Here is a 576,716-nt window from a genome sequence, read left to right as displayed (position 1 = left end):
TTCTGCACAGCAAAAGAAACAGTCAACAAAACTAAAAGACAACCTACAGAATGGGAGAGAATATTTGCAAATGACGTATCAGATAAAGGGCTAGTATCCAAGATCTATAAAGAACTTATTAAACTCAACAGCAAAGAAACAATCCAATCATGAAATGGGCCAAAGACATGAACAGAAATTTCACAGAGGAAGACATAGACATGGCCAACAAACACATGAAGAAAATGCCTCACATCACTGGCCATCAGGGAAATACAAATCAAAACCACAATGAGATACCACCTCACACCAGGGAGAATGGGGAAAATTAACAAGGCAGGAAACCACAAATGTTGGAGAGGATGTGGAGAAAGGGGAACCCTCTTGCACTGTTGGTGGGAAGTGAACTGGTGCAGCCGCGCTGGAAAACTGTGTGGAGGTTCCTCAAAGAGTTAAAAATAGACCTGCCCTATGACCCAGCAATTGCACTGCTAGGGATTTACCCCAAAGATACAGATGCAGTGAAACAGCGAGACACCTGCACCCCGATGTTTCTAGCAGCCATGTCCACAATAGCCAAACTGTGGAAGGAGCCTCGATGCCCATCGAAAGATGAATGGATAAAGAAGATGTGGTTTCTGTATACAATGGAATATTCCTCAGCCATTAGAAATGACAAATACCCACCATTTGCTTCGATGTGGATGGAACTGGAGGGTATTATGCTGAGTGAAGTAAGTCAGTCGGAGAAGGACAAACAGTGTATGTTCTCATTCATTTGGGGAATATAAATAATAGTGAAAGAGAATATAAGGGAAGGGAGAAGAAATGTGTGGGAAATATCAGAAAGGGAGACAGAACATAAAGACTCCTAACTCTGGGAAACGAACTAGGGGTGGTGGAAGGGGAGGAGGGCGGGGGGTGGGGGTGAGTGGGTGACAGGCACTGAGGGGGACATTTTATGGGATGAGCACTGGGTGATATGCTATATGTTGGCAAATTGAACTCTAATAAAAAAAATAATTTAAAAAATAAAATAAAATTTTGCTAACCAACACACTCATTCCTTCAATACCAGCGATTTTCTAAATGAAAACAACTTTTTAGTCACCCACATAAAATACTAGGTTTTTGGAAACAACAGCAGGAAAACCCAAAGCCACAACAATAGTTTCAAAGGCATCAATTGTAATGTTCCCTCAAATTACCTTGTCAAGCTTAGACTGATCAGCCTTTGAAATAGCAGAAGTTAAACACTTAGTATGGTTTGAAATGTAAATAAAACGATATTTCCTTGATTCTTTGTATTTGGTGAATGTGTACAGTATTCTACTGCAAAACACAAGTCAAATGCTTGCAGTAAAATATTCAGTTTGTTTCACGCAGAACAACAAGCTAATCATAAGCAGTTCCCAAGCATGGCTTGGCAACTCAAGGCATCATCTGAGCAGCTAAGAACCCCCTTCTCAAAGGGTCTGCTGAGTCTAAGTCTTCTTGCCTCTCTGGAGTGGGATGTGCTCAACAAAGTGTCAGATCTGTTTCCCAGCTTTATCTCTTAGCACATTTGTGAACTTGGGCATGCCAGTGAACCCTGTCAAACTTGATATTCCTTACCTGTAACTCAGTGGTAAAAACACCTGTCTTATAAGCTTGTGGATGATACATCAAATAAATCAGTTTGAGTAGATCAGTGGGTAGCTTTGTGAAAGTGGAGAGCAAGGAAGCCGGAACAGAAAGCAAGGTTTGAATTGTTGAAGGGCACACAAAATCATAGTAGGGACTTAGGGCTTTTTTGCAGGATTTGTACTAGCCCCAGATTTGTGATTGAACTGCGTATATTTATTTTCATACCTATTTCTTAATTAATCTTTTGATGTGTTTATTACATCCCAAGCAAACAGCACCTTTAGGTGTCCTGAAGAAAAAAATCACACCCTTTACTTAAGGGGGCCTGTTTCAATTAAACCCTGTCACCTCTTGTGAAGGCGCTGCTTGATAACCTTGGAAACAAGTCATATGGAAGCAAATAAACAAATGTAGTAAAAAAAAATAGTAACACTGAGATGAATAATGCATAAAGTACATGTAATCCAATTCATCACATGTATCTATGGAAGTCCAAAACTTGTATTTTGCTATCTAGACCTGCACTTGGCAGCATTATTGCCACATGTGACTATTAACCACATGCAGTGTGTCTGGTCAAGAACAATCTGTGCTGTAATTGTAAAATATACCACAGATTTCAAGCACTTAGTATGAAACAAAAATGTAAAATCTCTCATTAACATTCTTATATTGACTACAAGTTGAATGATAATATTTTAGAATACTGTTAAATAAAATGTATTATTACAATTAATTTCAATTTTTTATTTTATCTTTTGATGGGGGACCTAGAAAATAATAAAACTGTTCATGTGGCACATATTCCATTTTGATCAGAAAGCATTATACTAGATCATTCTGGAGCAATACTAGAAATATTACTATGATTTTCTCTTTAGGTACCTTCTGAAGAATGATTAAAGCAACCTGAAAACAGATGTTATGGTTATCTCTTTATTTCTTGGAGCCAATACAATATATATTGATGAGTGTGAGTGCACATATGGCCACTGTGGCTTGTGCTTTAAAAAAATAGGGAGTTGGGAAATCACTGTGGAAACTCATGATGTTCCTGCCAAAGCTTGAGCCCCGAGATGACCTTTGTAGCTTGCTATAGTCAGAGTTTTGGGGCAGCAGTGTTAGTCCCAAGACCCTTTCTTGAAAGAGCACAGCGTTGTGCTCTGGACAGCAGTGTCCAGAGATGGAAATAAAGGGGCTCTAAATAAGGGGATGGTGGTCTGTATATCATGGATGCCCAATCTCGGAAAGCTACCATTGCCATTGAGTAAAAACTTAAATCATTTGTATTCTCTTATTTCTTGTGATAGGGTTTTGTCTCTACTTATATATTTTTGAAGGCAGGAACTATACATGAACCCAGCATTATATTCATGCGGGCAGGAGTTTGACGGATCCTTTTCAGTGATAAAGCTCTTATTGTATTTGACTTGCTCTTTTGCAACTGTGCTAATGACATGCACTACTACACAAAGTGCTTATTTTAAAAATTATTTTAGCTGCTAAGTCTCAGCATTAAAGATTTTATATGTGATGGGAAAACATACCACTCATGTATTCTTATTAGATGATCTGTGAATTGTAAAATTATTTCTAACTGGAAGAGAGCAGAAGGTGGTTTCCTGTGAAAATCAAGCTTAGTGTTGCCCCAGTTCAATGCATTTTTACCTTTTTGTGAGCTTGCAAGGGATTATGACCATAATTCCAAATTGGCTGTTATATGTTCCAGATGTATGATCCCAAAGAGGTAATACACTGAGATTCCAGAAATGCCTTTTGACAAAAATGTCTGCCACATTGGTTGACATGCTAAAAATGAAATGAATCGCCTAAGTGTGTGAAGATGCTGAAGATAATCCTCTGATCACATCAAAATCGCTGTGCAAGTACCATCATTGTAAGCAGATTAGACTCTGATCCATTTGTCCTGGCAATAAAGAAAAAGAGCAAGGGAGAAAAAAAGCATCTTTGAAGGCTTACAAGCCTGTATCTAAGAATATCTTGTTGTTTTTCTTTGTAAGAATAGAAAGAAAACCTCTTTATCAGTTGTTAAGTGTTGAAACCGGTAAGGATAATGAAACAAACAGTGAACATTAATCTTCAGGCTCACCTGCCAGTTTCATCTTCATCCTCCTATGAAAGATGTACATGTTAGGCCAGTTGGTAAATTTAAAAGAGACTTTAAAGACCGCACTCACTGGCTGGGGGCTCACAATAGCAGGCACATACTCAGAGCTAGAACTTTGTACTTAAGTGCTGGCACAGGACACTCCGCAAAAGCCAGGGATGATTCAAAGCCATGATAAAAGAAGAGAGCTGCTGGAGTAATAATAATAATTCAATCCTGAAGGTTTTCACAGCTGATGTGTCAATTTGGCATGGCTGTTCCTCTGAGCTGTTAAGTATGTCAGATTTTCTCATGACAAACACAGAGGGGAGGGTCTCACTACTGGCATGTTCAGGTCTGAAGAGCTTAATGATAATCACTCTGGGTTCTGTGCCTGCCCCACAGGAGCTATTAGCTAATTGCCCAGAAAGCCCTTTGCAATGAATATTCTCAGAGCCAGAATTTTGATGCACAGGCTTCAATTTGATGGAATGTCAAGAGTATTCAATATTAGCCTAATAACACCAGGCATAAAATAATGTACATTTATGCATTAAGTATTTAGGTACTTGATCATCCTTCAGACTCACTAAAGCTTTTTTTTTTTTTTCCCCAGGATTTTCTCTTCAGAGAAGGGGCTCTTTTCTTCAAAGCGCTATCATTAGTATTGTCATTTCCAATAAAATACAATTTTTAAATGTCTTTAATATTTAGATATATACTTGTGGACTTGATGTTCCTTTGACATTGAAAAGATAGCAAGCTAATCTAGATGGAGTCTATACCACATGGCTGGAAAGCTGGGTGGGGGTTTGGTATAGAATTTGCAGACTCTCAATCTAGTGTGTAGCAATAGAGCCATAGCAAAGGTGGAACAAGATCACTTCAAACAAAGGTTAATATCAGTGTGCCCACAAACAGGGCACTATTAAGCCATGGATGTCAGGATGCCCATTGTGACCTGACCCAGTATTGACTCACAGCCTGTCTGGGGACCAAAGCCTAATGGCTTATGTTGCTCCAGTGTCATTCCAGAATGGAGGATGTGTTCAGGGTTGCTTTAGCTTCAGCATTTCATTGCCTCTAAAATAGAATATGCCCATCTGGGAGAACCTGATGTTATGAAGAGCAAAGGAACCAGCACAGAATAATAATAAAGCCGCAGGGTTCTTGCCAGAGGCAGACAAATGCTTCAAGGCTTACCATTTGTACACTCATAAAGGCAATTTATATCTTAGCCATTTAGCAACAACTACGTTGTCTTTTCTAGTCCTGTTCTTTTTCAGGACAAAAATTGTATAATTGAAACAGTGGGTATTTTACTGCAGCCCTAATATGAATACTAGATCTTTACCTTAAGATGTTTTCACCCTGTATCTACCAGGGCTTGGTCTCACAGAGTATGGGTGGTGGCAGTGGAATTGTGGCAGAGGATGTCAAAAATGAAACTGAGACATTTGGTCAGGAACTTCACAATTCTAATTTGTGTGGCTACTGCTGAGGGAGTATAGCCTTTGGAGTCTGAGCCTGATCTAGGCTCCATAGTTGAGGGCAAGACACTTAACCTGCCACAGCATCAGTTTCCATATCTGTGAATTAGAGTTGTAATGATGCCTATTTCCGAAGATCCTGTGAGCCAAGAGGTATTAACATGCTCAGTAAACTGGCACACACTCCTTAAATATTAGCTACCATCAATTTCTATTATCTCAAATCCAGGAATCATGGAACCAATTAGTGGGAAGGGGGATAATCTAGTACGGTCCAAAGTTGGACCAGAGCATGGGCATGGAGGGCTCAGCATCTATCGAGACAGACTCACAAGGTTGATCATTAAGAAAATGTTCAGTTCTTTGGCTTGGGATGCTAAAGAAAATATTATTTTTCAAAATTTTTATTCTCTTCAAGAAAAGCTCTTTCTTTGACGTACTTACATTTCTTAAGGGGACAAGTGGATCAGTCACCTGAAATTGAGGTGGGTGGTTTTTGCCTAAATCTAATAGGCATTTCAATATTATAGGTAAAGTCAAAATTTATCTTTGGTCTTCAATAAGAGAATGTGCAGGTCTTTTTTGATGTCTGTTTTCATTGTTCGAATCATTCAAAACATAACCTATGTGTTCTCTGAAATTTTTTTCTAATCACATTCTTGATTAATTTCATAGGCTTATATGACTGTATGGTTAGTGGTTTATTAGTATATCTGCATTCCAGTATATATTATTCAGAGGCTGTGACACCGGAGCTCCTTAGAAAAGTTACTCACCTCACTCATATCACAATAATTGCAAAACAAATCTTTGCGTATGGCTTCTTTCTCTCAACACCACGTTTTCAAGCTTGTTTTCAACTATGTTGTAGTTCAACAAGTTGCAGTTCTGTATCAAAACTCTGTTTCCATTGTATAGATACACATTACCTTTTACTTATTCATTCACCTGTCCACTGATATTTTCCGTGATTTATTTATATAAAAGTTTTCATGTGGACATATATTTTCAATTCTTTTGGGTATATAGCTAGGACTTGTCTGTTGTCATACACCTGCCAAGTCAAAGGGTAACTATATCACACCTTCTGAGGAATGACCAGACTGTTTTCCACAGTGGCAGCATCAATTTACATTTTCTACAAGCATGCAAGGGTTCCAGTTTCACCACATCCTCACTAATGCTTATTCTTATCTTTTTAAATTTTACCTATCCTATTGAGTGTGGAGTGGTACCTCATTGTAGTTTTGAGTTACACCAATGGCTAATGATGTTGAACATCTTTTTTAAGTGCGTCTTATTTTTTTTTAATTTTTTTAAATTTTTATTTATTTATGATAGTCACAGAGAAAGAGAGAGAGAGGCAGAGACATAGGCAGAGGGAGAAGCAGGCTCCATGCACCGGGAACCCGAAATGGGATTCCATCCCGGGTCTCCAGGATCGCGCCCTGAGCCAAAGGCAGGCGCCAAACCGCTGCGCCACCCAGGGATCCCTTAAGTGCGTCTTAAAATTGGTCTTTTGACTATCTTCTTTGGAGAAATGTGTAGTTAGCTTCTTTGCACATTTTTTAATTAGACTATTTTTATTGACTTGTGAGATTGCTTTATACATTCTGAATATAAGTCCCTTCTCACATATATGATCTGCAAATATTTCCTCCTATTCTACAGGTCACCATTTTCATGTCTAGATGATTTTGTTTTAGCATAAAAGCTTTTAATTCTGCTGATATCCAATTTATTAATTTTTGCTTTTGTATTTGGTGCTTTTAGTGTTATATCTAACAAATACTTGTCTATTTCAAAGGCATGGAAATTCACACCTTTGTTTTCTTCTATAGGTTTTATAATGTTAGCTCTTATATTTAGGCCTTTTGTGCATTTGAATTAATTTTTACCTATGGTATGAGGGTAGAGGTTCAATTTCATTACTTTGCACATTGATTGTCCCATTGTCCCAGCACTGTTCGTTGAAAAAGCTTTTCTCATTGAATTGTCTTGCTGTATCAATTATCAATTGATTGTAAATGTGAGGATTTATTTCCAGACTCATAATTCTATTCCATTGATTTTTTTACATCTATTCTTATTCTAGTTTCACATTGTTTTGATTACTCTAACTTTGTAGTAAGTTTTGAATTTGGGAAATATGAGTTCTCTAACTTTATTCTTCAAGATTTATTTGGCTATTCTGGGTCCTCTGAATTTGTATAGGAATTTTAATATCAGTTTTCCTATTTCTGCAAGCCAGCATGAATTTTGATTTAGATGGTGTTAAACTTTTAGAACATTTTGGGGAGTATTGGCATCTTAACAATATTAGCTTTTCTGATTCATGAACACAGCTGTCCTTTCATTTGCCTAGATTTAATTTTTTGATCAAAATTTTGTATTTTCCCAAAGGATCAGTTTTGCACTTCTTTTGTTAAACTTATTCCTAAGTATTTTATAATTTTGATACTGCTGCAAATACAACTGTTTTCTAAGTTCATTATAAATGGATATAAGTGTAATTGGTTTTTTAATATTGATTTTTGATCCTAAAACCTTGATAAATGTGTTAGTTCAAATAGTTTTTTATCAAGATGAATTTCACTTAAGATTTTTAAAGTGTACAATTCGATGACATTTAGTACATTCCAGTGTTGTGTGACTACTACCACTGTGTAGCTCCAAAATATTTTCAGTCACCACAAATAAAGCCCTGTGTCTCATGAAAGTCACATCCTATTCCCATTTCCATGCAGTTAGCCTTCCATTTCTATGGACTTGCTTATTCTAGATATTTCATATAAGTGGAATCAACTGGTTATATGTATATATGAGTTTATTTCTGGACTTTCAATTCTACTTTGACTATATGTCTATCCTTACCCCAGGACTATTCACTGTTTTGATTACTAAGACTTTGTAGTAAATTTTTAAATCAGAAAGTTTGTATTTTCCAGCTGTTCTTAAAATTGTGTTTATTATTTAGGCCTTTTACAATTCCATATGGATTTGAGGATCAGTTTTTCCATTTCTGCAAAAAAGAAAGAAAATAGGAAGGAAGGAAGGAAGGAAGGAAGGAAGGAAGGAAGGAAAAGAAAGAAAGAAGAAAGAAAGAAAGAAAGAAAGAAAGAAAGAAAGAAAAGAAAAAGAAAGAAAGAAAGAAAGAAAGAAGAAAGAAAGAAAGAAGAAAGAAAGAAAGAAAGAAAGAAAGAAAGAAAGAAAGAAAGAAAGAAAGAAATTGGAATTTAGGGATACATTAAATAGGATTACAATTGAATGTGTAGATTGCTTCGGGCAGTATTGCTGTTTTCATATTAGGTATTCCAGTCCATTAAAACAGGAAGTCGGGATCCCTGGGTGGCGCAGCGGTTTGGCGCCTGCCTTTGGCTCAGGGCGCGATCCTGGAGACCCGGGATCGAATCCCACATCGGGCTCCCGGTGCATGGAGCCTGCTTCTCCCTCTGCCTGTGTCTCTGCCTCTCTCTCTCTCTCTGTGACTATCATAAATAAATAAAAAAAAATTAAAAAAAAAAACAAAAAACAGGAAGTCTTTCCATTTATTTAGATCTTAAAAAAAATTCTATTTATTCATGAGAGACAGAGAGAGGCAGAGACATAGGCAGAGAGAAGCAGACTCCCTGTGGGAAGCCCTATGTGGGACTTGATCCCAGGACTGAAGGCAGACGCTCCACCCCTGAGCCACCCAGTGCTCCCAGATTTTTTTTAATTCTCTTTCAAAAATGTTATGAAGTTTTCAGTGTATTTCACCTTATTGGTTATGTTTGTTTTTGTTTTTAGTTTTTTTTTTTGTATGAATTCATTTGGGATTTTACATAAAGCATCATGTCATAGGTGAATAAAATAGTTTAATTTCTTCCTTTCCAATTTGGATGGCTTTTATTTCTTTTATTTATTTATTTATTTATTTTTTGCTTAATGTTTCTGGCTGTAACCTCTAGCACAATGTGAATATCTGTGATAAAAGTAGGTGTCCTTGTCTGATTTTAGTGCAAAAACTTTCAGTCTTTTGCCATTGAACATCATTTTGGCTGTTGGTTATTAATGTATCTATTTTATTAAGTTGATGAAATTTCCTCTATTCCTAGTTTTCTGAGTTTTGTTTTGTTTTTTAGTGAAACAGTACTGGATTTTATCAAATGTTTTTTTCTCCATCAGTTTAAATGATCATTTTTTTCTTCATTCCTTTAATTATGGGGTATATTACATAGAGTTTATGTTGAACCACCTCCAAATTTCTGAGGAAAATCCCTCTTGGTCATGGTGTATAATCATTTTACTATGATATTGGATTCAGCTTTTAGTATTTTTGAGGATTTTAAAATCTATAGTCATGGCATATTGATCTGTAGTTTTCTTGTGGTATCTTTGGTTTTGATAATACTGGGTAATACTGGTCTTTTTTTTTTAAGATTTTATTTATTTATTCACAAGAGACACACAGAGAGACAAAGACATAGACAAAGAGAGAAACAGGCTCCTTGAGGGGAACCCAATATGGGACTCGATCCCAGGACCCCGGGATCACTATCTGAGCCAAAGGTGGATGCTCAACCACTGAGCCACCCAGGTGCCCCGTAATACTGGTCTTGTAGCATGAATTAGGAACTGTCCCTCCTCTTCTATTTTGCTTATTTGGTCTTTTTTGTGTGTGTGTGTGGGGGGGGGTGGTATTTAAGAAGTATTAGTGGATTGATGTTAATTCTTCTTTAAATAGTTTATAGAATTTACCAGCAAAGCCCATTTGGTCTGGGACATTTTTTTTTTATTATTGAGAGATTTTTGACTACTGATCCAACCTCTTTATTTTTAGGTATTTACTTAGTAGTTACTATGTGGATTACAACAAACATCCTAATTTATAATGGTCTACTTTGAATTGATATCAATTTAGCTTCAATAACATGCAAAAACTGCTTCTAAGTACCTCGTATGTTGTATGTGCTATTGCCACAAATTACATTTTTATACCTTGTGTATAAGGCAGGGAAGACAGAGTGTGGCAAAGGCAAATAAAAATGCCACAAAGCTTTCTTTCTGCTTTATGTTACCTTTTTCTCATCGTTTGCTTGATTTCTGTGAACCTTTGACAAAATTGATTCTGTTTTGCTCCATGTTTTGAGGTTTTTGTGAAACCCTTTGCACTATCTCATCTACATATCCCTGACATGACTCCTCTAGTAGTTATTTAACTTGGATTCCTTATCATTCTCTATATACATTCGTGTCCTACTCAAAGAGATTTTTTTACTTCTTCCTTTTCAATCTAGTTGTCACTTTATTTTTCCTTGCCAAATTGCCCTGGCTAAACTCTCAACACAAAATTGACTAGAACTAGTGAGAACAGACATCCTTATTTTGTTCCTGATCTTAGGGCAAGCTTTTGGTCTCACTATTAGTTACTCTCCTTGCTATGGGTTTTTATAGATGTCCTTTACCAGGTTGAGGAAATTCTCTTTCATTTATTTATCATTTGTTGAGTTTTTGTTTGTTTTGTTTTAATCAAGAAAGGGTGTTGAATTTTGTCAAATGCGTTTTAAATATATATACTGAGTTGATCATATGGATTTTTTCCTTTTTTTCTATTGAAATGGTATATTACGCTAATTGAGTTTTCAAATATTAAGCCAAGTTTGCATTCCTGTGATAAATTCCACTTAATCATGGCATATACTTCTATTTATGTATTGCCGGATTTGGTTAGATAGGATTTTGTTTATAATTTTGCACTTATATTGATAAAGGAAGTTCTGTAGTTTCATTTTCTTGAGGTATCTTTGTTTTTTATATGACAGTAATACTGGCCTTATAGAATGGGTTGGGAAGTAATTCTTTCTCTTCTAATTTTTTGAAAGAGTTTGTGAAGTATCGATGTTAATTCTTTAAATGTTCGGTATAACTCATTAGTAAGGCTATTGGCCTTACAGTTTCTGTAAAGTAATTTCTTTTTCATTCCTGATTTTTGTAACTTAAGTTTTGTTTTTGTTTTTGGTGTAATACATATGCTCAGGCTACTGTAACAGAATACCATAGGCTGGATAACTTAAACAGCAGAAATTTACTTTCTAACAGTTCTGGAAGCCAGAAGTCCAAGACCAAGACTGGCTGATTCAGTTTCTGTTAATACTCCCTTCCTGGCTTGTAGATGGTCACCTGTTTGCTGTGTGCTCACCTGGGTTTTCCTCACTATATGCATGCAGAGAGAGAGAGAACAAACTCTCTCATGTCTCTTCTTAGAAGGACATGAATCCTATTGGATCAAGTCCCCACTATTATGACCTCATTTAAGATTAATTATTTCCTAAAAGCCCTGTCTCCAAATATAGCCACCGTGGTGGGAAGTGCTTCAAAACATGAATTTTAAGGGGACCCAAATATTCAGTCTAAAACATTCCACCCAGCCCTCAAAATTTCACATCTTTCTCACATGCAAAATACATCCATCTCATTTCAATAGTCCCAAAACTCTTAACTCATTCCAGTATCAACTCTAAAGTCTTATCTAAATACCATCTAAGTTAGATATGGGTGAGCCTCTGGGTGTAATCCATTCTGAGGCAGAATTCCTCTCCAGTTGTGGAACTATGAAACCAGACAAATTATGTGCTTCCAAAGTACAGTAGTGTTTGGACATCCTATCGACGTTCCCTTTCCAAAGGGGAGAAATTGGAAGGAGGAAGGAGGTGGGCTTTGTTAGGCCTAAGCAATTCCAAAACCTAGCAAGGAAAATTCCACTAGATTTTAAGTCTTGAAAATTATCCTCCTTGGTGCAATGCTCTGCCCTCCAGGCTCACAGGGGTGACAGTGTCACCTCTAAAACTGCAGAGTGGCCCTAACCCTTCAGCTCTTCAGGGTAGCCATGCTCCTTTGGGCTTTTAGAGCAGCATACTCACATGACTTTCTGTGAGGATTCTGCCCTGAGGCACCAGGCAAAAATATGCCATCTCTCTTAAACCAGAGAAGTGATCACACTCACTGAAATCGAAGAGGAACCAGTCCTGCCTTCTGGGCCTGTGGTGGACATGGCACCTTTTATGACCTCTGAATCATCATAAGGATGGAGCTTGAAGTACTGGGTATTTACCAAAAGATACAGATGCAGTGAAATACCAGGACACCTGCACCCCAATGTTCCTAGTAGTAATGCCTACAAAAGCCAAACTGTGGAAGGAGCCACAATGTCTTTCGACAGATGAATGGATAAAGATGATGTGGTCTATATATACAATGGAATATTACTCAGTCATCAAAAGGATGGACATCTATCATTTGCTTTGACGTGGATGGAACTAGAGGGTATTATACTGAGTGAAGTAAGTCAATCAAAGAAAGACAATCATCATATGGTTTCACTCATATGTGAATATAAGAAATAGTGAAAGGGACCATAAGGGAAGGAGGGAAACTGAATTGGAAAAAATTAGAGAGGAAAACAAACCATGAGAGACTCCTAGCTCTGGGAAACAAAGGGTTGCGGAGGGGAGGTGGTTGGGGAGATGGGGATAACTGGGTGATGGGCACCAAGGAGGGCACAAGATGAGATGAACACTGGGTGTTATACTATATGTTGGCAGATTGAATTAAATAATTTTTAAAAATAATTAAATAATTGAAAAAAAAGGTTGGGGCTTGAGCTGTTAGGATTTGTGTCCTTAAAATAGGAGACAGAAGAGAGATCTCTCTTTCTCCATCCATGTGCAGGAACCAAAGAAAATGCATTTGAAGACAAAGCAAGAAGATAGCTGTCTATAAGGCAGGAAGAAAGCTCTCACCAGAAACCAAATTGGCTGGAACCTGGATCTTGGGCTTTTTGCCTTCGGAACTGTGATAAAGAAATGTTTTTGTTTAAGCCATCCATTTAATCTCTCTAAACTCTCATCAGTCTTGGTTATTTTTTTGAAGACCTAACTTTTCTTTATCTTACTTTTCTGTATTGTTTTGATTCTTTAACCTTTATACTCATTTATCCCACAAGCATTTTTCAAGTGCTAGCTCCTATGCTAAGATTCTAGGACTATAGATGAAGTTATTTTTCTTGCCCGCACGCAGTTGCATTGTTTTCTGCATTATTAAAAAAAAAAAAAGATTTATTTATTTATTTATTATTTATTTATTATTATTATGAGAGACAAAGAGAGAGACAGAAACATAGGCAGAGGGAGAGGGAAGCTCCTCGCAGGGAGCCTGATGTGGGACTCGATCCCGGATCGTGGGATCACACTCTGGGCTGAAGGCAGACACTCATCTGCTGAACCACCTAGGCATCCCTGCATTATTCTTAATTTTAGTGTGAATAAATATCTTCCCCTAAAGTTACTAAAAAATTAACATTGTTAAATCACATATAAATAAATTATATTTTATTAGCACTAGGCCGGTACCTAGCTCAGGTGCTAACCCACCTAAGGATAATTAGGTGTTTATTATGTACTCGTTTATGAACCATACACAGAGATTTATAACTCTAGTGAGTCAGATATGAGAAGGTATACTTAGGATACAATAAGGAGGGGCTCTGGCAGAGGTATGCAGATGTGACTGAGAATTACAGAACAATAGGGTTTAGAGGTAAAGTCAGGGGTGAACAAGGAAAGCCATCAGAAGGAATAATAACGGAGATAATTTTAAAAGCATAAATAAGTCTTAACCAGTTGGAAGACTGGGGAAGAGAAAGCTATCTCAGTTGGAGAAGAGGTCAGAATAAGCAAAGACAAGGGATGGGAGATAGCCTCATCCATGCAGGGAACTGCAGGCAGTCTGGTACCGGTGGAGAGTAAAGTGGCATCTCTGTAGAAATGGCTTGCTTAGTTATGCTTGCTTTTCTTCAAACATCACCTTTAAAAATCTGATCTGAGTTTAGTTGGGTTGTCATTCTTTGAGGAAAAACTGTGTGGATTTAAGGTTTACATTCTTTTTGACTAGAGGCATCATCAAGGCAGTGCTGTTCTAGTAGAATTTATTTCCAAGGGATCCCACTGGTTCATCAGATAGACTTGGCATATCAGTGAATTGATTTTCAGGGTATATGAGCAGCCACGTTGTGGTGATTATATTAAACTTAACATCTATGCCAGTCAATTAATTATTGGCAAAAGCAAACACAGGTGCTTTGAGAGAAGGGACAATATATTTAGTGTCCTTTTAACCCAGAAGAATATTATATGTACATGTGGATGATAAATGGGAAGTAGTAGAATTGACAATGACTGTATAAAACCAAAAATAGGGGCAGCCCTGCTAGTGCAGTGGTTTAGTGCTGCCTGCAGCCCGGGGTGTGATCCTGGAAACCTGGGATCGAGTCCCATATCGGGCTCCTTGCATGGAGTCTGCTTCTCCCTCTGCCTGCCCGCCCCCCTCTCTGTGTCTCTCATGAATGAATGAATAAATAAAACCTTTTAAAAAGTATTGTTTTAAAAAAATAAAATAAAATAAAACCAAAAATAAAATAGAGTCCAATTCTCAATATGTGCATTGGAAACAAATTAATTTGAGGTATTGTAAAATATTTTTCTATAGATATCTGTATTCTGTACATTTATATTTGTAGTAGAAATATTTTTAAACCAGATCAACTTGCTTTACAACTCATCTTCTTGATTGCTCACTGAAAATTATGCTGCTACTCCAGTTATGGAACTTTCTTCTTTGAAATTTTTGTTAGGCTTGTAGAATTAGTGTGGAAGAAAGCCAGAATTATTAATTCTTTGTAATTTTCTATTATACTCAGCTCTCCAAGGAGTTTTAAAATTCTTTTCTTCATTGGATATAAAGGTTGTTCTTAACAGTAGAAGATGGGCCAAGGGGAAGTTATTAGGAAAAAAATAGCATTGCATAGCCAGGTTAAGCCAAGAGCAGGATGTTCTTTTCCCCTTGAGTCATAGCATGACCTCTCCATGGAATGAGAATCAAAGGGATAGAGAAAGTCCTTAGATACCTCATCAACCAGAGCATTTCTTTCTTCATTTGTTTCTGGCCTTATTTTTAAAATAATGTGATGTTTTGAGTAGCATGAAACTATTGGTACCTAGGGTAGCATGTACCCGGTGTAATGAGTTATGATAGAAATTATCTTCCATCTGGTCTGCTTAAGTAGCTCTTAAATAAAGAGCAAGTCAAGGGAGCCTAGGATACACTTTCCAGAAGCTCTTCCCAAATGTAGTTGGATACTCAATGGCTGAAGTTACAGTTCTTATGGCTGGGCACTTCTCTTCGTCACATGTGTCATGCTTTTGACACAAAATGCTAAAAAGTCAAGCCATGCTTTTACATGATGATATTTAAAATTATATAAAATAGGTAGGTGTTCCCCAATAAGCTCTTATTAGGAGTGTACTGTGACTACTTTCAGTACTTTTTCTTCAGCTTGAAATGAAAAGTCTATTCTTGTGAGGCTTTAGGCTTTTCTAGATCTCTGTTTCCTTAACTATAAAATGAGTGAGTTGGACAAAAGGTATCTACTTTTCAGTTATAAAATTCTGCAATTAATCTATGACATCCAAAAATTGCCCCAGTGAAGATAGCAATTATTTATGTTGTATTACTTATGGATCATTTATAGATATAATCTGTGAGTAGTGCTGACAGATGCTATGTCATTCCCAGTGCTCCACATATCTGCCACCAGCTGAAATGGAGTGCACCATGGAGCAGGTCTTAATTTGCTAAGAACATTTTCATTAAAATAAGAAAAGTGATCCTGAAGAAATTTCCTTAATTATGTCTCCCTGAAAACCTTGAATAATGCTCTAGTGTTAATCTGCTTCTAATTTTAGATAACTCAAAATAGACCACTTAATAGATACTTATCACCCAAACACAAATGATGAAGATGTGTTCAAGTGAGTATAGGAGACCAAACACAGGATATGTAGTCAGTTGACAGGGTTACAGGATCATGGGCAATTGCCCAACTTTTATGGATTACAGATGTCTCATCCTTTTATAAGTGGGCTTCAATTTAAAATATTGTATATGTGATTCTCAAATTCCTGATGTTGTGAAACCTTGGTTTGAATGGACATACTTTCTTATTTACTCTCTAATGGAATCATTTTACTCTTTCAAAGTTTCTCAGTGACTGAAAGGAACAGAAAGGTCAAACCAAACAGCTAAGTTACAACAGAAGGAAAAAAAAAGAAAAGCCACTCAGTGCTTCCTCCAGAAGTAGAATGTTGTTTTAGTGAAATAAATATTCACTAAAAATAAGAATTATATTTTATTGAGAAGTCAAATGCAGTCAGTAATGCTGAACTTAACACTCCTTTAAAGTATGTATGTAGAGCCAGAAATCTCAGAATAATTACAAGATAATTGTGAACATTTGGACACTTAGTATTTGTTAGAGTTTTTGTCAGCACTTTGCATGTGCCGTCTCTGTTCCTTCCCATAAAGATACCTTGAGGTAGACATCATCTCTCTCTTAACTATGGGGTAACTGGGACTGAGAGATGTTAATAACTTCCATAGGGTCAAATTTTATTGACCATACTTGTTCTACTCAAAAGGACCATTATTCCTCTTTACCTTCTTTGACCATATGCTATTCCATCATGCCAGTTCATGGAAAATTCTACATGTATCACCTCTTGTAGTTGTCCACATATGCACATGCATGCACCCCCCCACACACACACACACCCTCATGCACAGGAAGGGACCCTGGGTGTCACAGCCAGATACACAGCTAGAAACATGGACAACGATATCTTTTTAAGATAAATAATTTCCATGTATAACCTTATAATTAATATGAGTGCTTTAATCTTAGGTGAGATTCAACCTCAAAGTTGGAATGAATTTTAAGTGTCATCAAATCATATTATGAAATTGATCATGATGGGAAGGTCTTGGATTTGCCGTAGCTGAGTGTCTCACTGAAAATAGAAATGAACCAGGTCAAGAGACTCGGTATAGGTCAGGATCAATAAACAGTGTGTTTGTTTTATGATAACTACTGCATTGTGCTTCAGGAAGAGAAGGCATGCTTCCATCCCTACGGCCAGCCTCCAGGGTCAGACATCAAGTCTTCAACTCTCACTGGGAGAAGGTTGCTCAGCAAGAAGAAAAATGAGTAACACTTTTGCAGATTTCCTGACTTTTGCTTATATTTCCTTTCTTTGAATGGGGAGCGAGGTGTTGCATAAACATGTAAATGTATTATTTTAGGCAACTTATTTCTTTAAGGAATCAGATGGTTTTTCTGCTATTGACAATGTTCCCAGCACATACCTTACATTCCTTGATGGCTATAACATGGAAATGGTGACCAGGCATCTTGCCTTAGGAGGACAAGTGCCCTATTTCCATGCTCTGCCTCTTCCAATTCATTTCTTAGTATGCTCCCCACAGACCTTTATTTTTCTTAGACAAAGGCATCATATTTTTCCTTGCCTTCCCATTTATTTGCCCTCTCCTGATATTTCTCTCATCCTCTTTCCTTTCCCTCCCTGCTCACTTACTCAATACCAGTCACTGCAGCTCTGTGTCTTGGCTTAGGGCAGTAGCAGCTGTTAGGAACACAGACTGCACAAGGGTGATCCAGTTCAAATCCCACCTCTGCCGCTGTTCTCTGCTACTATTTTTTTTTTTTAATTTGTAAAACAAACATGAAAATCTCCTAGAGCTTTTGTTCTGACATCCTGGAGCTTTTGTGAAAATGGACCCTGTAAAACACCTAAGACAGCATCCAGCATTGCCCAGAATTTAGTTGGGTTGGTTTTCATTATCACTGCCCTCAGCCACATCTATGCTCAGTGTAAGAGACAGGTACAGTCCTGAACAGTTACAGAAGAACTTAAGTTTGGTGCCTTAGTGTTCTCATTCAAAAACTAAAGCTGATAATTACTATCTATATCAGGAGTTTTCAGTGCATGAGCTGCACCAACTTACATTTTCCTCACTTTTGAAGGTGAATAAATTCTTCAAAATTGTTGCCATATTCTTTAGGAAAGAGTCAATTGCTCCATTAATTAAAATAAAACTCCACTGGCTTAAGTGAGACCAGATACCTTCAAAAGGTAAGTGTCTGCCTCCCTGAATCCTGAGAGGATATTTGGAAAATGGCCTTGGGCTCTTTAGAAGTGTCTAAGTCCCAGAAGGGCACTTCTTGAGTTAAGTAGTCACCTTGCCCTGAGGGTCATTGGTACTTCTAAATTCAAAAAGCAATTTCTTTCTTGAAGATAATATGTTGCCTTTGAGAAAGATGGTTTGCACATCTGAGCACAGTTCTTTTCCTGATATGTTATGACTGGTTAGAATTAGGTGACATTAAGGACAGCTGGGGAATACACAATGAATAACAGACTGACCAACTCATGCCAATTTGTTAGATGAAACTGGGTGGGACATAAATATTATTTTCTCTTCATTTTCCTATCTTGACAGATACCTTTGTCTCCCTCCTCAGAAAGGTCTCAATTTATTCCAGGAGTCCTGGCCCCCAGCCTGAGAAAGATAAACAGATAATAAATGCAAGTCAACCCTAAACCTTAGGAGGTCAATTCTAAGGACAGCTATAGTACCCCAAGGGTACTGTCAGGATAGGGAGTCTCTAGTCAGAAAAGTTTTGACAAGAACAATCCTGTGACTCTTTTCTTTTCTTTTCTTTTCTTTTCTTTTCTTTTCTTTTCTTTTCTTTTCTTTTCTTTCTTTCTTTTCTTTTCTTTTCTTTTCTTTTCTTTCTTTTCTTTTCATTTCTTTCTTTTCTTTCTTTTCTTTTTTCTTTTCTTCTTTCTTTTCTTTTCTTTTCTTTTCTTTTCTTTTCTTTTCTTTTCTTTTCTTTTCTCTTTTCTCTTTTTCTTTTCTCCTCTCCTTTCCTCTCCTCTCCTCTCCTCTCCTCTCCTCTCCTCTCCTCTCCTCTCCTCTCCTCTCTTCTCTTTCTTTCTCTCAGTATTATGTGTGTGTAGTTTAGCTTTCAGTTCCTTTGGGCTCTTTGGCTAATTTGAAATGAATGCCAGTGTAAGGATGTTGACTGTTGGCATCTTACCTTTAGAGACATCAGGATCTCAGGTGGCAGCAATACCTACGAATGTGTTTTCATATTCCTGTTCCATCAGACATGTCAACCTTGTTGGTGGTTGCTGATGAAAGACATGACTGGAATCTGAAGACAGGTTTTAATTCAAGCCTGTTGTGCTTCAGAGGGAGGGAGTACAGAAAGACTTTGCTCTCCAAGTTGCCTAAGCCCATAAACTTGAAATACTGCTTGATGGGTTTAAATTTCAATCTCCTGCTGCTGCACTGGAATTTCCTCACACTCAGTTGGCCCTCCCATGTAGGTTGGGTGGAAAATAAAGCTCCATTTCTGAGTGGCAGGGGAATGGTAGGGACAGACCCCAGGTGCTGTCCCTAAAACTCAGGATGGGCACATTGGGAGCAGAGGAAGCCCTGCCAAACTGCGCACTCTCCCTGCACCATCATTACGGAGACTTTGAAATAATCATTTCCCTGAAAGAAATCCTGACAAGTGCTGGCATTGTCTTCAGATTTATATTTGACAGAAATAAAATGACTTGTATTGAGTTCTTCCTTTGCACCAAGTGCTCTCTGAGCATTCTGTATGTCTTTAGCATTTAATATGTAAGACAATGACATAATTCAAACACTATTAATATCCTCTTTTTGTAATGAGGGAACTCGGGTACAATTAAGTTAAGTAACTTACTCTAAATTATGAAGAATGGATAGGAGGTAAAAAAAAAAAAGCCAAAGTTTGAACCTCAACCCTAACCCCAACCCGAATCTAAACCTACTGCTTCCAGAAACCTCATTCTTTACCTCTATGCTATAATGAACTGTTACATGCTCATGAATATTATTTGGGGACCAGTGAAGCATTCAATATAAAGTAAAATAGGTAGGAATTACTAGATAATGAAAAATAAGATAATTTCATTAAATACATTGATGAATTCAGTGAATGACCAAATATTATGGTTTTGAGCTAGTGAGATGAAGAAGATATCCAAAAGATGTAATTAGCATTTATGCCTAAATTCCACATAGTTTTCAAGTAGAAAAATGCTTAATAGGATTAGAAGAAAAACCATTTGTGAGGGTAAGAAAAGTAGGGTTTAATTTTTAAAGCTACACTGACAATCCTAAAAAATATTCTTTTTTCTTGTAAGACTTTATCTTCCCTCAAAGATGCTAGTAAATACCATCTATATTTTACTATTGAAATAAAGTGCTGCCAAAATGTTAAATTAGTTATATAACAATCCAACTACCAAGAACACAAATATTAGGTCTGTTGCACCCCAAAGACTGGCAAGGTGCAAAAGAAAATGGAAAGCATCAACATTCAAAACGATTTTCCATGAACTGAAGCTCATTTAGAAAATGATAGATTCTTTCCCCTTGTGAGCTGAACACCAGCTGTAGGTCAATGGATATTAAATTTAACATTCAGTTTTATATTCAAACACAGTAACAATGGAAATGAAATCCGGTATCTACAAGAGGCGAGATAAATAAGGCAAAGAGATAGTAGAAGTGTGCATTTCTGGGATCCCGTCCAACTCTAGGAATTTGCCCTGACAACATTTAGAGCAGGCCCTCACATGCCTCATAGATACTTAATACCTACTTGTTGACTGAATGAAGAAAGAAGTCACCCCAGATGGTCTCCAGGTTTGAGCAGGTCCAGAGATAGACCTCAGGATATTGATGATCTATACCATACAATTTTAGTTAAGCTGCACCTTCAAAGAGCATATGGAGAGGATAATGTACTTTTTATGTGTTTGGGGTTTTTTTCTCAACTGACAGAGACATAAGTTGCTTCAGCTCATTAAAGAATCTAAACATGTTAAAAATCACTCCTTGATAAAAAAACTTCTCTCCAAAATAAGATTTGTTCAGGAATAGTGATTGGACTCTAAATTTACATCTATGTAAATTGACCAGATTACTTAAGATGATAAAATTTCCAACAGAAAAGGAAAAAAGGAATGTAACACAGCAGGTCATGGCTTTTTCTGGTGTTTATTCCTTTATCACAGTAGAGGGTCATTGCGGTGTGTGTCTATCTCAAGGTATGTCAGTGCTAACTCATTTCAATCAGTATCACTCTCTGTTCCTCCTTCCACATGAACTGAATAATAAACTTTACTGTGTGTCTAACATTGGGCTGATTGCTTCATAGAAATATGTGACAGGAATATAACATCATATCACTCTCTTGCCTAAATACATTCACTGGATTCCTTTGTCCTCAGAATAAAACCTTAAATTCATGGTAGTGACTTCTGAGACCCTCTGTACATACTCTGCTAATTGTGCTACATCATCTTCTATCAATTTCCTCCTCGATCACTAAGCTTCAGTCAATACTGTTTTGCTCATAACATTCAGTTCTTTTTCTTTTTACTTGTCATGATTTATAATCCTATATCTATTTGCATGTTCTTTCATTCAGTGTCTTTTCCTCCAATTGGTAATGCAGATGAACTTTTAGGATTTGTGCTTGTTAAATAAAGGAAGAAGTGATTCTTGATTTCAAGGACACTTGGAATGCAGTGGTGGCACAAAACTAGAAACATAAAAAAGGGAATTATATAAAAGGAGGCATGTCAATTGTACAGCATTCTCTGACTGTACTGTGAACTCTATGGCAGTTAAGGACAATGAGTGATCTGAACTGGAGTTTTTTGTTTTTTAAGGTTTATTTGTTTTAGAGAGAGAGCATGAGTTCGGGGAGGGGTCTGGGGAGGGGAGAGAATCCCAAACAGACTGAGCACAAAGCCTGATGTGGGGCTTGATCTCATGACCCTAAGTTCATGATCTGAGCTGAAATCAAGAGCCACTCAGGCACCCCTTAAGCAGGTTTTGAATAGAATTAAGCCTGAATGGATGTAATCAAACTGGTGGGGAGAAGCATTTTAGTGGGGAACTGACTCAAGGTAGGGATGAGAATTGCCTGTGAGGAAGGAAGAAGAGCTGACCAAAACAGAGAAATTGTTATTTTACTTGATTAACCCTTTGGCTCCCAGAGCACTTAAGGCAGATGTTGCTCCTGGCCCCTCACTTTCCCCACAATATGGACTGGAATACAGGTCTGATGGAGTTATGTTGTACACAATTCCCAAAATCCTGTTAATTTCTCCTCTGAGGATCTGGATAGATTTGACAGAAAGTTTGAAAGGGAGCTCAACATGCTGCTCATATTCACCTTCCTCCCTTCTCTCTGTCCTCTTTTTCCACAAAAAAAAAAAAAAGAGGCAGTCTTATCTCAAATTCATGAGACAACATCTGAGGTACAGTTGGCTTCATTAATGATACACTAAATCATAAATTGCAGAAAAAATATGAAGTGGAAGATGCTGACTATTGAGTCATCTCCCAAAGTTTGTTTTCATTCTTTGTCAAGTCCATTGGCTTCATTCTGGTCCCACACAACTTTCCTCTGGTTGAAATTAATACAACTAATTCCTTCACTCAATCTTTTGCATACATAGAACAGTTTATTAATTAGCACATGCATATTTTGAGAAATAGCTACAGTGGGAGTTAGCAATTTAGATCTTTGGATTAAAAATCATCTTATTTCTTCATTTATCTGTTGAAAAATAAATACTCCTTGATGCTGAACTCTACTGTGTGATTAGCATCCTAGTGGAAATTAATTTTTCAGAATTTTTTATGTGATAGAACTGTGGAGGCAACTAAGTACTTGGTTTATGTGAGGGAAATCGAGTCTAGAAAGGAAGACAAACATAGGGCCTTCATGAATGCTGTATTCACTTAACTCACCATGGAGGCAACCACTTCAATTGGGATGTTGTGTCAAAAGAGCACCTGGAAAGCAGTGTTTGGACCATTAGACAGAAGGATGTTAGCCTCAGAGAGACAACTGTCCAGATTCTGTCGGCATCCACCAAAAGCACTGCACTGGCTTATGAAGATCTTTCCTGTGTTCTAGGCTCTGGGTGAGCCCAGGGGTGAAGGATAAGCAGACAGAGCCTCCTTCCACAGCCAGAAGCATGCATGCTTCTGACTCCCAGCCCAGGGCTCTTGCACAAATCATGTCTAGGGGAAGATATCTCCTAGAAAAAGAGGTAACTTATTTGACATGTTGTTCAAAATAGCTGATTTTAAAATAAATAAGTCTGCTTTACATGAACAAATAGTTTATGACTCCAGCGTCAAACTGGTACTTTCATGATTTAATATATTACTCTTTTTTCCCCAAAAGCTTTACATTTGTGAGTTCTCTCAAAGTTTATATTGTTGCTCATTATTCTGAAAAAGGGAGAAAATTCTTAGATTGTATTCAAAGGCCTTTTAATAAATGTAACCATTGCAGAGGATTGTCATCTTGGCCGTCCTAAACTGAAGTGTCGTGTAATACATAGAAAGTTTATCTATAGCCATGAAGCACTACAGTTTTGCCTTTATCTTTGGGTTATAGCTTTGGATAAAAAAATTCCCCCCTCCCTCCCCCTCTTAATATGTATTTTCTCCCCTCAGCCTAAAATGTTTTGCGTCATCGCAAGGTGTTCCTCCGGAGTTATTTCCATGTATGTCATTCATACCTACTTGAGAATTACTGAAATAGTCATTCTAGAACATAGTTGTTTACATATTACCCCCCACTTCCATAGAAGCTTATGATCTAAAGCAACAAACTTTGATGTAATATTAATATGATAATGCAACAAATAACCTCTTAAATATGAATAAAAAACTATAAATCACTCTTCCTTACATCTTAACAAAAAAACTAAACTATGTTCTCCCCCTCAAAAAAAAATCAATGACACAGAAACGTTTATTTTTCTTTGCTCCTCAAATTTGTCTTTTAGTAGTTGAGAGCAGATGAAATCTTTTATCACTATATTTAGACGTCAACCAGGCAGGTCGGTGCCATGGCAACTGCTGCATGAAGAAATGTTAGCAAAGGAGGCGCAGGCGTGCTCTGAGGAGGTGCTTACTTAGTGCTACTCGAGGGAGACGAAAGGTACTATCTGGCCAAGGCTACATGCCCCGCTGCTCCAGGACCCCTGCAACAGGGGAAGGGAGGCCATCTGAGTACCACCGTCACTCTGCACCTCAGAAGGCCAAGCAATGGCTGAAGGATGGATGCAAATGAGCCTCCGTGCCTTTGTCCCCTCCCCTGAATCTAGGCTCTTCTAATCACTAATAACTCTGCCTTGTCCTTAAAACTCCTCCTCACCTTGAGTCCCAGGATTATTCTAGATGCTCACTTTATATATACCCAGATACCAATGAAATAAGTTCATTTCCGTGCATTTGTCCTCCATGTTTTTCCTGCACCCTATCTGAGGGTAAGAACACATGCAGGTAAGAGGTTCTTACTGAGAGCTTATCTTTTGTCTAGTACTGTTTTAAGCACTAGGCATAGTCCTTGTAGGCAGGGTCCCTGTCTTCTAAGACCTTAAATTCCCTGGGAGAGATGAGGATGGAATACAGTTACATATAAGGATACCACATGTGTAGTAGATATTCATTTAAAACGCCATATGTGTAAGTGATGCGAGGACTACCAGATGAGGCAGTTCTCATATGAGGGGGCTTGGCTGGTGGATGGAAAACCTGGGGGAGGCTGCTCTGAAAGACAGAAACTTGAGTTGAGACTTGAATCATGAGGAGACCCAAGACTTGAATCATGAGCCACCCAAGATCCGGAGGATGAGCTTCCAAGGGAGGGCAGCAGTCAAGACCAAGACTTGAATCATGAGCCACCCAAGTCAAGACCAAGACTTGAATCATGAGCCACCCAAGATCCGGAGGATGAGCTTCCAAGGGAGGGCAGCAGTGCAAAGGCTCGTCAGAGGGAACAGCCCCGTCGTATTTTAGGAACAAACAGAAGTCCAGTGTGATGGGAGAGCAGCGAGGGCCAAGCAAACACCAAATTGTACTTGTCTAATCTACCACCCCCATGCTTTTCAGAAGCACCCATATCTTCAAGCACCCCTCAGACAGGGGTGGGAGTCCTCAGGGAGAGTGTCCCTTGAGACCCAAAAGGAAGAGAGTCGGGCCTGCCACAGTGATTGCTTATACCAGTGCCAGGTTGAGAATAGCAAAGCTCTTTGTTCATGCTTTTCTTTTGTGGAGATCTTCTTTCCCTAGGACTCAGTGCTGATCTCCCCTGGAGCTGAAGACTAGGCAGCATGCCTGGCTTAAAGTTATCCTTCCCTCTCAATGGTCCTTAGCTTTCAGCACTTCTACGTCCTCTTCCCTTGAGGTGAATTCTTTCTTTCTTTTCCAGGAGGCTCTCTTGTTTCTCATGTGATGCTACCCTTACCAAGTCTTCCACAGGTACAGCTAGACCTAAATTTGAGAAGTTTGGGTTCAGTTTGGGTTCAGGTTGGTTCTTTATTTGAGAGTGCTTACCTGCAACTCTGTGTTGGACACCTCTCTCCCCAGCATTATGGAGAAATGTGCCATGTATAGGTGAGCTACATGGACTGGGCCACAGAGTTCCACGATGCTTCTTGAAAAGGAATGTGAAATCAGTGGTTTTCCTTTCTCAAGTGTGAGGGTTTTCTCTAATTTGATTACAGCAGGATTTACTATGATCCGGGCAGCTGTATACTCTCACTGTCTCTAGCAGAGCAAGCTTAAGAAAAATAAAGGAGTCTTAGAAAATGCAAAGGACTGTAGGAGATGGTATCTTAGACTAGCCATGCTGCTATTCTGTCCATTCTCTAGTGAGGGATATGAATTAGAAACCAAATAACTGATTTTCTTTAAAAAGAGAAGACATTAAAAAAAATAAAAAAATAAAAAGAGAAGACATGTAGGCAGGGCAAATAAGGAGCTATGGTCGTGCAAATCTGTTTTTCAGTTTAAAAAGTAATTTGTTCTGTTTCATATGAACTTGCTATTCAGAAGGAGGAAATGGATCTTCCTCTTTGAGATACTGACTCTTAAACTAGTGACGAAATTTATTATTTCTCCCATTTAATAGGAACCATAGAGAGAATCAGGACATTTGGCAACTTACTCAAGAAATATTATGAGAAACCTACCAAGCAGAAAACAGTATGCTAAGACTTTATAGTGGCTGAGCCCAAGCAACAGCAAAATACCACTGCTTGTTTATTCACTTAATGCACATCTATTGATTACATTTGATGACTGGTATTCAGTTTATAGCTGTGTTAATCACACTTTCTCCCAGGGTTTCTTGTGAGAAATAAATGAGATGAAGTTACTTAACAATACTTGTTAACTGGTAGGGAATTAGTAAATAATTATTTTCCTGCCCCCTTTCCAACCTTTTCAAGATAACATGCTCTACTCTTTGTCTTATGTTTATGAGTCTTAAAACAAACAAACAAACAAAACAAAACAAAACACTTCCAACACCTAGCTAAGCTTATTTTCCAAGTTTTATGTCTGGAACTCTTATTACAAAAATGGTATGTTAGTCTGCTAGGGCTTCCATAACAAATTACTACACACTGGGTGGCTTAAGCCACAGAAATGAATTTTCTCATGGTTGTGAAGCTAGATGTCCTAGAGCAAGGTGTCAGCAGGGTTGATTTTTTCTAAGTGCTGTGAGGGATGGATCTGTTCCAGGCTCTTTCCTTGGTTTGTGGAAAGCTCCCTCTATCTGCCCAAATTTCCCTTTCTTGTAAGGACACCAGTCATACTGGACTAGAGTCCACACTAATTATCTTAACTTGAGCAATTTTATCTGCAACAATGCTTTTTCCAAATAAGGTCACATTCTGAGATACTGTCATTAAGACTTGAACATAAGACTTGGGGGAAGCAGAGAAGAGGGACAATTCAACTCATGACAAGTGGTATTGTTTTATTTCAAGTAAACCCACCCTGTTCTGCTTTCTCCTTTACTCTTTCTTCTCTCCTGAAATCTTTCTATTGAAAGCTCTCACACCCTTCAAGTCTAATTCAGTGCTCACCTCCTCCATGTAGTCTTCTTGATTTCTCTAGCAAGAGTGAAATTAATTTTTTGAATCCTATGTGTAGTTATTTTACTTTGTTTTTTAAAGCAATTTTATTTATTCTAGTACTTATTTTCTTTTAAAATGTTTTTTAAAGAATTTTATTTATTTATTTGAGAGTGAGAGTGAGAGACCACAAGCAGGGGGAGTGGCAGAGGGAGAGGAAGAACCAGGCTCCTTGTTGATCAGGGACCCCCCCGCCCCCCTCCCACTACTGCCAATATGTGGGACTCGATCCCAGGACCCTGGGATCATGACCTGAGCTGAAAGCAGACAGTTAACCAACTGAGCCACCCAGGCGCCCCAGTATAATACTTATGTTCTATATCATTAACATATGGTACTATCCAATCAATAAATACTCTGAATGAATGAAGGTATCTGTGAAGATTTCTTCTTCTCAAAAGGCTATAACTCTCAAAATGAGGGATCATATTTATATTTATATTTATATTTATAATAAATGTTTTTAAACACAGATCCTTATATGTAGGATGGCTGAAGGGAGAAAATGCTCAAGTGGGAAAAGATATAGATTATTATGGAAAAGAATCCCAAAGGATGACACTTCCTTGAAGACGTTTTCATGGTACAGAGGTTAGTTCTTCATCTTGTTGGCTTTGAAAACTGATTCCAACAGCAGTGGAGAGTGGTTTCATCTTTAAGATAAACGCATGCATGGTCAGTGGCTAAAATCAGAGCATTGATTTATTAATTCACCATGAGAAATGAACTGTCATAAACACTGAAGGGCAATGTCTCTTGGTTAGTTCTATGTGGGAAGTCAGATATAATCAGAAGTTTGCTGGATGAGCCTGGAGTCAGATCAAGGGAAAATCAATAAGTGATTTGAATATTTAATGGCATCAGACTAAGATAGTCTGATGCATTAATCTCCACAATTGTGATTATCTTGCCAATGGAATAACATACTTGAGTCTATTGGCTTAGCACATAGGTACTACCAATGTTTGAATAATCTTGAGGTATTATTTCTCTTTGCGTAAAGTGATTATCCTATATTATAATTTTCTTGGGTGATAGCTTCCTTTTAATAATCCAGACAAAAATACTTTATGGCTCCCGTATGGTGTGACTGTAAAAATATTCAGTTATTTCTCAAATATTTCTGAGAATTTTTTGTCCTAGTTATAATTTATTATCTCTCATTCCAAAATCCTGCTCTTAGAACCCCCTCCCCAGTCACTTTTTGCCAACTTACTACTGTCTCTATGTTGTTTTTTCCTCTCACTCATATTACTGAGTTCCACCACCTGTATGTAACCTACTCTTTAGTTCCCAGAAAGATAGGAACACTTAACTGTCCTGTTTAAGTAGTTTTCTGGAAATATGTGCCCAAAGGGAATTCCAGAACAGGGAAGGGGGAGAAAAGCTAACCAGCCTGACCAGCTATCACTGCTCCCAAAGATTATTAGCCATAGTCCATCACAGACCATCTCCTGGTGGTAATTTCTGCACTACCATGCTGTTGCAACTCCTATTCTACCCCATTAAGAGATTTCTGTCTTCTCTGCATACTCCCAAACTCCCAAGCTACTCCCAAATCTACATGTAAAAACAATAGTAAAATCCTTTATTAAAAAAAATACATGTACTTGTGTATCCTATTTTTGCACTTAGCTTTTTTCTAAAACTTTTTCATATTGTTGCCCAAACTGAATGGTTATTTTAATAATTATTTAGTTGTTCATTGATTTTTGACCAAAATATACATATATACTACTTCGATGATTCCATAGAGATACTTTCCTACTGTTTAGATATAAGAGGAGCACCATTTATTTTAATAATAAAAGATGTCATATATAAGTATTAATAAAATGACTGCTGAAGCATTCTCATTAAAAAGAATAAAAATAATAAAAATTAAAATTTAAAAATCCCCCTTTTATATAATCATACTATCATTTTCAGAAAATGTTTATTAAATGCCTACTGTGTGTCTAACACTGTGATAGGTCTTAGTATACAATAGAGAACAAAGAATATATAGCACCTATTCTCAAATATGAATTAAATAAAATAATTGCATAAATGAATATATAATTAAAAAGTGAAGTTAGTACTCTGAAGAAGAGAAATATTGTCTTTGGAGAGTATTAAACAATAGCATCTACTCTAGGCTGGGCATAAGGGAGGGCGAAGTCACATTAACACTGACTAGTGGACATGGCAGGCTTGAGAAGGTAGAGAGGGAAGAATGGGCAGAGGCACAGTCTTCCAGGTAAAGGAGGTGCCTGGTCACTTGGGATAACAGATGTCTAGTGTGGTTGGAGGGCAGAGGATATGGAGGGGAATGGTATGAAGCACATGACGATGTGCTGATGTGTGATGTGTGATGTGCTGATGTGTGATGATGAGGCTAGAAAGAGAGGCAGAGAGGCCAGACCATGCAGGAACTTAGAAGTTTGTTAAAACTCAAATCTATGTTTTAGAAAAAAGCCAATCTAGTTGTGTGGAGAATGAACTGGAAGTGGACCAAAGTGTGCACAAAAAAGAGTCCGATCAAGAGATGATAAATGTTATAACTAAGAACCACTCTCAATTGAAGAAGAAGGAGGGGGAAGGATTTGAGAACCATTCAGGGAAGAACAGCAATAGGAATCACTGATTGGATTGGATATTATCAGTAAAAGAGGGATAAAGCCACAAATGTGACTTGCATGCCTGAAAAGATGAAAGTGTAATACACTGAAATAGAAAACCCTAGAAAAAGAGCAGGATTTGGAGGCTAAAGTGTTGAGTTCAGTCTTGGTCATGTTGAGTTTCAGATACTCAAGGCAACTCATTAGTAATGGCTGGATATGCTGACTGGAACTCAGAACAGAGACCTGGGCTCTCTCAATACTTGGTTTGAAGAGGTAGTTGAGGGTGCATGAGATTTTCTTTGGAAGACAGTACAATATGAAAAGAGAAAAGGGCATGAGGTACCAGCATTTCATGGCTGTGAAGAGGAGGGTAAGTCCAGAAAGAGGGATGAGCAGGAGCATGGGGTGCCCCATAAAGTGGAAGAAGGAGAAATGAGCCTGATAGAACAGAAAGGAATGGAGCCAATCAATAGGGACCAGTCACTCAGGAAGCTTTTTATGAAGTAGGAGAAGATAAAAGGGTTGGGGTACAGACAGGGATATGTGATAAAGAAAGATTTTTCTTGGGCAGCCCGGGTGGCTCAGTGGTTTAACGCCACCTTCAGCCCAGGGTGTGATCCTGGAGACCCTGGATTGAGTCCCACATCAAGCTCCCTGCATGGAGCCTGCTTCTCCCTCTGCCTGTGTCTCTGCCTCTCTCTCTCTCTCTCTCTCTCTCTCTCTCTCTCTCATGAATAAATAAATAGAACCTTTAAAAAAAAGAAAGATTTTTCTTGATCATGTATATGATTTAGTTGGAGGAGTTTTAATGCTGATGGCAATAATGGGGTGGATCCATGTGAGATAATTGGTAATTTCAGTTTCCTCAGGATCAAAACGCTGGCACAGGGATTAGCTTTGCATAGGGGAGGGGCATAGCTGAGAAAACCAGTAGGCAAAAACCCTCCTCCACTGTTGGTGGGAATGTGAACTGGTGCAGCCACTCTGCAAAACTGTGTGGAGGTTCCTCAAAGAGTTAAAAATATATTTTCCCTACAACCCAGCAATTGCACTGCTGGGGATTTACCCCAAACATACAGATGCAGTGAAATGCTGGGACACCTGCACCCTGATGTTTCTAGCAGCAATGTCCACAATAGCCAAACTGGGGAAGGAGCCTCGGTGTCCATCGAAAGATGAATGGATAAAGAAGATGTGGTTTGTGTATACAATGGAATATTCCTCAGCCATTAGAAATTACAAATACCCACCATTTACTTTGCCGTGGATGGAACTGGAGGGTATTATGCTGAGTGAAATAAGTCAATCAGAGAAGGACAAACGTTATATGGTCTCATTCGTTTGGGGAATATAAAAAATAGTGAAAGGGAATAAAGGGGAAAGGAGAAAAAAATGAGTGGGAAATATCAGGGAGGGAGACAGAACATGAGAGACTCCTAACTCTGGGAAATGAACTAGGGGTGGGTGGAAGGGGAGGTGGGCAGGGGGTGTGGGTGACTGGGTGACGGGCACTGAGGGGGCACTTAACGGTATGAGCACTCGGTGTTATTCTATATGTTGGCAAATTGAACACCAATAAAAAATAAATTTACATAAAAAAAACAGTGGATGTTTCTAGACAGAGGCAGGCTGGATAGGTTTGGACATTGAAGGATATTCCAAATGATGGCTTCTACTTTTTCTGGAAAAAAGCTTAATCTTCACCTGGTGAGGGATGGTTGGGGGAGTAGTAAATTGGAAGAAGGCAGAGAAATGTTGAAGTGATCATTGGAGATGAATATGTTGAAAAGAGGAAAGAGGCAGTTTAGGGTGGTGGCAAAGCTGTCTCAGAAATGGAGGGACATGCAATCGAAATTGGATAAGAGGGACACAAAGAGAGATTTGGGACATGGTGATTGGAACATGATTGCGACATGGGGGAGGCATTCTCAGAGGCCCATCAGAGCTATGGGAAGAATGTGGGATACTTTGGGTAGATCAAGGTCAAGTGGTGACAAGTCCTGGATGTGATTTTAAGAGAGTATGGCTTAGGCAGAGGAAAATAAGCCGTATACCAGGAGGCAGTCAGGGAACTAAGAGACTGAGGTATTGGATGTGTCAAAAGCAACTCAGTTTCTCATCTCAATCTATCTCTCAAGCCTAAATCCTGGAGCAATAACTTATGGAACCTAAAAAGTGCTTGAGAATGCTTTCCTAATCAAAAGAGAAGCCTTTTTCTGAAGATAAATTTTGTTTGCATCCTGAGAGGTTTTTTTCCCTCATGCCCAATACGTGGTGTCTTTTCCAACACCAATCCTACAATATTCAGATAATAACTATTATGGACTGAATGTATCCCCCCCCATGTATGCGTTGAAGCCCCAACCCAAGTGGGTGAAGCCTCTCTCTATCTCTCTCCCTCTCCACACATGCGTGGAATAAGGCCTTGTGAAGAAGATGGACAAACCAGGAAGAGAGCTCATACCAGGAACTGACCATGCAGGCACTTTGATCTTGAACTCAGCTTCCAGAACTATAGGAAAATAAATTTTTATTGGTTAAGCCACCTAGTCTATGATGTTATGGCAGCTCAAGCAGACAAATATACTAACTATCCATAGTGAATTCATATCTCATAAGTTAACGAGCTCGGTTCCACAAGACTGCCCTTACTTTAGAGATCAGTTGCAAGTTCCAAGTCCCCTGGGTCCCCGCACTTCTGTCTAATTTGGCTATAAATTCAGGGGTTCTTGTGACCCCTCTACAGCTTTGATAATTTGCTAGAATGACTCACAGAATTCAGGAAAACACTTACATTTATTGGCTTATTATCAAGTATACAATGCAGGGGCTGCTGAATCAAAGGGATACATAGGGTAACCTATGTGTGTGAGAGATTGAGGAGCAGAGCTTCTATGCCTTCCCTGGGTGTGCCATCCTCTTAGCACCTTGATGTGCTCGCCAACCCAGAAGCTCTCTAAATCCCATTATCTAAGGGATTTCTGTGAAGGTTCTATTACACAGGCATGGTAATTAAATCATTGGCCATTGGTCATTGATCTCACTTTTTAGCTCCTCTCTCCTCCCCAGTAGCCAGAGGTAGGGGTAAGAAATGAAAGTTCCAACCTTTTAATTGTACCTCAGTTTTTCTGGCAACCAGCCCATTCAAAAGCTGTCTAGGAGCCCTCGAGAATCACTTCACTAGCATAATTCAGTTGAAAGGGGTTTGTTATGAGATACAAAAGATGTTCCTGTCCACTCAAGAAATTCCCAGGGCTTTAGGAACTCTGTGTCAGGAACCAGGGACAAAGACCAAAAATATATTTGCCATTGTACCACACATACTTTTTTTTTTCTCACACATCCTTTGAATGGTGAACTTGGCAGCAGACATCTTTTGAAGTAACAATTAACATTTCTTGCTGCTTGTCTTCATTGGTGGTCCAGTTTTGTTCTTATTGACTAATTCACGCATTCAAGCAATTGCAATCAATCCATAGTAGTATAGCAGCCATCATCCTTTCCCAAGATGCCCTAAGGATCTTTTATTTAAGTCATTATATTTTGATTTTATACTTTAACTCAGAAGATATAAATGATTGGGTGTCTGGGTGGCTCAGTTGGTTAAGTCTGTCTTGGGCTCAGGTCATGATCCCAGGATCTTGGGATTGAGCTCTGCATCGGGGCCTCTGCTCAGTGGGGAACTTGCTTCTCCCTCTCCCTCTGCCATTAACCCCACTTGTGCTCCCTGGCTCTATCTCTCTGTCAAGTAAATAAATAAAACCTTTCTTAAAAAAGAAGATACCCATAATTTTTTTATTACCAAGTTCTGGAGGTCTACCCTATCGTAGCCTTTATGTACTTAACAACTATATGAAGTGACTAAGTCCCATTAGAGAACAGAAATAAGTAAATAAGAACAAAGGGTACATTTTTTCTGTTGCTTTTAAAAATGTTATCCTTTTGGATGTTTTGAATTAATATTTATGGAAGATGTCCATTAGTTTTTATTTTATGTTACTTAGATAATTAAATGTGGTATCTACATCACTTGTATACATCACTCCTTAAACTGATTGCTTAGTTTTTTGTGCTCAAGGATATGCTGACATTAGGCATGATTGTCATAAAGAGACCCTTTGGCTCACCTGATAGCAATGTCTGGGCAACCACAGACAACTCCTTGGCATAACAGAAACTATTTAAGGGCCCCATTTCACTTTGAGATTCCTTAAATAGAATGAGGAGTCATCACAGTAAAAATGTTTCAAATTAATAAAGTTTCTCTGGACTTCTTGCCTGATGCCTTTGGAATAATAGTCCTTGTCCATCATGCTTCTATTTTTTTATTTGGTTTTATGGATAATGACACACATACTCCACTCCCAATCTTAAAGAGATTTGCTCAAGGTGCTTTAAGGTTTTAAAGGGAACTTAGCTTTTTTTTGGAAGAGAATGGTAAATTTATTAAGGCTACATATTATAGATTTCAGACTGAAATCAGTTATAAATGAATATAATAGTATTTGCTTCCTTAAGTATTCTTAACAGTCCTTTTAAAAAAGCCAAGGAGGGAGGTTTAGTTTTATTATTAAATCTAATCAAATAATTTTGTAGATAAGAAAATTTAGCCCAATGAGACTAGCCTAGGTTACAGTTTAGGCTGGGTTGCCCCAAACTTGTACTCCATTCTCTCTCCAGAATGGCAAATGGACTTCAAAGTCACAAATCAATACAAAGACAAAATATACTGTCCCTGATTCTTGTTTCCTCCACCTTATATTTCAAAAACAAACTTCTCAGAATTTTTTTTGATAGATGATGTATGGCTTGTGCATTAAATTGACCTGTTTGTCAGAGCTCAGTATTTCAATATTTGGTATTTGATTATGAATATTTCTGCCAGGAGGTATTGTGACATAGTGGCAAACAGTCTGCCCTGAAGTCATGCAGACAGAAAGCCCTGGACCTGGTGGGATAATTATGAGCTCTGGAGTCAGATGGAGGAGCCCTTAAAGTCTTGACTTAGTAGCTATGTGACATTGAGCAAATCATTTAACTCCTTTGAGACTTAACTTACTTATGTGTCAAGTGAGAAATAACACTTAACTTAAAGGGTCATGTAAAGACTAAATGTAGTGCTTTGTTGGTGGGAATGCAAATTAGTGCAGTCCAATAGGAAAAAAGTATGGAGATGCCTCAAGAAGTTAAAATATAACTACCATATGATATAGTAATTCCACTACTGGGTATTTTCCCAAAGAAAACAAAAACACTAATTCAAAAAGATACATGCAGCCCTATGTTTATTGCAGCATTATTTACAATAGCTAAGGTACAGAAGCAGCCCAAATGCCCATAGATAGATGAATGGATAAAGATATGGTATATATACACAATGGTATATTACTTAGACATAAAAAGAATGAAATTTTGCAACAACAGAGATGGACCTAGATGGTATAATGCTAAGTAAAATAAGTCAAAGAAAGACAAATACCACATGGTTTCATTCATATGTGGAATTTGAAGAAAATAACAAGCAAACAATAAAAAGAAGAGATAAATAAAAAATAGGGTGCCTGAGTGGCTCAGTCAGCTAAGTATCTGCGTCAGCTCAGTTCATGATCCTGGGGTCTTGGGATTGAACCCTGCATGGGGCTCCCTGCTCAGTGGCAAGTGTGCCCCTCTGCTCCCACTTGTACTGTCTCTCACTCTTCTTTCTCTCTCAAATAAATAAATAGATAGATAATTTTTAAAAGAGACAAAAAATAGACTGTTAAACACAGAGAACTGGTGCTTGTCAGAGAGAAGGCAGGTAGGGGGATGAGTGAAGTAGATAAAGGGGATTAAGAGTATCCTTATTTTGATGAGCACTGAGAAATGTATAAATTGTTGAATCATTATATTGTACATCCAAACATAATATGTCACTGTATGTTAATTACACTTGAATAAAAAAATAATAAATAAATGTAGTGTCTAGCACAGTAGTAGATGTTTAGTAACTAGAAATGCTTTGTGTAGTTTCTCTATTTTATGTATCACTTACCAGATTTGTGAATTTGGGCAAACTGTTTACTTCTCTGAGTCTCTGTATGCTCACTGGCCAGACAGAGAAAATCAAATCAACTTCACATGGATGTTGTGAGGATTAAAAGATAAAAACGGGTACAGAGTGACATTCAATACATATTTGTTCATTTTTCTCTTCTTTCTCCCGACAGTAAATTGTTCTGATTAATCTGAGCCTGTGAACTGTTTAGACTAAAATATAGATTAGCTGAACTTGATGGCAAGGATGTTTATGTCCTCAGTTTAGGTGACCCACCATCTGACTGGATACTGTAAAACAAAAACAACTAATGCACTGAGTTGAGGTTTTCTGGTTTTGAAAGCATCTCTTCCAGGGGATTTCTACTCAGAGGTTCTTGCATTTAGAACAAGTGTCTTTAATCATGGAAACTCCAGCTCTGGGCATACTTGGTTAAGCATGTCCCTCTTAGAAGAGGATCCAGATGTATAAGATGGTTTAAACACAAGCTGTCAAGTTTATCTTACAAAGAGAGGAGGTTGGAAATTATGACTCAGCTTTAGTCGGAGTCAGCTGTTTCTCTTAGAATGAAAGTTTTGTCTCGCTTCTCTCAGGTTGCATACAGATGAGGATTTCATCATTGCTAAACAGGACACAACCTCTGGCAGGTGGATGCGTTCAGGGTAGAAGCAGTTGTCTTTGTGCCTTTGCAAACGTTGGATGTGAAAAGGATGCAAGGCCTTGACTAGTGTTTGAAAAGGTTGACTGTGAGAGAGGGATCCATGAACACAAAGGCACTGCTCTTCTGGCTCAGACCTGTTCTGAAACAGAATCAGAATGTTCACTGGTTACATTACAAATCACAAGTGGTTTGTTCCCCCCTGCCCTTTTTAAAAAATCATTCCTATAATAATTATCAGTTTGTTAATATTTTTCTAAAATTGTTTTGGAAGAGAAGTGTTATAGCCAAGCATTTTTGTTGCAGTTGCTGTTAGAGAACATCATAACTGTTTCCATTTTATAGCAAACAGAAGAGCTTGGACTGGACTCAGCATAACAGACGAAGCTGTAGTCAGCAGAACTTGATTTTTATTTCTAATTTTGGAGCTTACTTATTGAAAGAACTTGGGAAGAGATAATACAGTCACCCAACAACAACAAACCTTAGATTCTCTGAGCTATAGCAACTGAGAACAATGTGAGGTCTAACTGGATGATCCATGCATGTAAAATTTATTACAAGATCCAACATCATGCACAGAGCAGACCCTTCCTGCATCTTGTCTTGTTTAATTAGGAAATGCAACTGGAAATTGAAGTCTGGGAATTTATTAGATCCATTTAATACTGTTCTCAAAAAGTCCCAGTGTGATCCAATTGGAAACAGCAATATGCTTACATCTTACAGATTTTATGATTTATTTATATTATAAAAAAGAAAACATTTTGAGACTTATTTGCATTATAGCTGTAGAACAATAACGTGGTCTGCTAGTGTTTGTTAGTATGTGCATATCACCTAATTTTTCATTATCTAGCCTTAATTTTGTTACTTTTTTAAAAAAGGAAGTGAATCATTGTCATCTGTTTTAGCAAATTAGGTTATTAACAATGTGCTATTAAAAATCTTGAACAAGAAGTCAGTGGCATTTCTATACACTAACAATGAGAATGAAGAAAGAGAAATTCAGGAGTCAATCTCATTTACAATTGCACCCAAAAGCATAAGATACCTAGGAATAAACCTAACCAAAGAGGTAAAAGATCTATACCCTAAAAACTATAGAACACTTCTGAAAGAAATCGAGGAAGACACAAAGAGATGGAAAAATATTCCATGCTCATAGGTTGGCAGAATTAATATTGTGAAAATGCCAATGTTACCCAGGGCAATTTACATGTTTAATGCAATCCCTATCAAAATACCATGGACTTTCTTCAGAGAGTTGGAACAAATTATTTTAAGATTTGTGTGGAGTCAGAAAAGACCCGAATACCAGGGGAATTTTAAAAAAGAAAACCATAGCTGGGGGCATCACAATGCCAGATTTCAGGTTGTACTACAAAGCTGTGGTCATCAAGACAGTGTGGCACTGGCACAAAAACAGACACATAGATCAATGGAACAGAACAGAGAACCCAGAAGTGGACCCTCAACTTTATGGTGAGCTAATATTAGACAAAGGAGGAAAGATTATCCACTGGAAAAAAGACAGTCTCTTCAATAAATGGTGCTGGGAAAATTGGACATCCACATGCAGAAGAATGAAACTGGACCACTCTCTTGCACCATACACAAAGATAAACTCAAAATGGATGAAAGATCTAAATGTGAGACAAGATTCCATCAAAATCCCAGAGGAGAACTCAGGCAACACCCTTTTTGAACTTGGCCACAGTAACCGGAGAAGGACAGTGTATGTTCTCATTCATTTGGGGAATATGAATAATAGTGAAAGGGAATATAAGGGAAGGGAGAAGAAATGTGTGAGAAATATCAGAAAGGGAGACAGAACATAAAGACTTCTAACTCTGGGAAATGAACTAGGGGTGGTGGAGGGGGAGGAGGGCGGGGGGTGGGGGTGAATGGGTGACGGGCACTGAGGGGGACACTTGACGGGATGAGCACTGGGTGTTATTCTGTATGTTGGTAAATTGAACACCAATAAAAATTAATTTATAAAAAAAAAAAAAAAAAAAAAGAAAAAAAAATCCTAGAGGAGAACACAGGCAACACCCTTTTTGAACTTGGCCACAGTAACTTCTTGCAAGATACATCCACGAAGGCAAAAGAAACAAAAGCAAAAATGAACTATTGGGACTTCATCAAGATAAGACGCTTTTGCACAGCAAAGGATACAGTCAACAAAACTAAAAGACAACCTACAGAATGGGAGAAGATATTTGCAAATGACCTATCAGATAAAGGACTAGTTTCCAAGATCTATAAAGAAGTTATTAAACTCAACAGCAAAGAAACAAACAATCCAATCATGAAATGGGCAAAAGACATGAAGAGAAATCTCACAGAGGAAGACATAGACATGGCCAACATGCACATGAGAAAATGCTCTGCATCACTTGCCATCAGGGAAATACAAATCAAAACCACAATGAGATACCACGTCACACCAGTGAGAATGGGGAAAATTAACAAGGCAGGAAACCACAAATGTTGGAGAGGATGTGGAGAAAAGGGAACCCTCTTGCACTGTTGGTGGGAATGTGAAATGGTGCTGCCACTCTGGAAAACTGTGTGGAGGTTCCTCAAAGAGTTAAAAATAGACCTGCCCTATGACCCAGCAATTGCACTGTTGGGGATTTACCCCAGAGATTCAGATGCAATGAAACGCTGGGACACCTGCACCCCGATGTTTCTAGCAGCCATGTCCACAATAGCCAAACTGTGGAAGGAGCCTCGGTGTCCATCGAAAGATGAATGGATAAAGAAGATGTGGTTTATGTATACAATGGAATATTCCTCAGCCATTAGAAACGACAAATACCCACCATTTGCTTCGATGTGGATGGAACTGGAGGGTATTATGCTGAGTGAAGTAAGTCAGTCGGAGAAGGACAAACATTATATGGTCTCATTCGTTTGGGGAATATAAAACATAGTGAAAGGGAATGAAGGGGAAAGGAGAAAAAATAAGTGGGAAATATCAGAAAATGAGACAGAACATAAAGACTCCTAACTCTGGGAAACGAACTAGAGGTGGTGGAAGGGGAGGTAGGTGGGGGAATGGGGGTGACTGGGTGGCAGGCACTGAGGTGGGCACTTGATGGGATGAGCACTGGGTGTTACTCTGTATGTTGACAAATTGAACACCAATAAAAAATAAATTTATTTAAAAAATAAAAAAATAGAAATAAAAATCTTGAACAAGTCTTAATAGTTTAACAAGTAATTATTAACAACAATGGATATTACAAACTTTGATACAAAGTATTTTGTGAACTACAGAAATACAAGGGGCTTTTGGTGATTTTATCACAAAATCAAGAAAGAAAAGGGTGCAGTTTATTGTATATTATAATCTAAATAATTGGCTCAGTATTTGAAGTATCTGATTAATTCAGACACATCTAAACCAGTGAGAGCAATAATTATGTAAATGAAGCATAAATAATTAAAAATGAAAAATAGTGACTGTCTAGATCTAAAGCTTTTCAAAACATTGTATGTGTTCTAGAACCAGCTAATTATGCAAAGCAGTGTTTAGGAGGGTAAAGTTAAGTAGAAAATCACATTGTAGACTTCTCAGTTTAATCTTAATCTAAATGATACTCAACTGCCTAACCACAAATGAATACATATGCTCATTATCATTTAGATACTGTTTTGCCAAAACATTAATTTGGATTTCAATCTCCTTTTCAATTAGAAATCCAGGAAAGCAGAAATGTAAATGCCGTGTCACTAAGACACTGATATAAGAAATTGGGAGAGACATATGTCACCGCCACTAATATTGTGCCAGGTAGTTTAAATGTAGTCACATGTTGGCTGCTAATACATATGTGAGAATTGCCTTTCCCAGAGAAGCCTTTTTACATTTTCCTGTGCTACTCAAAAGTGGAGATGTGTTTAGAGTACATTATCCAGTCAAAACACACATTTTAATTTATTTTAACTTCTTTTTAGTCCTTAGGTTACTGTCTGGTATAAGTTTAGCCCCAAAGGAAACATAGAAGTTTTCAAAAATAGTCCATTTTCCCTAAATACCTGTTTTCTGCTTTAAGGTGAAAGCAATATAAATGCTGGAAAGTATACTTTGTTCGGTGCTATGCTGCCCAGATAAATCCTTGATTGAAATTAAGTGAAATGTATTGCCTTCTCATGAAATTTTTGGCTCTCACAGTTTTCATAATGAAGACAATTTTATCTTAAACTTTTTTTTTAATTTTTATTTATTTATGATAGTCACACACACACACACACACACACACACACACAGAGAGAGGCAGAGACACAGGCAGAGGGAGAAGCAGGCTCCATGCACCGGGAGCCCGACGTGGGATTCGATCCCGGGTCTCCAGGATCGCGCCCTGGGCCAAAGGCAGGCGCTAAACCGCTGCGCCCCAGGGATCCCCGAAGACAATATTATCTTATATTTACTATATACCTCCTTATATAATTTGGTCAGAAAGTATATGAAAGGGCATCTGGGCAGCTCAGTCAGTGAAGCATCTGATTCCTGATTTTGGCTCAAGTTATGATCTAAGGTTCTGAGATCAAGCCCTCTGTGGGGCTCTGCATCAGGCATAGAGTCTGTTTAAGATTGTCTCCTTTTCCCTCTGTGCCTCCTCTTCCTCAATCTCTCCTTCTAATAAAAAAAAAGGAAAGGAAAGGAAAGGAAAGGAAAGGAAAGGAAAGGAAAATAGAAGAAAAGAAAAAGAAAGAAAGAAAGAAAGAAAAAGAAAGAAAGAAAGAAAGAAAAGAAAGAAAGAAAATGTAAAATATACATAAAAGTTCAAGAAGAATGATAAAAATTTGGGCTAAATGTATCTTATTTGGAAGAATGTCTGCTTTCATATAGATGGATATTATATGTATAACAAACATAAGATTCTGAAAGGTGGAGAGAAGGTAGACTGACTGGGGACATCGAGACTTGATGAAGATGAACATGAAGATGAATTTTCTGCCTTTTCTTTTGTCCTAGATGTCCCAGACTAAATACTGGAGAAGCTAGTAACCTAGAAATGCCAATGGGCACAGATTAAAAATAAAAGTTAAAAAAAAGGATATAATAAAAAAATTCCTGTTTCTTTAGTCACATGACCAGGAAAAAGGCAATGTAGAAAGACAAAAAATCTTCTAGGCAATATCCACTTTACTTAAACTAGCCAAGACCACAGAAAAAACAATGTGCTGCTTCTCTAACCTTCCTACCGAGGACTGAATGGAAAGCCTAGATATTCACACTCTCCAGGCTATAAACTGATACCTCAATTGCCTAGACAGGGTGATATCAGAGAAGAATGAGTAGGAAGTCAAAACTTATACCTCTGCTAGATGGCAGTGAGACCCCCCTCCTTCCAGGGGGTGTTATTGTAGACCATATTGAATGGATCCTGAACTTCCATCCTACTTGGTAGCAATGAGATGCTTTTCTACTTCCTCTCTGAGATGATATCAGAGAAGGATTAGTGCAGAGTCAGAACTTTCACCAGGAATGAAGCAATTAGGGTATCACTGCAGACCCTATATCAAAAGACTAATAAAAGGGGTGCCTAGGTGGCTCAGTTGGTTAAGTGTTTGCCTTGGGCTCAGGTCATGATCTTTGGGTCCAGAGAGAGTCCCCGTATTGGGTTTCCTGCTCAGGTAGGAGTCTGCTTCTCTCCCCACCCCTCTTTCAAATACATAAGTAAAATCTTAAAAAAAAATCCAAAAGTGTAAAAAGAGAATATTATGTATAAACTCTACACACATAAATTTAAAAACTTAGATGCAATGGACCAAGTCCTCAAAAAATATGCAGTACCACTCATCCAATATAAACTAGATAATTTGAATAGCTTTGCCACTATTGAAGAAATTGTATTTGTAATTAAAGGCCATCCCAAAAAAGGTATCTCCAGTCCAGATAGTTTCACTAGAGAATTGATTTAAAGAAGAATTATGAAAGATTCAAAGGAGAGTTAGCACCAGTGTTATACAATATCTTCCAGAAAAGAGAAGGGGGACATTTGGCAATTCATTTTATAAAGCTAGTGTTATCCTGATGCCAAAACCAAAGACAGTAACAAACAAGGAAAAATAAAGACCAATAGCACTCATGAATATAGACACCAACATCCCTAATAAAATATGAGTAAGTATAATTTGGCAGTATGTACAAAGAAGTTCATATCTTAAATGGTATTTATTTGAAGAATGTAAGGCTGATTCAATACTTAAAGATTAATAACACAATTTACCATGTTAACAAAGAAATCACATAATTCTATCGATTGATGAAAAAAAATCCTTGACAAAATTCAATGCTCATTCATGATTAAAATATCAGAAAAACAAGGAAGGGTTGCAAAGTTCTTCACTGACAGAAAACATCCAAATAAAACCCCTTATAACTAACATGATATTTAATGATGAAAAACTGAATGCTTTTTCCCTAAGTAGGGAGAAACAAGTAACAAGTAAGGATGACCAGTTTCATTACTATTATTGGATATAGTATTAGAAGTGCTAGCCATTTCAATAAGGCGAAATAAAGGCATACAATTCAGAAAGAAAGGTAGGACAACTTTCCATATTCACAGGTAGCATGATCATATATGTAAAAAATCCCAAGAGATATACCAAAAGAAAGAAAAAAAACTTTTAGAACTAATAATTGAGCAGAGCCACATCACAGGATTCAAGATCAATTCTAAAATATCAATTGTATGTCTATGGCCAACATGCACATGAGAGAATGCTCTGCATCACTTGCCATCAGGGAAATACAAATCAAAACCACAATGAGATACCCCCTCACACCAGTGAGAATGGGGAAAATTAACAAGGCAGGAAACCACAAATGTTGGAGAGGATGCGGAGAAAAGGGAACCCTCTTACACTGTTGGTGGGAATGTGAACTGGTGCAGCCACTCTGGAAAACTGTGGAGGTTCCTCAAAGAGTTAAAAATAGACCTGCCCTACGACCCAGCAATTGCACTGTTGGGGATTTACCCCAGAGATTCAGATGCAATGAAACACCGGGACACCTGCACCCCGATGTTTCTAGCAGCCATGTCCACAATAGCCAAACTGTGGAAGGAGCCTCGGTGTCCATTGAAAGATGAGTGGATAAAGAAGATGTGGTTTATGTATACAATGGAATATTCCTCAGCCATTAGAAACGACAAATACCCACCATTTGCTTCAACGTGGATGGAACTGGAGGGTATTATGCTGAGTGAAGTAAGTCAAACGGAGAAGGACAAACAGTGTATGTTCTCATTCATTTGGGGAATATGAATAATAGTGAAAGGGAATATAAGGGAAGGGAGAAGAAATGTGTGGGAAATATCAGAAAGGGAGACAGAACATAAAGACTCCTAACTCTGGGAAACGAACTAGGGGTGGTGGAAGGGGAGGAGGGCGGGGGTGGGGGTGAATGGGTGACAGGCACTGAGGGGGACACTTGACGGGATGAGCACTGGGTGTTATTCTGTATGTTGGTAAATTGAACACCAATAAAAATTAATTTATTAAAAATAAAAAAAATTGTATGTCTATACACTAACAATGAACACATAGATACTGAAATTAAAAATACCACTTACAATCCCACCCAGAAGAGTGGAAATTCTGCTTAATATAGATATCAATTCTCCTTAAGTTGATATACAGGTTTAATACATCTCTATTGAACTCATAGAAATCTCTTTTTGACATAGAAAGGATTATTCTAAAATAATATATGGTAAGGCAAAGGAACTAGAATAGATCAAACAATTTTGAAAAAAGAATATACTATGAGCAATAAGTTTACCCAGTTTTAAGACATATAGTTTGAGTAATCAAGACTGGGAAGCATTGGTAGAGCAGCAGATACCTTGATCAATGGAATAGATTATAGAATCCAGAAATAGCCCCCCACACATAGGCCCAACTGATTTTTAACAAGAGTGCAAAAGTGATTCAATGGAGGAAGAAAGTCCTTTTTGACAAATTGGCTTTGGAAGATAGCATCCATAAGAAAAAAAATGTGTAAACTTCAACCTATGCCTAATACCTTACACAAAAATAACTCAACATGGATCATATATTTAAATGCAAAATATAAAACTATAATAAGTTTAGGGGCACCTGGGTAGCTCAGTCAGTTAAATGTTTGACTCAGGTGATGATCTCATGGTTCTGGAATCAACTTGTGTGAGGCTCTCTGCTCAGCAGCATTCTGTCCATCCCTCTCCCTTTGTCCCTCCTCCTCTTCCCTCTTCCCCCTGCTTGTGCTCTCTCATTTTCTCTCGTTCCCTGTCCCTCAAATAAATGAATAAAATCTTTTTTAAAAACCCACTATAGGGCAGCCCAGGTGGTTCAGCGGTTTAGCCTTCAGCCCAGGGCATGACCCTGGAGACTCAGAATTGAGTCCCACGTCGGGCTCCCTGCATGGAGCCTGCTTCTCCTTCTGCCTGTGTCTCTGCCTCTCTCTTTCTCTGTGTCTCTCATGAGTAAATAATTAAAATCTTAAAAAAAAACCCACTATAATATGTTTAGAAGAAAAGAAAGCATAGAAGAAAAACTTCAGGACCTTTGGTTTCACTATAGTTCTCAAACATTAAAAACATAATTCATAAAAGAAAAAAATGAGAAACTGAGCTTCATCAAGTTCTAAACTTCTGCTCTGCAAAAGACCCTCTAAAGATGATGAAAAGATAAATACAGATTATGAAAAAAATATTTTCTAGCCACATGGCTGTTAAGGGAATCATATCTAGACTATGTAAAGAACTCGAACACAGCAGTAAGAAACAAAGAATAAATCCAATTAAAAAATGAACAGATGACATGAAGGGACACTTCACTGAAGAAGATGTATGAAGAGAGCAAACAAGGGCCTATAAGATGTTCAACATCGCTAGCCATTGGACTATGTGAAATATCTCTAAACATCCATTAAAACAAACAAAATAAGAAAATAGTGACAATACCAAATGCTGATGAGGATACAGAGAGACTGTATCTCTCATACATTGCTGGTGGGAATGTAAAATGGGGCAGCCATGTTGGAGATTAGTTTGAAAATTTGTTTAAAAAAACAGAACAAAACTAAACACATTCTTAACATGTGACCCAACAATTCCCTTTCTGGGCATTTATCTAAGACAAACTAAAAATGTTCTAAAATAGGTGAGTGGTTAAACAAACCCATACCATGGAATATTCCTCTGCAACACAAAGGAGTGCACACAAATAAAAGGAAATGGAACAACGCTGATATGTCTCAAGGATATCGTGCCAAGTGAAAAAGATCTAATATTAAAAAAAAAAGCCATCACGTAATCTCTCATGTGATTTCGCTTGCGTAATAGTCTCAGAATTACAAAATATAGAGTAGGGGTTAGGGTTGGTGGGGGTACGTAGGTGAGTGTGACTACAAAAGAGAACCACATGGGAGAGTTTTGCTGTGACAAAATAGTTGTGTCTCTCACTGCAGTGTGATTACACAGATCTACACATGCAACACCATATCAGACCATCCACATACTTTGTCCTACTGCTAGTTTCCTAGTTTTGAGATTGTGCTATATGTAACCAGTGGGGGCAACTGGGTGAAGGTACACTGTTCCTCTCTGTGCTATCTTTGCAATTTCCTATGAATCTATATTTACTTCAAAAACAAGAAGTGTTTAAAAATCCTAATTTGTCTCTGATGGTCTGTGGAACTCGCTGTCTGCATGACATCCCATATGGCAGAGTCAAGGAGCCCTTTAAAGTATATGTGATTTTTTTTTTTAATTTATTGAGAGACTTGTCCATTGGGTGATAATTTGGGTCACTGCCTTCTAGGTTCTCATCTCTTTGACTTAGGAACGATCAAAAAAGTCCTACTTGAGCTGGAAAGTTTGGGAAGCAGCATCTGTGTTTCTTCATAATTTTAAAATGCAGAATAAAGCAACAATGGATACTTTTAGTTGTTCTATAAATAAAACACTTCCTCTTTCTTTTAATAGAGACAGATGGATTGAGTCCCTGCTGAGTGGCCATTAAGGGAAGCACTGTCTGGTTCATATATATCTAGTTGCATAGAATATGGTCAATGATTCTGAAGCTAATGTCTGTCATCTAATATATTTTTTTCAAAGCAGTACATTTTTGGTATATTTAAAAATTCCTGAAAGCCATTTATTAATCCCAGATTTAATTCTAATTAAACTGGAATTCATTTAGTTTTTGTTTTAGAATTAGTATATCTAGAGTAAGTTTATTTTTTACACTCTTCAAGTTTTTCATATGATGCATAGCTAAATGTTATTTGGGCAGCCATTCTAGTTTCACATTCTTCAATATCCTTTGGTGCTACTTTCCTATGCCAGGGTGGCCCGAATCATAGAACGAAAAAAGATCTTCCACGTCATCTGGTCCAGAGGGCTCAAATTGGCAGCCAGTAAGTGTTCTCTTGTGGAGCATAACTATTTTTTAATGGGATTGGAATGTCTTTGGATCTGGCACAAGATATCCCCAATTGGCCACAGCCCAAGCAGCCCCTCTGGGTCACGTCCAGGGCTTTCCTTCAATGCATTCCTTGCTAGGAATTTGAGTGTGAAGCATCTCCTCCTTCTTTAGTGTTCTCATGGATGAGAAATCAGATTCCATGGGATATTCAGTTATTTTGTCAAGGTCACATGGCTAATTCATTTCAGAGCTGGGTCTATGTCTCAGTCTTCTTGTCCCCCACTTACTCCACTGTCTTCTACACAAGCAGGCATTAAAAAAAAATTAAAAGAAAATAAGATAAAATAAAAAACAGGTCCTAGGAGAGATCCAGAAACCCCACACATACAGGAGATTTTCTCTGTGTCCAAAATTGCTCAAAGGAGCAGCCCAGAAGGAGACTCAGACCTAGTTCTCAGTGATCTCTTAGTGCCTCACGTGGACCAGACCCTACTGCGGGGAAACAGCCTGTTTCTCTGCCAGCTCCTCCCACCCCTACCCCCAGTCCAAATTGATTTTGTGCTTCTTGTTTTTCTGTGCTTGACAAAGAAAGCAAAAGTAACACGCTGTCAATGGATAGTTGCCAAAAAAAGCAGAGTGGCCTTTTGAAAAAATCACTTGCTTCAAATTTTCAACTGCAGTTCAGAGTCGCCTTCCAAGCAGACACTGCATTATGCTAATAGTATGCTAAATCATTAAGGTCTTCCTATTTGTCTATTGATTGTTTAAGTAGAATGTTATGACAGGGAAGTTTTGGTGCTAGGAGTATTGATCGCCTTCAGGATGTTCGTAAGCAGGCAACTCTGGTGTATACATTACACTAACTCTGATAAATTGTACATCGTAAGTCATTTCATCCTGACCCTTGATATTGCACTGAGACAGCCTTTTGGGAACCTTAACATTCTTGAAACTTTGAGAAAATATAGAACATATAAAAATAATATTAATAATTACTTATTATTTTAAATCTCTCTTTTTTTAAATTTTTTTTATTTATTTATGATAGTCACAGAGAGAGAAAGAGAGAGAGGCAGAGACACAGGCAGGGGGAGAAGCAGGCTCCATGCACCGGGAGCCCGACGTGGGATCCGATCCCGGGTCTCCAGGATCGCGCCCTGGGCCAAAGGCAGGCGCCAAACCGCTGCGCCACCCAGGGATCCCAATAATTACTTATTATTTATTGAGGGGCTTCTCTGAACCAGTAACAGTGCTAGGCATTTTACCTATATCATTTCGAATACATCTTTGCTACCTATAAGGATTATGGTCTTAGTACATTTGGTGGAACTGACACTCAGAGAAGTCGCTCTGCTATACTTTCTTGAGTGCTAACGTCTATTATCAGGATTTGAACCTAGATCCATCTGTGTTGAAGTCCATGCTCTTATAAAAATGTCTACATGTTGCCTAAAGAATAATTCAAATTTATTTGATCACTTTTTTGTCTTTGAGCCCTGGAGATTGGACAGATAGTTTCAAACTTTTACTAAGTCAGTTCTCCTATTGTTGACAAATGAGGGACATCGGGGGCATATTACAGGCAGCACAGCAGTGGCTCTCTGTGAAATAGTAACATACCTAATTCAGACACACCCTTGGCCCCACCCAGAACCCAGTGCACACTTACTAGTGGCCAGGGCACACTTACCCCCTGTGTAGTGACAGTCTCCAGAAAAGCTGGCAAAGGTGAAGTTTTAATGGGGAGAGAGAAGTTAGGTTTATTTATTTTTTATTTTATTTTTTATTTTTTTTGTAGAGAAGTTGGGTTTAGAAGGGGGTACTTTGACCCCTAGTAGAGTAAGCGGAATTTTCAAAAACAAGGATCATTTTTAAAAGGCTAACTGAGTTACAGAATGGTTTTCGAGTGGAGGTCCATGGAAATGTCTTAACACAGGAGACTGGAGAAAGGGACAAGTTGAAGAGGAGGGAAAATTGAAATGGTGGCACTCCAGAATCCAACTGGCTTGGAGCAGAGCAAGGCTTATTGCTCTTTGTATAGTACAAATAAATATATAGGTTTTGTCCTTTAAAGAGAGTACTCCAGGGGAAAAAAACTCTGAAATCAGAGTTAAATTTGCTTGAAATATTTGGAAATTAATCATGGGTTATATAAAGACCAATACACAATAATAATTTTATAAATATAAATAAATATATAAATATAAATAATAATTATTTTACTTCAACTTCAGAATTTTGGAGATTTATATTTCTTGACTATATAGCTCTCTCTCTCTCTCTCTCTCTCTCTCTCTCTCTCATTCTCTCCCATAGAAAGTAGGATTCTTTGACCCTACCACTCATCCTATGAACCTCCTTCTAAGTTTTAGCTTCTAAGCAGAGCACAGCTTAACATAACCATTTGCTAATTCTCCATTCATACATTACATGAACTAGCTTTCTGTCAGACAAAGGGAGAGCCATTATATTCCACCAAGTAATTAATAACATTCTTTCTGTCGATGGGGACTAATCATCTTCTTGCTGCCTTTCTAGAATACTACGCTTGGAGCTCTGAAAATCCTCTCTTGTTTTCCCAATTTTTTTTTCATCTTTAATACCTTTTTCTTATCCAGGTCTTCATTAATCCTTCTTATGCCTGGCTCATTCTGTCTGAATGTGAGACTGCTCTCTTCCCTGCTCCTACCACAAACTGTTCTTTTACTAAGCTTTGGGCTCTGTTCAAAGTCTTTCAAAATACTGTTTCCTCTTCTTTCCTTTTCTCCTTGTAACATTTACTTAAAGCATTTAGAAATGAAATTGCAAGACTTTCCCCCAAGAATTGACTCTCATCAGCTGTTTTCCCTGGATAACAATGTGCCATCAAAAATTAGACGGAAAAATCCAGCACGGTTTTTATTTCAGTTCAAGAAACATTTGTTGCACGTCTCCTACTTACTAAGTCATGTGCATGGTCATAGAATCGCACGAATCAAATACATAGGCAGTGCCAGAAACTCTCCTGTCTAGTATCTTTAGGGTCACTCTCCATAACCTTACTCCTGATTTCTTTCCCCTCTTAGCACATAAACGTCCCTCTCTTCTCTTAAAAGAAAAGCAAACAAATTTGCCTTGAGTCACACCCACCCCAGAAATTACTGATGCTCTCTGCTCCAAAGACAACCTTTACAAAACAAAACATTGCATTTCCCATCTCCGCTCCTTCCATTCCTATCCAATGTTCTAACCCTTTCTGTTCCTGCTTGTTATATATATATGTATCCTATCATTAAAAAGCCACTCCAATTATTCACACTGTATTTGTACATGTCTGCTTATGAGTCTATTTTCCTTACCAGACTGAGTCCCATGAGGGCAAGGAGCAGGTTTTACTCTTATTAGGCTAAATCATGTGAAATTGCTGTTTAGATTGCCACTAACTGTTTTAACTTAAAAAAAAAAGCAATTCTGATTCAACCTATTACTCTGTATCCTTTGTACCAAATACAATATGTAACACAATGGTTAGGTTCAATAAATACTCAATAACTATGAATTAATACATAAAATATCCATGCTTTATGGACTTAATAAATATCTGGTACAAACTTTTAACTGGCATCTATATCTCAGAATTGATTTCCCCTTGAATTATTTGTTCTCTAAAGCTTTAAGCTTCAAAACATACTTTATTGGAAGAAAAAGTTATCTGTATACTTACAGAATCTAAATATTATATATATTCATATACTGAAAGTATAGATGAAACCATATTTAGATCTCTGAAATAAGACATATTTAATTTACAATTGTTATTATATTATAACCATTAAAGTTGTAGTGAAAATTTGAAATTCATGTTACTACTTTCTGACAATTCATTTTGTATTTAGGCATGTTACTTTAAAACTAGGTGATGTTTTCTTTTAAAAGCAAATTTCGAAGTTATATTTAGAATAGTAACTTGCATGTTTTTTATCTCATGGCCATGTTTAAGTTTCAGTTGACCCTGATTTCTAGTCATTTTCCTGATTTGGGGAATTGAGTTCACCTTAAAATTTTTATCTTCAGAACCAGTGGAGGTATGGGGACTTTCTCTCTGATCAGAAACAGTCTCTAAAAAAGGCAGAAAGACATTCCATCCTTCATTCTCTCTGGGATATGCATTTCATATTTTCTTTGTCTTTGAATAAGTAATGCTTTCCCAATTCTTTGTTCAATGGTTTGATGCTGATGCTGGATACTTTTGTTATTGTTTTATTGTTGTTGTTCGAGGTTTGTTTGTTTGCTTGCTTTTTTTCCCCCCAGTAAAAATGGCATCACATTATTTTCTTTATAAGCAAATCAAACATATTCTTTAAGTAAGCTAAAAGAGTTGAAAGAAAATAGATCCAACACAGATCTCAGGAGACATGGGCAGCTTTTATGTCAGGAAGAAAAATTACCATCCAGGCATGGAAGCCAAAATCTTCTCCTGGGATTCCACTACTGCTCTTCCCAGAAATCCTGGGAAGTGTGATGGGAGCAACTTTCACTACAGTGCATCCCCCTAGGAGAAGGACACACTTGAGTGGATTTGTTTGTCCATCTCCTGTGAAAGGCTACTGGAAGTAGGGTACAGCAGTTCCAGCAAAAGAATTCAAATAAGAGAAAAAGAAATTAGTCATTAGTCATAAACTGTGTCCTTTGTATCTGTACACATCCATTTATTTACAATGTAGAGTGTAATGAGGTAACTCAGATAAGGATCGAAGTTCTGCTTTGGCAAGGAAAGGCCCAAGGCCATGCCAAAGTTGAAAAAAGGCTTGTGATTGTGCAAATTTCACATTCACAAAAGGTATAGTTATTCTTTCTGAGACAGTTCAAAATGAAGGACGAACTCAACTTTCCCAAGGGTAAAATGTTTACGTAAAATCGTATGTTGGAAGAAATAAAGAGTTTGTAGCCAAATAAGGTAGATTAGAGTTGAACACAATGACTTTGGGCAATGGTTTAAGTCTTGGATTATGGCTCCTTCAAATGAAAATGGAAATAAGAATTCTTGCATCACAGGGTTACTGTGAGCATTGAAAGCATTGAATATTTGTAAGGGTTTTGTAAATGAAAATGTGAAGTGAATGTTAACTATCCTAGCTTCTGCTTTCTTGGGGAAGGAGTTTGCAATCTATGTATAGTTGTCTGGCCCTTAAAACTTTATAATTCTACCTCTTATCTTCACACTGGACCTGGAAAGAAGGTGAGGCAAAGCATGAAGACTGGGGCTGGAGAGTCTGAAAGACCTTAATTTGAATCTGGTTCCATTACTAACAAGTGGGATAAGCCTTGGAAAGTTACTCATTGGGAGGACAAGAGGCAGCATGTGTAGCTAAGTGACGTGGCTCTGTATTTTGAACTTTATCTCTATCACTTAGCAGTCTTCAAATCTTAGGCAAGTTGTCCAACCTCAATTGCTACTTGTTTCAAATGGAGATAATGAAGTATACTTCTCATAGTGTTGAAAGGAATCATAATGATGATGGATAATATTTGCTAGTGTGTGTTTTGAGAATGTGAATTATTCAGAACATGGACAAGCAGACCCTTGAGTCTTGGTAAGATGGCCTGAGAACACTAAGTGTCTGCTTAAAGCCAGCATTCAGAGAAAGAACTTGGATAAGCTTTTCAAGTCATTTCTACTTTTCCTTTCTTTCCTATCTTTGGCTATGAATTAGATATTATAGCACTCCATCTGAAGGAAACTCATAGAAGAGAGCTCATTTATGTTTCTGAAGTGAATGAATAAGTTTGATCCTCAAAACTCACCAGACAATCTGGTGTATAGGGAATTTGAGAGAAGGCCTTGTAGCAAATACGCAGACTTCTAATCTCTTCCATATGTGAGAAAAGCAAGCTGTCTCATGAAGAGTCAAATGTGTCCACAAGGCTCACCAGACTAATTCTCACACTACATGGGCTGCCTACAAAATGGGCATAAAAAAGATTAAGGCTTTTAAAGATACTCTCCTCTAGATCCCAAAATATGGATCGTCTTCCACAACCCCTGTGGATACTTACATAGAGAATATAGGACACAAGGCAGAAGTTTCAGGATTATAAATCCTGCAGATTCTTCTCAGTACCCAAGAAGAAGACAAGAGGTGCAATTTTATTCACACACAATGGGATAGAAAGTCAGTTAACTCTCACAGAACTCAACTCTGCTATTTGGAACTCACAGAGCCCATTCTACATTATGCATGAAGGAGACATGCCCCCAGCCCCCAGCCCAGGCAAGAGTCCCTAGTGACAGGCAGCAACACCCACCTCTGATTAGTGAAGTCTAAGAAAGAACCACAAACCATTTTGTAACAAAAAAAAAAAAAACCTTGAGCTGCAAACCATCCCCTTGCTATAGATTTACCTCAGTTTTTCACATTCTTTTTGTGACCAAAACCCAAGAGACATGTTAAATGCTTAGCTAAAACTCATGACCAGAAGTCTGTGCCAATAGACTCCCTTTAACACAGAGAGCCAGCAATCTTTCAATGAATGTGGACCAGCCAATTTCTTTCTTTATAGAAATAAAGTTATAATAATGATAATAATAGTAGTAGTATTTATTATTTATAGAAGACTGTATAGTTTGAAAAGCCCTCTTCTATATAGGAGCTCATGTACTTCTCACAGTAATCCCAGGGATTATGCATCATAGAGAAGAAACATTTGGATTAACTCCCCAAATAAGGAATTCTTTGTCAGCTGTCTACAGTCACCACATATTTTGAAGGAGACAGCCTCATAGAATTTTCCAGGCAAAGAAAATGTCTAACACTACATAAAACTTGCATTCCAAATCCCCTATGATCTTTTACTCTGGTGACTAGGGCTGGACCAAGATAAACCTTTCTTCTTTTAATCCCCTTTCCCTTAATATTACCTTTGTTCCCACTTGGTCATGGAAAGATAAAGTCACCTATTCTCAAGTGTGAAGAGGCCACAGATAAATCTTAGATCACTGGTTATATAGAAGATGAATTGTAAGAAATGAAAATATTTCAAAATGGAAATATGGAGTCTAAAAAGACCAAGAAAGAAACAGATAATCCAGTGTCAGCAATTCCACACAAAGTCAAGAACTGTGTTCTCGGCCCCAAAGTGTCACCTCTAGCATCTCTGTCCAATATTCATTGGCAGCAATCTATCTCAGCAATTTTCTACAGAAATGAGATGGAGGAGATTTTGACCTTCTTCATTCATGTAGGATCCTAATGATACTAATGTCCTACCCAAAGAAAGATGATCACCAAATTATCAGAGAATCTTCTCTGTATCCCCCTGAGGCCAGTTTTCTGAACTTGTCTTTGCTTGTTTGTATTCATGATGTACCAATTTGACAAAAAAAAGTAAAGACCCATAGAATCAGGGAACTAAAAACAATTACAAAAGAGACAGACAGAAAGAACCTTATGCAGTTTGCTGAAATACAAAAATAATAATTAAAAACCCCCACTTTGAAGTAGCAAGAGGAAATAACACATTTATAGAGATAATCAACAATAAGAATTACAGCTGATTTCTTTTTAAAGATTTTATTTATATTTTTATTTATTTATTTGAGAAAGAGACAGAGATAGTGATAGAGATAGCAAGAGAGCATGAATGGAGAAAAGAGAGAGAAGCAGACTCCCCAATGACCCTGGGATCATGACCTGAGCCAAAGGCAGATGCTTAACTGACCGAGTCACCTAGGCGCCCCTATAGCTGATTTCTAATCAGAAACAATGTAAATCAGTTGATAATGGAATGGCATCTTTAAAATATTAAAGGAAAAAGTAATTAACAACCCAGAATGCTGTTCTATTATTTGGGGGAAAATATCCTTCAAACATTAATGCACAATAGTGACGTTTGCAAACAAATGAACACTTTTTTTAAGGTTTTGTTTATTCGTAAGAGACACAGAGAGAGAGGAGAAGAGATAGAAGTAGGCTCCTTGCATGGACCCCAATGTGGGACCCACTCTCATCTCTATTATCTTGAGTTATGCTCAACTGGATCAACCAACAAAGTCCAGACGGAGTTGAGTAATGTGTCCTGGATTTTAACTCTGTCCATAAAACAGGATAACAACAATCTAAGTAACTTAAATTTTCCATCAGCTGAAAATTTTTTAGTCAGATTGAATTAATTCATTCTTTGGCTCCTTCTGATTAATTTGGAGAAATGAATGTTACAAGCCATGTGCAAAGCTTTTCCCCTCTCATATTCTCCTTTTGCTCAGCCCTGGCCAATGGATCTCTTCTAAGTCCTGGTACAATCCAAGGTCTCTGATTCAGTAGCTGAAGTTTAGATCAGCTTCCATCTGAATTTTCCAGTTTCTTTTGTGCCTTCATGGGTAGAATAAGCCAATGATAAGAGAATTACATCTTGATTGTTTCAGTTACAGGAGCCAGGTGAACATTGCAGCGGGTCACAGCCACTGTTCCACATCTACAAGATGTCAGAATCTCCAAATCCCAGAGTCTAATGGGGCCTCTGCAGTAGCCAACATCCCATGTGCATAAAAGAACCTCATAGAGGTGACTGGGTGCCTTAGTTAGTTAAGCATCTGACTGTTGATTTTGCTCAGGTTATGATCTCAGGATGGTGAGATCTAGCCCTGAGTCAGGCTCCATGCTGAACATGAAGCCTGCTTTAGGATTCTCTCTCCCTCTCCCTCTGCCCCACCTCCCACTGCTTACATTCTCTCTCTCTCTCTCTCTCTCTCTCTCTCTCTCTCTCTTAAAAAAACAAACAAAAACAAAAAAAAAAAAACATAACAACCTTATATAGTCGTGTCTCCCCAGCAAAGGGCTATTCCCAGAAGCCATACTATGCTGCCTTCGAGAGCTCTGTGCCATGATTAGCCGTCAGGAAGAATAGAGGCAGTGTTGGTTAGGGGAAGCTGCATAGGGAAAAGGGAGAGAGAAAAAGAGAAAGGTATTTTCCTTTCTGTTTATCCCAATTATCAAGACTCTCCAGTGAATTTAAAATGCATTTGGGGGAAGTTTCCCATAAATAGGTTAACTGCAAAAATATTCCCACAACTGTGCAGACTGCCTCATCTGAGGAGCATGTCTTCAGAAACATTGCTTTTCTGACAAACTTTAGAAATTTTAAATGCAGGCAACACTAGCCCTGGGGTCTTCCCCAAGGCCTTCTTATTCTCCTTAGCATCCTTAATAAATATTTAAAGAACACTTTCTCAACCCCTGTCTTTAGCTTCTGCATTCCTGATACCTTAATCCTGAGCTGAAAAACACCTCTAGTCCAGGACACTCTTTATTCCTGTGAGCATTTGTAACAAAGATCTCCAAAATATACTTTGGCTTTGCATTTCCTTGGAAAGGAAAGAAAAAGGAAAAGCAAACATTATTTCATTCACCAGTGTCCAAGGGGCCAACTGGAAGCCCTCTTCAGGATCTTCCATCCTGAAGCAAGCCTTCCTGGCCCCCAAAGGATCCCTCTCTCTCCTGCAACTAGATGGGATGTGCCTATCCCATGGTCTGCCAGGATGCAACCTCAGGTACCTACAGTAAGGCTGCCTTAGCCCACGTGTGAATCAGCCTCTCTCCCAAAACTTTCCTCTCCTGAGTAAAAGTATGCTAATTAGTCGTGCCGCTGCCTTTGCAGCATGGGGCTCCTGAGGGACCCAGCCTCTGATGAACACACCACACTTTGGTTTGCAAGCAATGCCAGATTTGTCACAAGAACAGGGCTTTAGGAAAAAGGCGGGATCCCAAATCCTGGATGGGCTAACATAGCCATAGCACAGTACATCCCTGGGAAAAATCAACACAATTGTGCAGTGAATGCGAAAGTGTATGCTGTATTATCAGACCACAGCTTTAGCCTCAAATTTCTATCTGGAAGCTTACCCTTGTGAGCATGGTGGTATCTAACTAGATCAGGGAGGGCAAATTCATGGCCTGCATGCTTGGCAGCCCATGAGACACCCACTGCCAACACCAATAATCTATCAAGGCCTCAGAATCCTTCTCCACGTAACACTGTGGCACAGGACAGGGAAGCTGTTTACAATCTTGCACTAGATGAAGAGTATATCTAAGAAGCCTATTCCTTAGGCCCTTTTTTCCTAGTGTTTGTTCCTTTTTGTTTTCAGGTGGGCAGGAATGGTAATGAAGGAGAGAAGGAGACTTCTTCTCTCCAAATGAGAAGCATGCTAGGTCCCTTTATAATCCTAGAAGTGAATTATTAAAAATTTTTTGAATTAAAGATACAAAAGGCTTGGGACCCACCAGACAGGTTTTCAAGTAGAAATGAGACTTTCTTGCGTTTTATCTCAAACTGTGGCCTCAGAGTTCCTGATCCATATCAGACTTCTGACAAAGGATCATGGTGGGAAAGAGGCAGGGATTAGAGTATCCATTTGTGTGAGGATGTATGATACATATTTGCACTGTCATCACTGTACTAAAAATGATTGTTGTTTTCTTCATATTATAGATTAGGAAACTGAGGCCAAGGAGACAGAGTTATCATCTTGAGGTCCAAGAGCCAGTGAGAGTCAGAGCTTAATTGGAAAGTGTCTGTGACGCTAGTTTCTTACTTCACTCCATTCCTAGATAATCCCCTTGACAAGATGACTGGGAATCAGTAATGTCTGTGGATCTGGGGCACCTGGGTGGCTCAGTAAGTTAAACATCCGACTCTTGATTTTGGCTCAGGTCATGATTTCAGGGTCATGAGATTGAGCCCTGCATTGGGCTCTGAGCTTAGTTTGGAGTCTGCTTGGGATTCTCTCTCCCTCTTCCTCTGCCCCTTCTTCTGCTCATGCTCTCTCTTTCTCTCTCTCTCAAAAAAAAAAAAACCACACATATACACAAACCCACAATATCAGTGGATCCTAATCAAGCTGGGCATAATAGCAGACTGAGGCAGAATGATTTATGGGCTCATGGAAAAGCCCACTTCCTTACTTACCACCCCATTGAACACCAAGAACCGGGTGCTTGGAGCTCTAAGATAAAAGATTTATCATTTTGGAACAATTGTTACTCACAATGGACATTTTTAAAAATCAAAACATCCCTGAAAAAAATAAGCATCCTCTATCACTTCTATCTGAGCACTGTACCTGTCAGGTGGCTCTTCTCTGGCACAAGTGACCAGCTTTAAAAAAGCACAGCTACCTACTTGAGAAGGAAGGAGACTGACTCCTGTAGGAGGGACCTGGCTTTACAATTGGGCAAAAAGAGCCTCCCCCTCACATCTGTGTACCAAGAGCCTGCCCCTCTCTTAGGTGAACATGTATCAGCATAGGACTCATGGGTTTTCTAGCTTATTACCTGAGTTTAACTTGTTTTTCTGATGCTTCTCAGCTAAAGTGCTAACAAATCTTATTTTTATATTGATTTACTTGTCAGAAAGTTCATTATGAACACTGAAACGTCTGAAATTCAAGAAAAAAAAAAACCTCTCAGTTACCTCTATTATTGATAAAAGTGTGGAACTAACTTTTGTACTGAAATCATTCTTAATTCCCAGGAGGCAAAAGACCTGGACACAGTGTGACTGAGTATGAAATTCAAGTATATGCAGGTGGTGCTAAAAGTACAGGAAGCAGTGACTGGGAAAGAGCTCATCTGAACCTCTGCATGTCTCTGTTCTTAGGACCATTCGGATCCTTTGAAAGACCAAAGGTAAGTGCTGATAAGTCTGTCATATTAAGGAAATTAGCATTTTACTCACAGGCACCATCATTCTTTTCATTTCCTTATTTAAAGAAAATCTTTATAATGCTTTATATTTATGTCATCTACTATTTTCCTTTTTTAAGAAACAGGGCATTGGCCTGTTTCTGAAGAACCTACCTAAGTATAGGGAAAAGAGCAGGCTGGTTAAAAAGGATAAAGCTTTGACTGGCAAAACAGGATATTGTGGTGATAGTGAGGTTCACACTCATCCCTTAGAGTTAATGTTCATATCTTTTAATACCTGCTCTAGTGGCATGAGTCCTGTTTTGTCCTTAATTCCTGTACTGTTGCTGTGTTAGTCGCACAGGTATTTGAGAAGTTTCTGGGGCTATTTTCTTGGTTCCCCTCCCACATCAAATTGCTAATCAGTTCCCAAATCCTTCAAGATTTTCTTCCCTAATGAGCAATGTTTACCTCGACAACCACATTTAAAGCCCATATTTCCTAAAATAGATTAGGAAGAAGGAAGACAGATGCAAAGGCTAGTGAAGGGCTTCTCATCCTGCTAAAGATATTTTTAGGTGTCAAAACTCCAATAGACAAACTACTCAAGAAAGAGGCCAGGAAGGAACATATGGAATGTGGTGGGGATTTGATGGTGGCCAGGGAAGAGTGCAGTTGGTGTTGGGATTGGACCAAGATCTGATGCCCAAAGACAAAGAGCAAGATAATGAACACTTGCCTAACTTTTGTCAAAATTAGTTGTATTAATTATTGTGATCAGGACAGCCTATGGAATCATGATTCTTTTTTCTTGTTGATATGTTTATAGTATTCTAGAAGAGAGATTTTAATTCAAAATTTATTGCCATCCTTTTACTACCAGATTATGAGAAGTAATCTCATATTTCCAGACTAAAAAGGGAGATGAGTTTGAGCAATACAACAAAATGCAAAGCACTTATTCTATTTTATCCTTTCCTATCACTGGTCTTTCTGTGTTCCCAGGGCAACAATAATAAAAAGTAAAATATCTGAGTATGTTGGATATTTTCTTAAGCTGTAGTTCCAACTATGTTGCTTTCTGACTCAAAAGCCTTCACACTACAATCCAAATCCCTTTATATAGGGCTCAACCTTCCCTTTGGGCTTTTCCTTTTATATCCAAACTAGATGACTTCATGGTTTCTCAAGTTTAGTCCTCCCCCATGCTATCCTCTGACCTTCTTCTGTCAAAACCGTGCTAATTCTTTGAGGTCCACTTCATGATTTCTTCTGGATGTAAACTCTTCCTCTTTTTTTTTTTTTGCATTTTTTTTATAAATTAATTTTTATTGGTGTTCAATTTACCAACATACAGAATAACACCCAGTGCTCATCCCGTCAAGTGTCCCCCTCCGTGCCCGTCACCCATTCACCCCCACCCCCCGCCCTCCTCCCCTTCCACCACCCCTAGTTCATTTCCCAGAGTTAGAAGTCTTTATGTAATGTGTGGGAGATATCAGAAAGGGACATAAACTCTTCCTCTTAATGTCCCCTTAGAATATTTGCAGGTCCATGTGTGTGTGCTTAATCTACTCTGCCTTGCTGCATTCTATTACAAATTATTTATGCACCAGTTATGTCAATGTCTGAGTATAAATACCTTTCTAGGGGGAAAGTATCTTCATTATGTGGTACTCTGCAGATGCTCTAACACTATAGATTGTACAATTTGGTGACACTAAATGCCTGTTTGCTGACTCCATTTGTCAAATCATGACTGGGTGGGGGCCTCATCACTCTATTACCACATTTCACAGTTAAGATGTGTCAGTTGATAACTTGGAAAGTGCATTTCTCACATTTAAAGAAGAAAATATGAACTCTAAGGAAAAACACAAAACATCCCAGTATCCATCTATATGGTGCAGTCAAAAAACTGAATCAGCCAAGACCTCAACCTTAAAAAAAAAGATTTATTATTTATTATTTATTTATTTATTTATTTATTATTTATTCATTCATTCACGACAGACAGAGAGAGAGAGAGAGGGAAAGAGAGTACATAAGAAGGGGGAGGGGCAGAGGGAGAGGGAAAGAATCTTAAACAGACACTTCACTGAGCATGGAGCCCGACAGGGTGCTCAATCTCTTGACTCTGAGATCATGATCTGAGCTGAAACCAAGAGATGCCAGCTTAACCAACTGAGCCACCCAGTCACCCCCCAAGACCTCAACGTTTAATGTGCTGAGATCCCTATATTTTAACAGCCCCACCTCTTTCTATTTTAAAGGCTGAGATAGTCTGCATTAAGACAAAAAAACTGGGACAACTAGAGAGAATTGAGTTCGGGCATAACAGAAAAGGACTTGGTAAATTCTCCTTAAGAAAACTATTACTGAATTGGAGCTATCCCAGATATCTATCAGTGTCTTTTATATTCAAAGACACTGCCACTGACTCTGTTGCTAAATATGTGCACGAAGAAGGCTGAAAAGACCAATGTGAGCAGCTGTCCTTTCTACAGTGCATTTGAATTAAGGCTGTTCTTTCCTTAGCAGCTGTGGATGCTGTTTGCTGAGCTTGTTGCTATTTTTGATTCTGCTTTCTTCAAAAAAGAAGACAAAAGAGAGGAAAAGTCACACCATCTCTGGTAGCCCTCATGTCCAGCTGTGCTCTCTCCATCCTTCCTGAGGCTCAGGACTATAAAGTAGGATATACTCAGGTTTTCTGTTCCCCATTTTCAGTTCACTTTATTGTGATTTCTACCTATTGAATCCACAGTTATACGTTAGCCTCACATCTGGAGCATCAGAGAAGAGTTGCAAACAATGTTTTAGTAGAGCTGGTTCACAGGCTGCATTCCAGGGCTTCATTTTTTTTTTTGCATCTAACAATTTATTAATGGTTATTGGCTCCCTGGTGACACTGGTTAGACCGCCCAGAAGGATACATGTGAAATTTGAGGGAAATCCAAGCCTCCACACCACATGACTTTAGATCCCCTTGTCCCGTCAGCATTTAGACTTCCTATAGCTTGACACCTCAGTTTATCCAGCAGTCCCTCCACAGGCATGGCCATCACCTTGTTTGGTGCCCTGAGATCTGGTTATTGGACACCTTGCCCAAACTGTCCCCCAGGGCAGAGTGTGATGACTGCTTCTAGATCTCAATTGGTGAAGAATATCTCTGGCTTTTTGCAGATGAATAGGTAACATCTACTTCCCACGAGCTTGCTCTCCATCATCTTGACTGGCCAACAGGACACAATTTCTTGCATAATCTCTAGGCTCTAGACATATATGCCCTGGCCTACATTCACTGACATTTAAGATCATACACTCCTACCTACCAGGATTCTCCTGTGTCACTAGAATACTCTATTTGAGCCCACTATCCCTTAGCCAGGCAGCTCAAATCTTCCCTGCTGTAACCTCCTCTGCATACAGCCTCAATATTCTTCCCATACACCAGGGACATCTTAGGAGAAAGCAAAAATTCTCTGGTATTTCCCTTTATACAGCACTCAGTGGAAACCATTTAAAAATATTCATATACAAGCTACAAACTATGATCCTCCAAAGTCCGTCTGAGTTCTTCTCCTCATGGTGAGAGGCACTGTGGCTTCAAGGTCACAAATATGATGCCAGAGCTTTGTGACCTGGGTTCATTATCCAACTCCAAGTGCCTTGGAACTTATGACTTTTGAAAGCTATTTTCTCCTTTAGAAGTTAAATTAAACTGTATAATGAGAATAACAATAGTTTTTCCATCATCCAATGCCATGAGACATAAATGATTTACTATATGTGCAATTTATACAAGTAAACATAAATTAATTAAGATGTGGAAAATTCTCATTCACACAAACAATTTTGTGTGCACTGTGTAAAAATCAATAAGATCTACCAAATCCATAGTCTTTCAGGGTGTTTTAACTGATCAGGATTTTGCCAGAACTGAAGAGTCGACAGATGAGTTGCTTTAATCAGTTTTTTATTATCTATATTTCCCTTTCTGGTTGTGATTTCAAGGAAATTCTTATCTTTCTTCAGCAGCTTAAAGGTCATGGGAAAAATTATGTAGAATATGTCAGCATCCTCTTCTACTCATGATTTTAAAATATTAGGGCAGACTGTCTAACTTTGGAAACCAATATCTGTATATATAATAGTGTTTACTAAAATATTAGCATGCAGAAAGCCACACATTTCAATCAAATTTCATTGAGCGTTTATAAATGCACTTAAATATGCTTGAGTCTACTGTTTTTTTCATGTGTTTTGTCATAAGTCAAATCAATGAATTACATGTCAGCATCTTTCCTTGGAATGGTGGTGGAAAAGTATATTTCTTACATTTTATGAACACAAATCAACTAGACTGTCATGATCACTTAGGGCAAGAAAACAACCACTCATGTTTATTAAATGCCAGGACTATGCTGAAATGTTAATGAAGAATGAGCTGATTTTATACAAGTGAGAGGAATACAAAGTGCCATTCTTTGGGATTAGTATTGATACTTGTATTAGCAGAAAGTTAGGTTAGTGAAACTGTATAAGTGGCTTATAATTTTATCAATGAAGTGAGTGAAGATCAAAGAGGTGACCATCACAAACCTAGTCGTCTTTTGACCAAGTTCATGGACCCTCCCACTGTAACTGCCTAAGTCAGCAAAGATGCCCTTGAGAACAGAAAATACAGTTAGTGGTAAAAACTTAAAATGGAAGTCTGGAATTTTTATATGCTTACCTAAATCTCAAATATATTCAGTGAGTCCAAAAGCCTGAAGATGATGGTGTGAGTTGGCTTCTTTAATCTATTCAGTAATCACTATTTTTCTCAGAAAAAGTAGAATCTCCCATGACTTGCTGTCTTACCTGGCCAAAGCATCAAGATCTACAGCATTAGGCTTTAACAGCATTCTTTAATGGCATCTCACCATGGGAGAAGAAGAAAAAAATAAAAATGTAGAAATTGGTCTTGTGTTACCTCATGTTGTTAATTTGATGTGATTCACTAAGCTGCTGTTTGGATTGTACTTTAAATGAGCTCAAAACTCACCTTCAGAGTTTTGAGACTTGTCCTCATAACCCCCACCATCACTACTAAATAACTTTCTAAAACAATCTGTAAGCTTTATGCTATGGCTTTGGTTTGGGGTCTGGGGAGAATAATAAATACCTCTCAAACAGGATTTCTCCATAAGCCTCAGGCTAGTGATAAGAATAAATACACAGAGATTCTTTATCTATATCTGAATGTTAGCATATTAAAATATTTTGTCACTTGAGTATTTTTCTCCTGTAGCTATGGCTGATTTTTTTTTTAAGTAGCAATTACAGAAGTCCAGGGAGAAAATATAGTCCCTTCTTTACAACACAAATCTGTGTTTTGTCTTTGAGTGGAAATGTCTTATAATTTGTATATTCTTCTTTCTTAATTAAGCTTTTAATTTTAATTCTAGTATAGTTAACACATGGTGTTATATTAATTTCAGGTGCACAATATAGTGATTCAACAATTCCATACATTACAGCAAGTGCACTCCTTGATCCTCATCAACTATTTCAACTATCCCCCCACTCACCTCCCCTCTGGTAACCATTGTTCTCTATAATTAAGAATCTGTTTCTTTGTCTCTCTCTCTCTCTCTTTTTCTATTGTTTTGTTTCTTAAATTCCACATGTGTGAGATCATATGGTATTTGTCTTTTTCTGACTTATTTTGCTTAGTATAATACTCTACTTCCACCCATGTTGTTGCAAATAGTAAGACTTAATTCTTTTTTGTTGAATAATATCCCATTGTATACATATACTACTTCATTCATTCATCTATTGATGGACATTTGGGTTGCTTTCATAATTTGTACATTCTTAATCTATTGATATATTTCCACCTTTATTACTAGACTTTCCAGCTTTCTTCACTATGTTAGGTTATCCAGATCAAGGTTATTTTTTTTTCCAGTGATTTTATTTATTTATTTGAGAGGGAGAAAGAGAGAGAGCACAAGCTGCAGGAGGGCAGAGGGACAAGCTGACTTGGGAGCTGAGTGGGGAGTCTGATACGTGGCTTGATCCCAGTACCTTGAACTCATGACCTGAGCTGAAGTCAGACGTTTAACAGACTGAGCCACCCTGAGCCACCCAGGTGCCCCAAGACCAAGATTCTTTTGATTGCAAGAGACAGACCCTCAACCACAAAAAAGGAAATTTGTTGATTTGGGTTACCAGGAAACCCAGAGGTGGATCTTGGCCTGAGGCAAGGCTGATTCTAAAAACTCAAACAACATTGTCAGTTTCTTTCTTTCTGTCTCTTTCTTTCCCATAATGTCTTCTGAGTCTCCCCTACAGAAAATGTGCTTACTCTATTTTGGCAGGGTAGAAGACAAGACAACCTCAAATTTACAACTTTTCAACATCTCCCTTCAGTATCTTTTAGACTTCATTTCTTCTCAGTTCAGATGTCATTCCTGAGAATGGACTCTGATTGGTCAGGAGTCCAGCCATGGATTCATAACTGTTGCAAAAGTATGGGCTCCTGTTGCATATCCGCGTGGGTCACATGTGCACTTTTCAGATGGAGGCTGAGATTGGAACACTATCTGATAGCTCCATCAGAACCTCAAGGAATGAGAAGGAACTCTGAAAACAGAAAGGGATGCTATAATTAGAAGAAATGGTATTGGAGAATGTGCTAGGAAGACCAAAAATGACAACTACCAGTTTGGCACACCTGACTTTAGCTTCTCAGGAGGGATAGCTAAAGATAAGACCCATGATTCCAACAGAAAAAAATACAATGCTACTACTAATGATTACCTCCTCTCTGTCTAAGGAGACAGCAACACCTCCTCAGCACAGGAGTGTCCTTTAGTTATTGTTCTTTATAGAAGCCTCCCAGTCTCCTCTCTGCATGAGTAAGGTTGGATGAAACTCTCCTGTCAAAGACAGAAGTAGATTTCAGAGGTGCAGCTGGGAGAAAACAGGATGACTGTCAGGAAACAGGTTACATAGTTATTAGAGCACAGGCTTTAGTGTCAGAGAAGATACAGGTTCAAATCTCAGCTTGACAATGCCTTGGCTTTGCGATCCAAACTTTTCTGAGCCTCAGCTTTTACCTCAGTGGGTTCTGAGGATTTACTGAAACAATATGTGTAAAATATAGGGTATGACACATGATGACAAGTGAGCTCTTAAAAAGCAGTAGCCACCATTGTTATCAATGATATTGTTGTTGTTGTTATTATTAATATTCTTCTGCTTCTCAAACTGGAAATGAAGAGTAGCAATTTGGGTGGTGGGGCCCATTAAGAGCCTGAGGTTGCAATGATATATACATTATTACCTAGGTGCACAAAAGTGTCTCATACAAAAGCTCTGTATTCTCTCATTTAGTCTTCAAAGTCCCCACTGCTTTAGATGTCATTAATATCCAGTTGTCAGGGGAAGAAGATGAAGCTCACTGGGACTGTGATTTTTATCAGGTCACATAACTGGTAAGGTCATAGAGAAAGGATTCAAACATAGGTTTTCTGACTCCAAGTTCTGTTCTTTCTTAATTATACCACACCCTAAAGAGCCCAGCATGTGCTTGAGTATGGCCTTGCTAATCAGATGGCTTAATGGGTAAGGACAGTGGCCCAAGAACACCCTGAGAATTCTTATTGGGTTACCAAGATTCAGACGATTTTTACCAAGGATCGTCTCAGAAGGTGATGATAGCTGGCAAGCTGTGGCTGGCTTGTTTGAAAGAAAAGAGGTAAGAAAAGTTAAGAAGAAGGAGGAGAAGCTGAGTGAAAGAAAGAACAAGCTGAAGATTGGGATAGGAAAAATAAAATCTGCCTGATTAGGACTAGTGGGAAACTAGCGTTATTTTTTTAAACTTCTTACACTTTTTGGTAAAAGAAAATAACTTATCCTCACCCAAAGGCAACACTTAGTAGTTAGAGTTTAAGAAAGGAGGAAAAGAAATAATAATGTCCATTTTGGGAATAAATCTAATTAACTTTTCTCTTTGATCTTTAAGGTTTTTTAACCTTTGGAAGGGGATACCCTAAGGGATTTCTGTAAATGCTGACTTATTTTGCTCATTTGGTTTACTCCTCTTTCCATTCAAAATCCCAAATTCTAACTTATATATTTAATTACTCAAAATATCACCCTGTAAAACAGTTTATCTAATATTGACACAGGAATTTAATTTTTAATTATTACTCTAAACTCAGTTGTCACCTTCCTCCAGTTTTCTCTGACATTCTCACCTTCTTTTAGAGAAGAGTTTTGAAGGTCTCTTGAAGAGAGCAGCAAATGTGTATATATCAAACATACACACTTGAGCTTTGAAAAATGTCAAAGGAGGCATCCAGGAGATGAAATCACAAACCTGTCCTTTGGACTTTTTATTTTTTATTTTATTTTTTTTCCTTTGGACTTTTTATTTTTATTTAATTCTTGCCTTTTGATTCTCTGCCATTCTCTTCTCTACGTACACAAGCTAAAGTAAGTAAATGTATGAACCGAAAAAATGTTATATAGATTTTACTTATTCATTGCGCCCATCAATATTATGTTTAGAAGGGGCACGCAAGGCTGATATATATGATCTCCAAGGTGGGATAATTTCACTATAATACAGAAGAGATATATTGCATACACAGTTTTAAAACAAATGTAAACTCAAAATGAATGTCTGATTTTGTTATCAGGGTAATACCGACCACAAAGAGTTAGTTAGGAATTGTTCTTTCTACTTTTGGAAGGGTTTGAGAAGTATTAGCATTAATTCTTCTTTAAAAATTTGATAGAATTCACCTGCAAGGCCATCAAACCCTGGGATTTTTTTAACATTATTTTTTATTACTGATTCAATTTGTTTACTTGTTGTAAATCTATTTAGATATTCCTTTTCTTTTTGAGACAGTTTTGGTAGTTTGTGTCTTTCTAGAAATTTGCCCATTTCATTTCTCTCCCATCCACAGAAGAGAAAGAGCTGAAGAAACTGGAAATCGGGATCCCTGGGTGGCGCAGCGGTTTGGCGCCTGCCTTTGGCCCAGGGCACGATCCTGGAGACCCGGGATCGAATCCCACGTCGGGTTCCCGGTGCATGGAGCCTGCTTCTCCCTCTGCCTGTGTCTCTGCCTCTCTCTCTCTCTCTCTCTCTCTCTCTGTGACTATCATAAATAAATAAAAATTAAAAAAAAAAGAAACTGGAAATCAACCACTTTTCTTAGATCCACCAGATAAGTGAGGTCACAGGGCATACTGCTGTTCTGTGTGCCTAGACACAGACTAGCAATGCAGAGAATCACAACTTAGTGGCATGGAAGCTCAGGAGGAGAAACCATCAGGAACCAGTTCCAGGATAGGAAATCTAAGCTATCACTGAGGGATTGCTGGGGGCTCCAAGTAAGAGTGAAGAATTCTGGGGGGACCAGTCATAAGACACCCCCACACTTTTTTGAGTTTTAGCTCCAGAAGCTCTACCAGCTTACCATAGTTAAGACTAGAGAAAAATCCCCTTATGCTTCTGGAAAGGGAAAGAAGGGAATTGTTTCGAAATATGCCAGAATCTTTTATTTTTGGAAAGGCTTGCTCTCAGGAGAAACCTTCACCAGAGCCTCAACAGTTGGGGTTTTATCAGAGCTTCACTCCCCAGTGAATAGGAGGCAACCACCTCCAGCCCCATCTAGGCTTGCTGTCTTATCCAGAGGGGAAAACAAACTAAATCAAAGCTAAGAAGCACTTGTGAATATCATACCTGAGGGACATGAGGTCACAAAAAGACTGAGACCAAATCATAGGACAATAGAAACTGAAAAATACTTAAAGAAACATGTATTTCCATAGAAATATCTTTTGTTTTAAGGATCCAAACTCCACTCAAATCTGTTCAATTAAAGCAAGAAAGTCTTCTTTTGAAGCAAGCCGACTGGTTATACAGGGGAAAAAAACAAAACAGATTCTGAGGATACAGGAAGGCTGTCTATCAGTCCCCCACATGGCCTATCACCTCTTTTTCCTCTTTGACTCCAGGTCTTCCTCCCTCCCAGCCTCATCATCCTCCTGGCTGTAATGCCAGTATGCTAGATGCCTTCTTGCCTCAAAGCATCAAAGCAGGGGGATGTTTCTTCCCAGGTATCACAGCTTGCTACTTCCCCATTCAGACTTCTGCTCAGTGTGACCTGCCATAGATGCCTTCCTTGAAACCTGCTGTAAAAAAAACACTTATCCTTATTCCTTATACCTATCTGCTTTACCCTACTTTATCTTTGCTCATAGCACTTATCAACATCTCGACTTGTATATGCCTTCATGTTTGTTTATTTTCTCTTTCCCCTTTAGACTTATCCATGGCAAGCTCTTAGTAAATATTTGTAGAATAATTGGATAAATAAATGGCTGAGTGAAGAACAGATACCAAGTTGGCTATGCCTCTCCTGTCTCTTGGTTTCTTAGCTTCTCTTTCTGTGTTTGCTTCATTTTTCTTGTTCTGCCAATTAGCTTCTGATTCTCTGCTCCCTTATTACACTGGGGACACATGACCTAGTCAAGACACCCTGCCCTGTTCTGCTGATAGCCCTCCTCAAGTGTTTATCTCCAACTGCTACTTCCCTTTCTGTCTCTTAGTTCAGGGACAATATTTGTCCAGCAGGAGATTTCCTTAGTTTGTCTAGCTTTTCCGTTTTGATTTTTTGTTTTGTTTTGTTTGCTTTTGGCAGGTGGCAGTGAGAGTGGAGAAAGAGATGTTGAGTATCACAGATGCTGCTACTTACTCTTTGCACGTTGGCATTCTTCTAGGACAGAGTTTAGGAAGTGAAAAGCAGGCATTTGAACTATGTTTTTTCAAGGTAAGACTTCAGGGAGCCAAAAAGCAAAGAAAGGAATTGTATCTCTTTTTTGAGCCACTGCTAATTGCCAGATACTGTGCTCAGCACAAAGAATGCACGTTATTCAACCTTTTATCAAGCTACATAAGCTTTTTTTCACAAAGACGAACTTATCATCATGCAACATTAGACTAGGAAATGTGGAGTGCAGATGCAAACTCCAAAATCAATTCCCTTCTGATATTCTAAAAAATATTTTATTTATTTATTAGAGAGAGAGAGAGAGAGAGCCCAACTGGGGGAAGGGGGCTCAATCCCAGGACCCTGGACTCATGATCTGAGCTGAAGGCAGACGACTAAATGACTGAACCATCCAGGCACCTCCCCTTCTCCTACCATTTTACCTTTGGGTAGGGTCTACTTTAGAGTGGAAAAGGGTATAAGGAAGGGCTTTATAAAGGAAGGAGCATTTGCAAGGAGATAGGCTTGGCGTTGCCAGATAAAAGAGAAAGGCACTGCTTGATGGAGAGCAGAAGAAGCAGGTGGACACACTGAAGAACTGGGAGAGGGAGCAGTCTGGGTTGCCTGGAACACAGAGGGGAGGGAGGGAGAAATGGGGCTAGAAAATCATTTATGATCAGATCATATCAGGCTAAAGACTTTGAATATAATGGATGTCATATAGCTGGTGGTTATACATTTATACATTTCCAAGAAACAGAACCATTCAAATTGTGTAGCATACATTTTATTTTTTATTTTTTTAATAAATTAATTTTTTATTGGTGTTCAATTTACCAACAAACAGAATAACACCCAGTTCTCATCCTGTCAAGTGTCCCCCTCAGTGCCCGTCACCCATTCACCCCCACCCCCCCGCCCTCCTCCCCTCCCACCACCCCTAGTTCATACATTTTAGAAAGTGAGATTTTCTAGTACTATAACTCTCAAAGTAGATAGGCTGTATTCATTTTCCTAAGTTTCTATAACAAAATACCACAGATTAATAGCTTAAACAGCAGAAATATTTATTTTCTACAGTTCTCGAGGCTGGGAAGTCCAAGACCAAGGTGCCAGCTGATTCAATTCTTGTGAGGGCTCTCTTTGGGCTTGTAGACTGTGGCCTTCTTGCTGTGCCCTTACCTGACTTTTCTTCAGTGCATATGCAAGGAGAAAGTGAGGGGGTGGGGTGTGAGGGTAAGGGGACATGAGGGGGATGAAGAGAGAGGGAAAGAGAGAGATAATGAATGCTCTCTGGAGTCTCTTCTTATAAGGGCACTAGTCCCATCAAACCATGACCCCACTCTCACGACCTCCCCTAATTACCTCCCAAGACTCTGCCTCCAAATATCACACTGGAGATGTGGGCTTCAACACATGAATTTTGAAGGAACACAAACATTCAGTCCATAACCTAGGCCAAGTCAAATAAAATAAGAAAACACAATTGATATATAAAGATAGTTTTAGTCTTCCTAATGAGTCTCTGTTTCCTGCATGAGTCAAAATGCCCTTCCGAGGGAGCTGGCATCAGACAAGGCTGACTTGGGAATTTATACTCAGCATCCAACACTGAAGGGGCCCTTCTTTATAGCGTTGTTCAGATTTAACTTTTTGAGTAGTGCTTTCTGCAAATACAAAATATGAACCGCTGCTCAAACATGAAATGTTCCTCTTCAAGCTGTCCTCCTGTCTTTGGTGTCATCCCCAAATCCTCACTGATCACCTCTTCTGACTGCCATCCAAGAGGTTTATGAACCAGGAAGAAAGTCTATAGCTCAAGAACTATCTCATTTATAGCAAACATAAAGAAGGAATTTTCTCTTGTCCTGAAATATCCAAATAATCCATCCCAAAAAAAATGAAATAATAAATCTCTCACCTGGGCTCTTTGCTTTGCTTTTATCTTCAGCATTACTTCTCAATCATCTCAACTCAGCACAACAGGCTCAAAATCATAAAATAATCTGTGTTAGAATAAAATACAGGAGTAAAGGGAAGAGGGATCCCTGGGAGGCTCGCAGTTTAGCACTGCCTTCGGCCCAGGGCGTGATCCTGGAGTCCCAGGATCGAGTCCCGCATCAGGCTCTCTGCATGGAGCCTGCTTGTCCCTCTGCCTGTGTCTCTGCCTCTCTCTCTGTCTGTCATGAATAAATAAATAAAATCATAAAAAAAAAGAAAAAAAGTTCAGACCCCTTCAGTGTTTTGATCTTTTTACTACACAGGAAAACTAAGGCTCAGAAAGATTTAATTATTTGTGGAACTCACTCACTGGTCAGTCAAGGAGCCAGCTGAGAAACCAGGGTCTCACATGTCACCATTGATGTTACCGTGTTGCTGCCCATAAAACTGTAATGTTGAAATCTGCAGGATTTTAGTCATTTGAAATAGTGCATAGTCTCCCAGCAAGCCTTAACAAAGCTTTAAATCCATCCTAAGTCAGAAGACAGAAACTCTGTTAATATATCCTTTATCCAGAAGAGGAGTGGGATTGTTATGGGGGCTTCACCAGGCCCACTACTCATCACCTGTTATCACTGAGGTGTACCCAATACTCACGAGCACATTTTGTCCCTCCCTGGGACCCTGAAGTTCTCTAGCGAAGTATCACTCCCCCTCTCTCTGGCATAATGCTTCTGTGTGTTCTTTTGGCATCCCGCCACCATGCAGTTCAATACTTTCTCACTATTTTGAACTACATGATCAGAAGAAGGTGTACATTGTCTTTGGATTTTTAACAGCAATTCCTACATCCCTGCATCAGTAACTTGCCATTCTCCTACAAAATGAGACCAACCAATATCTTCAAGGAGCCAGATACTTATTTGTGATGTAGAATTTTATATCAAACATATATTTGTAAAAAAGAAAAGAAAATTCTTCACATTTCAACTCTTTCCCTTAGATTTTTCTCACTGCACCTAATAAAACTGGGAGCAAAAGGTGGGTCTTCAATAGGTATTTCTTGCATGTGTGGTTTGGATAAAGTCTTAGACAGCAACCTGTTATTTTTTTCCAGTGTGACTAAAAAACACAATTTAGTTCATCTTCAGGACATGAGCAGGCTGATTGGGTTTCAGATAAAGTGGGGATTAATCCTTACAATTAGTTAGCATGTTTACTAACTGCCTCTTGGATTTATGTTGGGCTATACCTGAGGCAAGCATGTTTTCTCTCTCCCTGATGCAGGTGATTTTTTTTTTTTATGCAGGTGATTGACAGAGTATGATGTCAACTACCTCCTTGTCATGAGCTTTGCCAGTGAATATGCTCTAATTTTTTCCCAATGTTTATTCTCCATGTACTTCTCTTTTTTCCAGCAAATGCTAATTTTATTTCCCAGATTTCTTCATATGAAATTATGAGGGTCCCATAATTATTTATGAAGAATATCAAAACAATACATTAATAACATTGTAAATTTAAAGATTATAATATGTAATCCATTCATGTACAATACTACATACTTTGCTAGAATGATGTGTAAATAAAGAACAAAAAAGTCTTGTGCTGTTTGTGGTCTGTGTATATTTTTGATACACACAAGTTAGCTCCTATTCAACTCTTGGTCCTTCCACCCAGTAGTTCATGGTCCATGTGACTTTTAATAAGATGACATGAGAGAGTAATGATCAGATGTGGGCATACATTTTTCTTCCTCTCAAAAGTCTTTCACTTGATCTATATAAAGAAACATGGTGATGCATTAAATTAATAATATTAATAGCTGAACTGGACTGTATATCTGTCGAAAGGCCTTTCTTTCTCTCTTTGTACAAATTCCCAGCTATGTTCTTTGGATAGGATTGCCTTCATGGCCTACTGAAGGAGTGAGCCTTGACTTAGCTAAAACTAAGAAGAAAATAAAATTCTTCACATTTCAACTCTTTCCTTTAGATTTTCTCACAGCACCTAGTAAAACTGGGAGCAAAAGGTAGGTTTTCAACGGGTATCTCTTGCATGTGTGGTTTGAATAAAGTCTTAGACAGCAACCAGTTATTTTTTTCCAGTGTGACTGAAAAAAGGCATGCTAATGGCTGCAACCTTCCAGGTATCAAAGAAAGATCATACACCTACTCTATTTTAGCAATAATTTCCCCAAGGTCTCTGTCTCTTCCTCTTTGGATATTTCTGTTTCAGAAAGGCCTTAACTCTTTATTCAAATTTTCATAAATAATTTAGCCAAGATACCTTATGGAGTTCCCCACTTGCCTCTTAAAGGAGTTTGAGAGTCAATCACTCAAAAAGTACTTATTGAACACATATTATGTGACAACTGTCCTCTCTTCAAGAAGAGTGCTTCCACTTTCATCTGTTTTTACTGTTTGATGTACACATAATATGTATTTGGAATAAACAATTATGCAGTTAAATATATGAACCACTGGTTTAGTCTAAGCTCCTCATCTTAAAAATTGCAAACCTGAGACTAAAAAGAAGTTAAATGATTTGTCCAAGATAACACTGCAAATTTCAGACTTAAAAGAAATTCCTGGCTTCTTGATCCATGGTCCAGTGGTCTTTCATTACATTCTGCTGCCTTCTCACATTGATTAGCACTACCTTTGCTAATAATTATAATTTTATTGTTTTATCACAGGCTTTAATTATGTAAATCACTTTGGTCTGCAAAAATTGAATCAGAAAGCTAAGAAGAACTGACTTCCTTATGAAATTTCTAGTACTTCCTATTTTCAGACAGGCTAGAAATACTCTGTGAACAGCCTTTCTTATAAGATTTGGCATCTGCCTCTTGCTATGATCAGAAATAAAAAGTATAGAGGTTGGAGAAAATTAACTAGAAAAAATGAGCCTGAAAGGTCTTAGTTCTACATACACATGGGAGGTTTCAAATGTCAGATCCAGACCCTGATATTGCCCGAGCTCTCCTGATATTTCCTTATAGATCAAATGTTTTTCTTGACTTGTTTTATCTTTACAGTAATTATTTTCTTAATACAAAGTCTATGTTGCAAGAATGCTAATTTCAGAATTGAAATAAAACCTTTTTGTTTTTAAAAATCAGATTCAGGAGTGACTATTGACTGACCATGTTCCATAGACTCCACCATATTTCTCGACAGAAAACCATACAATCCTCTTGGAAGTTTATCTTTATTTCTGTGTCCCAAAAAGTAATAATTCAAGTGGTTCCTGAAAGAATCTAAGTGGGCAAATAATGACATAATATTAGTTCTTCAGAAACATAATTTCCTTTTGTACTGCTACAGGAGGGCCTGGAACCGATTTTATCTCCAATCCTGAGAGTATAATATGGTTACTTGGTCTCAATATTTATTATCTTAAACCACCTCATTGTGACTAGCTATGTGCTCTGTTTCATTAATGTGCCTTTCCATTAATTGTGTGTAATATTAATTCTCTTTAATACCATATTTGACTTTCATGCACAAATAAGCCCTAACTAATCTATTTGTTTTCCACTACTGATAAGAATACTTTCTTTTTGTGGTTGTATTACACCTGGGGCCTGAAGAGCTAGCCTTTACCACACCTGACTGTCAGATCTGTGTGCTCATCCGCTGTGGATCAGCAACATGGGGAATGTACTTTGACCTCCATACTGTTTCAAATATGTTTTTATTTTGATCAAGCAATGAGGGTGCCAACTGCCTACTCTGATTTTAGAGATTGTGCTTTGGAATTATCGTTTTGGGCCTTTCAAGAGAAGAATAATTCCCAAGTTGCTTGTGTGAATGGAGTGCTGGGAAGAACAATTGAATGAATAACGAGAAAGGATTTATCTAAAAAGGGAAAAGAAGATAAAAACTGAAGTATGGAGTATTGACTTTTAACAAAGAAAAAGTATTTCTTTTTCTGCTTTCTAAAATTTCTAACACTTCATATAGATATTTAATACCGGAGATTTTGGGTAGGTGGGTACATAGTCACATACCTGTACACATATTTAACTGATGTACTTTTAGTAAATAAATCACTCCAAAAAATCCATTTAAGTCAGGAAACAGGATGTTTTAAAATTCATTAGGGTAAAAAAATCTATAGAGGAATAAGAATTTTTATACTGACAAGTATTTTCTGAGTTAATTCTGATAACTTTGATCCTGTTTCCTTTGGCTATCATTACTCTAGAAGAAAGTTGTTACCTCTGTTGTCTATACCATTTAGATGATGGGTAGGATGCCACAAGGTATTGAGTTTTGTCCAATTGAGTCTTTCCCAACAATACACACTTGAATACACCCCTTTGGATATATTACAGTTGTTACTGATAGAACAAAAAATGGATACTACTCAAGGTTTCTTAACAGTGAAATTTTGTCCATAATTTGTTCTATGGTATGGGCACCTTCAACGATTTTTACCGTGTGCTTTCAGCACAAGCTAAGCAGTACACTTGAATATTTTGTTTTTAAAATCTCAAAATACAAGTCCATTTCACTCATTGGTTTCATCTGACTTACTCACTTATTTGGAAAGCACAACCATAGCCAAATCATATTTTAAAAGTTGACATGGCCTTTCATTGGTGGCCAAGAGCAAGAAATTCTGCCCTGATACCCCAGGGGACCTGTATTGGCAAGGTGCAAGTGGCAAGATGCATGGTAATTAATATAGTGTTCCTGAGTGAAGACCATCATCCTTTTTTCCACATTCCTCATATCTTACAGGTCTTTATACCTACATTGCTGATGCACTTGGGAATGCAATTATTCCCAAGGATGGCTTGGCAAGAACACTCTGGCGAGAACATCCTGCTATAAACAGGTACTTCCAGGGCTTCAGCTAATTTTGATTATCGATACAATTCTTTTCTGTGTTCAAGTGCAACACAACATTCAGGAATCCAGAGCTAATCTCTATTCCCTCTGTTGATCTTAGAACCATGGCAATAACAATTCTTGACTTTCCTCTCTCCCACTCTGGCCAGATCCTCTTCTTCCCCATGAAGTATTTCCTGTACCTATGACCATCACCTATGAAAAAAGCTGTAGATTCCCTATTTTCTTGATTCAGAGAAGTCAGTTGATTCCCCTCAAGCAGGAAGCCTAATCCTATCTCACAAAAAGCAAAGTCCAATTGACCTCTGTGCCCTAAGACTCAATGACTTCCAGGCCTCAGTCAGAACTGGAACCTGTATGAATAAAGCATATGTCCATTTTGTTTATAACTTGCCTGTTCAAAAATATACTTGTGTCAAATATACGATGTGACCACTTGCTTAAGTCCAGGAACTTTTGAGTTCTTGGGGAGGCTTTAATATCCATTGCTCATCTCTTGCATGGTTAAGTGAACCAAATGTCCCATCTGATTCTGCCTTATGAGAATTATTTCATGGGAGACTACAATGTTCTTGGTCCTATGTGAAGCAGTTAGTTTATAAATTTAGAAAATAAAAACTACAATGGAGTAGAGAAATTATTTTGCTAGGCTTTTTATGCTATTTAATTTAATTATTCACACCAATCTTCTAGACATTTTGAATATATTTATGCAATTCCTTAAGATTTGCTCATTGTCCAAAATAATATCTATATATTTTGGTGGATGTTTTATTTGCCAAAGTCTGTTTCTCATCACCTTAAAAATTTTGTCATGATTCAATTTAATTCAATTGAATTTAAATTTTTCTGAGATTGTTTATGTAAAAGATTATCACATCTTTATTACTCCTGACAAGTAGTTTATGATGTTTCCACAATTTATCTATAACATACACTAGAGCATTTTGGAAGCAGCAGAACCATTAAAACACTAAATACCTATTATAATTCTGGAAGAGTGTTGGGTGTTTTTGTTTATTTTTTGGTTTGGGTCTTTTTTTTAATGTAGTATAAGCTTGAGTAAGAGAAAAGAGAATTATTCCACTATTTCTCATTTTAATTTTTATGTTTAATCATATCTTTTTATCAGAATAATTAAGAACAATTTACATCTACATATAATTCATGAAGAAGTTAAGTTGAAATGTAAAGCCACTGGGTTTTTCAATGACTTCCAGTTTTATTAGACAAACAATAGGGAGTTCCCATTTCTACTGCCTTCCACACCTTCATATTTTCTAAGGCATGCATGAATCACCTCAGTTTGCTATACTTCTCTTTCTCAAGGAACTCGGAAACCTAATTAGGAAAACGGAAATCAGCAGCCTCTAGTACAGGGCCCAGTAATCTCTCAGTCTTCAAAGGGAGCTCCTGATGCCAAAGTGATTCAGGAGGAGGAGATGAGAGGTGAGCATGGGATCTCTGGGCACTTCAGGACCTGCTTTGTACATTCTCTTTGAATGATGGAAACCCAGGGGGCCAATCTAGAGGAGGATTGACGGTAGTGGGGGGCAAGTACCATGGAACAGAATTCACTCATATTAGTACGAGAAACATATATATTACAATGACTAAGGTTTTAGTATACTCATTTTTCACTAGGTATCTTGAGTTTATTCCATTTAGATTCATGGTTTTGAAAATTCTCTTATCCCTATATACTTATCTTCTTGTGAAATTTAATTGCATATATTTAAGCAACTATGGTCTACTTATTTCATGCCTCTTTACTCTTAGAAATTCTGCTAGCTCTGCATGGAATGCAGTTCCCCCTTCTGCTTGCCTGATAAGTTACTACTAATTCTTTAAGAACCTTCATCAAATATCATCTCCTCTGCAAATCCATCCCTGATTCCAGAGAGTTAATTATACACTATGAATCCTTATTCTAGCTTTTATGTATCATTAATAAATTTTTCATCTTATGTTACGAGTATTTATGTGTGTTTGCTGTACTAGACTTAAAGCTTTTTGAAGAAATGATGCATATATCCTCTACTTTTTAAGCTCATCTATCAGGTGTCATGTTTCCACACACACACACAAACACACACACTCTCTCTCTCTCTCTCTCTCTCTCTCTCGGTATATATATATCAATTCCAGAGGGGGCTGGAGTGGCGGTAACTAGGGTAGAGGGAGTACCATGAACTCTGGCCCACCGAGGTGAGGACCTTCAAAGGGTAGTGCGAGGGGTTGGTAGAAGCTGGTGACCCCGAGACCTCTCCGAACAGTATTTAAGAACTTCTTGTGGACTTACCCAGACAAACAAAGGAAGCCCACACCATATAGCCCTCAACTTCTTCTGGGGAAGCTGAATCCCAGGAGCCCCTAGTGAGGTCTTCAAGATGAAGAGACTGCGGCTGGCTGCCCAGAGTGGCTGGCCTTGTTCTTTCCTGTCCACCCTCACTACCCTAACTCCCATTGTTTTGTGAAGATAAAAACTGGAATCTGTTTTATTTAAGTGTCACAAGACATGGAGCACCTCCACAAATTTAAGTTCATATCCAATTGGAAATTTGTTTATATATGTACAATTTGTCAGAGAAAAAAACATCGTTTTTTGTATGAATATAAAATGTGATTTATGCAAGAATTAACAGTAAAAAACCCTGACATATATATATATATATATATATATATATAATCTATCTATCTATCTATCTATCTATCCTGTCCATAATTGTTGATATTGCTCTAATTTTTATAGCAGTTTCATAGCCATCACACAAAGAGGCTATAATATCTCCAATTTATTTTCAGATGAGGAAACTGAACTCAGAGTACATTGTTCACAGAAGCAACATTCCCAAGGAGAAGCATCCAGAATTCTAGTCCAGAATGAGTCCAGAATGAAATCATGGCCAGTTGGACCCTAGAGTCTGGGCTCACTTAAGATACCACTGTACTCACGTTCTGTAGACTGCTATACAGATTGCATTTACAGATAATTAGAAAGTATTAATTCAATGTTTGTTGAATTAATGGAGTAACTGATTTTAAAAACTCAGACCACTCTTGGTGGTCTATACTACATGCATGATGATCAGCTCCTGGTCATCAAGACAGATGCCTGTTTCTAGAAGTAATAGATCCTAGAAGACAGAGCTACTACATCATTTCTAGTTCCCCAGAAAATCTCCCTCAAGTTGATGCTGCATGGTTAAGAAAAGTGAGATACACAAAACACTGAAGGTACCTCCCTCACTGTCCCATAAATGGAGTAGAACCCACAAGGTTGGAGGACATGTTTCAAGTTAAGCATAACTGTTATGGAGCTTTAGGGGACTGTTAAAGGAGCTTTAGCCAGAATAGGTGATGATCTGGACTTAATGGAACCAGCACATGCTTGGTTAGTACTTACTCGTCTGTTCTTTACCATTAGGCATGGTTTAGCCTATCATTTTTCTTTATTTTCTTCTTTATTGAATAGGATAACCTGTACCTTGTTTCGTCGTACAAGATCATGCCTTTACCTTTACATGTTTGGACTTTGTATGTCTCTTAGACTCCGAGTATGGTGGGGGAGGGTATCAAAGGATAAAATGCCTAGTGTAACCTGTCTTGGTTCCCAAGTGTGAAATAATCCCAGATCCACTATAAAAATTTCTGCTCTGGGCATTGATGACAAGAACTCACAAGAAGAATATAGGAGGAGGTGTCCAAAGCAGAGTTGGCAGTAAAAGTTACATTTGTGGTTTCTCCTAATAGTGCTCAAGTGGCCGCTATTCAGATGTGGGTTATTGTGGCAATGAGACACACTGCAGGGAGGGCAAGGGAAGAGTCAGTGTAGACTAGAAAAGGGTGAGGAAATATTGCAGTGGGTGAAAGTGTGCCTGGCATATAGCCTGGGCCAAACTACTTACTTGACTAAGGTTGGAGACCATCAAAACTTGTCCCCATGATGCTGGCTAGAAAAACCACATCACAGAAGTCTCTTAGGTTTCTGTGATCCAGGCTTTGTATCCATTTCTTTCTCTATTAACCAAGATCCCCAAATGCCACGGCCACAAAAAGAGGGGTCCTGGTCTATACAGCATTTAGAACCCAGCTTTCTTGACTCCCAAGGCAGAGAAGCTTCCGTTACTGAAACTTCTGGGGTGCTTGGCTCGCTCAGTCCATAGAGCATGTAACTCTTAATCTCAGGGTTGTGAGTTTCAAGCCCCATATTTGGTGTAAAGCCAACTTAAAATTAAAAATTAAGGAAAAGAAAAAAAAGAACCTTAAACCTCTGTATTTTCAGGACCATGCAGAACAGTGACAGATGCAAAAAGCAGGAAGAATTTCAAGGAGATTGATTTTGTTAAATCTGAATTCAATTGATCTGTATTTTTGTTTAATCGTGAATCAGAGTTAGATTTAATTTGGTGGTTTATTCTAAAGGCAGTATTCTCTTTAAAAAACCATTGATATTACTTCTTTATTAAAATTCTAATTTTGTATTTTTATTAGAAATATTCTTAGCCGAGATCCCTGGGTGGCTCAGCGGTTTAGCGCCTGCCTTTGGCCCAGGGCGCGATCCTGGAGTCCTGAGATCAAGTCCCATGTCGGGCTCCCGGCATGGAGCCTGCTTCTCCCTCCTCCTGTGTCTCTGCCTCTCTCTCTCTCTCTCTCTCTCTCTCTCTCATAAATAAATTAATTAATTAAAAAAATATTCTCTTAGCAAAGAAACAGATCTTAACTATAGAGAACAAACTGGTGGTTACCAGAAGGGAGATCAGTGGAGGAATGGGTGATGGGGATTAAGGAGTTCACTTGTGATGAGCACCAGGTGATGTATAGAGTGTTGAATCACTAAATTATACCATTAAAACTAATATTACACTGTATGTTAACTAACTGAAATTTAAATAAAACTTAAAAAATACTCATTTATTTTAACAATACCATTATTAATTTTCTATTTCTTAGGTTTTTTATTTTAGTAACTTTTCTACAAAGGAAACTATCAATGGAGTTCAGAGCTAATTTTACTTGGTACTCCGGACAATTAGAAGAAAATTTCAAAACAGTATCAGTCACATCAAGCCAGGTCAACAGCATCACATATAACTTCACTGCATTATCTGAAGGTGCAAACAGAAAAGAAAACAAAGAGGCAAAGAAAGAAGGAATGGAGAGGGAGAGGGAAGGGTATAATAAAAACTTATGAACCAAGTCTATAAATGTGTTAAAGGACCACAGTACCCCCTTCAGTTGATCATCAAAGTCTGTTTCACATGTTACTTTTTTTATACAAAATTACTTCCAATAAAGATATGATTTCTTATCATTCTATAAAACATAGATAGGAATTACTGCATGTAAAAACATTTTTCTAATCTTAAAGGACCTACAAAATAGATCTGAAAAAGCTTGTTACTAGATAAAATAAGGATATTATATCTAATAATATGGTTGGCTCTGAAACTGTGTGTTCCATATAGAAATTTATGCAACAAGAAAGTCACTTTATTTCCAATTTGTATTATGACCTGTGATTTGAGCACAGCGGTGTGCAACACATGCATGAACACACATGCATGTTCACACCCTACTTGTACCCCTCCTCCTATTAAAATAATAGTTTTCTTTTCATCTTTACTGTGCTCTTTCCTTCCAACTTTACTTTTCCTTTGCAAACAGGTAAAAACATATTAGGTCAAAATTAAGTATGGGGTGCGTGAGTGGCTCAGTTGGTTAAGTGACCTTTTCTTGATTTTGGCTCAAGTCATGATCCCAGGGTCTTGAGATTGAGCCCCTTTTTAAGATCCTTTCTTTCTCCCTTCTCCCTTTGCCCTTCCCTTCCTGTTTGCACTCTCTCTTTCTCTGTAAAATACATACATACATACATAAAAAAGAAATAAAGAAAAAATTAATTCCAGGTTCTGACACCTAGAATAAGGGAAATAAAAACAAATTCACGATGAATCCAAAAAAGCAGGTAGTAATATGATTATATCATTATGACCCCATCCCTGCATATTTTTGGTAGATGTGTATATTGCTTTCCTAGACCTGCCATAACAAGTTACCACAATGTGGGTGGCTTAAAATAACAGAAATTGATCCTTATAGTTCTGGAATACAGAAGTCTGACCCTGAGATCATGACCTGTTCCAAAATCAAGAGTAAGCCACTTAACCAACTGAGCCACCCAAGCGCCCTGGAATTAATTTTCTTTTAGCCTTTTGCACTTACTGGTCCACATAGTGTGATGCACATTTGACCAAATATGTTTTTGCATGTTTGAAAAAAAAATAAAAGAGAAAAAGAAAGGAAAAGAAAAGAAATTGCAGGGCTATGTTCCCTCGGAAGTTTCTATAGGAGGATCCTTTCTTGCCTCTTCTAGCTTCTGGTGACTCCTGGCGATGGTTGGCTTGTGGCCACATCACTCCAACATCTTCCCATGTTGCCTTTTCCTCTGTATTTCTATGTTTCTTTCTGTGTCTTGTAAGGAAGGGCACTCTCATTGAAAAAGAACTGTATACATGTGTTATTGCTTGAGATTCTCTCTCTCCCTCTGCCCCTCCCCTACTCACATGTGTGCTCTCTATCTCTCAAAAGAATAAAATAAAATAAATAAAATTATGGGTTTTTTTGTATCATTTACTTTCTGTTACATTTGTGCTATTATTTAAACAAAACAATAGGACTGGTTAACAGTAGTATTTAATAGTAGGGCTAATTAAATGATATGTATGAGAAAATTAATAATTTTCATATTTCTGTCCTTACTGACAATAATTTATTTTAACTTGTGGATATTTAAATTTCATAGCTCATATAGTATATTCTTAATATAAATAAATATAAGACTTGAAAACAAGGAAAATATGAAGACAATAAGACAAACAGCTATCATCTATCACCTTTATTTCATAAAAAAAACAATGAAATGTTTCTTTTGACTCCATCATTACTGTAGGATATTTTTACTCTTTCTGTTTCTTTTCTAAAGTACTTATCTGAGCTGCCTTCATCCTTTAAGATCTTCTTCTCCTTTAAAACTAAAGATGGTCAAACATAATATTCACTTTGATAAGCATCTGTGCTCTTATCAAGCCCACATTAGACTGATTCTTGGTGTCAGTCCAACTTGATGACATCAAGCTAAATATGCTTTCCAAAAAAGGATTTGAGTATGGAATACTACTAAATATTACATACTAGAAGCAGGAGGTTTTTTGACTTGTAGGAATTTGTCCTCAACTCTCCAAAAATGCCTATTCACTTAGTACCGGAGCCTTGTCTTGGTAGATCAGCTGTCAGTCGATAAGACCCTCTACATCTATACATTCATTGTTATAGGCTGTTCTGGACTCAAATAGCCATCATTTTTTACCATTCCAAAACACATTAGGTGTTATCAAAAATTAAATCTTTCTTTCTCAGGTAAAAAGATTTTGAAGTAGAGGGGTAATCTGAACTCAAGAATTTGAAGTAGGATTCCAAATAAGTTAATTTTTTTTTAATTTTTAAAAGATTTTATTTGGTTGGTGGGGAGGGGCAGAGAAGAGAGAATCTCCAGCAGACTCCCCACTGAGCATGGAGCTGAACATGGGGCTGGATCTCATGACCCTGAGATTATGACCTGAGCCAAAATTAAGAGTTGGACACATAACCAACTGAGTCATCCAGGCACACCCAAATTAAAATTTTAGTAAAGAAATGAGAGAGTTCTATTTAAAACAGGTGACTTTCTGGTGACGTTTTCTGTTTGTTTTTATTTTGAGTTCTGAAGTAGTCTTCTTTTCAAAAACAGGAACAAAAACTTGTTCCTATACGAGTTTTTGTCACAACCCACATGATATTTAATAACTTGGGTTTAGTTAGTACTTTGGCCTCTTTATGGCCTCTTCAAAGATCATCAAGCAATTTTATTATTTTTTAAAATTTTTAAAAAAGATTTTATTTATTTATTTGAGAGAGAGAGGAAGAGTCAGAGAGTGAGAGCATGAACAAGGTGAAAGGGCAGAGGGAAAAGCAGACTCCCTGCTGAGCAAGGAGCCTGACACAGGGCTCCATCCTGGAACTCTGGGATCATGACCTGAGCGGAAAGCAAACGCTTAATGGATTGAGCCATCCAGATGCCCCTATTTTTAAATTTTTTTATTTGAGATGTAATTGACATACATCATACTTGTTTTAGATATACAACATAGTTATTTGACACAGTTATCACAATAAATTTAGTTACTGTCATTAAACAGAGTACAGTATTATTGGCTACATTCATGATGCTATGCATTATATCTTCATGCCTTATTTATTTTATAAGTGGAAGTTTGTACTTCTTGATCCACTTCACACATTCCTGCCTCACCCTCAAACTCCATCCCCTGTGGTAACCACCAATCTAGTCTCTACATCTGAGTCTAGGATTTGTTTGTTTTGTTTTTTAGGTTTCTCATATAAGTGAGATCCTATAATGTTTGTCTTTCTCTATCTGACTTATTTCACTTAGCATAATGCCCTCAAGGTCCATTCATGTTGTTGCAAATGGCTAAATTTCTTTCCTTTCTATGGCCAATTTTAGTGTGTGTGTGTGTGTGTGTGTGTGTGTGTGTGTGTTCACTTTTTCTTTATCCATTCATCCACTGATGGAAACTTAAGTTTCTTCTCCTACTATTATTGTAGGAAAAATTGCTGTCAATTTTTCCCTTTGGTCTATTAATATTTGCCTTACATGTTTTGGTAGTCCTATATTAGGTTCAAATATATTTATAAACGTTACATGTTTTTTCTGGACTTTATTATTATATGGTGCCCCTTCCTTGTCTTTTTTTAGTCTTTTAAGTCTGTTTTGTCTGATATAAGTATAGCTACTCCAGCTTTCTTTTTGTATTCATTCACTTTCAATCTGTGCATGTCCTTACCACCAAGGGAATTTCTTGTAGGCAGTATGTAGATGTGCCTTGTTTTTTGTTTTTTAATTTCTTTATCCATTCAGCCAATCTATGTGTTTTTTTTTAATAATTTTTATTTATTTATGATAGTCACAGAGAGAGAGAGAGAGAGAGAGAGAGAGAGAGAGAGAGAGAGGCAGAGACATAGGCAGAGGGAGAAGCAGGCTTCATGCACCACCCGATGTGGGATTGTGGGATTCGATCCCGGGTCTCCAGGATCTCGCCCTGGGCCAAAGGCAGGTGCCAAACCCCTGCGCCACCCAGGGATCCCCTACGTGTTTTGATTGGGGAATTTAGTCTATTTACATTTAAAGTGGTAACTGATGGGTAGATACTTATTGCCATTTTGTTAATTATCTTCTTGATGTTTTTGGAATTCCTCTTTGTCCCTTTCTTCTCTTTCTCCCTTTCCTTGTAATTTGATAGTTTTCCTCAGTGTGATGTTTAGATTCCTTTCTCATTTTCATTTTTGGATTTACTATAAGGTTTTCTCTGTGCTTACCACAAAGTCCACATATATCATTCTTTGTAGAGAGCAGTCTTTTTTGAGTTGATAGCAACTTGAATTTGAACACGTTTTAAATTTTCACATTTTAATTTCCCCCACTATGTTTTATTTTATTGATGTCACATTTTACATTTTTTAAATTTTATGTACCCCTTAACTTATCATTGTAGTTTTTGTTAATTTTACTTCTTTGTCTTTTAACCTTTATACTAGCTTTAGTAAGTGAATAATCCATTTCCTTTAATATATATTTACCTATACCAAAGAAATTTTTACTTTTGTGTGTTTTCTTGCTATTAGTTTTAAGCTGTTTCTATTTTTCTTAAAAAGTCTTTTTAACATTTCTTGTAAGGCAAGTTTAGTAGTGTTGAATTCCTTTAGCTTTTGCTTGTCTGAAAAACTCTTTACTCTCCTTCAATTTTGAATAATTTTACCAGATAGAATATTCTTGGTTGGAAGTTTTTCTCCTTTTAACACTTTGCATATGTAATGCCACTCTTTTCTGATCTGCAAATTTTCTGTTGAGAAATCTGCTGATGGCTTTATGCAGCTTCCTTTTGTATTTTATAATTTGTTTTTCTCTTTCTTACTGATTTTAAGATTTTTTTTTATCTTTGAGTTTTGACATTTTAATTATAATGTCTTGTCTTGGTGTGGATATTGTAGTATTTACCTTATTTGGAACTCTCTGTGCCTGCTGGACCTGAATGTCTGTTTCCTTTCTCAGGTTAGGGAAGTTTTCAACATTTTCTTCAAGTAAGTTTTCTGCCCCCTTTTCTCTATCTTCTCCTTGTGGGACCCCTATAATTCAAATATTTTTCCACTTGATATTGACCTATAGGTCCCTTAAATTATCTTCATTTTTTAAAACTCTTTTTTCTTGGAGCACTTGAGTGGCTCAGTGGGTACAATGTCTTCTTTCAGCTCAGGTCCTAATTCCTGGGTCCTGGGATTGAGTCCCACATCAGGCTCCCTGCTCACTGGGGAGGCTGCCTCTCCCTCTCCCTCTCCCTCTGCCTCCTTCTGCTTGTGCTTGCTCTCTCTTTCTCTCTTGATCAAATAAATAAATAAAATATTTTAAAAATTAAAAAAATAAAATTCTGTTTTTCTTTTTGTCTCTCTCTCTGGATGAGTTCAATTGCTTTTTCTTCCAGTAAAGTGATTCATTCATTTTGAATCCTTTACCATGTATATTACCTATCTCCAGGTCATTAGGTCTTTCTCTGGCATTGTTCTTGTTCTTTCATCTGGAACATATTTCTCTGTTTCCTCATTTTGTTTGTTTGTTTCTTTAAAAAAAAAAGATTTTATTTATTTATTTGAGAGAGAGACAGAGCACAGTAGTGGGGAGGGGCAGAGGGAGACAGAGAAGTAGACTCTCTGCTAAGATGGGATCCTGATGTGGGGATCCATCCCAGGACCTTGAGACCATGACCTGAGCAGAAGGCAGACACTTAACCAACTGAGCCATCCAGGTGCCTCGTCTGTGTTTGTTTCTACATGAGAGGTGAAATGGCTACCTCTCTCAGGCTTGAAGGAGTCACCTTGTATACGTGATGATCCTTCTCCTTCAACATTGCCTTAACTCTTGGCTATCTCCCAAACCTTTGTGATTCTTTAAACCACTTAATTTATTCTTAATATTACCCTGTTATTGAAGGTGTGCCAAGATCTGTCAGTGTTACAATGGGAGGGATCTCATTTAGTATCAAGTTTCAGGTTGATTAAAAGCCAGACCCTCAGGATGCAACTTTTAAAGTATGCAGATATATACAGTGTGTGGAACTGTAATCACAATCTTTGCTGGCCTACAGACCAGGAAGTCAAGAGATGTCCCTTGGGTCACAGTTGTAAAAAACAGACAAGTATATAAGCTCCTTTCTTGGAAGTCTCATTGACCTGTAGTGAGGTCAAAAGAGTATACAAAGATGGTGTCTATTTGCCTATTTTTTTCCAGGAGGGCCTTCTTAGCCTCCAGATATTTGGGAAACCTGAAGTATGTCACCCAAGCTGAAGCTTCATGCTAATATGATCTTTTCACAGGAATACTGAGGTTGTGTTTTAGTCCGCTAACCATGCAATGCCCTGGGAGTAGTGGGCTGTTAAGAACTGTCTTTCTAATTGTTATATGCCCATGGAGCTCAGGAATGCCAGCCCCTTGGCCACCAGGGCCAGGTAATCAAGGGGTGTTCCCTGTGTGGATTGTGCACACCCACTGGCTTTGGTTGGGCAGTTGGAAGGATAGGCAGCAGGGCATGCTCACTGGTTTCAGAAAGGTGGTGGGATTGTGTCACAATCGCTCAGTCCTACTTGGTTAAGTAAGGGACCAGGAGGATGGCACACCCAAACTCACTCATCTGTTCTATATGGGAAGGTGGACAGTACAAAAAAGAGTATCCATCAGTACCTCTGTCTCCAGCAGTCCAACTTTCCTCTGCACCTCCTGCAATAAATCTTTACATAAAGTCTAGATACTTTGCAAACTGCTGTTTTTTTTTTTTTCAGTGAGTCTCAGGGTGAAATGGGAGTGCACATGTATTTCTTAAAAGAGGAATCTTAGTTTCCTATAGCACTTTGGGGCCAGAGAATGTGGCCCTCCCTCTACACACAAGGTACTCTGGGGCTGGCTGCACCACACTATGGTGACTCACCTCCTTTGCCTCATCTTGTTCAGCCTTTCTGCAATTTCATCTCTTTATTATTACATTCTTGTTCTTTTCATTCCTCTAAATTCCAGCTGAGCCCTCACAAAAGTCTTGCTTCACTTCTTTCTTATTTACACTCCTGGTCTTACACAAATTTTGTTTGTTGTTCTCTACATCCCTAAAGTCCTATATTAAGAAAAATGTTAGTGATGTATCTGCATCATAGAAAACAAAGACTATATGTTTTGAAGTAAAATTATAATAAAGAATCCTTGCTGTCAGTTTCTAATGCTCGAGAGTGAGAGGGTCTCCTTCAATATCTTTATAAAGCTCTCTTTTTATGCTTTATATGAGAAAACATAATTTTTTCTGATCTAGTTTTAGGTTTACAGAAAAGTTATAAAGATGTCACTGAGAATTCCGGGATCGGATCCCACATCGGGCTCCCGGCACATGGAGCCTGCTTCTCCCTCTGCCTGTGTCTCTGCCCCTCTCTCTCTCTCTGTGACTATCATAAAATAAATAAATAAAAAAAGAGAATTCCTATATATACCTCTCACTTAGTTTCCTCTATTGTTAACATCTACCATACTAATGAGTATGTACAAATGTACATACTAATGAAATCAACATTGATACATTACTACTAACCAAATTTTGGGCCTAATCTGAATTGTACTGATTTATCTACTAATGTCTATTCCAGGATCCTATCCAGGATACCACATTACACTTGGCCATCATTTCCTTAGCTTCTTCCTCTTGGTTCCTCTAATGATCATTTTTGGTACTTGTATCCCTTATCGTCAATCTGTTCCTTCCTCAACTTATTTCTAAACTTTAAATTCCATAGTACTTTTCTAAATTTTATTTATTTATTTTTATTTTTTTTCTAAATTTTATTTTAAAGCCCAGTTTTGTTGACTTTTGAGCAGTCCAGATATCTATGCTTTTGGAACTTTAGTGTTTTGAAAGTCACGCTTATAGTTCTCAAGAAGTTCTCAAGATTGTCCTCTGAAGCATAGGTTATTTGCCTGAGAAAACTTCTCCCAGAATATTTATCAAGTGCTTGTTAATATGGCAGACACTGTATTAGGCTCTGGGCACAGAGTACATACATGGAAAATTAATAGAATATCATACATCATATAGGATCTTATACAAAATCTCTCTTTAATTCTCTGCTCTGCTACTAGATTGCTCATTCCAAAATGCAAAATTAGTCATGCCGTTCTTTTTATATTAAATGCTTCAAGAATCTCTATAGCTATTTTTTTTTGTGGGAGGGGGATGCATCTTCTTAGCTTATCCCATAAGAATTGTGATACTGAGCAGTCTTCCAAACTTTCAAGATCTCATTTTACTCTCTTTCTTTTTTCAAATGATGGTAAAATCCCATCTGCATTGTTTTTCAAATGTCTCATGAGGCAATAGTGTTTGAAAAACAGGGTAGGAGATAATTTTACTTCCTCTTGGTTGTAAAATTTTTCCTTGTTTTTTAAAGATTATTTATTTGAAAGAGAGAGAGTGTGTGCACACACATGTGAGAGAGCATGAGCAGGGAAGGTAGAGAGGAAGAGGGAAAAGCAGACTCCCCGCTGAGCAAGGAGCCTGATTGGGGGTGGAGGGGTGGAGGGGTGGGGGGATGAGAGGGGGAGGTGGGATGGGGGAGTGAGGCAAGTTGGAAGAAGGTGGAGGCTCCATCCAGGACCCTAAGATCATGAGCCAAAGGCAGCTGCTTAACTAACTGAACCACTCAGGTACCCTTATTTTTCTTTCTTTTTTTTTTCCATTAAAAAAAAACCATATATTCTTCTATTCATTTAAATAGAAGCTTGCAGAGTGGACAGGAGTTAGGAAAAACGGTTTTGTGGTGGGCAAGGTATGGTCCAGATGTCTGGAGAAGAGAGGAGATCTCCCTACATCTGGGGGGTGGTATAGTGAAAGGTGTCCTGGCATATAGGAGGGGTTGCTGGCCAATAAATAAGAGCAAAATGAGGGGTTTCTACCAATTCTTAGAATACCCTCCAGAGGGTACTTCTGCACTAATTTGAAAGGACTGGATGTGAAGTCTTATAATCCTCACAGAATTATGCTTCATACTTTAAGTGAAAAATCTTCAATTTTTCCTGGATGGACTCCAGGGAAAAGTTCTGGGTCATATACCACTGGTTTATTCATCAATTTCAGTAGCATTCAGTTATTTCAGTAATATAAGGTTAACATTTTTTTCAAACAAAGTTCTTATCAGTAAACAAAAATACAAGAGAAGAGTATAAGTATGGACAACCACCCTGTCTTAGTCTACTAGACTGATGTAACAAAACACCATCAACTAGTGGTGACAAATATCCAGTCCATGCCACACCACAAGTAGAATCCTTAATTTGGTTAATATTTAACTACTGATTTTCCTGGCTAACCATAGGGAATAGCTGGATCTATTTTATTTTTCACCTCTATCTTTTCAAGGTAAAATAAATTAAATCGGAATATTTAATAATGGCTCTCTTTTACTCCCTACCTCTCTCCTGAGCCCATATAGTCCCTCTCTAAAGTTGAATTGTAAAAAAAAAATAGAAACACTCTAGGTAGACCCTAACAAAGTCTGCTTTCCACCCTCACCTAATATGTATCTTTGGGGCACATGTTAGTATTAATGTGTATTCTGATATAGCTTCTATGTTGGAACCTACAGGATAAGCTCAGTACCTCTCAGGAAATGTGTGGACTCTCTGCAGAACAGGGAGGTTATCCTGCTGCCCATGCTAGCTGCCATAGAACAAGGTAGAACCTTGAGTGGGAAATCACAATTTTGAGTAAGGGCCTTAGGAAGGATAGGCAAAAGAGTCAGACCTCTTTCTCTTGGCCTAGATGTAAGGACTAAATGTGTAAGTAAGGTGAAGAATGTCGCCCTCTATTCAAAATAAGGATTTTGGAGGAGGCGAAGGGCCTCATGAGTGAGCATTTAAAGTGAAGACTTGAAAAAAATGAAATAAACCTTATGGATACTTGGAGAAAAGCATCCCAGAAAGCATGAACAGCATCTGCAAGGACCCTAGGCAGTATCCTTCTAGGTGTTTCTGAGGTTTCATAAGGAGAGCAGTGTAGATGCAGCGGAGGGAGGGAATGAATGAATAGGGTCAGAAAGAAACTGGTTCCCCAGGAGTCAGATTGTATAGGGCTTTGCATGCTAACGTGAAAACTTTTTTTTTCTATATGGTGAGAGATGAGAAGATGTTGGATAAAGATAAGCTGGGGCCAGCTTCATGAGTGTGGGACCAGTGCAAGTGCACAGGGTTCCGTGCTTAGAAGGGCCTCATGCTTTAATACTTTGCATTTGCCAATGTTTACTCTTTGAACCTATGTTTTGTAAGTGAGTTTTGATAGGACAATGAAGCATGTGCCAAAGACTTGGAGCTTAGCTCACAAGTGGTTCTGTTTCTGCTTCCCTTGGATGGATTCTCTGTTACCTCTTCTCCACCTCCTAGTGCTCGAGCTCTGCTTGATCTCCCCGTCCATACTCTCACCTGGTCCCATTATCATTGTCCTCCACTGCTAGTGGAGCCCTGGGCACAGAAGTGGGGATATTGAGGTCAAGTTTGTGCTCCATGGCATTTCAGGGTGAGGCAAGGGGTAGTAGCCTTCCCTTTCTTGGGTTGGTAGCACCAGGAGCATTCAGCAGTGGTGTCTGGCCTATCCAGGATCTAGATCCTGAGTATGTCTCATTGTGAACATTGTAATCGCTTGAGGATTGCTTGTCCAGTATGTGTTGAAGCAGAGGTTCTGGGAAAGGAGATTGGTTTCCTTGCCCCTTGCCAGGGTCATTTTGTAGTGGGCCCTACAAATTATGTAGCTGACCCTGATATGAGTAGATGAATAGCATGATCTGACTTGCTTTTCTGAAGTACCATTTGGACTGCTATGTTGACTGTAGGGAAGCATGGGAGCAAACAGGAAGACCAGTAGGGAGGCAAGAATCCAGGGGGGAGATAATTGTGAATTAAATCAGAGTGGCATCAAGGAAAATGGTAAAAAAATGATCAAATAAAAATAGATTCTGAACATAGAGCCAAAAGTATTTTACAGCAGATTAGATACAAGGCCTAAGAGAAAGAAGTGGCCAAGGATGGCTCTACTTTTTTTTTTTTGAGAAACAAAAGGAAAGAGTTGCCATTAATGAAGGAAGTAGGAGGAACAGATTTTGAGGGGTGAGGGAGGATTTGAAGTGCAATTTCAGACTACTTAAATTTGAGATGTCCATTAGGCATCTGAATACAGACATTGAGAAAGCTGTTTGGTATATTCTGGGGTTTAGGGCATATCCAGCCTGGAGAAATAAATATGGGAGCTATTACCATATAGATGGTATTTTAAAACATAAGATTTCATGAAATTATTGAGGGAGCAGGAGTACATCGAGAAGGATTTGAAGACTGAGCATAAGATAGAGGAAATGAGAAAGAATTAGCAAAGGACCCAGAATTAGCAGAGAAGCAGTCTTTGAGACAGAAAAAACCAAGCATGTGGTACAGTGAAAGACAAGTGAAGAACATATATCGGTGAATAGGGAGCCAGTGGTCAACTAGGTCAATGCTACTGAAGGTCCTGAGTAAGATGAGAAGTGGGATGTTTAGTCAAGTAGAGATTGATGGTGTACACGTAGTGAGAGCAGTTTCGCTGGAGCAGGTCTGGGTGTATTTGAGCGAGCGCAAGAGGAACTGAAGAAAGCCAGGTTAGCCCACTCTAGAGGAACTTGGTGTGAAAGGCTTTAGGGGGATTTTGTGGTGGCTAAAAGAGCATTGGAATCAAAAGAAGTTTTGGTGAATTTTTGTTTGTGTGTTTGCTTTTTTTTTTTTTTTTGCTTCGTTTTTTAACTAAATAACAGCATATTCGGATGCTGACTGGAGTAATGGAGCAGAGGGAAAATCTATGACTGTTGAAACTAGCCTTGAATTGTGCTTTTGAACAGTGAGAGGGGATGGCTGGTGATCAAGAAGGGTCTCCTTGTACAGGCAGGAGATTGAGTATGTGGGTACAAATGCTGGTTGGTGGGAAGGAGGTACTGAGAGCTTTGGCTGTTGTGTGTTGATTGCTTCATTTTTCTCAGTGAAATTGGAAGCATCCACTGAGAGTAAGGGGAAGGAGGTATTTAAAGTATGAGAAGGGAACATAGGAAAAGAAATAAGCATTTAAAAAGAGAAAAGGGATGAGGAAGGCATGTGTGATGCTGAGCGGGCCTGAGGTCTGCTGCAGGTTTCCTGTGATGATGGATCTAAAGGGAGCTCAGTCGCACGGCTGCACCCTTGTCCTGCCATGGCCAATTGCAGGGGCTCAGACCTGCAGTGGGTGGAGAGTGAGGTTTAAACAGACTTGGTGTTTTGTGAAGTCGGACGGACAACAACGATGAAGATATGTTCAAGGCAGAGCCAATGGAAGCTCAGCTATGTAAGAAAAAAGGTGAAGGCCAGATTGGGTTAAAGGGCATAAAAATGAAGTGGAATTGAATCCAGGGGTACTTGAGGAGGTGAGTTAACCGCTTAGGAAGGATTAATCACGGTGAGATGCTTGCAGTGGAGGTTATGCTTGCAAGTTCGTAATGCCACAGTTAAGATTACGACAATGGAAATGAACCTCTGAGATAAAATGGAAGATAAGATCATGGAAGGAGAGATTACAATACTGGTAGGCCAGGAAACTGAATCAAAAACCAAGGGATTCTGATGAAGGCGGTCTAAGGACTGCGTTTTGAGGAAATCTCATTTTAGGTAGAGTTGACTAACTGAACATAAAGTTTTCGGGTGGAACCAGAAAACATGAAGGGGTAGAAGAAACATGAAGACTATTAACAAAATGTTGTGTGTTTAGTGTTTCAATGGGCTGGGCGCAGTGTCAGTTTACTGTATCATTTAATGTATTCTTGGCATAAACTGTGAATACTAGAGACTGTTGTCATCCTTCCTTACTTTAGAAATGTTGAACAGGAGAGCCAGGGAGGTTAAATAACACGCTCAAGGACACCACTGTCTGAGTCTGAACTCTGAGTGCTTAAAGGTTATGTTCATCTTCCTTGACTGACGCAGTGATTATGATAGAGCAGGTGATATTAAATCCGCATCCTGAGATGTGAATAGTAGACTTATGAGATTAGAGGTTCTTGAGGACAATATTGTATATAAAGCCCAGTAATATGCATTATCTCATCTACTCCTCTTACTGATTTTGTGTATTAAGCAATTTGCCCAGATCCTAGGGCTGGTAAGTAGCACAGCCTGGATGTGAATTCTCATTCTCTGCTCTCCTACTTGTACCCTCCTTCTACTAACATCCACCATCACTTTCCAGAGATGTTCTAGACAGAAAGTTTAAAAAGAGTCTAGAGAGTTTTGCATAAATGTATTATTAAGGAAACCATTACTAGTTATTTCTTTTTTAGAACCTAACAGGATAAGTCTCATAATTCTATGTTTCCATGGGAACATAGTTAGTACAGAATGTGGCATTCTTCCTGTTGTGGAATGTTCTTTCTATAAATTCATGCATTCATTCAACTATAATTTACTGAGCAAATAGTCTGTGCAGGTGCTGTGCTAGGTGCATAGTTACTGACTGAATAAGAAACATCCTTGCTCTAAAGGAACCTTCAGTCAGCTCCAGGCCTTTAGAACCTCAGATATTCTGCAAGGCCTTTTCACACCTGGTGCATTTTTAAGGCAGTGCATTTGACCTAGAATACACTCAATCTCTTAGGACCCGGTCACCTAAGAGATCATACCTCTCCCGGATGGTTTGGCACACAGTAAGATCAGCTGTAGTGCCCTGGAGATGGAATCTTAGATTTGGACCTTGGGGAAACAGTACCAGAGTGTTATTCTAAAGAGAATTTTCTTACTCCAAAAGGATCCAAGTTTAAAGCTAGATTTAAAAATACACCCTTTGCCTGGCATTCTAACTGGCTCAGTGGTACTGCGCTGACCTTTATTCCTCTTAGCCATGCCTTTTGCTAGAAATACCGGATTTGTACATGCCATGTAATGTTTATGGGCTCTGCGGCGCAACACCTTCCTGCTACACAGTCAGGCAAAGCCTAGGAAAGCAGCTCTCAAAGTGCCCATCTGTAGGAATGAAGGAGGTCGTGGGGTGGGGTGGGGTGGGGGTGGAGTGGGATGGGATGGGGTGGGGTGGGGTGGGGAGAATTCTACTTGGTTCAGGTTGGTGCTAAAACAGCAGATAAGCTTTAGCACCAGATGTCTGGGGTGGCTATTTCTACATGCAGAAATGTTTTTTGTGCATTTCTACTCCATGATGCTACTAATTAAGAATGGCACATACACTAGTGCAACCCGAGCCCGTGTCTACAACAGGGAAGGAGGGGAGGGTGTTATGTTTTGCCTCCAGATTTAGAAGACCACAACTGGTGCTCTTAATGGCAGTGTAACACGTGTTGCCTCACTTCCCTCTGGTCTTAAAACATGTGAGTCACAGTGTAATTAAAGAATTACACTCTCTGTATCTTACACTGCAAAAGTTAAGCGAGGCAAATCAGGCTAAGTTTTTTTGTTGGAAAAAAAAAATGAGGATCCTATCGGGTCTTCAAGAACTTTTCCAAGCACCCAAATATCCTATATTCTCTTTATATCTAATTTGGTGAGCCACCCCTGTCACAGATTCAATTGCTTTGGGTCATTTCTGGAGTTGTGGGACCACAAGCCAAGTCCGTACCTCCTATAGCTTTAAGAGAAGGTAATTCTCGCCTTGGAGGAGGGGAGGTGGCGCCAGCTCGCGGCTCCGCCGCTCCGCACCCGCCGGCCGGGGCTCAGTTTCCCCGCCGTTGCGCGCCCCGCCCCGCCGCCCCGCCGCCCCGCCGCGCCCGGAGCCGCCGCCAGGGGTGCGGAGCCGCCCACCCGCGGGACCACACGGTCGCGGGGAGCCTCCCGGCCCGCCGCTCCACCTGGCTCGGCTGCTCCCCGGCCGAGCGGCGCGGGCCTGGACCGCCGAGGGCGCCCGGCCGCCTCCTCGCCTCCGGGAGGCTGACGCCCCGGGCCGCGCCTTCCCGCCGAGGGCGCCCACTCGCCGCGGCAGTCCCGGCCGCGGTCCCGCGCCCCTCGGTGCCTCCGCGGGCCCCGCGCGCCCTCTCGCTCCGCAGCTGTTCCGAGGCCGGGCACACCCCCCGCCGCTGCCGGCGCTCGGGGCCCTGGCGCCCGAGTGGAGCCGCGTCCCCCAGCCGCCGCCAGCCCCAGCCGCACACCCACCCCTCCTCCAGGTACCGGCGGATCGGAGCCGCACACAAAGAGGCCTCGCCCCTGAGCCCTGAGCCCTCGCCCCCGCCACTCCCGCCCGCGCCCACGCTCCTCCGACCTCCGCGAGGGCTGGACGCCGGGACCCCTCCCCTCTGCGCCCTCCTGCCCCTCCCCCCGGGCCGCTAAAATCCGCGCAGCGTTCCCCGAAATCCCGTGAGCGGGGGCCCTCGACCGTCCCCCTCCGGCCTCTCGGCCGCCGACCCCGACCCCCGGGACCGGCCGGCCGCCCACCCACCCACCCACCCCCGCCGCCGCCGCGCGCCCGGGTCCCGGCCCCTCCTCCGGGCCCTCCTCCTCCCTCGCCCCGCCCGTGCCGGGGTGGGAGCGGCGGCAGCTGGAAGAGAAGGGATGAGGTCATCCTCTCCCTCGGAGTCAGCTGGTGGAGGAGAGGCAGCGGGAGGAGGGAGCGCGCGCGCGGGGAGGAGAGGAATGTGCAGGTCCGAGGACCGCCGCGGCGGCCGCTGCTGCTCCTGCTGCTCCCGCTGCTGCTGCTGGCGGCGGCGGCGGCTCGGACGGCAGCCGCGGGGCCGGGACGGCGAGGAGCGCGGGCGGCGGGCAGGGGCGCGCGCGGGGCGCCGCGAGCAGCTTGGCTCGGCGCAGGCAGCCAGGCGGCGCTCCTGCCGGCCCCAGGCGCGCCGCTAGCCCGGCCCAGCGCCCAGCCCGGCGGGCGGCGGGCGGCGGGCGGCGGGCGGCGGGCGGCGGGCGAGCCCGCGGGCGGGCGGGCCGGCGCAGGAGCAGGCGCAGGAGCAGGCGCAGGAGCAGGAGCGGCAGCGGCAGCGGCAGCGGCAGCGGGAGCGGGAGCACGAGGAGGGGGAGCACGAGGAGGGGGAGCACGAGGAGGGGGAGCCGCGCCGCCAGGGAGGAGAGCCGGCGCGAGGCGAGGCGCTGGCGGGAGGAGGAGGAGGAGACAGCGGGGAAAGGTGTCAGATAGAGGAGGGCTCTCCCCCGCTGCCGAGGCATCATGGCCGCTAAGTCGGACGGGAGGCTGAAAATGAAGAAGAGCAGCGACGTGGCGTTCACCCCGCTGCAGAACTCGGAGCACTCGGGCTCGGCGCAGGGACTGGCCCCGGGCCTGCCGTCGGGGTCGGGAGCCGAGGACGAGGAGGCTGCCGGGGGCGGCTGCTGCCCGGACGGCGGCGGCGGCTGCTCGCGCTGCTGCTGCTGCTGCTGCTGCTGCGCGGGGAGCGGCGGCTCGGGCGGCGGCTCCGGGGTCTCGGGCGGCCCGGGCGGCGGCGGGGCGGGCTCGGCGGCGCTGTGCCTGCGCCTGGGCAGGGAGCCGCGGCGCTACTCGCTGTGGGACTGCCTCTGGATCCTGGCCGCCGTGGCCGTGTACTTCGCGGACGTGGGCACGGACGTCTGGCTCGCCGTGGACTACTACTTGCGCGGCCAGCGCTGGTGGTTCGGGCTCACGCTCTTCTTCGTGGTGCTCGGCTCGCTCTCGGTGCAGGTGTTCAGCTTCCGCTGGTTCGTGCACGATTTCAGCACCGAGGACAGCGCCCCGGCCGCCGCCGCCTCCGGCTGCCCGCAGCCGGGGGCCGAGTGCAAGACGGTGGCCGGCGGCGGGTCTGCAGCCGCGGAAGGCGAGGCTCGCCCTTCCACGCCGCAAAGGCAAGCGTCCAGCGCCAGTAAGAGCAACGTCGCCGCCGCCAACAGCGGCAGCAACAGTAGCGGGGCCCCCCGGGCCGGCGGCAAGCGCAGGTCTGCGTCCTGCTCCTTCTGCATCTGGCTCCTGCAGTCGCTCGTCCACATCTTGCAGCTCGGGCAAATCTGGAGGTACCGTATCAGGGGCGGGGAAGAGCGAGATTTGCGGCTGCTACCACATCCTCGCTGCTTTGCTTTTGCACGGAAATGGTTTAGGGTTGCTCTGGCAGTAGCCCTAGGCACACTCTTTCAGTTTTTTTTTTTTTCTTTCTTTCTTTTTCTTAAACTGGGTGGTTTTGCATTCTTAAGATTTGTGATCAAAACCTGGGGTGGGGGGGGGGGAGTGAGAAACAAGGGACAGGCAGCAAAGTGGTTTTGATCAGCCCATCCCTTCCGTGTTCTCACTCTGCTTCGCGAGCTTCTCTATGTTTACATGATACCCCCTCCCCATTTTTCGTGATACCGTTTCAGTGAGTAGGAGAGGATTCCTGTCACATCTTCTAAAAATCCTTTTTTATTATGTTGAGTTCGAGGTGTGTATTGCGATTTGGATGGCTTCTTTTGTTCCCTATTGCTAATTTTAGTTATATGGGAATTCTTACTGCTGTGAAGTACCCACATTTTACATCTCACCGTCACAGAAGCACTGCACTCCAAGTAAAAAGCTTAGTAGGGAGACTGCTTGTCTTTTTCTGGAGAACACCTATACCTCTATCCATATAATCTGTATTTTATGATGCACTTTCTGATTATCTTGCAATATCCCCATATTCTGATTTCTCACATAACTAATAACCCTTGGAAAAGGGGTAGTGCATCTTGTAAACTTTAATCGTACTTGGCATCTTCATTGGCTGCTCTGCTACTTGTCATCTGAGCTACCAAGTCTTTTTACACAGGTATCACTTCCACTTAGAAACTGGAATACAAGGCTAAACTTGCTGGGCAGAGGGAGCTGCCATTCAAACAGTCACTGCCTAGATTTAGGAATATAATGAAACAGTTTGCTCAGAAATATATTCCACCAACTTTTATATGTTTTTAATAGCTTTATGAAGCAATGTTTTACATCTGCAAAAATGTTTTGTGTTGTAGCACTTAGATGTTGACATTCCGGAGCTTTTTTTTTTTTTTTTTGGTTTACAGTGACTAATAAGTATGTAGCATAAGTAAAATGAGAAAACTTCTCAGTAAGGGCACCAATGTGGGGCTACATGCTGTCCATTACAATTTCACTTGTAGTTATGTTTGTGACAAAGGTGTCAGAAATCATTAGCTATGCTGAGGCATCCCGTGTAGAAACAATTCAGAGAGTTTGTGGAATAGGACTAAAAACTTCTTTTATTTGTGGTGAAGAGTAGTGTTTCCGCTGAGAAGAGCAAATGTGGTTATTTTACAACCTTTCTGGGACCACTGCTTTGTGAAGCAGGGTAAGCATTGCCATAGATGGTGACCTTTCAAATTGTGAAGACTTTTTTTTTTTTCCCAAACAGATACTTTCTGGAAAAATGGTATATGATATGCAGTAGGTCAAATTGATGTTGGAAACCAATGTATTTTGGACTCAAACAACTTTGAAATGTCAGTTAGGTGTGACAGCTGTTATGTTCCATGAGTGACTATTATGAAGACTTAGAAGTTGATGCTCTTATTCAAGTTTGATGAAGAACTCAAATGTCCGTGTTAATTACTGAAATTGTTTAGTGGCTGGGTGCATGTGATTAGTAGTTTTAAATGATAATGTGGAAAATGAAGCTTAACATTCCATTTGTTAACTTTTGCAAACTTTATGCAGGATTTGGAAATCACTTATTTTCAATCACCTTTGAATAATGCAAACACTTCTCAGTATATTAATGGAAGAACTATCCATGCTTCCTACAGATTGATACTTTGTGAAAAAGTTGATATCAAATTGGGTGAACTGAAAAAATACTTTTAATTATCATTAATTAAACAATTAATACTTTTAATTGTTTACTGGACCTTCTAAACCCAATATTTTCCCAATTGGAAATCGACATTTAGTTATCTAAGGACATAAAATGCAGAAAGTGAGAAATAATTCGGAAAAGGAAGGACCTAAATACATGTCAGTGAGACTACAGCCACTGGGCCAACTGGCCATATCGACAGGAGGAGGAGGGATGGAAGGTTGCGTGCAGAAGGAAGAGCACACAGAGGCTGTGCATTATCAAATGCATTAACCAACCCAACCCTTGGAGAAATTGTGGTCCCACATGACTCCTCTTTGTTAAATATTTCTACAGTGTTTTCCTTAGAGGTTTTGAAGTTTTTCCTGCAAAGGCATGGTTGTCTGGGAGGAAGTATTTGTTGAAAATATTTTCAGATCCTTGTCTATGTTATCAGAATAATGTGCTTAATATGTAAGTCTGAATTATCTAATCTAACTGTTCTTGGATTCTAGTTAAGCTATTTGGAGACTAGTGGGGTAACTTGTTGGAAGTATGATCTAAGACACAGCCTCATTTTCTCTTTAGAAAGTATGTTTAAACAAACAAACAAACTTCAGCCTAACGTAGGACATTGGAAAGGGATCGGAAAGTTCATGGAATTCAGTTGCATTCTGAAATGGTTTCAACTTCTCTGTGTGTGGAATATTGGAATGGAACTTTGGGTAGCAGATGCATGTTTGAGATAATAAGCTGGTGAGATGCAGTTCATCTCAGATTATTGTATCAAACCATTATCTTAGACCATTAGGATGCTTTAAATTAGGAGCATCCCTCTGCTCCTTCTAGCTTTACTTTTCCAAGCATTATACACAAATGTTGCAGAAACACCGAGATACTGAATGGTTCAAAGCTCAGAGGTCATTTTTCATGTTTTAACATGCTACTTTCTAAGATCGATAAAATAGATTTTAGCTAGGTTGGTAACTGTTCCTTGTATTTCCATGAAATGCTAGTTATTTTAGGTAAGGGCAAGATTCTAAAAGCTTTCTGTAGATACAATCCTTTGAAATAACATCAAAGTGTTTGCTTGTTCAAAATAGCTATTTGGAACATTTTGGGTGAAATTTGAATGTATTTATACCTTTATTACAAATGCAACTGCTGAGAGCAATGATACGTATTCATTTTAATTAACGTTTACTAATGAGAAATTAATGGCAGCTTTTAAAGTCACAGGATTTGATTCTGAGAAACAGCCATTTGAAATAATGAAGTGAACTTTTGCTACCATGTGAAAAGAGCAATTATGACTTTAAAGGAAATGTACCTGCAAATGAATACTTACTTTTTTTTTTCTTGTTCATTTCAAATGATTCCAGAAGTTACTAAGAGGGCAGTTCAGCCAGTGGGAATCACAAATAGCCAATTAGAACCGTTTTTAGTCTTCACACTGATAATCAATTATATCTAGATGCCTTCTTCCTTCAGAATTCATGACTCACTCTTAAAATTATACTTTAATTTTTCCTGTGTACGTACATACTTGATTGTCTTCTAAAGGCAAATAGGCATACTGCAAACAATAAGTCAGTGAGTCAATGGATGGTAGAATGGGGGGTATTTTTACTATTTTGATTTTTGTTTTTGAATATCTATCATGAGAGTCATGTGGAGAAGATATAGTGAAAGACCATTTTGGCTTTTCACATGCTTGATATTCCAAATGGTATGACATGTGTTCCCTTATTCAAATAAATTGGAAAATGGTGGGATAAATGGAGTTAAACAGATCTCTCTACAGCAGGACTTCTCAGAGGCTTTAATAAGCTAGAGTGCAGTTATCAATAACTTTTTAAGGCTACACTTATTAAATACTCTTGTGACAATGTGGTGCACAGGGCACTTTGAGAAACATTTTTCTAAGTCATTCTTAAACCTGGCCAAATAATAATAATAGTAACAACTTTATATAGCACTTAAAAATCTATAAATGTTTCTATACTCTATCTCATCTAAATTTTACAGTAACCTAAGAGAAAATCATTAGTATCTCTATATATGAGTAACCTGGCTCAGAGACATTCATTAACTGGCACGAAATTCCCCACCTATTATATGTGATACAACTAGGAGTCAAAGCCAAGCCCACCTTACCCTAAAGACTATGCTCTTTCCGGATCAGTTAGCTGACAACAATGCATGAAAGTGACACTTTACCTCCACCAAGTGTGACAAAGTTGGGGACTTTGCCGTTTAGACAGGACAGGAGATCTATCCAGTAACACACCAGTAGTCAACCAGCAGAATAGGGACTGGGGCTCAGCTTGTCTGACCTTAACGCCAGTGATCTTCTTGCTACACCATGTGGACATGCTGAGCTTGTTGCATTAAAACCCAGCTGACTAACACCATCTTGCAGTTGATGATTAAATGACAGAATGCATGTGCACATGTGGGAAGTGCTTTGCAAATGATAAAGAGATTCTAGAGATCAAGAATGGGTAGAGGAAATAGCTTCTGGGTTACACCTTCAACTACTGAAAAAGAATTGATTGGGAGTTAGTTCTGAATTCTGATATAGGTCAGGTGGGGTCGATGGTCACTTTCCTGTATATTTGTGTTCTCTCTACTGCATATTGATTAATTTATTCATTCAACATATAGTGAGTACCTACTCTATGCAAGGCACTGTGCTAGTTGACTACACCAAGATGGATAAAATACGTATTATCTTTCAGGGATTCTACTGTCTGGTGTGGAAGACAGGTAAACAGAGCATTTCAATACCAGGAAATAAGTGCTATGATAGAAACAGGAAACCTAGACCATCTTAGTGATTCAGGTGAGACACTGGAGCAGGGGACGTTTGAGGGAAGGTTTGAATGGTGAGAAAATCTGCTGTCTGAATAAAGTGGGGCATTGGCTGCAGATCTTTGGATAGGACTTTGTTTAAAGGCACAGTGGTTGTGGTGGGGCAAGAAAGAACAAGGTCTAAGTGTGTGCTTTGAATAGAGAGCAGTTGAGAGATAGAAGCTAGAGATGAGGAGGGAGAATTTGTTGGGTCCACAATAAAAGGGATCTAGATTTTATTCAGAAGGCATTGAGGAATCCTTGAAGGATTATAAGGGACAGGGAAGGGAGGGATTGTTAACAAAGTATTAAAACATTGTTTTATCTAAAGGAATGTCACAAAGTTGAGTTTCAAGGACATGTCATCAGTTCCTCTCTGATTGTCATGTCTTTCCATTTATTAAAATTCATTGATTTTAAAAGGATCGGATTTGGATGTAATTGGGGTGTATAAGTAGGCCCAACAAGGCAGGGGAGTGATTTTTCAGAAAAACACTAAAGTAAAAAAGTTTATTTTCTGCTACTTTTTGAAAGATTTCCCTTAGGATATGGTAGTCTTCGCCTTACTGAAATTTAGCTTTCCTGGTCCTTAGAAACTTGTTCTTTCTACTTTTGTAACAGTTTTCAATTTTTTTAGAGGACTTCACTGTCTTTCTTATTTGATCCTTTTGAGGGTCTTTGAGGTAGCACTTCCATTTTGCAAATGTGGAAATTGAGACCGAGAATGTTTCTCTCTTAAGTTCATATAGTTCTTCACTGATTCTAGGCTAGAATTCAGTATTGATGTGGGAGAGAAAAAAAGCCAACATGAGAGATGGTTGATGAGTTTGGGGATCATTAGGTAGAAAAGAAGGCGGAGAAGTTCAATGGTGTCTGGTAAGCACTAAGGTTTGTAACAAGGAGGAAGCATTGGACTTTTGTGTAGGCCCTCTGGGACAAGATGCAGAGGAGTTACAGGAGAGATTCTGAATCAATGCAAGGAAGCATATTTTGACTAATCAAAGGCATCCAAAGATCAACTAAGATTCTTTAGAAGCATTGAGTTCCCCATCATTGGAGGGTCTAAGCATAGTTTCAAAAAGTGTAGGTAGAGTTGCCCCAGAAAAAAACTTTTAAGGATCACACAGAAGGTTGAACTAAAAGATAATCTTCCAGCCCTGAGATTTTATGACAGTTTCCATCATTACATGCTGCTGCAAATACAGTAGACTAACCTTTGCTTTTTGTGCATGAAAGAAGTAAGGGTTTTCTTGAAACACTGCAGTTATGTTACTTTGAATCTATTCATTGGTTTATGGACTTGGTGTCTTTACTGGGGCCTCACAAATCTATGTAACATCCTTGAGTGCTGGGCTTGGTACTTTAATCTCTGAGTTACCTAATGAATATAAATCCACACAAAACCAGATGGTCCTCTGTGTATTTACTGGGGATTCTGTAGGAGTTGGAATAATTTATGCATAAATCTATGTGATCAATATACCTAATTTCAACATCTTTGCAATAACTAATGCAAAAGTTGTATTTTTTTCTGTTCACTTAAACTAGATCCTGCTTCACAAGGGTGAAAAAAAAATGTTATGCTTGTTACATTCTGATGGAATTGCAGACTTCATGGAGCAGTTAAAAGTAGTATCTATACAAATGGGTGCTATCATTTTTTAACAGTATCCACAAATCCTTGAGTCAGTAGCTTTGAAGGTCTTTGCTCAGTCACTTACAAAACATTCCTTAATGTTTGAATATCCATGTACACAACCTGCTATTAAATGTGTTCTGTATTTTACAGTTCGAATGAAATTGTCTACTATGATATTACATAGCACCAATCACCAAGTAACAGATAAACAGAATGATACCCTTTTATATGGACTCACTGTCTAATCCGGTGACTTGCTTTAGAATTTGAATGGTGCACAGACTAGGCCTATGGAAGCAAGACTTAGGGATTAGAATCAGATTTATTATTCTTATGCATTATCAAATATAAGGTGTAGTGTGCTGCTAGTCATGAGAAAATACTTATCAGGTGTAATTTTATAAAATAGCTGTAATAGGGAAAAACAAATTCTCTTGGATGACATTGCATAATTCTGACCACCACCAAGTGACTCCCTTCCACCTATCTACTGGTGTCACTGGTAATTGATGGCAAGGCCAGTAGGGAAGAAAGACCACAGGCAAGTCCTTGAGAAGTTATTCTAGTAGTTGTAAAAGTTACATGAATAAGAAAATAGGCTCAGTAAATATTTACTGACCTGTGAATGGAGCCCAGGCATTATTCTCTCTTCTTTATGAGAAAGGGGCAGAAATTGTTACTTGCTCGCTTCTTGAATTTCTAAGGGTACAGTGAATCATAAGGGGTGGTGTTATCTAGAAAAGATACCACTCATTGTCCTAAATCTTTTTTATTAGATCACTAGCATTAGAGAAGTGGAGACAAATTTCACAAAGTACTAGTTCTTCTCTGAGAAAGATGCATCCAGAAGCCCAGCTTGACATTCCTATTCTTGCTGATGGAAAAGTCAGGGTCAGATAGCTTTGGGATAGATCTTTTTCACTTAATTCTTACCTACACTTGACTACCTGAGAATATATTTATCTATGGGACAATTTCTGTATTTCTGATGCTTCTATTTGTCTATGCAATGAAGGTTCGTAGCTTCTGCTGTTACTACTACCACTCCCATCAATGCCATAATTCTTATCACCATAAAGCAGTAGCTTCATGCCTTATATATGTACAGAACTAATATAGATTATTGATCGCAAAAGCAATGAAAGAAGGGTTAAAATGGAAAAAAGTCAGTCCAGAGATTTTCTAGGCTGAATGACAGCATTAGATATTTTCCAACCTTATGTTGATGGACCAGAGTTAGAGTATCAGTGATGAGCCTTCTTTATAGAGGCAGCTGTCCTTTGGGGAGGTGGACTATGTAAGAAGAGATGAATTGGCTGCCTGGTAGCTCAGACCCCAGGCAGGTCACCTAAGTGCTTTGTTACCTATGTCAGTGTGATGACACAGAATAGCTCCTGGGTCCCCACAAACTTTAAATATTCTTTTGGCTTCCTCCTTCTGAGTCTTAATTTTCTATTGGTGTGATATGATTGGTCAAAAAATAATATTCAGGACCTTCTTTCCCAGGTCCAAAATGTTGGTTTTTCTCTTATTATAAATTCTTTCTATTTGCCTATCCCCAGAGTATAAGCACCATGGAGTCCCTGTGTGTTCTTCTAAGGCCACCATTATAGCATTTCTCTGGTTATGTAACTCAAAGGGGATCTACAAGGGACTTTCCAGAGTTGATAACATTAGAGTCTAATCTCTAGGAACCAATATGACTTCACACATGAGGAGAGAATCTTCAGCTTGTTTGTATAATGTAACTTATTTTGTGTCATTTCTGAATTTGTTATAATCAACACTATATTCACAAAAAAACATATCTAAGCATTTGAAGCTGATGTGGAAAGTGTTCCCATATCACTAATTCTAAAATATCTACCATACAGACCTGGGAAGCCAAAATTACCATTTCCATTTCATGTAGTAAGGTATGCACAGCTGGAGTGCTATGATTAGCAAATAAGAACAATGCTTCACAGTCTTAAAAAGAACTATCCATTATGTCAGTGCAAAGGCTGTTGTCAGAGCTAGGTTTGCTTTTAAATTAAAACCTGTCCTGGGTTACACTGTCACTGATTAAATATGCTAGAATTGAATTTAAGCTCTGTACAGAGACTGTCTCCAGACCTGTACTCATTAAGGAATAGGGGGGATATGTTACACTTTGCTAGAACAAGAGAACAGTGCATTAACCTTTCTTGGATAGGAATTACCTCGATCTCTAAGATGTTAGACATCTGTCATGAAGCTGAACAATTTTCAACCCCTTGACGACATTTTAGATATTTGCTTAAAAAAAAATTTAAGCATCTATTTTAAAATGACCTGAAGTATGTAAAACCATTTTTTTATCTTCATGATTCATAAGTAGGCTGTTTGAATCAGTTCTACTTCTTTTGTTTAATTTATGCACATGGCCTGTTTTCCTGTTAGGGGAATCCTTTTATATAAACAGGGCAGTGGGCAGTGTGTGGGGTAGGTGAGGATTAGTCAAACAGAAAATCATGCATGTATAGAAAAAGTAGGATCTACAGTGCATATGAGTCTAAAAAGACTTGAGATGACTTTGATTTGGCTTCCCATCAAGTACACTCTATTTAAGGAGGACAAAGTCACCTTTCTGAACCACCAATCTGAGAGATTTCATCCACATAAAAAGCAGTTGGATTTCTTTCTGCAGCTTAGATAATAGTCATGAATAAAGATATGGAAATTCTTTACTTATCAGGTCTTTTTCAGTAGCAGACAGTCAATAATCAAAACCAAGGTAGCCCTTGGAGCAGTGACCATAACACAATGGTCCTACATTATTTGCATTTTTGGTTTATGGCCTAATCACAGTATCAAGGTGACAATAACAATGAAGAAATGATCCTTCAGAAAAGCAGGGGAAAGGATTTGTAAGTGTCTTTATTTTGGTAGATTTGCAGCTCTTTAACTAATTTCCTGCTTTATATATATTTTTTTAATTTCCTGCTTTATAGAAGTAAAATTGATAACAGTTACTTTTTAAAAATGTAGGTCAATTCCTGAAGACTCTCCAAAGAGATTTACAGTACTTGGATCTGTTATTTTAATATAAATTAGGAAGTATGTCCCATAGGGTTTCATATTACCAGGGGATGTACTATTAGGAGTAATAGTTACAGATATCCTGTAGAAATTTTGTTGATTTGGTGATGGTTGGGTCTGAAACACTGAGTTCTACATAGGAACAAATAATGTGACGCTATTCTAATGAGGGCACCAGCTCTGCACTGGGCGTAGAGCCTGCTTGAGATCCTCAATCTCTCTCTCTCTCTCTCTCTCTCTCTCTCTCTCTCCTTCCCCCCCCAAATAAATAACTAAATAAGTAAATAAAATAAGGTTGGAATCAAATTAGTGAGGGAGAAAACCTGAAGTTTCTTTTTCTTTTTAAGATTTTATTTATTTATTCATGATAGACATAGAGAGAGAGAGAGAGAGAGAGAGAGAGAGAGAGAGGCAGAGACACAGGCAGAGGGAGAACCAGGCTCCATGCTGGGAGCCCAACATGGAACTCGATCCCGGGACTCCAGGATCGTGCCCTGGGCCAAAGGCTGGAGCCAAACCGCTCCAGGGATCCCCGAAAACCTGAAGTTTCTATCAAGAAAGCATGACCAAATGCCCTGGAAACTATCACTGAGTTCCATTCTCTGATCTGTTCATAGGAGATGAGGGTATTGTAGGTAAGGCATGAATTTATTAGCTTGAGGAAGGAAGAAAATGGCCATGAAAGAAGGCCATGACAGAAATGAACAAAAATGGAGAATTTTGTTCCAGAATCAGAGGGTGAAATTTCAATCCTTACTAGTGTGAATGGGAAAATTGTACTGACACCCATTATAAAACTCATCACAGCAAAGCTGAAAGCAAGGCTTCACTAGCCAGGCTAAGTGAGCTGGTTCTAGGAATGGAGGGGAAAAACTTCAGTTGTGAAAATGTTCAGGTTGAAGTCAACTTGATACTGAGGGCACCAGTGGCATCTATAATCTGGAGGTGTTTGACCTGAGAGTCCTGAGAGTCTGAGATCTGAGAGTCACAGAACAGAAATAGGGATGAAGTCAGTGGCCATCACAAATTGGAATATAATAGAAACCTGAGAATCTGAGGGTAGGGCCAGGAACAAACCTGCTAATGGTAAAGGTAAGTGAGAATCTGAGATCAAGTGCATCATGAAAGGAAACTGTAACATCATGCTTCACAATGTAAATCTAAAGGGACATTTGTGCTTCATTTATGTCCTTATTATATAATTTCTGCCTGGTCAGTTATTGAGAGTAAGGCCTCAGCATGGAGGTCTGGTTCTGATCCCAGGAAGGGGAAGGCAAAGATCTGGGATCATAGGTAGGTTCTCACATTCAACCGCTGTTGATATGTGCAAATTCATTAACAGTCTACTGACAAAATCATGACTTGGCCATTATAATCAGTTGCTGAGAATATGATGACAAAAATAAAGACCAGTGATAACCTTTTAATAATGAATGGCACAAACATTTGCTTCAAATCATTGTAAGGAAAGTGTATGAAGAAGAATATACTCTCAAAAGGTTTATCATCTAGGAGAGGAGGCATGTCACATTCATACCTCCAAATCTGTCTCTGATGTGTGCTAAAAATGGAGCTATTGCCTTGTGACTCCTTGTAGGTAGGATCTGCAGCCCGCGGCATCCACATCTCTCAGAAGCATCTCAAGAATGCAGAATCTCAGGCTCACCTAGACCCACTGAATCATGACCTACAGTTGAACAAGATCCCTTGAGGATTAGTATGCAGACTGAAGTTTGAGAAGCAGAAGGAGAGTAATCCCATTCAACCGAAATGATCAGGGAAGGTTACTCTGAACTGAGTATTAATGGAAAATGTGGTTGATCTGGATGTTTTAACTGGCTTTCTTACCAAAGTCAGCTTATTTGCTATGAAAGAAAGGGCTGGTGCTTAGAGGTGGTAACAATGGGCTCTCCTTATAGGCAATGCTATAAGCAAAGATATGAAATCTTTCATCGATGAAGAAAGGGAAAAGTTTTAATAAAATCTTTATTAAAAATCCACCACTTTAGAGTTTTGCTGTTCAAAACTGATCTCTAGGAAATTGATTAAGCATATTGATCACCCACCTCTCATAGTTTTATGGTTTTTTTAAAAAAGATTTATTTAATTATTTGAGAGAGAGAGAGAGAGAGAAGGCATGCACACATGCATGGGGCAGGGGCAGTGGTCGAGAATCTTCAAGCAGACTCCCTGCTGAGCGCGGAGCCCATCAGGGGACTTGATCTCACAATTCATGAGATCATGACCTGAGCCGAAACCAAAAGTCGGACTCTTAACCGACTGAACCACTCAGGCACCCCTCACAGTCCTTCAGATGGAGTGGACAAGGTGTGATGAAAAAAGAGAAACAGACATTAAGGAAAGCACTGGATTCAAAGTAAGCAGACAGAGGATAGAGAAAGAGGAGAGGGAGGCAAGGTGACAGTTCCTGCCAAGACATAATGATTGCTGTCTTTGCTCAGAGACTTGGAGCTGGACCGTTAATGGTATTCCTTCCTATTCATAAGTTTCTGAAAAAGCAAGGACTCTGAGTGTGAGCAAAGGACATTAGGGAAGTGGAGAGGGAAGTCAGGTTCTGGGCATCTCTTACCCCCAGCTTTTAGTCTGATAGCTCAAGCAGCCTCTGTATCTGCCAGGAGAAGGAGGAACAGAAAAAAATGGAACTAGATTTCCAAGACCTCAAGACTAGGCCCTGGCCAGGAATTAGCAAGGTATTTTTATAAAATGATATGGAAATATTTCTGATGACCAGCCTGTTCCACGCAGTTCAGCAACTGCCAGTGACCCCAAGACCGATAGGCAGGCTATGTCATGGGCAGATTTCATGCCTTATTATTTGTCATCCTAAGTGAGAACTAGGACGTTCAACATTGTGACAAAATACGTCAGTGTCTGCATTGTAGAATAAGAAGATAATGAGAATGTTGCTTTATTAAATGTATATTCTTGTAAAGGTATTACCAGTTTCCTTAGTTCAAATTGAACAAAATAGAAAAAGAATGACCTTCCCAGAAATGCTTCTTTTCAAAGTAATAGTTTTCTGATTTCCCTTTTGTACAACAGCTGGTGTTGCTATGCTGTCACTTATGTTGCTAGGGCTTCTTCCCCCATCTATGTGCTAGAATGTGATTGTTTCTATCAGTGATCTTAAGTGTTTCCATGGAGAGTTACTAAGTTAATTTTTCTAGGTCTGCGCTATCAGTAGGTGCGGTCACCCTGCCAGGCTCTATACCTGTATGGCTCTTCAATATGGTAGCTATGAGCTGCACATGGCTATTGAATGTTTGAAATGTAGCTATTCCCAATCGATGTGTGTCATAAGTGTCAAATATGTTGGGGATTTTGGGGACTTAGTGTGGGGGAAAAAAGAGGGATAATAAACATCTTATTAGTAATATCCATATTGATTATATGTTGAACCAAAAACATTTTAGATATATTGGGTTAAATAAAAAGTATTGTTAAAATTAATTTCACCTGTTGCTTTTTAAACTTTATAAATGTGACCATCAGAAAATTAAGATTACATTTGGGGCTTGTATTATATTTCTGCTCTAGGTAATGTCAGAATTGAGTTCTTGAGAAGTAAGGAGAAAATCCTAAGTGAAGATTTCAAAATACTAAGATAACAATTTACGAGAAGTTACCAGAGAAAGAGCAGTGGGTTGTTTCACTAGGAAGCAGGTTGACTTAATGGATTTTGCAAATAAGGTTACCTGCTGGTAAAAAACTGACTCTTTGGGAGATAAAACCCCTAATGTGAATAAAGCCCATTGTCTTCCCTGCTTTCTGCTTTGCTTAAGGCCTAGTGACATGCTGTGCTTATTTGGTGGTTTAATAAATAGTGTTTGATCATGACAATGAGTACTAAATCTTTGTTAAATGCTGTTGCAGCTTGCCAAGCACATTTACCCATATTAAATTATCCAATCTTCCGTTCAGCCTCTCAAGGCAGGTATTATTATTGTTCTCATTTGAAGATGAACTCACTGAGGTTCAGAGGAGGTAGGAGACCTGGCCAAGTGCACACAGATACTACTAAATAGCACTTACCTGTGCTCACAATCTGACTTCAGTTTCTGCATCTTGTGCTTTGCCCGCTATATCTTACTACTCTTTGATTAATCCAAGAGAATCCCTGGGAGGAGTATTTCCTGCCCTTTCAGAAGGGCAACTGTGCTCAAACCTGAAATGAGTTCAATTTTACTGTGTCATTCATGGAAGTTAGCTAAGACCAGTTTTGAGATTTTGCTCTGACTACCAGGAAAGGGAGAGACATACCTGATGACAGAGGTCAGATTTGATTCTTGACTCTGCTGTGAACTTCTCAACTATCAAATGGTGGGTGGGAGTTACCTTCGATAATTTGTGAAGTTCGTTTCAGCTCTGTAATTCTGTGAAACCTGGTACCTGCATGGAGCTTATCAACTCTTTTGATACACCTTATTGAATACTCACGTGGAAACCAATATTCATGCTTAATTGACCTGGGCTAGGTTTCTGATAAATCCTCCTGAGATTGATATTTCACACCAAACTTCAAACACAGAGACTATGGATCAGTTTTATCCATAATGGGTCACTTTTATTTGATAACCTACTAATAAAATACATGTTCTTTCCACTGGGAAATGCACGACACTAAAGAATACTAAGTAGATTCCAGCCCCATGTGAATAGTATGTAATTAACCTGTATTTATATCCTCATTTTGTACCCAGTCATGCTTTGCATATGCCAGCGTTCTCCTCCACATATGTTCATGAATTATGAATTCAGCTACAAGCATGCAAGACAGAACCTCTCTGTCAGTCACATCTCCTTCTCTGAGACCAGCAGGATTTATGTCTATGTAACAGGACTTCAAATGCAACTCCTAAGACTTATCTCAGAGGACTAACACTATAAAAGTCTAGCATATGCAAGTGCTAGAAAATCCATTCTCAAATGCACACAATTCAGAATTTTCAGAATCAGATTCAGCTCCTTTTTATAAAGCCAATTCCAAATGTTTATTCCTAAAAACAAAAATTCCCCTCTGCCTACTTAAAAGATACACCTCCCCAAGTAGATATGATTTGCTTTGGAGGGGCTTACCAACTGCTGTTTGGTCCTTTTTATAGTTTTTTTTTTTAAGGGGGGGATCTTTTAGGGTGTGTGTGCAGCATCCAGTGAAACATATGCAGTATTGTTTTTTTTTTTTTTTTTTGATGTTCAAGAGTATCTTTGCAAATGTAGTTTTTACAGAGAGACTGAATGATTTCCAGTTTTTTTTTTATGTTTATGACATTAAATGGATTCTGATTTACTGGATTTTTTTTATCCCAAGTAATATGTTCTAAGAAATACATATATATCTATGCCATGGTTATTTTTCTCATGATTTTCTTCTATGTACGTACCTGATGATGATGTGATTATGTAGGTTCGGTTGGAGAGAGCAGAAATAATTTAATAAAACTCAGGTGGTCTGGAGTAAAAATGCCTTCATTCATTTAATAAATATTTATCAGACTTTCACTGAGTGCAGGCTCTGTGCACACCAAGATTCGTGAAAGGCACTCCCTGACTTGAGGGAGTTCACGGTCCTGCAAGAGGGTTTCTCATTTATAATTGTTTATACCTCCAAGGGTAATACGTCATCAATAAAGGCAGGAATAGAATTGTTTGAGAAATGGAGAGGGAGGACCTCTTTCCAGAAGTTTTCACATGGGAGTGACATTTGAGTTAGAACAAAGAGAGTTGCAACAGAAAGAAAAGAAGGGACAAAGACATCTCATGATGTGCTTGTGTAAAGGGCTGAAATGAGAGATGTGAGGGAAAGACTGTCAACAGATGAGTTTCGAGTGTCAGGTCAAGCTAAAGAGGGTCTCGGTGCTTTCCAGAGGAATCCGGACTTGATTCTGTTGGTGAGTGGAAGCCCAGGGAACACTGTCAGGGATGTATTTTCTAATGGTTACCTTTTATAAAATAGTGTATATATTGGAGAAGAAAGTCTCCTGCTTCAGAGACTTGTTCAGAGGCAGGGAAAAGATGTGAATGAGGGTAGACTTGAAACATACTCAAAACTTGAAAATGATGAGGACTTAAGTGCAATGAAAGCGCTTAAGTGGGCTTGGACAGTTCTCACTGAAGATTCTGATGGCACTGGTAAGAACTCTATTTAATGAGCTATTGGAAAAGGCATAAACATAAACAGAGTTGGGAGCATGTTAAATAAAGATGCTCCGTAAATGCAGACTGGGCAATTAAAAAAGATTTACCAGAGAAAAGCTAAATACAGTATAGTGGATAATTAATGGGCCTTTGACAACTCAGTAATAAGTACCCTGAACTTTTAAAATAGCACATTAACATCTGTGCATGTTGGAAAGAGGGTTTGCATTTACAGTCAACACCAGTTAGCTATGAAATTTCCCCACAGAAGTTAATTAGCGATTCCCAGTAAAGGAGCCTGCTGGTTAACCTCCTGAGCCAGAGGTGACCCTCCGCTATTCATTCATGGGTTTCTTACTGAGCCTGAAAGGAGTTTGGTTATAAATTCCCTCTCCTTTTCCTCAGCTCCCTTGGCTCTAGACACTATTTTAGCTTTTAATAGGATTTACCTTTCTTAGTTTAGGAAATGAACTTCTGTTCTCTTTGTAAGTAGGGGAACTCTAACCTGGGAAGGCCTCTGTAAGGGACCATCCCCTGGGACTGACTGGGCCACTCATTCTTCATTAGAATGTGGTGAACACTCCACCACCGATGGTACTTGGCTCGGTGACGATTCCTGGGAGGAAGGTACTTTTGAGACTCCACAGACTTCTTTTGTCTCACTACATCTCCACTTAACACACTTAAACAATTTTTTAATTTTTTAGTTCATAGACTTTATTTTTATTTTCAGGCAGTTTTGGGTCAGAAAAATTGAATGGGAAGTACAGAATTCTCGGGTACTTCCCCTCACCTCCGTTCTTCCCTGATTCGGACATTATATATTAATATGGTACATTTGATAGAATTTGTGAACCAATACTAATACGTTATCATCGACTAAAGTCTATACGTTAGAGTTTACCCTTTATGTAGTAAATTCGATAGGTTTGACAAATATATAATGGTATCTATCCACCGTTACAGTAGAGTACAGAATAGTTTCACTGCCCTAAAAATCACCAGTTTATCCCTGCTCACCCCAGCCCCTGCCAACCACTGATCTTTTTACTCTATCCTTGGTTTTGCCTTTTCCAGAATGTCATGTATTTGGAAACATGCAATAATACATAGGCTTTTCAGATTGGCTTCTTTCACTTACAGTATGCATTTAGGGTTCCTCCTTATGTTTCTGTGACTTGATAATTTATTTCTTTTCAGCACTGAGTGATACTGAAGTGTATGGATGCACCACGATTATTTATTCACCTACTAAAGGATACCCTGGTTGCTTCCAAGTTTTGACAGTTATGAATAAGGCTGCTATAGACATTTGTGTGCAGGTTTTGTGTAGATGCATTTTCAACCCATTTGGGTAAATACCAAGGAGCACAATTGCTGGGTGTCATGGGAAGAGCATGTTTCATTTTGTAAGAAATTACCAAACCATTTTCTAAGTGATTGTGTCATTTTATATTTCCGTATTAAACAACTTTTGAGTACCTACCATGTGCACAAAATGAGTGAGCCAGGACACAGAATGTTATTCTAGAAAGAATTAAGATATCATGCACTTGTCCAGGTAATAGACAAAATTTTGGAGTGGTTTACTGATTAGGATCTCTGCTTTATAGCACGCACCACATAATAATTCTTAAATGAGAAACGGGTAAAATAATAAATTGAGTATTTTTAAATTATAGTAAAATACTACACAATCCAAAGATGCATTTAAATAGTTTTACAAAATTATTCTGCCTCCGCATCTAGATATTGAGTTCTGGTACCAACTCTCTGGTTTCACAAGGATGAAAGAAAAACTGTTGGAGCAACACTAGTCTTTTTTTATAACGTACCCTTCAGATTAGTGATCTCCACAGATTTAAAAACTTGCTTAGTTATTATTTCTTGAAAACTGTAACTGTGTGGTAAATGCTTTCTGTTTTTCAGAAAAAAAAAAAAACATAGCATGCAGTGGACACACACACACACATACACACACACCCCTTCTGAAATACTTTGGAGTTGTGCCAAAGACTTGAACAATTACCCCGGGGTAGCAGCAGCCTGATTCACTTACTCCTGCTCAGTTTGGCTTTTGCCTCCAATGGACTTGAATGGAAATTGTACACAAATGAATGGTGAAAAATTGGTTTCTCTGCCTCTTAAAAGGCCTTGTCAGAATATTTATTTGAATAGTGATAGTATTAGGTAAGATTGAGCAGAATTACTTTTGTAATTCCTTTTTATTTTTGTAATTCTTAAAAGCAGACAATTGAGATTTTTGTCCTCTTCTGTTCAACTAAAACAACAAATAAGATGAACATGTTCATCCTGTTTAGCCCAAATTATGTAATCAGATAATTTTCTTTTTTCCTCTGCACTGTATAAAAGCAACCTGGGTATCAGTGTCAAATGTCTTTGCATTATGCATAAATATTCATTTCAATACAGGTTCTTAAATTTGTCCCCGTATCTCCACCTTTTTGGGTTTTAAAATTGTATACAAATTTTTGAACTGAAAATTTTACATGGTATGTAAAGACAATTCTAGCAAGACTACCTGGCTAGAAAAGGACACCAAAACTTTACTAAGTGCATTGAACAGCATCAGTCATTCTGTTGAGACCTTTTAGCTTTGAAAAGATTTGAGATGCTTGCTTCTCTGTCTCCACTATAAATGTAAGTTTGTTGATTAGAATGGGATAATTTGTGAGTAGGCAGTGTGTGGGCACTTTTATATTATTTATTTATTTAGTAATTAACCGAGAAATGCTGAAGAATCACTTTCTCCTGTGCCCGAAAGGAAGAACAGTTTTAATCTGATATAGACATGAAAGCCCTGAAATCTACTGAATTAAGAATAAGGATAAGATACAAAAACAAGAGAAAAAGAAATGTTCACACGAACTCTAGTCCAAATGCTGTGACTTGGAGCAAAGGGTTGTCATTCTTTTCCTCTGTATAAGAAATAATTAAACTTGCAGTCCCCTGAGGCTTTTCCTGTGGTCCCATGGGTCCCCCTAGGGAAGTGAGAGCAAGATGAACTGGGAGGATGGCAGAGGACAGGAAAGGAAGGTTGTGGATCGGGTGTGTGCAGAAACGCCTCGTGAACTCACTTGGGCTGGTGAGTATTTATATACTGGCTTGCACTACAGTGATCTCTCTGGCTGTTGGTTTGCAACCCTCTGGAGCTTCCCAGGTGAAATTCAGAATTGGTCCCTGGTAAATGGGGAGCAGGGAGAGATGGGGGAAAAAGAGGCAGACCATTCCAGAGAGGTAGGTGGCAGTTTTAATAAGCAGAGGGAACTTACATATGTGAGGCTTGTCTTGGGCAGCAGCAAGATAAGTGGGTCCATGTGCCCACTGCCAAATCTTTGAGTTTATATAGACGCCTTAACTGGGTTCGGTTAAGTACGCTGTGAAGGCGTTCTCAGCTCCACATCCTTATCTCAAGGCTCTGTCCTTGAAGCAGCCCCTGGGAGCCAGAAAGACATTCCAGGGAAAGGGACCAGGGTGAGGGGTCTCACCTGGGTCCAGCTCACAGATCAATAGGTGGTCAGGTCTTGCCATAACCTTCTCCAACACTTGCTTATTTCTGAATATGGTTATTCCAAGACTGATGCTTGGTTTTGTCAACCTCACAGTAATTAGTTTTAGTTGTAAATTCTGACCCTTTCTGGAATGTGTGCTTTGTGAAAGCAAAAACGGATTTGTTCTCTGCAGGATCCCCAGCATATAGTATGGTGTCTCGCACCCTGTCATTTAATGTGTATTTGTTGGTTTAATGAATAAAATGAAAACCAGCAAATTCTTACAGGATTTTATTTTCATTCCAGTGAAAGGTGTATGTAGTCCTTATTTCTATATGTTTTGTATCACTTGTGAATAAATCCAAGATAGCCTCCCTAGTAAATTTTGCAGTTGACATCAGGCCAATGGATGGAAGGACAGGATTTCTGCAGTCAAGACTGACTCTGACCCCTGAGTGTAGGCGCTAGGACCCGAGAGCTTCCAGGCTGCAAAGACACTGCATCCTTGAGTTTGCCTGTGGGTTCCCTTTAAGAGCATCTGAGGAATGGCTACCCACTGAGAACACTGTGTCTCCTGTCCCAGCCTGGGGATGAGCCTGGCCCTTAAAGAAGGAGAAGCTTTGGTCCTACTGGTTATGCGGCCCCTTTCCAGAAAACAGCCTCAGAAACTTGTCTTTGCATAATAGGCTCCTGAAGCAGATGTCCCTTGGGGAAATACTCTGGGGCTTCCTAGTGACAGCCTTGGTTTACTGGTGGTCCCATTCTTATTTCATCTTGTGGAGTAGGAATGAGCAAGAGATACAATTTGCACCATTTTCTTAGACCCTAACCTATGTTCCACACTTAATAATTCTGACTGAAAACAACAAATGGCAAGAGTAATTGAATTAGCACATCATTTTTACCTGCTTGCCTTTCACCATAAAGTCCATCTATTTAAAGCAATCTCTCAAAGTCTATTTAATTTTTTTCTTTTTTTTCTTTTTTGCCACTCTCTGTAAAACCAGATGAATTCTCATGTTTCATTTGTGCCCCATATTCCCTCCCCCTTGCACTCCCCCTCTTAACTTGGAGATGGTTCCCAAATGCTTCCCCTGGCTTACTCCTACCAGTTTGCCATGCTGGCTACTGCCCCCCACTGGCCACAATGCTTTCTGTAAATGTGACCACTTCTCCAGGGCTCCTTGATTGTTTACTTGCTATCACTGCCTGTCCCATCACTGTCCCCCCTCTTTAGCATTTCTTGTGACATGGGCACAAGTTACATCTGCGTTCTTTCTCCCCAGCGTCTTCTTCTTGGAGAGCATACTGCATCCCTCCCCAGGGCAGGGGCAAAGAGGCACTGACCAGTCCTCCTCTTGCTTTCAGTTTGGTTCTGAATCCAGGGCAGCTACTTGACTTCAAGCCCACTACTGTTAATGACATTGGCAGTGCAGTAGTGGCTGAGATATGGTGGTCTCCTTGTTTTTGTTTGTTTTCACTTTTATCTTTTTCAAAATATTCTCACAAACTTTCAAAACCAAATGTATTTTTATGACAGTTACTTCTATCGCATCACAGTAAGTGTTGAAACTCTTTTAGAAGACCTTTCAGCATCTGGATAACATGGAAATTCAACTGTGGTTTTACTGTTTCTTCTCAGAGATGTAGACACTATCCAACTTATTTTCATTATCCTTGTTTTTAACTGGAAGGCTACACTGAAATTTGTAAACATAAGAATACAAGATCACCATCGTTTTCTTCAATAATAATTGATCTGTTCATGCTTGAAATGTTTAAGTCAAGAATTCATTAGAACTACTTAATAGGGTCCTACTGAATGTTAGGCAGAGATTCATGGCAACACTTAATGTCTCTGCTTCATCCTATGAAGACACTTTTCACATATAAATGATAAATCTTAGCATGAGGCCATTTTCATAGAATATGGTGTTGATGGGAGAAATAAGTACACCTGATGTCATCCAATAAAGAAATCCAATTTAACAGGTGTTTTTCAGATGGCTACAGATTTTGTGTGGAAACTATAAGAAATACTATTTGCCCACCAACATTAACTTGCTGGTTTTCATTTCTTTACAAGTGTATCAGTATGCCCAATAACATAGTAAAATATCCTTTCACACACACACATTCCTGTCAAAATACATATGACACACTGGCTAAATATCTTTACAACACATATCACATGTTATTGATAGAGGGCTATTTCTCCTAACATAAAAATTCTTATCAGTCAATAAGAAGAAATGAGCCACTAACCACTTAAATCTGGACAAAGAACACGTGTAGATGGTTCACAGAAATGTTTTTAGTACACAGAAAGATGAACATTTTCACTTACAATTACAGAAATTCATCTTTATTTTCAGGCTCTGCTTGCATTTGCCCAATATATAAAATCTGCCGTGTTTCTCTTGAAAACAAATGCAGGGCCTTGTATTATGGCACAGGTTGCACATCCCTGGAAACAGAACCCTTGTTTATGTAGCAGATACTATAGATTGGGCCACCAAGCCCCCACTCTAGCTCCCTTCTTTCTGTGTCTTATGTGATAGAAACTGGAAAGCTGTAAAAAAAAATTAAAAAGAAGGAGGGAGGATAAGGGAGAGGGAGGAAGAAAAACTTTCAGATCTTTCATGTAGCTAGAGAACCCAGATTCTGGCAAAAAATTGCATTCGTGGTAATTTGGAATGATGAAGTAAGCAACTTAAGGTGCAGGCTGTGTGCTGTGAAGTGTTTTGTTCTTCTGGGGAAACTGTGCGAGGGATTGGAATGTCCTGTTCCTGTAGTCCTTCATGCTGAGCAGCAGGTGGTAGCCACAACAGAGTAGCTGGAAGAAAGGTCTCAGGATGTGGTAAGGCACTCTCCAGCTGCATTGCTCTGGGCCACAGAACATCCAGGCTTGGTTTCTTGATCAGCCCAGTAATTCTTCAAGTGATCTAATATGTTGCAATAAATCTTTCTCTACTTAAACCGTCTGGCATAGTTTCAACAGATGCATTTCAAAAGTAAAATTGTCTTTTCCTAATCAGAGAGTGGAGTTGGGAGACGGAGAGGAGAATAGGCACGAAAATAAACCAGTCAAAACCAAGAAAAATTCTATGATAAGTTTCCATTAGATTTTCAGTTCTAGCTACTTCACTGCTGTAAAAACACTGTAAATTAAAGTTAAATTTACTTTTGGCTCTCCCCATTGAAATCTCCTAAAGTGTTATTTTCTAGACATGTTCTCATTCATTTGGTCAAATAACATGTATCAATCAAGTGTTTCACCAAACTGACCACAATTACAGAATTCAGGCATACTTTGACTTATACAATATATTTCTTAAAATGTATAAACTCAATAATAACTTGCTATTTTCAAAAAATCTTAACAGGAACCCTTTAGAAAAAATAAAGGGAATTCAGAGACGAATGAACACGGTTCCTCAGCCTCAGGAAAATTTCATCCAGTTGGTAAACCAATTAGAAAACCAGTCAAAACAATGCCACAAGAGAGGCCCTACATCAGTAGGTTGTATCGAGTGCTGTGGGAGCACAGAGGGATGCAAGAAACTGGTTGACAAACTCAGGATTTCTCTACTCTTCAACCATTCTGTAACAAGGCAGCTAAAACGCCCTGAAAAGAAATGTGAAAACATGTTGCTGCCCCTCATTTCAGCTTAGGTGTTTGACCCTTAAAGCAGAGTCAGTGTTCCCCTGGGCACTTCTCTGGGTGCAGCTCTGCATGTCGAAGTGGGAGCATCCTCAATGAGTGGTAATTGAAGACCCACAGGCTGTTTCGGCCACCGTGACTTTGCTGCAGCCCAGAACATCACTCACTCTTCTCTGTTTGAAAGATTTAGTCAACTCTGTCTTAGAGGCAAGCCTTAGCAGACAGGATTAAGTGACTTCATTTTAAGAAAGCATCCTGCTCATTGTGACCAAGTAAGAGCAATGGTGGTGATCGAACTTGTCTTGGATGACTGTATATACTTCCAGATCATTTAAAACTTGAAAAATGAAGAAGAAGAAAGAAGAAGAAGGAGAAGAAGGAGAAGGAGAAGAAGAAAAGAAAAGGAAGGAAGGAAGGAAGGAAGGAAGGAAGGAAGAGAGAAAGAAAGAAAGAAAGAAAGAAAGAAAGAAAGAAAGAAAGAAAGAAAGAAAGAAAGAAAGAAAGAAAGAAAGAAGCTAGTGATCTAGTGATGTGGCTCTGGAGGTTTTCTCTGGCTGACAATCAAACCAAACAAAATTCCTGACACGTCAACACTTTATGTTTGACCTGTGCAACAAATAGATTCCTGATTTCTCTTTTGGGAGAAATCTTACGGGGAAAAAAAAATCTCCAAAAAATGAATGGCACAGGTAATCAAAGTTCAGAAGACACCAAATATTATTCATGCGGCAGCACCTTTATTCAGGATCCTGAAACACTGGTGCTTGATCTAAAGGGTGGATTAAGAACTGGAATTTGGGAAAATGTACATCAAACGTTTGTTTGTAGGTAATCTCACCAACCGTGATAGGCTCTGAAGTGGTCATCAACAACACCACCAAATGAACTGGAAGCTTCTACAAACATTCTTGTATTCCAGTTGAACTCAGATTTTTAAAATCTTAATAGGGAAATAATTGACCTTCTGGCATGGCAAAAAAAAAAAAAAGTTTTGTTTTTTTTTTCTCCACAAAATCCTGAGAAGGTATGAATATCTGCTGAGGTTTGAAAATAGAGAGATAATCCAAAAATCTCAAAATTTTTTTTTTCCTTTCCAGTTACAAGGCTAGTTACCCAGGTTATATTCTGAGAGCCTATATTCTAAATCAGGAAAAGAATTTTTCCAGGATAAAGGAGTGATGCCCTCAAGGGACTTCGCCCCTCTGGGCAAATTCCAGTAAAAGAAATCTCCTATCATCTCAAACACTGTTGTAAATCTGGTGCCAGGAGGCAAAACTGCTGTGTTCTCAGAGCTGTACCTCCTTTTGAAGCGAGTTGCCCTTACCTACTATAGTTTGACCTCAATTTTTTGGATCTTCTCTCATTACTTTCCTGCAAAATGTTCATTGGATTTAGTAATGAGATGATTGCTCGGTGGTGACTGAGAGCAGTTTTGCTGAAGCATGGCAGGTCTCTGGTTGGAGGACTGCATCAGACGTGTGGAGGTGGGGAAGGCGAGTATGGGCAACTCCAGACCAGATTCCCCGTGAGGCCTGGAAAGAGGGGCTGGACAGGAATGTGGGTCCCGGAAGGGAGAAACTTTTTTCCCTTTCTGTTTTTCTTTTCTGTTCTTTCCTTGTCTTTTTTGCCTTGTTGATGTTACTTACATTTGGTTTATTTATTTTTTAAAATTTTATTTTATTGATTCATGAGAGAACACAGAGAGAGGCAGAGATATAGAGAGAGAAGCAGGCTCCCTGAGGAGAGCCCGATGAGACTGGATCCAGGGCCCCAGGATTACGACCTGAGCGGAAGGCAGATGCTTAACCACTGAGCCACCCAGGCGTCCCTCTTACTTGCATTTTAAATGGGAGAGTCCCGAAACCTGTTTGAATAGGGTTGAGAAGGCTCTGAGAGGACAGGAGAGGGTGGGGAGGGGAGGAAGGAAGAGGAGAAGGAAAGTGAAATGGTCCAGAACTGCCATACCTTGTGACCTTGAAGGAAGCTTGCCTGGATGGTATTTGAGGAAGTCACCTGGAAAGTCAGGTGGTTGCAGTCAGTGGCATAGGAGGTAGGGTGGAGGAGATGTGTTGCATTCTTGCAGCACCCTGAGTGGCAGTACTCAGCTGGTTGGGCAATCAGTGGTGAAGGAGGCACACAAGCTCATTGACAGGAGAGCGATGGCCCCTTCTCAGGCTGAATTCCCTGGAGTGGCAGGAATGGTGTGGACCAGAGATCCACTGGGCCAGAGGTCCCCTACATTTTCTCTGTCTTTCATGAGCCTCTTTGGACTGAGCTTCAGTTTACAATGTCTATGCACACTGCTTCTGGCTTTGCTCTGGACAGTCTTTCTAGACTGCAGCCCCACATTATGGATAACCGAATGACCAGACCCCGAATCGTCTGTGAGAGAGTTCACAAAACTTATACTGTGTGTGTGTGTGTGTGTGTGTGTGCAAGTGTGCGTAGGCATGGACAAGTCTCCTTGGTAAAGGGAAGTTGGCGTTAGTCCCTGACAGTGTAGACCTGCAGTTTACTTTGCACTGCCACTGGCGAGACTCAGGGCCTCCAAATCCAAATTTGCTATTCACTTGCTGATTAGAAATGGAGACCTCTGGGCCACACCTTAAATTTAATGGATTAGAATCAGAATTTGTGTATTAACAAGATCCCCAGGTGATTTGCATGTGCATTTTAAACTAAGCAAACAAAAAAACTGGAAGATTTTAATTTTCTCTACTTAAGATCATTTTTCTGAGAGCCTTCTAAGCCGGCTCTGATGGGCCTCCTCTACTTTCTTTGAACAAAATAGAAACATTTGTATAATTACTTTGTTACAAAGTGGAGTACACATCATCTAATTACATGTGGAATGGGAAACCATTCCTTTTTCATCTTACCTTCTCTTTTAAGATCCAGATCCTTTTGTCATCCTAGATAAGAGTCCTCTTCCCTTGAAGCTTGGGCCACTTCAGCTACATCAAATGTCTCCCTTTAGCTTCCTCTGAACTTAGTTGAGTTAAATAAGTTGCATGACTCAAAAGTGTATTTGTAAAGATTTCCCAACGTTCCTGATGTTGTTGCAGGACAAGTGCTGTTAAAGCTTGGCTTAGTGCATGGCTCCATGGAAATCATTCTCGGGATGAAATGATCACTTTTCTGTCCTGGCAGAGCTGTTTCATTGGGTAGGACAAGCAGGAGGCCGGAGGGGTGTGGTATCACCATATCATCAGCCGAGCCAGGGGCATGTCCAAGCAACTGGACATCCTCACAAGTGGGCAGCGCACAATGGCAGGGATTGATAACAATGACTCCAGTGTACTGAGCTCATACTGTTGCCGGGCTCCTTGCTTTGCACACATGACCTCCTTTTGTTCTCATGACTCCTAAGACATAAGCACTCTTATTTCCCTGTTTTACAAAGAGGTTGAGATGGAAGTTAAATGGCTTGTCCAAAATCATGTAATTAGCAGGCAAAGCTAAACTTCAAGTCCAGGTGTACCTGACTCTGGGGACACACTATTAACCTCTGTGCTAGAACCACTTGTCAGAAATTGAGGTGGTGGACTGTTCACTTCAGGGAGGTATGGCTACTAGGAATGGAGAGCTTGTACCTGCCTCCTGAGGAGCCCTTGAGAGGGAAAACTGAGGTGTAAGGTGGAGATGGTGCACCTGGGATGTTATCAGAATAGAATTGTAGTAAGAGGAACAGGGAAGAGGCCGAGGTCTAGGAAGAAGGCAGGTGTCCAGTTAGCCCAGTGGGGGTGCCCCAGCAGCAGCTGACTCCCTGTATAATTTTATGTAGAGCCATTGATGATTGTGAGTGTGGCTGGAAGCTTATGATAATCAGTGGTGTTGGGTTCTGGCTGCGGTGGGGTTAGGCTATGGGTGGAAAGCGACTAAGTGACTGGGCTGGTCCTTGAAAGATGAAAAAGTTTGGGCATATTTGGGAAGAAAGAGAGAAATGCTTTATTGCCTGAGAGAAAAGGACTCTGTCTGCCTTACTCCTTCCATTTCTCCAAGAACAGCCATAAAAATGGGATTGGTTGCTGAAAACAACAGCCTCAAATCTATGGAGAAGTTGATGATGGAAAAGGTGAGAGAGGTAAATGTTAGAAATCTACCAGGAAGGGTAAGTGCAGGCATGGAAGTAATTTATTAATCTGTTCTGGTTGGCACTTCTGTGCAGAGACCTGGGAATGACAAGCATACGTATGTCTTGCACAGAACTATGGATAACCAAGTTTCCATGTGAAAGGCATGGGAGTCTGCCTAAGACACACACATGCAGTTCCCATCAAATGCAATAAATTCAGTCCTGCCAGCGATAAGTGCATCATCTGCAAGGTATATCTCAGTGGCTCATGTAACAGAATGAGGTGAAAGGGTGCTCTGTGGATAGGAATTGCCTGCTGAGGTATCTGGTGTCCGCAAATCAGTACGAGAGTGACAGATTCTTGTAGTGGGTGATACTGAAGATTACTGAATAATAAGTTAACACTCCAGGGCACAGGAAAACTGAGAATGTATTTAGTAGTCAAAGTTGTCAAAGTCTTGAATTAGGTATTTTGATGCATAATGGATATAGTTCGCTCCCCTCAGTAACTGTCATCAATGAAAAAGAGATGGATAGAGACAATTATGTTGCACTTAATTTTGTCTGAATATTTAATCACAAATAATGGAGATGAAGATTTATGAGAGATATTTTGACATTTTGGGAGATGCAGCAAAGTTAGTATTGTTTGAGGCCTTTCAGTTATGGATTGCCTAGAACGTGAGAAAGTCCACAGGATCTACAGAGACTTGAGACTCACAAATTCAACCTTTTTGATGCTTTGGAAAAGTTTTTCTCCTAGACAGAATTTTTTTCTCTGAAATCAATTTATAACTTTCTTCAATTACTGAATTTGAAAGGAAAGTAAAGGACAATAACAACTGATTAGAGAAAAAAGTACTTTCCCTGTGGTGCTCAAATATATTGTTATCTGTTATATATTAAGATTTTCTCCAAATAGGAACTTCCAGATCCATTCATATGAATTCTAAGGGAGAAAGTAGGTGAATATTAGATTGGTGGATGCTATTTAGAATGGGATATTTCTTTCCTTTTTTTCAAAATAAGTTGGATTTATCTAAAAATATTTCTGCTATTTTGGGAAGCTATTGTGTATGTTTATAGAGATGGCGATAGCCAGTATGTTCTTCGTGAAGGTAAAGAAAGCAAAATTGAAAAAGAAAAGGTCTGTGCTGCTTTCATGTAAAGCCTAGGAAAGGACAAAAGGAAGGCAGAGGAAAAGACAGTCCAGTGATTTTTATCTATATTTGTTCCTTCCTTTCTTTATTCGTTTCCTGTTCATCCCTCCCAGCATGTTGGTGTGCGCCATTTGCATGGGTATCTCTTATGTAGGTGGCCAAGAGGCAATGGGGGTGGAATGGAACGTCACGGACCTACCTGGTTTCTGGCTTTCCCACTGCCATTTACTAGCAAGCTATAATCTCTGAGCTGTAGTTTCTTCATTTGTAAGAGGGTAATAATATTGGTAACCCTGTCTTGGCAGGCTCTTATACCAAATGAAGCAAATTTTGTGAAATTAGCTCATACTTTTTGTTAAAATAACATATTCATCTGCGCCACATTGAGTACTTGAGGTACTTTATCTCATATAATTCTTACAATCCAAGCCCTAGTTAGTAAATGAAAAATAGGAGGCACAGAGAACTTGTAAGTCACAGAACTAGTAAACAGAGAGACTAGTATTTAAACCCTAGTGGCAGTGATCTAGGACAATTTTATTTTTTTCTTAACTGGCATGCACTGTAAGAAATACATTGTACATTGTGAATTACTACAGATAGACATGATAAATCCAGACATATGGATCTACCAATATGTATGTATGTATGCATTCATATTTGTTCAGTGTTTCATGAATAATGAACAGAAATAATGAAATCTGTTGATCCTCTAAAAATCTTACCTGAACCAATAGCTTCAATTTTCAATTGCTTGTAATGTTAACTCTTTTTCCTCAGTTGGTAACAAGAAGCACAACCTAATGATACCATGGCTTTCTGCACCGCCGTAATGTAGCAATCTGGTGAGAGGAAGCCCAGGACAGGTTTATCAGCCAGATAGTTGGGTTACCAATGGATAGAAGTGTAAAGTCACAACTAAGGTTTTGCCATTTATTCCATTATAGCTGTGATAGTGAGTCTTTTTGAAAACCTCATAGTAAAGAAAAAGAAATGGGATAGTGGAGTAGTGGAGCCAGAGAAAGGAGTCTAAATTATATTCTCCTTTGGGTACCTCCCTGATCCCAGACATATTACGCAGGTCTACTCATGTCCTTCTTGCCTGGTGGCTACTTATTCTCACTTGTCTGAGGAGGTGGGAAGACTCCTCAAAGAAGAGATTGGAGATCGTGCTATATTGTAATTAGCATATATATTGTAATATATATGATATATATATGTTTATTTATTATTTTTGTTTGTTTATTATTCTCTTAGATATTCTTTCAGCATGTTCAAGAGTTTGCCTTTACTGCAAAGAAATCACAATATAATTATGCACTGTTATTTTATAATTAAGATATATTATTGGATATTCCTGAACTGAGTAGGGAATTGTTTAGAGTGGCAGGTATATCTTCCTTTCTCCAGAGAGAGCAATCTAGAATTTCTAAATATTCACTTGTCTATTCCTTTTGGATTGAATCTGAATGAATTATCCTTCAAGTATCGCATTAGTTTAACTAATGCTTTGTAAATATATATATTTAAAGTAGAGATCTTATCTCTTAATTTTCTTTCTTACACTGCATATGAGAATTTTGAGTAAGTAGTAGTATATAAGGTAATAGTATATTAAATATAAATGCATGTTCCCAAGAATAGTGCAAAAATTGTTACTGGTTGTATTATCAGAAACTTTGGCCAATAATCTAACAATAATAACTGGAGAAATTCAGATCTATAGGTCTTGATAATTTTTATTCCCTGATAATAAATGAATTGCAAGTTCTCTTTTTACTGTCAATAAATATGATGTATTTTTAAAAATTGATAATATCTCTTTAATTAGTGATGGGAAATTTAGTAGCTGTACAAAGAAATAAAATCTGTTGAATCATCTTGGCTGTTAAATCATCTTGGCTTAGTTTTAAACAATTTTAGCTTTTCTTAAAGTAGTTTTTAAAATACCCTTTGGCTTCTTCTATGTATTATAGTTTTAAATTTATAACAACTGATATTTCCAAGGAAGAAGAGTAAAAGAAAGCATTGAAAAGACACCTGTCTTTAAGGAATAGAGAGCTGATTACAATATAGCATGATTAAGTGTCTGTCATTTCCACTGAGGACAGAACTGGAATCTATGACCTTAACCACAGAAGAAAAGATAATGCTAGGCATTTGTGAGAACTATAGCTTTTAGGTCCTGGAGCTGAACTCACAGTGTGCATTTTATGTTTATAATCTTTAAGACTAGACTCATGTCGATTTTTGGGAAGATATCCAGACAAAGAATCTTCTAGAAAAAAGGGAAGGCTTTATATAAAGTCAAAAAACGTGGGCAGTAGGCTGGGGAACGAATGGGTAGGGAAGAGAAGGAAGGAGAAGGGAGAAGGAGGAGATAAACAAGAGAATTTCTGAAATTCCTTCCAGGCCTCTTCTGCCTAGAGATCTTAAAAATTAATCTTTTAGGGGATTATCCCAGTTGTCCGTTATTATCCATTCAAATTATATTTTGAGCACCTACTCTGATCAAGGCATTTAGTTAAATTAAAGAGGAATGTAAAGAAAGAGGTTTTCTCAGCCTATTGAAGGGATGATTATGTAACCGAAGAGAGAAAATATAAAAATACCCAAAATCATCTGCATAGCTAATAATCCAAAGTTAAGAATGATAAGAGACATAGTGCATAGAAAATTATAGCAGAGAAAAGATCCAACCTTGAAATGAAAAAATAATTTGGATAGAGTATTTAATAATATCTAGTATAGATGGCACACATAATGGTGTTAATTAGTATGTTCTGGTGTCCTGAAAGAGTGGCTGTTTCTTCATATTTAATTTATAATCTCTCATAGCTAAGGAAAGTCTAATACTAGGGCAAGATCTTTAGGCAAAGAATTTTTTTTGGGGGGGGGAGTGGGGACACAGATTTCTATATTTGCAAAGGCAGGAAGAAGGAGGTTGGCTCATTGTCTTCAAAACTCTGCCATTGCTTGTGCCTTAAAATGGGTACGAGGGGGTTGAGGGGGCTGGTTCTAAAGCAAGTTTCTGTTTATGGCTCCTCAGTTCAAGGGATGCTTTTTTTGTTTTAGGGTTGTCTCACCAATTATTTCTTTGCTGGCGTTTAGCTCCTTTAGGCACATTTACTAGCTATGAGTAAGTTAGTTAAAAAGATACCATGGGTGACAAGACCGAAGCCAATGGACACAACAGGGCTTTTAGGTACCCATTCTTTTCTTGCCCTCCAAGAATGGGTAACCTGGAGTGTGGGCTTGGGGGGAAGATGAGAAGGAGATGGAGTCTGGGCAAAGTGGAGAGAAAAGTTTCTAATGTTAAATCATAGGAAAATATTCAGATAATCTTCTAGAAAAAAAATATAATTTAGAAAAATGAAGTCTTCTCTTTTAGATGCTCTAACTGGTAAAGAGTACCTAAGCCATGGTGTCTGAGAATGGATGCCAAACTCCTTCAGCGCAAAGATTGTGCATCTAATTAAAGATAACTGTCAATTAGTGTTATCTCTTATGCAATGAGGCTTGCATTCACCTCATCCATTTATTTGACAAATAGTGTTGAGAGTCTGTATTGTGCTAGGCACTGTGCTGAGAAAATGATAAGGAAGTTACTAGAGGGGGATGCAGGGTTGAGGAAGGTGATTCTTTTGTTTGTCTAGCTTTCCTTATTTATTTTCTTGGGGATGAGAGGCCAATTGGAACTGTTTGGGAAGGACTCATGCAAGAAGATAAACTGAATATGCAGGAAGGAGAAGAACTAAAAGTTGGAGGAAGTCTTAAAATAGAGTGGAGGGATCAAGATCAAGAACATGTATTAATTGTGTTACCCTTAAACAAGAAATGAGCCAGCTCTTCTGTCCGAAATCTCCAAATTCTGTACTTAATCCCTGCATTGTACAGAGTGAAAGTGTAAATGGTATTTGTGTGTATATCTTTTTGTGTTGAGATGGAATTCTGGAATCCCAAATTCTAATTGTCACATGACCATCTGACTTTACAGTATGTTCCATCTTCTGTGAGAAGAAGACAGGAATTTTGGCCCCATCTCTGTACCAGAGGGTCTACTGTGTTGATGAAAAGAACTCGTAAGGAAAAAAAAAGTGATACCATTTAATACATCTGAGCTCTAACTGCAATAGATTCTACTAAACCATCTTACTCAGAGGGACATACACCTGGCATCAGTGCTGTATTGTCAAAATGAAGATCCGAGAAGACATAAATCTAATATTTAAGAGAAAATAATCTTTTTAGTACAATTATCTTCTTTGAGAAAATACTGAACTAAAACATCCAATTTCTCCTTTGCAAAATAGGAGTAATAATAGTTTTTACCTCACAAGATTTGTTTGAGCATTTTATGAGCTAATAAATTTAAAGTGTGCCTAGCACAGTCAGAGTACTCAGGAATGGTTAGCTCTTATTTCTATCATCCTCATCAATAAAAAACAATAATGAAACCTTTTTACTTAATTGAATATGTACACCATTAAGCCATGGCCTTAATTTACCAAATCATGCATAATTAAAGTTAATGTATTTACAAATCATTGATTCCTTTCCATTCCAATTAGCTAACAGTTTTGAAGCTAGCAAAAATTGAGACTTGCTGAAAAAGTTCACACCCTAGTTTATTTATTAAATTAGAAAAATATTGCTTCTTTTAATCATTTTACAAGGTGATGTCTTTCCTTACAATGACTATCTCTCAGTTATTCTGAGTTTGTACCATCTTGAGAGAGTATTTTCTCCAATGTAATTATCTCAAAATTGAGTTTCATCTGCAGATTCCAATAAATAATAATCAGTTTCAGATCCTGGACTCCATTTCAACTCTTAGGAAGAGAAGTGTGAAAACATAAGAATGTGATCTCAGTGGAAGTCTGTAAAATATTTGCATTTGGGCCATTATTTTGTTCATAGACCATTATAAAGACTGCAGATTATGTTGCCACATATATGACAGAGACGCATCTTCATTTAGCCTATTAAGGGATGTTTTTGGTGCTCGGTCCCCACATATCCATACCTGAAGATCTCAGTTCAATGAATGGCTTCATCTCACCAATTAGGGCAGAGATTCCCAAACTCCCTACCCAGCACCTCTGTGCTGGTTCTTCTCTTTTCCTTCCCCTGTTCATCAGGGCACTGAGAATTATCACTCTATTACCTTACTATAGGTGCACTAAAAAAAAATACATCGCTCTGTGGGTTTTCAACTCTTCAACTTCCTCTCTTTTTTCTCTTTTATTTTGAAATGTACATGAAAATGTGTAATGGGAGATAGATGTATTACATATCCATTTGAGTGTTGCTGCAGTGGCTCCCTAGTTGGAGAAGGTACTTGTCCTTACCTGGCTCAAGTGCCATCCTGTGTGATGATTGAGTTGGGACCTTGGCTTGCATGACAGAGTTCCCTGCCAGTGGACTTCTGGCTTGTTTCTGAGAGAATAATTTCCATCAGGTAGAAAAATAAAGCTCAAATCATAAAGCTTTCTTAAGAAAGCATTCAAATGAATATATTCACCCACCCACCCCACTCCAAGCACTTGAATCCCTTCCTCCCTATTATAGATGCTTTGGCATCAAAGGCATCTGAGGTTCTTGCTCACCAGAGTTGGAATGTTTGATTTTTCCTTTGTCCCCATCCCTCCTCCTCCTCCTCCTCAATCCCCACTGGAGTCCAAAACCCATGTGCCTGAAGGGATGTTGGGTCTCACAAATTAGAAAGCTACTGGAAATGACATAATCGAAGGAAAGAGATCCTGGGGAAGCTGGGTTAACCTGGGTCTGGGAACTTAGGCAGTGAGGGATGATGGTTCTGATCATTCTCTGTGTCTATGGAATAGGGCTCTCTTTCTGCCTCTCTTACTGCTTTTGCCTTGTTTTCTCTTTTCCTCAATGGAATGGCTGCCTCTGGTCCATTTCCTCCTAGTCGATCAGTAACAGTTCACAAAACAACTTGGCATAGATTTGAATCCCTGAATCTCAATTATGGACTCTCAGAAAAGAAAATAGAGTTGACTCAATTTGGTTGTTAGTCAATCGGCTATAAGGGAGACATGTGGAGTGGGGGTCTTACACCGTTACACTCAGCAGAAGCTGGCCTCCAAGGAGGGGAGCCAGCAGAGCTAAGAGAACAGACATGTTGGCCCCAGCACCCCTCTCTTAGCCTAATATTTCTCAAAGATGCTTCCCCAGCTCTACCTTTTCATCAGGATGGGAAGTTGGAACCTGAGCCTGGCTGCCTTGTAAGGCAGAGGGCTGGACCCATGTTTCCTTTCTCCCCATCCTCTGGCCTTGGCATCCTCCTGATGACTGCTGGCTTCTGAGGAGCTGTTAACAAGCTATTGTCTCCTCCCTACATCCATTCTTCCACCACAGTGGGCCCAGGGCAGTAACTCTCTGTTGCTTACCTGAACACTTTTTGTTTATCCATCTGTGGTCTAGTTAGAGAATTTCATGTTATTAAAACTGACTCGCGGCCCTCTTCTTTCTCTCTCCATTTTTCCTCAAAGCTGAAGTTCTCCCCATTCTCCAGAAATCAAAAGGGTAGAGTGGCTTTCTTCACACTACAGATGATTGTGCCTTTCTCACCTCCTTGTCCTTACTAAGGGCCCTTTCCACCTACTCCCAACTATCCCTGCCCTGGGTCTCACTTATACTCCTGAGGTGCTCAGATGTCCTGATCTTCCTGAGTCCTCTTTCAAGACCATGAGCTTATTCAAAATGAAAAGATTTCTGTATTTTAAAATATTCATTAAACTTTTTTTTTTTTACTCAAGTATATTTTAAAACTTATTTCAAGTGTATCATAGATGGATTTTTTGTTTTCACAACTTAGATTTGGAGAGTTGACCTCCGGAGATTTAAATACGGAGAAATTAAACAAACAAACAAACAAACAAACAAACAGACCTGTAAGTACATTAGTTCTTAGTAGTCAATTTTCTTTCTTTCAAAGTTCCAAATTTTAGTAAACAAATTTACCAGTCTTAAGAACTTTGAAGCTAGGAACTTTGGGTTGACATTTCCTGTTGTGTTTTAGTAAGCATTTGCCTCAGGGATATACATATAGAGTCTACCATGTGAAATACAGCTGAGTGAATGTTCACTGAGTGAGCCTATCCATGTAGGCATCACCGCAATGAAGAAGCAGAGCCTAGCAGACCCTTTCATGATTCCCCTAGCCACCAGTCCTTCAGGGGTGACCATCAGCACATTTTCTAACACTCTGGATTAGTTCTATTTTTTAACGTCACATAAATGGTCCCATACAATACATATTCATTTTTCTCTGACTCCTTTCACTCAACATTAAACTGGGGACAGTCACCCTTGTCGTTGTGTGTTGTTACGGTTCATTTATTCTCATTGCCTTGTACTATTCTATCCTACAAAATTGCCACTCATTCAATCATTGCTGGATGTTTGAAATTTGTGTGCAATGTGGGCTATTACAGAAAGCGCTGCTCTGATCATTCCTTTGCATGTATTTTGGTGAACATTTGTGTGTACTTTTCTTGGGTGACAACTGGGAGTGAAATTGCTGAATCATAGAGTGTATACATGTGCCCCTTCAGTAGGCACTGCCCAATTGTCTTCAAAGTTGTTTTACCTCTTAATGATGATTTAAAAATCTAAAAAAAATAAATTATTGAACATCTGATAAAATTTCAGTTTTTCTCAAAAACTCTAGTATACTTATAATAACTGCATTTTGGATTTTTCTCAAAAGAGCTAATATATTTATGACGTAAAAACTGCATTTTGTTCACTTCTGAAAGAGTAGGAATCATTATTCATAGAAAGAGCACAGAAGAGATTAGAATTTTCCACTAAAAGAGACAGTAGAGGTGATCTGGAGCATTTTGAGATATAAAACACATTCCCTAGAACTTGACAATACCATAGTCACATCGTGAAGGAGCGGCAGAGCAGAACTTTCTCCACGTCCCTTACTTATATGACCCATGTGCTTTTCATTGTCCTTCAATACTAACAAACAAGTTTGGCATCCTTCTCTGAGCAGGTCAGAATACTAAGCAATCTGGGAATTTTGAGTAAAGGCAGGAAAGAACATTGTAGTGTAAGAGCTTAATCTTTAGAGGAAAAGCAAATCCCTGTAGTATTTTTGCTGGAGTGATTTTGACTCTTTTCTGAATTTTATTTTTAATAGCTAATCTGTCATTTATACCAAATGGATACTTTTCCTTTCGCTATTCATTACTTTCCCCGTAATGCAGACTCTCATCATTTCAGAACTGAATGATTATGACAACCTCTTGGCTGATTTCCTCAACTGCATTTCTGTCATCTCTAATATTTCTGATCATGTTACTGATCAGATTAGTCTTTATTTAAAAACACATTAATTTTGCATCTCTTCTGGTCAATATTCTTCAGCAGGAGTTACACACCCATATAACTATGGGGCTGCATAGTGCATGTGCATGAAGGCCAAGTGATGGCCTTTGCATATTATACGTCTAGTAATATACTTTAAGTCCACAGAGATTTATGCTTTGTTCCATTTCCCTTGAAATCCAGGAACCTCTTGGTCTTTCATTTTCCTAATTTAATAAAAACTGTCTTTAAAAAAGCCATTTCCCTTTTTACCCTACACTGAGAAAATCCAACAGCACAAGCTCCTCTAAAAATAGTGGTAGGAACCCCCATTTTCAGATGGTTGTCTCCAACTATTCAGCTCCAGGCAGTTGTTGCCATGGTGGATTTTAGCCTAGTGCTTTTTACATCTTCCAGGTTTTCAAAAGACTTGGGAAACCAGATTTTTCTGTGAAACCTCCTTGGGTTTAGATGTTGGTATCTAATTCAAGTGTTTTGGGGAAAATTTTTGTAAGACAAAACCAAAACAATGTGAAGTGTGGTCCCTGGCTGCCCATTTGAATTCTGACCTTTATGACACACATTAAATGCTGTCCTGGCCCTCAGGAGCTAGGCTACCTTTGCAATTGCCATTATTTTCCATTCTCCCCAATGCATGTGCTTAGTTAGCTTCAGCCCCTCCCCTGCCTTCTTCAGAGAATACCTCTGCCCATTCCTATGGCTGTTCCCTTTGGCCATTTTTGAATTTTGAATCTACTCAAGCTCCCTACCCCCTCTGGTCCATCCCACTTCCTTCTCTCCTTTTAAAGCTTGCTTAACATCTTACTTTGTCCATCAAGCCATTCTTACAACTTCAGGATACACTGACTTATCCTTCTTCTGAAAAGATTTTAAATCTGTGTTTGAAGTCACTGACACTGCAATTACCATAAAACATTTTCTAAAAATTCAATTTTACTAAAAGGATTGTTTGCTCTCATGTTTTAGATTCATTTTGTAGCGCCCCTCCCCCCAGCAATATTTGGTATAATTTGGGGCCGTATAGAGAGTATTTAATACCTTGTCATTTGGCTGATCGATTACATAAAATGTAATCTACAACCCTTTAAGATGATCATAGTACTTTAGTAATCATTCAGTTGTGATGTATATGTACTTCATTTTTTAAAAAGATTTTATTTATTTATTTATTTGAGAGAGAGAGAGAGAGAGAAAGCATATACGCACATGCGCACGCACAAGTAAAGGTGGGGGCAGAGGGAGAAGCAGACTCCCCACTGAGCAGAGAACCTGAATTGGGGCTCCATCCCAGGACCTTGAGATCCTCACCTGAGCCCAGGGCAGTCACATTACTGACTAAGCCACCCAGGTGCCCTGATGCATACATAATTTAACTCAGAACGTTTTGTTTTTTAAAAATCTGAAATAGATTTAAATAGTCTAGAGTTTGAAATAAACTCATTTAATTAAATATATGCTCATGAAGGTGCATTTCCTTTGTGAAGCCCTTAAGAAACAGGGCCATCTATTTATGTCTTGCCATCATGTACATTTTGTGTGCAGTAGATGCAAAATGAATACATGTTGGCTGGATAGTTGACTCCTGCAGTCTCATGAAGAGATTTGAATAGTCTCATCATTGAATAGTCTCATCATCTATTTGTGAAACAAAGACATTATCACTCATTTAGATTTGAAAAAATGTTTTAGGCTCAGTTGGTAATGTAGATATTATCTTGGATTTATTTTTACTAGTTGGCTACACTGTGAAGTAAAACTGATGCTTTGCAAAGGTGAACAATGAAATGACATTGTAACCCAAGTCACCATAGAGCATGAAATGTGATCTAAGGCTACAACTGTTTTTTATTATGCCTTTTAGGTTCTACAAAGTGACTTGACTACTAGTATTCTAGGAGGGCTGGGGTACACATTCCTTACCTACTCCAAGAAAAAGATTGAAATTCCCAAGGAAAAGCCAACACTTTCCCTGGGAGCCCTCTTAAACAGCTGCCATGAACTTAGCAGAGACAACCTCCAGGAAGGACAACTTGGAGATGGGGATAAGAAGTAGGAGCCTCTGGTTTCTAAAGAGGTTAAGGAAGGAGACTTCTGGAAACAGAGTCAATAGCATGCAATAATTACAATGAGGTGCAAATTAGTTTCCAATATGATAAAAACCATTCTCTTACAGAGTACCATATTTTCTAGAGTAGCACTTCTCATTGCAGAACTTTTGCAGTGATGGGAATTTTCTGTACCTATGCTTTCTAACAGGACTGTGGAGCCCTTGAAATGTGGCAAAGGGAGCAACTGTGACTTGAGAAATGCAATTTTTAATTTTAACTAAGTGTAAATAGCCACTAGTGGCAACTGTGTTGGACAGCATAATTCTAGAGAGAAATAGATCTTTTCTGTCTTTTAGAAAGGCTTAAAATAATTTTATTTCTCCATCCAAGTTAGGAACCCTGAATATCTTCAATGCAGGTCTTTGTTTTTTTTAGTTTCTCAAGGTGAAGTCTTTAGGCAGAGATAGGATGTGGGCAGTGTGAATGGAAGACACGGCTGATACCAGGCAGGGGAGAAAAGCCAACACTTCCTCTGTTCCTCTGACAAAGCTGCCCTCTGAGTGAGGAGATATCCCTGCCAGACTCCTTCTACCAGCAGTAGGTGTCGGGGTTTAGAGATATTCATTCTATAGAAGGTTAGGCTGTGCCATCTACAATACAATGAAATGCTGTTTTTAAAAATAGCTTGGGCATTTTATTAAAGTCAAGGGCAGTATAATTTGATAGGTCACAGTATGAAACGTATTCACCCTTATCATAAAAATGAGTTTGAGGAATCTTTCAAGTCAAACATCTTTTTTTCAGCATATGCATCCCAGTAAATGTGAGATGCAGGTATGTAAGAAAGTTGATTCACGTCTGCTTCATTTCATACCTTAACAGCTTCAATTAACATCTGTTTTTGTTTAAAAAGAGATTGAAGATTTGTTTTGAAAAAATACTGATCATAAAATAACCAAATAAAGCAGCTTATCAAATAGTACAGTATCATAAGTAAGAGATTGGGAAAGCCCTGGAGTGGTTAGTTAAACCAGCCTCAGGAGTGAGTGGAGAACACTGAAAGGGAAGAATCGCTATCCTATTTTTAGAGACCTTTAGAGAAGAGATCTAATAACCTCTTTCATCTTTTAATTATGAGGAACATCCTATTCTATGCTGAACCTCATGATTAAGATTCTAATTTACGTGCTCTACAGATTCTCCAGACTCTTAAATAGACAAACTAAATTATTTCCAATACATCATGAGCAGAATATGTGGCTTATTCAAGTCCTGGAAGCTATGATGCAGAATGGAGGGGCTTTGCCTGGTGCTGAGAAGAGGTGGGAGGCTCAACAATTGCTTGCCCCTTGCCCTTCCACCTGTGCATTTGTGTTGAAATGTAGTGTTTAGTAGAGCATTGACACCTAGGCTTCAGAAGAATCTCTGTAGACGTGTGATGGCAGGTGGATAAATTACCAACAGTGGCCAAGAAGTAAAACCACAAGTCCTTCAGCCTTTGGTACTTTGGTTGTATTTTGTATATTTTATAATTTCCTGTCATAAATATGAAATTGTGCCCGAAGGGAGAATATGGCCTGATGCATGACGTAAACCAAGAAAACTAAAGCCACTACATGTTTTGAGTCAAGACTTTTGTCCTTTGTGGTGTCGTAGCTCTCTTTGGCTCTGGAAGACAGGATTATAGGTCCTATAGGGAAGAGACAGGGGCTGGAACTTTTGGTGGTCTTGGGCTCTCATTCCTCATTTCTCTAACCTGTTAAAAGAAAAGGGGAGGGAGTGTGTGGGCTGCTTTACAAGCACACTGGTTCATGTTATAGCATTAATACATGAACAATGAATGTTCAAGTGATATCATAAAGTTCTGATATATGAAATTTGAGCCGTTTGTATTTAAGGAGGAAATATTTCAGAGACACATATAGTTTCTTCCTTTTCTTAAGAATTATCATAGCTTCAGTTGAGATCTAATGATTTCCTTCATGAAAAGTGTGTCTCATATCCAGAGCTGGGATGCAATGTGGAGCTTTCTTTTTTATGTCATTGTGAAATCATCAGGCCAAGTAATGTAATATATATGACGGCATAAAATACTCACACACTGGCTTCTCCTACCCCCACCAACCTGTGTTGAATTCTATCCAATATAATTATATAGAAGATTGTAACTTATTATTTGTGTTTGAAATAATTAAAGATTTTTTTCCTTTCTTTATTTCCTTTCACAATTAAAACCCAAACCTCGACCCATGAAGTGGTCAATTAGCTTAAGGGCAAATTAAAATTATGTGCAGCTACATTAAAGTTGGTGATTTATGGCTCAAAGCTGGGTTATAGACTTCCTTGACTCTGTCACAGAGGAGTTCTTAGTAGAGAACGGACTTTCCTTCTTAATGATTTGCTCTCCTGTTATTAACCCTTTAATTCTTGAAAATGAAGGTAATATCAAGATACATGTACAAATAAGACAAATGCTCCCATGACTGAATTAGATGACACTTGACACTCAAAAAATACTGTCAAGGAACCATTTGAACATTTTTTTTTTTTTTTACTTCTAAGACATAGTTCTGTTTGGTTTTTGCCTGGGAACAATGATTAATTTATTTGGATTATTTGGATACTGGGCAGTGTACCTTTCCCTGGATCTCAGGCAGGCAGAGTTTGCTGGCTGTGTCATTCAAGTTTCTAAGACTTCTTTATAACATGCTTGACCCATCCAAGTATTCTAAATGCCACCGAATCACCTAATTGTACCTTTCACTTACCTCAGTCAGCTGGTTCTCTTTTTCAATTGAACTTCCTTGGTCCAAGTGCTGAGGGCATGGGGAAACTAATATTGTCAGAGAGATTTGCCAAAGCATATAAAGTCAGAGAAGATGCAAGGAGGCAGGAGCTGGAGAGAGGAGCATAGAGATGATGCATCTGAAAACCTTGACACAGACACAAGTAGGAGACTGAGAGAAAGGAAGAGAAGAAGTAGGCCTGGAAAGGGTGGTGGGGAGCCTTTGGAAATGAGAGAAAGGTTAAATTTAGACATTACATAATGTTTCTCAGGGTTTCTCGGCAGCATGGGGATCGTTTTTGATAACTAACAGAATGATCATTCTCTCATCATGGCCATCAACTGGAAAGAGCATTTCAGAAGATGCCCCAAGCTCTGCCCTTTGGAGGATTTACAGCTCAGCTGGGACCATAGCTGGGCAGCAGCCAGCTGACCAAAATCAGGAAAGAGCTAGTTGCCGTATGTGAGCCTGGTTCTTTGAGATCTTCTGCACAATCCATGCGTACCTGTCATAGCAACATTTGGGGCGAGGTCTGGGGAGGCTTGCCTATCAAAACTCTTACTGGAAACCTTGGCTATTTATTGGTAACAATCTTGTACAAGGGGAAACTGTCTTGATCTGTTATTTATCTTGAAAATGCCTGCCTTCCAGCGGTGCACCGTAGGGCAGTAGGAAGAACTAGCTGGACTCAGATGCAGACTCTAGACTGGCTGTTCTACCCTAGCTGTATATTCATGGATGAGGCAGCAGAAAGCCTCAGTTTTTTCATCTGTATGATGTGTATTGATTAAACTTTACCCTGATTGTGCTTTAAACCTCTAAGATGATAGGGACACCATTTCATGGGTTACTTGGTGAAATCGTCATTGGTTTATGTAACTGAGTCTTGAAATTAATCAGAGCAATAGTTTCATCATCAGACACTTTTTGTAACTGTACCCAAATACTCTGGGTAACTGTAACTGAAACTGCATTTTTCTGCCATTTCTTTCCCTTCTTGTTTTGGTTCAGTTTACATTCAAATCTGTGCTTAGAAGTTAAACACAGCAGATTTATTGCAGACTGATGCTGGTATGTTTTCGTATACGGTATGAGTTGCTGAAGAAGGAAGTGGGAGGGAGAAAGTTGCTAATAGAGGGTTAGATTTAGCTATTCCAGACTATGTAGATAAAACATAATTTTAGCATCCAACAATTATGGAATAATCTTTGTAAGGATATCACTCATACTTAGCAAGTCATGCAGGATCGTTCATAACTCCCCCATTCCGCAGGCTGACTCATGCTACCTCTACCAGTGCCCTATACCACATCCCAGCCAACAGTCATAATTCCATCAGCAGGCCACATGTCTTTATGCCACTGAGCCCTGCCTTTGACATACTCTCTGCGCTTTCTCCCTCTTCCCTTTTCCTGCTCAGAGAACTCCTCCTTATCCTGGATATCCCAGTTTGGATGTTACCAGACAATTAAATGTTTTTCTTCTGGATTTGGATAACCCATTGTAACTATCCCTCATATAATATTTATCACATGTCACAACTACTTGTATGTTTTTATCCTCCAATAAACTGTGGGATCCATGGGAAGAGAATGGTGTCTTTTTCATAAAGATCCCCGGGGTCTGATGCTCAGGAAGTACCAAAGCTTTTCTTTCTCAGGAGCATAAAGAGCGGATGGCTGAATGGAGTATGAACGAATGCATCTGTTTCAGTGTGTGTCAGTTAAGTGAGAGAGCTAATATTCCCTTCCCCATAGCATCTCAGCTCTTTTAGGAACAGAAGCTTTGTCAAGTTATAATTGGTTGAAAGTAACAGTGTTTGATTTAGTAATTACTAAACTTGCCTTCAGTATTTAAAGAAAGTTTAATAATAGTAACATCTTAATACTTTTTGTCTGTGCAAGGATGCCTTTTATTGTTTTTGCTTATCATTTCTCAAGCTGTAGGTAGTACCTACCCAAACCTAGTTCGGATGACCTATCAGCAGCCCATCTCACGTGGTGGCATATTAATAGTTAACGAACAAGAATAGCACTGTATTATTAAATCTAGAATTTATACCTGAATTTCTGGTTTGCAAAGTAAAATTTACAAGTACTTTGAAAAGACAGTGTCTGACCTTAAAAATTTATCTGACCTCATACCAGATCTGACAGTGAAAGAAGCTGAGACCAAGGGAAAAGCAACAGGAATGTGAGGTGAATTTCTGTCACTCACTTCATCTGCAAAAGACATGCTGCTGGTCACACTGCAAACTTGTGTCTCTCCTTGTCGTCTAGTACATGGCATGACCACAAACTGATCAGTGAATAAGTCACACATAAAAACTCAGGTGCTGTGCTCTTTCCTAAGTACAGGTACCTCACTATGTGGCAAAAATGGGTACTTATGTAGAGTGCACTTAATAAACATTTAGATATTGTTTTTCATAAGTATAAAAATAATACATGTTTCCTATAAAAATTTAGAAAGGTTTAAAAAAAGAAAATTTAAATCACTCTGCCCTCCACTCACTATCAATATTTTTGTTGAACTGCAAGGACAGAGTGATCGATTCATAGATAGAAATGGAATCAAGATGTAAATGGTTTTTGTATCCTGTTTTCTCCTAACATTTCATTATAAGCATTTCCTCGTATCATTAGATGGCTCTCAAAAACAGGATTTTAATGCCTTATTAATACTCAGTGGGTGCATTTATCATAATTTATTTAACCATTTCCCTAATGTTGCCACTATTTCTATTGTCCAAATACAATGACCAGTCTTGTGAGTGATTTTATGTGTGCATCTTTATTTTTTTTAAAATTAAATTCCCAGAAGTATAATTGCTAGGTCAAAACATGAAGGTTTTTAAGGCTCCTGACATGATGGCAGATTGCCCATCTTATCTTATATGTCTTCTAATTGCAGCAAAATCTTGTTAAGTGAAAATAATTCCCACCCTTACAATAGAAAAAAAATAAAGTAGCTTTGAACTAAGTTTAGCTAGAAAACTTCCCAAAAGAAGGGAATATTAACAGAGTAAGGTACTTTTAACATCAGCTATATTTATTATGAAAGAGGGCTATAGATCTCATATTCACCACAAATTAATGAGGAAGCAGCTTTGATAATTTTGTTGTCTTTTATATTTCTATCCTCTGTTTAAAGCTAGCTAAGAGATATTATGTACTTTTAGAGAACTTTCTAGAAGGTCTTAAGGCCTGATTTGAAATCCAGGAAGACGTTAATTATGTACCATTTATCTTTCCTTCACAGGAAAAAGACAAGTTTTAAACAGAACCTTTAAATGAGGCAAAAATTAAGAAAATTTACACAGGCTTTGAAAATTCTGTTTCCAAGGAATGGTAAATGAATGGTTGGTCATTTAGATTCCTAAATTCTTAAAACTTAGAAAGGGTAGAGCACTGCTTAATTGAATCTTTCCAACTTCTGTGTAACTTAAATTATGTGCTAAATCTAGCAATGGTACTCATCCAAACAGAAAGTGAAAATAGTTATTAGTATTGATGATTTGTAGAGTTGGGCACACCTAGATCATTGATTACAAAGTAAAGGGGAAAGTCAGCTGGTTGATTTTGCTGTGAGTTCAATCAATTCAGGAATTGTGTCCAAATGAGAAGTGATATTTATCAGAGAACTGAACACTTCACACAACATTGTGGACTGAGACACTGAGATCCAGTTCCAGCTCATCTCTTAACTAGATTCAACCCTAGGCCAAGTTACTTCAGCTTACACACCTCACCTACTCACCTCAGAAGTGTGAGAATACAGCATAATTGGAATACCTAAATTGAAATATGGTACATGCTCTTTATAAGAATTAACCCAAGGCTTTGAGATTGACATGCTGGATTGAAGAACTGGAGGCAATAGCTCCTATTTCAGGGGATGTATTTTGACCAGCTTTATTCTGGTACAACCTTGGGAGGGTCTAGAATCAGAAGGGTCAAGATTCATCCTGAGCTGAATTTAGTGTGCTCCCTTGGTTTAGAATGATCAACACTCAAAGTCCACACTAGAGTTGATCTTAATTGCCACATAAATGGGATGGGCTATCTGTGTTTCCCCAATTTACATACATTTCTTGCTCCAAGAGTGCTATAGAAAAACTTTTAACTGAGACAAACATATAAAAATTGACATTTTCAGTGCTTTCACCTTCCAGTTTTTATCCCAAGGGAAGATGTAAGTGAGAAAGAGCCAGCTATTTTTGAAAGCTTTGGACCATTAATGGGAGAAAATATTCAAAGACTATTCTATGACCTGTGGACCTTCAAAGAGCATATATACCAACACTTCAGCCTTCCGGAGAGAAGACCAGGAGGAATTAGCACTACTGTTGCTAGGAGAAGAATTACCTTCACAGATGAGTATCCACTTTAATGATAAAGATAAAACACCTGAGATGTGGGTCAGGCTGAATCACTTGTTTCTTCATACTTTATTGTACATGGTGGATCTTGAGAACATTTCACTGAGTTGTAATACAAAGGCAACATTCTCAAATTAATAACAGTTTCTCCCTCTTTGAAAGGATTGTTTTAATGTGAAATCTTTACTGTGAAGTGTCCACTTCTGCTACCCTTCTGAGCATGGAAACAGAGATTAAGTCCTGGATCAAATATTTCCTCTACTACTGTTAGGTTTGGTGCTATCTTGAGTCTATTCAAATCCACTTGGAAAAAATAAAACCAGGCTTGTTACTTCATGAAGATATTATATATATAGGCAATTCAAAGATATTGGGGAATTGACAAAATATGTTGGTTTAAGAGTATGCTTTTGATGAGAGTATATTCCCAGGAAGGGTAAACACATTGATAAACTCATTGCCCTTGATCTTCCAACACAGTTTCTATTGACATTTCTTACAGCCCTAGGCACAGATTTGAGAGTATATGGCCCATTGATTGCATTTAGGGCCGTTAATGACAGGAAAGAAGATTGAATTCCTCTCCGTACATACACAGGGAAGGTTAGTAGCATTTCCGTTCTGGTCTCAACAAACTTTAGAATGTGTAAATCTATTTTCAGACTCTGTTACTAATTCAGCAATTATTTCAAGAGATGTTTTTATTGTAATTCTTAAAATGTTTTAGTAATATTATTTTCAATCTGACAATTCAAGTTGTGGTATTTGAGTCTCTATACAAATGAAATTTTGGAAAAGTTGTGTGAAAAATCTTTACATCCTTCTTACATTGTGATGTTTTCTATGTTTGATATCTGTCCTATGTATTGCAACATTGAAACCCAGCAAAATTAATATTTCTAAATATTTGGGGGAACTTTTTCTATTTAAAAAATTAAAGATTCTTGAGAAAAATGTTCCGTGTACAATTTGTATTGTAAATGTTTAAACAGCTTCCTTTGGCTTGCCTTTGGCCTCAGACCCCACTGCATCCTTTCCATATTCATGCTACTAAGCAAAAGCCTCTGAAAATCTTTCCATTGGAGATATACTGCAGCCAAAGGCTTATTCATAAGGACACTGCACTTTAGGTAGAGATAAGAAATTCATTCCCATCATTAGGATATTTGCAGCTGCAAATAACCTAAACTCACTTAAAATGTTTCAGAAGAAAGTAGTTATAAATAATTAAAAGCTGCTTATTTATTAAGGAGAAAAATAGGTCAGTTAATTGGAGATTTGGCGATATGTACGGACTGGGAAAGATCACTATAAAATTTATAGTCATATAGTCAGAAAATGTCTCTGGTCTACAGGGTAAGGATTAAGCAAGAAGACTTTTGTTTACAGAAGGCAGATTAAACACGAGTGTCCTGTGCTCCCTTCTCTACATAGATAGAGGAGTTTCCTTGCTTACACTGTCTGCAGATCAGAAATTCTCTAGAGAAATCAACCCAAAGAGCCTTGACTTGGGTCAACAGGTTGAGGGAAGAGTAGAGTTGAGATGTAAGAATGAAAGCAGAGATGGAATATAATGCTGCCTGCTGATCTGTGAGATCCCCAGCCCCTCCCCAGTAGGCTCTCCCAGAGCCTGCAACTAGCTGTATACTCCTCAGTATTCTAGGAAGAAAATAGAACAATCCCAGAGAAAACAAAGTCACAAACACTCTTAATGTGAACAAATAGCAAAACCCAACAGATATTAGAAGAACATTCCCATCGTGAAAAACTGGAACAAAAAAAAAAGTTAAGAATAAGAATTCTTTTTTCAGTTTTATTGATACATAATCAACATATACACTGTATAATGACTTGACATACACATACAGTGATGACCACAGTAAGTTCAGTTAAGATCTGTCACAAAAAAGTTAACAAAAAAGTATTTTTTTTCTCTTGTGGTGAGAACATTTAGGATTTACTCTCTTAGCAACTTTCAAATGTAACATATACAGTATTAACTATAGTTTATCATGTTGTACATTACATATCCAGTACTTATTTACTTTATAACTGGCATTTTGTACCTTTTTACCAGCTTCACCAAATTTCCCTACTCTCATACCCCAACTCTAGTGACCACAAATCTGATATTTTTCTATGAGTTTGGTTTTCTTTTCTGAAATTTTCATTTTTTTCATTTTCCTTCCTCCTTCCTTCCTTCCTTCCTTCCTTCCTTCCTTCCTTCCTTCCTTCCTTCCTTCCTCTCCTTTCTTTGTCTTTTTTTTTATTCCACTCATAGGTGAGATCATTTCTTTTTCTGACTTGTTTCATTTAGCATAATGTCTCAAGGACCATCCATGTTATTCCAAGCGGCACGATTTCCTTCTTTTTTATGGGTGAGTAGTATTCCATTGTATGTATGGGTATAGATACCACATTTTCTTTATTCATTCATCCAGTGATGGACATTTAGATTTTTTTCATGTTTTGCCTATTATAAACAAGGCTGCAATGAACATAGGAGTACAGATATCTTTTGAAGTTAGTGTTTTCATTTTCTTTGGATAAATATCTAGAAGTGGAATTGCTGGATCATATAGTAGTTCTATTTTGAATTTTTTGAGCTACCTCCATACTATTTTCCACAGGAACTATACTAATTTGCATTCTCACCAACAATGTATACAAGTTCCCAATCCCACAACCTTACCAGCATTTTTAAAAAAGAATTCTTAGAGGAAATGTAATATAGGAGCAAATGAAAAATTTCAAAATAAGAATATATATCTTTAAAGGGAAGATATTCCATATAATACAAAATAAATATTGGAATAAGAGGAACACCAGAAAATAATAAAAAGCCCTTAGGCATTGAAAATAAGGTAAAATGAAAACATGCTGAGGGTTTGGAAGAAGTCAGTAAGTCTCATAGAAAGTAAAGTCATTAAGAGAAAAAAGATAAAAATCTTAAATGATTACTCTGAAAAGTTTAACGTAACTAATTGAAATTCTAAACAAAATTAAACAAAAAAAGAACAATTAAAAACTTAGGGGAAGATATTATTAAGAAATAATAGATAAAATTGCAAAGAATAATATAAATTTCTAAATTAAGAGACCACCAAACATCCAGTTTAATTTAAAAGAAAATACACACATACTCATGTTAGCCATTGTAAAATAGTAGAATAATAGGGATAAAGTGTAAATCTTAAAAAGTGTTAAAAATAGGACCACTTACAGGGAATAGCAGTCAGGCCTCAAGTCAACAATAGATAATAAGGGGATCCCTGGGTGGCGCAGCGGTTAGGCGCCTGCCTTTGGCCCAGGGCGCGATCCTGGAGACCCGGGATCGAGTCCCACGTCGGGCTCCCGGTGCATCGAGCCTGCTTCTCCCTCTGCCTGTGTCTCTGCCTCTCTCTCTCTCTCTGTGTGTGACTATCATAAATAAATAAATAAATAAATAAATAAAATAAATAAAAGAATTAAAAAAATTAATAGATAATAAGGAACAGTGGAGATATACCCTAAAACTCTGAGGGGAATATGATTTTACATATAAAATTCTACATTCAACCATTTATTCATCAAGTGTAAGAGCAAGATAGTCACCTTCGGGTATGCAAGGACTCACACATATACACAAGAGTACCTCTCAAGCAACCTATCTTGAGAAGCTGTAGAAAATGTGATTCAGCCAAAAAAATTATTCCAGAATGAGTAAGTCCTGAGATAAAGAATATATGCTTTGGGCATAGGCACGTGGCTTTCCAGAGCAGCCAATTTTGATTGGAGTTGAGAACCATGATTGTGGGAGGGGACCCGCCATGGGGAGAACAAAGGGTAGGCTGTTTGCTATTGTTTTTGTACATGCGGAAAAATATCTTGCTAGGCTTTGGCAAGTCTGTTGGAATGCTTAGGAAGAAATTGGCAATAGATATGTAAGAAGACAAATAAGTATAAATTCAAATAATTGGATAAATATGTGTAAGGATATGTAATCACTGAACAGAAGATGACGCTTACATCATCACAAAGTGAGATGGTAAGGGGAGACAGAAGCAGGGTGGGGTAGAATGGTTAGATCTTTCCCTTCGTAGGTAGTTAATTCTGTAATCATGTCTAAAATTCATAAAGCAACAAATAGGAACATAAAGAGATTGGAGATAAATGTTTGAAGAAATACCTAAAAGGGTTGAAAGTATTTGTCTCTGGGATGTGGGATTGGGCATCCAAGCTAAAAAAGAATGGAGCACAGGTTGCCTTTTTCCCAAGGGAAATCTCTTAATTTTGATTTTTTTGTATGATATAGGTTTAAAATTCAATAAAATTTAAAAATCCTTTAGGAGATGAAGAGACAGGAAAAGGACTGTAAAGTAGAAGTATTCAGAGTCAAAGTCTTGTTACATCACCCTTAGACTGTGCTGTGGTCCGTCCATAGGAGGGCCGACATCATTGTGTTCAGAGCTACACTAATGACATGTCTCTGTGAACTTTCCTGGTAAACTGGTCTCTAAGAAGAGTGCTAGCAATGGAGCTGAACAGAATATCCAGAATTCTAAATGTAGTAACACCATAAAATATAAAGCAAATTTTCAGAGGAACATCACATCATCTTCTAAATTGGTGCTCAGTGAATATATATAATCATTTTTCATTGTGTTTCAAGGTGCATGCTGTTCCTGTAGATAATTCTTTGTTCTGTCATCTTAACTCAAACCTACTGCATGGGGAGCGGAAAATTAAATCATCCCTCTATTGGTTGGCCAAGGGACCTGTTGGTTTGTTTACTGCTCTCAGAATGGAAGGTTTTAGGTTTTTGGCTAGCTCAACCTGAACTTTCAGCATGTTAGAACATGGTGCAACATCCATTGCTAAGTTCTTTCCCTACATTTGGTTTTTCACACTGGCCTTTCCTGCAGACCTTCAGATTCATGCCACTTAAAATGTGCATTCTGCCTACTTTGCAGGGAAATAAAGAAGGTAACTTACCATGTCATCCACCAAGGACAACCTGATTCTTACTTTTGGACCGTCGCATCCCATTTGATGCTACACTGGCTTCTTTCTGTCGATAATATACAGATTTAATGCTGACTTACCAAGATCCCAAATTTCCTCCTATGTGTATCCTGACTTTTCCACTCTGGTTTCTTGTTTCCTATCTTGTCAGAATTGATGCTATTACCACCACATTCATACTGAACATTTCATCATTGATCACCTATCCCAGCCCTACTCTGGATATTGGTGTCTGCTCCTATTCCTTCTACAGCAACTTCCCATGGCCCAGTCATCCTATGGAATTCTAGAACAAACCACCATCTATACTGTGTGACTTTGGGCAGCTTTACTGACTTTATTTTTAATCTGTCAAGCAAACATTGATTCATATCCTACATAATTTATAGAGCTATTTATGAATAGGTTTAAAAATAGAAGTAGAAGTAGAAGCTTACAAGTGGAACTTATGTAGTCATTGTGAAGTTGGAATAATGTAGAAAGGCAGTATGATCCAGACAAAAGAGAAAAGTAATTGGGAAATTTTTAGCATTTCTTGCTTTTATTCATCTCAGATTTAAATATTTCAGATAGCTCTGGAGTGGGATTTGGGCTTACCAATCCAGAGTTGGTGACCTTTCTTTTTCCTTTTCCTGTTGGTCAACAAGATGCCTACAGCTTTTGAGTTTGGTGCCACTCCTGATGTTATGGCAAGGTCTCAGCTAGAAGGATAGTAGTTATCAGTCTACCAAGGAAGGGGATTGCATTAGGGTTTCCACAGGCAGAGATCATATATAAGAGCCAAAGTTGGAATTTTATTACCCACAAATGTCTCCTAGGCATTGTTGTCCTCATACACATTGGATAATAGTGAACTAAATCCAGGGTCAAACTGTGGGCTGCTGGGACTAGTGAGCTAAGAGTATTAAAGAAGACAACATAATCTGTAAGGCAGGGCAAGAGTATTGGCTTTGAGTGCCTCAAACCCATTTAAGAGCTCCTCCTTTTCTTTCTTTCATGGAGGGGCAAGATCCTCCTTTCAACCGATTTTTGTGGAGAGTAGGCAGGGAAGGAAGAAGCCTTCACATATCACAGGGTATAGAGAAACCTTGCCTAATCAGACCAAAGGTTTTTTTGTCAATATTTCTTTGCTGACAGATGGCACTCCAGTCCCAGAATGAGCCTTCAGGTTGCCCTTTTTGTAAGTGCTTACAGAAGAGGCTGCTGAAAATGCTTAGCTGGTGGATGCATGAGTAGAAGGGAAATTGCTAATTGCTGTAAAATGGCATAAAAGTCTGACCAAATATAGGGAAGTATAAAAAACGTAAAGTGTATATCTTTTCTATTTCAATTTCCTGTACACTTATTGTAAGCAAATATGTAAATAAAGAAAAGTAAAAATAAAGTCTAAAAATTAGCCATAGTCATACCACCTGAAGCCAACTTCTTTTTTTTGCATTTATTGTATGATTCTGATCCCACTGTACATAGAGCTTTGTGTCCTTATATTCTTCATTTAGCAAAAGAAATAACATTTCCCCAATTTTACAAGCTCTTTAGTAAATATTTGCAAAGCCTGCTCAATGAAGCAATCGTATGGCATTATTATAACTTATACAGCCATTCATGTGACAGATTGGTGTTCAACTTTGTTTACTATAGTAATTAGAACCTATGCTTTATATGTTTACTTTGTATGTTTAAACTAACCCTTATAATTTATTTTCTAAACTTGACATATAGTTCTGACTTCTTGGGGATGTTTATCTATGAATAGGACACGGAGTTTAGTTAGTTATAGAACAATTCAAGTATGTAACTTGATTAGTGAAGTTTCTTGCATTGAAGAAGTCTTTTTTTTCTTAGGATTAAAAGAATAATGATATAGGAATGCAGTGTCATCTATAGAGGATAAGATGAGATGTGGTCTGTTTTAGTAATTTAGAACATTATTTCAATCCTTAATAGTATGCTTATCCTCTTAAAAGTATGAGGGAAACATATATATCTCAGATTTTTTTTAGAAGTAGTCTTTTGATAGATTAATATATACTAAATGTCTACTATATGCCATGCATTTCAAAGCACTTGAGATATGGCAGTGAACAAAGCAAAGATCTTTGCTGTCATAGATCTTAAATTTTAGTGGGCAAGACAAGAGACAATAAACAAAATAAATGATTTACGTATATACAGACACTCAGACACATTTTATGTTATAAGGCAATATATGTTATAAAAACTAATGAAGAGAGGAGGAGGAGGAGGTGATTGGGGAGCATTCAGTTTTAATACTATGAGGATGTATCTTTTGAATAAAGATTGAAGAAGTCATGTTTTACGTGATATGAGTAGTTCAGTAAGGATGAAAGCCTGTGACTAAGAGATGGGAGGAGGAATGAATTGAAAACATCAAATATAGATGACCCTTCAAGACAATTTTGATGCAAAATTGAGCATCAAAAGAATGCAAGATAAGATTCTGTCTATTAGTTTAAGACAGGAGGAATGACAGCTGGTGGGGATAATCCAGAAGAAGGAGATATTGATGATGAGGGGATGAACCTAGGGCACAAATAGGAGGATTGGCTTGAAGCTGTGTGCAGCGCTAGCCCATCTATGGTACCAGACTGTGTAAACTGCCATTAAATTCAGCTGGTGGTGTGGTTGGTGAATAGGTGATAGATATGGTTTTTCTAATTGCTTCTTTAAGTGAAATAATTGGATAAGAGTAAGGATGAGAAGAAGGTGCTATGTATTTGAGTAAAGAAGAGAAGTTGTACAGGAACCATCTAGGAATGTAGAGAATAAGTGCACAAGGAAGATATGTTTCTTATCTAGAAACAGTAAGGGTCTGGTCATGGATGTAAAGTGAGGCCATCGTTGTGGTTGTGCTTCTACTTCAGCTGTGGGTGAATACCTGAAGTAGATGGAAAGTTTGATTTCATCAGGATGTGGTGTTTTCCAAGTGAGAACAATGCAGCCATGTGTATGCAATGCAAGGCATATTTAAATTGGTTGATATGCAATATAACTGGGAAAGAAGGGGAGAGAAGGTAAGAGACAGTGAAGAGTTGGTATGATCAAGATCAAAAGTTCCAGTAGGGTTGGAGTTGGAATTCTCCAGGTATGGACTGGCAGGAAAACAGGTGATGGTCAGTAAGTGGTAATGCTTGGGGTTCAGATTTCAGGGTGGGTCCTGGCTGCAGCTCTTGGCAATGACAAGGTCTAGAGTGAGTCCAAAGGCAAGAGTACGCGGGGTGTGCTCATCTTGCAAAGCAGAGCTCCTGGCAGAGCCTTCCCTAATTCTCTCCTGGAAGTTCTTGTGCCTCACTCTGTGTTTCTATAATTCCCTGTAAAATGCATTGTTTATTATTACCATCAACATTATATTAGGTCGAACCACATGAAATTACCAGTGTTTGACTGCATTTGCTGGTAAAAAGGGCAATTTTATGTGGTTCAACTGAATACTTTTCATTAGCCATAACTTCTTGAGGGTAGGGGTCATGTTATATTTAACTTTATATTTCTAGCACTTCTCACAGTGTCTCCATATAATTAGAACTTATTAAATGTTTCTGAATAAATAAATAAAATTCTGTGAATAAGACTCCTGCAAAAAAGTTTGAAGGTATCCTATGCTATATTCCATCAGATGGACTTCTTTTTTCAACAGCATATGGGTAATTTAATGAAAAGGCAAGAGTGGTTTGTGGACACATGTCAGCAGCCAGCGAGTAGCGTGATGGCTTCTGTAACTCAAGCAGGACTTGTATCCTATACTTTTTTTTTTTAATTTTTATTTATGATAGTCACGGGGGGGTGGGCAGAGACACAGGCAGAGGGAGAAGCAGGCTCCATGCACCGGGAGCCCGACGGGGGATTTGACCCCGGGTCTCCGGGATCGCGCCCTGGGCCAAAGGCAGGCGCTAAACCGCTGCGCCACCCAGGGTTCCCTGTATCCAATACTTTTACTTTAGTGGTGATTTCTTTCATGGGATCTTGCCAGAACCTGGAGCTGATTAGAGCCAGTGCTTCCATGCCACCTAGGTTCACACACAGGATTGAAGATTCGCGAGTACACAGCAGCAGCAATGCTCTTTTTTACAGTCCTAGGTACAAAGCAGATGTCATACAATCGGAGACTCTGATTTCTGCTTTTATAGACATTTATTTCATTTCGTATTTCTTGGAATATAAGACACAGGCTTAGACTTACTTGAAATGTATAAAGGATGTTTTGCAGTGCAGTGGATTTGGTTGGTTTCCTCCTCACAACATAGTACACACCCTAACTCCTGGATTCTCCCTGAGGACCTGCTGTGGGCTGGGCAATGATGTGCCCTTCAGAGCCACCATCCTGAGAGGCAGAAAAGGGCAGGTGAGTAATTGCTGAACCCTTCTTTCACCTGTCTTCATTGGCTAAAGTTGGGTGAATAGTAGTTCCCATTTCTCAGGATGCAGCACAGATCAGAGGGGTTACCAGCTGGGCAGTGTTTACAAGCACCTGGTTCCTCTCTACTTGTCACTGCAGTCACTCTGGATAGGTATCACCTACAGCTTTGCATGTATTAGCTCATATAGTCATTGCTAAATCCTTTTGTCCATTTTATAGGTGACAAAAGCTTAGCAAAATTAAAAAGCCAAGCCAAAGTCTTTTTTTTAAGGTTTCATTTATTCATGACACACACACACACAGAGAGAGAGAGAGAGAGGGTGGCAGAGGAAGAAGCAGACTCCATGCAGGGAGCCTGACATGGAACTCAATCCCAGGTCTTCAGGACCATGCCCTTGGCCGAAGGCGGCACTAAACCACTGAGCCACCCGAGCTGCCCTAAAAAGCCAAAGTCTTAAAAAACAATGTATTCATGTCAGCCTTCTTAAAATCCTGCTGTGCACCTTACATTTTTCAGATAAATTCTTCAATAATCTAGCCTCTGCCCTGCCCCCAGTCTCCCCTGCTTCTCATTTAGGCATCATATATCTTTGATCTGATAGTGTTTTCAAGAACGTAAAAAGATCTTTTCACATGATCTTCTCCTTACCAATTGTCCATCCTTGTCTCAGTCATTTCTGTTTGTCCTTTGGAGGTCATCTTGAGCAATGTCTCCTCCAGTAAGCCCTCCCTAACAGGACTCGAAGTCTGCCGGCAAGCATTCTTCTCTCAGCCCTGTGTAACTTTGTCTCTCATCCTCCCATAACATTCATCACAGTGTCCTGTGGTCACAGGAGTGCAGGGACAGGTTCCCCACAAGGCTAGAAGAACTTTAAGGATACAAACCATGCCTTATTTGTCTTTCTGTGCAGTTTTCAGCACAATGCAGAGCACTAGGCTTGGGAGCAAGAAGGGCCTTTTGAAGTAGGAGAGTTCACTTATTCACATCTATAACTTAGTAGCTGAAGGAACTGTGCTCCTTAAGTTCTTAAAATCACAGCTTAATCTCTAAAATGAAGATAAATAATATCTTCTTTCTACAAATGTTGTAAAGATTAAAATAAGGGGATGTATTTAAACACTTTACTCAAAGCTCAGTAACTACTGAATAAACGGTATTATTGTTAGGATCATTACTTTTTAAGTCAGGATTCAAACCAGAGTCTGATTCCAAAATCATCATTCTTTCCACTTACTACCCAGAATCCCTGCCTTGAAAGCAAGCTAGATGCACAGAAAGAACATACAATCAGTAGGATCTCAAGAGCACAATTTGGACATTATCATGTGAAATTAGATGACTTGTGCCTTTTAAAAATTCTAATTATTCAGTTTGAAATGTCCAAAATCCACACTAGAAGGTTTTTTAAATTCCTTATAAAACCGTTTTATGGGATCCCTGGGTGGCACAGCGGTTGAGCACCTGCCTTTGGCCCAGGGCGTGATCCTGGAGACTCAGGATCAAGTCCCACATCGGGATCCCTGCATGGAGCCTGCTTCTCCCTCTGCCTGTGTCTCTGCCTCTCTCTCTCTCTATATCATGAATAAATAAATAAAATATTTTTTAAAAATTTTTCTATCTTTCCATATGAGATATTTATTTTGAACTAAATCTCAAAATATCTGAACTTTATAGTATGTATTAACATGGGCACAATTTAAAAACTGTAATAGCCCAATGTGTAAAATACATATTATACATATATATAATGCTGTATAATGCTTTACATTTTCCACTAATCTCACAGTATACAAAAGGGTTAGAATTCATATGCGTTTCTACTTGTGGCTTTACCTGTCCCCAGGCAAGAGCATTTATTTATGTTGTAATTTCAGTAATATGATAATGTTCCTTCTCTAAAATAAATCCACCCTCCCTCCAGTAAATACATAGCTGGTAGTCTATCTAAAGCTTAATTCTTAATTAAACTTAACTCTTGGAAGAGAAGACGTTTACTAATTGTTAGCTGTTTGCAATTTAGTTGTGAATGACTTTCAAGATGTTCCATTAAACTAGGTCATGTTTAGGTAGGGGCTGCCCAAAAGAGACAATTAAGACCCTATGGCCCCAAAAGAGAAAACAGAAACAACAGACCAAGTAAATGGCCAAAGGAGCAGCTCAGGTTTTCTAGGTGACCTGTGGTTCCAATTAGGATTTCACTTCAACATAACCTTCTAACTATTCTTATCTCTATGGATTCTGTGTCTTCTGATTCCACAGATAACCATGTTAAATAATTAGCATTATTTTAAATACAGTTGACCGATGAGCAACATGGGTTTGAACTGTGTAGATCCACTTATATGCAGGGTTTTTCCCCCAATAAATATATTACAGTACTGTGAAGTCATTTTCTCTTTCTTATGATTTTTTTTGAAGACTTTTTTTTCTCTTACTTTACTACTTCATTATAAGAATACAGTATATAACATAGAATATATATGTTAATAGACTCTTTATATTACTTGTAAGGTTTCTGGTTAACAGTAAACTACTAGTTAAGTTATGGGGAAGTCAAAAGTTGTATGCAGGTTTTTTACTTCATAGAGGGTGATCAGTGCCCCAAACCCCTGAGTTGTTCCAGGGTCAACTGTAATTATAAATACTATATAAATGTTCTTTAAAAGAGTGAGAAAGCCAACTAAAAAGTGCCCAGACCTTGATACCTGCATGCATATTCAAACTTGAGTGTGGACATATGCACACACAATTGCTTCAGGAGGCTCCTTCACCCTCTTCTGTGATTCACACTAAGACCTCTGTCCTCTCTTCTATCCAGGCCACAGCTCAGACCAGCCCCACAGTAGCTCACCCTGAGCATGTCACATTGATCATCTCTGGCAGGGCACACAGGCATCCTTCCCTGACACTCCTGCACCTCCACACCTTCTTGTAGTCCACAGGCATTGGGACCTACCTACCCCTCTTTCTCCATTTCTCTTCCCCTGATACTCTTCTACTTTCAGCCATTGCTGCCTGGTGGGGGAAATGACCCTGGAAGAGAGATAGCTATTCTGTGTTCATAGATCCAGCCTCCAACAAGCTACTATGCATATTTTACTGATGAACTCCTAAAAAAATAAAGTACCTTGAGGACAGATTGAAACTTCTTATCTGGATATTTTCCACAGCTGCTAGAACAATGTCCCAAACAGAGTATGTTAGGTTTTCTTTTAATGATCGGTGGAGAAAATTAAAGACAGCAGAGTCAGGCGGTTGGTGCTTTAATGGGGAGCGCTCCTGGGCAAGGTTCCATGACTTGGAGAGGCCCGAGTCAGGGAAGTCGCGCCCAGGAAGGGAAGGCTGTGGGTTTTTATGCCTGTGCAAGTTAATTAAAAAATGAGGTGGTTAGGGACATGTGGTTTTATGTGATAGGGTGAATGAAGCAGGGTGCATGTTCTTGTTTTTGGCTGATTCTGATGTTCTTCCTCTTTTAGTTGCTTCTCGGTAGGTCGCGAGTTGTTTGTGATTTGATGAGTTTCAGGAACTTAACCGGGGTGACATCCGGGGGGAAAGGTGACCTCACCTATTAGCCTTAGGTCACCCATTTTGGAGAGGCCCTACGTCAGTCTGCCCAACAGAGTAGTCTTCAGAAGATGTTTAGGAATTGTTTTTGCCCTGAGGATAGCACTGTGGGCAAAACAGATACTCACAGGACCATCCCTTTTGATGGCCGGACTATGAAGAAGAGGGAAGGGAAGCATAGGTCATATTCTAACACATGTTTTTATTTAAAGATTACAGAGAGAGGGAAAATGAGAGAATAAGACTGAGTCCAGTCTGACCCAGGTATAAGCTGCATTACTAATTTTTAAAGTTATTTTGTGTTTTATTCCAAATCCTCCTAACACAAATTAATCTATATACCTCAGTGCTCGGGTCAAAAATCAGGGCCGTTTCTCAGACCAAATAATGGTGTATTCTGCTTTCCCCTTCCCTAGAGATGACTCCTTGACTCACTCTCTAGGGAGTGAGTCCTCTCTATCATCCTTCAGGTTTGGTGTTCAGGATTAGACTTTTGAATTCACATGAAGGCAAGATGTTCATTTCTTGTCAAAAGGTGAAATCTGTGAAATTATCGCCTAGTGGCACAGAAGAAGTAGGATGGCTCTTTGGAAGGAAGATGGTCAGCTCCCTTAGAAGGAGAGACAATGAAAATTCAACATCCTTGTTTTCCCCAATAGTTCCTTTTTGGATGAAAAGACAAAGTTGCTTAACTGGTCTTTATTTGAAATTAAAGTGCTGATTTGTAAGAACCTCTCAATGTGAGACTAATGACATGTTAGAGGTATATTAATGAACCCATGTACAGGAAGACAAAAAAGGAATCGGAGCTAATCAAAATGCCAGCTATTTTAAGATCTTTCCTTGACCATGTAATGACCTTCATACATATTATGCACCATTACTATTCATGACAATTATGTATTTTTAATTTTACCAGTGTTACAAAACATTAACCATCATACCAGCAAATAAGATATTTTTGCCTGAATAGTTTATATAAAATTTTGGCAATACTAAACTTGCAAATATCATGAAATATGTTAAGAAAAGAAGAAAGAAAGAAAGAAAAGAAAGAAAGACTAAAGTAATCTACAAAATTTTCACTAAATTTTAAATGTCTACAATTTTCATGTCATAATCAATGTCAGTGAAGAGGCATTTCAAAATCAAAGTGACCTGAATCTTCATCTCTTCATCTGAAAGCTCATAAAAATGTGGTAGTTGAGAGTCAAAGAAATTTGTGGAAAAATAAGGATGTCAATGCCTGTATGTTCTGAGAGAAAGTTACTACTTAAGTACAAATGAAATGAGTTGGGATACTTTTTACCTTTCCCATTTTTATATCTTTCCCACTCAGGTTCAAGTGTGATATATTCAGAAATGACTTTGGGCATTACTTTGAACAAAATTAATGGGGAGTAGGGAAAGCATATATGTGTAGCAAGGTGTAGATTTGGCTGTTTGTATTAAGTAAATGAGTTGGGGAAGGGAGAGAGTAATAGTGCTAGCTTGGCCTAAACTGTGGGCCAAAAAATATTTTATGGGCAACAAATAATTAACCAATCCAATTGTCTGTGTGTTTGGCCATAGAAGCTATCTTCTTCTTCTTCTTTTTTTTTTTTTGCTATGATACATAGTATTATGGTAATACTTAGGGACAATTAGACCCCGGATCTGTAGAGATGTTCCAACACTGTCTTCCTGATGATGGAGCAGGAGGAGACTGGCTGGTTGGTGTAGGAACAGGAATCTCGCCTGAGTCTTTAAAGCAAATATTTCATTTATTCATTAAAAAAAAATACACCTTAAGCACTTATCCTGTGCCAAACACTAGCCAGTATTATGGATACAGTGGCAAAAGTATGCAAACAAACAAACAAATACACAGAAGTCTCTGCCTTAAAGCACATAATATGTATAATGATGGTAAATGCTGTGCAGAAGAAAATAAAGCAGAAGTTGGCCCAGGGAGTTCTCAATGAAGTGGAGGAATGATGTAAATCTGCCTGAGAGGATGGTATTTAGTGAACCATGAGACATCTGGGGGATATTCAGGTGGAGGGATCCAAGACAGACCTTGCACAGCATGTTCAAGGGCAGCAAGAAGGTCAATATGTCTGAATCTGGAGTAAGAGAGGGGATGAAGAGCAGGAATAAGGCCCAAATCCAGTGCTACTTGGTTGACCAGAGCAAAGATGGTCTTTTGGTTTCAGTGAGATGTGGAACCATTGGAGGGTTTCAAGCAGAGAGTCATGGTCAGATTAATATTTTAAAAGTTTCATTCAGACTAAGTGTTGAGAATAGATTGCATGAAAGCAAGGGTAGAAGTTGAAAGCTTTTGCCATAATTTTAAGGGAGAGAGGATGGTAGCTTAGACTGTGGATAGAAGTGGCGAAAGTGGTAGGAATATATACATCTAATTATGTATAACTTTTGAAGGTGGAGTCGAGAGATTTCTTGGTGGACTGGATGTGGGGTGTGAGAGAAAGCTAAGAATCCAGGATGATGTACTGTGTTTGGCCTGAGCAACTAGATGAAATGAATTGTTACTTAATGTGATGAGAAAGACCTCAGGGGGGAAAAAAATGAGGGTGCTTTGTTTTTTTTTTTTGTTTGTTTTAGTTTTTGTTTTTGTTTTTTTTTTTTTTTTGTTTTTTTGTTTTTGTTTTTGAGGAGGAATATTGAATTTTGTACTTGGGTATGCTAAGATTGAGATGTTTATTAGGCCTTCTTTTTTCCTCCGTGGCATCTAGCTATTTCCTCCATGGCCTCCTTGCAGTTAGTCTGGCTTTGTGGATAATTCTAGCCTGGAAATGTAAGCACAGTGATATTCATCACTTTCAGGCATAGGCTGTGAACCCCTCACAAGCATGATGCTCTGGTCTCTTCCCCATCTTTAAGGACAGCTGACATAGGAAGGCAGAACCACAAGATAGGAGCAGGTTTGGTCCCCAAATACCAGATCTAAAGCTACCTGCTAAGTGCGGATGCTTACTATAGACTGAGAGCAAGAAGTAAGCTTTTGTTGCCTTAAGATTTAGTAGTTTACCTTCTATAGAAACTAGTATTACACCCACTAGTGCAATATCCAGATTGGGATGCACAAGTTTGGGAGCCAGCAGCTGGTAGATGTGTTTCAGAGTCATGCAAGTGGATGTGATCCCCAAAGAAATGAGCATGGAATGAAAAGAGAAGATATACAATGGTTGAGCTTTCAGGACTTGAAGATTTAGTGATCAAGGAGGTGAGGGATGAATGGGCATAGAAGCCAGAGAAGGGGTGGCCTGGGAAGTAAAGGGCAACCAGGAGAGTGTGATATTCAGAAACTGTATAAAGCAGAATGTCAAAGAGGAGGGAGTGATCAGCTATAAAATGAAGTAAGGTAAGGAATAGGCCATTTCACGATGTGCGTAGGTACTTTTAGATGGAAGATAACTTTACAGTGAATATTATGCAGCTGTGAAAATTGGGAAACTCTGACCTCTTTATTTTTTTATTAATTTTATTTATTATTTATTCATGAGACACACACACACACACAGAAAGAGAGAGAGAGAGAGAGGCAGAGACACAGGCAGAGGGAGAAGCAGGCTCCATGCAGGGAGCCTGATGTGGGACTTGATCCCGGGACTCCAGGACCACACCCTAGGCCGAAGGCAGGCACTAAGCCACTGAGCCATCCAGGGATCCCGAACTCTGACCTCTTTAAAAGCAATACCCATTGTTTTAAGAGAAGAATCATATAACTATATAGAAAAATGTGTTGTTCTTAATGATAGCCCAGTAAAGTGGTCATTTCTCATTTACTCCCTGAACCTGGAACTCCTCTATAAGCCAAATTTTCATTTTTCTTCATTTTTGGACACGTGGGACCTTGAATAGAAAAGTGGTTTTTATTTGCATCGCATTTTTTTTGTTGTTGTGTTTGTGTTGTTTTTCATCAAGGATACAGATGTTTTAAACTAGGATGTTTTAAACTAGGAGGTGGGACATGAGTGACAAACATTAAATCCTTCACCCTGTTTGGTTTCCTTCTAAATTGCATGAGAGGTGGATAGGTTATAACTTTGTAATGATTTTTAAATACAGCCATTTTATACTTCTGTATGCTTGTCTCCTTTCCTGTGCTTTATATTATGAGTCAGGAAAGTCACTCTGACAATATTGCTATGATGTCATTAAAACTGTGGGAAGAATGGATGCCCTGTTGTCTCCTTCCCTGTGCCATCTCATCTATTTACTTTAGCTTTTGTTTATTTTGTTGTATTTAACTCTTATGTCTCTCTGATGTGTCTTTTCCTGTTAAAATTGTGTTAAAATTCTTTTTTTTTTATTTATGATAGTCACACACACACACACACACACACAGAGGCAGAGGCATAGGCATAGGCAGAGGGAGAGGGAGAAGCAGGCTCCATGCACCGGGAGCCCGACGTGGGATTCGATCCCGGGTCTCCAGGATCGCGCCCTGGGCCAAAGGCAGGCGCCAAACCGCTGCGCCACCCAGGGATCCCGTGTTAAAATTCTTTTTGGGTCATCCTTACGCTTCTGGAGATTTTTTTTCAAATCACCTTCTCAGTTTTCCCTTGATAATCATTGTCTTTTCTTTCATATGAGCAAAGAATTCCAGACATTTGGCCTTTTTTTTTTTTTAATGAACAAGAGCATGGCAATTAACTCTAAAGTGTATACACTGAACATTCTGAGCTTACTAGTCTCAGTATCCAATTAACTGATTAACTGTGGGCCCATGGACAGTCCTAGTAAACTGCAGGGCCACCGAAAAGCCACTTCACATCTGGTAGACTGCTTCTTAATAAGCATTTCAGAAACAAATCTCTCTTTTTTTAAAATCATGTTCCTTTAAAAATATTTTTTGATCTAGTTTTTATTCTTTCAAGACACATGTTGCATACTAAATTCTGAAGAGCAAGCTGTCAGGTTTTTAACATGTGTTCATTGAGATATTGACATGATCCAAAGTTCTTATACCTGGTGCCATTTTCTAATGTCTTATATATAGTTTAAAATATGAAATTCATCTAATTCTTATGACCTTGTTGCTGGGGAAGGCTCTGTAGTTCTTTGTACCTTTCTGTTGCTGATGGATTCTGAGAAGATTGCTTCAACTGGACACTGTAAGGAGGAAGACAGGATGGTGAGCAAAATGGCAATAATGCTCATCAGTGGTTTCATCCCTTTGTGAAGATTGAATTTGAACAGTAAATGCCAAAGCCAATATGAAAGTTGTCAATTCAGGGTTATAGAAGGGCACCAACTCGTTACTTTCTCAAGGTCTTCTGTGTTTTAGTTTCCATTTCTAACATAATACTGATGGACAAGAGTCTAGCATCAGGTTGGTCCTTTCACAAAACCATAATGACTGAATGGACACTCAGGATCAGGAGTCCTCCCTCCTTTGTGTTCAGAAACACTGGTGTGCCAAAATAATTCATCTCTCTCCATTCCATCCTACTAAATTTTATTGATTTCAGATCAAATGGTGTTAAACTGATTCTTTAATTAAATAAAAACTTAGAATTGTAGAACCACAATGGAAATATCTACTATTCCAAAGTTAACTTTTGGACCTTGAATAAGAATATTACATAGCCAAGAAATCCCCAATAAAGAGAGTTCATTGGATGTAAGGAGTTCTTACTCTCCTCCTAATCAATATTGATTGTTATAATAATTATCAGAGTGAGCTAACATCCTCTTAACTCTAATATAACTTTTATTAATCTGCCATTTAATAATGTTACATGTATCTTGAGTTATGAAACTAATTTATTGTCTCACACTATCACAAATCAGGCAGTAGCTGTCCTCCCCCAAATGCATATTCATATTCACATTCTTCTTTTTTTTAAATAATAAATTTATTTTTTATTGGTGTCCAATTTGCCAACATACAGAGTGACACCCAGTGCTCATCCCGTCAAGTGCCCCCCTCAGTGCCCGTCACCCATTCACCCCCACCCCCCGCCCTCCTCCCCCTCCACCACCCCTAGTTCATTTCCCAGAGTTAGGAGTCTTTATGTTCTGTCTCCCTTTCTGATATTTCCTACCCTTTTCTTCTCCCTTCCCTTCTATTCCCTTTCACTATTATTTATATTCATATACATCAACTAAAGTTTACAGCATATTCCAATCATTAGATTAGGCATGGTGGGCTAATCAAGGTATGTCAGATACCATGGAAGGCAGAACAATGGCATCCCCAAGATGTCCACGTCCTAAGCCCTGGAACTTGTGAACCTATAAAGCAAAGGGGATTTACTGATGCAAATGGAATTAAGGTTGCCAAGTGAATGACTTTAAAGTAGGAGAGTATCCTAGATTATCCAGATGGGCCAGGTATAATCACAAGAGTCCTTAAAAGTGGAAGAGGGAGGCAGAAAAAGAAAGAGGGAAATGGGACTAGAGAAGGGTCAGAGAGATGGTGGCACTAGAGATGAAGGAATGAGGTATGAGTCAGGGAATGTGAGTAGCCTCTGGAAGCCAGCAAAGACATGAAAACATATTCTCCCCCGGAGCCTCCAGAAGGGCCACAGCTCTGCTACCGCCTTGACTGGAGTCCAGTGAGACCCATCTCAGGCTACTGACCTACAGAACTTTAAGAAAGTTAAGTTGTATTATTGCAAGCCGCTAAGTTTGTAGTAATGTGTTACAGTAGCAATGGGAAATTAATACAGATACTCATGAGACACACTCGTTCATCACTTTTTATATCTATCGGTTGTGTTCATTTTCACCTGGAAGGTATAAAGACCATGATGATGGGCTCTGTGGAAACATTTCAGCCAGTCAGCACTTGAGATAGTAGTGTTTCCCTGCACAGTTTGAACTTCTGGACTACAGTTTTCCTCTGACTTTCTGGATGTGAGCGAGTGTGCCATAACTGGCAAAGGGTGAGATACATAGCTCATTGTTTCCCTGTCAGCAGAAGGTCAAAGTGTCTCTACACTTCCTTCTTAAGCAGTCAACTCTGTGCTTCCTGGCAGTATTGCTAATAATTTTCTGTCAATTCTTCTGTGATGTTCTTGGTATCAGATTATAAAAAATCTCCTAGAAATTAATATTTACTGAAAATAGCTAACATATTTACTTCACTGATTGTATTTCTTCAGTTAAGAGTGGAAAAATGGACCAAAATCCTTACACATTTATACTCTACACAATGAAGAAACAGATCAGAAAATAGTGAAGATAATTTTCAGTAGTTATGACAGAGAAAGTAAAAATGCCTTCCTGAATAATTAAAGAATATTTTTGAGGTGATGATGCTGAATTTTATTTATGAGACATTTGATGGAAAATGTATCCTTACAGGCATCTGTTATAGCATCTGATGGAAGGCAGAGTGGGAAGAAGGAAGGAAAATGGGGCATGGCGTGAGGAAAGCCTGGTCTGAATCCTACACCTAGAACTTAGCTGTAGACCTTCTGAAAGTCTCCCTAGAGCATAGAGCCTCCATGAGTCCACCTACGAAATGGGACAGCATAGGCCTTACCTCATAGGGTCACCATGGCCTTTCACCCACTCATCACCTTAGGTTGCCCTATTCTTTATTCCCAGCCCTGATGCATACCTCTGCACGGTTGCCTAATATCGTTGAAATCTTCATACCCTCTCCCTATCTCTTTTGGGGACACTCCATTCACTGTCTAGCCACAGACCGTGGCATTGCTATATACCCTTCCTTCCTTCACCTGCCAATCAAATAACCAGTTCCATTTATGCAGCCTTTACTGTCCTTGAGCTACTTTGCCTATTCACCCTCTGTATCTCCTGAGCTCAGACCCTCACTGCCTCTGACCTGCACTGCTGCCATTGCTCTTTGGCTGTCCTCCTTGTCTCCAGGTCCAGCCCTTCCACTCATACTTCCTCTGTCCTGACAGAGATCTTTGTAGCGTGCACGTGGCCATCATGAAAATGCTAGAAGGGTTCCCCTCACCTATAGGATAAGGGCCTTAAGTGATTACTCATTTTTTCTCTGCTGTGGTTTGCTCATTTCTAAAATGGAGGTAATGATAATATGCAACTTTAAAACATTTTTAAATTTTAGTTTTCAATAGGTAATACATTTCCATGGGTCAAAATCAAACCAATGTGAAAAGCCTGATTCCCACACTTCCTCCTCCCAGAGGATTGCTCCTCTGCTCCAAATGGGTGACAATTAATATATTTTCTTCTACATCTTTTCAGTTTCTTTATACGAATAAAATGCATACATATATATATGTGTATATGATTTTTTAAATTCCCTCTTTCTTACATAAAAAAAGAAACTTGGAGTGAAAAACATTCAGAAAAGTAAAGAAACTAACTTGTGCAGAAGTACAAGGGGGCTGGCCAAATTTAAAATATCACAGGTATTTAAAACATATACACAGGTATCGAATTTATGAGTTTACAATTTTGCTGATCATAAGATTAGCCAGTTTCATGCATGATTAGGCTATCCACAAAGTCAGAAACACATTTCCAGACATCAGCAATGGAAAAGCCAGAAATGCAATGGAAAAGCCAGAAATCCAATGGCTTCTGTTAGGGTCCTCACAAATTATGGGAATGTTCAAGGTTTCATTTATTTGAGGAACTAGAGCTAGATGGGTTGACCCTGTTTTTTGGTTTGTTGGTTGAGTTGATTTGATTTCAGCATAGGATCTGATTGTTTTCTTTTCCTCTGATGGTGAAAGATGTTTATTCATCATGGCAGTAGGAAAACATGTGTGTTGCTTCTACACAGATTGCAGCTGGAGCAAATACTTTTGTTGCATGGGGGCTGGAGGTGCTCACTTCACAACTTCTCCTAGACTTTGGGCTTTGAGTTGCTGCAAATGCTCATTCCAACAGTTGACCTGCTTTGCCACCCCAGGGCATTCAGCTGGTAGCTTACCCCCTCCACCCCCCTACTGCCCCATTCCACAATGAGCGACCTGGTGAAGATTAAATGGGTTAATGCATGCTGAGGTGCCATTCCTGGCATGTCACATGGGCTCAATCAATGTGTGTTTTTGTTGCTGTTTTATCAGTATAGCCTTGCTCTTCCTGACTTCTCTACCTTGTTTCTAAGTGTTCCCCTTTTCCATTGTCTTGTATTTCATGCCATATTGATATAAAAATTTGTCAAGTCTTAGAACATGTGACATTGTATCATGCTTTATGCCTTTAATTGTGTTGTTCTCTCTTCTTGGACTGCCTGTCTCCACTATTCTTCCAATGCTTTTTCTTGTCTCCTCACAGAGGTGCTGACTTTTATCCTTATAATTTCCCTTATCTCTGTGATGCAAACATTGCCTAGCAAAGCACTAAGCAAACTGTAAAAATAATAAAATAAAATAAACTTTTTAAATTGAACTAACATGGTTATATGGCCCAGCACACTAGCCTTTCCCAAACATGCTTGCCTTGTAAGCAAGTAAGGTAATACCACTTGCTTACATGGCATATTTTGTCTTTCATGTCAGAAAAATGTCCCAAGAAAAGTCTTCTGGATTTCTTGCATAAACTTGTCAGTAGGTCAGCTTCCATTCACAGTAAAAGCAGCACTACAAATGGAATTTATATCCACCGAAAAGAAGGACAAACCAATTTCTTTGCATCCTGCATCAAACTCCTTCCAAAGAACAAAAGAATGTTGATTGCACTAAAGAAATAGGATGAAGACCGCATCTACAGCTGAGTGTCCAGCGCCTTACATGGTACTTGGCATACAATAGTTAGTAATGCTTGTTGAATGTCTAATTGAATAATTTCTTCAGAAAAAAATACAAAATTCATCCTGTGATTTAAGGTTAAGTCCTATTACCTTCTATCTATGATTAATTGGTTCCTTTTCATAAGATAATGGGCAGTACATAGGGAAAGACTCAATGACTGAGGGCTTTGATCCAACTCTGTTTTACCAGTTAGTTGGAGTAGTAATTGTAACTAATCTTTCCCAGTTGACAAGATAATCATATACCAATTAAAGATAATTCGGGGGTTGTTTATTATTCAAGAGGTTTGATATAGGAAATGATTTAGCCAGAAACATTTCCCACAGAATGGCCTGTGACAGGTCATGATTATCTCCACCAACCATCCCATAATGTAGTCCATTTGTCTCAGGTTGTTCTCCAGGATCTCATTAAGAGTCTTAAGTTCCAGGGTGCCCAGGTGGCTGCTTCAGTCGGCTAAGAGCCTGCCTTTGGCTCATTTCATGATCCCGGCATCCTGGGATCAAGTCCCACATCAGGCTCCCTGCTCAGTGGGAGTCTGCTTCTCCCTTTGAGCCTCCCACTGCTCTTTCTTTGTCTCTCTCTCTCTCTCGAATAAATAAATTCTCTTTTTTATAAAAGAAAGAGTCTTAAATTCCCCTTCAGATGAGAAGACAAGCAATTAATGACATGTGATCAAGGACAAGATTTCTTCTGATAACAGGAAAGAAAGTAATTTCATTAGTAGATTTCAGGATTTTATCCTACATATGCACTAATGTTAAATAATAGAATTTGAAATAACAGGAAATAGAATGGTGTTGTATTGGCTCAGAATACATCCAAAGATCACATGATATTTTGAACATTATCATCTATATGAGATTTGTCAGGAAACCCAGGAGATGGTGGTCTACTGCAAATAATTAAGAGATTTAAAACCATAATTTCACCTGATGGTTGAAGAGGCTTTTAAGACATTTTTTTTTTATGAGAAGCTTAGGTTTTGTGACTCAAAGCTATAATACAAATTGGCTTTGTCAGAAAGTGGTTTTGTATCCAATATTTTTGTGGCTATGGAGTCAATTTGGCAGATTATGAATAATATAAAAATAATATAAGCTTGAGTTTCCAAAGGCTTGGAACCATGGTTAAGAGATGCAGCTACCTGACCGATAACAGATGTTGACTTATTTTTTAAATGTCCAGTTTTGTAATTACAAATTCCTGGTAAAATAATCAGAATTTATGCTTGGTCATTTAATAACTCAAGGAGTCTTTTAAAGCACTATACTACTTGTTCAGAGTTATGTCAGATGCTAGGTCCATGAAGAAAGCATTCTACTCAGCATTTCAGCTTTTGCAATGGCTAGGCTTTTGTCGTGGAAATAGAAGCACCAAAGAACATTAGCACTGTCCGAATGGAAATAAAGCATTATGCTTGATTAAACTTTTTTATAGGTTCTGTTTATAAAATCTGCCTTTGAGTCACTTGCAGATAGGAAAGAACATACTAGTGTGTTCAAATATTTATGCCAAATGGTGCATAAAAAATAATAAAATAAGAAAATATTAATTATGTGAACGATCCACAAGTCTTAGGGGATGGACCCATTTAGATGCCTGGGGTCCCAGGACCCCTTTCTACTAACTAGGGGAAATAGGCTGAGTAATGTAATAGTCCCCTCACACTCTGTGGAATGAAATTCTTAATATCTAGAAAAATGTAAGATTCTTTTTCTCTCTGTACTCGACAGGAAGTTGAGACTCCCTTCTAAAGCCTGAGATAAGCACATGTCCTCTTTCTAAGTTACCTAATAAAGTAAATCATAGAGATGCAGGTGGCCTGTGACAAAACCCAGGTCTATATTGTCAGAACCTAAGAACAAATTATGCACAGCCACTAATATTTATCTCTCGCATATAAAACTTATATTCCATCATTTTTCAAGGAGCTCAGAAATATATTTTCTATAATTATAGCAGCCTGAGTTGGAGATTAACACTGCAACATGGACAGATTAGGCCCCTTCATGGCTAGAAGGGCTCCAAATAGAACCAGTTGTGCCAGCTATGCACAGCTATGCACTCGCCCTCAACCACTGCCTCGAGAGAGATGTTTAAGTGGAGAGTCCTATACTCCATGGTGTGCCTAGGGACTCCTGCTCATGGGCTGGGGGCTGGTGTGTGAGAATGCATGTGTGTGCCTAAATAGTAAGGCTTCCCATCTAAATCTGATTGTCAGGTTTTAGCAGCACTGCATGGTTTCTGAAAGATTTCTGAAAGAATCTATTCAATGTATGGTGGACACCAGATATTCCCAAGGGTTTTCTCTCTAAACCTTTGTAAATGTCCAAATTCCCAAATATGGACAGGCTTCTGACTTTGATTTGACCTTGTTTCTGTTGAGAAGCATATGTTTTCTTTCCTTTTTTTTAAAGATTTTATTTACTTATTAATGAGAGACACAGAGATTGAGAAAGGCAGAGACACAGGCAGAGGGAGAAGCAGGCTCCAGGCAGGGAGCCCGACGTGGGACTCGATCCCGGGTCTCCAGGATCACACTCCAGGCTGAAGGTGGTGCTAAACCGCTAAGCCACCAGGGCTGCCCAATATGTTTTCTATTCATAAGGCTCATAGCACACGTTGGTATACTTTTCACATTTACTGAAATTTTCTCTCACTAAATGGTCATTTTACTTATTTTTTTCACAAGTAGATAATAGTGAGAGATGGTTTCATGAAAATCAGGAGCCAAGGATCATGGAAATGGGTTGAGCTGTGGAAGTATTGATCAGTTATCTCATTCCCTGGCTAACTCACTTTTATACGCCAACCTTGGTCTTCGTATTTACAAGGCAAATTTGTGTTTAGCCAAATTCTAAAATAATAGGTGCAATTGCCTAATAATTTTCAAATAACCACAGCAGAAATGTTTAATTCATAAATCCTAATGGTCTATCCTTCTTAACTAGAAGACAACAGACTCCCCCTTAATTGACTCTTACATTTAGGACAACTAAAAACACAGTAAAGTTTTGGCCTCCCGCCTAGGGCCTATCTCAAAAACACATTTGATTTTGCAGGCAAAACTTGAGCATGTGCCCACTTTTGAATATCCTTCCTATTAGGCATGCTCCTCATAAAGCTAATCTGTGCCTGGATCTCCTGTTGGCTTTGAATGTTATTCTCTCTGACTTGTGTTAGCTCTGTGGGTCACAGGGAGCCAGCCAGTGAGCCCTGGCAAATTCCCTCCTGCTGGGGAAAGATGTGTTCTCTTTGTCATTCTTTTTAGGTACTGTTCACTGACACCAACTGAAGAGATGTCATTGTTCTGAAGTTATAAATGTCACATTGCTTCTTTCCCAGAGGATTTGGTTTTATCCCATGGCAGTTGTGGACTTTGCGATGGTTCAGATTTGCTTTGCATTTCTCATTATTGTTCTTTATCCCCTGAAAACTGGTTTCTTAAAAAGTATGATGTGCACAGCTTCCCTGGCCAGAGCTATATAAGCAGCCAAGGACAATGCCCTGCCACGACCAGCCTTAGCTCATCTAGGGACACCTACTACCCTATGAAGGGGCTCTAAAATCCTATCAAGGATTTTAAAATCCCTTTAATAGCAGTAATTTTTCAGAAGAAAAAACATCATCGCCAATTTTTGCATTGCCCCCTGGTTTTACTGAGCTTGTACACATTCTCGTGCTGGTGGGCGTGCAAATGGAGACAGATGTATGAAGCACTGGAACCTTCTAGGAAAATTGCTACAAAGCAGCGAATGTTATTCTTTACGTTCATTTCATAAACCATATGGCCTTAGAGTTCAGTCCCTCATTGTCTTGACTAAGTCATAGCTGAGGGATGTTCAATAATCTAGTTGGATCAGTTTTAAAAATAAGGTATGCCAACTGCTTTGTGATCTTGGGCTAACAGCTTAAATTTGGTGCCTCACTTTCATCAGTACCATGGAAGTGGTGATATCACCTAATTCAATGAGTTGTGAAGGTTAAAAAAGATACTTACCAACAAGCCTATAGTACAGTGCCCGTCATATTGTAAACAGTGTTCTCTGTAATAATAACTGTTAGTACTATCACTAAAACAGCTCTCCTGACCCAGAGGGCTTCTTCTATCACTCTGCCACGTGTTCTCTTGATAAAATATCCTACCAGGGTTTATGTACTAAGGTAGAGGATAGAGCCCTGCTAACTATCAGCAAATCATGTTCTAAACCCGTCTGGACACTAACTAGTCATATGACCTTAGTAAACTGACACAACTTCTTTGACATCCATTTTTTCATATATAACCTAAGGACTAGGAAATAAAAAAAAAAACTTTACATACTCTCTCATATCTAACAGTTCTGGGTCTACAAATATAAAAATAGCCACCCCAATATACCTTCTCTTGCTTTAAACTATTGGTTATTACTATGGCCCCAATGCCTTAGTTTCCCCCAAAGAATAATCCAATCCTACTCCTCTAAGTAGCAGAGAGCTCAGAATGTTTATTTATTTGCTTCTTGTTGGTGGAGTGTCATGAGGAAGAGTGGATTTATCTGAGCACTGGGGAAATATGAGTGATAATGAGAGCCTTTTCTTTATTTTCTCTGAAAAATTAGACAAGGAGAAGTGAGCGTAAATGTGGCAGAAAGCTAGAAATGATGGAACCAAAGACTGGCTTGGCATAATAGAATATTTGAGTTTGTCGAAAAAATTCTGATGATAATAGCCTTAAATGCAATTGCCAAACAATATTTGGAATATCTACTTTAGAAACTTTAAAATAAAACAGGTTAATTTTTCCAAGATGATTAAAGAGCAATGCTGTCCAATGGCAGGAGCATGAGGATGCCCTACCTCTTCATTCACTCATTCATGCATTTAGTGAGTGCCTGCTGTTATGCCGCTGCTGATATGCATGACTTCTCAAAATCCTTTCAGTCCTAAGATTCTCCAGTGCTGGCAAGAGGGATATTATTTTGACCCCAAACAGATTATTTCTCTCATTTTCAGACCGATTTCCATCCCTGGATTCCTACCAATTAATTGTTGCTTTTATGCTGCACTGCCGATCATTAGAAAACTATCTAAAGCCAAAAAATTATTGAATTAAAAAATCTGCTTTGTTAATCAACTTTTTGAAAAGATTGAGGGAGTAAGTTTCAGCTTTGCATTCAGATCTGCAAATGTCAAAGGCACAGCTATCTTGAAGTAGAGTATTTATTCTCTGCATTTTTCAGTAGAAAACGTGTGTATCTATTTTTGTTGCCTAGGTAATAATATGGCTTTGCTTTGGCTTCCTGCATGCACAGCAATAGTACAGAATGGATTGTAATAAACAGCGAAGTGTGGCTGGTATAATGGAATATTGTAGAAAGTCTCTCAGCTTTACCCTTTTTAAAATTTTGTCTTCTGTGCTATTTCTATTAATATCATGTTATAATAAAAATTGCTAATAACTTACTTAAATACTTAAATATAATCATATTTTCTTTTCCATGAAAATTAGAAATTTTTGAGAAGCCTTTATGGAAGTGTTTCTTCCTCTTCTAGCAGAAAGTAGAATTATCCAATGCTCTCTTAGAAGAGATGTTTTTCTTTTTGTGTAGTGATGTTTAAATACAATGTTATTATAATCATAGGAATAGTGAGCTCTCTCTTGATGTCAACATATGGATTGTAAACCTTCATATTTGAATTATCTTATATAATAAGTGTCCAAATGAACCCAAATTGTCAGTCATAATTTTGATCATGCCTTTATTTTTTCTTTCTTGGAAAAAAAGAGGTTTTGTTTTCACAATTAGGCTTAACATACTGTGTTGTAGATTATCCTTCAGTGAACTATTTTAAATGTTAAAATTAGGTGCCACTTAAATTTATTTTATTATGCCATCAATAGCTGATTAAAAAGAACCAAATATTTCTAGTAAAAAAAATTTGTGAATATTTGAATTAAATACTGATTCTAGTGAACTAAATCATCTTAGATTGAGTAGTTGAAAAGATTCATGAGTCAGAAGGTACTTTTTAAAGACCATTCATAGTATGACATATTCAGTGTGTGCTGATCATTAATTGGTATAGGCCGGCTGCATGAAGAGGTGTGCGTACAAATATACCTATATGTGAACGAGTGTGAATTGGATGGTTATGCACCTGTTGTAGCTGAGTCTTTTGTAAAGAAAACGAATAAGCACAATTCATAGCTCCAACAAAGCTGAACTTCCTGCTTTATTCAAGAGGTAACTTACATTCCCTGTGCTCAGGGAAGTCAATGTGACCGAACGAACTTGGAAGCCATTTTTTTTTAATGACTATGCAAAAATCTCCTGGTTTTGAATAATTATTTCTCCCCTCCAGACTTCCTGTCTACAAAAGAGAGATTCACTTTATTCTCATATGATGAGAAGCTACCTGACACAGACCATGACAAACTCACTCAAGAGTAATATTGATCAATGATGCCCATGTTTGATGTTATCAACACAAATTGATGGATGACACTGTTGAATAAAAACTTTAAAGTAAATTTGGACTTAGAATCCTATTGGCAGATCTTCTATGAATAGATCCAAGCACCCGCTATGTCTAAAAAAAAGAGTAAATTTGCAATTCCAAAACAATGGACCAAGTCTTATTTATCATCTTTACTCTGGCTTCTGATGTTTTTCTAGTATTAGGCTTGATAGTCAAAGAAGCGTCTATACTCTCCACATCATTCTTTGTGAGTAATAATGGGCTGGGTTTAAAACTATCATTTCTTTCTCTCCATATGTCTTGTGCTGGCCCTAAACTCCTCAGCAGTGTCATCTCCTAGCACCCCACATATCTCCTACACGTGGATCCTTCTGATGACCACCCCACAATCCTCTGTACCTCCTTCCCTGTGTGTCTGCATTTTGCACTTCTCCTTTGGTTCATTTTTCTCCCCCACTCCCTTCCCTTCTTTTCTTCTGTCCATTGTTTTATACTTCTAGGAACAGTTATTGGGGATATTTATTGAAATGTCTTAAACAAGCTGAGGGCTCCTTACTGACGTGTATGTAGTAAGCAGTAGGGAAAGGTTTGTTCAGTGAATGAGGAATAGTCCATCTTCAGTTTAGAAAGGTCACCTGGGGGCAGCCCTGGTGGCTCAGCAGTTTAGCGCCACCTTCAGCCCAGGGGGTGATCCTGGAGACCCGGGATCAAGTCCCATGTCAGGCTCCCTGCGTGGAGCCTGCTTCTCCCTCTGCCTGTGTCTCTGCCCTGCAGCCCCCTCTCTCTATGTCTCTCATGAATAAATAAATAAAATCTTTAAAAAAAAAAAAAGGAAAGGTCACCTGGGCAGCAGCATGAAGGTTGAGAAGCAGGTAAGAGTGTTAGGAGCCTGCTGCATCTATGCCAGCTGGAGATGATAAGGATCTGACTTTGAGGATAGAGCAGAGGAGAAACTTGAAATGAGAAGAAATTGAGTGGTAGAATGAAGAGGACTAGAGACTGATTTGTTGGAGAAGAACAGGTGTACATCAAAGCAATGCGGGCAGAGAAGAAAGAATTTCCACATTCATTGGGTAACTTAAGACCCAACCAGCTTAAAAGTCCTGTCCTCTCCTCCAGGCATCTTTTTTTTTTTTTTAATCTCCTTCAGATTGAATTAATTGCTCCCTTCTCTCGATTTCCATCCTTTCTAGTGAATTGAAATGTTTTGGTTTTGTTGATCGTAAACATTTAGTGTTATTTCCTTGAGGCTGAGACTGTACATGGTTTGCTATTATATCTTCCAGATGTGGCATGACCACCAAAGGTCACAAATCCTCTGTAGATACCTGGGGACTGAAGCCCTGTTTAATGCTGTATACACGGGTTATTTTTCTTACATTTTCTTTCAACTGAAGATATTTTCCACTTCTGTGAATTTTTCAGTCTACCATGCAATGTAGATCAGAATTCCTTGAGCAACATACATATATATTTAAAATATTTTGTTAAAAAACTACTTTAGACAGACTTAAGAATTGCAAAGGTGGTAGAATGAGTCCTTCTACCTAGAATCCCCGACTGCTAACATCTTATATAACTATGGTATAATTATTTAAATTTAAAAATTGATATTAATATGGTATAATTATATAGTATACTATAATAAATAATATAGTAAATTGGAATTAACATAGTATAGTACAATAGTATAAGTTATATTAATCAATATATAATATAGTGTAATTAATATAATAATATATTACAATGTAAAATACTATATGTAGTATAATTATAGTATACTATAGTATAGTATAATAGTATAATATACATAATGATTTAATACTAATCAATGATTAATGTAAATTCTATTAAGTAAGCTATGAACTTGATTCAGATTTTTTTTTTAAGATTTTATTTATTTATTTGAAAGAGAGGAAGACAGAAAAACAGAGATCACAAGCGGGGAGAGGACCGAGAAGCAGGCTCCCAGAGCAGCGAGCCCCACACTGGGCTCTATCCCAGGACCCCGGCGGGATCATGACCTGAGCCAAAGGCAGATGCTTAACTGACTGAGCCACCCAGGCAACCTGGATTCAGATTTTCCATGTTTTTATGCTAAGGTTCTTTTTCTATTCCAGGAGCCAATCCAGGATATCAAAAATTGTTTTCTTTTTGTCTTAGTCTTCTCCAATTGCTCAAAGTTCTTCCATACATCTTTGTTTCATGATCTTGATGCTTTTGAAGGGTGCTGGCCAGGTGTTTTATACAATGTACCTTCCCTTTGGCTTTGTCTGATATTTTCTCAATCAGTGACCCGAGGATATGGATATGGACATTTCCCAAAGGAAATGTCCCCTTGTTGTCACATCATCTCAGGAGTACTTGATATCAATATGTTTTATTACTGGTGATGTTAACCTTGATCCTTGGTTAAGGCAGTGTCTACCAGGTTTCTTTCTCCATCATAAGTTACTGTTTCCCCCTTTGCATACTATATTCTGCATAAGCAAGTTAAATCTAGCCCATTCACAATAGAAGGGGATTTAGTGTTTGCCTCCTGGAGGAAGGAATGTCAAATAATTTGCACATATGTTAAAACCACTGCAGTAATTAATATTTTGGTGGAGCTAGTTTGAGGATATGCAAATATCCTGTTTTTCCTTAAAGTCACTTATTTTATTTTATTTTATTTTATTTTATTTTATTTTATTTTATTTTATTTTTTAAAGATTTTATTTATTTATTCATGATAGTCACACAGAGAGAGACAGAGAGGCAGAGACACAGGCAGAGGGAGAAGCAGGCTCCATGCACCGGGAGCCCGACGTGGGATTCGATCCCAGGTCTCCAGCATTGCGCCCCGGGCCAAAGGCAGGCGCCAAACCACTGCGCCACCCAGGGATCCCAAAGTCACTAATTCTAATACTCATCAATGGATTCTTTTTCTTGCAGCAAGTATTGCCATAGTAAATTATGGTAATTTTCTGTTTTTCTAGTTTTTTATACATTTATTGGTTGGAATTCTTCTGAAAGGAAAACTCGTCCCTTCCCCTCCATTTGCTTATTTATTCCATCACTTATTTATAACTGCATGGACTGGTGGAGTTTTATTTTATTTTTTTTTTGTGTTAGAATCCAGAACTATCATTATTTACTTCATGGCTAAAATTGTTCCAACTTTGGCCATTGGAAACATTTTTTGTTTAGCTTCCGTGTCCTTTTCATATGACCAATGGCTTCTTTGTTTGTTTGTTTGGTTTGTTGTTGTTATATGAGCAGGGTAGTGGTGATTGTGGATATGCACTCTTTTTGGTACAGAAGGATGCTGCTCCAGGTCCATCTAGTATTTTCTTTGTCACAGTCCTAAAATTAGCATTTTCCCCAAGGAACTCTGATTCCTTTTACTGGAAAATATTATTTAGAATCCAGGATATGGACAAAAAATGTGCTGGTTGCTACTTGAGGGTCACTGTTTCTAGTCCCTTTCAGCAGACAGGAAATATATGTATGTGTACTAATACATGTATATGCACTTATCTCTATTTCTCTATTTCTCTATTATCTATGTATCTATATCTATCTATCTATCATCTATCTATCTATCTATCTATCTATCTATCTATCTATCATCTATCTATCTATCATCTATCATCAAAATAAACATGAGTTCATGATGATTGAACTCCCAACCACCACCACAGGTTTCCTTCTAGCATTCCCTTTGCTTATTTGCAGCTTTATTTGCAAAGCTGAAACCCTGCAATATACAATATATTTCCTTGTTATCAACCCTCATACTTCCCTGTTGTAGTCAACCACTCACTCCACCCTCAACCCATAACAAGGGATTGCTTTTCTGCCCCTGTAGTCTTGCCTTTTTCAGAATGTAATATAAATGTAATCATATGATATATAGCTGCATGGGACTAACTTCTTTCACTTAGAAAAATCAATTTAGGTTTCATTCCTATTGGTGCATGAATCAATTGTTCATTTCTGTTTTATTGCCAAGTGATATTCATATGAATGGGTATACCACAGTTTACCCATTAACTTACCAAAGGATGTGTGAGTCATTTCCAGTTTGAAAAACTGTGAATAAAGCTGCAATTATTAATTAAACCGCTAATAGGTTTTTGCATAAACATAAGTTTTCAATTTAAATAGGTAAGCACCTAGATTTTGTGGTTTTACATGATGATGTTCAAGTTTAAGAGTTCTTTAGCTATTTTGATAAGTTTGTTTTTTTATCAGATACGTGATTGGCAGATATTTTCTTCTAGTCAGTGGCTTGTCTTTTCATTCTCTTTAACATCCTGTTGAACAGAGCAAAACCTTTAAATTTTGCTAGAGTGCGATTTATCACTTTATTCTTTTATGGATCATGGTTGTGTTGTATTTTCAAACTTCTACAAAAAAGATCACATATTTTCTCCTGCATTTTCTTCTAGAAATTTTATAGTTTTATGTTTTACATTTAGTTATAATCCTTATTGAGTTAGTGTTTGCAGAAGGTGTAAGGTAAGCCTTGAGGTTTACTTTTTGCATATTGATATCTAATTTTTGCATTTACTGAAAAGATTTTCATTTTTTCATTGAATTGTTTTTGCATCTTTGTCAAAAGTCAATTGGTTACATTGGTGCACATCTAGTTTTGGCTCTCTATTCTGTTCCATAGATCTGCATATCTATGGTTTCACCAATGCCACAGTTTTGATTACTATAAATTTATAGTAAGTTATGAAATTGTGTAATATGAGTCTTTCAACTTTGTTCATCTTTTAAAATATGGTTTGGCTACTCTAGGTCCTTTGCCTTTCTTACTAATTTTAGAATCAGCTTGTCAGGATCTACCAAAAAACTTGCTGTGATTTTGATTGGGATTTTATAGAAGCTATAGATCAATTTGGAAAAAAATTGAGATGTTAACAATATTGAATTTCCCAATCCGTAAATATGGTATCTCTCTCCATTTATTCAAGACTAAAATTTTTTTCATGAACATTTATAGTTTTCAACAAGTAAATCCTGCACATATTTTCTTCTCACATGCATTTCCTCTGTTTTTTGCACCCACTCTTTATTGCTGTTGTGAATGGTGTTTTGGAGGTTTGGGGAAGTTGTTTGTTTTGTTTTTAATTTCAGTTGCTTACATTAGGAATAAGACTTACTTTTGTATATTGACCTTCTATCCTGTGGCCTTCAAAAACTCACTTATTAGTTATAGACGGGTGAAGCCATATGGGACTGAATTTCTTTTTTGGAAGATTTTAAACTATCACCTCATTTCTTTGTTACATACAGGCCTACTGACATTATGTATTTTTTTTTGAATGGCTTTTGGTAGTTTATATCTTTCAGGAATTGATCTATTTTACCTAAGTTGCCAAATTTATGAGGATAGGGTTGTTTATAGTATCCCATCATTCTCCTTTAAATATCTATGGGGGAATACTGATATTCTTTCATTTTCAATATTGGTATTTTTTTTTCTTTTCAGTAACTAGAGTTTTATTAATTTTATTAATCTTTTTTAAGAACCAGTATTTGATCTCATGGATTTTTCTTTTTCTTCTTTTTTCTTCTTCTTCTTCTTTTTTTTTTTTGCTATTTTCAATTCATTGATTTCCATTCTAATAAAATTTAATAAATAAATGATAAATTTTATTGCCTTTCTTCTGCTTGCTTTGGATTTAATGTTTTTTTCTCTGGTTTCTTTGGTAGAAGTATAGGTGAACGATTTGAGAACTTTCTTTTTATTAATGTAAGCATTAATGCTATAAGCGTACCTGTAAGGACTGCTTTAGCTGTGTCCCACAAATTTTATATGATGTATTTTCATTTTTATTAAATTCAAAATATTTAAAATATTTCATTGACATTTTCTCCCTGATCCATGGATTATTTGACAAATGTGCTGTTTAATTTTCAAACACTTGGTTATTTTCCATACTTTTTTTATTATTGACTTAGTGTTTTATCTCATTATTATATGAGAACATACTTTGTATAATTTCTATTCTCCTGAATCTGTCAAAGTTTGTTTAATGTCCCAGAATATGCACTTGAGAGGAATGTGCATCATGCAGTTGTTGGATGGAAAGTTCTCTAATGTAGTTTATTTTATTTTATTTTATTTTCTAATGTAGTTTAAATCAAGTTGAGAGATAGCGTTACTCAGATCATCTGCATCCCTACTTATTTTCTGCCTACTTGTTCTATCAACTACTGAGAGAGAAGTCTCAGCTATAGTTATGGATTTGTCTATTTCTCTTTTCAGTTCTACTAATAATTTTTGCTTTAGATAATTTTTTTTAAGATTTTATTTGTTTATGAGAGAGAGAGAGAGAGAGAGAGAGAAAGAGAGAGAGAGAGAGAGAGAGAGAGGCGAGACACAGAGAAGAAGCAGACTCCATGCAGGAAGCCTGATGTGGGACTTGATCCTGGGACTCCAGGATCACGCCCTGGGCCGAAGGCAGGTGCCAAACCACTGAGCCACCCAGGGATCCCCTGCCTTAGATAATTTGAATCTTTGTTAGGTGTGTACACACTTAGCATGGTTACTGTTCTCTACCCCCATCAACTCCTTCAAGGAAGCTTCCTTAGGATTCTTACCAAATTTGCCTGAATGTCTGCTGGGTTCATAGATAGGAATCTTACAAAAGACTACAAGTCCCTTACTCTGCATCGCCAGGGATTGACCCCTCCTGGTAGCCCACACTTAGCCTTTAGTGATTTATTAAAAACATCTTCAGCTTAGTCTTCTTACCAGTTTCTGTGGTGTCCAGCAGTCTGCTCCAGGTAAGCAAAGGGTTGGGTTCTGTTGCTCCCTGTAGATACTTTTCTTTCTCCAGATTTCATCATGGTTGGTTGCTCTCCAACCTTACTTCTCTCATAGGTTTAAGAGAAGTTGTCCATTTGTTGTTCAGTCTTTTCCTGGTTGCAAAGGTAAGAGTAACAGTCTCAGCATTTCCAAGCTGAAACTAGATGCCTCACAAATATTTTTGAGAATTGAAAATCTCTGTTTTTTGTTGTTGCCACCATCTCACTGATAGAAATTTATGCTATTTTGCCCTTTGACTTCCTGCATTTATAGGAATCATGGTCCGCTGGCAGAATATTACTTATATCTTTCTGGATACTTCCAAGTATTGACTTTCACAATGGAAATTGTGTACAGTTGACCCTTGAACAAACACACGGGTCCACTTATATGTGGAGGTTTTTTTCAGTAAATATGGTATAGTACTGTAAATCTATTTTCTCTTCCTTATGACTTAATATTTTCTCTTCTCTAGCTTAATTTAGTATAAGAATATATTATGTAATACACATAGCATATGAAATATGGATTAATTAACTATGTATGACATTGGTAAGGTATCCAGGCATCAATAGGCTATTAGTAGTTAAGCTTCAGGGAATCAAAAGTTATGAGTGGGATTTTTCAACTGTGTGGAGTGTCAGCACCTCTAACTTCTGCTTCTGCTTTGTTTCAGAGTCAACTGCATTTTTCTGCTGCTCTTTTCTATAATTACATGTATCCATTCTATGTATCTGTACAATTACAGTGATGCCTTTTTGGAAACAAACTACTTATAAATCTCTGTGCCTTGTGGGGAGGGCTCACTGTTGAGTACATGTTAAATAAGGGAAATGATCATTTCAGTGAAAACTGTGGTTAAACATCAGTCACTTTTACAGTCTCTAAAGCAGTATTTCTACAGTGTTAGCCTCAGCTCTTCTGTCTCCTAATCAGTATGTCTGTTGTGTTTAGGTAACAGGAATAATTTTTCTCAGAAGTATTTTCCGTTTTCCCTTTTTTTAGGGTTAGATTATTATTGGCCATAGTATGGTAATAGTCAATTGAAGAATTACTTAACTCCAAAAAGTATAAATATTTAATATTCGATAATGAATACCAATCATTAATTATCATTAATCTAATCTTATACCATTTGAAATTCGGTTTAAAACTGTAAAAAAAGTAAAAAAAAATAGGAAACAGCATAAGCCAATCTGAGACATCTTGATGTTAAGCAGTGATAGATAGAAAGCAAATTTATTTTTTAATAGGTTGACTTGATGGAAAGGGGTTAGAGAAATATGGGGATTCTGTTTTTCTGCTTGAGGCAATCTCATTTGCAAAACTATTTCAAACCAAAGCCCATCTATCACCATATAAATGATCTAGAATAATTTTTTCAGCTTTGATATGTTTGGGTTTAGAAATCCCACTTTTATCTGGTGGTATTGAGGCAATAATTCCTATTGAAAGGTCACCTTCCATTGCTTTATCCTTTCTTTAACTCCTTCATACATCCAGAGTACACACATTTCCTTTCATGCAACTATTTTTCATGGCTGGTGGGTTTTCTGATAGACACAGAGTATCACCCCAATTTGAGTGACGTTTTAATAATTGTTAAAGACAATTGAGAAGCAGATGAAAGACCTTGCTGCCATACACACTAGTCTAATAGTTAGAGTAGTAAAAGTGGAACTAGATGAACTTTTGATGAAAAAGTAGTTGTATATATTCAGAATTCAAGAAATCTCACTCTTAAGGGTTTGCTATCATTTTCTATGGTTAGGTAAAAAGTGCCTGGTTAAAAAATATAGTTCTAGTTGGAGAAATAGAGCATGATGGCTGTCACTGAAATAATAGTTTATTAACTTATTAATGGACAGTAGACATTTTCCAGAAGAGATTATAAGAGTTTGATTCCACCTGGAGGCTAATCAATTGTTAACGACCCTGGCATCTCTGCCCAGCTGTTGGCCTAATGCCACCAAGTTAATGTTAAGTTAGTGTGAACTTTTTTTTTTATTTGAAGATTTTTATTTACCCATCCGTGAAAGACGAGAGAGAGAGAGAGAGAGAGAAGCAGAGACACAGGCAGAGGGAGAAGCATGCTCCATGCAGGATGCCCAACGTGGGTCTCCATCCCGGGACTCCAGGATCACACCCTGGGCCAAAGGCACGTGCTAAACCGCTGAGCCACCCAGGGATCCCTACTGTGAACTTCTTAAGCACAAAAAAGCCAAGGGGGTTGATACAGGAACCAAAGCATGAAACTGATCATTAAAAATGGTTGGTGATTGCTAAACTATTTATATTTCTTTTTGGGAAGTGTTTCATATTTACATCAGTAACGATCTTTCTAAGGTTCCAGACATTCATGGTACTCTTCAAAGAGTGTAATAAAAGCAAACTGCAAACTTAGTAATCTATGTTTCCCTTCCTCACTGGTGATGGACTATTTTACTTAGAATAACAGAAGAGATCAATATGAGCACAGACTTGGCGCTTGTAACAAAACTGCTGATTTGTGTTTCCCATAGGGCAGAGAAATAATAGTTTAGATTTAAGAGCTCTGCTCTTCTAATGTCTGCAGATACGTGGACCCCATGTGTGTTAGTAATGTGCTTAATAAGCCAAAGAGATGAGAATACCAGTAAGAGTTTGAAAACAAGATTTGGCTTTCAAGATCCAAGTAAGGGTGATCCATCTGAGATAATCAAGTGCAATTCTTTTACACAGAATATATACTTTTTTCCACCCTCAAACGTGCTTCATAATATATCCTTTTCTTGAAGGAAATTATGCTTCCTAGATTAAGATAATAATAGTGATGAAATAATAGTCTGTTACATTTATAATCAGTAATTATGTAGTCACCAAATAAGTAGCCAGTATCTAGGGAACAAGCAATTATATGAGCTATGATTACTAAAGAAGTAATTATGATGAAAGATACCCCCCTTTTTTTCTCTTAAGACTGGCATTTGCATAACACAGTCCCTAATCTGAAGAGGATGTTTGCTTAGGTCTGAGAGAATGTGCATCTGTCACGCACAATTTCATTCAGGAAGCCTTGGTGTTCATGGATTTGACATTCTCAATTTCAGCCTAGTGACTGATGGTTTGAAGGACTGTGGCTTACTGTCACTAGTGTGCAGCACGGACCTGAATCATTTGCTCAAGATTTCTGCGCAGGATTCTAGACTGCCTGGCACTCTGGTGTCATGACCTGCAGGGTCTCTCATCTACTGAGAGCAGCTCTGTGGTCCAGAACAAAAAGATAAAAATAGCCACTATCCTCAGTGATGGAGCTAGGGGAATATAGTTGCCGTGGTCTGCATGTCTGCCTCGCCTGTTGAAATCCTAACTTCCAAAGGTGGTATTGGTTGTTAGGGCCCTTGGGAGACGTTTAGTTTACAGGGTGGAAGCTTCGTGAATGGGATTAGTGCCTTATTATTCAAATTCAAATTAATGATAAGAACTGTCTCTTTGACAAACATGTAAAGATTGAATTTTCTCTATCTACTTTGAATTTAAAGGGCTTTCTTTAGTGTGTGTGTTTTTTTGCCTTTTCCAATGAAGACAAAATTCAAAACAACTTTTTCCTGGTGCTGATATAATTTTCTTAAAAGTATAAAAATTATTTGTTAAAGGAATGCTATTATTTTTGTTTCAGGAATATAGATGGTCAAGTAGATACTTGGGTCTGCATTCATAGAAATGTATAGGACTGTATATTTGTTATAATTAGAATTAAACTCATAGAACATCTCTTGCAACTAACCTTTCACAGCTGTTTAGTAATGCTTCATGAGACATAGTCACATTATTGTCTTATACTTATAGCCTTAACTATGAAATCAAGTCTGAGTTACCTTATTCTTAATTTTACTTTATAAAGTAGAAATTAAATTTATCAAGAAAGTAATTACTCATTTCCCTTAAAAATTGAAAACAAAATCAACCTTGCAACTCTTTGAGACTTTTTAATAGTCCACAATTTGTCCAAAGTAATCTTCAGTGATTAAAAGAAGGCAAACAGTAAGAATAAGACCCCATGTTAAGAGTGCACTTTCCCCAAGATAGTCCAATAGTACAACAGATCTGATCTAATTAATCCTCCAAGTTTAAAAGGGGGAGCATATTTTGGGGTTCTTGGGTGGCACTGTTGGTTAAGTGTTCAACTCTTGGTTTCAGTTTAGGTCATAATCTCAGGGTGGTGAGATCCAGCCCCCAGATTGGGCTTTGTGCTCAGCGCAGAGTCTATTCAAGATTGTCTCTCCCTCTTCCTCTGCCCCTCCCTGCCTCGCACATACACTCTCTCTCAAATAAATAAATCTTTGAAAAGACCTAAAAGGGAGGCATTTTTTGAAGGTTTTTTTTTTAATACAGACACTAAATTCCTAATATTGCCCAAGTGAGCTGGTATCTATAAAAGGGTATGGAGAAATGCTTAAGAATTATGGGTCTAGGGTCAAACTGCTAGGGTTTAAAATCTTCATTCCACCACTTCCTAAGCAGGTGACAAGTAAGTGGCAATGCTTAGTGAACGTGAGGTGGGCATGTTACTTAACTTTGCTAAGCCTCAGTTTTCCCATCTATAAAATGACAGTAATAATAGTACCTATTTATGGAGTAGGGAGATTAAATGAGATGTTGCAAGTTAAAGTTCTCAAATAAGTGTTCAATTAATGTCAGTTATTATTTACTCAGCATAAGTACCAGCTCTATGCTAAGTGATAAGATAAACAAATCTCCTCTGGCATCTTTATTGGGAGCTGGAAATCTAAAAACATAATTGTAATTCAAGGTACAAGTTAAGATACACAGGACTGGAATCTTGAACTACTCCGCTCCGTCCGCTCTACTAGGTCCTCGCCTCCCACATTGATGAGTTTAATTGTGATTTTAATGGAATTGTGACTCCTGTTTAACTTGTTTTATTTTACCTTTTTTTTTGCCTAAAAATGAGCATATTTAGACATACACCCTAATAAAAGAGGCTAGCAAAATCTGAAAAAGAGTTTTGCCTGTCAGCTGATGATTAACAATTTTTTTAAAGGTGCAAATATTCTGAGGCTTCTTAAAAAACTATCTGCCATCACAACTGATGTATGAGTATTTGTCTTTATCAGGACTTGTAGTTCCTGTTCATTATAAAATCTTCTTTCTGCCCCCATTCGATTATGATGTAATGTATACTGAGTTTGTATGAGTTTAAATCTCATATTAGGAAATGGAGAGACAATCAAAAATGGATATCCATACAATCTGAAAATCCACATGGCAGGCATGTCTGTCATATTTCAGTTAATTAAAGCTAGATTTCTTATTTCTTATAGAACTTGGGTTCTGTTAGTCAGAAAGATATTCGTGAATCAAGATCAAAATTTCAGCTCTGGAAAGATTCACTGAGAGACAAACCTGAAGAAGTGTATCGCCGGGTTAGTTAATTCCGAATCTACTTAAAACAGATTGGCTTTACCCTGTAGCTATATTTGGAAGTTTTTGAAATCACTCTTTATGGGACCGTTTTTATTAATGGAGCCTTGCTATCTGTGGCTGCTTGTGAGTATTTGGGAGCAGGAGCAGAAGGCTAAAATGGCTGAGTTCAGAACAAGAAGCACTATCAAGGTTTCTTCTCACCAAGTAAAATTTTCTATGCCCAATGATAAGGGGAAAATAATTATTAAATTTCAAAGGCTCACAATAAGAGAATAGTAATTCCTTGCCAGTAAGCATAGCTATATGACAAAGAAAAATATTTCTTTGCAAAAAGTATGAGCTAGAAAAAGCAGTTCCATAATTCTTTATCACAAAGTTTGCAAAACTTTTCCTAAATTCACCTGGCACTCTTTACAAATCTAGCTTCCTGAGCCTGCTTCTGAACTGAGTGTCCAGGAAATGGGTGTTTGAATTTCTATTTTTAAGAACTCAGCTGGGGCAGCCCCAGTGGCGCAGCGATTTAGCACCGCCTGCAGCCCCGGGTGTGATCCTGGAGGTCTGGAGGTCGGGGATTGAGTCCCACATCAGGCTCCCTGCACGGAGCCTGCTTCTCCCTCTGCCTGTGTCTCTGTCTGTGTCTCTGCCTCTCTCTCTCTGAATAAATTTTAAAAAAATCTTAAAAATGAATAAAAAAAGAACTCAGCTGATTCTTATGGTCACTTAAATTTAGGAGATGCTACTATGTAGGCTTAAATAAAAATAAGAGGATAGAAGTGTATGTGGCAAGGAATAATAATTTTTGAAAAATAACATCTCATATGCTAAAACAGAGGTCAGGAGTCTTCGAATATTTTTCAAGTATGTTGTATTCTGGACCAACAACAGAAAAGAACTGAACACCAGAATCCAGAGCTACTTTGCTTTATGGAAATATATGTGTGATATTTGGCCTTGACAAATCTGAGACTTATTTTTGAAGATACTGAAAGTGGGGCTTTTTCAGTCTTTGAGTCAATATAATACAGGACTAATCTCTTACCCTCTCTCTATAGACTCCTCATCTTATAAGGACTAGACTTACTGGTAATTTCAACCTTTTTGTTTGCCAGCAAAGGGTTTCCACTCTTTACTGAAATGGGAAAGATAAGGCACTGGAATCAAAATCAGCTGTTATTTAAATGGTTGGCCCTTAACAAAGCCCTAGAGAACTGAAATGAGTAGCATTGGATTAACAGGGCTTCTCCGGTTTTTCCCAATTTGTAATGGGGTTTCCCTGAGTCCATAGCTCTGTGGGGAAAATCTCCTTTTGTCCTTTACAGCCTAGGTGAATAGGTGGGCTCTCGAGAAATCTGAGTCGTTTCATGAGTGCCCAATGAGTCTTCTATACACTGAGCATTTTGTGAAGATCCCTGACCCTGCTTCTAAAGGGTCACTACACCTGGACTACACCAGGCCCTATTGGCTTTGCTGTAAGTTTGGACTGCTGCTCCTCACTCCCAAATCCTGTGACCATCCCAGAACCAACTTGAGAGAAGTGATGTACCGTGGCCAGCTTTCTGAATGTTTATCATGTTTGTACAATTTATACCTACTGATTCAGCAGTCTCTTAGGTTTTATATGAAACCAGAGCTCTGCCATTATACTTTTCAACCTTCTGTTGCCTAGGACCCACCTTTTATGAAAAATACAACCTGTTGTCTGTGGATCTACCCGTTCTTTTCACAAGTATTTGTTAAAAAAAAAAAAAAGGTCTAGTGGATTTTGGTCCAAGTACATCACTGCTGATGCAGGCATACCTTGTTTTATTGTGGTTTGCTTTATTGTACTTTGCAGATACTGCAGTTTTCACAAATTGAGGGTTTGGGGTAATGCACGGAGGAAAGAAGTCTATTGGTGCCATTTTTCCAACAGCATTTGTTCATTTTGTGCTTCTGTGTCACGTTTTGGTAATGCTCACAGTAGTTAAGCTTTTTCATTACTATTATATTTGTGATCATGATCTGTGACCAGTGATTACAACTCGCTGAAAGCTCAGATGATGGTTAGCATTTTTTACCAATAAAGTAGTTTTTAATTAAGATACATACATTCTGTTTTTGAACATAATGCTGTGACATGCTTAATAGACTATCGTCTAGTGTAATCGTAACTTTTGTATGCACTGGGAAACAAAAAAAAATCATTTGACTCTCTCTATTGCGATATGTGTTTTATGGCAGTGGTGGGGAATGGGACTGCAGGATCCAAGGTTATGCCTGGAACTCACACAATTGTTCCACAAACAGCATGACACTTAGGATTTGGCTATGCTTTCATTTCCAGTTACTTTTCTTTTCTTTCTTATCTTTTTTTAAATAGTATTCTTGCAAAGCCTTGATTTGAGTTCTTAAGATGAAAAGATTCTGAATATATTGGACTAGTTTAGAACTGCGTTCCCATTCCCCACCCCTCCAAGCTATTGAACTGTGCTGCCTGAGGCAAATACCTTGATTTATTTATGCTCCTTTATACTTCCAACCCTTCTGTGGTGTTTAACCTTACAGATTTTTTTTTCTTTAATTTCCACACACCCTGGTCCCCTTTCATGTTGTCTGTGTAGGGTTTCTTTGTTGTTAGCTTACTCCCATCCTCTTCCCTCCCTGTGTCTTTGTGTCAACCCCACCTTTCTTCCTTTCTCTTACAGAATTGCTAGGTCGGTGACCATACTTCTTAAATGCCCTGTGCCCTAACCTCTATGCCATCAGGGGCTTGGTTCTCTTACCACAGCTGCTGCCTGGGGTGGCGCAGGTCCCACTGTGCACCTGGGTCCCTGCACCTGGGTCCCTTCCTGACTGCACCCCTTCCGCAGGAGCAAGTTGTTCAAGTTTTCAACTGTAGGGACTACTTGTTTGCAGAAACAAGAGCCCCCAGGCTAGAAAAGACCTAAAGCAATGCCGAGCTCACTTGTGATTTTCTAAGAAACCATGGGGCAGGAGATCCTCTCAGGCCACTAAGGTGGGTGCAGAGCTGTGTCCCCTGGCACTTAGGGACTTGATATGAGAAGTACAAACATTGGGCTTCTGGTCAGGTATGCTGGCCACCCAACCAGACACTCTCGAAACTCAAACCACGGTGGCTAAGAGCATGAGATCCCTACAGGCTCCAGGCTGGCCTGTGTCCCTTTCCCATGAGGCCCCACTCTGGCCTTTCCTGGGAGTTAGCCCCTATCCCAGAGCTCCCTGCTCATGTCCCCCTCATGGCCACCTTGCAGTCTATGCCCTAGACATCCCGCAGTGCTCAGCTTTCTTCAGAGTCTGCAGCTGCCCTCTTTCAGAGCAACTAAGTGACTGAATGCCAGGTTGGATTTCCTGACGTCCCAGAGTAAGAGTGGTTCCTTAATCCCCACTGAATGATCTGACTGTTCTGCAGACTGACAGTTTGGTGCCTCCAACAGCCACTTTTATGATTGTCATTCACCCCAGCAGACATTCCTGGAGTATTTTTGGTCAGCTCCTCATGAACCCTGGTGACTATGAAAGGCCAGTCCACTCTCTCTGGCTGCTTCAAAGAAATGTCACTCCTCCCTGAGGAACAACTTAGATGCTGCATAGGGTCTCAGTATGACCCAGTTAGAGCTCCTCACAAGCAAGGTGACTCAACATCCCTTCTCCCCAGCAAGGGCTCAGGTTTGAGGTGCCCCAGGCAAACATGTCACAATTATCTGACACCATTCTTTCCTTAGCTACCCCCTGGGCACCAATCTGTCATAGAGAGACTCTCAGGATGCTTTAAGGCAGCCACATTTACAATCCTATATACATAACTTTGGTGAAACCGGATGTCTTTCAACAAGGTTCACAGCTTCAGGGGGTTTTCAGATCATCTACTTCCTTAGGCACTGTCCTAGCACCAATCTACACAGGTCTCTTTTTTTACTACCACTTTTCTGACTTTATAAGAGAAATTCATACCTACGGGGAACCCTAATGTGGTTTGTAGCTCTGGGGCTCAAACACCTCCCAGGTACCAAATAAAGGGGTAACTCAATACTGTTGTTGAAATAAGTCAGTGATACTAATGAATAGGTGCTAAGTATGGCTAACAAATCTTCATAGCTGGTTAGCTGGTTTCCAATTGTTTGCTTTCAACAAAATGGAAGGAAAATCTAAGGTAGTTTTCAGGTGATAGATTATAAAATATCATATTTTGTGACAAATGACTGTGCTTTGAAGCATATAACTTTAAAAGAATACAATGAATTGAGTAGTTCACTACTAGGAAACCCCTTCCATTCCAACCATCAATGTGAATAAAATTTTTTATTCTGAAAAAAGGGAAGAAAAGGAATAGATACTGACGTTTGTCCATCCCAGCAATAAATAATTTTCACATACAAGTATACGACCAAATTAAAAAGCATTATCCATCTCATTACTAGAAGCATTTACCATCACGTTTGACTCTTAATAATTATCAAAAGTTTCATTTGTCTATGTTTTTGACTAATTATACACTAATAATGTAATGAAAACAAGTTTTTAAACACTTCAGAGATCTACAGTTACACCAAGTATTTTTCGTTTTCACTTAAAAATGTAGCTTTTCTTTCACCAAAGTCTAAAAGCCTAATCAATTAAATTTCCAAATAAGAATATATAATGTTAGCCTAAAAGACAGTAAGGGAAGTGAAATGGAAACAAAAATTCAAAGAGGAAAGGAAATAGAAAAAAATGTCTAGTGGTTTAAATAATAATGCTTACATTTTTAGAGATAATTGACATGAAACATTATGTTAGTTTCAGGTATACAACATAATGATTTGACATTTGTTAGTATTATGAAATGATCACCACGATAAGTCTAGTTAACGTCCATCACCATACATAGCTATGAATTTCTTTTTCTTGTGCTCTTCTCTTAGCAGCTTTCAAATATGTAATACAGCGTTACTAACTATAGTTACCATGTTATACATTATATCCCAGGACTTATTTTTATAACTGGAAGTTTATATTTTTTTACCTCAGCTACTCATTTAGCACCACCCCCAGCCTCTGGCAATCGCCCATCTGTTTTCTGTATCTGTGAGTTTGTTTTTTTAAGCTCATGTATAAGTGACATTATATAGTATTTGTCTTCACTGTCTGACTTATTTCACTAAACAATAATGACCTCAGGATCCCTCTGTGATTTCACAAGTAGCAAGATTTCTTTTTTATGGTTGAATAGTCCTCAAGTGTGTGTACTTGTGTATGCACAAGCACAACATGTGTGTTTCACATTTTCTCTGTCCATTCATTGTTATCAGTGGACACTTGGACTGCCTCTATGTCTTGCCTTTTATAAATAATGCTGCAATTAACATGAGGCTAGCACATATGTCTCCAAGTTAGTGTTTTCATTTTCTTCGGAAAATACTCAGAAATGGAATTGCTGGATCAAATAATGGTTATATCTTTAATTTTATATGCCACTTCCATATTGTTTACAATAGTGGCTGCACCAATGTCCATTTCCACCAACGGTGCACAGGCTTTCCTTTTTTCCACATCTTCACCAACACTTATTTCTTGCCTTTGTGATAATAGCCATTCTACAAGTGTGAGGTGATATCTCATTGAGGTTTTGATGTTTTGATTTGCATTTTTCTTATGATTAGTGATGTTGAGCACCATTATGTGTGCCTATTGACCATCTGTAATTCTTCTTTGGAAAAATGTCTATTCAGATCCTGTGCCTATTTTTTAATTAGATTGTTGGTTTGTTTTGTGCTATTGATTTGTATGAGTTCTTTATATCTGGTGGATATTAATCCCATATCAGATTTATCATTTGCAAATATTTTATCCCATTTAGTAGGTAGCCTTTTCATTTTGTTAATGGATCCTTTTGCTGTACAGAAGCTTTTTACTTTGATGTAATCTCACTTGTTTATTTTTGCTTTTGTTGCCTTTGATTTTGGTGTCAAATTCAAAAAAATCATCACCCAGAATGATGTGAAGGAGCTTATTTCCTACGTTTTCTTCTAGGAGTCTTATGGTTTCAGGTCTTGCATTCAAGTTTTTAATCTACTTGGAGTTACCTTTTGTGTATGATATAACAGAGGGGTCTAGTTTCATTCTTTGGCATATGTCTGTCCAGTTTTCCTAACACTACTTACTAAACAAACCACCCTTTTCATTGTATATTTTTGGCTCCATTGTTATAAGTTATTTTTTTAATATTTTATTTATTTATTCATGAGAGACACAGAGAGATAGTGAGAGAGGCAGAGAGAGAAGCAGGCTCCATGCAGGGAGCCCAATGTGGGACTCGATCCCCGGTCTCCAGGATCACACCCTGGGCTGAAGGCCGTGCTAAACTGCTGAGCCACCTGGGCTGCCCTGATTTGTCATAAGTTAATTTACCATATATGTGTGGGCTTATTTCTGGGCTCTTTATTCTGTTCCATTAATTTATGTGCCTATTTTTAATGCCAATACCATACTGTTTGGTTACTATAGTTTTGTAATATAGTTTGAAAGCAGGAAAGGTGATGCCTACAACTTTGTTCTTCTCAAGATTGCTTTGGGAACTCAGTGCTTTTATGTTTCCATATTTTCCACGTATTTTTTCAAAAGGATGATTTTAGCTATCAAATTGCTTTGATATTTAAATTCTATTACAAATATTTTTAAAATGATAAAATTTAAAATGGCATCAATTTTACATCTTTTACCATTTTTAAAATTATAAGAGAAAATTTTAAACTTTCACTAAATGGCAGAGGATGTTTCTAGTTTTTGAAATTCTTTTGAGTATGCAAACAAATCTATGAAGACTGCTGTTTAAGACACTGACCGTGGTTTCTAAAGTAGAAGGCTACTTATAAAAATCACTTTGAGGTGCTTTTATATTTTATCAAAACTGAAGCTCTTGTCACATCCCCAAATCTGCAAATCAGAATCTTTGGCCTTGTGACTTGTGATTTTAAAGTTTCATAAATCTCTCTCAGTGAATCAGCCAAGTGGTTGGCTTGCTGTCCACTGCTTTATGGCACCAAAGGACACAATCTAAACTGCTGAGACCTTGTTGCAAAGCTTCTCTTCTCTAGCTCTTGGAGCTGAGTGTGGTGTCCTTATGCTCCCATTTGAGGTATCAGGGCAGCAGCAAGTGGAGTTGAGAGAGCAGTCACTAGTTCTGGAGAGAACTGTGCTTGCATTGCTGTTGCTGATTGTGTGGCCTGAAGCAAAACATTTCCCATCTCTGGGCCTCAAAAGTCCTTCTGAGGCTGTTCAGACAGCAGTATGGCACCTGATACATAATGGTGTTTTAATAAGGTAGTTTCCTCCTACTCCTTCAGAATGAATATAGTAACTCCCACATTAAAGTGTGATGCTTTCACTAAGATTTGAATCCATGTTTTCAAAGCTCATAACTGAGCATCTTAAAAATATTATGCTAAAGGAAGATGTATGGAGGGGAAAACAATCTGTATTCCCTTTTTATCATCTGTTCATTATGGATATCAGTCGGGAGAACCTTAGACCTGGTGGTTTACACTGTGGTTTCAGGTGCTGTGATGATGCCATTGATGCTTTAGGGTAATAAAGTTGAAGGCCACCCCAACTCTTGATGATACAGCTCAATCATTGTCTCAGTGATCTTCGTATACTTATAATCTTCTTTTGCTCTGTGACTCTTTTAATGGGATGTATTCTCTACCTTCCTATTAAGTAATACATTGCTATTGTATTAATAACATTCAGTAAGAAGTATCCTTAGCCACAACAACCATTGATGAGCTTCTTGCAAAAATTGGATTTTTGTTACTTTATGGGCCAAAGGTAAGTACTTTGTGATAATTTGAATGTAATTAAATGGATGGATAAAATAAGCTCCTTATGAGCTTTGTATTTGAAACTTTAAAATGGAATCTAACACTAAAGCAAAAGCTTTAGCTAAATTTTTAAAAATGAAGTTTTATGACTAAGATCCTTGATTAAAAGTGGGAGGAAGTAAGAAAATTTCACTAAAGCTCTGTCTAATTTTATGGTGTTGCTAAGAATCTTGAGACTGTTAGAACAAATAAATGCTCAACCGAAAGTATCCACACTGGCCAAATAAAGTGTTTTTCTGAAAAATCAAAGGAAGTCTTGCCTAATTGGCAATACCAGGCCTTAGTATTCCCTATATGTTTTTAGTGAAATATTGAAATATCTCTATTGCGAATGCCATTGATCCTAGTAGAGCAGCCAAAAAGTGAAGAGTAAAAATATTCTTATATGTATCAACCACATCGATGACTGAGATATCTGTGCTATCCTGTGTTACAGGGATTTTATGAGTAATGACTAGTCACAACAATGATGTTAACTGTCATCTGCTTTATCTGAGTAATTTGTAGTTTGGTGTCAAATATAAAACATAGCTTCCTGGGGTGCCTCAGTTGGTTAAGTATCTGACTCTTTGGTTTTGGCTCAGGTCATGATCTCAGGGTTGTGAGATCAGGCCCTGTATTGGGCTCCCAGTGTGGGGTCTGCTTAAGGTTCTCTCTCTTCCTCTTTCTCTGATCCTCCTCACCCTTGTACTCTCTCTCTCTTTGAAAAAGCAAAGCAAAACAAAACAAAACCACAGCTTCCTGAACATAAGTAATGTTTTCATGGGGGGTAGTATAGGTGATCAAAAATCAATAAGGATAGTAAAAGAGCAACTTAAAACTGATAAAGAGGATTAAATTATTGAGGGTATAAGTCAAGAAAAATTATAAATGTAACTTCTAAATATATAAATATTTTATATATTTTATAGAAATACATGTTATATAAATATGTATTTGTGTAGATACCACTCATGTGGGTACCTTCATGTAAATTAAGAAGTGAGTTTCACTTTTGAATATGCTTGTCCTCAATTAGAAATTGAAATAAAATACTGATTTTCTTAGAAAAGTTATACTCCTATTTTAGAAATGTAGGAAAAATATACTTATAAATTTGTTGTAATCAGTAATCATTACAATGTGAATGGAACCCCAACTGTTGTGAAACATGCAAACTCATAAATGTAGGTGGTCCAGAGTCATTTTGTGACATTAGGATAAATATAACAAACACATCTTAACCCCCTCTTTTGTATGATAAGAGAGATTATGTATCTGAATGTCAATAAAAAAATACAATTTTACCTTAAATTTAACAAATTAATAGTCTGGCTTTTGAACCAGCTATAAACAGTTGGAAAGAGTATGTAAAGCAATTAAAAAAATAAAGAAAATATTCAGTTCACATATAAAGAAGCTCTTAAAAACTTCTCTCAATATAGGCAACAAGATCAAGGCAATGAATGTGTTCATAGTACTACTTCTTACATATTAATGTAGCATTGTAAAATTACAGAGTTAGGGATAATCACACAATGCCAGAATGTCAAAGGCATTTCCCAAAGCTACAGTGGACTGGGTTAGCTTTGATTTAAAAAAACAATAATAGGGCAGACCCGGTGGCTCAGCGGTTTAGCGCCGCCTTCAGTCCAGGGCCTGATCCTGGAGACCTTGGATAGAGTCCCACGTCGGGCTCCCTGCAAGGAGCCTGCTTCTCCCTCTGCCTGTGTCTCTGCCTCTCTTTCTCTGTGTCTCTCATGAATAAATAAATAAAATCTTTAAAAATAAATAAAAAATAAAAAACAACAATAATAAGGTAAAAAAGAGAAGTTAAAAATCAGCAATTCCCCTATTTATAGATTGCAAAACTACAAAATTCCTTTTATATAATTTCAGATTGCACTTAGGGATAGGAGATAATGCATCTAAATGCTTAGCATTATGTCTACCTCATGGTAAACATCAAGTAATTGACAGTTATCATCATCAATTCATCATGATTTCCTTTGATCTGAAACATCCATTAATAATAACTTACATTTCTTAGATGCTGTACAATTTCCAAAATACTTCTATACATGGTTACTTTATTTCATCTTTATCACAAACCTCCCTGTAAGTTATGTCCCCATTGCCCAGAGATGGGAACAAAACTCAGAGACATTCGTGATCTTCACGTAGCTTCAGACTTAATAAGCTACAGAATCAAGGCACAGACTTTGTATCCTTAAGATGACAGTCTCAGGGCACTTGTGTGTCTCAGTTGGTTAAGCATCTGCCTTTGGTTCAAGTCATGATCCCAGGGATCCTGAAATTGAGCCCTGTGATGCTCCCTGTTCAGTGGAGAGTCTGCTTCTCCTTCTCCCTTTACCCCTCCTCCCTGCTTGTGCTCTAGTTTGCTCTCTCTCTCAAATAAATAAAATCCTTAATGTGATGGTCTCTACAATGTGCCAACCCTCCTGATCGTAGCTATGTACCACTGTCACTGGAGAAACAGACAAACAAAAACTCCTCTAATTAGATCAATAGTGTTGGATTTCATACAAAATAGTTACATAATAATATTAACTGCTAATGTTTATCCCAGGCTTACTACATGACAGGTATTGCACTAAGCATGTTGCCTGTATTATTCTTTAGTTCTCTTGGTATCCTTCTGAGAGGTAGGTGCTATCATTTTCTTCATCTTTTAGATGAAGATACTTGAAATGGTTGCTTTCCTGAAGTCATGGGGCTGGCAAGCTGCACAACCTATCAAACATACTAACTGATTCCAGAATCCTCAACTCCTAACAACTTCACTTATATCAATTCACTTACCTCAATTAGACACTGCCATGTGGATCAGTGTGTACCCATTTATACATCCAAGAAGAGATGGAGAAAATAAGAGTATACAGGAAAATTGTTACAAGTACAGTATAATATGCAGAACTTCTGGTAGACATTTTAAAGTTTATATTCGATCTCTTTGCCAAGGAAGCAAATGTAAAAAGGGTATCAGTAAGATTTTCTGAAATAGAAATGATCATAGTTTCTTTAAGCTTTTTAAATTATTTTTTAAAAGATTTTATTTATTTATTCACGAAAGATACAGAGGCAGAGGGAGGCAGAGGGAGAGACAGGCTCCGTGCAGGGAACCTGATGTGGGATTCCATCCCGGGACTCCAGGATCATGCCCTGGGCAGAAACCAGGCGCTAAACCACTGAGCCACCCAGGGATCCCCTTTCTTAAGCATTTTAGAAATGGGTTATAAATCCAAACATCTAATTACTGAATCATTATATGGTACACCTGAAAGTAACATAAAACTGAATGTTATTTATACTTCAATAAAAAAAGGAAATTAAAAAAATCTTTAAAAATTGAATTTGGATTTGCAATATGTTGACACGGTAGTGTTACTTAGTGTAATTTTTTACTATTGAAGAAATGAAAGCCTTTTTAAAATGAAAGTTATAAGGGAGAGAAGCCACTTGCAGTATTACTAGCTCTGCACAAGAGTCTGCAGCTCCTTGAGTTTTGGGGCATCTGTTCACAGAAACAACAGTGTTTTTAATGTTTTAATAATGGATAAACAGAAGGTAAGGAAGTAAGGCAAACTAAATGTTTGTAAACAGTTGAATTTAACTGAAAGATCCTTTTAATTTATGTTAACTGATAATGAGGTATGGATTTATATGAGTAGCATTTCCTCTCAACAGAAGATTGTCTGAATCTCTTCAGGGATTTTATTTTTGCTATTTTTGCTTGCCTATTTTTTTTTAAAGAGTAGAGATTGACTCCTACACAGATAATGAAACAACAGTGAATCTAAAAGTAAATCAAATGAATAAAGTTGACTTTGTATCTCCTAGTTGAAAGTTTTAGAGAAATCAAAATATACTTTTGGCTTTGCAGTGTACATCTGCAGAGCCTAGGACAGTGCAGGCAAATAAAAGACACTCCAAAATATTTGTGGCTGCAATTGAATTGAGGAGACAATGCATCTGAAAAATTGTCATGTCATTGGGACATCTCTATGCCAACAATTGGTATGGTGACAGAGCCCATGCTGTTATAATGTAGACTTAGCTTAACCTGAACAGTAAGGAGAATACTAAGCTATATTCATACATTTGTCCTCTCTGAGCCCCCAAGTAACTTAAAATATGGGATTTTTCTCATAGTATTTCTGGGAAAATTGAGACCTTGAGAATTTATGTAGTTTCCCAGAGAGTACACAGATGCTGTGGGATGGGCAGCCTCCTCCTTCCCTCAGCTTCACCTCTTACCCTGTCTGTAGGAGAGCTTGCAAGACAGAGAGCTATCGGGAACTTTGTAACCAATATAAGAAATGGAGCTTTAGATCCAATTTAGGAATTTTCCAGTGTTCTGTGAAATGAGGGATGACTGCATGGCCAAATCTCAAGCCAATGCTCTGATGGCTCTGTAGAGGTACTGAAATTGCCCATTGAGTTTGTACAGCCTCCTGCTGCCTACATCAGTTGAGCATTTATAGGAAGAGATGGCTTCCAATCAATATCTTGTCCAAATTAGGCCTCTATGTTGTTTGGGAAATGTGTTATTAAATCAGATGACCTCTTAATATTAAAAAGGAGCATCCTTCTTTGGTTGCTAAAACTGAGACATCATTTCCGTGTTTACAGAATGGAGGCTTTGCTGTTAGTTTTGCTCAATATTACCTGCATTTAAGAATAGTAACTGCTCAAGAATTTTTCTCACTTAAGCAGACAGTGTGAAGAGAAAGGAACTGGTGCCAACAGCTATTCAGATTCTAATAAGGACGAAATCCTAACGGGGGAATTGGTTCCAAACGTGAAGGGTACTCAATAGTTTGGACTTGCCTTTTAAAATCTAGTGAATATATAATCAGCCAGGGGCATATGGGGCTCAAAGTTCGATATGCCATTACAGCCAATTGGCTCCAGGCCTTACGAGTAGGGAAATGATTTATAGAACCAGAGTGGGATGGCTACCAAGGGAGGTGGAGACTTTCCCTAAGAGGTTTATAGGAAAGAGCTAACCAATGTACTTTCTAGACGGCAGCAATACCCTGAAAAGATAGCTCCTCAAGGGGCCCCTTCCCAGACTTTGAATCTTCAGCACCTCCCAAATGATTCCAGACCAACAATTACTATTTCAAGATTTACCAATGATGTGATCTTTATGCTTCTCATGCACATTCTGTTTACTGCTCAACATTTTACTTACCAGCAAAGCTCTCTAGGCATGGCTCTCCAACATTTTGTTATCATAGCTCACGTGAAATGACTTCCAGCATTTATGGCTGGAGGCCTGGGGTCTGGAGTCTCCTTGTTGCATCAAAGCCCTGTCCAGGGATCTCAGCTTACCTGTAATCCTTTAAGGTATAAGAGTGCCTCCATTTGACTAAGATCTAATTCTGCTTCTAAGCAAAGGACAGACTTGAATATATCATCATGATGAAGATTTTTAAAGAAGGAAATGAGACCCTTTCTAAATTCAGATGCAAACATTATTTTTTATGAGGTTCAGTAGAGCAGCCACTAGAGATGGCAATTTCCCAAATCATTGCAGTCTGCAGAACAGCTCTGACTGCTTACCCACCCGGACCTTTAGTAGAGCCTTTGAATCCAGCCACAGCTGGCAGGTTATCCTGAAATTGCAGGCATTTGAGATGACTGATGAGCCCACTTCACTGAACACTTGTTCCATGTGTAGCAAAGTTCAAACAATTTCAGGCTCAGCAAAATATGGGGCAAGGAGATTGTTGTAGAATAGCTACCAGGGTGTTTGATAGAGTGACAGGCATGTAGTGTGCATGTCACAGTTGGCACCAGCTGTGACTCATTGTCTGTAATAATACAGCAGACATGAACACCTGCCAACCACTACCCCTGCTTCCAAAAGCTGTAACTTGGCTTTGGACTAATACCACGCTGTCCTCCCCTTTCCTGCCTCTCCTGCTGTCCAAACTGTATTTCAGCCATCTCATGTCTACATTCACTGGGGAAAGGGAACTTGAAGGTGGGATGAAAATAACATAGCACTAATGATCGTCAGTTACCAGTAGTCCACCTCTTGACTGTCAGGGGAACCATTTTCTATGTCTCTCCAATACCCAGATGATAAAAATTTCTCCAGAAGAATGGTTAGCTTACATATGGGGAGAATATGTCTTTGACTCACTGAATGAAGTTGATAGGATAGGCTTAGTAGTCCATATGGTTAAAAAGTTTCCAGGTTGTTTTTCTCAGGGAAAATTGAGTAAGTGTACATCTGGAGAACTGATCTCAGTCTTTTAAAAAATATTTTGTCTATTCATTAGAGACAGAGAGAGAAGCTGGCTTGTCACAGGGAGCCCGACGTGGGACTCGATCCCAGGACCCTGGGATCACTCTGAGCCAAAGGCGGACGCTCAACCTCCTGAGCCACCCAGGCATCCCCTGATCTCAGTCTTGACTGGAGATAGATCACTTGGGGAACTGGAAAAATCCCAATGTTCAGGCCATACCCAGACTCATTAACTCATAATCTGTGGAGATGGGACCCAGGAATTGGTAACTCTCCATGTAACTTGAATATGTAGCAAAGATTGAGAACCACCAAAATGGAAGGGATGGCTCATAAAGGAATTTCTAGCTGTTGGGAAAATCTGTGTCTTAACAAGCACTCATTTGACATTTGTATACAGAGCACTTCACTGTAAGATATGTGACCTTATTTTAAGTGACAGAAAGATCTCTGCCTTTCTGGATTTAGTGGAAGGGATATGTACACGAAGTGAATTCACAGTTCTTGAGCAAAAAATCACAATGGGAAATGATATTTAAAAATGAGTTCTATCCATCTGAAGGAACAGAGGGTAGAGAAGATCAGAATCTGGAGTGGGTAAAGAGGTAAAGATGATTCCTAGAAAGTATATTTTGAGCTAGAATTTCAAATGTACAACTACTGAATCCTGAGAGTACTTTATAAAAATGTAAAGGTTAATTTCTATGCATTCTTGGTTTCTAATAGTATCAGAGATAACAAAAATGGAAAGTAAGAATGATCAGTGATACATATTAATGCTTTCAAAGATAAATAATATCTTCTGAGAAAACTTCCCACAGGGCCATGTTAGAGATGGGCTAGAAGGCTGGTTGGGTGGACACTGGGGATCAAGTTAAACATTTCCTGGGGTCACATGTGTTCAGTGTAAATCACTTTTCTGATCACCCTAACTAGCTGTGAAGGCAGTTCTCTAAAAGACTTTCCATTAGTATTCTGATTAATACCCATGTGGCCAGAAAAGTGAAGAACATCCACTTGGTTCTCAGCAAAACAACAACAGCAACCAGGTTTCTTATTTTGAAGAAAGGAGATGACTTTTAGCCCAGTCTTTTTTTATTATGTTTTGTTTTTTAAGAACAAAAAGCTCTCCTGCCTACCTGACCACATTTGAAAAATTTCCTGTCATACGACATATACATTGCACTTCAGGTGGTTTTATTTTGTTTTATACTTAGATTGTTTGATATGCAATTGTTATTAAACAATTAGACTCAAACTCAGAAGCAGGGAATGTTTCTTCTACTCTATTTTCATGCTGAAAGGCTCAACAAAACTTATGTGTTCAATGAACAAATGCACTTAGGATGTCAGCAAGCTGGAATTAGAAAATTCAAGAAAAGTAGCACAGGGTTATAGTGGGCAAAGAATGTGTGCTCCAAATTCTTTTGAAAACTTAATGAGTGACAACCGAGAGAAACCAATGCTGCTTAATTTCCTTTTGCAAATTAGCACATTCAATAATTTAAGGAAAGGGCAAATCCACACTAAAATTTCTGCGTTTGATAAAATATCAAATACTAAAGTTCAAGTAAGTGATTTGACTCCGGAGCATCTCACAACGAGAATGTTATGTGGCATGTCCTCTTACGGCATATGTATAAATAGCATGTGAAGGATGTGAAATTTCCTTTGTCCACAACACACAATAAAAATTTGGGGGTTTTTTGTTTGTATGTGTTTACCAAGTGTCTGCTATGAGCAGAAATGAGAGTAGGGACAATCCTACAACTATGAGAAAGAAAATTCCAGGGTTTGAAAAAGAGAAACTGCCAGACAAACGGCAAATATTGTCATGGAAGGTGGATTGTCCACCAGAGTGGACATTTTATTTTTTGGACATATTTATGATCAAGAAAAAGGCCTCTTTCTGATAAAAAATGCATTTTGGACACCATTTTGTCTCATGGTCAGGAGTGAGGATTTAAATCAGAAGTGGTGAAGGACATTCCATATAATTATCACTGAAAGAAGGTAAATTATTCTGAAGAAACCTGCATACTGTAGCATGCAGACCCTTTCTGCAGGAGGGGAATTGGAGCTGGTCTTATTCAACACAGTCACTGGCACGTATTAGAATGCCATCCAGCCCCACAGGAGTAAGTCTGCTAAATCAAGAGAAATCTAGCTATCTGTGTCCTGTGAACCTATGGCATTTCAACTAAGAATAGAGTCTTGGAAGATTTCACACTCCACAAATTCCAAAACCATGCTGGAGTTTGTCATTCTTTTCTACAAGTGCCCTGAGCAAGGGAGGGGAGGCCAAGCTATAAATAAGTTGGTGCTTTGCTACCCCACATTCTTGACCATCCCTGACTCAGTACTAAGCACAGCATCTTTCCACAGCTCCTAACTGTGCTAGTTATTATTTAGCATGTGGCAGGCAGGGTGGGATTAGTGGCTGCCCATTTGACCTCAGCCAGGTGACATGCCCAACACCCCTGCTGCTCCTGGATCATTTGTGCACGGACCTCAGGACAAATAGAGATCTCCCTGCCCCTCCCCTGCTCTCCTTTGGGATGCTGGTAAATTCTCTCTGACTTCTTTGTCCCCAGACTTTTTTCCCCAGTCATCTTCCCTGACCTAATTACTCTAGCTCTGTTCCCCAGGATTAAATCACACTGCGTTTGGATAGAGGTTTCTTTGATGTGACATTTTTGTCAACCCCATTACATTTTGAGTTCTACCAGAGCAGGTCTCATTATCCCCATCCCTAGTTCTCTCTTTATGGCTCCCTCCATTCTCCTGCAAAACAAATACACCACACATACACCCCCAACACACACACACACACACACACACACACGTGCACACACAGTGGTTCTGCCCCTGTGGGATGCTAAATTAATAGGTACTTAATCCCTGCTCTTTTCGTAAAATGGGTCAAACCACACAAGAAAAATGACTAGGTAGAGGAAAAAGAAGAGGGGAAAAATTTATTTTACATCAGCAATGCGATTAGGTCTGAGCAAACCAGTGAGATCAGTCCTGGTGCCTAGACCCCATCCTATCCCCATCCTTGCTCAGGCTCCAAGTTTCCTTGGCCCTCGCTCTTCTTCCTCAATTCCTCTTATATAAACTGCTTTGGGGAAAAATGCCACAAATGTACTGCTATGATGCTTGACCCACAATTTCTGTTGCCTTCCCATTTGAATGGTGATGGAAACCAATGGTCTATAGAGATTAATTATTATGTTGTTTTAGTTAAAAGAACCCAAATTTACAGAGCCATGACCAGCTTTTTCTTAGACACATGGAGTTGTAGAGATGTGATGAAGATTCCTCATATTAACTTTTTTTAAATTCCAAAAACACTGCTTACCCACTTAAGGGAATACCTTTAAGCAAAAGAAGAGAATATCTAAGTACATTATTTTAGATACAGGGAATAAGAAGCAGTGGAGTTGCACATTGATACGGTTTGTTTTCTCTTGTGAAAGGCACCTTAAAACTCTTTAGGACAGTGTATGGACCCCTCACTGCATCCCTTCACAAGCCTTTGCTGATATATATGAGTATACAAGCTGCTCTTTTTATCAATTCCCCTGCTAATAAGTAATATGAACCTTCTGGTGGATAGATGCCCTTCATAGATTGGATGTAGAGGAAGAGAAGAAAGTTCTTATCCATAGCTTGTAACTTGACACATTTTATTTATTTATTTATTTATTTATTTATTTATTTATTTATTTATTTATTTATTATTAAAGATTTCATTTATTTATTCATGAGAGAGACAGGCAGAGAGAGGCAGAGACATAGGCAGAGGGAGAAGCAGGCTCCCTGTGGGGAACCTGATGCGATACTTGATTCCAGGACCCCAAGATCACAACCTGAGCCAAAGGCAGACGCTCAACCACTGAGCCACCCAGGTGTCCCTGTCATCGGTTTTATTATTTTTTTTAAAAAAAGATTTTATTTATTTATTCATGAGAAACAGAGAGAGAAAGAGGCAGAGACACAGGCAGAAGGAGAAGCAGGCTCTCCGCAGGAGCCCTATGTGGGACTCGATCCTGGGACTCCAGGATCACACCCTGAGTCAAAGGCAGATGCTCAACTGCTGAGCCACCCAAGCACCCTTGTCATTGGTTTTAATGTGTTTTTTCCCCTTTTCGTCTCACATTTCAAATTAATATCTTCTAAGCAGTTCCACTCTTTCCTCACGGGTGATGAGCTCTGTAGTCAAGGCCCTGCAGCAACTAGATGGGTGACCTCAGGAAATCAACCTACCCTACTGACTTCCAGCATTAACATTACCCAATTGTATAAAGTGAATGTGCTGGATCAGACAGCTGTGGGAGGGGGGGTCATCATCTTGATTATAAATAGTACTTATCAGCTAAACTCCCTTTCACTTACAGTATTTTGGGTTTCTCAGGACACCTGCAGGAGAGAAAAAAGTGGCAGGAAAAAAGAGCAGTGTTTGCCCTCCCCCTTACCTAGTACTTCCTAGGTAAGCTGAGCTCAATGCTTTGCATGTGTTAGCATATTTGATCCTCAAAACCACCTGTTAGGCATTGCCATCACCATCCCCATTTTGCAGGTGAGTTGGGTGAGCACAGAGAGATTAGTTGATCTACTAGTTATTTAGGGTATTATACTGGCTGGCAGGTGGTCTGGCATTTGAACTCATACAGTCTACTTTCAGAGCCTGAGATCTTAAAAACTACCCTGTGCAGCCTCCACCTAATCTAAAAATATCTTTTTTAAGGTAGATTTGCAAGGAGGGTAGGGTGAGGGATAGCAATCCTGTAGAGTTTGCAAAGTTCTACTATGCGCCTGCTCTGGTGTGCTAGCAGACATGCTGCTGGGAAAAGCCAGGTTTATTGCAGAAGGTCCAAGTGTGGATTAAACTCCTGCATAAGGGTGACCAGCACCACCTGGTACCTGTTGCTAGATACAGCTTCTGCTTCTGCTTCTGCTTCTGCTTGGCAGGCTGGGAGGTGTCTCTCCACCATATAATCTCATGCCCATCAGCCAGAGGAGACCTTCCCCGGAGGGGGTCTGTGAGTGGCTTGGGTTCCTGCTAGGCCTTCCCAGTAAGGCTAAGATGACATGGTCAGTACTAAAACCTGTGTCTTCTTCTGATTTTAAGCCCACATTCCTTTTCAAGGCATAGGTCCAAGTGTTTTTGACTCAAGAGTATAGAATCTTTGGTAGCACTAAAGATTCTATACATCTAGTTTTTATTCATCTAGCTATGAAAGATCCAGATTTGCCCAAGGTTGAACAATGAACTCATATCGGACACGAAGCCAAGAAACACAGATTTCATCTATTCTAGAGTGTTGTATCTTTACTCTCTCCATTCTTATGTTCTGGGCTTATAGTTGGCATTTTCTTTGACAAATTTGCCACACATAACTGTGATCAAGATTAACTATGGTGGTAAATTTAAGTCATTCTCTATGACAATTGTCAGGGCTTTTGCATATTTTTCATCTCTCTCCCTTGAATAAAATGGCAGGTTTGTGAGTAATTATAAGAAGAAAAACTAGAAATGTTTGAGAATTCAAATTGGTTCTTAAATTATTAATTGGTCAGAGACAACATCATTAGAAGGTCCTAAAACATCCAAACATCATTCACAGTGTGTCTACATTTATTTATTCTGAAGCTTTAAATATTAACCATTTTGTTATTTTTATATCTACTTTGAAGGAGATGAAACTTTGTCCCTCCTCAAGTTCTGATTTGCTCTTGGAGATTAGTTAATCAGGCTCTAAACAAAGTACATTGTCAAAATGAACATCGCTCAGATCATGACTTGGTATACAATCCCTTTGACAGGTACCTGCCAAGAATGTCCCAAGGTGGCAAGGGAGTATTAACACTTCCTACCCAAGTTGGCCCTGTACCATACATAGTACGTTACTATTTAGATTCCAATTTTGTTTTTGTTTTGTTTTTTATTTTAACTTTTTAAAAAATAATTGTTTTTCTTTATAATTATCAGTTAGATTATTTAATTGGATAATTGATTTGAAAGAATTTGGACATTAGTTCTCTCTCTCTCTAAAAGCTTTTATGCTTCTGTGTCAATTGTGTCACAATAAAGCTGGAAAAATTAATTTGTGCTTCCTCTTCCATTGAGGTCATGTTTTGCCATTTATAGTTGTGTCTGAAGTCTGTCATGCTTGATCAAATATTAACCTATTGGTTTCAGTTATAGACAAGGAAAGATAGTTCCCCACAACCATTTTTCATTGCCATGTTGTTTTGGCCTTAAAAATCCAGAGGCTGATTGGACACTCTTCATGTAATTCAAACAGAAGTATAAATCTCATTAAACGAACATTCTGGAAGGGTCAGGCATTTCTGGTTTTTGTTGTCGTTTTTCTTTCTCAGTAACAGACTTTTGATCAAATTGTTTAATGGTGAGCACCCAGTTTTTATTATTTATTTATTTGAGGTTTATTTATTTATTTGAGAGAGGGGAAGGGGGGGCAGGAGGAACGGAGAGGGGGATGAAGACTCCTTGCTGAGCAAGGAGCCCTACATGGGGCTGATCTCATGACCCTAAGACTATGACCCCAGTGGAAATCAAGAGTTGGACATTCAACTGACTGAGCCACCAGGCACTCCCACCCAGTTTTTTTTTTCAATTTTTTTTTATTTATTTATGATAGTCACACACACACACACACACAGAGGCAGAGACACAGGCAGAGGGAGAAGCAGGCCCCATGCACCGGGAGCCTGACGTGGGACTCGATCCTGGGTCTCCAGGATCGCGCCCTGGGCCAAAGGCAGGCGCCAAACCGCTGCGCCACCCAGGGATCCCCCACCCAGTTTTTATGTCAGCTTATGGCAATAACTGAAGCAGGTCTTTTATTAAAGATTATCAAAATACCAAAATGTAATTTGCTGAAAATGATTGCACACTGTGGGATAAGGGTAATTTACTGTTTATTCTACATCAAGTAAGTAGCAATATACACATGGAACATTAAGGACTACTTAATAGACTTAGAATATGAAGTTTCTAGTTCTTTCTTAGTAGAAATTGATGAAAACTTTTCAAGTTCTGCTGATTCTTTGCTGGGTGTCTTACCCAATTCCTGATCCCCACTTCTGAGTCCTAATTTACCATTTTCTTATTCCAGGGTCCTTGTTACTATTAGGAAAGAGTCTTTACATCTTTCTGGTAGTCATCATCAAGTAATTCCTGTTGAGATTTGCTCTTTTCATCTTATTCTGCATAATGCTGGCTGCCTGCCTTACTACCACCGAGTGTCTGCTATGTGCTTGCTTAGCCTTGCAGTTCTCCCTGAACCAAGTCCTACTCCTCGTTAAGAGTCTGTCAGTCTTCTGTATCCTTTGATGTATACTCTTCTTTCATGACTTTGTGTATTCCATATGATGTGTCAATGAAGGGGCATTTTGAACACACTTTGGATGATGAAGGTCCAAGCTGAGTATAGTTCATCTATCCCTCCGACTTGTACCTTTCACTCAGTTATGAAATCAAGCCACCAGAAGACTCCCATGCAACAATGTTGAACATTTTCCCTTGGCTATAGGCTCTTTTTTGTACAAGCTGCCATTATGCATGTATTTGCTGACTTGGTAGGCAGAGTTGAATCAATAAAAGTTTATTTTCAAAACAGGATCAGCTCAGAAAATTAAGTAACTAAAAATAATTTAGCAAAATTTTGAAAGTTTTCATAGCATATTGCAAATAAAAATATTATATCATAAATGTATCAAGGACGATATTTTTTCTAAGGTCATCCAAGGCAATGATGCTGCCTTAATTTCATAATTTTTACAATGCCTTGTGCCTAGAATTTGCCTTGTAGTTAAAGGTACTTAATAAATGCTTACTTCATGGAATATTTTATGTTTCCTATGTAATATTTAGCTCAGTACCTTGACTACAGTAAGTATTTGATAAATGCTGATGAAGAATAAATAAATGAATGAAAAAAATAACTGGCCATGAATGCCTAGCAGTGATTGATTGTATTCATAGAAGCATACAGATGTTACCACAATATTTTGAGATGTGATGATTTTTCACAACAACAACAAAAAAAAAGATGGTAAATTGTGATTCTACTGTCAGCTAATATTTCCTGTATTATAAATTTTAACATCTTTATCATATGCCTCTGAAACTGACTCAAGTTTAGAGTATACTATAAAAGTAATTCCTAAAGCCCAGGCCAGTTTATTTGTTTTTCTCTCTCTTTTTAAATTATTATTATTATTTTTTTATTCATGAGAGACACAGAGAGAGAGGCAGAGGCATAGGCAGAGGGAGAAGTAGGCAAAGGAGTCTGATGTGGGACTCAATCCCAGAACCCCAGGATCACGACCTGAGCCTAAGGCAGAAGCTCAACCACTAAGCCACCCAGGCAAACCTTATTTGTTCTTCTCCTAGCCTTCCTTCAGCTCATGAAGAGCATTCCATCAACAGGGATGATCAGAACTCCTCCTACAAGGCAGCCTGGGGAGGCTCAGGTGGTTTAGCGCTGCCTTCAGTCCAGGGACTGGTCCTGGAGACCTGGGATCGAGTCCCATGTCAGGCTCCTTGCATGGAGCCTGCTTCTCCCTCTGCCTGTGTCACTGCCTCTCTCTGTCTCTCATGAATAAATAAATAAAATCTTTAAAAAAACAAACAAAGCTCCTCCTATGTATCCTACTACATTGGAAGGAACACTTTATGGCTTACTATTTAGGTTGTAACTTGCCCAAATACAAATATAACATATAATTTAACCTGGCCCAATGAAGATCCTCATATAGCATAAGACGACTTTTTTGGGGATTAGGCAAAAGGTAAAGATTATTTCCATCTTAAATTTTGTTTCCAAAGAATTAAAAAAAAAAGAACACTCACTAATTTATTATATGATATTAAAACTAGAAACTGGTCAGATGAAAAAGAAAAATTACTGACCAACCTCATTCACGGATACACATGTTAAATTAGTACACAAAATACTAGCAAACTGAATCCAACCAAGACCAAACTGAATTAATCTTAACAATGCAAGAATAATTTACCCTTAAGAAATTTGCAAATTTAAATCACTATAATAAATAAGGAGATTAAAAACTATACAACCCATCTTATTAGATGCAGAAAAGTATTGATAAAATTCAGTACTTAATCATAACTAAAAAAAGAACTCTTGGAAACTAGGACAAGAAAATACTTCACTAAACTGGTAAAAATTATCTACAAAAAATAAAAACCTATAATAAATATTATTCTTTGTAGTGAGACATTAGAAGTATTTTCTTTAGGGGTGCCTGGATGGCATAGTCAGTTAAGCATCCAGCTCTTGATTTTGGCTCAGGTCATGATCTCAGGGTCGTGAGATCAAGTCCCTAAGAAGCCCTCTATCAGGCTCTGCTCTGGGCATAGAGCCTGCTTAAGATTTTCTCTCTCCCTTACCCTCCGCCCCTCCCAGACTCTCAAAAGAGAAGCATTTCCTTTAAAATGAGTATAGTATACTCTAAACTTGAATCAGTAAAGCAAAAATGTCCACTAATGTTCATTTTATTCAGGATTGCTTTTGGGGTATTGATTAATGAAATAAAATAAAAAAATTATTATTAGGGTTGAAAAGGTAGAAACCAAACTCTTTTCTTGTAAATGGCATGATTGTCTACATTGGAAATTATCTTCCAGGTGGCCACCATAGCGCAGCGGTATTGCGCCGCCTGCAGCCTGGGGTGTGATCCTGGGGACCCGGCGTGGAGCCTGCTTCTTCCTCTGCCTGTGTCTCTGCCTCTCTCTCTCTGTGTCTATGAATAAATAAATAAAATCTTTTAAAAAAAGGAAATTATCTTCCTTCTCCTCTCCAAAAATAAACGTTTATAGAAGAATATAGACACATAAACTACTAAAAAAAAAGTATATATGACAAAAATCAGCAAGACCTTTGTGGAAAAATTGTATTAAGTTGGTGGAAGTTTTTAAAGAGGGAACTAAGTAAGTGAAGATATATACCATGTTCATGACTCGGAAGATTAAAAATATGCATTATTAATTCCTCACAAATTGATCTCTGTAGATTGATCAAAGAAAATCAAATCAAAATCCATACAGTACTTTCATAGGAATTAGACATAGTGATTCTAAAATGTATGGAAGAGCATAGGGACAAATATAGCCAAAACTCTCTGAAGAATTAAGAAGGCACATACTGTATCTGACATCAGTACTTATGATAAAGCCATAGTAATTGAGGAAATTTATGGTGTTGGTGCAGGGAGAGATGAATAGACCTACATATATCTGTGGTCACTGGATTATGGTACAGGTGGCATTGTAAATACCCATGGAAAACTATTTGATAAATGGTGCAGAATCAATTGTATATTAATATAGAAAAGTTGAAATAGGATCCTACCTAATACCATACAATAAAAAATAATTCCATAAGGATTAAATATTTAAGGATGAAAGGCAAAGCTTTTAGAAGGTTTTAAAAGGAAATATCTTTATGAACTTAGTGTAGGGAAATATTTTTTTAAACAAAACAGTAGAAACTGTTAGCCATAAAAGGTTGGTGGGTTTTAAACAAGACAATAAAAAGCGTTAGCTGTAAAAGTTTGATGAGGTCGACAATATTAAAATGAGACATTTCTGTTAATAAAATTACCATAAAGATAATGGGAGAACAAGACTTGATCTGGAATCAGGTATTTCCCATACAAAGAAACCAGAAAACATTAGAATTGCAAATAAATAAATAAATATCTTTGGCAAAAAAATGGTCAAAAGAACTATACACAAAAGACGTGGATAGTCCTTTCACAGAAAAAGTAAATTAATGGCTAATAAATAGATGAAAATATGCTGAATTATATTAGTAATCTGCAAAATCTGAAGTAAAACGTAAAGCGATGCCATTTTATAACATCTACATCAACAAAAATTAAGAAATCTGGTGATATCAAGCATTAGGGAAGATTTGAAGTCCTAGGACCTGCTACATACTGCCAGTGAAAGTGTAAATTCATATCACCATATTAGAAAGGAATTTTGTATTATCTCATAAAATTGTACTTGTGAATATTCTCTGATGCAGTCATTCCTTTCCTGAGTCTATAACTTAGAAATACCCAGTTTTGTGGCATATTTAAATGATAGAATATTACTCAGAAAGAAAAATGAATCATCTACAACTATAAACAAGAGTTGTAGATATAAGCCAGTTGCAGAAATCTATATAAATATACCTTTTCTTAGATAGAAATCAAAAGTACATAGGGCAAAACCAGATAGTATGGATAGATGGATGGATGCATGCATGGATGGATGGACAGATGATAGGTACATAGATATAGATATAAGTAACAATCTCAAAAGGCTATTTGCAATAACAATGAAATCATAAACACAAACCTTAGGATAGTAGGTACCTCCTATCACGGAGAAACTAATAAGAACAGAGATAAATGTACAAAACTTAGCTCTATTTAGCAAAAAAAAATAATAGATTATATTTTCTGGCTGTTCCTCATTCATTTTTCACAAAATGTTTTTAAAGCTTTCTCCTTCAAAAGGCAATAGGAGATGGAAAAGAGGGACTGTAGGTCAGCATTCAACAAATGTTTCCATTTACACCTCACAAGAATCAGTAAGCTTCGTACTACATTATTTATTCTAGAGATGAGAAAACTAACGCCAAGAAAGTATTCAATTGGCCCTTGAACAACCTGGGGGGTCAAAAATCTCCATAGAACTTTTGGCTCCTCCTAAAACATTACTAATAGCATATTGTTGACCAAAAGCCACTAATAGTCGATTCACACATATGTTGGTTTTACATGTATTATATGCTGTACTCTTAACAATGAAGTAAGACAGAGAAAATAAAATGTTCTGAAGAAAATCATCAGGAAGAGAAAATATATTTACAGATTTGTAGTGTACTCATACAAAAAATGGTCCGAATAAGTGGACCCATTTTGTTCAAGGATCAATTGTGATTATCTGTATGACATCACAATAGCTCTAAAATAGTAGAGCTCAGTTTCAGAATTCACATCTGCCTTATGAAAGCTATTTTTGTAGCAAGTGATTCAATTATATCATGTGATATGTAATTATTATCCTTTAAAACCAAAGGACATTTATCCTAGGAAGAAGAAGACTTTCAATTTGCTTTCATCAGGAAACTAAACTTTTTAGGGGCACCTGGGTGGCTTAGTGGTTGAGTGTCTGCCTTTGGTACAGGTCGTGATCCTGGGGTCCTGGATCGAGTCCCACTTCAAGGGAGAATCTGCTTTTCCCTCTGCCTATATCTCTGCCTCTCTCTCTGTGTCTCCCATGAATAAATAAATAAAAATCTTTAAAAAATAAAAAAAGAAACTAAACGTTTTATAAAACAGTATTAAGGACGGCATGTGATGTGATGAGCACTGGGGGTGTTATTCTCTATGTTGGCAAATTGAATTTAAATTTAAAAAAAAAGAAAAAAAAACATACTATGAAGTAAGATGACCTAAATGTTAAGTGGGACATACCCACATATCCAAAGAGACTGACATACCATCTTATACATATGTGTGTTGCATAGATTTTGAGTAATAAAAATAACAAAAATCACCACCAGAATTAAATTTAAAGGATAAAATCTGGTATCAAAATCATTGCAACCAATACCTTTTAAGTTATAAGAAATAGAAAGATTTCACATCTTTTTTGAAAACTGATTTTAAGGGGCACCTAGGTGGCTCAGTCAGTTAAGCATCTGCCTTTGGCTCAGGTCATGATCCCTGGGTCCTTGGATTGAGTCTTTGGTTGGAGCCCTGCATCGCCTGTTTCTCCCTCACCTGCCACTCCCTGCCTGCCATTCCCCTGCTTGTGCGCACGCTCTCGCTCTCGCTCTCTCTCTCTCTGTGTCTCTCTCCGTCAAATAAATTTTTAAAATCTTAAAAAAAAACCTTGATTTTAAAATGGCCTCAATATTTGTGGGTCCGTAGATCTTGCTTTTCTTCATGATATGAACCTTTGTGCAGAACATTTCGGCTTTTAGTGACAAGGCACTTTACAGCAAGTTATCATATTCTTTGAAGTAGATATAAATTTGAGCAAACAATAGGATTCCACGACTTTTGAGATATTGTTACATTTCCATGAAAAGGAGCATCTCTCTCTTTTTGCTTAGAATCATTACTTGCTTGATTGAGGAGCCATTAGTGTTCCGCAGGAACTGTTCTCACATCTGAGACACAAGAGCAGGCATTCCAAACACCTCCAGGTTCAGAAAGACATTTAATAGTCTTAGAGACAGTAAGATCCACCTCACACCAAATTCTAGGAGCAGTGCCTTTTTTTCTTCTTCTCTTCTTTAGAGACCTTTATTCTGGCATGAACCCTGCAGAGAAGGAGCATCCTGCATGCTTCTCAGAGCTTGGACTTCTTTCTGTAAGCCACCCATGCTCTCAGGTGCTCACTTCCCATTATTGTTAAGTAATTACAGGAAAAGGCAGTAATATCTAAGGCAACTGTCAAAAGCATTGTTGTCTGCTGGGTACTTAAGTAGTAAATGATAGCTGATTCATTCATGGTCTTGCCATGGATCTTTATTTTTTTCCCATTCAGAATCGGCTCTTCCCACTTCACCCTGGATGTTTGCAGGTCACGCTGAGAGCAGCAATTCATTCTTGGCAAGGCTCCCCCATGGGCTTGGATTATATAGCTCCTGTGTAGCTGGACTCTGTGCAGGAGGGCAGGGCAGGCTGGCTGGAGTGGTGGAGGCGAGTCTTGGTGGTCTGTTCATGCTTTCTTTATTTTTTTAAAGATGTTTTATTTATTTATTCATGACAGACACACCAAAGAGACAGAGAGAGAGGGGCAGAGACACAGGCAGAGGGAGAAGCAGGCTCCGTGCAGGGAGCCTGACGTGGGACTAGATCCCGGGTCTCTAGGATTATACCCTGGGCTGAAACCGCTGGGTCACCGGGACTGCCCTGTTCATGCTTTCTTAAAACTGCTCTGCTTACCCAGGGGCTCTGAAAACTAAAATATTGTGGTTATTTTGGCTGAACTCTGAAAAGGGGTTGTGTGTTTCTGCATAATGCATGATGCTCTCTCCTTAGTTAATTTATGATAAATATGGAAAATACCCAGACCCCAGCCTTGCAAACCAACAATCTCTCCCCACCCCTTCTCAGAGCCAACCAGCCGAGTATTGATTCCTAATGGAATAAACACTTTTTAGAAGACCAAACCTGAGGCTTATAGGTATGTAAGCTATTGCATAAACTGTTACTTTCTTAGGACGTTCACTAATCCATTTGCTTTGGTGACAAGGGCATAGAAATATTTAAACTTTATGTATATATTTTGTTCTTTGGGAGCTTTTACACATTTTTTTTTTTACTTGTGTTTACCTGAGATCCCTACGAGATCATAAGCTCCCAAAGGCTGGGAGTATATTTTATTTTTTTTCTATTCTCCTCATATCACCCCATGACTGGCACATGATTGGCATTTAATACATGTGATATGAAAAAGAAAAGCTAAACAAATTGAATTATGACCTTATTGCAATCTTCTAGCAACTCCTTAAAGTAGGTCCCCTATAAGTATCCTGACAATTATAGAAACTAGAATCTTAAAGTTATCATGCAAGCAACAAAGAGGTATTCCTAAAATTAAGAAATCTCAGAAATGACTGAGAGCATGTCCTCTTATAAAATGCTGGAGTATGTGCTCATAGCAAATCCACTGATTGCTGAAATAGGAAATCCTAGAAAATTGTCTGAATATATGCATCTAATTTGACATCTATCGTTCCCTCTGGATGACTGAGTTCCTAATTTGCTAGATCAAAGATTTATGATAGCCTTGAAAATTACAGATCTTGAATCTGGGTTTGTATAAGCAAATGAATAGAATAAACTAGAGATTAAGTGTAACGAAGGCAAATATCCTGAAGTGTTTAGTTATATGCCACAAGCCAAAGGAAACACGAGTCTTCTTGGACGTTAAACATCCCATACAAATACTGCAGTGCCAGTGAAAGTGATCGTAAGTGTTTAATTTTCTGAAGGTAGAAAACAAAATTTTACAATATGCTGAAAGGATTCAGCAGTACCTGTTGCCCTAGTACCAGCTAGCTTCATGGACTGAACCTGCAGCTCCTGAGCCAATAACCATCAAGGTCAACTATTGGGGACATGGTGAAGGTCCTGGTGTGACTGGAAAGATCTCCATGGACATGCATAGCTTCCACACTGGAATCTTCTACTGAATTAGACACATTTTTACTCTTAAACCCTGGACAGTTTGGTTTGAACTCTGACCACTTCCAGGTCTCTCTTTTTTTCCCCCAAGAGCTGAGATCTCTATCCTCTACTTCCAGTGTTTAGGTCTGGCCTTACTATTTACTAACTAGTTGATCTTGAGCTAGTGACTTCGTTTTAATGTTTAATCATAATTTTAAAATAAGGGTATTAATTTATAGGACTTCTATGGAGACTTTTTTTTCCTATGAGGATTAAATGTAAAGTACTTTATACAGTGTCTTACATTGAGTATACACTGATGGTGGATACTGTTGCTACTAATAGCCCAATATCGACAGACCTCTACCTATAACTCATCTTCAAGTATCACTTCTGCCAAGACATACCTATTATTCTTTTTATACCATCATTGGTTCAGAAATTTTGGGTATCATTGCCAGCCAAGATTAGATTAGGTGAGCTGGCCATTGAACATCAAGATCTACAAAGCTGGCCAACCAACGTGAAGCCTATAGCCTTGTTGATTGGAGTCTTAAGTTTTTCTTACTTTTTTTGCCTGTCAACCCATGGATAAAATACCACACACAATGATAGCAGATAAGTGGAAAATGTTTTTTTTTTAAAAATTATTTATGATAGTCACACACACAGAGAGAGGGGCAGAGACACAGGCAGAGGGAGAGGGAGAAGCAGGCTCCATGCACCGGGAGCCCAACATGGGATTTGATCCCGGGTCTCCAGGATCGCGCCCTGGGCCAAAGGCAGGCGCTAAACCGCTGCGCCACCCAGGGATCCCGGAAAATGGGTTTTAAGAACCTGGGTTGCAGGTGAATTTTGTCAACCTAACTTCCACACAAGTGTGGTAAATTACAAAGGCATTACATGGTAATAATGACCATCTCTGAGAAACCCAATGAGACAATCTCCTTTACTCTGCAAAGGCCCATGGGATTTATCCTTTTCTCTTAGCAGCCCCTCCCAGTCTTCTGGCAAAGAGCGTGTGGTAGTTTCTCTGCCCTACACTCTGAAGGCCCTGGTTTGCTGCTCTGATGCTGCTGATGGCCAAAGCCAAGGTGGGCCTTGGTTTACATTTCCTCAGGTTTATATTTCCTTAGAGAAATTACTTTTTAAAATTTGTGATGCTCACACTACTTCTCAGTGATCTTCTTTCCATTATCATCTACATTCTATGACTGAGCTCAGGAAGGTCTCTCTTTGGCCAGCCATAACTTTCCTCACTAGCCTTCCCAATGGCGCCAGTGTGCAGTGGGGAGAAGATGTTTTCCTTGAGTGCTGTTCTGTCTCAGTTCCTTTTAGACATGTTTACCATCTTATAGCCTCTTTACCAGAGGATCTCTCAGAGACAGGCTTTTCTCTGTCTCCTGGGATTTGGGGTAATACCAATGGTCATAAACTGGCCCACTGTACCCATCACCTCCAATCTTCAGCTTCATGGAGTATGTCAAACCCAACTGTCTTGCCAGACACAGATAACTGGATACTAAGCAGATTTTTCATTCTTTACTTGTCAAGTGTTAGAATGAATGGATTCTTCTCTCCAACAATTAACCTGTGCCAGAAAGCTGAGTCTGTGGATGCTGCTTTTTTCCTATCCCAAGGAGAGTTCTTTGCCTCCTATAGGAACTCTGAAGTGCTGGGGGCATCCTCGCTCCAGCCACCCATCCTTACTTAAGATTTTTCTCCTCATACTGATAGTTGTAGCCTGCGAATCATTGCCTTTCAGAATGTTTACTATTTTTTAAGGTTTATTTATTTGAGAGAGAGAGAGAGAGAGAGAGAGAGAGAGACAGAATATGGGAGGCAGAAGAAGAGGGAGAGAGAAATTCTTAAGCAGAATCCCCACTGAAGGGTAGCCCCGGTGGCTCAGCAGTTTAGCGCCGTCTTTGGCCCCGGGGTGTGATCCTGGAGACCTGGGATTGAGTCCCACGTCGGGCTCCCTGCATGGAGCCTGCTTCTCCCTCTGCCTGTGTCTCTGCTTCTCTCTCTCTCCCTCTCTCTCTTTGTCTCTAATGAATAAATAAATAAAAATCTAAAAAAAAAAAAAATCCCCACTGAGTGCAGAGCCTGATATGGGGCTTGATCTCATGACTCTGAGATCACGACTTGCGCCAAAACCAAGAGTCAAGAAGCTTAACTGACTGAGCCACCCAGTTACCCCTCAGAAAGTTTCTTTAGGTCATGTATTTCAAACTCCTTTGAACCCATATAAACAAATGTTTCATTCAACACTCTACTATGGATGATGCTCTTTGATATTTTCTGTTCTACTCTATTCCATCCTTTAAAAATAATGGCCACAAACATCACATTGGTATTTTTTGAACTCATGAATACGTCAAAACCCACAGTTTAAAAAATACTGTATTAAGAGCTTATTTATACAGAGCTATTGACACTCTGCCATGGTCTCTTTAGTGAGGGCACTTTTGTCCATCCCACAGAGGTGTGAGACTTCCCTGATCACCGTATCCCAAGTAGGTCATTGGCATTACTTTTTGTCATAGAACTTTGTTATTTCCTTTCATAGCATGTGTAGCAGTCTGTATGTATGTTATTCATTTGCTTATGTCCTGATTTTTGTCTCTTTAGAATGAAAATGCATAAAGACGGGAGCTGGTCTTGTCATCACTGTGTTCCCCACACAAAGTCCCTGGCACAGCTTAGCTGAATTGTTGAATTAATGAATGGAACCCTCCCATAAAGGGCTTCTGTTATATTTTGATTTTTTTTGTATTTGTATTATTGTTAATCTATGTACTGAAAAAGTATTTAAGATGCCATTTTGTGTTCAGTGATAAATGAGACCATTTGGAAATTTATAAGGTAAAAATGAGACATGGTACTCCCCCCTAACAACTTATAGTCCAAGTGGGAGTCAGGACATTTGACACTTTAGTAAGTGATGTAATAGAGGATTGCATGCAACTTTGTAAAGTAAATGATGACATTTCTTCTATTTTGTATTCCTGGAAAATAGGTAAAATTCTCCCAATGCATGTCTAGAAAGTACCTGAAATTCCTCTAAATTCTTTGAAGTATCAGAAAAAAAATATATAGTTGTTTTCCTATTCTTTAAAACTCTTTGAACAGTTATTTAAGTTGTTAGTTTATTTAGTATAGGGATAAGGGAGAGAAAAAGGCTAGATTCCTGTTCAGGGCATTTGAACAGGGATTGTGACCTTCCACTGGAAGAAAACAGATTTTTCAGTGTAAGGAGAGATATGGTGGAACATCCTGTGGGACATAGTAGTTAAGCTGCTTGATCTACCATGCTTCTCCTTACTCCTCATGTGAGGAATGCGTGTCTGCCAGTAGAAAAAAAAAAGAGAGAGAGAGAGAGAGAAAGAAATCAAAGGAGAGAGAGCTGACTGTAAAATAAATGATTGAACTAGTAGAAAAAATTATTTAAGCTCATTTACACTTATTTAATGAAACAGAGACTCCCATTTAAGTGAGTCCAATTTAGCAAACCTTAGAAGAAATATTTCAAATAAACGATATGGATAATCATATTTGTGTCTTAGAAGTTTTTCTTTCTATATGAAAATATATACAAATTTCATAATGTCATTTCTAGAATTTCCAAACTAATATATTGGAATAGAAAATTGAAGGGAAAAATATTTGGCCTTTTGTGTAGTCTATGGAACTGACTCAATGATTTTGTCATATAACTTGGTTTGGTCTCAACTGTGTCATTTCCTTTTAATTATTATTGATGCCTCACAATTGATTTGGGCTACAAAATCCTTTAAAAATAGCACCTCCCAAAGTATACTGCATAGAACCCTAGTTTCATGAGAATTTAATGTTCAATATGAGTGAGGGGTGGGGAGAGAATGGGCCAGGAGAGTACTGGGGCAAACAAACAGGCATGTTTATTCCTCAAAAGCATTTGAGAGTCACCAAGGTAGAAAGTAGTTGCACTTCCTGAACTTTTTTAACCACCCTTTCTCTTCTCTCTCTCTATTTCTCTCTCTTTCTTTTTTTTAACAGAGAATCCTAAAGAATCCTAAATATGTAAACATTTTGGAAAATTCTAGATGACATTATCTAAATATTGCTTTGTGGTATTTTGTTATTTTACAGAAACACTGTTTTTCAAGTAATGACATCACCATATATGATTTTGGAAGCACTGCAGGGATAAGTCACTTTTTAAAAAATAAGAATTAGGTATTTTCTGACATAAATGAACTATCATTTATGATAGTAAGATCCATACTCATCCTGATTATGGTATAAGGTATCACGTTAGTAAATTAAATGTGATAATTTAACACGTATTAATGCATTATAAATATTTAGAATAAAACATAGTGTAGAACTTACTATACTGTTCACCTTTGTTACACTTTCCCTGTGCTTTCTTAATCTATACGAGTACCTCCGTCTCATTTAGGACATATGCAACATAAAGTCCCACGGTGTGACTATGCATATTCTAGATTTCACAAGCTTGAATGACTCTTACTTCTTCGTTTGGTTATTTTTAATTTTGATAGGGTACAGTGTTTCAATTCACAATTTATATATATTTTTTAAAAGATAATGATTAATTCTACAAGTCAAACAGTTATTTACAGAGAGGCCCATGAGATGTATGGCATAATTAGACTTTAGGTGGCATAGATTATGTAATGAACTGTATGGTGTTCTTTGCCTCTTAGCCTTGTTTGTATTTCTTACAGCCTAAATGGGATCATCGCTATCATTGACCCTATTATAGCGAACTGCAACAAATGATTGTATTAATGACACTCTATGCCTGGAGAGGTCTGTGGAACCATTCTCTTCCTATGGAGACAGATGGCAGGTTTAGCAACGGCCCACAATACTAGCTCCTAGAGTTGTGTTTTCCTTTTGGTCATAATCTGCCAGAGCCAAAGGCTGCACTTTACATAAAACAATCACATGAATATATGCACATCAAACTTGTTCCAGCACAGTGACTGGTTGTTTTGGATAAATGACATTTCATTGTGTAGTGCTGACAGTTGTTGTTACTCTCTAGAGAGTGTAAGAAAAAGGCACCAACCAGCAAGTGAAACTACACACTCCACGTGGAATGTATTGTTATAATGTCTCAAGTGTTTTAGTCTATTTCCCTTTTTTTTAATTTTTATTTATTTATGATAGTCAGAGAGAGAGAGAGAGAGAGGCAGAGACACAGGCAGAGGGAGAAGCAGGCCCCATGCACTGGGAGCCCGATGTGGGACTCGATCCCGGGTCTCCAGGATCGCGCCCTGGGCCAAAGGCAGGCGCCAAACCACTGCACCACCCAGGGATCCCCTATTTCCTTTTTTTTTTTTTAAAGATTTTTATTTATTTATTCATGAGAGACACAGAGAGAGAGGCAGAGACACAGGCAGAGGGAGAAGCAGGCTCCATGCAGGGAGCCTGATGTGGGATTCGATCCTGGGACTGAGGGATCACTCCTTGAGCAGAAGTTAGATGCTCAACCACCGAGCTACTCAGGTGTCCCAGTCTTTCCTTTTTTAAAGTAAGGAAGTTTGCTTTGTTTTGTAAGAGGTGAAGCAAAACAGGAGGTATTAGTAACCAGAGTTGGCAGGAGTAGAGAAGGCTTAAGTCCTAAGACCCATGTCTCCATATGAACCAGATAACTGCCCTCTGTCACGGCTACCCACTCTGTGTTCACCAGTGACCATGGTCCACTAAAGCTAAAACAATCAGTGAAGTAACAATAGCTAAAAAGTTCTTCAAAATATAGCGAATATCCTCAGCATACCCTGATGAGAATGGGTCAGTATCATCTTTATATGCAAAGATTAACAAAATATTATTTATTCAAGGATTCATGAAATGAGACAGAAAAATCAGGAAATGTGGCTTAAGGAACTTCAAAATTAAGGCAAGACGATAAATCTTTCCTCAGATCTACAGGAATCACGCATTAATTTGTGAAAAGAGAAAATGCATATCCAGTAGGGTAATTGAGCATATAAATTAGGCTGAAGAAGAAATTCTGTTAAGTGTGAAATTGCAAGAATGACAAAGGAGGGCTTTTACACAGCCTGTGACCTATGAAATGATTGTCTACTCACGGAATGAAAGTTTTTTACTCCAAGTGTCAGGAAGAATGGCTGCTGTGCTGGAGGTAGAGAATAAGGGATGCATCCCATTGGGTAAAAAATATGTCTTCCCAACTCATTTTTAAAAGATTCCTTCTTTTTCCCAGTATTCAAAAAATCATCCAGGATGACCTGTCCTACTTTCCAGATAGCTCCCAGCTCTACCTTTCTCACTGTGCCCACTGTCACTGCATTAGTTCAGCTTCCCACCATTCTTGCTTGGATTACCAAAGACACCTTTGAACAGATCTCACCTTCCTACCTTTTTTTCAATGCATCTCAGTAGAAGGCTCCTACTGCTGACAGAGCGATCTTTCTAAAAGACAAATGTGATTTTCACTCTGGAATTCAGAATCCTTTATTTGTGACCTATCACCTTCAGGATGAAAATGAAGTTGGAGCAAGACATATGAGAATTTTTATCACCTTGCCCCTCTAATCTGTCTGCTTTGTAAAATGCACCCCATCTACCTGGCTCACTCTTACTTATTTTTGTATACTCTTGGGAACAGCTTATTCAAGAAGCCCTTCTGGACTACCCCAACACCATCCACCCTCCCAATGTGTGGCAGGAGCCCTCCACCTTCTGCTAGAGCACCCTGTGCATTACTTTCTCAGGGCATTTATTACATGTATCACGACTGTCTGTTCTCTTACCTATGTCCTTTTCTAGATGTGAGCAATTTGCCATTTGATAAGACTCAAATAGTTACTAATATTATTACTATGAAATTAATGATGTAATGGTCCCATTATCCTGTACACAAAGACTTGAGAATTTTTGTTTATTCAACATATGTAACTTTCAGACTATGATTCCATTCAATGAATAACCACAGAGGGACCAAGGCAGGTCTGGCACTGATGGTGTCACTCCCATCTGCTTGCTTCACCTCACAAAGATCATGCATAGTAAGATTCATCATTCCTTTCTCAGATGAGGAAAAGGAGGCCCCAGAGTCAGTGCAACAATCAGGTCTGAGTTGAAACTCACACTCTCTCTACTTCCTCCCTCCTGCATGCCCCCTGCCCCCCACCACTTTTATTGAGAAGTAATTGACATACATCACTATGGAGGTTCAAGGTGTTACAGCATGATGATGTCAATTACATATATTGCGAAATGATGACCACAACAGTTTCACCTAACATCCATCTTCTCATACAGATACAATAAAAAGGAAAAAAAGAAGAAAAGAAAAAAATGTTTCTTCTTATGATAAACTCTTAGGATTTACTCTCCTAAAAACTCTTCTTTATATCATACAACAGTGTTAACTGTAGTTATCATGCTGTATATTTTGTCCCAGACGCTTATTTATTTTATAAGCGGAAGGTTTATGGCTTTTGAGTGCCTTCTTTTCCTTCCGCCTGCTCCCTAACCCCACCTCTGGTAACCACAAATCTGATCTCCTTTTCTGTGCATTTAGTTGTTGTTGTTTTAGGATTCCACATATAAATGAGATAACACACTATGTGTCTTTCTCTGTCTGACTTATTTCACATAGCATAATGCCTTCAAGGTCCATTCATATTGTCAGAATATATCGCTTAGCATGATGTCTTCAAAGTTCATCCATATTGTCAAAAATTGTAGGATTTATTAATTTTTATGGCTGAATAATATTCCATTATATATGTATATATATTATATGTAATGTGTATATATGTGTATATATGTATATAATACATACACATACATATATACACACGCACACACACACCTCACAACTTCTTTATCCATTCATCCCCTGATGTATACTTAGGCTTCTTCCATGTTTTGACTGCTGTAAATAATGCTGCAATGAATAAGGGGGCTTTTTTTTTTTTTTTTGAGATAGTGTTTTCATTTACTTCAGATAGATACCCAGAGTGGAATTGCAGGATTATGTGGTTAGTCTATTTCTAATTTTTTGAGGATCCTCCATCTGTTTTCCACAGTGCTGTACCAATTTATATTCCCATGTTCCCTTTTTTCCATGTCCATGCTAACATTTGTTATCCCTTGTCTTTGTGACTATGGCCATTCTAATAATCATGAAGTGATAGCTCCCTGTTGTTTTGCTTTCCTTTTCCCTAATGACTAGTGATATTGAGCTTCTTTTCATACCTGTTAGCCTTTCATGTATAGGCATACCACAGAGATACTACGGGTTGGGTTCTAGACCAACACAATAAAGTGAATATTGTAATAAGGGAGTCAAATTAATTTTTTAGTTTCCCAGTGCATGTAAAAGTTATGTTAATGTTATACTGTAGTCTATTAAATGTCCAATAGCATTATGTCTTAAAAAACAATGTACATACTTTAAGTATAAAATTCTTTATTGCTAAAAATGCTAGCCATCATCTGAACTTTCAGTGAGTGATACTCTTTTTGCTGGTGGAGGGTCTTGCATCATTGATGACTGCTGACCGATCAGGGTGGTGATTTCTGAAGGTTGAGGTAGCTGTAGCAATTTCTTAAAATAAGACAACAATGAAGTTGGCTGCATCAATTGACTCTTCCTCACATGAATGATTTCCCTGTAGCATATGATGCTGTTTGACAGCATTTTAGCCTCAACAGAACTTCTTTCAAAATTGGAGTCAGTCCTTTCAAACCGTGTTGATGCTTTATCAACTAAGTTCATGTAATATTCTAAATCCTTGATTATCATTTCAACAATCTTCATAGCATGTTCATTAGCAGTAGATCTTAAGAAGCCACTTTCTTTGCTCATCCATAAGAAGCAACTCCTAGTATATTAAAGTTTTATCATGAGATCACAGCAGTTCAATCACATCTTTAGGCTCATTTCTAATTCTAGTTTTCTTGCTATTTCCATCCCATCTGCAGTTACTCCCTCCACTGATCTTGAACCCTTCAAAGTCACCAGTGAGAGTTGGAATCAACTTCTTCCAAACTCCTATAAATGTTGATGGTTTGGCCTCTTCCCATGAATCAGGAAAGTTCTTCATGGCATTTAGTATGGAAAGTCCTTCAGAAGATTCTCAATTTACTTTGCCCAGATCCTTCAGAGGAATCATTGTATGTGGCAGCTAGCCTTACAAAATGTATTTCTTAAATCATAAGACTTGAAAGTCGAAATTACTCCTTGATCCATTGGCTGCAGAACATTCATGAAGTTCATTGTACATATCCATCAGAGCTCTTGGGTGACTAGGTGAATTGTCCATAAGCAGTAATATTTTAATGTAATATTTTGGTTACAATTTGCTTGAAATGTCTTTTTCCACCCCTTCTTTGTCAGTCAATGAATATATAAAGGCTATAGCAAGTCTGTAGTAGGCAGAATATATTTGGATCTTACTTTTTTTTATCCATTCGGCTGTCCTGTGTCTTTTGATTGAAAAATTTAATCCATTTATGTTTAAAGTAATTATTAATAAGTAAGGACTTTTTATGTCATTTTGTTAATTATTTTCTACTTGTTTTGTAAATCCATTGTTCCCTTTTTTTTGCTGTCTCTTTTGTGAGTTTTGATGTCTTTTTGTATCAGTATGCCTTGATTTCTTTATCATGTTCTTTCATTTAACTGCTATAGGCTTTTCTTTTATGGCTACCATGAGGCTTACATAAAATATCTTAAAATTATAACACCCCATTTTAAGCTGATAACAACTTAACTTCAACAGAATTTGAAAATTGTACATTTCTCTTTTCTCTCCCCCCAATATTTTAAGTTATTGCTGTTACAATTTACATATTTGTATATATTGTGTAGCTAATAACAGATGATTGTAGTTATGTTTTTTATTGTTTTTCTTTTTTTAAGTTTTAAACTGGAGTTGCAAGTGGGTTATACACCACTATTACAAAATTACAGAATCTAACTTTTTAAAAAAAAGATTTTATTTATTCATGAGATATACACAGAGAGGCACAAAGACATAGGTAGAGGGAGAAGCAGGCTCTCTGCAGGGAGCCTGATGCAGGACTCAATTCCTGGACCCTGGGATCATGACCTGAGCAAAGGCAGATGCTCCAACACTGAGCCACCCAAGTGCCCCCAGTCTAATTTTGACTATATATTTACTGTCACCAATGAGTTTTACACTACATTTTCATGTTTTTATGATGTTAATTAGCATCCTTTACTTCCACCCAAAGAACTCCTTTAGCATTTCTTATAAGCTCTGTCTGGTGGTAATGAACACTGCTGGCTTTTTGTTTATTCAGTTGATAAAGTCTTTATCTACACATTTGAGTAATGAGGCTCCTCATCCAGACTCTACAGGTTTGCTTTGGCAGAAACAAATCTTCACCAGTCAGCTTAGTTTGTGTTTCTGAATGTGTTTGCTGGTAATGTCCTAGGGCAGGTGGTGCCTGCTATTATGGTCTATTTTGGGATGAATTAACTGCTTGAGCTCAGGTTGGAGGTGGGGGATGTGCCACTGGCTGAGAACAGTTAGATGGGACCACTGCCTTAGTTCCTACCCAAGTGAAGCTCTGTGGCTGCCTGAATTCTCTGTCCAGGCTTACTAGATGGTTGGGACCAGGTGCTATGTTCAGTAGTAGATAGGGCTCTGCAGCAGGGTAGGATCCAAGGCATGTATAGCTTGAATGGGAACCTGAATCAGGCAAGAGTTTGCACTGCATTCCTTGATCAGATGAGGCTACCAGTTTTGTTCTACAGGTGAGGGAAGCTATGGGTAGGCTTTCTGTTCAAGTGCCAGTGTATATAGGGCTGTCAAAGGGGCTATGCAACTTCCTTTGTGCTCTGGTTAAGTTCCCTTGTCAGTCCCAGCTGGAGGCTCTGTTCAGCAATAAGGGGGGCTATCAATTAGTCTGGGCATAGCGGGAGAAGCAACTCTAAAGCTGATAAAGGTTTCTGTTGTTGTCTTAACTCAAACTAAGCCAAACCCCAGGTTCTGTGGCCAAACAGGTCTACTGGTTTTGCTCTCCAAACTATTGGCTCTACCTGTCCTTTCCAGCTCAAGCACTGCCACGCCACAGCCTTCTGGTATTTTCACCAGGCCTTCTGGGCAGATGGATCCTGGGAGCCACAGCAGATGGGACTATGTCTTAGCCTCCTTGCCTGGGTTGGGGTGAGAGGGACCTCTCCAGGCTACTTTCAATTTCCCTAACATGCTCTCCAGTTGGGAGGGACAGAGATCTATCCTTAGCTTTGAGTATGAATTAATTCCCTGCCTGTGCATAGCACTTGAACACTCTATGCCAGGTACTGGCTGTGCTGAGAGTAATCAGCTCTGCTCACCCGCCTCTCTGCCTGTGTGCACTGGGCTTCACAGTTTCCAGGTATTTCTGGTCAGATGGGTATGGGAGACCTCTCCACAGCGGTGGGGCAGTGACTCAGCACCCTGTCTGAGCATGGGCAAACCAGACTCTAGGGTTGGCAAACCTCACTTCAAGATCCAAATCTGGTAGAACTGCACCCCACAGAGTTGCCTGGGCAGGGTGCACTACTGACTTAGTTCTGCAAATGAGCAGGTTGGGATTACTACTTGGGCACTGTAGGTATTAACTTGATCTGCCAAAATTTGCATGCTTGTTGTTGCAAACCCCTCCCCACTTCTCCATCACAGTCAGTCCCTGGGCTGGCCTAGAGATTTCTCTGAAATCCTGGTGGGGTGAGATCCGAGTAGGGGCTCACAAAAGCAACCCATGGGGCTGGGGCAGGAGGTGCTAATTGTCTCCACTGGGTTCTCTTTTCCCACTGCAAGAACCACAAGTTCTGGGAGACTCTGGGCTGAACTGGCTTGGGAGAAGCGTAATGTGGTCAGCGCATAGCTGCTTCTCTTACTTTTCAGTGTGGTCTGTCTGGTGTCTGTGGCACAGGGGGTGCCTCAGCCTTCTCTATCCTGCCATATGCTAATATTCTCTCAATGGTGTCTTGTTCATGAATAAACAGCAGTTGTCCCTGTAAGAGGGTGTGAAGTCAGGATGGTAATGCCATTTTGTTGACCTTTCTTCACTTCTGTTCAGGAATAATAATGTCTCTTCCTTAAGATGGGGGAACAAAATTATTTGCCTGAACCAATGGGCCTAGAGGGCTCTGGCTGTACTGCCTAACTCATGGTTACAGTGGGACATCTCTATAAACAGCCTGAGAACTCTGAGGAGACAGGCAGAAAGAAGAGAAGGGGAAGGGTAGGGTGAGAGCTGAAGGCAGGGCACCAGCCTACAATCTGTGCCATCCAGGAGTCCTCGTGCTGTGTGGCATGGTCAGAATGTGCAGCCCAGACTCATCCTCTTATGTATGACTGTCATTGGTTCTGCGTCCACCATATAATGCCATTACTGGTTTTAGCACCCCTGTTGGATGGGAACAGAAAGTCAAAATAGAAGACCAAAACCATAAATAGCTTTGAATAGAGCAAGTCTTACAACACACTCATTCAGTACAATTTGCTATAAATATTCAATATCAGAAAGAGCCGCTTAAGAAAAATTACTCTTCATTTAAAGAGGATCAACCTACAGGAAATGGATTTTTTTTAAAAGATTTATTTATTTATTCATTCAGAGGGAGCAAAGAGAGAGGCAGAGACACAGGCAGAGGGAGAAGCAGGCTCCACGCAGGAAGCCGGATGTGGGACTCGATCCCGAGTCTCCAGGATCACACCCCGGGCTGCAGGCGGCGCTAAACCACTGCGCCACCAGGGCTGCCCTAAAATGGATTTTTTAAGGAAAGTCAAATTTTAATGTAAAGTTGTTTGAGAATGTACTTTATTTATTTTGTATTATTTATTTGACTTATTACCAGCATTCTCATTGTTCAAAAGCCTTGGACACATTGTAAAATATAGATGGAATAATTAAACCCAATAGTTAAAATCTCCACAAAGGAAAAAAAAATCAATGAAATGCTATTGTTTACAATTTAATTGAAGAAATCACCTAAAACATGTAACAAATTAAGGAATTTAATAAGGCTTTCATGCTCATCTCCAAAATAAGGAATTGGATCTAACTTATTGTAGGCCCCCTACTATTATTTCTTGTATAGTAGCACCATATCTGTATTTCTCATAACTTACCATAGTTGTAATTATTTTCTTTTTAAAAAAATATTTATTTATTTACTTTAGAGAGAATGAGCACATGCAAGTGAGTGGCAGAAAGGGACAAAGGGAGAGAGAGAGAAATCTTCAGACTCCCAGGTGAGCATGGATCCCAACACATGGCTCAGTCCCAGGACCCCAAGATGATGACCTGAGCTGAAATCAAGAATTGGATGTTTAACTGATGAAGTCACCCAGACACCCCTGTAATTATTTTATTTCTTTACATGTTGTGTGTTTCATTAAATATTTGTTGAAACGTCTAAATGAATGCCTATGTATATATATTATATATGTCTATATATGTATGTGTATGTATATTTGTGTACACACACACACACACATTTCTATTTCTGTCTCTAAACTGTAATTCTGGATTCAGAAATTTATTAAAAGAAAAGGTTGTTTCTAACCACCCTGATCATGGGGCTCCCTTCCATTTGGCTGATGTTTCGTTAAAGAAAAATCACTTCATTTCAGTCAGCAATTTCTGCATCTTGCCATTAAAGCATTTTTCTTCCTAAAGAACTGAATAAACTCTTCATGAAGAAGCAGAGCAGAAGCATCTGTTCCTGAAAGGCGGGAAGCATGCTATCAGATGTCTGTGGCCAAGTTCTCCAACTAAGCCTACCTGCCCTGGATAAGGAGCCCCATGCTTAAATCCGTTCTGCCTGTAACATAGGCAGCAACAGAAGCCTGCCCTATACTCTGAAAGAGTTGGCACTTTGCATTCACTGTCCACGTTTTGTTGATTTCGGCTCAGTAGTCTGGCCAAAGCTTCTGGGCAGCCCAGAGGTTGTGAGCAATAGAGCAAAGGAAAGGAAAGAGGGAGCTGGGAGACACAGAGTGATGGAGGTGAGGTGCATCCTTCACCTTGCACTTTCCTCTTCCTTGGAATCTCATTGATTCCTTTACTTGTTTCTGCCTTCTCCATACCTACACTGCAGCCTTGGACTTATTTGAAGTGTAGTTCAGGGCCAGAGGCAGAGTAAGTGCTAAATAAATAGGTGGATGGATGGATGGATGGATGGATAAAAAGGGAAGGAAGGAGGGAGAAAGAAAGGAATTGAACACTATCTCATATCGAAACACACCTTTCTGCTTGGGTTTCTTCTCTCTCTCTGGCCAATCTTCTCTGTCTCTGTCATTATCTGCATATTCTTCTCTCCAGGATTTGGTCCTCTGTATGTCTCTGTTCTCCATTCTTGTGACTACCACATTTTTTGTGGATTTCTCATAGGATTTCCTTGGCCTTCCTATAGAATCTGGGTCCTACATTGCCAAATTCCAGTTGAACATTCTCCATAATGCATCTACCATATCTTTAAACCAAAAATAGCTATTGCCGAATTAATCAATTTTCTGTTTTTGTCTTTACCTCTAATTTCTCCAGGTTTTCCTGGTCCCTATGTAAATCGTTATCCTTTTGTGCACTTGGGCTTGAAATCTCCCAGTCATCTTTGTCTGTTGCCTCCCCCTTGCCTGGTTCTCTTTATTTCAGCTTTTGCTGTGCCCTCACCCACCTCCAAGCCCCCAACTTGCTCTTCCCTCTCACTCTGTGCTGATTGTGTAGCAATTGTTTTCTAAGCAGGCTTCCTGACTCCATTTTCTTCCCACTAAAGTTGATGCTATCCACTGAAGAACAATTAATTTTCCCAAATTACTTCTCTGTTCATGTTACTCTCTGATTTAAAAATCTCCAGTGACTCGTTATGGCTTAAGGCAGTGGTTTTCCAGAATTTTAGATATGATAGAGCAATAAATAAAACAATTAGAAAAAAATCAAAACTAGAAAAAATTCAGGGAGGGAAGTCTTTTTTTTCCTCCTAGTAAAGACATTTTTAAAATCACTGTTTATGGTAGCCATTATTACATTTAGGAAAAGATGTTTTAATCCTGAAAAGTAGGAATGACCATCTCGGAATACAAGACAACCTTTTAAACAGGAAATAATGCTTTTATGAAAAGCTCACACCATTGATCACCTTTATCTCCGTGTTCCTTGGACTGGTGATGACACTGGCCTTACAACAGCAGGTCTGTCCAGCCCTGTAGAGCTTCTCCGCCAGCAGCTACCCAGTCTGATCATGTCTGAGCCTTGGCGATTTTACCTGAAAAGCATAGACATGTTGCCTGACTTCTTTAGGTCTGTTTCCTCCTCTTTAAAATGAAGACTTTGAAATTGATGATAATGAGGTTTCTTCCAGTCCTAAAGTCTATATTGTTGATTGATTGATTTACCTAATCAAAGGTAATAGCTATATTCATTACCTCTGGTTTTCTGTGTACATAAACTTAAATTAAAATGTTGAGAATTATAGGCAAGGATTTTCTCATCACAGGATGAGGGATAAATCAAAGTGCAAAACTGAAACTTTTCTTTATTCACACCTGATTAGCTTGACATCTGTAAATTGGGAGAGCAGAGAACATCATGAGTGAAATGGGACAGGATGATAAAAATACTCATTTAATACACATCAGTTTAGTGTGAGGGGAAAAAAATAAAATGAAACCATCACTGATATCATAAGAGAATATCTGCCCTCTCATCTCATTTACCTGTGAAAGAACCATTGAGTTAACTTACACTGTTTTTAATCCCTTTTGATTTGGCTTTGTTTACCTTCCCATTTTGACTGAGGCAGAGTTCAAACTGAGGTAGCCATGACCCAAAAAAGAGGGGAGTGATCAATCAATCATACCAATTTGTATTTTTTAGGCAGAGGAATTATGAAGCTTGTGATCCCTAGTCTTGGCAGAAGGACATTATCTCATGAGTATATTTCGTATACTTCCAGAGGTATCTATCCAGGAAGATCTGAGTGAAAAATGAGTGCAGAAGACCACGGACACAGGATCTGCACCTGCAGAACACAAGTACTTATAAACCCTATAAATTCCATCCCATCCCAGTTGATATAATTTGAAAGATTCCCTACCACTCTATGTGCCTAAGGATAGATTGATGAGCTTGAGATACTTAAGTGCAGTATATTCATGTGTGGATTTCCAGTCCTGAGGGCCAGTTATCATTTTAGATCCATTTAGTGTAATGAGGGTTTCAACTAATCAATAGTTCTTTGATATTGACATCAGAATCAAGCTGATGGATAGATTCATAAAAGAAGGATGTTTCGTCCTTTCTGGTTTTATGTCTCCCTGACAAAGGCACTGTTGGTTCAAAACTGAATCCCATCTCAAACTCATTAGTCCTGACCGCAGATCATAACTTACCTCTTAAAAGTCATTTTCTATTATGCTGTGCATCTAAGTCCCCTGGCTCTTGTGGCTGAAGGGAGGGACCCCTGGATAGCTCTCTTCAAATGTGGAAGTAGAATTCTCACGTTTGGTGTGGGCAGGCAATGTGCTGGTCATTAGCGATGCTTGACCGAGTGTCAGGAAGAGACCATTAGCTGGGCGCACTGCTGGGAAGAGGCCATTAGCACCCAGCTGCCAATGATGGTTTGGAATGTGAAGCATACTATATGTTCACAGCCTGGAAATTGTGCATCTCTCAATATCCTGCAGATGGCTTGGAAAGCAGCAAAGATGAGTCATATTCCACAATCACTTTGATACTTTATACCTAAAATGTCAAAAAGAAGAAAAATGAAATTGGAGTCAGGCTCCCAATTCATTAGGTATACATGGAGCTTGTTTAGAAACATCAGACGAATGACCAAATGTTGTTATCTTTATGAACATACAGAGAATCATATGTAAGCCTGACTTTTCCCCACATAATAGGATTTTGTTAAATGCAAACCCATACTTTAAAAATTACCCATGAGCTAAATAAAAGGAAAAAAGAGCCATAATAATGATATATCAAAATGTCAGGATGGTTGCTTTCTATAGTCTTAAAAGAGTACCTGTATTGTCCTCTGTGACTCCCATCTCATTTTCTGGCATTTCCAAAGAGGAGGTAAGATATCATATTAGTCAGGGTTTTCTCGAGCCACAGAACAAACAGGAACCAATATATATAAGGAAATGCAGTATGAGGAATTGCTCATGCAATTATGGAGGTTGAGAAATCCCATGATCTACTATCTGCCAGCAATGTAGGTCCATCCTGAGTCTGAAGACCTCCTCTGAATCCAGGGGAATCAGTGCATACCCTGAATCCAGGGGAATAAGTGGTGTAAATCCCAATCCAAGAACAGAAGATCAATGTCCCAGGTCATAGGCAAGCAAGAAGCAAAAAGGAGTAGATTTCTCCTTCCTCCATCTTTTTGTTCTATTTAGGCCCTCAATGGATCAGATGATGCCTACCCAAGTTGGGGAGGACAAGCCACTCTACTAAATGTACTGATTCAAATGCTACTCTCATCCAGAAACCCTCTCAGGATCACCCAGAAATCATGTTTAGCCCGGGGTACCTGTAGACTCAGTCCCATAAAATTAGTGTCACCAGGATCTACCAGTGTGTGTCCATGAACTACCCACAGTCTCTCCTGGTCCTGGTGCTGTCTGCTTTGGGCATCTTGATCTCTCCCCACTTTCTTCATTCTGGCTTTGTGTGATCCTTTCTCTCCCATAGCCCTCTCTGTGCCTGTATTTTTTAGGCTGTGTTTGTCTGTCTTTGCTGCCCACTGTGAGTGGAACATGATAGGAAAGAGAGATGGTGCATCTGTAAGAGAGGAAGTGGGTATATGTAGGGCTGGGCAGACTGGTTTGGGAAAAGTTCTGTCCAAAAGTTCTGGGTTGCTTTTTACTCCACATTTCGATCCAGGAAATTCACTGTAAATGAAAGTCACTCCATTGGAAAGGGAGATTCATTATAAGGACTCAGACATACAAGGAAAGCTACCATACCCATCCCCACAAAGACAGGAGGTGGAGCATGTTCCTTAACTTCAGCAGGGGTAGCTCATAGAGTTTTCCTCTATGAAAGAAATTTATCTAGATTCTGTTATGTCTACTGATTTCTCTCCTGCTACTTACTTAGTGGCTTATCCTGTTCCAAACTTCCCAGGCAGGATCTGATCCAGCCACCCTTTGTTTCATTAGGCCAAAGTTACTAGGAAGGCTATGGCTCCCGTTTGATTTTGGATAGTACTTGGTCCAGTCGGCTGTGCTAGGACAAAGGCGTGTTCTCATGCTGGCGCTCACAGTGCATCTTCTAGAAGGAAGTCAATTCTTTAAGAAGCCCTGGCATGCAGAGCGCATGTAACTATGTAGGCAAGAGCCATGGTACCTGCCACAGTGGGGTGGACCTGATTTTCCAGTCATAGAGCTTATGTGTGTGGGGGGCTGGGGGGGAATGCCCCCAAAGTGTGCAACTGCCTGAACTGGGATTTTAAGAGAAACCTGAAAAATTGGGAAGTCTGACACATTTTCATGGGCTTTTTCCACATTTGCTTTAGCCCTTTGCTTCCTTACTCTCATTGGAACACTATCCTTTACTATTGGGCTAAGAAAATACAATAAGCTTATTCTTGTTGCAGACACACTGAATAAACCATGAAAAAATTCAGGAGCAGAAGACAGTATATATCAGAAATTGTGATTATTACATTTGTGGACTTAGAGATGAAAGACAAATATTAGATAGGAAAAACTGTCCTAAATGGGAAACGCAAAAAACAGGTGTCAGAGCAGGAGGGGCCTACGGGTGTGTAACAGAGCCAATGCCATTATCTGTCCCCTGAAGTCTGAATTAATATAGTGCAGGATTTAGGAAACCATGGTCAAGGATGATACTAGCAGAATGTAATTCGCATGGACGAAGAATGGAGGAGTCTTCATTATCCACATAGATGCAGCCTTCAATTTCACACTGGTGTAATTTTAACAGCTCTTGAGAGCTGAAAATGCTATCAGGCTTGTGCCTAACCTGTAGATTTAGATCTTGTTCTTATCGTATTTAAAGCAATGCAAAGTCAGATTTGTCGGACAACACTTTGTTTCCATCCTTGTCCACTTATAGTCATCTTGAAAATACTTTTCCTTAAAAACAAACATGAATTTTAAACTAAAATGGTTAATAAAATCAGAAGCATAGATTTTTAGGTTACCCCAAATTAAATACCTTTGAGGCTACTATGTCTAAAGGGTGCCTCTGAACTTAAATATTTTCAGTCCGAACCAGACATTTCTAAATGTCTGCTGTTGGAATCACTCCACACTACACATATCACAAAACCTATTACTTCCAAATTCAAACTCTTGTTAAAATTTGTATCACTCCAGTAGTTTTATATCAGTAGGAACACTGGTGATGTTGAGTGATTTTAAGGTAATTGAAGCATATTTATTTTAACAGGCATTGTAATCTGGCAGCCAGTGAAGCAAATACAGGAGTATTGTAGCAAATGGGGATATTGAATGGCTTATCACCAAGACTGCAATAATCAAATGCATTAAAGACACACAGTGGAAACCAGGTATGATGGCTCCGAGGAACCTCTCAGGACACCCACACATCCCTTTGGCTCGGGAGGCAGCACAGCAGAATGATTAGGAACACAGACTGGACCCAGACTGCTTGGCTCTGCACTTACAACCCGAGTGTCCTTAGGCAAGGGTAAGGGCTTTCGTGGCTGTTTTGGTGTCCTGTGGCTCCCACCCTGATGAATTTTATAAACTGAGTGGCTTGAGACAAAAGAAATTTATTTCTTCATGGCTCAAAGGGCCAGAAGTCTGAAATGAAGATGTCTGCAGTGTTGGTTTGGTTCCATCTGGAGGCTCTGAGGGAGAACCCACTGCCTGACTGTCTCCCAGCTTCCGGTGGTGGCCCAAGTTCCTTGGCCTGTCCTTCATCTCCCAAAGTCTCTGCCTCCATCTTCACATGGCCCCACCCTAATCCAGGATGCTCTCAAATCCATCTTTCCTTTAGTTTACATCTGCGAAGACCTCGTTTCCAAATGAGGTGACCTTCTAAGATTCCTGGAGGACATGAATTTGGGGGAGGCCGTCACATTTCAACCCACTACAGTTGCCTCAACTGTAAAGTGTGGCTGCTAAGAATGTCTCCTGCCTCATAGGTTGTTGTAATGGAGGTAGAGTGCTTAGAACCATACTTTGTATCTGGTAAGCAGTGTGTGTAAAACACTCTTCACTGGGGTCGTGAGTAAACAACATCACACTTAACTAAATAAATATAAGTTCATTTTTATTGGGCACCTGGGTGGCTCAGTCAGTGAAGCGTCTGCCTTCAGCTCAGGTCACGATCCCAGGGTCCTGGAATTGAGTCCCACATTGGGCTCCCTGCTCAGCAGAGTCTGCTTCTCCCTTTCCCTCTGGCCCTCTTCGTTCTCTCTCTTTCTCTCTCTCTCTCTCTCTCTCTCTCTCAGAAATAAATAAATAAAATATTTTTTAAAAAATTCATTTTTATTTGTCATAGAACCCTTTGCAGGTACACTTAAAAGAGCATCACCTTTCCCCACAACACCAAGTATATCCCTACCTCCCTTCTCCTTTCTTTACAAACTGTCCATTTTTTTTTAAAGGAACCAAAGGCAAACTTTGGCATGAAATGCTGCCACAACAATAGGAGAGGGAAAGAAAGCCAAACAAGTCCACAGCCTGATCCTGGGTGACAAAGGACAAAGAATCCATCAAAAAAGCACGTGGCTCCTGGTTGCCAAGTTGGCAAGCCTGGTTGGGCCTAGATAACCAACTCACTTTAATTAAATTACCTCTGATTGAGCTTCTGGCTATGACTTTTCATACTGAGTCTGGCTATGTGCCGAGCCAGCTCAGGTCTTTTGGCATAAAATTGTGGTCATCTGACTATATTTCAAACCCCAAAACTTGTCTCACTGCAGGCCTGTTTGGGTGGTATAGGTGTCATACCTGGCTTGCACTGATCATAAAGCACAGATGCTGCCAGTCCATAAACCCAGAGTGGCCTTTGTAGGAAAAAACGAGTTGGGGTGTATACAAGATGTGAAGGGATATAAATACCAGGGCAAGCTACATAGAAAGATGAGAATGTGGCGCTTTGTTGTCTTTCCTCTCCTTCCTCCTTTTGTATGAGAAATATTGTTAAAGTGGGGCCTTAAGAGACTGCACGCAGTTCCCTACTGGCCCTGATTTCCAGTGGTTTCTGGCCATGTGTCTCCCAGGCTACATGATAAGCACTTCATATAACCCATGTGATCATTTATTCAACCTGACTCCAGTGCAATCCAGATGAGGCTGGAGTTTCTTCCAAAAGCAGATGTGAAGGGAATCCACTGATCCACTGGTCCAGAGGAAAGATAACTGGAGGAAAGTGGGTGGCACATGGAGGAGGACTTGGGTGGACTCCTTATGAACATAGGCCTCACAACTAACAAATTTTGTTCCCATACTGTGGATGACCCACCCTGGTTGGCTAAAGTCAATGGAATGTCCCGGATGGACCAGTGATTCACAACTGCCTTCCATCCATCCCTCCATCTTCCCCATCTCTGGCTCCAGCTCCTAGATACCACAGCTGCTCACCATCCTCCGAACACCAGGCCTTTTCTCCTTATTAATTTATCTATCTGTTCTACCCCACTTTCCACCTGAACAATTTATATTTATCTTTAAAGCACAAGTAAGGCCAGGATTTCACAGAGGAGAGTAAAGCTTGTGGGGAAACCAGGCTGCCGGTTCATCATATCTCTGCCCATCTCTCTCTCTTTCTAGTGCTGTTTTCAATCATGGTGTTGCTACTGCTTCTCTGGTGATGGTCTTGAGAATCCTGTGGCCACCTGCCACCTATGTATCATTGAACAGTGTAGAATCAGGGTAAAGAATGCATCCTCTCCTTCTGTTCCCCCTGCTTATACTTCTGCTTCAATGTCTAGTTCAAATATCACTCTGATTTGAAGTGGTCAGCTCTCCAAGGCAGAGATGCTTTTCCTCCTTCTCTGAGTCCACAGTTCTTTATAGAAAACTTTGTACCCATTTTGCTCTCCTTCACTGACCTGAATTTGTTGGATGAAGGAACAGAGACTGTATCTCAAATGCTTTCATACTTTGCTCATTAGCATAAAGCCGATGATCAGTATAAGGCTCAGAGGAAATGAACACTGTATAATGCATATTATATTTGTTAATTCATTTCATCTAGGTGGAGGATGTCAAAATCTTGTCAAAATTAAATGTGAAAGGAATGATCACTTTTTCTTCTATAACTCCACCTGATTTATGTCACTGACCTTGTCATGCTTCTGGGCTGGTAGAAAATTAATCTGTCACACTCTGTGTGGCCTTCTCCTCAATCCCCTTGGTAGCACCCAGTTCCAACTCTTAAGTATCACCAAAGCACCGAGGTGAAAGGATAGGGGCTGTTTGACATAGAATGTGCTTAATCTTTCCTTTCCATGGTCTGAAGTATCCTTCCTGGTCCAACAGATTCTGTTGTTCATGGCCATCCTCTGGACATCAAATCTTTCAGTGGTATAGGTACTGTTTGTCTCTCCTACTAAGAGATCCTATGCCATGATCTAGGCTATAAAAGTCTCTTTTTCTTCCCTCAACCCCAGAAAAAATATTTTTTATCCCTGGCTGAAGGTGGGAAGAGGGAGTTGACAACCTCACTTTCCTGCTGTTTTTGTAAGTCACCTTTCTTTCTCTACCAAAGAATCTTTTCTTGTTGTTGTTATTTTTGTTTCCTCCCCAAATCCTCCAAGTTCTAAGGAATTAAGCTTTGGGGAGAAAAATAAAAAAACAAGTTGGTCACAAATTTCCTCTGAGACAATAGTACTATGAATTAACGTGATTTGGGGGAGCAAAGATAAAAATGAGTATTAATCAGTAGGCAAAGCAATCCCCAAAGATAGTAGCTTAAATAAATAGAAGTTTCTGTCTCTCTTTCATAAAACAATTCAAAAATCAGTAGGTTACCCAGCCAGCTTGTACACTAAGGGGTCAATGGTATCACCCAGAACATGTGGCTTCCATCTCTGGATCCAAGACTATGGGTTTAACTATGCTATCTTCCAGCCAGCAGGAAGCAGAATTTAGGGTAAGCATAGCTAAGGTGTTGACCTGGAGTTACACACATCACCTCTGCTCATTCCCTTTGCCCTGAACTGAATATGGCCACCCCTAGCTATAAGACAGGCAAGGCACAGCCAGGAGCTGGCTGCCATGATCCTAGCTACAACCCCTGTGGAAGATGTGGTTCTATTATTAAAAGGAGAAGTAGAAAATTAATTTCAGAGCCCCATCAGCAATCAGCCACATACAAGAAAAAATAAAAAAAAAACATAAATTAAAACCTCAAATATTGTCCAATTATGTTGGTACAAAGCTATTTTGATTGCATTTTAAGGGTGAATAAAATGAACTTTAGAGAACATGAATAGTTTATCTAGGGTCATGAAGTAGCAAATAAGTAAATGGTGGAGTTAAGCCCCAATCCTAAATCTGTCTGACTTCAAAATCTGTACATCTCCCTATACTAGTTTCTGATGCATTTGGTGAAAAAATATTAAGTTCTTTCCAACTGCCATGGTTAACCAGCACCTTTTATTTTTTCCATATTAATCTATATGAAAAATGTAATAACTTGACCTCTGTTTTAATGTTTTTTTCTTTACAATTACATAGCTTATTGTTATGGCGATATATGAAATATCAGTAGATTCTCAGGATACTGAAGTTTGAAAAACACGTTCAGCTTCACTGCTCTGTGTTAGGTAGAGATGTTATGCATTCGTGTCACTTGATACACGAAGTGTCTGTTGTTTGGTCATGGGTGATAGCTCAAATTGTGTTCAGATAGAAAAGGAAGGCAACAGATCAATATCAATAAACCCTATGCTCTACCATATGATGCTTTTTATATGCAAAAGACATACTTCCTGCGGCCCAGAGTAATTTAGAAATGCCTTTCGCTCTTTGAAAAGCAAGAAGCATCTTTATGCTGACTTCCAGCCCCCAAGAATTGGAGCATGTCTCTGCACTTTGCTTCCTGTGCTGTCCTTGCTCTGCTCCTGCTCCTCCTTCTGGTTTCCGTGTGCTCCTTTGCCTCTCCATGTGGGTTTTCTGGTAACATTCTGCCCTGAAACTCTTCTCATGCTGAGTGTTCTCTTTTAGAAACCCATCCATTCCCATTTCTTCAATAATTTGAAAAATTGCCAGATTTATATATCCAGCCATGATTCCTCCTGGCATATTATAATAATGACACCATATGTCGTTAGAGAAATGCAAATTAAAACAATAATGAGAGACCACTATACACCTATTAGAATGGCCAAAATCCAGAACACAGACATCACCAAATGCTGTGGGGGTGGGGGGGCTGGGGGGGCAGGGGAAGGATTTTTTAGGACAGTGACACTACTTCACATGATATCATAATGGTGGATACATGTCATTATACATTCATCCAAACTCACAGAATGTCTAACACCAAGAGCAAACCATTCAGTAAACTGTGGACATTTGGTAATTATAATGTGTCAGTGTAGTCATTAGTCATAACAAATATTGATAATAGGGGAAGCTCTACAGTGTGGGCCCAGGCACTACACGAGAAATCTCTGTACCTTCTCCTCAGCATTGCTGTGAACCTAAGATTGCTATAGAAAAATGAAATCTAAAAAAAAAAAAAAAAGAAAGAAAGAAAAAGAAAAAGAAAAGAAAAATGAAATCTTAACAATGAGAATTTGGAAGGAAAGATAATGGACACCAAAGGTAACATTTAAATACTAAGTAATCTACACATTCTCTGATACATAAAGAATGTGTTTAAAAAGTTGGAGCTGAAGAGCTTTATGGCCTACACCAATGAATCTTGGGACAGCTGACAGCATCCCAAGGAAGACAAGTACGTGGCATGGCAGACAGATAAGAAAGACCCAAGCTTGGGTGGCTGTTTGCTCTGGAGGGCTTTGAAGGCTGGAAAGAGTAAGTCTGGGGTGGAGGGAAATGACAAATAGGAGTTAAACAGCAAGAGCAAACATGATTAAGTGGAATGGGAGTTTAGCCTTTAGATGGCTGGGAATTATTTCAACCTCCTCATACTTAAAAGGGTGATAGCAAGAAAATAAACCCTTATTTTCCCCACAGGGAAACTGAACTCCAGACAAGGAGACTAGCTTCGAGACTCTGGAAGCCAATGGTTTAAAACAAAACAAAAAAACCCCACAAACTTTTAATAAATACTCATTTCACAAGACAACTCAGTAACTTTCATTTATGACCACAACATTTCCTAAGACTCATACGGCTTAAAAATGAAGCAAAAATTGAGTTACACGCATGAGAAAAGCAACTGCAATTTGAGGGAATTTTTTTATTTCCAGTGTTATGCTCTGGTTTATTTGATAGGTGAGCTACTGTACAAACCAACTGAAGGAAAATGCTTGGCTCCTCTTATAACAGACCATGTTACCTGCCAGTCAGAGTCTTAGCCAGCAGGGAGCAAGCATCCAGCTCATTTTAAGGATAAAGACTTCTTTTAAAGTTTTTTTTATTTTTCTTAAGGTTTTATTTATTTATTCATGAGAGACACAGAGAGAGAGGCAGAGACACAGGCAGAGGAGCAGCGGGCTCCATTCAGGGAGCCTGACATGGGAGTCGATCCCAGGATTCCAGGATCACACCCTGGGCCGAAGGCAGACGCTCAACCGCTGAGCCACCCAGGGATCCCAGGATAAAGACTTCTAACCTGCTGTGCATATATCTACTTAAAGAAAAGGAATTTGTTCCAAAGTGTGTGTTTGACTTTGGCTTCACCTCAGACAATGAATGTCCAGGAGGTTTTGAGTGTCCAGTGGATTTGGGCTCCTAGCTCATCCTGTTTTTGCCACCGGAACTCCCCTTCAATCATTCTTTCCTTTAACAAGAATGTATTGGGTTACTTGTCATTCCTGTTTATATTTCCTTGCATATTCCCGTTTCTGCCTTTCATCTATTCTCTGTTCGTCCCTACCTGTGTGGCGCTTACTCACCAGCAAGTCCTCCTTCCCTGAGTGTCTCTCACCTGAGGCTTGAGATCCCCACCCAGTGGCTGTTTTTCCTGTCCTGGAGCTGCCTCAGTTTCCTTGCACTGCTGCTGGTCTTCCTTCTCTCAAAGTTGCATGAGCACTTTAAACATGAGTGAGTGGAGTGCTTTCTCTCAAGCCTTTAAAAGCTAGCCTTTTTCTTCGCTGCATTCTCTTCGGCCCTGGAGCACAGCCCCTTCGGGAACCAGCCTAGAGCCTCCTGGGACAGCCAGGGTCCCTGGATGTGTATTTTGTTTCTCACCTAAAGGGAATCTCTGATTCTCTAAGAGGCTGAGTTGACTTTATACTCTCTTCTTTTCAAAATCTTAAGAGAATTTTGGAGTTGTGATCATTCAGCCAAGGGCTCCATTATTTCTTATATTTTGCTGAAGGAACTTGATGAAAATACTTCTCCACACCGCCTACCCTGATATTTCAGAGTTCTAGAGCTAGATTTTAATCAAATGAGATCATGTTTTTAAAGTACTTCACGTCTGACATCTTAACTTCCTTGCTATGGATAACAACAACAGCAATAATGACATGAATAGTAAATTATGGCTATAAATATATTTACAAATGTGTAAGTCCTAAACTTTTATTATCTTTTTCTTAAATGTTACTAATTTAAAAAAATAGGCTTTCTTAAAAAAACAAAAAACAAAACAAAACAAAAAACCCTGAAACTCTCTTATGTTCTAAACTCTTTAATGCCAAATAAGTGCCAAAAGATGAAAGCAACTTCCGTTCATTCATTTATTCGCTTATTAAACACTTGCTTTGTTCTTACTTTCTTTCAACTTAATCCCATCTGAATCTCTTTCCAGTTCCCCATAGGGTTCTATAGCTTTGCTCCTGTCCTGATTGGTATGCATTTGTTCAGAGACTCCACTTGGGAGTAGAAGTCGACATTGGTACCTCCCTGATGTCCTTCTGCTGTGTATAACGTTATGAATACAAAGGGGGGGGGACCAGTCGCAGGAGCTTTGTCCCAATTCCATCCCTACTGTGTCAGCATTGATAGTCTTCTGACTCTTAGAGGGAGACAGGCTGACCTCACGACTTTGTGGATCATCCGTAAGAGAGGAAATGAGACGAGACATTTAACAAGACAGTGTTAGAAGTACGAAGTGCAGTCTAGATTCTTAGTCACTGGGACATGATTGCAAAAAAGAATGGGATTTTTGAGTAAATAAAAACGCTTGAAATATTCACTAATAATCAAAGAAATGCAAATAGAATAATTGATGAGATGCCATGATCACTTTCAGAATTGTAATAAATGTAAAAAATAACAACTCAAAACCTTGGTGAGCATGCATGGGAAGGAGCATGTGCTTACATTGCATCAAGACTCTGAAATGGTCCCAAGGTTTTAGAGGATGGTTGGCAGTGAGCAGCGCAGGAAGCATGCATGCATTTTAGTTCGAAGAATTTATTCTATGGACATTGTCGAAAATGTTATCAAAAGATTTCTCTATAAAGGTATCCATTACTTGAGGAAAATCATAATTAGTTCATAGTCATCTAGGCTGCTGTAACAGGATGCCACAGATTGGTTGGTTCAAACAATAGACATTTTTTTCTCATAGATCTTGAGGCTGTAAGGTTCAAGATCAGGGTTCCGTCAATATAGATTTCATTCTGAGGCCTCTTCTCTTGGCATGGAGTCATCTTGCTGTGCGGTCACATGTCTCTTCTTCGTGCGTTCACAGAGAGAGCAAGCTTTCTGGTGTCTCTTCTCTTAAGAACGCTAATCCCATTGTGAGGACTATACCCTCATGACCTCATCTAACCTTAGTGACTTCCCAAAGACCCTATCTCCAAATACCATTGTATATATTAATAAATAAATGAATAAATAAATAAATAAATATAAAAACACAGTTCAAACTCTTAAAGAGCTGAATAAAAAATATTGGACACTTCATTAGTCCACGGGGGCTGCTGTAACAAAATACCATACACTGTGTGACAAACAATAGAAATTTATTTCTCATAGTTCTGGAGGCTGGAAAGTCCAAGATCAAAGTGTAGATGATTTGATTCCTGGTGAGAATTTTCTTCCTGGCTTGCAGATGGCCACCATCTTGCACCTTCACATGGCCTTTCCTCTACATGTGTGTGCATGTGCTTACACGCACCCCTCCCCCACAGCTCTCTGTTGTCTCTTTTAAGGACATGAATCCTATCATATCCTATCAGAAGTCCCACTCTTATGACCTCATTTAACCTTAATTACTCTCTAGAGACTCCATGTTTCAATACAGTTATATTGTGCATTAGCACCTCAACGTACAAATTTTGAGGGGACACAAACATTTAGTCCAAAGCCTTCCACCTCTGACCCTCCAAATTCATGTCCTTCTCATATGTAAAATGCATTCATTCCAACACAACATCCACCCCAAGTCTTAACACATTTCAACATAAAGTCTCAAGTCCAAAGTCACATCTAAATATCATCTAAATCAGATATGTATAAGGCTTGAGGTATGATTCATCCTGAGGGTAAATTCCTTCCAGCTGTGAACCTGTGAAAACAGGCGTGGTGCTTCCAAAATATGACGGATGAGGTATAGGATAGACATCCTCATTCCAGACGGGAGAAGTAAGAAAGAAGGAAGGGGTTCAAACCGTAGTCTAAAACTGAGCCAGGCAAATTCCATTAGATCATGAGGCTGGAGAGGGTCCAATCCTCTGCCCTCCAGGTGCCTCCAGCTCTCTGTGAAGGCCCTGACCCTATAGCTCTCTCATTGTTATAATCAGTGATTATAGTTATCACCCAAATCACAGGGCTTACATTCAGGTTCACATTTACTGTTATACATCCTATAGCTTTTTAAAAAGATTTAATTTATTTATTTGAGGGAGAGAGGGCATGAGTGGGAGAGAAGAGCAGAGGGAGAGGCAGAAGCAGACTCCCCGCTGAGTAGGAAGCCTAATGTAGGGCTTGATCCTGGGACCCTGGAATCATGACCTGAGCCGAAGGCAGATGCTTAATGACTGAGCCACCTAAGCGCCCCTACATTCTATAGCTTTAACAAATGTATAACATGTATCACCATTATGGTATCGTGCAGAATAATTTCACTGTCCTAAATATTCCCGGTGCTCCCCCTGCTTATCCCTCTTTCTCCACAAACCACTGAAAACCATTGCTCTCTATATAGTCTCTAATTTTGCCTTTCAGAACATCATATTGTTGGAATCGAACAATATGTAGCCTTTTCAGGTAGGCTTTTTTCACCTAGTAATATATATTTAAGTATCTTCCTTGCCTTTTCATTGGTTGCTTCCAAGTTTTGGCAGTTATGAATAGAGCTGCTATAAATATCAATGCGCAGGTTCTAACATGGACAAACATTTTAAATTTGAGTAAATACGACGAACTTGATTGCTGGATTGTATGGTAAGAGTATGTTTAGCTTTGTAAGAAACCACCAAGCTGTCTTCCAGAGTGGATGCACCATTTTGCAATCCCACTAGCACTGAATGGAAGCTTCTGTTGCTCAATATGCACATTTTAATGGCAATTCTAATAAGGGTTAAGAGTATAGTAATGAGCAGAAACCCAGTTCTGGAATTAAAAAAACCCAGTTCCGGTGACACCTCTACCACAAGGACAGCTCTAGGAGGAGGGTAACTGCAGGATCTTTTAGACATGTAGCAGTGAGAAGTGAGACAGGTGCCTGTAAATACATACACAGCGCCTGCCATGCACATGACAAGCACTCAGTAAACATTGTAACAATAATTATTACATGTGCATGTGCATACATGAACATTTAGGAAAAAATAGGCAGTGGCTGTAAACTGAATATTAAATATTCTGATTCTTATCTTACCTTTTTGGGGTATTTTATAACTTAAAAAAATCCTTCATATTCTTTTTAGAGTAAGAAAAACAACTTTTTTTCATTAAAAAGCAAAATCCTGGGATCCCTGGGTTGCTCAGCGGTTCAGCGCCTGCCTTTGGCCCAGGGCATGATCCTGGAGTCCCGGGATCAAGTCCTGCGTCGGGCTCCTGGCATGGAGCCTGCTTCTCCCTCTGCCTGTTTCTCTGCCTCTCTCTATCTCTCTCTCTCTCTCTGCCCCTTTCTATGTCTATCATGAATAAATAAATTTTAAAAAAATTTTAAAAAGCAAAATCCTACGGTGCTCTACAGCAACTTAAAATAAACAGTCCACATGTCTCCCAGTTAATTAATCCCAGCTCTCACTTATTCTTGAGCTCACTGATTGCACCTCTCAGCCTTTTTTGCTGGCCTCATTTCTCCTGCTCTTGATGCCTATATGGCATTTCTGTTTGGATGTTGAGCAGGTGCAACAAACTTACCAGCTCCAAAATAGAACTCTTGAATTTTCACAGAGATCTATTGCCGCAGGACTGCCCCCGTTTCAGGCAGGGACTGAAGGTCCCTGATGAAGCAGGCCCAGAGTTACCATGTCCTCCTTGGCTCCTCTCTTGTTCTCATACTGCACACCCAACTTGCCATCGACTCCAGTTAGCTCAGTCTTAGCAAAGCCCCACTCAGCCTCTTCTCACCGTCTTGACCTCAAACGCACAAGTCCAAGTCACCATCCCATATCACCTGGACCACTTGTACATGACTGACTTCCTGCCCAACTATCTCTTCTCCACTCAGTAGCCACAGTATTTCTACTCAAGCAGATCATTTAACTCTATGCTCAAAACCGTCTACTGGCAGTGGGGGCGGCGGGGACCAACAACCTAAAACCATCTCCCAATGGCTTCCCATCTGAAGTTTGAATTTCCAAAATGATATATGAAGTCCTTAAAGGCTTACACAATCCTCTAGCCTTCCATGGAATGAATCTCTGACAGTTCTTGTTTCTTAGGCTCTCCCTCATGGTTCTCCAGCCTCATTGTCTACTGCCTGTTCTCTGTACCGGTGTGCTTGGAATGCATGAGTTTTCCTAGAACACTCTACTCCAACTGGCTTACTCCTTTACTTTCTGTGGTGCCCACTCAGTTCTTATCCTTGCTGACAACCCTATGTAAAATAGTGTACATGTGAGCTTGCATGTGTGCATGCACACATACACACACACACACAAACACACACCAGACCTTTTGACCCCTATCCCTTTTCCCCATTGACAGCCTCTACCTGTTATATTTTTATGTGGGGATTGTACCTACTTTGTTCATTGTTGCGTCCCAAGAACCTAATGGTATCTGTCATACACTGTTGAAGTGAAGACGCACAGGAGGGTCTGCAGGAGGGCTCAGAGCCAGGTTAGTGTGGATGAGAATCTTCTGTTGCCTGATGCTCAGTAGCAATGGACACAATCTGAGGCAGGTCATTAGGAAAGCACAGAGAGCAAGGGAGGGTGGATGAAGAGAATATGGTGTGGTTTCCTGAGTATGTCACAGCCAGAACATAATTTGGAGAAAGGGATGAAAGAATATACTGGTCTCATCTATTTGTGGTCAGTTGTACTTGCAGATAGACCAAATGTATTGATCAGCTCTTGACTTTGTGGCTTTTAGAACAGAAGGTATCCTCATTCTAATTCCTTGAAAGGTTTTCTTCTGTCCACCAGATATACAATTAATATGGGACATGTAAATTTTCCTCTGTTCCTCAAACCAGGATATACAAAGCAAATTCCTCCAACAACTATTGAGACTAGTGAGCATTCTGGGGAGTTTCTGGGCCTCAGTAAGACCTCATTGAACTTTGAGTCCAAATTGAAGAGATTTAGATTCCATGTTCAACTTCAACAGTGACTCATAGTGTGGTTCTTTGAATCAGTCACTCAATCTTTTAGCTTCAGACTTCTTCATTTGCAACGTAAGAATGAGAGCTGCCACATCCACCACCCAGGGCACCATGGAGATTCCTCTTTACTCACTATGTCCTGGATTTCTGGGAGGAGATTCCCCAGGGTGAGCTGAGTGCAGAGCTGCAGAGGGAGGGATAAGACATCTTCGTGTCTGGAGAGAATTGCATAAAATCCAAGAGGGTAAGGTTAAGACAAGGGCATTCTTTAGAGACCACGGCCAAGAAAAAAATGCCTGAGTACTGCTATTGTCTTTTCCCTCTTTCCTTGCCCCCTGCCAATATTTTCAAGCCAAAGAGGAGAAATTGGGTTAATATGAATAATGAGGGAAGTTCTGAAAGTGAAAATGTGTCTCCAAGTGGCCAAAAAAGCCTGAGGTTCATCGAGTGGTTAGTGTAAATGGGAAGACAGAAGGGCTATGAGCTAAAGCTTTCCTGGAATTATTTGGGAGTGTGCCCCCTTTTCCTGCCATTTCCCAAACTGCTTGATCCCAAACTTGCCCTTGGACTCCTCAAAGGATTTTTGCTCAGTGATGGATTTTATAACACCTATTTTGAAAGTGGTTTTCCAAGTATTATGAGCTCTTTTTTAAAAAAAAAAAATTTTATTGGAGTTCAATTTGCCAATATATAGCATAACACCCAGTGCTCATTCCGCCAAGTGCCCCTCTCAGTGCCCATCACCCAATCCCCCCAAACCCCGCCCACCTCTCTTTCCACTACCCCTTGTTCGTTTCGCAGAATTAGGTGTCTCTCATGTTTTGTCACCCTCACTGATATTTTCCCTCATTTTCTCTCCTTTCCCTTTATTCCCTTTCACTAAACCTTATATTCCCCAAATGAATGAGACCGTATAATGTGTGTCCTTCTCCGACTGACTTATTTCACTCAGCATAATACCCTCTAGTTCCATCCACATCGAAGCAAATGGTGGGTATTTGTCTTTTCTAATGGCTGAGTAATATTCCATTGTATACATAGACCACATCTTCTTGATCCATTCATCTTTCGATGGACACTGAGGCTCCTTCCACAGTTTGGCTATTGTGGACATGGCTGCTATAAACATTGGGGTGCAGGTGTCCTGCCGTTTCACTGCATCTGTATCTTTGGGGTAAATCCCCAGCAGTGCAATTGCTGGGCCATAGGGCAGGTCTATTTTTAACTCTTTGAGGAACCTCCACACAGTTTTCCAGAGTGGCTGCACCAGTTCACATTCCCACCAACAGTGCAAGAGGGTTCCCCTTTCTCCACATCCTCTTCATTTGTGGTTTCCTGCCTTGTTAATTTTCCCCATTCTCACTGGTGTGAGGTGGTATCTCATTGTGGTTTTGATTTGTATTTCCCTGATGGCAAGTGATGCGGAGCATTTTCTCATGTGCTTGTTGGCCATGAGATTCCTCTGTGAGATTTCTGTTCATGTCTTTGCCTATTTCATGATTGGATTGGATTGTTTGTTTCTTTGCTGTTGAGTTTGATAAGTTCTTTATAGATCTTGGAAACTAGCCCTTTATCTGATAGGTCATTTGCAAACATCTTCTCCCATTCTGTAGGTTGTCTTTTAGTTTTGGGACTGTTTCTTTTGCTGTGCAGATGCTTCTTATCTTGATTAAGTCCCAATAATTCATTTTTGCTTTTGTTTCTCTTGCCTTCATAGATGTATCTTGCAAGAAGTTGCTGTGGCCAAGTTCAAAAAGGGTGTTGCCTGTGTTCTTCTCTAGGATTTTAATGGATTCTTGTCTCACATTTAGATCTTTCATACATTTTGAGTTTATCTTTGTGTATGGTGCAAGAGAATGGTCTAGTTTCATTCTTCTGCATGTGGATGTCCAATTTTCCCAGCACCATTTATTGAAGTGACTGTCCTTTTTCCAGTGGATAGTCTTTCCTGCTTTGTCGAATATTAGTTGACCATAAAGTTGAGCTCTTTTGACTTTGAGAATTCCTTGCTTAGGGTGAAAAGTATTATTGTTATCATTTTTCTGATGAAGAAACCAAGTCTAAGAAATTAAATGTCTTTCTTGGGCCAATACAGTCCACAAGTGATAGAGTTGAGTGGAACATGAGGCTCTCCATCTCTAAGATCCATATTCTCTTAACATGGACCTGACTAACTAACCACTCAGGGAGATGGTGCTGAAACTCCTTGGTCTCCTTATGCCTCCATTCACCTTGCCTTCTCTGCCAGATGAAAGATCTGGCCTCTCTGTAGTTCCCAGTTACAAGTACAGTGCTTTACCCTTTCTCCTATGAGCCACAGAGCTCTCCTGAGCTACTTTGAGTAACCAGAATCAGACTACTTATACTGCTTTCTTTCTTCTTATTTACCCCTACCAAAGATCCAATGGAGAGAGCCTGGAAGCCTCTCCCGGGGACACTTGTCATCCTTCACATGAAGCCCAGTTTCTAAACTGCTTTTAACTTTTCCTTTCCCTTGGCATACAATACTATATGTGTTTTCTTTTAAAAAAATTTATTCAAATTCAATTTGCCAACATATAGCATAACACCCAGTGCTCACACCATCAGGTGCCCTCCTTAGTGCCCATCACCTCGCCCAGTTACCACATCCTCCCACCCACTTCCCCTTCTGCAACCCTTTGTTTGTTTCCCAGAGTTAGGAATCTTTCACGGTTTGTCTCCCTCTCTAATTTTCCCCCACTCAGTTTCCTTCCTTTCCCTTATAATCTCTTTCACTCTTTCTTATATTCCACGTATGAGTGAAACTATATGATGATTGCTTTTCTCCGATTGACTTATTTCATACTATATATACTTTCTAAAGAGCTGATTCATTCCCACCAAAGAGCATTCATCTTCTGTTCTGTAATGTAATTTCCGTTATTTGGCATTCATACATACGTGTGATTGCTACTACTACCATCATAGCTCAGGAGTAGCAGACATGTCAGCCAAGTTTGAAAGTCAAATTGCATTACACACAGCTTTTCCCTCCATGTCTCTCATTCAGTGATGAATATTTTATTGCATATCAAAATAATATATAACAATAAAAGTGCCTTGTGTTTATACAGAGACTTTTTACTTCACAAAGTACTCATATATTTACTCTGCTTCATTTATCTTCAGGACTTTTTTGCATGTTTCATAGGGGCACCTGCAGGTAAATAATTTAAATGTTCTCATACAAGTAGATATATGTATCAGCGTATTCTTAAACTTAATATTTCTTCACATAAGGTAAACTTTTATTTCTTGTTTTTCTCTGCTTTTTCCAGACTCACTTCTATCCCTGTTAATTTGAAATATATATAAAATGCTACAATGACCAGGGTAGGCAGCCTGTAATTTCAGAGTTGGTGGCCTTGAGCAATGTTATCCCATACTGACTTGTGAGCCATCCTTTTTCATATGCTACTTTATGATCATGTCTCAGTGGAGACTTAAAGACAAGCCTTCTGGGACCTAGAATTGGCAAAGGAAGGTCAGATTAAGGCACTGAGGCATAACTGCAAAGTGATCTACTCTGTTAATTATGTCTAAAATCCCTTAGTACCACTCCTGGGTCATAGGTGCACACTAAATGTTGGTTAAATACAAATCTGAAACATTTTACTGGTGTCACCGTTGGCCTAAAACTTCTCTTGTTATGTAAGTCCTACCCAGGATTGAAGGCCTTTTTTCACTTCTACCTTCACTACCTTATCCTTCTCAGATTCCTTTGGTGCAATTTGTTTCTCTCTGTGTAGTCATTTCATTCAAAACTCTTTGTTTATTGCTAAGTGTGGTTCTTAAGTCATTGTTAAAATAGGCAATGCCTCCACTTTTGTGAAGCTGACATTCTGATCAGGAACTGTTTGGTTATACTAAAATGAAACTGACTTAAGCTAACAAAAGGGGTAAGTCATACAATTCAAGGATTTGAATATGGTCAATACCCATGAAGAGATAAATCTGAAACTGGGAAGTCATTAGAGTTAAAGCAATGATTCTTTCCCCCTTTGCCCCTTTTGCTAGAACCTCATGGGCTTTGGTGTCTTTTGTTGTTGTTATTGTTCATGGAAGCATCATTGTTCTCTCTGTAGACTGGCTTTGGCCACTCAAGTTAGACATTGTCAAGATGGCTGCCTCAGCCTGACTTTATGGGAACTCTCACTTGAGTCTCTGAATTCCTGGTTCTCATTACATAGTGGTGGATCCCCATCCACCCAGTGGGCTGATTCCGTTCCTAGACCAAGAGCATGATGCTGCATATGTGGCTTATGGTTTGACAATTTCAAATTGCCATTTGAGTCTTAAGTTTTGGGACTTCCCTCATAATAGGTCATATTCTTTCCAATTATCTGGTATCTCCATCATACTAAACATTAGTTAAGGAAGCACCAGAAAATATCCATAGAGACTTCTCTAAAGGTGAAATAGACTTAGTTTACAGCTAGCCAGTGATGTAGCCACATCAAATTTAGTGTCCTATTTAAACTTGGGATTCTGTAGAATTAATGTGTGAACTCTTCTGATACTTATTTTATATCCATATCGACTAGTTTTGTTTATACATGGAATTACACATTGTTAAATAGCACAATTTGACTTGAAATATTCTTTTTTTTTTTTTTTAAATTTTTTTTTTATTTTTATTTATTTATGATAGTCACACAGAATGAGAGAGAGAGGCAGAGACATAGGCAGAGGGAGAAGCAGGCTCCATGCACCGGGAGCCTGATGTGGGATTCGATCCTGGGTCTCCAGGATCGCGCCCTGGGCCAAAGGCAGGCGCTAAACCGCTGCGCCACCCAGGGATCCCGGCTTGAAATATTCTAATGTATAAGAATATGAGTGGGAAATTAAACACTTCAGTAACTAAAACAATTAATTACTTATTAATTCTTTATATCTTCTGTATCAAAGAAATTCTCTGAAAAGTTAACTCTTTTTTTTTTTTGGCATTAGCAAGTTTTATGATGCTTTTCTTATCCAGTACAATATGAATAGCATTTGAGTTAATATACATTTTCAAGGTCATTTTAAAATTTCGTGATTCTTTCAGAGATTCTGACGGTTTGGCTAGAGAGTTATTATGGATATTTTAAAAGTGTGAACTTTAGAGATAGCTTAACGATGACTACATGTGAATCAAGGAACCCACTTTTTTTTTCAGAAAGAATGCAGCACATTCATTTCCACACATAAAACTAAAATTATCTCTCTTCCAACAATAACATGACGGAATGACTCACATATATTGTAAAGAAATCCATAGATCCTGAGGAATGTCCACAGAAACAGGTCATCTGACTCTCCTTTTTTATTTGCTTTTTCACACTCTGGCTCTGGATGCCCTGATTCTGTATCTTTTGATGTTTAATTTAGAGCTTCGTAAGAGACTTTTCTCTAAGGACACTGGATGAGTGCCCTAACTCCTCTGAGCATACCTAGATTCACCTTGCATGCGCCTGACCCAGAATCATCTCAGTTCATCTAGTACATCCTACCTGGCTCAACTGGCTCATAAATTAAAAAGTTTTTAATAGGTGTCATTTCACCATTTTGACTTTCTAATATCTAAATATATTCTTTGACTTCTGATCATATTGTTTGAAATGGAAAAAATAGTATCAACTATAAATGTCAATTTTATGATGTTCAATTAAAATAGAAATGAAGACAGGACTTAGTACATACTAGGTGATCCCTTATAATAAATAATCCTTTCCCTTAAAACAATGTAAGCCTTGTTATTGGTAACTTTGACAGCAAATTAGTATTATGCCACTTTCTGTGGTCATCATAATTCATTCTTAATTCTGGAAGAGCAATATATTCACAGATTCCACAATATTTATTGAGCAAACTGTGGCAGTTTTAAGGATCCAAAAGAGAAACAGATATACCCTCAAGAAGCTATAAGAATTGGAATAAGAATAGGTAGAGTTATAAGTATAATTATGGGTGTAGGTATAGGTATGGTCCTTTTCTGTTACTGGCTCTCACCAATGTTATCATTTCCCGGTGTTATCCAGACCTCTGGAAATAATCCACATTCATTTAAGGTCAAGGTAAATGGAGTCAGAGACAGTTTTCAGCTGCTGAACATTAAAGAGGATGTTGAATTTCAAATTACATTTAAGTGGCAAGTAGCTCTTCTGTAGGGTTTTGTATGGAGTGTTGTCTTTGCTGCCACTGTCAACCTATTAACTCTCTTTAGGCATTAAATATAATTGAATGAGATCAGTAGTTATGGAGCTAGGAAAGAAAGGGTCCTATAGACCCGTATCTCTTTGGGAAATAGTAAGTGGATGTTTCTTATTAGTTATTTAGAAGCTTGATGATTTGGGAAAAAAATCCACAAAATGAGTTTAAAAAATCAAGATCTAAATCTCTAAACCATGAAGGAAGTCTGTTACCCTTTATTTAATACAGTAGCCTAGGAGGATCAGAATGAGCATGAACTCATTGTTCTAAACAATGTATTTATACCATTTATTATACAGATGGTAGGGAAGCATGCTTTTTTGGTAACTGTCATGTTAGTTTTTACTGAGCTTATTTTTATAGGAAAAATTGAAGTACTAGGAAATAATATTCAACACCATAATTTTTTTTCAGACTGACCATTAAGGAAAAGAAAGGCCAGCAAGTTCTATAATGTTAGTTCTTAGGCACTGTCTAGACTGCCTCTTATTCCAAGAGTCTTCTCTCAAAGATTTATGATGAACTTTAATGCAGACAGCAAGTCACTTTTTATTCAGAGAAGATCACAGTCAGGAGCAGAGGAGTTATTGTCTTTGTGACACTGTTATGTTTGGCTAGGACCTCTCAAAGATCATCTTATATTCTTCAATACACCTTGTCTTTCCTCTACCATTTTCACTTGGTCTTATCTTTTTCTTCAACAAGTGAAAGTGCTTCCTGCAGTGAACTTGTTAAATTGATATAGATTATATTTTTCAGTTGAGTCTTTCTTCCTTCTGCGTCGTGTTAAAAGAGAGAGGGTGGAGTGAGGGAGGGTGGAAGATGAGGTGCTATCTCTCTGCTCTCAGATTCTCTTCCTTTCCAAATTTTAAAAATTATTATTCTCTTGCATGGTTTCTGGCAGAATGGGTCTGAATGAATTTTAAACACAGTGGAATGGCTTGTTCGAACCAAATAATCAGTGTGTATAATCTTGTCACCTTTGGTACACTCCTCTTTCATTACACACTGTTGTCATGGATTGAGTGTATAGCAGTTCAAAGAGTACAGGACAAAGTACAAACTTCAAGTGCTTTTCTTTTTCCAAGCAAAATCTATAAAGGGCCCCCTACAATGCCTTGCCAAATAATCTCATGAAACAAGTGATTCATTCCAAAACAGAAAAGAATGTTCATGCTTTTATAAAGACAACATTAATAGCAGAAAGGCCCCAAGTCAGTCATTTCCCTGGTGCTGGGGCTCATATTATACTCGAAACTGGGGAAGAAGTATGCCAAATTTGTCCCTATGAACCTGAAAATCCAATGCTAACTGAAATCAGCCACTCATTCTGCTTCCCAGCCCCTTGCTCCCCATTAGGCTCCATGCTGTGCTCCCTGCCCCAATAAGAGGAGCCCAGCCTCCACGTGATTTCCTATAACTTTCAATTGCTTTATTCAGTAATTATAAACTTCCTGATTACCAAGGTCTCCTCTTACTACTTCTCCCCATAAGCCTCCAATATTGAAAGATTTCATATACCAACAAATTGTATATGAAGTAATGATACATATTCTGTACTAGCCAAGGTCATACCTGACAGCCAAATTGGGCTTCTGGGTGCCATGAAAGAACCAGCATTGCCACATCCCGTTTGCAAAATGGAAGCCAAAACCAAGCGCAGCTAATAAGTTTTTAATTATTGTGCACAACTTGCTTGAGCATAAATGTGCCATTTTCATTAGGTATCTGCACATCTCCACTATTGCATTCATGAGCTCTTTAGAGAAAACTTCAATCGTTGTGTGTGTGTTCTTTGCTGGTTCTGAATATCACTATCCAGTATCTGTGTTTTTAAATCTGGTAAGACCTGGTTTTAAATTCTGCTAACTTAGGCAAGTTATTTTACTTCCTAGAGCACATAGCAAGGACTAGAAAGAAAATATATAAAGTACCTACAACAGTTTCTGCTGTATAATGAGCATTTAATGAATGTAGCACTTTGCAAACGATCTACCTAGCATTCATTAACTGCCACCATCATTTCCTCCACATGTTCTAGTGTATACCCCAACAATTTTTATTTTTACCAAATTAATCATTAAATACCTTGTTGTAAATATCATGAGGGCAAACACTGAATTTTTCACTTCGGGATTCTTAGCAGTGACAGTGTTTAAAGCATAAAGAAAACAGTGCATGCTTAGTGATAGAAAAATAACTAAATTTAAAGAGTGATGTAAAAAAATAAAGAGTGATGTATAGTAATAAGTAATCTATTACTTGATAATAATTATACACACAGCTATTTATGTATAAAATGTATAATTAAACATTGAAGTAAACCACTAAACAAAGCTTCCATGAATAGAAGATTCTGACCTTAAGAATTGAAGGAAAGGCTCTGATTTTAAGCTTGTGAAGTCATGAATTATGTGAGCTGTGATAGTCTAATTACCTGTAGTGGGAACCAGAGAGATAAAAATGAATTTCATTACACCTCAGATAAATTCTAGTCACTAGAGATAGAAAGCATAAGATGGATGTGTCTTGCCCTTAATGAGCTTACAGGCAAACAGTACGAGAGACACATAGTCAGATAATCACAATAGAGAGAGAGAAATGCAATGATGGAGATGTGCCCAGGATATGCTATGGGAGCAGAGGATGGGCATGTTTTCTAGGAGGAGTTGTGCCTAAGCAGAGTGTGAAAGTGTCAATAAGTCAGGAAAGTTGGAGGGTGACGTGAGAGTTGGGGTGGATAAGAAGGTTGGGAGTTATGGAGAGGGAGTGTTGAGTAGGACAGGACAGGGTAAAGACATCTCAGGATAAAATTACTCAACAAAATTAGGTGGAGACTTCATAGAAGTTTATGTTGTTGGACTTAGCCCCTCTGGATCTCATGAATGGGATTAACTTTATTCCATAGATAGTTGGTGCCCTGAAAAGTTTTAAGCCAAGGAGTTCCATGATCAGACTGAATTTTGAGTGAAATCCCATAGAAGATGTGTGGGGAATGGATTTGAAGAAGACTGGACTGGGTCTGAGCAACCATTGAGGGATTGTGTTGGCAATTGCAGTTGACCCTTGAATAACATGGTGATTAGGCACACCAATCCTCCACACAGTTGAAAATCCATATGTAATTTTGACTCCCCAAAACCTTTTAAAAAATATTTATTCACTTGAGAGCAAGAGCTCAAGTAGGGGAGGGGCAGAGGGAGAATTCTCAAGCAGACCCCCTACTGAGCACAGCTCTGGGGCTCCATCCCATGACCCCTGAGATCATGACCTGAGCTGAAACCAACAGTTGGACACTGAAGGAACTGAGCACCCACACACACCCTGACTCCCCAAAACTTGACTACTAATCACTTACTGTTGACCAGAAGCTTTACTGATAACATAAACAGTCGATGAACACATATTTTATATGTGTTATATACCATATTCTTACAATAACGTAAGTTAGGGAAAACTACTATTAAGAAAATCTTAAGGAAGAGAAAATACATTTACAATATTGTATTGTATACATAAAAAAAAATCCACATGTAAGTGGGCCAGCATGATTCAAACCCGTGTTGTTCGAGGGTCAACTGTAGTCTGAGAAACTGGAAACTAGTGCCATGGAGGTTGGGATGGACAGGGGTTAGTAATTTGGGAAATATTTAGGAAATAGTATTGGCAGAAATTGGTGATTGGTGGGATGTTGGAATTTAGTTGAAACAGGAGTTTAAGACAATTTGATGTTTTTAGCTTGCATGGCTAATAGCAAGATTATTTTATCCACTAAAAGAGAGAATGCCGAAGGAGGAATGGGTTTTAGTCGTAGAAGTGATGAAGTGAGTTTGAGGTGCCCCCTCATGCTGGCAGCATTTGAGCATAAGTCTCAGAGAAGAGATTTGGACCAGAGAGATAGGATTACCTGCACCAAGAAGGTTGGGATTTCACTTCTGAGATAGCCCTGTGGTGTAAACAATGACTGGTTGACATGGTTATATAACATAAGTAGGACATTGACTCAATGAAGGTAGGATCAGGGCTTATTTATAACTGCTTTGAATTTCCTGGGGCTTTCTTTGAGAATTAGAAGAAGTCAACCACAAAATTTTAAAATAAAGAATGGCATCAAAAGAGTTCATTCAATAAATGTATATCCACAGTCCAATATCTAAAAATCAGATATTTCTAAAGAGAGAAAAGAATAGGGATTTATAAAAGGAAAGAAAGAGGGGAGTAGAGGGAAGAGAGGGCAGTAGAGACAGACAGAGAGGTCAGAGATCTCATGGGAAAAGAAAGAATTCCTGTTCATGAGAATCTGAAGATGATCCTGGCCACTCATTTGCAGAATGGATTAAAAATCCCCAGCGATCCCTTTCTGTTGTTCTTCAAGTAGGGAAACAAACTTTCATTCAAATGTATACAGAATCAGTATTATACATTTTACGTGTACATCAAATACACATGGGTTTCCATTTGGAACTTTTATGGGTGTTTTCAGGTAGGTGACACTTTATTAATATTGCACTGATGCAGTGGGGAGTCACTCTCAAATTAAGGACTCAGAAAAAGAAAAATGTCTAATTCTGCATTCTGATGTTTCCTTTGAGCCTCTTTGACTTTTAAAATGTTTCTCAGGTTGTACTTGCCTTCCTCAAACACCTCTGTTCTCTCTGAGGTGCCCCTTCCATTGGCCACCAGGCTTCTTCCCACCACCAGTGCATACCCAGCAGCAGCTCTACAAGATAAGGAGTGGCCAGTGCAATGGTTCCGGCCACAGGCTCTAAACAGGAGCAGACAAGTCTGGTTCAAATTCCAACACTGGGTCCTGAGCTGATGACCTTGGGCAAGGCACCTTAACTGCTGTGTCCCAGTTGTGTCAAATCCAAAGGCAGGATAATGTCATCATTTACCTCTCAGAGGTGTGGTAGGCGAAATTAGAAAGATGTGGGTAAAACACTTAGCCCAATGTCTAGCAATGAGTAAATACTCCATAATGAACAATTATTACTATTATTTAATTAATATTCACTTGTATTTTACAACTACTTGAGCACCTGTGGGGAATGGGCTTCCAGAGTGCATGCCACTTCCTTGCTATCCCCTATAAACACCAAACTTCATAGCTCAGAGACTGAGCAGACTGGTGAAGTAAGTGTGTAGCCCCCAGGGAATGGGACAAGCCATGGTAAAAACAGATTGGTTTAGAATTTCCCAAATCGAAGACTACCACCTTCTCTTTGTCGGACAGCAAACTGAATTTCTTCATCACAATGAGACTGAAATTTCATGATACAGGAGAAAGACAGAGTCACAATGCACTAAATTTTAGCTGCCCTGCTTGCAGCTCTTGCCAAAGACCTTGAGCCTTCCAGGCCATCCCAGTGCGGGTATGGTCCCCAGTGAGCTGACCACGGAGGGGCTTCCTCACTGCAGAGTGTCCACAGGCTGCCAGCTACACTGGAGCAGGACAGCTCCACTCCCTATTACTTTTCCTGGGATGAGGTTCAGTTGCAATTTTTGACTATGAAGTAGTACTCCTCCAACATTCTTTGGCTTTATTTGGGACACAAAGAGAAGTTTCTCCCTCTTCTACTTAAGACATATATGCATAATCTTTTTAAAAGGCTCTTCACCCAGGTGGTAACAGTGTACATCAGTCAGTCCCCTCCACATGGCTGTGCCCACATCTTACGGGAAAGGCATTTGGACTGTGGGGGACAGATCCTTGCCTAAAAGCACTGATACCTTTTGTATGGATTCGTCAGCACAGAAGGTGATTTGCCTGAGGGACCCACCATTTCAGGCTCCAACTGAAGATCTTCCTCAGCCTGCCCCATACCTGGAGTGTTAGGGCACTGGGTGGAAGGAGGGCAGACTGCATTATGTGGCTAAATACCCTAGCCCTTTCTTTCTGTACCCTCTTTCTCCATCAACCTCCAGGTCCCTCTCCTTTTTCTTCCCCTTCTCCTTTTCCATCTCTTCTCCATCTTCTTGGGCATTTATTACATTTTCCTCATCAGACTATTCACTTATAGCTGAATTTTAGAGTGATTTCAGAAAACTCAGCACCTCTCCTGACCCTTTGCACTCAGGGTTTAGCAGGAAGTTTGGGGTCCCTACAGACCTTTCTAGTCTTTACCTACATTATTTTTTCTAGATTGTAGAGCAAAGTGTCACAAACATTAAATAGATACAACCTTGAGTAACTCACTAAACTCATTGCATTGCTGATGAAGACGGCTCTCCTCAGGTCGGTGGCTTGGATGTTCTTTTTATCAGTGGCTAGTACTCACTCGTAGGGACACTTGTCACATTTGGAAATGCCTGTGATTCCTTAAGCCACCATATCCTACTACACAGTGAATGAGGGGGGAGAAGATGAAGTGAACATTGACCAAGCTCCTTCTGAGCTTCACCTGCATCTCTAGAGAGAACACTGGGCAGAGGGTGGGCCCAGTGGTGATCCTCAGCTTCAATTGCATGATTCTGGGTTCAGACCATTCCTGAGAAACATGTTTAACCCTTCTAGCCCTTGACTTCCGTGTTTGTGAAATGGCAACAGCAATGCCTGGTTTAGTCATGAGCACTGACTTAGATAATGTACATAAAGGGCTTCACGCTGTCTGGCATTTATTAAACACTATGTGAATGGTAGCTTCTAATATTTTATTACTGGATTTAATCCATGCTACCCTGCTGTGGATGAGGCTCTGGGGTTCAGTGAATTAGTGAAGTCTGTCCAAGGTAATGGAGCTGTTAGGGAAGAGGCAAGATGGGGTTGTGCTCAGGTTTTGTGATCTAACACCATCCCCCCTGCTGGCCCGGAGCTCTTCAGACAGCCAGGCTGCAAGGAGGTACAGCGGCTCTGAGTGGGTGAGGGCTCCCCCTTGATGCCTGTGAGGATGAAACATGTGCAGAGTTGAAGGTGTGAATTTATTTCTTCCAAGGCTCTTCAGTGGTGTAAATCATTAGCCCTATTCTCCTGGGTGGCTCAGTGGGTTAAGTTTCTGCCTTTGGTTCAGGTCATGATCCCAGGGTCCCAGGATTCAGCCTGTATGGGCTCCCTGCTCAGCAAGGAGTCGGCTTCTGCCCTTTCCCTCTGCTCATGCCCCCCCCCCTCTTTTTTTTTCTTTCTCCTTCTCTCTCAAATAAATAAATAAAATCTTTAAAAAAATCATTGATCCTATTATCTGGTTATTTGTATGGCACATTTTAGTGTAGAATGAGGGCTTATATTAATTAATAGTTCTGAATTTTAATATCCTATATTATTTAGAAATGAGAAATTCTTATTAAACTTAATTGAACCTCATTCTTGTCAGACCTTTTTCAAACAACATCTCAATGAGGCTTGCCTTAGCCAACCTATAAACAATCTCACACAACACCCACACATGTCCTCAACAGATGTATGAAATGTCCTGTTGCCCTTCCCCTCTTCATGTGTCCTACTTAGCACTCACCAATATCTGGGATTCTCTGTTTACTTCTTTATCTTGTTTGCTGTCTATTCCTCCTTACACCACAGTGTAAGTCTCAGAAGTTCGTACTTAGTGAATACTTGCTGAAAAGTGGGTAAAGCATTCCTATAATTTTCCTAATGGCTGTTTACTCTTTGCCCTGACTATTCCACAAAACCAAAATTCTCCAGCTGATCTGGTACCTTTCTCCTTTTACAGTTTTCTTCTAAAGCTTTTCATGGAGCTTCATTTCTATTCCATCATCTATTATGATCTCAGTTAAACTGGTCAATAAATAATAAAAGTCTGTTTTGCTTTAGAAGTATTGAATTTATTTCTCCAAAATGTTTGGAAAAGATGCTTAGTATTTGTCTCATTATACCTAGGGATTTGAGACTTTAGGAAAGCCAGATTATTTTAAAGGGAAGAAAGGAGAGGAAAGGAAAGATAGAGAGGAATAGGTTGTGGACCAGGCAACAGAATACTTGGGTTCTCATGCTGACAATTACTGAACATGTGGCTTTGGGAAAGCATCATAGTATTTCTTTGAAATTAAGTTTTCTTACCTTGGAAACAAGTGGGTCAGTGCGAGTGACCTCAAAGTTCTCTAAAGGTCTAACTTTCTAGGTTTTACCCCTTACAGATCTAGCCAGGCCTGACATTCTCAAGATAACTCAAAATGTGTTTTCTAATGTCAGGGACACTTTTCAGATTTTGCTTCTTTCTGTGATGGTAAAAGGATTGCCTTCCTCTACAGGTGTAAGTATTGATCCAACAAGGTTTAGCTTAAAGATCTTCTATTTTGAGTTCCTTTGCACCTAAGCCAACCCTTCTTTTTCTGAAGAGTAATAGAAACAAAACTGTCAGGATTTTAAAAATTGATGGAAGCTGGCCTTTGGCAGCCTTTCAGATTCATTCTCTAGGCTCATGCAAAACATGCAAAATAAAGACTCAAGCTTTCTTTGAAAATAAAATTGGTTTGAAACTCAGGGATTTGGAAACAGTCAACTGAGCAGATTTCCTTCTGTAAATACCACACTGACTCTCCATGGGGGATGGGAAATGCAAGGAATTTTAAAAATAGGTTTTGGTTATTAATAGGCTAAAGGGTCACTCCTGTGGAATATGAGACATTGCTGGTAATATTAACTTCTCTCCACTGCGGAAGAGAAGACTTGGTTTAGAAAAAAAAAAAAGGATATATTCGTACAAAGTATCTCCTTTTAGATTGTAATCAGTCTTTTCCATGGAAGAGAGTTATTAGTTTTATTAAAATGAGAGATCATGAGAGCACTAGTTTGAGGAACTTTGATAAACAAGATCAAAACCAACATTTCCCAGGTATCTTCTGAAAACTGCCTTAGATCAATTTTAAAATGAGTTTGACTTGGCACAGTCTTAATGGAGAACATGCATGTAAATGTTTTGTGAGTATATAAGCAAGCAGGATGTTGATAAGTAAATTAATTCATTAATGAAGCATGTTAAAGAGAATGCCATTGGCATTGATTAACTTCTTCTCTGAACAGATCTTTCATCTAAGTTGCCAAAATTAATCCATGCAACAAATATGTAAAGGAGATATTATTTTCCCATTAATCTGATGGGAAAGGGTTGGGTAACTTGTCTATAAGAGTTAATGAGTGGTTGTTATTGACTGAATGTTTGTGGTTTCCCCAATCCCCCCCCCCCATTGTTATGTTGAAGCCCTAACCCGCAGTGTGATGGTATTGGGAGGTGGGGCCCTTGGAAGGTGATTGAGTTCAGAGGTACAGCCTCCACAATAGGACTAGTGTCCTTATAAGAAGAGAAGACATCAGAGCTTTGTCTCTCCATGAGCACACCCAGCAAGAAGGTGGCTATTTGCAACCAGGAGGAGAATCCTAACCAAGAACCAGATCTGCCATCACCTTAGTCTTGGATTCCTCAGCCTCTGGAACTGTGAGATAGCAGTGCCTATTGTTTAAGCCGTCCAGTCTGTGGTATGTGCTATGGCAGCCTGAGCTAAGACATTGGTAGAGCTGGTATTGTAACCCAACTCTGCTAGATTTCAAAGACACACTGACAAGGGCATGGGGTCATGAAGCTGTTGTGGGCAAGGAGGCACTAATGGGATGGATGGATGTACCAAGGGACTGACTTTGGATCGTTGTGGTCCAAGCAGCCAGCACCTAATGGCGAGTAACTCCTTTTTCACTAAAGTAGAAACTCTGAAAGTGGGAGACACATTCCTAGGTTCCCCACTTTCCCACACGTGCCAGCACAGAATCAAGCTCTGTGCCTGGCATCATCTCCCTTTTTACCTTACTTCAAATCTCTCCCTTCTGACCACCCTGACCTTCCTGCCTTCATCTCATAGCCTCTTTCCCCACTAGTCTTTCTGCCTTTATCTTAACCCTGGAGCGATCTCTTTAAAATTAAACATTAGTTAGGTTACTTTTCTGCTTTAAATCCTTCAGTGGTACAAGGACGACTGGAGGAGTGTCAGTGTCTCGCTATAGAACACCTGGGGAGTAGGGTGACAGTATCAGTGTGGAAGATACAGCCAATCACAAGGTGTCACTGTGGGCTGTGCCCTGTACCCCACGCGTTATGTCTCCCTTGCATGAATGATGTCGTTCTTCTCAATCTCTCCCCTGCTCTCGTCCTTAGGATTGTTCAGATCTGGTAGGTAGGTTTGCTTTTCTATGTAAAAAGGCAGAAATAAATATAAAAACAGATCATTAAGATTTTGAAACTGAAATTGTATGCAAATATAAATAATGCATATTTAAAGTAATCACTGTAATGCTATTTATATAACATCTTTTCACCCAAAGATGGCAAAGCAGTTTACAGATTTTTTTTAAAGATTTTATTTATGTATTTGACACAGCACAAGCAGGGGGGCATCAGAGGGAGAGGGAGAAGCAGGCTCCCTGCTGAGCATGGAGACTGATGCTGGGCCCTCTATCCCAGGACCCTGGGATCATGACCTGAGCTGAAAGTAGACACTTAACCAAATGAGCCACCCAGGCATTCCAGATATTCCCTTTCTAATCTTCACCATCCTCCATTAAAATGTGTGATAAATATTGTTTCAAATCATGAATTTCTTTCTCCCTTTTACCTTCCAAATCATCACCAGGTAATTTGTTGAGTGACTTAACATGGGTGGCTAGTTACTTAACATAGGTGCCACATGCAAGAATTGATGCCTTTCCTATTAGACTGAAGTGCAATGCTCAGCTGTAACAAATGCCTGAGTAAGTGAGACTATCAAGGCACACTCAGGTGTGCAGAAATGTACCAAAGGCCCATGAGGGCCACTTGTCAATTTCTTGATTGAAATTGGGAAAGTAATAATTATCAGTGTGTTGAAGACCAGAGCATCCTCCATACCTGAGTTGTTTTGTAAAAGTATGCTACTTTTTGCCATCCAGAACAGGCACTATGGGTGAGGCACAGTCCTTCTAGACTGGTCTAGACATAGTCTGCCTCCTGACCTTGCCTGCTATCTTCTATCGCCCTCTCCTTTACTTATCTCAATCCTATTACTGTGGCTTCCTTCTGTTTCAAAAACATACGAGGCATGATCTGGCCTCAGGATCTTTATATTTACTATTCTGCTGGCTGGAGGCTCTTCCTCCATATGTCATCCCACCTCACTTCCTCACTTTATTTGGATCTCACTCAGTATCCCTATACCATTCTTGATTCCCCTTATCCTACTTTATATTTCTTCTTTGCCTTTATCAACACCTGGCAGATTTTATGTTTGTTTATTATTCTTTTTTTCCTTTCCATAATACAATTTCCATGAGAGGTATCTGTTTCTTTTACTGTTGTGTCCCCTAGTGCCCATAACTACGCCCTAAGTATAGAGGCCCCCTGCACTTGACGGGATGAGCACAGGGTGTTATGCTATATATGTTGGCAAATCGAACTCCAATAAAAAAATATACAAAAAAATATAGAGGCCCTCAATAAATATTTGATGAATGATAAATATGTGGATAAACAGATGGCCCCTGACTAATCTCTGTGGTGTAATTAGAACATTAGTATATTTATTTACAGGTGTGCTTAGCTGTCTGTTCTTAAGGTAAATTGTTAAAGTCAAGGTTTCAGCCACAATTAAGTAGTACCTTAGTATGAAATATGTTAGAATTTCTTTTTTATATGTTTTTTTATTGAAGTTCGATTTGCCAACATATAGTATAACACCCAGTGCTCATTCCGTCAAGTGTCCTCCTGTGTGCCCGTCACCCAGTCATCCCATCCCCCCGCCCACCTCCCCTTCCACTAGCCCTTGTTCATTTTCCAGAGTCAGGAGAAATTAGAGGAGGTGACAAAACATATGTTAGAATTTCCATGAGGTTTGTAATTTTAACTAGAAACCCTGTAAAAGGAAGATATTTTCATGGTCTACAAGTTGTCATCAAGGCAGATACTTTTATACTACTGGTGTGCAAATTGAAATAATCACATGAAAGTGATCATTATTCATCAATTCTGTTCTGCATATGACTGTTTCTGTCTCTACAGAATAGAACCAGAATATATGGATACATATACACACACATAGCCTGCATGGTTTGTATTTGTTTCCAGAGATACAATTCTAAGACCTGGTGATATACATAAAGAATCTCAGGCTTTCCCCCAAAAAAGTCCCCTCTGCTTGCTGCCAGATGGTTCCATCTGCTGCAGCTGTTTCCCAGAATTCCACAGACCATCTGTATTGTCTTAAATAATGTCTTCGAAGCATTCATTTTAACCACTATATTGGTGCTCACCACAGGACATTGCTCTTGTATTGCAATACCAGCCAGTTTCTATCCTTGGTCCATCGAGCAGCAGGTATGTAGCAAGCGGGGCTTTGGTACTGACGGATGAATTATATTCCAGAACCTGAATCTGTGGATCATCTCAGTACTCTGGGAAAGGAAAAAAAATATATATATATATGGAAAAAATATTCTGAATATAGAGATCCATGATCTTCGGGACCACTGGCAGATTGTCATCTCTGCTGAATATTTTCCAAAATGTCAGGAAATAAGGACTAGCAAATATGTCACATGAGATCTACAATTACTTTAAAACATGCATTAGATGTGTGCCTATTGCAGGGGCAAACCCAGTTTTGCCTCTATGCTATTTAGGGGCAGCTATGCATTATGCCAGAGGTAAAGTTCCACATGGCCCAAGTCTGGCCTCAAAGTGTGCCCATCCCAGCAGGACCTCCCAAAGGCCAGAGCTAGGTTTGAAGGATGAAAGGAGTTACTCAGAGAAGGAAAGGGGAAAAATAGAAAGAGTATAAAAACCATGTTCAAGGTGAGAGTTAGAAATGGAAAATTAAAACTCTAATGGTTTAGTCTGATGAGACAACCCTGGGAGCAGTTATGAGGCCAAGTTGTCAGAATTGAAGGCAGAAGAGAAGGACAGAGTAAGCCCAGCATTTCCAGTGGCCTGCCTTTGTGAACTGCCTCTCTACTCGCCAGCGCATCACGTAGTACTGGAATTACTGGACAGGCCTGCCTTAAAAGGCCACAGTGAGGCTGGTCACAGATTTCAGTCGCAAATAGGATAATGGAGCAGAAAGGATGCCCATGACATTTACTAATGACAGGACCCCAAGAAAGGAGGAGTGTTCAGCTCTTTCAATAGAAGATAGAAATTCAATATACCTTGAAAAAGGTGAACATCAGGGTCAGTGTCAACCAGTATCAAATATAGAGTATACATAGGGAGAAGGGGAAAAGAAATTTGCTCAAATAGAGGGTCAGAAATGAAAAGTTTTGTGACTTTCTGGATGGTGTGGCCATGTATTGCTATTAAAAGATCAGGAAACTGAGATTCTATATCAGAGGTATCACCAGAACAACCATCTATCTATTCTTCCGTCACTAGAACAACCTCCTACCCCAACCCTCATTTGAGCCTCTTAAAGAGACATGGATTTTTTTTCTCTGAGTTTCTTTTATTCTAACAGGGTAGAAAGCACATATTAAGAAGTATTATAATACCATGTCTAAATATCATCAACATTGCATGCCTGTGGGATAAATCGCATATTCTGTGTGTGGTAGTGCCCCAGTGAGAGGAATTAGGGGATTCATATGCACAAACAATGATTGTCAAAATGAATTTGCTACATCTTCTCCCATCATTTGGGGAATATATCAAAGAGGAGGTGATATTTTAATAACTGCTAGAACAAAGAAGATGGACTTTTTTATAAGAGGACAAGAAAGAGAAGCTAAAGATCACAGAATACAGTATAATTGGGATTATTTGAACCAGAGACTAAAAATGTATGGGTTACTATATAGCAGACATCCAGTGTCTATCAGGTATTACAAATAAATAAAATTTGAGCACATGAGGAGACTAATGCTAGTAACTAATATTTATATGACACAGTATAGGTTACAAAGCATGTCCCTATATAATGTCTACTTTCTCTTCCCAATAACCTGGTGGAAATATCTTCACTTAACAGTTGAAGAAGTGGGACCCAGATAACCTTAAGTGACTGTCTGTAGGACACAGAACATGTATTAGTTAGGGTCATGGGGTACCTGGGGACTCAATTGGTTGAGTGTTGGACTCAATTTCAGCTCAGGTCATGATCTCAGGATCCTGGAATCACCCCTGCATTAGACTCATTGTGGAATCTATCTCCCTCATCCTCTGCCCCTCCCCCGCTCTTTCTCTCTCTCTCTCTCAAATAAATTTTAAAATAAATAAAATAAATGATAGTTGGGGTCATGCATACTAACTGTTGAAACAAACAACTCCCAAAGTGAAGTGGCTTAATAAACAGAAGCATATTCCTTGTGATCAATGATGAGAGATGATAGATAGATAGATGATAGATGATGATAGATATAGATAGATAGATAGATAGATAGATAGATAGATAGATGATAGATAGATGATAGATAGACTTAACTACAGCATAACTAAGAGATATGAGGCATTAAATTGTAACCTACCTGTTAACAAGGGTTGTGAGAGTGTGGTGGGCTTATGGGTTTTATTCTTCTTGTCCACTTTTTCCCATCTTTGTAAAAATAGTTTCATTGTTTTTATAATGACTATTATTTATAATTAACAAAAGGTGAATCATTCATCACTTTCTGAACTTGGGATGACAGACTCATGTAAGAGCCTCTTTCACCTTGTGCTTCTCATAGCATTTGTCTCTTCTACTGGAACATATATGTTCTACAAGAAGGAGGGTGGTCTCATAAAACATTTGTTCACTCAATGAATCGTTTGTAGTTATGTAAAAACTGAGACAACCTAGTTTCTCTTTTAAATGGTGTTATAGAAAAAAAACTAATGACAGAGAAATAGAAGAGGAGGCAAGGCCTTGAATGGAAATGAGATTGAGAGATTAACCGAAGAAGGAAAACAGTACAGCTTGGCTCTGCCCTGTATTGGATGTTCATTACATCAACTAATGGATGATATGTAATTATGAAAAGACATTGTTGAAACAGTACATGAGTCTATTGATTTTGCCATCATGAGTAGCTTATTCTCTTACCTTCATGAGATTAAAATGAATGGAGGGAGTAAAAGATTCTCCATAAATTAGAGTCATTCATTTTCATTTTGAGAAAAAGAAAGTATGTCATCTTTTCAGCATTTTGAGATCTAGCATATGAGAACTTTATAAAGTAATATCCTTAAAAGGAACTTATTTCTATCATAACAGTAAATAAGGTTAATGATAAAACATGGTAGTCTCAAGGTAAAATGTTTAGGAGATTTTGCACCATAAGGAAAAGACAGTTTGCAAGTGATGCTGATACTTTTGATTGTGTTATCATAGATACTTTAATGTGTGCTATATAAAATTACTGTATTATATAATCAGGGTTTTTTTGTTATTCTTATTCAACAGATATTTACTATATACCTATGAAAAATAAGGACTTGACATAATGGTACAGAAAATAAAAAAGAATTTTAGTATGTACTTCTTGCCTTCAAAAAAGGAGATGCTCTAATTAGGAAGGCAATACTCCCACTCAATAATTATAATAACAATGGTAATAATAATAATAGTAATAACAGCAATAGCAACACTAGCAGTAGTTGAGCTCTTACTATGTACCTAGCACTACACTAATTGTTTTTACAGACATTAAATAATGAATCAAGAATCCCCATACCAACTCCGTAAGTATGCTGTATTTCTATCCTCTTTTTATAGATGGAGAAGTGGAGGATCAGAGAGCTCATCCAGCTCTGTCAGAGAATAAATTTTTCTACATAAATACATTTCCAGATACATGAAGAAACATTCAAAATCCCTACATTTGCTTAACAGAAATTGTTAGAATTCTGTGTGACATAAGAATAAATTATCTCTGAACAAAGACCAGATGAACTTGCTCCAAACAAAGTCATACATTTGAAATAAACTTTGTATATTCTGGAAGCTCTAGGACTTCTAATCATATGTTTATTTATTTGGTCTCTCTTGTGGTTCTAAGCTATGAAATGAATAGTTTGTGGCATAAACGAGTTACCATCACATATGTTACAGAAGAAAACATTAGCGATGCTTCACCTTTATAGCACAGGCTCTAGATTGTTTAATCTGAAATCATCAGTATGACTTTGATTTTAGCTTCTGTGTCAAAAATATGCTTCTGTATGCACGTGATGTTACCAGAGATGTAAAAGGTATGTATTCACTTTCCCCAGAACACTGCATATGTTAGTGGACAAAGAATGAGGACAAGAGGGATTGGAATGATAACTATGGCCCAAAGGTATGTTATGGTTACCGTTAGGGCTCAGAGCCAGGTGTGGGGAAGCTGGCTTTTCTCATAAAGGCAGCAGCCAGCCAGAGCTACCATTAGCCTTCCATTCCTCTACAGCTGCCCCAAAGTACAAATGAGTTGACAAATACCCAAAGGAATCTTGGAACATGGAATCCGGATGCTCTGTCCATGGTGGACTTCTGCATCTTTTTATGCTGATAATAATCCTCAAGGACCCTATGCGAGTTGGTAAATGAGTAAGCCTGGAGACTGCGGAATAGAAATGTCAGTAACTTCTGCACAAATAAGTCATAAAGAAGTTCACTGTGGTAAACTGATGGTACAACTGTGTTGAGTTTTTGGAAATGGTATTTGAGAGCCACGGCAGTACTACCATTATCCTTACCTTTTGTTCATAACAATTGGCCATATATGAACTTATCATTCTCTATCATCAGCAACTTGCTTTAAGTCAGTAAAAATGCAAATATGCTACATTGAGGCATGATTTTTAGAATATGGACCCTTTCTTGTGGCAGTGAGTTCCCTGCACTCTGGTTATTCCTCTAGAAGGATGAGGCCATGTGCCTGGGAGGCTGTAGGGGTTTTGTGCATCAGATAAATATTAGATGAAGCCACCTCTAAGGTCGACCTGGCTGCTAGGCAGCTCCCTGCTCTATGCCTGGCCATGTGACGACTCAGCACCCATTCCAGTCTTCCTTATCCCCACCTCCCATTTTTGCCTCTGCTGAGAGCTATGGCCACTTGGCAACCCCCTACTCATCCTTCAAGTGGCAGCTCCTAGGCTCTATTCAGAATAAAGTTTCATAACCTATGTCGAGGGTCTAGTGATCATAAATCACAGAAGGTGAAGTATTGCTAATGTTTTATTTTTGCAATGTATGCAACGGTTTCTTGTTTATGCCACAAACTAACCATTCAATTCACAGCTTAGAGCCACGAAACAGACCAAGAAACAAAAAGAATGACTAGAAATTCTAGAGCTACCAGAATGTACAAAATTTATTTCAAAACTGTATAACTTTGTTTGGAGCCATTCATTTGTTCTTCATTCAGAGATAATTTACTCCTTTTTCACACCTAATTCTAACAATTTTGGTTTCTGTCAGTTTGACACCAGTCAGAAGAGGGGCTATAGCCCTGAAATTACCAGGTTAAAACAGGATGAAACATGGGTTCTATTTGCGTGCTCAAGAAGAATGGAGAGCAAGTATTTTGGTGCACAGCTAGCACTTCCTCCAGACTCCCTTTTTTTTTTTTTTTTTTGCTTTGCTTTTTTATGCCATGACCATCTTGTTTATCATTGGGCTTCAAAATACCACAGTACCTTTGACTGCTAATTCTTCTTTCTCACCCTCTGCCACTGGAAAATCAGGTCCCATATTCTTGACCTGAAAAGTCTCCTTCCCTTCACTACTTCCTTTCTGCTTCAAGAGAACACAATCTCTCGAAGTTAATCATTAATTCTTATAAAGCTAAAAGAATGAAAGGATTGGAAAGCAGAATGACAGTAAAAACTATCACTAAATGAAGTAGATTTTGACCCACCAGGGAAATAAAATCATGAAAGGCAAGGCTGAGGAGACATATCTTTGATGGCTTGTTTTTGTTCTTAGGGCTCAAAAGAGTAATAGTAAAGAGAGGTGGAGAAGGAAAACATCATAGAAATAAATGAAGACTAACAAATGAAAGAAGCAAAGACTGTTTTGAGCTTGCTATAGCAAGCCATGGTACTTGCATTTTGGCAAAGACTCAAAGGCAGACCAAGGAGTGGGCACAGTATAGTGCAGAAAAGGGGCTCTTCAGGGATGTATGCCCTGACTGGAGGCTGCTGATGTGGGAAAGCTACAAATGGACTAGCTATTCAGGAATTGGTAGAAGAGCTTATATGGCTTTCTCTGGCTGGTCCTAGATTGGAAGCAGGACAAAAATTAGGGGAGCTGTCAGTTATTAATCATGTCCTGGCCATTTGGGGCTGATTGTTACAGAAGTTACTGGTTAGCTTCCTGGATTGTCACCAGGGATAACAATCTGGCCTCCTGTGAGTCTGAGAGCACAATGGCATCCTGGGAGGGGGAGGGTGTTGTCAATCAAGTGTTGGTTTCAGGGTAGGTTGCTGCAGGTCGTGAGTGAAAGCTCTGTTTTATATACATTGTCTGGATGTTATCCATGTGTATGTTTAGTTTCTCAAGACAGAGATGTGACCTGAGTCTACTGTTTTGTGTGTAAACATGGACTTGGTAGGGAATAGGAGAGAGAGTTGGTTACAGAGGTGTTTAGGACGTGGTAGAGCCTAATAGGAGCAACCAACAGAGTGAAGAATACGAGATGATGTAATTCTCTATAATACAAGCAGCCACGAAAGTGGTGGGCCATCTCCACACAAGGATATGTCAAGTACTTCCACTCTTAGGGCAAGTAGAGAATGGATGCCTTTGGCTCTTAAAATAAAGATTCAGAGTAAGTAATTCAAGAGTAACAAGCAATAGGATAATGAATAAAGTTTAGAACTGTGTGAGTGGTGCTTTGCAGAGGTTGCCAGGTAAAGCCACCAGGTAATGGGCTAGCCTGATGAAACCAGCAGTGCCAAGGGGGAAGTCGGTCCACAGAATTTACGGGGCCCTCCATTTGCCACAGAGCTCACAACGATGCTCAGCTAGGAAGCCTGCTTCCTAGATTACAGCTTTGGAACATTGTTGACAGGGTCTTAGCTCTTCATTCCAGATTTCTGTTAATTGTCCATCTGTCAGCCTCAGCTCTGCCTCCAGGATCTCTCACCAAATCTGTCTTTCGCGCCTGCATGATCCGGTGTCATGCTGTCTCTCCCTTAGCTTCTGTCTTTACTACCCCCGGAGTCATGCTAGCTCAGCAAACACAACAAGTGCTCTGTTATGCTTAAACATTCTCATTCTCTTAAAATTTCCTACAGATGACATCTCTATGTTTAGCTACTGTGATGTGAATAGTTTCTCTCTTCTCCCCTTTAGAGAAGAATTCCAGGAATTACATTGCAGAGTGTGTTTTATTGTAGAATGACTTAATTTTCTCTATTAATCACATCTGGAGATATCTAAATAATTGGACATAAACTCCTCTGGTAAATAATACCACTGTCCACTTTGGGCCAGTTAACTGAATTTCAGCAAAAATGTCTAGAATGCCTTACTCTGTTTCTAAGGAGTGTGCCAAAATGATGTAATCACATTCAGTGGAGAAAATACCTACAGTATCTCTTAGTTTTATTTTTCCCACAAGCATAATAGGAATAGAATAAAACGAAAGCAAGATAGCATCAGGAAAAGAGAGGTGTGTGTGTGTGTGTGTGTTGCCATGCCTTCAGTGACTAATTATGTCTTTGTTAGCAAATTTGTCGTGAATCAGTATCATCTAGTGAAGCTCAAAGGAGAGGCTACATGCAACACACTCTAATTCTGAATTCTTGCCCCTAAGGATGAGGAATCAAGGAATGAAGGTTGTTTGTCCAGAGTCATTTCTTTCACTGTGCTCATGCTTAAGATTTCAGACTGAAATGAGGGCATTGAACAAGCACATGCTCATATAAACTAAAAGCAGATAAAGATGGTGATCATGGGAATCATGAATCCAGAAATGTGAAAAACAAAATAATGTCAGTGTAGCTATCACCAATAATATGACTAGTGCTATATTAGTTTGCTAGGGCTGCCATCACAAAATATCTCAGACTGATGGCTTAAACAGCAGAAATTTACATTCTCACTGTTCTGGAGACCAAGGTCTAAGATCAACACATCTCTAAGGTTGGTTTCTTCTGAGGCTTCTCCTTGGCTTGCAGATGGCTGTCTGTGTTCTGTGTCCTTACATAGTCTTCCCTCTGTGAAGGTCTGTGCCCTAATTTCCTCTTTTTATAAGGACACCAGGAATATTGGAGTAGGGCCCATCCGAATGACCTCATTTTACCTTAATCGCCTCTATAAGGCCCTATCTTCAAATATAGTCATATTCTGAGATGTTGGGTGTTTCGAACTTCAACATAAAAATTTGAGGGAGACACAATTTTGCCTATAACGTGTTCCTACTGCAGTAAAGCCGACTCCTTTATTCTGTGCTAGGGGTAAAAATAGGACTTCTGTATTGAAATTAATCTGGAATTACATCTTGTTTCCTAGGGAAATATTAGAATATTGGAATTCTAAAATATTATTGTAAATTTAGTAACTTTATGTATTTTGCAGGAAATCTTTCTTTGAAATGTCTATACAAAGTATTTGAAAGGCAGATATGATGTTTTAGTTTTAAATAAAATCATTTTAATTTTGAAAGTAAAAGTATTCATCATTTCATATTTCTGTTTTATAGCATCTGATTTTAAAATATAACATATGGCTATCTTATATGCTGTTATTTTGGAAGACTGTGAATAGACTTTGTAATGATAAACGTAAAGAGTAATTCAGCCTAAATATTTTTAAAAAAGAATATCTTAATGAAATTTGATTTTTAATTTCATGAGGAAAGAAATTTTAAATTACATGGATATCTTTGACTCCTCCAAGATATTGTATAATAAATATATTCATTTGGGGCTGAATAACACGAATATGTTTTGGTTTGGGTGCAAACAAGCTAGAGAATGTCAAGGAAGAGTCTCAGTAATGTTAGACCCAAAGATCTTTCTGCCAAACCTAGTCATCCTAAGAAGATATACGTCCCCCCAACACAGAATATAGATCTGCAGCATTGATATTTTCATAAAATACCTTATGGGAGTGCCTGGGTGGCTCAGTTGGTTAAATGAGCTTTCAGCTCAGCATGATCCCAGGGTCTTGAGATTGAGCCCCTCATCTGGCTCCCTGCTAAGGGGGAGCCTGCTTCCCCCTCTCCTTCTCCTGGCCCTCCTACTTGTGCTCTCTATCAAATAAATAAATAAAATATTTATTTAAAAAATACCTTTTGGGGGAACCTGGGTAGCTCATTGGTTGAGCGTCTGCCTTCAGTTCAGGATGTGATCCCAGGATCCTGGGATTGAGTCCTGAGTTGGGCTTCCCACAGGCAGCCTGCTTCTCCCTCTGCCTATGTCTCTGCCTCTCTCTGTGTGTCTCTCATGAATAAATAAATAAAATCTTTTAAAAAATATCTTTTGGTATTTCAACAGGACCATTGCTTACACTCTTCATGAATTCCTTCTTGAGCAATTTACTCAGCCTAGAAAATTTCATGTATCTGTCAATTTATTGAGTTCACTCCAAGTTTATCTAGTTTAAACTAATTAACCTAAATCACTAGCGTATAGGTCCTAAGTTAAATTATGAAGTGCTTTCTCTTGGCCAAAATCCCCTCAAAATACTGCATCTTTCCTGGAGTACCACTGGCTATAACCATTCCATCTAGGCCAGCATTTCTTAAGATGTCCTCTTCCTCCAGATTCTACTTCATCTTGTTAGAATGTTGAACGTTGTTCACACTAATATTTAGATGGCTCATTTACATGTTGAGTCTTCCAAGCTTCCCTTGACAGAGTTGCAGTAGTAGGATTTTTAAGGCCTCTAGCAAATCGGTAAAAACAATTTCCTCCACTAGAAAGTCTAAAATGGCTCCACACTGTGCACTCCTAGTAACTGAATTACACTTCACACATTTAAAATGCCAATATTTCCCCAGATCTTTTAGACTGCATTTAACAGAATACCCTCAATACTTAGTTTCTTTGAAGACATTGGTTTGGTGATGAATATTGGAAAGCCAAAGATGCTTTTTACCTGGAGACATCAAGCGTCCCAACAATATACTTTATTCCCCCTAAAACAGCAGATTCAAAACAAAATTATTCCAGTGGTCTGACAAATGCACAAGAAGGTTGCTTTTCTAATTCCCTTGCTCAAGTATTCATAGCATAGAGAGCAAATATAAAAATAGTAGTAACCAGTGAATAACTTCATATAGAAATCAATAATCAGTCCTCATCATCTACCTTTTTCCACTACCTTTTAGAACACCCAAAAACCATAGTGCAACTCTTCACATCGTAGATGGAGATATAAAGATACAATCTAAAATAATTTCTACTTCCTATTCACTCCTTAGAACCCCACAATTTTTGAGAGCCCTCCTGGGAAATAGTCAACCATTTTTCCTAACTGTTTTCTAAATAAGCAATTACGGATAAATTTGATTTATACTACTTCAGTAAATATTGGACACACTAATTGCTGTTTTTGAAATGTCAAGACAGAAACAAATCATTAACTGTTATTCCATTTTGCAATAATTTTTTAAAAGGCAATTTTATTTTTCTTGCAAATTCCATAGATACATCCACATCTAGTTTCTGAATTGGAAAAGGAAAGAACAAAATAAATCCAGTCAGACAATAGAAAAAATAAATTCTATTTTAGGCAAAGCTATGTAAACTGCAGTTTTACCATGGAACATTTGTTTTTTGAAACTATTTATAGAGGATTTAAAACTGAAGGCTAGGCTTCATCTGCTGCCTCTGTGAATAGCTGAGCCTAACAATGCTTGGAGGAGCCAGCTAAAAGCCAGGTTGGATTACTGAGCAATGTTTGATAGAATGACTGCCCCCCAGGATTCATGAACAGATCCTGCTCTTGAGAACTCTCCCTCTGCACCTATGGAGGTCAATATAAGCTGTGGTCATGTCATATTCCAAGTGATTGTTGTTCAATTATATGTACCTCTCAGATACCATCATTTGTTTCCTCTACATCATTTATAAATCCGTGATGCTAAGGTTCTTCTAATGGAATAGAACAGTATATCTAATGATATGCTATTTGATAACTATTTTGTAAGTATATATACATACTTAACCAACACATACCTCCTGAAACATTTCCAAGGGCAAGGGAGCAAGAATATAAATGGAGGCCCATGTATCATGTTGAAATACTTTAGGGTCATAAATTAACCTTACAAACTATTAAATGGAATATGTTCTATCGTGATCATCCTCCTACCTTGGTAAATATACCTTCAAAATATCAAAATAAAAAATTTGCAAATATTGCATCTATTGCTTATACGTGATTGAAAGTTATCAAAACATCACTGATGACTGGGTTTATTTATTAATGCACAAGTCTAAGTATTAGACTATGGACCAGCAGCATTTGCTAAGGAATAAAATATAATGACCTGTTTAATATTTCCAAATGTTCTTCAGCTTTTATGGGCAAATCTTGAGGTACAATGCTACTTCATGAGCATCTCAGAAACCACATATTGGAACAGGAAGAAAAGTAAAAGACAGACAGGAAGAAAGAAGACGGAGGAAAGGGGAAAGGGAGGGAGGGAAAGAAGTAGGGAGAAAGGAAGGAAGGAAGGAAGGAAGGAAGGAAGGAAGGAAGGAAGAAAGGAAGGAAGAGAGGAAATAGGGGAGGGTGGGAGGAAGGGAGAAAGAAAAGAGAAGAAAAAAAGAAAAAAGAAAGATAAAGAAGGAAGGAGGGAACGAGAAAAAAGAAATGGACTTTCAGTAGTTAGTGGGAAATAATTCTGTGTTATTCAAGCGTCTATTGTGTCCATGTCCTCCAAGATAAAGGACTAGAAGATAAATTCATTTTTCTTTTCTCTTACTCAAGCGATTCCACTGCACCACTCCTTTCCATACACCAAAGAATATCAACTCTGGCAGCAAAATAACACAAAACTTGAAGGCATTCAGTTGTGCTCTCCTTTTGTCTAGTGAACACAGGCAAGCTATATAAAGAAGTATCTTCCTGAAGTTGAAAAATGTTAATCACAAATATGTTCCTGAAGTGCAGGGCCCATACACACACCTCTTTCCCACTTCTACAATGGTCTAAGGTACTCTCAGCCACGGACCTCCTCCATTGCATGTCTGTGAATTTACAAATGATGCTGATGTGACAACATTTTCAGTGGCTCTGCTCTCGGTTCAGCAGGATTCACCTGAGTTGATTCAATTGTGATGTGCCCTTTTGGTTACTTTCTAAGTGGGCCTGCTGTGTTGAGGAAAACTTGTTATCCTCTCTTCTATATTTTCATTTAAGTGATAAGGTCAACAAATTATATAGTTTAGTATAACAGATATTTCAACCCAACTGTCTTATTTCACTGGTTTGAAAGCTGCCACTGAGAAGAACCTTTATTTTCTGATTGGGCCACCTCTTCAAATGCTAGAAGAGCAAGTCAAGGTGGTGTCCTGGGGATTGCTCTTCCTCTTAACCTCTTTACCCAGTGGGGGCAAGTCTTCATCACACTTGTTTTCTCCAGAATGGTGCCAGTTGCCTGAGATATTGTTACTTATCATTTGCAGGCCTACAGAGAAATAACTAGATGTGGATGAAATAGGTGCAAGTACTTATAATTTTTTTTGCAAAATGAGTCATGCGTTTGCTTTTCTTTTCTCTTAAGATTTTATTTATTTATTCATGAGAAACACACACACACAGAGGCAGAGACATAGGTAGAGGGAGAAGCCGGCTCCCTGTGGGGAGCCCGATACGGGACTCAATCCCAGGACCCCAGCCAGGATCATGGCCTGAGCCAAAGGCCGATGCTCAAGCCCTGAGCCACCCAGCTACCCCTGTATTTGCTCTTCTTTAAAATATGAGCCAGTAGTAATGAAAGCATAAGTTGACAAAGCTTTCTTAATTGGTTTTGGAGAGATGTATCACATTTCTAACGGTAACAGTATCATTAATGAAGGTCAAATCATTTCTCTTTGATTTTGTAATCTGTTTTTTTGTTTCATTCAAATACAAGCTATCTGATTAAAGGATTGCTCACTTTTGAAATAAAAATAAAGTCATTTTATCAAGGTCTGTGTGAGGAGAGAATAGAAAAGCATCCCAATGACCCTGACCCAATGCTGTATTTCAAGCCTAAGAATTACTGGAAGTGTTTTTTATGTTTATTAAACTCATTGTTTCTCTTCCCATCTGGCACAAGACAGAGTTTTCTGTGCATGTACAGAGTCATCACACATAGAACTGAGAGTCTTGTTGGGATTTAGTAAATGTGCAAATGGGCAAAATCACTAGGTAAGCTTCTGTTAACTTAGGGTGTCCTGTTTCTTTTTCTTTTTAAGATATGATTGATTGATTGAATGATTGATTGATTGATGAGACAGGGGTGGGAGGGGAGAGGTAGAGGGAGAGAGAAGAGAATCTCAAGCAGACTATATGCTGAGCTAGGAGCCCAAGATAGGGCTCTATCTCATGAGCCTGAGGTCATGACCTGAGCCAAAATCAAGAGTGAAACATTTAACTGACTGAGCCACCCAGGCACCTCAGGGTATCCTGTTTCTTAAACAAAAACATTTGGTTGTGAACTCCTTGCCATTAATCACCTTGTAAATAACCACATTATTACCAAGAGAAGAAAGTTTTCTTCCTGTAGCACTCTAGTCATATGTCCTATCTATTCCCTCATTTTTCCATGACATTGAAAAAAAAAAGACCATGTAAATGAGAGGCACAGCTTAAGCTTATACTTTGCTTGTCAATTCAATTTTTTAAAATGAGAATATGTATAAGTGTTAACTCTTTACTTTGGCATGACCATTCATAATCATTTTTATTTTTTTATTTTTATTTTATTTTATTTTTCATTTATAAAATAAATTTATTTTTTATTGGTGTTCAATTTACCAACATACAGAAGAACACCCAGTGCTCATCCCGTCAAGTGCCCCCCTCAGTGCCCGTCACCCAGTCACCCCCACCCCCAACCTCCTCCCCCTCCACCACCCCTAGTTCGTTTCTCAGAGTTAGGAGTCTTTATGTTCTGTCTCCCTTTCTGATATTTCCCACACATTTCTTCTCCCTTCCCTTATATTCCCTTTCACTATTATTTATATTCCCCAAATGAATGAGAACATATAATGTTTGTCCTTCTCCGATTGACTTCCTTCACTCAGCATAATACCCTCCAGTTCCATCCACGTTGAAGCAAATGGTGGGTATTCGTCGTTTCTAATGGCTGAGTAATATTCCATTGTATACATAGACTACATCTTCTTTATCCATTCATCTTTCGATGGACACCGAGGCTCCTTCCACAGTTTGGCTATTGTGGACATGGCTGCTAGAAACATCGGGGTGCAGGTGTCCCGGCGTTTCATTGCATCTGTATCTTTGGGGTAAATGCCCAACAGTGCAATTGCTGGGTCCTAGGGCAGGCCTATTTTTAACTCTTTGAGGAACCTCCACACAGTTTTCCAGAGTGGCTGCACCAGTTCACATTCCCACCAACAGTGTAAGAGGGTTCCCTTTTCTCCGCATCCTCTCCAACATTTGTTGTTTCCTGCCTTGTTAATTTTCCCCATTCTCACTGGTGTGAGGTGGTATCTCATTGTGGTTTTGATTTGTATTTCCCTGATGGCAAGTGATGCAGAGCATTTTCTCATGTGCGTGTTGGCCATGTCTGTGTCTTCCTCTGTGAGATTTCTCTTCATGTCTTTTGCCATTTCATGATTGGATTGTTTGTTTCTTTGGTGTTGAGTTTAAGAAGTTCTTTATAGATCTTGGAAACTAGCCCTTTATCTGATACGTTATTTGCAAATATCTTCTCCCATTCTGTAGGTTGTCTTTTAGTTCTGTTGACTGTATCCTTTGCTGTGCAAAAGCTTCTTATCTTGATGAAGTCCCAATAGTTCATTTTTGCTTTTGTTTCTTTTGCTTTCGTGGATGTATCTTGCAAGAAGTTACTGTGGCTGAGTTCAAAAAGGGTGTTGCCTGTATCCTCCTCTAGGATTTTGATGGAATCTTGTCTCACATTTAGATCTTTCATCCATTTTGAGTTTATCTTTGTGTATGGTGCAAGAGAGTGGTCTAGTTTCATTCTTCTGCATGTGGATGTCCAATTTTCCCAGCACCATTTATTGAAGAGACTGTCTTTCTTCCAATGGATAGTCTTTCCTCCTGTATCGAATATTAGTTGACCATATAGTTGAAGGTCCACTTCTGGGTTCTCTATTCTGTTCCATTGATCTATGTGTCTGTTTTTGTGCCAGTACCACACTGTCTTGATGACCACAGCTTTGTAGTACAACCTGAAATCTGGCATTGTGATGCCCCCAGCTATGGTTTTCTTTTTTAAAATTCCCCTGGCTATTCGGGGTCTTTTCTGATTCCACACAAATCTTAAAATAATTTGTTCCAACTCTCTGAAGAAAGTCCATGGTATTTTGATAGGGATTGCATTAAACATGTAAATTGCCCTGGGTAACATTGACATTTTCACAATATTAATTCTGCCAATCCATGAGCATGGAATATTTTTCCATTTCTTTGTGTCTTCCTCAATTTCTTTCAGAAGTGTTCTATAATTTTTAGGGTATAGATCCTTGACCTCTGTGGTTAGGTTTATTCCTAGGTATCTTATGCTTTTGGGTGCAATTGTAAATGGGATTGACTCCTTAATTTCTCTTTCTTCACTCTCATTGTTAGTGTATAGAAATGCCACTGATTTCTGGGCATTGATTTTTGTATCCTGCCACGCTACCAAATTGCTGTATGAGTTCTAGCAATCTTGGGGTGGAGGCTTTTGGGTTTTCTAGGTAGAGTATCATGTCATCGGCGAAGAGGGAGAGTTTGACTTCTTTACCAATTTGAATGCCTTTAATGTCTTTTTGTTGTCTGATTGCTGAGGCTAGGACTTCGAGTACTATGTTGAATAGCAGTGGTGAGAGTGGACATCCCTGTCTTGTTCCTCATCTTAGGGGAAAGGCTCCCAGTGCTTCCCCATTGAGAATGATATTTGCTGTGGGCTTTTCGTAGATGGCTTTTAAGATGTCGAGGAATGTTCCCTCTATCCCTACACTCTGAAGAGTTTTGATCAGGAATGGATGCTGTATTTTGTCAAATGCTTTCTCTGCATCTAATGAGAGGATCATATGGTTCTTGGTTTTTCTCTTGCTGATATGATGAATCACATTGATTGTTTTACGAGTGTTGAACCAGCCTTGTGTCCCGGGGATAAATCCTACTTGGTCATGGTGAATAATTTTCTTAATGTACTATTGGATCCTATTGGCTAGTATCTTGTTGAGAATTTTTGCATCCATGTTCATCAGGGATATTGGTCTGTAATTCTCCTTTTTGGTGGGGTCTTTGTCTGGTTTTGGAATTAAGGTGATGCTGGCCTCATAGAATGAATTTGGAAGTACTCCATCTCTTTCTATCTTTCCAAACAGCTGTAGTAGAATAGGTATGGTTTCTTCTTTAAACGTTTGATAGAATTCCCCTGGGAAGCCATCTGGCCCTGGACTTTTGTGTCTTGGGAGGTTTTTGATGACTGCTTCAATTTCCTCCCTGGTTATTGGCCTGTTCAGTTTTTCTATTTCTTTCAGTTATAGTTTTGGTAGTTTGTGGTTTTCCAGAAATGTGTCAATTTCTTCTAGATTGCCTAATTTATTGGCGTATAGCTGTTCATAATATGTTTTTAAAATCATTTGTATTTCCTTGGTATTGGTAGTGATCTCTCCTTTCTCATTCATGATTTTATTAATTTGAGTCTTCTGTCTTTTCTTTTTAATAAGGTTGGCTAATGGTTTATCTATCTTATTAATTCTTTCAAAGAACCAACTCCTGGTTCTGTTGATCTGTTCCACAGTTCTTCTGGTCTCGATTTCGTTGAGTTCTGTTCGAATCTTTATTAACTGTCTTCTTCTGCTGGATGTAGGATCTATTTGCTGTTTTTTCTCTAGCTCCTTTATGTGTAAGGTTAGCTTTTGTATTTGAGTTCTTTCCAGTTTTTGAATGGATGCTTTTATTGCGATGTATTTCCCCCCTTAGGACTGCTTTTGCTGCATCCAAAAGATTTTGAACAGTTGTATCTTCATTCTCATTAGTTTCCATGAATGTTTTTATTCTTCCTTAATTTCTTGGTTGACCCTTTCATCTTTTAGCAGGATGGTCCTTAACCTCCACGTGTTTGAGGTCCTTCCAAACTTCTTGTTGTGATTTAGTTCTAATTTCAAGGCATTATGGTCTAAGAATATGCAGGGGATGATCCCTATCTTTTGGTATCGGTTCAGACCCGATTTGTGACCCAGTATGTGGTCCATTCTGGAGAAAGTTCCATGTGCACTTGAGAAGAATGTGTATTCAGTTGAGTTTGGATGTAAAGTTCTGTAGATATCTGTGAAATCCATCTGGTCCAGTGTATCGTTTAAAGCTCTCATTTCTTCGGAGATGTTGTACTTAGAAGACCTATCGAGTATAGAAAGAGCTAGATTGAAATCACCGAGTATACGTGTATTATTATCTAAGTATTTCTTCATTTTGGTTATTAATTGATATATTTGGCAACTTGATGGGGTCATTAAGCCCGTTCACATTCAGAGTTACTATTGAAAGATATGAGTTTAGTGTCATCATGATATCTATTCAGTCCTTGTTTTGTGGATTGTTCCACTGAACTTCTTCTTAAAGGGGAGTTTAAGAGTCCCCCTTAAAATTTCTTGCAGAGCTGGTTTGGAGGTCACATATTCTTTCAGTCCCTGCCTGTCTTGGAAGCTCTTTATCTCTCCTTCCATTTTGAATGAGAGCCTTGCTGGATAAAGTATTCTTGGTTGCATGTTCTTCTCATTTAGGACCCTGAATATATCCTGCCAGCCCTTTCTGGCCTGCCAGGTCTCTGTGGAGAGGTCTGCTGTTACCCTAATATTCCTCCCCATAAAAGTCAGGGATTTCTTGTCTCTTGCTGCTTTAAGGATCTTCTCTTTATCTTTGGAATTTGTAAGCTTCACTATTAAATGTTGAGGTGTTGAACGGTTTTTATTGATTTTAGGGGGGGGGGATCTCTCTATTTCCTGGATCTGAATGCCTGTTTCCCTTCCCAGATTGGGAAAGTTTTCAGCTAGGATTTGTTCAAATACATATTCTGGCCCTCTGGCCCTTTCGGCGCCCTCGGGAACCCCAATTAAACGTAGGTTTTTCTTCCTCAGGCTGTCGTTTGTTTCCCTTAATCTATCTTCATGGTCTTTTAATTGTTTGTCTTTTTTCCTCAGTTTCCCTCTTTGCCATCAACTTATCTTCTATGTCACTCACTCCTTCTTCCCCCTCATTAACCCTCATTGTTAGGACTTCTAGTTTGGATTGCATCTCATTCAATTGATTTTTAATTTCTGCCTGATTGGATCTAAATTCTGCAGTCATGAAGTCTCTTGAGTCCTTTATGCTTTTTTCTAGAGCCACCAGTAGCTGTATAATAGTGCTTCTGAATTGGCTTTCTGACATTGAATTGTAATCCAGATTTTGTAACTCTGTGGGAGAGAGGACTGTTCCTGATTCTTTCTTTTGAGGTGAGGTTTTCCTTCTAGTCATTTTGCTCAGTGCAGAGTGGCCAAAAACAAGTTTTATTGGGAAAAGGAGAAAAAGAGAGGAGAGAAAGAAGGAAAGAAAAGAGGAAAAGAAAAAAAGGAAGAAAAAAGAGGAGAAAAAGAGAAAGAAAAAGAAAGGAAAAAGGGGTGGCGGAAGCAAACAAATCAAAAAGAAAAAAAAAACACGGGGGAGTATCTTCTGATTCTGTATACTTTAAGTCCCTTGACTTCCCCTGGAACTGGTCCGTCTAGCTGGTCTTCTGGGGGAGGGGCCTGCTGAGCTGATTTCCAGGTGTTAGCACTTGGGGGAGATGCTCTGCCCCTGCCTGGTGCAGGGCTCAGTGGGGGTTGTTCACCCCGTGAGGCCCCAGGAGGAACAGCCGCAGTGGCGGGGCCAGCTCTGCAGCCCTAGAGTCAGCTCCCGCAGTCACCACAGAGCTCTCTGTCTGCAGGGCCTGGAGGCTCCGGGGCGGGGCCGTTGATCTGCTCAGCTCGGGGCAGGAGCGTCCTTGCTGTCCTGGGCCCTCCCGGCCTCTGCCTGTCCCGGGGGAGGCCAGATCCTGGGCTGTGTCCCGGCGCCCTGTGCCCCGGGGCCTGCGCTATTGGATTCGCGCTCCCGCCCCGCAGCCCCCTCCGCGGAGCCGCCGCCCGAGCCCCTCCGAGCTGCTCCGGCCCCGCCGTGCGCGCTGCAGCCCTTAGGGAGCTCGGCGCACTCTCCGGGGCGCAGGTGTCTGTTAGTGTCCCAGGGAGCCCGAGGGCATCCCCGCCCTCCTGGGTCCTGCTCCAACTCCCTGCGGGCCCCTTTCCGCCCATCCGGGAAGGTTGGTGCAGCTCCTGCTTCTCCGGGACCGGGCTCTCCTGTCCTGGGGACACTCGCCCCGGCCTCAGCCCGGCTCCTCGCGGGGCCCCTCCCCCTCGGAGGCCTTTTGTTCCTTTATTTCTTTTTCCCCGTCTTCCTACCTTGACAGAAGCGCGAACTCTTCTCACTGTAGCATTCCAGCTGTTCTCTCTTTAAATCTCAGGCCGAATTCGTAGGTTTTCAGGATGATTTGAAGGTTATCTAGGTAATTTGGTGGGGACAGGTGATTTGGGGACCCTACTCTTCCCCCGCTTGCCCCTCCTCTCTCATAATCATTTTTAGAAGAGTTACAGTCACTCTGAACTAGTAAGATATCTGGGATTTTTAGAAAATATTTGATTTTAGATATGAAAGTAAAAATTATTCGAAGGCCATTGAATGATAGATAATATGAGGTATCAATAGCTTTAAAACAATAGAAGTTTTGAAAACAGGAGTAAATAATAACCATTGACTATCTTAAAATATTATAATTACATAAGGATTTCAAGACAAGAATTCAACCACTTTCTGTAAAATCTCCTAATTAACAGTTCTAGATTGCCTAAGAAGATTTTATTCGGAGTTTGAACTAGCGGTTTTGTTAAAAGGCACTGTATGAAGAATTGTCTTTTCTATCACCTTCTGCTTTGTATCTGGGAGAAAAGACCAGTTTTTTTAATAAATTAATTTTTATTGGTGTTCAATTTACCAACATACAGAATAACACCCAGTGCTCATCCCGTCAAGTGTCCCCCTCAGTGCCCGTCACCCAGTCACCCCCACCCCCCACCCTCCTCCCCTCCACCACCCCTAGTTCATTTCCCAGAGTTAGGAGTCTTTATGTTCTGTCTCCCTTTCTGATATTTCCCACACATTTCTTCTCCCTTCCCTTATATTCCCTTTCACTATTATTCATATTCCCCAAATGAATGAGAACATACACTGTTTGTCCTTCTCCGATTGACTTCCTTCACTCAGCATAATACCCTCCAGTTCCATCCACGTTGAAGCAAATGGTGGGTATTTGTCGTTTCTAATGGCTGAGGAATATTCCATTGTATACATAAACCACATCTTCTTTATCCATTCATCTTTCGATGGACACCGAGGCTCCTTCCACAGTTTGGCTATTGTGGACATGGCTGCTAGAAACATCGGGGTGCAGGTGTCCCGGCGTTTCATTGCATCTGAATCTTTGAGGTAAATCCCTAACAGTGCAATTGCTGAGTCATAGGGCAGGTCTATTTTTAACTCTTTGAGGAACCTCCACACAGTTTTCCAGAGTGGCTGCACCAGTTCACATTCCACAACAGTGCAAGAGGGTTCCCTTTTCTCCGCATCCTCTCCAACATTTGTTGTTTCCTGCCTTGTTAATTTTCCCCATTCTCACTGGTGTGAGGTGGTATCTCATTGTGGTTTTGATTTGTATTTCCCTGATGTCAAGTGATGCAGAGCATTTTCTCATGTGCGTCTTGGCCATGTCTATGTCTTCCTCTGTGAGATTTCTCTTCATGTCTTTTGCCCATTTCATGATTGGATTGTTTGTTTCTTTGCTGTTGAGTTTAATAACTTCTTTATAGATTTTGAAAACTAGCCCTTTATCTGATATGTTATTTGCAAATATCTTCTCCCATTCTGTAGGTTGTCTTTGAGTTCTGTTGACTGTATCCTTTGCTGTGCAAAAGCTTCTTATCTTGATGAAGTCCCAATGGTTCATTTTTGCTTTTGTTTCTTTTGCCTTCGTGGATGTATCTTGCAAGAAGTTACTGTGGCTGAGTTCAAAAAGGGTGTTGCCTGTGTTCTCCTCTAGGATTTTGATGGAATCTTGTCTCACATTTAGATCTTTCATCCATTTTGAGTTTATCTTTGTGTCTGGTGTAAGAGAGTGGTCTAGTTTCATTCTTCTGCATGTGGATGAAAAGACAAGTTTTTAATAGTGGTTCAGGTTTCAAATGATAATAGATAGCAGAGGAAAAATAAAATCTTGATTTGTCTCTAGGATAATCATAGAATTTTTTTTAGGGGGTTTACTTTTTCTCTTAATGAGCTGGGCAATGACTTTCCTACGAGATTTCAATATTAATTATTCTTTTGGAAAAAAATTATTAGGTTCATGATGATATTGGTCTACCATAAACAATCATCCTCTGATCTCAGCTGAGTTAGGCGTTCAAAGTTAAGTAGTACATCAAATAGGTGCATATACCCATTCAGTGAAATTGATTATTTTATTCTACAAAAGCATTAGCTACTCAGAGATGTGGATGTCATGTATCTTCTCATTAAGGAATGTAATAAGTAGGAGAGGGAAGAAGAGGGACTCTTAAGGTCTAGGATGGGAAGTAGAAAATCTCTAAAGTTAAAATTTGAATGAGAAAAATATTTACTTCAGATGAAACATTAAGGAACTCTATATGCCACTAACATTGAATCATGAGCCTTACAGCCAGTGTCAAGTATTGCTAACCTGTGTGAAAAGAGGAAAATGTAGACATTTTGAAGAAAACTTATTATAGCTTATTCTCCATTTGAGGGGAGTGAGGGTTTTTTTAAAAATCACTTCTCTATTTTCTTGGGCCTTGGCATGCTCCATAAAAAAAAAATCCCCAAATGAACTTCTTAGTATGTTCTTTAAGAAAAGACTGTCTCAAAACTTTACGTCCCAAACATCAAACAAAGCTATCAGATTACATGGTGACAAGCAGGTCGGAATCTGCTCTTTCTTGGCTGGACCTGTATTACTCCCAAAGTAGGTAGGCAGAATAACTGTGAAACTCACTAAAAACCTTCTGTGGCCACATGCTTCTTCCCAGAGCTTGGGCAGTGGGAGCTACATCCTAGTGTCAACTCTGGGAAGTGACAGGGTTCAAGAGTTATGCTGTTGGAATGGAGTCACAGAGATCTGTATCCCAAACTAACTTCCACGAAGGAGTTCTAGCCATGGTTCTTTTTTAGAGCAGTGTATCATTTTGGTTCCTTCCACGATAGTAATCATTTGTTGTGCTATTATTATATCCCTGGCATGGTGCTAAGTGCTTTATTTTTAATGACAACTGGGTGATTTGGAGAAGTGGCTTTGAAGAAGTGGACCTAAAGTTAGAAGACCCACTTCTGAATACCAGCTCTGCCACCAACTGCTCCCATAGCCCAAAGCAATTCCAAACTTCCCTGAGAATCAGGATCCCATCTGTCAACTTTATACATTCACACTTCCTTCGAGGGCTGTGATGTAGATGACAAATCTCTTCCTACATATGAAAGTGCTTTATAAACTGTAAAGTGCTATCCAAATGTCAGCTGTGACTTTGATTTAAAATTATTCAGTAAATGAATGCTGGAATGGGAGCTACCATCCTGACTATCCGTGGCTATTTTTGTGGAGGAGAATGCTGGTGAGCTTTTCCTCAAGTTAAAAAAGCATTCCAGAACCTTCTTTTTATAAATGAGTTCCAATAAAATGACAATTAACAAAATATTTATTTTTGCACATCCAAATGCACATGGTTTTCTTTATTAACAATGAAGGAAATTGTAGTTTCATCAGGAGCTTTCCCTAAAACCTATGTGTAATTCCCACCCATTCTCCTCAGGTCAGAGGAGAAGCCAGACTGTTTCATAGCTGATGTTACTGAGAAGTTATCAGGGAAAAGAAAGAGGACATAGTGGGGAATTTACCCTTTGCTATTTTTTTAAACTAGATAGCTGATGGTAGTCCTATAGAGCCATCACTTGACCCTACCAACACTGCCACAATTTCTCAGTGAAGGCTAGATCATGGTAAAAGTTGCATATGATTAACCCATGGGTACGAAAGTATATGCCCTCTCCTCTCTTTTTTTTTTTTTTTTTTTTTTACTGATGCTGGAGACCTATTTTTTTTTAACTAATAGAGATACAGAGGCTTAAATTATGATGAGGCGATGGCTAAGGTAGTGGATTTCTTTTCTCATTTATTATGTAAGAAATTTGGGAATTATATCAATAAACTTACTAAAGTGTGTAATTTGAAGCATCATTAATATTTGTAAATGTGATTTTATTAAATTTTAATGACCCATCCATCTGTGTTTTAAACAAAAAATATACATTTTTTCTATAATTCCATGAGTCAGAGATTTAGAAGCCATGTAGTTCTGGCTCAAAATCTCTTATGAGGTTGCTGAGATAATGTCACACAGGGCTGTATCAGCTGAAGGTTTGACTGGGCCTGGAGGATACACTTCCAAGACAGTTTGAACTGATGGCTGTTGCAAGAAGCCTCAGTTCCTCACATAAGTGTCTCTCCATAAGGCTGCTTGAGTGTCCTCATTACATGGCAGCTGGCTTCCCCTAGGGCAGAGTGCCTGAGGGAAAGCATGAAGAAGGAAACCACAGTTTTATGTCCTAGTCTTGTGAGTCACATATCAGCACTTCCACAACTTTCCATTCATTTGAAGCATGTTACTAAGTCGAGCCCACACTAAAGGGGAAGCTTAGTAGTCTTCACCTTCTCAGGGGAAGATTGTTAAGGATATGTGATGATCCTTTTTAAACTACTGCATCAGTCTTAACTCTTTTTTTTTTTTTCACTTACAGTCCACACTCAATCCATCAGGAAGTTCTATTGGCTCTATCTTTGTAAAAACTTCAGAATTCAACCCTCTGTTACTAACTCAAATGCTGCTCTGTCTAAGTCACTTTGCCCTGACTGTCCCCTAAACTTCAGGCTATTTTCAATGTAGCAGTCAGACAGATCCTGTTAAAATGCAAGTCTTATCACAGCCTATCTCCCACAGAGTAGAAACCTGAGCCCTTATAATGGTTGGCAAGGTTGGGTCCTCCTCTATCTTTGAACACAGCTCCCATTCTCCCCCAACCCCACCTGAACTTCTGAGCCCAGCTGAATTAGGTGGCCAAAATTAAGTAGTACGTCAAATAAACATACACATCCCCATAAGTAAAGTTGATTATCTTCTTCTACAAAATTATTGGCTGCTCAGTTACATGGACATCATTTATACTTGCAGCATGTAGGAGAAGGAAGAGGAGGGACTCTTGAATCTAAGAAAGGAAGTGGAAAATCCCTAAAATTAAAACTTATGGGAAAAAACGTTGATTTCATTTTTAAAAAGTAGTAACACACAGTTTTGAGTGAATGAATGAAGAATTGAATTATTCTAGTTGAAGAGGTGTGTGTGTGTGTGTGTGTGTGTGTGTGTGTGTTTATGCTGTGAAATGAAGAGAGAGGAAGAAAATAAGGAATATATAGATGGTATATTTAAAGTAAAATTTGCAGACTCCTTCTAATTGAAATGAAATAGGAAGGGAACCCACTTAAACAGTTTTTCTGTTCTTTTATCCTTCATTTCCATATTGCACTCAGTGTTTCCACTTCTCTGGAGGTAAGAAGCAGTAGTTACTTACAGGTGGTTCAGATCTACATGCTGACATAGTTTACTTGGTCTTGGAGAGCATGCAGATGGCTTTGCCTCGCTCTGCCAAACTATAACCAAGTTTTATGAGCACATGGGGGCAATTGCTCTGAATCTTTTTCTCAGCACCCGCCCCCCTCAACAGCTGTCCTTGATGTCAGCCTACCACCTCTCTTACTTTATTCAAGGCAGTTGATATTACCTCATTCAGGACACTGAAAGGCAAGCATGTGTTTATTTTCTATTAGAAACAAGTGTCTACAGACACTATTGATTCTTCGCCTATTGTGTATATGAAGCCTCCTCTTCTGAGAAGGCTGCAATACATGGCTTGGGATAACAATCACATTTATGTCCCATAAGAAAAAAAATTGTCATAGGCATTGCCATAGCAAATTAAAGAGGATTTTTCCCAGGACCTCCTATTTCAAGATGACTGTTGCAAAATGAATGATTCTAGTTCCGAGAATTGAAATTACAGGGAGAAGGGAAAGTAGTCACACCACATCAGAGTGGGATTGTCAGGAAAAGTCAGAAGATGGGGAGACTGGAGGTGGGCTGCAGAAAGAGACATGGGATTTGCAAAAATGGGAAGAAAGGTTAGACACCCAGAGGAAGCATTCAGCCTTCAGGGCCACTAGTGGACATTAGGCAGCATTTATTCTTTCATGTTCCTACTGTAAATGCACAGAATAGACATCTATCAAAGGCATTGTGCCAAGTGGCAGCCTCTTTGCTTTGGGAACACTGGGTAGGAAGCCCTGTGTTCTGGCTTCACAGGGACCCGGGATTGTAAGGATTGTGCTTTGAGTAGTGAGCCCACAGGGAGGCAGGAGTGAGTGTCCTTGAATTGGGGCAGTGTCCTGTGCAGCCCTCCAACCACAGGGCTGCACAGGTCCCTGGACCTGAGGCCAGCAGGCAGTGTCATCTAGGAAACAATTCTACTCATCTCTCTGGCAAAGTACCTTCAGCCAAAAGCTGATGACATCTGGGACAGTGTGCTCTTTTCCTCTTTTCATGGGATCAACAACTTTTAAGTTTATCTCTTCAGTAAATGTACATGATAGGGGACTTTCTTAGATGTGATTAGTACCCACCTCCCATTAAGTAGGAGAGCCCTTCTTCAAAACACCAAGATTTAAAAATACCTAGATTCAAATATAGAAGGGTCTATGTTCTAGAGAAAGACACATGAAATGACCTGACACAGATTTTTGCTCAGGACCAAATCATGCCCTTCAGAAAATTTGTCCTTTAAACTACAGTTTAGTCAACAAAGTTATTTAGTCTAGGGGGTTATTCACTTACAAAAATACAGCACAGATTTGCAATACTTCTTGAGTTATATTGGTCTTCATTTTTAGCATCCCTGTTTTCCTCTCCATGCTTTATAGAGTCTTTATATAAAGTAATTAGTTCTAGTTCATCCCATGTCTGTCCTATGTGAAACAAGGCAGACAGATCTGGCTGGTTTGAGGCTCTCTGTTTTTGGTTTTCTGTATACCATTGAAGTATAGAAGAGAAAGCTATACTTGTAAACCGAAGTATCAAAACAAGGTATTTCAAATTTTAATTGAAAAAAGTCTCTAATAATAACAGGAAGCACTTTAAATTAAAATAGATGTATACAAGAACAAATCACTAAACATTTCCAACCAATTTATATTTTCAGAAAATCAAAATATAAATAAGCACACTAAAAGTGGCAAAAGTTTGAATACACTACATATACTAAGTGATCAGATTACTGGTCACTGGAGATTTCAAAAGGGAAACTTGTGTTGAGCTGTTAAGTTCAAGGCCATATTTAGAACATCAGTTTAGATCCAAGCATATTTGCATATTAGACTTTAGGTACATCTACAAAGTCTATAGTGCTTATGAGAATAGGTATTAGGAATCCCCAAACACTAGTTCCCAATATCCAAGATGGTTCAACTTCTAAGAAGCCTTAGGATCTCAGTCAAGGAATCCAGAGGAAGAGAACCTTTTACTTAATGGGATGGATGGAGTATCTTGGAAGTGGATGCTGAAATGTGCTGTGGGCTCATCAGGCCCAGCTCTACTAATAGAGCCAGATAACAGTGGGCTCATCAGAAGGCTTTCTTTGCAGACTAAAAGTTGCGCACTCTTTTGAGAGGAGGGGGACAGCCAATCCACCTCCTTGCTTACCCCTGTTCTCCTTAAGAGTCTTATACAGAATGCCATTCCTGGGGGTGAGGAGGGCTTTGCTTGTGGGAATTAGAAGCCCTGTTGAAGAATATGAGTGCTAAAAACTTGCTAAGCCAAAATGTTCAAAGAGGCTTTCTCTGAGCACTGCTAACCCAAATTAGTAGGAAAAAGAATAACTGATTTACTGTTAGAACCTGACCAAATTTCTTTTGCACAAGACATATTCACTCTTTCTTTCTTCCTTTTCAGTATCTGAGATTACAAGGAATTCTATCAGTATCAGGGGCAATGTGTCAGGATTCAGTCACACAAAGACTGCAACTGAGCTTTCAAGGACTCAGGGAAGAGCCCTGTTGTTTGTGAAGTCTACAATGCCTTGTGATTCAATTTCAGCCTTTGCCATTTTGTGGTAGTCAAAAGATAATAGCTAAAGGTGTTGTGAAGAAAATTAAAGGATGTAAAATTCATTTAATCCACTTAAGAATCTCTTAGACTTAAAAACTGCAAAATTGTGGCTTCTACAATAGATCCTGAAGATACTTTTTGGCATGAAACTAGACATTACAATTCACTTGTAAAAATAATTTAAGCCTCATCTTCCTAGCACACCAAATAATAGTGATTTTTATACCCAGAGAATATTGAAACTCAGGACAGAGCAAAATTTTTTCAAAAAAAAAAAAAAGCAAATGCTCATTGTTTCTTCCAACTGCTATTTTTCCTATCATATTTTTAATTCTTTTTTTTATTTTGAGAAAATTGTAAATCAACAGGCAGTTGTAAGAAATAAAACAGAAAGGTAGATCCTTGTACTCTTTACCCAGTTTTCCCCCAGTGGAACACCTTGCAAAACTTGAGTAAAATATCACAACCAGGGTATTAACACTGATGCAATCAAGAGCCCTTCCACTGCCAAGGATCCTCATGTTGCCCGTTTATAAACACACTCACTTCTTTCCACTACTAACCTATAATTTAAACCTGGCAACCATGAATCTTTTCTCTTTTCAAGAATGTAATATAAATGGGATTTTAGTGATTAGCTTTTGGTCATAAAGTGTAGTTATGTGAAGATACATCCAAGCTGCTCTTCATGTCAATAGTTTGTTCTTTTTCATTGCTAAGTACTATTCCATGCCATGGATGGACCTTGAAGCATGTTTACCAGATCACTTATTTCATTCCTAATCATGGTAATTTGTGTCTTGTCTCTTTTTTTCTCTTTGTCTATTTGGATAGCAGTTTGTCAACGTTATCAATCTTTTAAAAAAAAAACTTTGTTTCATTGATTTTTTCTATTGTTTCTCTGTTTTCAATTTCATTGATTTCTTCTCTAATATTTATTTTTTTCCTTTCTTCTGCATGCTTTGGGTTCATTTTGCTCTTCTTTTTCTAGGTTCTTGAGATGGGACATAAATTACTGATATGAGACTGTTTTCCTTCCTTATATGAAGATTTTAGTGCTATAAATTTCCCTCTTGATGCTGCTTTAAATGCGCCACATGGCTTTTGAAATGTAGTTCATTTTCAATCAGTTATATATATTACATATATTACAGTTACATATATATATAATATATATGTATAAACAAAACGTATTTTATTTTATTTAAAAATTTTGTATTTGAGTATAGTTGACATACAGTGTTACAATAGTCTCAGGTGTACAACATAGTGATTTAACAAGTCTATATGTTTTGTTATGCTCACCACAGATGTAGCTACCATCTGTCACCATACAGTGCTATTACAATACCTCTGACTGTATTCCTTATGCTGTATCTTTAATCCCTGAGATATTCATTCCATAATTGGAAGCCTGTATTTTCCACTTTCCTTGACTGATTTTGCCCATCTCCCCGCCCCCTCCCCTCAGTCAACCATCAGTTTGTTCTCTGTATTCATAGATCTGGTTCTGCTTTTTCTTTTTTTTTTTAATTCACTTGTTTTATTTTTTAGATTCCACATATGAATTACCATATGAGTTCTATAAGTTTTTTAATTTCAATTTTAATTTTTAATTCCCCTTTCACCCATGGATTATTTACCACTGTGTTGCTTAGTTTTTATGTGTTTGATGATTTTCTTATCTTTCTATTGTTGACTTCTAAACAATCCACTGTGATTAGAAAATATAGTCTTTAGTGTCACCACATGCCATTTTTCTGTTTTCTTTTAAAATCCAATGGTTTAACATGTTCTTGTGTAAGAAAAAGAAACAAATGTGAAATTATGAATGTTCATTTGTAATAATTTTTTCAATAGTTCTTGTAAGATAAAATTACTATAAGTTCTCTTTTTTTAGACATGACAAATTGGTTACATTCTGGGAAAGAAACTGTAAAATAAATCATTAATTTCATCCTCGTATGTGTTTAAACTATGAGAAATGGTTTATATGTTAATAAAACACTTAATACGTTTTGCTTATTAAAATTATAGTATTTCAGTAAAGCCACAGATTTTTATTTTTGTCTTAGAAATTGGAAAAGTTTTATCTTTTTAAAAAGATTTTTAGGGATCCCTGGGTGGCGCAGCGGTTTCGCGCCTGCCTTTGGCCCAGGGCGCAATCCTGGAGATCCGGGATCGAATCCCACGTCGGGCTCCCGGTGCATGGAGCCTGCTTCTCCCTCTGCCTCTGTCTCTGCCTCTCTCTCTCTCTCTGTGACTATCATAAATAAATAAATTTAAAAAAAATTCTTTAAAAAAAAAATAAAAAGATTTTTAATTTATTTCTTTATTCATGAGAAACACAGAGAGGGAGAGAGGCAGAGACATAGGCAGAGGGAGAAGCAGGCTCCACGCAAGGAGCCTGATGTGGAACTTGATCCCCGCACTCCGGGATCATGCCCTGAGCCCAAGGCAGACACTCAACCACTGAACCACTCAGGCATCCCAAGCTTTATCTATTTTTTAAAAGAATATCATACTTTAAGCTGTTTTCTCAAAGACATCTTTATGTACTAAATGTGCACTATTTTTGTTTGTTTGTATAGGTGGGCACTTATAGTGTTGCATGAGAAATCTAAGCTCAGGATATTGATTTGATTCATTCTGTCATAATCAACTTAATATGGCAAATCTGGACTAATAGTTGCGAAATAAAATACTCAGGGAAAAATATCAATTCATTATTGATTTGTTTATATTTGATTTTAAGCTATCCATTACAGTTATCATCAGACTAACTTCTTGAATGTCCATCAACATCTAAACTTGATTTTTGGAAACATTAACCCATTAAAATCTTCCAAACTCAGGACACTGGGTCACAAGAATGTGAACATTTGGACCAACACAGAATCTCCAAAGCCCTCTATCAGTTTACCTCACTGCATCTTCAATTTTATTTCTTACTATCTACCATTGTTACCACAACACTGATTAATCATCTCCTGCCTCATGATTTGTTCATTCCTGCTAGTTTGCTTTCTATGTTGGGATTTTCTTCCAGCCTTCTTTGCCATCTTCATAAAGAAGATTTAATTTAATTTAAAATTCTTCTCTAAGAACCTCTTGAACAGAAAATTCATTCCCTGCTGTGCTATCTTAGCAAGAAATTTCAAACTAACTATTCTTGTGTTAGTCAATGCATGTTTTTCCTTCCTGCCATCATCACTTCAGGATCCATGTTCCTACCATCCCCCAAACACACACTACTTTCTCCACCTTGGCTCAAGAGTGGTTATCTTCCTTGGACTAGTTGGAGGATGTGGGGTGGGGGATACTGGCAAGAGCCTTGGACACAAATGAGCATCTCTCCAACTAGAACATTGATGGGAAATGTCTGGGTGATTAGTCATTCTCAATAGACGGCATCAAGAGGAGCGATTTGCTGCTGATACTTCATCCCAACAAGTTCCTGGCATGGTTTCTGTTTGTTCCCTTGCTTCCTCTGTTTCCAGGCCTGTTCAATCTGTTTACCTGTAACTCAGGGTGTGAAAAATTTAGACTTCTAGTATTCCTTAATATTCTTCTGTCACTTGGACTATCTGCTTTGGTTGCTTAATAGCTGCATTTTTGCAGCCTTTGTTTCTGGTTCTGTCTTAATGCCATCAGGGAAAGATGAAGCCCTCATGATACCAGTGAGGAAATTGACATAAAACCACTTAAAATATTATCCAACCACATTTCTGTAATTAACCTCGTTTAATTCAGTATCCCTTCATTCCTTAAAAATTCAACAGATTATTAAATTAATAGATCTCTCTCATTTTCTTTCGGTTCATTGTTCTCTCTCCATGTCTAATGAACAAAATCACTTGAGATAATTCATGATAAAAATATATCTAAAAATATATATATATCATACTATGTATTAATCTGTGTATTACTAATACCAGTGCTAAATGTAAGATCCATGGTAGCCATATAAAAAAATGGAGAAGTGATTCTGGCATGAATTCTCTCCTTTCTCTGCTTTCAAGCTCTACATAGGAGGGCAGAAAAGATAAATATGAATTTCTATGACAAAGGTAGTGATAAATGACATGAGAGAAACACAGAAAATGTATTATGAGAATTCAGAGTAAGAGATCTTTTCCAGCAGAGGGCATTGGGGAAAATTTCTTGGAGAAGGTGGGTTTTGAGGCTCATACATTAGGTTTGATAGGACTAGGAGCATTGGAGATGGGGGAGATACTCCATAGTGAAAATAATATTTATCTATTCTTCCCATACATTGTAATTGAGCACTTATTATGTGCTGGTAGTATTGACAAATACCAAAATGTGATGACAAAGTGATTCTAGCATCAAACTGTAAGTAATTCAGTCTAGCTGGAGCAGGGAGTTGTGTGGAGGAGTGGTGGGAGATAAAGGGTAAAAGCTGTACAAGTGTCAACTAAGATCATTCAGATAAGAATAAGCACTTACTGATTTGAAGTGTATATTTGTTTGACACCCCCTGGATTTCAGGCTTCTTCTTGTTAGAATTATGTCTTTTAAGTTCATTGCCAGAAAAAAAGATAATTAAAATGCTCAATAGAGTATAAATACTAATTATCTGCCTATTCCTGATAGCTTATAAATGGGTAGATTTACTGATCATATGTATTCACTTTATGTTCAAGTGGTTTTGGTTAATGTTTTATTCCATTTTTATTATTTCATACTCCACAAATTTATTAAGACTTTGATTGAATAGCATTAAATGAAGATTATATTTCATAGGCTATCAGTTTGCCTGATATAACAGAGAAATTCAAAATAATGGTGACATAGATAAGACAGAAGTTGATTTTGCTCTCGTACAAAAGGAAGATAAATGATCCAAGGCTAGTATGGGGCTGGACAATCATCAGGGTTCCCAGCTCATTACATCTTCTTGCCCTGACATCCTTGTCACACATCCTCTACCTCATGTTGAAGATGACTGCTTTGTCTACTGCTAATGTATGAGGATTCCATCTAGCACAAAGGGGAAGAGAGAAGGTGATACAGATTCTTTCCCTTTAAGGGAATGAACCAGATTTGGCACATATCACTTCCATTTTATTCCACTGTTTAGAAGTTGGTCATATAGCCCCCCTCAGCTGCTGTTGCTAGGGAAACTGCAAAATGGAGTCTTTGGCTGAATGTCCATATGACCAGCTAAAATGTTCCATCCTATTATTAAAAGTTGGGCAGAAGCTAATGATTTCTATCATAATTATGTGTTAAAATTACGAGCAAGTTGTTTCATTGATGGAGGCCTTTTGCTCCCTTATCATTCTGCCTAATTGGCCACTACTTTTTTTTTTTCCTTACGGAGAAAACAGATGCAGTTACCACAAAGAAACTCATCATTGGAATCCAATTCCAGGGAAAATTTAGAGAGTTAGTGAACAATAATGAACCACTTATGCATACATACAAGGTCATAGCTGAGTTCCTGTTGAGATCAGAAAGCAGAAGTAACAGTTTCAGATATAAAGAAATTGCCTAAGACCAGGCAGGATCAGAGAGGACCTCAAGATTAGGGGTGATCAAGCAAGATTGCTGACCTAAAATCTGCAATTTCACACTCACTACAACCTTTGTTTTGGAGTAAGACATTTACGTGTTTATGAAGATACGCAAATGTTCAAAAGCAAGAACAGAATCATATTATAAAAGAAAGAACAATGGCTAGTAAGGAAGAAGTCCAGGTTCTTATTGTCCGTAAATATTTAACTTCTGGTCTTAAACAAGATGCTTAAACCCCAAGGTCTCTATTTCTTCATCTTAAAATAAAGATGTCATATTAGATTTATCAACAACAGAAAATACTCTTTGAAAACCTATACTGTGCCACACAGCATTCTAGACATGTGAATAAAGTGCCTCGAGGAGCTTATGTTCTTTTGGGTTGGGTGTGGGGGTTGGAGCAGACTAGTAAACAGGCCATTGCAAGGCAGTCTGGAAGAGGTATCAGGTGCTTGGGGAACATACTTACAAGGGGCTTTGAATTCAAACTGGAACCATCAGATTTGATCAATGAAGAATATTGAATTATAATTTTATTAACTAAAACCAAGATCCAATGCTAAATTAAGTTGACAATTAAATGAGAAAAAGTGGAAAATGTCTAAATGAAGCAAGATGGTATGAATTCTGCATAACATATTTGTTAAAAATTAATAGGTGCAGGGTGCTTAACAGAGGTTGAAACAAGTAGAGTCCCAGTCTTCAAAAAGCCTACAATGGACAACATCCACATATAAGATCTAGAATTTCATAGTTTTGAGACTTGGCATGAAGTGCTTGTATATAATCTGGTCATGATCTATTATGATACAAGAGTATGTCTTTATAGAACAAAGGGCAAGGTTGTCATTTTATTGGGAAAGGGGTGGAAATAAGGGAAAAATTTTTGAAAAATTGTCACAAATTTTAAGCCTGTAAATTTTTTGTGAATACTTTTTTCTCTAAGAAAGACGTACTTAGACTCCTTAGGTATATAGATAATCAAGTAACCTGAGAAGCCCTTAAAGAGGGTTCTGTCTAAATGTGCTTTGCTCCCAGATCCTATCAACCAACACTATGGGGAAATGGAGCTTATTTGCCTTCTTTCTTTTTTTTTTTCTGTTCATTGTTAAAGCACTTTAGATATATTTTCGATTTTTTAACCAATTTATACATATTTACTGTATTAAACTTAAAAAATTCTGTAAGAATAAAGAAAAATCACTTAAAATTCCATCAACAATTTCATCATCCATTGATAATGTTCTTTGGCATATACTCAGAATTTTTCGAAACATTATACTTACAGTCTATTTATTCTTCTGGCTTGTACCCAGCATTTTTTAAATAAAATATTTTGTGCTGTAGAATTCCTATAACATCTTTTAATTTTAGCTCTTATGTACCAAAAATAATGATGAGAACAGAAGCTCTTATATTTGCTTAACAACAGTCTCAAAACTGGAAATCAAAAATCCTGGAACTTCCTTTTTAACTTTTTTTTTTTTTTTTTGGTAAAATAATTTCAAGCCTACAGAAAAGTTACAAGAATAATCTCCTATATCTTTTTCCTAAAATCATCAAGTTTAATATATTGCTACATTTGTTTTATCTCTTTCTCCGTGTGTGCTTCTGTGCATGCATATACATATATGCATCTGTCACCATACATATATACATAAATGCATATACATATATATACACATGAATATGTGGGCATAAAATTTATTTTTTCTGAGTGGTTTGAAAATAAATTCTCTCTTGCCCTTTAATACTCCCAAGGCAGTAACAATGTAACAATGTAATGTGACAATAGATGTTACCCCAATGTCCAGTTATCAGATCCAGAAAATTATGCTGATATAAAACCTTTATCTAATCTATAGTCTGTATTCCACTGTTTCCAATTGTACAGCCTTTATTATGTCTTTTCTCCTCTAACATGGAATCCAATCCAGGACCACATGTTGCACCTACTTGTCACATGTCTAGTTTTCTTCAGTCTAGAATAGCTTTATTTTGTCTCTAATGCATTACATTGACATTTTGGAGAACAATAGTCACTTATTTTATTTTATTTTTTTTATTTATTTCATTTTTTAATCTTTTTTTTTAAATTTTATTTATTTATGATAGTCACAGAGAGAAAGAGAGAGAGGCAGAGACACAGGCAGAGGGAGAAGCAGGCTCCATGCACCGGCAGCCCGACGTGAGATTCGATCCCAAGTCTCCAGGATCGCGCCCTGGGCCAAAGGCAGGTGCTAAACCGCTGCGCCACCCAGGGATCCCTATTTCATTTTTTAAAAGATTTTATTTATTTATTCATGAGAGACACAAGAGAAAGAGAGAGAGAGAGGCAGAGACACACACAGACAGAGGGAGAAGCAGGCTCCATGTGCAGGGAGCCCAACATGGGACTCGATCCCGGGACTTCAGGATCATGCCCTGGGCCAAAGGCGGCGCTAAACAGCTGAGCCACCCAGGCTGCCCCTAGTCACTTATTTTATAGAATGGCTCTCAAAATGAGTCCATCTGGCCCTGCTAGTTTTAGTAACTAGGTGCTAATCAATACCCACTAGAATAAAATTGTGAGTAAAGATGTTCCTGGCAGCATAAGGAACCTAACACAAAGAGAGCATGTGTCACAGATGAGGAAATTAAAGAGGCCTGATATGACCTGCTTATCATTTGTATTCTTAAAGTGTGAATGGGAAAAGCAAACAGTGAGACTAGAAATATAATCCAGAGTCAGGTGCTAAAGAAGGGTTTAGAATGTGAACTTGATTCTGAAGACAGTAGAGATGGTCAGAAAATGTTAATCAAGGACGTAATAATTTTTGTTTCTTAGAAAGATAATGTTTTAAAGATAATATAATCAGTCTGATTGAAAAGAAAATGGGATAAGATTTCTCTTAAAATGACCATGATCTGGACTGTAGTAAAAGTGAGGAAGAAAAGATGGAACACATTGAGAGAAATGTAGTAGAAAATCCAGAGAACTTGGTGATGTGATGTAAAGAGTGAAGATTGGGATGGTCAGAGTGACAACTGAAAGTCCATTGTGTGTGCTAAATGTCAGGTGGTGCGATTTGCTAAGTTTGGGAACACAGGAGGAAGCAGCTCTGTGGATAGAGAAAGAGGCTGGATCCCATCTTGAAGACTTACTTATTTGAGAAAGAGAGAGTACATGTGAGTGGGCAGAGGGACTCTCAAGCAGACTCCCTCTACGCATGGAGCCCGATGGGGGCTGGATCCCATGACCCATTATACCATGACCTGAGCTGAAACCAAGAGTCAGGCCCTACTGGCTGAGCCACCCAGGTGCTCTGTGGATCCCATTTTGGACAGGGCACATTTGAGGTGTCTGGGGAACACCCACAGGGAGCTGCTCTCTGAGACCCTAAGAGAGAGATCTGTGCCAGAAACACAGATTATGTGCCATCAGCACACAGTCATTGAAATCATGGGGAGATCTCCCTGGAGATCTGCCTGGAGAAAGTGGTGGAGAGGGATTAGGGAGCACACAGGAGAGTCTGGCTATACTGATGGCTCCATTGTGGTGGAAGAACCATAAATTCAGACAACAATGCTGACAGCGTGCCTTTTCCAGCAGCTCCTCACATTTCAGGTATATGAAAAGGGAAGCAGACACTTCAAATTAACCAGGTGGGGGTGACAGAGACAAGTAAAGGAAGGGAGTAGAAATTATTGGCAAATGAGCAAGTACAGCTAGATGGAGGCTAAAAGATGAGCGTTGAGCATGGAAGACTCTATGGGTCAAACAGTAGATGCAGTAATTCTATCTGAGTGAAAAGAAGGGAGGAGTTCTATGCAGGAGATAGAAATCAAGATTGGAATGTTCATGTTACAGAGTTTTTTAAGTATACTTTTGAATGATGACCAGGTGGAGGATAGTTGGCAAGCAGGAGCTAAGGTGAAGTGACAGTGGAAGTCCTTGAGGGTAAGGGGATTGAGTAGGTAAGGCAATCAAGTCTCAGATGTGTTGTCCTTGTGGGTGATGAAAACATCTGAATGGTGATAGATCTTGGGATAAAAAGTAAGTCTGTGGAAAAACTTCAGGGAATAATGGAAATAAGAGGAGTTAAAAAAAAAAGAGTGAGAAGAGGCTTCCAAATTGTGCTTAGCAAATGAAAATGGGAAGAGAGAGGGGAAGTTTTAAAACATGCTGTCCTATGCAGCAGCCACTAGCCATATATAGCTATTCAGATTTAAATTCTAATTAATTAACATTAAAATTTAGTTCCTCCTAACATTAATCACATTTCAGTCATTCGATACCCACATGTGGTTAGTGGCTACCATATTGGGAAGCTCAGATACAGGACATTTCTGTCATTGCAGAACGTGGTATTAAACAGTATCATTCTAGAAGGAGCATCCTGAGTTGAGATGAGGATTCCTGGACACTTCATTATTCTAAGGAATCCGGAGGAAGGGAATGGAGAAAGGAAGACTATGGCATTTCTCATCTCTTACTTTTAAATTTCTTTTGTGCTTGTTGAGTAAAGTGAATATTGGATTTGAAGTCATAAGACTCAATTAAGCTTATTTGGACTGCAGGTATGTCACTTACAGACTTTATTGATCTAAATTGGGTATAACGATACATCATAATGGCCGTGAGAATTAAATTTTAAATATTGCATGAAATTACTTATTAACTTAACAAACAGCACCATTTAAACATTAGGAATAGTACTAGTAATGCTGGAAATAAACCTGGTAATATTCCAGCAATCTCCCTTTCCAACCCAGCAAATTCACTATCCCTCTCAAATCACTGAAGGAAAACAAAAAAAATTCTGACTTGTTTATTGACTTATGAAATGTCTTTATACCACTCCCCCTAATAAAAATAACGCCACCTGAATTAGATAGCAAAAACGTTGAACTATTAAAGAATGACAGATATAACATTTAAGCAAAACTGAATTTCAGTGTATTCAATCAAGAAATGCAAGTAAGTGTTTCATTCTTTCCTTATGACTGTGGGAAACTGGCAGAAAGGGCTGCAGGATTTGGGTGAACCTCCAGATTACAAGGAAGGTGAGATGTAGATGATGCTTGGAGAAGACAGACTTCTTATGCCACACTTTTGTCTGAAGTAGGGTATATTTACCTACTCCTAAGCAGAGACAAATAAAAGCTGTGTGCATTTTTGTCAGAAAGCTGTGCATGTGGGCAGATAAACTTTCCATGGTTTATAAACACTGAAAAAGATGGTAGGTTGACTTAATTTAAGGAAATGCTTATTGAGATAATACTGTACTCTGCTACTCTGCATCTCCTGTAGGTAGCTATTCAACTTGCAAGCAGAGGGACACCTGAGTGGCTCAGTGATTGGACATTTGCCTTTGGCTTAGGTCATGATCCCGGGGTCCTGGGATCAAATCCCACATCAGGCTCCCTAGAGGGAGCCTCCTTCTCCCTCTGCCTACGTCTCTGCCTCTCACTCTGCATCTCTCATGCATAAATAAATAACACCTTTAAAAAAAAAAGCTTACAAGCAGAAAGACACAGTGAAGAAGATTAAATATAACTAAGATGAAGAAAATCAGCTCCTAAAACAGTGCAGAAAGGACATATAAGGAAATGTGACATAGTTTAAAAGGTCATGGATTCATACAAATGTGCTCAACTGATTTTCAACTAAGGGTTGAAAGGTGCAAAGGCAACTCAATGAAGGAATGATAACCTTAGAACTTGGTTCTGGGGCAATTGGACTTTCCATATGCAAAAGCCAAATTCCCTTGAATTACTATTCAAGTGGCTGGAGCAAGTAGACTTCCATATACAAAACCTTAACCTCACACTTTATACACAAATTAACTCAATATGGATCATAGACTTAAATGTAAAATCTAAAGCTATAAAGTTTTTAGAAAAAAAAAGACAAAATCTTTGGGATCTAAAACTAGACAATGAGTTGAATGAGTTTTTAGATTTGATACCAAAAACATGATTCAAAAAACAGAAATTGATAAATTGTGCTAAATCAAACTTTAAAGTTTTGCTCTGCAGAAGACCCTATTTAGGGGATGAAAAGAAAAGCTATGGACTGAGAGAAAATATTTGCAAACGACATACTCAACCAAGGACTAGTATCTAGAAAATACATAGAACTCTCAAAACTCAATAGATTAAGAAATCCAATTAGAAATTGGGCAGAAGAAATCAATCTTGAGCAATTATACTAGAGAAATGAAAACTTATATTCAAGGAAAATCCTATATGTCAATGTTCCTGAGAACTTTATTTGAAATAACCAAAAACTGGAATCGACCCAAATATTCTTCAACAGTTGAATGAATAAATAAACTGTGTCCTCATCAGAATCCCCAGAATCTGTGAATATGTTATGTTACATGGCAAAGATGAATTAAGATTGCAGATGGAATTAAGGTTGCTAATCAGTTGACCTTGAGATGGGGAGATTATCCTGGATCTTCTGGGTGGGTCCAATTTAATCTGAAGTGTCCTTAGAAATGGAAGAAGGAGACAAAGAGGAGGTTGGAGGGATACAATATGAGAAAGACTTAACCCCTTCTTGCTGGCTTTGAAGCTGGATGTAAGAGATTGTGAGCCAATAAGTGTAGGCAGTCTGGAGAAGCTGGAAAGGGCAATAAAATGGATTCTTTCTTAGAACCTCCAAAAGCTAGCACAGTGCTGCCAAAACCCAAACTTTCACCTAGTGAAATCCATATAGGATTTCTTATCTACACTGCCATAGATAACATATTTGTTTTGGTTTAAGCCACAAAGTTTGTGATAATGTGTCTCATCACTGATAGAAAACTAATGTGCATACTGAGAATGCTACTCAATAGAAGAATGAACTATCCTATTCTATTCACCAACAACCTGGATGAATATCCAGAGAAAGAAACTGAGTGAAGAAAGCCAGCCACAAAATGTTACATACTGTTTGATTGCATTTATATAACAGTTTTGATGTGAAAACACTTTAGAGGAGGACAGATTTAGTGGTTGCTGTGAGTTCAGAATGGGAATGGGAGGGGCATGTGGGAGGAAGGTGGGTGTGGTTATAAAAGAGCAGCATATTGAGTATTTGTAATAATGAGCTTGTTATCTTGACTGTATGGTGTATACATGAAACTATACAGGTGATAAAATTGTATAGAACTTACTACACACACATGTATAAATAGAAATGAAACTAGGGAAGATTGATAAATGTCAATATTCTGGTTGAGATCTTATACTACACTTTTGCAAAATGTTACCATTGGGAAAAATTTGGTGAAGTATACAAAGACTATTATTTTTTACAACTGCACATGAATCCACAACTATCTTTATAAAACTTTCAGTAAAAAAAATTGTTGGAAATTATTATCTTTGCTGCTTAGTATAACCATGACTATGAATTGTCCTGTTAAAATCTAGAAAGTAAGAGCCAGACTATCTAATTACTTTTGTACACTAGCTTCTACAACATCATATGCCATTGAGATGCTTTTTATTAATGATAATATGTCTGAATGTACCTTAAAGCAGGGAATGTTAACTTATTTCTGTGAATTTATGGGGTACTTAATTCACCTGGAAATTGTGTTCAATATTATATGTGGATGTGTGACATCTTTCAAAAGAATTGATAATTTTCAAAGGGTTCCTTTAAAAAAATCAAGAACCGTTACCTCTGAACTTTGCAATCCTATAATTTAGAAATAAGGTCCTTAGAAACCCATGAACTTTAAGAATATATTTCTTTGGAGCTATTTAAAGTAATGCTATGCACAATTGCATTTTTTTTAATGTGAGAAAGCATGCACAGTTTTTAGTAGAATGGGCTCTGTGGTCAGACTTCCAACTTTCAAGTTCCAGACATCCATTACCGGTGTGTGACCTTAGGCAAGGTTGTTACTCTTTCTAAACCTTGGTTGCCTCATTTTGGTTTCCTCATAAAATGGGGAAAATATGACTCCTTATTTCATAAGCTATAGTGAGTTTCAAATGAAATAATGTATATAATCATTTAGTGTAGTTTCTAACACAGGATAAGAACTCAATGAATATTAGCTCTTACTAGTGTTGTTGCTATTAAGGCTAAAACTGAAAGAACTAAAAGTTGTGATTGTTCTTTTCAAAATAACTTTTCAAAATAACAGAATAAAGTATAAATAACTTAGTAGGGAAAACATTGGTGTTAGTAGACCTGCTCTGCCATTGGCTTACGGATTAAGTTTGGACAAATCACACTCTCTCTAAACCTCAATCCATAAAATAAGAGGGTCAAAATTGTGATTTGGAATGATTCTATGTCTGTACTGGTTATCAAGATGTTGGCTGTTAGGGGAGGAGAGTGAAAGCTCATAGGAGTCTGATGTGTCTGAAATTGTGAAAAGGATGCAAGGGGACATGGGCAACACATTAACAGCACCTGCGAGGTAGAGCTTTTTTCCCTCTGTATGGCACTTAGAATGTAGCGAGAAAAGTGACAAGTGGCCACACAATTAGAAGAGGGCAGACACACTACTGTGTTGAAGAACACAGGATAGAGAGCCTTAATTCAGCTCCAAGTGGTGGGGAGGAACTTAAGGAGGATTTTCAGGAGCAAGTGAAAGAAGAAAGGAATTAGCCAAGCAAAGTAGGGAGGCAGTGAGAAGTGAGTATGGTCCAATGAGCTCAAGAGAATGTGACATTCCTGGAATTAAAATCAACCCCATATAACCATACTGAAGGAGACAGGCATGGCTGAAGGTGAGGCTGGAAGGGAAGAAGCTGGATCATGAAGAGAATCATGTGAGATAATTTGTAGGGTCTTATGGTTATACACAGTTTGAGTAGAGACAAGTAGCAGCTGAAAAGAGGATCTAAATTTCTCAATTTACAATGAGATGATAACCTGTAGACTGGATCCTATTTTACCATTAATATCCATGGATTGTAGAGAAAGAAATCACTGGAGACATATAATCATTTTTACAGATTTGAAGCTAGATAGCTTAAAATTCTTCTTATATCCTTTGCATGCTGGAAGCTTAAAAAATTATATAGTGGATAAAACAACTAAAAATGTCTCTGTAATTTAGCTTTTAAAAAAACAAAACCTAAAACTAAACACAGGAACAGCTTCCATGGTTGATTATGTTAATAATGTCATGGATTTTCCTCATTTTGTGGTCCAGAGTGGCCTACCATCTACTGAATTAAATCTGTAGATTCTCGTTTAGATTTGCTCTGAAACAGCCTGTTCTAGCACAATTTAATTTCATGGTCAAATGAGGATAATTATTGCAAAAAGCTTTTAGCCGTGAGCCTCTTGTGATTTTTAGTTGCAAGTGTAGCCACTTCTAAACCTGTTCTGTGTTTTTTTGATGTGGATATGATAAAGTTTTGCCTGTTGTGCCCAGTCTATGTTTTTTCCACTGATAGGAAAAACTAGAGATTTTTGACTGAAAATAAGAGACCACTTTTGGATATTTCTGTTGATACAGATTACTGAAATATTTCCTCAAGTTAGTTAAAGGTAATAGCAAGAACTCATATCTTGCCAATCTACAATAAAACTTTTGTCATTTTCAAGCTTCATTACGTTAGACTTTTAAGTAAAATTTACATTTGTTTCCTCATTTATATGATCGATTACAACTTATATGATCAATTTATATGAGCATTACAATTACTTTGCATATTTAACAAGTTGATACAAATCCCCATACTGTGATTAAATCTGTTACCTCAGGATCACAGTTTAGCACCTTTGGTGGGATTTGAACAGTAATTCTTTAAATTGTCTAAACTGCAGGCATTTTACTGGATGATAATTTGAATTTAAAGTGGATAGCAATATTCCTGCTGTTACATCACCAGTATAATTAATGCCCATCAAGATCTTGTTTGGAAGTATTCTCTTTTCATGAATTGCGTAAGTATCTTTTTTTGTAACAAAGGTAACTTTTTTTTTTACTCTTTTGGGATTAACTTAAATCTTTCTGATAAAGTTCAGATCACTAGAATGGAAACCCAGCTGCAGCCTGAGATCCCTCCTATCATCTTCAGCTTATAGGTAGGATCAAGACAACAAGAAAGACACAAGACCCAGATTGTTGTAGTTGTTAGATGGGAATCTTTCAGTCTTGTCCCTTAGGATAGTTTTGCATTTAGATTCTTTAAATAAGACAGAGCATTTGATTAGTTTTTCTTAAAGAACTTCATATGACACAGTTGTTTGGTTACATTATTCTCCTTCCTTTCTCTGGGTTTATAGCATTTTAATTGCTGTTTTAATCTTGTGCTTTATATAAAGCATACATAATTCCCTTAGTGGATAGAACCCATGGAAGTAAAAAGTGTTATTATTATGCATTTCCCAGTCTGTTAGTGCTTTGATAGATTCCCTAATTCACTCTTCGAAATAAAATTGCTATATACATTGTGTTCTTTTTACAACATTACTATCATGTGTAGGAGGAATATTTTAGGGTAGGATAAACAGTAATTGGCGAGGAGCTGTAACACTGATTTGTATAAGCTTAGTGTCCAACCCATCCTGAGGACGCTATTAGAGTAATAGGTGAAATGAAGGGAGTGCTAATTTGCTAAAATTTACTTCGGAAAAAGATCAAAGTGGCGTTAGGGCTTTGGAGGCAGTACCCTTGGCAGTTTCCTGAACATGTTCTGGCTTCAGCAGAAATAACCTCAGAAGCTACACAGCAGCAGCATAATGTTTGGGCAGAAAAGCGTCCCAAGATGCTGTGAGAAAACGTGGTGCTGTGGAAACCACTAGATGGGGGTATCTACTTAGTCAGTCTGGTCAAATACCCCATAAGCCAGCTGGCATCAAGGAAATAAAGGTTAACAGAACGGCAAATTCCATATTCCTCCATGCCATTCCTCTACAGAAAGGGAAATGTACTGAACATCAAAACTAACTTCAAGGCTGTTGTGGCCACCTGCTGCCTCCAGTGATTTGACTAGAGAAGGATCCCCTGTTAAATCTGATCTTGGGGCTCCTGACTAAAGAGGATACCATTCCTCTGGGAAACCAATCAGCACAGAATGACTAATTAGAATAGAAAGGCAACATTCTGCTCAATTTTTCTCCATAGTACTGAGTAATTCTGTCCTGGTTGTTTAAACCCTGGATCCCCACAGTTTTCTATCTTTCCAGTGAATAGATGAATCCTTGTCAGTGATGGCCACCAATTGTGACGTTAACTTATGATTTTTTGAGCTCCAAATGTGGTCAGTCCTTCAATAAATGAATTGGAAGAGGAGGAACAAGAACAGTAGTACAGTAATTTCAAGATTCAGCCAACACCAGATGGGAGTCCCATCCTTTGGTTAAAATTCTTCCAAGATCTTGGCCGACTGGTGAACTTGGCAGACCCAATTATTACAGCAATTAAGATTTAAAATGTGAGTCAAATTAAGAGCCAACCTGATGCCATAAGCTTACAGATAGATACTCTAAATTTAGGTCAGGGATGTAATTCCCTGAATCAGAGGTATTTCAGTTACATCCCAACCCCAGGCCTGCAGGTTCTGACCCCAGGGGACCTGATAGTCATAATAGCTCTTCTTTAGGTGGAAGATTTCCCGGATGCCCTGGTTTGCCCCAAGCCCACATCTCTGGGGTGCTGACCTTGGAGAACAGCAGGTGGGACCATTTGTTTGACATTCAGCCCCTTGGAAAACTGCCATGCAGACCCAAGCACCTTCGATGGCCAAGTTCGCCTTTGCTGTGCTTATTACAAAAAGATTAATGAAGGGTTGGTTAATATTTCTGATAAGATATTGAAGTGCAAATGTTTTTCTTTAAGGAAGTGCATTTTTGACAATATATTTTTTTGTTAACATTGAATATTCCTCCTTTAAAGCTTGCTACTACTACTACTAATTATTATTATTATTATTATTATTATTGTTTAGATCTGGGAGCATATGGTAAAAATTCACATATGGTCAAATCTCTCTCCACATCAATACATTAAAGGAAGATATTCTTATATGTCAGTAGATATGCAGCCAGAATGGTATTTATGAAATAACTTCAAGCCTCCAATTTTTTCTATTAAGAATTTTTGTCAGTTTTCCCCTATTTTGCCCAGAATTATAGAGGAAAATATATACTTTTGTAAAATTGCCTTTTCTTTTAATCTGTATATGCCTACTCTTTCTCAAAAAAGTAGTAACAACCACAAAGAAGAATTTGAGAGAAAAAACACAATGGGTAACAATCCGCCAAAATTAGAGAGCTAATCCCCTCTTCCCCTCGCTAAATGTTGGGAAAGACCTCTAATATTCTGAACATCCATAATAAGGTGAGGATAAACTAGATGAAGAAGAGAAGGCAGGTTCTTCTGTAGTACCAACTCAATATGGAGAAGACTTGGAGGTCCAAGAAGTCCACATGGAAGGACCTGATAGACCAGCAAGGACAGGAGAGGAGAGAAAGAGAACAAAATGCCTGCATTTACCATCCAGAACTAAGTGATTTTATGGCATAGTCTTCATTACATAATCCTTAAGACTAAAAATGCATTTCCCAAGTGTTCTCGTGACAGCAATTCCAGGTTAGAGCAACGTGCCAACATTATACCTGAGTGGAAGGGACAGGGAGACCTATTTTAAGTGACAGGTACTAATTTCATTAGCAATTAGCTTTAGCACTCATTCATGGAGCAGCTGTTAGGTATCCAGCACTATGCTGGGCTCCAAGGACACAGAGATGAGTAAGCCAGATGCTAAAAGTCAGGAGTTTACAGTCTAATAGCTCCAGTGGAATTTGGGAGAATGCAATAAATAGCTGAGTTTCCTGTCCAGCATTGGCCCGTGTTAGCAAGGAGCATCTTCTGGACAATGTTGCAGAATAAATGAACAGAGCTTTGCAGGGACAGCTAACCCGCTTCCTGAGGGAGACGTGGTGCTGGTGCTCACACTCCTGGGCTATGCCATTCTGAGGAAGAACCTAGAGCCCATTCAAATGAGAAGAAATGTTTATTATACAACACCACCTCATTATGCCCTTTTAGTCCAGGAAATCCCCAGATGAACCATTTTATGTGGACCTTCTCCAAAGTAACACAGATCTCATGCTAATATTTCACAATTTCTAAAACATGTTCACAGGCATTTCCTCTTAGGTTTAAAAATCTGTTGAGGAAATGTCCCCGCCCAAACACCGAATCTTTCCTGCCCTTGATCTTGTGAACAGCAGCCCCGAATCTCAGGCTATAAGGTGCCAATAGTCACAGGCAAGCTCCAGCCTCACCAGTTAGTGCTACACTCCTTGGCCCATAATTCCTGATATGTGGTAGGACCTAGGACACAACACCTACCTCTGAGTCAGGAGTAAAGTCCTGATTTTTCTATATAAACCCCCTTTGCGAAGTTGGTGATAGCAGAAATCTATATTTAAAACTAAAACTGTCCAGGAGATTGAACACATATAGATGGCAGAGAAAGAAAATCACACTGATTTTGGTTTAGAAGGATGGTTTACAAGACTCAGCTTCCTTGTGTTGCAGCTGCCCCTCCCTCCCTCTTGTCCTTTGCCCCTTCCTCTGGTCCTGCTCTACCTTTTGTCTACACTGCAGCTAACCTGTCTGAAGTCCCAGCTCCTCTTTCTTTACTTTGTTCTTCCCTCCTGTCCTGCTTCACTCCATCCATTCTCTACCTCAGCCCCCAAGTGTATCTGATGTGACTCAGAGGCACAGTGGTTTGGACTGAATTAAAAGAATGGATGCATAAAAGGAATTCTCATACTCTGTATCTAATGAATTTCTCTGGTGCAAATTCAATATTAAGTGCAGATTGCAGCTAAAATGGTTCTTAAGGGAATAGCAGAAGGATGCTGCATCTTAAGGGGACTACTAATTGAAAGGAGTCGCTGGCTGGGAAGCTTTTAATAAACATTTACTTTCTATGACTTAAAAAATAAGGCTGCTGGAAGGAGAGAGGGGAATGGAGATGATGGTAGCCTTTGTTAAAAATAGCCTAAGATTGATTAGATTTGCTTGTAAAAGTTAAGGACTTATCTTGCTTTCCCGACATGTGAGAGGCATTTGATCAATTGAATTTGGAACCAGTGTCTGCCATGAAATGTTTATTTCAGGGTACGCCTGAGTGGCTCAGTTGGTTAAGCGTTGGACTCTTGATTTTGGCTGAGGTCATGATCTCAGGGTTGTGAGATCGAGCCCCATATGGGGCTCTGTACCCAGCACAGAGTCTGCTTGAAGTTCTCTCTCTTTCTCTCTCTCCCCCCCCACCCATCTCCTCCTCTAAAATTAATAAATAAGTCTTAAAAAAAAGAAATTATTGTTTCAGGAAGATGTGAATTAGTGGTGCCTGGTGCTCTGCACGTTCCTCATCACTGAGTTCTCTGGAATTTTGTTTTTTCAAAGCACCTGCTTATTACATTAAAATTTTTTTCAGTGTTAATTATAACTTATGTTCTGTCTTGGGTCACATCACCTTATATTTTTCTTCTGTTTTCATGTCCTTTCTTTGGGGGCCATTTCCCATAAAACAAATTGTCCTTGAAATACACTGAGTATTGTCCTGCATAGAATTTAGGACTAGAAACATTTGATTTACCAGAAGTATGGTCTTATGTCAACAAACCTTGATAATTCCCCAAAGACAGAGGGATTCAAATGTATATATATGTAAGTGTCTAGTAAAATAGCAGGCAGAGAATCTGCAAGAAGCTCCAGAGATCTGAATTCGTGTTCTGGGATGCTTTGCTCTCACTCATCTTTCTGGTCTCCGGTTTCCTGTGTACAAAGTGAGGAGGTTGCCTGTACAAACTTCCTAAGGTTGTCCTTGGAAAGATGTCTGTGACCTTGTTCTGTCAGATTCTTCCATCCCTAAAATAGGTATTGTTCCTATAATATGCAGGACAGAGTGGTGCAGTACCTGAGGAGAATAAACACAGTTCATTGTGCCTAAATATTACATTTGTGTTCATTTTCTCTCCGACTCTTCACATCCACATGACCCACCACTCCTAGCACTTCCAAGACCCTCTAAAATAACAAAAATCTCTTATGCCAAAGCATATGAAGACATCTGTTTTGGAAAATTACAAACTATGGGGCAGCCCTGGTGGCTCAGCGGTTTAGCGCCGCCTTCAGCCCAGGGTGTGATCCTGGAGACCCGGGATCGAGTCCCACGTCGGGCTCCCTGCATGGAGCCTGCTTCTCCCTCTGCCAGTGTCTCTGCCTCTCTCTCTCTCTCTCTCTCTCTCTCTCTCTCTCTCTCTCTTCCTCTCATGAATAAATAAACAAAATCTTTAAAAAATAAAAAAATACAAATTATGAAAAAAGTGAGATCATCATCTTGTTCATTTCTGCAAGATTTTATATTCACTCATTTCAAGTATTTATCTGAATTACTTGGCATACTATCATAGATAATGAGTGGCCAAAACAATTACTTACATCTAAGGTAGCATGAAATTAGTCTCTTGAATCTAGATGTCTCTCAAAGATTGATCACAGATAAATTTTTAAAAACCCACCCTCTTCCCCACAATTAGCCATTATTTTTCTAACCTCAAATTTATTGTGTCTTTTTGGGTCTGAGAATTTAAGTTCTTTGAGCAAGACTATTAAAGTAAAATACCTCCATCATTTCATTTTTGTTAGAAAAAAATATTTCATACCACATCTGAGAAAGCAGGATTCATGTCACATTCATTTCCATGTTGCTTGGTTGTGATAAATTTATGGATAAAGGAATGGTACCAAGAAGTACTCAGCTCAAAGCTAGTTGGGAGTCATCCCAGCCTTCTAGCCAGGGAAGTGACAGACATTGATCACATCCATCCTGGGCCCTTGCAATGATGAAAGGCTCAGGATCTGGAGATCACTCCATGACTATGGGTGATAGAAACTGCTGGGACCACCTGAGCAGCAGGTGATCAGGAAAAAAAACATTATGGGAATCACCTGGCAATACAGACCAACTGGTGGCAAAGAGGTTCACAGGAAACAGTAGGGGGTCCTGGCCCTAGACACTGAGCTTCACAACAAGGCCCTGAACCCAGGGTGATGGCTACAATCTAGATGTGAGTAAGGAATCTGGAAAAACACAAAAACAAAAACAGATAGGAAGCCATTTCCTGAAAATGTAGTCAAGGGTGTAATTTGTTCACAAGGACCAAGTAATAATCCTATTCACTAGAACTAATCTTAGGGTCATACAGAAACCTGTATGGCTTGATACTAAGTTGTGTCAATTGTTGGCTGGATTTCTGTCTCTGCTGACATTGGAGGTTTAATATTTAGGTTTGGAGTTAGAAGACAGGCAGGGAGATCTTCCGTTTTATAAGCATCTTCTTTAAAAATTACCCTTACTAGTCTGAATCATTGGCTCACCTCTTCTATCTTATTCAAATCATGACAAATAGATAAAAAAAAGGACAGATAATCCTGAGTCTAGTGAAGCCAGAAGTAACATGGTAAATACCTTGATCATCAATAAGTAGTTGTTCTCAAGTAAATTAAAATCTAATGAAATTATTCTCTTCATATCCACAAGTATTTATTGAATACCTACTATCAACTGGGAAAAGTGCAGAAGTGCAGATGGCATAAATAAAACAATTTTTGACTCCAGTAGCCTCTCTTCTTTTAAGAGTCTGTTCCAGCCTCAAACAAAAAGCTATTTCTTAATTGCCTGGCCCCAAAACCAGAGAGCAGGCAAAGTGCAATTTTGCCTTTTTATGAAATGAGAAATCTCAGAGTTGGGATATGGGGTTTATGCTTACCATCCGGAAAATGTGTTGAGAACCTACTCTGTGCCGAGCATTGTGCTGGCTTCTTGGGATGCAAAGATGAATATAGAATGGTTTCTGGCTTGGGACGCCTGGGTGGTTCAGTGGTTGAGTGTCTGCCTTGGGCTCAGAGTGTGATCCCAGAGTGCAGGATCAAGTCCCACATCGGTCTCCCTGCGAGGAGCCTGCTTTTCCCTCTGCCTATCTCTCTCTCTCTCTCTCTGTCCCATGAATAAATAAATAAAATCTTAAAAAAAAAAGAATGGTTTCTGGCTTGAAATATCTTACAGTGCAAAGGGAGACCACACACAGTGCATCTCTCCCTAGGAATGAATATATCTGCTCCCATCAGACACCTGACCTCAACACCAGTAATTTATACAAGATAGTGCTTCTTACTTTGCAGGAAAAGAACTGTAAGTTTCTCTGTTATCAGATGTGACAAATTAACAAGTAGGGCAATATAGACGTGCAACAAGAAAGAGCACTTGGGGATAATAGAATTTGGTTTCAGTATTAAAATTGTAGGATAAGGATGTTCTAGTACAGTACATATTGTCAAAACAGAAGAGCCGTACCTCCCAAGAAATTGGAAATTGTCTGACTTTCGTTCATTTTTTTTTCTTTTTGTGGCAGCTTGCTCTCTCTGCATCTGATTTTTTTTCCATGGAAAACTCTTAAGGTCATTGTGACATCCCATGTTACAGGGAGATAAAGAAAAGATGGAAATACACTGGGAAAAATATCATAATCAAGTCAGATCGAAGCAACTCACCTATTTTTTCTGGGACTTTTTTCTAAGAAAAATTCAAAATAAAAGTAAAAGAGACTCAAATCTTTACTTGATACTCAGAAGTAAAGTACATTTTGCAATTTGTGATTCTTTGCTGACTTTTAGTTTTCCTGCAGAAAAGCAAAAGCATTATTCCTTAACCACCAATGTAACATATCGTGGAATATTAAGTATCTAAATTCATTTTGCATATCAAATATATCACTCTTCTGGTGAATACCAAAAGGTTAGTACACTGAAGTCATTTGCCTTGCTCCTAAAGCCCATTCTCTTGTAAGAATAAAAATGTGAAAATAATCATTCTTCAATTTACATTAATTTGTAGTCAAGCAGCTGTGATAGGTACAACTGGTCTACAAAGATAAATGTCATGATCCCTTCTCTTAAGGAGTGTACAGTCTAGTGGAAAAGATAACATAAGCATAGTTAACTGTGAAAGTCAAGGTACATCATGGTAAGTGCTATAAAATACACATAATATAGCAAAGTATTAAGGACCTACATTAGCTAAAGCTATTTTCATCTCTTAATCTTTACAGTCCTAGGAAGCACGCTATTTTTATTTTAGAGATAAAGAGAAGTTACTTGAAAAGATGGAATAATTCTCTTTAGCTTTCCCAGTTAGGCACTGGCAGGAACGAAAGTTCTATCTGTATGATTGTTAGACCCATAACTGATACCTCTCAGCAAGGCAGTGTAATCAAGAGGAGGTAGCATTAATTGAAGAAGCAAAATGAAGTGAGCCTTAACAGTAGTTATGACTTTTCCTCCAATTTTCTTGTTGGAAAGGTGAAACTGACTTCTCCCTCTGCCCTGTCTCATTTCTGCACTTAATTTCTTCATGCCTTTTTTTGCAGAAGGCATGGACTTAAGAACTCAGGAGCCAGGGCATTGCAATGGGTTATATTGAGCTAGGCAGGCTGGAAAATGTTATTATATATCGATCTGAAAAACAGCCATCAAAAAGCAGCACTTCAACAGTGAAAAACAACAGAACTAACAGTAGGTTTAAACAATGAATATTTATAGTAATAAAGAAAACCCAAGGCAGTAGCTTATGTCTGTTTAACCTCAGTATCTCACCCTTTACACTCAGAAATTGCCCTGATAATATGCAGGAGTTAATGTTCTTACCTAGCCCTTAACTAACTATCTAGAATGGTGGAAGAGATAGGAGTTCAATGTAGATTAGGTTACTCATCATAATATCAAAAAGTAGCCAACCGGTACTCAACCTATGTGCAAATTCAGGATCAGCAGCTCTATATAGTAGAAGTTGATTGTTTAGGGAAAGGATAGGGGAAGGAGCATTCTGCTTTTTGCACAAATGCTGTGAAAGCTTATACCGGTTGGGCTTAATTGCACAAGAGTGGAAATGGTTTATTTGGATTTTTTTCTTGGTTATATGTATTACATACTGTATTAAAAAATTTTTGGAGTCTAGTTGATACACAATGTTACATTAGTTTCAGGTGTACAACATAGTGATTTGATAAATTTATGCTCTGCTGTGCTCATCACAAATGTAGCTACCATCTGTCACCATACAATGCTACTACAATAGCATTGATTATAATCCCTATGCTGTGTGTTTTATTCCCATGACTTATTCACTGCATAACTGTGCCTTCCACTCCCCTTCACCAATTTTGCCCATTCTCTACCCTCCTCCCCTCTGGTAGCAATCAGTTTGCTCTCTATATTAATAGGTCTGAGTCTGCTTTTTGCTTGCTTATTCATTTTTGGTTTTTAGATTCCACATATGAGTGAAATCATATGATATCTGTCTTTCTCTGTCTGAATTATTTAACTTAGCATAAGACCCTGTAGGTCTATCCATGTTGTTGCAAATGGAAAATCTCATCCTTTTGTGGCTGCATTATATTCCATTGTATATACATACTGCATCTTCCTTATTCACTCATTTATTGATGGACACTTCAGTTACTTCCATGACTTGGCTATTGTAAATAATGCTGCCATAAACACAGGGGTGCATATATATTTTTAAATTAGTGTTTTTGTTTTCTTTGACTAAATACCCAGTGGTGGAATTATTGTATCATATGGTATTTCTATTTTTAGTTTTTTGAGGAACCTTTATATTGTTTTCCATGGTGTACTTAATGGAAACTTTTTGTTGTCCTCATTTTCTTGGCTTTTCAGCTGCATTTGAGACTGTTGACAGTGTCCTTGACTTCCATGACATTACACTCTTATTTTTTCTCCTTTTGCTATTCTCTGAGTTCCTCGTAGACTCATCTTCCCCACCTAGATTTTTTTTTACCTTGCTTGTTATTAAGTGTTGAAATGGTCAAAAGAATGTGTATAGAATAGGTGAATGGTATAAAACAATGATTCATCTTACATCTGTGAGCTCATCACCTACTAAAATTGCATGTGTTTTTCATAATCTGAAATTCCCTCTTGACTTTCCCCAATCCCATTCTTTCTGTTGCTCTCTCCTCAGTAATAATCACTATTCTAAATGTTCTGTGTTTTATTCTCACTCTTCTTTATAGTTTTGAACATACTTTTGTCCCTAAGCAATTGATTGCTTCATTTAGCATGCTTTTGAATTTTGTATAAATAGAATTTTATTATAAATAGTATTTCTTAGACTGCTTTTTTCACATAATAGTATGTTTCTAAGTCTCTACATTCTTGCTTGTAGCTGTAACCCCTTTGTCTTCACCTATACAGTGTTACAATGTATGTATGTACATGGATATTGTCACCATCCTTTATTAACATTCTGCTGTTGATGAAAATTTTGTTTCAAGGTCTGTGCCAGTAAAAACAAAGTGAGCATTAATATGCATTTCATTTTTTACAAATGTGCAAAGGTTCTCTAGGATATATTTTTGTTTGAAATTGCCAGAGCATAAGACATGAACATTTCTAAATTTTCCCAATATCGCTAAATTATTTTCCTGATTTTGGAAAAATCACTTTATACCTCTACCATTAGAGAATAGGAGCTCCTTTTGCTCTATAATCTTACCAAATATGATGTAGTCAGACTTTTAAAATTTTACAAATCAGATGAATGTAGAATAGTGTCTCATTCAGGTCTTAATTTGTACTTCTTTGCTACAGTACAACATGTTATCTTTTAAAATTATACTTACATTGATTTTTGTGCACTGATTTTGTACAATGCAAACTTGCTAATACTCTGCTCATTTATCTTAGGTTTCTTTGGGCTTTTTTGGTAAAACACAGGAACGATCATATCATTTGTCAAAGCAGCTCCTTTGTGCTTCATTGCCAATCTTTGTATCTGATATTTCTTTTCTTCCTTCTTTCTTGCTAAAACTTCCAGAGTAATATTGAAAATAAAACCACCAAAACAGTCATCCTTGTATACTTTTATCTTAATGTTTCAGTGTGTCACTATTCAGTATAATGTTTTCTATAAGCATTTTATGCATACCATATATTATGTTAAGAATTCTTTTTTTCTTAGAAATATTTTTTTTTATTTTATTTATTTTTTAAAATTTAAGTATAATTAACATATAATGTTATATTAGTTTCAGGTGTCCAATATAATGGTCCAACCATTCTATACATTATTCAGTGCTCATCATGATAAGTGTGATCCCCTTCACCCAGTTCACCCATCCTCCAGCCCACCTCCTCTCTGGCAACCACTGCTTTGTTCTCTATACTTAAGAATTTGGGGTTTTTTTGGTCTTTCCCTTTATTTTGTTCATTTGTTTTGTTTCTTAAATTCTACATATGAGTGAAATAATATTGTATTTGTCTTTCTCTGATTTATTTTACTTAGCATCACACCATCCAGATACATCCATCTTGTTGCAATGGCAAGATTTCATTCTTTTATATGGTTGAGTAATATTCCATTGTGTATATATACCACATCTTTGTCCATTCATCTATTGATGGGCATTTGGGTTACTTCCATATCTTAGCTATTGTAAACAATGCTGCAATAAATATAGGGGTGCACACATGTTTTTAAATTAGTATTTGTAAATACCCAGTAGTGGAATTACTGGATCATATGGTAATTCTATTTTTAGTCTTTTGGGGAACCTCCATACTGCTTTCCACCATGGCTGTACCAGTTTATATTCCTACCAACAGTGCATAAGAGTTCCTTTATCTTCATATCCTCAGCAACACTTGTTTCTTGTGTGTTTTTTTTTTATTTTAGCCATTCAGATAGTTGTGAGATGATATTTCATTGTGGTTTTGATTTGTATTTCCCTAATGATGAGTGAAGCTGAGCATCTTTCACATGTCTGTTGGCCATCTGTATATCTCCTTTGGAAAAATGTCTATCCATGTCTTCTGCCTGTTTTTTAATTGGATTATTTATTGGTGGACTTGTATAAGTTCTTTATATATATATTTTATATTAAATCCTTTATATATTTTGGATACATCATTTGCAAATATCTTCTCCCATTCAGTGGGTTGATTTTTGGTTTTATTGACGGTTTCCTACACTGTGCAAAAGATTTATATTTTGGTGTAGTCCCAACAGTTTAATTTTTCTTTCTTTTCCTTGACAAAGGAGGCATAGCTAGAAAAAAAATGTTTCAATGGCCAATGTCAGAGAGATTATTGCCTATGTTTTCTTCTAGGAATTTTATGGTTTCATGTCTCACATTAAGGTGTTTAGCCCATTTGAAGTTATTTTTGTGTATAGTGTAGGAAAAGTGTCCCATTTCATTCTTTTGCATGTAGCTGTCAAGTTTTCCCAACACCATTTGTTGAAGAGACTATCTTTTTCCCATTGCATATTCTTGCCTCTTTATTGTAGATTAATTGACTTTATAATCACAGGTTTAGTTCTGAACTCTGTATTCTGTTCCACTAGTGTATGTGTTTATTTTTGTGCCAGTACCATATGCTTTTTTTCACTACAGCTTTGTAGTATATCTTAAAATATGGGATCATGATAACCTCCAAAGTAGGTTTAGAGGGAAATAAAAAAATTTTATTTTAGCTCAAAATAAAAAAGGTCATATATGAAAAACTCACAGCTCACATCATGCTCAGTGGTGGAAAACTGACTTTCCTCTACAGGAACAAGACAGGGATGTCCACTCTCAGCACTTTTATTCAACACAGCACTGGACACAGCAATCAGACAAGAAAAAGAAATAAAAAGCATCGAAATTAGTAAGGAAGAAGTAAAACTCACTATTTGCAAATGAAATGATATTGTATGTAGAAAAGCCTAAAGACTTTACCAAAAATAATAGAACTGATAAATGAATTCAGTAATGTAGGATACAAAACCAACATACAGAAATATGTTGCATTTCAATACACTAATAATAAAGTAGCAGAAATAGAAATTTAGAAACAATCTCGTTTATATTTGCACCAAAAGTAATAAAACACCTAGTAATAAACTTAACCAAGGAGATGAAAGACCTGCATTCTGAAAACTAAAACACTGATGAAAGAAATTGAGATGACACCAACCAATATAAAGATATCCATGTTCATGGATAGGAGAAAAAAATAGGGAGAAAAAATACTGTAAAAACATCCATACTATCCAAAGGAGTCTACAAATTTAATGAAATTCGTATCATAATCCCAATAACATTTTTCACAGAACTAAAACAAATAATCCTAAAATTTGTATGGAACCACAAAAGACCCTGAATGACCAAAGCAATCTATAAAAAGAAGAACAAAACTGAAAGAACTGTCTCTTATCGTCCTAGTTTGTTAAAATACTATAAATTAAATTGTGAATTGATATTGTATTATGTTATTTTTCTGCATTTATTGAGATAATCACATGATTATCTCCTTTATTATTGTGTGAATACTTATTAATAGTATTATTATTACATATAGTAAAATTCACTTCATTGCTGTATAGTTCTATGAGTTTTGACCATACAGTTCTATGCTTACCATTGCAAACAAGATATAGGCCAGTTTCATCATCCCAATACTCACTAATTCTACTCCTCTGAAGTCAGTGCCAATCCCAGCTCTTGCCCTTGACAATCATTGATCTCTTTCCTGTCTTGATAATTTTACTTTTTTCTAGAAGGTCATATAAATGGAATCATGTGGTATGTAGCTTTGGAATCATGTGCTATGTAGGCTTCTTTCACTTGAGATTTGAAATACTTTCATTTGAGATTCAGGCCTATTGTTGAGCTTATCAGTAATTTGTTCCTTTTATTACTGAATAATTTTCCACTATGAGGATGTTCCAATTGCCTACAGTTAAAGGACATTTCAGTTGTTTCTAGGTTTTAGCAATTTTGAATAAAACTAGTATAAATGTTCACATACAGATATTTTTATAAATCTAAATTTTTATTTATCCTAGTGGGGTTGCCATGTCATAGTGTTAGATTGCTAAATAGAGTTTCATACATTCCTGACACTTTGTTCATTTTTTTCCAGTTTTCTTTTGACTTTGTTCTTCAAACTGAATAATCTCTATTAATCTGTCTTCAAGTTCACTGACTCCTCTGTCACCACTGTTCCACTATTGCATTAGGAAATGATTTTTTTTTAATTTCAGAAATTATATTTCTCAGTTCTAATATTTCCATCTAATCCATTTTATAGCTTTTAGTTCACTGCTAAAAACTTCTGCCTGTCCATTTATTTAAGCATATTTACCATTATCTTATAGAGGATGGTTAAAATAGCTGCTTTAATGTTTTTGCTTTGTTTTTTACTATTTCAGTATATGGATGTTTTAGAGTTAATGATTCTTGATTGTCTTTGTCTTTAAGAATTGTCACATATTTTTGAAAGATTTATCTGTTTATTCTAAGAGAGAGAGTGTGTGAGTGGGAGGAGGGGTAGATGGAGAAAGACAGAGAAGCAGACTGCCCACTGAGCATAGGACCCAGTATGGGGCTCAATCTCACATCCATGAGATCATGACCTAAGCTGAAATCAAAAGTCAGATGCTTAATGGACTGAGCCACCCATGTGCCCCTGTGATATATATATATAGTCATGTAATTTTGAATTGTGTCCTTGACCCTGTTATTGTCCTCTGTAGTACATTAATGTTTGCTTCATTGTCCTTTTAAGAGGAAATAAATCCAGTTTGATTTAGGCTGAATTTTATATCTCAGCTTCTTTGGTTGGCAGTTCTAATCTCAGTTCAGCTTTCAACGCTTCTGGTTTTCATCTGTCCTATGCAACCACCACTTGGGGATTAGTTTGAGATTTGGAAGGTGGTCTAAATAGTCCTCAAAACTTTTTTACTATATGCTTTGCATTTGTCCCTTGCATACAAAGCTCAAGAGACAGTCTCATACTTTGAGTTCATATACATAGTTAGGGGATTTCCTTCTTCCATTTTTCTTCCAAAGAACCAACAACCTTAACATTGTTGACATTTGAGGATAATTCTTTAGTTGGTGTGGAGTGGTTACTGTCTTGTGCATTGTAAAATGTTTAGCAGCATTCCTGGCCACTATTCTACTAGACACAAGTCACACTTCTTTCCCAATTATGAAAACAAAAATATCTCCAGACATTGACAAATGTCCCCTGGGGCTGGAGGGCAGCAAAATTACCCCCTGATTGAGAACCACTTCTGGTTTTTTTTTCGTATATTTTTTATTGGAGTTTGATTTGCCAACATATAGTGTAACACCCAGTGCTTATCCCGTCAATTGCCCCCCTCAGTGCCCATCACCCAGTAACCCTATCCCTCCCACCTCCCCTTCCACTACCCCTTGTTTGTTTCCCAGGGTTAGGGGTCTCTCATGTTCTGTCACCCTCCCTGATATTTCCCACTCCTTTTCTCTCCTTTCCCCTTTAATCCCTTTCACTATTTTTTTATATTCCCCGAATGAATGAAACCATATAATGTTTGTCCTTCTCCGATTGACTTACTTCACTCAGAATAATACCCTCCAGTTCCATCCATGACAAAGCAAATGGTGGGTATTCGTCATTTCTAATGGCTGAGTAATATTCCATTGTATATATCGACCACATCTATAAGACCAAATGCAAGTACTAAACTGCCAACTTGACCTCTACATTCGGATGTCTCAAAGGCTCCTCAGTCTCAGTGTCTAAAACTCAACACTTGACCTGCAGTGCCACACTAGCTAAATTATTTCCTATCTAGAACTCTCTCAGTGAAAGGCAACAATTCCCATTCAGTTGTGTAGATACTCAGGAGTCATTCTCCATACCTCCCCTCTCTCTCATAATTCTTTATAACCAACCCATGACTTAGATATGACAGTATTTAAATATCTCTTGAATCTGTTCTCTTCTCTCATTAGATTATCAGTCTATTCCATCTCCTTCTACTGCTACAAAACTATTTTCTTATCTTTTCTCATTCATATGCACCCTTGAATTTGCTCTGCCAAATCTGTTTTCCACTTTTGCAGCAATTCCAGTCTTTCCTCCACACAAGATACAAAAGAATCTAGGAAGAACAAACTAATCTCAAACTGAGACAAGAAACAGGATACAATCCTATGAGATTTCAGTTATACTTTAATATAGAAAGAAAGATTACAGATTCTACTGAATGACCTAATACCTCTTCTGCTATTTACAAATCCAAATTCTCCAGGGTCCCCACACCACTGCTTTTATCCACCCATCATCATTGCCCATGATTCCATAGCTCAAATAGATATGTACTCATTATTATAAAAACATGCCATTTTCCACTGACCTTGACATTTTACTCAGTGTTGTACTAAACTTTAATGCTTTTTTCCTTTATCGCTACATAATCACATTTTTACCATGGCTTAACTCAATATAGAAGAAAACTATCATTTATTGAGTTCCTGGTAAGTGTTAGACCTTGTATTAGAAAGCAATGCCCCCCAAAAGTGGATCTTTTCATGCTTGATTTACACAGGAGGAGGTTGAGACTAGGGGACAGGAGATAACTTTTCTATGTTCACATAAATTAGTAAGAGTCAGTACCAGGATTCAAAATTAACAGGGTCTCCTACAAATCCTGTTCCTTTACTGTTCACAACCTCATGAAGCCTTTTCTTGCAATACCAAACTTTACAAGCCTTGAATTTGGCCTCCTATACAAATATGCTACCACCTTTCTCAGCACATGATCCTATCGGTTCGTTGACTAATGTGTATCTTATTTCTTCAATAAGAATCTTTCTTGGAAGTCAAAACAGTCTTCCTTTTCTTTTATGTATCTCTTAAAATATATATCGCATCTCTTATGTACCACAAAATAAATGCTAAGAAAATGCATATTAGGATTGGGAGGGCAACTAAATATAACCCTAGTTGTATGGAAAATGTGGGGCATAATTTCAGCTATGTTTTGGCTAGCAGCCACAAAGAGTAACCCATTTGGAAGATGTTAGTACTGCTATGCTATAATCAGAAAATAAAAATAGAGAAAAACATGTTTAAAGAGCATGTTTCTGATATACTTTCCTATACATTTATTTTTGAGTTTGATGGATTAGGTTTGTTTATATATACTGCACTAACCTTTGCATCTGAGTATAGAGCTTTCTGACCTCAAGACTTCCTTCCATTAATCTCTTGTTTTGAGGATCCAGACAGTAAGGTAGACAACTCTAATTCTGATTCCAAATCTCCCACTGATTTACTATGTAGGCATGAGTAAAAGAATTACTCTGAGGGGCCTTCAGTTCGCTTTAAGATGAAAAAATTTCCTCTTTGAATTTGAATATAAATAAAATGTGTTCAAACATAGAAAGTTTTGAAGACTTTGTAAGGAAAGCTTTATGTAAATGGTCCTTTATTTTGACTTTTTTATTTTTTTTAAAGATTCTATTTATTCATTCATGAGAGACACAGAGACAGAGAGAGAGAGAGAGAGAGAGAGAGAGAGAGAGAGAGAGAGGCAGAGACACAGGCAGAGGGAGAAGCAGGCTCCATGCAGGGAGTCCGATGCGGGACTCAATCCCAGGTCTCCAGGATCATGACCTGGGCTGAAGGCGGCGCTAAATCGCTGAGCCCCCAGGGCTGCCCTATTTCGATTTTACATATTATTTTTTTCTCTCCTAATTAATTTCAGAATGATTCAAGAAGAAGTGACAGAATAGAAAAGCACTGGTTACTAAAATACTGTTCACTTTCCTCATCATTGTCATACATAATTGCCTGTCTTCCTGGCCTACAATCTTATCACTGTTAGGAACAAGGTTTTAGAAATTTTCTATGTAAGAGACACTATACAAATAGATTCTATAGGGAAATTTTTACAAAATAATAACACATGGTAATTCCTCTCTAAGAAATTAATATATAGTTGGGGAGATAAGGCTTGTTCACAGGGAAAAAATATACAAGGTGGAATATGATAAATTTCAAATCAGCATAAACATGCCAAGGTTTAGTGTAGAGATAAGGATAAGGTGTGGATCGTGTAGCAAATTGTGTAGCATGCGATTCTGAACACCAAACCAAATATTTGGGACTTGATCCTGCAGTCAACAGAAACCAGAATATGTCTGAGTTACAGAATGACCTGATGTGAGTGATATTTAGAAACATAAATACAGACAATAGAAAACTGGAGACAGGCATACCTGTTAGGGATAGATTATATTGTCCAAACCTCCACCTGGAGGATATTGGTGATATTAACAACCACTATTTGTTTAATACTTACTATTCCAGGTCCTGTCATTGATGGTTATCATACATTACTTCCAATTCTCACAATAACTAAGCAAGATCTGTATTGTTGTCTTCATCTTGCAGATGAAGAGAGTTTCCCAGTGATTATGCAATTTGTTCAATGAGAGTATAAGCCAAGTCCCTCTGGTTCCTAAGATATACTACACAATGTTACCGTCTGCTGGTTTGAAAGCTCTGACAGGTAGATTTGGGTTATGAATGTAGGCTGAAAAATTACTTTTGAGGTTCTAAGCCTAATTGGTTTGAATTTTCAAGGACAAGGAGGTCAATAGAGGCCAGAAAATGAACATAGACAACAGTCAAATGCAGGACTGTAACACATCATTTCAGAACAAAGAGAAAGCTCATCTCAATTGCTTATGCACACTTGAAGTCATTGTAGAAAAGACAAGACCCACAATCACAATGCCACTAGCCCCAGGAGAAGAAATGCACTTGGCTGAGTTCACTCCAAGGCATATATGAAACATGTCAGATCATTTTTGACAAAAAAAATTTTGACTAGCTTGTCCAGAAACCAAAACCTGAAGTCAGTAGGCACCCAAATGAGGAAGGCAGGGCAATGACGAGAATCTTGAATTATTTCACAGTTTGACTAAAAGTGGCCTTTATGTCAGGACCCTTTTATTGATTTTGCTAGATTTTTTTGCCCCATTCAGAAAAATAGATTATTTATACAATATGCTCTACTCCTTGCTTTGAAAACCTCTTTATACTGCCCCCCAGATCAAGAGGAATGGGAATTAGTATCTATAAAACACAAACTGCCCCAGGACTACATGTAAGACAGTTTCCTCTTTAATTTCTAACAAACAATATTATTAATGCATTGCTGGAGATGGCACAGAGGTCAAATTGGAGTTAAAATAAGCCTCCCCACTGCATGATAATTAAGGTCATTACAGGTTTAAATTGCTTCAAGGCTGAACTCTGCTGAAGCCATTTTTGAATGAGACCTTGCAATCAAATAGTATTTATGTTCTTTAATAAGTATAAATGTAGCACAGTGTCTTTTCAGTGATTGCCACAAACTTCATTTACATTCTTTAGTCATAAAGAACCATATTTGACATGGAACTCAGCAAAATAGTGTAGTAAAAACAAATGCTCCCTATAATAACTTTGACTTTTGTGACATTTTAAATGGAGAAAAGTAAGTCCACCTGACCTTTCAGCCAGAACAAATAAGATGCCAATTGCTGAATTCACATGGTTAACTCAAGCAACAGAAAATAAGATAGAGCTTTGCAATCAAAATGCTAGTACAGTATGGTGATGGTGTCCACCAAATATTACAAAATTTCACATCCCAATTTCTATGGATTGAGTTTTTCATGCATAGGCTTCAAGTGAATGGCACGTGATGTTACTGGAATAGTACATGGTAAATAAGGAAGGGACCATCCTTGTCTTCAGCCTATTTTCTCTAGACCATAACATCAGTGTCCCAGATAATGCCATCAATAATGAAGTAGTATTAAGTAGTGTCTCACATTTTCTAAATTGCCTTACTCCTTACATCTAACCATTTAGAAAGTGCCATCAGCTTGGTTTCCAGAGTATATCTCAGCCCATCTACTGCCTTTTGAGTTCATCACCATCATCTCTTACCTGATGAACACAGCAGCCCCCACCTGTGACTCTGTGATCCAGTTTCACACAGTAGCACTGAGTGTGGGTTCATTCAGCACAGTGACCAGCCACCTGCTAAAGCTGCTGAGTCCTATCGAACCTGGCTCAACTCCCACTCTAGAACCTTTTACTCATGGCAATCCCGCCACATGGCCTTCTTTCAACTCTTTGAACATGCCAAGCCCATCCTTACATGATTTGCACTCACCATTCTCCTCCTTACAGTCTCCTTCCCTGAATCTTCTTAGAGTCAGCACTGCCATCTCATTCAGACTTTAGCTGCAATGTCCCCCCTAAGAGAACCCTTCCTTAACCATTCAATCAGTTTTACCTACCACACATACACTCTGTTTTCCTTTTTTCACAGAAATTATTACTCCTGGAATTATCTTGTTCATGTATTAGCTCGAGGCTTCTCCTCAACAACAACCTTGTAGACACCCTAAGAAAAGGGTCCCAGATCCTCATGTTTGTAGCTCTGTCTCCCATGACTAGACTGGTGCCTGGAACAAAGTAGACCCTCAATGAACATGTGTGGAATCTTCATAATAATCCTAATTTAATAGTATGGTATTTTCCCCTCTGCCAGGACAGTTAGGTTTCTAAACCTTCTCATGCCTCTGCCCCCACCCCAAAGTAGTGGAATTCATAATGATGCATTTTAAAAATCATGGATTCTAAAGATTTAATTTCTATTAACTAGTTTGTGTTTCCTAGGCTTTTCATAAGATCTACTTCTCATACTCTTTCTCTAAGACGCATTAAAGTTTCCCAACAGTTCTGTACACAAGGTGACTATAAAATGATAAGGCTCTTGTCAATCCATTCACAAAAATAAGTACTCTTATTTATTTTGTTATCAAGAATATTGCTTTGAAAAAAAAAATAAAAAAATAAAAAAAAAAGAATATTGCTTTGAATTTCCACGTCTGGGCCCATTTCTTTCTTCTTTCTTTCTTTCTTTCTTTCTTTCTTTCTTTCTTTCTTTCTTTCTTTCTGATTTATTTATTCATGAGACACAGAGAAAGAGAGAGGCAGAAAGAGAAGCAGGTTCCACACAGGGAGCCCAATGTGGGACTCGATCTGGGTCTCCAGGATCACGCCCTAAGCCAAAGGCAGAGGCTCAACTGCTGAGCCACCCAGGGCCCATTTCTAAGTACCGAAAGTGCCCTCACCCCAATACATGAGGCAGCATGATATATTGAAAGATACTAGATGTAGAGTACAGAGGTTTGGTTTAAATATGAGCTCTACCAGGGTTCCCCAGGTGGCCAAGTCAGTTAGGTGTCTGACTCTTGATTTCAGCTTGGGTCATGATCTCAGGGTCATCAGACTAAACCCTACCTCAGTCTCCCAGCTGGGTGTGGAAACTGCTTAAGATTCTCTCCCTCTTCCTCTGCCCCTCTCTGCCCCATCCCACTCATGCTCATGTACTAAATAAATAAATAATAAATAAATAAATAAATAATACTCCATATTTTTTCTGGTTACCTCACCAAGCCTCAGGCTCCACCTGGAAAATGGGAAAAATAACTAAATCACAGAGCTAATTCTAGGATGGACAGAATATGTGTAAAAGGTCTTATATATTGAATGTAGTTATAAATGAAGGTATACTATCATCATCATCACCATCTTTGAGCCAGATCAGACATTTTTGGTGATTTTTTAAATTAGCATGTAATATTTTTCTTCCTAAAGAACCTGTCACACAATAAATGAAGCAACATAGCTAAGCAGTTGAGAATGCAAACACTGTGGTCAAACAGACTTGACCATAAAGTCCAGTTGTGCTACTTACCTGTTGGGTGATTTCTCTCCAGTTACTCAATCTCACTAAGATCCAGTTTCCTCACCTGAAAAATGAGGGAAATAATAGTCTTTACCACAGAGGCAGGAAATAAGGATTAAATGAGAAAATAAGGGCTTACTATAGTATCTGTTACATGATAAGCAGTCAGTTATCATTTGTGGTAGTACTGAATTCTGTCAGAGTAAATGATTAGGAAAGACATGCTGTTCTGTTAAATACATAAACTATGGTCTACAGTAAATTAGGTACCATTTAAATCCTCTTAATGTAATGCATTTGAAATTTTGCTTCTTCCACCCAACGTGACTGAGTTTAACAGTAATAAAGTCATACTTCTTCTAAACTTTCTACTGAGATCCTAAACTTCTGAAATTTCACCTCCATATCCTTCAGCTATCCATACCCAGATGTATTCCATGAGTATCCATGTTAGGGCTCATCATCTTCCTCACTGGGGGTCATGAGCATCCTCATCCTGAAGTGCTTATTCCTTCAACCACTCACCACTCTTGCTGACCAGAACACGATGGCAGATTGGGGAAAGGACTAAAGTGCTAGCTCATACATGAATGTCCAGGGAGATCTGCATTTTGCAAAGATTTTGAGTCCATGGCCACAATTTGCATGTTACATAATCTTTTATATTTTGGCAAAATATACATATATAAGATTTACTATATTAGGCATTTTTAAGTGTGCAGTTTTGTGGCATTAAGTATATTCATACTGTCCTGCAACCATTACCACCGTCTATCTCTAGAACATTTTCATCACCCCAAACAAAAACCCCATATCTATTAATAATTCCCCATTCTCCCCCTCCTCCAAGCCCCTGAATGCTGGGGGGAGAAGTAGCCACCTTTCTACTTCTGTCCCTAATAAATTTAACTACTCTAGGTACATTTTACAGGTAGAATCATACAGTATTTGTCCTTTTGTAATTGGCTTATTTCACTTAACATATTGTGTTTTTTTTTAAGATTTTTATTTATTCGTTCATGAGAGACACACAGAGAGAGAGGCAGAGACACAGGCAGAGGGAAAAGCAGGCTCCTTGCAGGGAGTCTGACATGGGACTCGATCCTGGGTCTCCAGGATTAGGCCCTGGGCCAAAGGTGGCGCTAAACCGCTGAGCCACCCGGCTACCCTCATATTGTGTTTAAAGTTTATCTATATTGTAACATATGTCAATATTTCCTTACTTTTTAAGGTTGAATAGTACTCCATTGTACATATATACTACTTTTTATTTATCTGTTCATCCATTGATGGACACATGGGTTACTTATAAGTTTTAACTATTGTAAATAATGTTGCTATGAACATGGCTGAAAACATGTTTGAGTCCCTGCTTCCAATTGCTTTGGAGATATACCCAGAAATGGAATTACTGGATCATATAGTAATCATATTTTTAATTTCTTGAGAAACTGCCATAATGTTTTCCACAGCAGCTGCACCATTTTACATTCCCAAAAGAAATGCATAAAAGTTACAATTTCTCCACATCTTCACCAACACTGTTATTTTCAGGGTTTTTTCAATACTAGCCATACGAATGAGTGTAGAGTGGTATCCAGTTGTGATTCTGACTGCATTTCCCTAGTGATTAGTGATGTTGGACACCTTTTTTCTGTGTTTATTGACCATTCATATACCTTCTTTGGAGAAATACCCATTCAAGTCACTTGCACATTTTTAAATAAATGTCTGTTTGTTTGTTTTTACTGTTAAATTTTAGAAGTTCTTTATAGATTCTGGATGTTAATCCCTTACCAGATATATGATTTACAAGTATTTGCTCCCATTCTGTGGGTGGCCTTTTCACTCTCTTAATAGTATCTATTGATGCACAAAAGTTTTTAAATTGGATAAAGTCCAATTTATCTTTTTGTTGTTGCTTGTGTTTTTGATATTATATCTAAGAATTAATTTCTAAATTCAATGCCATGTGACCCTTCCTTTTTGTTTTCTTCTAAGGGTATTTTAGTTTCAGCTCCTTATATTTAAGTCTTTGGTCCATTTTGACTTAATTTTGCATATGGTCTAAATTCATTTTTTGTATGTGGATATTCAGTTTTCCCAGCACCGTTTGTTGAAAATGCTGTCCTTTTGCCATCAAATGGACTTGCCCCTCTTCTTGAAAATCATTTGATCTTACATGCAAAGGGTTTTTTCTGGGCTCTCTATTCTATTCCATTGGTCTATATATCTGTCATATACTAATACTACACTGTTTTCATTACCGTAGCTTTGTGTAGGTTTTAAAATTAAGAAGTGTGAGAACTCTAACTATTTTTCGTTTTCAAGATGGTTTTGCCTACTTAGGATCCCTCAAGAAGCCATATAAATTTTAGAATGGATTTTTCTATTTCTTAAGAAAAAAAAAACATTGGGTTTTTGATAGAGACAAAATTTTGAATATTTAAATTGTTTTGAATAGTTCAGACATTTTAACAATTCTCAGTCTAATAATCCATAAGCATAGAATGTCTTTGTATTTGTTTATGTCTTCTTATTTTGCAGTATTTTGTAGATTACAGTGCACAGGTCCTTTATTTTTTTGGATAGATTTATTGCTAAGTATTGTGTGGGTTTTGGTGCTATTATACATGGAATTATTTCTTAATTTTTGTATCAAGTTGTTCATTTTCAATTTATAGAAAGTCAATCAATTGGTGCATGCTGATTTTGTATTTTGTATCTATGCTTAATTTATTAGTTCTAACCTACTAGAACTAATATATTAGTTTTGTGTAATACTTGGGGGTTCTACCCTAAAGATTTCATGCCATCTGCAAACAGAGATAATTTTGTTTCTTTCTTCCTGATTTAAATGCTTTTATTGCTTTTTCTTGCTTAATGCTCTGACTAGGACTTCCAGTACTATTTTGAATAGAGATGGCAAGAGCAAGCCTCCTTCTTTTGTTCCTGGTCTTAGAAAAAACCTTTCAGTCTTTCAACATATTAGCTGTGGCCCCTTCTTATGTGGTCTTTATTATGTTGAGGTAATGTCCTTATATTGCTAGGTTGTTGAATTTTTATCATAATATGGTGCAGAAATTTTTCAAATGATTTTTCTACATCACTTGAGATGATCATGTCATTTTACATCCTTCATTTTATTAATGTAGTATACTACATTGATTAATTTTCATATATTGAACCATTCACACAGGACAGGATTAAATTCCACTTGGTCATGTAATATAATATTTTTAACATACTGTTGAATTCAGTTTGCTATTATTTGGGTTAGGATATTTTTACATAAATATTCATCAGGGAAATTGATGTGATTTTCTTTTCTTATAATACCATAGTCTGATTTTGATATGGTTGATAAGGTTTGTTAAGGTTGTCCTCATATGAGTTTGGAAGTGTTCCTTTCTCTTCATATTTTTGGAAGAATTTGAGAAGGATTAGTGTAAATTCTTCTTGAAATGTTTGGTAGAATTCACCAGTGAAACCATCTGGTCTTGGATTTTGCCTCTTTGGAGATTTTTCATTACTGACTCAATCTCCTCACTATTAATTGGTCTATCCAGAGTTTTCATTTCTTCATGATTTGGTCTTGGTAGGTTCTGTGATTCCAGGAATTTATCCATTTCACTTATATCTCCCAAATGTTAGTGTGCAGTTTTTCATGGAATGGTCTTATAATCCTTTTTATTTCTGTGAAATCAAATGTTCTTTCTTTTATTTATGATCTTAGTACTTTGGGTCTTCTCTTTTTTTCCTTAGTCTATCTATCTGGGCTCATCGATTCTGTTGATCTCTCAAAATCCAGGTCTTTGTTTCATTGATGTTCTCTATTATTGTTCTATTCTTTATTTCTCTCTGCTGTAATCTTTATTATTTCTATCCTTCTGCTGACTTTGACTTTAGTTCGTTCTTCCTTTCTAGTTCCTTATGACATAAATTTGGATTGTTGATTTGAGATCTTTTTTAATATAGGCACTTATAACAACGAATTGCCTTCTTAGGTGTGCTTTTGCTGGATCAAATGAACTTTGATATGTTGTGCTTGCACTTTATTTGTCTGAACAAATTTTCTAATTTTCCACGTTTGTGAATTTCCAAGTTTTCCTTCTCTATTGATTTCCAGCTTTATTCTATCATGATCAGAAAATATGCTTTGCATTACTTTAATCTTTTTATTTTTATTGGGACTTGTTTTGCAGCCTAACATATGGCATATTCTGGAAAATATGCACTTAGGAAGAATGTGTGTGCTAGCTATTTGGTGGAGTTCTGTATATACCTGTTAGGATAATTAAGTTATGATGTGGCTCAAGTTCTCTATTAATGTTTTGTCTTATACTCTATCCATTATTGAAAGTGGGATACTAAAGTCTCCAACTATTATTGTGGGAAAGTTTATTTTTTCTTTCTGTTCTGTCAGTGTTTGCTACATATATTTAGGAGCTCACATGTTTGGTGTTTATATGGTTTTAATTATTATATGTTCTTGGTGAATTGACCCTTTTATCATTATATAATATCCTTCTTTGACTCTTGTAATAGCTTTTGACTTAGAGTTTGTTATTAGTCTAGTCACTTCTGCTTTCTTTGCATTACTATTTTCAAGGAATATGTTTTTTTACCTTTTCACTCTCAATCTGTATATGTCTTTAGTTGTAAAGTGCATCTCTCATAGGCAGCATGTAGTTGGATTCTGTTTTTTTTTTTTTAACCCACTTTACCAACTTATGTCTTTTGCTCAGAGAATTTTAATCCATTTATATAGAAAATAATTACTGGTAAAGAAGGATTCCCATTGCTTTTTTTGTTTGTTTTCTTTATGTTTTACAGCTTTTTGTCCTTCATTAACCCCATTAACCTTTGTCTTCCTTGGTATTTAGTTAATTTTCTGTAGTGACATTTGATTACCTTCTTATTTCCTTTTGTGTATATTCTATAGATATTTTCTTTGTGCTTACCACAAGAATTACACATAATGCCATAAAATTATAACAATCTATTTTAAACTGATGCCAAATTAACTTTGCACACAAAAACTACTCTTTGAACTCCTCCTCCCACTTTATGATATCATAAGTTACATCTTTATATGTGGCATACCCATTAACAAAGATTTATATTTATTTTTGGTTTTTAAATCCTGTAGAAGAATAAAAAGTAGAGTTAAAAACTAAATTACAATAATGTTGGTGTTTACATTTGCCCATGTATTTACCTTTACCAGAGAATTTTGCATTTTCACATGGCTTCAACTTACTACCTAATATTCTTTTCATTTAGGTATAGAGACAATAATCTCCCTCAGCTTTCATTAAGAGATATTTGTAATTTTCTGAGGACAGTATTGCTGGATGCAGCTTTCTCAGTTGACAGGTTTTTTTCCCCCCAGTACATTAAACACACAATTCCACTGCTTTGTGGCCTGCAAGGGATCTCCTGAAAAATCTACTGAAAATCTTACAAGTCATGATTTTTTTTTCTGCTTCAATATCCTTTCTTTGTTTTTTACTTTTGATAGTTTTATTATGTGTCAGCATATGTTTCTTTGTGTTTACTTATTTGTAGTTTCTTGAACTTGTATTTGTGTATGTATCTTTCCTAAATTTGAGCAGTCTCTGGCCATTTCCTCAAGTATTCTCTTTGTTCCTTTTTCCTTCTTTTTCTTCTTAGATGCTCATAATATAGATGTAGGTCCACTTGATAATGATTACATAAGTCCCTCAGACTCTGTTACTTTTCTTCAGTCTTTTTTGGTTTTGCTCCTTAAACTTAATAGTTTCAAATGACCTAACTTCAAGTTTGCTAATTCTTTCTTCTACCTATTTGAGTATGTTGTTGAGCCCCTCTAGTCAATTCTCCAATTCAATTGTTATATTTTTCAGCTCCAGAATTTCTGTTTCATGTTTTATAATTTTTTTCCTGTTGACATTCTAATTTTGTTCATGTATTATTTTTATTATTTTCTTTAGTTCTTTGCCCATTTTTTCTTTTATCTCTTTAAGCATATATAAGACAGCTATTTTAAAGTCTTTATCTAGTAAATCCAATGCCAGTGTGTCATCACAGATGGTTTCTGGAAATTTATTTTGTTCTTTTTTTAAAACAATATTTTATTTATTTATTTGACAGAGAGAGAGCAGACATGCAGGGGGAGCTGCAGGCAGAGAGTAAGGACAAAGCAGGGAGCCTGATGCAGGGCTCAATCCCAGGACCCTGGGGACCATGGCCTGGGCCAAAGGCTGATGCTTAAATGACTGAGCCACCTAAGTGTCCCTATTTTGTTCTTTTGAATGGGCCATGTTTTTCTGTTTTTTTGTATGCCTATGTTTTTGTTGAAAACTTGGCATTTGAAAAAAATAACCACTCTCCCTATCTTTTATGACTGTCTCCATGTAGGAGCCACTAATCATAGACCTTCACTAATCAGCCAAGTATGAAGACTTAAGGTATCAAACCTTTTCTGAGTATGTATTTTCCTTGGACCAGCGTCTGGTGTGCATGTGTGCTTTTTTCTGATTCTGTATATATGATTACTTTTAAATGTCTTCATTTCCCTAGGACCATTACCCAGGCTTCTTTTCGGGGCCTTAACTATCATATTCCTCAATCAGTAATCTCTTGATGCAGCATCTGTGGATATGCCATCTCCCTGCAGTTTTTTAGATCCACAAACACTGCTTCCTATGGCTTCCACTAGCCTGAAATCTGAGCTGCACTGCTTTTAGCCATCTGTGCTACAGGTTTAGGCAACACAGATACCAAGACTTTGGGCTTCCTCTAGACAGGTTAGAAAATTACAGATTTTGTCTGCTTGTGCTCTCCCAGATTCCTGGGGAAGGAACCTGGGGACCAGGCCACTGTTTTCCTCAAACTTGCCATATGGTGCTGGGAAGTGGTGGGGCAAGGGTGAGTAAAAATGCCACAAAATTTCCTACCATTTTCAATATGACTTTTTCCTGGTTGTGAGTTCACATGATTGCTGTAGCTCTCTCACTGATTTCCATAGCTGCTATAAAGTTATTTTAGCCAGTCTTTACTGTTTTTTTTAATATGTCCCTTGGGCAGCCAGTTCTTGGACTTTCCTACTTAGTCCTCTTGATGATACCACTCACTATAATTTAATAAAGAAAGAAACAGAAAAGAATAATATCTCCTCCTTTACCCTAAGATGTGAGCACAGCAAGCACTATTTGAGGAGAGATGACTGGCTGAGAGGAGGAAAGGCCCTGGAACATTAAACCTCAACCATTTGGTAATCACAATGAAGTAACCATGTAGGGAAGCAGAGGTGGCTGTTCCAGAATCTAACTATGGGGTAAATTACCTCACAAATATATTTATGGAGTTTCTTTGTGAGTCAGAGGCTACAAATTAAATTATGATGGGCACAAGTGTACATATAATATCTACTATGTATCAGAAACTCTGGGGTAAGTTCTTAGCACTTTGTATTTTAATCAGATTTCCCACTGATTCTGATTCACACTCAAGTTTGAGCTGATAAAACCTACAGAAAATTCTCAGGCCCCTTTCTCCAATCCCAACCCTCCATAAGCACTAAATATACCAGCAACCTCTCCTGTGACTTCCAGAATTTTAAAGTATTTCTAATAAAGGAACTAATGGCCTGAATACTTGAGAATGCATATGTATATAGATATAAATATACAGATAACCTATGGGCCCTTCCTAGAATTACTGCCTTCTATATAAGAAAGCTACAGCAAAAAAGAAGAAGAAGAAGAAGAAGAAGAAGAAGAAGAAGAAGAAGAAGAAGAAGAAGAAAGAAGAAAGAAGAAGAAGAAGAACAAGAAGAAGAAGAAGAAGAAGAAGAAGAAGAAGAAGAAGAAGAAGAAGAAGTTTTGTATATGTCTGAAAGACTAAGGATATGTCACCTCTAGGGCCTGTGTGAAAATCATGTATTTGAGGCCAGCAGTTTATTTTTCAGGGCCCTTTGCTAATGATGATACTGCTCCTGGATTACCTCATATCACTTCCAGGTCCTTCAGCCATAGCACTGGTATCAATAAATCCTAATGAGATCAGTCATTTTGAGCCTGATAGTGACCTACAGAAAGTCTATGGAGCCAATCCATGCATGGACAGTTAGCTCTGCTGCTGTGAACTCTGGAAAGTTCTTAGACAACATAGGGACTCTACTGTATGTATTACCTGGATCCAAACTTAGACAACTGCTATTAGTACCTGATAACATTTTCATTAGTATACAAAACCATGAAGCAAAGCCAGAGCCAATAAAGAGACACAGTATTTTAGGAAAACCCAGTAACTAGAAACCTGAATTCACTGAACAAATTATTTATGGGGCATACTCATTTCCAAAGAACCATTTGCATTACAAAATGACTAATTATATGATTCTTTGAAGTAGAGAACTTCCTTACAATAGTAGGCAGTAATTAAAGGAAATAATTTTTATGTGAATTAGAAAGTCACATAGCAATATCTATGGATCTTAAAAACATGGTACTGGGTGAAGTAGAAAAGTAAAATATTTTAACACAATGCTATTTAATAAACAAATGCATGCCAACAGAACAAATGCAAGAATAAAGGCCAGTGTCTTAGAATGTTATACATACATTTACAATGTGACCCAGCAATCCCACTTATACTTATTTATTCTAGAGAAAATAAACACACATTCACACTAAATACTGTATTTGAATAATTACAGTAGCTAATTCATAATCACCAAAACCTGGAGATAATCCAAACATTCAAAGGGTAATTGGACAAACTGTGATACAGCTATGCAATGGAGTACTACTTAATAATAAAAAGAGATGAATCATTGATAGACATAGCAACTTAGACCAGAAGAGCATTACGCTGGGTGAAACAAACCTAATCTAAAATCTTATTCCATTTATATAAAGTATAGCTATGGAGAACAGATCAGCAGTTGCCAGAATTAGGGTTGGTGTTGAGTATAAGTGTAAATGGCTAAAACAAGGTATTTTATTTAGGATGTCTGTATCCTGATTGTGGTGATAGTTAGATGAATCTACACTTGTGATAAAATTTGACAGAACTATACACAAAAAAAAAGAAAAGAAAGAAAGAAAAAGAAAACCAGAATTCCTGTAAAAACTGATAAAAGCCAAAACAAGGTCTGTAGATTAGTTAATAGCATTGCGCCAATATCAACAGCAATATCTTAGTTTCATAACTGTACTATGGTTTTATAAGATGTTACCTTTAGGGGAAGCAAGGGTAAGGTCACATGGGAATTCTTCATGCTATCTTTTCAATTTTTATGAGTCTAAAATTATTTCTAAATGAATAATTTTTTTAATTTTTTTTTAATTTTTTTTAAATTTATTTATTTATGATAGTCACAGAGAGAGAGAGAGAGGCAGAGACATAGGCAGAGGGAGAAGCAGGCTCCATGCACCGGGAGCCCGATATGGGATTCGATCCCGGGTCTCCAGGATCGCGCCCTGAACCAAAGGCAGGCGCCAAACCGCTGCGCCACCCAGGGATCCCTAAATGAATAATTTTTAAGACCAAATGCCAATTAAAAGAATGCATATTAATACATTTTAATGGTCGCTTATAGGAAGAAGGGAATGTGGACCAGAGTGGGAGGGAGAGATTCCAGAGTATATTTAAATACTTGACATAATTTTCAGGGGTATAGTTCAATTCTGTATTACTAAATTATAAACAACATGAGGTCAAGAACTGTTTACTAGTCATTTTCAGATCCTTCTGTGACTAATATATATATATATATATACATATATATATACACAGTTATATAGATATATAGATATATTAGGTTCACTATGATTTCATTCTGTTATTAAACAAATGAACTAGTGAACATATCCATTTCATAGCTGAGCTTCATAAAACAATCTTAAATTTGCAAGTGATTATTGGGGGAAATATTGACATTTTGTATACACATACTTTAATTTTTATGCTTTATATTTGGGTCTGAAACATTTCTATGTGATGCAGTTACATCATGCCCAGCTTCTACCCAAAACTTAGTGTGACTGCCACCAGTAAATTTGGAGATTCACTAGGAAATAGCAGGTGGGGAGCCAATGTGGTCTCATCACTGATAAGGATCTGAGTGTCTCCTACTGCCAAGGTTTGCCTTTCAACAGAAAATAAATTATAGTTCTTAGAAATGTCAACATGGACTATTCTGGAACCCAAGATAGACTCTTGAATTAGAATGCCCCATTGATCAAATCACCTTTTTTTTTGTTTCACTAGTTTTCTTATTTTCTTCATGCTCCTCTTTTACTTTAAGAGATGCCTGCAATAATTTAATATTGCTTCATAATATTTTATGAATCAAGACCATGTTTCTCACCTAGTAGTTGCAGTCCTTAAATGTATAATGAAGCTGCTCAGGAAAGCACACACCATGTTTTCTTACTCTTCATTTTCCGTTTATTCTGGAGAAGAGTGGAAACATCTAGGAAGGGCATGGCCTATTTAATATTGACATGGAGAAAAGACCAAAGCTAGTAAAAAGAAGAGATGGAAGAAAGGAAGGGATGGGAGAGAGAATTTGCATGTGTTAGAAAGGGTAACAGTAAAATAAATGGTTATTTCCATAAGTTGGTAGATACAAAGGGAGTGGCTCCAAAAGGGTCACATCATCTTCAACATCAATGAAATACTTTGGATGAAGATTTTCTAAAGGAAGACCCTTTGCTAGCTTGTCTCAACTCTGAATCCAGTGGTCCTCCTGAGAATAGGATAAGCAGTTTTCTTAATCTTGATAGGAAAGGCAGGGCATTCTCCTCTCTGTGGTATAAGAAAATCAAACATGCAGTGTTTGATTACTGCCATATGCTGCCATATTCAATATGAAGTTTCTTAATGAACAGCACGTCTCCAGTATTGTCTCTTGCTTGAGCTGCCTGGAAACAAAAACTGACTACAGAAATAGGCTGTTTTGGCATGGCCTTTATGACAAACTTAATTGAGCAATAAGTGAAAATGCAAGAATTTTGTCAGGTGTTATAAAAACGGAAAGTCACACAGATTTGGAAGAGATCTGTTCTTAAAAATGAAAAAGGATCTGTTTTTAAGTTCTTTTTAAAACACTTTATTTATTTATTCATGAGAGATACAGAGAGAGAGAGAGGCAGAGACACAGGCAGAGGGAGAAACAAGCTCCATGCAGGGAGCCTGACGTGGGACTCAATCCCAGGTCTCCAGTATCAGGCCCTGGGCTGAAGGTGACGCTAAGCCGCTGAGCCACCCAGGGTGCCCAGGATCTGTTTTTAAAAATGCTAATTGCTTCCCCAAATTTTGTTACAAAATTTGCATCTTTAGTCTGGGCAACTGTCACTTACCTAGTCCCCACTCCCGCACAGTCCTTGATGAGAAAAACAAAGCTTTAGACTAACTTATGATAAATATCATAGCCTGGACCCCCAAAGCAGAGCCTGAGACAAGAGTTAGAGTTCATGGGGTTTATTTGGGCATCTGGTCCCAGGGAGCCTGAGTGGGAGACAAAAAAGCAGGGACTGCCACCCCATATCACTTTGTCAAGCTGGCCACCATGTGGGCAAGTGTACCTGTGCACATCCAGATGAGGGAAAAGAGTAGATTTTATCCAAAGACTCCTCTCATCCTCCCTGACCAAAGTGGCCCCAACGGTGAGAAAAGACTACAGGTCTGACAAGGTGCTATTTGGTTATCCTATGCAACACCAGTAACAGCCATGGCTGTGACACCATTGTCCGGGAGGCTGTGAGGCATGCAGGGTGTAAAGAGGAATCAAACAGAATTGCTCCTCCACACTTGAAGTATTGGAGCACCTCAACCAGGTCAAGCCCTGCAGTTGGATTTTAGGGTATTTTTGACTTACACAGAAAGTTGAAAAAACAGGCTCAAGAAATGCTGTTTGTGACGAAGTTAATCAATCAATCATTCAATCAATCAATCAATCAATCAATTCAACTGTCTCACGTAGCTGTTGCCAAGCAGATTGCTCAGTGTCAGGACCCATGATCAGAATCCTAGTCTTGCCCTCTAGAAACTCAAAGGCTGCTTTGAGCCACACAATATATCAGGTTCAACTCTATATTAAAGGAACTAGTAAGTTCTGACCCAAATACATTTTAATATAAGAAACCAAGTAACTATTTAGGCATGGGTGGCTGACATGTTTTCCTGGACTGGAAACCTGAGGTTGTTTGATAATGTAGGATTCTATGGAAGTTGATCTGCGTTATGTCTCATAGTGTGGGTCTTGGAAAAATAGTGTCTATGGTCAGCTCAACTGCTCACTAGCTGTATGATGTCCCTAAATGAGCCTCTTCTGGCAAGGACCCCACGGGGATCAAAGAGAGTAAATAACACCACTTCATAAAGCATCTCAGAAGATTGAAAAAAACATATAAAAGTATTTTACTCAGCACCTGTGTATCTTAGGCAGAAAGTTAATTCCTTTTGCTTGATCATGAGCATTCATTCCAGAAGGCTGAGTAGCAGAAGGAAACTTTGAAACTGCTCATATACAGTTACACTTCTGTCGGACAAGTGCCACGTATTGGCCCTCAGCTGCCATTCAAAACCAAGTTGCAAATTCAAGTCTGGGTGGCATGGCACCTTCCTTTTTCTTTAATGTCAGCAAGTTTAGTTTTAATTCTGGGCTATGGTAAATCAACAGAAGGATGTAGGCAGTCTTTTGTTATTTATGCAGCAAGCTAAAAATTATGTGATAGACAGTAAATTAAGAAAAGCTGACCTATAAATTTCAGTTAAATCTTACATGTGTTTTAATATTTAATAATACATCATCATGAATCACATTTCCATAAACCACAATGGAAGTTCAGGCAAAACCTATAAGAGGTGTTAGATATTTACTAGCATTGTTTTTCCTCAGCTAAAGCCATCCTCTAAATAAAGCACACAATCATTTGTATTTTTCTCTATGATATAAAACACAAAATTAAGTCTCAACTGACCACTGATGTTGTTGAATTGAATTCAAAGCACAATGTATAACTTTAGTTCATAAATTACCAGAACAGCTCAAATTATACCCTGAAAGAATAAGTGTACATGCCCATTCTCTCTTGATTTATTTTGTGATCCTAAGGAAAATTGGCTAGGAGGCACTGGTTAATATAAAATGTGATATGGGGGCAACTGATGGCTCAGTCAGTTAAGTGTCTGACTTTGATTCAGGTAATGAACTCAGGGTTCTGGGATCAAGCCCGAACATAGGGCTCCCTGCTCAGTGGGGAGTCTGCTTCTCCCCTCCCTCTTCCCTTCTCCCTGCTTGTGCTCTATTTGTCTCTCAAATAATAAATAAGACCTTTAAAAAATAAAATGTGATATGGTACAGGAGGTGAAACGTGATATGGACATGCAGAATGCTCACACAGGCCTACCCGTGAGAATGAGAAAAACTGGTTTTAAATCCTTTATATTCAATGAGTACATAACTCTCAACTGCCAATCACCAGAGACGCATCAGCTGAGCCTGTGTGGTATATGGTTATGTGTGGTGATGGCATTGGTTCTGGACACACCCAATATGTGTGTGTGTGTGTATATAAATATATATGTATGAGTTTGAACCTCATGATTCAGCTTTAGATTAGTAAATCTACATTTAGACTGACAAGTTGGACAGGCTCAAAGGAAGGAGAATATAAGTAGTGTAGAATAACCACTACACTAGTGAGGGGCTTACAATTTAATGAGTCAAGACTATATAACACATGAAGGAATTTGAGCAAATATCTGTTGTGTTAGCTATTGCTCATCAAATGGCAGCTGCCACTAATTAATACCAAAGAGCTCAAAGACCAGTTCAGCATCCTTCTCAACACTGTTACCTCCAATGGAACAGAGTTAGTATGCTCAACAAAATCTATTTTTCAGGCATGGATTAGAGATCATTGGGTATCAAGACTTTTGGTGCTGAGAGAGTTCAATGGAATCTCAGGATAAGAGTCACTGTGGTAGGAAGAGCAGTTGGGGAGAGTTTGAGCTAAGCATGTGAAGGAATGGCGCTCGGATTTGGTTAGGCACTTTACGTAGAGAGAACCAATGTGGGTAATCACCAAGGAAGGAAAAGGGCATGCAGGGCTGGGAAGAGAAGTCCACATGGGTCACATCTGCACTGCCATGTAAAGAGATGGCCTGCTATGTTGGACCTGATAAAAGACAACATGAAAAGTTTAGCAGAGGAATCAACACACAATAAGAAAATCAGGAGCCATCCTGGGGTTGATGAACGTCACTGATATGATGCCAGTGGTGTATTTGGAGGACTAATGTCCAGAGAAAGAACATGCATAATCAGGGGTGCTGCTCTGAACATGTGATGTAATTAAGAGTGGGGAGGTGTTGAGTGTAAATGGTTTATTTGAAGGCAATTCCAGGAAGCATGGATAGGAGTGTGGAAGCAGGACAGGGAAGAGAAGGCACTATGAATGTGTTTGAATTACTAAGTAACCACTGTGGACAGCTGGGATACAAGACTGCCAGGGACTCTTTGAGGCAGTAGAGAACTCACGTCAGAATTACATTACCAGAAGCAGCTGGGGTATTTATCCAACCATTCAGTAGTGTCATTGACCTAGACATTAACTCCTCATCCCTCCAAGCTGCCTTGCATATGGGTTGAGAGAAAACCTTGGAGTATGGGTGACAAGGGACCATGAGCAGGACATCAATATGCCAGCTCATACTTGCCTTGATGGTACCTTGGACTCTCTGTGCTTTCTCTCCTCCCTTTCCAATTAAGGGGAAGCCCAGCCATTTCTGGCTACTCTGTAAGGAAAAACTTTCTGAAAAGAACTGTGGCATTCTCACGAGCATATCCACTGAAAAAAGATGACCAAAATTGCATCTAGGTTTAGACATCATGGATACTTTACGATCACATTAATTTCAAACCCACACTATTGAACTTTCTTTTAGAAGTTTGAAATAACCCTGTGGCCTTGTAGGTAGACAACTCTTGTGTCCCCCTTGGTAGCTTTCTTTTCCTGGTCTAGGTCTTGGAAAGGGAGTGACTTCCTGAGCATTCCCACTTCCCCAAAAGAACCTGGATTCCCTGCTTTTGGGGTCACCTGATTTATTTGTATTTAGGCAAGGTACCTTTTGAAGTAAAACCCTCTCTCATGGTGGGCATGAAATGCATGCCTAGTGAGGAGGCACACCAAATTATTAAGTTGGCACAACTTCACTGTAAGGGAAGATGATCTCTTCTTATCTTATGGCTTTAAATACCATAATGCCTCCCAAATCATCCTTAGACTGAGCTTGCATTCCTGACTCACCCAATGGCCTGCTCAGGATCTCCCCTTGAATATGTAAGAAGCATTTCAGATTTAACATGTCCAAAGCTCATCATCATCTGGCAATCTTCTCATCATTTCCTCATTCCAGTAAATGGCAGCTCCATTTTGCAGAAGCTCAGGGCAAACATCTTAGAATCAATATTGCTTCCTCTTTCTTTCACACCCACATCTGACCTGGCAGCAGATTCCATTGGCCCTAACTTCTAAATAAATACTGAGTTCACCAAGCTCTCCACTGCTACTATGTAAGTCCAAACAATCATCATCACTGGCCACAGTTATTGCAATAACCTTCCTGATTCTACACTTGCCTCCCTTCATCCTGATCTCGGCACAGCTGTCAGAAGATCCTCCCAAAATGCTGGCCAGATCACCTCTCTCACCTGTTCAAACCCTCAAATTGTTTCTTCTCTCACTTAGTCCATATAGAGCCCAGCAGGCTCTTTGCGATGACTGTCCATTTCCTCTCTGATCTTATCTCCTATTACTGCCCAGTTTGTTCATTTTTATCTACCTAATGCTCCTGGAATGGAGTAGGTATATGCCCACCATAGCACCTGGTACTTCCTGTCCTTTCTTCCTGGAATGTTATTCCTCGGATTTTAAATGAAGAGGGCTTACCTCCCCTCCATCCTTTGAATTTCAAACCAAGATTTCATCTCTCCAATAAATGTTCCTGGCTGTATAACTACATTGACAAGCATCCCAACATTCCTTATCCTCCCTCCCAGCTTATTTTTAACTTGGCACTTAGCATGAATTTTATATTTTATCTTCTACTTGTTTATTTTGCTTATCGCCTGTCTTCCCCTACTAGAATGCAAGTACATATTTCGTTCCCAGCTCTATTTCCAGAATTCAAACGTGTGCCCATCTCTGAATTAGTGCTCAATAAATACTTGCTGAATGAATGAATGAGTTACCGAATTCATTATTTTAGGCAAAGGGGACTCTCCTTTTGGAAACACTGAACTTTTTGTTTATAGGCACATTTCCTAGGGAATAATTTCTCTAGTTACTAGTCTGTAGGTGGTCATGGAAGCTTTGACTGCAGCATTCCTGAACAGGACTCTATGTGCTGTCAGATTGTTTGGATAAAGGATCTCCCCCCACCATGGTTAGCATATTGTTTTCTCACATCCCTTTTGCCAAATTCTTTTTTTTATCCCCTTTGCCAAATTCTTACAGCCAATTGTGCTATGACAATTTTCCCTGGGGTATTAAAAAACAGTTGAGAATACAGATTGCTGAACAAATGGGAGAAGGAAAGAATCACGTCCGTCATTTTAGAGAAAGGTGTTCCCCTTTCCTGATTCATCACCATGAGCCACTCTGTATTGTACTGTATGTCAGAAGGAAACCTTCCAATCTCAGGAAGCTCCTCTGCTTTTTTCCTGCTGAATTGTTATTGCAGCCTCCAAAACTCTGGCCTGAAGAGCCTTTCAGCAATCTACTCTCAGGAATTAGGTGCTCTAGATGAAGATGTGATAAACTCTAGACTCAACTGGCTAATGCAAGCTTGGAGGTGGCAAGCATTTTATGTTCTCATGTCGGAATCTTGCTACACAGGGCACAACATGATGGCCTCAGTGAAAAGTGAAACCTGTCGGCTCGTGGCACAAAGGTCTCTTGTGCACAAGAACTGAAATACTTCAGACCCACTCCAACCAGACTTACAGTTCTTTTATTCCTCTATCTTTCCACAGCACTATATTTTATGCTATTGAATTCTGTCAAAATTCTGCGTGAATAAATAAATAGTAAAGTTATAATAACAATAATATCAACAGTAATAGAGTGTCTTAAAGAGAATGCAAAACGATTGCATTTGAACCCAAACAGTGCTAAGAATTCAATGGCAATGTTGAAATCAGTCCCTATCTTGTCCCTATCATCTACAAGACATTTGCTTGTAGACACTTCAGAGGACCCCAGAGTCACCCAGAATCACAGCACATCCTGAACTGTAAGGATCCATGGTATGCCCCCTTATTCTCCTTCCTCCCCACTTGGCCATCCAGTGGATGTGATGGGTCAGATGCCCCAGGCCTCTTGATTTCTCAGTTAATTTGAAAAACTATGAATGTCCCTAAGTCTGCTAAAGTCAAGGACTTAAAAGCTGCAAGGCATCATCTTATCTTTTAAAAAGAATAAAACATTACACATCACACACACATACACAGAACTTTCCTCATTTGTCATAAAATCAACCAACAGGGCTTATGATAAAGATGCTATCAAATCACTATTTCCTGAGAAATAAGAATTAATATTCTGTTAACCTGTTTTTTAAAAATATAGTTAATAATTTCTGGAGCACCTGGGTAGCTCAGTTGGTAAAGCATCTGACTCTTGGTTTTGGCTCAGGTCATGATCTCAAGGTCCTGGGATGGAGCCCCATGTTCAGCTCCACACTCAGTGGGGAGTCTGCTGGAGATTCATTCTTTCTTTCCCTCTGCCCTTCCCCCTGCCCTCACTTTCTCTCTCTCTCTCTCTCTCTTTCTCTCTCTCTCTCTAATAAATAGTAAATAGATCTTTTGTTAAAAATATGGTTAATTTCTGCCAGTAGTCTCTTAATCATTGGAAGGCTTGAATTTAACTTATACTATGCCAATAGTATGCTCTGTTTTCTCCAAACTAACACATATTTTACTAATATATAAGTATACTATAACTCTAAAGAAAAAAAATTTGGGGGGAGGAATGCATCTTTTTTCTCTTTGAGGAGTAGGTATCACTTGATAGGAGGTATTAAGAGTGAGTAAAAAACACTTCTTTTAAGTTCAACACTCCTTTTTGGTGGTTTCAGTTGAATGTACCATGTCTCCCAAGAAGACCTGGCTATGCTGCCCTTTACAGGGAAAATTATTTGGTAGAGAAAAAAAATTCTATTATTTCCTGCTATATTTGAATAAATATATGAAGAGTGCCATTTTATGCATTAAGCATATGAGAGAAATGCATGAAAATTAAACAAAGCAAAAATAATCATATCCCATATATAAATTTTCACAGAACAATAAAAATAATTTAAAAGGACTTTTATCAAGATGCAAACTAAGTATAATTTTACTTCGCATAAGATCACACCACGTAAGAATGTTATATACCATGATATGCAGCTAGTAGAGTGTTATTCTTCTCTAAGGACCCACATCCATTCTAATTATCTGAACAGGAGATAAAGGTGACAGAAACACAGCTCAGGGGTCAAATATATGCGGAGAAATCCAAAATCTCGTTAGTTTAAGAGGCCGTGTTGCCCTTGGGGGAGAAGTCTAAGTGTGGTAAATGAGGAAGAGGTATTCATGCTCTTGTCCCACTCAAGGATTTCCTTGAGTATATTCTCCCGTTTTTTTTTTCTCTCTCTCTCCCTTTTTTCTTATTGCAAATAGCTTATCGTGCAGCTGAGAGGCACCTGCACACACACTCATGGGTTTGGGAGTGCTCTTGCACTTCTGATGAGAGAAGGCGCACCCAGGGCTCTATGAAAAGGAACAGCAGCGTAGTGTGAGGAGGTGGCTCTGCAGTGTGAGGTGACAGCTCCCTTGGGTCTTCTCAGGGTGAGAGGCAGCCTAGACTGTCTTCTGATAGCTGTGACCCCTACTATTTGTCAAGTGCAAGGTCATCCAATTTATTCTTTCCCTGTAACCCACATTTTCTCCCTTTCAATGATTGGTGGGAAATAGAATCTAATTTTAAAACAATTGCCACTAGGAAAATCTTCCACTATGGAAATAAAGGCCACAATTTTTAGTCGTTTTGACTATTATTCAGCATAAATTAAGACTTACTGTTCTAGTGTTTAAAAAAATGGTGATTGTGTCCTTTGCTTAACATATCCAATACAGAACTTCTTAAGATGACAAATCATACTTTTTTGTTATTAATCAGTACCTACTGTTAAGGAGATATATGTATACACATATGGGTATATATATCATAAATGTGTATACACATACCTAATGTAAAGCTTCTTTTGTAGCCAGGCAACAAGGAAATAGCACTTGCTGGAATCACAATTTATTAATGTTGTTTCTTTAAAAATCTTCTGAACAGATTTTACACTGCATTTTTCAGATAGTAAAAATAACAACAGCCAACAGCTAAACTGTTTACTGTGCTAGAAGATAGAAAAACAATTCAGTGTTAGAATATGTATGCATAATATCCTTATAGCTCTTAATGACTTCTGATTCAGCTCTTGATATGTCAGTAGTGAGCATTTGATCAAATATTGTTTGAGAACTGAACTACCTGAAACAACAGTAATACACATCCCATATATAATGCTCAACATAACAAATATTTGGACTTTTCCTCCCAAGTTTATTGCTTTTGCTATGTTATGTTTAGGTCTGAAGCTGGTAATGTGGGAGGCTATGACATTAGTTCAGCTTGCTCTTTACATTTGGAAAATGCTGATGAGAAGAAACTGAGAATTTCAATTCATTTGAAATCCTCGGAAAATCGTTGGACTTGAATTTGTGTCCAGATGTGTGGAGGGGGCAGATTATGTGTGGGTGTCTGTGTGCACAGCATGGTAGAAGTTGTGTAGGTGTGTTTATGTGGGCATCTTCAAGAATACTGAGGAAATTACAGAATTAAGATATTGTTAGACTGGGATTATGTTGATAAAGTTGGTGTAGAGTTCCTTAGTGACCTTTTGTGATGTAAGGAAAACTATATCTTCCATTAGCATACTTCCTCAGGAAAGAAATAGGAAGACTGACCCTAGCAGAAATGAATAAGAGTGGCAAATGTCATCTGGTTGTATTTACATCAGTGAAAGAGGAGGAGCACATTGATATTTCCAACTGTGTTTTTATTGGGAACATCTCCCATTAGCACTAATGAGAGGTGTGTAGTTAAGCCACTGCTCTCCCATGCTAAAGATTTTTTTTTTAATTTATGATAGTCACACACACAGAGAGAGAGAGAGGCAGAGACACAGGCAGAGGGAGAAGCAAGCTCCATGCACCAGGAGCCCGACGTGGGATTCGATCTCAGGTCTCCAGGATCCTGGGCCAGACCTCTCAGGTCTCCTGGGCCAAAGGCAGGTGCCAAACCACTGCGCCACCCAGGGATCCCTAAAGATGTATTTCATCTTCAATCCTAAAGCTTTGAAACTTTTTTCCCCTCTTATATGACACCCTGGTGATTATGCTAAAATTTTAACTGTAAATATGGCTTTCTGTGAATCTTCCCTGCTGTGTGTGTGAATATCTAAAAAGTACTGAGACTTTTCATTACTATGCACTTCCCTGGTCACTAATGCCCCTTTCAGAGATGATCTTTCTTACATCTACACAGCAAAGCCAATTCTTAAGAAGAAAAACCTGAGTGAGTCCCTCCACTCCCCATCTGGACCCCAGCCTGGATTCCTTTGATCCTCAGAAAGTCTAGAAATTGTCTTGTTTCTCAATGGAGTAATGATCTTTTCCATCTGCCCTTCTGGAAGACTAGGCAAAGGCCAAATCCAATGTGATGGAGCACTCCTAGAATAAAATGCCTAAGGAAAATGAGAAGAAAACTACCTTCAGTTATTAGGGTAAAGAAGATGAGAATTCTAGAAGAACCCAGAGCATCAGTAACCTTAGAGAGCAGGGGCAACATGCCTGTCATCCTCTCATTCACACCTGAGCCTTTCAGGAGGGTTGGTTACCTCGATCTTCAGATGTGAAACTTAGCTTAAAAGCCAAGTGGCTATTAAATCAGAGAAGAGAAAATGCTTTCCAGTGAGATAATAATAACACAGATGCCAAAGAAACAAGATTCCTTAGCCTTTGCTTTCTGGTATAGAAAGAGTCATTTTTCAGGGATAGACCATTAGCTGTGCACCTCTCTCCCAGTGTCAGAGTAGACATGTGGTTGCAATGCAATGCGAAGGATCTGGATTAGACTAGGAAGGTAGTTCACGACCATGAACTTCTTTGTTGTGTCTACCCAGTAGCTTTTTTCCAAGAATCACTCAAAAGCTAACCAATGGACCAAGTTGTCCCCTCTCAGTGACTAGAGCACCCAACTCTATCTCTGACAAGCATTCTGAGCTGGACAGAGCACAGTGGAAGAATTTGTCAGATCAGTTGGGTGAATGTGCAAAGGCCCTCACACTGAGGGTCCTTAATGGGCTGGCTTGCAGCAGAGGCTAATGTTGCCACATCTTTTCAGGACAAACAGGTGGAAATAAGCACCTCTCAAGTTTCTTCTGCCTCTATTGTGATTCCAAGCTATCTCGTGTTACTACAGTCACTAGTCAGGAATGTCTCCTGGGGTACAGTTCCAGAACTGAGGCCTCATCAAAGGGATTGCAATTTTTTACAGAAGATATTTAACTTTGCAAATCTCTTCCTTTTTAGAAACTCAATTACAGCCTAAGGGTGCTTAACATAGGAAATAACTCCAAGGCCCTTGGGCTGGTAGCTAAAAAACAAAAACACCATCCATGTCAAGTAAACTTGACAGCTTTGCTTCTGGTTCAGAAATGCAACTACTCTTCATTGGAACACAAGCCCTTCATCATGTTGTTATAAACTTCTGTAGAAAAGGAACTTCTGGGTCTGTTTCTCTGTATTTACATATCAATCTCCTGTGCAGTTACTAGATGACATATGAAATCTAGTTTCTTTGAATAATTCAACATCTTCACTCATTTGTTAGAATTGAATGATAAATATTGCCATTCTTCCTTTGCTTTCTGTATTGATGATTTGTCTCTAGAACAGGTACTGTGACCAGTTAGTAGAGTGCTATTTGGGGTTCTTTGTCAACATGGACAGAATTTCCTGACCTGAGAAGTAAATCATTATAGAAGCAAATCTCCCTAAAGTCAAGTCTCTTGCCATATGCTCTTATGGAAGCACAATGTGGAATTGCATGATGGTGGTCAAATGTTGAGTAAAAGCTGAGGAGCTGAAGACTTCTCTTGGGAGCTTGTTTTACAGCTGAAAGGCAAGAGGCAATACGCCCACATGGGAAGTAACAGTGGCAAAGGGGAAAGAATACAACATTGAAATACAAATTTATGTTTTCATCCTCTACTCACCCAGAGCAAATTTGTCTCACCATGCTATGGGAAATAAATTGGAACATGTGTGACACATAATAATGTTTATGCTCATATTCATCGATTCTGTTCTATCTCAACCTCTCCTTCTGGTAGCAGATGAAAAATAAGTTAAAAAAATAATATGACCAAAATGTATTATACTATTAACATATTGACAAGATGGAAGAAATCCAATTGTGATTGCAAAGCCTCCTTATTCTCACCATTTCTCAGAACACAAATTAGAGAAAAAGCCCAAACTGACATTTCCTCATGACTAAGTTATGGGCCTAAGACTCCTGATGTCTATCACTGCTGATTTAGAGAAAGTATAAAACTATCCTAATAATGTATAATATTCATGACAGCATAAATATTAGTTAAATACCATAACCCATTGTGTCCTTCTAACCAGAAACAAAAATTGGTATGACATAGGCTATTTATCTATCTCATAGAAGCAATTAACTATAAAGAAATATAATAGATTTTTCCCCAATTCAATTCAACACATATTTGTGAATGCCCGCATGAACAAAAATAGTGCTAAATGGGGTAGCTTCAATGATGAAAGGGCACACTCCAGCCCTAGAGGGCCAGCGATTGAAGCCAATGTATAAGCAGATTAAGGCTAGGCATGAAGTTAGGTACAGGGAAAGATTCCTGGTTGAGGGTCCCCAAGGAATGTATTCTGAGATGAGATGTATCACTAGAGTTTTAAACCACAAATATTAAGTTTCCTTAGTGGAGAAAAGAGGCAAGTCCATTCTAAGAAGAGATAACATGAATGCACAAAATACTTTCAGGCCAAGAGAACTACAGATACAACAGCACTTATTATCAGAACACAGGATTTTTTCCTGCCATCATTCTGCCTTTGCATATGGAACTCACTTGGCCAGAAAATAGTTTTGTTTCGACCATTCTTGGTTTATAGGTGTTTGAATTCTGTACGAGCATTATTGGAAGACTGGGTTTTGTATCCTAATATATGAAACTCCATAAGGCTTCTTTGTTGTATTCCTTAGGAACAAACCTACCACCACCATCAGGTTAACTGTGAGTTCCCGGTGCTACAGAAACAAATATGCATCAGAAGAGTTCAAGTGCCCATGGGCCACAGACCTGGGAAATCCATTTGTAGCTTTTTAGCCTATTGCTGGAGAGCTTAAAGTATGCATAATGTCCTCTGCAAGTGAAAACTAGTAGTAAAATAATTCATGGAGGCGTTTGTGGAAGCCTTACTGCCTTTGTTAATGCCATGGGGGTCTGGATTCCAAACTAAAGTTGAGCATTAAAATCATTAAATTTTTCACTCAATAGACAAAGCTGTCACTGCTCTCTTCATGATTATCCAATTCTGATGCCTTTTTACCACCAATACCTCTGGCAGTCTAGTTAAAGTCAGCATTTTCTCTCACTTGGATTACTGCAGTGGTCTTCCAGCTAATGTCCCTATCTATTCCCTTGCCCTCCTGCCCCCTAATTTTCACACAATAACCAATTTTGTTAAAATGCAAATTGGATTTCTCACTCTTGCTCAAGATGCTACAGTGGCAGGCACCTGGGTGACTTGATTCCCACATCAGACTCCCTGCTCATTTGGGAGTCTGCTTCTCCCTCTACCTCTCCCCTCTGCTTGTGATCTCTCTCTCTCTGCCAAGTAGGTAAATATTGCTTATGTTTAATACATACTCATTGAATGAATAAAATGACATGAATTAATTGAGTACCTATGAATCATGAGAAACTGAGCTTGATGTAGGTGTACAAAGACATTCTTTTCTCTCCAGAGGTGTGTATTTTGGGATGTGGGTGTACTCACAAATGAACAGATGCTAAAATAATGTTATTTTCTCTGGTCAAAGTCTGAATAAAAATATTTTGGGTACAAACAGTGAAATGGCCAGAGAGTGAAGGAGTAGCCGCAGAGGGTGAGAGAGAACTGATACTTGTATCATAAAATAGTAGGAATTCCAGGATGTTAAAGGGTGGGAAGAGGCTTCCAGGCAAGAGAAGCACCTTTGTTCCTACAAAGGTATTGAGGTGTGAATTCATAGCTAAGAAGCAGCAAGTGCTTTAATATGGCACATATTATGGCACATAGGATGAGAGGTAAGTGGACGATGAGTGCAGAGGCCAAAAGTTAAGTTAGAAAGGATAAACTAGGTATGCCTGGGTGGCTCAGCAGTTTAGAGTCTCCCTTCCACCCAGGGCGTGATCCTGGAGTCCTGGAATCAGGTCCCACATTGTGCTTCCTGCATGGAGCCTGCTTCTTCCTCTGCCTGTGTCTCTGCCTCTCTCTCTCTCTCTCTCTCTCTCTCTCTCCCTCTCTGTATGTCTCTCATGAATAAATAAGTAAATAGTCTTTTAAAAAGAAAAAAAAGAAAGGATAAACCGAAAGCCTTAAATGTCTGTATTTGCATTACTTGAGTCTACTGTAAATCTTCCAGGCAATGGGGAGTTACAAAGGATTTTAAAATGGGAGAAATTAGATTCAATTTACACATCTGGAAGCACTGGGAAGGGTCCATTAGAGAATTCAAAGTTGATTCATAGTAAGAGCTAACATTTAATGAATTCTTATTATTTACCAAGCTCTCTAAGTCCTTCACTTTTACTTCATTTAATATTCAGATCAGCCTATGCATTTGGTACTGTTCTCTTCCCCCTTTAGAGGTGGAAGGGCTAAGGCAGAGAGATGTCAAGTCTAAGATCATACCGTAGTAGGCTACAGAACCAAAACAGAAACCCAGAAAATCCAACTTTAGAAAACAGAGGGGGAAATATATTAAGGAGATAAAATCCAGAACATGTCTATTATCAAATAAAATGAGAAAGGGAAGGAGTGGTAGGAGCCTCACATGCCCCCTAGACTTCTAGCTTGGATTATTGAATGTGTGGCAATGTAGATTTCCATGTACATGATGGGACAAATTTAGAAGAAAAGCTAATAAGGCATTTTGAATATGCTTGTTTATATATGCCTTGGGAAATCTGGAAAGCATATGGGCATAGAGATAATAAGATGGACATACAGGTTTGGATCTCAGGTGGAAGTTAGAGTGGGAGATGCAAATTTGGAACAGGGGATGTAAGTTCATAGAGTAAACAAGTTCAAGCATCAATAGAGGAGTGCTTCTGGCTGAATTGTGTCCCCCTAAAAGAGGTCCTAACACTCTGTTCCTGTGAATCTGATCTTTTTTGAAAACACAGTAAAGTCCTTGCAGATGATCAAGTTAAGATGAGGTCATTAGGGGGAGTCCTAATCCAATATAACTTTATGTTTATAAAAAGGAGAAATTTGGACTCAGATGCAAACACAGGGAAAACACCACACAGATATGAAAGCAGAGAGCAGGGTGATGCATTCACAATCCAAGGAATACCACAGAGTACCAGCAAACCACCAGAAACTAAGAGGGACATAAAAGAGTGTCTTTCATGGCCTCAGAAGGAACCAACCCTTCCAACATTTTGATCTTGGATTTCTAGCCTCCAGAACTGGGAGAAAATAAATTTCTGTTATATAAGCTACCAGTTTGTGGCACTTTGTTAGCAAAGTAATATAAACAGGGAGAGCACAGAAGAATGATTAATTATTGGTAATGACTGAGCAGCTACTGTCAGTTCAAAAATGAATTTGCCAATGAAAGAAGCAGGAAAGGTATTCCAAGAAAAAATATGAGCTTGTGAAAATGTACGGAAGTCTAAAGAAGGATGTGCCAGCAGTTTGCACTGGGCTGATCACATGCTGTAGCAGTGGAGTGGTGAGAACACGGTGATCTGTTCATAAATGTCCCTGTAAACAGTGCGCTACAAATTTCATCTTATAATTGATAGAGAGCAATCCGAGGCCCAAGGGAATTATTAAATCTATTTTCATGTTTTAAAATGTTTCTGCTCTGTAAATATGGTGGCAGTAGCAGCATAGCTTTTCAATCTACCAAAATGACCCCATTAAAGTAGGCAGAGAGAAACTGAAGGAGTATGAACAATGCCTGCTCATACCAATAGCAACAATACCAATACAGCTCAGTGCTGAGATAACCCCAAGATAATTACCAAGGGACAAATTAGGGACAGCTCATAAGAGCATTGTGATATTGGCAACCATGCAGGAAGAAGCAGAGAGAAGCTTTGAGAACAGAAGAACCTCCAAATCCCCAGCAGCCGCTCATCACAAAGTGCAATGGACCAATCTTAGAGGAGCAGAAGAACCTAGAAGTGTGTTCTCAATGATCCAGTGCAAGTCCAAGTCCACGGAGACCATAATGCAATAACATATAATGCTATTGGAGTAGTCTCACTACACACAGAGTGAGGACCCTTCCAAGACAAGACTCCACAATGAAGATAATCTGCTGGAAATAGATGCCAAAGTTGAGCAGGACAGGGACAGCTATGAGAAATGCAAGAGAGAGTCCAGATTCAAAGCAAGGAGCAGGGGAACAGAGGATGCTGATGTCAGAAAGTTGGCAAGTGATATTCTTTTTGTCTCTCATGAAAACAAAAGAGGAATGATCTCTGGAGCTATGAGGCCAGCCAAGCAATCCTGGACCCCTACCATCCTAAATCTGCATAAAAACTAAACTAATTCATTTTTAAACTTAGCAATAAGAAAAAAGATCAAAACTATTATAAGGAATAAAGAATAGGAAAATGATGATGTACCTACAGATAATGAAAGCATACCAAGAAAACAAGTAAAAACAGATAAAAACGATAAGCAAATATTTCAAAATGAGTTGAAAGAAATGAAGAAAATTATAAAAATATAACACAAATCAGAATCAGAAAAAAATAGAAAAGACATGTATAGAAAAAAGTTAGATTTTACAAGAAAGATGATGTAACTCAATATAGAATTCTATTTTTTTAAAAGCAGCTCAGAAGTGAAAACTCAACTAGTAGGGGTGTAACAGCATCTAAAAACCATAATTAGAAGATAAATAGATAGTAGAAAGGAGGAAAAAAATTAAATCTGTAAGCTATTTGAGAATAAAAGCATTCAGGGAAGTTGACTGATATAGAAGATAAAGAAGATACAATATAAATAAATAGGGGTCCTCAAAGAAGAATACCAAAGTAATGAAACAAACAAAAATGCTCAATAGTATTAATAAAGAAGACTTAAAACTACGTAATGAAGGGAAAATTGATACAGAACAACCAATATCAAGATATATTCTAATAAAACTATAGGTCTTCAAAAAGAACCAAATATTCCTTGGAGATCCAAACAAAAAGTTCAAGTAGTTTATAAAAGAAAGAATATAAGATTTTTATCAGACTTCCATGACAATACTTCATGCTAATAAGCAATAGAGTAACGGATTTAATAGACTTAAATAAATAAATTGCAGATCTTGGATTTTGTATGGAACATACATAGATTTTACAGTCATCCAACCTGACACTTCAATGGAAAGTTTGCCCCTGCTATTCTATTTTTGTACTTTATTGCTGTATCCCTAGCATCCTCCCTTCTTGGTATCAGAAAATCTTTGCATTAGGTAGGTGAAGTTCTTTCACAGACTCCAGAAATGGGCACCAATTTTCATGTAGAATTGTGAGACGTTAGGGTTTAAGTAATAAATGTAATCTATTCCCATGCAAGTCAAGATTGATAACTGCAATTATAAGATTGATAACTGCTATTATAAATATGTAAGAACGCAGAGAATATTATCCCTACACATCTTTCTTAGGGAACCTACTAGAGAGTAAACTTCAGACAACCAAACAAACTGCAGAGTCATTGACATAATAGCTGGAGAAGTTTTCTAGCCAATTTAAGAAAAAAAAAAGTGATACGAATAGCCAAATCAACCTTGGAAGAAAAAAAAAACACACACACACAATGCTAAAGACATCACAATTCCAGACTTCAGGTTATATTACAAAGCTGTAGTGATCAAAATAGTATGGTACTGGTGCAAAAATAGACAAATAGATCAATGGAATATGATAATAGAAAACCCAGAAATAAATCCACAACTATCTGGTCAACTAATTTTTGACAAGACAAGAAAGACTATCCAATGGGAAAAAGACAGTCTCTTCAACAAATGGTGTTGGGAAAATTGGACAGCATCATGCAAAAGAATGAAACTGGGCCACCTTCTTACACCAAATATACACAAAAATAAATTCAAAATGGATTAAAGACCTACATGTGAAGCATGAAACAATAAAAATCCTAGAGCTGTAACCTCCCTGACATCAACTATTATCAACTTCTTTCTAGATATGTCTCCTGAGGCAAGGGATACAAAAGCAAAAATAAAACTGTTAGAACTTCTTCAAGATAAAAAGCTTTTACCCAGTGAAGGAAGCAATCAACAAAACTAAAAGGCAGCCTGTGGAATGGAAGATATTTGTAAATAACATATCTGATTAAAGGTTAGGACCCAAAATACATAAAGAACTTATAAAAGCCAACCCCAAAACTAAATAATCTGATTGAAATATGAGCAGAAGACACGAAGAGACATTTTTCCAAAGAATACAAATAGATGGTCAACAGACACATGAAATGATGCTCAATATCACTCATCATTAGGAAAATGCAGATCAAAACTGTAAACTCACACAGAATGGCTAAAATCAGCAACACAAGAAACAACAGGTGTTGGCAAGGATGCAGAGAAAGGGGAACCTTCTTACACTGTTGATGGGAATGCAAACTGGTGCAGCCACTCTGGAAAACAGAACAGAGTTTCCTCAAGAAGTTAAAAATAGAACTACCCTACAAACCAGCAACTGCACTACTAGGTATTTACTCAAAGAATACAAAAATACTAATTCAAAGGCACACATGTACCCCAATGTTTATAGCAGCATAATTTACATTAGCCAAATTACGGAAACAGCCCAAGTGTCCACCAACCGATAAATTGAATGGATAAAAAGACGTGAGATATATATATCTAGAGAAAGAGAGAGAGAGAGAGAGACATCAGAATATTACTAATCAGCCATAAAAAAGAATGAAATATTGCCATTTGCAACATTATGGAAGGAGATAGAGATTATTATGCTAAGTGATATAAGTCAGTCAGAGAAAGACAAATACCACATGATTTCTCTCATGTAGAATTTAAGAAACAAAACAAATGAACAATGGGGAAAAAAAGAGAAAAAGAAGCAAATCAAGAAACAGACTCTTACCTATAGAGAACAAACTAATGGTTACCAGCAGGAAGGGTTGTGAGGGAATGAGTGAAATGGGGATCAAGGAGTGCACTTGTGATGAACACTGGGTGTTGCATGGAAGTGTTGAAATACTGATTGTACAACTAAAACTGATATCATACTGTATGTTAACTAACGAATTTAAATTAAAAATCAAAAAAATTTAAATGGTGATCAACTCAGAATACCAACATTTTACAACCCCTAATGAATGAATGGATCTAGGAAATGATCATTAGTGGATGATGGCATCATAAAGGAGTACATTAGGTCTCCTCAAAAAAGTAGTCAACATGACCTGATAAAAATGATCAGACTTGAACCTTATCAACACTAACTACCCAGAGAAGAAAACACAAGGACAAATATGTTAAACATACCACATATGTACAGTCATCAAAATCAAGACAGTGAAAAGTAGGCAGGAAATGAAAAAAAAATGGAAGAGAAATCCGTGGTGTAAAAGAGACTTAAGATACATATCAAATAATCATATTTAGGTCTTGTTTGGATTGTATTTCAAACAAACTGTAAAGAAAATATGATAATCAGGAAAATATGAAAACTGAGTATTTGATATTAAATTGTCATTTGTAATGTAATATGATATTGCATTTATGTGTGTCAGTTATTTTTAATAAAATATTTACAGATGAAATAACATGATGCCTAGAATTTATTTTAAGATTTTCTGGTGCCAGGGAGTAAGTGGAGGTATAAATAAAAAATAATGTATGCATTGTACATACATGTATCAATAATTACTTAATCTGGTGAAGCGAATAGTGGATTCGATATACTATTTTTTCTCCTTTTGTATATGTGTGAAATTTTCAATAATAAAACGCTTTTTAGAAGACACCGGGAAGGTTTACAGACACATGCTCTAGGACTTCAGACTTGCACAGTGCCCTAGGGGAAATCCATCGTACCAATGAGCACATACTGACCAGAAAGGCTGCGTGTATATTGTCACAGTAGCAAATTCCTTCTATACCTGAGTTTCCAACACATTTCGCCTCATTCTTTAGATTGCAAGTCAGTGGATTGCCTTTAATGAGGATGAAGATTGCAGTGACTTCTCAAAGTGAACATTTAAGAATAAGGGTACTTCTTAAGCAGTTAACTTTGGGCCTTAAATTAATAAGCCACTAAAGTAACCGTTTTTTGTGTGTGCTTGTATATAGTGGCTTGCAGAAAAGAAAAACAGCCTTGGTGTTTGAATTATAAATTATCACTCATTTCTTTCTTATTCTCCATGTTTTCTTTCTAGATATTTCCACACAATCTACTTAGGTATTCGAAGTCGACAGAGTGGGGAGAATGACAGATGGAGATTTTACTGGAAAATGGTGTATGAGTATGCAGATGTGAGTATGCTGCATTTGCTAGCCACCTTTCTGGAAAGTGCTCCACAGCTGGTCCTGCAGCTCTGCATTATCGTACAGACTCATAGATTACAGGCCCTCCAAGGTAAGGGCTTGCAATTTGGTTTCTGACTTTGGGGAAAGATTGGCTACTTTTGTCACATCCAAAGAACGGTTCTAATACTGTTTATTGACAGAGGCCATGGTTCTCCCTGTTATATATCTGCTATTTGACATGAGAATTTGTGAATTGTGTATTTTCTTCTTCACAATTACTTGTGATGGTTACTTTTTTTTTTTTGCCTTTAAGCTGCCCTCTGAGTAGAAAAAAAAATTCTATGATTTTACATTTGGTCAGAATATAAATAGAGGCAACTAGGTTTTTCTGGCTTGTGTCATTGAGTAATTTCCAAAACTGTGGGAGAAAAAAGGCCTAGTTCTCTCTCTTTCTAATACTATTTATACATATATTTGAACATGAGGATAATCTCTATCATTTCCTTTTGACATTAAGAAACAGGGAGAGTTTAAAAGGAAATGGTAAAGATTACTATAATATTGCTTTCAAAGTCAGAAGGGAAAAATTGTTGTCAATATTTAGTAATACATTGTTTATATACTACTAAGCTTTATTAAAAAATTATCAGATTAATATTTTTGTGTTTTACTCTCTTGTTTGTCTCATAAGTAAGACTGTCACTTATAAGAAATCTACCCCGATGTTTCTTAAGGCTCTGCTACTCAAATCTTTTCTAGCAGCAAGAAAATCAGACAGACCAGTGGGTACACAACTGAATAAGAGGGTGGACAGATAGCCATTTTCTAAATAAAGAGTTTCCTGGTAATATGTCAATCCTATAACTAAATAGATGTTGTGTAACTGTTAACATATTATAATGTGCTCATTTTATTTCCATCTCATCAGAGCCTTTGCTATGACTTCTATGTACACACATGTTGCTGTCCTTTCTGGGCCATGGTCTAACTTGAGATTTGATCTAGTTGGTTTGGGGAATCTCTGCAGTGTCCTTACAACTTTTCATAGCAAGGAGCATATTAGCTTTGACTGGGCATTTTAATTGGTGAGGGGTGGGGACCATATAAGTGGAAAAGAAAGATGGAGGCACTGTACTGGTAGGCAGGGACTCATTTATTTGTGAATGTCTAGCCAACCCTGTCTCTGCACTAGAATAGCTTTGGTCCAAGAAGTTTGAGAAAAGAGTTAAAGAGATCCATGGGGTGTGATATCCCATGCTAGAAAGCAAATTGGGAAAAAAAGACAAAGTAGTGTATTAACACAGGAACAGATGAGAACAGCCTGGAGAAAGCAAGATGTATAAATTAGCTGTAGATGACTGTCTTTAGTGGTGAAAGACCCCAGGCTTGAAGAGGGAGGAGCTGACTTGGCCACTCACTTCTTTGCTGTGAGACCTTGTGCAAGTCACTTAATGTCTCTGGGCCCCAAATTCTCAAATGTAAAAGTCACCAATGAAACTAGATGATCTCCAAACTCCTTGGAGCTCTATTCCCTCTTTGCATCAATGAATGCCCAGTAACCTTCCAGGGCCAGGGATATGCATTAGGAAATGGTCAGTAAATGAGGACATAAATTTAGAGGCAACATCACACTAAATCTCTATCAAAGAATCTCTATCAAAGAATCTCCAGAACAACTTGGCAAAGTCCTGGGATAGTTACATAAGAGGAAAATCCATGCACAAATGTGGAACATTGTAAGCTACCCTTCTGTGGCCCAAGAAATACTGGGTGTCCATACTAGATTTCTAAAAGATTTAGAAAATCATAGAGAAGATTTTATCCTAAAGATGATGGTGATAAAGCAAGAAAGGTGAGAGAGAGCATCAGAAAATGAGATCAGTTTGGCTGGAGAGTTTTATATGGTTTTATAGGAAAAAAAATAGAAAGCAAACCTTAGTTTTTCTGAGATTATTCTTTCTAAACATAGGAATCAAAATTTCTGCTTCACACAGTTGTGTCTCTTCACTGACACCTGGTGTCCCCAGTTTATCTGTTAAGCTCACATTTGCATGAGGTTTACTTTGGGAGCCACACCTCATCCTCAGCCAAGGCAAGTCAGGCTGTCAAAATCAGAAAGCTGTAGGGGAAATGTGTTCTGTATCACTCCCAATGTGGTCAAAAGACAGGCTGATTGAAAGATCACTAGGATCAGTGCAAGTCATTGAGCGCGAGGTGAGGAATTAGCCTTCTGCCTGGGTCATAGTGTTGCCATTTTTTTGATAAGGGAGGTGGGCAGAAAGTTATTTCAAAAGATCAAACAATGGAAAATACCTGACAGCAAACAACAACCACAAAACCTCCAGCAAATGAAGATGAGCCCAGGCAATACCATCTAAATCAGTTTGCATTTTGAAGAGAAACCTGTCTTCAGAGAGAGCTTCCAAATTCAACCCTCCACTGATAGATGATTCCACTTTAAATGAACCAGCTTATAAATTAAACGGTGTGAATAAATTACAGGAACAGAGCTTTTCCCCTCTGGAGAAGAAAAATAAATGTGATAGAAGCTATTCTGACATATATTTTCATATATATTTATGGTATAAGGTTCTTGGGATTTATATATAAAAACACAACTTTCTGCAATGGATGCAAATAATCAATGGCATGAACCCTCTGAACTATTTACAAATAACTCTGCATTAAAATCTTTAAAATATTTTTATTTAGCAGATAGAGAGTGGTCCTAAGTCTGCAAGTCATTCTTGTAAATACCTGTCTAGAATTATTAGTTTTTAGGGTAGAAACAATATGCTTTTTTATCCCAACTTCAACCACCTATTACTCTGAAGGACACTCTTTAAAAAACCAATAAGGAGGGAGGTCTGGGTGGCTCAGTCAGTTAAGTATCTGCCTTTGCCTCAGGTCTTGATCTCAGGGTCCTGGGATGGAGTCCCATGTTGGACTCCCCGCTCAGTGGGGAGTTTGCTTCTCCCTCTGCCCCTCCCCTTGCTTGTGCTCACTCTCTAATTAATAAACAAACAAACAAACAAACAAACTCTTTAGAAATAAAAAACCAATAAAATCAAAGAAAAGATGTGATATTTTAAAACTGATGCTTAAAAATTGTATTCTCCTTATGAAAGTTGGCATAGCCCTAAAACACTGTTAGCTGTGAAAATCCCTTCTCAGCAACCCTAACTTACTGAATCATTAAGTCAGAGATACCTCATTGTGCTGGAGGCTGGCAGGTTTAGTGGTGAGCCATGCACGTAAAGTATAATGCTTTCTCAGTTTGCACCGTCCCAGGAAGGACAGTTTGGCTCCTGTCCTGAGACCAGGAAGCAGAATAAGTCAGAAACTTGAAAATGAACATCCAGTCTTTTCACTCCACAATGTTACCTTAGACACAACTACTGCTTTTCATTGGATCTGGAGTTTTCCTAGGAATATCTATCTCTGAAGTGAAGAAATACTCGAGAGGATCCAGTTGTACGCACATAGCTAACTAAGAAGGCACATAGTGCATAAGACCACTTAGTATATAGTGTCTTAGATAGAGTTTTCAGTATACATCTTGCTATGATTTTCCAGTCTAATTCCATATCCCTGCCAGAAGAGGAAAAGACAGAGAGAGAGAGAGAGAAATGCAGGAAGGAAAGAAAGAGGAATCGAAGGAGAAAGACTACATGATAAACCAAGATGGGCAATGGTGTACCTACCTGTTCATCTCAATTTAAGGACACTGCTCTTGGTGTTAAAGACATAAGATGTGGTCCACGGCCTGCCTGTCCTATATTTAAGCAACATTTCAAACTCGTCCAGGGCCTTTGATTGTATCTAAATAATACAAGAAAAGGTAGAAGGTTGACTGTTTACCTTCTGTACAAAGAAATTACCCTACTTGGCCCTTTGGTTGTAAAATGAGCAAGCTGTGCTTAGAGAGTCTCTAAGTCACTTTTAGTTTTGTGAGCGTGATTCTGTGAGTACTCAGTTTGGTTGTGTAAACCCGATGTTGGCAGAGAAGATACTGATTCACCTACGAAGAAGTATCCACAGGCCTTCTCTAGCAGTACAGCATTGCTCAGCACCATGCTCCATGTGGTCAAAGGGTGTGCTCCATGGAGCAGCCCAGGGAATGCTGTGCAGGATCATGGCACCCATGTATTTATTCCTCCCAGAGTGTGTGCTGTGTAAGTCACACTCCAGGTTGGTGCAGCTCAGTTGCCTGGCTCTAGCAGCCAGGTGTGCATGCCTACCAGTGAAGCCATCATGAAGGAACCATCTAGGTAAACCAGAAGGAATGCAAGTTGCATGCCAATCTGCTAACCCAAATATTTCCACCTTTTTTTTTTCAGCTGGCTTTAGTTCTTCATTTCCAGTGTCCACATTTACTTGTCATTACTAGAAAATCTCATTTAACACTCTACATGTACTTAGCTGTGATGTGCAGAGTGAGTGACAAAGAAATGCCTTCCCACAGGCCATGTGTCCAGAACAGTTTTGTTGAGCAAGAAAAACACCAACACCTACTTCGATTCTGTTGTCTTCAGATCCAAAACCCCACGTGTTGCCCCTTTTGCCAACAGTTTATCCTGAATACTTCATGAAAAGAAGAGAGGAAAGGGGGCTGGGAGAAGTTTTTAATTATTCTTTTCCTGTCTTGCCTCCCATGAGACCATCAGGGAAGTAACAAGTTAAGGGGCCGTCCTCAAACATCTGGCACTGTGCCCAACAAACCCAAGTAACTAAGATATCCCCAAAGTGTGAAAAACACTTTATTTTCCATGTCCTGATGAGGATTTTCAAGACCTAAGTCATGGGATATCCAGTCAGCTCAACTTTACTGTCAAGCAGGTGGAGCCACACCCAACTGCCTTTACATAGTTCAAGTCAGAGAAGAAACCCAGCTACCTTCAGGCTCAAGGCCTTCTTCCTCTGCCAGATGCCTGGCTTCACCTCTGGGTTTCTTCAGGGAGGAGAAGCACAGGCAAGAGTTCCAGCCTGTGAGTGGGACTGTGGCCCACATCCCTTTAGATCTGTCTACTTTGCAGTTGCTATTTTCATTCGTTAATTAACACATTTATCGAATGTCTATTATGTGCATGACGGTGTGTGAAGCTCTGCAAAATCTGTCCTAAAAAAAGTTCATGTTTTTATTAAAAGTTTATAATGTGACATTATAAACAACGTGACAAAACATATTTAGAAACACTTAATTTATCTGGGTGTATTCTAGAATATTCCATCTTCTACTTGGAACATTTGAAATGAGAGGAGCCCTTCGAGTGCATCTAGCTCACCCTCTGCCACTGAGAGGCCACCGAGGCTCTGCTTGAGCCCACTATTCATCATAGGACAGTTTGAATGAATCACAGACTCTTGGAAAGGGCCTAACTAGGCATCTAGCCTATCACTACCTGGCACATGAATCTCTGATCAGTTCTGCCTCGGCTCACTACATTCAGTCTCAGGGGCTGCCATCACACTCGGAAGACTACTCATTATCATAACTCTGATAAACAAAAAAGCTCTCCTACCCAACTTTGGGCAAGCAGTACCCCAGCCCCTCTGTACATTGAATGCTCCTGCCAAGCAGGTTACTTTTAGTCAATAGGCACAGTTTTCTCCTCTAGTTGAGCGAATGCTTCACAAGAGTCATTTTGGGTTTGAAGCTGTTCATTTTAACTACCTTGTTCTTGTGACCACTTAGTTTAATTAAATAGTATATAGACTGGTGAAATCTGAATGTGGAAAAAAGTAGTGTTTCTATGAAATCTATACTGACAGTTTCAGGATCAGTGGATCAGACCAGAGCAGGGCAGGCAGTGCTTTCCTAACCATGCAGCATCAAAGTGTCAGGCCCCCCTGCTGTTACCCATTGTCTGGCTCTCAGAGGTAGTTTGTGCTGCCTGGGTGCTGTGGGTCATGAGGGCTGCAACCTGGCCACTCTGCCCTCCTTTGCACAAGGCTAGGCAAGAGCTGTATGCATGTGCCTCCAATGTCCCCAGACCACTCTATGGGTCTTAATGTTGTATCTCTGAACATTAGCTCCTTTTCTTTTTTGCTATTTGTGATGATATGTCAATTAGAGTACCATCCCTCATCAGGAATGCAGAACATGTTAAATATTCCAAAAGAAGAGATTTAAATCAGTAGATATGCTCGATGGGCGCTGGGAAGCTGAGAGGACAAGAAGCAGATGTCATACAAGTAAGAGTTCCTAATTAAAGGAAGAAGCTCCATGCTTAGAGCCAGAGGAATGAAGGAAGAGGTGCTCAGATCTCTGGGGAGGGCACAGCCTGGTGGATGTGGGTGACAAAGGGGTGGGGCACAGCAGCTGCTGATGCTGCCCTGGGAAGCCAGCCAGGCAGAGATGGAGCAAGGCCCCAAGGACATGGTGAGGCTGTGTGGCTTTAGAACAAAAGAAGCTGGGGACAGGAGGCAGGAGCTTTAGAGGCCAGTGGGAATAGGATGCTGATCTGAGCTGGAATCCAGAAGAAAGTCTCCTCTCCTCTCCTCCTACCTTTCAACATCCTACCAGTACTACCTCTCAGCAGAACTTAATGGGAAACCAGCTGGTCAGAGGTTCAGGGAAATCTCTGCAGGCCCAGCTCCACCTCTTGGGCAAAAGGTAACCCACTTTCCGTTCTGTTTTGTTACTTTTGCCTGCTTCCAGCTGAGAAATGATAACTGAGCTTGTTAAAGCCAGAAAGACCACTGTATGAACAAATGTACAGGCTTTAGATCATGGAGATTATGTCATGTGAAAGATAGCTAAGTGGCCAGATTTGGCAAGTGATATGTCTTCCTTCAATGTATGACCCCAGAGTTCAAGTGGCCACGCAGCAGTGTCCAGCAATCCTAATGGATTTCTTCTTGAAATTCACTGTTCTGCCCCCAAACTCACTGTATTCTCATTCTTGAAACACTGCATCTGGCACTCTGAACTGCTGGCCCATTTATTTCAGTGAGAAAACAGAAGCAGTCAACCACGCTGCTTTATTTTCCATCCTAATTCTACTACTCTACCAGCCTCTGCACCCATCTACCTGGGGTTGCTCAGTTTACAAGGAGAAACTGTGCTCGAGCCTATCTATCCACCCCTCCTCTGTGCTAGATTCCATCCCCGATCACCTACTCAAGCATCTTGTTCATGAAATTAGCCTCTCTCCCTCTCCAGCATTTTTCTTTTCTGTATTGTTGCTAGTACACATAAGCAAGAATCCTGTAATAACTCCCATCTTTATTAAAAAGAGAAATTGGCACTTATCACCTACGACCGTCATACCTTCTTGCTCTTCACAAACTCCTTGAAAGATTCCTCTGCTTTCCCTCCTCTTCCCCACTTCCTATTCTCTATATGTTTTTGTTTTATAATTTTTAAGACACTATTTTTGAAATGTATACCACATATGCAGGAAACTACACAATCATCATAAAAAACCCCTACCAAGAGAACATGAGTAGCATCACAGAAGCTCTTCTCTTCACGCATGCACACCAGAATCTCCTCCACTCTCCCTAAGTATGATCACTATTTTGACAAATTGGTTTTCCAGGTTTTTGAGCTTTCTATAAATAGAGTCATACATTATTGTGTATATATGTGCATATGCACATATGTGTGTTTCTGGGTTTTTTCATTCAGCATTTTACATGTAGCTATAACTCATTTTGGTCACTCTAAAATAATCCATTGTAAGAATAAACCTCAGTTGATTTATCCATTGTTGTTGATGGACACATGGTTTGTTCTCAGTGTGGGGGCATTATGAATGACGTTTTATGGATATTTTTACATGCCTCTACACATGTATACACATTTCTCTTGGGTTAATACCTAAGAGTGAAATTGCTGAGTCATGGAATACAGGCACACTGAACTTTAGTGGATGATACCAAAGTATTTTCCAAAGCAGTCGTACTTTGGAAGCAGGCAAAAGTAAATACAAAGTATGTTTGTGTTGATGGCTCCAAAATTTGATATTATTGGCTATCTTAATTCTAGCCATGAGTAGGATCTCAGTGTGTTTTTAATTTGCATTTTATGATAATGATCATGTTAAAAAGTGTCCTTGATTTCTCTTCTTCCTCACCTTCTTACGCAATCCATCAGCAAGGTCTATCTGCTCCATCTTCAAAATACATCTCAAAGCTGATCACCCTATACCACCTCCACCACACCTTTATCCAAGCTACAACCTAGCTAGACTTCTCCAATGAACTGCTCTCCGTGCTTCATCCTTGCCTCCACACGGTCTATTTGCCATATAGCAGCCATAGTGATCTTTGTATCTCTTTATTACTTGATTCTTTATTGCAATTAAAACAAGTTCAACCTTTTTTGTAATGAGTGTGAGACAAGGTGCCCTGGTTTGGTATCTCCACACCTCTCTATCCTTCCTCTACTCACCCAAGTCTGGTAGCACTGGCCCTCTGTTTCTTAGACACGCCATGTTGGCATTTGCTGGTCCTTTGCTTTGTCCTTCCCTCTTCACATGACTCATCTTCTTCACTCAAGACCACACTTGAGCATCACTTCTAAAACTCACATCACCTTCCCTGCAAGTAGATCCTCCTTCCCCCTCCCTCCTCACTCTGTGTTATTTTTCACCATAGCCAATTGAAATTTTATTTGTACACATGAATTGTTGTTATTATTATTCTCTGTCATCCTTACTGGAGGACAAGCTGCATGACAGTGAGGAATATAGAGATAAGACTGAAAAATAGAAAGCACTCAAAAAGTATTTGACTAAAGAATTTAGTATGTAATTACCATGCTCAGGATCTACCTTATTTTCTACTGGTTTCTCAATTGGACTAGCAGTACATACTATGATTTTCCATGGAAAATCATAGTGTTATTTTACATGGATGAAAGACATAATATAAGATCTCCCCAAATATTGTATTTTTAATACTTCTACATATTTGGAAATTTTAAAATACCAACTTTTTATTCTCTATTATAACTGCTAGTCAAGATAAAATGGAAAGCACAAACACACACAAAGGAGAAAATCAAAACTGTCTCTCTGACAGAGGTAATAAAATTCCTGCCACTGAGAAATAATTAGTGATTATATTTTATTGCTTATTCTTATATACTTCTACCATACTTTAGTATACATTACATTAAAATATAGATACCACTTTATAACTTCCTTTTTTTGATAGCACACCATGAACATATGTCTGTAACTATGTGTATATAGTTTCTACATTGTTTCTAACAACTGCATAACTTACCAACATGGATTTTCTTCTCAAATAATTCCCTATTTTTAAAATAATAAGTTATCAAATTACATTAAGAACTAAATCTTTGCAGACAGCCTCAACTATTTCTCAAAAATAAATACCTAAAAGGTGAAATTGCTGGGTTCCAGGGCAGGGGTTGAAGACTTTTGATACATAATGTCAAATTGGAAGTCTTAAAGTACATTTCTTAAGAAGAATTCTGCAATGTCTCAAGTTTCTGATTTATGTGCACAGAAGTCAGTGAGGGCAAAAATTGTGACAAGGACAGAGAAATCTCTGGATATCTAGGAAAGTGCTCTTAAGAGTGCCTATTCAAATATGAAGGGCTTAATTCCAAGAAGTGCCCTCTAGTTTCTTTCCTTCTTTCTTCATTGTATCCACCTTTATAAACTTTATTAAATCTATTCTATTAAATAGCAGCAGTTTGTTGCTGATTAAACAAAATTTTAAAAACAGCTTCATCACAGACTTTCAATTTTAGTGAGCCAAAGTTGTAAGGAAAGCAGACACACATTCCTTGAAACACATGACAAAAATTTGACCAAAGAAAACTTGTAAAGAGTTAAACCAGACAAAAATTATAAAACAGCAGCCTCTACACTGGACGGTTGTGATTTCTTTTAGCATTATAAACTAAATTTATGCAATAGCATTTAGTGCACAGCCCAGTCGGATATTGAAAAAATAAATAAAAGACAGCATGTCCTCCCTTCCAGGTGCTGACAAACTCAGTAGAAGCTGCCAAAAACAAGGGTAACGTTAGCAATGATGCTTGCACTCAAAGGCTATTACACATTCCTTCCTGGCAGCATGGACCACCGCACTTGGCACATACTAGGCAATCAATGGATATTTGTTGGATAAAATGAAGAATGAATGCCTGCTCTGTGGCAGAGCCCTATGCTAGGTGGATTTATATAAAAACAAATGGCACAGCCCCGGCTCTCAAAGTATTCAGCCTACTGGAAAAGAAAGACCAAAATGCCATTTTAACTCTATGTTTAACTCTGTGTTCTATTTGTGGCCGTGTTACGATCCTTTGGTAACTCAGAACGATCTCTTATGGAAAATGACACAGGGAAAGCCAAAATGCCATGCTTGCTGTCTGTCTCCAACAAACATATCAAGGAATGTTGGGAGAATCAAGGAGGGCAACCCGGATGGCTCAGCAGTTGAGCACTGCCTTTGGCCCAGGGTGTGACCCTGGAGAAAAAAAAAAAAGAAGAAGAAGAATCAAGGAAGTTTTCATAAAAAGAATGACTTCTGAGCTGGATCACAAACAACACCTAACATCTTTTTCATATTCTATTAAAAAAAATAGAAATGTGAACAAAGCTAGAAGGGAGAGGCTGTTGGTTTTGTCTATGCCTGTCTGTTCAGTAATGCTGATGATTCTAAAAGCAATGGTATTGTTGGTGTTATTTATAGTACATGATTAATATTTATTTCTCAGACTTGAAAGATCTTTCTAGTAGCAAAGTAGGTCCTTGCTTATACGCTTTTAAAGAAATACAACCTATTTTCCTGTATCTCTTTTCAGCCTGTGTTTTTGCATTGTATGGTACTTGAGATTCCCAATAGATACATCAATAAAATAGTAAACTGTCAGTCTGCTTAATCAATACATAAACAGAGTTGAGTTTTAAAGACTAGCAACACTCACCATAGGTTGAATGAAATAAGTCAATCGGAGGACTGTCATCATATGGTTTCACTCATACACGGAATATAAGAAATAGTGAAAGGGATCATAAGAGAAGGGGTGGGGGACTGAGTGGTGAAAAATTAGAGAGTAAGACAAACCATGAGAGACTCCTAACTCTGAGAAACAAAGGGTTGCAGGAGGGATGGTGGGTGGGGCGATGGTGTACCATCAATGCTCCTCATCAGTGGGGGATGATGAGCACTGAGGAGAGCACTTGATGGGATGAGCACTAGGTGTTATACTATACGTTGGCAAACTGATTTCTTTTTAAAGCCATTTAACTGAACAACAAATAAACAAAAAGAGTGAAAGAGGGTGGAGACAGATATGCAAAAACAGTTAACCCGCATTTAGTAATTATTCTTGGAAATGTGACCCAATCATTTCAAGTGTTGGAATAATTGTAAATATATATTTGAAAATGAAAAAAAAAAGACTATCAACAACTTTGTAGGGAGAGACTTTACAAAACTGATATGATGTGTTGGCCATACTGCTCCGCGCTATTGAAAAGTATTGGCAGAGTAAACGATGACTGTCATGGGGGTAATGATATTATCGATCCCTTTATTTCACATTCAATAGCCTGTGAGTCATGGTACCTCCCCAAGTTATACTTAGAAGAAAAGAGAGAAGCTTCATTTGCTTATCATTTGATTCAAGTGCTTGAAATCAACTCTGTATGGTATATCAGCGCCCAGCACAGCTGTGAATAGTTTTGAATTTGAATCATTTTGAACATAATATGAAATAAGAGCCTGACTATTTTTAGGTTCTACTTAATTATCTCCAATAATCAAGCACAAATCTTGGTATTTTTCCACTCAGTCTTCCCTCTGTCTCCTTGCCTGTGAGATATGAGTGAGTTTGTACGCGTGTTCAGTCATAGGGTCCCAAACAGTGGATTGGGTGGGGTCAACAGGCAATAACAACTGCGCAAGCCTGAGAAGGGAGCCGAAGAGAGGTGCCGAGTGGTTGCTACAACCCTGTTGGAACGAAGAGGCATACTTAAAGGGCTGTCTACAGCGAATAGTGTTCCCAAACACTGGCTGTTCCTTTGCCCTTCTCACGGCTTTGTTTGCCAACCTCCAACCTCCGAAATTTCAGTAGCGTTTCTACACTTCACACCTTCAAGGACATAGAAGCCTATGTTCATTTTCCATTTTCCTGACCTTTAGCCCAAACTCAGAGCAGGTATTTACTTAACTGACTATTGACATACTATAATTAGTATTTCTAAACACTAAAAATAACTACTGTGAATAGTCAAAATATTCACTGAGCAGGGACAAGGCAAGGTCAGCTTAATACAAAATTTGCAAGTGCCTTATTATGGTATTTCCCCAAATAGCTTACTCCCCGGCCCCCTCCCGCCCCCCCACGAAAGGCACCGACAGTTTAAGGATTCTGATTGGGTGGGAGGATAAGGGAAGTTCCCACAACTGCTTGAATAGTTTTCTGTGTGAAACCTGCTCCTTATGAACAAACTTTTGCCATTCTAAAGCATACATTCCAGTTTAGAAGTACATTTCGCATTTATTTGGCAGATTGGACTTAGATTGAATTTTAAAGTATTCCTTAGACATGTAAGTTAATATTTTTGATGACTCGGCAAGATAAAGAAGTATGAACATTTCCCGTTGAATGATTCAAGGAGGCTTTTTATAAAAAAAAAAAAGCCCCACTCGTGCACAGGACTGTGTATGTGTATAAGAGATCCAGAGCCCTGCATGCTCTCAGAGCCAGATGCAAGCAGGAGGAAAAAGAAGCAACTGATTCCATTGGTATGTAAACGGTCCTCCCTAGAAAACTATGTGGAGACTCACTTCTCAAAGCACACAATGAGCCACTGATTGCAGAAGGACAGGCCTGCAGAGTGCTGCCTGCCTAAGGTTTGGTCAGCACTTTCATTGTGATCCTAAATTTCCCAAGTTTTCCACTCAGCTGTAGGAAAAGTCTGAGAGTCTAGGAGACAACTGAGACTAGAAAACTCCAAAACTTTTTAACCATCCATAATATTACCAATTCAAACACTTGGACAATTCTATGGGGTCCAGTTCTTGTGTGGGGTCGAAGTATATGAGTTTCCAGTGTGTAGGCTTCAGCAAAGGCAACAACTGCCTGATTTTTGTTAGCTAAAACACTAAGTTAAAATTCAGATGTCAGAAATGTAAAACATAGCTCCAATGATGTAAATAGTACACAGATATTTTTGACCTAGACTTTAGGAATAAATGGTTGAGTCAATAAATGCACAGATTATAAAAATTAGATTTTAAAACATCAGCATAGAAAAGTAAGGCAGCTACAAAAACCATTTGGAGTAAATTGCATTTTTAAAACAATTTTATTTTTATTTATTTGAAAGAGACATAGCATGATTAGGGGGAAGAGCAGAGGGAGAGGTACAGAATCCCAAGCAGACTCTGCTGAGCTGGATGTGGGGCTCGATCATGACCTGAGCCAAAATCAAGACCGGCCACTCAACTGAGCTACCCAGGTGAAGTAAATTGCATTTTTGAACTGTTTTGTGAACACATATGGAGACATTAATTTCAAATTCAAGGATGCTAAGAAATTTCATGAAAGAAGGAGTAATGGATCTTAAAGAATAAATGAGGGGCCCCTGGGTGGCTCAGTTGGTTTAGCATCTGCTCTTGATTTCTGCTCAGGTCATGATCTCAGGGTTGTAAAATTGAGCCCCACACAAACCATGGAGCTTGCGCTCTCTCCTTCTCCCGCTCCCTCTGCCACTAACCTCCCCACGCCCTCCCTCTCCCACTCTCTAAGAGAAAAAAAAGAAGTGAAATGATTTTGAGTGCTTGGGAGGCAGATCTGCTGGGTCCTGAAGGAGAAGTCAGAGCATTAATAATATTGCCAACTCCAGGAAACAGGAGGGGAATAGCATGAAGTTGATCCTGAAGCTCAAAGTTCCTGAAAACCACTCTTTGTTCGTAAGGTCCAGCAACACATTTCTCAACAACCTCAACAATAGGCTGCAATGTCTTAATTAGGACCTAAGGGAATCTTCATTAATTTTTACGTTAATTTATTCAATAAACATTTGTTGAGTACCCATCCATGACAAGCACTGATTTGGATACTAGGAAAATGAAGATGGCTAAAACCATTTACCTTTGAAGAGCTTCCAAGCTAATAATGATGAACAACATACGAACATTAAATGTGAAGTTTGTCCTGGGCACTATGATTGAAGCAGACCCAGCAGAGGACAGTGGACATCCAAAGAGGGAGTGATTCACTCTACTCAAAAAGGATGGGAAAGATTTCATAAACATTCAACTTGGGCTAAGTTGTAGTTGAGGCAGTAAAAATAGAAGACATCACCTAGGGAGAGATCAGTGGGAGGAGGAAAAGGCCAACAACAGACTCCTGGGGATGATCACCTTTTAAGAGCATAGAATGGAAAAAGAGACAGTACAGCGAAGGACATAAGAGATGTGGGAAGATCAGAGGAGCACAGTGATATGGTAGCCAAGGCAGTTGTTTCAAAAGAAATGCCCATGAGGGACCAATCAAAATGAGAACTGAACAACATAGTATTAGATTTATCAACTATGATATTACTGTGACAAAGCCCAGAACATAACAGTGTACAACTTAGGAAAGAAGAATGTGAATTAGTAGAGAAGAAATAGTAGTAGCAAGAGGAGAATTTCTAGACCAGGAAGGGAAGAACAAAATGAGTAATAAGTGGCTAAGAGCACGCGTTTCAGGATAGAGACATAAACATAAGACTGTGTTGAAGGAATCATTTAAAAATAGACTTGAGAAGTAAAACCAAAGCAAGATCTTCCTTGAATCCAGTTGCTGCTCCCTTACCCTGGTAGTTAACAGAGTTTAGTGTGAGTTAACAAAAGTAACACCACCAATAACAGGTAGAGCTGAACGACAGCCCAGGGTTCCAGGCACTATTCCATCAATAAAGGACCCCAACATGGAGAAATTCCATCATAAGTGATCTTTTATGTTTTCACTCACCTTGTAGACCTATGTGTGTTACTTAACCACAGTGAGCTTTAGCTGCTCTGACTGGAAAATAATTTAATGATCTAAATTGCAGTGTTATATATTTTTTTTTATAAATTAATTTTTATTGGTGTTCAATTTACCAACATACAGAATAACACCCAGTGCTCATCCCGTCAAGTGTCCCCCTCAGTGCCCGTCACCCATTCACCCCCACCCCCCGCCCTCCTCCCCCTCCACCACCCCTAGTTCATTTCCCAGAGTTAGAAGTCTTTATGTTCTGTCTCCCTTTCTGATATTTCTCACACATTTCTTCTCCCTTCCCTTATATTCCCTTTCGCTATTATTCATATTCCCCAAATGAATGAGAACATACACTGTTTGTCCTTCTCCGGTTACTGTGGCCAAGTTCAAAAAGGGTGTTGCCTGAGTTCTTCTCTGGGATTTTGATGGAATCTTGTCTCACATTTAGATATTTCATCCATTTTGAGTTTATCTTTGTGTATGGTGCAAGAGAGTGGTCTAGTTTCATTCTTCTGCATGTGGATGACCAATTTTCCCAGCACCATTTATTGAAGAGACTGTCTTTCTTCCAGTGGATCGTCTTTCCTCCTTTATCGTATATTAGTTGAGCATAAAGTTCAGGGTCCACTTCTGGGTTCTCTGTTCTGTTCCATTGATCTATATGTCTGTTTTTGTGCCAGTACCACACTGTCTTGATGAACACAGCTTTGTAGTACAACCTGAAATCTGGCATTGTGATGCCCCCAGATATGGTTTTCTTTTTTTAAAATTCCCCTGGCTGTTTGGGGTCTTTTCTGATTCCACACAAATCTTAAAATAATTTGTTCTAAGTCTCTGAAGAAAGTCCATGGTATTTTGATAGGGATTGCATTATACGTGTAAATTGCCCTGGGTAACATTGACATTTTCACAATATTAATTCTGCCAATCCATGAGCATGGAATATTTTTCCATCTCTTTGTGTCTTCCTCAATTTCTTTCAGAAGTGTTCTGTAGTTTTTAGGGTATATTTTGAGAACCATTTGAATGGTAAATGGTTCTCCAACCTTTTATTTTCAGGTTGTAGGTGTCCTTCTGTCTAAAATGAGTCTCTTGTAGACAGCAAATAGATGGGTCCTGTTTTTTTATCCAGTCTGAAACTCTGCGCCTTTTGATGGGGTCATTAAGCCCATTCACGTTCAGAGTTACTTGAACTTCTTCTTAAAGGGGAGTTTTAAGAGTCCCCCTTAAAATTTCTTGCAGAGCTGGTTTGGAGGTCACATATTCTTTCAGTTCCTGCCTGTCTTGGAAGCTCTTTATCTCTCCTTCCATTTTGAATGAGAGCCTTGCTGGATAAAGTATTCTTGGTTGCATGTTCTTCTCATTTAGGACCCTGAATATATCCTGCCAGCCCTTTCTGGCCTGCCAGGTCTCTGTGGAGAGGTCTGCTGTTACCCTAATATTCCTCCCCATGAAAGTCAGGGACTTCTTGTCTCTTGCTGCTTTAAGGATCTTCTCTTTATCTTTGGAATTTGCAAGCTTCACTATTAGATGTCGAGGTGTTGAACGGTTTTTATTGATTTTAGGGGGGGATCTCTCTATTTCCTGGATCTGAATGCCTGTTTCCCTTCCCAGATTGGGAAAGTTTTCAGCTAGGATTTGTTCAAATACATATTCTGGCCCTCTGTCCCTTTCGGCACCCTCGGGAACCCCAATTAAACGTAGGTTTTTCTTCCTCAGACTGTCATCTATTTGCCTTAATCTGTCTTCATGGTCCCTTAATTGTCTGTCTCTTTTTTCCTCAGTTTCCCTCTTTGCCATCAACTTGTCTTCTATGTCACTCACTCGTTCTTCCACCACGTTAACCCTCGTCGTTAGGACTTCTAGTTTGGATTGCATCTCATTCAATTGATTTTTAATTTCTGCCTGATTGGATCTAAATTCTGCAGTCATGAAGTCTCGTGAGGCCTTAATGCTTTTTTCTAGAGCCACCAGTAGCTGTATAATGGTGCTTCTGAATTGGCTTTCTGACATTGAAGTGTAATCCAGATTTTGTAACTCTGTGGGAAAGAGGGCTGTTTCTGATTCTTTCTTTTGAAGTGAGGTTTTCCTTCTAGTCATTTTGCTCAGTGCAGAGTGGCCAAAAACAAGTTGTATTGGAACACGGGGGAGTATCACTGGTCCGTCTAGCTGGTCTTCTGGGGGAGGGGCCTGCTGTGCTGATTTTCAGGTGTTAGCACTTGGGGGAGCTGCTCTGCCCCTGCCTGCTGCCGGGCTCAGCGGGGGTTGTTTACCCCGTGGGGCCCCAGGAGGAACAGCAGCAGTTGCTATGGCAACTCTGGAAGCCTGGATTCAGCCTCCGCAGGAACTACGGGGCTCGGGGCTCTCGGCTCTCCGTCCGCAGGGCCTGGAGGCTCCGGGGCGGGGCCGCTGATGTGCTCAGCTCGGGCAGGAGCGTCCTTGCTGTCCTGGGCCCTCCCGGCCTCTGCCTGTCCCAGGGGGAGGCCGGATCCTGGGCTGTGTCCCGGCGCCCTGTGCTCCGGGGCCTGCGCTGGTGGATTCGCGCTCCCGCCCCGCAGCTCCCTCCCTGGAGCCGCTCCCGAGCCCCTCCGAGCTGCTCCGGTCGGTCCCGCTGTGCGCGCTGCAGCCCTTAGGGAGCTCGGCGCACTCTCCCGGGGCGCAGGTGTCTGTTAGTGTCCCCGGGAGCCCGAGGGCATCCCCGCTCTCCTGGGTCCTGCTCCAACTCCCTGCGAGCCCCTTTCCGCCCGCCCGGGAAGGTTGGTGCAGCTCCTGCTCCTCCGGGACGGGGCTCTCCTGTCCTGGGGACACTCGCCCCGGCCTCAGCCCGGCTCCTCACGGGGCCCCTCCTCCTCGGAGGCCTTTTGTTCCTTTATTTCTTTTTCCCCGTCTTCCTACCTGGATAGAAGCGCGGACTCTTCTCACTGTAGCATTCCAGCTGGTCTCTCTTTACATCTCAGGCTGAATTCGTAGATTTTCAGGATGGTTTGAAGGTTATCTAGGTAACTTGGTGGGGACAGGTGATTTGGGGACCCTGCTCTTCCGCCATCTTGCCCCTCCCCCCAGTGTTATATTAGAATCAAATAAACAACATAAGGAACTTCAGCCTCCTGTCTGGAGCAATGAAGGGGTTCAGCTGTCCACCTGTGGCATCCTCTTGCTTCCTTCTTTCCTGTCTCAGAGAAGGGGAAGAACACCTTTAGCATGTTTCTAAATTTGCTATGAAATGAGGCTTCATAATTCACATTTTATTTCTCTTTTAAATGGATGTAGACCAATTTGAACTCATTTTACATAACCTTGAAGTTAAATATTGACTTGCTCTGCCCCTGGAGAGTTCTCTGTCTGGCCTTAGGTTATGCATGCCCTCCAGAGCCAATGCCGATTGCATCTGTTGTGCTCTTGTCTCTTGAACTCAGAGTTGTCCCAAAGGGGTTGAGACCTCAGAAATCTTCCAGCAAATGCCACTTAAGCTTTGATCTGTCCACTGACCTATATTTTTGGCACGAAGTACTTTTAGCCTTGATTTTTGAAAGAATATATATTTGGGGGGGGAATGTTGTGCAGTGTCTTTAAATTTTCTAAGCAAAAAAAAAAATTTCTAAGTACATCATCTTCACCCCATTAGACATCAAAACTAATCTTCTTCCTACAAGCTCATTAACATTCATATGCTAAGTGTTGATCTGAACATTTTCAGATATTTTCTTCAGTCTTTGGAAAGTATAGGATTTCTAAAATTAGTGGTCCTATTTTCTTCTTTTTTAAATAGATTTTATTTTTTAGAGGAATTTTATTTCACAGCAAAAATTAGGGGAAGGTATAGATTTCCCCATGTATCCCCAGGCTCCACAGATGCAGAGGTTCTTCTGTTATCAACATACCCACCAGAATGGTACATTGTTATGAAGGACAAACTGATATTGACACATTATTATCCAAAGGTCATAGCACACATTAGGATTCACTCTTGATATTGTACATGCAAGGGTTAGACAAATTTGTAATGACATGTATCTGTCAGAATATACAGAGTATTTTTATTGCCCTAAAATCTGTGCTCCCCATGTTCATTCTTCCCTCCTCCTAGCCCCTGGGAAACACCGGTCTTTTTACTGTTCCCATAGTTTTGTCTTTTCAGTGTCCTATAGTTGGAATCATACAGTGTGTATCCTTTTGAGACTAGCTTCTTTCACTTAGTAATGTGCATTTAAGGTTTCTCAATATCTTTTCATAGCTTAATAAGTGATTTCTTTTTGCACTGGATAATATGCCATTGCCTAAATGTACCATAGTTTTTTGTTTATTTGTTTGTTTTATACAATCACCTACTGAAGGACATCTTGTTTGCTTTCAAATTTTGGCAGTCATAAACAAAGTTGCTATCAACATCCCTGTGCAGGTTTTTTTATTGTTGGGTTTTTTTTGGGGGGGGGGGTTAAAAGATTTTATTTACTTATTCATGAGAGATACAGAGAGAGAGAGAGAAGCAGAGACACAGGCAGAGGGAGAAGCAGGCTCCATGCAGGGAGCCTGACCTGGGACTTGATCCCAAGGACTCCAGGATTACACCCTGGCCCGACGGCAGGTGCTAAACCACTGAGCCACCCAGGGATCCCCCCTGTGCAGGTTTTAATGTAGACATATGTAGTACAGTTGCTAGATTATAGTTCAGCTTTGTAAGAAACCACTTGACTGTCCTCCAAGGTGGTTGAACCATTTTGCATCCCCATCAGCGATGAATGAGAGTTCCTCTTGCTACACATCCTCACCAGCTTTTTTTAAAAAGATTATTTATTTATTTATTTATTTATTCATGATAGACCTAGAGAGAGAGAGAGAGCGGCAGAGACACAGGCAGAGGGAGAAGCAGGCTCCATGGCGGGAGCCCGATGCAGGACTCCATCCCGGGACTCCAGGATCGCGCCCTGGGCCAAAGGCAGGTGCTAAACCACTGAGCCACCCAGGTATCCCCTTCCTCACCAGCATTTGATGTTGTCAGTAAACTTGATTCTAGCCATTTTAATAGCATGTAGTGGTATATTCTTGCCACTTTAATTTTTATTTTCCTGATGACATATGATGTGTAGCATCTTTTCGTATGCTTACTGACATCTGTATTTATTCTTTGGTGAGGTATTTGTTAAAGTCTTCAGCTCAATTTTTCACTCGGGTTGTTGTATCTTTTCATTATTGAGTTTTAAGAGTCCTTTGTATATTTGCCTTTATCAGATCTGTCTTTTGCAAATATTCTCTTACAGTTTGTGGTTTGTTATTTTGTTCACTTGATAATGTTTTTTTGAAGAAGTTTTTCATCTTAATGAAGTCCAACTTATGCATTCTCCCTTTCATAGATCATGCCTTTGGTGTTGCAACTAAAGAGTTATCATCGTACCCAAGGTCATCTAAATTTTCTCCCATCTTATCTTCCAGGAGTTTTATAGTTTTGCATTTTAATTTAGGTCTGCAATCCATTTTAAGCTAATTTTTGTGAAGGTTATAAAGTATGTGTTTACATTGATATTTTGCATGTGGATATCTGTTTGTTCCAGGATATTCTATTGGAAAGGCTATCTTTTCTCTATTGCCTTTGCTTATTTGTCAAAGATAGTTGACTATATTTATGAGGTTATATTTCTGGACTCTATTCTGTTCTCTTCATCTTTTTGTTAAGCTTTTACCAATACCTCACTGCTTTGATTAGTGTAGCCTTATAGTAAGTATTGATGTTGGGTAATGTCAGTCCTCCAACTCTGTTCTTTTCCTCTAACATTATATTGGCTATTCCAGGTCTTTTGCCTGCTATATAAACTTTAGAATTGTTTGTGAATATTCACATAATTACTTACCAGGATTTTGATTGGAATTTTATCAAATTTACAGATCAAGTTGGGAAGAACTGACATCTTGACAATACTGAGTCTTCCCGGCCATAAATATGTTATATCTCCCCATTTTAAAAAATTCTTTGATTCCTTTCATCAGAGTTTTGTAGTTTTTCTCATATAAATCTTACTCGTATTTTGTTAGACTTATATAAGAATTTCATTTTGGAGGATGCTAATGTAAATGGTATTCTGTGTTTAATTTCAAATTTCACTTATTCATTTTTGACATATAGAAAACAGTTGGCTTTTGTGTGTTAACCTGGTATTTTGCAACCTTTCAATAATCTCTTATTAGGTCCAGGAGAAAGCATTTTTTGTTGTTTCTTTCAGATTTTCTATAATCTTGTTATATGTGAACAAAGATAGTTTTGTTTCTTCTTTCCCAATTTGTATACTTTTTACTTCCTTTCCTGCCGTAGATTCTTCATGTTAGAGGCAGTCCAAATTCAGAGAAAAGCATTAGTTTAATAAGTGAATCATCACAAGTGATCATATTTCTTTCCATTTCCTCATTTCTCACCTTTCTCTTTCTCTCCCTTCTCCTCCTACCCCCAACATATATGCATGTGCGCGCACACACACACACACACACAGAAAGAGAAATGCAAATATACCTGGGATGACTGGCACAGACTACTTGTCAAACCATAACAGTATTTGAAAATCACAATGCCTAATAGCAATGACACTTGTCCCCCACCTCTACCACCATCCAGGGAATGAGAGAGAAATGCATGCTGCCTGCTCAAGGAGCATAATGGCAAGGAAATTCAGATTCAAAAGACTATTGTGAAATCTTGACTCATGACCTAATAACTTTGAGCTGTGGCTCAATTCTTTTCCTCTCTGCATCCATTTCTTCATCAGAGGAGTGGGGAAAGTAGGCCCTACATCATAGGGCAGGCATCTGTGAGAATTTGCTGAGATCATGAGAAGAGCAAATGCATTGTATCATGCCTAGTGTATGGCAGGTACTCAAGAAGTGTCCTCTTCCTTGGGGAATATTTAACTCTGATGTGCCAGTACAGACAACAAACAGCAGATCATTTATAACTAAAATATCAATTCTACCAGCTAGGCTGCACTACCAAATAACTCAGGGAATTAGTTAGGAATACATCACTGGTTTTCCCTCCAGAAATGAAGGAAGAAAAGGAGGGAGGGAGGGAGGAAGGAAGGAAGGAAGGAAGGAAGGAAGGAAGGAAGGAAGAAGGGAGGGAGGGAGGGAGGGAGGGAGGGAGGAAGGAGGAAAACTCACCAATGTGAAATATCAAAAAAGAGAACCACCAGAACTTCATGAATTTATTGTGCCTGCATACCCTGGTGTTGCCTTAATTGTCCACTTACCTGGTGCTTGCCAAGACATCTGCATGCTGCACCTGCATCTTGTGGATACAAGAGGAAAAAAATACGAAACAGTAATCTGATATTATCAGACCCTACAAAGGTACTTCTGGAAACACTAATTAGATTTTCTTCAGCCTTTTTTAATTTAGTGAATTCTAGGAGAAGATCACACCTCTCCCAACACTTATAAAGAGAATTTGTGAGTGAGACTATATGCGAGTAATACCTATTTGACACTTGAGGCAACATGTTGCCATGGTACCAATCAGATTTTGTCTTCATCTGGGAATAGGAATTAAAACTAACAACATTTGAGTATAACTTTTTTTTTTGTCCCCATAAGTAGTATTAGTGCTTGCATAGAGAAGAGGTCTAGTTTTGTTGATGCTGTTGTTGTTTTCTGGTTTTAAAACAATAGTACATTAAAACGAGTAGGATATGAAATAGTGCAATGAGTTTAGAGAAACAAAGAATCCCCCGAAGGAGCTCATTATTCTCATACATTTACATTATCAAAGGATGTGGAAATGCCAAAAAGTGAGTTCTTAATGGTCAAAAGCAGCGATGTCATCTCAGAGCCAAAGAGAGTGAATCGGTGACTAATGGGGTGCAAGTGCAAGATTGATCTGGGAGCCTAATTGGCTATTTTTATGGCTTTAAAATTCTGATCTTATATTAGTGCTATAAAATATCCATTGTGCTTCGGGGAACATCTGTGCATTTGGCTCTCATAATAAAAGAAATATTGCAAACCAAGAGAGGTAGCCTGCTATTGAGAAAAACTAGAGAATGATTAATTTGAAATTCGGGGAAGTGGTTGCCCATGGGAATGAGGTGGATGGGGAAAGGGGCTACATAGTCATTGATAATGTTCAATTTCTTAAGATGAAAGGCATTTTAGTATTTCCCTTGGAACTCCAGAGAGACATTGTATATATTCACAACAAAAATTTGCTTAAAGAGGTAGAGACTAGAATATGGCAAGCTAAAGGATGGTAGGCAATGGATTCAAGTCTTGATCTACTACTAAGGCGCTTAATGATTGGCATATCATCGCAGCTAAGACTCAGTTTTCACATCTGTGAAATAAGGCATGCTAAGTGGCCACTATATTCCCTTCTAGCTTGAAAACTGTCCAACTCAATGTTTATCACATGGGATACAATCCTGTTAATTTTGTTGGGGAATACTATTTTCATCATACAAAACTAACAAAATCCTACAGTTACCCGTCAATTTTCCACCTCAATTTAATTAGCAAAGTACATTGTTCTCTTCTCCCCAATGAGCCCCTATATGTAATCTTCCTAATTGCTGAGCAGAATTTTGGAGCTTCTTTACAAGACATGATATTATGGAGTCAGTGATGGGGCTTACAGTCTGGTAGTCAGAGGTCCTGTCTAACACTGACACTTCACACTTCTCTCTCTGTAAGTTCACCTTGCCAGCTTCTCTGAACATAAGATAGCAATATACTGAACTCGAAAGTATCTATTTTTTAAAGATTTTATTTATTCATGAGAGACACAGAGAGAAAGAGAGGCAGAGACATAGGCAGAGGGAGAAGCAGGCTCCATACAGGGAGCCTGATGTGGGACTTGATCCCGGGACCTCAGGATCATGCCCTGGGCCAAAGGCAGGCACTAAACCGCTGAGCCACCCAGAGATCCCCAAAAGTATCTAATTATTTTATGATCATCAAACACTGTCAGGTGCTTTAGATTTTTCCCCCAAATTACCAAAAAATAATTATACTTTTCAAGATGAGGCTAATCACCATCCCAATAGGGTTTCAAGGAAATGCTCCCTTTTGGCTTGCAGAATTAAAAGTGCAAATATCTGCTTTCCTAATTCTTTCTGCAAGTATTTATAGGGTGCCTACTGTGAGCCAAGTCCTGTACTGACTGCTGATTCGTACTTAATTTCAAAGCACAGATAGGAGATGTGATTATTACAAATGTGCCCCCAGGGCATTGTAGTAAATTTCCCATGTGCTGGTGTTCACCCATATTCATTGGTATGTGTGTGTTAAATGAGAATAGATAGATTTGGGCTGCTGCCTTACACTTCTGGTTTTGTTTCAGGCTCAATCGAGTCAGAATGTACACTTAGAGATCCTGACCAGACCCTTGGCCTCATCCTGAGAGCAGTGATGCCTGAACATCCTATGGTGGTTTCCCAGGTAGAACCCCATGAGGGGCTTCCGGAGAACCCACCGCTTGCGTTCTGAGGCTGAATACCAACTTCTGAAAACTGGACAAATGTCTTAGGCTCTCAGAGGCTCCATTTATTCATTCTGAAATGGGGACCTACCTCAAGTGTTACAATGAGCATTGTGAACATGTAGGATGGCATCGCACCTATGAAACACTGAGCTCAAATCTGACACTTAATATTGACCACCCCCCAAAATTACATATGCTTCCTCCTATTGTTCTCACATAATTAAATACACAATCATGTTTCAAAGAGAAAGCTTCTATCCTCAAAAGAACTGCCTGCTGCATTCCTGCTCTGTTGGTTATGATGAGAGGCTTACAGAATCAGGTAGCATCCTGTTCTCTCAGGTATGTCCAGGCATCCTTGAGGAATAATCCAATTCAAGCGCATACTTAAATTATGGGGGTGGTGCTGGCCCCCAAATGTGTTGCGGCATCTTGGGAAGCAAAATCAAAAGACTGATGTCATCAAGAGGCTACTTGAAGGTGATTTGGCCACTTTCCTTACCTCGGCCCCCTTAAATAAGAGTAGCATAAGATCAATTAAGAAAAGTTTACACAATGTCTGTAATAACATGTAAAAGAGTACAAACCATTTCTATAATAAAATTATCAAGAAAAGACAAGTTCATTCTGAATGTTGAAAGAGAAAGGAAAGCCTTATGAAATTAAATGTGAGTGCTGGGGCATTCTTCCACTTATACAAACATCCAGACAGTAACAGAAACATACAATTTATGTGAACTTCCAGGGACTGTATTTTTCTCATTTCATTCATTCCCAGTTATTTTTAGTGTTTGCACTTTATTCAGGGAACTACTCAGTGATCTCTTGTGGATTATTAGGTGGGGTTTAAACCCATATACACACAGAGAAACTAAGCTTGGTCCACTAAGTCACCAAAAGAAGAGCCCAGGTCTCTAACCACCACCCATGTGCTTCCAGAACTTCCCTCTCTTGATTTCATGATGCATTTTTGGTGTCACTAACAGTGGCTCTGTGCTGAGTGCTGAGTAATTTGTTCACATAGTAGGTCCTCTGCAAACTACTACAAATGGAGGTGATTTATGCAACCAATGAAAGACTCAAGCTACACTATCTCTAAATCTAAGATTCAACATAAGTACAAATCATGCATATTTCATCAAAAAGCATTTAATGAAAACTGTTTGTCTTTTTTGGTGGATCTAATATGAAGGTAGCAATTATCCTTAAAATTATTTTATGTCAGGCAGCCTGGGTGGCTCAGTGGTTTAGCGCCGCATTCAGCTCAGGGCATGACCCTAGAGTCCTGGGATCAAGTCCCACACCAGGCTCCCTGCAAGGAGCCTGCTTCTCCCTCTGCCCATGTCTCTGCCTCTCTCTCGCTCTCTGTGTCTCTCATGAATAAATAAATAAATAATCTTTTGAAAAATTATTTCATGTCAAAAATAAATGCTCTGTATTGAACGTCAAATACTCTATAGTACATACAGTTAACAATAAAGCCAGCTATGAGAAAACCCAAATTTGTTAGACAAGTTGATAAAAAAGGTGATTATTTTCAAGAGGGAAAAAAATTAAAATTACTCTGACTATGATATATTTCAGATCTCAGCTTTCTTATTTTATTATTTATTGCTATTTCCAAATTGTTTTCCTTTGATAACTAAGAAATATTTTATTTTTGTTACCATGGCAAAAGAAAATAATTCAGAATCAGTAATAAGGTGTTTTAATTTCTAAATATGACTTCTTTGTAAAATTTAATAGATTTCCAAATTAAGTAGACATTCCAGTGATAAACATTTATGTGACATGTTTTCATCTAAGCATTTCTACCTCTATTATATCTCTTCCTCTTTCCACAGCTAGAATCTATATTCTTATTCCCACTTTCCAAGTGGGAAGCTGAGATCCAGAAGGTTAAACAGCAGGAATAAGAGGAAAAGTCAAGTCAGGGTCAGAAAGAGACCTCTTTCTTGTCTTCTGGTTATGTTATGATTCTATGATAAAGCTCCTCAAAAAAAATTTAGTATTATGCAAATTCTGAAGACAGTTATTAAAAGAAAGAGTTATTCTTTAAATTTTTATGACATAACACTTGGAGATGCCTTTGCCCGCTTTTCTCATCTAAAATGGCCAGGAAAGGCAATAATTATTTGCTTGCTGAGGTTTCGTATTTTAGCAGAAGAACTCAAAGTATGCCATGTATTTAACTCTTATTCCAACAGAAATATGCCATAATGAATGGAAGTGGTCATTGACCTGGAACAAGATCACTCTGAACATGACACTTTTACACAAAGTGGTAGCATTTATTTTCAGATAACCACTTTTAAAAAGCAATTGTGAATGTATTCCAAAGAATAAAAACCAGCTACTGGGTTTTGAGAAGCAGAATAAAATATGATACTGAATCATTGAGGGGTGATATATTTTGGCTGATATGGCCGAGGTGGTTTGTTTTAGAGTTTATAGCAATAAAGGTAATCAGGTGATTCTTAATGTTGCCAAGAGTATTGCAGAGAAGCCATTAAAGGAAGGAGAGAGGGAGGATATTTGGAAGGTCAGAACTTCGATTCTGGAAGGTTTCAATTAGGTATTGATTCCATTGACAGCATCCTAACGGTGAAAAATTCATTTGTAAAAAAAAATTGTTTTGTTACAGAAGGTTGGCTGAGTGCCCAAGTCATACCAAGCTTTATGATCTCATATTCTGGAGGGAAGTTTCATTTATTACTACGTGCTTTTTTTTTTTAGTATCTCTTTCTTTATCTCTCAGGCAGTGGGCCTCATTATCGCAAGTTATTCTAGTGGGGAGTCTGACCAGTGGGGAGAGAGATGTGTGGATGTACATGTTACAGACCAGGGCATGAGTGGGGTAATTTAATGAATATGCTGATGCTCCAAACCAAACAGACTGAAAGAACCATTCCTATCTCCCAGGCTTTGCCCTACCTCATCAAACTCTCGCCTACAGAGAGTTGTGTTCGCATATTTGAAGTCTCAGGCACTTTTTTTTGTTCGGTTTGGTTTGGTTTTTTAAATATAGTTTATTTAAGTTAAATTTGCCAACATGTAGTATAACAACCAGTGCTCATCCCATCAAGTACCCTCCTTAGTGCCCGTTACCCAATCACCCCATTGTCCCACCTGCATCCCCTTCTGCAACCCTTCGTTTGTTTCCCAGAGTTAGGAGTCTCTCATGGTTTGCTTTCCTCTCCAATTTTTTTCCCACTCAGTTTTCCTCTTTCCCTCATAGTCCTTTTCACTATTTCTTATATTCCACATATGAGTGAGACTTTATGATGATTGTCTTTCTCTGACTTGTTTCACTCAGCACAATATTCTCCAGTTCCAACCACATTGAAGTAAATGGTAGGTATTCCTCCTTTCTTATGGCTGAGTAATATTCCATTGTGTATATAGACCACAATTTCTTTATCCATTCATCTGTTAAAGGACATCGAGGTTCCTTCCACAGTTTGGCTATTGTGGACATTGCTGCTATAAACATTGAGGTGCAGCTGTCCTGTTGTTTCACTACATCTGTACCTTTGGAGTAAATACCCAGTAGTGCAATCGCTGGGCCATAGGGTGGCTGTATTTTTAATTTCTTGAGGAACCTCCACACTGTTTTCCAGAGTGGACTGTACCAGCTTGCATTGACACCAACAGTGCAAGAGGCTTCCCTTTTCTCCACATCCTCTCCAACATTTGTCGTTTTCTGTCTTGTTAATTTTAGCTATTCTCACTGGTTTAAAGTGTCAGACACATTTTTTGATCCCCAGTGTACACAGAAAAGAGCCACAGGAACTGTTTAAGTGCCTGAAGAAGGAAGGAGAAGGAGAATAAGGCACATAATCAAAGTAAAGGGAGCCACTGAGACACTCTCAGCTTAGGCTTTAAAAGAGCAGAAATTCGGGGTTTGGGTTTTTAGTTTTTGATCTGACCAATTTATATTTTAGGTGAGTTGGTAATTTGACATTTGTTAAGATGATAAGGATTAAATAGCTAACATTTCTGAAATGATTCCTGTCTTCCTAATAATTAGAACATTGTTCTAAGTGCTAACTTATTAATTTCTTTTAATCCTCCCTGTAGCCTTTAAAATTCTAACATTATCCCAATTTTACACCTGAGTGTGATAAGAAGAATGGGTAGATATTTTATTATCCCAATGTCACTTGAAAGGAAACAGAGGTATGGAAAAAATAACCCATCTAAGGGCACAGGAAGGTAAAAGGACAGAACCAGGATTCAAATTTAGGCCATCTGGCTGCAGAGCCAGCCCATGGACCTACTCCAATGTACCGCCAGCAGTATTTACCATAAATTGCCTTACGTTGTCTTGCATTTTAATAAATAGTGAGGAGGGGACTCAAGCGAGAATTCTGAGCCCTAATTCACAAGTGTCCTTTGCAAATCATCTTTGGTATTAGCTCATCATTCTTGGACCTGCAGAACGTGACTGCAGGAAGTGTAATCCTGGAAGAGAGCTCTTTTCAAGAGAAGGAAACAGCACATGTCAAAGACGCACAAGGGCATGCTTCAGGAATAGCAAATTGTTTTGTGTGCCTGGCAGTGACAAGTGGGTTGATGATCGAGAGTTGTGGGCAAAGTTTAGAGGAGCAGGTTGGAGTCAAGTCTTCCTTGCAGGCAGAAAAAGGCACAAGTAAAGCCATTCCAAGAAAATACTTCACTTTTCTGAAGTAAAAGTGTACATTGGGAAAATTTGTAGGATATCAAGTGTGTTAAGTATTTGATATTTTTTGTTGTTGACTGTGTTCAACTTGTCAGATCATGGTTAGAGTGAGAAGGGCTGCAGGGGCTGAATAAAAAAACTTCTAGGAAATAGTAGCCTTGTAACTTACCATTGGAGCTGCTGACATATTTTTACCAAGGGAGAAAATAATAGCCCAAAGACAGGATGAGAAGTGGCAATTCCAGATGAGGACTCTGTATTTTTTGTTTTGTTTGTGTAAATGAACCACTGGTTAGAATGAGCAAAGGAGTTAGGTTTCTCCCTGAAGGAGAAAGATCCCTGGAAACAGTGAGGTGGTACAACACCTCAGAGACATTTACCTACAAATTAGTAAGCAAGGAAGTTGGGCATAATGACAATAAATACAGGCTGTCAAGAACACCCTTTGAAGCCAATAGCAGAGAGTGAGTAAGGTGCCTCTGGAAGCATCTATCAGCCTGCACGGAGCATGTTGATAAGGTAAGTCTGATTCTTTAGCAAGTACACCAACATATAAATTTCAAATGATTTTTGCCACCTCCAAAACAGATTCCATGGTTGAGCTAAGTGAGTCATTGTCATAGCTAAAAGGACACCAGGGACTCCTCGCTAAGAATTGCTATCATGACTAGTGACAATTCTTTTGAGCATCTTTAATACAACAAATAATATATCTTTTTTCTTTAAGAGTAGGTGTAATTTGGGGAATATGTAAACAAAATTAGGGAATTAAGTCTGATAAATAAAGATGCTTCAAATTTGCAATATTCTCTAGGGTCAAGAAAAATTGTGGTTGCAAAGAAAGAGATGGGCGTTATTGAGTGAGGGCTATTCTGTCAGAAGCCCTGCTTGCTGGCTGGCTAGGTCTTTCTGCATCTCTGGTTATAACCTCCTCGAGAAACACAGCCTGCCTGAGGCCAGCTAACAGGCTTCAGCATTCCAGCCTATGTGGATATTCACTTACTGTTCATGAGGTCTCAATCCTGTCCCCTTTCCATTTTAGTCTGGCAAAATCCTTCCCTTTAAGAGTTTGCTCAGATATCGTAACCTTATTTGAAGCCGTCCCTGACCATGATTAAAACACACATCCACTGGCATATAACTTATTTTTCCCTTCCTCACTAAGCTCTCTGCTTCTCGAAGTCAAGACTTCTGCTTTGGTTGTCTTTGTTTCTGTAGCTTCTACAGAGTACCTAGCATATGATGAGCAGTCAATAAATATTTGCTGAATACGTGAATAAAATGAGCCAGTTCCAGAGAATGTTAAGCAAAGAAGCATCACAGAAGAGAGGAGACAGAACAGCAGTCTCAGAAAACTGCTTTGAAAAATCAATAATTCTAGGGACGCCTGGGTGGCTCAGTGGTCGAGCGTCTGCTTTTGGCTCAGGTCGTGATCCCGGGGTCCTGGGATCGAGTCCCACATTGGGCTCCCTGCAGGGAGCCTGCTTCTCCCTCTACCTGTGTCTCTGTGTCTCTCATGAATAAATAAATAAAAATCTTTATAAGAAATAAATAATTCTAGCTTTCATGTGTATATTTTGCTATATATTTGTTCCAAAAAAAGGGCTCATCTTTATTCTCAACTTTTTTAAAGTTATGAATGACATAACATCATTCATGTGCATATTGTGCTTAATCCATTGGGAAGAGCCAAGAGGAGAGACATTCTATTGTACCAACCATAAGAATCCCAAAAGAACGGGTAGTGGATGTGATAGGAACAAAAATGTATTTTATGCCTTCAAATTCTGTGTGCTGCCTTTATTTTTCCTATTACTTGCTTGGATATTTCTTATATACCACATTTAAAAATTCTTTTTAAGCCATTTTATTCAAGGCAAATTTATAGACACTCTGAAAACAGAGCGACTACTGTCTGAAATAGAATACACCTATGCTTAATGAAGTGTCAAGACATCAAAATGCTTATCCTTTTTATAGGACTAGGGAAGGGCAAATAATCACTAACGTGAGCTGAAACATTCCTAATGACAAATTTAGTAATTCTCCAATCCTTAGGGACCCCAAAAAAGGATCAGGGAACATATTGCATCACCACTCCTTGAGAGTCTGCTGGGCCTCCCCTGAGCCTGCCCCAGAAAGCCCCATGTGAGGCATGACCTTCATGTGGAAAGCAGGAAGGCTGACTGTCCCTGCAAAGGGAGTTCTGGCCCTGATCTTTCATTGTGGCTGCTTGTCTCCAGAAGCCAATTAGCACACCTCACAAAGCACTGATTAAAGTCTTTTTCTAAAAATCCCATCTAATGGTCTGGATATAGCTGAACCGAAAAGCTACTCGTTCAAATAATGGCCAAATGGATTGACATCTTTGCAATGTGTTCGCTCTTTTCTAATTGCTAATTCAATAAGAAATTTCTGTGCTGTTGAAGTCCTACCCATGACTGACAGACATGAAAGTGAAGGTGACTCCACTCTTGTTGCCTTTATAGCAATTTGGGTTTTTTTTTGGTTTGGTTGTTTTTTGTTTGTTTGTTTTTTAGCAATTTGGTTTTAATATATCATGGGATGTAGTAGCAAAGAAGAGATAGGTATACAACTGGATAAATGGGAAAAGCTCTGGATCCCCATATTTCACAATAGAAGGTACAAGTACAAGCCCCTGGAATTAATGCACCTTATTTGAATCGATAGGGTCCTTTCTTCCAACACATTTATTTCATTTTGGTTTTAGATAAATTTTCGATCCTTTCCTAGGAAGAAACTTCATTATAACATGTATTATATATTCTAGTTCTTCCCTTCTAAAAAATTCAGATCTAACACATACCACATAGCAAATATTTTATTTACAGCAATATGTACTGCATAAAATACCATGTGAAGTCAGAGACTTCAGATCTTGGTCTTAATTTGGCAATTTCAGGGTGATTTTAGCAGGGTTCTCTTGGTCTCTTTCTTTGATCTCCCCATTAAGCTTCTGGTTGGTCTTCCAGATTGGCCATTAGCACTCACTAGTTACTAGCTGAATGTTCTATTGATTTTGACAACACCCTGTGGCAGAGATTGCTGCCACAATCTCTGCCACAATAGGGTCTGATCCTATTCAGTTGTACCCCTTTCACAGGGGGAGGGCACTGCCAGCCACAGAGGGCACTTCTCAGCTATTTCCCTGGTTCTCTGTCCAACTTCTAGTGGATGTACCATTTCACTCTTGCTATAAGTACCATGGCTCCCCTTCTTAATTGCTTACCACCAAGATCTCCATGCCCTTAGGCAGGAACTTCCACATGCCCTGTTCCTGGTAAAGTCCCCTTTAAGCAGATACACTGGAGTTTTCTAATCTTCAGGCCTGTCCCTTCCTCCAGGGCAGAGCCACATTACCTCTGCACCACAGCTGGGGCTGGCATCAGCAGCCCACTTCTCTCAGAAGGACACCCTGGTGATTGGAGTTCTGGATAGGGATGGTACCTTGTCTTCTTCTCAGCTTGTATCTCCTAGTATGGACCTCTAGCCTATGAGTGAGCTGGGGCAGTAGACCAAAGCCCAGGATTCTCAGCCAGCTCTGTCTGGATTAGAGTTTTGACCCTATAGGTATGGCATCAATGGGGGAAGGGAGCCTTGTCCTCTTGGCTGTATCCACATGGACTACAGCTTCTGTTGCACAAAGCTGGAAGCTGGGGTGATGAGGGATGTCAGCAGCCTGCCCCTTCTGCAGCAAAACTGTACATCTAGACTGCAAGGCAGAAGGAGAGGGAGCCCCTTCTTAGCCATACCACCCAGAATAGAGCTTCTGCCACATTGAGTTAGGAGAAGGCAGGAGTGAATATGAATGGCCCATGGTTCAAATAATACAGTGCCTTGCCGTTCTTGCAGATTTAGTAGATCGTCTTAAATAGATGCTTCTTTATTTGATATAGTTCCTCCAAACAATTTTCAGAACTTTAAGAGGTTTTTTGTTTGTTTTGTCTTGTTTAATAATTTTCAGCAGTTAAAGGCAGCTTTCCTGGAGTGAGGGTCTATCCAGTTCCTAAGCCTATCATTTAGGTGGTCAATATCTCCTTAGTTTTAAATTCTTACAATCCTGGCAATCTAAACATTTATTCTTTTTACTGTCAGATCAGAAGAGTATCACTTAATATTAACCAATATGTTGCTTCATAAATTCCAATCATTATCTTGATAAGATAATTTTCTTTAGGCCAAGATACAACTTTTATTCTTATTGGCACATTCTTAAAAGCCTTCTTCTGAAATAAAATTTAAAAAGGAACAATTTTTAACTCTTAAATTTTCCATATTGACAGGCTTCCCCAGCCACATCCACTCTATAAGACAATGAGAGAGGATAATGGGTTCTATTAATCCCATGTTAAGATCTATCAGCCTACGATTGCACTCATGCATTTAACAGCAATTAATTAATTTTCATTGGTGATATCACCACTAAGATCTCTGTTATGAGTTGAATTGTGACTCTCAAAAATAGATAGGCTGGGGGGATCCCTGGGTGGCGCAGCGGTTTAGCGCCTGCCTTTGGCCCAGGGCGCGATCCTGGAGACCCGGGATCGAATCCCACGTGGGGCTCCCGGTGCATGAAGCCTGCTTCTCCCTCCGCCTATGTCTCTGCCTCTCTCTCTCTCTCTCTCTCTCTCTCTCTCTCTCTGACTATCATAAAAAAAATAGGCTGAGGTTCCAGCCACCCCCAATACCTCAGAGGGTGAACTTGGTTGAAATATAGGATTGTTGTAGAGGTAATCAGCTCAGATAAAGTCAGTAGGGTGGACCCTATTTTGATGTGACTGGTCTAGTTCTTAAAAAGAGAAAACATGGCCCAGACACACACAGGGAGAACACCATGTGAAGGTTGAAATTATTCTGCCCCCAGCCAAGGACCTATCAGAAGCTAGGAGAGGCAGCTAGAACAGCCTCTTCCCTGGTAACTTCAGAGGGAACAAGGCCCTGATGACACTTTAATTTCCAATTTGTAACTTTCAAAACTGGGGAGCAATAATTTTTGTTGTTTAAAGGATTCAGTTTATGGTGCTTTGTTATGGCAGCCCTAGCAAACTAATACTACCATCTTCATAGCAACGTAAAATGATTTCTTGTGTTAGTTTGTCATTTCAAGTCACTTGTAAGTGGCCAGAATTTATGTTTGGAAGACTGTAGATTATTATAAAATTGACTCTTTAAAATAAAGAGCAATATAAGATGAAGACTAAACAATAGCTAATGGATACTGTCTGTCTCATGAAATCCATCAGAAAATGTATTGAAAGAAGTGTATTTTAATATAAAATTTCTTTTTTTTTCATTTGTTTTTATTGAAGTTCGATTTGCCAGCATATAGTATAACACCCAATGCTCATCCTATCAAGTGCCCTCCTCAGTGCCCATCAAGAGAAAATGAAATAAGTCAACTGGAGAGTAATAAAGAAGGAACATGAATATGCCACACATGTGAAAAAAATCAAGTCCGAGCTAGATTTCATCTCCTGTTCTACTCCAGGGTTTCACAACCACTTACTCATTTAACAAATATTTACTGAGTGCCTCTCATTTGCCAGGCTCTCCTAGTTTCAGTGCTTATTAAATGTCTGTGGAAATAAAGTGAGGTTGTAAGCCTATTTTTAAGTCCCTGGCAATCCACTCTCATCTCTTCTTGGTTATTGCTATTTCCAGTTACTTGGAAACATGTCCTCAGGTTCTTAGTGCCTGCTGTAGCCCATACATCTAATATTTCTCTTTTCCTCTGTCTGACATAAGGCTCACAGTCAAAGTCCCTGCCAAGGGCTGGTTTCTATGTTCTAATTGTTATGTGCAAGTTGTACAAGGCCTCTGAAGTGACCCTTGATCCCAGGGAAAAATACTAAGGGAAAGAACCAAATTTTGACAAATGGAAACTGGCCTGTGATTATCTCAATTTCCAGTAAGGTTGCCTGTAGGTCAAGAGATAAATTTAACAGCTCATTTGTGAGCACGTGGAGGCTTCTTGGTGGAGGTATACTTAAAAACAAAATCTGTTTCTTCCTCTGGTTAACTTCTTGGCCCTAGGTTTCGAGTGAGGTTTTTGTGAATCACACCAAAAATCCTAAGGAGTTAGGTTAATATCATTTGTCAGTTTCAGTCTAGAGTTCATGATTAGTAATGTAACTACTAATCTTCAGTAATCTAAAGCGTTGATAATAAATATAATTTTAATATCAAGAAGAAATAAGACATTGCCCTCCATAATGTGCTCTCCCATTAGAGGATTCTGACAAGGATTCTTCACAGAGGAAGCACCACATTTTTGTTTCCTCAACACACCTTACAGTTCACCCCAAATTATTTTTTTTCTCTTAACATTAGAGATCCGGATTTGGAAACATCTGTAAAATGGAGTCTTTGAAACTTTATCCTTCCATCAGAATACATATTTGAATCTGTCAGGATGGGAACTAGAATCCTCTGTCACCAAAGCTCAGAGCTGTGCACCTGGGCTTAATGTGTTTGAATCACTTTCTCATGTATTGATTTGTAAAATGTTTTGTTTTCTCCCTGCTGCTGTTCTGCATAGCCAGAATTTTGGCCCTAAGCCACCTGGAGCTGCTGGTTGCTTCCTCAGGGCATGGTGGTGACCCTGACAATGAGTTTCTTCCTTGTGCACTGCCAGGTATACTGAGAGATTTAATTACCTGAGGGAGCACCCCCAATATAATTATAGAAAAAAGGAACTTGGAATTCATTCTCATCTTTTTCTTTTCCTGCCACCAAGTTTTTAAATCTAAAAATAAATTGGAGTTCTCAAATTGGCAGGTTACATGATAAGTTTGATTAGGTGCTTTATTCTAAAAAAACCCAAAAGTTGACCACATTCTTTGTTGGCATATGAACATGAAAAATGGTTTTGCCTCCCTTTCAATAATAGAAAGTTTACTGAGGTAGCATTTCTTTCCTATAACACTGACAAAAATCAAATGTTTGAGGACTTTCTTTGTTGGGAAGGCTGTGGAGAAACAAAAGCCCTCAAACTTTGATGGTGGGTGAACAAGGATACAAATCTATAGGGTGGAACTTAAAAACATCCCACAAATTTGTCCTTACATGTTCTTTGACCCAGAAAACCCATTTCCTAGAATCTATCCTCAAAAGATCCCTCTAGAATATGAAACGATATTTAAGAAATTTATTGATTATACATTTACTTACAGTAATGAATATTAGAATCAGCCCAAATGTCCATCAGTAAAGAACTGGTTGAATATATTAGGAGATAGCTACACAATGGAACATAATTCAGCTTTAAAAATAAAAGAGGAAAAATAAAATTATGTTCTAATTGGAGCAATTTCCAGTATATATTGTTAGAAACTATAAAATATTAAAAGTATGCATATTTTATACATATACTTTGTTATAGAGATTGACTTTGAAAATAATATAGCATAAAATAACAAAAAAAGTACCTAAAAAATAAAAATAAGTATATGAATGAATCTATCCATAGGCCACATTAAAAACATAACCACAAAGAAGAGATTTATTTTAAATGTCTTAAAAATCGTATTTTGGGTACACTTACTGGAACATAGTCTACAGAAAAACAGAGCTGCAAAGAAATCTGAAACATCAGTAGTCAAATTTGCAGCTGTTGTATTATTACCAGTCCTTTTGGAACTATCCTATGGTGCAGTATGATGAAAACATAATTACATTAATACTGTTAAGAAGCAAGACTATCAAGTGTAAAAGAGTTATAAGTATAAAATGAAAGAAGACAAGAAAAAACATGTTACTTGACACATCAGTACAAGCTCATGATTTTATTCAAAACTATATGCTTCATATATATGTCCTCTAAAAATAGGAGAAATGACAACCCAAGTGCAGTTAACATACCAAAAGCCCTGATTGTTGAGTCTAAATATAATTACCTACTGAAGGGAATTCCTTGGAGAGATGGCCAATTCCTAGTCTAAGGAGGAAATATACAAGATGAGCCTGAAGTATCCTGTTGTTCTAGAAGGCAAAGGAGTTATAAAGGAATCTCAGATCTTACTAAATGAAAACCAAAGCCAACGTGAAGGGACTTCCATTGACAAAAGATAAAACAATTTTAATTAAAATAATAATGAATGTAATTGAAATGCATTAATACATATTTTCAAATGTTTGAATTGATAGTCACAAATAAAAGAGAAGAAGCCCAAAGGAGAAAAAAACCATATTAAGCATTTGGGAAATAACTAGGATGCCAACTTCTCCAAAAGTTGGCAATGAAAAATAAGGAACTGAAGGTTTATCTCGCCTTTTCTGTAAGAATTGCATTTCAGAGTGATCAAGTGGCCCCAATGGATAAAAGGAAGTTTTTGTTCAAAAAAAAAAATCTCAGTTAATAAATCTGGAAAGAATGATAGAATTAGAAAAAAATAATCATTTTGGAACTCCAAAGGAAATAGGTTCAGTAAGGATCATTAAGGATGAAGCCATTTGATGAAGATGGGAAACTTCATAATGTAGAGATCAGACTGTCTTAGCATCATAGAAAGCAGGACAACAGACATTGTGTGTCTCCTAAAATGATGCAATATGAAGAATACATTGCCACTTTTTCTCCAGAAAAGAGAAAAACTGTAATCAAGCTAAATAACATTACAAGAAATCAAGCAGAAAATTCTAAAACATGGGTTTTCTAAAGCAAAACTGATCTTGATTTTTTTTTCAGAAGAGAGGATAAAATGATAAATGAATAGAATCTTCTTAAGGAAGAAAGAAAAGAAGTAAGGGTAACAGGAAGCAAATGTGGCAAAATATTAAGATTAGTTGAAGCTATGTGTTGAATATGTGGACAGTTATACTAGTCTTTTCACCTTGATTTTGTTTGAATTTTTCCCCAGTAAAATATTAAGAAAACATCTCATTTTATGCTGCATAGAAACCTTGGAGCAGTTTGGCCTGCTTAGCTATGTGCAATAATCAACCTAATTATAGGGAACATCACACCTGGCAATGAAGTCATGGTTGGAAGTCAGTGAGCTGGCTACGAGTTTCAGGTGGAAATCCAAAGCACAGATATTGGTTGGTAATGCTAAACATTCCTTTCAAAGAGATTAAGCCCTGCTAAAGCACCAACCATAAAATGTAGAAACCTTCTTTTTCCAGGCAAATAAATGAGAACTAGAATTTTCTGTCCCTTCTCAAATCTTGAAATTGTGCCCGAAAGCCTACCTGAGTAATTCCCTTCTGCTCAAGCAAGTTAGTCACTGCCTAACTAACAGCATCTTCTGTCCTGCATGCAGGATAATGAATTGCTGGCACAGTGAGGATTAAAACAAAGCAGGCTGTCTTAGTCTCTTTGCACTGTTGTAACAAAATACCACAGACTGGATAGCTTATACAAAACAGAAACTTATTTCCCACAGTTCTAGAGGCTGGAAGTCCAAGATCAAGTCACCAGCATGGTCACATTCTCTGGTGAGTGTCCCCTTCCTCATTCATAGCAAGCATCATCTGGCTGCATCCTCACATGATAGAAGGGCCTGGGGAGCTCTCTGGAGCCTTTCTTATAAGGCACTAATCTCATTCATGAAGGCTCCACCTTCACGACCTAAGTACCTCCCAAAGGCCCTCCCTTAAGCTAATACCATCTTATAGAGCATTAGGATTTCAATGTATGGATTTAGCAGGAACACAAATATTCAGAACACAGCACAGATCCTGACCATGAGGATTTTTTTAAAGATTAATTGATTTTGAAAAAGAGAGAGAGCATGTGGGTACATGTGCACAAGTAGGGGGAAGGGCAGAAGATCTCATGACCCTGAGATCATAACCTGAGCCAAAACCAAGAGCTGGATACTCAACGAACTGAGCCACCCAGGCACCCCTTGACCATGAGGAATTTTAACTGGTAACAAATAAATGTAAAAAATAGGCATTAAAAAAGTGTCCTTTTCTTGATTCGGGAGCCAAGTGTATGCATGAGACTAGGCTGCTTTTCTGAAGCTCAAGAGAATCCCATTCTCGGCAGCCTTCCAAGCAAAAGAAAACCAACCTAACTTTTACACTCACTGTTCATTGTAAATCACTTCCCCTTCATTCAGTCTCTCTGGAATATGAACTACATACTGTAAGTAGAAGAATGAAGACAGAGTTCATGCCAGCAAGATGTTTACTGCCTAGTAAGGTACTTGAACATCTGCATAAGTAACTACAGGAGGTGCTTCCTGTTTGAAGAAAATTGATGCCAGAAAGGGACAAATTCAAATAGCTCTCAGAAATAAGGACCAAAACTTCCTAAAAATGATGAAGATCTAAAACATTAAGTCTTCATCTTACAAAATAAACTGAAACATCATGAAAATAAATTTGTTTCACTGTATTTTAATAAGACATAGTTTACACTTAACTATGTACTGATTTATAGAAGAAAGTTACACATGGTGATGGAGAATGTGGGCATAATCTTGCCAAACCAATTTCATAACAGCGTGACATAATACCTTTCACTTCTTGTTTGACTTTCATAGCAGGACCATAAGGCGAGTTATAAAAACACACAGGTTTCACCAGCTTTCCCTTAAGCATCTCTTAATCAGTTCTCTTCAAATCATTCTCTCTAGAAGCACCTATCATGTCATTAATTATCATTTTTGATTTGCTATTCCTCAATTACCTAGTCTTCATTTGCCGACACGTATTTATCCTGCTTGGGATCCAGAATTCCCCAGCATCGGCTTCATCACTCTTCACGAAACTCCCTAACTTTTCACCTTCACTTTATAATCACTTTGTCATCCAAAAATCAGCAAGACTGACCAAAAGATTCCACCAAAAGAGATGCTAGGATTAAACATGGAGGCATGCTTATGGGGAGCTAATTGTATAATTGGTCAATTTATTAGTAATGTTTTACTTCCATATGAAGTGGAATAGTTACAATATGTTGGATGACAAGCACTCAGATGATAAGCCCTTCCAGGTAAATCAAAGCAGAGATGTGCAGCCTCTCCAGCTCAGGGAGGTATCATATCTCCTCCTGTGGAGCTTTGTGAGGTGAACTGCAGGTAGGGAAAGGGAAGCTAGAAATCATTGAGAAAGTTTCCCAGTTATGATAAGCCTTCCTTTCCATGGAGTACCACCAAGGAAAAGTGTGAGAGATATGGGAGCTCCTGTTGGGCACATAAGGGCTCATGCTCTATATCCATGGAGAAGAGAGCAGGAGAGCTAAATCTGCAAATGTGAAGGGGGTAGATTGCAAAAAGGATAGAGGGGGAGAGGCTCCAGACTGAGGAAGTATGTGAAAGCATGAAGTAAAAAAGTTCAGGTGTTTGAGAAATCGATAGTGCAATGCCACGAAAGCATGGGATTTGTGCCAGGGTACAATCAACCATGAGGCCAGGAAAGTAAGACAGGCTCAGTCTTTTAGAATGCAGACATCTAGAAGGACAGAACAGGAGTCTGGAACTCATTTGGTAGCTAATGGGGACCCAGGGCAGGTTTTGGAGGAAAGAGTGACCTGGCCCTCTGTGCTCCAAAGTAGCCACTTCTTGCTGAAGAAACAGGTGAGGACAAAGACGCAGCTAGGAGGGTTTTTAAACATGCTAGTCAAGTCCATCCTTCCTACCTTAGGTCTTGGTGGAAAGCATGCAGCACTGTAAAAGTGTGATTTAAGGGACCTTGCAGAAAACTGGCCTTCACAACATATTTTCCCAGTGACCCTGATAGAGTGCTGATGATTTTTATATTACTCATTTCTTATAGGATTCAAGGCCTCTTTTGAAATGCCTGTGCTGTTTGGCTGGAGAAAATCTGCGGTGGCAAATTTCTACCTCATTTTCACTGGTTTATCACTTGAGCTAGGCAGACACTCTGCAAAAATTTTGTTGGGATAAAGGGCAGAGGGAAGGTCTCTTGCAAGGGATGAAATCAATGTTGTGGAAAATTCAGGGTAACTGGGGGTCAACCTGAGAGCCTCAGTTGGCCGGAGGAAAGAGTGTAATGTCACTAGAGCCCCCAGGTGGGTAGAGAACAGGAACAGCACGGGAGATGGGCCTGGAGAAAGGTCTCACCTGCGTTACAGTCCTCGGTAAGGCCAGCATGCACCCCTGGCACAGCTTCCCTCCTCACTCCTGATGTGGACTTCAGGGAGGCAACCGCAAGCACAACTGAAACTGCTAATTTCTTTAACAAGGACTATACCCTGAAAGCACACATGTGTGCTCACCTCCCCATTCCAGCCATGGCTTTTTGGAATAAATTAGTGAGGTTTAACTGTACTTCAATAACTAAACTTCTGCTTTAAAGAATTCATATGTATTTACTTTGGCTTTTCCAGCTGTTACAGCAGGCTGAGCTGTGTTCGTCTTGCTCAGAAGTAAAGCATAAAACTAGGAGATCTCTTTGACTATATTTTCTGCCATTTGAGAATAACTATCATTACCTTTTATTTTCAGCAGGGAGTAGCTTGCATATAGCCAGCCACAAAACAGTATAAGATAAAGGAAATGTAGGTTAATTTTCTTTCTTTTTTTTTTAGGATTTTTTAAAATTTATTCATGAGAGACACAGAGAGAGAAGCAGAGACATAGGCAGAGGGAGGAGCAGGCTCCCTATGGGGAGCTTGATGTGAGGCTCAATCCCCGGTGCCCTGAGATCCTGACCTGAGCCAGAAGGCAGATAATTCAACCGCTGAGCCACCCAGGCGTCCCTAATTTTCAAATTCTGTCTTCCTGTTGGTATTTCCCCATCATTTCTCTACAGTTGGTTCACCTAATTCTGTCTGTACATATAAAGTGAGAAACAAGACAGTATTGTAGGTAACTCAGAACAAAAGTAACTCTGTGCCTCAATTATTCATTCTCTTTATTCCAATGGAAACATTTTTAAGAAGTGAATTGTGTGAACGTTCACTTAAATTCTTTGCCAAACACTGCACGTCTATAAATAATGAGGGTCATGTTTAAACTTTCTCTTGGGGCACCTGGGTGACTCAGCCAGTTAAGTGTCTACCTTCCACTCAGGTCATGATCCCAGGGTCCTGGGATCGAGCCCCACGTCAGGCTCCCTGCTCAGTGGGGAACCTGCTTCGCTCTTTCCCTCTGCCCCTCCCTCTGCTCGTGCTCTCTCGCTCTCTCTCAAATAGATTTTTTTTTAAATCTTTTTTAAAAAGTTAAAAAGACACAAAACTTTCTCTTGCCACAGTAATTCTTGGCTCTTCTGTGTCATCTCCATCTGGAAATCTCCATCTCCTCATGGAAAAGTTTTCAGGGAACAGTGCAAGGAAAGCCAGAGCCCTTCACATGGCTGCACTCAAAAGGCTGTCAGCTCCCATCTCTGAGCAGTACGTTGATGCTAAAAGAAGCATCTCTGTCTGCGGGGGGTTAGCTTGGGTTTGGAAACTTGTGACCTAAAGGTAAAGAGGTGGCGGATGGGATGGGCAGGGAGAGCTTGATCAATACTGTGGTTAGTGGGCTGTGATTTTGCCTTTCTCAGAGCTGTGCCATTAATGAAACACTACTTTCTTCTCGTCTCTAGAGACTTCTTCCTGCCATTCCACCCAATCACAGATATGCACACACATGGACACACATGAATACACACAGACATGTGCACACATAGACACACATGTGTGCATATGCACATGTACATATACACATATGCATATATAAAGTCACAGGCACACGTGGATATGCACACATAGACATGCACGCACACACACACACACACACACACCTTTCTCAAGGCTAAGTGTTTAACTCCCATTATCACAGTCAGCCAATTTTCAGCTAAGCCTCTGACTGATCAATGATCTTCTGGCCTCCCTGTTCACCTTGGAAAATCCTGCCGCCTTAGCCCCAGTTCCAGGCGTTCTAAGACAGTTAGCTGATTCTCTGTAGGATTAGTGGGCTGCTCAGCAGGAGCCCCGCTGCTGCTTATACCAGGACAGCACACAGGGCTTGAACTCGCTTGAGGGTGGGAACCACTTCACCATCCCGAGGGAGTTCCCATTAAACCCCCTAGAGGATGATTTCCTCTCTGGGGAGCCCCATGTGTATGCTGCAGCATTGTTTGAAATCAAGCCAATCCAAACTATCCCCCAATTTTAGTGAAAACATAGTCTTTTTCAAGTAAAATAACTAAAAAAGATTTTTTTTCCAAAAAAAGATTTTTAAAAGATTCCTAATATCCAACCAATTGTATGTGTCCTTTGAAAGGATGGAAGGGATAGAACTTTCCCTCCCTCCTCAAAACCTTCCTCTCTTTCTCTTCAAAACAAGCTTCTCTGAGCCTAAAGGGTTTCCCAGGAATGATGCAGATCTGGACAGCCACCCTACAGCAGAGCCCTGCAGAAAGGAAGGTGGCAATGATTTCCACTGGCCACCATAATCTTCTTCCTGCCGCTACCTGCCCAGATTAGGGGCAAATGAATGGTAATCAGTGGCTGAAGCTTCCTTTTTAGACATTATTTAGATTTGGTCCAGCACTGTCTGCAGATGTCGTTTTAAGTCTTTGCAAACTTCCGTATCAGTCCAAAATGGCATGCTGTGTAAAAATACATCAGAAAACATTTGTTCTTTATTGTTTGAATTAAACAAATTAAAGCAAGTCAGCATCATGATGAAAGAACACACAGTGGAAGTGGTGAAGGATGGGGTGTAATTTTTGCTTGGATATGAGTAGTCCCTATGGCTCTAGGCAAATCACTTCACCTCTCTGGGCTTCATCTTTCAAATTAAGACACTGGAAAAAAATCCAACAAATTCATAACCATCAAGAGGAGACAAGAAACTAGAAATGAGTGAAAAGACAAGGTGGTAAGGAAATAGGGCTTTGCTGGCAATCTGAAGACGTTTATAGTTAAAACTTTAAAGCCAAGTAAAACGTGTTTACAGATTCATTGCGGTGGCAGCCAGGGTGACCCTTTTACAAGAAGGTCTTAAAACTTCATGCTGTCAAATATTATAATCTGAAAAAAAAAATATTTTGGTGTATTTGAGGCTTAATAGAAACCGTAATAGTTTTCTACAGAAGCTCGTGTACCTGTTGAGTTTCATAATACATTCAAAATTTTATCATGCAGCGTGGCAATATTTTAATACACAAAAGCACTGTACTTCCCATTCCTTTGTCTACCACCAGCAAAGGTTCTCTAGAATTAGTAAGTTACTGGTTTGTTTTCTTGATTTACTTCAAGAAAAGAGATTTATTCAGAGTGGAATTGGAGTATGCCTTCTACCTCTGACTTCATAGCAGGGAACTTGGACTTCCCACAACATTTGTCCTGACAGGACTCTCTGGCATAGCCAGAGACTCTGCAGGCCTAGCACTTTCTACACCCATTATTGTCCATATGTATGGAAGATGGATGTCTAGCATGGAAGAAGGCAGAAAGAAGGAAAGGAAAAAAGATACAATTCAGCCTAAAGTACAAGTAGCATTTACAGCCACTTTTTTCTGGAATAAGTCAGTAGCTAAACAATAGTTTTGCAAGTTAACTTCTTCCCAATGACAGTTCTTGTGCTATATGTTCACTATGTGAACAGAATAGTCCCTGTAATCTTTATTTTTACCTGATTTTATTAAACCTCTCTTGTTATTTCTGTCTGTCATTTAAAATGCATGTTTTTATTCCTACCCCTACCCTTAAAATGTGTAGAAATGCACTTGAGACCTTGAGATCGTAGAATAAGGGCACAGACGGGAATCCCAACTATGTAATCCCAGTCATCTTTGAGAAGGAAATGGTTCACACAGTTGTCTAACATGGGTGCTCTTGCCCATCAACCTATCAGGGAGGGGCTTGGTTGGTTGACAGCCACGGGTCAGACAGAAGGATGGTAGCTTCTTCTTGGGTAAGCAGAGTGAATATAAGAACAGAAGAGAAAGGGAGAACTCTACAGAGCCGTGGCGAGGCTGTAAGAATACAGAGCACTAAATTGCCAAGACAGGAGCAGCCCAGAACACACAGGACTCTGGGGGCAGGGTGGGGAGGTGACATCAAAGAGATTTGGTGACTCCACTTTGCTCCAACCCTGTTGGGCTTTCCCACTGTCCTCCACATGCCAAGCAAACACTAGTTTCTCATAAAAACCCACATTTAGGAACAATAAAGACTTCATCTGTACCTGTGTCCTTGGCACAGTCTAGACAAGCTGGAAGTCTCAAACAACGATATACACTGAAAGAAAATGAAGAGGAAGTATTTTCAGAAAATACAGCCAACACATGGGTCAGCTTTTCAAATTACAGGTTTCAGATCCTGAGGAAACCAACAGGAGTAGCAAAGAACTTTCCTAGATCTAAATTCTCTGCCCCATGACAGGCTGCTTCAAATTTCCTTCCCACTACTTAGATTCACTCTCTGCCATCTTGCTTCCCATCCCATAGAAGTGACCTCCCTGATATCATTTCTCTCTAAGAAATGGGAAAAAAGAAAAAAAAGAGATAAATCTAGTTCAGACCTAGATTTTCCACACTTCCAGTTTCTATTCATAACTGAGTTTCAACTCAATGCATCCTAAAAACCATTAATTTCTCCCTAGTCCCAGTTATCAGTTATAAAGTCCTCTGGAATCTCCTGTGAAAACACTCAAATAAGACTCCCATCCATAGGTTCAGGCAAGTGTGCTCTCTTTACTTCCTCTAGGGGCACCTGGGTGGCTCAGTGGTTGAGTGTCTGCCTTTGGCTCAGGTCGTGATGCCAGGGTCCTGGGATCGAGTCCCGCATCAGGCTTCCCACAGGGACCCTCCTTTCCCCTGCCTATGTCTCTGCCTCTCTCTGTGTGTCTCTCATGAATAAATAAATAAAATCTTTAATAAAAAAAAAAAACTTCTTCTAAATTAAGGTCACAGTATGAAAATATATACTACTATTATACATGGTCCTTAAATTTGGGTAATCTAAGAACCATATTAGGGCCTTGTAAATACAGCTCCCCCTCCACCTCTATGATCATTCTGATGCAACTTGTCCGAGATAGATCCTAAGAAGGCAAGTGATCACTAAATCACCCTTAGAGAAATGTCACCTTAGTGATACAGGGACCACAAGGCACACACAGTCCCTGGGGGCTCATTTTCTCTTTCATGTCATGGGACAAGGCCAGAGGAAGCAGCCCCGCTGGATGGTCCTGGGAGGAAAAGCAAGGTTGAAGCAGAGGGACACAGATGAGAATCCATAGCCAAGTCAGGTTCTCCCCACGCTTCCAAATCCATGGTCTATCCAAATCCAGAGAAGTGTCCACTCCACCAGTGAAGCAAAAGATCCAGAGTTCTATAAGCTGGGTGAAAAAGGTTTCCTGAATAACATAGACCTTGGACATATTTGCCTATTGCTTTCTAAACCTGGAGTAATTGTGCCTTGCATTTCCCATTCAACGTTGTGTTCCCAAGCTTGCCTGCCTATGTGCTGAGCTATCTTGTGAGGGTCTTGCAAGACACCCTCTCTAAGATGGCCAGTGAAGGCCTGAGTACCATGTGGAATCACCCAGAGAAAGACTTTGAAAAAAGTCTTAAAGGCAGACAGCGGGGGACACAGTGGGTGATGCAATAACCTAACCTCTCATATGGAGCTCCCAGCCCACAGGCTCATGGCTGCTGTGCCTTTCCACGCAAGTAGGCACTTGACTAGGTCAGTGCCTGGCATCTGCCCCAGGAAAGCACAGGATCTGCATGAGCAGGTGAGGGCCAGCAGCTGACTGCAGAGACATGGGAAGCATCATGGATGCACTGATTCCCCACCTATTGTAGATGTCCATTAGATGCTTTGCGCTCCACTTGCTCCACCTGCAACCGAGAGGATCTACCAGCTGAGCTGGCATTTATTGTGGCTGTCCTGAGGGTGGCTCCCTTTGTGAGTGAAATGGTCCATCTCCATCCATCTGGTATCCCAAAGACAGAGTGAGCAGGAGGCATTTTAATTATCATGAATCTTCAGGAGAGGACTAGATAAAGAGGAAAGGAGAAGGAACCCATATGAGTGAATTGGGTCCTTGAAGTCCACCAAAAGCAGCTTCCTCCTTGCTGAGGAACCAGGCTGAGGACCAAGTGATAAACGCTGTCAGTCACCTCCCCAGCCAGAGGCTAAGAGACCTGGGGGGTGGCTGTGGGCACAGCTCTGGCTGCAACCTCATGCACAGCTCCCACTCCCAGAGTGCCTGCTGGGTACCACTGCTACCACACTACATCTCAATGCACTTGCAGGGGCTTCCTTGTCCCAAAGAGAAGTAAATGGGTGCACAAAGAAGGTAGGAAACTTGCCAGAGTTTTCGGCACTTAGGGATGAGTTCAGATTTAAGCCTGGGTCTCTTGATCCTAAAACCCACGTATTTCCCAATAGAGCATCAGTTTGTAAGCTTTTTGTTATCAGGACCCCTTTACATTCTCTAAGGTTACTGAGGATGCCAAAAGGCCTTTGTTGGTTGGTTATATATATCAATATTTACCATATTAGCAGTTAAAATTGAGAAAAATTTTAAATGTGCATTTATTAATTAATAATGAACAATAATAAAATTAATGACATGTTAACAAAAATGGTCTATCTTATGAAAAATGACCAAGTTCAAAACAAAAAATCTAATGGAAATGGTATTGTTTCACGTGGTTGCAAATCTCTTAGATGTCTGGCTAATCGATTCTTACACCTTCTTCTATATTCAGTCTGTTGTAATATCATCATGTAGCCTCTAGAAAACTCCACTGGATAAGTTATGAGAAAAATGAAAAAATGTCTTAGTATTATATTGAAAATTTTTTTTATTTATTTATGATAGTCATACAGAGAGAGAGAGGCAGAGACATAGGCAGAGGGAGAAGCAGGCTCCATGCACCGGGAGCCTGACGTGGGATTCGATCCCGGGTCTCCAGGATCGCGCTCTGGGCCAAAGGCAGGCGCCAAACCGCTGCGCTACCCAGAGATCCCTTAGTGTTATATTGAAAACAGTTTTTACCTCAAAGACATCCTGGGCCCCCCGGGGTCTCGGGATCATACTTTAGGAATTGTTCCACTCTGGCATATCCTTCTGTATGGGGAGTGGAGGTTGGGTCTGCCCTATGAACGCTGTGTTGCTCTGGAACCCCCTTCACCAATGCATGCCTGTCACTTAGACCATGAACTGTTGCGCATATAGGTCTTAGAAACCTTGCCTTAAGGATTAAAGCTTCCTCTAAGGATACGATGATTTCTCATTTGCTGATGTGGGCTCAAAAGAATAACATGGTACTCTAAGAAGACTAGGCTTCTTAGAAAATGGGGTTGCCACACTATGAGAGGCCATACATGGGTCCACCCCTACCAGATTGACCCAGCCATTAGTCCCAACCTCCAAATATCAATTTCTGCCCCTTGCATTCAAAATTGTGAGAACCATTTACTACAAAGTGTTGGTTCTCATTTTTGCTGTGAAAATGTGAACCTTCATATATCATGAGACAAGACAGTGGGTATGGCCTGCTTTTTCCCTTCAGTCAGGTTAAGCAGAGTCAGGTAACATTCAGGATAATGATCATCAAACTGAAGCTTCAAGCAAAGGAAACAGGCAGGGCCTAAAGTCAGGTTAACAAGCTAGAGCCAGATGAATAGAGATGAGGACCCGGCAGGGAAATGTAGCAGACGCAGATGGGATGGGAGGCCAGCCCTACCAATCAGAGTCAGGCAGCCAAATCCCAGTCAGGGAAACAAACCCCTGACTGCTCAGCTCAAGGTCAGGAGCATCAAAGATCAGAATCAGAGAGGGTAAGGGCAGGCCCAGGCTAGGCTTCCATCCTAAAACACTATGTTGGCATTAAGAGTCTTCTCAGATATTAAGGTGCTGATTTGCTAGTTGTGGCACCTGCAGCCTTATGGTGCCCCTGCAGAATATATTGAACATCATTTTTATAATAGGATTTTTTTCTCTTCATATTAAACCTTTTTCAGTGATAAAGTTTATTCATGCTTTAAAATAAGATTTCATATCAGCTTTGAGCATTTCAAGATTTCTATGTACATCTTTTTTGAAGTACAGTTTCCATTAACTTTGCAAATTTTGCCTTTAAGATCCAAAATGATCTCTTATCTATTACTTGGGCTTTTAATAGTTGTCTTAATTTTTAACATTTTCTGACTTTAATAGCTAGGCTGCTTAGGTGAGAACAATTTATAATTTAAATAAGATAAGTAAATTAGAGGTGACCTGTTCAAACTATGAACAACCGCCAGTGAGGGACAAATAAAAAACAAATAGACTTACTATAGAAAAATGTCTTTGTATTGTAGACAAGCATTAGCCTTTTGGCAGTCAGCCGTCAACTTTATAGCCAGCAATTAAGTAATTAAAAGGTTGAGTTTTCACTTGTCTCCCCAGCACATATGAATCTGGCAAGTCTGTACTGAGTGTCCATTATAACAAACCCATGGAGATCAAGTTGCTTTTAGAGACAGTTAACATTACCCATTTTCTGAGGGCTCACAGCAGACTCTACCAGGATTTCTACCTAGCCTTTCCCCAACCAACTTTCTTCTTTCTCTCTTTCTTCTCTTGCCTCTCTCCCTTGCTCATCCACAAAGCATATAGTAAACACCATTATGTCATTAGGAACTCTGGTTTTATTCCCTCCATGAAAAGCTGTATGGTGTTCACTGCAGAAGCCTGGCAAGTATCACATCTCAGAAGTTATAGAGTTCACAGAGCACACCTGGCTGCACCACTTCCACCTGGATGTCAACACCACCCTTTATCACTCACTCTTCTGGGGCCCCTTTATATGCCCTTGACCAGCCTGCTGCAGGCTTGAAAAAAGAGAAGAGCAAAGAGTAGTCCCTGGAGTGGTTTCTGAGAGTATACATGAATGTGTGTGTGTGCGTGTGTGTGTGTGTGTGTGTGTGTGAGTGTGTACTTGATTACCTTATACTTTGTTTTATAGTATCCTTATATTTCAAAATATTAATGCTGTTTCTATTAGTATTTATTAATTTTAGGATTGTTGAATGATGTATGTGTAGAAATATAGATGGATAAATGATAGGTAGATAAATGAGATAGCTAGATAGATAGGTAGTACATAGTTAGAGCACAATCTCTTTGTTCCATGATTAGAGACCAGAGAAATTAACCTGAAGTCCTATTTAGCAACTACGATGCACAACAAACCCTGTTGTCTTGGGTCTTGTGTAGTCATTCCCCAGGAGCTTCCTGTCTGAAGAACGATGAAGTAAACACTCATTTTCATGCTAACTACAGAAGTGCTTCCACATGCATTTATCTTCCTAATCCTGTTGTTATTATTTTAGTTTTTGTGATCAATACGCAACAAGCTACGCGCTTCATTGACCTGAACTGCTTGGTCCAAGCACAACTCATTTCTCAACAGTTAGACTTTGACTAAAGCTCTTTTTATTATTTATTATTTTTTATTTTTTGTATATTTTTATTGGAGTTTAATTTGCCAACATATAGTGTAACACCCAGTGCTCATTCCGTCAAGTGCCCCCCTCAGTGCCCGTCACTCAGTTCACCAGTCACCCCATCCCCCCGCCCACCTCCCCTTCCACTACCGCTTGTTCATTTCCCAGAGTTAGGAGACCAAAGCTCTTAATATATACAGCTCTTGATTCCTGCTTGTCTTGCTGGCTGCGTTGTAGATGAGGGGATGAAAAGTAGACATCGAAGGACAGAGAGAATGCCAATAACTCTTGCAAGACATTCACCTGCTCATCATGGCAGAGGATAAACTGTGTTTGGATCCACCTCACTCATGGGCTCTATTAATGCCTACTTGCCTTCTCACCTCACAAAGTGACAAGCACAGATTACATCTGTGATGCCATGTTGTGCTGCGGCCTTATGCAACTTGACATCTTCACAAAATCTCTGTCTCTCCACAACGAAAAAAATATCTGTTACAATTTGTGCAAGAATTTGATGCCTTAATACACTGGGTGATTTAGACATTTCTGTTAAAGAGTTTCTCTGCTTTGTGAGAATGAAGAGTTGTTTGCCTGAAATACCAGTGATATTCTGGTTTTTCGTGACACTGCCTAGACACTGGAGAACCCCCTTATCCTCTTTTGAAGTTGAGCCATCACTGTTGTCATGGTCAGATCCCACGTGTGTAGCTGTGAATCAGTCCTGACAGCCTGGCTGGGCAAGCCAAAAGAGGGGCAAGAGGAGGACAAGGGAATCTAATCACAAGAGGCAGTGAAGCCACTGCCCGTGTTAGGATTTGCTCCCTGAGAAAGCTGAAATTACCATTATGATGGCAACTGTCATCAGGAAAGCACAGCTAGCTGGCTCTGAAGTTGGCTTCCTGATACTTCCTGATACTTCCAACATCCTCACCTTTTTTTATGGTCAGGAGAGCTGAAAGATGCCGGCACATCATCACCTCCTTGCTTCCAAGATTCAATCAATTATGTAGCAACAAGTTAAGAGGGAAAAACTTTATGACTCATGACTCATACAGCACTTGACTCTCAGAAGGACTCAGCACACCCTGATTAATTAGCTAGTGAGGAATCCATGGAAGGTGCTGATGGCACACATGTTCATCATGCTCCTCTATTTCCAAATCCTTTTGTTTTGGATTCTGGTTATTCCAGGATATCTGGACAAGGAGGTGGCTTCAGAGGCACAATCTTAGTCCAAGAAAGTATGACTTACTCAAAATGGAGTTGTTCTACAATAATAATAATGGCACTGCTGCCCATTATATGGCATGTCCTTAGGGCCTCTGCCGAAAGAGAGCATGTACAGTGGATATAGACCTTTGCTACTTTGTGGAAGGTATCTTTCTTTCTAAGTGAGCCCTTCCATTTGTATGCAGGACTGACCAGCATCTGGACCCCACAGCAGTGAATAGCATCACAGCCATGTGGTTCTGAACTGTCATTAAAACACACAAGCGGGGGGGGGGGGGCCGCCTGAGTGGCTCAGTGGTTGAGCGTCTGCCTCAGAGCATGATCCCAGGATCCAGGATCAAGTCCTGCATCGGGTTCCTTGCAGGGAGCCTACTTCCCCCTCTGCCTGTGTCTCTGCCTCTCTCTCCATGTGTCTTTCATAAATAAATAAATAAAATCTTAAAAAAAAATAAAACACACGTGGATTTTATGGTTTTAACCAATTTGCAATTGATCAGCTGTGCCTCAATTCAGCAATGAAATGTTGCCTCTTTTCCTCCCCAGCCTCTGGGTGTAGGATATCCAGTTGCAGTCATGGCCTTTGGATAGGATTTACTGGGTAGTAATAAGACTTGTAGAATGTATTTAACTAGTTCTGTGATGTAGACAATCAAATGCTTCTCCGAGTCTATCTTTTCTTCCAGTCTTTGGATTCAATACTAAAAATAATGATAAAAAAAAAACAGTAGTCACTACCACTTCTGAGCATTACCTATACAAACACAGCACCCAGGTCTGCACATACATTCCTCAATCCTCAGCCTCTCTGGGCAGTGCTGTTACCATCTCATTGCACAGATGAGACCAAGACTCAGGAAGATTACATACCTTGCCCCTGATGGCACAGTTTATTTATATGTATATATCCAACTCAGAGAGGGACCCCAGAATTAGATCTTACCTACTTTCTGCTCTCCTGCTAAGGAACTTCTGTTCCTTATATGTGCCACAAAAAGTATTTAATCCCAGGCTTGTCTTTCATGAGTTTTGGGATTTGGGGCAAATTATTTAATGCTTCTGAAGTTTATTTGCCCCAGCTATAAAATGGGGACCACAATACCTACTGAGTGTTGAAAGGGTGAAATGGGAAGTATAGAATGTAATATGGTATCTGATTTATATAAATCACTCAATGTCTACTGAGGAAATAAATGAGAGAATGAATGAATGAGTCTCTAATTATTAATTCCTGTTCCTCTTTCAGAGAGTCAGTAAATATAGAGGGCAGGGATGAAGACATGGAAATATGACTGACCAAAATATTCAATAAGTACTTTGTTGGAAATATGCAAATAGCTTCTAGTAGTTCTTAATCAAAAAGGATTCACATTTTTTTTTACTTGCCCATGTCCCAAATCCTGGAACCAGAAAACCAGAAAGATGACAAAATACAGATACCTCCTCTTAGCTTCTCTGGCCTGGAAACACCCTCGTTACCACTGACCAAGGGTTCCCAGGAGGCCTGGGGTGTGTCTGCAGCACCCCAAGTAGAAGAGACTTCGGGCTGTAGAGAGCTTGAGAGGCATGGGGCATTTTTGAGACTCATCCTACAGAGACCACAGTCAGAAAGGACCACATGGGGTCAGTCTCACGTGGACAGGACTTGAAATTTTAAAGTGTTCAGGTCCTGGTGAGGGGCAGAAGGAGTCTCCAGGGAAAATGGGAAATTGTCAGGATTTCAGCTGAGCTTTTGATATTCATCCCCTTAACCCATCACCTTGTAAAAGGGGGAAAAGGAACTCCAGGCATCTGATTATGGGGGTACAGTGGTCATTCAAATGATGTTCAACGTCCCACTTAAGAACTACTGACTTAGAAGAGCTTCAGTGTCACCTATAGTCTGATCATCACCAGCTGTCAGCCTAAGTGTCATGGACCCTGTCTTATGTTCGTGGGTCTGCTGATCTGAGAAGCAGCATTGGAGCGTAGTGTAGAGTTGGTCTTCGGGGCAAATATGTCTGGGCTCAAATGCCAGCTCTATCTCCTACTTACTTCGTGTGTCCCCAGGGAAGGTTCTGAGTCTCTATAAGACTTAGTTTCCCTTCTTACAAAATGAGTTTTAAAATGTCTGCTTCCAGGGCTCTTGTCAGGACTAAGTAGGGTAACATACAGAGTGCCAGGCACCAGTGGATGCTCAAGAAGCTCCTAAGAGGTTCCTAAGGAGATCAAGATACATGGTTTTTTATTATTAATATATATTAATCTAAAAACTTTATTGCTCGAGTAATCTTGTGTGGTCGCATTGGACTTTCACAAAAATTTGAATAGAGTGGATATTTTTCCATCTCATTGTGTCTACCTTAATTTTTTCAGACGTGTTTAAAGTATATAGGGGTATAGATCTTTACTCTTCTGGTTAGGTTTATTTAGGTATTTATGCTTTCGGGTGCAATTGTAATGGGATTGACTCTTAATTTCTCTTTCTTCAGTCTCATTGTTAGTGTATAGGATGGCATGATTTGGTCATTGATTTTGTCTCTGCCAGCTAACCAAAATTGTGTATGGAGTTCTAGCAATCTTGGGGGTGGAGGCATCTCGGTTTTTTATGTAGAGTATATGTCTGGCGAAGAGGGAGGTTTGTAATGCTTCCCGTGATTTACCGTAAATGCAATCCCTCAAAATAATGGACTTTTTTAGAGCCTTAGAACACATTATTATTAAGATTGTGTGGAATATGAACGGACCGGAATAGCAGGGGAATTTTATACAAGAAACCATAGGGGGGCTCAATGAGATTTAGGGTTGTACTACCCAGCTGTGTATCAGACGTGTGGTACTGGGCACAAAAAGACACACTAGAATGGAACAGAATAGAGAGGAATAGATATGGACCTGAACTTATGGTCAACTCTATTCGACAAAGGAGGAGCCGATCAAGGAAGAAAGACGTCTCTTCAAATAATGGAGCTGGAGGGACACCTTTGACAAATGAGCGCTGAACGGACACTTCTTGACATCCACAAAGATCATATCAACTGGATGAAAGATTTAAATGTGATAAAGACTCTCAAACACTAGGGAGAAACAGGAAACATTTTTGCCTTGGCCACAGTAACTCTCTTGAAGATCATCCGAAAGTCAACAGAACCACACAGAAAACAGAACTATAGGGACTTCTCAAGAAAAGCAGCTTATGACAGCAACGGATAAGTTCCCAAAACTCCCTACAACTCACAGAATGGGATAAGATATTTGCAAATAACATATAGATAAAGGGTAGTTTCCAAAATTTTAAAGAATTCTTAAAAACACAACCCAAAGTAAACAAAGCAATCAATATGAATAGGGGCAAAAGACATGGAGAGCAAATTACAGAAGAAGGACTAGACTGGCCAAATGCACATGAGAAATGCTCTGATCATTGCATCGGGAAATACAATCAAAAACAATTGGAAGATACCACTACACCAGTGAGAATGGGGAAATTAATAAGGGGAAACAACATTGTTGGAGCGGAAATGGCGACAAAGGGAACTCTTCATGTTGGTCGGACTGTGAATGAGCAGCTCTTGAAAACTTTGTGGAGGTTTCAAAGAATTAAAAATAGCTGCTCGACAGAATTGCATGTAGGGATTACCAAAGATTCAGATGCAATTGAACACGGGGGCACAGACCGATGTTTTATGCAGAAGTCACATAGCAATGTGGACAGGAGTCGGTGTCATCGAAAGATGAATGGATAAGAAGATGTGGTTTATGTAAATGGCATTTCTCAGCATTGAAACAAAAAATACACCATTTGTAAGTGGATGGAATGGGGGTATTATGTGAGTCGAAGTAAGATCAATGGAGAAGGACAAACAGTGTTGTTTATATTTGGGGACTATGAATAATAGTGAAGGGGAATCTAAGGGAAGGGAGAAGAAATGTGTCGGGGATATCAGAAGGGAAAGAAAAACGACTTTAACTCAGGGAAATGAACTAGGGGTGGTGGAAGGGAGGAGGGGGGGGGTGGGGGTAAGGGAGAGGGGCGGAGGGGGACATTGAGGGTAATGAGACTGGGTGTTATTCGTATGTTGGTAAATTGAAACCCAATAAAAAAATTTATATTAAAAAAAATAAATTTATTTTTATTGTTGGCGTCACTATTCTCGCAGCGCCTTGATTATAAATATTTTAGTCAAGAGGTCTCATTTGATTTTTGTTCCATATGGGATTTTCTTTACAATTTAATTTATTTATTCATGAGAGACACACAGAGAGGCAGAGACATAGGCAGAGGTAGAAGCAAGCTCCCCTCAGGGAACCTGATGCAGGACTCGATCCCTGGACCCCGGGATCACACTCTGAGCGGAAGGCAGATGTTCAACTGCTGAGCCACCCAGGTGTCCCCATATAGGATTTTTTTGCTTTTATTGTTGCCTTCACACTTTTATAAAAGAGTATCATTTTGCCCATTCTTTCCTGAAGGACAAAAAATAAGCCAAGAAAGGCTTTGGTGGGATTGGAAACAGAGCCAATGGATTCCATATCCTGATATATTTATTCAATATCCATGTAGCTAACCTGAAGACATGATTCCAACATGCAAGAGCATCCCCATGACTTTCCCAGATTAGTGGCTTGGTAAATGAAGCCATGGATGAGCACTTGCTTCAGTTGCAAGCCAAGATAAAGCTCAGTCAATATGGCTGCTCCAATTCGTATCTACAAATATAGTACTTAACCCTGTTAAACTCCCTATTACATTATTGAGCACTGGGAGAAAGCAGATAATTAGTAGAAAAAAGATAAGTGGTAAAAAAAAACAACAGCCTACAGTTCAGATAAAACACTTGTCAAAGGCCAGGTATCTATCACAAGCTCTTTCATATCATTTAATCCTCATAGCAACCCTGGGAAATCAACATGATCATCCAGATTTTTCATCCAATGAAAAAGATGCCTAGAGAGGTGGAGGGGTTTGCCCAAATTTATACCACTGGTAAATGGCAGACCCAAGTCACACAGGAAATGAAGGAGAAAGAGGATTTAATGAAAAAAAACAAAAAACAAAAACAAAACAAAACAAACAAAACAAAAACACTGGCTCAGAAGTGAGTGGCCCTAGCTTTGCTACATATTACTTCTATATGATGTCTCAGAGCAAGGCCCAGGGAACCACAGCAGGATGGGGAAGATGAGCTATGGGGGCAGGATCCCAAGGACAGCCCCTCCCAGTGGGAGAAGAGAACAGTCACAATACGGGCCAGAAGTCCAGGACGTCAGGCAGAAGTGCTGCTGGAGGATGTGGATGCAAGGGTCCTGAGAGAGCCCTGAGGTCTCCTGATGGGTGGGCAAAGTTTGGCTGCTGGGAAACAAGTAGTCCAAACTCCCAGCCTAGAGAAGTTTGCAGAACCCCAGGCACCAGCCAGAAGCCAAAGACAGAGCTGGTGCAGCTCTGAGGTAAAGCAAGTTCTGGTGTCCAGGAGGGACTAAGATACTGAACATAGCACCCAGATGGAAACTGAGGAACCTAAACTAGCTCTACTCTCAGGAAGAGGCCCAAGCTATGTGTCATCACAGACCTGGCAGCCAGTGTAGGTGACCTGCCTGCTGAAGTTTGTCAAAGTTCTCTTGCCCTAGTTTTACTGGCAGGAGTGGGACCGGCCCTTGGGTGAGGTGAGAAGAAACTTTGTGGGGAACTGCAGGCATTTATAGGTCTTGCCCAGAAATTCTCTGACCATAGGACTTTGGGTCAGTCATTTAGCCAGGGTGAGTTTCAGTCAGTAAAACGAAGGGGTGGAGCACGATTTCCACACTTCCTTAACAGTTTTAAGTCTCTGGGTTTATAATGCCATGAATCCACAAAAATAGATACTGAAACATAATTTGTCTGGAGAGGTCAATGAAACATAAAACAAAAATTTGGGTTGTTTTGAGGCTGTATAACCTATGGCATTTAATTTCAGGAAAACCTGTACCTTTGATTTGCTATGCTACAAATTGGGGATAAAAGGATGAGTTTTTTAAGCATGTTGAAGTGATTTAAACTGAATAAAGCACCAAATGCTTAGAAGATATACAAAATATAAATAATGAAAATAATGGAAATCTATGATCCTAGGATCTCTTTTAAAAAAAAAAATCCTTCAGGAGCCAAAGAAATAGCTTCCTTCGATCCCAAGCGCCAAAGAGAAAAGAGGATAAGGAAATTCTGATTGCTGAAAAGTGGAGAAAACACAGCTGTGGAAGAAACTAAAACTTAAATACTTTTGCTGCAGTAGCTTTTCTGTCTTTAATCTCTTTAATTGACTGCTCCCAGTTACACTGAAATGCATTTTCATCTGTTTGAAATAAATTGTGTTGAGCAGCCTGACTGGAGCTAGGAGATGATGGAGAATTGCTTTATTTCTGGTTGCCAAGCTTGTTGACTCCTCTCTATCATTTGCCTTTTAAAAAATAATAAGGCCTTTTGAAATGGAGATAGTCCGAGTTCTCTTTCTTGAAGTCCTCTCCTCCCATCCTTGACTCAGCATCCTTCTAAGAGCATCTTCCAGATGCCCGCTCCCCCACCCCGAGATCTCCTCTGCAGCCCAATGGGGGAAAATCATGCTCCAGTACCTTCCTTGACCTCTCTACACATGGTAGGGATTTTGCCAAGCACTCTACACTAATGACTCCAGCCCTGATCTCTCCCTGGGTTTTGAGCCCCCACTTTGCATATCTCCATGTAAATAATCTGCAGGGCTCTCACATAGCAAAAGTACGGAGGCTGTCACTGGGGTCACAATCCCTAGGCCCCAAGCACCTCCCACAGCCTCTCCTTCCTAGGTCTCCCTGTCTTAGCCAGAGGTTCCTCCAGCCTCTGCCAGGCTAGTAACTGGGGCTGTTCCTGTGTGTGTGTGTGTAAGCTGCCACCAGGGATTCCAGTTCCATGACTCTGCCTCTCTTCATGTCCATTTCCACCTGTCCCTGCCCTACTTTAGCCTCCCCCACTTCTCACCTGGAGTCCAATAGGTCTCCCTGTCTGATCTCCAACTTGAATCTACCTACTAACACCTAAAACACAGGGTGGCTCATGGTACTCTTCTCTAAAATTTAAAACTGGTACCTACTGTCTGCAGGATAAAAACCTCATTATTGCTTTAGATTCAAGCCCACTCATGACCTTGTTCCAAATTGTATTCCAGGCTGTTCTCCCACCGTAGGCCTCCACAGAGTACCCACGTTCATGGCGCATGGAGCACTCCCATTCCCAAGATACAACATACCCCTCCAGGTCTTTGTGTCTTGGCCATCCCTCCACTCATGCCTCAGCAACAGCACCCTGAGTTAAAACCAACTTTTTCTCCCTTGTGCTCTAGCATCATGATGCCTTTACCACTGTCCAGGGATTAATTACATTTATCTCATACTAATGTTAGCTATTTGCATCCCCAGTGAGACTGGAAGTTTCTTCAGTGCCATTCTCAAGAAGGCTGCAAGTTTCTTGAGTCTCAGGTGGTGGTTAAGAAGCCAGGCCCTGGAAAAGGACCACTGGGACCTAAAACCTGTGTCCACCAACTAATGGGATTTGGATTATTGGGCAAGTGTCTTAAGCACTTTTGCATCACTTTCCTGATGTGCAAGATGAGGAGCATAGCTGATCCTACCTCATCAGATTCTTGTAAGGACTGAATGCCACAATATATGTAAAGTGCTTAGCACAGAGCTTAGTATAATACATGTTCCATAAATGTGTGCTTTGATTTTTTTTTATTGTTATTATTCCTCAGTTTTGTACCCAGAACAGTAGGAAAGCACTCAGTAAGTTTTCAGAATGGAGTTCCTTTGGGGAAAAAATATTGTTAAGTCTAGGGACTCAGACAATCTAAGAGTGATGCAGGGTTAGAATGTCTCTACCGGCTCTTGGTCAGTGGACCACTTGTCCATCTAATACTGTGTGCAGGATGGAAGAGCAACCTAGAAACTGAAACCCCAAGCCCCTTGGCTCTGGAAATGAAGTCAACCTCATGAAATGGGTCAGCATTTCCCTTCCTCTCCTTGACAGTCAGAGTCTATCTTCAAGCTGACTGAAATGGAATTTGATAAAGCATACTGCCACCCCATCACCAGTGTCATGAAATGGCCCAGGTGCAGTAATGGTCAATCACAATGGGTGCCCAAGTCGCCCAGTCCCAGAACTGCCTGTTGACTCTCAGACAGCACTCATCCATGGACAGCGACAAGACATGCTGTCAGCTCACAGACATGGAAGGAGCTTCTCGGAAGAGCTGCTTCCCTGGAAGATGCTCATTTTAGGAGATTCACATTTAGTCTCCCAAAACCAGGTAGAGAGACTCCTCAGGAAGTCTTTTCAAAGCACTTTAAAAATCTCTCAGGGCTTTAGACTGTAGGAAAATCTCAGATCTATAGTGGGCAATCAGAAAGGGGCAGCAGGGCAGTACGCAGGAGTTATACATAAATCCTTTGACCAGTCACTGAGAAACAGAAAAGAAACAGAAGCAGGTGCCAGGTGGTTTGTGGACAGAGTTCTAAACCAGCTCATTAGCAAGCTCTGGCATGAAAATGAGATCACCCAGGAAAACAAGAAATCACCTCTCAATAAATTTGAGGTAAGAGGGGCAACACATGATTTCCAAAGTCCTCTTAATGGCCAGATTTATCTTTCTATATCCTGAGATCCCAGTCCCTAGTTCCTGCTAAGTAGAAGGAGAAATAATGACCTCTCTTATTTAAAAAAAATGCAAGATCCATGAAGTTCTAATGGCAGAACCAAGACCAATACGCAGGGCCCTGATTTCTGGTCCATTTGTTTATAACATTTGTGCCAGATGCCCTTTGGTCACCCAGTGCATGCTGTCTCCTTCCTTCAGTCACAAGAGACCATGCAACACAGATGAAATTGAAACATTTTAAGATCTCAGAAAATCAAAAAAAAAAAAAAGATCTCAGAAAATCCATTTGGAGAAAGATATTTGAAACAATTGAAACATAGAGTCATTGAGTTTCTTGTGCCTAGTCAGCCTGATTTGAATGGGAGGAAGAAACTAACCGTGTTATGGATGTGAGAAGACTCTAGAACACCTCCGCTGCCACCATGCACACATAGCTCCTGAAGAAACTGACCAAAGATGGTTAAACCAATGATTTCCTACCATTTCTGATGCACAACTGAAGGAGGAGAATCATTTGTATTTTAAGGTGGCCTAGGAGACACAGAAGAAATTTCTGAAACTGTCCAGTGTGGCTTTGATGAGAAAGCAATTAAAGCCACCAGCAGAACTCTCCTCATGTTTGAGTTAGGTAACAAAATCATTGACAATGATAGTCTAAGTGGAAAGGCAGGAATCAGAAGACAAATGAAACCAGATTCATCCTAGATAATTTAATTGGCATTTCCAGTTCCTTTAGATCGTAATATTTAGTCCAAAATCACATATATACACATAGAAATAGAATATGCCTACTATATACTGAATATATTTATTTAATAACATACAATATATAAATAATCATATATATATTACATTGTTTTACTAATTGTTTCCTCTTCATGTGAGGAGAAATGAAGATAAAGAAGTCAGTTGCTATATTGATCCTATAATAATGATAGGTCTTCACTTTCCTCTGACAATCTTCACTTAATTAAAGTCTTTTTCCCAGGACATCTGGGTGGCTCAGTGGTTGAGCATCTGCCTTTAGCTCAGGGCATAATCCCAGGGTCCTTGGGTTGAGTCCCGCAACAGTCTCCCTGCATGGAGCCTGCTTCTCCTTCTGCCTATGTCTCTGCCTCTCTTTCTGTGTCTCTCATGAATCAAAAAAAAAAAAAGTCTTTTTCCCTATCACTTCCTTTTATAATGGCCACAAAAGAGCACCCCTTAAATATCTTTAACATAAACAATCTTAAAAAAAAAACTCTGCTTCGGTTCAAATCCTTCAAAATTCAGTCTGATTTCTATTAGTTTGCATAATAACCAAAGTAGCACATTCTATGACACAAGTGACAGCAATGTGTCTCAGACCCAAACTTTCTATTTGATCTCAGACTCAGTGTACCAGTGTCCCTCTCCTTGTACCAGTTGTGTTTTATGTTAAAAGATAACAATAACACACTAATGCAGAAGAATACGAGTAAATTTTTAAGTGACAATATTGCCTTGCTGCTTTTATAGTAACAGTTCTTCACATTGCTGATGATGACGTTTTCTATGTATCCTCAAATAATTACTCATTTTTACATTAACTATCTTTTTGATAGTAAAAATAGAGATTATGTTTTGACTTATGATTGCATGTTATAAATTCCCTACACCATAAAGAAATAATGAAGCCACATCATTTACTCAAACTTTGTGTCTTCTACAGTAGACCGAGAAATCTCAGCAGAGATTCTGCTTGAAAGTCAGTTATTAATATATTAAGATGCATTAAGGATCAAGGAAGTGATTAGCAGGTCACATGACCTTGTCTAACATCAAGTTACCCAGCTGCATCTTGACCATCAAAGGCAAGATTTATTCACATATTTATTAATCAGCACTTGCTATGTGTGAGGTTCATTTCTGGGACCTAGAAGAATTCAAAAACCAATAGCAGTGAATTTATGTTCCCCAGAAGTTTACAGACAAGCTAGAGATATGATACATATTTATGATGTAGGTTAGAAAGTGGTAAATGCCATTAGGGAATGTATTAGTATTTTCTCACAAAAGACAAGGGACAGAAAGTGCAACTGGAGTTTAGTAGATGGAAAGTTTTGCATCTTAATATATAAATTATCTACTGCTGTTCAATAAATTATCCCTCAATTTAGAAGCTTAACACAACAAATATTTATTATCTCCTAGCCACTGTTATACAGCAATTTGGGTATGGCTGAGTTGAGTCCCTCTGTCTGAGGATCTGTCATGAGCTAATGGTCAATGATCAGCTGTGGCTTACAGTCTCATCTGAAGTCTCAACCAGGTTAGGAGAGGTGTGCCTGCTTCCAGGTTCACTCATGTGGTTGTTGGCCAGCCTTGGTCCCTTGCTGTTGGGCCTCTCTGTAGAGCTGCCACATGATGCAACACCTGGCTTTCTCCTTGGCAAATGGTCTAAGAGGGAGCAACCCAAGATAGAAGCCATTTTTGTAACCTATTTGCAGACGTGAGATTCATTAAGTCCAGGCCACATCCAAGGATAGAGCATTATACAAGAGCATGAAGACCAGGAAGAGGGCATCACTGTAGACCTTCTTAGAGGCTGCCTATCACAAACACACTATCTTTTCTATTTAAATGCTAGTACAGGACAACATTTATGTCTGGAGTTGTCCATCCAATTTCAAATGCATCATAAATCAAAAGCCTAATAAGAGAATGTTGTGAAGGGGACAGACATGCTGTGTGCCTCTTCCTCTGCCTTCTATATGTTATTAGGGAATCATAATATTTACTTTTTCCATCCATCTCAAGCATCTTACATACTAGAAAATAATGTGTTTAAGTGCCTCCAGGACAAGAGACCTAGGTGTGCAGGATAGCTTTACACATCTCTTCTTGTTTCTTGTTCAGAATGTTTAGATCTGTCAAAACAGGCAGAGCACATCTTGTATAGCTAACAATAGTCTGTGATCACACAGAGGAAAGAACCAAATTCTTAAAGACAGCTTAACAAAGAAATGCCAGACAACAATATGCACTGCTTTCTCAAAGTCATGATTTTATCTCAGATTATTCAGATCAGAAATAAAGGAAAAGCTTTACCCTTCAAAATTTCCAACAGTCCTGTGAAGCTCTTATGAGGCAAAGAGAGGTAGGGAACCATACTGGGACAGGGGAGGGCCAGGCCTAGACATGGTGGGGGGTAAGGCTGGAAAAAATAATTTATTAAATGGTCAGAAAAACCACACTTGTAGAAAACCATGAATACATTAGAAGCTAAGTGCATAACAGCTGAGTCTCCTTCATGTAATATAGGAAAAGAAATCAGCCCCTTAGGCCTTACCTTACATTTGGCAAGCATTTATTAAGTTCCTATTATGAATCTATCGCTGAGGAAGAAAGAAACGAATATATGTCAACAATTTATTGCAACAAGAAATCAGTATCCTCTTTTGTAGTTGGGGGCCTTTAGACTCCTTCAAACGAAGACTGCTATCGCCAAAGAATTCCTAGCCTGTAGAATATTTATTTCCTAATTTCCAAACAATTAAAACCTCATTAGAAAATTGTTTTAAGGACAGAATGATTATGCAGTGAAAACTCATAGATTATCGAGTTGGACCTAGCTTGAATGTGGCCCTGCAAGTTCAAAGCTGGGGCCTTGGACATAGGCTTGCATTTATAGTTATAAGAATTAAATGATATCCTCTAGTTCAGTACTCAGCACAGAGTAACTGTATAGTAATTCTTTTTTTAAAATTTTTTTTAATTTTTTTTTACTTATGATAGTCACAGAGAGAGAGAGAGAGAGAGAGAGAGAGAGAGAGAGGCAGAGACACAGGCAGAGGGAGAAGCAGGCTCCATGCACCGGGAGCCCGATGTGGGACTCGATCCCGGGTCTCCAGGATCACGCCCTAGGCCAAATGCAGGCGCCAAACCGCTGCGCCACCCAGGGATCCCTGTATAGTAATTCTTATTGATAATAATCACACTGATAAAAATCATTATAACCTGGTGGCTTAGAGTGACCAGAACCACAGCTAAAGCAATAGAGTGACATTGTCTTTAGGAATAAGCAGAGCACCGAGCCATATGAAGTGATTATGTTTCCGCTCCTGCCATAATTTTTAAATTTGTAATTAAAGAGCTGGTCTGGAACCCTGCAAGTTAAATGAATGTGTGGAAATGGGGAAGCTCTCTGGAGGAATGCAATGAAAGTGATTAAAGGGCTGGAAAACCAGGCCAATGAGAAAAACCAGTAAGAAATGAAGCTACAGAGCATGGGAAAGAGAAGCCTTAGAGGAGTCTAATTTAGGATCGTAAAGGCTGCTTTGTTATTTATTTCAGTTAGATTATATTATAGAAGAAACGTCTGGATTAGTACAGGAAGTTTCAGAATCCTCTGCAAAGATATTTTGGTTGTGGGTTTGAATTACATGCCCACCTCTTTCTTTGCTAATTTCTTGACAATGGATGAACCATAGCTCCCCAGTGTCATTTGTGGATTGTAGTGACAGCAGGCCACTCGGGGATCTGACTGGAAATATTTGGCTGAGATTGATTTTGTCGATAGAAAATTGGTCAGCATTAATATGCTGAAAGTGATCTGGGACAGATTGTACTGGCAGCAGGAAGGGCTTGGTTTATTGCAGAAAACCACCATGGCTGGGGGAATCAAAAGCAAGGGGGTGACAGGAATAGGATACTGTCAGGGGACAGGGGACAGATTGTAGCAGGCAACTTGCTTCTATAATCGCTTTTAGCCAGATGCTTTCCACTCCATTGCTTTTCGCCAAAAATGTATTTTACCTGATAGAGCAGGGATTCTCAACCTGTCTGCACACTAGCAGCACCTCAGAATGCTTTCCATTAAAGGTTTAACATATCCTGATGCCCAGGCCACACTCCAGACTAACTAGTTGACAATCTCTAGGGGTGGGACCCAGGCATCAGGGTTTTGCAATCTCCCCAGGTGACTGAGTGAGCAGCCAAGACTGAGAACCACTCCTGTCCAAGGTAGTAGAGGGTGAGACAGAAGAAAGTCCCCATGAAGTTCCCACCATGCAGAATGCACTCAATAAACGCTACTTTCCTTTTCCCGCTAAATACAGCTTTTAGGAGTGAAAAGGGATTCCCTAGTGGACATCTTGAAAATAACCTAGATGATGCCTTATTGTCCACTGTGCATGGGGTTATGAAAAATGTTTCTCTTTTATTTTCTTTCACCGGCTGTCTAAATGGCCAAACATTTCATAAACTGGTTAACTTGTTTCTCAGATCAGTCCATTCCAAAGGATACAATCAAATCTGATATTCTCTGGTACAACATAGACAAAAACAATTGCTTATAGATGCCTAGATTTTTTTGTTTTCAAATTTTGGATAGAAGGCAGATGCAAGGGTAGACTAGAGGCCTGAGGAGAAAACCAATTAATTACAAACTGGCCATTATGCTAACAGACTTAGAGCCCTCCAAACTTCAAGAAAGCGACAGCTACAGGGGATTATGATTTTGCCGACATGCATGAATCAGAGAGGAAAGCAGACATCTGGATTCAGTTTCAAAGCATTGCTTTTCATCTTTAATTTCTCGTTTTTAATTTCTGCACGGGTTATCTGTTAACCACATAACGTGTGTTCAATATTCAACATCTTTTTGGAGCAGAGTATAGAAATAAGTCTAAGGCAGAACTGGACATACTATTATCTAGTTGGGAAGAAAATCATTATAGTTTTTTCAAGGTAGAGGCTGAGTGGAATGGGATGGGATCAGCTACACTAAAAAGAAAGACATAATTTCGATTTGGGGGACTGACCTAAGGTGTCTTAAGGTGGGCTCTCTGAAAACAGACTGAGGTTTGGGTGCAGAAAGCTTATTGGAACATGCTCTCAGGAATAACACTGAGGAGTAGGGGGTGCAGGATTGGGCTGAGGGGACAGCTGAGTGGTGATGTAGTTGCCACAGAGGCCTGAGCCAATTCCAGGGAGCCTTTCAGTGGACCCTTATTTAGACAAGGGGATGAGGTCTATCCCCACCATGAGTTACTGTGGGACCAGATCCAGGCTGCCCTCATGGAGGAGGTATAACCTTGGCAAGGCAGTGCCATTCAGAGGGTAGTGCCCAGAGAGGAATTCAGCTAAACCATTGATAGCAGCAACTGCCTGACATGAGCTCTGGAGAGTTCTCCCCATACCTGTTAATTTCCATACTTCCACAACTCAATGAATGGCAAATTCATTCTTCGAGTTGTTTAAGCTAAAAAACCTTGCTGCTATCTTTAACTCCATCTTTTTCTCAGCCCCATTGGTTCCATCAGCAAATCCTATTGGCATGAACTTTAAAATAAATCCAGAATTCAACTGTGTCTCTGTCTCTCCCCTGCCATCATTCTGATCTGACACCTTTGTCTGGATTCTTACAATAGCCCAAGAAACTGATCTACCTTGTCACTCTTCTGCCCTTGTCTCCTCAGTCTGTTTTCAACACAGCAGCCAGACCCATCCCATTGAATGGAAATCCAGACCACGTCACTCCTCTGTTCAGAATCCTTTGTTATTTTCCATGTCTTCTTGGACCCTCCCTTTTACACATGAACACACGACTCCAACTTTAGTGAAGGGTATCCTTAGCACTGGCCACCCCTCCAGCCTCTGCAGGGGTGACCGTTCCTTTTCCCTGGACAACACTTCCCAACACCCTGTAGCCAGCTGCCCCACTTTCTCAAGGCTATACACCAAAGTCACCTTCTCAAAAAGGCTTCCCTGGCCATAGTTCCCTCTGACACTTCATGTGTCTAGCCCTTGTCTTCCTTTTTGCTCATTACCAGTTATTACCATTAAACTTCACATATTTTTCCCTTTTAGATGTGTTTATTGACTATCTTTCTCAATAGCACATAGGCTCCATTAGGACAAGCAGGGGTTTTGTCTCTTGTGTTAAGTAGGCATCTCCAAGCACTTGGAGAAGTACCTGGGTTCAAGCTCAACTAACCAGTACAGAAACCAACAAGGAGACATCGAATTCCAAAACTCATAGAACACTTCATTGCTGCTCTGATCCATTGGAACAATTTCCTAAAACTGACTATTCTAGACTCCGTGATTCAATATGTCCCACCAATTCTAACAATTTTCATTACAGTGCTTTGTTATCACCACTGCTGTGTATTCAAATATTTTTGATGCATGATGTAACTGAGCAACTCCCTGGGGCTCCTAAAGGGAATAGTAGATACTTAGATAGATAATGAATCAATAAAATGATCTTTTGAGATCTAGTTAGGGTCCTACTACTTAACAAATTAATAATGGATCAATTTGTTCTTCAGTCATGCCCAGCTTCTCATTCTCTTTAATGGTTGACCATTCTTTTCATCACACAAAGCACCAAGGAAGGTTTTTTTTTGTTTGTTTTATTTTGATTTGGTTTGATTTGGTTTTATTGTTGGTTTTTACTAAGGATAGGTTAAAGAATTGGATGGCAGAATGGAGACGATTTTAGGAATATTCTTCCCTCTTTTTTATCAGCTTCTTCCAATTGCTTTCTCCTAAATCCAGCTCCTATAATAACATGATAACACAAAGTTCTTTAGAAGTTCCATGAAATTCTTGTTATTTGATTTCTTAAATAAGAATCACTCCAATAATTTTAATAAAAAGCTGTGGTATTTTTAGTGAAGAACTACCACAAGTATTGAAAGCCTTTTGTTTTGCTTTGTTTTCTTTTGGTGTGGTTTGGCTTTGCTTTAGATTTGCTGTTGTTGCTTTTCAGATTAAATCTTTCTCTCTAGGAATACAAAAAGAACAATAAATGGAACCAAACTCTCTCAATTTTAAAGGACTTTACATAAAAGGAAGCCATGCTATCTTTCCAGTCTAGAGCAAGCAAAGTCCAGAAGGGTGTTCATAAGTTTTTTTGTTTTTTGCTATTATTGTTCAGATTGTTTGGTAAACTACGTTTTTCTTTTATATTTGATTATCTTTTTAGATTGAGGATATTACCCAGATTCCCTGTGCTTTAGTTATTAAATCTGATTAATCAAGGTGAAAATAAAAAGTATCTCTAAGTAATATTTCAGAAAAATTAAGCAAGCTTTATGCTATCTTAGCTTCATAAAATGCTCCCCCTCTCCAAAAAAAAAATCCAAACTGGGGGATCCCTGGGTGGCACAGCAGTTTAGCACCTGCCTATGACCCAGGGTGTGATCCTGGAGTCCCGGGATCGAGTCCCACATCGGGCTCCCTGCGTGGAGCCTGCTTCTCCCTCTGCCTGTGTCTCTGCCTGTCTCTCTCTCTCTCTCTCTCTCTCTCTCTCATGAATAAATAAATAAAATCATTTTTAAAAAAATCCAAAACTAGCAGGTTAGTATTTGAGACTCTTTTAACAAAATTTTATTCAAAGTATTGCCTTATTTCCTTCTTCTAGTAATAACACTTCACTTCAATAAAGTGTTTTGAAGCTTACAAGGTGATTTTCTATAAATTATTTTATCTGATTTTTTTAAGGTTAGATAACCAAACCTCTGATAGCTTAATTTACTCAAGGTCACAGAGCAATTAATGGTGGAGCTACACAAAAATTAAAAACTTATTCTTGAAATTTAAATCCGAGGATCTTCCTACCTTAACTTACAGCCTACTTTTTGGAGATAGGTCAAGGAAGGAAGAAAAGAAGGAAGCAAGGAAGCAAAGAAGGAAGAGAAGGAGGAAGAGGGTAAGGAAGGAAGGAAAAAAAGAGAAGGAAGTAAGAGAGGGAGGGAAGGTGGAAGGGGAAAGGGGGTTAGGGAGGAAGAAAAGAAGGAAGAGAGGAAAAAACTAGATCCAACAAATGGGCATCATTGAAAGCCTACAAATATTTAGCGATTCTGATCACATCTCACTGAAACCCTAATGCAGTAACAGCAAAGAACAGGGTCACCAAGAAGGAACATGCAGACCATCTACACATACACCTCTCTCCCTCTCTCCTTGGAGTCTAGTCAACTGGCAACAAGTCTGTTTGCAACAGCACTCATTGGAAATTAACGGTAGCTATTTAATGAACTTAGACTGCAAGAGTAGACACTGAATAATCTGAGCGAATCACCTGGGTTTTAAGCTGGCACTTGACTACCTACATAGGCTACGTTGCAAATCCTCCTCTCCACTTGCTGCAGGAGCCATGTACAATCTTAACTGACATCTGTGTATAGTGAGAAAATAGTGATTTCTGTTATGGCATTTACATTTTACTGGGTCTTCAGAAGGGAGAAAGAGATAGTAGGGAAGAAGTTTCAGGTGGTAAATGGCAGGGCCTGGAACAAAATGAACTTGGTTCCAGGCCCACTCTGTTCTTTCCTAACTCAATGAGCTCCAGAGAGCTTTTTAACCTTTCTGTGCCTATGCCAAGAAAGAGGCTAAATTGATACATATATTAATATCCCATGAGCCTTAGGGCAGAAAATAAAACAAGAAACAGGGAATCATTTATGAACTCTAAGTGCTATACATATACAAGATAAAAAAATTAATGCTTCCATGAATTGAGACCACACCAAATACAAGCACATAAAATCAAATATTTTTCAACTCAAATAAAATTAACATAGCTAGTAGAATTGCTAGACTTCAATAAATATTAATCGTCTGCAATGTGAAGAATCCCATGGTAAAATATCTAAAAGATGCAAAGTTTAGGAATACAGAGCCCTCACCCTCGAGTATATACACATATTATACTGATAAGGTGTAATTTTACAAGTGTAATTCAAGAGACAGACACATGACACTGTGTATGTGGGTATGGTACTAAGGATTTAAAAGCAGGAGGATCACAGAGATGAGTGAGGAGGTTGGGGCAGGACTTCACAATCAATGTAACATTGGAGCTGGTCCATGAAGTGATTATTTCAGCACGTACAGGCTGGTACACATGAAAATGAAGGATGATGTGAGCAAACACTAAGGAAGCAGGAAAGCAGTACAACCAGGTATCTACGGTGACTTCCATGGAGCAGACTAGTGCAAGAGGAGCTAAGAAGGTAGGCTGGAGTCATATGGAAGGCTTTGAGGGCCAGGCTCAATGGTTTGTTCCTGACATCTCAGGCTGTGGGGATGGGATCCCTTGAGAAACTGCAAGCATGGGAGTTATAGAGTTGTAGCTCGGGAAATGTAATTTTGCAGCAAATTGTAAAAGGAATTGAAGTGGGGGAAGAAAACTTGAGGTAAGAAATCGGCAAAGGCAATATTGCATGAGTTCAGTAAGAGGTAACACGATCTGAACGTGAGAAGTGGCAATGGGAGGGAGAGGATGAATGGGAGATGGTTATCTATCTCTGTAACATTGATGCCCAAACTGATGTCTTTGAGATCTATGAAAGTGACAGGTAATATGCTCACTTTAAAGTGGCACTAAGTCCAAGACAATACACATCAGTATGTGCTTTAATAACATAATCTCTTAAATCAACAACATATGCCTTGAAAATTATCCTAAAGCCAAATCTTGACACATAATTAAGAAATGGCAACCAGGTGAGTTGAAAGCCACTTTATTTGACTTTGTAATGTAATAAATACTTGTTCCTGCTCATCTTGGAGCTTTCATCATCTTCCCTTATCTGGCTTACTCTGTTACTCAATTTTAAATGTCAGTTTTCACAACACTTCCTTTGAGAAGCCACTACTTATCCTCAGATTAAGTGAAGTGGTCCTTCTATGAGCTTTGCTAGGAACCAGAACTTATGCTATGTCTTGCTTAAGAGCCTGACCTCTTCATTGGACTATCCACTGCACAAGGGCTGGAGATTTGTCCATTTTGTTCTCATAACCCTGCGCCTGGCTAAACACCTGGCACATAGGAAATGTTTAATTAATATTCCCGGAAGTAATACATGCTTTATATTGCATGACAGTCTCTTTAATATGCATAATTCTTGTCAGACCCTGTCGACCTCACAGGTTCTGCCTCATGAGGTCACCTATACCCTCTGGCCACAGAGAGGACAAATTGGCTATGAACTGGTTCACTTGAAAGACAAGAGGTTTCAGTTTGTGATAATGGGAACAGATCTTTCCCCCAGCAACTCCATTGTCAACAGTAGCCCCCAATCCCTACAGGATCCAAACACACATCTGTGCCCTTCTAGGACCTCAGCACAAGGGATCTTATTTGTATTAGCATATGAAACTGACCATTAATTTGATTTTGCACCTGCTTAGGATCACATCAGGGCATTGCCCTGTACTCCAGGAATCAGTTTCTTTAAAAGTACAGCGTTTGAAAAAGTTGGATTGCCTCTCAAGTAGCTACTCACAGTTACATGAACAAAAGTCATGTTTGCATCCTTTATAGGATATGATGCTTGCTTGTGTGTCATAAAATCACTTATTCTAGACACATGAGACACATAACCCTGTTATGTTAGGTTATGGCTAACCTCTGTCATAGTTAACATGAGCCAGAACATGGGCTTAACGCTTCAGACATTATCTCTCCTTAGTCTCACATTAATTCTATTAGTTGAATTGTTGCCTGTGAAATGCTCACAGGCAACAAAATAGAAGCACAGAGAATTCAAAAACCATCCCAGGTCTGTTTCTAATAGTTGCAGAGTCAAATAAGCGGCACAGCTAAATATGAACCCATCCGACACCACCAGTGAGGTGCATGCCTTGTTCTTCCACCAAAACCACCTGGATCTGTTTTGTCTGCATGTCAATATCACAAAGAGAATAACCACAGGGGGCAGAAACCATATATGCAGTTCATTTTTCGGGAGTATTGCCTCTCCTATCCACCACTAACTCCCTTGAACTTGGCATATATCAAGCACAACATAAGTGCTTATTGATGGAGTACAGTCCCTGTGAATGGGACATCACCACTTCCTGACCCTCAGCATTATTCTCAGTCATTCCAACCCAAATTACCCACAGCAGAAAGCAGAAAGCTGTAGACCACAGACATTTTTGTTTTCCCCCTTGGTTGCTGCATAGTTCTACGTTTTAATTAGCTGTCAAGATTGAAAATGTGGAATATTTTTAATAAAAATCTGGATTTCTTAATTCCCATGAAAAACTGGAAGATCTAGCAATCCCCACCTGTATTCTGTAATGAAGACAACTGAGGCGGGTTGTGGCCACCCTCTTTCAATGGGCACACATGCTAGTTTGCCTCAATCCTCACCACATCTTATTGTCTTAAATCAGCCTACATGCCCTCAATAGCTAGCCATTTATTGCCTTACAATTAAGCAGCTTTACTGATTGATGTTACTTGCCTGACTTTGGAGGCATACATTAAGCTCCGATCTAGAGTAACTAAGATCCCAGCCTAGAGTTAGGTCATTCATAATTTCAAGAAGTCATGGGAAAATCATCAGTGCCGATTCTGAAGTTGAGTGCTCATCTGGAGGTTCATAATTCACCCTTGGGGAAATTAGTCTTTCTTGTCATCTGTGCCTGCATAATTGTTCCTTTCATTCTATTCATTCTGTCCTCTCTTACTGTCATGATTGTAATGACCACCCTGAGGCTGGTGATTATCAGATGGATACCTCCAGTTCTGACCCTTCTCTTGAGCCTTAGGGCATCATACGCTATTTCTTTTAACATCTCCACCTACATGTATCAGAGACCCTTTAGCTCAGCCTGTCCAAGCCTGAAAGATTCCTCTGAAATCTCCTCCCCTGTGGTAGTTATGTGTTGGTGGCCTTCTGTTAGCAGCTCACAGCAGAAGTCTGGGTGTCTTATACTATTCCCCCTCTCATCTCATCACATGCAAGCACTGAGACCTGAAACCACATTACTAAAATATTTCTCAGGCCTGTTGTCTCTTCCCCCTTTGCTCTGCTTCTTCCCTGTTTGAGCTTCACAGCTCCCAGCTGATCCTCTGTAATGGCTGTTCTCATGTTCAGGCTCCTCCAAGGCCACCCCGCACAGAACATCAGAGGGATCAAGCTAAAAATTGAATGTAACTGGGTAACCTCAACTGCTTAAAATCCATCAATGAGTTTCCTTTTTCCCTTATGCTGGCAAAGAGGCCCTCAGTGTTCAGCACACTTCACCCCAACCCCATCTCCAGACTGAATCCCCACCACATTTTTACTTCCCTTTTAGTTCATTAGCAACACCGAACTGCTTCAAGTTTCTGGGCAAATACTAAATGAATGACTGGAGCGAATTCTAGGATGATATAAACATAAATAGATAGAGACTTTTGTAAGACATTTGTTCATGAACATAGCAATGGAAGTCAATTATTCAGTCAAAAAAGAACTTGACCTGTCAAAGTTAAATATGGACAATTACTGATTTTATTTTGCTTCAGTAATGCCAATTCAATTCCTTTTTTTCCCTCCATCTTTGCCTGGCTAATTCCTATTCTGTATTTAACACTCTGTACAGGCAACTTCTTCTGGAAGCCTTTCCTGAGACATGTAGCATTGCCCACCCCTGTCACTCACACACCTGTGTGTGCGCAGGAGCACAGGAGCACAATACACAGGCTGGGTTTGACCTTCTCAATGTATGTTCCTCTTAGGGTCTGTCCATACACTCACCACAGTACTTAAAACATCATATTTTAATTATCTTTTTACATTTATATCTCCCTTCCTAAACCTGTACTTGCTTAGAGAAAAGCTATGTTTTTTTTCTTTGATTCTCCAGAACCAAGCACATAGTAGTTTAAAATTATTAAGTGAATGAATGAATGAACAAACAAATAATGACACATTAAATGTGGATCAGACACTAGAAGAGTCTGATATTTATGACTAATTGAGCTGGAAGCAACTCAAATCACCAGTTTAAAATCAGATGATTTTTTATCACCCTAATTATGAAACCAATGGAAACAGCACTAAAAAGTTAAGCAGTTGGGTACATTTTCTTTTTGTTCCAATGTACTAGTATTTGTAGACAAAGAAAGAGCATCCTTCTATCATAGAGATAAGTTGATTTTTTAATATTAACTGGCTTTCTGTAAATTCATAGATGATGTAATCACATTTGTGGAATAATGATTTCCTACCACTGCCTACAGTTGCCATTCACAGCAAATTATTTACCAGAATTTCCAGGTAGTAAAAACAAATTAGGTCAGTGCTATATATAACATATGGTAATTATTAGTAAGAGTCATTTAGATTATTACTGTAATACTACCTTTTGCATTCATATAAATACATACTTTGATAATAGCAGCATTATTGAATTTGATGTTCAGCAATTATCTCAAAATAGTTATAAAAAATCCTCTAGTGTATATAGAACAGACATCCAATAACTGGAAGAGATGTGTTCAAAGTAAAAATATATTAGATGATTATTACCAAAATGATTAAAAAATAAAAATGTTTTAACTCTCTAAATTATCTATGGTTAGATATGAACAAGTATATCAAAGTTGATGTCTTTCTATGGTATTAATTAGAATCAATTCTTAACTATAAGTTAAAGTTGTGGTTACCTGCAGGTATATAACACAGGGGGGAAATTGTCTCCATCTCTCTATAAAATTAGCATAATAGAAAGCCTTTTTTTGTCATACACACTCTGTGTAATGAGCTTTGTGGAATTGTCCATATTTAATTTTGGAACTAGTTATCCTCGACTAAATAATAGGCTCTCTTAAACAAATGTTGTTGAACAAATGTCTTACCTCCAAAAGTCTCTACCTACTCAATGGTTATACATCCCAGAGATATCATTTGTTTATTCTTCCAGCAAATGTTTATTAAGCCCTTAGTATGTGTTCCAAGTTGGTAATGGTGAAAGGAAAGCATGGTCCCATTTCTAGCAGCTTAGAGTCATTATCCCAATTCTGCAGATAGGCTAATTGAGAGACAAATACTCAGAATCTCATAGTGGAGCTGCTATAGGCATTCTCTAAGTGTAGATTATCATTTGTGGGAACTGAATTCTATTGAGACAAATAGAATGCTGTGTAATTTTTTTTAGTCTATGGAAACTGGATGTGGTTTATATAATTTACTATGCCTTCAAAATATTTGCAGGATTTCCACTTTTGGGAAGATGGAATGTATGTATATACCACTATTCTTACTAAATACACACCCTGGATACTATATGTAAAACAAAAAAAGGAAAACTCTGAAAAGTGGAGAGAACAAGCCAGACTGGACAGACACTTCGGTATCCATGAACAACACAACAGTGAATTCCCTGAGTTTTCTCTTTGCTTCCTACATCCCAGATTTGAAATTTAATCCTAGAAACTTAGAATGCAAATGGGCACAGACTATTTAAAAAAAAAAAAAAGCTCCAAGAAAAAAGACCATGTGAGTGGTATCCTAGGAAAATAAAAAGCCTTTAGACAATAACTGCTCTAGTCCAGCTAAATACCACAAAAAAAAAAAATACTGCCATTCCACTCCTACTCATCCAGCATGGCTGAGTAGGGAGCCTAGGTGTCCCCACTAGTTAGGCTATAAAAAGTTGCCCCAAATCCCATTGAAGTGGTGTTAGAGAAGGCATGTAAGGAAGCTGGACTCTCATCGTCACCAGAGGATAATCACTTCCCTTTCTCAACTCCTCTCCATACCAGTAGAGACCTGGACTTCCACCTCCACCCAGTAGTACTGAAGCAGCCCTCCTTCCTTAGTATAAATCTGACAAAACATGTACAGGACTTCTATACTGAAAATTATGAACATTGAGGGAAAAAAGCAAAGAAGATATAAATAAATGGAGATATTTACTATGTTCATCAATGTTAACACTCAACATTGTAAAACTGTCAGTTCATTCTAATTGATACATGGGTTTAATTAAATTCCTATCAAAGTCTTCACAAGATTGTTTCTAGATATAAACAAGACTTTCTAAAATTTATATGGAAAAGCAAAGAAACCAGAATAGCTCAGTTTTTGAAAATTAAGAACAAAGTGGGAGAAATAAGTTGATGAAATTTTGAGATGTATAATATATCTATAATAATTCAGACTGTGCAGTGGTGGACAGATAGGTACCTAGATCAATGGAATGTAGTACAAACACACAAATATGACCAATTAATTTTTGACAAAGATGTAAAATAAATTCAATAGACTAAAGACAGCCTTTGCAATAAATGGTGCTGGAACAACTGAAGATCCATAGGGGAAAAAATTCAAACTTAGTTTCAAACTTTATACAAAAATTAACTCAAAATGGGTCACAGACTTAAATGTATAATCCAAAACTACAAATCCTTTAGAAAATGGTATAGATGAAAGAAAAATCTTGAGAGCCAGAGCTAGAGCTAGACAGAAATCTTAGCCTAATACCAAAGGTGAATTCATAAAAAGAAAAATTGATAAATTGGACTTCATAAAAATTACAAACTTTTGCTCTGTGGAAGACTCTCTTAGGGGAATGAAAATACAAGCTACATACTGGGAGAAGATATTTGCGAATCACATATCTAACAAGGACTAGAATTTGGAAAACATAAAGATCTCCAAACCAACAGTAAAAAAAAAATAAAATCCAGCCAAGACATGGGCAAAAGACATGAAGATCATTTTGCCAACGACATATACAGATGGCAAACAAGGACATGAAAAGATGTCCAATATCATTAGCCTTTAGGAAAATATAAATTAAAACCATGATGAGATATTACTACATGCCTGTCAAAATGGCTTAAATAAACAATAGTGATGAAACCAAATGCTGGTAAGGATAATGAGAAACTAGATCCAGCATACATTATTGGTGAGAATTAAAATGATACAGTCACTCAGGAAAACAGTTTAGCAATTTCTTAAAATAATAATTATGTAAATTTCAAATGGCCCAGCAACTGCAGTTCTGGGCATTTATCTTTGAAAAAGCAGTTCACATGAAGAGCTAGAGTTCATAAAGAGCTGTATACAAATGTTCATAACATATTTTCTTTTAAAAGATTTTATTTATTTGTCAGAGAGAGAGCACAAGTGAGGGAGTGGCAGGTAGAGGGAGAATTAGGCTCCCCGCTGAGCAAGGAGCCAGATGCGGGACTCATTCCTAGGAACCTGGGATCATAACCTGAGCTGAAGGCAAATGCATAATTGACTGAGCCACCCAGGTGTCCCTCATAACAGCTTTATTTAGAATACTCAAAAATGGAAACCACCTGATTTTGTTCAATAGGTGAGTGGCTAAGCAAACATGATTCAATTTATGTAGCATTCTTGCAATGACAAGATCCTACAAATAAAGAACAGATTAATAGTGGCCCAGGGTTAAGGAAGAGGTAGAGACAGAGAAGAGGGTGTAGTTGTCAAAGGTCAATGTGAGGGAACCTAGTGTCAATGGAACTGTTCCACACCTTGATTGCATCGATGTCAATATCTTAGCTGTGACTTTGTACTATAATTTTATAAGATGTCATGCTTGGAGGAAACTAAGTAAAGGGTATACAGAATCTCTGCATTATTTCTTCTTTAAAAATTTTAATTGAGGTGTAGTTGGCATGTGGTATATTAATTTCAGGTGTACAACATAGTGATTCCACAATTACATACATTACACAGTGTTCACCACGCTAAATGTAGTCACTGTCTATCACCAAACAAACTCATTTCAATATTGACTATATTTCCTATGCCATACTTTTCATCACCATGACTTATTTATTTTGCAACTGGAAATCTGTACCTCTTAATCCCCTTCACCTATTTCACCCATGCCCTCATCCCCTCCCTGCTGGCAATCACCAGTTTGTTCTGAATTTATGAGTCTATTTCTGGTTGTTTATATTTTTGTTTTTTAGATTCCACATATAAGTGAAATCCTATGATATTTGCCTTTCTTTGTCTGATTTAATTTCATTTTGTATTATACCCTGTGGGTCCACCCATGTTATCATGAATGGCGAGATTTCATTCTTTATGACTGAGCAATATTCCAGTGTGTGTGTGTGTGTGTGTGTGTGTGTGTGTGTGTATCGCATCTTTATCTATTTATCTATCAATGGATACTTGGGCTACTTCCATATCTTGGCTATTGTAAATAAAGCTACAACAAACATAGAGGTGAATACATTTTTTTGAATTAGTGTTTTTGTTTTCTAACTACACGTGACTCTACACTCATGCCAAAATGAAAAGTTTAATTTAAAAAGTATTACTAAAGGTGTTGGATCAAGTAATAAGTCAAATGTAGCGGGAGTGACTGGACCTTGATTAAGTGGAGAAATAATTAGGGTTGCTCCCATTGAAGTTTAGTCTTCTCCTTGAGATAAAGCAAAGTACTATTAGAAGAGAGAAAGAACATCTAAGTGCCTCACTATGTTTATTTACAGAGAAAAACTTTTAAGTGATTTTAATTGACAGAATTTCTTTAATACACAAAACATCATTAGGCTGTGTAACTCTACACATAGATTGAATGCAAATTCACTTCATGTCAAGGGAATTCAGGATCAAAGTTCAAAAGGCTCTTAAATGGTGGATATCGGTAACTACAACTATAGTTGTAATAATATCAGTAACTACAATAATATCAGTGCTAATATCAGTAACTACAACTAAAGATCAATTACCTTGGCTGGCTGAGATTTTAGGAATATAGGTTCTTTTATAAGTCTCTGGACCCTTCCCATTGTTCCGATTATTCTGAGCATGAAGTGTGCATGGCTGTCTATGCTGTCAAAGTGAATGCTTTGTTAGCATTTATCACTAACGTCTGATATCTAGATGGCATGTGCAGCTCCTTAACCCCATGAATGTTTTTGAGTAATATCACCACCCAGAGTAATCTGATATACTTTGCAGTTCCTGGCATAACACTTTTTTATTCAATTTTCTTCTTCATATACTTCCTTCTATATTTTTCCTTCTTTATTATTAACTCTTGGTGAAGCTAACAAAATAATCAAGAAAAGCTCACTACTGTCTCATAAGATGCATTTCTTGGGGTTACTCAAATGAACTATTCTGGCATCTGATTCTTTCTTTGTGGATCATTTCATTGATGGTTAATCCAATCACACCCTGATTATGTTATGGATTGTAGCATTTAGCTCTTCCTATAATTCAAAATGCTATCTGTCTATAGTTATCCAGGAGGAAGTTCATTGCCATCTAAACACTGATTTGTGTGTGTAATGGATTGTGGGAGCAGGAGGAGAATTATAATGTTTAAGAGCATGAGCTCTGGAGCCCAACTGTATGGATTGGAGTCCTAGCTCCCCCATGCTGCGTGACTTAGAACAACTGTTTTAACTCCTCTGTGCTTTATCTGTAATATGAGGTCACTTGTAATCCCTTCCTCCTCGAGATTTTGTGAAGATAAAATAGGTAAAGCTCTTGAAACAGCACCTGGTGCACAAAGTAAGCACCAGTAACTGAATATTTTTTCACCCCTGAGCTATTGTAAGCTCTTTATTATTATATAATCCAGTCTGGCTTTGTCTCTAATTAGAAAGAGGCATATAGTGATATGGGGCCAGGGATGGACAGGGAGGGACAGCATGGGAAAGGTTCTTTGGTATTGGCAGTAGCCTTTATTGTAAACGAAGTGATGGGTAGTTCACTATATACATGTCATGTATCATTTTGTGAACTTAAAAACATTGGGAGGGATATGAAGTGCTTAGAAAATTCCATTTATCAGAGAAATTATGTTATTTACATATTTTTTAAATCACCTTTCTTCTAGAAAGCCTTCTTACGTAACTACCTTCCTTGACCATATTTCTATTAACTTTTCCTTAAAAAATAAGGCTCCTTTTCTATCTGACTTAACCTCCCCACTGATATCAGAGAAAGACAAAGAAAAGGAAGATCATGGAATTCATCTTTCAATATGGGTCTTTCTATGGTTTCCCTAATACCCCTTTCAGCAAGGAAGCAAACAGAATCCTGATCAATATTTTTTTTAATTTTTATTTATTTATTTATTTATTTATTTATTTATTTATTTATTTTTATTTTTTTATAAATTAATTTTTATTGGTGTTCAATTTACCAACATACAGAATAACACCCAGTGCTCATCCCGTCAAGTGTCCCCCTCAGTGCCCGTCACCCATTCACCCCCACCCCCCGCCCTCCTCCCCCTCCACCACCCCTAGTTCATTTCCCAGAGTTAGAAGTCTTTATGCTCTGTCTCCCTTTTGATATTTCTCACACATTTCTTCTCCCTTCCCTTATATTCCCTTTCACTATTATTCATATTCCCCAAATAAATGAGAACATACACTGTTTGTCCTTCTCCGGTTACTGTGGCCAAGTTCAAAAAGGGTGTTGCCTGAGTTCTCCTCTGGGATTTTGATGGAATCTTGTCTCACATTTAGATCTTTCATCTATTTTGAGTTTATCTTTGTATATGGTGCAAGAGAGTGGTCCAGTTTCATACTTCTGCATGTGGATGTCCAATTTTCCCAGCACCATTTATTGAAGAGAGTGTCTTTCTTCCAGTGGATCGTCTTTCCTCCTTTATCGAATAGTGGTTGACCATAAAGTTGAGGGTCCACTTCTGGGTTCTCTATTCTGTTCCATTGATCTATGTGTCTGTTTTTGTGCCAGTACCACACTGTCTTGATGACCACAGCTTTGTAGTACAACCTGAAATCTGGCATTGTGATTCCCCCAGATATGGTTTTCTTTTTTAAAATCCCCCTGGCTGTTCGGGGTCTTTTCTGATTCCATATTAAATAACTATTCACAGCCTGCCCACTGCATCCAACCTTCAGGGAGACAAACTGCCTCTTGAAACATTACTTTTTAGCTTATTTAAAATATTTTAAAATATACATTTAAAATACAAATTTGGGGCAACTGCGTGGCTCAGTATCTGCCTTCAGCTCAAGTCATGATCTCAGGGTCCCAGGGTTGAGTACGGAGTCTGCTCATCTCTCTGCCTCAGCCTCTTCCTCTTTCCTCGTGCTCTCCCTCTCTCAAATAAATAAATAAAATATTTTTTTAATAATAAATAAACACAAACTTATTCTTGTAAGTATATATGGTACTTTTCTCACAGTTGGCAGGGTTTTGTTTCCAACCCAAGAATTATTTTTTCCATTCAAAATATTGAGACAAAACTGTAGCACAGAGGAGCAGAGCTAAATATTTATAAGTGTAATTGCCTTATAATTTCTTAAACATTATTAACAAATAAGTTTTGCCGTGGAAATTTCACACATCAAGAGGGAGTTTTTGTTTTCATTAATGGCATACAGTTAAAATGAATCTGTACAGAATTCACTGATGATGGCATTTCATAGTTATCTGCCAGTGGAATCCAGGAGTTCCCTTTATGATAAGTGTTACTAAATGATGGTTAACATAGGAATAGAAATATTCCTAGAATAACAAATAATTAACTCAAGCTTTACCTTTTTTATCCTCTTATTTTCAAAGACTACCGATTTAAGTGAGATATATGTCTTATGAGTCTACTGACAATCATTTATAAAGGAAGAGAAGTTTGAGTTTCTATGCATCTGGAACTTACCCCCCAGACTGTCCTCTCTCCAATGGGGGAGACATTACTTCAATGAATTAAATCCTTTGGTAAAACAAGTATAATTAAAAGGAATGGGGAGGAAAAAAGGGAGCTAATTGCCTACTGTAGAGTAGACAGTAAATGATTGGTAAGTGAAGAGCGGAAGGAAGGGATAGAGAATGAGTCCCATTGGTTAAATAAGTAGCTATCATGAGACAAAAACCTAATTCAAGATAATGTGTTTCCATCTTTATTTAAAATAGTTTACTTACTTTAAAATGTGTGTGTGTGTGTGTATATATATATATATATCATGTGTAATATGATCAATTTATAAATATACTAGATAAATTTAACAGTGAGCCACGATATAAAACTATGGTATATTTTCCCTTTATTGTCTAAAACTTGTAACATGACATAAATTTGCTAAAAGGGGAGTGTTGCTAGCTTAACTTTTTGTAAATTTGATTCATCCTACCAATGGAAAATAATTAAACGCAGATTTGAAAGTATCTCATGAAACAACTTAATGTGAATTTGAAAGCTTTCATTTTGGCTGCTTCTTCTTGATACTAACCTTTGCCTGTAATTTATATATATATATATATATATATATGTATATATATATATATATATATGCATAAGCAAATGGCATTCAAACTGTTCAAATATTAGTTAATTGGATGAAATCCAATTACAGTGTACAAGCCAGATTGAAAATGAGGTTTCATCTTGGGATTGGTGATATGAAGACAAAAGCTACACCTCAATAACATGCACAGAATAAACAGTCCTAAGATTTTAGTTTTATCATTATTATTCATCATACAATGTTTGCAAATGGTCTCCTGTGGATGTGTTGGACTTACGTGTATAAATCTGTTCATGGTAATGGGATTTCCACCCACTCAGTGTGGTGAAGATTAACCCTACCGTGTTTCTCCTTAACTGCTTTTTTATTTGTTGAGTAGAAGGATGGTTTAATTCAAAAATTATTTACACAGTTATACTATGCCTGCTTATTTAAACCCCAGAACTGTCCTTGCCTCAATTCTAAGACTATACAGGGGGTGGGAGTGGGGGGTGGCAGATATGGCCAGCTCTCCTTTTCCCGGCAATGAAAGTGGGTTTCACCCTGCAGCCATCACACACTCCTCATCTTACAACAATCAATAAGAGTTCACTATATATACATCTTAAGCATGCTTACAAGCACTTCTAAGATATGTTCATGCTTTTGAAAACAGGGCCACTCACACACACACAATGGTACCAGAAATCTTAGCTGGTCAAAACACAACCCCATCAGTCTACCAGAGTTTGCACTGATCCCAATCTGAGTGTCACTTGCTCAGGGCTTTCAGAAGATGTATGCATATTATCCTGGTTAAAACTCTCAGTCCGCTTAGAGGGTTCATACATTGCTTTACTGACTAAAATTAGTTGAATTTTTGACTTATTAATACCTCTTGTACCCTAGACAGTGAAGGGGTCTCCTTCCTTAGAATGGAATACAAGGGGATCCCTGGGTGGCTCAGCAGTTTAGCACTTGCCTTCAGCCCAGGGCGTGATCCTGGAGTCCCAGGATCAAGTCCCACATCAGGCTCCCTGCATGGAGCCTGCTTCTCCCTCTGCCTATGTCTCTGCCTCTCTCTCTCTCTCTCTCTCTCTCTCTCTCTCTCTGTGTGTGTGTGTGTGTGTCTCATGAATAAATAAATAAAATCTTTTTTTAAAAATGGAATACAATAGAGGAAAGCATCCTTGAGGAGAAGACAAGAGACAAATTTGAAGGTTAGGGCATTTCTTGGATCCCATTAGTCCCCAGAGGGTAGGGCACAGAGCAGGGGACTGCATATGACTGCAGTCAAAGGCAAGGAACTTCCAGGCAAATTTTGCTCATTTCATAGTTTTGCCTAAAGTCACCTAACAGACATCCTAACTTCTTAATCCATTTTAAATACATATGTATAGATAAATTAGCTGGATCTGAAACCTTCCAGCTGATTCTCAAAGGGCTGCTAGTATTCTGTGGAAAAATGTAACCCTGCAAAATTTTCTGCATGTTGAGCTGCCCAAAACAGCTACCCTGTTACAAATCATGTTTAAATGCAGCATATTTTTCTCAAATGCTACATATTTATCAAGTACTCCATTTTCCTTACACATTCAAATCTATCATCTCTGTCTTGATCTGTAAGATACAAGCCATTTTATGGATTGAGTTTTGAAGTGAACCATATAACGTATTCAATCACAAACATTTTTCTTATTAAGACAAATTAGTAGGTTCTTGATTTCCCCAGAATGCCTAGGTGCTTTACTTTATGGTGCTTCTATTTTTAACAACAATATTTAGCCAACCAAAATTTAACCCTTGAGAGGCCTTCATTGCTATAGTCAATTAAGAAATGAGTGTGTCACGGATATGACAGCTCTGCTAAGAATAGTCCGCAGATGTGCTTTTAAGTAAAGAGGAATTTAAAAATAAATGTATTTGACAAGTTGCTGATCAGAAGCCTATATTTACCACAAACCAAATTAGAATGGTGTTACACAGAAGTTGAAGTTTACCCTGGAACATTCCTGAGGTGTGTTTGGATTTGACCTCAGAAGTCTTTTCTTAATACTTTAGAAAGACATTTTGGCTTTTTTCGGCCACAGTTTTCTCTCATAGCTCAAAGAAGACTTTTTCTCACGTGATCTTTTGACCTTTAACCTCTCACATTGATAATTTATTGCCCAGTACATATCATGATATGGTCTGGTCTTTAACATTGTTCATTCCTACCAATGCATATGATGTAAAGAAGACTTTTTTTTTCTTAAAAGCCAAATAGATAACTTTACATAACCATAAAATAAGTTTTTTTCAAATAAGATTAAGCAATAAACTGTGGCACTTTTGTTTTTTTTATTTTTTTAAAGATTTTATTTATTTATTCTTGAGAGACACAGAGAGGCGAAGACATAAGCAGAGGGAGAAGCAGGCTGCCCACAGGGAGCCCGACGTGCGACTCAATCCGGGACCCCAGAATCAGGCCCTGAGCTGAAGGGAGACGCTCAACCACTGAGCCACCCTGGCGTCCCTAACTGTGGTACTTTGAAAGTTGCATACATTATAATTATAATGGATCAAATACTGCTGCATCAGATTCCAGCAGTGATTCCAGATGTCTGGAACGGGAACCATTATTAAGGCTCCAGCATTATTTTATTTTTACCTTATTTTATTTTTGCTTCCCTTCCTCCATGTTTTGTTTCTTAAAACAGTGAGGGAGGAGAACCATAAGAGACTTAACTATGGAGAGCAAACTGAGGATTGCTGGAGGAGAGGTGGTGAGAGGATGGGGATTAAGGAGGGCACTTACTGGGATGAGCACTGGGTGTTGTATGTAAGTGATGAATCACTAAAGTCTACTCCTAAAACAAATACTACATGATATGTTATATGAATTTAAATTAAAACAAATCAAAACAAACAAACAAAAAAACCATCCTCCAGCACTAAGCAGGAGGCCTCCTTAAGACAACATCAGAGGAAATCTGTTTCTGTCCCTGACTGAGGCCCCTCTTGAGCCTTTAGAACTGCAGATAACAGGGTATATGCATCTTGCAAGTCATCATTTACAATCTTATGATCAAAGAACTGGCCAAACTGAGTTTCCATTTTTTAGGCTAAATCCTACATCTCTTGTAGGTCTTCTTGCTGCAGGAGAATAGAAAATTAAAAAAAAAAAATACAGCTAGCATAGACTCAATGGGGAAAATAGTAATAATACAAGCTTGTTCTGCTATCATGTTCAGTTGTGAAGCTATTTATAAAAGTAAGTAGGTCACACAAATGTTCACTGTTCTAAAACACATATGCAAAAGAAAGAAATGGCTTGATCCCGTGCTTCAGAGGTGACCAGCCTGCAAATCACTTCTCTTCTCTGAGTCCCCATTTCTCCCTCTGCAAAGTAAAGGTGTTGGGTTTCATTAACACCATGGACTGTGCAAGCTTTAAGAGCTGATTGATCCAGATGCCACAGAAGGTCTGGGTGGGCCCAGGGTCTCTGCACTCTGAGAGGATTGCCGAACACAGTGTCTGTGCTCAGCCTTTTTCATTAATTTCATTGTTATTTCTACCATATCTAGTTTTCTAAACAAGGAAAATAAATCTATAGTACATAAGTTATGGAATTTACACCTTCTGCTCAGAATTCAACACAGAGATTGAAGAATGTGTGGCTTTCATAGTAAAAAAATTTTTAAAAGGTGTTTGTGAAGGAAGTTAGTCATGCATAAAGATATTGATGTCAAGATTCTGATAGCCAACCTGAATCAGGAGATGATTTTAGCAAGCAGCTTATCCAATTTGCTATATTAAGGAGGGAGGTTTTTAGCCCAAATCAAATATAGAACATTACATGCAATTTTTTTACATGTTCAGTGTTCAGTAACAATACCGACAGTGGTCTAGAGATTCTGATCTAATCTCCAGGGTTTCTAAATGAGTCCAAAGCTTCCTTTACTGTAATCAGGTTACCAGTTACCTACATGGTCAACATTAGAGCCTTTTGGTAAAGAAATCCCAGTAGTCACCTCAAATTATATGGATCTGAAGATATGGATGAGATAAGGAGAGGAACAAACACATGCTGAGTGACTACTGTGTGACATGGACAATGCTAATTACTATACATATATATATTTTAAATTTATTGGAAGGCAGTATTTCATACTGGTAAAGATACGGGCTCTGAAATAAACTGGGTCAAATCCATCTATACTATTTAATAACAATAAATTGTAGGCATGCTAGTTAATCTGTATATGCTTCAACTTCCTCATCTAAAATGGAAATTTTAAGTGATATTTCCTTCTTGAGATCCTTGGGAGGATTAAATAAGATAATGCTATATGGCGATTAAAGCAAGACCTGAAATATAGAAAATACCCAAGTAAATTTTGCAGATAATAGATCTATGTGTATTAAAAGTTCATGGCTAAGAACTGTTTTGTATGTGGTTTATAGACAGGCCTGATTGGCAATTTCAGTGTGGAAAAATAGGAATGAGAAACTTTTAAAGAAATGTCAATAGAAATGAGAAATGTTTTAAGGAAATGTTAAGTGAGTTACAAAGAGCAAAGACACAGAAATGTGAAGAACCATGGGATCTCCTTTCAAGAAATGAAGAAGGGGCAGAAACAAGATGAATAGATCAAAACTGAAATGGTCCTGGGTGTAATCATAAGAGAAGGTGTGATATCTGGAGCAACTGAGGAGAAAGAGAGGTTGATTCAGAATGACTCAGTGCTGGGACACTGGGGACACATTACCAGATGAAAAAGTTAACTTGAGTCTGAACTCAATTCAAGAGGGAACACCTAAAGCAATGCACCAAAATAGCTTGCATCTTCAGTGAGCAATGACTCAGAACAGCCTTCTTCCTGGCCTGAAGGTGAATAAAATATGGAAATAGGAAGCAAAACACAAAGAGAAGATTTAAAAAAAGAGAGAGAAGCTTATAAAAGAAGATGTCAAGAAATGAACCTGCCCAAATCAATTTAAAGAAGAGATCAGTGGTCTTCCATGCCAGGCAACATGACCTTTTATACAGATAAAGAAAACCCTCTGATACAAATCTCATAAAATGTTGGATTAAATATATTTTAAATACTGAGGCATAGCTGAATTGACAGGAATACGAAAACAAGATACAAACAAGAAACTAGGAACCAGAGCAGTGACTATGGAATCAGTTTTTACTTTGAGAGCATCTGCTCACCCCTACTGGCAAAGAACCTGAATTTTAATGAGTCTAAGAGGTGAAGAGGCCCAATTAGAGATCTCCACATAAATCCAGAATCCCAATGTGGGAAAACCAGAGCAGAAAGGAGGTAGGAAATAGGGGAATCAATCTTGCATAGGGGAACTTGTGTGCCTTAGTCTAGACTCTAAGAGAAGCAAATACAATTAACATGCCTCCTATCAGAACTTCCAAAAACCTGCTAAATCTGAATCGACATGTGTCTTAAATTTACATTACCTGAGGGATCTTAATTTTAACTGAAAGTGCCACAAGCTGATTTTTCCCCCAAGCCATTATCAAAAAGGAAAACACAAATGCACTTTAAATCCATGCCTCAAATAATACCCACATATAAAGTCTCAAGTAACATGAGGTCCCTCCAGCCAAAATTCTCTGAACACACAAGAAAATAAGCCACCATGAGCGAGAGTCAGAGATTTAAGGAACACATCTGCTAAGTCAGCAAATATTGGAATTATCAGAGTCAAAAGATAAAACAAGGATTTTTAATATTTTCAAAAAATGAAAGCATTGTGCAGAAATAAGACACAATCAGGTAAAGCCGGACTAAATAGAACACCTGAAAAACTGAAAAACTAAAATTAAAATTTTAATGAGTGGGTTAAACAGATTATACCCAAAGAAGTAATTGGTAAAGTGGAAGAGAAATCTGAAGAAATGCAGCACAAGAAGACAAAACCATAGATTTTTTAAAAAATTTATGATAGTCACAGAGAGAGAGAGAGAGAGAGAGAGGCAGAGACATAGGCAGAGGGAGAAGCAGGCTCCATGCACCGGGAGCCCGACGTGGGATTCGATCCCAGGTCTCCAGGATCGCGCCCTGGGCCAAAGGCAGGCTCTAAACCGCTGCACCACCCAGGGATCCCAAAACCATAGAAGATATTTTTAAATGTTAAAATATATAGAAGATGGAGTAAAAAGCGGTTATCATATATTTAATTGTAATTTCAAAAGAATAACTTAATTAGGGATAGACAATACTTGAAGAGATAATGGGTGAGAATTTTCCAGAATTAATCAAATATGCCTATCTTCATATTCAAAGCCTAACAATTACTCTTAAGCAGAGTAAACATAAATACAACATACTGAAGTTCCAGGAAACCAAAGAAACAAAGATAGATAGTGGAATATAAGGAGCTGAGAGATGGGAGGAAGGAACAAAGACAGATTATTTACAAAGAAATCAGTTTTAAGACAACTGGGCTCTCAAGAACAGAAATGGAAGTCAGACAATGTTAGAATATCTTCAAAGTGTGGAGGCAAAAAAGCTGTCAACTGAGAAGTGTTTATCTAGTGAAAATATAGTTCACTACAAAGGCAAAATAAAGACATTTCTATTACAAAGAAAAGAGAAATTTTAATATCAACAGATCTCCACTACAGGAATATGTAGGAATTTGTATATATATATATATATATATATATATATATATATATATATATATTTCAGATAGAACAAGAATGACTCCAGAAAGAAAATGTAAAATGCACAAAAGAATGGTGAGGGGGGGTGGACGAGATAATTATGTAGGTAAATAAATATAAACAGAGTGTTGGTATTAAATATTTTAAAATAATGTCTAATTTAGAGGATTTCAGATTTTGAGATAGTTAAAATCCTGGAAAAATAATAGCATATAAATATGGATAGGGTGATCAGACTTAAAAGAAGTTATGGTCTGGGAATTATTTAAAAGGAAGGCAGAGATTCTATGTAAACTTCAGAACTTTTACATGTTAAGATTTCTAAGACAACCTCCAAAAAGAATATAGAGTACATAACATACAAACTCATAGTAAGAAAAATAGAGTTAGAGAGGCGATATTAATCAATCAGAGTGATGACAAAGAAGGCAGAAAGAGACAAAGAATAAGAATAAGAAAAGTATAAAGCTCAGATTATAGGGTAGAGATAAATATACGTATATTAAAAATAACAGTGATGGTAAATGATATAATCACCAGTAAGAACACAAGAATTTTCAGACTTTTTCTACAAAAACAATACTCCCAAAATTTAAGGACTCAAAAAGATTAAAGAGTAAAAATATAATAAAAGTATATGTACGTATAGCTGGTGCAATTGGTCAATTACCAGGAAAAAAAAGTAGAGGTTTAAAGTAAAACATAGCAATAGAAGGTAACTACACTTAAAAATAAGTAAATCACTAGAAAAACATAATAATTGTAAATATATAGGTATCTAATAATATACCAACAAAATATAAAAGGCAAAGATTTTCGGAAAGATAAAAAGAAATTGATCAATCCATCATCAAAGCAGACTTTAATGCAGCTCTCAGTAAATAATAGATGAAGTAGACAAATATGAGGAAATACATAGAATATTTCAAAAACAAATTTTTTTAAGCTTGAGCTAGTAATGACCATATATAAAACATTGTACTCAACTAAGAATGCATGTACCTTTAGAGTATGCATGGATCACTTATGAAAACTGAACAAATTCTACACCATAAATTAGGTCTCAATATATTTCAGACTTGGTTTTACACGTATAACATTTCTCTGACTACAAAATTATATAAATCAGTAGAAAACATAACTTAATATTTATCAGTTTAAAGGTACAAGTCTGAAAAACCAAAATCAAATCCAAAACAACCATGAGTCAAAGTATAAACCATTATGGAAATTGAAAAATAATTTGTATATTATTGCTTGTGAGATATAACTAAAGCAATGTTTAGGAAGAAATACTAAATTATAGAAGACTATATTAGAAAAAGAAGAATGGCTCAATATTAATGAGTTAAGCCTCCAGATTAAGAAGCTTAAAACAAAAAAACAAACAAAACAGAATAAGCCCAAGGAAAATAGAAAAAGATGAGATTATAAACATCAGACCAGAAATAAATAAAACGGAAAGGTACAATAGGGAATATTAACAAAGAAATAGTTCTTTCTTTGAAAAAAAAAAGATTATCTACAAAATTGATCAAAATGAAAGAAACACAAAATTTTAAAAGGAATAAAAAGGATTATTAATATATAATTATTAATATAATATCCATGAAGGATATTATAAACAACTAAACCTAAAAACTTGAAAACTTAGTTGAAATGGACAAAATTACTGATTCAAAGATGAATACACACCACTTTGCCCATATTAGGATAGATAAAACCAAAAGACAAATAACAAGCATATATCCAAGACAACTGAAAACATATGTCTACATGAATACATGTACCTTAATATACATGACAACATTTTTCATAATAGACAAAAGAGGGGGGAAAAGTAAGTGTCAATGGGTCAATAAGGAAAAAAATCAAATATGATATATTTTTACAATGGCATATTATTCAGCCTTAGAAAGGAATGGAGTTTTGATACATTTAACAACATAGATGAACCTCGAAAACATCATGTCATGGTAAGTAAAAACAACTAAACCCAAAAGGTTACACATTAGATGATTCCATTCATATGAAATGTCTAAAGGAGACAGAAAGTGGTTGTCATGGGTGGAGAGAGAATAGTGAATAACTGCTAAAAGGAACAATATATCTTTGGGAAGTGATGAAAATCTTCTGGAATTAGATGGTAGGAATGGCTGCACAAGACTGAACTGCATATTTTAGAAAGGTTAATTTTAAGACACGTGAAGAGGGCTTGAAAGTCTGGGTGTTCCTATAACCACTAAAGATAATTGGTAGAGTCAAATTGTTTTTGTAAAGTCAACATCAGGCTTATTTGTTTTTATACAGGAATTCTGTATCTTTAACAAACTCTTTAAAGGCGAGAAAGTGAATGCTATACAACTCATTCTCTCATACTAGTATAACATTGATCTATAAAACAGCAAAGAGATTATGAGAAAGAAAAATTATAGGACTTCCTTTTTCTTGAACATAGACACAGAAATCACACACAAATATTAGTAAACTGAATCCAAGTTATCCTAAGATAACTCTCTAGGATCAAGGACCAGAAGCAAGTTAACACATTAGAAAATATGCTATTATAATATATCATATTAACAGATTAATGAAGGACAACAGATGCAGAAAAACTGCTGATAAAATTCAACAATTAGTAGTGATGAAAAGAAAAAATTTCCACAGCAAAGATCAGGTTCACTAGTTGAATGTTATTTTTCATTCCATAAGAACAAGAGACATAGAACTGAGGGGAGAAAAAAAAGCCAACATTGCATATGTGCAGACTTATGATTATTTATATTTAATAAAAACAAAAATATGAGCAAATTATTAGTTATTCATAGTCCAATAAAATTGATGAGTATGAATGCCACATGGAAAATTCTATTATATTTCCCTCCAGCAACAATACTTAGAAAATGAAGTTCTCAAAAAGAGGTGATATAACTAGAAATTATAACTAGAAACAGAGTTAAAATATGTATAAGAATTAAGAATCTGACTTTAGAAACATTGAAAAACTTAATAGAGAGAAATCCATGTGGAAAGATTTGATATTGTAGAGATGTTATCCCCATACAATATATAGATATAATGTAATTCCAGTAAAACTTCCGACTTGGCTTTGCATATGTATAAGCAAAGTCTAAAATTTATACAGAAAAACAAAGGCCTGATAATTGTCAAAATATAGCCAAACATGAAGGCTAAGAGAAACCTCTAGGAACTAAAACTATAAATAAAGAGATTAATGAAACAAAATAGATAGCCCAGAAATGGACACATGCATATATGCATACCTGATATATGTCAGACTGATACTTCATAGTAGTGACAAAGGAAAAGGACCCTTTCTGATTTAGAGATAAAATATACATATAAAAATTGAAATGGACTCATGCCTCATAACAGAAAATAAAAGCAATTCCAGATGCATGAAGAAATAAAATATGAAAGGCAAAATTTTAAAACCTTTAAACAAAATAGGAATAGGAAGAAAGCCTTTCTGCACTAAAGGTATAGATAAATTCTCTTAAAGATATAGAAAATGAAAGCTATAAAGAAAATAATGCATAAGTTCAACTACATTAAGTGAATGAATAAAATGAATGAAAAGGCCTCTCACAGAAAAACGATGACAAGTAGAGAAGTGGTAAATCTTTGCAAGATATATAATTGACAAAGGATTAGTGACCAAATATATAAAGAACTTCTATAAATCAATAAAAAAGATGAATCATTTGGTCATTTCATGGGAGAGAAAACACAAATTACTAATAAACTTTACAAAAGATACCCAAATATTTTAGAAGTCATGGAAATACACATTAAAACCACATCAGCAAATTGATAAAAATTTAGAAGTTGCACAGTATCAAGAGTTGGTGAACAAGTGGAGTTATGGAAACTCTCATTCACTGCAAATAGGAATGTACATCATATTACCACTTTGGAAAACAAAAGTTTGGCATTACCTATTAAAGCTCAATATACACTGAGTCCAAAAACTCAGAAATTCCATTACCCTACACAAGAGAAATTCTTGCACACATATCAGGAATGTGTAATGTAATTATATCATTAAAGCCTATATTGTCACAAAAATGAATGAACTACAGCTATATTAATGTGGATAATTTTTAAAACATAATGCTGAGTAGAAAGAGAGAAGCAAATCACAAAAGGGCACTATACTCTGATTATTTTACATATATTTAATTTTATATAAAGTGACTATATAGATATCTCTGCCTCCTTTAATATGAGACTTTTACTGATTTAAAGAAGGCTTACAAAATGTTTTTCCCTCAAATAAAAAGACCTAGAAATCATGGATTCAACTTTTTGGCCTGAATTTACATCTTCTAGGGTTCATTTTTGGACCATGAACAGAATGATCACATGCTAGCTGAGGAGGAAGATTTGAGTGGGATGCTTTCCCACTTAACCTGATAATTAAGCAAATCAGAAGAAATGGCCTGTCCTTCTCCCAACACACCAAAAGCCTTTGACAAATGACAAAAACAATTTAAAAAGTAACTGTTCAAGTCATTCTATGAGACCAGCCTTACCTTGATCCCCAAACCAGACAAAGACCCCACTAAGGAGGAGAATTACAGACCAATCTCCCTGATGAACATGAATGCAAGAATTAAAAAGCAATAACTTAAAAAAAGTAATTCGCCATCAAACAAATACCTATTCAGTAACAACCAAGCCCTTTGCCAGGCAGTACCTTTTGGAAGAGGATTCCTCTTCCTTCTGGATTTCTTTAACTATCTAAGGAAATGACCACCTGCTTAGGTCAGTCAAAACCTACAGAGTGAGGGACAGAGCACCTCTAGAAAGCAGGCCCTTACAGAAAAGTATACTTTATTCCCCATTTATATTTTTGTTGTCAAAAACTTAAATCCCTTTTTTGTGAAAAATTGGATAGGAAAAATATCTAATTGCTATTAACTTCAGAGAAAACATTTAATCTTTCACTCCAATTTTTGAGATGATGGAATCCTATCTGGTTGAAAAAAATAAAGCAATGGTTGAAGTGGGGGAATACAGTCCCTAATGATAAAAGTGCACAGATGGTGATCTATGTAGACCATCTCTCTAGACAGGATCTGTATGATCAGCCAGTTATGAGACAATCAAAGCTAAATCTGGGAATGTGCTAATAGTTGAAAGGTCAGAGAGCAAAAGAGAATATTAGAAACCACTTCATGTGGCAAGAGTGGAAAGAGGATATGATTTAAATAAGATATAGAGTGAAAGCCAAATCAATGCATCCAAGATTGAAATCATGGAAGACAGATCATACACTTTTATCCCCAGCGCTCTTGCTATGAGCTGAGAGGGGAGGACGTAAAAACAGCAAATGAAGACCAGTTTTCTAAGAAGGTTGGCCAAGAAAGAAAGGAAAGAATGAGATTCCACTTGACAAGTCTTTTGACAAGACTGTTATGTTAGTATCCCTATCTACCATTATAATTACTCTTTAATTGAGAGTTTGTGGAGTGCCATGAAATGGCACCTGTTCTGTACTATCTAAAAGACAACCTCATAGGTCTCCCTTCACAGGAAAGAAACTGCTTGTCATCAGCAGTCCTTTTGCAGCTTGCGATAAAATTCAGGCAAGATCTATTTATTTTTTTCATGAGAATTATTCCAACCTGTAGACTTTTAAGGGACAGCCAATAAGCTCCTTACATCTCCATGTTTGTTTTCTCTTTAGCAAAAGAATTGGGAGTTTGAGACTGGGGAATTGAAGACTTCCTTAATTCCATTTTGATGCGTGGTTTATTAAACTATCCATTCTGAAGGAGAATAGCATTAACCCCTCACAATGAATGGCTTCTGTCTGTCAAATATTCATGGTAGGATATCGGTCAGCAAGTGAATGACACCAAGCTGCCACTCTCACTCCTGAGATTGAGTCAGCCCTGGGTACAAAGCTCCCTGGCGGGCAAGACGCCTGCCAATTTTGCTAAAAAGAACAGTAAAAGTAGGAACAGCAAAGCTTGTACAATTTGCAGTTCCTTTCTTCTTTCAGGGTACTTTTAGGCTGACAGACATCAGTTTTCTTTTCTATGCTTTATACATTTCTATTCATAAGACTGGCATTACCAGATGATTTATTAAACCTCATTTTATTCATATAAAATAGTCACTGCTCTGGAAAAGAGTGACTCAATAAAGTGCTCATCTTCCCATTTTCCTGGACTTCCAGTATCCTCAGACCTATGGCACGCCCGCCTTCTATGCGCTGCACCTCTGAGCGCGGCGGACCCGGGACCGGGCTTTGGGAGGCCTCCCCTGGGTGCTCTGTATACAGCCGGTTGCCGCAGGAGAGGTTTACATTTATAAACGACTGTACGCGTCGGGGCCGGGCTCCGCCGCTCGGAAGCACTTTGCTGAACTTTACTCAATCAATAAACCGCAGGAGGCCGGAAAAAAAAAAAAGCCAAAGAACAAGATTCAGTCTGTACAATGAACAGTCAATGAGGCAATGAAATGAAAACATTTTGTGCAAAATAAAACTTAGTCTTGAAAATGCAAACATTTATTTTCTAAGTCACTGATTGAAGGGATCATAACATTCAAAATGAATCCAGGCAAACCCATGCTACTGAAATTTGATTAATTAAACCCAGATCTACTCATCTGTGTAATGTCTCGCTTATAAGTAAGATGCTTTTGATCAGTGGAGAGATTGTGGTTTAGAGAACAGGCTCAGGATGGGGCTTGCTAACTAGTACATTTTGTTTGTATTTCTCTTATTAGGATTCTCCTCTTTAATTAAATGATTGTAATTCCTGGTTTTCTGGTTTCTTGCCCACCATTTATCTTTACCATCATATAGATCTTCCATATGGCCTGCACAGCAACAATCAACTGAAATATAATGTGGCCAACCTAATTTGCTGGAGTTTTGCTTCATGTATTGGGGATGAGGCTTGAGACCAAACTTGCACGCTATGTCTTTCTCATAACATTATAAAGAACCATAGTGAGCCAACCTCGTATAACAGACCAGGAAATCAGAGCGTGACAATGTAAGGATTTGTAACTACCTGTGGCTCTACTATCAAGGGCTTTACAGACCTGAAATCGTGCTTTACACTTGACTCATCTAATAACCCTAAAATACAATTTCATGGTTTGTTTAATATATGAGCAATAGATAACTTCAACTTCCAGCTGTAGTAGAGTTAAGAATTCAGCAAATCCTCTCAGGGAAAAAAAAATAAGACTAGAAAAATTATGAAAACAACACTTTAGAACTCTGCAAATGAAAGCAGGCAACAAGTTGATATTTATTTATTCTTGAAAATTTTGTAGAGCTCCGGGTAAGGGCTGTGTGGGTCTGTGACCTTCTTCACAGAGACTATTTTCATCCTTCCTTCTGGTTGGGGCAAGAGACAGACTAATGAGAAATTAAAGAGAAAAACCCTGAATGTGAGAGATCAAGGAAGGATCCACACATTCCTGGCCTACTGGGAGCCAATGCCTATGTGCAGTGGAGACTTGAAGGACCTTGGTGGGAAGTTAAAGCTAAGGCAGGGCTGAGAATGGTAGAATTCTAAATGGGATTCCTGACCCACACAAAGATTGATTAACAGAAGGTACAGTCTTATGGGCTCAAAGTGTGTGAAAACAACTCCATTCAAATATTTTTTTCCAGTTTTACTAAGAAATGATTGATATATATTGTTATATAAGTTTAAGGGGCACAGTGTGATGGTTTGATTTACATATATATTATAAAATGATTATACAATAGATTCAGCTGCTATCCTTCATCCCATAAAGATACAATATAAAGAAAAGAAGAAAAAGGGAAAAAAGAGAAAAATTTCTACTTGTGATGAGAAGTTTTAGGATTTACTCTCCAGCAAGTTTCTTATATATCACACAGCAGTGTTAGCTATAGTTATATTGTACATTATAACTACAGCACTTAATTATCTTAAAACGGGGATTTGTACCTTTTGACCACCTTCCTCCAGTTACCCCTGCCCCCAGCCCCAACCTCTAACAATCACATGTCTAATCTCCTTTCCAGTGGCAGGGGAGGGTGTTTGTTTGTTAGATCACATGTATAAGTGAGATCATACAGTACTTGTCTTTCTCTGTCTGACTTATTTCACTTGGCATGATGCCCCCAAGTTCCACTCATGGTGTCTCAAAATGGCAGAATTTGCTCATTTTTTATGGCCAAATAATATTTCATTGTGTGTACATGTATAAAATATATATGTCAACTTCTTTATCTTGTCTATCTGTCGGTAGACAAGTTATTTCCATGTCTTGGCTATGATAAGTAATGCTGCAATGAACATGAGCATGAATATATATTTTTGAGTTTGTATTTTTGTTTTCTTTGGATATATTCCCAGAAGTGGAATTGCTAGATAATATAATAGTTCTATTTTTAATTTTTTTGAGAATCCTGCATACTGTTTTTCACAGTGATTTACAATCTCATCAAGAGTACAGAAAGGTTTCTTTTCTTTCACACCTACTCTAGCATTTGTTATCTCTTGTCTTTTTGGTGTCATTCTAACAGACATGAAGTGATATATTATATGCTTTTAATTTGCATTTCCCTACTGACTAGATGTTGAGCATTTTTTCGTATATTGGTTGACCTTTTGCATATTTTTTTGAAAAATGTCTGTTCAGGTCCTTTTCTCATTTTTTAATTGGGTTATTTGACTATTTTTTGTTATTGAGTTGTACAAGTTCATTATATATTTTGAATATTAACTTCTCATCAGATATATGGTTTGCAAATATCTTTTCTCACTCTGTAGGTTGCCTTTTCACTTTGTCAGTGGTTTCTTTTGCTATGTAAAAGCTTTTTAATTTGATGTAGTCACACTTGCTTATTTTTATTTGGTTGCTTGTGCTTTAGGTGTCATATCCAGAAAATAATTATCTAGGCCCATGTCAAGTGGCCTTATTCCTGTTTTCTTCTCGTGGTTTCATGTTGTACATTTAAGTCTTAATCCATTTCAAGTTTCAACTAATCAATTTTGTGAGTGGTATAAGAGTCCAGTTTTACTCTTTAATGTGTGCATATCCAATTATCCAACACCATTTATTAAAAGACTATCATTTCTCCATTGAGTATTCTTGGCTCCTTTGTCAAATATCAGTTGACTTTATATGCTTGAGTTTATTTCTCTTTGCCTAAGTCTTGACTGACTACTATGCTATGCAGACACAGGATCAACCTCAGTAGCTGCATCGCATGGGGAATAAATATTATAAATATAAAATTCTCAGAAAAATAAATCAGAATTCAGAGCTGCTACAACATATTCTCTAAAATTTTAATTTTTAAGCAATCAGTAAAGTGTGACTGGTAGTAGGAAAAAAAAGTAGTCAATAGAAACTGACTCTGGTAGCTGAAATGATGCATTTAGCAAAGTTAGACTTTAAGGCAGCTATTATAAGAAACTCCAAAGATTAAAAAAAAAGAAAGAAAGAAAAAACTATGTTCAAAGAATTAAAGAAAAAAATGCATGACAATGACTCACTCAACAAATAAGGAATCTTAGTAGAAAAACAGAAACTATGAAAAAGAACCAAGTAGAAATTCTAGAATTGAAAAGTCTAATAATCAATATGAAAAATTTACTTGTTATGTTTAATAGCAGGTTTGAGAAGAGAGGAGAAAGAAACAGTGAATTGAAAGATAGATCAATAGAAATTATCTCATCTAATAAAAACAAAATAAGATTAAAAAATAAACAGGGCCTCAGAGACATGTGGGACAAGGTTAAGCATCCCAACATATATGAAATGAGAGTGCCAGAGGAAAAAAGAAAAAAGGAGAAAAAAAAATGTATGTGGAGAAATAGTCACTAAAATCTTCCTAAATTTGATGAAAAATAATCTGTAAATCTTAGAAGCTCCTTATCTCCCAAGTAATATCAACAATATAATTCACACCTAGACACACCATACTCAAGCCTCTGAGACACAAAGAGAAAATCTTTTTTAAAAAGGTTTTATTCATTTATTTAGAAAGAGAGAATGTGCACAAGTGGGGGAAGGGGCAAAGGGAGAGAGACATCCCAAGCAGACTCTGTGCTGAGCACAGAGCCCAATGTGGGGCTCGGCCTTACTAGCCTGAGATCATGACCTGAGCCGAAATCAGAGTCAGAGGTTTAACTGACTGAGCCACCCAGGATCCCCAAAGAGAAACTCTTAAAAGCAGCAAGAAAAAAATGATATACTATACAGAATGAAACAATATGATTAATGACTGAATTATCACTAGAACCAATGGAGGCAAGAAGGCAGTAAAATGACATAGTCAAGTGCTGATTAAAAACAAAACAAAACAAAAACAGAAATAAAAACTCACCAACCAAGAATTCTATACCCAGAAAAACTATTTCTCAAAAAATGAAGGCAAAATAAGCAAGTTCCCAGGTAAACCAAAACTGAGAGAATCCATTACTAGCAGACCTAACCTACAAGAAGTACTAAAAGAGTCCTTCAGGCCTAATAAAATGTTTAGTTTCGACAGAAACCAAAATCCATAGGGAGAAATGAAAAACACTAGAAATGGCAGACATGTAGGTAAATTAAATAAATTTTATTTTTTTAAAGATTGTATTTATTTATTTATTTGAGATGCAGAGAGAGCATGGGCTGGGAGGAGTGACAGAGGGAGAGGAAGAAGCAGACTCCTCACTGAGCAGGTTGCTCAACCTGAAGCTGGATCCTAAGACCCCAGGATCATGACCTGAGCCAAAGACAAATGCTTAACTGTCTGAGCCATTCAGGTGCCCCTAAAATAAACTTTAATAATAATTGTAAAAATTAATTGTTGAGTATATATGAATGAAATATATATGTGTGTAAATGTAAATGAAATATGTGTGTATTTGTAAATAGCAGAAAGGAAGAGATAAATGGAGTTATATGTTGTTAACAAAGTTAACATATCTTAATGGAGTTAAGTCAGCATTAACTCAGGTAAACCATAGTTAAACATGCATATTCATTCCTTAGGGTAACTAGTGAGAAAAAAAAAACCTCAAAAAATATTCAAAAAGTTAATAAAGGAATTAATATGATACACTAAAAAGTATTTAACACAAAAAAGGCAGTTATAGAAGGAAGAGAGGGATGAAAATTATATAAGACATAGAAACATACCAAAATGGTAGATATAAAGCCAGTCTCATCAAGAAATACATTAAATATTAATGAACTAGATGCTTTATTCATAGTCAAGAAATTATTAAACTGGATAAAAGAGCAAGATTCAACTATAATCTGTCTACAAAAGACACTTTTGAGGTACACACTTATAAAAAGTACATTAGTTTTCTATTGCTTTGTAACAAATTACTACAAAATTGGCATCTTAAAGTGATATCCATTTATTTTCTGAGCTCTGTGAGTCAAGAGTCTGGAAACAGCGGAGTTCCCTGCTCAGAATTTCACAAAGCTGCAGTCAACATGACAGTGGGGCTCATTTTCATCTGGACTGGGGAAAGATGGCTTCCAAACTCATTAAAGTTGTTGGCAGAATTCATTTCCTTGCTATAGTATGACTGATGGCTCATCTCTTGCTGGAAGTCAGCTGAAAGTTGCCCTTAAGTCCTAGAGGCAGTGTGAAATCCCCCACCATGTGGTCCTCACCCACAATATCTTAATTAAGTCTCTTAAGACTTAATTCTTTAAAGCCAGCTACAGAATGTCTTTCCTACTTCCTCTTTTAAGGACTTTCACCTGATTATTTCATGGTTACCCTTTTAAAACCATGAATCAACTGATTAGAGACCTTAATTATGTCTCCAAAATCCCTGTGCCCTTGCTTCTTGTTATAACATAACCAAGCCACAGGAATAACATCCCATCAGATTCAAAACACCCCCTCACTCAAGGGCAGGACATGTATATCATGAAACAGAAATCTTTCAAGCATTTTCTAAAAAGTTCTTCCTACTACCTCAAAGAAGGAAATTGATTTAGTATTTCAAAGTCTTCCCACAAATAAAAGAACAGGTCCTAATAGATTCTCTGGGGATGTTTGAGAAATAAATAATGCCGATGCTACACAAAAACTCAAAAAACTATAACATTTGGAACTGAATTCTACCAATTCAGTATTTTCTAATATTAAAACCAGACCCAAATATCACAAGAAAACTATAGAATATGTGACATGAACATAGACACAAACTCCTTCACAAAATATTAGCAAAATTAGAGGCAATGATTAAGTGAGGATTGTTTTAGGAAAGGAAGACTGGCCACATGAACATTTCAATGTATGCAGAAAAAGTCTTTGTTAATTTCCAATACTCAATCCAAATAAAGCTTCTGTGCATACCTTAATAATATGGTACCCTCTTTGATTTTCTGGTTTTGACAATGTACTATGATTCTATAAAATATTACAACTTAAAGGAAATTTGATGTAGGATGAACAAGAATTCTGTGTATTGTTTTTGGAACTTACTATGAGTCTTAACCTTCCCCAAAATAAGAAGTTAGTTTTTAAAAATCCAGCAACCATTCACAATAAAAACTATTAAGGAACTAGGAATAGAAGGAATTTTCTCAATCTAATAAGTGCATAGCTGACATCATACTTAATAGTGAAAATTTGAATACTTTTCACCTAAGATAAGGAACAAGACAAAGATGTCTACGCTAGGATGTCCACTTCTATTCAACATTGTACTAGCCAGTACAGTCAGGCAAGCAAAATAAAGGTATACAGATTGGAAACAAAAATTAAAATTATTCATTCACAGATGACATGATCCTTACATAGAAAGTCCTTTAAAAGTCTACCAAGAAAATCTATTTTGGGATCCCTGGGTGGCGCAGCGGTTTGGCGCCTGCCTTTGGCCCAGGGTGTGATCCTGGAGACCCGGGATCGAATCCCACATCGGGCTCCCGGTGCATGGAGCCTGCTTCTCCCTCTGCCTGTGTCTCTGCCTCTCTCTCTCTCTCTCTCTGTGACTATCATAAATAAATTTAAAAAAAATATTTAAAAAAATAAAAAGAAAATCTATTTAAACTGGTAAGTGAATTTAGCAAGATCACAGGATACAAGATACATATACAAAAGTCAATTGAATGGGAAATCTCCGTACCTTTCACTCAGATCTTCCTGTAAAACTAAAACTGCTCTAAAATATAAAGTTGATTTTTTAAAAAATCAATTGTATTTTTAGATACTAGTAGCAACAATATCAAAATGATACTAAGAAAATAATTCCATTTATAGATTGAAAAATAAAATTTTATGATTAAATTTAACAAAATAAGAGCAATATATGTAGACTAAAAACTATAAAACATTATTCAGAGAAAGTTAATGAAGATCTAAATGAAAAAGGACATGCCACATTATTGGATTAGAAGACATTATTGATATTATAGCAGTTCTCCCCTAGATTTTGTATGTATAGTTTCAACTCAATTCCTATCAAAATTCCAGCAGGCATTTTTCAGAGATATTGATAAACTGACCCTAAAATTTATATGGAAATGCAAGACTATATTTTAATAAAGAAATATAAATTTGTTTAATGTGCATTAACCTATTTTAAAACTAATCACAAAGGTTTACTAATAATCTAGAGAGAGTAATAATATTGGAGTAAGGACAGACATAAAGATCAATGAAACAAAATATAGAGTCCAGAAATAAACTCTCATCGTTATGGTCAATAGGATTTTGACAAAAAGGCCAAGACAATCCAAGGGGAAAAGGAGAATAATTTCAGCAAACAATGCTGAAACAATTGGATATTCATGAGGGAAAAGAATAAATATAGATCCTTGGCTCACATTAGACACAAAAACTAATTCAAAATAGAACATAGACCCAAATAGAAGAGTTAAAACTATAAAACTTCTAGAAGAAAATATAGGAGAAAATCTTTCTGACCTTGATTTAGGCAAAAATTTATCCAATGTGTGTGATATCAAAAATCTGATCTATAAAAGAAAAAAATTGCGAAGTGAATTTCATTTAAAAATTTAAAAAGTTTTGCTCCTCAGAAACAACTTTAGGAAAATGAAAAGAGGGATCCCTGGGTGGCGCAGCGGTTTAGCGCCTGCCTTTGGCCCAGGGCATGATCCTGGAGACCCGGGATCGAATCCCACATCGGGCTCCCGGTGCATGGAGCCAGCTTCTCCCTCTGCCTATGTCTCTGCCTCTCTCCCTCTCTCTCTCTGTGACTATCATAAATAAATAAAAATTAAAAAAAAAGGAAAATGAAAAGAGAAGCATAAGCTGAAATAAAGTATTTGAAAAGTATGTATCTGTTAAAGAACTTGTTTCTGGAATATATAAATAACTTACAACTTAGTAGGATGATCCATTTTTTTAATGAACAAATGATTTGAATACACATTTCATCAAAAAAAGTGTATGAATTGCTAATTGCCACATGAAAAGATCCTCAACATCCTTAATACAGAAATGCAAATTAAAACCACATACCAGTAGAATGGCTGCATTAAAAAAGATCAGCAATTGCAGGTATTGACATGAATGTGAAGAAACTTTGAAACCTTGTTCCTTGTTCCTAGTGGTGATGTAAAATGGTTCAGTCACTTTGGAAAACAGTTTGGTGGTTTCGTGAAAAGTTGAATATATACTTAACATATGACCCAGCAATTCCATTCCCAGGTATTTTCTCAAGAGAAGTGGAAATATATGTCCACACAGATTTATCCACTAATGCTCATAGCAGCATTCTTTGTAATAGCCAAACACCAGGAAAAAGCAAATTATCAACCAATGAATGCATAAACAAAATATAGCATATTGAGACTTGAATACTATTTATCAATACAAACGGAAAAACTACTGAGAGATATGAACTTCAAAAATACTGTAAATAGGGCAGCCCGGGTGCCTCAGCTGTTTACCGCTGCAGCCTTTAGCTCAGGGCCTGATCCTGGAGACCCGGATGGAGTCCCATGTCAGGCTCCCTACATGGAGCCTGCTTCTCCCTCTGACTGTGTCTCTGCCTCTCTGTGTGTGTGTGTCTCTCATGAATAAATAAATCTTTTTTAAAAAATACTGTAAATAAAAGAAGTCATACACAATTATATGTGTATTTAGTTCCATTTATATGAAAATCCTAGAGAAGACAAAATCATAGAAACAGAGAGCTAATCAGTGGTTGCCTAAGGCTGGCAGTGGGAGTGAGGATTGCTGCCAACAGGCACAAGAGAATATTTTGGGGTGAACAAGTGTTCTTAAATTAGATTATGGTAACAATTGCACAACTGTATAAATTCACTCAAAGTCATTGAACTGTGTGCTTAAAATGAATGGATATTAATGATATTAAATCATACATTAGTAAGGCTGTTTTAAAAACCAATAGATATTTGTCAAAGAAATTAAAAATCAAAGATGAATTTCTTGGCCCACTAATCTTACTACTCATATAATCAGTTACCACTTTGGTTTATATTCCTCCAAATAATCATAACATACCAGAATGTGTTTAATCGATCAACTATTGTTAGATTTTTTTAGCTTATTTCTAGTCTTCCACCAATAAATAATGCTATAGTAAACATCCTTATACATATATTTTTGTTTGAGTGCCTGATTATGACCTCAGAATAAATTCCCAGTTAGACTTACTCAGTCAAAGTATGTGTTATTTTTCTATTGCTGTGGAACAAATTACCATGAACTTCACAGCTTTAAACAATGCACATTTATTATCTCACAGATTCTAAGGGTCAGGCGTCCAGCAGGGCTTTGCTGCATTTTCTTTTTGGCACCTCAGCTGGCTGCATTCAAGGTGTCAACCAAGACCACAAACTTGTCTGGGGCTCATGGTTCTTTCTAAGCTCAATGGTGTTGACAGATTTCAGTTCCTTGTGGTTGAAGGTCTGTTCCTCAGCTCTGAAATAACCTACCATTCTCTGCCATGTTGCCAACTTCACAACATGATAGTTTGTTCCTTCAGCCCAACAGAAGGGCATCTGCTGATGCTTCTTGTCATTCACCTTTGGACTCTTTAAAAAGACTCATCTGAATAGGTCAGGCCCATTGAGGATAATCTCTCATTTGGTTAACTCAAAGTCAAGTGATTAGCAACCTTCATTATATCTGTAAAGTCTCTTCACTTTGGTCATATATTGTAATCTAATCACAGGAGTTCTGTCCCATTGAGTTCACAGATATATAAAATGGAAAGGAATAAAATTGGAGGCTCTTAAAACCTGCCCTTCACAAAAAGTTTGCATATTTGTTAAGATTATGGTTCAAATTGCCACATTTTCTGAAGAACGTTTATACCCCCACCAAATGAAAGCTAGCTTCCCTAGGGCTAGATATTATAATTTTTATCTTTGCCAAAGACAGGCAAATATTGCTGGATTAGGACCACTGGATAGGGGTTTGGCAATGAGAGGATAAGTTTTTCATCAATGTGAAGATTATAATTGTCTGAGGTGCCTGGGAGGCTCTGTTGGTTAAGTGTCCAACTCTTGATTTCGGCTCAGGTCATGATCTCAGGGTCATGAGATGGAGCGCCCTGTCAGGCTCTGCACTGGGCATGAGGCCTGCTTAATATTCTCTCTCTCTCTCTCTCCCTTTGCCTCTGTCTCTCCCCACTCCACCTGCACTATCTCTCTCTCTCAAAAAAAGATTATAATGGTCTTTGGCAATTTTTATTTCTCCTTCGCAAAACATCTGTCTATCTATTTGTTTTCCTCTAAGGTAACTTTCTTTTTTGTTCCAAGTTTTTATTTAAATTCCAGTTAGTTAACACACAGTGTAATATTAGTTTCAGGAGTAGAATTTAGTGATTCATTACTTAATATAACACCCAGTGCTCATTAAAAGTGCCCTCATTTTTTTTATTTTTTAAAGATTTTCATTTATTTGTTTGAAGAGAGTGAGCGAGAGCAAGAAAGAGCATGAGTGGAAGGAGGGGCAGAAAAGAGACCCAATGCTGGGCTCAGTCCCAGGACTCCAGGATCATGACCTGGACTGAAGGCAGATGCTTAACCAATCTAGCCACCCAAGTGCCCATAAGTGCTCTCCTTAATACCCATCACTCATTGAATCCATTCCCCTCCCCACCTCCCTCCATCAACTGTCAGTTTGTTCTCTATAGTTGAGTCTTTCATGATTTGCCTCTTTTTCCCCCTCTACATCTGTTTTGTTTCTTAAATTCCACATATGAGTAAAATCATATGGTATTTGTCTTTCTCAGACTGACTTATTTCACTTAGCATAATACTCTCTAGCTCTATCCATATCATTAAAAATGGCAGGATTTCATTTTCTGATGGCTGAGTAATATTCATATATATATATATATATATATATATGGAAACTTTCTGATACTTGTTGCTTTGAAGTCTCATTTTAAATATTAAGAATATTAATTATTAAAGGTACATATAGCAAGCATTTTCTTTTGATATATTTTCCTTTTAACTTGGTTATAGTGCCTTGCACCATGAGAAAAACATTATCAAAATCAGACCTACTAACCTTTATAGTTTCTTTTCTTTGTTTTTTATACCCTGAAATGTTTTCCTGAGTATTTTATTTCTAAGAAAGGAGTCAGATGGGATCTCCAGTTTCCATCTCAGATGACAGAGACTATAACTAGGGGAATATATACCAGGATGAAGTTTCTAATAATTCAACTTCCAGTGGTCTTCTAATTGTTATGTAAATCAATTCTTAACCTAAAGTGTCCAGTGTTCAGCCAGAAAAATGATTGTATCATTTCTTGGCCAGGGAAATCTACACATTGGTCTGTTATTGGTTCAGGACATCAGAGGTCAGCTCCATTTTTGTTTTTTTCATTTCTTATCTTTGGGCTATCAAATTACAGCTTGGAGTATTTAAAAACAAACAAGGATATGTACTCAGCTTTTTTCTAAATCATTTAATTTTAGTATTGAGTTTTATCCCTATCTCTAAGCACTAATTCTGTTATACTTAATATCACCATTTCAAACTGGGGCCTAAAACTAATCTTGGTTTTTAAAAATATAAAACATTTTGGATAACCAAGAGAACATGTCTTTCAGGCAAGATCACTTCTCCATGCTGCATGAAAACAGTCATGATGAAATATTTGGTTGGCTGAAACACAATCTCTGTATGATTTATCTGTTAAAAACTAGCCTCAAGTCCCTCCTTTATTTATAGATGAGTAAACCGTAATGGAAGGATATAAGTTCCATAAGCCTTCCTCGAAATTTCAGGGATTAATTTCTTTATCTTAAATACGAATATTAAACTAGCAGATCTCTGAGGTTCTGCTCAAATCGAACATTTGCATTCTACTTGACATTTGATTCAAGGTTTTCTACTTACATTCTTTCTTTGGCCCTTTCAAACTCCCAGTCCTAAGTATGCCTTGAGGTTCTTCCTCTTTTAATTTTCGGATTCCTATTATACATTCTTATAAAATACCCTATTATCATTTCAAAGTCAATATATCCAGAACCAAACCCTTGCCATCCCTCTCAAACTTTTCAGTTTCCATATTCTTGGGATTTGTTCCACGCTCCTTGAAGGCATGAAATTAAGGGTCATGTTTTATCATCTTTCTCTCTCTCCATATTTAATCAATACCCAAGGCCAGAATATTTGTCCACTGCAGTATTTGTCTCCTTAACCTTCTTTCAATTTTTTTCAACATATTAGTTCAGGCTCCTAGAATGTCATTTCAGAACTCAATGTTGAAAATTCTTTATCTTCTTTATCACTTTTGATATGATTATTACAAAACACTATAGCCATCATTCCCTTTTTGTCTGATGAATTAAGAACAAACTACAGAGCCTGGAAATGAAGCCTTCTCTGCAATCTACACAGCCTTGCTTTCCAAACTTTTCTTCATCTCCCCATCTCCAACCACCCTCCGCCTCCACCCCAGCCAGCTTATGTCCAGTGTCTTAGCCATCCAGAATACTTGCTGTTTCCTGAACACATCTTATATTTTGCTTATTTCCTTACCTTTTTAGTTTGATTTTGAATTCTTATTTTCAGTGTTTAAAGGTTTCTGCAGGGTGACTGGGTGACAGGCACTGAAGGAGGCACTTGATGGGATGAGCACTGGGTGTTATGCTTTATGTTGGCAAATTGAACTCCAATAAAAATAAAATAAAATAAAAAATAAATAAAAGTTTCTGCAGATGTTTGGGATACCCATCTTAGCTAAAACAGGAAAAAATAATAATTACTAACTTCAAATCTTTATTTCCATTCAAAAACTCAATTATTTCTTTTCCTTGGGGCCAAAAAAATATGTTACAAACCAGTGAACTACAATACAAGTTTAAAATAAAAGCAGGCATTAGCGGTTGAGTGTGTTAGAGGTAGGTGAACTCTTGAGAGTACTCTTCAACCATAACCCACCCACCCCACTCCCAGCTGGTAAAGGTCAGAGGAGGCAAAAGATTATTGAAACCACATAGCTACTCAGGAACAAATCTTGGACCAAAATTTAAAAGTTTTCTAAAGCTCAAGGAACTATCAAAAACTTTTTTTCCATAGGACCTAGCCCCTCATTTTCTCAACAAAGAGGTATTTAGTGCCTGCAGTGTGTCATGTGCTGGTCCTAGGAACACATAAGTGATAAATGGCCCTGCTTTCTGGGAACACAGTCTAGGAAGAGGAGATGCATGTGGACAAGTAAATGCAATAAAAGGTGATAGGTGCTGTGATAGAAATTGTACATTGTTACCACTAAAAGAAGGAGGTAGTCAGCTCTACTTGTTATGACAGGGGAAAGCACAAGGAATTCATAGATAAGGTAACCCCTTGGGTTCAAAATAAAAAGATGTGATCGCCAAATAGACCAGCAAGTTACCAAACAACTGAAGGCACAAAAGGAGGAATTAGGTAAAAGCATTTGAGGAAAACACACACAATTTAGAGAGTCTAGAAGCTAAGGTACAAGACACAGCATATCAAAATTAAAATTGGAAAGCTAGGCAAGCTCCAAACTGTGAAGGGACTAGTGTGCCTTGCAACAGAGTTTGGAATGAGAATTACTATTGTTACTACCATTATTATTGTAGGTTATCAACTTCTTATTATAATTAATGGGTTCTAGTCATTGATCACTTGCTATGATCACTGTAATAGTTTACATTGACAAAGAAACTGATAATCAAAGATGAATTCACATGCCTAAAGCAATATAGCTATTAAGTATTAGAGCCAATATTTGATCAGGTCCACCTGATTTCAGGTTGAACATGAATTACATTGTAATTTATCTTTAGTCTATGGACCATATGAAACCCTTAGAATATTTTAAATGGAGAAGAAATATGAATGGATTCTTGCCTTGGAATAGAGTTGCACCATTCAATATAGTAACCACTAGCCACATTGAAAATCAAATAATAATTTAACATAAAGGTCAGTTCATCAGTTGCAGTAGCCACAGAACAAGTGCCCAGTAGCCTCGTGTGACTAAAAGCTACTACATTGGACAGCACAGAATTAACATTTCTATTATCGCAGAAAGTTCTCTTGGGCAGCACTGGCGTAAAAGATGCACTGGAGTCTTATGGGATGGGGAAAGGAGCATACAGCGACAAGTGAGAGAGTATTAGAGGAAAAAATAAGGCTGTCATAGTAGAGACTTAAGCCATTGATTTCCAGAGTGTGATTTGCCCCTTCCTACACTCAACCAGCATCAAATAACCCATGATCACTGAAGTGTGCAGACCACTGATTTAGAGGAAAGGACAGGTTTGTAAAACATGGTGCAGAAATACAAGCAACTTTGGCCAAATGTAGAGTACGTAGAGGAAGAATGAATCTGGGATAACTCCAGGTGGGTTAGTGAGTATAGAAGGATAAACATATTCAAGAGCAAGACAACAAGTTTGAGTTCCTGAGAAACACTCAAGTACTGTGATCCTATTAGAAGTGTCAGTCTAGGGCAGCCCCGGTGGCTTAGCGGTTTAGCGCCACTTGCAGCCCGGGGCGTGATCCTGAAGACCGTGGATCGAGTCCCACATCAGGCTCTCTGCGTGGAGCCTGCCTCTCCCTCTGCCTGTGTCTCTGCTTCTCATTCTCTCTCTGTGTCTCTATGAATAAATAAATAAAATCTTTAAAAAAAAGTGTCAGTCTAGATATCAGGAGAAAATTCTGGAATAGAAATACAGATTTAGAGTTGTCAGAATTCAGGAGGTTGATTAGCCAGGAATCCGTTGGATGGATAGCTCCCAATTCTTTTCTCTACACAAATGATATTTCTATGGGTGTCTACAAATACTAAGGGGTGTGCCTAGATTTAGAAGCAATTCTCCATACCCTGGTTCCTTTTTCTCTTATTCAGGGAGGCATCTCAAATGCAAATTTGACCGGATGGTATAAATATGTTCTAGTCTTAAAAGCAACTAATTAACTTACATTGTTGTTCTGTTACTAGTTCATACAACTCATCAAACAAGATAGCATGTAATTTGAAGTGTGTACAGGGAGAAGAGGGTAGTTGGAAGGGCTGACATCCAACTCTCTGATCCTGGAGACTGGGCTGCAGCAGAGGAACTAGCCAGAGGGGAGCAGTGGTCAGAGAGGTAATAGGATCCTGTCTTGCCCATTAAGAGAGGAGGTCGGCCAAGGTAATGTGATGAACACTCATATTCCAGCGAGACCGAAGGACTTTGCTCCTAGGCATTCATAAGGGAGCATTTCACAGTCATTTTGGTAGAGCAACTGTCAACAATTTGATTTGGCCAATCAACTAAGAAGATCAAAGGGGTTCAAGACAAAATAGGAAGTGAAGAAGTGGAGGAAGCAAGGATAGATTTCTGCTTTGTACTGTTTCTTAGTTACAAAAGAGTCACTTTACATTCTCAATACCTTACAGAGACTTTAGTGAAACAACTCTTCTAATTTTTATGCTTTCTCTCCCAAGACTCTGGCATAAATATGGCATAAAAGGACGAGAATGCTAAAAATAAAATCTTCCACCTGTTGATAGTGATCTTTTGATCCTAGACCATGACTGAGTTCACCTTAATCACCTAAACCTAGGATGAATCCTTTTCTAGGATTCTTCTTATCCTTTCTAGTCTTGCATGGTCTGCCCCACATATTCTAAAAACATAGAATCATAAATCCTCAGACTAAATATAGCTTAAACTTTAAAGCTAGGACCTTCTGTACAAAAATACCATTTGTCTGTTCCTTGCAACTGACCTGGCCTGAATTAATCCTCACAGCCATCTTGGGAAGTAGGTAGGAAAGTATTTTTATGCTTATTTTTGCAGATGAAAACTGAGGTTCTATGACTTGTCTAATATCACCCTCATAATAAATCAAAAGCGACAATCCTATTTCATTTTATGAATGTATTCATTCCACATTTTTCCATGAAGGATTCCAGGTAGGTGCATCGGAAAAACAAGAGTAGAACATCAAAACAAGATGATAAAAGAACATAGATACTTAGTTGTTAAATCTCTACGTAATTGGCATAGCTGAGCTTTAAATTTAGCTCTAAGATTTTTGGCAACCAAACAAGAAGGATGATTAACACTGTCAATTATCCAATTCCTATTTTCTTTTTCTTTCTTTCTTTTTTTTTTTTAGAAGCACACTACAATAGTTAATTTTATTTGTTCAAGGTTCATATTGCAAGCATTAAACCAAGCATGGGCTTTGATTCTGTGAGCCCAGATTCACATATTTAGAAAGATAAAAGCAAACTGTGATCCATGTATATGGATGAAAAACTAAAGATTCACAGTTAATCACATCATGGTTTTAAATTTCTACAGCCTAGAAGCCAGAAATCACAGATCTTTTAGGTCTTTCTGGATGTCCCACAAGGTATCTGCACTTTTCTTGAGCTGGGCAACCTCATTATCCTTCAGCTTCTGATTGATCACACTGGTTAAGCCCCGAGCGTTCAGGATACATGGAAGACTCAGGAAGACTTCATTCTTAATACCGTACATGCCCTTCACCATTGTTGACACTGGATGAATCCTGGAGAGATTTTTCAACATGGATTCAATGAGATCAGCCACACTTAATCCAATAGCCCAGTTGGTATATCCTTTTAGCTTGATGACTTCATAGGCACTTTCAACCACCATCTTATGCGCTTCCTTCCAATTTTCACTGCCGTTGTATGTTCCCATTTCTGGATTCAGTTCCTGAAGAGAAACACCTGCCACATTCACTCCACTCCACACAGCCACACTTGAGTCACCATGTTCTCCCAAAATCCATCCATGGCAACTGCTGGAATGAATGCCAAGTTTTTCAGCCATAAAATAGCGAAATCTAGTAGAATCCACATTACACCCACTTCCAATCACACGGTGCTTGGGTAGTCCACTTAGTTTCCAGGTAACATATGTAAGTATATCCACTGGGTTGGAAACAACAATTATGATACAATCAGGACTGTACTTGACTATCTGAGGAATAATGAATTTGAAGACATTAACATTCCTTTGCACCAGATTGAGGTGGCTCTCTCCCTCCTGCTGGCGGACTCCTGCAGTCACCAACATAATCTTAGAATTGGCAGTCACAGAGTAATCATTATCTGCCACAATTTTAGGTGTCTGTAGAAATAAGCTCCCATGCTGTAGATCCATCATTTCTCCTTTGAGTTTATCTTCTAAAACATCCACAAGGGCAAGTTCATCAGCCAGAGACTTTCCCAGAATGCTGATGGCACATGCCATACCAACTTGTCCAACACCCACTACAGTGATCTTATTGTTTGGGATCGCAGCCTCTTCTTCTGCAACTTCTTCAGTTTTTCCTTAAGAGTTGCCATTGTGCCCCAAGACCAGCAGCTGTAAGGGTCGCACAAAGGAGACCAGGTTAGCTGCGTGCCAATTCCTATTTTCTTAAAGGAGTTAAGTGTGCCAGTTTCTCAGAGGAACCAAAACACCTCCTTGCCTGAGTTCTGAAAGAAACTTCAGATCCACATCCACACAAAGAGAGCATTTCTAGAAACAAAAGTAGTGAAACATTCATACGGTGACTTCTAATGATTTCCTTCAGTAAAACTTCATTTAAATCAATAAGTTAAAAACTGACTTTTCAACACAAGCACACATATTAATTTGCTGATTACTGATATGGAGAGTTACCACAAAGATACAGAACCTTACATCGGTTTCAATTTTCATAGTTGTGGCTAAATGCTATGCACTAATTAGCACATATTAGTGGAACATGCTCTCTCCTCTTTAGAGCTAAAAATCAGGTAGGCTTGCTAAGTATCCACACACTTGTATACATACTATACACACATACACACACACTCTCCCATTTGATAAGAAAAGTTCTTTTTTAGAATAATTAACTAAAGCATTCTTGGGTTTTTAGGAAATGCTAACTGGCTTAAGTGAAATGTCATCTATTATTCTAAGATGTTTCTGGAATAACTATACATTGAAGTGACTAGAATAAAGGCAATTTTTTCACATTTAAGTTATAATTAGAGCAGATGTTGAATAACCATCTCCCCTGACTCTCAGGTACTAATGATCACTAACATTTTTAATTAATCACAAATCCCTCCTGTAAGCTAATAAGGCTACACCAAAATGGCCCCTTCCTTTTCACAAGGTGCCAAATGAGCCATGTATCTAATGCTGTATTCGTATATCTCATTAGGTAATCTATAATAGATATCCAGTCACTGCATTACCTTAGAGCTCCCAGGCCATACTTGTTCTTCTCAAACTGAAGACGTGTATGCAGAAAACCAGTCTGTTAAAATGCATTTAATGAACACCTGCTGGCCTCAGAGATCTGAGCAAGGCACTGGTCCAGAATATTAAGGAAAGAAACCATTCTCCTCTCCATCTTCAAGCAGTTTAAAATCTGGGTGAGGAGACTAAACATACACACAAGTTATGCAACTAAAGACAATAATCTAAGAACAATAAATACATGTGAAATAATATAGTACACAATCAGTAATATTGAACAGTACACAGATACCAAAACAGGAGGTATGGATGATGAGCACTGATAGAGAAAGATTAATGTAGTGGCCTTTGTTTCCCCTAGCTGATACAAAAGTAATATAAAATGGCACCTAGAAGCAGAGAGCAATATTAAATAGAAAACTAGCCATGCTGTATCTCATGCTCCTGGGATGTAGGCAGGTAAGCCAAATTATTGTATGTGCAGAGAAGTTCCATGCCAGAAAATATAGATTGTCTTATTTCACATCAATGATGCATACATTTTAATGAGGTTTGTTTTGACTCAGAGTGATAAAAAAAAAAAAAAGCAGATTCCAGCAGCAGTTTTGGATATCCTGATTATGGGTCTATAAGCCTGGGAAACTGCATTTTCACAAGTCACCCAGGATAGAGCGAGTTCAAGGGCTGCAGAGCAAAGGTGAGCCTCTAAGACCAGCCCATGTGTGGACGTAGGGGGTGTTAGTAACAGGGCTCAACGTGTTCCCAACCACCACTAATGAGGTGTACATAGGAAGGGGTAGGAACTCTAGAATGATCCAAAGTGTCAAAGTGCCACTAAGAGCAAGAAACTGATAGCAATTTAACTGATGAAATTTCATGTTAGAAATTACAAACACATGTACAAACCTACATAGAAAAGAACTATTCTGTGATACATTTACTAACCAGTAGATTTGACTGGATGATTATATGTTGGGATTTGTAAAAAATTATTTAATTAAATTCTTTGAACTTAGAAAGGAGTGTAATATAAATTCAAAGGGTTACAACAAAATGGAATTATTTGTGTTAAATTTGCTACCTAGTAATTTTCATTGAATGCATTTTGGGTTTCTGAAAAAATAATTGTGTATTCTTTATTATTTAACAGGCCTCAATTAGATGTATTTTGTTCCCTCAGATTAAATACTGCAATAATATTCTGTGAGACCTTGTGGATGCTGTTATTAATTATAAATTTTAAAAAACATTTGCAGATATGAGATCTTCTTACCCCAGGCATTTTGCAAATGAATCATTATTAGCCCTGTTCAAAAGAAACTCGAAGAACATGAGGAATTTACTCAAATTCTCTGAGCAAATGAATATAAGTAGGAATTGACTAGAGTCATTTCTTCAGATGGCAGTAGACATTCATCACACATCCTCAAGGCATGGTATTTTGTATTGTTTGGGAGAAAATTGGATATATGGTCATGAACCCAAACTCTGAACACTAGTCTGGTGACTCTTTAGGGTATCTCTTTTCCCCTCGAATAATCTCGCTTTATTATATTTCTATAATTTCAACCTACAATTATTTCCTAAACTAAGCAATAGAATAGCCTTAAAATGACTTTGTAACCAATGTTTAGGAAGCTGAACAAAAAAATCCTGATCATCAAAGAATTCTAAATTCAATGTAATATTGAGAGTGGTATGGCACATTAAGCTAGCCTGGAGTTAGGGTTTCTGTTACAAGCAACAATGAGAAGTGAAATTTTGACATTGAACCCACGGAGGAGGATTTAAAAGCCAAGCTGACCTGCTCACTCGTGCATGGTCAGTGGAGGCCAAATTCAAACACCTAGACGCAAAACAACACACTTAAAAAATGGGACAAAGGTGAAGTCTCTTGGGAAATTTTAAAAAATACATTAACTGAATTTCTGAACAAGGGGCAGACTTTCAGAGCAAGTCAGAAATTCCCAATCAGAGGAAAGCCCGGCATCAAGTAAGGGTGGGGCGACACTCTTAGAGAAGTAGCGTAGGTGCATTTGGAGCACATCACTTGAGCAACCAGAAAATGAAACAGACTAATTGGCATCCGAGAGGTAGAAAATCTAGAAAATCAAAATCAATGTACTTAGGGGAATGGACAATGTGGGAAAAAACTCTAGGAAGTAGTGTAAGTGTTGATCATTGCAGGGTGGGGGTGGGAGATAAAATATTGAGAGAAATTACACATACTGGAATTGAATAAGCAATTTTAGAAATATGGCTGCAAAGAGAATGGAAATAGCATATTGGCAAGGCAGAAAAATCAAGTGAAGAGGGTTTTTTTTTTTTTTTATTAAAAGTGTTTTTAAAAACACAAATAGGAGAGACCTAGCAAGTGTGTTGGCAGAAGGAAAAACATCTGGAAGGAAAGAAATTGAAGGTAGTTGTGAGAGAGAGGATGTAATTAAAAACATGACAAAACAGCATTTGTGGGAAGGAATACATGAACCTTACAGTCAAGGGTACATCCTCCAGAGGGATGGAAAGAAGAGAAGATGGGGGAAGGGAGGTCACTTGTAGTAAGGAGGATGGAAAACCGAGGTTTCTTGGACCTCTTTCCTCACTGCCTGGGAACAAGGGCACAAGGAGAGGAAAGTTCAGGACATTGGTCTTCACAGTGGGGTCACAGGAACCTGGGAAGCACAGCCATGGAATGGATTTCCCAGTCCTCCCCTTCCTGGAGACTGGTGGCAGAAAGCCCTAGCGGTGGGCACATCTTGCTGTTCTCTCTTCACCGCTGCCTCCAGCCCTCCCTCCCTCCACTTTATCAAAAACAGGCAAATCTCTCATCCATCCCATACATTGCCTGGATGTACAAGTCTCAGGAGCACAACACAAAGAAAAAACTCAATAGCTCCTTTCATTAAGTAACTAGATACTCATTCTTTTCCAATAAAATGTTTGCTTAATAAATCTTTTTCAAACTGCCATATATTTATGATGTAATTTTTCCACCACCCAGTCAAAAAGAATGTTTTAACATAAATCTTGTAGTCACAGCAAATAAAAATAAATAAATTAAATATATATGCATTTTGTTGTAGAGAAATCTGGCAGAGTGATGACACTGAGCCTAAAAGTACACTGAGACAAAATGTGGGGGAAGCAGAACAGAATATGAACTCAAGAAATAAAAGGAATAATGTAAAAATCTCTGTCTGTTAAAAAAAAAACCTCTGTGTGTTTTTCAAATGGGTAATGCCAGGTGTCAAATTACCATAGTGTTTCTATTACACTGGATTCATTTAAAGGAACGATGCAACACTTTTATTTTAAAGTGTCGATATTAAAATAAACCAGAAAGTACATACTTGTTAACTATTTAAATCTTTGCTGAAAACCTTTGTGTATGTCCATTTTTAAATGTATAAGGATGTACGTAGATTTCCAAAATTATTTTAGGGTGTACTCCAGTTTAGAAGATCATTGTGCTCTTCTGGGGAAATGAAAAGACATGAAATGATGGGATTGATAAGCAGGGATGTGTGCCTCATTGAAGTTAACACGAATATGTGGTCAATCGGGTTGGCCAAGTTCCAGCATTTTCTTTGGCAATGATCTGTGGCCCAGAAGCAGAAATGAAGAATGAAAACAGCAGTGACAGAAAATTGGACAGAGCAGGATGCTTAATAAGGCCTTGAATATTAACAAAGAGAGTTAAAATAGCTGACCACGGTACCTAAATTGGACAGAGAAGTAAGTGAGACCAGAATCAGGTTACTAAACAGTATAAGTTGATTGTGTCCCAATAGCTTTGTGTCCCAAAAGCTGCAACATGGTTGTAGAAAGAAAAATGCGGAGTGGCATGCCAATTCCAAGCTTTTGCAAGCAGAGCAGTAGAGTGTAATAATAAGCCATTGCTTTCTGGTAATTATAAGGAGGTAGAGATTTTCACACCAACAACGTGAAGGAACCACAAGGCTAAAGGCAGTGACAAAAGGCCACCACGGATATCAAAATATATTAAAATGGCTACAGATGCTGTCAGGAAACAAGGTATAGAGGAAGAACATAAGCTGATGTGAAGTGGTGGGCTGTGAACAGGATGTCATAGCAGCAAAGTTAGGGAAAGGATGCTGTAATTGAACAGTATGGACTTTCGGAACCAAAGAGTTCCAGAAGTGACACGGGGGCTTGTATAGAAGATGCAAAATCTCACACACTACATCAGTTGTGCAGAAATGGAACTTTATTTTCCACATCTTAACTTGCTCGAGAGCAGATTTCCTTTGAGGGAAACAGAAAAAGGAAGCAACAAATCTTTACTCCACTTTTTCATTGCAACTCCGGTCCTGCTATTCTACAAGTTGGCCTATTTGGGATAATTATTAGGTCAGATTCAGGATTCTCCCCGGGGGGGGGGGGGGGGAGGAGTGATGCAAGATTCTAGGGTTAATACTTAGCATTGTCCAGCTGTCAAAAAAGCCATCTGTCTGGGTGGTTCTTTAAAGCATCTCCTTCTGCTTCACCTCTAAGAATTTGCTATTAATTGATCCAAGCCAGGAGCCTGGTGATTCAGGCAGACTCCCATCCAGAGGCCAAAGAACTGATGATACAAATAGGTCTCGTCACCACACGGCCATGTGTGCTCCACCGTGGCTAGCCTGGGACATGCATGGTCTCTTTCCCCAGATTTAGACAAAAGGCAAAGCATTAAACCCTTTTGGATGTCCGGGGATGTCCGAGGATGGAGGGTGGGGGTCTTTCTTCCTATATGCTGCCTTACCACATGCTGCATTTTCCCTCTTTGTGGTTTAAAATCTATGATGAGTCCAGCAGGTTTTGGCTCAGGATCATCTAAGGCAAAACTCCTTGGGAATCCAAATTAAACCATTTTTCTCACTTACCATCTTGGAACTAAAATCAGATTTCCCAAACCCTATTTGGGAATCCAAAGCCAAGAATCTCCTGGTATAAAGCCTAACTTCTCCCCAGAGAACAGTGCATATAGAAAGCTTTTGCTTCCCGAATGGCAGAAAATTTGTCCCGGAATGCCACGGAAACGGGAGCCTTTTCCGGTCTCTGAATGCAGTCCTGCTAGTTTTGAAGAGGAGGTCTCCCAGGGAGACGGTGACGGGGATTGAAGTGTCTTTAGTGGGGACTAAATTGCCATCTAGGCATATGAGGAGATGATAAGATCCTAATGAAAGACTAAGCCTATTCTCCTAGGCTGGATGTCCAAAGGAGGCCTGTCTACATGGACCTCCAAAGGGGACACAACTTCAACAAGCACAGAATTGAACTCAGCTTTCTTCCAATACCATGTCTTCAGTACCAAAGGTGTGACTTAGGAAAGAAATCATTAATGAATTGAACTTCATTAACATTAAAAACCTTCATTCTGTGAAAAGCAGTGTCAAGAGAATGAGAAAAGAAGCCACAGACGGGGAGAAAATATTTACAAAAGATGCACCTAATAATGGATTGTTAATCTAAAATATACCAAGAACTCTTAAAACTCAATAATAAGAAAACAAGAAGCCTGATCAAAAAATAGGCAAAAGACATTAACAAACACTTCCCCAAGGAAGAAGGCCAACATCCAGAACACTGACAACACCAAATGCCACAGCAACAGGCATCCTCATTCATTGCTGATGGGAATGCAAAAGGGTACAGTTTGGCAATTTCTCACAAAACTCAACATTCTTACCATACAAGCCAGCAATTACACTCCTTGATATTTATCCAAATGAGCTGAAGACTTACATTCACACAAAAACCTGCACACAAATGTTTACATCAGCTTTATTCAAAATTGTCAAGGCATTGGAAGCAACCAGGATGTCTTTTGGTAGGTGAATGGATAAACAAACTATGGTACATCACACAATGGAATATTATTCCGTGCTTACAAGAAATTGGCTATTAAGCCATGAAAAGATGCAGAGGAACTTTTAAATGCATATTATTAAGTGAAAGAAGCCAGTCTGAAAAGGCTACACACTGTATGATTCCAACTCTATGATGCTCAGGAAAAGGCAAAACTATGGAAACCGTCAAAAGATCAGTGGTTGCAGGGTTGGGGAGAGGGAGACATGAATAGGTGGAGCACCGATGGTTGCACAGAGGCAATGTAACTGCTGTGTCTGATACTACAGTGATGGCTACACATTTGTCCAAACTCACAGAATATGCAACACCAGGAGTGAACCCCAATGTAAACTATGAGCTTTGGGTAATAAATCATCAGTGTAGGTTTATGGATTGTAATAAACGTCCTGCTGCGTGCAGTGTGGGACGTTGATGGTGGGGGGCAAGAGGGGTACTGCACTTGTGAGGACAGGGGGTATAATGGGAAATCTCTGTACCTTCTCTCAATGTTTTTGTGAACCTAAAACTGCTCTAAAAAAATAAAGCTTATTAATTTTTTTTAAATCTGTCTACTTCAATTATTACCCGTCTCAGTGAAGGCACCATTGTCTGATCAGTTTCCCAGGCCAAACATATAGGCAATGTACTTGATTCCTCTCTCATTCTTAACAGCAAATTAATCACCAAGGGCACTGGTTCATTCTCGGTATCTCTGGAATCTATCACTTTCTCTCCAACCTTCTGCATTTATTCTAATTAATTTGTACTCATTCACTTCCTTGGATTGCCCCATCTCCTTAAATGTTCTTGTTCTACTTTAATCCACTCTCCATAGTAAGTCTTTCCAAAACATGAACCCAATCACATCACAGGTCTACTCAAAACCCTTTAACAGCTCCCCATTTATCTCAAGGTAAAGCCCAAAGAGCATGGTGTATTACACTCTGTGTAACTGCTAATGCACTCCCCTGGCCTCAGGGCTCTCTCTCTCCTGCAATCTATGCCCTGGCCACACTGAACCTCTCTCAGGTCATTAACACTCTGGTTTCTGGGTTTCCCCACAAGTTATCCCCTAATTTCAGTACATTCTCCCAGGACCCTCCTTACTTATTTGTCCCTTTTTATCTTTGGAGTATCAACTTTGTCATGTTTCTAAGAACCCTTCCCCAGATCATTCAGTTCCAGTTAGGCAATGGAGGCATTATTCTTTATGCCCTGGAAGCAGCACTTTTGCCCACAGAGGTAATTCCCATTTGTTCTTATCATCAGCTTGCCCCCTAGGTCCTCCTCATCAGCTGGCAAGCCTGTGAGGGTGAGAGTTGACATCAATCTTGTGTGCTATTAGCACCTAACCCACTGCCTTGCTCAAAACAGAAGTCCAATGCTTGTTAAGTAAAAGAATCAATCAACCAATGGAGGGAAGTGCCTAAAGAAGGTAATGCACAGCCCCTTCTTGCCCTGGGGGAGCGAGGAGGGAAGGCCAAGAGAAGAATTGGAACCTACCAAACTGGATGTTGAAGAAAGAACTGGGAAAAGGCTGCATGGAGTTAAGAAACCAAACAGCGACACTGAAAGGTTGAGTACTCATCTAGTTCATTAAACACAAATAATAATGCCCACACAAGGATTAGCATAAGCACACAATTGGTTTACTTAGCATGAAGAAAATGGGTTCTAGAGGCATCACCAGACAGAGCTGAAAAGGGTGTTTAAGAGGAGAGGAAGGGAAAGTCTAGACTCCCCTGAGCCAAGGAAAATCTTACCCCCCAAAGTTCTCCCCAATTCTGTGCAGCACCCCCCTTTATATCCTTCCAGGTGGGTGGGGCACGCTGATGCTCATAGCTGACAAGACAATCTGAACAAAGCCGAGAAGCTGTCACAGAAAATAGGATTAGAAAGTATGTCTGCACCCATTTAACCTACGGAAGATTGCCTTCGCATGGTGAAGCCAGGATGTTTATGATATATTAGTTAAAGCTGTGAGAGATATTTCTTTTCCCATTGGTTACAGACCTGGAAGCTCTTTTCCGTGTGCTTCTCTCCTATTGGATGGCCAGCCAACCCCTTGGACACAGGGCAGGGGCTGATTGCTGCCATGGTCCCAGAAGCTGGGCAGAAAGAAGCACCACGCTGTGAAAAACAACCCACTGTCCTGGCCTGGAATGGGTGCCATGTCACCTTCAAGTAGTCAAGCTGAGAAAACAGGTCAGAGCTTGTGAGAGGCTGCATAGGGGGAAAAGGAAATGGCCTATTTTCTAGCTGTACACAAACCCGTCTGGCTGGGGAGATCCATGCCAAGCTGGCCTGAACGGAGAGAAGCCGCATTTTTTGGTGACCCTCAGACTGCCTGTCACACCCCATTTCATCAAGATAAGTGGCCTCTGCTCTCCCTAATCCCAACCCTGCCAGCTCAGAATCCTGGGCCTTTTCCTTTGACTGTCCACTGTTTTTCAATAATCCTGCCTCTGGGAGGTAGAACAGGGGTAACTAACCTGAAGTCACGACTCAGGAATATAATCTTATCACATGGTTTGTAACATGTAAGTAAATAATATTTAAAAAGTCACATGAAACAAGTTAGTACTACAAACCTATTAGAATGGCCAAAATCCAGAAGTCTGACAACACCAAATGCTGACAAAGATGTGGAGCAAGGGAACTCTCATTAATTGCTGAAGGAATGCAAAATAGTACAGGTGCTTTGGACAATGGTTTGGCAGTTTATTACAAAGCAAAACATAGTCTTATCAAATGATCCAGCAATCACGCTTCTAGGTACTTACCCAAATGGACTGAAAACTTATGTCTACACAGAAACCTGCACACAAATGCGTAGAGCAGCTCTATTCAGAATTGCTAAAACTCAGAAGCAACCAAGACATCCTTCAGTAGATGAATGGAAAAACTGTGGTGCATCCAGACAATGGAATATTATTTAGTGCTAAAAAGAAATGAACTATCAGACAATGAGAAAATGTGGAGGAACCTTAAATGCTTAAATGCTTAAATGCCTAAGTGAACGAAGCCAACCTGAAAATTCTGCATGCTGTTTAATTCCAACCATATGTCATATGGAAAAGACAAAATTGTGGACACAGTGTAAAGACCAGTGGTTGCCAGGGGCAAGGGGCAGGGATGAATAGGTGGACCATAGGCATTTTAGAGCAATGCAAGTATTCTGACACTGTAATGGTGGACACATATCATTATATATTTGTCACAACTCACAGAGTGTACAACACTGCAAGTGAACCATATTGTAAACTATGAACTTTAGTTAATAATAATGTATCAGTATTGACTCATCAATTGTAACAGATGTCCATATCACCCCCAAGATGCTAATAACAAGGGAAACTTGGAATGGGGGTGTTTATGGAAACTCCCTGTACTTTCCACTCAATTTTTCTACAAACTTAAAACTGCTCAAAAAGATCAAATCTATTCATTTTTTAAAAAGATATCTTAACGGTAAAAGCGCCACCCTCTAAAAAAGGTACTTAGTGACTTTTCCACAAAGAAGGTTTCAAGTACTTAGTGTATCTATTAAGTACGTTTTTAATAAAAACATGGAGAGGGGCGCCTGGGTGACTCAATCAGTTAAGTGTCGGATTCTTGATTTCGGGTCAGATCATGATCTCAGGATCATGAGATCGCACCCGGCGTCGGGCTCCATGCTCAATGCGAGTCTGCTTAAGATTCTGCCCCTTTCCCGCTGACCCTCCCCCCCCCTCAAAAAATAAAACAAAACCAAAAAACCATGGAGATATTTTTTGAAAAATAAAAAACCATGAAGTTATGTTTAAAAATAAAACCAGGGGGGATCCCTGGGTGGCTCAGCGGTTTAGCACCTGCCTGCCTTTGGTCTAGGGCGTGGTCCTGGAGTCCCGGGATCGAGTCCCACGTCGGGTTCCTGGCATGGAACCTGCTTCTCCCAAAGCCTGTGTCTCTGCCCCTCTCTCCCTCTCTCTCTCTCTCTCTATCATGAATATATAAATCTTAAGAAAATCTTTAAAAATAAAACCAGGACTTTACCTGATCATAGAGCTATCCAAAATGCGGACTACCTTTCTCAGTATCTTGTGTGGTTAGTAGGTGCGGTTATCTTCAAGTTTTGCCTATAAGATGTAATTAGAGGTGGTGCATGTCCTTAAAGGGAAGGGGAATGCCCTTCCCTGTCCTTTTCCTAGTCCTTTCTGTTGGTGGCATACATTCTAGACAGCTGAACTAGAAGAGCCATCTCGCACCACAACGCGGAAAGATGACAGGAAATCACAACAGAAGAAGCTTTGGGGTTTACTCATTCACTTGAGTAAGCAACAGATTCTTGAGCCACTGTTTTTGTTTTTATTTTGCCATTTGCAGCTAACTTTATCTTAATTAGACCTTTATTAGGCTAAAGAAATTCCCCCTTTCCTCTTAGTTTGCTTAGAGTTTTGTTTTTAACATGACTAATGAAGATTCGAGAATGCTTTTTCCTGCATTGATTGAGATGGCCATAATTCTGTCTCCATTACAAGGTTCTTTCCTCCTCCCCTATTATATCTATTTATCTTGTGATTAGTTTCTCACCAGGATAGGAAGATTGATTTTATTCTTCTACAACATAAATTAGAATGGTATGTTGCCTGCCTAATTATAACTATTTTGAAAGCTGGATGAGAATAAACTGATTAAGGGACACATAACCCTAAGTACTCTCAACTTAGGATGAATTTCTTTAAATTGATTTGCCCATGTAATTATAAACTTGAAAGAAATAAAAATAAAACCAGGAGTGAACAGATGAAATCTTGGTTCTTCATATCGTGTCACTTTAGGTGAATCAGTTAATCTCTCTAAACCTTAAACTGCCAAGTTTTCTTAAAAGAAAAGAAAAAGAAAGGAAAACAAAAAGAAAAACGATTATACACCAAATATTTAAAAACAGGCCTACACATTCTATATATTTAATTTCTTATGTATTTCATTAATCTGGCATATTCACAACTTTTCAAATAATTTCTGGAAATATATGCCTTTTAAATACAATAACCCACATTATTTTATTTTTTTAAGATTTTAAAATTTATTTTAGAGAGAGAAAGCGTATGCGCATGTACTCAACAGCAAGCAAGCAGGGCTGGGGGAGTGGGGAGCAGAGGGAGAGTGACAAGCAGACTCCCTGCTGACTGTAGAGCCCAATGTGAGGTTCAGTCTTAGGGCCCTGAGATCACAACCTGAGCCAAAATCAAAACTTGATGCTTAACCAACTGACTAAGCCACCCAGGCAGCTCTAACCTGTTATTTTAAATTGCATAAATTCAGGAAGCTTTCAACATAAAAATCAAGTCAAAATCAATTACACATTAAACTGGTTACATAAGCATCTTTAACTTCTCACTCTCTGCTTTCAAATCACTGTATACCATTGTGGGTATAAAACCTTCCAATGATGCTTCCATTTACCCCCTCCCAATCTTTGTGCTTATTGCCATCAAATACTTACTCTTAAACCTCGCAATATACTGTAATCATTTATGTCTAAACAGTTATTTTTTAAATAAATTTAAAATGAGAAGTATTTTATACTTATCCAAATATTTACCATTTCTGGCATTTGTCACTACTTTGTGCAGATCCAAGTTTTGCATCTGATATTATTACCCTACAATCAAAACTTCATTTAACATTTCTCATAGTGCCAGTCTATTGGTGGCGAATTCTCTCAGCCTTTACTCATTTGAAATGCTTTTATTTTGCCTACATTTTAGAAGGATATTTTCTCTAGATATAGTATTCTAGTTTGTCAAGTGCTTTTTTTCCTTCAGCACTTTAAAGATGGTATTCCATTATCTTCTGGCTTGTGTTGTTTCTAATGCCAGCGGTCATTCCTACCTCTGTTCCTGAACGTGTAATATGCCTTTTGTCCCTGACTGTTTTTAAGATATTTTTCTTTGCCATAGCTTATTAACAATTTGACTATGAAGTGCTTTGAAGAACGTTTATGGAGTGTGTATGTATATTCTACCAATAGATGGTTTTTATTGCTATGCTTTCAAGATTACTAACTTTTATCTTTCTGAGGCCTAATATTCTGTTAACTTTATCACTATACACTTTATTTCCAATGTCATATATTTTTTAAAGATTTTATTTATTTATTCATGAGAGACACAGAGAGAGAGGCAGAGACATAGGCAGAGGGAGAAGCAGAGTTCCTGCAAGGATCCCATTTCGGCACTCAATGCCCAACCCCAGGATCATAACCTGAGTCAAAGGCAGATGCTCAACCACTGAGCCACCCAGGCGTCCCTATTTCCAATGTTATATTTTTCATCTCTAAAGTTTCATGTGGGTATTTTTTCCTTCATCATGCTCATGTTTTCTTTTACATTTTTAAGAAATGTAAAATTTCTTTTACATTTTTAGAGCTATTGCCTATTAGTTCCAACATATTTGTTTTTTGGGGTTCTCTTCTTATTGACTGATTTTTATCCTTGTTATGGGTCACATTCTTCTGCATCTTTAAATGGCCAGTAATTTTTTATTTGATGCAGGATCTTGTGACTCTGAATTTTGTTGTCTTCTTTTGACGAATGCTGAATTTTGACCTGGCAAGCAATTAATTCACTTACAGATGAGAATGATACTTTCAGGACTTTTTTTTTTTAAGATTGCATTTATTCATTTGAGACACACAGAGAGAGAGAGAGAACATGAGCAGAGGGAGAGCAGAAGAGGGAGAGGGAGCAGGCTCCCCACTGAGCCAGGAGCCTAACATGGGGCTTCATCCCAGGACCCTGAGATCATGACCTGAGCTGAGGGCAGGAAGACAGAAGCTGAACTGTCTGAGCCACCCAAGAGTCCTTCAGGGCTTGTTTTTAAGCATCATTAAAGCAAATGTGGAGTATGCATTATTTTAGGGCTAGTTGAGTCTTTTTTTTTTTTTTCTAAAAGTCCATTCTGGTGTCTTTTCTGTATATTCAAAGCATTTATTCAACTCTTTTATTTCTTGCTGGTCAGAATTTACAGTCTCCTAGCCCCATATAACCTCTGGGAATAATTCAGCTTACAACTCCCCTGTGGTCTATTTTTGCCTGGCTCATGCACATGCGGTTTAGTATTCAGCAAAAAACTCGAGGGGATGCCTATGCAGATTTCTAGAGCTCTTTCTCTGCATCATTCCCTTTTCTCCAGTATTGTTCCTCACAAATTCCAGCCATGTCGGCTTTCCTGAATACTAATACGTCTTTCAGAACAGCACAGTACTTGAGTTCCCCTTCCCATACTATAGTTTTAGAAAGTGGCTCTAGGCAAAAAGCCAGGGCAATTGTTGGTCTCACCTTATTTCCTTCCTTTAGATCTAGGATATAGGCCAGATAGCCTATCTGTTGTCCAGTATCTGACACAGCTATCTAATATATTTTGTCTAGGTTTTTAGTCATTTATGGCAAGAAGGAAAATCCAATTCTGAGTAGCTTATCAAAGTTTTACAAACTTACTCAAGTTGTAAGGCTGCCTTTCTACAAGGTCATATTTCTTAAAAATTGCAAGTACATTAAACATTAAGGATGATAAACAAGATTAATGAAACTAATTTCTAATTCTTTGAAAAGATAAACAAAATCTACAAACTGTTAGCTAGACTCACCAAGGCAAAAAAAAAAAAAGAGTGGGGGGCTCAAACAAATAAAATCAGAAATGACAGAAGTTACAACTGATACCAAAGAAATACAAAGGATCATAGGAGACTACTATGACCATTATACATCACAAATTGGACAACCTAGAAGAAATGAATAAATTCCTAGAAACATACAATCTTCTAAGACTGAATCATGAAGAAGTAGAAAATTTGAATAGACTGATTGCTAGTAAAGAGATTGAATCAGTAATCAAAAACCTCCCAACAAACAAAAATTCAGGACCAGATGGTTTCACTGTTGAATTCCACCAAACATTCAAAGAATATTTAATACCTATATTTCTCAAACTCTTCAAAAAAACTGAAGAAGAAACTCTTCCAAACTCATTTTATGAGGCCAGCATTACCCTGATAGCAAAATCAGACAAGAACACCACACACATACAAACACACACTCTACAGCTGGTATTTGGATGAACATAAATGCAAAAATTCTCAGTAAAATATTAGCAAACTGATTTCAACAATACATTAAAAAGAACATATACCATACCACGATCAAGTGGGATTTATTCCAGGGATGCAGAGATCATTCAATACCCACAAATCAATCAACATGATACACAACATTAACACAATAAAAGATAAAAATCCTATGATCATCTCAGTAGATGCAGAAAAAGCATTTGACAAAATTTAACTTCAATTTAATATCAACTTATTTTATTAAAACTCTCAACAAAGTGGGTATAGAAGGAACATACCTCAACATGATAAATCCAAGCAGCAGCTAACATCATAATCAATTGTAAAAAGCTGAAAGTGTTTCCTCTAAGATGAGGAACATACAAAAATGCCCACCCTTGCCACTTTTACTCAACAGAGTACTGGAAGTCCTAGCCAGAGCATTAGGCAAGAAGAAGAAATAAAAGGCATCCAAATTGTAAAAGAAGAAATAAAACTGTCACTATTTGCAGATGACATGATTTTATGTATAGAAACCCTACAGATTCTATCAAAAAAACAATTACAACTAATAAATAAATTCAGTATCGTTGTAGAGTACAAAATCAACATACAAAAATCTTTTGCATTTCTATTCACTAACAGCAAACTATCAGAAAGAGGAATTAAGAAAACAATCCCATTTATAGTTGCATCAAAAAGAATAAAATACCTAGGAATAAATTTAACCAAGAATTTGAAACACTTGTACACTGAACCAAAATACACACATGCACACATGCACACACAATGGAATACTACTCATCCATAACAAAGAATGATCTTGCTTTTGCAACAACATAAATGACATTATGCTAAGTGAAATAAGTCAAATAGTGAAAGACAAACACCATATGCTTTCACTTATGTGTGTAATCTAAAAAACAAAACACAAAATAAATAAAACTGTGGATAAAGAGAACAATGATTGTTGCTAGCAGGGAGGGGATTTGAGAGGAGGGTGAAATGGGTGAAGAGGTCGGGGGAGGGGGATTTCCAACTATGAAATGAACAGGTGATGGGGATTTGGTGTGCAGCATGGTTACTGTAGTCAATGGCATTTTAAGTGCATATTTGAAGGTTGGGAGAAAAGTGGATCTTGAAAGTTCTCATCACAATAAACATAGTTTTTGTAACTTTTTATGGTGATGGATACTGACTAGACTATCACAGTGTACACAACTGCCTAATAATTGCACTGTGCACCTGGAACTAATGTAATGTTATTTGTCAATTATACCTCAATGAAAAAAATTCAACCCCTCTGTTTACCACCGAATCTGAAACTGTTAATGATAGTTGTAATAATAGTAACGTGAGTAATAACAGCTAGTGTTTATCAAGTTAAAACAAAAATAAGTATGCCTGAAATACTAATGCCACCATTTAAGTTCTCTTTGCCATTGTTTTATTTAATCCTCTTTGAAAATTCTCACCCATTAAGACAATTGCAATTTCATTGAGTTAAACAAACCTTCAACACAACACTATGTGCTTCTTTGCAGCGCTGACGAAACTCACTGAATCTTATTTATAATTTCTATGTCAATGAAGCCATAACGTAAAAGAAGTGTCACATGGCCCACATCCCTAAATTCAGAATAGACACATGACTTAATTCTTCAGTCTACTCACAGTCCACAGCTTCCCTGAGGTGGATCAATCAACTAGATCCTACATTTTTTTTTGCTCTAGATAAACAGATATCTTATTATCTTTTTAAAAACCTTTAAATTCTGTGGAACTCTGTATTTCTTCAGCCTCAAGACTTACAAATGATATGCCGATATTCAACTGGGTTTTATATATTTCACATGGCTTTGTCAAAATTGCAGCTATGACATCTGAAGTCATTCTGTTGACATAGGAGCTCATGAATTTGTGAGCACTTTGCACAGCCTTAAGGAATTGTGTTACAGACAGAGCAGATGGGATCCTCAGTTGCAGGGCAGTAGTGAATATACCAACTGCAGCTCTTTGAGATGGGCCAGGTACTCCCTCTCTATACTTCAGTTGTGAGAAGGCACAGGAAGATAAAATAGGCCACATAGAAATGATATTGGTTCATTCAGGGACATACGAACCATTGCAGGTATCTCAAACAGAAAGTTATTTAAATTGGAAATTAAGAGACCAAATCTCAGGGCTGAAAGAGCAAAAAATGGGAAAGTTGGTGGTTTTAAAGATCAGAAATTCTGGAGAGTCATAGCATCCTGAAAGGAGGTGATAATCCCCTGAGCCCACACTCTTCTGTCCTGACACAACATGCAGGTTCAGAAGACCTAAGTTTTTGCTAGCTATTGCCTCTGTAGGAGTTCATGTTCATTGACCAGTGGTATAGAACTGCTGGCAGCTATTGCAGTAGTCTGCAGCCATCTGCCACTGCCAGAAAAGGGTAGTTTCTATTTCTCTCCACATTTAATTAGTTATGATTACCTCCTATTGCCTCTCTTGGGCACTAGCCAACCAAGAGTCTGGAAAATGAAATTTTCAGGTTTCCCTCCAAAGTGGTTTAGGGGAGAGTATAAAAGGCATGTATGGTGTTGTGTCAATGGACAATACTTACCACAGTTTATTGGGCCAACTACTCCACCTACTAAGACTCAGTCTCCTCATCCATAAAATAGCAATGACAATAGTACCTACATCATAGGGCTATTGCAAGAATTACATAATCTATAGTTTATAAAGCTCTTTAAAAAGTGTCCAGCACATAGGATATTCACCCTAAATCATTGTAGTTTTCAATAGTATTTAATAAGCAATAGAATGAAAAGCCAACCTATGTCTGGACTGATTGTGCAAAAGCAGACTGTAAAGGTGATTGTGACCTTTATCCAAGAATGCCACCCAGCTACACGGTTTTCATTTTCCCATTTGGGGAGGGATAAAAGAAAGATCATATTGATTTCCTGCTCACCCTGATATTAATTACTTATGGTTCCCAAACACTGTGGAAGTTAATAACCTTTGTATTCATCCGTTCACTGTAAAACAAGTTCTTTATCAAATGCATGTGTTCACACACTTCAAAATTACCCTATGAGAAATATTTAAGAAGAATTGCCTCAGGCATAACATTGAGGTCAAATAACTTGAGAATACAAAATCAAAAATGTTTGCTTACTAATTAATTCGGTCACTCAATCAGCACTCCCCTGCTCGCTGTCCAGAAGCCTGGCCAGCAGTAGGAAGCTTTGATAATGTGTTCTTTAAGGAACCCAGGGCAGTGGTAGGCATTTGATATATGTAGAGAGAAAGATATGTTATATTTGTGACTTTGTTAATATATACTTATAAAAATGCAATAACATTTATTTAAATATAGGTATTGAAATAATATCATCTCAGGAGGTCTTACTACCATGCCTTGTCTTTCTTTGTTAAAAGATATGCAAAATATAGCCAACTCAGTTATAAAAAAAAAAAAAAGTAATAGTAATGAGGGCAATAAGGATTTGGTATACTGACAGGATGGAGCTATTCAGGTTAAGGAGAAATCTTCTAAGCTCTAATGCTTAATGGATAAAAATTAAGACTCTGGAAACCTTTGCACAATCACCAGAATCACTTTCTCTTATTCAGCGTCTCAGCCAGTTCCTGGACCAGGGACTGATCACATAAGTTATCTCTTTAAACTAAATAAGCAGCCAAGAAAGAAGAAAGAAAAAAAGAAGAAGAAAGAAAGAAAGAAAGAAAGAAAGAAAGAAAGAAAGAAAGAAAAAGAGAAAGAAAGAAAGAAAGAAAGAAAGAAAGAAAGAAAGAAGAAAGGAAAGGAAAAAGAGAGGAAGAGAGAGGAGAAAAAGAAAAAAGAAAACTTCATATTACAGTTTTTCAAAAAGTATCAGCCTTTGAGTCAATCAGAGACCTACGTTCAAATTCTGATTCTGTCCCTTCAAAAGGGGTAGGATCTTAAGACAGCCTCCTGAGCCGGAGATTATTCATCTAAAAATTAAGGGCATTGATAATAATGTTTCAAGGTTGCAGAGTACTTCCCACACAAGTAATGCATAGTCTTATTATAAAATCAGCCTATTACAGGTAACTCTGCATCAGTTATTCTCCTTAAAAACTAAAGCAGAAAGCTAGACTCTAAAAAGCAATCTATATGGCTTCTGAATGTGATTTTGTATTAGAATATCTAGGTGTCATACAAATCTCAAACAAAATTATAAACCCATGATGATAAAGTAGCATTTGATGCAACAGGATTTAGCCAGTAGATCTGAATTGTTGTAGGGGGAAAATTAAGGCAAATATTCATGCCAGTCTCCCCATTCTGTTCCTCTTCAGTGGTGATCTCCATCTGAAAATGACGCCTATAAGGGCTTCCCCAGAAACTTCCCCAAACCCTCAGCTAAAGGAGTACTTTCATTCTATATGCACCAGGATAAGAAGACTGATTTATGAATGCATTTCCTCCATGAAAGTGTCTCCCTTCTTTTCAACGATGAGTGAAAAACATGTTAAAGTTCTAAAATCAAGACTGAGTAGTATTTCCCAGATGTCCATTTATCAAATTGCTATTTCCCTATTATTTTTAGTACTTAATCTGAACACTGAAAGCCGAATGAGAAATTGACCATAAAACTGTAAGTGCTAATCAAAATATAATTATGAAGAAGGCACCGAAACTCTACAGAACTGCTGAGGGGTTTTTTGTTGTTGTTATTTTCGTATGTTTTTTTTTCATATGTTTTTAAATGGACCATTGTAACAGATATGAGTTTATTTCTTTTTCTGTTTTTTTTTTTTGGCGGGGGGGGTGGATGTAATGAGCTATAGGTTCGGGGAGGAATAGTGTTTATTGAATGTTTATTATAGGCCACTTCTTAACTTTTGCTTTATTGGCTTTTTTACCCTCAAAACAATCCAAAGAAGTAGGTCCCATTTTTATATTTATTTCATCCCAGAAGGGATGAAGATCCCATCTCGGAAAGCGTGGACTCTATTCTTCCACTTGTTCGGGCTGACACTTTACATCGTCCTGGGGGCCCTCCCCCGTCGCAGAGAACAGGCGCTCTCCGCGCATCAGTCTCTGGCCCCCTCGCCCTATTTAATTTTCTTCAGAACATGTTCGTCCTCATGGGCTTTTTTGTTAATTGCTTCTCCCTCCAAAAAAATATGTTTTCAGGCTGCAAGAACATGGTGGGTGTTGCTCACTGCTACATCCCTAGCTTTGGATCCCTGCAAGCGGGGGTTGGTGAACATTTGCTGGGTAACTGATCCCCGTTTTGTAGATCAGGGAACCAAGTCTCAGAGATGGGGAGTGACTTCCCCAATGTCACTTCTACAGGACTCACATCTTCCCCAGGACCCACATCTACACAGCGTTGCTTGGAGGCCCTGCTTTGACCAAACACCGGATTATTCAAGCGCCTTCCTAGGTGGCGAAGCTGGGAATGCACACTGGCCAAAAAGAAAGCCTCCACAAATTTATCTGCTGGTATTTGAATCAAACATAAGACAAAATGAGATCTTTTTAGATGAGGAAATGTGACAAGTGTCTTCAGAATCCAGAAATGTTGACTGACTTCTAGACAACACCCTTATATAGGCACCAAAGTTAAAAGTTAAATGTGAAAATATCAAATCACAGTCTGTATTGAGATACGTATGGAAAAAAAAAACCACTTTGAATATAGTACAGCATTACCTGAGATCAAGGAGTCATTATCGTTATTTTAAATGCCTAGAGTATAGAGGTCCATTAGAGAAATGGATTATTAACATATGCCTTAAATTAAAGCAACTTTCTCTCAAGATCGTTCTTCCTGCCATTTGAAAAGCATCTCCCACCTGCCATGTGACACACTGGTTAGTCTTTGGGACCTCTGAAACAGAGGTTTTCACCTCCAGGGGACTTAATCGTTGGACAAATAATGACTGGCACGATATCTTTTCTGGTACGACTTTTTTGCAAATTTACAAATCAAGAACGCGAAAAGTACTCCAGCGGTGTGGTCTGTCAGTAGGCAGAGAGAGCTTGCTGCTTGCTCCCCACATCTGCGGTGACCTATTGTGAGCTGGCCCCTGGGACCCATCAGGCCAAGGAGCTCAAATTTTCAAAGATGGTTGGGAGAACTGAAAGCAATTGATTGCACCAGCTTGACAGGGAAAGTCATCATGCACTAATAATACTAATTTGGTCTCTAATTAATTATTTACCTGGTGGTCGGCTATATATCCAGCTGTTGCTGTGTCTTTATATGCTTTAGTCCACGGTTCTCCTTTCTCGTTTTGTTTTTGTTTTGTTTGGGCTACAGCTGGAATTCAGGATGAAGCCCAGTTTATGAATTTATCAATCCCTAGGTGTCCCTTCCTTATTCCGATATGAAATAGAACATGCATGTCTCTTAAAAGTAAGAGGGAAGAAAACTAACAGTGTCAAAAAAATTGTTTTTTAGTGTCAAAAATTTGATGACATTCATTTTCTTCTTTCATTTCTCCCATCCTTCTTCTCTAGTGTTGGAGAGGAAAGGTGAGAGAAAATACCATTACTGCCCCAAATGTGTCCTCTGGATGCTCTGTGCTGCGGAGAGGAAGGGCGGGTGGAGGAGCAAGTTGGTCAGAAGTTTTGGGAAAAGCAAACTGGACCAAAAAACTTAAAGAAATGAGAACACTGCAGCAAAAAAGAAAAAGAAATAATAACTTGGTAACGCTTGAGTTCTCTCTCTTTTTTTTTTTGACCTAGCTTTAATTTTTCTCAGATTTCTGTAAGCCTAAGATATCATCTTCACCAGTACTGAAAGCCATATTCTATCCCCAAAGGTCCAGTGTCCTATTTTTTTTCTTTCTGAGATTGTCATCCAAACTAGGTGAATGCAATTTTGATGCTTATTTTTCCAAGTTGACAACATTCAATTGTTATTCTCTACACATTTATTAAGCGGCATGTTGGTTCTCTAGATGAAAGATGAAGATGGCCAGTCCTTGTGTCTAGAATCTTGCAGTTTGGTTCACTACAGCAGACCTTATACAAATTCCCAAAACCACTCTCCATGTGGCCTCCCACCACTAATCTATGAGAATTACATGGCACCAATACCATTTCCCTTCACAGAAAGATACATCACAGGTGGGAGTGACTGGGTGACGGGCACTGAGGGGGGCACTTGATGGGATGAGCACTGGGTGTTATTCTATATGTTGGCAAATTGAACACCAATAAAAAATAAATTTATAAAATAAAAAAAAAAGAAAGATACATCACTTATGGAGGCAAAGAGAAGAAGGAAACCAACATTTGTTGAACTTTGATGCCTGACAGTCACATGCTATGTGCTTTTGTATTTACAATCTCATCTATCTCTCCTCAAACTCTATGAAATTAATGCTGTTAATGCTCTTTTACAAATAAGAAAACTGAAGCTCCCCATTTCATAGAACTGATGTGGGAAAAGTTAGCATTGAATTCTAAACCTAAACTGAAGTCCAAAATCCAACCTCATATCTTTCTACCACATATTCCTACAAATAATGAAGAAAGGCTAGTCACCCAACAGATCCGTGCTGATAGAAGTAGAAGAGATGCAAGGTGGAGTTACATAGTTTTCCAACCCAAATAACTTTCGGGCCCTGGCAGGTAATGAGCTAAGTGAAACAGACAAGACGTAACACAGTGGGGAATTCTGGAACTTACTGCCGGTTGGAAGGACTTGCCAATCTAAAGCTACAAAATCAAATGTACTTTTAAAAACTGTGTAGAAATCTAAATCTATTTGGAGCCAAAATTGGTACCCAGTATTAATATGCAACTTCTACTTTAACTGTTACATTGAGCTAGGAGTAGCACCCGATTATTTTTATTGTGGTAAAAAATCATAAAATTTACTATCTTAACCATGTTTTAGGATATAGTCTAATGCCACTAAGCACATTCATATTGCTGTGCAACCATCACCACCATCCATCCCCCAAATGTTCTCATCATCCCATCAAAGAGCTCCCTATCCCCTCTACTCCAGCCTCTGGAAACTACCTTTCTACTTTCCATTTCTATGACTTTAACTCACCTACGTATCTAATAAAAATGGAATCATACAGTATTTATCCTTTGTGACTTTTTCTCAACATAACATCCTCAAGGTTCATCCTTGTTGCAGCACGAGTCAGAACTTCCTTCCTTTTTAAGACTGAATAATATCCATTGTATGGATACACCATATTTGTTATCCATTCACCCATTCAACCATCAATACACATTGGCTTTGTTCTTGCCTTTTGGCTCTTGTAAATAATACTGCTACGAGCATTGGTGTCCAGATGTCTGTCCAAAAGCCTGCTTTCAGTTCTTTCAGGCATATACTCAGAAGTGGAATTGTTGGATCATATGGCAATTCTATGTTTAATATCTTGAAGGATTATTTTACTGTTTTCCATAATAGCTGCACCATTTAACATTTCCACCAACAGGGCACAAGTGCTATTTCTCCACATTCCTAACAATTGTTATTTTCTGTTCATTTGGGTTTTGCATCTTGTAAAAATTATTCAAATGGGTGCTGAGTGGTTATATCCCTGTGGTTTTGACTTGCCTTTCTCTAGTCATTAGTGATGTTCAATAACTTTTCATGTACTCATTGGCCATCTGTACATATTTAGAGAAATAAGAGAAATGTCTACTCAAGCCCTTTGCCTATTTTTTAATTGGGTTTTTGGAGGGTTTCGTTGTTGTAGAGTTGTAGGAGTTCTTAATATATTCTGGGTATTGATCCTTTATCATATATGATTTGCAAATATTTTCTCCCTTTTTGTGGATTGCCTTTCACTCTGTTGAGGTTATCCTTTGATGTACAAAAGTTTTAAATTTTCATCAAGTCCAATTTTTATATCATCTTTTCTTACTTTACCTGTGTTTTTGCTGTCATATCCAAGAAGCCATTGCCAAATCCAATGTCATAAAGATTTTCTCCCTATGTTTTCTTCTAAGAATTCTATAATTTTAAACATCTTTATGGCTCTTTTTAGCTTTCCCATTTAGGTATTTAATCCTTTTTAGATAATTTTTGTACATGGTGTAAGATAAGGCCCAATTTCATTATTTTGCTTGTAGATATCTAGTTTCCCCAGCACCATTTGTTGAAAAGACTGTCTTTTCATCATAGAATGGTATTGACATCCTTGTCAAAAATAATTTGATCATGTATTTGGGAGTTTAATTCTGGGCTCTTTTTTCTATTCCTATGGTCTCCCTGTCTGTCTTTATGCCAATACCACACTCTTGATTACTGTAGCTTTGTAGTAACTTTTGAAAGTGGAAAGTGTGAGTCCTTTAACTTTATGGGTTTTGAAGGATTTTTTGGCTTTTCAGGGTCCTTTAAAATTCCATCTGAATCTTAGGATAGATTTTCCCATTTCTGCAAAAACATCATTGGGATTTTGATAGGACTGCAATGTATCCATAGATCACCTTGGGGAGTATTGCCACCTTAATAATATTAAGTCCTCAATCATTGAACATAAGATGTATTTCTATTTATTTATTTCTTTAATTTCTCCCAGCAACATTTTGTAGTTTTCAGTGTGTAAGTCTTTTACTTGTTTGATTTTGTTTGTTTACTCCTAAGTAATTTATTCTTTTTTAAGCTACTATAAGTGGAACTGTTACCTTAATATCATTTTGATTGTCCACTATTCGTGTATAGAAAGGCCTCTAATTTTTGCATGTTGATTTTGTATCTTGCAAAATTGGTTTTCTAATTGAACAGTTTGTGTGTGTGTGTGTGTGTGTCTCTCTGTGTGTGTGTAATCTTTAGTGGTTTCTACATACGTCATCTGTGAACACAGATGATTTTTCTTCTTCCTTCCCACTTCAGTTGTCTTTTGTTTCTTTTCTTGCTTAATCATTCTGTTTGAAACTTCTAATCCTATATTGAACAGAAGTGTTGACAGTGGGCATCCTTGTCTTATTCTTCATCTTAGAAGAAAAGTTTCCAGTCTTTCACCAGTGAGTATGATGTTAGCTGTGAGCTTTTCATTATGTGACCTTTATTATGCTGAGATAGCTTCCTTCTAATCCTAGTTTGTTGAATGTTTTTATCATGAAAGGGTGTTGAATTTCATTAAATGCTTTTCTGAATCAATTGAGATGATCATGTGGGGTTATTTTCCTTTATTCTGTAACTGTGATGTATTACACTGATTGATTTTCATATATTAAATCATCCTTGCATTCCAGCTATAAATACCATTTGGTCATGGTATGTAATCCTTTTAATATGCTGCTGGATTCATTTTGTTGGTATTTTGTTAAGGATTTTTCCATCAATATTCTTCAAGGATATTGGCCTAGAGTTTTCTTCTTTTTTAAAGATTTTATTTATTTATGAGAGACACAGAGAGAGAGAGAGAGAGAGAGAGGCAGAGACACAGGCAGAAGGAGAAGCAGGCTCCATGAAGGGAGCCTGACGTGGGACTCCATCCTGGGTCTCCAGGATCAGGTGGGCTGAAGGCAGCGCTAAACTGCTGAGCCACCAGGGTTGCCCTGACCTATAGTTTCTTGTTGGTTTTTTGTCTGGCTTTGGTAGCAGAGTAATGCTGCCTTCATAGAATGAATTAGAAAGTCTTCTCTTCAATTTTTTGGAAGCCTTCAAGAAGGATTTTTCTTTAAATGTTTGGCAGAATTAACCAATGAAACCATCTAGTGCAAGGCTTCTTTGTTGTCAGGTTTTTCATTACTGATCTAATCTTCTTACTAGTTCTGTAAGTCCGTTCAGATTCTCTATTCCTTCATGATTCAGTGTTAGCAGGCTGTGTATTTCTAGTGATCTGTCTCTTTTATATGGGTTATCCACTCTGTTGGCATACAGTTGTTCATAGTAGTCACTTATAATCCTTTTTATTTCCATAAAATCAGCTAAAGGGTTGTCAAATTTGTAGATGTCTGCTCTAATTCTTTATTATTTCTTTTTGCTAGATTTAAGTTTAGTTTGTTCTTCTTTTTCTAGTCTCTTAAGGTGTGAAGTCAGATTTTTCCATTTGATACTTTTCTATTATTTATTTATTTATTTATTTATTTATTTATTGTTTTTTGTTGTTTTTTTTTTTTACTTTTCTCTTTTTTTAATGCAGCATTTTCAGCTATAAATTCTTTTCTTTTCACTGGTTTGCTGCATTCCATAATTTTTTGGTATGTTGTGTTTTTGTTTTCATTTTCTCTGAAGATATTTTCTGATTTCCCTTGTTATTTCTTCTTTGACACATAGATTAAGAGTATACTGCTTAATTTCCACATATTTGTGAATTTTCCAATTTTCCTTCTATTACTGATTTCTACTTTCATTCCACTGTAAGCAGAAAAGATACTTTGCATAATGTCAATCTTTATAAATTTTTTAAGATTTATTTAGTGGCCTAATATGTGGTCTACCCCAGGAAACGGTCCATGTGCCCTTGGCAAAAATGGATAATCAGATCTTATTGGGTGAAATATACCCTATATGTCTGTTAGGTCCAATTGGCATATATTGTTCCAAGTCCTCTGTTTCCTTACTGGTGTTCTTTCTGATTGTTTAGTATGTGATTTAAAAAAAAATTGTTAGGAAGTTAAAGAAGGCACTGAAATACTTTAAGTAGGCTGTTCCAAATCAGGCCACATCCACCATGTGTTAAATTATCCTCCTATATTGAAATGTGTATATTTGAGTGTTTAAAGCAACTTTTCCCAGGGCTGTAATATTGGTTATATGGTATATGCACTGTTCAATTATGGATTTGTGGATTGGCTTTTGTTTTCAGATCAGTAGCCACCATTCCATAGCCCTGGAGCAATGGAAGGGCGGGATACAATTCTCCTCTCAGTGCATAGCCTGTATTCTGATAGAGGTTTTGGTGTTTTACACTCCCAAGAAGGCATAAAATACAGCTGCAATTCAACTGATGATTTCTACCAGCCCACACAGCATCCTAAAAGGACTTAGGAAAGTGGGTAATGAAGGGGAAAAAGTCAAATCGGTGTGAGGTCTCTACCACTTGGAGACCAAATAAATGCAGCTGAAGGGCTCACAATAGAAATCACACACGAGGGACGCCTGGGTGGCTCAGCAGTTGAGCACCTCCCTTTGGCTCAGGGCCTGATCCTGGAGTCCTGGGATCTAGTCCCACATCAGACTCCCTGCATGGAGCCTGCTTCTCCCTCTGCCTGTGTCTCTGCCTCTTCCTGTGTGTCTCTCATAAATAAACAAATAAAATCTTAAAAAAGAAAAAAAAAGAAATCACACACCAGCCCCAAGTGCCCCACTTACAACCTCTGTCATAAGGACCAGTTGCATGCCAGGCCCACACAACAGGCCTGTCCTCCAATGCCTTGTCCAGTCACTAACTACCCAGCAGTGGCAATATCTTCGTGTCTTCTTGCTTTTTTTAGTGCCTTATCAAAGAACCTTGACGAAGCCCTAGGAAAGCCAACTCCCCTGGCCCCCCATCTTTCTCCTTGCACAGAACACTGATTTTGTTCAAAATTTCATCTTTTTTCCAAAGCAGAGATCATTTTATGTGCACACTAGTCCATTATCTCTCCATGATTGACATCCTCTTTCCCTACTAACAGCTATTAAAAACCAGTCTTATGCTCAGTGTGATGCAGACTTTAGGTCCATTCTGCCTTCATTATGTGTCACTCCTAAGAGGAAAAGCACATGTGTATCAGACCTACTGTGTATCTGAGCTGGCTTAGATTTTTGGCACTTTATAATGGAAACAATAGTCTGCAAGTCTGGCCAGTATTGACTCCGTGAAAACTGCAGTGGTTCTACTGGTTCACTACTTTCACAATAGTCTACCAGGACAAGTATGGCCTGTTTTTATCCAATGGTGAAAATGATTTAACGCATTACTTTTTTCTTTTTTAATTAGCATCTCAGAAGCAGATATAAATTTCCATGTGCCAATAGAATAATAAGTGCCTAGGGTTGTGGTGTCACTCTGTTTTATTATCACTCTTCTCTGTTAATCATTTACTTAGATATGTTGATTATACAACTACCTGTTTCAAGTCCTTTTTTGTACATTAGTACCCTAAAGTGTACAGTTCCTTGTATTGTACAAGTTGAAACATCCTGAGACATCTATAACCCAAGAGTTTTTGTTGAGAACTCAGACTTAGACTTCTCTTAATGCAATCAAAATTGCCCCATCTGTGTTTTAGAAGCTCAAAATAATTTATTCCGGCCAATTTTAGAAGATTTGGAGAGAGCTTTGAATCTGGAGTTGGTCATTTCCATTTAAAAGTCTCTGTCTTGGGAAATTACTGCTTGCTAGCATACCAAATCCTAATTGAAAAACCTTTACACCTGGTGGTGGCATGCATTTAATTTACTTGTGTCCTATTAGGAACATGCCTGGGTCAGGGAAGGAATGCACATTGTAACCTTGATGATTTGTGTTTTATAGAGTCTGTCCCTGTGGGCTACCTCAGCCCCAAGACACTAATAACTAGTCCCAGATCCAGGTTGTATCTCTTTATTATAGCCAAGAACTGCATCCAAGCAACACCTCAATTTAAAACATCTCCAAATTCAGTTCAGTTCAATTCAGTGCAATTTATCAAGTAATTATCAAGTGCACTAGGCATCTCCTGAGTCTCTGGGAGTATAGCAAAGAATAGAATTCAGTCCCTACTTTCATGGATTCCACAAAAAGAGAAAGGTTAATAAATAGCTTGAAAATTAAAATTAAGGTATACATGAGGTGGTAAGTAAGGGAACAAGAAGAGGAGCTTCTGGCTACCAGTGGAGAGGGGGCAGGATAACGTCCCAAAGAGGGTGGCTCAGATATCACAGAGTGTCAGGGAAACATGATGCAGGTCCAGGCTCAGATACGGGTCAAAAAACCCAGAAAGTTCCAGAGAGATGGAGGATTAGGCTCTCCCTGAGTCCTCCAGGCACTAACTAGGCACCTTCCTAGCCCAGTAAATATCTGTGGTACTGAACAAGGGAGCATGAAGTAATTTTAAAAGAAGCGCATGACAACTACTGGCCACAGAATGATCGTTACTGATTTACATGGGTCTCTAAAGGGCTTCCACGGTCAGGCTATCGACTGGTTTGAACTGGGGATTCCTGTATTGACCTGATTTTGAAGTGATTCCGCATAAAAGCAACCCCCCTTTTTTTTTTCAATGAAAAGAGGCAATAGAAAATAGTTTTAAAGCCACCTTAAATATATAAGCTTTGGGGGATGGAGATGAAATGGCCCAATGTCTGTTCCTACCACTTAACTCCCTTTAGTGATACATACGTATCAAACAATATACAGACTGACAAATGTTACCTTTTCCTTTGTCACCATTTTTTCACCATCTAGGACAGCTTCAGAAGCTGCCTTTCCCTCCTCCCCCTTCCCGAGGACACTGCTGATGGAGGACAGGACTAGGAGGCATTCAGGAGACTCCATGTCACCTTACACAGGCTCTTCCTAACCACTTACTCTGTTGCTTTCAAAAGCTGATTTGTAGGAGCTGTAAGAGTGGGAAAACATATTTTCTTTCTACCCTTCTGAATTTTTTACCGGAGCTCCTGTAACCAGAGATTAACAAGGGTAAAGCCTGCAAATTTATTTAATAAAAGTTTTACCTGGTACACAAATTTTCCCAAGGAAATGAAGACCCAAAGAAGCAATAAACTGCACGTTTGGATAATAGGTTTAATGAAGATGGGAAAGTCATGGGGAAATGGGATAGGGAGCAAGGAGGTATGAGTTAGGGGTCTGTGGTAAGCTGAGGGAAACTGTACACAGTCTATTTGTTCCAGTCCCTCTGGAGTGCCCCCATCCTCAGAGATAGGAGGCTCCATTCCTCCAGGTAGAGGGAGGACACCTTTCACCTCAGGGTCTTATCACCAACTTCAGGGGAAGGTCAGAAAATCCCTTCTGTATCTGCTGTTTCTCAAAGTCTTCCAGCTTGAAATAAACAATATGTTCAGGTGTCATATTTTGGGGTAGCATGTTCTAAACCTGTCAGAGCCCAAACTTAATGGTGAACTCATACTTCCAGGAATAATTCTTAAATTGAGTTAAATTTCTTTACTTCCCTTTTCTTCTTTTCCATCTTTTTTTTTTCTTTTTACTGATTTTGTGAGTCTGTCTCTATAATCCGGCAGCGACATAGGTTATTTCAAGTAAATGTGTCTTCCTAAGCAGAATTTTAAGGTTCAAACATGCAGTAACTGAGAGAGCACCCAGATTCTGACCAATCCGCTAAAAGGCAACTCCTTCTCAGGAGCAAGTGTTGTGAGGAACTGGGCCATCATCACATATGGTACATATAAAGCTAGTTTGTCTGAGCCGTTGAGGGGCTTACTTCTTTCTAAAATGAGATTATGCTAGAAAAGATGTTTCAGTTGGTCTCAATACCCCTGCACAGAGGAGCTGGAGGCTGGTATCACTCACAAGTTTTTGAAGACTCACACAGTACCAGACGTTTTGTCATCTAAGACACTTAGATTAGAAGGATCCTCGAAGGGTCTGACAGTCCATCCTTTTGGGAAGGGAGGCCTCTCTCACATCCACAGATGTATTACAATGTTCACAATGTTCCTCAACAATCTTTACAGGTTACAAAGCACCTTCAAAGCTACTTCCCCTCCTGTTAGCACAGTCCTAGTTGTTAAGAGTTAAAAATATTTATAGAGCCACCCACGTGCCACAGGCAAAATGGCACAGCCCCTTGTGTCTGATGGGTGCAGGACAAGGATGGGGGCTTTGGGGTGCAGGCAGGTCCCCTGGCCATGACAGATGTGGTGGAAGGCAGTGCTCAGGTAATGGGGAGTGACCAGGTGGGCTTCCCAGCCAACCTGTGAGCTGGGGCCTCTGATGCAGAAATCCTTCAGGCAGGCTGGAAGAGGGGACACAGAGGCCCAGGCAAGAGAGAGGAAGGGTATGGGTGGCTGAGGCAGGGAATGAGGGAGAACGGGAGGGGGTTGAAAGGGCCGGTCTGGAAGGGTTTGCTTCCTCATTTCCCCTGTGAGGCAACAGGAAGCCCTGGAGGATTTTCAGCGGGGAACACACTTGATCAGATGTGCACTGGAGCCAGTTCACTTTATCCACAAAGTGAAAAAGCTGCTGGACGGGAGAGCTGGAGACCAGGCCAGATGGGAGGCCTTGCCTGATGGGGTCCTAAGCTCAGGGAGGGGCAGGTGGGGATGCAGAGGAGTGTCCCCAGAGCCTGCTGAGGCTCCCCGAAAAAAAGCAGCCAGCCACTCCCTTCTCCGGGGCAATCTTCCTCATCTTATTAGATGCTCTCAGAGCCTTTTTTCTCTGAGAAGCACTCGTCTTCCTTTCCCAAAAGCACGGAGTGTCTCCCAAAGGAGGATGCCCATTGACACCCCCGCCCCCAGGAGGAGAGGAGAGAGGCCAGGACACAGGTCCCAGTGCAGGAAGAGTGACTGGGGTGGGTGGGGATGGCGGGGAAGACTGAACCCTGGGCTCCCTGGCTTCCTGCCATTTGTGAACCTCCGGGGATCCTCGCAGGGTGAGCTTCCTCTGAGCCAGTCCAACCGTAAGAACAGATAATGCTACAAATCTGTGTCCTCGGGGTATTGAGTCATTTTTTGTAAATCACCTAGAAAAGCATTTCGGGGCTTGAAAGCACAATTTATTGTTGCATTATTAAATGGTCCCAGCAGCAAGCCGCGTCCTTTTTATTGACAGAGGAAAAATGAGGCAACCCAAAGGGCAAGAAACTGGAAAATAGGGCTAAGGCTAAGGCATCCCGGGCCACCCCGCCCTGCTTCCGTAATAGCCTCCTCCTGCTGTCCTCCAACCTGCATGCCAGAGAGACAATCAGACACTGGGGACCCTTAGAGAAAGCTACATCCTGTTAAAGAAAAAAGGGCGGGGGGCAGCCCCGGTGGCTCAGCAGTTTAGCGCCCACCTTCAGCCCAGGGCGCGGTCCTGGAGACCCAGGATCAAGTCCCACGTCAGGCTCCCTGCATGGAGCCTGCTTCTCCCTCTGCCTGTGTCTCTGCCTCTCTCTCTCTCTCTCTCTCTCTCTCTCTCTGTGTGTGTGTGTGTGTGTGTGTCTCATGAATAAAATAAATAAAATCTTAAAAAATAAAAATTAATAAAAGCAAGGTATTTTTTAAAGTACATCCATTTCTGCCAAAATTGAGGCATAAAGCCAGGAAAAATAAGTGATCAAAAGCAGATAAATGAAGCATTTGTTGTGCTTCTCAAGGACCCTGGCTTGGGGCAACCATCTCCTCTTCCACCCTGTCTTTCTCCAACTGGCAGCCCTTCCCTACCCTCTGCCCTGTCTCCGTGGCGCCCCCCAACCTTAGGAGGGACCTACCTGGTGCCCAGAGGCCCTCAGGTTCCAGGAGGCCTGTGCTCTAGGTCAAGCCATACCCTTCTCTGGGAACCCTCTTTTCGTGTACACAACTCAGACAAACCCTGTAGACCAACACTGCCCTGGTAACCGGGGCTTTCCCAAGACCTGGTCAGCAAAAGCTGTCCCTGCCTCATACTTTTCTGCAAACCCTCAAATAATTTCTTCTGCATCTCCTCCTTCCTTCCAACTGAGTGGCCTCTGCTTTATCATCCTTCAACCTAAATAAAATGAAGTACATATTTCACCTAGGTAAATATGCCGATTATTTTTTCTTCCTATTTTTTATTTATTTTTATTTTTTTAAAGATTTTATTTATTTATTCAGGAGAGACAGAGAGAAGCAGAGACATAGGCAGAGGGAGAAGCAGGCTTCCTGCAGGGAGCCCGATTTGGGACTCAATCCCAAGATCCCAGGATCACACCCTGAGCGGAAGGCAGACGCTCAACCACTGAGCCACTCAGGTGTCCCGTTTTCTTCCTATTTTAAAGTGATTTTTAGAAACAGTATCTTGTCAAAAAATTATTTAATATCTGTAAAGGGAAAAAAAATGTTTCCTTACCCTGTAGATTGAACCTCTTACCCTGTTCTGTCTCTGCCCTGTTATTCTGTTAAAGCCAACCTCCTCCAGTAAAACTTCCTCTGAATCCAGGTGGAGACGGGCTCCTAGGCATGGAGAGGGGGGAGGTGGGCAGAAGGGAGCAAGATTAGGAGAAAAGCCAGGATCTGGAGAGGCTAATTTTATTTATATAGCAAGTTTCCTGCTCACAAAATGCTTCGATGAACACCATTTCATCGATCCTTGCTCAAACCTATGAAGACTAAGTAAAATCAAGTGACTTGCCGGAGCCATACAGCTAGCAGGTATAGATCCCCCCATCCTCACTGTTGTCTCCCTCGGATGTCTGGCAAAGCCTCCCACCTCTGCCAGGAGCTCTCCACCCACTTGCGTTCACCTTGCACCTCAGGGATGGTACACAGCTTAGTGTGCGGGTGCCTTTGCCTCCAGAATGAGGTTCAGGTGCAAGTCCTTACGTCTGGTACTCATGTCCACGGTCCCCCTGCCGGCTCGCCTCAAACACCCTCCCCAAACCTGTAAGCTTCGGCATGTGCCTGTCTCTTCCTGGGCTGCCTTCTTTTCCAGGACAGGGCCTCTGGACAAATACTGTTTCCTCTCTCTTCTCCACGCTCTGTTCGCCAGGTTGTACACATGTGCTTTTAAATCTCTGCCTCCCACGCAGATTTGCAGTTCCTTCAGGGACTGCATTGGTTTTCTCAATACCTGGTACTTCTTGTCACCATTTTCCATCTTCTGGGCCCCTTCCAAGTCCTCTGATTATATCACCCCTAGGCCTCAGTATCCCCATCTGTAAGATGGGCAAAATCACCATCAAAAAAATGATGCTGTAAGAAATAAAATAATAAATGTGACAAGCCACACAGCAATGATTGATACCTGCTGGGATTTTTTAAATTATTATTTTAGTCTTGCCATTGTCCAGCCATGTCCCTCTTTGATGGCTAAGAGAAGGACACAGCCTCTGTCTCTACCCCTGTTTCTGTCTCTATTTCTCTTCATTTTGCCCCATTTCACCCTCTACCCACCAAAGGAGAAAAATTTAAAGAAAGAAACAGCACGGTGGCCAAAAACTTTTTAAAGAAATAGAAAATAAACTTCAATCCTATTAAACATCTCAGTTCCCTTATTTTATGTCTTTTGAGTAGTAATTTCTATCATCATTTTACTTTCAGTATAAATTTAACCACGCATTTTGTAATATTGTGCAGAGAATTTTGACTTTCTTGCCTCCTCTTATTTACAGAATGTTTTTTTCTCGTGCTTTTAGAGAAAGCATGAGATATTTTCAAATTCCCCCATACAATATGTTTGTCTTCTTGGGAAATTTTAATAAAAATCTAAAAATAATAAAATTTAAGATTATAAAATAGATGGAGCTATGTGAAATCATCTCTGATTTTTTTTCACCTCAGAAGGAAATAACTTCCCACATTTGTTAAGACACTTCGCTTCCTTCAACAACTTTCTTCAACTAGTTTCATATTAAAACACTTTTTTTAAATTTCAATTCAATGTTTCCCTTATCAACACCTTAGCAGCCTTAAAATTTGCCTTGCAAACAAGTTGAAATCCTCAGAATGGATTATGAGAAGTATGCATATCCCTACCAAAACTAAACATATTAAGCATTTAAATATTTTTAATCAGAACTATTACAAGGTTTAAAATAGAGATAAATTGTTTCAGTGCAATATTTAAAACATCCGAGACCTGGTGAGCTTGTATTACTTTCCTTTCCTTCACCACACTCACTGAAGATCAGAGAGAGCACAGAGAGCTTTACTTTTTTTTTTTTCAATTATTACCTTCTTTAAACTGGGTGAATTCAATATGAGTTCAGCCAAGAGGATATGCTGCTTTTGTATCTGTAACTAAGAGACAAGTTCTAAGCATGCTGAAGAAATGGAAAACCACTCTGGTTCTGGATCTTCATTTTGGGAGCTCCCACTCTTAGGTCATATAATTAACTGAAATTGGGCAACATTTTTTTCCTCAGGTGAAAATCCAGAAAAACCAGGAGAGTTGTTTCAGATCAGAAAATGTGAAGGAGAGAAAAGCATGGTTTTCCTCCTAGGTATTCATGCTTCCGATCTGTTTTGTGAAAAGAATCCAAAGGGGGATCCTTAGCCTGGGAACAAATATGGTTGCTGAGACCCTGAAGGAGCAGGTGTGGTGGGAACCTTTGGGAGTCAGCTGCGTGAAGAGGTGGCACTATTCCAGGGTCATGTACGTTTCTCTGCCGTTTTCCTGGGAACTTAGACCATAAGAGATTTGAGAGCTCACTATGCTTGCCCATGCCTCACATCCCAGTTGTAGATAGGTCTACTGTCATGGTGAACAGAGTTTGGAATCTGTGAATTGTGATGCCTACCCTCCTTGATAATTACATGAGCTTGGGTAAGTTGTTTAACTTTTTATATCTCTGTTTCCCCGAGTGCCAAAGAGTGCTTGCTTCAAAGCATTATCATGAACTTCAGATTGAACAAAGGATGCAGGTACCCAGCACATCCCAAGTGCATAAAGCAAGGACCCAACAAATGCTTGCTCCTCTTTTACTTGTCTAGGATATGAGCCTCAAATGTGCTAAGGAAACCATAAAATTTTTTTTGAAAATCAATATTCAGGAAATCAATATTATGTCATCATCTAAAATTCAATGTCTCATTTGTTTAAGGACTGTACATTCAGAAGAAAAGTTATTGTGTTTGTGATGATAAGATAGTATATGGTGTGAACAGTGAAATGATAATCTCACCCGCACAGCTGAGAAGGGTGCTGCTGTAAATCATCCATTCCCAAACTATTGGTGAGGAAATACCTAAAATTCCAACAGAAAATGCTGAAATTGACAGAATGAAAAAAATTGGGTGAAATGGAAGTCAAGATGTGTGAAATCAAGATATTGGGCAAATAGACAATATGAGAGCAGCTACTGAATAACAAATGCACTAATTTCAGAACCTGACACAAAGAAAGTGTCAGATGTCAGGAACATAATGGTCAGCCACAGGACACAGATCCAGCCCTTTTGGGTAGACGTGTCTATCATCAACCATACAAATGTATGGTGACAGCAGGTGTGCCAAGGTGCAGAGTGAAGAACAAATGCAAGGTGCTGTAGGGTCTTACAACAAATGACAGGATTTAGGTTGGAGGCTAGGAAAGACTTCCCTAAGGTATGATGCTCAAAATGGGAACTGAGAGATGAGGAGGGATTCATTGGAGAGAAGTGGCTTTTCAAGTGGGACCCCAGAGTTTCCTCTTCCTAGGAAGAAAATGCAGTCTTATTCAACATGTGAGGATTGGAGACAAGGCAGAGTGTGTCTGAAGCTCAGAGAGGCAGGGACAAGATGAGCCAGAGGAGATCGGGTGGCCATGAGGGATACACGGCCAAGTTTTCCAAAATGTGCTGGTAAAACATCAGTGATCAGCAAGTTAGCTTCTAGCCCAGCCCTTCTGTCTCTGTCAGTACAGGGAAACGAGCATTCAGGAAAAGAGCCGATGCAGGAATATTCAGATTCAGGAAGGAGTAGATCCAAGGGGACATCCAGAGGCGCCCTCTGCTGGCCAAAAATCATCTTCCCTTGTGATGGATACAGATTCTGCCGGAAGGGTATATCCATTGTATTATTCCCTCTGTTTTTGTATATTTTTGAAAGTTTACCTAATAATGAATGTTTTAAGTTAAAAGTAAAAGGGCCCTTTATTACCAGCCCCAGTTTGATTATAAATATGGGTCAGGAGCCAGGTGTTTCCCTGAGACTGTAACCCTTGGCTGGCCTTTTCAAGAGAAGGGCTGTGATTACCCTCCCTAAGGAGGGAAGAGACAGGCTCATTCTGTTTGTTGAAGAATCAAAGAATTAGAGTACTTGGTTCAATTCCGTGAACCTCCTACATCTGGGGAATTAGGCTATAAATCCTATGAAGCATTCTCTGAGGATTTCCAAGAATTGTTTACACCCAGACCACAAACAACACGACAGGAATACAAACTTTATTTCTCCGTGTGTTCGCATTTACAGCTCAGATAGAAATTGTGAAGAAGCAGAGTAGGAGAGCAATGAAGAATTGTGCACATTTTTTGAAATTTTCATTTTATCTGTGGTTCCAGATTTATATTTGGAATACTCTTTCTTCCTCTCTATTTCTTCCTCTCTCTTGCTCTCTCTTCCATTCTGCCTTTCCTTCTGCCTTGCTTTTTCTCTAAGTGCCAATTCTTAACATACACCAGGTACCATACAAGGTAGTAGAGGACAGGAAGGTAAACAAGGAGGCACTCATCCTTACCTAAAGGTCAACGCAATAATTGAATTTAAATTAAATTAAATAATTAACATTAAAATGAAGTAAATTAAAGCACAAGATCAAACATAATTTTAGACCAAGATATGTACTCTGAAGGAAGGGGATAGCACACTTGATATGAAAACACGTTTGTAGAGTGAATGAATTTGCACTTGGAGGTGAGAAGTAGCCCCCTCCTAGTCTTCAGGTCCCCAAATCAAAACAGTTGCTTGCATTGTAATATTTCCAAGGGTCTTTTAGCCTATACCAGACCCATTCTTTCCATTCTTCCAAAAAGGAAATGTTTAAAGTGAGATGGTAGAGCTTTTGTTCACAACACCCTCCTCTAGCCCCCATCAACCATTCTCTGAACTATTATTTTATCCAAAATAAAATATATAAATTTTCTATGTCTTTCATTAGGATTGCATTTAGATCCAACTTGAGGAAGATTATAGGAAAGCAAGTTAGTTGTAATTAAAAAAAAACAGAGGTTAGCAGTAATGAATTCTTTCAATGGAGTTCCTTGAAAGCAAATCTGGATTTGGAGCAAAGCCATGGGATTCAGAGCAAAGGCAGGAGAAGAGCAAGGAGAGCAGGCCATTGACATTGAAAAAGAGTAATTTCCTTTCTTATTTTGAATTTATTTGAGTTTTAGGAACAGTGAGAAGGTTACATTTGGGCAACACCAAACATTAGTTCATTAATACAACTACTGTTTAAAAAATAATTCAACTTCATGTCATGTTCCCCCCAGGAAATGGGAGGAAAGAGTGAAGAAGAGCAGAGCAGAAGCAAAGCAGGACAGAAGGAAAGACTGTCACAGAGAGGAGAAGAAAGAGAAGGAAGAAAAGGACACACAAAAAAAAACAAAACATGGGATCCCTGGGTGGCGCAGCGGTTTGGCGCCTGCCTTTGGCCCAGGGCGCGATCCTGGAGACCCAGGATCGAATCCCACATCGGGCTCCCGGTGCATGGAGCCTGCTTCTCCCTCTGCCTGTGTCTCTGCCTCTCTCTCTCTCTGTGTGTGTGACTATCATAAACAATAAATTAAAAAAAAAAAACATGTAAACACCAGTTGGGGAAAGGACACCCAAAGGAAGCAAGGAGAAAAAAGGGAAGAAAGTCAAAACTTCGTTATTCACTTGAACAACACAATATTGATTTCTATCAGTTTTCTTTGAAATGCTAATTAGCTAACTAGCTAGTATCAGATTCAAAACCCTCATTCTGAATAAAAAAATCTTTATTCAAAATGGAAAAGTACCTTAGTCTTCCTCTGAGGAACTAGTCTCTGAATTACTAAGCAACCTCTGCAACAATTCAAATGCACAGATCTCAGAATCCAGAAGTAATCCCGACCTCATCTAGAGGTTTTTAAAGAAAAATTCTTGGATTATATTTCCAAAGGTGCTACATCCTTTACCAAATCTTATCCAAATATATAGAGATATTCAGTTCAAAATTATAGGATAAACTGCCACACTGACTTTATGATCATTGAATTGTCTTATTCCAAGTCAGATCAATTCTTTGGGCTGCAGTGAGAAAACAAAATTACCTGGGGTCAGCTGGACTCAATTCGGGGTTTACTGGAAGGAAAAACTTCCTCTACCCTCTTAGTTCTGTGTATGAGGGCCTGCAAACTAAATCAACAAACAGATTAGCAAGACAAAATACAGACTCAGTTACATATGTAATCATGTGTGCGAGTATGTAAATTATGTATGTAATCATGTGTGCACACACAAGCATTCCCAAGGAAATATGACTCTAGGAGGTCATTAGATTTTGGAATTTATCTTAATAGGGGATGAGAGATGGCAGACGGACACTTCTGGGAAAACAAATGATTTCTAAAAAGTGGGGGAGAAAAGGCATTTATGGAAAAACAAGTGACTTGTGGAGAAAGAAAGCACTATAAAAAGGTGGAGGGGAGATATAATAGTTTTATGATAGTCTATTTGGGTGTGGTGCTGACTTTTCCTCTCCAAGAAGGTTCAAGTTACTCCTGGGGAGGGCATTTATGATAATTGAGTTCTTTTAAGGCACTCTGCTTTAAGGCAGATAAAAGATTCCAGGAACTCAAATGCCTTCAACTGGAAATAATTTTTACAGTGGTTTATTCTGGACCCCTCCAGATGCAATGCACCCAAATGGCACATATTGTGAATCCTTGGATTTGGATGGTTTTGCAATCTCGTATTTCTTAGTCAGTCAAGTGGCATTCGAAATCATCTTCTTAGAACTGTGGCAGCCTACCCAGAAATTCATGTTCTCTCTCTTTCTGAGAAGGGTATTACACTAACATCAGGGGGCATAGAGGAAGAAGATTTGTCTTATTTCCATGAGAACGCAAACACTGTCATCTACAGCCAGATTGCTTCCAGGTATCCCATTGATCCTGTGTACATGGAACACAAAGACTGTAGGCCTGCAGGTTCTCGGGGAAATAATCAGACACACGGCTCTAGGGCCAGAAAAGTCTGGTGCAGAGATAGGTGTGCTGAGTGCTGAGGTGGACTAGAGGAGTGGAGATGCTGGAGTGCAGGGAATCTCTCAGGGAGAGGCTGCTAAGGGAGGAGGCCCAGGTGCAGCATCCTAACCAGTGCCAGTAACTCAAGGATGAGCAGATAAAAATGGAGAAGCAAGAGATAAAGAATAGAAGGAAAAATGGGAAACAGACAAATCTGAAATAAAGAGGAAGAGATTCAGTAAAGTGAAAGGCTATTCTTGGGGTAAAAGGAAGCTTATCACATGTTTGCAATCTTGTGGAGGAAGAGCTGGGATACAGAGGGTTTAACTGAAAAGTCTCTTTTCCAGGAAGCAGAGGATAGCTTTGCAGTAGAAGGGCAATTTTCATCAGAAATAAGAGAGGGGAAAGAAAGAGGGAAGATAAATCACATAACCTCTCCAAGGGAGACTTGGTTTCTTTTCTATAAAATGAGATCATTGCACTAGATAAGATCTGAGGTCCTATCATCTATTGCAACCTTTTAATAAAAAAGAGAATCCCATTGAGTCTTCTGTAGCTGTTTTGTGTGTTTGATTTTAGAGTGAAGTTTTGTAAGCTATTCATTCTTTTGCACCAAAATTCTGATGGACACATTATATACTTCTTGGAACTACGGAGGAAATCCTTGTATTTCAATATCTTAATGGTGTGGGGGGTGCTGGAAATATTGTTCAGTGTCACTTACATAATATTCCAGCTTGGGATGTGTAACCTGAATCTAACCATGAGGAAACAGACAAATCCAAAACAAGGAACACTCTTTTTTTTTTTTGTACTGTACTCTTCAAAAAAATGCCAATGTCAAAAAGAAAGAAAGTCAGTGGAAATATTTCTGATTAAAAAAACTATATTGATAAGACAACCAAATGCAATATCTGATTCCAGACTCAATTCTGTACCACAGAGGAAAATCCTATAATGGACATTGTTAAAGTCAATTGATGAAATTGGAATATTGATAGTGGATACAGTGGATTAGAAAAAAAGTATTGTATCAGTGTTAAATTGACCAAAGTTGATAAATTTATTATGGTTATCTAAAAGAATATCTCTAGTCATAAGAGACATTGATATATTTTTGGGTAAAGAACCATTGTCTTAGTCCTTTTTTTAAAAAAAAAAAAGATTTTTTTTATTTATTCATGAGAGACACAGAGAGAGCCAGAAACATAGACAGAGGGAGAAGCAGGTTCTCTGTGGGGAGCCAGATGCAGGACTCAATCCCAGGACCCTGGGATCACACCCTGAGCCGAAGGCAGATGCTCAACCACTGAGCCACTCAGGCATCCCTGTCTTAGTCTTTTTGAGTTGCTCTAACAAAATACTACAAGCTGGATAGTTTATAAACAGCAGAAATATATTGGTCACAGTTCTGGAGGCTAGAAGTCCAAGATCAGGGTGCCAGCATAGTCTGGTGAGAGCTCTCTTCTGGGCTGAAGACTTCTCATAGTATTCTTGGGTGGCAGAAGGGGCTTAGGAAGCTCTCTGGGCCTCTTTTAGAAGGCACTGATCCCATTCATAATTTAAGCATCTCCCAGAGGCTCCTCCTACTAATACCATCCTCTTTAAGGGTTAGGGTTTCAACATATGAATGGAGGGGGACACAAACAATCAGACCCTAGCAGCCAAGATGTATGCAATTTACTCTCAAATGGTTCAGAGAAAAAAGACTAGAGAAGGGGGTGGGGGGTGGGCGGGGGGAGGCTAGTGATAAAGTAAAAGAGGCCAAATGACAGTCTGGGCAAAGAGAATATAAGTATTCAATATTCAATAGACAACTTTTTTACTTCTGCAATTCTTCTGTTAAGTTTGAAATAATTTTCAAATAAAGAGTGAAAATATACATTGTCAGCTAAAACAGTACTTAGGGTTCTATCTGCCAGCATCAAAAGTTCCAGAGAATTCTACTTTAATTATAATGCAGTGCCTTACTAAGGGAACTTTTCTTGAAACAACTGAGCTGACATTATTTGTGTAAAAGCAAAAAATTAAGGATTTCATGGTAATGTGAATTTGTAATAAGGAATAACTCTAAGATTGCCCTGTATTTTCTGTTTGGGGATATATTCATCTTATAAAAATTAATTGCTAAACAGAAAGGAAAAAAATCAAACGAACCCAGGAAATTCTAATTGTTGCTATAGCAGAGAATTCATAAAGGGGGGTCATCCATGGACATGAAATTTGCCTTGGCTTTAGGCAAAAAAAATTACTTTGTAAATTGTCAGATACATAGAAAGCAAAGCTGATAGAAAATCTTCCCTTTTCTATTGCCAGAATATTTTCTTACCAAGTTCCTGAAGTGTCCTGGAGCAGGCTCAATTACTTTTTTAGGACATGCAATAAAAGGGGTGAAGAGGGACCCCTGGGTGGCACAGCGGTTGAGCACCTGCCTTTAGTTCAGGGCGTGACCCTAGGGTCGGGGATCGAGTCCCACATCAGGCTCCCCGCAAGGAGCCTCCTTCTCCTTCTGCCTATGTCTCTGTCTCTTTCTCTGTGTCTTTCATGAATGAATAAATAGAAAATCTTTAAAAATAAATAAAAATAAAAGGGGTGAAGATTACAGTGGAAGATGGACTAGGCTAATTTTCCAATTCTTTTACATGCAAGAGCAGATGATTTAAGGATGCTGTGTATGCAACGTTTTGTTATGCTTTACTATTAGTCACTGCTTTGAAAAACAGCCTTTTATAACGCCTGCCTGTGAAAAACCGTACCCTCGGGGTTCCGACTCTCGGGAGTCGGCTAGCGCTTGGTCTAGTTGACCAGCAATGCAGCCATCTTCCTGCAGGTGGCGCTGCGCGTGAACGCCGTCCTCAGGGCGCCAGGGTGTGAAAAGGGGGTGGGGCTTTCGGCTGGTACCGCCCTGCAGGGATGCACCATACTCAGAGAGGAGGATACAGTTTACTCCAAAACCATCTGTACAGCAGCAAACAGTAGAGATAAGGAACGAGGTCATGAGTAGCTTCTGTGTCACTCAAAGGTGTTGGGATTAAAACAGCACAACCTTTCGTTCTTCCATCCTAAACTGAAAATAAGGGTGTCATTCTTGAAGTCATTATTCCATGACCCTTTATTTCCCATTGTCTCACCTTCTTCTTCTTACTTTTCTTCCCACCGTGTCCTTTCATCTCCCAAATTTGCTTTACAATTGAGGTAGATGGTTCCCACCCCATAGAAATTATACTTTCATTAAAAAGAGAGAGAGAGAGAGAGAGAAACAGAACAAACAACAAAAAATATATTTTAAAAACACAAGAAAAAGAAAAGAAATTACATTATTAAAAATTATTTTGTGTGCTGGTCTCCAACCGACCTAAAATATTGCCATAACTGCTCGAGAGATATGGTAGCAGAAGATTTCTGTGCTGGCCAGAAAAAAACCCCTGAAGATCCAGAGTAAGATGTGGGCTTTCTGCTAGCTTGATTGGGAGTGGATATGAGAAGTAGCCATTGGAAGGTATTTCTCACCAATATTGTCTTTTGAAGTTCACCTTACTCAAGGGGAATGTGTTAGAAATGATCGTTGAGGTTGACTGTGTTTTCCATTAATTAGTGTGCATCTTTCCTACAGGAGTCATTTTTTTCCAATTCATTTTTCAAAGATCATATACAACAGCCTTTCTCTATCAAAATATAAAAACAAAATACAGTTCTATCCCCAGTTCTTGGCAATCCTTCTATTTTTTTCCATTCTTGTCCAAAGACTGTAAGGTGGCCTGGTTATGATAAGTTAATGGATCTGTGGAGAAATGCCAGCTGGACCGTAAAACTCAAAACCTATTCTTAGTCTTGGTAAGTCTTGTTATGGTGTGTTGCATAGTGTGCAAACAGACTAACGTTTCAGTGGCAAAGTGAATTCCCCAAAAGAGCTCCTCTCCTAAAGGAAGCCAGTATGTTTTCAGGTGAGCCCTGTCCATGTCTGGACCATACAAGCAATGCTTCAGACACAGCAGATGGCGGCAAAGCGGAGGGAAATGATAAAACTTATTTTAAAAACTTGTAAACAAACTTTTAAAGAACATACTAAACAAATGCAGTTCGTAAAATAAGAGAAATGGTTGAGAGGTGATTTCTGTACAATCTTTCCTCTATGAAAGAATAAGTGGTGAGAGCCAGTGAGCAAACATGTCTTCTTCTAAGAGAATGGCAGTAAGGAACAGACAAGAGCTATAGGAAGAATTATGTTCAGATTATAGTAGGACAAACTGCATACCAGGTAAGACAAGAAACATTGCCAAGGAGGTTTTATGGCCTTCTTATTTGTAAGAAAGAATAAACTTTCCTTTGTGAATGAAGTGCATTTATTCTTGTTTAGAAGCAGAAAGTAAATCAGCTAGCCCCTCACGTTTCCAGTGATTATTTATCCCTTTCATCCGCAGAATCTCAAAGCTGCCAGGAACCTTGGAGATTATGCACTTTATAAATGAGGACACCAGTTGAAATGATTGTCCAAAGTCATGCAGAGTTGACACAGCAAGCCAATCTGTCAACCTCCAGTCCATAGCTGTTTTCCGACTACACAAAATCACCTCCTTAGTTTACCTACTTCCACCATATACACAGAAGGCCCATCCCACCCCACCCCATTTCCAGATCCCACACCCCACGTGTGTTTTGAATAGCATTCCTGTCATAGGTCATGACTTCTCCCTATGGTTGGGCCCACAGAGGGCAGACACTAGGAGCCCCATCTGATTAAGCTCAGCTAAATACTCAAAGAAGTGAAGAGCTTTGCTGAGGTCACAGGTACTTGTCCCAAGCCCCCAGCTCCATATGACTTATTTTCGGGGGACAGCACTGCATGTCACTTTTGACAAAATGTCTTCCTTTTTGCCTTTGTAGGATTCACAGCGGCAGCCTCCCTCGTGTCTTTGGCTTGGGCCTTGGCCTCTTACCAGAAGGCTCTCCGGGACTCTCGAGATGACAAGAAGCCCATTAGCTACATGGCTGTTGTCATCCAGTTCTGCTGGCATTTCTTCACCATTGCTGCCAGAGTCATCACCTTCGCCCTCTTTGCCTCAGTTTTCCAGCTGTACTTTGGGATCTTCATCGTCCTCCACTGGTGCATCATGACCTTCTGGATTGTCCACTGTGAGACAGAATTCTGTATCACCAAATGGGAAGAGATTGTGTTCGACATGGTGGTGGGGATCATCTACATCTTCAGCTGGTTCAACGTCAAGGAAGGCAGGACACGCTGCAGGCTCTTCATTTACTATTTTGTGATCCTGCTGGAAAATACAGCCTTGAGTGCCCTCTGGTACCTCTACAAGGCTCCCCCATTTGCAGATGCGTTTGCCATCCCAGCACTGTGTGTGGTGTTCAGCAGCTTTTTAACTGGCGTCGTTTTTATGCTGATGTATTATGCCTTCTTTCACCCCAATGGACCCAGATTCGGGCAGTCACCCAGTTGTGCTTGTGAGGACCCAGTCGCTGCCTTCACCCTGCCTCCAGAAGTGGCCACCAGCACGCTCCGGTCCATCTCCAACAACCGCAGTGTCGCCAGCGACCGCGACCAGAAATTTGCAGAGCGGGATGGGTGCGTACCTGTCTTTCAGGTGAGGCCCACGGCTCCGTCCACCCCGTCATCTCGCCTGCCACGGATTGAAGAATCCGTCATTAAAATTGACCTGTTCAGGAATAGGTACCCAGCGTGGGAGAGACACGTTTTGGACCGAAGCCTTCGAAAGGCCATTTTAGCCTTTGATTGTTCCCCGTCTCCTCCGAGGCTGCAGTACAAAGATGATGCCCTGATCCAGGAGCGGTTGGAGTATGAAACCACGTTATAAGATGCAAGGCCTTGGAGGAGCCACAACCTCCAGGTGAAGGGGTGGCAGCAGGGCTGTGGCAATAATGAAACTTTGTCCTGGAGCAGGGCAACGAGCTGTAATGAGCTTCGTCTGACCCTCCATCAGCTGACTGCCTGCTGCTGGTCTCCTTCCAAAACAGCCACTGAAGGGAGGGGAAACGGGCCAGCTCAGCAGGACTCCTTGTTGCTACCAACCCCTCCTGCCCACTTTCAGCGTGTCCACCAGAGGGTTCTATGATCACGGAAAACATTGCCTCCGATCAATAGGGTGTTTTGATGGAGTTAATTGACCTTTGCATAAAAATATATTCAGTCACACACACACACACACACACACACACACACACAAGGCACCAGTCCTCTGTCAAAATAGCTTAGGTGATTTTTCTTGATGCAAAGCTCTGATTCTGAATATAAAAACAGAGAGAAAATATATCCCTCAAGACTCCAGAAAAAAAAAATAGTACTACTTAGGAAAGAATTTCATAGACCATTCTCATCTGGAAACCACTACCACATGTGAAAATCTTACCCAATGGACAACAAACTCAACTGTTGTTTACATGTGTATGCGAATCGGTAGAATGGTTCACTTTCAACACATTTCAGGATCTGTCTCTTATTTTAAGTTTTCAGTTGAGAACATCCTTTCCGACAGAAATCCTATGCAGCACATGTATGGCTTTTGACAAGACCAGGGAGCTCTCAATGATTTCGTGATGTAAACTAAATGATCATCATGATTCCGTCTTCAGTCGCAAAAATGTAGTAAGTACATGAAGAGGAAGCAGGGAAACAAGGCAAAAGGAGTGTCTGATTTCCTGGCCTGTGCAGCTCACGCGGGCTCATAGGTGCAGAGCAACAGGAGAGGAATATGCTGAACTGGATGTTTCGAGACGTGGGGAAGCATGGCTCTGTGTGAATACAGGCAAGCGCGAGTCCAGAGCACGCTGCGCCACACCTTCCTAGTGCCAAACACGTCCAACCACAGGACTGATGTGGAAGTCCCAAACACCTGAGAACGAGTGGCGTGAGCCCCCCAAAGTGGACGTGAGAGTGCACCATCAAGTTCCCCACTGTGTACAGACTCCCCTCCCCCCAACCCAAGGTCAAAGTGATGTGTCTTTTAGAGGCTTTGGACACTTTTTAGTAAGTATGAGCAGACAGTGCAGTGAATATGCTATGAGACAACCCTTCCCAACTGATGGAGGGCTTATCACTAGATCCAGCTAAGATTTGTATTTGAATCATTTGTAAAGTCGCACTCTGAACAAACTTCTGGGTTTTTAATACCTCCGTACAGCAAGTAAACGTCCCTTGCTTTCTGTTCCCAGTGTCCTCAGTCATGGTGCTTTTCGTTGCATTAAAAGTGCCGGTCAAACTTTGATAGTATTTTTTTATAGTTGGTGCAGAGTGGAATAACTCATGGATTATTTCAATATTTTTGTAATAAAAAATATAGGGTATACATATAGGCATCATCACTTTTTTTATAGACCTGGAATCGTTTAAAACACTTTAAGCATCAGAATTACTTGGGATGTCAGGAACTGGTCCACAAATCCCATCAGCCTGCCTCAGCAGATTGAGAACACTTGTCTCTTGCAAGATCACCCTACTTTGCAATGTCGGTGCCCCCAGGAACCTGGCCAGGGGTGCTATCAGGATATCAGGTGACAAGAGAATCAGCTTAACTAGAAAGGGCTTGTCAAGACTGGCCAATGTTTCCCAGGATGTGAGAGCTGTAAATGATTATCTTCATCCATCCATGATCACAAACCTGACCACAGTGGAAGATGTCTTAAACTTCCTTCCCTGGTTTTATATTAACCCAACTTATATATTAAATATTAGTCAAGTCACTAAAAAAAAGAGAAAGAGAGACAGAGAGACAGAAGAGGGAAAAGTCCGTTTAGCTTAATTATTCTGTGATCTGGACTGTACAATCCACTAAAAATAGTCAAGTTCTATAGCCACCACCTATAGTGGGTGTGTCACACAGAGACTGCTGTCCCAGTGACATCAACAGGAAATGGCAGAGGGTTCAATCTATGACTTCCTTTGGTACAAAGCCCCAGAGCAACATTTTAAAAATAGATGATTTTTTATTGGTAGAGATACTTTCCTAGCACTCCATGGTTCGATCCTCCAAGCAAGATTTCCACTAAAAAAATAATAATCTTTTGTTTGGATGTGAAAAGATTACCTAGTCGTCAGTAAAGGCCCAGGAAGACGCTCTTCTTATCAGCAATTGTTGAAAACATTGCACCCCCATTATAGATGGAAAAAATGATTATATTGGCAAAACTTCTTCACTTTTGTGCAGGACCATGAGTTATTAGCTTCATTATTTCCAAGAAAACTTTTAATTGATGATCTTTGGAAATTGAATGGCTCAATTGAACTATACCTTTGATTTCATGAGTAAATGCCAGATTACAGTTAGAGTGTCAATCAACACAAACTCAGCAGGCCCCAACACTCCTCAATCATGTAAGTCCTGAGTTATTTCTCAATTTGATACCCCATTTAACATGTTAAGAGTCAAAATGAGTACTGTGTGAATAAACAATAATGTACTATGCTTTGTCTTGGAGGTAAGAATACAGTTAGGAGGGTGTAAAAAGTTTGTATTTCTCAGCAATTTCCCAAATACCATAAATACTCCATTATCCAACATACTTGAAGATGATGTTTTAGTTAGTCAAAAATTCTTGCTAAGGAAAGGATATCTTCACCATAAATTCCAAACTCTCTCAAGATTACAGGAGCCAAAAAATTCTGCTTCTGAGGAAAAGCGTGACCTAATCTTGTTTCCATGATTCAGAAAAAGCACTGTGCTGCCCTCAGATGGTGTGATGAGAACCGTTATTATTCATTTCTAGATATATAGAAAACACAGAGTTTAAAGTATTAGGATTTAAAGAGACATTGTCAATGTGCAAAGGAACAAAGTTTGATTTTTGTATCTGTATTTTAATTCTTCCTAAGATTTCATTTTCAATCTGCCATGAAACCCTCCACAGACAGTAACCAGAGAGCCCAGAGAGCCCAAAAAGAACATGCTACAGTTAGCACACAGATTGGAAATGCTGGATTCTTTCTCTGTGGGATCCAACTTCCTGTGTTCTACTTGGATTCTCTGAGGGGAGGGGAGTCCTGCTCTTAGCACTCCCTTTTTACCCAAGACCATAAATTTTCTAAAAGAAAATGTTATACATCTTTTTCACTTTCAAATTAGCATTTGAAAATGAAGCTGTATTTAAGATTAAAGAATATATACATATGTGATATATATACACATATGTGTGTGTGTGTGTGTGTGTGTATCTTAACCATACTGAGGTTTTTAAGTATTTGTGTGGAAGAAAAAAAAATTTTCCAAGTAAGTCAAAGTTTGGTCTCCCATAATGACTATGTCTTTTAAATCCTCTTAGCCATTCACATTGTCCTACTTAACTATGTGCTGTCTAGTTCAGTAACACTGACTTTGCGGACACTCCATTACTATTCATTTTTGATAATGCCATGAGTCCAACAAGTGAAATAAATTTTCATACTGACTTGGCAAGAACATGCAATTCGAGTATTAGTACAATATAAAATATGAAGATACCAGAAGATAAAAGTATAATGAAGTATTTATGCTTAATTCCTAAATGCCCAATTTATTTTACTCTATGAATAAATTAAGTGATAGCACTGACCAATTAAAAGTGAATGGGAATAATTGAAATCTCAATGACTGTTTCTTAAAATACCGTAACATGCATATATGTTATGTATGTATATATGTATGGTTTACATATATATCTATACACACAACAAAAGAACAGACGTGAAAAAGATGAAGTATATACTGCCCTTTCAAGCATATTAACTGGTGTGTTACCAACACGTGAAGTTTTAGTTAAAAATCTTTTACCTCCTCTTTTTCAGCCCAAACTTACAATCCCTGTCTATACGATATAAGACATCAACATACTGGTAATGTTGAGGGAAATACCTAGATGCAATTTATCACTTTTAGCTTAAATAAGCTATTTCACTCCTATAAGATTTCATCTTCTAAGAAGCTGAATAGAATAGATTTGAATCATTTCAAGGTTTCTTTCTCCCAACTGATTGAATTGAGCAAAGAAAAACTCTTGTGTCCTTACCAAACTGTGTAAGGTTACACATTTGCCTTTAAACATACCAAATGCCATCGAGTGGAAGAAGTTCTCCCACAATGTTTAGATAAGAATCCACTATTTTTTTCTAATGAACCATTTTCTAGACTAAATATATGCTCTCCTGCATTCTCATACATCTTTGCCATTAGCCATCACTGTTTCTATATAAAACTTGGATGAGATGCCTGCATTTTTACGTTTCTAAGGAGAATTCCTTAAAGCCTTTTTAAAAATAGCTCAGACTGTCTTTCAGAAATATAGCTTAGAGGATGGTTGAAGTGCACGGTGAAAACAGCAGATCTGAGGTGCTTGTTTCTATAAATTCAGTGATGGATGCAGATCAACTCATGTTCATTTATCTTCAACAGTCCAGTGTCACTTCTGAAAACAATCAAAATGATTGCTCTGCCAGCTTGTGACTCATAACACCCTTCTTCCCCCTCTGAAGCCTGGGCATTTCAACATGGCCGAAGAAGGGTGATTTTCGTCTACTGCCTACCCACTGAAGCACCCAACTTCCATTTCCAAGTCTCTGGCCCTGACCTGACCTGTATCAGGCTGTGAAGTGATCTCAGCAGTCGGGTTGCATCTCCTCTGCTCACTTAGGAAAGCTGTACTGTCCACTGCAGGGCTTTGTCTCTGGACCTATGTCTGGTCCAGTTGTAATCCTAGAAATGGGCACACAGAAAGACTCAATCTGTGCCTGGGATCAACAGTCTCAACAGTAGGATTACTCATTCAACAGTAAAACTCCACAGAATGTGGGTGGAATTGTATAAAAACACAATGAGCCATTTAATTTTGTTAATTGTAGCAATTAGGCTAGCTCGAACACAGCCTGTGCTCACAGCAGAAAGCCAAGTGGAAGAAATGGCAAACAGCCTTTTGCCCACAGAAATGAGGGGTTCAGAAACTCTCCTTTGAGTGTGTAAGGCATCATGTTGTTTGAGCATCCATCTGAAGCTCTTTCTCTAGATTCCATAAGAAAAAAAAAATCACATTCTTGTTATATTGTATGCAGTGATCTAATCCCAAAACATAAAACTCTGTCAGTCTTTTGTGGTGTATGTTCGGCTCAATAGGGATGGTTTAATGTCCCTGAAATGCCTAATCATTTTGCTAAAATATTTTACTCACATAAATAATATACTGACATAATATGTCAGAAACACTGACAAACTCAAATTTTTGCTTTGGTTATTTTTTTACCCTTAGATTTTCTTGCAGTTCAGTTCCTCATATTGATAGTAACTTACCATGACTGGAACTTATTGTGTGCCAAGTGCTGTGTGCTATAGAGCTTTACCTATGTGACCTCATTTAATCCTTACAACCATCCATGAGTTAAGTAAGACCATTTACAGATGACAAAACATAATCTCAGAGACACTAAACAAATTGCCAAAGATCCCACAACTAGGAAACAGTGGACCTGAGAATTGAACACAACTTGTAACAACTTTGCACAACTGCAAATTTTTCTAGAAGACCAAGGAACATTTTCCCACCGACATCTATTTCTGATTTGGCAAGCTTTCAGGAGAAACAAAATCATGGTCTGACAATGAAATCTTCCAAAGCAAGTTTTATTTAAGGTCAAAGATGTCTTCCAAAATGAAAAGTTAAAAATAAAAGTCAATAGTGAGAAATGGAAATTGCTATCACCTGTGACTGAATTTTACTTCCACTCCCCAATCCGTGGTAGGTAGATACGTGCTATTTTTCCATTCTGGACAATTGTCCTCCTCCATGACCCTACTCTACACTAAAGTAAGCGATAAATATAAAGTAACCTAATGGCTCTTCTTTTGTATTCTATACATGTGCTATACTGTCATCCAGTTAGGCACACTGAAAAATAAACTCCAGTGCTTACTCTGAAACTCCGACAGAGAGAGACAGAGACAGAGAAAGAGAGAGAGGAAGGAGGGGGAGGGAGAGAGGGAAGAAAGATAGACAAACATTTGAAGTGACATTATCCTATCCCACTGCCATGATTTTTCTCTAAATTATATATCTTGCAGTTCACACAATTTAATATGTAAGAGGATTATTATACCATTAGCTTGACCCATCATATAAATTGAGGAATTTTACCTTATATTAAAAGGTTAAGTGTAAAGAATAAAGCAAACATTTACCAACTATTTGTTGAACTGATTATAAAATGATTGGTGTGTCCTTTCCCTCCTCACTTTCGATGTAACATGTCTGAGTTCTATAGGATAACAGTAAAACTCATTCAATGGCATTGTATAGTAAGCTGTGTGATGTCCTTTGAATTGATGCTAAACAAATAGCCAGTAATAAACCCTAAGTTTTTTCAACCTTGGTCTTTATTTTAGAAAAATATGCAGTGTTCAATCTGACTTTAAAGTATGAAAAATACAAGCAATCTTCTGTCTTCCTACTTTGAGAAGATTTAGGCAGATCTTTATGATGATATGTTAAATTAGAAGTCACTAATTTTTATTGAAAGTAGCACCTAGGCAACCTGGGTGGCTCAGCGGTTTAGCGCCGCCTTCAGCCCAGGGTGTGATCCTGGAGACCAGGGATCGAGTCTAACATCAGGCAACCTGCAAGGAGACTGCTTCTTCCTCTGCCTCCCTCTATGCCTCTCTCTCTCTCTGTGTCTCATGAATACATAAATAAAATCTTAAAAAAAAAAAAGGAAAAGAAAGCACCTAAAGAGAGATCTAAGTGTTACTACAGCACATTCCTTTTATAGATGAGACAACCAAGATCCAAAGAGATCAGGTCATTTTTGTAATCAGGATTCCTTCGGTCATCTGTTCAATAAGCATGATCCACAGGACTAGCCAGGAAACACACAGCCAAGCGCAGGAGTCTCACAATGCAGCAGTTTACACTTTGGTTATTAGCAGCAAAATGGGAGTCTTCTGACTTTAACTCTTTTTTGCACTCTTACACAACTCCTATTTTTTTTTACAACTCCTATTTTTAATATCTACATTTAATAGTATACTAGAGCAACAAGGAAACATAGCTTTCCCAATATTGTATTATGTAAGCCTCATAATAAACAACTGTCACACAATGACAAACATAAGGTAATGATGTAAATATAAAGATAAGTCAACAATGGCTGACTGTCTATAAAGAAAAAAGTAATTTTATAATTTGTTTCTATGCCTCTTCAATACTAGGCATTTTTAAGTCAAGGTCACAAGGCAACAAAAAGAAATTGAAATACTTTTTTGGCACATAGCGCTTGACTCTAAACAATCATATCTGAATAACCTTTGGAGATATTCCTGAGAACTCTTTTTAAGAAGAGGCATGAAATTAGGATGCCTCTAAAATGTCTGAAGACTTTTCTAATAAGCTGCTTCTCTGATCTTCAGGGAATGACCTTTATTATCACATATGGTACATCTCCAGCATAGTGTTTAGGAATAACAAATTTCCAGACCTAAACCTCAGATATTGCAAACTGAGACGTTGACCTAAAGCCATACTTTCTGTGCCCAGAAGAGCAACACTGTGCTGCATTACATTCAGGAGTCAGGACAGCCAGACTCACCTCGTGTGGATACTGCATGCTGGCAAAGTACCCAAATCGAGTTTCTCCCTGCAATATGGCCATGTGGTTGGCTTCCCTCAGCTGTAAGGGGTATATTGCTAAAGGTAACTATTAATTTGCATAACAAATTTTCTCTAAGTGAAATAACTCTGGTCAGGGAATGCATAGATTCTCTAAGGAATAAAAGGAAAGAGAAAAAAACAGATTAATTTTTATAAGCACAGAATAATTCAACGAATCTCTTGGTGAGTCCCATTAAATATCAACAAAACAGCTGACCTAATAATGGTGGGAAGTATGAGGTATGGTCTCTAGGTTCAAGCCACCGTAGGTAGTTGATCACTGTGATTACTGCTGTTTTAGCCATCCTGTAGGCCAAGAAGAGTATAGTTACTGATATGATGTTTGCAGAGCAAAGATCATGATGATAAAACAGACCAACATCAAAACTAATTAATCAACTTGATAAGCAAATATTACCAGCTCAGTACCAACAGAAAATGTTCTCTTGTGTTGTTATTAAAGCCTGTCACCTAACTCTGTTATTAGAATTTCAGAAAATGTAAGGTTTCATGTTTTTATTATACTTCCATGTATCAAATTAAGCTAGTGCCCCTCTCCTCTCTCTATTGCTTGATTTGCATTAAAATGGAACTAATCAAATTCTTATTTCATTTAAGTGCTACAAATATTAACAAATGGAGATGTTGCATTTGAGTTAATTTAATTTAATAGTTCTAGTGGCATTCTGGTATGGAGTTGTACCAAATCAAGACTCTTAATTATTTCAAATTAATTCATTTATCAGTAAGTTCTACAACACCCCTAAGTGAGTTGAAAATACAGCTCAGGTTTCTATCATTGTACGAAATTCCTATTTTGGTTACAAACCAGTAGAACGTGTCTTAATCAACATCAGCATTTCAATCCATTGTGATTCTGGCACTTGGGCATGTCAGGTACTGCTAGTACTGCTACGTAAAACTTAGCAATTGACCTTCGACCTAGACTCTCTATGGGCCCCACTGTGAGTTCTTATTCTATTCGAATTGCAAGCAATAGTACATCATCCTGTAACCAAAGGAGATCTGTTGGCTAGTCAAAGAATTGTCATTTTTATATCCTTCTTTCAAAGAACTAAAACATTCAACTTTCCTTATTAACCTTTCTAATGTATTGTACATAGAAAAGGAAATGGATCCCTGAAATACGTTCCAAAAGCCTGGGGTGAAACATTTCCCTAGGTCTGAATCAGAGGCTTGACGCCCCATGAAGAGGAATAAATGTCTCATGTGCCACAGGAAAGGGAAGGGGGACGAGCCCAATCATTCAAAATGTGAGCCTCGACTGTCACAAAGATGTGTAGTGTTGATGGTATCGATTCCCTTCTTTTTTTACAGAAACATCTTGGAACTCGTCAAGCTTTACGGAAGGTGATTTGCGTTAATTAATGCAACAGACCCTTTAATCTTGCAAATTCTTGACTTGTAATATTGTAGCCAAGCTACCGCAAGGGAAAATTAATCAGTTAGTGGGAAGGAACAGTCGTGCCATGCCCAGCCATGCCATGCCCGGGCCTGAAGAGAAAGACCTCTGTGAAGTAGAGCACTAATGAATTCATGCTACCTGCTTCCTCATCATTCATGCTATGAATATTCATCCACTTCATTTGTTTTTGCCAGAAAGAGCTGCTTTAAAAAAAAAAAAAGAAAAAGAAAAATGACGATGGATTCCTGGGGCTCGCATAGCTCAGAGAATAGGTATTGGGTCATGGAGACTCCTGTTAATGGATACAAATCTACTTGTGTTTGGAAATGAAAAGAAAAAATGTCATTGTCATCTCTTTAATGATTGATCTGTCTGAGTACAGTGGCCGCCCTCACTTCGTTTCTTGAGAATACTGTTGTCAGCGTTGTAATAACCAATCTATGAAACCTGAATCTGTAATTCCATTTCAGAGGTAAAATCTGCATGGATGTAACTATTCAATAATTTGATTCCTGCCTTCCTGGGTGGTGGAACCTGGTGGTTTCAAACTGAGGCACATGAGCATGTGGAGTTGACCTTCCTGTTGTTTCTGAGAGCCTACAAAACCTCGGTTACAAGCTATAAGGTCATCAAGAGAGATTCTTATTGCCTAAATGTTCACTTATAAGTAAACAGGTAGTTTCAGAATTTAAACAATCATGGTTCTTTCCCACTTGTTTCTCTGTTTTCCAAGAAAGGCTTGAGCTCCAAGATAAGGATGAATATACTTCAGATTATAGTTTCAGGGCTTACAAAGGAGTCAGACATCCAGTATGTTCTGATAAAGTTCCTGTCTAACCTTTTGGTAGAACAGTTTTAGGAGTGAACCCTAGAGGAATGATGAAAGTCATCAGGTTTTTCCAATGAGCAACCTAACAGAAAAATCTTGTAAAAAGAAGCAAAGATCCTTTTTCTTGTGTTTCGAAGATGTTTCTCCTTGCTAAGTAGACCATCTTAGTGATTTGAGAGCTACTGAATGTAATCCCAGTTACAGGTGCCAGTATTGTGCTGCCTACCCTACTCTGTCAAAGTCATTTTTCAGAACCAGCGCTTGGCACAAGCACTGAAATCTAATGGCAAAAACTGGCCTACCACCATGTGACTTCTTTTCAATTACAAGGCAATGAAAACTGATAAGTTGAAGAAAACTGTAATTTCCTGAACTTCAAAGCCAAAATGGGCACAAAGAGATTCTGTAACATACAGTGAGTTGATTGACTGTGGGGACCCAGGAGCAATAAACAATCCACTTAGGCAAGGCTCATGAGTGAGAGCAGCTATAAGCTGTGTTGGCACAGAAGGTGATTGAAGAGGACACCTCCCAGTAGCTCATCAGGAATACTTGCCTTTTTAGAGAGCAGAGGATCAGAGTAGCCCCTGCCATTCCATCACTCTGAGGATAGTTACACCCATATGTGAAGGGCCAAGGCAGAGGCCAGAGAAGATGTCAGGGGCTTCATGTCTGAGACTAACTCTGTCTATAAGGGAACAGCTCTCCTTGATCATTGGCCCCTATGCTGCTAGCTAGTTCTGCATGCCAAGAGCTTCTGATGAATTATAAGATGAGGTGTTTAAAGGTGTTGTAAGTACTCCTGCTTGTAGTATTCAATGAACCATTGAATTATCCCTCATTCTAACAGGAACGAGATTCAGGGTTACTATGGCCTTACTCATCATCCCATTGTAAATATATCATGACATCATGAGAGCCTCTGTGTTCAAATTCACTAAACCAGGTTTACACGTCCTAGGTCTATGTATCTATCCCCAAATTGGAAAAATAATTCCTTGAGGATGATCTTCAGAATAATGGAAGTGAAAAAATGTGGACAGTTAAGTGATTTTCACCATACACAAGACTACTAGAGTACTGATAGCCCTACAGCTCTGATTTTTTTTTCTTCTCATGACTAAGTTTCTTTCCACTTAGGGGCCTTCAACATCTGAATTTTCCAGATGATTGTTGAACCATCTTAACTAAACCGAAGTACACACTATGGCATTGTTAAACTATAAAGGCTGTCCACATGAATGCAAATATCCCAAAGCAAAGTGAAGAAGTAGGTCACTCAAGCAGTAAATTAGGTCTTTGTGATGTCAAACAGTTGGATACTTGGGAAAATCCAGATGTTTGAATGATATGGTTTCTCATCTGGTTGTCTGGTGTTGTCTAGATAGACAGAAAATGCTCAGGTGTTATAGGTAATGAAATTTAACTTTCTTGTGAAGTAATCTATTGCTAGTGATATTCTGCTGCTAAAAATCTCTTTGTTGTGCAAAGAGGAATAAATAATGCAGAGCAAATGCTATTTGATTTTTATTTACTTTTGGCAAACACATGAGTGGAAGACGCTTGGGAGGTTGTCCTAGGGGTATTCAGATGTGATTGTAGCACAGACCTCCTTCAGACAGAAGGTTCTGGAGGCCTGCCACTGGGCTCCTTCCTGCCAAGGAAACATTTTATTCAGCTCCTTCCCAATCCTTTATAATTCCATCATTTCCCCTCTGCTCTTCACATAATCTTCATTGTTCACAAGTCTATTTGACTGAATTGTTCAAGAGAAATACAAATTGGTTAACTTTTTATTCTTCAAGTAGGAAGTTTTCATTTTAAGGATTACATCTTCTAAGCAGAAAAATAAACTACTCAATGCAGTTATTTTATGGTGCATGTTATGGTGTTAACAGAAGTAAAAGGTGTTTTTCCCAAATTAAACAGAATGCATAATTTTTTTTTGTTTGGTTTGCTGATGTCATTTTGATTGCCAAGGACTAACTGGTTATACATATTAGAATATTAGTGTTTCCTCTGTAGTCATGGAAAAGAGAAAAAGGAAAAAATATCATCAAAGGAAAGTTCATTTTCCAGAAGGAAGTTTGAGATAGTCATATGACTCTTGTATCTGTGATTACTTGTGAACAATTTCTTCCTTGTTTCATCTGATTTGGCCCTGGATTGGTGAGTGTGTGCATTTCCTCAAATTGTGTGCTTACCTTATTTACTGTTCTGAAGTTGGACAGAAAAACAGGCAAGCTATTCAGACCGATTTTCTTTCCTATGAGTTTATGATGCAGAACTTGTTCTGAGGCATCAACTGTAAGCAAGGCACACAGAGCACTGGAAGGTATTCAGCTCTGCCAAGGTCATGAGAGGATTTCCAGAGAAAATCTAAATGTTTTGTACATTCTTAGGTAGTGTTGTGATTGTGTCGAATTCTACATTTCAGTGCCAACTTAGAAGGACTTCATGGGGTAATCAGTCCCCACACTTGTCGGCTCCCTCCTCCCATCAGACGCAGAAATCACATCACCCCAAAATCAAATGGGTGCTCTCCCTTGCTTAGCAAGGGCTTCCAGCCACCAAGTGTCAATTGCCCTATGCTAACTGTGTTTTGTAAATGCTCCTTTGGATGGCAGACCTTTGGATGCATCTTTGGATGGTTTGCTAGTCCCACACCTGTGAAAGCCTTCCAGCCTACAGAGCTGCTCCTTCCTGTCACAGATGACATACCAACCCGATATGGCTTTGCTTTCCTTTTTCCTTGAGATTTTTACCTCACTAACTCCTTTTCCAAATCTTTGTACCTTCATGTTATCAATAGGATATTTAGTTCAATGTTTCAGTCAACTGGCAACAAAGAGGCAACAATCAATTGGCAACTACAAAAACATTAAGCACTTTTTTTTTGTTATCTTTTGTTATGTAATAATTGAGAGGAAGTTATGGTTTAGTAGAAAACTAAAAAAATCCCTGTGTTGATTATAATGGCTATTTTAAATACTTAAATATATTCTATTAAACCATATCCTTTTACACTATGAAATCTATTCTTTTCTGGAGACAAGAACATGCAGGGGCCGTGTCCAGCAGTGGAAACACAGGGGCCTGGAATCTGAGCCCCTTGAGTCCTCATTCGTTGTTGGTCACTTAAGCCTCAGAAATTCATCCTCTGCCTCTTTTTTCCCCATATGTAAAAGAGAGATAATCTTTATCTACCTACCTCAGAGTGGTGTTGTGAGGAGGAATTAAGTTCTTAAAGTGCTTGACACTTGATAACTAACATTAGCATAAAGGAGGCCTGTGTGCAGCCTTAGGATAGGCTGCAGTGGGGGAGATGAAGGCAGCCTAGCAACATGACAGCAATAAGTCACAAAGTAGAGAGTATGATCACTTAACAGAAGTGAAACTTTTTCTTCAAAGGTCTAATAGAACTTTTTTTTAAATTATCAGCTTTTAAATGAAAAAAATTAACTCTTTTCATACAAACATTTAAAAGTTTCATATACACTAACGATTTTCCTCTTAGCCAAACTGAATTTTACTAAATATTTATTAAACATATCCAGAAGACTGGGCTCCTTCTGATGCCTAAAGAGTTTGCATGCCTGATCCCAAACTCCATTTTCCAGAATGCCCGCATGATTTCGGAGTTCAGAACTAATGATTGCCAAGTGGTGTTCTGGAACCCACTACAGGAGGTAACAATTTGAATAGATAGATTAGATTTTGTGTTATTTACAGTGAGTTTCTTTTTCATCCCTAAGATGACACATCCCTCCAGATTATAAATAAATTTTAAATTTTTCAGAGACGTGTTTACACAAGGGTTTCTATATAGTGATATACATGTATACTTACACGTGCATAAATCTTAGTATACAACTATAGGACAAAGGAGATGGTAGGAAAACAATTATAGGGAACATCCTGTACAACTTCCCCCCAGAGTAAATGCTTTTTCTTAAATATTTAGTCCTAAATAACATGATTTGAGGTTATAAATATTTATCATTTTTGAGTCATGGAGGCAATATTGTAAAGTAGGAATTCACCCATGGAATTATACTAACAATTCAGATACTGTTTTAAAGATGTGACTTCATGGGGAAAAGTTATGTACATAAATGCTGTCATTGTGCCCTTAGTTTATAATTATATTCCTTTGCAAAAAAAAATGCATGCTCTTAAAAATATGAAATAAATTTTCAGAAAGTTTATCTTGATAAGTGGGCTTAAAATCATGTTGTGCCTGGAGCTAACATAGTGTATACCTTCAACATAATCTCTTCTGGATTCCAAAATCTAGTTGCTGGTGGTATAGCTTAAAATTTCAGATTGGTGAAACATTTCTGATGCATGGTATTAAACCTTTTGAAGCATGAATTTAACCTAGGCAATTATCTGATCCATTAAAAAAAAGTTTATGTTGCCATGCCAGACTTAAGATAAATATCATTTTTTAGACTCAAAATATGAGAATTGTGAGTCGAAATAATTTGAATTTCTCTGACTTTTTCCCCCAGTGCCAAAAGTTTTTCAAACCAAAAGTGTAACAGAATGTCCTTGTTTCTGAAGGGAAATATCCATGTCTTTCTTTTATTTTTGTGCAAGAGACCTGAATTTAACTGTACTAGATTCAGGTGCATGCAAATAAGAAAATGTATGGCAGCCTTTTAGGGGGGTTGGCCAGGATGAGAGAGGGCTGTGCAGAGAACTCATCATTGAAAGGCTGTATGACAAAGGTACAAAACAGAATCTAAAAGTAGTAGAGATGTACAACTCCTTGTAATGATAGAAATGAAATTCCTCACCAAAGAGATGAAAAAACAGGTGTAGACAACATGTTATTAGACAGAAGCTACATTAATTACTGCAAAAAATGAAATTTGTACCCCTTATATTTTACCCTTAAGGCTTTCCAGTCCACATGAAACTTTCCAGAGTGTTCCCTGAAAACAGTAGACTTTTTTAGAAAACTAATTTTTAGCAGAGATATATGTGACTATACTGCCATGGACCAGTCATTATATAATTATTGTGTATGCAATGCTTCATAAATGTAGTTGTCGACTTTTACGATTACTTCCAGTTAATTCTGTTCCATAAACATGTGGTAGAAAACACATGGAAAATTCTTTTTTGCTCCAAAGGAATGCCTGCTAACTTATTTATAGCCTCTCTTATTTCTGGCATATTAATATCACCAAACTCCTTTCATATCTAGATGGTACAAGATCACTAAAAAAATGAGGTTTTCAGCAAACTGCTTATTAAGGTCTCACCTAAAGCTTCTCGTTAGTGAAGGTGGCAGGAGGAGAGGGAACATGGGTGAGAACCTTGCCTCTATTAAATTGTCTCTGCTTTTCTTCTCAGTTATCAGACAGCTCAGTAGCCTGGAGAGCAAAATGATGTAAGACATGCAAATTAGGTTTTTCCCATTCTCAGAGCAAGGAGGGCAACCAATGAGCCAGAGGTTACCACACCTTTGAAACCAAATAGTACATTGAATTTAGGGCTAAGACAAAAAAAAAAAAAGTAAAGTATGAGCAACATCATCCATCCTGTTGGTTCTTTTCATAGTTTTTACTGAATTATTTTTACAGTGTAGATCAGAAGTTTCTAGTAATGATAAGTAATACCATTTTATTTATAGCTTCAATACAGAAATGGTGAAAACATGAGTTACAAAATTACCAGGGATACAGACTTTGTCTGTACTGACACCTTACCTAGCAAATTGGAAACAAATACTAGTTAATATATATTCTGGTTTCATTAAAAACATCTAGTTAAAAAAAAAAGGAGCATTTTGCTCAGCATCAAACCATTACACAATATAAACCTGCTTCCAAATGGCAAGGATTTTTGCTACTGACATTTGTTCTTCATTCTGCTGTTATTTTAAGTAAATAATTTTCACATCTAACTACCTCAGCTACTGTTATTTTATTTAGAAACATGAAATCATGCACTTTGTAACCAACAAGTTTTTCATTTAAAAATTCAAAAGGATACTTGGTGCAAAGCAATTTTCAAACATTTGTATATGATATAAGAAACCCAACCTCAGGAGGTTGTTCTTAATTTTGTTTATTGGTTTCTAAGTTCGATTGGGGTAAAATCTCCTTTCCACTTAACACCAAGAGAAGCTGCTCTATATTTGCTTAATTTGCCTTAAACATTTTGTGCTCCTTTCCCTGTTCAATTTTTTTGTTTGTTTGTTTTAAATCTATCTCTGAAAAGAAAATATAACAGGTGGCAGATGAACATCAAACAAGAGAATGGACCAATCACTTCTCAGTTCCCTGTTGTCAACTCTGCATGACATTCTGATTGTGCAAAATTGCCATTCCTGTGCTTCTCTCTCCCATGATCATTCCAGAAATAAGGTCTGAGAGATCCCATGTGTGTGTTTAGGGAACAGTGTAGACTTTTCCCCTAGTACAAGCACAGTGCCTGGACCCGAATGATAACCTTGGCAGTTCTTGTGCTTTTACTTTGTAAACATTGTACAAATGTATTTGGAATTTTATTTGAAATGAAGAATTAAACTAGTTATTAAATTTTTTTCCTTCCTGTAAATATATATATTCAAACTCCATGTATCCAAACATTCCTTTAGCGTTCGGATTGTAAGAGTGTCTTTATTGGCTGGACGCCGCCGTCTCAGGCCGCAGTCCCATGTGCTCTAGTTGAAAGCACAGTGTGTGAAGTATTTGATGTACTATAATACCATAGTTATTTTGGTCTGTTAAGTAAGTTGCAAATTGTGATGAAATGAAGTGGAAAGTAGTGCTTCATAATGAACAAATTTCCTTGGTTACATGATTTTTTTCTTGTAAAACCTTAAAAAAAAAGAAAACTTGAAATTTTATATATTTGGATTTTGTAGATTTTTTTTTATTTTATTGCAACACAAGGTACCAAAATCATTAAATAAAGTACACTGTGGTCATTTTAACAGAAGTCTGAGTTCCTGATTCTTTATAAATCTATGAAGAGAGCAGTCACTGTGGGTCTAAGATGGGTAGACGGGGGGAGTAGGCCATCTTCTTAGGCATAATCTCAAGACAAAATGATTTAAACCTGAAAATATAGAAAGCTGAGTTCTGCCAAATCTGAGATTTAAAATAAAATTATATAAATTTCTAGGATATGTTTCATTTGTTTATTTCTGAAAAGTGCTAAAGAATGTTTCTCTAGAACCAGTATTAAAACAAAGAGATGTTTCATATCACAGAAGGTTAACAATTTAAATAATTTGTCTAAACATTAACAAAAGGAAGAACTGTCAATGAACAAAAGCACTTTTTAAAAAGATGATGGGTCTAAATGCCTGATTTTCCTACAAAATTAGGGTTTATGCTTAATAAAATTATTTTTCTCAAAATATTCTAATTTTTTTGTTTTAAAGAAACTTTCTATTATCTATACAGTTTGGTAAGAGATATATTGGCTTATAAAAACTTTCTTTTAGGGGTACGTGCATGGCTTACTCAGTTGAGCATCTGAACAAGCAGGTCATGAACTCGGGGCTGTGAGATCAAGCCCCATATGGGGCTCTGCACTCAGCGAGGAGTTTGCTTGGGATTCTCTTCTTCTCCCTTTCCCTCTACCCCTCTCCTGTTTGCTCTCTCTCAAGTAAATAAATAAATCTTTAAAAAAGAAATAAAAGCCTTCCTTTATAAAACAGAACTATAGCTAAGCTCTGACTATATGTGTAGAAACTACTATCAATATCAAATAGAAACAGATAAAACTATTAGAAAGACCAATGAAAAAAATTTCAAGAATTCACTTGTTTCTTTTCAGGGTGACTATTTGACATGCATAGTATTGGGGTTATAAATATGAATAAGACACATTTTCTTCTTAAAGAATAGTCTGTTAAAGAAATGAGTCCAGATACATGAATTATATTCTTTGGTAGTAAAAGTCAAGGTCTGCACAGACGATTCTGGGAGCATCTAACACAGCTTGAAAGAAGACGGGGCGGGGAGGGAGTCACACCAGTGAAGGAGCCTAGGTCTCTGAATGAGTTGATGGAACAGAGTCCCTACCTCACCCTGGCTGAACCAAAATGGAAACAAGCAATATATAAATGTCTACTGGGTTGATGTACTGATATCTGGGGTTGTTCGTTACAGCAATTAGCTTTTTCTGACTTTTAAAGGATCATTCCATGGACCAGCAGTGTGCAATTAGCTCAGTCATGAGTATAACTAGCTCTCAACTCCCTACTTGAATTTCAAAACAAGGAGGAAAAGAAATGGCTATTTGTATTTTTCAATGTTCTCTACAATGAGTGAGTATTGTTATTATAATCTGAAAACAAATAAAAATTTAAATTTAAGGGGAGATTTTTTAAAAAGAAAAACCACATTCCTGCATTTAAAAACTTAATTCAATGAAGAATGAAATTTGCCTCTGATTAATCTAGAAACATAGTGCAACTCAGAGCCACAAAGATATTTTATAAAACTTCACAAAATGATCACAAAGCTTATATGGGAGAATGAAAGCACTAAAATAACCAAATATTTTGTTTTTAAATAAGAATATGGACAGAGCTTTGCCCTCTCAACCTATTATGAGTTACAATAACAGCATACTACCAGCACAAGAATATATTAAAAAGTTCAGAAACAGAATCTGTACATATTATATAAATGAACTTAGTATATGATAATTTCAAATCAGTAGAAAAAGGATAGCCTCTTCAATAAATGGTCTTAGAATAACCAGCTTACAACTAGGGACATCTCTCACCCTCAAATCAGATCATAGAGATTAAAGATATAACTGAAAAACTACAACTACAAAAATAGTGTACTAATGTCACCTGAGGTGGGAAATGTTTTCCAAGTCTCATTAAAGACAGAAAGAAACTATTATAATCAATAAAGAAATAGGTTAAGGAGGTATATAATATATTTTCATTACTTCCCTTAAAGGAGAAACAGAATTGTCAAAAAATCAACTGAAAAAAAAAATACTGAGCCTACTAGACTGGACAAACATCCTAAAATGTATATACAAAGATCTTTATCATAGTGAAAACTGAAAAAAAAAAGCTATGGTATAGCCTTATAATGAAATAGTCTGTAACAACTACAAATAAAAAATACTTTTAACTTGATGGGATGAGCACTGGGTGTTATACTATATGTTGGCAAATTGAATTTAAATAATTTTTTTGTATATTTTTTATTGGAGTTTGATTTGCCAACATATAGTATAACACCCAGTGCTCACACCGTCAAGTGCCCCACTCAGTGCCTGTCACCCAGTCACCCCATCCCCCGCCCACTTCTCCTTCCACTACCCCTTGTTCATTTCCCAGAGTTAGGAGTCTCTCATGTTTTGCCACCCTCTCTGATATTTCCCACTCATTTTCTCTCCTTTTCCCTTTATTCCCTTTCACTGATTTTTAAATTCCCCGAATGAATGGAACCATATAATGTTTTTCTTTCTCCGATTGACTTCCTTCACTCAGCATAATACCCTCCAGTTCTATCCACATTGAAGCAAATGGTGGGTATTCGTCATTTCTAATGGCTGAGTAATATTCCATTATACATATAGACCACTTCTTCTTTATCCATTCATTTTTCAATGGACACCAAGGCTCCCTCCACAGTTTGGCTATTGTGGACATTGCTGCTATAAACATTGGGGTGCAGGTGTTCCGGCATTTCACTGCATCTGTATGTTTGGGGTAAATCCCTAACAGTGCAATTGCTGGGTCGTAGGGCAGATCTATTTTTAACTCTTTGAGGAACCTCCACACAGTTTTCCAGAGTGGCTGCACCAGTTCACATTCCCACCAACAGTGCAAGAGGGTTCCCCTTTCTCCACATCCTCTCCAACATTTGCTGTTTCCCGGCTTGTTAATTTTCACCATTCTCACTGGTGTGAGGTGGTATATCATTGTGGTTTTGATTTGTATTTCGTTGATGGCCAGTGATGCGGAGCATTTTCTCATGTGCTTGTTAGCCATGTGTATGTCTTCTTTGGTGAAATTTCTGTTCATGTCTTTTGCCCATTGCATGATTGGATTGTTTGTTTCTTAGGGTTGAGTTTAATAATAAGTTCTTTATAGATCTTGGATACTATGCTTTTATCTGATATGTCATTTGCAAATATCTTCTCCCATTCTGTAGGTTGTCTTTTAGTTTTGTTGACTGTTTCCTTTGCTGTGCAGAAAGGAATTTTATCCTTTTTATCTTGACTAAGTCCCAATAATTCATTTTTGCTTTTGTTTCCCTTGCCTTCATAGATGTATCTTGCAAGAAGTTACTGTGGCCAAGTTCAAAAAGGGTGTTGCCTGTGTTCTCCTCTAGGATTTTGATTGATTCTTGTCTCACATTTACATCTTTCATCCATTTCGAGTTTATCTTTGTGTATGGTGTAAGAGAATGTGGCAGGATACAAAATCAATGCCCAGAAGTCAGTGGCATTTCTATACACTAACAATGAGACTGAAGAAAGAGAAATTAAGGAGTCAATCCCATTTACAATTACCCCCAAAAGCACAAGATACCTAGGAATAAACCTAACCAAAGAAGTAAAGGATCTATACCCTAAAAACTACAGAACACTTCTGAAAGAAATTGAGGAAGACACAAAGAGATGGAAATATATTCCATGCTCATGGATTGGAAGAATTAATATTGTGAAAATGTCTATGCTACCCAGGGCAATTTATACGTACAATGCAATTCCTATCAAAATACCATGGACTTTCTTCAGAGAGTTGGAAAAAATCATCTTAAGATTTGTATGGAATCAGAAAAGACCCTGAATAGCCAGGGGAATATTGAAAAAGAAAACCAGAGCCAGGGGCATCACAATGCCAGATTTCAAGTTGTACTACAAAGCCGTGATCATCAAGACAGTGTGGCACTGGCACAAAAACAGACACATAGATCAATGGAACAGAATAGAGAACCCAGAAATGGGTCCTCAACTCTATGGTCAACTAATATTAAATAAAGCAGGAAAGACTAACCACTGGAAAAAGGACAGTCTCTTCAATAAATGGTGCTGGAAAAATTGGACAGCCACGTGCAGAAGGATGAAACTAGAATTTAAATAAAGTATATATTTTTAAGATTTTATTTATTTATCCATGAAAGACACAGAGAGAGAGCCAGAGACACAGGCAGAGGGAGAAACAGGCTCCATGCAGGGAGCCTGATGTGGGACTCAATCCTGGGACTCCAGGATCCTGCCCTGAGTCAAAGGTTGACTCAACCGCTGAGCCACTGGCGTCCTAAATAAAATATTTTTAAAAAATACTTTTAAAACATTTTTATTGTATTAAATAACAATATCAATTGTTAAAACTTCATTTTGAAAGTAAAGAACAAAGAAACAAGTGTCTTGGTAAACCATAAATAAACATGCTTGGTAGATTAGAATACCAAGCAAAAAATGGTACAATGAGCAAAGAATATTGAAAGGAGAAAATTGGCTCTAGATAAAATGCGGCTACCTGAGAATAGTCTTGTCTGACACACTAGTTGATCAGTGAATATGAAATTAGCAACTATGCTAGGTGTGAATTGAATTCATTTGATAGATTTTAAGGGAAAGACGTAATCATGTAGGGCAGCAGCTGAAATTTTCTCTGAATGATTTGTGCCTAGAGCTAGTTTACAAAAAGTGACTAGAGAGAGGCAGGGCAAGATGACGGAGGAGTAGGGTCCCCAAGTCACCTGTCCCACCAACTTACCTAGATAACTTTGAAATCATCCTGAAAACCTATGAATTCGGCCTGAGATTTAAAGAGAGAAGAGTTGGAATGCTACAGTAAGAGTTCCGCTTCTATCAAGGTAGGAAGACGGAAAAAAAATAAAGAAATAAAAAAGCATCCAAGGGGGAGGGGCCCCATGAGGATCCGGGCTAAGGGGGGTGGGGAGAGCCCCCAGGACAGGAGAGCCCCGTCCCCGAGAAGCAGGAGCTTCACCAACCTTCCTGGACGGAAAGGCGCTCACAGGGAGCTCCGGCAGGATCCCTGGAGAGGCGGGGATGCCCTCAGGCTCCCAGGGGCACTAACAGACACCTGCACCCCAGGGAGAGCACCACATCCCGTGCTCCCTAAAGGGCTGGTGCGCGCATGGCTAGACCCGGGAGCAGCTTGGACGCGGCTGGGGCGGAGGCTCCGCGGGGGAAGGGGCTGCGCTGCAGGGGTCGCGATTCCAGCAGCACAGGCCCGGGAGCCCAGGGCGCCGGGGGACACAGCCCAGGATCTGGCCTCCCCCCGGGACAGGCAGAGACCGGGAGGACACAGGGCAGCAAGGACGCTCCTGCCGCCAGGCAGCCCCGAACTGTGCAGATCGGGGGCCCCCTGCCCTCGGAGCATCCAGGCCCCTGCGGACTGGGAGCTGCAGTAGTTACTGCCAGAGCTGACTCCAGAGCTGGAGAGCTGGCCACCACCACTGTTGCTGTTCCTCCTGGGGCCTCACAGGATAAACAATCCTCACTGATCCTCACAGAGGCCTCACAGGATAAAAACAGGATAAACAACTCCCACTGAGCCGTGCACCAGGCAGGGGGCAGGGCAGATCCCCCAGGTGCACACACGAGAGAATCAGCACAGCAGTCCCATCCCCCAGAAGACCAGCTAGACGGACAAGGTAAAAGCAAGTTATTGATCATGCAGCACTGGAAACTTACAAGGGAAGTCGAGGGATTTACAGTATATAGAATCAGAGGATACTCCCTCTTGTTTTGTGTTTTCTGTTTGCTTCCCCCCCCCTTTCTTTTCTTTTCTTTTCTTCTTCTTCTTCTTCTTCTTTTCTTTTTTCTCTTCTCTCTTTTTCTCCTTTTTCAAGTACAACTTGTTTTTGGCCACTCTGCACTGAGCAAAATGACTAGAAGGAAAAACTTACCACAAAAGAAAGAATCAGAAACAGTCCTCTCTCCCACAGAGTTACAAAATTTGGATTACAATTCAATGTCAGAAAGCCAATTCAGAAGCACAATTATAAAGCTACTGGTGGCTCTAGAAAGAAGCCTAGAGGATTCAAGAGACTTCATAACTGCAGAATTTAGATCTAATCAGGCAGAAATTAAAAATCAATTGAATGAGATGCAATCCAACCTAGAAGTCTTAATGACGAGGGTTAACGAGGTAGAAGAATGAGTGAGTGACACAGAAGACAAGTTGATGGTAAGGAGGGAAACTGAGGAAAAAAGAGAAAAACAATTAAAAGATCATGAGGATAGGTTAAGGGAAATAAATGAAAAATCTACATTTAATTGGGGTTCCTGAGGGTGCCGAAAGGGACAGAGGTCCAGAATATGTATTTGAACAAATCATAGCTGAGAACGTTCCTAACCTGGGAAGGGAAACAGGCATTCAGATCCAGGAAATAGAGAGATACCCCCCTAAAATCAATAAAAACCGCTCAATACCTTTACATTTAATAGTGATGCTTGCAAATTACAAAGATAAAGAGAAGATCCTTAAAGCAGCAACAGTCAAGAAATCTCTAACTTTTATGGGGAGAAATATTAGAAACAGCACACCTCTCCACAGAGACCTGGCAGGCCAGAAAGGGCTGGCAAGATATATTCAGGGTCCTAAATGAGAAGAACATGCAGCCAAGAATACTTTATCCAGCAAGGCTCTCATTCAGAATAGAAGGAGAGATAAAGAGCTTCCAAGATAGGCAGAAACTGAAAGAATATTTGACCACCAATTCAGCTCTGCAAGAAATACTAAGCGGGACTCTGTAATAGAAAGAGGAAGTCCAAGGGAACAATCCACAAAAACAGGGACTGAATAGGTATCATGATGACACTAAATTCATATCTTTCAATAGTAACTCTGAACGTGAATGGGCTTAATGACCCCATTAAAAGGCGCAGCGTTTCAGACAGGATAAAAAAAGCAAGACCCATCTATTTACTGTCTACAAGAGACTCATTTTATTTTTTTTTTAAGAGACTCATTTTAGACATAAGGACACCTACAGCTTGAAAATAAAAGGTTAGAAAACCATTTACCATTCAAATGGTCCTCAAAAGAAAGCAGGGGTAGCCATCCTTATATCAGATAAACTAAAGTTTATCCTGAAGACTCTAGTGAGAGATGAAGAGGGACACTATATCATACTTAAAGGATCTATCCAACAAGAAGACCTAACAATCATCAGTATTTATGCCCCGAATGTGGGAGCTGCCAAGTATATCAATGAATTAATAACCAAAGTTAAGACATATTTAGATAATAATACACTTATACTTGGTGACTTGAATGTAGCGCTTTCTACAATTGACAGGTTTTATAAGCACAACATCTCCAAAGAAAAAGAGTTTTAAATGATACACTGGACCAGATGGATTTCACAGATATTTACAGAACTTTACATCCAAACGCAACTTCTCAAGTGCACATGGAACTTTCTCCAGAATAAACCACATACTGGGTCACAAATCAGGTCTTAACCGATACCAAAAGATTGGGATCATCCCCTGCATATTCTCAGACCATAATGTTTTGAAATTGGAACTAAATCATAAGAAGAAGTTTGGAAGGATTTCAAACATGTGGAGGTTAAGGACCATCCTGCTAAAAGATGAAAGGGTCAACCAGGAAATTAGAGAATTAAAAAGATTCATGGAAACTAATGAGAATGAAGATACAACTGTTCAAAATCTTTGGGATACAGCAAAAGCAGTCCTGAAGGGGAAATACATCACAATACAAGCATCCATTCAAAAACTGGAAAGAACTCAAATACAAAAGCTAACCTTGCACCTAAAAGAGCTGGAGAAAAAACAGCAAATAGATCCTACACCCAGCAGAAGAAGAGAGTTAATAAAGATTCTAGCAGAACTCAATGAAATAGAGACCAGAAGAACTGTGAAACAGATCAACAAAACCAGGAGTTGTTTCTTTGAAAGAATTAATAAGATAGATAAACCATTAGCCAGCCTTATTAAAAACAAAAGAGAAAAGACTCAAATTAATAAAATCATGAGTGAGAAAGGGCAGATCACCACCAATACTAAAGAAATACAAAGATCTTAAAAACTTATTATGAGCAGCCTTATGCCAATAAATTAGGCAATCTAGAAGAAATGGACGCATTTCTGGAAAACCACAAACTACCAAAACTGGAACTGGAAGAAAGAGAAAACCTGAACAGGCCAATAACCAGGGAGGAAATTGAAGCAGTCATCAAAAACCTCCCAAGACACAGAAGTCCAGGGCCAGATGGCTTCCCAGGGGAATTCTATCAAACGTTTAAAGAAGAAACCATACCTAATCTATTAAAGCTGTTCGGAAAGATAGAAAGAGATGGAGTACTTCCAAACTCATTCTATGAGGCCAGCATCACCTTAATTCCAAAACCAGACAAAGACCCCACCAAAAAGGAGAATTATAGACCAATATCCCTGATGAACATGGATGCAAAAATTCTCAAAAAGATACTAGCCAATAGGATCCAACAGTACATTAAGAAGATTATTCAGCATGACCAAGTGGGATTTATCCCCGGGATGCAAGGCTGGTTCAACACTCATAAAACAATCAATGTGATTGATCATATCAGTAAGAGAAAAAACAAGAACCATATGATCCTCTCAATAGATGCAGAGAGCATTTTACAAAATACAGCATCCATTCCTGATCAAAACTCTTCAGAGTGTAGGGATAGAGGGAACATTCCTCAGCATCTTAAAAGCCATCTACGAAAAGCCCACAGCAAATATCATTCTCAATGGGAAAATACTGGGAGCCTGTCCCCTAAGATCAGGAACAAGACAGGGATGTCCACTCTCACTACTGCTGCTCAACATAGTACTAGAAGTCCTAGCCTCAGCAATCAGGCAACAAAAAGAAAGAAAAGGCATTCAAATTGGCAAAGAAGTCAAACCCTCCCTCTTTGCAGATGACATGATACTGTACTTAGAAAACCCAAAAGCCTCCACCCCAAGATTGCTAGAACTCATACAGCAATTTGGCAGCATGGCAGGATACAAAATCAATGCCCAGAAGTCAGTGGCTTTTCTATACACTAACAATGAGACTGAAGAAAGAGAAATTAAGGAGTCCATCCCATTTACAACTGCACCCAAAAGCATAAGATCCCTAGGAATAAACCTAACCAAAGAAGTAAAGGATCTATACCCTAAAACTACAGAACACTTCTGAAAGAAATTGAGGAAGACACAAAGAGATGGAAATATATTCCATGCTCATGGATTGGAAGAATTAATACTGTGAAAATGTCTATGCTACCCAGGACAATTTACACATTTAATGCAATCCCCATCAAAATACCATGGACTTTCTTCGGAGAGTTGGAACAAATCATCTTAAGATTTATGTAGAATCAGAAAAGACCCGAATAGCCAGGGAAATATTGAAAAAGAAAACCATAGCTGGGGGCATCACAATGCCATATTTCAGGTTGTACTACAAAGCTGTGGTCATCAAGACAGTGTGGTACTGGCACAAAAAACAGACATATAGATCAATGGAACAGAATAGAGAATCCAGAAGTGGACCTTCAACTTTATGGTCAACTAATATTCAACAAAGGAGGAAAGACTATCCACTGGAAAAAGGATAGTCTCTTCAATAAATGGTGCTGGGAAAATTGGACAGCCACATGCAGAAGAATGAAACTGGACCATTCTCTTACACCATACACAAAGATAAACTCAAAATGGATGAAAGATGTAAATGTGAGACAAGAATCCATCCAAATCCTAGAGGAGAACACAGGCAACACCCTTTCTGAGCTTGGCTACAGTAACTTCTTGCAAGATACATCCATGAAGGCAAGAGAAACAAAAGCAAAAATGAATTATTGGGACTTCATCAAGATGAGAAGCTTTTGCACAGCAAAAGAAACAGTCAACAAAACTAAAAGACAACCTACAAACGGGAGAAGATATTTGCAAATGACGTATCAGATAAAGGGCTAGTTTCCAAGATCTACAAAGAACTTCTTAAACTCAACAGCAAAGAAACAAACAATCCAATCATGAACTGGGCAAAAGACATGAAGAGAAATCTCACAGAGGAAGACATAGACATGGCCAACAAGCACATGAGAAAATGCTCCGCATCACTTGCCATCAATGAAATACAAATCAAAACCACAATGAGATACCACCTTATACCAGTGAGAATGGGGAAAATTAACAACGTAGGAAACAAAAGCTGGCGAGGATGGGGAGAAAGGGGAACCCTCTTGCACTGTTGGTGGGAATGTGAACTGGTGCAGCCACTCCGGAAAACTGTGTGGAGGTTCCTCAAAGAGTTAACAATAGACCTGCCCTACGACCAAGCAATTGCACTGCTGTGGATTTACCCCAAAGATACAGATGCAATGAAACGCTGGGACACCTGCACCCCAATGTTTATAGCAGCAATGTCCACAATAGCCAAACTGTGGAAGGAGCCTTGGTGTCCATTGAAAGATGAATGGATAAAGAAGATGTGGTCTACGTATACAATGGAATATTACTCAGCCATTAGAAACAACAAATACCCACCATTTGCTTCGATGTGGATGGAACTGGAGGGTATTATGCTGAGTGAAAGAAGTCAATCAGAGAAGGACAAACATTATATGGTCTCATTCATTTGGGGAATATAAAAAATAGTGAAAGGGAATAAAGGGGAAAGGAGAGAAAATGAGTGGGAAATATCAGAAAGGGAGACAGAACATGAGAGACTCCTAACTCTGGGAAACAAACAAGGGATGGTGGAAAGGGAGGTGGGCGGGGGGAGGGGGTGACTGAGTGATGGGCAGTGGGGGGGGCACTTGATTGGATGAGCACTGGGTGTTATGCTATATGTTGGCAAATTGAACTCCAATAAAAAAAATTTAAGTAAAAATTTAAAAAAAGTGACTACATCTAGAAAGACTTCAGGAAAATTCTGCATTTTTCAGACAATCAGAGTAAGTACTAAAAAAGACAGTAGATGAGAAATGGTCACCTTGGGCACGGAGGGGGACACTTGACGGGATGAACACTGGGTGTTATTCTGTATGTTGGTAAATTGAACACCAATAAAAATTAATTTATTAAAAAAAAAAAGAAATGGTCACCTTGAGAACGAACATGCATGCAGGAAGTCAGAACTACTAGAAGAGTCTTGCACAGAAACCATATGTGGTTATTCAATAGTGTCAAAATAACACAACGCCTACTGCATACAGTAGGATCTCCATTAAATAAAAGAATCAAAAGGCAAGAATCACCCAAACTATTTAATTGAATCATCACTGTCTTTAAGATCCTCCTCATTTCTAGTTCCAATTCTCTTACCATCTCTATATATGACCAAGTCTGACAAGGACCTTTTTTCACCTTGACCCTTCACATAATAGGAACCCTCTCTGCATTTTTATCTCACAGACAAATAAGAGACAAAACCTCTGGCCCTCCTTCTGAAAATCAGAATCTATATGTATTCACAGCTATCCTTGCACAGTCTCAAAAAGATATCCCTACATCTTTTTTGCAGGGCTTAAACTTCCACCTGTGTTTTATAAGAATCCGTTACTTTTTATTTCACTTATAGGCCATCACTTCATCTCCTCTCCCCTGTCTTTCACATCTTCTCTGGGGCCATTTTCATTCTGTCTACCATCACTCCAAAATTGCTCAAGACAAAACCAAAACCTCAATCTTTGTCCCACCTTCTCTCTCTCTCTCTCTCTCTCTCTCTCTCTCTCTCTCTCTCTCTTCCTCCTCTTCTTGTCTTCTCCCTTTTCCTTATCCACTCAAAAGCAAAAAATAAAAATAAAAAAATAAATTAATGCGTCAATTCCTTCAGAGTCAAGATACATCATGGATTTGGTTTTGTTTTTTATTGAGTGAATAAATGAACATTACCAGAGACAAATAAATTCATTAGATTTTTGCAACCTCATTTTCCTCATCTACAGGATGTGGTGGTGGTGAAGGCTGTACAGAAATCAGCCAGCTCAATCAGCCAGCTTAGTAATAAATAAGATATTAATGTTACTGAATTAACTCTCAAAAATATAAATAAGTTGCCAATTTCCATGTTCAATGGCCTCTTTACTCTTCCTACCACTTGATTTTCCTGACTGCAAGTAGGGGTGTGACCCCCCACTGAGTCTCTTTCAATCCCTCTGTATTCTCCCTCTCCTCCAACTTAGTTGGATCTCCTCCCCTTCTCATACTGAAATGTGGTGATTCTCAAAACTCCTTTCAGCCCTCTTATCATCTTTCTTAAGACTCTCTACTAGGCCACTTGTAAAGTTTAACTACTCTTGTACACAGACGAGTATTAGAAATGTCTCATCTCGGTCGGATCAGACATATAAGCTTCTATTAAAAAAAATATACACTGTTGGTGGGAATGTGAACTGGTGCAGCCACTCTGGAAAACTGTGTGGAGGTTCCTCAAAGAATTAAAAATAGACCTGCCCTACGACCCAGCAATTGCACTGTTAGGGATTTACCCCAAAGATTCAGATGCAATGAAACGCCGGGACACCTGCACCCCAATGTTTCTAGCAGCCATGTCCACAATAGCCAAACTGTGGAAGGAGCCTCGGTGCCCATCGAAAGATGAATGAAGAAGATGTGGTTTATGTATACAATGGAATATTCCTCAGCCATTAGAAACGACAAATACCCACCATTTGCTTCAACATGGATGGAACTGGAGGGTATTATGCTGAGTGAAGTAAGTCAATCGGAGAAGGACAAACAGTGTATGTTCTCATTCATTTGGGGAATATGAATAATAGTGAAAGGGAATATAAGGGAAGGGAGAAGAAATGTGTGGGAAATATCAGAAAGGGAGACAGAACATAAAGACTCCTAACTCTGGGAAACGAACTAGGGGTGGTGGAGGGGGAGGAGGGCGGGGGGTGGGGGTGAATGGGTGACGGGCACTGAGGGGGACACTTGACGGGATGAGCACTGGGTGTTATTCTGTATGTTGGTAAATCGAAACACCAATAAAAATTAATTTATTAAAAAAATAATAAACAAAAGAGCATCTATTCCTCCAGTTTTTAATAACTATTTACTCATTAGACATGCCATCCCAAATATGTTCCCATTTTTTTTATGTAATCCAAGAATCTGTTTCCCAGAATAAATTTTTACACAGAGCAGAGATGTAGGGTTGAGTTATTTCACTGCTGATTTTGGTCTGTTTTTTTATTGCCTTCAGGAGAAACATGTCAGGAACTGCATTAGATTGTTAGTATTACTGACCTTGGCTTACCTGTTGGTTTCATACCCGGTATAAACTCATTTTTTTCCACTTCTGTTGAGACTTATGCGAAACTACCAACAGCAAGACTGTCCAGTATTATTTGGTGAATCTTTCCAGTAGGTGAAATGGAAATGTTGTTCTGCCCCTACTTCTCATTAACTTGCATCTTAATGACCTGATATTCATTTTGGGTGAATTGAGTACATCCCCTTTCTTTTTCCCTAACTCATATATTGGGAAGAAACATTCTATGTCCTGATAAAATTATCTTACTGGCATGAACTAGGTCAAGCCTTTATAGAAAACTTACCCTCTAGCTAATCAGTCTTTGACTGAGTAGATTGAGATTTCTACATCCAGATCATAAATGTTGTAAATATTCTTCTAAATTTAAGCAATGTTTAAATATATCTAGCAAGCAATATATTCAATTATCTAAGATACAATTTGTTTAATTGAAGGGTTCATTAAGAAATCACATAAAACAAAATTATGGTTCTTTGGGTACAGTACCAACTTTAATGTATTTAAAGCTACATTATGAGACCCAGACATTCGGGACTTCCATCAACAATTCTTCCCATGGCAATGGGAATCCAAAACAATTTTCCGAGGAAAATCTTAACCTTTTATGCCAGACTTCCTTCCTCTGACCTCTGAGGAAGAGAGAGTGGCATTATATTCAGGCACAATTTTTTTTTAAATTTTTATTTATTTATGATAGTCACACAGAAAAAGAGAGAGTTAGGCAGAGCCATAGGCAGAGGGAGAAGCAGGCTCCATGCACCGGGAGCCCGACGTAGGATTCGATCCTGGGTCTCCAGGATCACGCCCTGGGCCAAAGGCAGGCACTAAACCACTGCGCCACCCAGGGATCCCTCAGGCACAATTTTTTAAAATCATAACAAGATATCAGATTAGCTTAAGTGCAATTGGCTGTTTATGTATGGCTCTCCTTTAAAAATGTTGATACTACCAGTGTTCCAAATTTTTATTATTGTATGTAAACTTATAGCTTCTATCACACAATAATTATCTAATGTTATATTGAATAGAACATTATGGTTTGCCTGAATGGCATTCAGTCCATACCTTTCTCTGTAGCAGAAGTTGTGGTCAGGCAAGTAACATAAGTGAGTGATATCTATAACAAAATAGCACATTTTTCAACTAAAGACAGAGTTACCCAATGGCTGCCATATAGGAGGTAAGCCCCATGGTACAAGGTCTTCTAACAAAACAAAATATAATATAATATAATATAATATAATATAATATAATATAATATTGATTTTTAATTTGAAAATCCCTAATAGTTTATCTTTTAAATAATTCAAATAATTCCATTTTCCAAATTCTATGTATTAAAAATGTCTACTGACCAGATATGGTCTGTAGGCAACATTTATGAACTTTCTAGATCTAAATTTTATTTTTTATTTTTGTTGAAACCATATAGCTTATAAACCTGGATTCCATCATCTTCTCCATAAGCAATTACTTTAAACAAACTGTCTTTTGGTGTTATGCCACTAGCCTATTTTATATGGCTTTACAAAAATATAAGATCACTTATTAAATTTGTTCTATGGATATCATTAAGAATATTGTTCTCTATAGTCACATGATACCTTCTTTTATGAGAACCCAGAGAAGAATTGTCTTTCAGATGTCAGTACCAAGGACAGTTATAACCCAAAAAACACTTCCATCTTAATAATACTGTGAATTAAATGTTTCCCATTATGCAGTGGATCATAAACTCAGAAAGGCCTACCTCTAGCAATATATAAAGGTATGTTGTGTGTGTGTGTGTGTGTGTGCATGTGTTTGTGCATGTGTGTGTATACTTCAAGGTTGGGTTTTTTTCAAAACTTACATTTCTGTTCTCTCCTGACAAATCCACTCTGAAAATTTCCCATTTTAAGTTTTTTTTTTAATTTTATGTTTTATCAGTATCTTTGAAAACTGCCTCAGATTGATTAATTTTCAAATTTGAAAGCATAAAAATAAGCAAATAAATTAAAAAATTAACTAGATTATTAGTGTTAATCTTTAGCCTTGAACTGTCATCCCTGAGTCCACACAGATCACTTTGTTGACCAGATTTCATTCCTCAATTTTTCTATAAGTGCCTGAAATTCAATATGTAAAGAATTAAAGTAAAGTCATTGTCATTTAGTTTCTCTTCATTCATAGCGCCACAATAAATGGCACATCAAACTAAAAACCTCTCTTGTCTTCAACTATTTGCACCCTCCTTCCCAATATTCGGTCACCTAGTCCTGCTGATTATAGTATGAAATGCCTCAAGTCTAACCCAGCTCTTCTACTTCATATTTTTATCATTTCTCACCTTAAACTATTAAGCTGACCCTCATTTCTCAATTGAACTACTAAATTGACTTTTATTTAAGTTCCCCAGGCTAACTATCCCTCTTCCGATCCTTCAATCTCTGAGTATTTTTAAAATATCTTTCAGAGAACTTTCAAAAACACATCTAACTGATATGTCTGGGCCTCACTGACCTATGATTATGAAATGAGAAAATAAATAGGTAAGGGTTGTTTAAATCACTTTCTTTTCTTTTAAACTTAAATGGCCATACACTTTATTTTGTTGCTGTTGTTACTGTTTTAATGTATCAAGTTTTTACTTAAATTCTAGTTAGTTTGTTTAGATCACTTTCCATCTTCTTATATGATCAGACCAAATCATGTCAGTCATAAAGCTCTCCAGAAACCCCACATCTTACATAGCAGTGTACAAAATGACACAGAGAAGTAAGGCACGGGCAAGGGCAGGGTACATTCATGACAACCCCAGTGGAACAGAATCAAAGCTGAGTCAGAGGGACACATGCTGGCATCACCAGATTGAGAGCAGAGGCCAAGGCCACAGTTAGTGGAGTGGACTGGAATCATACTGAATTAGTGAGTAGATTTGAATGGAGGGATGTCCTGACAGGCCAGAGGAGGAACACATGTGCCATACAGGAACCTCATCAGGACTGGTGAATTAGAGGAAGGGATGGGATCATCCACCACCCGCTGGACTGAGTGGGCAGAGAAAGTGGGTGGGGCAAACAAATGGGCCATGTTGGAGGCCATTACCTGACTCTTTCCCAAGAAATTTATCCAGAACTGCTCCCTTGGCAGCTTCCCTCTGAGATACCCACTCCATTTTTAAAAGAACTGAGACTTTAAGGTGCAGATATTACTCTTCATCGATTAAGGGCTTTTGAAATTTCTCTAAGCAAATAATGTTACTTCTTTGGGAAGCCAGAGGAAAGCATACTGCTTCCCAACCCTTCCTAGGATCAAGCCAAAAGAATTGTTTGACCAGACATTCAACTATGACTTATCTTTTTATTTTCAATTAAACTTAGAGCTATAAACAGTGATTTGGAGCCTCTGATATGTAAGCAGCCACTAAGTTGAGCCACTCTTATCCAAGACAATAGTGCTGGAATGACCCGAATGAAGAGCTGTCAAAAATCTCCTCTGTCCCAACCTTACCAGAACCTGTAAGAATATTATGAGAAACATCATCAATCCACAGAATCCCCATTCTGGAAGTCCATCTTCCCTGCAGCATAGAAACATAAAAATATGTTATTCCCCCCATGACCCTTTTTTTCTATATACTAGGTGGCAAATGGGCAATGATGGATTTCAATGAATAGCACTCCAATAAAGAATGTCCCTCCCCTGCAGGGAGCCTGATGCGGGAACTCAATCCCAGGACCATACAATCACACCCTGCCTGAAAGGCAGACTTTCAACCATTGAGTACCCAGGCGTCCCTGTTTTTCCTTTATTTGATCTAATAGAAATCCAGATGCCTTCCTTGACTTTTCCTTCTTCCTCAGGGCATCTAGCATCCAGTCAATTAACAAAGTGAGTCTACCTCCTATATATCTCTAAATTCTGCCCAGTTCTATCATCTATCCTAGATTGTTACATCTTTTCCAGGTACTGGGAATCATTGGCTTTTTTATTGTTACAGTCCTATCCATTTCACATAGAAACAAGAAGGATCTTTTCAAAATGTCAAAATGATCAACTTTTTGCCATTAAATTTCAGTGGTTCAGGCTCAATGGTTGAGTGTCTGCCTTTGGCTCAGGTCATGATCCCAGGCCCAGGGATCGAGTCTCACACTGGGCTCCTCGCAGGGAGCCTGCTTCTCCCTCTGCCTATGTCTCTGCCTCTCTCTGTGTGTCTCTCATGAATAAATAGACAAAATCTTCAAAAAAAAAAAAAAAAACTTCAGTGGTTGGTTCATCAGTGTCCTTAAAATACCTTCAAGCTCCTATGACTTAAAAGGCCCTGCATGGTCTAGATGGGATTAATTCTTTCAGGTTCATCTCTCATGACACTCTCTCCTCATTGCGTCCTAGCCATAAAGAAATTAATATAAAGAAATCTTTAATGGTCCTAGCCATTAAAGAAATTCAGGTTCTCAAACAGTTCTTTGCCTTGAACTCTTCCTGCCCTATGAACCTTTCCTGCTCCTGACCATCTTTAATCTCAGCTTCCCTGTACACTTCTTCTAGGAGCCCCTGTACCTCATACTGCATCCAGTTCCTCTGTCCTCAGAACATTGTCTATTTACTCATTATTTCCCCAAAAAGCATGTGAGCACAACAACATCAGAGTCTGTATGTTTCTTACTGACCATTGCATGCCCAGTGCCTCACAGAGGGCTAGACACATAGAACAAAGAGAAATCTGCCAAATTGTTGATTCATGTTTTTACTTTGATCCTGTTTTGGGGATGCTAATGTGATCATGACAGCCCAACCAGATTGACCAGCATTTAGGTTTGAGCTAATAAGGAACAGAAAGTTTCCAGGGACTGGGTGCTTTCCCTACCCTAAAGTTCAGAAAGCTTGGAACTGCAGAGTGCTGTCAGATATGGTTATCCTGTATGAATATTTGCGTCCTCATCAGCTTAGGCTGCTATAACAAAGTAACTGGGTGGGTTTCAACAATAGACACTTATTTCTTACAGTTCTGGGAGCTGGAAAATCCAAGATCAAGGGGCTGACAGATTCCTTTCCTGGTGAGGAGCTACATGGCCCTTCTTGAGTCAGAGAGAGACAGAGATAGAAAGAGAAAGTGAGCTTTGATCTCTTCTTGAAGGGTACTCATCCCATCTTGAGGACCCCACTTTTTTTATCTCATTTAACCCTACCTACCTCCCAAAAGCCCCACCTCCAAATACCATCACACTGGGGACTAGGGCTTCAACATTAATTTTGAGAGTGACACAATTCAGTTCCAGCAATTTGTAACAGCCCTCCATTCTCAAGTCTGAAATTTTATTCTAAATTTTCACCGAATCTAATTAGATACATAACATTTTTACAGATTTCTTTGAATTAATACTTCCTTGGGAGCTCTGTAATGATGGGCAGTTGCTAAAAAACGAAAGTCTTGTTAATTTCTAAGATAATGAATTCAATTGTTAAACATGTCTTCAACCAGAAAAGAAATTTAAGGCAATTAGAAAGTTAGGAAGTCTTTGCCAAAAGCAGCAATTGATTAAAAAAGCGGGGGAGTAAAATAATGTCCTGGAAATGTCCTAACGTGTAAAGCTTCAGAGCGGCTGATCCCAGAATGTTTCAAATGAGATTCACATAAATGTTTTTCCCCATAGAATATGTACTTCAGTATCAAGTCAATTTAATGCAGCCATATTTGGCAAATATCAGCTCCTTTATTTATAAATTGACTCTCATGATAATTTTAAACAGAATCAGATAATCAATGATATTTTGGAAAATACATTCAAGTGGGCTTATAGAGGATGAATGCAGATTCTTGCCATTCTCCAAGCAAAGCAACACTGGAAGAAGTATCAGTGAGATTGGAAGAGCAGGTGCAGGGAACTGGAAACCCAGCGGGATTCTGTGGTTTGCCATGGACATCATGCATACCACTGATTTTCAGTGAGAAAATATACAGAGAGGAGTTTTGGAAAGAAACCTTCACATGACTTCCATCAAAATAAAGTACCTGTCAGCTTTCTACCTCTCTTACCAAATTTCCTCACTTCAAGTTTGGCTTGCTGCTACATAAACTAACCTAGAGTTCTGTGTTTCCTAGTACCTTTTACCCCTGAGGCTCTTCAGGCACCACACCACTTGGTAGGATGAAGGGTGGTCTTGCCTAGACCTAGGCAAGTTGAAGGGAGGAGTGGGGCAGGAGGGGAGGACAGCACAAGAAAGTCATAAAATAATAATCAATGTCTGATTCAACCTTGTCACTCTCCCTTCCTCCTTCATCCTTAAATGCCCACTGCCAATTCTGTTTCATTGATATGTATTAGAGGCTGAGTTGGGTCCCTCAAAATTTTATATATATGTGTACATATATAGATATAAAATTCTTGGTTTCAGAGGTAGAATTTAGTGATTCATCAGTTGCATACAACCCAGTGCTCACTACATCAAGTGCCCTCCTTAATGCCCATCAACCAATTACCCCATCTCCTGACTCCCCTCTTCTTCCTTCCCCTCTAGCAACCCTCAGTTTGTTTCTTATAGTTATAAGTCTCTAATGTTTTGCCTCACTCTGTTTTCATTTTATATTATTTTTCATTCCCTTCCCTTATGTTCATCTGTTTTGTTTTTTAAATTCCACATATGAGTGAAATCATGTGGTATTTGTCCTTCTTTGACTGACTTGTTTCACTTAGCATAATCACTTTAGCTCCATCCTCATCATTGCAAATGGCAAGATTGCATTATTTTTGATGGCCAAGTAATATTCCATTATATATATATATATATATATATATATATATATATATATATATACACATACATACCACATCTTCTTTATCAATTCATCAGTCAATGAACATCTGGGCTCTTTCCATATTTTGGCTATTGTGGATATTGCTGCTATAAACATTGGGGTGCATGTGCCCCCTTTGAATCACTATCTTTGTATCCTCTGGATAAATGTCTAGTAGTACAATTGCTGGGTCATGAGGTAGTTCTATTTTTAACTTTTTGAAGAACCTCCACACCATCTTCCAGAGTGGCTGCACTAGTTTGCATTCCCACCAACAGTGTAAGAGAGTTCTTCTTTCTCTGCAATATCTGTTATTTCCTCAGTTGCCAATTCTAACTATTTTGACTGGTGTGAGGTGGTATCTCATTGTGGTTTTGATTCGTGTTTCTCTGGTGCCAAGTGATGTTGAACATTTTTTCATGTGTGTGTTAGCCATTTGCATGTTTTCTTTGGAGAAATATCTGCTCGTGTCTTATTGCCATTTCTTGACTGGATTTTTTGTTTTTTTGGGTAGAGTTTGATATTGAAGCCCTAACCCCTAATACTTCAAATTTAGACTATATTTGAAGATAATCACCTTTAAAGAGGTAATTAGGTTAAAATGAGGTCTTTAGGATGGACCTTAATCCATTAGAAGAAAAAGAAATTTGGACACAAAAAGAGACACCAGAGATCCATGCATGCATAGGAAAGACTGTGTAAGGACACAGTGAGAAGATGACCATCTGCAAGCTACAAAGAGAGTCCTCAGAAGAAACCAACTCTGCTGACACCTTGATCTTGGACTTCTAGCCTCCAAAACTGTGAGAGAATTCATTTTTGTTGCTTAAGCCAAACCCAATAGTGTTTTGTTATGGAAGCCATAGCAAACTAACACAATATCCTTAATCTAATCTTATCATGATACTTAATATTTTATTCTATTTCTCTCTATTAAACAACTTTCAAGCAGTTTGCTTTCAACCAATTCTCATGGACCCACTCCATTATAAACAGAGGTGACAACACACACAAAGCCCCTGAAGTAGAAGAGCCAGTAGATTCAGGAAACTATATATAGCTCAGTCAGAGGCAGCCCTGTGATAAGGTGAACCAGGGCAAAGCCAGAGCCCTTAAACGTGTAAGAGTCTCTAAAGACTCCACAGAGTTAACAACATTCAATTATCGGCTGTGATGTTCCTGCCACATTCACACAAGTATGGCTTATGTCAATTACATATATATATGTTTTCAGTTATCATTTCAAAAGAGATTATGATCTGAGGCATTTCAAAATTGAGTATCCTTATATCTTTACTTTAGAACAAATGCACATTGAAAATGTACATACTTCAATATAAGAGCAATTACCACACATGCACTCTTATGAATGCACATCTCTGATTTGTAATTAAATTGACTGATTCAAGAACAAATCTCAGTAATGAGAAGGCTGGGATGCCCTAATTGTGAATGAGATACACAGAGTGGGCTACCTAAATTATGAAAAGAGTTAATAAGTCTTTTGAGTTATGTGTAGGTAGCGAGTAAAATAAAAGATAAAGCTTGCTGAGGGTTTTGTCATATGATTGAATCAAGTGGAAAGGGGGTTCAAATATTTTAAATAGATTATATTCATTAGACAAATATATTAAGTTTAAATGTCTTCTTAAAATTTAATGGGTAGCCACTTAGGAGAAGAAATGGACAACAAAATTCAAAGTAAAAAAAAATCAACAAAAAATATAACAAATGGGATACCTGGGTGGCTCAGCAGTTGAGCATCTGCCTTCAGCTTAGGGCGTGATTCCAGGGTCTAGGGATCGAGTCCCACATGGGGTTCCCTGAAGGGAGCCTGCTTCTCCCTCTGCCCATGTCTCTGCCTCTCTGTGTGTCTCTAATGAATAAATAAGTAAAATCTTTTAAAAAAAAGTTTTAAAACAAATATAACCAATGAAGAACACAAAACAAAATGTCAAGAATAGACTAAACCATACAATTTATCACAAAAAAAATTACTAAGTTTAATTTACCCACTAAAACAAAAGAACAATACAACAAACAAGTGATGTGGAATTTGCAGGACACAGAACAATAAAAAACATTGACAGATTATACTAGACCAATGATAAAAAAAAAAGCAGAAGTGAAAGTATTAGTATCAGATAAAATAATGTATTATATGGAACAAAGAAATATTTTACACCGATAGAAATGTTCAATTTAACAAATATGTACATGAAAACAAAATTTCAAAATAAGTAGTTTATCCTGCAAATTTTATCCTGCAAATTTAAGGGTACCAGAATATGCCACCCCAAAATACGCCTCTTAGCATATTGCTTGTTTTGAGCTAAGAGCCACCATCTGCAAGGTGATGATATTAGGATTTAGGGCCTTTAGGAGGTGATTAGGTCATAAAGATGGATTAGTACCCTCATAAAAGAGGCCTGAGAAAGATCCCTTGCCCCCTCACCATTATGAGGCCATAACAAAAAGATGGCTGCCTATGAATAAGGAAAAGAGTTCTTACCAGACACGAAATATGCTAATACCATGATCTCAGACTTCTTAGTCCTAAAATGTGATAAATAAATGTTTATTGTTTATAGGCCACTCACTTTATGGTATTTTTGATACAGCAGCCCAAATGGACTAACACAATATACATATTTTGGTTATATGAAAATAACACATTCTCTGCCAAATCTTCAAATAAAATTGACACACTAAAATGAGGTACTATATTTATTCCATGGTTTAATATGTTCCCCCACCCCCACCCCTGTGGTATGCTGGAGGTAACAGCTTCTGCAGCTACCTATTTTGATTACTAAATCTCTAGGAATGTGATAAACCTATTGTTAAACCATGATATTTTGGAATTGACCCTAGTGAGAGCATTGATGCCACAGTAATGGGCATAACACTACAATCAGACCACTTTTTCCCAGATTGTAAGACATTTACAAAAAGCAAAGGCCTGCCCCAGCACCCTTCATATGCTCCCACAGCTGTAGTTCCCACAAATAGCAGATGAATAATCATCTGTCAAAATTCTCATTTTCTCCACTCCAAAAAATCTCTGCATTTATTCATACACCCATTCTTGGGATTCTACTTTAATCTTTACCTCTTTCTTGCCCTTTCTCCCCTACATATAAGCAGATTTAAGCCTCTTTCACTAAAAATAAAATAAAATAATTAAAAAAAAATCTTTCAACATGTCAAGTGTATCAAAAAAAAAGAATGGGAAAACAGATTAAATATACCCTGCCAGATCTTAAAAACAAAACAAACAAGAACACCAATGAATATTTGGAGGCCTCATTGATGTTTTAACACATATTACTGAGTCACCAAAAAAAAAAAATCATCCTGTCTAAGCACTGATGAGGGAATATAAGATTTCAAAATAAATAAAAATAATATTTTGCTATTTTAAATGGCCAGAAGCAAATCAGTAGAGAAAGAATAATATTTTGTAATTTATAAGGCACAGGCCCCAAATGTTTCATAAATGCATTACAGTTTTTAAATTACAATAGTTTTCTTCCCCCAACTTGAAATATTTTACATGGTTTCCATTAACATATAGAAAATATAAAATGAATAGAAATAGTCCTCTTTCTTTTCCACTGATCTACTCATTCCTAATCAGAGGTAACTTATGGTAACAATTTCTCATGAATTCTACATATTTTCTGTGCTTATATAAGCATATTTACAAACATCTTTTATTTACACAAATAGAATTGTGCTATATATTCTGTTCTGCAACTTGTGTTTTAACCCAATAACATATTTTACTGACATCTTCCCAATGTCAATATATAGTTGAAATTTAGTTTTCTTTTTAAATATTTTTTTGAATTTTTATTTATTTATGATAGGCACACAGTGAGAGAGAGAGAGGCAGAGACACAGGCAGAGGGAGAAGCAGGCTCCATGCACCGGGAGCCCGACGTGGGATTCGATCCCGGGTCTCCAGGATTGCGCCCTGGGCCAAAGGCAGGTGCCAAACCACTGCGCCACCCAGGGATCCCTTAGTTTTCTTTTTAAAAGCTGAACAGTATATTCCATTATGTAAATATATCATAATTTATTTTGTTCATTGTTATGATGGATAAATGGATTGTTTCCAGTTTTTTGTGGCTAAAAACAATACTGCAACATTTATTCTAAAATATTTGCACTTGTGTAAGCATTTCCTAGAAATTTAAAATTTAAATTTGAGAAGACAGTCCGGAGATCAGAAGTCTTCTGAAAATGGATCAGTTTGTAATCTTATGATGAGGGTAATAGAATACCTTTAGCCAGATATTCTCACCAATCCTGGATATTATTTCTTCATCCTTGTCAATACAGAAAACATAAGTTTTTTTTTTTTTTAGATCAAGCTAAATGATGGCCTCTGAAATGGTATTTTGAACATTCACTGTGTGTTGGAAACAAGGAAAAGATGTCCTCTCTCACCACTCCTTTTCAGAAACACATTGGAAGTCCTACCTAATGCAATAAGACAAGAAAAGTAAATAAAAGGTATTCTGATTGAGAAGTGTCTTCACTTGGACTGCTATAATGGAATACCACAGACTGGGTATTCTGGCTTTTAAAATGCTAAAATTTATTTCTCATCATTCTGGAGGCTGGAATTCCAAGATCAGCGTCCTGGAGGATCAGGTTCTGGTGAGAACTGTCTTTCCAGTTGTAGACTGCTGTCTTTCTGTGTTCTCATTGGTCTAAAAGAGAGCTAGAGAGCTCTTTGGGGTTTCTTTTATAAGGACAGTGATCTCATTCATGAGGACTCCACCTGCATGACTTAATTACCTCTCCAAAGTTTCACATTCTCTGAAAGAATGATCAAAACAACCTCCTGGAATGAATGAGTAATTATAGCAAGGAGTCAGGATACAAGGTTAATAAACAAAAATCAATCATTTTCCTATATACCACCAATGAACAAGGGAAATTTGAAACGAAAAACACAATACCACTTACATTAGCACTCAAAAAAATACTGTTTGTAGCACCATGCCATGAGATGAGCCTTGCCATTGATGTTTTATTCTTTATAAATTGATCTAGTTACTGTCACAGGGAAGTTTCAAGTTAAACTGAAGTCAAAGATATATCTTTTTTCTTTACAATAAAAAATCATTAAGAGACTGACCTTAGTATCTGTCAGCCAAAATCCATTCGTCTTTTCTCTCACCTCAAAGTATTACATACTTTTGTGCGTATGTGTACAAAGGACTGGCAAAAATAACGAGCATATGTGTAAACGCATATTGTAAAATATGTGTTTACAAGGGAAAGCAAGAAAAATGCCCTCTTAGACACAGAAAAGGAAAACTGCCTCTGACTCCCTCTGCAGTTGGGACACGCCTTTAAAATAATTTCCTAGGAAACTGACTTATGCTCTTTCAGCTACACCTACATTTGGTGCAAGGGAACCAACACAGAACAATTTTCCCAGCCACAAGTCACCATGACAACTGCACGATCACACTACTCAGTCCCTCAAAGCTCCTCCTCTTTTTCTCCAGACACCTCCTAGAATATGTCAATAATTTAATAATAGCCAGACTAAGCTCTAAGTCCACAATCCAAAGCCTATTTCTTTTCATCTTCACCTCTAAGAAAGAATAAAAGAAAGAATGAAAAAAGAGAAAGAGAGAAAGAAAGGGGGAAGGAAGTACAGGCACTCCACCTGTCTTTGGTGCCTCTGCTGTGGATTTATGAGACATTTTAAGTAGTTTTCATTAAACCTACCAGTTTACAGAATTTTCTCCTCCAAGTAAGCTTCAGCTCCAAGACTTGTTCTTGGTCAAAACAACGTTGAATGAACAAATGAAATAAAAGATGGAAGGATGAACAGTAATCTGTACATCTGAGAGCTCTCCCAAACATAATTTTAGAGGAACTCTAAATGTAAGAATGTTTAAAGTTTTTAAGAGAGAGTTTGACTTGCAGAAGTTCCCTCTGGCTGGGTTGCAGAAAATGTCAGCATTTTGTTAGGTCATAGCAGGTGGCCACCCTGCTGTAAACTTTGTACTTTCAAAAAACTAATTGTATAAATTAATTCAGAGGTAAAAGAGCCCTAGGAAAGAGTCATACTAACTAAATGTAGGAAAATCAAATTAGAGTAGAAAAAATTAAATTATCTCACAGCGACTTCCTGTAACTTGGTTCTACCCCTCCTCCAGTGCTCTCTCCTGCTGACAGGGAGATGACCTCAGGACTGGAGGTGTGCAATTGCCACTTCACTTGGCAAGACTGGTCCAAGGGGACACAGAGGACCAAAGCTGGAGCAATCAGACTGTGTCCCAACATCATGCACGCTGGAGCTTCCTTCCTCCTTCGGTCCTGGCTGTTGAGCGGTGAGTCTGTAAGTTCCCTGCAGCTGTGCTCTAAGAAGAAACTGGGAGTTCCTTAGGAAGCAGGGAGGTGAGCTGGAGAGAATTCCGTCAATGTTGTCTCCACCTGAAGTGAATCTCAAAATTACCACAGCTCTTCCCTGGGATATTGAATCCAGGACCCGTTATGATGCAAAATAAAATTATGGGGCCTCTTGTTCAAAAGCAGGAAACACGTGTCATTACAGGTACTGAAACAGAACCCGCGTGCTTTTCTTCCGCGTCTCATTCTGTGTCCGTCACGCTGGTTTTTATTTGACAGTTGATGTTTCACACTCGGGGGACGGGGATCCCTGACTATCCCGGCTCCTGAGCCGAACCTCGGGCCCGGGATCACACCCCAGTCCCCCGTAAAGGAACGCAGACCTCCCAGCCCCGCGGTAACCCGAGGACCCACCCCCCCACCCCGCCCTTCCCTGCCCTGTCCTGCCCTCCACCCCGCCCCGTCCGGCCGCAACCCTCCTCTCCCCCCCCCCTCCCCTCCCCTCCCCTCCCCTCCGCTCCCTTCCCTTCCCACCCCCCCACTCCGCCCCACCCCGCCCCGCCCCTCCCCTCCCGCCGCGCCCCGCCCCACCCCTCTCCTCCCGCCGCGCCCCGCCCCCGCCCCACCCTTCCCCTCCCCCCGCCCCGCCCCGCCCCCGCCCCCCCTCCCCTCCCCGCCCGCCGCCCCCGCCCCCGCCCCGCCCTTCCCCTCCCCCGCCCCTCCCCTTCCCTCCCGCCGCGCCCCGCCCCCGCCCCACCATTCCCCTCCCCCCGCCCCGCCCCTCCCCTCCCGCCACGCCCCGCCCCCGCCCCGCCCCACCCCTCTCCTCCCGCCGCGCCCCGCCCCCGCCCCACCCTTCCCCTCCCCCGCCCCTCCCCTCCCCTCGCGCCGCGCCCCGCCCTTCCCCTCCCCCGCCCCTCCCCTCCCGCCACGCCCCGCCCCCGCCCCGCCCCACCCCTCTCCTCCCGCCGCGCCCCGCCCCCGCCCCACCCTTCCCCTCCCCCCGCCCCGCCCCAAGGTCCCGCCGGCTCCGGAGGTGGCCTGGCGTGGAGTAAGGCGTCGGGTAAAAAACCGTACACCTAATGTAATTTGGATTTTCGCTCGTTCTGCGCCATATCTCACGCAGTATTTGAGACATAGCTGCGCTTAAAAATGATTCATTGTTACCTGAAATTCAGATATAACTGGGTATCGCGTTTTGTTTTCTTTTGTTTATTCTCGCTAACCTTGGCAATGCCAGACCCGGGCACCAGGGACTGGAGGGGTGGGCGGTGGAGAACACACCCTGGGAGGCGGGGTGCCTGGGAGGCAGCGCTCCACACCTCTGGCCCAAGCTCCGTTGCCGCACCAGGTTTCACCTACAGACACAAATCCAAAGGTAAAATCATTAGTATCAGTGGCAACCACCGAGCGTTACACCCTAGGGTCAGGGCCGTCCCGACTGCGACCCCGCGCAAGGGCCTGGGTCACACGCACACACGAAGCCCCCGGAATGAGCCCATCCGGACTCTTTCTAAGTTAGTCTGAGTTGATTTCTGCCACTTGCTCACAAAGGATTCTGATTAATACACCAAGCTTCATATTTGGAAACCAAAAAAAGCCAAAATTATGCATTTACAATGACAATGGAACTGGTAAGATATATAGTTTCATGACAAATTTTGATTCTCCGCTCTAGGGAAAATATTTCTTCCTAAGTCACCTGCAACAGCACCGTACTCAAGAATTATTGAAAAAGTCCTCCACGTCCTTATTTCTTTTCCGATCTCCATCCAGAATATCACCCTCCTGTCTCAACAATAATAAATGTAATCATTAATTAGACCAAGTTTATTAAATTATATCCATATTACCTCCTGGAGAATTTTTTCATATGATTTAAAACGCTTTCTTCCTAGTCTCATCAGCAACAAATTATCTCTGACGCTGATTTTCCTATTTTCACTTCACCAGCAAATCCTGAGGGTACACCCTACTTGTGGCTTACATTACTCTTATACAAACTATAGATTCTGCTAAAATTTCTTCTATGAGGAATTTTCAACTGGAAAGCCTGCCTCCCCTGTAGTTCATTCCTTCCAGGAAAACTGAGAATCAAAAAGGAAAATACTGGGCTGAAATCGTTTGTCAACTCAAACATATACTGTTAAGTGGCAAATTCTGCAATAAACCAAGGGATTTTTTTCCCGGTTCACTATCCAAGGGAATGGCATTATTGACTATTTAATAATTGCCCTTTCATTGCTTATCTCCATTCTTAAGATGTATTTCCAGACAGCTGAAATCAATATATCTCCTTTAGATTTATAAGGGAGCTCAGTATTGCTGACCCTGGGCCTTGCTGGTCGCATAGTAATAATGATAGAAGAGAGAGACAGGCAAGTGAAGAGGAGGGAAGAACTTTCCAGCCTTTTGATTTAATTCTCTGGGGCCTGCTGATGGATATCAAAGTAATAAGAAAATAATGCCATGAGTTCATAAAATTAATAATCCATCTCCACCAAATTCGATAGCTCTATTTTTAAGATTAACAGAATTTGTGAGTAACAGGAAAACAACAGATGTTCTCATTTGGAAGTTCATTAGTGTATCAGATATAACAACTTTTAAAAATTTTACTTGCAAAATGATGATGAAACCATCAATCATAGAAAGATACTAAAATGGCCATGGCTGTGACACCAAAACAGTCGGATGACTTATTAATTTGGAGAAAAAAATATCGTATTCTTTTTAATGTTATTTCTGGAACATTCTTCAGATTTTTATCTGGGAATGCTCACATCATCCATTTCATCATCTTTTGCAAACATTTACTGGTGTGTATTAACTTTGTGTCCCCCTTCCCACCTGGCTAGACCGCTTCATCAATTGACTAACATTTTCCCTAGTTTTTCAGCTGCATTCCACTTAGGAATGGTTAAAAAGGAGCAGAGCAAATCCGGTTTTCTTTAAAAGGAGAGAAAATCCATGTCTTAATCAGCTCTGGCTGCTATAACAAAATACTACAGACTGGGCGGTCTGAAAGACAGGCATTTATTTCTCAAAGGCGGGTAAGTCCAAGTTGGAGGCACTGACTCTTACTAGATTCCTAGGGAGAGCCCTCTGCCGCTGATTTGCAAGTTACCTTCCTGTAACTTAACCTGAGAGAGAGAGAGAGGGGTCTTCCTCTTCCTATAAGGACACTAATTCCATCCTGAAGCTCCACCCTCAACACCTCATCTAAACCTAATTACCTCCCAAAGGCCCCACCTCCCTAAACCATCACATTGGGGGTTAAGGTGTTGACATGAATTTTGAGCAGACCAAAGCATTCTGTCCCTAATGGCCATAACAACCTGCTGGAACTTGACGGTAAATAAAATGTTCAGGCATAAAATCATAGTGCAGGGGAAATAAATAGTTTTTAAAGAAATGATTTAAAAATTGATCAACTTGTATATAGTTCATTAAGATAAATACATTATATTAGAAAATACTAAGAATTATCCAGAATCGGGAAGGTTACCTAATAGAAAACCAATGACATGTGTAAGAAACAAAGATAGAAGCTCCAGACACTTTACAAATCTTTTCTTCCAAAAATGTTTCTAAAATTTTTTTTTCTAAAATATTTTTGATTGGATATTCTTCTTCCATTTTGAGTTCCAGTGATTTTGTAACATAATCCCCTATAGTTTAGTGATGGTTTCATTAGAAACCACTCCAATTTGAAGAAAATAAGATCAAAAAGAAGTCCATGGAAATGCAAGTCTAAATGTGAGGAAAAAACTACACTAAATAATAGGGAGAGTTCTTAAAACTACATGAGCCGCAATATAGTGGAATAAGTGTAGGATACAGGGTTTCCCTGATGATACAGCCTTTGAGGAACCTGGGCAAAGCACTTATATAAAAACGATTTCTCCAAAATTATTCAGTGAATTTCAGCCATCATTCTAATGCATGTCTACTTTGCCATTTGGACCTTGAACACCCTATGCATTATCCAAACTATCAGCTTCAAAAGATGATTGAGCATAAAATCTTCCCATTTCATTCTTCAATAAAAACTGAAATAAAATCTAAAAATTATCATCATGTTGTTTTCCATACCAAAATAACAGTCTTTCTTTTCCTTCATACGAGTGGTATTTGGGTCTCTTCCAATTTTATCTGTATTTTACAACCACTTACAAGAAAGGCAAAGAGGACTTACGTAAACGAAACTTAATCACCCCAGGTCACTACAGATAAGCTTTTAAGATACATTATTCTCATTTCATGTTTCATTTTTTTGCACTTAATAAATAGGGAACCCTATTCTTGGCGTGGGGCCTTCACTAAGATTCTAAAAATGAGCAATTTAAAAATTTTTTTCTTCCCTAAGGTTAAAACTGTTTTAATCGAGTATACCAAAATGCTTCACACTCAGTCCCCAGTTTAATACCACAATATGTCTTCTCAAGACTGTATCTATCATTTTAAGAATCCTTAATACCAATCAATGTATGAAAAACTGAAAGGGAAGAGAAGAAAGGGGAATGGGGGAAGAAGGTAGTTCTATGTCATTAATTCCATCTTCATTAAAACCCTAAAGGGAAGATATTATTACAATCATTTGCAACTGGTGAAACAAAGACCCATAGAAGTTTAGCAAGTTGGCCAAGACCAGGCAAATAAGCAGCAGAACTCAATGTCACATCCAGGGTTGTCTTATACTAAAACCTATCTTCAGTCTTCTCCACCTTGCTTCCTTCCAAGCACAGGTCATTCATTGGTTAAAAGTTTGGAGAGTTAATTGTATTGACTAATCCATGTGACACTGATTTGTATGGGAGGTGAGGAAGAGGGACATAATTCTTGACAAAGAGGGAGTTGGGAGTCCAAGGGGGAACCAAATGAGCATCCAGGAAGTGCTTGAGTGAGATGGCTCTTGATAGGGGAAATTGGAAAGGTACTATGGGACTTGGTCTGCCCTAGGAATTGATCCTCCTATAACCTGATCTGAGCTCCCTCAATTAATGCTAAAGACTTATTGCCCCAAGCTTCTTTTTAAGCTCTCCATCCTAGGAGTGTCCAGTCCAGGACTACTAAGTCCAAAGAAAACTTGCTTACAAGGCAGCCTGGTGGGACATGTCTATGTCACATAATAGTCTATGTGGTCACATTCTACTGGGGCAAAAGTACCTCTTTCTGTAATGTTCTAAGCACTGTATCTTCTGGTAGTTATAGGGCATTGAACCATACCTATATGGTTTCTACCTCAGGCACTCAGTCTAATAGAACATAGAGACAATAGGCACCAAATGCTAAAAAATGCATGGTAGTGAAATTTAACCTGTAGTGACTTGGTGTAAGTGGATGATCTAGGTCAGTCTGTGCTGCATGTTTGCAGAGTGACCCCCCACCCAAAGAATCCCACCTCTCAGTGTTTATGGACTTATGTGATACACTCTTTTCACTTGACTCTTGGCCCACCCATATGACTACTTTGAGCAATGGGGTGCCAGTGTGGTGCAAGCAGAGACAGTGATGCACACTGGAGCCTGTGTTCTTGGGACTCTTTCCCAGATTCTTAGAACTCTGGGGAAGAGAGAAGAACTCAATCATGACTAGTTGTAAATTTCCTACCAACTCCAGCCAAGTGGGGACCAAGTCAAATTTATGTGACTTAGAAAAACTAAAAAATATTAATTTCTTTCATCCCAGCATTGTGAAAAACAGTTTATACTTGTCATACTTAACAATCCACTTCCACTTACAAAAAAAGTCTAATTCCACAAACTAAGTTGGATGAATCTATAATTTGTTGTTTTGTAACCAAAATAGTCTGAATAAAACACACTTTCTTGTGAAAATGTTGAACTGCCCCCGCTAATCCTGTGATGACATCAACAATTTTACCAAGAGTTTTATATGACTTCAGGAGGAAAGCCTCTAATTAGCACCCATTCTCCAAAAGCAACTGGAACATTCCTATCGAAGATACAGGAAGCCTAATGGAAGGAAGGGATATAGACAAGGATATATATGTATACATAGGTTTTGAGGTATTTTTTACACTTACCAGCATGTCTCACTTCCAGTGCTTTTCTGGTCCTTGAAGAAAAACTAAACTTATTGTATTTATATGTTTCCATTTTCCTAGGCTTTGGTCTGTGAGCTTACTTCAGGGAAAAGTGACAAGAAATGTCACTATAATTATATATGTGGATATATACATGGTACAACAGCACAACAGACTTTCAAATCAGTATACATAATTCCTATAGCTACCATAACAAGTTACCTCAAACCTGGTGCCTTCAAACAATACAAATTTAATCTCCTACAGTTCTTGAGGTCAGGACCCTGAAATGAGTCTCACAAGGCTAAAGTCAAGGTGTGGGCAGTGCTGGTTCATTCTGGAGGCTCCAGAGAAGAATCTATACCTTGTCTCTTCCTGCTCCTGGAGGCTGTCTGTACTCCTCGGCTCATGACTTTATTGCACCAGCCCAACCTCTGGTCCCATCATCATATTTCCTACTACCCACTTTGGTCTCCTGCCTTCCTCTTATAAAGACCATTCTGATTACATTGGGTCCATTTGGATAACCCCAGATAATCCCTCTATCTCAAAATCCTTAACTTAATTACATCTGCAAAGTCTTTGTTGCCATATTAAGATATTCATAGGTTCCAGGCATTAGAATGTGGCCTGGAACATTCAGTATACCAGTGCTTCCAAGAGTCTTTCCCTATCCTGTAAAACATTGATACATGGTACCCAGGTTCCATGACCACAGGAAAATAAAGTCAACCCAAGGATTTCTCATCATTGACCAATGATCTGTCTGTGATGTATTTAAGTAATGAAAATTTTATGCAAATATATTGTACTTTCATCCCCAAGCTCGGCTATTCAAACAATTTCAAAAACTTTCTTCTTAAATCAAAATGAGGGTACCTTGCTGGCTCAGACCATGTGACTCTTGATCTCAGGGTTGTGAATTCAAGCCCTATGTTGGGTGTAGAGATTAGTTAAAATTAAAATCTTTTTTAAAAGATGAAGAGGTCAGAGGTATAAAATGCAGATATCCATAACATCTAGAATTAGAAGGGACCTCAAAGATCACCTGAGTTACACAGATAGGACAAGAAGCACCTGGTCAACAATGACTCACAATGATGAAGACATTTCAAAGCCCCGAGTCCCTTGATTAGGTGAACTCTACCTGAGGTAACCCGGCAGCTGTCATGCTAGATACTTTTGCAGTTTCCAGAAAGAGAATAGTCAAAAGAGGTTAGGCCTAAATAGGATTTTGTCCTGGTTTTACCGCAGTGATTTTTGTCATCCACGACATCTCCAAATAGGTGAAAACATTCCCCTAAATACTTTTCATTATTATGGGCAGCAATTTCATTTCCATTATGATGAATATTTGCTCAACTACCTTGTCTTGTTGGGAAAAAAATATGACTGCTGAGAATTCAGGGAAACAAACATTTATTTAGGGTTTCTTTGCTACAAGTCTCCACGCCTAGACAGGTTCAATGGGGAATATGAAGATGAATGAGAACCCTCCAGAGGCTAAGTCTTGCAGAAAAGACAAGCCTGGCACACAAGTAAATCTAAGGCAAGGTGTGTACTGGGATCTGTAGTAGAATTACAGATGCTCACAAAGGCAACAGAAAGACTGGGGAGGGAGGAATTAATGATGAGCAGGGATCCAAGATGTGCCATTGGAAGTGCTGTGTTTGTGCAAGGCCTTAGAGGTAAGAAATATCTTTAAGACATGAGTACAATTTTAAAAGCTGGAAAAGGTACAGCTTTGGGGGGTTCACTAAGGTTTTAAACAGCAAAAAATACAGTTTACTTTTAATGACATTAACATTCTTAAGTTATCACCCAATATAGTTCTTATTTAAAGACCAGAATAATAGCTTCCCTTAAAAAAAATTCTGCTTGCTTAATTGCTAATAATGTACTTGGTAATAGTCTTTGGTTGATTTAAAATAGTGGTTTTCTTTCCTTTTTTTCCCCTTAGAACCTTTGTTTAAATAAATTTCTATGCAGATGCCAAAAACCTCCATATGAAACAGCAGAGCCCCTTCCTCAGCTCCTTCCTCACCCTCTCCTCACGGTAGCTTCTCCCAGCACAGTTTGAAAACCATGAATATAAATAAAAACCTACTGCACAGCTAGATGATCAGTTACAAACATTAACATTGCCTTAGATGTAGATAGAAACATCCCCCAGAGCTCACACCCTAATGTGTTTCTAAAAACAGCATGTGTCACAGAAGGTGGCACACGGATGGTGTCACTTGTCTCAGCAAAAAAGGAGCTCTTCCTTGACTGTGCATCTTGCATTATGATGAGTACTTACTTTGCTGAACTGAATTTTGAAAAAATTAGGGTCACAGCATCCTCTCTCAGCACCCAAACTGATCCGCTAGGGTTGGCCTGCATTCACCTATGGAGTCGGCACTTCCCTTTGAGACTCCAATCAGGACGAAGGACCTAGTTAGTTCTGATGGTATATTTAATGAAAGTTCCAGTGAACTGGGAAAGGACATGTAGCCAATGGCCACCATTAAAGGAAAGTGCATTTTAAGTAACTCCCAAAGAGTGCACAATAGAATTTCAAGAAGCTTAAGCATGTTTCTTGCCTACAAAAATACTCACCTTGGAAAAAGGAATACCAAGGCTGCCTCCTCCAGTGTTTAGGCAAGTGAGGAGAGACCTGAGAAAAGGTGAATCAGTCCCTTTCAGCTCCCCAGAGCTCCGCAAGAGCCCTCTGTACCATTGTCAAAAACAGTGGAGCTCTAAGTAACAGTCCATCCCTTCTCTTCCTCCTCTAAAAATATCTCATTTTGTACTGGCTGAGAATTGACAGTGCACATACTTAGTCCCTTAGGTGATACTTCCATCATATTCATTTCTATCAGGTCTTCCTTCAATTTAATGAGCACGAAGGGACCACTCACCACTCTTTGTTCCATCTTTGCCCTCTCATTCCTGCCCTCAAATAAGAAGCAGCTCTCTTTTGTTCTTCCTCTTACTTCTTTTCCTTCCTTCCCATCCTTCCTTTTCAGTCTCATTTCCTTTTGCTACTTCCAGAATCTTCTCCATTGAATAACTCCATTTCACATCTCCGATCTCTCTCCTATCTACACAGAATTTCTTTAGTCTGTCTTCTTCTTTAAAAAATTCCTTTCAACTTTCACTCCCTCAATTCTGGTCACCCTGCCTAATGGGTGGCACCCTTGCCTTTGCCAATCCTCCCTTCTCCAACATAAAGAAAGTTATTTTGTTTGGTTTTTTATCCTCCAATGTATTTCTGAGCCTTTGCAGTCAGATTGTCACTCACGTGACCCCTGAGAAGGCGCTCCCAAATGTTACCAATGACCCCCCCCCCCACCAGTCTCCAGACACACATGTCACACTTGTCTCATGATCCTTGAGCTCTGCATGAGTTGGCTTTGCTTATGTCTTCCTTTTCTCCCTTGGATGTGGAGAAGCTCCAGATTCATGTCTTTCATGAACCATTCTAGGATGTTCTCCTCTTATAGGTGCTAAATAGTGGTCCTACATCACAGTTCATGGTTCCAGGATAATCCAAAAAATAGTATTCCAACCCTTCCAAATACAATATTTCCCCATGGTTCTGATTAGATCTTGTGCTATGAACCAGCCCCCTTGAAGCTTGGGGATAAAGAGAAGAATTAAAGGGATGTCTTCCTTGTTGAAGATTAGATTTGGCCGAGTACTTAGTCCCCCTCTCCAGTGCTGTTAAGATATTATTTTTAAAATACTGTATGCAGTATAATTTATTATTAACAGAAGAAGGATTAGTCTGAATAACCTAGCCTACCATTATTGGAAGTGAAATTTCACCTAGAACTCTTATCAATTTAAAATTTGCTTTATAATTATTGATTCTTAGTCCATTTTTTTCATTATAGACTAATTTGAAGGCAGCAATTATATTCTCTTGAACTTCACATTTTTCATAGTACTTGAAATAAAATGTACATATTAAGTCTGCAATAATAGTTTTAATAAAGAATTAACTGGTTTGAACTTTACTCTAATTAGTGCAGACAATGTGAGGAAATTTTTAGATTCTCAACAGCAATAGAAAAGTAAACAATAGCGAAAAATATATCACAGATCAGACTTTGATTGAAATCAGCCAGCCTCTCCTTAAAGTTAGAGAAACTTGGCATTTGGATAAAATATAACTGGCAGTCCTATTATTGATCATGGGGGAAAAAAAATCACATTTTGAAAAGTGACCACCCCTTCCCACCAACAACTTTTCAAGGCACCCCCTATGCCATGGAGGGTCCTTCCTCCAGGCCAGTTCCCCTCCTCACTCAGTCTTCTAGGGCTGCCTTACTAAAGGACCACAAACCAAGTGGTTTAAACACCAGAACTATGTTGTCTCACAGTTCTGGAAGCTAGAAGTCCCAAATCCAAGGATTGCCTCCTTGGGGCTGTGAGGGTGAAATTCTGTTCCCTGTGTCTTCCCAGCTAGTCTTTGCTGGCAATCTCTGGCATTCCGTGGCATGAGAAGTGTCATTTCTGTCTTCATCTTTGCATGTGTTTTTCCCCTTGTGTGCATGTCTCCAAACTCCCCCTTCTTATCAGGACACTAGTCATTAGGATCCACCTCATCTTAACCAATTATATCTGCAACCACCCTAATTCCAAAAAGGTTCACATTCTGAGGTATTTGAGTACTGAGGTATATTACTCTGGGTTCTTCAGAGAAATAGAACTAATAAGAAATATATAGGCTGAGATCTAGTCTACCTATCATTATTTTATCATCAAAGGCACCATTTTAATAACGTCATAAATGTCTCTTATTTTCTGTAGAAGTCTCTACATGGGCAGGTATTTGTTTGCTCTTCAAATCCTTTTTAGAAAGAAATGTGCTGGCATTTCTTACTAATCAGCTGCAATTGTGTTTAAGTATTCACCCACTATATTTACAAGTTTGCAGCTGCAGTAAAACCTGCATGCTTTGGGATTTTTCAGATTGCTTCTCATACTAATTATTGTGCAAGACATAAAAGCTGCACCTGGTTTTAGAATTGTAAATATCTTCGTGAATGTGATTTTAAGAACAAGGGAAGAATGAATATATTTGGGCTGAATATATTGGGCTATCACCTAGAGATGAAACCATTACCTCAGATAAAACTGTCCTTAAGACAGGCATCATAATTTCTCTAAGGTTAAAAGACAATAAAGTTCTCTATGCCAGGAAAGGTGTTTCTGTACCACTTTCCATTACTATCTTCTCATAAAGATAAGATGTGGACAGAAGGTTGGCAAGGGAGTTCGGATTCCCAGATTTTAGTGTTTCCATCAGCATCTAGCAGGAGCTGCATGATTTAGACACTCTGGGTTTAAATTTCTGGGTCAGAATTTTTTTACAAATTAGAAATTTGACCTGACGATCCTTATGATCTTGTACAGGGTCTGTTGGGAAGCATCTAGATTTCATTCAGAGAACCAGAAGCCAAACACTGAAAGCAATGGAAGAGAGACAATAATTTTTCTAGACTTTAATCATTAAAAAGGAAACATGTATTTATACTCTGCTTTATTTTAGAAATTCCATTACTAATGAGGAAATTGTGTATATATTTCTCTGTCATTGACAGCTTTCCCACAGTACAGGCTTACATCTTACATTTTCTTTTGTAATACTGCAGTTAACCATTGAAGTTGAGAAGTGGAGGGTTTAAAACCTTAATGCATTTACAAATGCATTTTCTTATTTATACCCTGAGAGATTTGGAAATTGAAGGCTGAAAAATTCTTATTTTAGGATCCTACTTTATTTTAGGATTATAAAATTTCCTGTGGTTGCATATATTTGGGTACATTTTTTCATCTTGTTTCAATTACAAGTATTAAATGAAGGTGAAATTCTGAACCTCCCTTAAGATGGCAAAGACTCTGACTCCTTCAGCACTTTTATGAACATTGTGTTGTAGGGACTTACTCAGCCGACAGCAACCATGAAAATTTTATAATAGCAAGGCCCAGGTGGGTCATTTTTCTGGTAGAAGATCTAAAGAAGCGAGGACAGCTATTTTTGTCACTGATGTGTCAAAGTTACAATTAAGAAGGGTTTTGACAGGATGACCAGGAATGATGGTGAATCTTCAGCTTTCTCACACAGAAAATCATCCCTTAATAGAGATTCAACTCTCCTTTGGTTCTATTAATGAATTCCTTGGGAAATTTTCTCCAGAATATAGGACTGTTATAGGACCATTTCCATTTCTTATGATAATAGGCTATAGGAAACTTCTACAGTATGAAGGTATAGTCAAGTATCCTCAGTGGTAATTTCGGAATTAAAATTACTTATTCATACTCTTGATCTCAAATGTAATTAGTTATGAATGATCTAAGATTAGGTGTTTGACGAAAATTTCTTATCTGCTTTGAAGATTTCCTGTACATTTCCATTCCTCTTCATGCAGTCAAAGGTGACACGGACGTGTTTTTACACTCCTTGGGTGACAAAGACCCTGACCTTCTTACACATGGTAAAGAAGAACTAAAGGAGCTAGGAAAAAGTCATGGCAGATGAACAAAAACTGTCTTTTGTAGAAAACTATCTTTATGTAGCACCAATTGTCCAGGGAAAGATTCTTAACATTATAATAATGCACATATGGAACATTTTCTAAGGATTCTGAGCACTGAACAGCATTCTCAGGTTTTTGGAATCCATATTGTGTCAAAACCCAGCATCACCATTTATTTGCTGTGCAACCTTGGGCAAGTTACTTAACATTTTTGTGTCATTCTTTCATCATCAGTTAACGGGGCTATTGATAATCTTGACCTAACAGGGTGTCATGGGCTGATTTATGTCCCAAAAAAATCCATATGTTGAAGTCCTAATTCCCAATACCTCAGAATGTGGTTGTATTCAGAGGTAGGGTCTTTTAAAAAGTGACTAATTTAACATGAGGCCATTAAGGTGAGCCCTAATCCAATTTAACTGGTGTTTTTATATAAAAAGAGGAAATTTGGACACACTGCGGGACATGGGAGATGAGCACACAGATGAAAAGCTGTGTGACGATATAGCAAGAAAGCTAAAATCCACAAGTCAAGCAGAAAATCCTCAGGAGAAACCAATCCTGCCAACACCTTGATCTTGAACCTGTCCTCTAAGACTATGAGAAAAAAAGATCTCTGTTTTTTAAGTCACCCGGTCCCCAGCATTTTGTTACGACAGCCATAGCAAACTAATATATAGGTTATCATAAGGATGAATAAAGGTTCATGAGTTTCACTATTATTTAGTTTGTAGGATCTGTTATCTTACTTTCCACTTATATCTTCTAAATCTGTCATGAACATGGAGTAAAAATCTATAGATTAAATTATTCTACTCTATCAATATTCAAGTATGCTTTTGCAAGTATTTATCATGCCTGAGCTTCAGTTTCCATGTCCATAAAATGGGGAGACTGCGTTTTGTAATCTCTAAGAACATCATGTTCATCTGAAATCAGTGATTTAAAAATGGATTCAAAGGTTGCCTGGGTGGCTTAATCGGTTGAGCATCTGCCTTTGGCTGAGGTCATGATCCTGGGGTCCTGGGACTGAGCCCCATGTTGGGCTCCCTGCTCTTAGGAGGAAGTCTACCTCTCCATGTCCCTCTGCCACCCCCATCCCTCGTGCTCTCTCTGTCTCTGTCTCAAATAAACAGATAAAATATTTTTAAAAAAATAATAAGTGAATAAATAAAAGTAAAAATGGATTCAGGTCTGGTGAAAGAAGCTACTCTAAGGAGTCTGGTTTAACAGTTAGGCCTGGGCTGGAAGAAAAGCAGAAGAAAGAATGATTATCGTTATGGCTCACCAGCTCAGGGAGAGGCCTTCAGGCACCCCTCTGGAGGCCTCAGCTCAACCTGGGTCTCAGGTAAGCAAAGAAGAGAGGTTGCATGACATTCCACTAAGCTGAAGGAAGGATGAAAACAAAGTATAGGGGCACCTGTGTGGTTCAGTGGTAGAGCATCTGCCTTTGGCTCAAGTCATGATCCTGGAGCCCTGAGATCGAGTCCCTCATTGGGCTTCCCGCAGGGAGCCTGCTTCTCCCTCTTCCTATGTCACTGCCTCTCTCTCTGTTTCTCATGAATAAATAAATAAAATCTTTAAAACACACACACACAATAAACACACACACACAAACACCAAAAAAAAAGTATAAAATTAAGGGTTGGGCAGAGTGAATAACATTTTATTTAAAAATCCTGGATGATATCAAATATCAAAAAGGAAACTTAACCAAAAGAAAAAAAAAGGACTTGAAAATTAGTTGAGGAGCCATTGCTAACATTTTAGGAAAAGAAGGACATAGAAAAAGAGACAAGAGAATGTGGAAATGGGTGGCAAAAATAGAACATTTTATAAATAGCCACGTGCAACTCACAGACAGTTAATATCCAATATACTTAACTCTGGCCACATAGCTCAACTTCTTCCCAAAATAAGATGTATTATTGGAAAATGGGACATAAAAAAAATTGGCTCAAATGAAGAAAAGCTGTTTGCATTTGGTTTACATTTTAGCACATTTTAAATCTCCTTTCACATAAATAGAAAATAATTAACACAGAGATATATCACCCAAGTAATAAGCATGAAATGGAGAGATTAAATTTTTTTAATTGAAATTCAACCCTGGAAGATAAACACAAGCTCTGAGCTGCACACTCAGTTATTCTTCTTCAATTTTAATTTAGAGTATCTGTCTGCTCTTAGCCATCTGAAAATATCATTCAATTTTTTTCTGTAAAGTGAGAATGCATTTGGGAGGCTTTGCTCCCTGAGCAAGCTCTCAGAGGGGTCCACTTCCAAACTTCTGCTCCATCACTGTAGAGAAAAATATAAAGTTATCTCTAGACCTAGCCATCATTGGCTAGGGAAATGATTACTCCAGAGACATTTAGTTCTCCTCCCTCGCAGCCCAAAGCATAATTTCTGCTAAACAGAAATGAAGCCAAGCTCCAGCTCTCTCCAGATGGTTTAGGATATTTTATCAATGGGAAAAAATAAAAAACATAGGTAGAGATGTGTACAGTTCTCATAAAATGCACGAGTTACTAATTCAAGTAAAGCAAAAAAAAAAATTCTAGAATCCCATTT

At 38.7% G+C, this 576,716-nt stretch overlaps 1 protein-coding gene and 1 pseudogene across 1 annotated transcript; one reads left to right on the top strand and one right to left on the bottom strand.

Moving 5' to 3' along the window:
• The first annotated feature begins 97,466 nt into the window (after positions 1–97,466).
• On the top strand, positions 97,467–518,121 carry XKR4 (XK related 4). The gene is made up of 3 exons (XM_055318337.1): positions 97,467–98,278; positions 359,871–360,070; positions 517,145–518,121. The coding sequence occupies exons 1-3, from the start codon at positions 97,467–97,469 to the stop codon at positions 518,089–518,091; spliced, it is 1,959 nt and encodes a 652-aa protein (XP_055174312.1). The 3' UTR covers positions 518,092–518,121.
• On the bottom strand, positions 471,726–472,726 carry LOC129505332 (L-lactate dehydrogenase B chain-like; annotated as a pseudogene).
• Positions 518,122–576,716: the final 58,595 nt, after the last annotated feature.

Source organism: Nyctereutes procyonoides, unplaced genomic scaffold (assembly GCF_905146905.1).
Source record: "Nyctereutes procyonoides isolate TBG_1078 unplaced genomic scaffold, NYPRO_anot_genome, whole genome shotgun sequence".
Taxonomy (NCBI): Eukaryota; Metazoa; Chordata; class Mammalia; order Carnivora; family Canidae; genus Nyctereutes; species Nyctereutes procyonoides.
This window is presented reverse-complemented; position numbering and strand designations above follow the sequence as displayed.

What these genes read in the sequence shown, in the direction of transcription:
- XKR4 (XM_055318337.1), top strand. Translation starts at nt 97,467, where the DNA reads ATGGCCGCTAAGTCGGACGGGAGGCTGAAAATGAAGAAGAGCAGCGAC. An exon ending in CAGCTCGGGCAAATCTGGAG is followed by an intron (nt 98,279 to 359,870) that starts GTACCGTATCAG and finishes TTTTCTTTCTAG; the next exon opens with ATATTTCCACACAATCTACT. An exon ending in TAGATTACAGGCCCTCCAAG is followed by an intron (nt 360,071 to 517,144) that starts GTAAGGGCTTGC and finishes TTGCCTTTGTAG; the next exon opens with GATTCACAGCGGCAGCCTCC.